This window comes from Ambystoma mexicanum, chromosome 5p (genome assembly GCF_040938575.1).
Source record: "Ambystoma mexicanum isolate Mex_15411 chromosome 5p, UKY_AmexF1_1, whole genome shotgun sequence".
Lineage (NCBI taxonomy): Eukaryota > Metazoa > Chordata > Amphibia > Caudata > Ambystomatidae > Ambystoma > Ambystoma mexicanum.
The window spans coordinates 283,840,570-284,417,285 of NC_090930.1; the positions used below are offsets into that span (position 1 = coordinate 283,840,570).

The 576,716-nt window shown below is 47.3% G+C and overlaps 1 protein-coding gene across 2 annotated transcripts; it reads right to left on the bottom strand.

The window, feature by feature from the left end:
• Positions 1 to 58,806: 58,806 nt before the first annotated feature.
• COMMD5 (COMM domain containing 5) lies at positions 58,807 to 434,105 on the bottom strand. 2 transcript variants are annotated; one of them, XM_069612721.1, is made up of 7 exons: positions 433,831 to 434,105; positions 347,454 to 347,614; positions 301,669 to 301,697; positions 241,905 to 241,955; positions 123,925 to 124,020; positions 108,945 to 109,020; positions 58,807 to 59,231 (listed from the first exon to the last, which is right to left on the bottom strand). In XM_069612721.1, the coding sequence occupies exons 1-7, from the start codon at positions 433,976 to 433,978 to the stop codon at positions 59,130 to 59,132; spliced, it is 663 nt and encodes a 220-aa protein (XP_069468822.1). In that variant the 5' UTR covers positions 433,979 to 434,105; the 3' UTR covers positions 58,807 to 59,129. The 2 variants fall into 2 exon arrangements, with proteins under 2 accessions (XP_069468822.1, XP_069468823.1); XM_069612722.1 differs by lacking the exon at positions 241,905 to 241,955.
• Positions 434,106 to 576,716: the final 142,611 nt, after the last annotated feature.

Sequence of the window (576,716 nt, forward strand, 5' to 3'; positions counted from 1 at the left end):
TCAAGGAAAGCTGTGTGTCATCAGCATAACACTATAAATGGGACGAGAAGGAGGAGATCAGATGCGCCAGAGGGACAAAATAGATATTAAAGAGCCACGGCAATAGGATAGAACCCTGGGTGACACTGCAAGTAGAGAGTGAGGTGGAGGAGAAACGGCCCAGTTGCAGCTGGGAAGGGCGCCTAGTGAGGAAAGAGGCCACCCAGTCCAGTGCCCGGTCTGTGATGCCGAGGGTATCATGGAGCCGTTTAATAAGGATAGAATGGTTGACCGTGTCAAAGGTGAAGGAGAGATCGAGGCTCACTAGTCTCAATTGTACTATCATAAATGCCATATACACTTCAATTATATCCTTCCACCATATTACAAATACGGTGTACTCCTCTTATTGTACCTATACTTACTGTACACATATTACTATAGTGTATGTGGCCAGTGGCCAGATGCTTGGGGGCACTGCCTACAGCCATGCCCCAAAGAATCTGGTCACTGGCCACAACCACCACAATACAATTAAACCATATAAAAAGTATGTACAATAACACCTTCAAATAACAAGACCCAACCACATCACCCCACCCCTTATCCCATTAATGTCCACAAACAGAAATATTCACGGCAACCACACCATCGCCTACACAGCTTTTTTTACCTATAAAACTTTTTACTACTCCCCCACCCTTTCCACGCCCTCTTTCGCCCACAAAATAACCCCAAATATATTTTCCAGACTTGACAGAAGTCATTTATAATGCACCTTTACACAAGTATTTTTAGACACAATGTTTCTTTTCCTCACTGCCCGCGGACAAAAGCCGTGATCCGTCCATCCAATATGGTCACCGTTTCAAAAATGATGATGCACCCCACGTTTTGAAACATCGAATCAGCGTGCACCTCTCTGTTAAGTTTGGTGACCATTTGTTGAACGGCGCCAAAGTTATAAACTGCCCAAAAAGTACTCTTTCTATAAATTGAGCAACTTAACCAATGATATTACCATTCATTATATAAACATCCCTCCCCCCATGATGACTTTATGCAAATTCTCCCATTTATGTTTCGCATTTCGATACCCCATCACTTTGGTAAATAAATGTATTTTTTATACTATAAATATCTTCTATATTGTTCAGTGACACATTCCTTTTTTTTAAAACCCCAAATAATGATCCACAGATTGCACAAGTATTCGGGGGTCAATGTACAAAATAGGGAGTATGCGGACATCGCGCTGTGTCCACACATGTCTGGTCTCACATGACGCACTTTTAATTAGTCTGTGGACTGCATGCCCATTTACAGACATTCACGTGCATGTGCCCGGCGTCTGCTGGTCGACTGGGTCCACAAACAGCCACCGCGGACGTCCCCGGATGTCATCATGTGACTGCGCCTGTGCTGTGTGATCCCGTGTCCGAAGACGGTGTCCATCATCGCAGACAGTTTGAAACTGCATTTTTGGCCAATCTACAATGTTTCAAGTTGAAAGTGTACCATTCCAGAGCTCCTAGACCCTTTCCTTACTTGATCTGACAACTTTTTACAACTTTCCAAGGCCTATTTACAGCTCGGTAGTCCGAGGACAGTCGCGCAGTCTGTGGATGGTTCCGCTGAAGGGATACACACATTACTTTTAGCCATTCTCAATCTGGCACACCAGGAAAGAGCATCTGCCAGAAGACTTCCAGGGGTTAAACATGTGACATCTGTCATGGCCATCCCTTGTTCCCAAGGGCCACCACCACCAAGTAGAGGGCCTGGATAGGAGAACAGGCGCAGTGATGAGGACAAAGATGATGAGGAAGAGGAGGCGGAGGAAGTGCCTACCTCCAGCTCCCAGAGAAAGTCATGGGTGTGGCGGTTTTTTACCACCTTGGGGGGAGTACCGAAGGCTTAGGCTGCCCAGGCAAAATGCATTGAGTGTGGGGTCATACTCGGTCACGGACAACCTGGTTAGTACTCCTTTGGGACCATCTCCATGCTTCCACACCAGATCCAACCATCCAGGTGTTCTGAGAAAGGCTGTTCCTTTCTCAGGGAGAAGCAGGTTAACGTCCTCTGCTCCATCTTCCTCAACCACTCCTGCCACCACATAGGCTACTCCTGTCCTGTGGGGCAGATGATCCATCCGGCTGCCTCGCAGGCCATACAAGCGGCTGTCGGTCCTTACATTTCGAGAGTCACAGTTCTCTGTATGTACTGCAACACATCACTCAGCAGAGGGAGCAATTTCGGAGTGCTTTCAAGGCCACAGTCAAGGAGCACGAGAAATACTGCACCCTATCTTAGATTTAAGGCCCACCCAACATCTTTCCCTGTCCACCTACCCATCTGTATCTGTGGTAGGTCCCCCTTCCCTCCCTTGCTTGCCCCCCCAAACCTTACCTCCTCGCGCCTCTGACGAACCCTCCCACCCCAAAAACAGGTTCCTTTAGGAGCCACATTTCACAGTTAAAAATTTGAAATAAAAATCACAGGGCCCTTTGCAGTCTGTATAGTCCGCGGACACCGAGATAATTTCAGGCGTGGGATGGGGGAATTAAAATCATTTTCATTGTTTTTCATTAAAAAATGGTGGCTCTTAAAGGAACCTTGTTTGTAATGTTTGAGGTTTTTTATATACTGAACTACTTTCACAAAAACTGCTTCTAACTTGTTTACTGTTTTTGGTTTTTATTTACAACTACTAAAAAAATACTTCGACATATTTCACGAGTACCCAAAAATTGTTTCAGTGCATTTTGCATATTCATAAGAAAATCTGATTTCCAACACCAGTCAAATGCACTCCATCTCCTTGAAAAATATTTACGCTATCCAATTTTCATTATCAAAATATAACATTCCTAAAGCATATAAAAACGCATATATGTGGGGCATTGCCTGGCGGCAACGGATGAAGACCTGCCTGCTGTAGGCTCCATCTTGAAGCACTCCGAGATCCCCTAATGCTGCCTGCTGTGGGATAATTAAGCACTTACCCCTTCCAAACTGTATGGAATCAGATGGAGCCCACCATGCTTTTATTTGAATCTCTGAAGACCTGAGGCGCATGGAGACCCATCTGATCGGCGTGGTGGCTGTCCCTCCCATTGACGAAATGGTGGCGTCCGCCCTCCTGGGCGAAATTAGCAGCTGGCGGGCAGACCTACCGGGCTTGTGTGGCCTGCGCTACCCGCCCCCACCCCACCGGCTGGAAGGGCCAATCACCCGTGGGCAGCACCAACTGAAGGTTACAGCAGATGGTAGGCTGGGCTGGCCCTCACTAAGACCCAGGCAGCTCCTGCGCACCCCAGCCCGCATGTGGGTGATACTATGGTGGATTGAGGCAGAGAGAACCGCTCGCCGGCTCAACGAGAGGCTATGTGGGGGAGCGCCTTAGGAGTCTATCCTCTCCCTGTGTTTATCTGGCAGCCCCTGCTTGGAGCCCAGTGTTTTGCTCCTCAGCGTCTTCGCGCTGCGGGACCACAGAGGCAATGCCACTCTCTCCCGCTTTGCCACTGCAGGTCAAGGCTGCGGTGGCCGGCTTTGACAGCGGTCACCAGGTGGAGCACCTGGTACCACAGCATGAAGGTGTGTTGCAGAGCTTATCTGCAGAGTCTGGGCAGTGTGGGAGCCCTCTGCACAGATTGGAGCTCAGAGAATGATGTGTGAAAAAGCCCTTCGGTCCCTGGTCTGACTCCATATGTAATGCACTGTTAGAACACCAGTGTGGCTCTTCTCTGGGAGTGGGACCATTACAAATTGCAGACCTGGGACTGAAAAGCCTTCTACCTTGAGGCGCCTCCATCTACCCTACTGAGCCTGTGGGCCTCCTTCCCCGCCATTGCTCTAAATCAGCCTGTGATCCTTGCCTGCTACCACTGAACCTCCAAGGACCTTCTTGGAACATGGGGTCAACCCGATACCTCCTCCCCCTTGCCCTGTTCTTGCACGCCTGCTGGAATATGCGGAGTGGGGGTTAGGAGCTGAGTAGGTTCCTCTGAAATTGCTGCTGCACTGACAGGAGGGGGTGTCTCGCTCCCTGGAAGCTGGTGGGGGTCTGTGCTGCAGGCTTGTGCTTGGGACTATACTGATCTAGTACTACTCCGTTGCCTTAAGCTCTGACAACAATGCAGAGACTGCTGGAGCACGGCTTTACTTGAGATGTCCAAAACTGGAGTGAGGACCAAGGTGAGGAACATAATACTCTCCTGACCATGCAGGTAAAGGGAAGCAGGCGCAGGTGGTCAGAGCGGAGGTCCACTCTCCTCCCCCCACAATTGCCCTAGCAGATCCCTCCTTCACAAAGCAGGACCTCATGGACATGTTCTGCACCTTGAGGTGGTCAGAGCGGAGGTCCACTCTCCTCCCCCCACAATTGCCCTAGCAGATCCCTCCTTCACAAAGCAGGACCTCATGGACATGTTCTGCACCTTGAGGCAAGATGTTATGTCCAAAAAGAAATCCGGCAAGGAAGCGGCGACGAAGTCGATTGCTGAGCTTGACTCGCACCTATCTGCACTGGACTGCCGGGTCAGGGATGTGGAAGCTGAAGTGTGTGACCAAGCCCACTAGCATGCAGAGCTGGCTAATAGAGTGGTAGGAATAGAAGAATAGCTGGAGTTAATCTGGGACAAGCAGGAAGACCGAGAAAATCGATCTTGCAGCAACAATAGCCGCCTTTGTGGGGTCCCACATCCCATACCTGATCAGGGGCTGGCTGACTATGTCTGGGATGTGTTCTGTACCCTACTAGAGCTCCAGGAGTCTGTGGAGGTCACACTGGATAGAACGCACTGCGTCTTTTCCTCAGCCCAGCAGCGTTGCAATCTGGTCCCGGATGTCCTCACGAAGGTGCATTATTTTCAGCAGAAGGCAGCGATCATGGCGGCAGCCCGAAGGATAGAGCCAGTGGAATTCCAGGGATCCAAGTTCTCGTTGTTCCAGGATCTCTCTCCACACACTCTAGCCAACAGGAGGAGCCTACAGGTGGTGGCATTGTGGCTGCAGCCATGACAGATCCGCTATAGATGGGGGTTCCAATGTAAGCATGGGACCTAATGGAAGCCCCATCAAAGCCTCAGGAGAAGGATGGCGGAACTGAAGCAGCAGTTAACATGGGATCTGTTCGGGATAAGTCCAGGAGACCCTGGGGGAGACGTGATGCGTTGAAGAAGTCTTCGGTGTCAGGCATTGAGCCCTTGCCTATTGGCCCGGTGTAAAATGCCTGAGCTGCCTGCTAGATCAGCATTTAACAAATTCCTTAAGAGTAGGAGTCTTGGTTGTCGGGTGTATGTAAGCTGGGTTCACTGGTTAAAAGTTGTTGTTATGCGATCATTTTTCGAATACAGTTTAGAAGAGGGAAGGAGGTTGGGTGGACTTGATGTTGGGTGCCCAGAGGGATTGGCGCCCATTTATTATCTACTTGAGAGTTTCAAAATTAGCTTGTTAGGTTATGGTTTCTTATTTTCGTAGTTTGGGAGTGGGGGGGTTATGTTTTTCTTTTAGCCACACAACAAAGTTTGCTAGATTCCCGAAAAGGAGAGCCTGCCAGGACCTTCTCTGTGGCTGCCTCTGGTGGGTTTGTATCTTAGGCCGTGCCCCAAGGAACGTCTGATGACAGCTAACGACTTATACTGTGTGACCCTAAACGTGCAGTGGGATAATACCCAGATCAAGCGCAGGGCTCTACCTCACAAACCAGCTGCCCTTCATGCAACCCTCGTCTTTCTCCAGGAAACTCACCTTTTGCCTGTAGATGAAGCCTGCCTCATCAGTAAAACATACCCCAAAACATATTTTGCCTCTATTGGCTTTAAAAAGCGTAAAGTCGGTATCATGGTTCGGAAGGGTACACCCCAGAAGGGGTTACGAGTGATGAGGGCCGGGGAAGGGAGATGCCTACTAATCAATGCACTTTTGTAAAGACGTACTATCACATTAACCTCTGTGTATGGCCCTAATGACAAACAAGATGGGTTCATGTCATCGTTCTCAAAGGTACTGGGTCATTTTGCATATGGGCAACTAATCATCGGAGGGGATTTTAACTGTGTGGTGGATCCAACAATAGACAAATCATTAGCACCCACCCCTAGCGACAAAAAGAATGTTTTAGCCATGACTACTCTCTTAAGGGAACACCCACTAATAGAGGCATGGCGGTTCTGCCACCCGTGGGAGAGGGAGTGCACCTTTTATTTGGCAGTGGACAGAGGGTTCTCAAGGTTAGATATGTTCCTTATCACTAACACACTTGTTCCCGCAACAATTGGGATATACACCCGTAGGTGCTATGAGATCACGCACCCATTAAGCATACTCTTAACCTGGCCCTGCCATCTCCTCAGATCAAACCACACTGGAGGATCAATGACATCCTTTTAAGGGATGTGGCGGCAAAAGTTCATATAGTGGAAGCAACTCTAATTGCTTCAGAGAGAATGACACTGGTATTCTCGATTTTAGAACAATTTGGGACATGGGTAAAGCAGTGATCAAAGGAGCTGTAATTGAGCAATCTGCGGTTTGGGGGGGACAAAGTGATTCAATGCCAATTAGAGGGTGCAGTCCGTCGCAGAGAGCAGGCGAATGCTCAAACGTGCTCTCGACACTCCCTTCGTGATCAGCAAGCCTTGGAATCTCACCTTATGGGGAAGGCAGCTCACTGTATCGTGCTAACAAAGCAACACTATTGCACTAGGGAAAAAAGGCCAACAGGCTATTGGTCACCAAACTGAAAAAGGCAGCCACGCATAATTACATTGGGGCCCCGAGGAATAGCTTTGGGGAGGCGGGAAGTTATGAAGTCCGGGAAGCTGAGCATAATGGAGGAGTTCTTTCTTTCGGCAGCAGACAAAGGAAATCACATCCTCACACAAGACTTTATCACCCGTTCTCAGTTAGCTGGAATCCCACCAGAGTCACAGGATATAGCACAGGCAATTAGGGCCCTCCCAGTAGACAAAGCCCCAGGCCCAGATGGGTTTTCCAATACATTTTATAAAGTGTTTTCGGCTGCCCTGGTCCCACATTTAACCAGGATTTTTAACTTGTTTCAAACCTCTGGCAAAGTCACTGGCTCGAAGGCGCAATTGGCCACTACTCTCATACTTAAACTGGGGAAAGACCTTGAGAGCTCCTCCTCCTACTAGCCCATCACACTCCAAAACACTGACACAAAGTTATTTAGTGAGATACTTGCTTGCCTTCTGAGTGTAGTTCTCCTGCACATAATAGAAATCAATCAGACCTGGTTTATTAAAAGTAGGGGAACCTACGATAATATTAGGAGGGTCATGGATCTGAGTGCCTTGGCCCCTCATCCCCCAGGGGGACTGTCCTTGCTTTCGTTGACGCACATCGTGCGTTTGACAGTATGTCCTGGGACTACTTAAAATTCTTATTGCCAGTTTACGGCTTTGGCCCGATGTTTTCTAAACTGGTAATGGCAAATTTTCATGCCCTGGCCGCGCGTATCAAAGTTAACGCCCAGTGGTCCCTGTTGCTTCCATTAAACGGGGCCACCGGACAGGGTGGCCCCCTGTCCCCCTTGGTATTTGCACTGGCGATGGAGCCACAAGATCGAGGCATCACCACCACTGTAGTAAATCAGGCGAGGCACAATTTATGAGGTCGTGAGCTTTATTGTGAGGCCCCCGGAGGATGGACCAACAGCAACTGACACATAGCGAACGTGTCGTTCTCACAGAACTAACTTGTCAACGGGGTTCTAAGAACCACGTCACTATGTTTACTACATAACATCTCCCTTACTGGGAGAAAACAAAAAAAACAGGAAGGAGGGTGGGGCAGGGAATGGGAAGAGAGGAAAGGAGAAGAGTGACAGAAACATTGGTAGAGAATGACTATATAAAGCAATACACAGAATAGTGTTAGTAGTATATGTAATCATTGTTGAAGTTTCGAATGATCTTCCGGTTTCTCTTCGACAGCCTCCCAACTGAAGTTCCGTCTATGTTTCCATGTTTTCTGTCTTCATCAACTTGGCTATGATGAGGTGTTCTTTCGGGAAAAGACTTTGATGTGGCTCTGTGTGTCATGTATTCGGATGTGCTGGGTCTGTGGATATCAGTAGTTAATTTTACCAGGGCATCACCCGACCATCTCTTCCCATCATCCAATATGGCGGATTTGCCTTGGCAACGGATAACTCTCTGTGGAGATCTGAAGTTGGTTTCGCCCTTGAGCTTCTTTTTAGGTTCTCTGACACAAACCCAGTCTCCTTCCTGGATTTGCATTCCTCTTACAGCATTTTTTGAGTCATAGTATGATTTGTATTTGGTTTGCTTCCCGCGTATTCTTTCCTGAACTCGCTCCATGTCTAATTTGGCTTCACCGCTGTTCGTGAAGATCCACGCTGGTCTTAGACGGTTGGTTGAAGTTCTACCTCGCATCAAGGTGAATGGCTCAATGTTGGTGGTGGTATGTGGCGTCATCCTGTACGCACACAGTGCCTCTTTGAGTGTTTCTTTCCATGGGAGAGTATTAGCGACAGCTAGTTGGATTATGCTTTTTACGAGTCTGTTCATTCTCTCGACTAGTCCGTTGGACATTGGGTGGTACAAGGACGTAGTCACATGTTTGATGGGTCTGTTTTTGAGAAATTCTTGAAATTCTGAAGATATAAACTGAGACCCGTTCTCTGAGACTACTTCTTTGGGATCTCCTTCCCTGTTGAAAATTTCTGTGAGGAACTCCGTCACTTTTCTGGTGGTAACGTTCACTTCGGCAAATCCCGACTCAGTCCACTTGGAGGTATAATCTGCAAGTACTATTATGTATATTTTCACTGCTTCTATGTTTTCGAAGGGACCCATGATGTCTACAGCAATTTTTGACCACACATTTGCAGGTGGCTCTACGGGTTGTAGAGGAGTCTTTCTCAGGATCTTAGATTTGTCACTCATGGCACAGGCGGTGCAGTTCTTGACTACCTCCTCGGCTTCTTTCCACATGTTCGGCCACCAGTAGCTGCTCCTCAATCTATTTTTTGTCAGACTTCTCCCTAGATGACCTTCAGGGGCCAAATCGAGCAGTCTTTTTCTGAGTGGCACCGGTGGAACCAGTCTGTCACCTCTGAAGACATGTTTCTCATCCATAGTTATCTCATCTCTGATGGGTATGTAGTCTGCCAGAGCTCGACTAGGCTCAACCCAGTCGTTGACTATGGCTTTCCTTATTTCTTGTTGCTCTACATCGGTGCTGGCGATGTTTATCCAGTCATCTTTGGGGATGGCAGGATAGATGGCAGCTACAATGTCCTCGTCAGGGTATTTGATCTCATCTTCCTGGTTGGTGGATAACCTGGAGAGACAGTCAGCCACTTGATTTGAGGGCCCAGGGGTATAACACACTCGGAGATTGTATTGCATGATGTCAAGGAACCAACACCTAATTCTAGGTGAAATGAGGTGAGGTGTCTTGGATTGAAGGACGTTTACTAATGGTTTGTGATCTGTTTTGAGTATTATGGGTAGGCCCCATATTAAGTTTCTGAAGTGTTGTAAAATCCACTTTACGCCCAGAGCTTCTCTCTCAATGGTGGAATAATTAAGTTCTGCACCTCTAAGTACTCTTGAGGCGAAGGCAATAGTCACAATGCCCCCTTCCTGTTGTTGTTCAAGGACACCACCAAGTCCGATCTTGCTGGCGTCCACGGAAATGATGGTTTTAGCCTTACAGTCAAACATAGCTAAGGCGGGAGCCTGATTGATGTTGGATTTAATATTTTCAAACTCACTCTTACATTCAGAGGACCAGACGTATTTGGCTGTCTTTTTCATGAGATTCCTCATATGTTTCGTATTGTTGGCATACTTGTTTATAAATTTGGAATAGTATTCACTCATGCCGAGGAAGCTTCTGAGTTGGTACTTGTTTTCAGGTTCAGCAATACTCATTATGGTATCTATGAGCTTTTTTTTGGGACTGATCCCTTTAGCGTCGATGGAACGACCAAGATAAGATACTTGACTACATTTTATGTTGCATTTTTCCAACTTGAGGGTTAGTCCGCTTTTCTGGATCACTTGGAGAACACCCATGAGTTTAGCGTCGTGTTCATCTTCCGTACTGGCCGATATGAGGATGTCATCTTGAAAACAGTGTACACCGTCGAGACCTCCAAACAGGTGAGACATTAGCCTCTGGAACACTGCCGCAGCTGAGGCAAGGCCAAAGGGCATCCTGTTGAACATGAATGCCCCCAGGGGTGTGACAAATGACGTGAGGTTCTTTGAGGACTCTTCTAACGGGATCTGGTGGTATGATGACGAGAGGTCAAGAGTACTGAAGTATTTAGCCAGTTTCATGGTTGATAGAAGTTCGGATATGTTGGGAAGGGGGTGTCTATCGACCCATATGTTCTTATTTAGGTCTCTTAGGTCAACACACATTCTTATGGAGTTGTTGGGCTTGCCTACCAGGACGATCGGGGCGAGCCACTCAGAGCTTTCAATTGTTTGGATGATATCTTCTTCACACAGGCGTGTGAGCTCTCTCCTTAACGCGTCTTTGGTGCCGAAAGGAATTCCTCTGACACGATGGGCCACAGCAACGGCGCCCTTCTTCAAGACTATCCTGTGTTGAAAACCCTGAAGTAGTCCCACCTTATCAGCGAAAACTTTGGGAAACCTTTTGCTCAAGGTGGACTTTATGTCAGTCGACCCCATGTCAGTAGGATTACGGAGCACACTCAACACAGGAACAGTTTCCCCGGGGTGGATTTTTATTTGCAGAGCAGCTTGTTCTTCCCACCCTACAACTGAAGAGCCGTTTTTGGCCACGAAAAGTTTGCAATATGTCTCTCTATCGTGGAATTTAAGCCTCACCCATGTGTATCCGATTATTTCAATGGGAGTTTTTCCATAGCCGGTAGCTTTCAGTAGGGTGTGTCGTAGATCTTGCATCTTCCTGGATAGTGTCCCTAGGAATGTCTGGACGTCCACCATCGTGTAGGGGAGCCTGTATCCACCATTACCTGCAGCAGGGTTCCATCAATGTGCATGTTGACCCAAGGGCCTTTGGGTTCATGTGAAGAGGTGATGGTGAGGATTTGTATTGGCAGACAAGCTTGGTCAACGAGTAACATATCATTGTGACCTGAATCATTCTCTATGAATCTCACTGAGCTTGATCTACTGTAAGGTCTTCTGTTGTATCGATTACTCCTACTAGGTCCTCCTCGCACGTTTCTGCAGACTTTTGCAAAATGGCCAAACTGGCCACACTTGTAACACTCAGCATTGATTGCAGGACAGGTCTTGTCAGCGTCTCCATGCTTAAACCATCCTCACTTTTGACAGTGAGCAGAGTCTCTGTTGTCATTGGACGAAATCCTCCCTCTTCTGGGGTTAAACCTTGAGCCTCGTGCATTTGGAACTCTTCTCACCAGGGCTAATATATTTTCGGTGGGATCCATTTCAGAATTGGTTTCGACAGACTTGACTTCAATACACTCCTTTTGAGTTTGGGCAAGTCTCTCTTTCATGCAATGTTCGCCAAACTCCATGCTCCTCGCAATTTCTGTGGCTTGGTCCAGGGAGGGGTTTCTCGTTTGCCACAATTTTTGTTGAATGCGTGGGTCGGCTACATTAAGGACAAGCTGGTCTCTAAGATATTCATCACCGACCCCAGTGAATTCGCAAGATGCCATTAAAACTCTCAAGGATGCGATGTACGAGTCGATTGACTCACCTTTCAATTGTTTCCTGGTGAAGAATCTGTACCTTTCCAGTGCTATGTTGGTTTTGTTGCCAAAATGCTTGGTGAGTTTGGTTAGGGCTGTGTCAAATTTGCGGTTGCCATCACCCCCGGCATCGTCTGGTTCTGGAAGTGCCCTGAAAAGTCTTAGAGCTTCTGCTCCTATGCAGTTTAAAAGTGTTGCTTCTTTAAGGTCATCATTGAACTTGCTGCCCCCGATGGCCCTAAGGTAGACGTGGAACCCATCAACCCATTGTTACCACGAACATGTTGGGGTCCCAGGGGAAGCAAGGAACTTCGTAGGATGAGGAATATTCTGCATGGTGTTCATGTGTGGCGGGATGACTGTTGGGTAGGTTCAAAAGTAGTTGTTTAGTCTCAGAGTTGTGGTAAAGGTAGGGCACAACTAGCAGGTGTCGAGGATGGCTGGTGACACGTGGAAAGATCAGGATTCAGGTGCCTTGGTTTGTGGGGTGGTTGCTCTGTGCAAAAGGTAGGCTGGGTTTGGCTAGGTGGAATTTGCGTTTGTTTCTGCAGCCATTTTTTGTCAGATCTCAGGGTTTTTTCTTTTTTTTTTTTATTCTGCACTTTCTGGATTAAAAATCATAACAGCTACAACTGCTGTACATTGTGCTTGCTGGATTGTCGTTTAATTCTTTAAGGCTGTGCTTCACTTCAAAAGATGCTTCTTTTGGCACTTGAGAGCCCTTCTAGTGTGTGGGTTTTCGTCTCGCACGTGATCGAGACGATCTTGGTGTTGTTGTTACTATGGTTATTGTCTACAAGGGACCAAAATGGCCGCACGTAAAGTTACGCTCTAAGGTCCCTTCCTCGAATCGCTGTTAGACGGCAATTCGTATGATGCCCTGTAGCTGTGCGCGGAACCCCCAAATAAATTTGACTGGGTACCTTTCAGCCTCTGGTTGCGCCGGGCCGTGACACTGGAGCCACCTTTCAGCCTCTGGTTCCGCCGGGCCGTGACGTTGGAGCCACCTGTCGCTTCGCTCCCCTTCCGCTTCTGGCGTTGTATGTGAGAGCGGGCACAGCGTTGAGTGGGCCGCCGCAGGTGGCCGACCTCTGTGTTGCAGCGCAGGGTGACCGCTCTCGCCGTCGGAAGGGGGGGGCGCTTAGGGCCTTTTGTGTTGCTCTTCGGGGCCAGGAGAGGTGCGGCAATAGAGTTCGTAGCGCCGCCTCGTAGCGGGTGCTGTACGCAGCGGGGAGTCATGGGTTGCCGACAAGCAGCACAGTCCGGTGCGCTCCGGGGGCCGTTTAGGGTGAGTTCCCTCATCGCCAAATGTAGTAAATCAGGCGAGGCACAATTTATGAGTCGTGAGCTTTATTGTGAGGCCCCCGGAGGACGGACCAACAGCAACTGACACATAGCGAACGTGTCGTTCTCACAGAACTAACTTGTCAACGGGGTTCTAAGAACCACGTCACTATGTTTACTACATAACACGCGTATCAAAGTTAACGCCCAGTGGTTCCTGTTGCTTCTAATAAACGGGGCCACCGGACAGGGTGGCCCCCTGTCCCTCTTGGTATTTGCACTGGCGATGGAGCCACAAGATCGAGGCATCACCTCCACCCGGATATAGCGGGGCTAATCTGCAAGGGTCCACTCACAAGGCGACATTGTATGCCGACGATGTCCTGTGCTTGCTCCAAGAGCTGCTAGTCTCCTTACTGGCACTGATGGAGCTACTAGGTTAATTTGCTACTGTATTATGGTTTACCATTAATCACAGGAAATCTGTGGGGCTCTCTATTACAGAGCCTCCAGAGGTAGTGAACACCCTGAGGGAGTCCTTCCCTTTCCGCTGGGCTGACAAGGAATTCACATACCTGGAGTTTTCATCACATCACAATACAATTCCCTATCAAAAGCCAACATTCCAGAATTGTGGAAGGAGGCCAAAGAGATGCTACAGAGGTGGGCTATGCAGGAGATCTTATGGCTTGGTCGGGGGAATGCAGTTAAGCTGTCAACTCCTTTATGTTTTTCAGGCCCTACCACTTAGTATCCCAGAGAAAGATCTACCCGACAAGCAAAAAGCGGTGAGGCAGTTCATATGGCATCGCAAACCCCCTAGAATTTCTCACTCGGTCCAAGGGCATGGGCGGATTGGGGGTCCCATCTGTCCAGAGGTATTTCCGGGCAGCCCAGAATTCCCCGATACTAGATTGGTCTCTAAAAGACAGGGCACCAAAATGGAAAGATATAGAGAAAGACTGTGCACCCTGCCGATTAGCCCATCCTCCTTTCCTTCCTAGGGAATCTAGATACCAGCATCAAAAACCCCACATATCTACTTACACCTCATTTCAACACTGGAATAAGGGTTGTGCCCAGAGAGGGTTTTGGGTCGGGTTGGGTCCACTCTCCCCCGGTGCTCGGTAATCCAGCATTTTCGCCAGGTATGAATAATAGGCCGTTTGCACAGTTGGAGTTGAAGGGCACTCAGACTGAGGGATTTATATAAGGATGAGGCACCGCTCGCATTCACAGAATGCAAAGGAACATGCCAACTGGCTGAATCTGAACAGTTTTGCTTTGCCCAAATGTCTCCCACAGCACTGTTAGCAGGCAAGTTGTCGCCATTCTACAGGGATCGAGCAAAACATTGTTGAAGGAGCAGGAATCAGGCAATGTCTCCACCTGCTACTGCTTATTAGAGAACGCCCATCCAGGAGAAAAACTGCCATATATGGCACGGTGGGAAAGGGAGTTGAATATAGATATTTCGGAGGAACCATGTTCGAGGATTTGGGCTAGGGCTCAAAAAAGTTCCTGGAGTACAGTGATTAAAGAGAGTGCCCTCAAGATCTGCTTTAGGTGGTACATGACAACGCAGAGATTGCATGCAATTCATTCAGATTACTCAGACTGGTGTTGGCAGGGCTGTGGGCAATTAGGGGACTTAGCACACATGTGGTGGTACTGCCAATCATGCAAACCTACTGGCAGGAGATTGGCTCATGAATCCAAGACATTACGGTCTGCTTGCTTCCCATGTGCCAACTGACATTATTATTAGGAGACTCTCCAGAGGCACATTCCTGAATTCGGGCACCAAGGCAGAGTGCATATCTCCACTGATGGTCGCTAGGTCCATGTACCTCATTTTGGTGGGTGAAGGTTTGGTAATTATTAGCTATGGAGAAGCTAACTGTACTCACCGTGGATCAGCTAGCCACATTTTCCAGGACCTGGGCCCCCTTCTTAGATTTCATCTGGGAGAAAGAACATGTTTTTTTGGCCGCAACTCATGACGTACTTCTCCTTGAACTGACCTGGTCGATGTGAGATCGGCATTAGCAGGTCCTGTTGTGTTGAACCTTCCATGCGTGGACTGGATTGTCACAGCCTCAGATAGACAACTAAGGGCTCTTGTCTCTGCTGCAGGATAATTGAACTGTAGTGTGGTTACCTTATTTTCTTTTTTTTTCTCCCTCTCTCTTTCAGTTGTTTTCAGGGTGGGGGAGGGACAGGTTGTTCAATTGAAAATGAGATTTCAATGTTTTACTCATTTCAATAAAACGTAACTTGGAAAAGAAAACATACACCTTTCTTGACATGCTGTCTAGCTTCTTCCACTTGAGGACAAAACAAGTTTGGAAGTCTCAATATTTGTCTTTCATTGGTTTCAGAAAAAATTATCTTCGCAGCTGGAAACAGTTCCATTAGGTGTCTCAACATATCCTTCATGGCAAACTGCAAAGATCCTGCAGTCACATAGACCACACTGTTGCAGCCACAATGCACAATAAAAATATCTGGACGTTTAAAGTGAGACATAATCTTACAGAATGGTAATAAGGTTACCCAGTTTAACCCACAATCTGCATACCACGAAATTTCCACTTCGTCCAATCCAATAGTAGCAGAGATGCCATGAGATTCATAATAAACCTTCAATGAATGGATCAGAGAATCTCCCACCATCCACACACTCTGCTTCTTCATATCCATAGCCACCTTCACTACACACAAAGAAAACTGCTACCCTGAACTCCTGTACACTGCAACTCCTCCTGCAGAGGCACAACACCTGATTGGCTAGTCCCCCATGTCCTCTTTCCATGCCAAGCATCCTTAAAAGACCTGGATGGCACGTGCGAGTCCGCAGACACCGCTGCACACGGCAGCCCTTCTACCTACACTGGCAACAACCACCACAATAGAAATAAACCTAAAGCATGCTTTCGGAACCAGGCCGCCGCTCCTGGTGCAAGTTTGGTGACAATCCATCCAGCGGTTTAGGCTGTAGGCACAAGCACATTTTTTCCCATTGTGTCTATGAGGATTTCAAAACTTTTGGAACCCCCCCCATAACTTTGCCACCCCCCACCTCCCAAGATGAAAACCACACCAAACATGGCAGAATCATTCTGATGTGGCCATATACTTTTTTGAAATGTTTGGTGAGGATTCGTTAGGTGGGGCAAAGTTATAGGCTGCCCAAAAAGTGCTCTTTCTATGTGTTGAGCACAAAACCATAACTACAGGGCTGCTACCGCAGGCCCTGTAATTCTTCTGAATTGGTCAAGTCGGGCTGCCTGAATTCCACTGCCCTCAGCTTCAGGGGCAGGTTCCAGCAGTAAGCTGCCTCATTTATTTCTGGCTGCACAAAACTGTTGAGAGAGCGGGTGGAGACTATAGGAATTGTGTGAAGCGGACCTTTGCCATTGACAATTACTACTACCAGATGTCTTTTTCAATTTCGGGACTGTCACATTTTGTTGTTGCGCAAAGCAGGCACTCTCCCCTCCATTTCAAAGATAGCTCAGCATGTGAATCCTCTGACATTTGGGCCGAATCGTTGGACACAGGCTTGAAACCCACGCAGGGCGTACTCAGCCTGTCATCCACCTAAGTTGATAGACTATGTTGCTAAATTGGACAAAATAACATCCAATTAAAAAAACATTAAAATCAGTGCAGAGCTGACCATTTCACAGCATTGCAGTATATGGTTTTGGAGAAAATATTTGGCCTTCTACGTACCTCTGTCTGTTCATCGTTCTTCCGATTTGCTGAAAGTTCCACTGGATATTCACTTCAGGACAATGACTAGTGAGAATATGTATGCCCGGGGCCTCAGGGGATGATCTAGGTCCTTGCCAGAGTTTTATAGGATGTGGTGCCTTTAAAATTCACAGATCTTTAGAAATATTCATCGGGATTTGGTCAGGCATGCAGGGGTGGCACTGGCACAATGCTCTCAAAATCGAGGCAGTGAAACACAGTCTATAAAGTGGGAGGCACAAGGCTTCTGGTGTTTCCCGACTTCACACAGGAGGTGCAGAAACAGTGTGAATCATATGATGCAGTGAGAAGAAGGCTGAGGGAACTGGGATAAGTGCATGATGTTCTTTCTAGCTAAGCTGAAGATACTAGCGGAGGGCTGTTCCCTTTTCTTTCACCCACCTAGCGAGGTATGGGACTGGCTAAACGGGAGAGTGGACGATGGCCACGGGAAACTGATGAGTGCACGCCCAGACCACAAAGACACTCCTCAGCATGGGCATGCGCAGGATGGGTGTATGTCAACAAGTAGAGCATGCTAGCTGTGAGGGAGGAGATACAAGCACAAGAGAGTGCCAGTGATGGCAAGACGAACGTTGTTGGTGCTGCTGGTCAGGCAACGCGCGGACTTGAGGAAATCAGTGAAGAGATTGTCAAAATTTGGTTTGAAGGTTCTCTACATGATTATGTGGGGAAAGGCTTCTTGTTTTCCCCTGGGGCTATCCCTCTTACATTTTGGAATGGGAGGAAAGGGGGGTATTAGAGCATGTGAATTTCAGCTGGACTAGGGGTCCACGGTTACTGAATGAAAGTAATTTATTAAGGGGGATATCGCCCTATGGGACACAGGAGAGGGGGCAGATTGTTCAAGGGGATATGTAGAGATGGTCCCTGGGGTGGCCCACCTCTAGTGTTCTACCCTTTGCTCACACACTTGGCCAGTGTCCAGCAGGGTGTAGCCTTCATTGGAGAGGTTTGGGGTGGTTTGGTTGAGGGCCATGGGATGGGGGTTGCACCTTGTGTTGGGGTGGATGGGTGCAGGGTGATGTGGTGAGGGGGGAGTAAGAGACTGCTGAGTAGGGTTTTTAATGGTTTAGATTAATCTGTCGCACACACACACACACACACACACATCTTAATTCAGGTTCAAGGTGAGAAAATGACTGCACCAGGCATGCATGTAGATAAGCAGTGGCTTTTATTTGATTGATACTAAACCAAGCTATCACTGCAGCGACCTCCAGCTGCCTGCTCACACCAACTGCTACACCCTGCAACCTGGAACTCCTGCCAGCATGCAAGAGTTCCATGTTCCATGGTGAACAAGAGCCATATAAATGCAGGAAATAACATGAACCTGGTGATAGCATCATGGCAACAAACAACACGTAAAGACCAAACATATTTATAGCTAGAATAGGAAGAAAGCATGATGTAAATTCCTAACACTTCCCTTCCTCCACAGCATTTGAACATCCTCGACAATCTTCACACTCCTTGAAGACCATTCAATGCCTTCCCTTTGGGCAAGACAGCCACTCTCTCCTTGTTCCAAATGGCCCCTCCTTGCACTAAAATAGATGAGCCTAAATCATTCACCACCTCCTTTGGTTCTGAAAACACAGGAATCCCTTTCTTAACTTTCACCGGAATCTTCACTTTGATCACATCACCCAGTGTCACTGTAAAATTTCTGCAAAAATGTTTCTTATCAAACCTCAACTATGATATATGTTCACTGGCCAATACCCTCTCTCTCACTCCATCTACATCCACAATCTCACAACTAGATCTTCCCATCCAACCTGGGTGAACTGGATAGTCCAGCCCCTTTGATGAGTAGCAATTACCCTGGAGATGGATGGGGATGCAGATTTGTATTCTTACATCAATAATCGAAACGATTCAGGTAGTTGGCAAAAGGAAGATTGTTTTAATATCAATTATCTAAAACAGGGAGCATAACGATCGATCGACTTACTCAAAATTTTTAGTAAAAACAGATCTTATACGCAAAACTCGTCATATCAATGACGTTAACCTACATATGAACCAACGTCATCCTACGTGGCAAACTACAAAAACCTATGAGTATGGGTGATTGGCTCTGAGTGAACATCTAAGTATACGTTCCATACTAGTCATAAAATGTGTGAATATGTGATTGGTTACTTAACATCAGGTCGGGCAACTAAGCCCTCCCCTAAAAATTACCACTATGAACGTCACTAAATACACGACATCCCACGACACAACTATAGGACCCTTAAATACGCAGTCCTCTACAATTGGTTGGCACTCTAACCTCCGTCAGTACTTTTCCACCTACGTCTAGCAGCCTGCAGGCTGGCCATCCGGGTGCTGGTGAGCTCGCCTTAACCACTGCTTCCCACCAATTAGCATATCAATCCATCATCACCTAAGTGGTCTACTGTCAATTAGGCTTTGAAGCTCGGCCTTGAGAGTGTTCTTAGCTCTGAGAAATTTAGGGAGTGAAAAGCACGGTCTGCCCTCATGCGTAGGTGTGACCATGAAATCAAGCCTTTTGGTGAATTTAATACTATTTTTTAATAGACTTCTGACCTCTTCCTTGTTATGTTCATGCCTTCTGAACATGAGTTTTTATTCTTTCACACGATTTGTATCCAATGTCAGTTTACTCCAATTTGATAAGACCTTGGCTTCTTGGCTCATCCAGCTCTATCTGCCGAGATTCACTTTGTAATTCAATTTGCTTTTTAACTGCGATACACTAGAAATGAGGCCTTCTTGCTACTGTCCAGCACTGCTATAATGCGTAGTCGAAACATCCATCCTTTACTTGTCAATAGGTATATATGTATATTTTGGCGCTTGCCTCAAGATTACTTTGTCTGCTTGTGTTTCTTTTGCATCTGTACACGTGTAAAATGACTATGTCTTCATCTGTTTCTGTGGCATAAGCTTCTTCACCTTGATCCCAAAATGTCACTTATCCTGGATACTTTGATGACCTATAGAATATCTGCATTCTCTGGTCTCTGCATCTCTTCTAGATACCTCATTTCAGCTCTGTGTGACGTATACTGGCAATGGTTGGTGACGTTACCATTCTTCTTTGCTGTTTATTTGCTCTGCTTCTTCCAGGATGTCATTCAAATGGCCATAATATTTTCTTGTATGCAGGTATGGTTTTCTCAATGGGAACCTTGCTTCCAGGATTCTCTTTGATGTCGGTATTTTCACTGGTACCGCACAGAGTCCATACTCTGCCCTTTGTTGGTTCTACTGCTCTGTGTATGTCACATACTCTGGTTTCCAACATACAGGTAAAAGGGGCGGAATGGTTGAGGTGGGGGCACTTGGCTCCTCCTCTACATGGGCAATGATGAGTATTGGGTTTCCTCCCAAGTAACATCTCAAACGGGGGAACTCCTGTCAGTACATGGGTTGCTAATCTGTATTGAAACTTTCTTTCAATAACAGCTCTCACCAAATCTCCTCCACTGGCTATTGCTATCCTGATGACCTCCATCAAAGTGCGGTTGAATCTCTCAACACATCCATTCCCTTGGAGATGGTAAAAAGATGTTGTGACATGTTCTATACCATATCTCTCCATAAACTTCTTCACATCCTTAGAAACAAACCGTGCCCCATTATCTGACGAGCATCGGTGGGGAAAATCCCCCCCCCCCCAGAAAAGTGGCTCCAGAAATCTTATCACACTGCTGCTAGACACATCCTTCAAGACACATATTTCTGGCCATTCTGACAGAAGATCCATCACCACCAACAGCTTTGTATCTTTGGCTCCTTGAATGTTAAACGGTCCAAGCAAATCCAAGGCAATCTCGTCCCTCGGTACTCTGGGACTAGCCCCAACCACCATGAGAACTTAGTGCACCCTGAGATTCTTATCACCGTCGACACAATCAGGGCACTCCTTAACCATTTCTTTTATATCTCTGTCCACACCAGGCCACCAAAAGTCAGACCTAAGCAGTCCCTTTGTCCTTGCTATGCCCAGATGACCACAGTGCCCCAACTCTATCACCATCTTCCTCATCCCCTCTGGAACCACCAGTTTATGCCCTCTACACAGGTAATTCTCTCTGATACAAAGTTCATTCTTCACCCTCCTGTAATTTCCAAGAGTTTCATCACCAGCATCCCAGGAGTTCTTATTGACCGGACCCAACACTGTCTGGTACATCTTGTCATTCATACACACTGGATGCCTCTCCACTCTCCTGATGCACCCTTGCACTCGAAAAATCTCAGCAACTTCCTCCTCAACACACACCTTCCCAAGCTAATTCCAACACTGCAGACCTACACAGGGCATCTGCCACAACGTTGTCCTTCCCTTGAACATGCTCCATCTGGTACCGCAGTCCTTGTAGGCTGCTCACCCACTTCATTATCCTCCTAGAGACCCCCTCTAATCCGCCTTTAGAGAAAATGCTAATCGATGGCTTGTGATCAGTTTTAATCGTAAACTTGCACCCCATAAGAACATTTTGAACTTGCCAACCGCCCAAGTACATGCCAAAGCCTCCTTTTCCACCACTGAGTATCTCACTTCAGCCCCTTTAAGTGTCCTAGAAACAAACTCTACTGTTACCAATTCGTCCCCCTTCTCCTGCATCAGCACATCTCCCAATACATAATCACTCGCATCAGCATAAATTCACAGTCCTGCGACCTTCTATAAAGCTGGCTAGAACAGGTGCATTTATGATGTCCGGTTTGATGTTTTTAAACTCTTTGGCACAATCTCCATCCCAATGAACACAACACCTTTCCTTGTGAGACTCCTCCTATTCCTCATTTTGTCAGACAACCTTTGAATACATTTACTGTAGAACTCCACCAAACACAGAAGCCAAGTCACATCACCCTTGGTCTTGGGACATTCCCATCTTCCTGATGGCCTCAACGGTATCATGCTTCGGTCTCACCACCTCTGCAGATATCTCATGCCCCAGATAAGTGACCTTGCTTGCTCTGAACGTGCACTTCTTCTTGGCAATTGTGAGTCCTGCTTCACTCAAAATTTCAAGCACTATCCTTAGGCGCCTGTCATGTTCTTCAACATTCATCCCACAGATCAGCCCATCATCCTGATAAAATAGAACACCACTCTCACTGCCCAGGAGACGATGCATTACATCTTGAAAAACACTTGCCGCAGAGACCAGTCCAAATGGCATTCTCCTTCATCTGAACAATCCAATAGGCATTACGAAGGCATTTAAATCCATTGAGTCTTGATGGAGTTCAATTTGGTGATATGCCGCTCTGAGGACTAATATTGAGTACACCTGCGCCCTAGAAATCCCAGACAGTAGATCAATCCTTGGTAAGGGAAACTTCTCTGCCACCACATTGTTGTTGAGGTTCCTCGGGTCTATACAGTTATTAGGCTGCTTCTTGCAGTCTGTTGCTGTAACGCTCACCTGATTCCCGTAGAAGCGCCGGTCTTGACTTGGCGTATACCGTATCTTCAAAGGTGATATGTAACACACGGCTGGCTCTTTGGGCTGGACCTCTGTGCACTGTATGTCTGACTCGAAGGGTAAGATGTCTGCAGATAGAAAATATGGGATTAATGAACTGGGTTATTGAATGTCTCTCTCTTCTTCCCTTTCTCTTCTCCTGTAGAACCCCAAAGGTTAACGCTCTCACCTTAGGTAAGTGAACGCCGTGCTCTCCATCTGCCTCGGGGCAGGGTGCTGTAACCAGTTTCTTCACTGGATAAGGGGAGCAGGCCTCTTGACTTCAGAGGACTGCTGTCCGTCGTTTACTGCACGAACGGTAAGTTTCGAGTAATTCTAATGTCTTTAAAAGTCTTTAGTAATGATGTCTCTTGTTTTGCAGGGTTCCGGCGATGGCGGATGACGGGCTGAAGTGAGTTGAAGATGGAGCCCGTGTGATTAATAGAAGCGCCTGGAAGCACGTAAGTAAGCGCTTGTTGCCTGCTTCACGATGCGCTCTAACTGTCTTTTTATTTTGCAGGTACAAGTTCGGAGCGGCTGCAGGGTGCCGGAATACCCACTGGGTTAGATGTGGAAAGGAGTAATGGCACGTGAGTATTAAAGTTCCCCAATGTCTTTAAACACACCTTGTTTTGTCTTTCAGATGCGGGATGCAGCGCCGAAGGCCTCCGGAGCGTGCGAAGAGTTGGTAAGCTTTTGTCTTTCAGATGCCGGAATGCAGTGCGAAGACCTCCGGAGCGCACGAAGAGTAGGTAAGCCTTTGTCTTTCAGATGCCGGAATGCAGCGCGAGGCGTTGGTGACAGCCGATGGACCAGGTAAGTGAAGCGCTGTCACTGAAGACCGTAATGCTAACCTGTTCTTTCTTGTCTTTATAGGTGTTGCTGAAGACTGGATTCAGGATGGTAAGCCTTTTTCCTTAGGCCCAGGATCAGATGCAGAAGACACGATGAGCGTTCTGCTGCAGAGGATGCAGAATAACGCAAAGCAAGATTTATCCATCGGGTGTGGTTTAAATAGCCTCCTGTAGTGCTTAGGTGTCTCCTTCCATAGCCACGCCTAGGTAAGAAAAGAGTTCCTGCTTTCCAGAAGAGTTCCAGTGTTCTGAACCTAGGGAGTGGCTCCTGCCCCACCCAACAGGAAAAGTAGTTCCAAACAGAAGAGGATCAGAGGCTCAACTGGCAGGCAAGTAAGCAGCATGGTCTGCTGCAGGTAAGTCCACCCAAGCATTATGAGCCCGGCGCTTCCAGCGCTGGGACTGGGCTTATTTATGAGCCTGGTGCCACTGGCGCCAGGACTGGGTCCAAAAGGTCCCAATTGGGACTGGTTGGCACTCGGAACCTGGGTTATGTATCTGCTTCCAAGGGAGTTGGGAAAACCCTGACCTTTTGGAAGCAGAGATCATGACAGTACCCCCCTCAAGGCCCCTCCCAAACCGGGCTTCTCCGGGGGTTTTGGCTTGTCAGGAAATGTTCGGTGAAATCTTTTGATTAGGCGAGGAGCGTGGACATATTCAGCAGGTTCCCAGGATCTCTCTTGGGGGCCGTAGCCTTTCCAGTCAATTAGGTAAAATAGTTTAGATTTGGAGATCTTGGAGTCCAGAATGCTTTTGACTTCAAACTCGAGTTCTCCATCAACTAGGATGGGTTTTGGAGATTTAGTTAGTCGGGTTTGAGGTTGCACGGGTTTTAATAGAGAGACGTGGAAGACCGGATGTATCTTCATGTGCGGGGGCAAGTCCAACTTGACCGCTACTGGGTTTACTATGGTAGTGATGGAATAGGGACCAAGGTATCTTGGGTTGAATGTGCGTGGCCCTTTTAGAGGTAGATATTTGGTGGATAACCAGACTTGATCAGCTACTTGATATTGAGGGGCTTCCTTCCGATGTTGATCTGCTCCTTTCTTGTATTGTTCTTTAGCCCTTTGAAGGTGAGAAACAGCTTCCTTAAAGGCTTGGGTGATTGTAGAATGCAGGTAGTCTACTGCTGGTGTTTCAAGATCTTGGAAGGGATCCAACTCTGAGGTTCGAGGGTGACTGCCGTATAAAAGAAAAAACGGGGTTTTCCCAGTTCCCGAATGGACAGAGTTATTGTAGGCATATTCGGCTATCCAAAGGATGTCTTTCCAAGTTTTTTCAGTTTGTTGCAGCATGCAGCGTAAATACTGTTCCAGAGTTTGATTGGTCCTCTCGGTTTGTCCGTCGGTCTGAGGGTGGTGACTGGTCGATAGTCTCACATCAATTTGAGCCGACCGACAGCAACTTCGCCAAAAATGAGAAATAAATTGACTACCTCGATCCGAAATTAGAACCGAAGGAAAACCGTGCAGTCGGACGATGTTTTCGAGAAATTCTCGGGCCAGAGTTGCTGCTGTTGGCAAGCCTTTGAGCGGAATGAAATGCGCCATCTTGGAGAATAAGTCCACGATTACCAGAATCGTATTGTATCCGGAGCATGGAGGTAGATCGGTGATGAAGTCCATAGAAAGCGTATGCCAAGGGCGAGATGGGATGTCAATAGGGCGTAAGAGGCCTGCTGGTCTTTCCTTTTGACTCTTGTTTTGGGCGCATACTCCACAGGACATTATAAAGTCTCTGATATCTTTTTTCCAAGACGGCCACCAGAAGTAGCGCTTGATCTTTTCTGAGGTCTTGGCCATACCGGGATGTCCTTCCATTAAAGAATCGTGATAACAAGAGATTACTTTTTTCTGTAAATCTGTGCTGGGCAGGTATAATCGTTCTTGGAAATACAATAAGTTGTCCTTTACTGCAAAGTCCTTTCCCTGCAGATGCCAATTCTGTATGTCTGCTGGAGTTACAAGTTGCCTGGCTTCATCCTTAACTTCCTCTATGGATTGTGTGGCGATTACACCCAGAATTCTTTGTTCGGGAATGATTGGTACAGGTTTAGGGTTGATCAAGTGTTCTTCCACTCCCATCCGAGAAAGGGCATCATCTTTACCGTTTTTTGTACCAGGTCGATAGGTAATTATGAAGTCAAACTCGGCAAAGAATAATGCCCAACGGAGTTGTCTAGAGGATTGGGCTTTTGCGGTTTTCAAATATTGCAGGTTTCGGTGATCCGTAATCACAGTAACGGTGTGTCGGGCACCCAGCAGATAATGCCGCCAAGCCTTAAAGGCAGACTTGATAGCCAGAAGTTCCTTGTCAGTAATCGTGTAATTGATTTCAGGAGGCGAGAATTTGCGGGACCAAAATGCCACGGGATGCAACTGATTGGTTACCGGGTCCTTTTGTGATAGAACTGCCCCCATGGCAAGGCTTGAAGCATCAGTTTCCACGATGTAGGGGAGTTCGGGGCGAGGGTGTTTTAAGATTGGTGCAGAGATAAATTTAGTCTTCAAATCCTGGAAAGCTTGTTCCGCCTCGGTAGACCATTCAAAACGTTTGTTTTTCTTTAACAAGGCAGTGATGGGCTGGACTATTCGAGAAAATTCGGGGATAAACCTGCGGTAAAAGTTAGTGAAGCCTAACATGCTTTGCACACCTTTTACGGAGGATGGTGATGGCCATTTGAGAACTGCATCGACCTTCTTTGAATCCATACGCACTCCGCTAGGTGATAATATGAATCCCAAGAATTCAACTTCAGTCACGTTGAAAACACATTTTTCCAACTTAGCGAAAAGTTTGTGTTGACGCAATTTTTCGAGGACCATTTTCACATGTTTCCGATGTTCAGATTCCGATGAAGAATAAACGAGGATGTCGTCAATGTAAACAACAACACACACGTCTATGAGCTCTCTGAGGACATCGTTCATAAAATATTGAAAGGCGGCCGGGGCATTGCAAAGTCCGAAGGGCATGACCTGATATTCAAATAGCCCATATTTGGTGTGGAAGGCCGTCTTCCATTCATCGCCCCCTTTTACTCGTACCAAGTGGTAGGCTCCTCTAAGATCCAGCTTTGTGTATATGCATGCTTTTCTGACCTGGTCCAGGAGTTCAGGGATCAAAGGTAACGGATATCTATTCTTGACGGTGATCTGGTTCAGGGAGCGATAATCTATACAAGTTCTAAGGTCTCCTTCCTTTTTTGGAACGAAGAACAAAGCTGAAGAAGCAGGGGACTTGGAAGGACGAATAAACCCATTTGCCAGGTATTGATCCAGGTATTGTCGAAGGTGAAGGTTCTCAGGCTCGGTGAGGGCATAAATTCTACTACAAGGAGGAGTAGATCCAGGTATCAGGTCTATCTGGCAGTCATAAGACCTATGAGGAGGTAGAGAGTTAGCCTGATCCTTCCGGAAAACATCTTGGTATTCTAGGTATTCGGGAGGTAACTGGGGAGTTTCTGAAGAAATTGCTGCCAGTGCAACACCAGGTGGAGGGTGACAAGTAGAGACACATTCTGGAAACTGGACCGTTCTTGCTCGCCAATCGATCAGAGGATTGTGTTTCTCTAACCAAGGTATTCCTAGAATAATCTGAAACTGAGGAGCCTTGATCACATCGAACACGATCTTCTCATGGTGTCCATCTTGACTTACTAGCGTCACTTCTTGAGTGGTATGCTTTACTGGTCCGGAGGCTATCTCCGTTCCATCCACCGTAGTAATGACGTCCTTTACAACCTTGGGACAAAGAGTTAGATTCATCCTCAAAACCATTTCATGATCCACATAATTGCCGATGGCACCGCTGTCGACGTAAGCTTCAATTGCATGTAATCGATCCGGATTATCAGGGCTAATGAGGACCATAGGTATCACGAAATGCGAGGTCACGGAACTGGTTTTCACGCTCGGCAAGAGGACCTCTATTCTTGTCGGGAGAGGTCGTTTCCCTGCTCAGAGTTTGTAACTTTGGTAACTGCAGCTCCTACTGCCTTCTTGGCAGGTTTCACCAGACAATCTCGAAGAAAGTGCCCTGAGTTTCCGCAATAGAGGCATAATTGCAACTGTTTTCTCCTTTCCCGCTCCTTTTGTGTTAGAGGACCTTTCAGGCCCCCTATTTGCATGGGTTCCCCAGAGTCTACTCCTTTGGAAGGAGTTGGCAGTTTGGAAAATACTCGAGCATCAAACTTGGAACGATCGGCCTTCCTGTTCTGCAGTCTGTGATCTATTTGAACGACCAAGTCTATATAGTCCGAACAATCTTGTGGGGGATTCACTACTTGGGCTAACATCTTTGAGCTCTCCACGTAGACCTCTATAAAACAGCGTAATCCTTTTATCCTCAGGCCATTGAGTTTCCACTATCAGTCTGTTGAAAGACGCAATATAAGCCAAAAGGTCTTGATTACCTTGTCGCAACGAAAGAAGCTCATTGTCCAAGGCCTGCCCCTGTGAATGTCTTGCGAACAGTTTTTCCATACTGAGCTGAAAAGCTTGAAAATCATGGAGGACCGGATCATCTTGATTTACTAGAGGGATCGACCAGTCTGCCGCATTGCCACTAAGGTACGAAAGCTACTTTAACTTGATCAGTTGGAAAGGCTGCTGGCCGGCATAAGAAATGCAACCGGCACTGATTGATAAATACTGCAAACTTCTTTGGGTCACCAGAAAATCGTTCGGGCGGAGCCAGAGGTACATTCCCAGGTAGGTTGATCTGCACTGGATTCATAGAGGATGTAGAAGGAAGATTTCCCCCAGATGCGGGTAACGGGGTCTGTCCGGCTTGAGACTGTAGCAATTGTCTAGCGAGATCATCGGTTCGCTCCTTGGAAATAATCAGTTCCCTTCTTAGAGCGTTCGTTTCCTGACGGGCTGCATGCACTTCTGCCCTTAGTTCCCCAAGTAACTGGGCTAGCTGGTCGGTATCCGAGGTTTCCATAGCGCCTGGACGGGAGTTTTGCGGTAGGCTTTGCGTTCTGTAACGCTCACCTGATTCCCGTAGAGGCGCCGGTCTTGACTGGGCGTATACCGTATCTTCAAAGGTGATGTGTAACACACGGCTGGCTCTTTGGGCTGGACCTCTGTGCACTGTATGTCTGACTCGAAGGGTAAGATGTCTGCAGATAGAAAATATGGGATTAATGAACTGGGTTATTGAATGTCTCTCTCTTCTTCCCTTTCTCTTCTCCTGTAGAACCCCAAAGGTTAACGCTCTCACCTTAGGTAAGTGAACGCCGTGCTCTCCATCTGCCTCGGGGCAGGGTGCTGTAACCAGTTTCTTCACTGGATAAGGGGAGCAGGCCTCTTGACTTCAGAGGACTGCTGTTCGTCGTTTACTGCACGAACGGTAAGTTTCGAGTAATTCTAATGTCTTTAAAAGTCTTTAGTAATGATGTCTCTTGTTTTGCAGGGTTCCGGCGATGGCGGATGACGGGCTGAAGTGAGTTGAAGATGGAGCCCGTGTGATGAATAGAAGCGCCTGGAAGCACGTAAGTAAGCGCTTGTTGCCTGCTTCACGATGCGCTCTAACTGTCTTTTTATTTTGCAGGTACAAGTTCGGAGCGGCTGCAGGGTGCCGGAATACCCACTGGGTTAGATGTGGAAAGGAGTAATGGCACGTGAGTATTAAAGTTCCCCAATGTCTTTAAACGCACCTTGTTTTGTCTTTCAGATGCGGGATGCAGCGCCGAAGGCCTCCGGAGCGTGCGAAGAGTTGGTAAGCTTTTGTCTTTCAGATGCCGGAATGCAGTGCGAAGACCTCCGGAGCGCACAAAGAGTAGGTAAGCCTTTGTCTTTCAGATGCCGGAATGCAGCGCGAGGCGTTGGTGACAGCCGATGGACCAGGTAAGTGAAGCGCTGTCACTGAAGACCGTAATGCTAACCTGTTCTTTCTTGTCTTTATAGGTGTTGCTGAAGACTGGATTCAGGATGGTAAGCCTTTTTCCTTAGGCCCAGGATCAGATGCAGAAGACACGATGAGCGTTCTGCTGCAGAGGATGCAGAATAACGCAAAGCAAGATTTATCCATCGGGTGTGGTTTAAATAGCCTCCTGTAGTGCTTAGGTGTCTCCTTCCATAGCCACGCCTAGGTAAGAAAAGAGTTCCTGCTTTCCAGAAGAGTTCCAGTGTTCTGAACCTAGGGAGTGGCTCCTGCCCCACCCAACAGGAAAAGTAGTTCCAAACAGAAGAGGATCAGAGGCTCAACTGGCAGGCAAGTAAGCAGCATGGTCTGCTGCAGGTAAGTCCACCCAAGCATTATGAGCCCGGCGCTTCCAGCGCTAGGACTGGGCATATTTATGAGCCTGGTGCCACTGGCGCCAGGACTGGGTCCAAAAGGTCCCAATTGGGACTGGTTGGCACTCGGAACCTGGGTTATGTATCTGCTTCCAAGGGAGTTGGGAAAACCCTGACCTTTTGGAAGCAGAGATCATGACAGTTGCAGTCTACACCAGCAGCAACGTGATTGAGGCTGAAGCAGCTGGGCCTCTCATGCACATCTCTGTACTCGGTTTGTAAGCTGCTTCCTGCAGTCTGTTGCCTTCATCACTATGGCAACTCGTCCAGGCCGGAGTATTAGAGTCTGTCGCTATGGTAACGCGTGCAGCCTTTCCTAAAATGGCCACACACAACAGGACTTTTAAGGTCCTTTCCTCAGACCTAGTCACTTCTCCACAGCCGTGGCTCGAGTGCCCAACGCGGCCTTGTGAGTCCGAAATGATCCTCCTCCCTGCGCTCTGTGCCACAGAGCCCTCACCTTCATACTTGGTGACGCTGCTCGCCGCCCGCTTCCCTTCTCCACGTTGGTTGCTAAGGTCCCACAACAGCTGGCACTGCTCACTCCCCGGTGCCGGAGGTTGCTACTGTTTTTATCCTTGTTGCCAGTTGTTAAGGATCAGAAGGTGTGACAATGACTGCTCCAGGCACGCATTTAGATAAGCAGTGGCTTTTGATTAATGCTAGGCCAAGCTATCAATGCAGCGAACTCCAGCTGCCTATTCACACCTGCTACACCCGGGAACCTGGAACTCCTACCAGCATGCAAGATTTGTAACATGAACCTGATGGCATCATGGCAAGAAACAACAAGTAAAGCCCAAACAGATTTACAGATAGAACAGGTAGAAAGCATGATGTGCATTCCTAACAGGGTGGAGCCTTCACTGGAGAGGTTTGGGGTGGTTTGGTTGAGGGCCATGGGATGGGGGTTGCACCTGGTGTTGGGGTGGATGGGTGTAGGGTAGTGAGGTGGGGGGGCGGGCAAGAGACTTCTAAGGGAGTTGGGTTTTTAATGGTTTTAGATTAGATTTATCTGTCATACACACACATCTCAATTCAGGTTCCAGGAGCAATAGTGAGGTACAGGCTAGTGAGGCACAGGAGACAGTGGGCCCATGGCTACGCTGAATCCTATTAGTTGGAATGTCAGAGGTCTGAACAAAGTGGTAACATTTGTTCCTACCTAATTAGACATAAGGTGGATATGGCAGTGCTGCAGGAGACTCAATGAGCGTGTTGGCAAACCGGTGGATTGGTACAATGATTGGCACAGCATTTTCATCTTACTTCAGAGGAATATTGATATGGATAAGGAATGCAGCAAGACTACAGGCCATTCACACCATAACTGACAGGGAGGGATGGTACATGGCTATTGTGGGGGAAACAAGGGGGTGTACCATGTTTCTCTTGGGCATGTATGCCCCCAATGTGACCCAGGCTGAGTTCTTTCAGCAGATGCAGGACCTCATAGTGGATCACATAAAGTTCAGGATTCTTTGGCTTGGGGACTTCAACTGTGTTTTGGATAGCACACGGGCTGCTGAGAGCACAATAGTCCGGCCAGTGGGTACAGTAATCAAAACTCTAGCTTGGGTTGTTGAGGAACTGCACCTATGGGAAATGTGGCGGTTACTACATTGGGAAGCATGTAGCTATTCCTACTTCTCTGCTGTGCAAGGGCCGTATTCACGTATTGATTATGAATTGGTGGGGGGGGGTTCAACCTGGTTGCATCGGACAGAACACTGTCGGATCATGCTCCGGTTGATGGTAGGGTTGGTCAGGAAGACAAATAAGACTATATCTCAATGGAGTTTTGACAACTGGATGCTCCTGGACAGCACCTTTTGCACAACAATGGAGGACCAGATCTGCTAGTTCCCAGAGTACAACTGGGAGTCCACTGCAGACAGGTTCCCAAAGTGGGAAGACTTGAAGGCGTTCATCGGGGGTAGAGAGTTGCATCTCAGTGAGGGTAGGTGCATGCAGGGTCCTTACACAAGAAGTGAAGAGTTTGGAACTGCAGGTAGCCAAGCTGGAGCAGGAATTGGCAAGGCGGAAGATACTGAGTGAGACGTTGGCCGAAGCACAGAACAACCACTACGTGGCGAGAGACTGCATGTACTCATGCACATATGTTGAATATGTGGCTCAACACCACTCATAGGGCGATAAATCTAGCAAGTTATTGGCCTGGCTGGTGAGGATGGAAGGGGGACGGCAAGGTTGCAGGGTGGTATGTGGGACAGGCAAGTAAGCTAGTCACAGAAAGGGAAGCTATATGCTTGGTATTCCGACGCTCACCTAGCGGCACAATGGCTGGAAGAGGAGGGTCTCCGTCTGATCACCGGGGAGCAGAGATAGCAGGAGGGGGCCAAACCTTCACGTGATGTAAAAGGCGATTAGAGGTTTGTGTAGGGGTAAGACTCCAGGAATGGTCGGCATAATGGTTGAGGTATATAGGGCGTATGAGGAACTGCTGAACCCCAAACTCTTGAAGGTCTATCGGGAGGCTAAGGTGTGAGCTGGGCTTCACAGTTAATGCTGGAGGCCCTGGTGATACTTCTAACCAAGGAAGGCAGGGACAGCAGAGGCTGCGATTCGTACCATCCCCTATCGATGATAAACGGTGTCAAGATCTTGTGTAAAATTCTATTGGGGCGTCTGACACCGGTCATGAAGGGGCTGGTACACCCAGATCAAACAGGGTTGATATATGGAAAATCCACCCAACACAACCTCAGGAGGATGTTTTTGATTCTGGACAAATATAGGAACATGTCGGAAAAGGTGGCAGTGGTGAGTTTAGACTAAGGCTTTTGATCCGGTAACCTGGGAATTCCAGTGGACACTGTCAAGTAAGATGCGACTAGGAGCCCCATTCACAGAATGGGTGTGGCTACTATATGCGTCTCTACCTCAAGAGTGCAGATTAATGGGTGGCTTCAGAACCCTGGCTGGTGCAGCGTGGCACACGTCAGGGTTGTCTTCTATCCCCTCTACTCTTTGCGCTGGTCATCGAACTGGTGGTACGCAAAAGACATGAATCTTTAGGACTGCAGATGGGAGTGGGGAGTGGTAATAGGCATTGTATATTGCTATATGCCGATGGCGTGTTGCTATACGTTAAATATCCCGCGATTAATTTGAGCCAAGCCATGACAATGGTAGGTCAATATGGGAAACTCTCAGGGTTGGTCGTGAATTACGCCAAGTCTGCGATTTACACGTTACCGGCAGAGGTGGGTAGGAAACTGGAATAGTATGGGATGGAAATACCTGAGGGGAGGTATTTTGATATCTGGGTATTAGTGTAGGTGCAGATTGGCTATATTGGCAGAATGTGGACAGAGCAATGGCTTCCTTCCAAAAATTAGCTGATTTCTGGGTGCGATTCCCCACACCATTGTTGGGACACGCTGCACTTGTGAAGATAATTCTTCGTGAATTGCTATACGTGTTCCAGGTGATGCCCATGGTCATACCAGTGGCCTGCTTCCGGATCATTCACAGTCCTATGACTGGATTATTGTAGAAAGGGGAAATGCTGGGGGATGCACTGGTCACTCTGCAGCTGCCGGCGGGGAAGGGGGTGGGGACAGGAGCTTCAGATCATATTGTTGGACGCCCACACTACAGCACATGGTGAACTGGTTTGCCAACCCACATGGAGACCGATTTACGAATTGGATTACTGCTTAATCGGCTCCTCTACGGATGTTGGAATTGCTTGGGGTCTGGAGCGAGAGAAAGATCAGACAGTTATTGATGCCAATCACCACCATCATACAAATGTTGTGGAAGCCCACCAAGATGCCAGGACAGAATTTTACATTCATGGCCAAATTGCCCCGCATATGTAGTAGGCTGGGGTGAATGCATCATCGGAGGGATGGGAGTGCTGCAGAGCGGCTTGGCTGATGGGGACTGGTTGGGGATATCTACAACAAGATGAGGTCTACACTTTGTAGATTTCAGGGCGGCTCAACTGAACTTTGTGGAATTTGCAACCTTAATGCTGGGAATAACATCTCCTGCATGCTAAACAGGTTTCCAGGAATGGAGGCTTCCAGTGGATACAATATAAGATAGTGAGGAGGTGCAGGATGGGTGTTGGGATGTTTCTCCACATTTGATGGGACTGACAGGGATAAAGGGTTCTGAGGTGCATAAGGAAATGTTTAGTTTGGTGGATGTTAGGATCCAAGTCACGGTGCAGCACTGCATACTGGGGCTATAGCCTGCAAAGAAAAGCAAGCATGATAGGGTGGATTTTACAGTGGTATTATTGGGATTCATGCTGGCCAAAAGAGCCGTAGCTACAGCCTGGAATGCAAGCATAGAGCACAGGATGAGCGATTGGCAGAGAGAAATGCGCAAGTGGGTGCAGGCTGAAATGGATATAGGTTTACGGTCAAACACGGACTGTGTCCCTTTCCGGAGGAGGACGGGACACAGTATACAGTGTGGTATGAGGTCTGGGACAAGCTTGTGGATCCATCGGAGTTGCGCCCACCATGGATCACTGAGACATTGGACAGAATGGGCGGGAGAGGAATTTGTCTGTGTATATGTGGGGCACATGAAAATCAATGGGAAAGGCTAGAAGAGGGTGGGGGAGCAGGAGCAATGGGAGAACGGATTGTGGGGTTGGAGACCATTGTTCCACATCTAATTGTAGCCCTTGGGCCAATTGGGGCATGCCAGAAGACCTATACTGCATGTCCCTTGAGGGAAAGTAACTAAAAGACACAGACACCAGGGTGGGGGGATAAAAGCACTTTTTGTTGGTGCTGTGGGTTTACTCTAGTTCAACATAAACTTATCTTGTGGAGGTGAATTAAACCGTCCAGTCACTTTCTGGGGATGGGATGGTTCTTGGGGAACAATTGACAGAATCTCACTTCACCCCAAGATGGAGTGCGCAAGGGGGGGGGGGGGTGCGAAAAAGGAAGAAACTGTTTGGAAAGAAGCAGGATTGAGAGTCTCCTGGGGGGTAGGTGTGTGTCATGGCCTTAAGTGTAGCTAAAAAGACAAAGCACCAGGCTGCCTATATCAGGGGCGTCCAGCATAATCCCGGAGCTCCGGGCTGTATGTCCTGTGCAGCCCAGGTACCCACAGGTCCTGCAGTGAAGACAAGACAGTTTGGCCCAGAATGAAAATAGCCCAGGACGCTTGTGTAGGGCAGCCTGGGAAGATGATCAAGGCCACCCAGACCAGAGCCACATAAGCAGGGTGGCCTGGGACCAGGCGGCGAGACCTCTCCCCTTGTCAGCCTGCCCCATGGCCAGAGAGGACAGCCTTGGAAATTGATGCTCTCAAGCGGCAGATGCCAGGATCTGGCAGTAGAAAGACTGCTGAAACTGGTGTTAGGCAGACAGGCTGTGAAGCTTGGAAGTCCCGGGCCGCCGTGTCCTCATGGCCCGGGGGAAATAATGAAGTGTGCCTAAAGACTGAGAAGGAAGGGCAGGCCCCCCTCCCTCTTATTGTATAGGCTAGAGGGGACAGCCCTGCCCCAGAACCACACCATTGTTTTTTAAAATATATTTTTATTTTATTTTTAAGGTCAAACAAACACACTACAACTGTTTCAAAACATAGAGAGCATCATATTCCAACACATTTTCAAACTCCCCAACTCCCCCCTCCCCCCTCCCCCTTTAAACTAGAGCCGGTTCTCACATATTGTTTGCGGGAACATCATTGGGTGGCACACTACCTAGACAGCCATCAATCGGGTCTTCTGTTTCGTTGTCACCCTGGTGAGGGTTTGCTAACGAGGCCACCAATTGCCGCCAGGCCAGCAAGGGCCCTGCTTCTTCTTCGCCCCCCCTGGTGACCGCTTCAAACCAGACTACGGATTCAGCTTCTGCCCACCTCAAGAGGTCTGTCCACCATAACTTCACCCTAGGTCTGTGGGCCGCCTTCCAGCCCATGGCGATCCTACGTTTGGCCAAGACATAGGCCAGGTCCTTCATCTTGCTTATGTGTTTCAAATGCCGGGGTCTAGGGAATAGTCCAAGCATGCATGACCAGGCCGATTCCACATCCAGCACCACCCCCCCGCCAGCCAGTCTCGTCTTGACCTCGTTCCAAAATCTATGCACCTCCGGGCAAGCCCAAAACATGTGTAACAGTCCCGCGTTCACCTCCCCACACCTGGGGCATTGCTGCATAGCTGATCCCCCAAACTTTGCTATCTTCCCAGGGGTTAAGTAAGCCCTGTGGGTAACATACAATTGAAGCTGTTGGAATCTTGCGTTACGTGATACCTTTTTATGGTACCTTTGGGCCCGTTCCCACTGCCCATCCGTCATGGGTCCTCCCACCTCCTCCTCCCAATCTTGTCTAAATTGGAGAAACTCCTTCCCTGCCCTTGCTCGCAGGAACTCATATCCTCGATATTTCGTGCCCGCCCTCCGAGACATCATACATGGTTTCCAGGGAGGCATCTGGATCCTCCGCGAGCACTGTCTCCAGCCATCTTTCTCTAGTCTTTTTCACCAGCCTAGTGTAGGTTATATATTGGCCACCATGTACTCCCGTCTCTTCCTGCAGCCGCTGAAAGTCCACCGCCTCCCCTTCCTGCCACATGTCCCCGAGGGTGGCTAGGCCTACCTGTTCCCAGTATCTGCGGACCGATTCAAGTAGTTGAGAGTCACTCCCACACAGAGCCGCCAAAGGGGCCTGCTGGGAGTATGGTTCCGATCCCCCCCAATCTTCCATGTCCTGCGCCAGATCTCCCAGCCCAAACTCAGTAGCCGCCCCTTGCCCACCAGTTTATCTCTGCCCAACCACACCACTTCCATCAGAAAGTATGGGGCTGCATCTTCGCGCAGGAGCCTGGCTTCCGCTGAATCTTCAGTCGAGAGCCACCTGGCCACGTACTGCAGCTGCCCCGCCAGGTAATAGAGTTCGAAGTTGGGCAGGCCTATCCCCCCCCCCTGTCACACGGGCTCTGGAGCTTCCACAGAGCCACCCTATTCCTAGAGCTGCCCCACACAAAACCCCTACATACGCTGTGAAGTTTCGCGAATAGGCTCCTGGGTATCAGAAACGGGACGTTTATAAAGAAGTGCAAGATTCTAGGCAGGACCACCATCTTGAGCAAGGCCGCCCTCCCCATCATGGTCAGGGGCAATCTGGACCAGAATACCATACTGTTCTTAATCCCCTCTATCGCTTTTGCCGTGTTGTGCTTGTATTCTGTCTCGATCTTGTGATAAACGTTTATTCCCAAATACCTAAACGTTACGGGCTGCCATGGTATTGGCAAAACAGGCAGCCTCTGCACCGGGACATTCCTATATCTACCCAAAGGGAACAGGCTGGACTTTCCAGGGTTCACCGATATACCGGAGAGGATGGCGTACCGTTCTATCACCTCTAGGACATACTGTAGGTTTTCTTCTGGGTAGCGCAAATAAAGGAGCATATCATCCGCATATAATGATATCAGATGCTCTCCACTGGCCGTGTTTATGCCCACCTCCCCATATTGTTGACGCAGGCATATTGCCAGCGGCTCCAATGCCAGTATATATAGCATAGGTGTCCAGGGACATCCCTGTCTGGTCCCCCTGCTCAGTTGCCAATAATCTGAGACCGTGGACCCTGTCTTGACCCTCGCCATCGGGGTGCTGTAAAACAACTGTACCCATCTGAGGTATCCGGTTCCCACTCTGTACCCCTTCAGGACCGCTTTCAGCCAGGGCCATCGTACCCCAGAACCACACCATTGATGCAGCCTTGGAGCGGTAGTGTAGCTGGTGCTCCAGTGGCAACAGGACACCCCCTGAGAAGGACATGCGTGCCGGGGTGTTGCAGCATCCGCCCAGGGCTCTGGGCCACACCACAAATGAACTTATTTCTGACATTTAGGGGATGGTACACGATGCCCCAATGGAGCATATGGTGGTGCCAAAAGATAGCAAAGGCACAGGCCCACGCAGCAGTGATTGCAGCAGCCTCACCTGGGCATCGGGCCACCGTTAAACAATTCAAGATCCACGGCAGGGAAAGGTGTGCCCCACGTGATGAACGGGGCACTGTTAATGAGGGAATTTGGGCAAGCCACCCCCCTAGGAAACAGCAAGGAGCAGCAGACCCAGCTCCTATGCAATCAGGCAGAATGCAAGAGCAGTATTGAGCAGGGTGTGACTGACTGCACTTGTACATGGCTTGGAAACGTATATATTTATGCATTTCATTATGTTTATTTACATATTTATAGTTAGGGATGAATTTATTTTAGGTATGTATACTGTATTTTACTTTAATTCTTTTATACTGTGCATAGTCAAAAAATGGCCCAGAGGCATACGGGAGCAGAGGATGACACCTAAAGACAGACAACAGAGGAGAAAAAAAGGGACAAATACTGATTAACATCAAGCCCAACCGACCCAACTTGTCAAACTAGAGACAATGGAGAGAACATGATGACCCCTTAAAAAGGTACGTCTTAAGTTTCTTTTTAAACTTGGCCAGGGAGTCTTCCCCTCTAAGCGTAGAAAGGATGGAATTCAAGAGTCTGGGGGCTGCCGTATAAAAAAAAAAACTCTTACCGGCTTTCACCAGCTTGACTCTTGGCACAACTAGCAGGTTCAAATTGTCTGATTTCAGGTTTTTGACCGTAGGTTTTTTCATAATACTCTGTCACATATTGTGGGCTAGAGCCCTCCAGACATTTGTGGACTATAGTCAGCAGGCGTAATTGTATCCTGGCCTCAACAGGCAACCAGTGTAGACCCCTTCTCGCTTCTGAATGTGGTCATACTTTTTTTATCCGATAACAGCTCGGACCGCACTGTTCTGTATAACCTGGAGTCTGGCACGTTCACCTTTATTAACTCCCACCAGCAGGCTACTACAATAGTCTATTTTAGAGCCTATTACAGCTCTAGCAATCATCTCACTATTCTTAATCGTGAGGTAAGGGTATATGTGGGTTAGAAGTCTTATATAATAAGAAGAGGTAGACACAAGGTTACTAATGTGCTTACTCATATTAAGGTTTTGATCTAGATAGACACCAAGTGTTTTCATTGTCCTTTTTATGGGGCGTTAACGTTCATACTACTCATATTCAGGTGCCAGTCTGGCAATTCTGGTACTTGTGCCTAAAAGCCTAAAATCATGAGCTCGGTTTTTTCATTTTTCAGAGCAAGCCCATTCTCCACCATCCACCCTTGGATCAGTCAGAATATCTCATTAATATTTTGTGCGTCCCCGCAATAATTGCCTGAAAGGGTTATGATACACTGTGTATCATCCGCGTAGTTGGAAAACCAAACACCCTCACTTTGTAGCAGCTGACACGAGGGGGGGGGGGTCGCTGTAAAAATGTTATACAGTGCGGGAGACAAACAGGATCTGTGATGCGCACCATACGGCGAAGGAACAGGGCAGGCTTCGGCATCATGATTGCAGACCATGACCATTATCTTCCATAAAGGAATGGTTCCATGCCACTGCATCATCACTGAAGTTGGCAACTTCCTTTAGCCTATGCAATAGGAGAGAGTGTTCCACCAAATCAAAGGCGGCAGACAGATCCAAAACCATCAGCAGTATCGTTGGCCATTATCCATGTTGTGTAACATATTCGTCTTCAGATCCAGGAGTACTGAAGCCTGGCCTAAAATCTGACTGCCATTTGTTAAGAATGTCATACTTTGTCAGATGCTTCAATATTTGTTTGTAAACCACCCAATCCAAAATGTTCTACAGAAATGGTGAATTTGTGATGGGTCTGTAATTACCTCGTATTCTTGGGTCTAGTCCCGGTTTTTCTATTAGTGGTTATCCATGCGCTTTTTAGCTCCCTCGGCACATGGCAATCACTCAATGAGGAGTTCACAATTTTTGTCAATGTGCGAAGAAGATCATCTAAGCACGCTTTAACCACCACCGTTAGGCATATGTCTCTCCCTTACAGCTTGTAGGTTCAAGGTTACTTAAAAGGGTACTTAGTTTTTTTTTTTTTTAAATATATTTTTATTTTATATCAACCAAACAACATTACAACAAAACATAAATAAACACCTCAACCAACAAAAACCAAACAAACAAAAAATAAAGCACTGCAATCCCCCTCCCTCCCCCCTATGAGCCTGCAGAGTGTCCGCCATCAGTGTCCGTTCCGTGCGGTGGGGCCTCATCGCTCTCAAGTCCAGCCGAGCCCGACCCCATACCAAACAGCTCAGCCACCAATGACTTCCATGCCGTGAGAGAGCCTGTTTCTTCCTCATCCCCTGTCATACTGCCATCCTGCCACGCTGCCGTTTCGGCATCAGCCCATTTTTGGAGATCTCGCCACCAGACCTCCACTCGCGGCTTATGACATTCCTTCCACCCCATGGCTATCCTGCGTTTGGCACGCACATAGGCCAGATCTTTAAGTTTCTCAACATGTCGAAGCTTGCGCGCCCTGGGATACCCTCCCAGCAGACAGGCCCAAGCCGAATCCACCCTAAGTGTGATACCCCTCCCTGCCAGCCTCCGCGCCACTTCACCCCAGTAGGTTGCAATCACTGGGCACGCCCAAAACATGTGTATCATGTCCGCATTCTCTTCGTTACACTTGGGGCACGCCTGGCGCCCACTACCCAGAAATTTGGAAATTCTCAGGGGGGTCATGTATGCCCTGTGCGTAATATAGAGCTGTATCTGCTTAAACCTGGCGTTCCTCGATACCTTTTTGTGGTACCCCAGGGCGCGCTCCCACATCCCATCCGCCATCGGGGCCCCCATCTCCGCTTCCCATTCCAGTCTCAGGTGCCCCAAATCCTTCCCAACCTTTGTCATCAATATCTCGTACAGCCTAGAGACCTCGTGCCCACCCTCTGATGCATCATACATTATTTCCAGCGTGGCATCCGGTTCGTCGGCCAAAGTAGTTTCGGGCCACGTGCTCCGGACCTCCCGGACCACCCTATGATATGTCACATATTGACCCCTGTGTAGCCCGGACCCTGCCTCCAGTTCATCAAACTCCATCAGAGTCCCATCCTGCCAGATGGTGCCCACAGTGACCAACCCCACTGACTCCCAGTATGTCCGGAGAATAGCTCTCAGCTGCCCATCTTCCTTCGCCAGGGCGACCAGAGGTACCTGCGGCATACACGGCCAGGGGTCACCCATCATCCGACAGGCACGCCGCCATATGTCCCTGCCAAGGGCTAGCATCTTAGGACGCTCCCTCATCCATGAACCGGTCACCCAGATCACCTCCCGCAGATAGAAGGGGGAACAGTCTTTCCCGAGCAGCCTGTGTTCGGAGGTCTCTTCATCCGAGAGCCACCTAGCCACATATTGCAGTTGCGCCGCCATATAATAGGCCTCAAAGTTCGGCAGCTTCACGCCACCTTTCTCATAAGAGTTCTGCAATTTCCACAATGCGACCCTGTTGCGCGTGCCGTGCCATAGGAAATTCCTACATGCACTATGTAACCTAGCAAAAAACTTCCTAGGTATCATATACGGGATGTTATTAAAGTAATGCAGGAGCCTGGGCAGCACCACCATTTTAAGCAGAGCTCCCCGACCCATCATCGCTAAAGGCAATCTTTCCCAGAACCTCATGCACTTCTCGATCTTTCCCACAGCTAGTTCGGTATTATGCCTGTGTTCTTCCTCGGTCGTGTGATACACGTCAATGCCCAGGTACCGGAAGGAGCTCGTCGCCCACGGGATCCGCAGCACTGGCAACCTCTCCACCGGTATCCCCACATAACTACCTAGCAGGAATAATGCGGATTTCTGAGGGTTAACCGCTATGCCGGACAACCAGGCATACCTCTCCAATACCTCCAAGATATACTGCAAATTCTCTTCCGGGTGTTTCAGGTATAACAGCATATCATCTGCATACAGGGATATAAAATGGCACTCCCCTCCCACCTCTATGCCCACCGGATCATACTGCTGCCGGCGGTAAATCGCTAAGGTGCCTGCCTGGTGCCTCTGCCTAACTGCCATCTATCTGACACCACTGCGCCCGTACGGACCCTAGCCAGAGGCGCACTATATAATAGCTCGGCCCACCTCATGTAGCCTGGTCCCAGTCCAAACCGCCCCAAAGCCGCCAGCAGCCACGGCCATCGAACCGAGTCGAACGCTTTAACCGCGTCCAACGCCACTATCGCCATCTCGCTGTCCTCATTGCACCCCCATTCAACCGCTCTGTGAAGGCGTCTATGATTCTGGGTAATATTCCGATTCGGGACATAACCCGTCTGGTCAGGATGGATCAGCTTGCCCATCACCCTCCGCAATCTGGCCGCCAGGACAGCTGTTAGGATCTTGCTGTCCTGGTTCAGCATCGACAGGGGCCGGTAGGAGCCACAATCATGTCCCGGTTTATTGGGTTTGGGGAGCGGTACTATAATCGCCTCCCTGAGCGATTCCGGCAGCCACCCCACCTCGAACGCTTCATTAAGCATCTCCAGCATGGGCGGGAGCACCTCCTCTCCATACGCTTTATAAAATTCACTGGGGAACCCATCCGCTCCTGGGGCCTTGCAAGTGGGCAGCTGCCGCACAATCTCCTGCAGCTCCTCCAGAGTGATCGGAGCATCCATCTCCTCTCGCTCTTCGTCACTTATCCTGGGCAGGCCTATGTCTTCAAGTACTACCTCTATCTCCTCCCGGCTTCCCCCTTCTCGATCCTCATATAATGCTTGATAATATTCCGCGAATGCCCCATTCACCCCTTCCTGGGTGTCCTCCTCCACGCCCTTTTGAGTGATAACTGATCGGATCGGGATTCTCGGGGTCTCGCTCTTATACAGCCAAGCAAGAAGCCTGCCCGTCTTGTCCCCCCCCCGCATGCAACCTCTCAATGTACTTCCTGTAATTCAGATTACAGAGCCTGTCCCAGTGCTCTGCGCACCTCTGCTGCAGATTAGTGACCGCCTCCGTATCAATCCCACCCTCTCCCAGCTCTTTCTCCAACTCTATCTCGGCCTTCCGCAGATCAGCCAGGACTCCACCCATTAATCCCTTGGACTTCGCAATGGCAACCCCCCTCATTACAACCTTAAAGGCCTCCCACAAAGTACCGGCCGACTTGACACTACCTGTATTCGCCTCAAAGTAAGCAACTATCTCCTCCCTCATGTCCTCCCTGAAGACTGGATCCTTGAGCGCTTCCGCCCTAAGGCGCCATGTTGGAATTCACGCACGTGGGGGACAAAGCTGCCATCGCATGACCAGGGGCGAGTGGTCCGAAAGGACTCTCGCCCTATAGTCTATCTGGTCACACTCCGCGACAACGTCCGGAGTGGCGAAAAAGTAATCCAGCCTTGTGTGTAGCTGGTGCGGGGCCGAATAATGCGAATATTGCCTCGCGCCAGGGTGTCTCGTCCTCCACACGTCTGCCAGGCCAAGGCCTGCCAGCAGCGTCTGCAGCACCCTAGCCGCCGGGCTGGGCCTGACCACCCTGTCATCCGACCTGTCCTCCCTGGGGTTTAGTACACAATTAAAGTCCCCCCCCCCCAAATCACCGAACCCCCCATCCCTTCACCAAGTCTAGCGATCAGCGTCCTAAAGTATGTAGCCGTGTCCCTGTTGGGAGCATAAGTATTTATAATACACACTACTTTGTTTTCCACAAGCCCCTTTACCATGACCAGCCTCCCATCAGACTCCACCACCTCCCCAAGTAGCTCAAACGGGACATGTGGTGCAACCCAAACCAGCACACCTCTAGCATAGGCAGAATATGTAGATCCAACTACTGTCCCTTTCCACTTCCTCCCCACCAGTTCCAGTTTATCCCGTGTCAGATGCGTCTCCTGTAACAAGGCGACATCTATCTTTTGCCTTTTTAGGTACAACATGACCTTGTTACGCTTAAGGTAGCTGTTAAGCCCTCTAACGTTCCACGTTAGTATCCTAAGGTCCCCCATGATTTATCAGTAGCTCTCGCCTCCCTCCCAGGTCTGCTCGCCCCCCCCCCCCTCAAGGACCCCCATTTCCAGTTTCTCTCCCAGGCTCATATGAAAACTAACACACCCCACCCCCCTACCCCAACCAACTGCCCAGCTCCATCCATGGATCTCAGGCATCCCCGTGTTCGGTTCTCTCTGGAACCCAAGTAGAGAACCCGACAGGGTGTCACCCCACACACTGTGACTAACCTAAACTCAAACTGGGGTACAAAGAACAGCCCCTGGAGGCTCCTCTCCCTCGCATCCGTATCCGCACACACGGACCATGTTCCAGACTCCCAACGCATACATTTCCATAGCAAGGTCACAAAGACTATATTCCAGTCCCAATGCTCATAGCCCAACCGGGCCCGCATCGTCACTTATCTCTTCCCGTTCCATCCGCCGTCCGCTCATCTGGCTCCTGAGGACATTTTTGTGCATCGAGCCACTCCATGGCCTCCTCCGGAGTGTCAAAGAACAGCATCTTAGTCTTGAAGAAAACCTTCAGTCTGGCCGGGTAGAGCAACATATACTTATACCCAGCTGCCCGCAATCGCCTCTTAACCGCCCCAAAGTTCATGCGACTGCGCTGCACTTGCAAGGTGTAATCGGGGTAAGCAGTAATGGTCGCCTCTCCTCGCCGTATGGTGCCCCCCTTACGAAAGTATTCGAGGATCCTTTCCCGATCCCGATAATTGAGGATCTTGGAGATCACAGGCCTAGGCGGGTTCCCCGGCGGTGGTCTCCTGATCAGGGCCCTGTGCGCCCTCTCCACCGCAAACCCCTGCGACAGGGCTCCCCCAGTGATCTCCTGCAGCAGCAAGTTCTCAATAAACTCCGTGGGATTCTGCCCTTCAGCCCCCTCCGGCAGGCCCACAATGCGGACGTTGTTTCTCCGGGCACGTCCTTCCGCCTCTTCAGCCCTACTTTCCAAGTTGCCCACCCGCTGCACCAGGGCATGGATATCATGCTTATGTGCGGCGCAGTCCGCCACAGTAGGGCCCATCTCCTTCTCCAAAGTTTCCGTGCGCTCAGCCAGGGCTCGCACATCCTGCCTCAGGAGGTTCACGTCCTCCTGCACCGCCCCAACCTGTAGTTCCATCGCAGTTTTCAATTCGGCCACAGCAAGTTGGAGCTTAGTCTCCCACGTCGCCTTCAGGTCCGCGATCGCAGCAAGGACCTCCTGGTTCGCACCACCGGCGGCCATCTCCTTGGTCTGAGCCTTATCCTTGCTCCTGGCTCCTTCCGGGCCAGGCAGCGTCTTGGCATATTCGTCGAGCGTGGGCTGTTTATTCTTCGCTCTCAGAGGTTTGTTCGACATATCTCCAGTCAGGAGCGTCCTTCTGGCCACGCTCAGGTCCAAGGCTGGGGGGCACTGTGCCCATACACCACAACTCAGTTTGAGGGTCCCAGCTCGCCCAATAATCTCAGGCACCGCTGTTGTCCGGCACTCCCCCCAGATGGGCCGGGTCGCGCTGCCCCCTTCGTAACGCCGAGCGGGCGCTCGTATGCTGTGGCCCCGGTCCACCGCTCCTTTGTCCCCTCGTCAAGCGGCGGCGGCCATTTTGTCATCCGCGGAGGTCTCGCCACCAGCGCTTTACTCGGCTCCTAGGTACACGTACGCAATGCGAACCTGTGTAAAAATGTATCCTCGCGTGCAGCCGAACTTCATGTACGCAGTCATCACAATCTTTGCCAAATCGCAGCGGTCCTTGCGCGGTATCAGCCGGATAACGTACGGATCAGCGGGAGCCCCCGTACAGGCACGTCTTTTCACATGGCTTCCAAGCCACGCCCCCCCAAAAGGGTACTTAGTTTGCCTTCCATTATTGTTCTAAACGTAAAGGTGGGGGATTGCCCGTTTTTGAGGGTCCACTATGGTGGCCGTACTATCATCTCCAGGCTGCACTTATTGGACGCTGACCAATGCTTCTGGATCTTACCTTTTATACCTTCTAGTTTTGTCTTTAAACATGGCATCCTGCATTAGGTGCACCAGACTTAGTCTTTCACAGGCCCTTCACATATATTGTCCATAGGGTTTTCCAATTCTTTTAGAATTGTAAACAGTTCCTTGGAGTCATGTTGGGCTTTCAATTCTAATTTCAAAGGAATTTCTTTTAGCCTGAATCACTATTAATTTATATTTGTTTGCATCCCTGCTCTATAAAAATGAATCATCCTCTCCTTGGGATTTTTCCCATGCATGAAAGCTTTTCCTTTTACATGTTCTAAGAGTTCTCTGCTCGGCCGAGAACCAGGTATTAGCATTCTTAGGCACCATCCGTTTGGTTTAAAGAGGGGCTAAAGAGTTCATAGCATTCTTCATAGTCTCTTGAAAAGATTTAACTAGTTGTTCTGAGGAGTGCATGTTGGGAAGATCATTACTCAGAGGCAAAATCAATTCCTGCATACTATCTGGATTCACCTTCCTGATGTTTCTTAGGGCGACCCAGGGTCTGGCAACTACTAAAATGTTTAATTGTATGTGGACACAAGACATTGAAATTAATAAAGAAGTGGTCATACCACAGACAAGGCAAAATCCTGGGTTTACTCAGGGCAACATTGTCTTTTACAATCCAGTCCAGGATATTGCCTTTTATGTGGGTCGCTTCTTCAATGCAATGGGTAAAGCCCATATTTGTCAGCATGCTCTCCCATTCTATGGCGTGTACATCATTTCTGTTGCCTTTCCATAGATTCAGATCTCCCATAGCCATGAATCTAGTGGAGTGTTTGAGCAGAGGCAAGATCAAATTACCCATTTGAGATGCAAAGTCCTTCATAGTGGACGGGGGCCTATACTTTACCATAATGTTGACTGTTGTCATAGCGTTTGTCCGTACTTTTATTAATAAAATATCACACCCCTCTGGACTGCGAATATTTCCCAACTGTCTAAGTGTGCTTTGTGAATGAAGGCTACACCGCCCCCAGTTTGGCTCACTGTTTCTACATTGCAAAATATAGTTGCTGGTCGTGGCCAAAGTAATAGAGGGTCCGGCTGCCTCATGCAACCACGTTTCTGTGATTGCACATATATCCACACCATGCTCGACAATATAATCTGTCACATCTATAGCATGTTTAACCAACGATCTTGTGTTAAGCAAGGACATTCAAATGTGATTTACTGATTCTGTACTTTGTATCCCTGCCTATACCTAAATCAGGAGTTCCAAATTTGCCCGTTTTTTCTTCAGAAAGAGTGTAGGATAGAAAAGTAGCAATGTTGTCCTGTGTTGAATCGATGTAATCCATGCCCAAAGAAAACTAGCTATAATATCATGCAGACTTACCTCAAACAGCCTAGCAGCAAATCAGCAACACGATAATGGTGAAGAAGTAGTAACTGACCAGGAGGTGTCATGGTGGTTGGACAAGACTTATTGTATTATAACCTAGCAATCCCTAACTCCAAGAGGAGTTTCCCTGCCTCAAACTAAAAAACGAAACGGTCTGTCCAAATGTCTAAGTGAAAAAGCACTGCAAACCTTACCTCTGTCCGTTACACTACAACTAAAGAGTCTTAATCAAAAGTAAAGTTTCTCACCAGGAGAATTACTCCCTTCTCCTGGTATCTTAAAAGAAAGTCTCTTCAGGACTGGCTTCTCCAGTAATGTTCAAGTTGGGTCAGGGAGAATGACTCCCCTCCCCTAGAAGTTAGTTTCAACAAAATGTTTCAGTTAAGATCAGGGGGAACAGTTCCTTTGACCTGTCTTCTTAGGTAACTTTTCCCAACAGTTCCAGGCTCTCCTTAACCCATCAGTGGTCTTTTCTCTACCACCGTCTGGAGGGTTCCTCCCTCCGATATTCGCCTTTTCCTTATTTTGGACCCAGACACTGTTCGCTCCCCCTTCCTTGTCAGGCCCACTTGGTTCACTGACATGCCAAGTACTGCCACAAGGAAGATGGATCGTATCCGTGTAGGTTTGACCTTGGTTTGGTTCCCAGACCCTTGGTTCTCTACCCTTCTCACTAGGCCCACTTGGTTGATTCTCTTCCCAAGTACTGCCACAAGGATGATTGTGAGGAATTAGACCATCCGCACAGTGGGTGCATGCTCGCCTGGGCTTTTTTGAATTTTTAAGTAAACGGAATGATGGTAGGCAAACCTGAGAAAAATGTATGGGGCTAATCCACACATTTTCATATGCTCACACCAAGACCAACGCATAGACCTGTGTACTCTGGATAGACAAAGCCTTGAGGCGCAGTCCGCCCGTCATATTTTTTTGTAATGTGACAGCCAGGAGCGCTCTATATCCTCTCCAAGAAGGGGGAGGACCAAGATTCATCCTGTCATGGCCAGCCTTATTAACTAACAAAGGCTCCATGGAGCCGCCCTGCTCTTTTGTTCAGCTCTGCAGCTGGTGGCAGCGATTATCATACTAACAGAGTGTACTTCAAACAGGCCAACATGGGACCTGGCTGCAGAGGTTACCAAGGGAGAGGGAAAACCCCAACAATCAATCATATATAACTGTTAACCTGAAGCCAGCTCCCACCCTCAGTGTCTTATTGTGCGTGTACTGTCATATCTGGGACTGCATGTTTACAGTAAGCCTCGCTGGTAGGGGGACCCCATCCATCAGGTAAGAGAATGTGGTTCGCAGTAGCCAGAGAGTCTGGTCTTGCTGCAGCTTCAAGAGAGACCTGCCGCTTTAAACAAGACCCACAGAGAGATCAATTAACCAGAGAGACTCTTTGATCAACAGACAGGAAGATGGGTGGGACTTAGTATCACATGTTTTCACCCCTTTACCTTTCCTGTTGCAAAGCACTTTTGTTATGACCTCATGCATAGCAGAGATTGTTTGTGGGGACACCAGGATTGGTTCATTAAGGTGGGCCTAGCCTACACAAATCACTATGACCCATTTGGCATTAAAAGAGTGCTGAGCCCTTCTTTTGGCAGATCATCTGAAGACTTTGCAAGGAGTAGCAAAAATAACTTCTTATTGGACACTAGCTGAAGGTACAGTCTGCCTTGCATCTTTACGCCAGTGAAGAAAGTCCAGGACCTCCAAAGCGGGAAGCAAGAACCCACCACTAAACATCTCCCAGGGAACAGAGGGAGATTAAGCCCTCAGAGGACCCTCGGCCGTTCCAGAACCAGTAGCCAGCCAGAACACAGCGTGCCCTGCAGCAAGCTTACTAGGTAGAAAGCAGCAGAAGGTTTCTGAACCTACAACAAAGGACAAACAGCTGCCTGCAACACACTCCTCAGCTTTGGGCCATCTGCGTTAAAGGACAACATAAGCCCATCGAAGAAGCTGGGAGAAGTGCCTCGCCAAGCATCTACAGACATCTGCCTTAAAAGGACATTTTTGAGCCAGTCGGGTTCCTTGAGCTACAACTGACTGCAATGCTGACCGTTGTCACGTCACAGTCGCTTAAACACATCCGAGATGTCTCGACTAGTGCTTCAGAAACACCGACCAGCACTGAGACAACTATTCGTGACTCCAAGCCGCAGTGTAGTAGGCCCAGCCTGCAGCCGTTCGTCCAGCTTCACTCACAGAACCGTCTTGCCGCCTGATACCCGCAGTTGACTCCCATTTTGAACTCTGTCACAGAAGCTGCAAAGTGCCCTGAAACCGTCTCGACCCTGTCAAGCACAAAGCACACAGACAACAAAAGGTACATTGTGGTTCTGTCTGCCTGGTCCTTGCCAGAAGCCAAGAAACCTTAAACTATTGTGATTATTAACCATACAGACTACCCTCCTGTCAGTATCCAAAGTGCATTCCCTTTCCTTCTTTGAAATGGTCTGTGCTCTGCATTCCTATGCAGAGTGGGTTGTATTTCGTATTGTTGCTAGAACTGTCTGTTGGGATATAAATAAAGTAGATATAGTTGATACAACCTTGACTGGACAGTACCTTTTATCATGGAGTAATAATTGTATGTTTGCTGTGCTGCAGCTAACCAACCATGCACAACCTTTCATAGATAAGCCTGCTGTTCCGTCCGTGTTATCAAAATTGGATAAGGTGGTTTATAATTTGCTTGTTATTCCAATCTGTTTGAATCGCTTCAGGTACATTAAAGGTGTGAGGCTGACTGATGGTTTATAAACAGATATTCACCCCTGCACCACTGATACCCCAGAGGTTGATTAGTCACAAAGATGCTTCTTATCATTACAGAGTTCGCTTTGGTTCGAGTGCCAGAGCCTTTGTTCTCTTCCCTTCTCACTAGGCCCACTTGGGTGACTCTCTTCCCAAGTACTGCCTTATAGGAAGATGCTTCTTTATAGTTATCCCCATGTGGTCTCTCTCTCCCACACCACGAAGCCCCTACCAGTCCCAGTGATGTGCCAGTTACCTTTGTTGCCTGAGGGACACTGGGCCAGTTTTTCCTGAGTGTGTTCATCTTCTCGCCGGGCTGCGTGGGCGTCTCTGGCTTCTGTTGCTCTCACTCAGCGCACCTTCTTCCTGGGACGGTGACAGCGCCATTACTCGACCGCTCGGTCCACTTCTCAGAGGTCGATCCAACGTCTGCCAGGCTCCAGCCATGTCCTTGACCTGCTCCACCAAACCAGGCCAAGGACTCCTGCTTCCCCAACGCATATCCTTTGAATTTGCTGGTCTGGACTGTCATTCGTGCTAGTCTGCGGCTCCCTTACTCGTAGTCCTTTGTCAGATTTAATGCATTTCTCAGGACAACTTCCCCGTAAAAATCAATATCTTTCCTGCATCTTCACTGTGCTATTCTTCCTGTAGGCCAACTCGTCTCAGTACCGGCCTTGCTGGTAATCTTCATGTTTTGGGTGATCTTTTTCGTGCCAGTACAGGAGTTAGTCATGCTATCTGTATTGTTGGTAATAGTCTATCAAGGGGAGGTTGGTGGAAAGGTGGTAATAGGCTTGGGTTAGGGGTGTTGTGCCGAATTTTACCCAGGTGGTCGTCTTCATCCCCATGAGCGGAGTCCCTCCCCATTAGGTCCTCGCGTATTAAACCTCCCCTAAGGGGAATATTGGGTAGCAGCCTCACCTCCATAGCCTCATGAGAAGGGGCTCCCCCCTGGGGAGAAGGGACGGCACCTAGTGAATCGTCACAAAACACATTTATATAGATGGGGATTTATGTAAGGTTAGAAAAAGGCAATACCCCCGCGTGATTGGGAAAGTGCAAGCTGCCAAAGGCCTCCATAGTGGGTGGTGCCAGAAGAGTAGTAGAGGCTCTGTTCCATCAATTCCACTCTAAGGGTCTCTCTATGACACTTTCCTGGCAGGGTGGGCTCACGGAGCAGAACAATTTCAAAGAATCACGCCAGGGTAGAGAAAAAAAAAAGTGTTCATAAAAAGGGGAATACGTTTTTGAAATGTTTGCAGTTTAAAATAAAAGGCGGTCCCCGTTGGGATCCCAAAAAATCCACTCTGGTGTCAGTGGTCCGTGTGAGGGGTTACAAATATGATGAAATAAGGGGGTAGCCCATCTCCTGTTGCAGGAATGGAAATAACATTTTTATTTTGCATGTCAGCTTGCAACTTGTCTTATGTGCAAGGGGGTGGTAAGTGGTCCCACACTGACCTAGTGGTGATGGCCAACACTAGTGGATCAGGGCATGAAACACCAGGGCTAGACATAATAACCGAGATGGCACAGTAGCTTTCACTCAAACAAGTGCTCCACTAACATCACAAAGCTCCACATTTTCATGAATCGAAGACCAAATCCATTTTTCCACAAATGCATAGAAACCAACATTAAACTAATTTCCCAGATGCAACAGATCAGACGCTTGTGTAGAAGCACAGTCCAGGATTTCACAATACCTTGCAGGGGACCAATTAAAATCCCCTCCTCTCCCATGACAAAACCATTCAATTGTAGCTTCTCCCATGATTTTCTAAAGTCAAAGGCTACGTACGAGGCTATGATGGGAGATACCATAAAAAAATAAAAAGACCCGGCGGTGCCGGTTCCCAATCACGGAAGTGAAGAAAAAGGTAAGTAGGGTTTGTGTATGTTGGGGGCGTGGGTGGAGGGTGTGTTGAGGGTGTGGGTGGAGTGTGTGTCGTGGGTGTGGGTGGGAGTGAGGATATGTAGGTGTTTCAATGTATGTTCGCATGGGAAATGTGCAAACTTTTGGTGGTTCGCACATTTCTCATGCAAACTTTCCGGCCGCAGTAAAATCAGCCGCGGTCGGATCACGTAGATCCGTTTGTTCAGATGGTCTCCACTAGGTTGCCAATGCTATTTGTCACCTGTGGAGTCCTGCAGGGTTCCATCCTCTCCCCAGTGATCTTCAATCTATGCATGAAGCCGCTGGGAGACCTCCTAGCCACACACCACAACACATCTACCAATATGCCAACGACACACAGCTATACCTCAAGATCGACTCCATCAAGGACATCCACAGGTTCAAAACCTGAACCTTGTTGATCCAGTCTTGGATGTCCTCGACGTCCAGTGCATACTTGAAGCTCAACCCATCCAAAGCCAATTTCCTACTCCTCCCCAACTACACCGAACACCCAGACATACAGATCTGACTATCAACCATGAACCCTGAGGGCTTCACACCCAAGCTCACCTTGTGCGCAAAGTGCCTCGGGTTCCACATCGACAAACACCTCTCCTTCAAGACACACATAGCTAAGAAAACTAAACAGTTTGGCATCAGCTATCCCTCCTGCAGAAAGGCAATCCATGCCTCCTTCCAGACAGCTTTATATCCACGGTTCAAGCACTGGTCCTATCCCATCTAGATGGTGCAATGCCCTCCTCAAACACATCCCATCGTCCTCCCTTGTGCCCCTGAGAAGTGTCCTACACTCGGCTGCATGCCTCATCAAGGGTCTACGCAGATATGACCACATCACCCCAGCTCTCATCGGACCACTGGCTCCCCCACTGCAAGCACGAATCACCTTCAAGCTTTGCTGCATCATCTATAACAAGGTTGTCCAACATGCGGCCCTCCAAGCCATTTGATGTGGCCCGCGGGGCTCAAGAGAGTCCGTGGACCTGATTAATAAATTTATTTCTGCAATGTTGGTCGAGTACTGTACCCGACCAACATTGCATAAATAAATAAATTAACCGGGTCGTAGCAGAGGAGCAAGACGTGGGGACGACTGTTACTGCCTCTGGTGAATCCCGCAAGGGGGCACCAGAGGCAGTTACAGGCCTCAGCCACGGCCTGGTTTATTTATTAATTTGGGCAATGTTTGTCGCGTCTGTGCACCCGATTAATTTATTTATTTCTGCAATGTTGGTCGGATACAGGTACCCGACCAACATTGCAGAAATAAATACATTAACCGGGTCGTGGCAGCAGTGGCGTCACCATTAACACAGAAGTCATGAATGTGTAATACAGAGATAAGCTGGCATATGTATTGGGCACACTGCACATGCTCAAGCAGCATCAATCATGCTTTGTACAGGACAATACAGGCCTAAATCTGGAACAGCCAGCATAGACATGTTGTTACAGAGGCATATTTTGGGCACAACCAGCATGCCAATGTGTTACATCAGTGACAGTGCTGTCTTACACTGTGGACACAGTGATCATTAAAATGTGTTGTGTTCTAAAATGTTCTTGTCTGCTGTTGTTGACATGGAATGTACATGTTCCCCTTTATAACCGATTGTAAACTTATGGCTTTTTGGTCACTTTTCCTGCTGTAAAAATGCACCATTTTTAGCCCCATATTTGGAAAAAAATCTTTGGGGGGGGGGTCCCCCCAAACCGTCCCTAAATCCTAAAAGCTCCCTCGCTATGCTCGGTCACCCCCACTTTTTCAGAAAAATATCAATACATACACACTGGAAGAAATCAAAAAACTAACCTTTGATTACTGCCCCGGACACCAAAAGCTATCTTTGGGGCTGCATGGCTATCACTGCCTGTGATGCTATTGTGTCAAAGGTTGTTGTTCACTTTTGGCTCACCGGCCCACCGGGTGACAAAAAATGAATGCTTCGGCCCCTCATTCAAAAAGGTTGGACAAGCCTGATCTATAAGGTAGTTGCCCTCAAGTCACCCAGCTACCTCGAGGTTAAACTCAGCATCTCTGGGGGTCACCGCACCACCAAAACCAGGACATGTGCAGACTTGAAATCTGCCACTGCAAAAAGGAAAGGACACGAAAAACAAGCCTTCTCTGCCTACACCCCAAAACTATGGCACCTCCTCTCCGTCAGCATCAGACTTGGGCCCCGACTCCTACAATTCAGAAAATAACTCAAGACCCACCTCTTCAAGGAGTCACTCCTAACACCTAGGCTAACACGGCACAGTGTTCTGCCTCATTTTGAGTTCTAGTGGGGTGAACAAGCTAGCAGATGAAGATTATGGATCCAAGGGTAGTATGATGTGGATCCCTTGGCCACCCCCATGATGATCCAATATTAGGGCAGGGGACAGTCACGTGGTAGCTCATTGAGATGGAGGGGAGTCTATTTCAGAGGCACTACCCTTACACCTGGAGAACAGAACCCATATGCTTAATTAAAATCAGGCTCTCCCCAACCCAAGGGCACATTCCTTTAGCCTCCTCTAAAACTGGTGACTGTACCTTTAAGAAACCAGGACTTGAAGTAGAAGGGCACATGTTGCATACAGTGATGACACTAGCACGTTAAGAGATTGAGACCAAACAAATTAGACATACGGATCCCCTCCCATTCTTAAAGAGCCAGATGCTTCAACTAGTCAGACCCAAACTCCCAGAGACAAAAAGCATTCATACGGTTATACACCTATTCAACTTAGCAAACAAGTTATAAAGAATACACGGTTACTACTGCTGAAGTAGCATCAGTATGGAAATCCCCACAAAGGCCCACAGAAATGTCTGCCACCGCAACACGAGACGCATGTTCCTGTGAGTGATGCAATGTTGCCAGTTCATGGTTTACTGGCAGCATTGCCACTTGTGCATGAACCAGTCTTACTAAACCATTGTTCACTGGCGTAGCTTCTACTTGCGAGCAATACTGTTGCAATTTCACCAAAGGCAAGCACATAGAGAAGAATCAGACATCCTTTTAACTGATTTGATAGCATCAGTCTCACACGCTGAGCCGGCATGGAAGTGCCCTTCACAGGAAGTGGACTACAGCAAAGGAGAAGTGTGATTTACAAAATGGTCAACAGGCCAAATAAAGGTGTTTCCAGCCTCTAAAACTCATAACAGGCTCAGGTAAGCGAGATCCTCAGTCAACGTGGATGATTGGAGTATGAGCTGAACATCAGAGAGTGGGGATATGCGTTTGTTTGGGAAAAATGGGAGAAGAGAGTAGAGGAGACTAGCGGAGAGGTCCTAAGAGAGTAGAGGAGAGGTACAGGAGGCTGCACAATACAGGTACCTGGGAGCTAGAGCTGAGACCAAGGGGACCATACCAAGGAAAATAGTGAAGAAAGCGTCAGCAAAAAAGGGTGCCATTAAGAAAGAGCGCAGTAGCCTGAGGGGTGGAGAAGATGCCCAGAGGATGAGGTTCGAGGAGTGAAAGCCCCAAAAGCCATTTAGATGGAGAGTAGAGAATGTTGACAGGAAGATTAGTAGCAGATTATATGAGACGGCTGCTCCTGGCTATTGATAGCGGAAGTAAACATGTGTCCTGCTGCAGTGGTCTCTCTTGATGCAGAGAAAGCCTTGGATCGGGTCGAGTGGCCCTACCTATTAGAGTGTTTGGGGAAAATTGGATTTGGACAAAACTTCAAACAGTGGGTGAGACTTTTATATACGAACCCTAATACCAGCGTACTCACAAATGGCCTGGTTTCTTATCTGTTCAGGCTAAACAGTGGGACTAGGCAAGGATGCCCACTTTCTCCACTACTGTTCATTCTGGCGATGGAGCCATTAGCTGTGATGCTATGGGTTGGAAGACGATATTCACGAAATTGGAGAAGGTGCATGTACAAACAAAATCTGACTCTATGCAGATGACTCCTGGTGTTCCTACGTGATCCTACCTCTGGCATTTCACATCTAATGTATGATATCCGGCGCTTCTCTGTGGAGCACACATGTAACCAATTTAACTTTACTTGATGTCCAGAGAAATAGAAATACCTGAGAATCTGAATTCGCTCAGAGGTGTAGAGACTGCCAAAGATGAATTTCGACTCAATAATACCCAAGCTTAAATCTGACATGTACAGATCGGCACTTCTGAAACCATCGCTGTGGGACAAAATTAACTGCTTCAAAATGAGCATGGCGCCAAGAATAAACTATATCCTCTTGATGCCCCGCATTAAGACGCCCAGACATATTTTTAAAGAACTAGACACTGTTATAAAAAAAAGTTCCTGTGTGATGGCAAACTGCTGAGGCTAGCTTTATGCAAAATGCAGCTTCCACTGAAACAAGGTGGTATGAATTTGCCAAACTTCTTTGATTATCATCTTGCATTTACTGCTAGACATCTGTGTCGGACCATAAGATCTGAGCAAGATCTACTGGATGACACCGTGGCAGAGTGTAATAGTGTCTCTGACCTGGCATCTAAGGCCCTGTTGACGACAGTGATGAGACCATCTCGACTACAGAACCCACTGACAGCCTTCCTGCAAGAATGCTGGCACTGCATGTTGGGTCGAATAGGAAGAGATCCGTTCCTGTTCCAAGATGCATTGATCTAGCTAAATCTGGCATTGACCCCCCCAAGGTAAAGTACTCTTCTGGCCATCTTGGTTCCTGGGAGGAATCGGATATATGAGATTTGATTGATGATGGAAAATCGATTCCCCCTGCACGTCTCCACCGTAAGTCTGACTTAAGTGACTGCACCTACGCAGAAGGAGAATGGGGTGAATCGTTGCTGCGAAAACGGATCCCGCACAATCAGCATCAGAGTGCAGCATGGTTGGCATTGGAGCTTTGCAACTGTGCACTACATCCAGGTTCCACATTGTATGGAATACCGTTATCCAACCGTAGAGGAGACCTTGAGCTAGATAATACCTGGGCTGAAGATCTAGGTGAATCAATTGATCAGGGCTGCTGGCAGATATGCTGTAACAATGTTCATTTGGTCAGCATGGACTGGGGTCTAAGAGCATCCCAGACTAAACTCCTCTTCAGAACATATTGGACTCCAGAACGTATGTTCAAGAGACACCTTCTGGAGAGTGATCAATGCTGGAAGTGCTGTCAGACAAGGGGCACTTGGAGTCATTTACTCTGGACTTGCAAAAAAACCAAAAAACAAACGACTTCTGGGAAGGGGTCCGTGAAAGGTTGGGTCTTGTTTCAAGCTGCACTACTACAATGAATGCATCAATTTTGGTTCTCTGAGACATGTCTCGATTGGAGGATGTACCATTTTTTAAGAAAGTCTGGCTACTACGGGCATGTATGGTTGCTAAAATAAATGATGCAAAAGAGGGCGATCTATAAGCAGTCTGGAGACACTGATAAATGTACAGATATATGGGGATCACTCCTACATATGTATGGCTAATGTTTCCATTATCTAACCAATATTAATTACAGTGCGCTTGATTCATGATTTTTTTTTATTTAAATTTGTTGATGCCCTTCTTTTGCATCAATGGACTACTTTGGTGAATACTTGTTGAGCTTATTAATTCTTGATTTTTTATTTGTACACCTGCATTGACTGCAGATTGTAATGCTGGTATGTACAATCTGTTGAGTTTCATGTGATTTGCTATTGACATGTGAAAATAAAAATCTTATATACTCGAGAATGTTGACCGATGTACTCAAGGCGGCAAAGAAGGTACTGAGAGGGGAGAAGAAGATGAAAGATCTAAGAAGTTTAAAAATAAGATGGAGGGTGGTGCTCAGAGATGAGAGAACATGTCAAAATGTGTAGAAATATTTAGAGGGACTTAATGTATGAGAGTGAATGTAGGGAGGAGGATAGCACTTAAGACGAGTGATGAAAGTTTCCAGAGCGTTCCCAGAAGGGTGCATATGGTAAAAGAGACAGAGGTTAAGGATGAAATAAAAAAGTAAAGGAGAAGTGCTCAGAGTAGCAAAGTAAGTGCCCAGATTGGGGGGGGGGGGGGAGAAGGTGGGCAAGAGAAGGGGTTTGGAAAGTAATGGCCGCAATGACAAAAAGGGTTCAGAATTGTACAGATTGGAGAGCATTGAGAAAAGTGCCAAAAGGAGTGACGAAAGTGGGAGAGAACACAAACTTTGAAATTGAAGACTGGGAGAAGGGTGCGTCCCCATGGTGTAAAGATTAAGAGTGAAGAAGGGAAGAAGGTAAAATGGAGTACACAGATTAACAGATTACAGGTGGTTATGGAGCGAGTAGAACTGGAAAAAAGAAGGAAAGGGAAGAAGTTCCAGTGAAACAAGTGCTGAATGAGGATTGTCAAAGAACAACCTCTCCCCTGAACCCCACAGGAAGAAGGGAAACCAGGATACTGGAGAAAAACCAAAGACTTGCAAACCTTCTCCAGGAAGAGAATCTCAGGGACCTACAGCACCTGGAGAGAAGCCATTTGTAAACGTTATTCTTTAGTTCTAATAGACAATTTGACTGACCTTTAAATTCCAGTTTATATCTAACTTATGTATGTTGACCCCACACTGTAAACGTTCCCTACTAAACACCTTAAACGTACGTCGCTGGGTTTGTCTGGTAGGAAGGATAGCTCAGGCGTTTGTCTTGGAAGCAAGACAGCGCAACACAGGATTGAATCCCGATCCTGCGCTTAGAAACAACTTGCTGGTATTAAGCATGTTATAAATGAACAATAAATAAAAATAAATTTGATCCCCAACATAGGTGTGACAGCATCAAATAGCCATCCTCATCCCCTACATCTCAGGCCCACAGACGTGCTAGAGAACACTCATTCAAGTCATGCATCCAACTTTCTCCTGAACATCATTTATTCAGCATGTACCAACATGCATGGATTGCCAGCAGGACCAGACACAGGCTTAAAACCCCAAGTCCTCTGCTTTCCATACAAACATTCAAACCTAAGGCAGAACCTAGTGATACTATGCTAGGCAGGGGAGGTCACTTAACCTTGCTCGGCTGGCATGGCTGAACTACAACTTCACTATGATTATGTGAAAAAGCACTAGGAGTAAACACAGACAGGCTCGAGGCTGGACTAGCTAAGCATGTGTTTGCATTACAAAAAAAACAAAAAAAATAAAATTGGTTATTTCTAAATTGCAGGTACTCATGAAGAAATTAGAAATGTTGTATTTTAGTTCCTCAAGAATTCATTAACATTTTTCTGAAAATCGCCTGTAAATTTAGCACAGTGCTTATGAACTGTGTCTTTTTATGATTTCCCATAATAATACCCTGCCATCCAAAAAAGCCAACCAGACATAATGGGAATAGCCTTTGGAATGCGAAACCCTCACTAGAGCCACAGATGGGGAAAGTTAGGTGGCTAGGCAATGCAGTGGCTGTACTCAGTCTGTCACATACTTGTTGCAGTCAGATCGACTTTTAAGAGTTGCAAGGTACAGAGTGTAATATTAAGACTTGCACAACACGATAAAGTAAAAGAAGGGAACCGGACAAAAAGTACCTCAACTGCCATTTATTCATATAAAAACATGTAATTTTATTTCTAACACAACGGCCAGTCAAGAGTGCCATGTAACTGAAGCACAATGTTAGTGGGCATCCGATATCCTCAATATAAAAAGTAGATTTTAGCAAACATCAAGTTAGACAAATATGTGATAATGCTTACCAATATGTGGTTACTGGCTATAAACACTTTGTTTAATGCAGTTTTCAGACGCAACAAGTGTAGCCAAAGCAGTCAACCGTTGGCCTAAATACAAAACATTTGTCAACATGATAATTTGCTTTTGAGAATGTTCTTGTAAACGCATCCACAGATTAATCTTTGATTTTTAGAATGCTCCTTTTCTCCAAATCATTCATTTCTTTCAGTAGCAGGGCAACATTGTATCTTAATTCCTGAAACTTTGCAACCGGCACCTAAGGACAAAAATAACACTTAATTTCACATCGTTCATCAATGTTCATCATTCAATTGTCAGATCTTGTGCTTACTTTACAGTCGATATTTGTGCATACAGAGGTCTGAGAAAATTCCAAGGAGCAATTTTAAATATGTTCTACCTGTAAGAACAGAGTTTCTGTAAAAGTGCAACTGACCTCAAGTGACAAAAGCATGGATGATGAGATGTTTAAAACAAAGATTTGAAAGACTTTAAATGGGAAGAAAAATGCATCCACTCCAAGATCAGTTATTAGTTGTAAGGAAATGAGTTAATTGGTCTGGCTCATTGATCCGGTTGGCTCTCAATGTGCTTGTGAAAGGGGGTGGGGGGGCACAGTTTCTCTAATCCATTGCAGCCTCTGACAGCAACTGCGGCCAATAAGCTACTACATTTGCACCACATCGTTTTACCATATTTGACCAGTCCTCTGTCCTGGACTAAGTCTGCCACCTCAGGCAATTATTTTCCACTCTACTTTGTCAGGATAGATTCATTTTGCCCTGTTGTTGCAGTCTCTTGCCCTTCCTTCAGCATTCTTATATCTACAACCAGGTCAGCATCCAGCTGTCTACTCAACAACTAGCGCTCCCTTCCTGTTCTTATTCTCATTTACTCCAGACTCTTCATGTAACTGTCCCCCATCTCTCGCCTTTTTCCATGAGCCCTGTGCACTGGCATCCTAAACCCAGGGGATACCACGTCACCATGTGACTTCATTTTGGTTGCATTCCCTCAAAATTGCAATCTTTAAAAACAACCCCAACACTAGTGCAAAGAACCATATTTGCACTGATTGTGCACTGGCATCCTAAACCCAGGGGATACCACGTCACCATGTGACTTCATTTTGGTTGCATTCCCTCAAAATTGCAATCTTTAAAAACAACCCCAACACTAGTGCAAAGAACCATATTTGCACTGATTGTGCACTGGCATCCTAAACCCAGGGGATACCACGTCACCATGTGACTTCATTTTGGTTGCATTCCCTCAAAATTGCAATCTTTAAAAACAACCCCAACATATGTTCGATATTGTACAGATGGATTTAAACAATTCAATAAGATTCAACCTTTTAAATTGAGCTGCTGGCAACTGAATTCAATAAGTAATTCGTTTAACACTTGATATTTTCTTTATAATAGGGAGTAGTGCTAAACCTCCTTTCGTTTTGCATACTATCCAGTTATCCACTTCTGATTCCTAATCTACGCCAATTCACTTGATTCACATACCAGAGCTTTGAAGTCACTGCACATCATCTGTTTTCCTATCACCTTTTCCTGATGCTGATGGGTAGCCTTTCTTACAGAAATTAATAACTCAATCACATTCATAATGCCATGCTGGAATTAGCAGTCCTATCGTATTTAACAGCTACAGGATTGCCACCTTTACCAATTAAACATTACTGGCACATAATCCATAGATGTCCCAACACTGCTTCCCGAAGCCAGCATAAAGGAGAAATGAATTCTCATCTATATCCTATCCTGAACACAGGAAGCCTGTGTAGACGTATCCAGCTCTTTCAATACCCAAGATGCTGTGCTTCTCAGTAGGACGATGTACATATCACTGGTCGCAACCGTAATGACAAAGAGCTCAGTAATGTCCCCGATTGAAGATGTTTGAACACTCCAAGTGAACATTTTTTGTAAAAGGCATGGTTATGTTTGTGTAGTTTATCATATCCTGGGAAAAGGATTAAAAAGAGGTAAACACATATTGCAAAGGTAAAGATGTCTACTCTGCAACTAAGAGCGTGCCTCTATATACAGCCAACAGTTAAAGGACAGGTGTTCTACCAAGAAGCATGAAGTATAATGTAAACACAATATTTTCGGGAAGCAAATCCATTTTTAGCAAACCCAGGGAATTTACTTTATTTGATTGATTTTGGAATTTATGTTGTGCATATCCACAAAGAAAGATCCAAGTAGATCTGCATCTGGGCGCAGGTAATAACTGATGAAGAGAATCATTACAGGGCTCTAAACAAGTTTCAATTTTTTCCTGAACACAAACAGATTACATTTTGCACAAGTCAGATGGGAGCACGTTCCAGGACCGATGCCCCACAGAGGAGAAGTGTATGTTGCACCACGTAGCAGCCTTGGATAGAGAAACCACCAAAAGACCGTGGCCCCATAGATCGGAGAGACAGATTGGGGCAGTGACCTAACATTTTTGAAGAGAGATATGCGAGGGCCAGGTCATGGATACATTTAAAGGCCAAGCAAAGGGTCTAGAACAGGACCTTCTGCAGCACTGGGAGCCAGCGAAGGCTTCCATGAAACTGCGAGACAGATTATTTCCTTGACAGTAAAACAATCCTAACAGCAGAGTTCTGAGCGACTTGTAGTCTCTGTAGTGGTATTTTGGAATGCCCATAAGTAGGGCATTACAATAGTCGAACTTTGAGTTAGTAAGTGTCCCAACTACTATTGGGTAGTCATTCTCCGAGATAAGAGGCAGCAGAGGCTTTAGCAGGTTGAGTTGAAAATACACAGATTTAACTATCTGGCTAACGTGCAGATTGCAATTCATACTTTACTGCCAGATGCATCCCGAGATTCTTGACTGTGTGCGGGAACTTTGTCTGAATTCTAAAAGGATTGGACATGAGAAAGACTGTATAATGTTTGCTAGCTTCTTATTTAGAATCAAACACAATAAGTTCACTTTTGCATGGTATGAGAAACCCGATGGTGCCTCCCTGACTAGTTCCTGGGGATCGGTCATCTTGGTGTCCAAGACACGGCCATCGCTATTGGATCCAGTTTCTGTGGGTGAGCCAGTGAGGGAGGATCACCTGGATGGATGGTCCTCGGGAGTGGAAGTGGGACACCAACGGGTGAGATGCAGTATCCCCCTTCTTCCAACACCTTTTCCCCATCCTACAAGGTAGGATACTCAAAAACTCTACCCCGCCCCTTTTCTGACACGAAACCCTTTCGCACAACACGAAAGACAATCCGACTAACACCAGAGTCATTTACCTGACATGTCCCAACACAAAGGTCAGGCAAAGTCAGGCAATTGACCAGAATCACACACACCTGATGGCCCTTTCTCTTCCCCACAGGGATAAAAGGTGGAGCATAAGAGCACAGTACGAGCAAGGCAGACCACACAACGAGAGAGCTATCCAAGCACGGCAGTTCAAGAAGAGGAGAAAGGTGGTGAGTATCGAAGGGGCGACAAGGAGAGAAGCGACCTTGCCCTTTCCGACTCAGACCCACAAAGCCTCTGCAGAAGGAAGCATAAGACCGCAAACAATAGCCCGAGTGCGTTGCAGCAAATGTCAATGGTACACGGAGCGTGCCTACGCTGATAAGCAGGACAGAGGGAGACGTCTGCTACCGTGGTATCGGCCTTGACTCCAGATAGAGTGAAATGCCAAACGGTTCATCACAGCCGCCGAGTCGAAGGGGAACCGATAAAGAAACCGAACTATGTTGAATGAAAGTTGCAAAGTGGAACATTGAGGAAAGTTCAAAGAACTATAAATTGTTAAGGGAAGACCATATGCAGAGGGGTCTGGCACCACGTGGGTGCTCCCTCGAAAGACTGATTGATCTCACGTTGAATGAAACTACTAATACCAGAAGGCCCTAGGGGTGCTGCATAGGTCAAAGTGGTAATACAAGGGTCTAGCAAAACTCCCATACAGTCTAAAGTATTTGACCGACAAACCATTGAAAACACAAGGGAAGTAAATCCTGCATCACAAGAAAGTAAAAGGAATTGTGAAATGGCAAGAGTGAACCCGGCAGAGGGATGCCAATAAAGATGGGCGAAGTCTACTAAAGTCCCAAGAAACAGCATTCCCAAACAGATTTTCCCTGTCGAAAAGCATGTCCAGCACCCTAGCATAAACATCCTGCCGAAGGTACGGGGCCTTCGTCCATCCCTGCCGACGAAGGCAGAATCCGTAAACCCCTGTCTGCGATGTCCACTGCCACCGTAATGGCATGTTCCGATGCCACCTCCCCTTCCTGAAAGAGGGTGAGAGATTCCATCTTATTGTCGTCTGGGAGTAATTCCAGGATCGGGCCCAGCTTGTACCAAAGTTCCCAGTCGTATCAGGCCAAGATGTCCAGAGCATTAGCCTCCTTGTTAGTGGATGCTGCCATGTAAATCATTGCCTTTCCCCTGGTGTCCCCCTTCTTGCCCTTGCTGTCCAGGTGAACGAGTGACGATGAAGCCGGGTTAGCTGAATGTTTCCTTGTGGCAACTCGACACTACCGAGTCTGGAGACTACTGCAACCTCAAGCACTAGGGCGCGAAGTACAGCACCTCATATTTCTTCTCCAACCTGTCTTGCCTGGTTGGAGCCGTGCATGGGTTCTTCATGAGGGCTCAGCCTTCCTCCCAAATGTCATCTAGAAAGGGCACCGCCATGACAGTCTTCCTCTTGGACTCTCGTCACTGATACAAGAAGCCCTCTTTCCTGGTTTCCTTGGGCACCCGCTGGAACAGCTCAGAGACCTTGGAAATTGGAGTGGAACGATCCGACCTGGTCTGGTGGAGAGAATCTAGGACGGGCCTCCAGATGCAGCGATTCATTGTCTGCCGCAACAAAGTCCTCATCTTCGTCGGTTCCCGTGGCCAACCCGGCTGTGTCCATACCAGTGTCCATGTCCGGGTCCGCTGGTGGAGACGGTGCCCGCCGTGGTGGAGGAGGCTGATGTGGAGGCGTCCGATGACGCTTTCTCTTCTTCTACGGAGGCTGGTCAGGGGCCAGCGGCACCACCGGTGTCGGTGCTGGGGGAAAGCTCTGCTGGATCTCAGTCACCAGGGTGTGGAGAGTTAACAGGATGTCCATGGATAAGTCCAGAAGAAAACAATGGCTTGCTAGGCCGCGTGCCATCGTAGTCGTCGTCCTTGTGGGTCGTTTGGACGACTCTTGGTCGTCGTTGTCCGCCGATGAGATGTCCATCAGTTGAACGTCAACCCTGGAGGTGTGTTTTGGGGCCTCCTTGCGCCCCTCCACCTTCTCCCTCCCTGAGGGTTTTGAACCGGGATCTGGGCGGGTGCCTCCCCCCGTGTCGAGTCTTGGAGGCAGGCAAACCCTTTGGGCCGTAGGATCGGCACCTACCGCCACTGTGATGGTCACAGGAGTCGACAAGGATATTGGCTGCGCTGGTTGAGCCTGCTTGGGATGTGTGCCCTTCTTCTCTTCCTCTGGCCTAAGCTTAGTCGATTTCCCCGTAACTTGAATGGGGTGGACATCTTCCTCTTTGAAGAGGAGCTCGATGGCAGTCTGGCTACAGAGGCTGAAGGCGATATTGATCGCGGTTTATCCAACCTGGGACCCGCATCAGCGGTGAACCCAGTGGACTCGGTCTTGCCGTTCTTGGCCTTATCTTGGACCCCCCACGGATGGAGCGACCTCAAAGGACTTAGATCTCTTCCCAGAGGGAGATCGCTCTTCGACTGGCTGGTGCTGGGTGAGGCATGACCCTGCTCAGAGCATGGATCTTGTTCGAATTGAGCCGTGTCTCCAGCCTGCTAGGCCTGTCTTTCGTTGTCTTCTTCGAGATGCCCAGATATATCTTGCACTCTACCTCCTTGTGGTCCGGGTGCAAGCAGTAAAGACGTTGCAGATGTTTTGTCCTCTATGAAGAGATTTCATAGCCTGCAGTCATGGTCGGAGAGCGCAGTAGGCCCAAGACGGCCTTCCAGAAACTTCAACGAATCTTTGCCCTTGAGGGGCGCATAACTTCACAGACAACGGTCCCCATTGCTGGCCGATGAAAAGAGCACACAGTCTCTGGTGGAAATAAAAATCAATCTTTTCAGCAAAAAAAAAATTGGAAAAAAGGTCTCCCAACATTGGACTGTGCAGTAAAAATCTGAAGACGGCTGCCAGAGGCGGGGCTTAGGGAGAGGACTGTCATTGGATGGGGGCAGTATGACCCAGAGGACAGTTTTAGAGTGAAAGTGAAAAGTGAAAACGTTTTTTCTTTTACGGAGGATTCCCAGCCTGACGACAGGGAATATTCAGGAGCATGTGAATCCATGACAGACCCCATGCTGGAGAACTCTTGCCTATTTGGACAGCGTGGGGGTGTGCATGCTCCCCATAACATTGCGATATTGCGCTGTGCCAGGGCTAGTGCAGTAGACGGGAGTAGTTTGTCGTAAAAAGAGTGATCCGAATTGCCCAAAAACCCAATGAGACCTTCGCGGATCAAGGGCCAGTGTCTGCCTGAATATCATTGACGAAGGATTAAAAACAGCTCTGCAGAAGTTTTGGATTAACAGGCATTGACAAACTATATGGCAAAAAAGTGCCCTTGAAGGCTCGACAGCGTAAACAATCCAGTATCACGCCCGACCACATTTAAAGAGTACATCACATGCATTTTCAATTGGACTAGTAGAGCTGGGATAGCTGTCTTACGCAGGGACATCAAGTCTTTCTACCAGTCTTCCAGTTGCAGTGTACCCACATCTTCTTCCCATTTCTGCTTAAGTTTTTAGAAGGAATGAGGCTGGAAGTGGAGGATAACCTGATAAGAGGGATCAGCCCATTTTTGATGTTGCCTTCTAACGGGAAATGTGCCGGAAGATCAAACCCACCATGGAATTGCAGGGCCATAGCATGCTAGCAAATGTTGATGGCGAAAACTGTTGTTGGAGCCATTCAAAGGACATCAAGCGTTTCTCAAAAATTATATCGTTCATCAAACAAATGCGTTTGAGTGTCCATCTCCTAGAGAAGCTCAGCTTATGAATTTCGGAGAGATCTTCATTGCCCCATGGGGGGTGAAGGGGCAAACTTACCACTTTCTGCCATTCCAGAACCCTGGTGATCGCTCAGGACTGGCACTTTTAGAGTGGTGGTGGTTACTGATGGACTCTCTCTTCATTAGCCCCTTTGAACTTGCAGTGAACAGGGAAAAGAGAGTGGAGACATCCATGAGGGCAAGAGAGAAATGCAGGGTGAGCTGTGCTTTCATTGAACTGGGTAATTTAAATAGCAAGCTGTGCTACACAAGTGTCAGTTTAAATAGCAAATGTACAGAATTGCATAGCAAATTGCTATGCGACACTGCTTATTTTATGCCTTGCAAGGTAACTCCTAACTCAGTGAATAAAAGGGGGCAGGAAACCAGCATGCATTGTGGGTACAGGGTAATAGGCTTAACTCTCAACCTTAAAATATTGACTCTCCAAGGATAGGGATGATGTCAGAATCTGTAGTGCGATGATAGGATCCCATCCAAGATTGAATCTTTCAAGCTGTTCCTTTTCCAAAGAGGGTGAAGTATTTTTTTTATTTCTTTTTTTAAGTTAAACCCACATGAAAACAATGGAGATGAAAAAACATGGCAGACGACACGTCCTAGAGTGAGCCGTTTGAAGAGCCTGAATACGACGCACTGGGCTTTTTGAGGGGGTGAAAATTAGTCCTCTGGATAGCAATATAGGTTGCACCAATAAAGGCTTTATAGAAAAACGTGGGGCCCTGGCCATTATCATTTAATAATCCCTTAACAAATCAAGCACTGGTCTTGACGGCCATCTGTGTTAATCAATTACTATGAACGGGATGCCCTGCCCTTGATTAGGCCTAGTGACTGGAAATTCTTGTCTTCTTTGTTGCTGTTACTTTTGCTGCTCTCATGGAGATGTCTTTTCAACCAATGTTAAAAGATTAGAACATCTGAGAGGCAGACGCATCAAGCACACTTTCTCAAAGCTAGCGCTTGCTGTGCCATTGTGAAATTGGGATTACTCAGAAATGCACCACATTTATAAGCCTTTAAAATAATTTGGGACCCCCCCTCTAATTTTGCCCCCTCTTTACAAAATCCCACCAAACTTCGCAAAAGCAATTATACCTAGATAGATTATCAGTTCCACAATTTAGGTGTAGATTCGTCAAATGGCACCTCATTTATAAGCCTTTATATTATTTTGGGACCCCCGCCTCTAATTTCGCCCCCTCTTGACAGAATCCCACCAAACTTTGAAGACTCATTCGGAACCAGGTCAAGAATAGAAGTGCTACATTTCATGCAGTTTAATTAAGTGGCACCAAAGTTATAAGCCATCCAAGAACAGCTTTTCACCAACCCTGTAATGCAGGTGTCCACGAACTTCACAGGACTGTTCGCGAACATCCGGACTGTTCGCAGACTTTCGAGGCACAAAACGCCCAGTTTTTTGCTTCTTCCGGGCATATCCCATCCCATCCTCATCACCCCTCACATCTCCAGAGATTATTTGATAAGTTTGACAAGTGCAATGTTGTGGTTAATATGTTTTACCGCGATGTCCGCGGACAGCGGCCGCAAATCCAAGATGGCGGACCTTTCCAAAAATCTGACGCACTTCACGCTTTTCACCATCCAATCAGCGGGACATCCGATGTCCGCGGACTCCACTTTGCCCTCTAAGCCAATCAGGGTCCTGTCTGCGTCAGAATTGATTGAGGAAAATGAAACTCAAACAGCAATTAAGGATCTGCATCATATGCCAAAGTCAATGCCAGCATTCCACTTGCTGCTTCTATCCCCTTGCCTCTAGTTCGGCCACAGGAAAGTGAATGTCCGCTAAAACAAGGGGAGGGGGCTAGCTCATCACTTTGCCATCCAGATATAGCGTCTGATAGATATGCATATAAAAACTAGATACGCTCATCCTCTCAATTCGCTGTGTCACACGTTGATAATGAAGTATAGAAATGGCTCATTTCCATCGTATGACCTTAATAGGTGCAGTGTGCTTAACATCTTTAATGGCTTGGTGGAATTAGAGGATGTTTATTTTATTTTTATTTATTTGGATTTGTAGAGCGCACATCTGCCCGGGGGCATCGTGGCGCTAAGAAGTCTTACTTGTTACAGGCATACATGGTGAATATACAGATATACAGATTAGCATAGACGCGTTTTTTCATACATTTGCTGTTATTTCCATAATTACAGTGGTGAGAATACAGGTGAGGCGGGGTTAGTGGAACAGCATGGTTTTGAGTAGTCTACGGAAGGCATGGTATGATTTTTCGCTTCTTAAGGCGGTGGGGAGTGCGTTCCAATTTTTGGGTGCTAGGTGTTGGAAGCTGGACCCTCCGGCTTTGCTTTTTTTGAAAGTGGGTACATAGGTCTGGTTGGTCAGGTGTGACCTGGTAGGTCTAGTGGAGGTATGAAGGGTGATCCTTTCAGAGAGATAGGGTGGGACATTGGCAGAGAGGCATCTGTGTGTGATGGCCATGGATTTAAATAGTATGCGTTCTTTTATAGGTAGCCAGTGTGCTTCTTTTCTGGCTTGGGAGATGTGCTCCCTTTTTGGAATGCTTAGGGCTGCTCTTAGAGCATTGTTTTGTGTGACTTGCATTTTTTTAATGTTTTGTGCAGATGTGCCCAGGAAGAGGGCGTTGCAGTAGTCCAATTTGGTACCTACTGTGGCTCTGGCTACATTCAGGCAGTTTTTAGGGGATAGGAAGGGTTTAACGGCGTTGATTATCTTAGTGGTTAGTGCAGCAGAGGAGGCTATGGTATTGACTTGCCGTGTCATGGAGAGAGTGGAGTCGAGGTATACTCCTAGCGTTTTTACCGCAGTGGAGACTGTGATGGTGCAGTTATCGACGTTAAAGGATTTGTATAGAGGCGGGAGTTTATTTAGTGTTTCTTTGGTGCCAACTAGTAGGATCTCTGTTTTGTCCCCGTTAAGGCAGAGTCCGTTGGCTGCCATCCAGGTTTGAATGGCTGTGTATATTTTAGTTAGTGCTGCGGCGTCTTGTTCATATAAGCCAGTAAGGGGGAGCAGGACTTGTGTGTCGTCAGCATAGTTGGTGTAAGCTATGTGGTGATGGTCGAGGTCATTGAACAGAGGGAGGGTGAAGATGTTGTATAGGGTGGGTGCAGTGCAGGATCCTTGTGGGACGCCACAGTGGATGGTGGTTGGGGTAGCGTTTGCAGATTCAGAAAAGACTTTCATAAGTCGACCCTCGAGGAAGGATTTGACCCAGGAGACGGCTTCCGGCGAGAAGTGAGCTTCATTTTTAAGTTGTGTGCCTAGAATGTCATGATTGACCAGGTCGAAGGCAGCAGATAGGTCTAATAGTAGGAGGAGAGCCGGTTTGCCTTTGTCCATGATGTCATTAAGTTGAATTTTAAGGTCTAGAAGGGCCGATTCGGTCCCATGCCCCGGGCAGAAGCCCGATTGCCTTTTGCCTAAGATGCGATATTCTTCGAGGTAGTGCTGTATTTGTGAGTAGGCGACTTTGTCGAGGATCTTGAGCAGGAAGGGAACTGTTGTGATGGGTCTATAGTTGTTGGCGTTTTCTGGATCTAGAGTGGGTTTCTTGAGAAGGGGGCGCACCCAAGCTTCTTTTAGGCTGGTTGGGACTGAGTTAGAGTTGAAGGATGCATTAATGAAGGATTTGAGGAATGGTGCTAGTGTCTCAACACAGTCTTTGACTAGTTTGGCGGGGCAGGCGTCGCCTTTGCAGTTGGAGGGTTTGATTCTGTTAACGATATAGATTACCTCTTTTTCTGAGACTTCTCTAAATTTAAAGGGTGTGATGTGACTTATCTTTTTGTTCTCAATCACTGTTTCTTTAGGGGATGCAACTAAGATTTGCTGAGTGAGATTTTTGTGATGGTTTAAGATTTTGGCTTGGAGGAGTTCGATTTTTTTTAGAAGGGCGGTTTGTATGGTGTTACACCAGGCTTGGTCCTTGACAATCTCTTGTGACTTAGTGGCTGGTGTGGAGAGTTCCTTGAAGATGGCGAAGAGCTCTTTGGATTCTGAGGTGGCGTTGGAGATTCTTTCATTATATGAAGCAGATTTGGCTGCTATGATGCTTTTTTTGTATTGGGTGGCCAGTGATTTGTAGGACGATAGTGAGGAGGCATTGGGTGCTTTTTTCCATACGTTGAGGGCTTTGCGTTTTTTAGTTCGTAGTTCTTTTAGTTCTGCTGAGAACCACGTATTGGAGTGTTTGGAGTTTTTGGATTTTTTCTTTTGTAGGGGGGCGATTATGTCAATGGCAGTGCTAATGGTGGTTTTGTAGATATCTGCCAGTGCAGCTGGGTCAAGTGAGGCAGGGAGGTTGTTGGTGAGAGGAGCTAGGTAGGGTGTGATGCTTTCTTTGGTGAGGTTCTTGGCGCTCCTGGCCATGGCTGGGGGTGCAGGTGAGAGTTTTTTTACCGAGTTGATAGGTAGGGGGATGAAGAAGTGAATGAGAAAGTGGTCGGACCATGGCGTGGGCGTGGTGGAGCTGATGTCGATGCCGCAGTTGTGGTCAACTACCCAGTCAAGAGTGCGCCCTTTACTGTGGGTAGGTTGGAGAACTCTTTGTACAAATGTACAAACTCTTGTACAATGTTGTATCGGCCGACATTGAATTTATTTCTGATACAACGTGTTCGGTAGTGCGGCTTTGGATAACTTCTGGAGTGGTCATGAACACCATCTGGAAAGGCAAAATGGCGTTGTTTAACATGGGGTTTCTCATCGCACAGGACCCCAATCGCACAGCCGCCAGACCTCAGCATACATTGCCTACACCTAACACTTACCAAAGCGCTCAGGGGTTGGTAGAAGGCCCCTTGTCTATTCTAAAGCACATGTATAATTAACAACCATTGGGGCCCTCCCTTGTGGATCTCAATATTGCATGTTGGAACACCAGGGGTAATTCTCATCTTCAATCATCGATTAAAAAATTTGAAGGGCGCCATCATATCTTGGTATTCCAAGAAACATGGCTTTTAAATACGCCTGTGTGGGATAACTATGATGTGGTTTTATTATCAGCCATATCTGGCAGAGGCAGACCGTCATCTGGTTTAATAGTGGCAGTCAATGTGGCCTCAGGGCTCACAATAGCACCATTGGATTCAGTGAATGTCTATATCCAGTTAGTGAAAATATCCTGTACAAATAAGACCATTGTGTTAGTAAATATATACTGCAATCCTGCGGCAATGACAGATGTGACATTCTACCAAGGTTTATCCCAAATCTTGAATACTATCATCAAATGTGCGTCCATCACACACACCATCATTGTGGGCGACCTCAATCTCGATTGTTGGCACAAGGATAAAGCCACCAGAGAGGTGCATACATGGCTTTCTTTCATGAAAAACCGAAATCTTTACATGGTCAATGGGGCAGTAATGGGTGATATAGCCCCACAATACACTTGGCATAGAGGAAACAGCAGTAGTACCATTGATTATATCTATGTTGAAGCATCATTATTACAGCATATTCAAACAATGGCTGTAACAGATCAAGATGAAAGTGATCATAGACTTCTGTCATTAACCATTCTTTGGAAATCAGTAATTCAAATACCTAATTACCACCCCCAAGCTATGGTCACTAATTCATCGAGATCCAGAATACACTGGAATCCAGCCCAGCTGGCTCAATTTCAATTAGATATAGATCATTGCATTTCAGGACACTGCTTAATTGAATACCCATATTTGTTTGTGCTCCAATACCATCACTCCGCGGAACAGTGTAGTACAACATGCACATACCTTTGATCCTGCTTTGCGTGTTAGACGTGCGGAGTATAGACAGCAACGGAAAATTCTTAAGCAATCTAATTCGGTAACGTTATGCAAGGAGCTTAAAACAGCTAAATGCTGCTACAAGAATTGGATCAAAAGTCGGAAATCTCTTAGGTTTCAGAAAGATAGCGAGCGCATGGGGCTAGCGATGGCAAATAAAAACTCGGCAGGCATGTGGCAACTTTTAACAAACCATTCGGTTAACATGGAAGCTGATGCCCAGATTAATGGAGTACAAGAACATCAGTGGATCTTCTTTTTTTAGATCTCTATTCCGATATTGATTACACCAACTTGACTCGTATCTCTCGTTCAAAGGGTTACTGGCAAATAATTTTCACACAACAGACCATTTATGAATTTATATTGCAGGCAAGCTCATCTCGAGCGGCTGGTCCCGATGGGCTCAACAACCTAATGTTCAAGACACACCCAACAGAATGGAGTCAGATTTTATACAAATTGTTCCGGGAAATCTTAATAGCAAAAAGGGTACCAACATCATGGCAAACATCTATTATCCCAATTTTCAAAAGGGGGGATCGTAGTATGCCTAGCAATTATCGTCCAATTGCCATTTTGGACGCGCCAGGAAAAATCTTTGCAAAACTGAGATTTTAAAGAGTGGACGGGGAAATTTCATTTTAGAGACCCATCGCAAACGAGATTTGTGGCAGGTTTGGGCACCAACATTAATTTACTATGTTTGAATGCCGTTAAACACCAAAGTCACAAGCTAAAACAGCCAATCTTTTTTGCGTTTGTTGACCTTAACGCTGCATTCGATTCTATTTCACGTGTGATCCTATTCTCCAAACTGAATAGAGATCAATGTCCAACCCCTCTGTATGATATCATCTCAGCCCTACATTCTGACACCTCAATACAAGTCAGATTGTCTCTTGCAGGCTTATTATCAAGATCAATTCCAACAGCAAGAGTCCTGAAGCAAGGCCGTCTCTTGACGTCTGCAATATTCAACTATTTTATACATGATGTGGATATATTTTTTATCAAATAATTTCAGCTTCACCCAAATTTAATGAACAACCAATAAAAGCACTAATGTATGCAGACGACCCGTTACTAATCTCCAAAACACAAATAGGTCTCAAAAAATTGCTTGCTGGATTTTAATCTTACATTACGCAAAATGACTTACAGATCAATACTGATAAAACACAAATTGTGGCAAAAATTATTTTATACAAATTTGGGAAGTTTTCAATTAAACCAGCAGTCTTTTATATGGATTAGAAACCCTTCCTGGTGGCATTGTTCTCCAATTCGATAAATGGGAAGCGACCTTTTGGAAGCAAGTTTTGCATCTTCCACATTGCATTCCAAATGCTTGGCTGAGAGATGAGCTGGGGCTGGTTTCCCTTCGAGCGCTCCACTTATGGCGAGCATGCTCTCTCTTTAGGAAATGCTTGATTTCTACGAATGAAAACTCCATTCTAAGAACTTTGGCTAACTACTTTTTCACAACAAAACATGTCTTTGTAACTGAATGGACATATAAACTATACCACTCACTGGCTGAAGTGAATGTATCAATTAATGAGTTGCTTACCAACCCAGACAAAGCAAAATCGAAAATTTATGATGTGGACTGGATCTAAATTTTAGATCAATTCCTGCACTATAAAAATGGTTTTGTGAGTAGATTTCCACCAGAAAAAGCCTGCACACTACCAACTTATCGGCTGAGTGCTCCATCTGTTCAGTTTCGTTCTAGTATCTTACGTATGAGATTTGAATTATGGCCCACAAAGGCGCTCTTAGTCCAACATAAGCTTTTACCATCTACAGACATTGGTTGTCGCTTTTGCTTAAGTCCACTCACCCCTGAAACATTGGAGCACCTGATCACAGCATGTGTGGTACTACGACCAGCCAGAGAAACCCATTTTTCACGTCATTGTAAATATTTGGGAGAATTAGATTCTGATCAATGTTGGGCGTTAATACTCATCAGCATGTATGCCGTTACAAATTGCATCCATTAATTTTTTAAGAAGCTTGGACCTAGATAACGATACAAAGTACTAGGAATCGAACATGTGATTATTTGTTTACGGTCATGGATTGATGTCATGGAAAATTGTATTGTATAATAATTTTATTGGGAATTTTCCTTTTATATATTCTTCTTTTGATATGTTTTCATGGTTATTTTCTATCTATTTATTGCTATATATTTTTATGTCTAAACGTTTTTTTGAAAGGTTGATTAATTTCAGCTAAATCAAATAAAAAATAAAAAAACTTATAAAAACCATCCTCGTGACCTGGGGCCTCATTACGACCCTGGCGGAACGGGTTAACGTGCTCTGCAAAAGGAGGCGGACCCTTTAAACCCGTTCCGCCACATTACGAGATCCCCTCGCTGGACCCGGTAAGGACGCCTGGTAAAACCAGGCATCCTTACCGGGTCCCGTGAGGGGAAGAGGGAGCAAACAACGAGCCACTCGTAATCGGCTGGTTGTTTGCTCCCTCTACCATTCCCATTCAGCCCTATGGGCTGAATGGGAATTGGCCCAGTAATTCCCCATTCTGGGAACCCGGACGCGATTTCGGCGGCAGCCATGCCGCCAATAGCAGCATGGCTACCGCTGAGGTCGTAATGAGGCCCCGGGTCTTTTCTTTTACACCATTACCTCCTTTAATATACTACCTACCTATACATCAATAATCACCTACCTGAAACGGACCCATTTAGGCCGGGGTTTACATACAAAAGGGGAGGGTCACTATATTAAACTTTTTTCACAAGTGTGTTTACAATGTATGCATTCGGTTTATTTGTAGTTTTTTATTTATTTCTATTTATAGAGGTTATATGCATTGAGAGAAAGTTAGAGTTTTCTGGTCTAGTTCCAATTTAGTTCACACTGTCCAACTAAGTTCCTCCTTATCCTTTGGTTATCAAACATTAGAAAGAACAGACAGGAGCCCTGAGGCACCCCATGTCAGCCCCTCTCAGTAGTCGCATATGAAGGCATCAACTTTTACTCTAGATTGAGGCTGAAGGAGAAACAAATGGATCCAGCTCAAAGCCTCCATCAGCACATCCTAAATGTTAAGCAGCGTGGGATCACTGAAAGCGTCGAACGCATCAGACAGGTCTAGCTGTGTCCTGTGTGGGCCAGCAACTGGCGAGTTTGGCCTCATTATTGATAATTCTTAAGTTACTTTAGCTGAGCGAACGACCTGGGTGAGGACTTTTTCAAGTTGACGGTAACACAGATCTGCTTCGGTTACTGTGGGACCACACTGTGCCAGAAAGAAGTGTTTATAATGTCCATGAGTAAAGGGAAAATAATTTCAGAGCATTGCTTTTTTACGGATTCTGGGCAGCTACTTTCAGGGCAGTTGGTGGAGTTCAGGCAGTTTATTGTGGAGAGGTTTGCTTCACAGAAATAGGGCTTTACTTGAACATAAGCAAAACCAAAAGGTGATGGCTGGAAGGTTTGGCATTAATCTTAACCACAGATACAGCTCTGGTCAACCTTCAAGACTATTGGTCCCACCCCAAAAGGGGTAGTGCAGCCCCAACTGCTAGGTCACTTCCCTTATTAATTAGAAGATTAATTCTAAACCTTCCAACCATCAGCTATTTTGTTTTGCTATAGTCACCCCGAGTGGAACAGGTATGCCCAGATGTAGGTCCTGTTGGGACAAACTCTGACGTAGACTCAAGGGAATTCGCAGACTCTTGGAAGGCCCAACACCTTCCCCCAAACGGAACGTAGACCCAGCCAGACAGCAAGTTTAAACTGTGGTTTATTACAGCAAAACCAATAGGGATAAGTACAAGAATAGAAGAAATCCGAGGATCACTCAACGTCTCCTGGCTCGCAGGCCAGCTTCGTCCTAAAGTTGCGTCATGATGATGTCACAACCTGGGCCCCTCTCCAGAAAACTCTCTCCTGAAAACTATCGAGCCACTGGATTTGGTACTGAATAGTAGTCCACTTACAGTGGACCCTATATATGTTAGTCTACTGGCTCTCGCATGTAAGGAGGCTGGCCTGGTTCATCCCCAAATTGCTATATTTCTAACAATGTTGCAGTGGAAGGGTCTTACCATTGGTACTTGCCCGTTGCTACCCAGCCCTAGGAGCCTGTCCGGTGATTGGCTAGATATGACCTCCTGGGATCCGCAACGGTTCTCAGCTCTTGGTGTACCTTCTAAAAGGTATTAAGAACGACTATGTGCCTGCATTGTAACTTCTGTGCACCACCTAGACGAGAGTGCTCATTCATCTCGTGCAATACTTGTCCCACATTGTAACATCTTTGTTGCAAGCTTCTGTCTGGCAGCGTGGGATCAACTCCCCTTCCCAGCTCTGGTTTCTGTCCGTTGTCTGAGACGCCCAGGTCACTTGTTCTGAGACCATGATTTGGAGCACTGCAGCTCTGAATTCTGAAGAATTATTCACATTTATTGCAGCTGGTGTTACTGTCGTTCAGGGAATGGAATGTCACTCGTATCCGTTGGGTTTGGCAGCAGGTCCTGTCTCATACGTCTGCTCTCATCCAGCCTGAATTCCCCTCAGCTCAGCACTTGCTGAGAGGCTTGTGGACTGCTGTAATTTATGCAGTTCCTACAGTGTCCATGCTATTCTATGTTCTCCATATGTTAGTCACACTTGGCTCTGTCAGGTCCCATATATATATGCATCTTTCCACTAACTACAGAACTGTACGTTTGTGTTCTTCATGTCTTCGAGTGTGTTTGTGTCACAATGTGCAGATGGCATGTGTGCTTCCTGTCTAACGCTGCTAAGTCGTGGTGTCTCTAACGACATCAGTGGCTTTGGCATCTCAGCGCTTAAGTCAATACTGTCAATTGAGGTCTCTTTAGTTGCAACCTGAAGCTCGAAGATGTGCACCACTCCTGGTCTGGGGCTGGCTGAGTGAGTACCTCTCGACATACTTGTCCATCATTGGAGCACTAGGAATTAGCCGAAATAGTATGGGCGTTCACAGTATCTCCTGGCCTTCTTCCGTGTCATGTACCTTATAGGGAGGGGGGGGGGAGGAGTTGAATTTCCCCATGTCTCTTTAGTCCCACCTCTGGTTGACTCGTCGACCACATCCATATATGATGGTCCTTTTGCTCTGGGCTACAATATCCGCATCATTCCTCCAAGATGTCCATAATATTTTGTGTGGTCATCGAATGACCAGTGCATGGAACAGCATACTCCTTCAGGGTTGCACCAAACCCACTTCCCTTCATAGAATTTTGCCGATTGTCCAGCTTTATGGTCCCTGCTGGAAATAGTTCACACTACGCAATCTTCGATCTCAACTTGTCTCGTTCTGCAACAATCTCATCCTTTGTTCATCCTATGTTCACATCCATCAGAAACTGCATTCCGATAGCCTCTTCTGCTGTTTTCTTGCATTTTGCCATGCAGATCCTGATCCCGCACACTGATTCTGCTCTGAGCACGAGTGCTCCTGCTATCACCTTCAGTCCGTCTGACAGCCATGACGGCATCCATGACCATAAGTACGCTAGCCAGCTCTTGTTCTTTCCTGTTCCTCATGCTTCATCTTCCATTTTCACATGCATCTGGGCCAATTATGCTACTGCACCTGAGAGAGTTCCATTATCTTTGTTGTTAGCTGGTATAAAAGTGCAACCGGAACTCCACTCTTAGCGCAAACTCCTAATTTCATGGCCATGTGGCGATGCAGAACATACCTATTCACTGTAGAGTTTATCGTTAGCATCAGCACCAAACGAGTGATCTGTAACCACTTGGCATTTGTGTACGTTTGTACTCTTGGTATTCTTTTTTTTTATAACACATTTTATTGTTCTTTCCATCATAACATCACAAAACATACATTCTTCTTATAAACATTCAACCTATATGACCAGTGAAACAGTCCTTGGTCAGGTGAAAGAAGAACAAGAAAGAAAAGAAGAAAGAAAAGGAAAGGAAAGAAAAGGGTCTTGCAGTGTCCGTTGTATCTCACGCTATATGGGAGATTGTATTACTTTTGTACATTGTGCCTTATCATCCATTGTTCAGGTTGGTACAGTCATTGAACTTCCTCCCATTTGTTCCATATTTTGTCTGCTTTCCTTGGACACCCTCTGGCTGTATATACTCTCCGTTCCATTGCAATACATATGTTGACGTCCGTCACCCATTGTTCGTACTGCGGTGTTGTTTCCGAACCCCATAATTGTGCAATGTTCCTTTTAATTATTGCCGAGGTCGTCGATAGTAGCAACTTCTCATATTTAGATGTTTCTCCCTCCTCCTCGACCCCAAGCAGGAGTAGCTTTGGGTATCTGTGTATCGTTCTCCCCAGTACCCGTGAGTTCATTGCAACATTTTTGCCAGTACTGTTGTATATGGTTGCAGTCCCACAGTATGTGAAAGAAGGTTCCCTCCTCCCTCTTGCACCGAAGACAGTGTGGGTCAGTTGTTTTCCCCCAGTGATATAATGCCACCCTTGGGTAGTAAATCCTGTGCAGTATTTTGAGCTGGACAAGTCTAAGCCTGGCCGAAATGACCACCTCCCGAGGGTACATGAGGGCCCCCACCCAGTCTTCCGGTTGTATAAGTCCTACGTCTCTTTCCCATTTGCCTTTTAGGCTGGTTAGTTTAGTGGTGGCAAAGGAAGTGATTACATTATACATGGTGGACGTTACTTTAGTCTCAATGTTTGCCTCAACTACGTTTCTTTCGAGGGTAGTGCTTTCGGCCATGTCTTCAAGTGCTGGGAGGTGGGTGTGTAGGGCATGCTGCATCTGCGCATATTGGAAGCGTTCAGTGCCTGGGAGGTGAAATCCGGATTCTAGGGTTTCAAAGGATACCAGTCTGCCCCCCTCTACGATATCGCCCACTGTACTGATATCATGTTGTAACCATGTACGCCATCTCAGAAGCTGGTTTACCTCAGGTAGATTCCTGTTGTTCCACAGTGGTTGTAGTGGGGTGATTTTCCCTTCCCATCCTAGGAACTTGTGCGTCTTTCCATACTCGGGCAATGTGTGATAGCATAGACTGTGGGGATGAGTTACGAATGTAAAGGAGTTCGGTTTGAGGTCTAGCGCGTCCTCTGGCGCTCCACAGTCTATTGTGTGGCAATGTAATGTCCCAGTGCAGTAAGTCATTGACCACTGCCATTTGGCTAGCCCAATAATAAGACTGTAGGCGGGGGAGCCCTATCCCTCCCTCCCAAATGGAGCGCTGCAGAGTGCCCAGCGCAATACGTGGATGCGCCTGGTGTCTTTCCCGTCCATTGTTCCAGAAGAGTTTCCTTAGTGCGTTGTCTATCTTTTTGAATTCATTCGCTGGGATGTGTAGTGGGGCGTTTTGCAGTATGTATAAAAAACGTGGCAGAGCCATCATTTTGAATAAAGCGGCCTTTCCTAGTAGGGTCAATGGGAGAGACCCCCAGTGCCTGATATCTTCTGTGAATCTAGTTGTTATAGGGTGGAGATTATTGGTCACATATTTGCTTAAGTTGTTAGTAATTTGTATGCCAAGGTATTTAAACTGCTCAGTTTCTAAGCGAAAGGGACAGTTGGCTGGCAGTATAAAGGTTGTGGTGCCTATTGGGAACAGTATTGATTTGGGCCAGTTTACTCTTAGCCCGCTGAAAGTACCGTAGCTGTCTAGTATGTCTACAATCGTGGAGCAGGTGTGGTGTGGGTCTTTTAAGTAAAGAAGCAAGTCATCCGCGTACAGGGAGACTCTATCCTCTCGCCTGTCTTCCCACTGAATACCACACCAGGCCGGTGACTTTCTCAATGCCTCTGCTAACAGTTCCACAGCCAGGGCAAATATCATGGCGGATAATGGGCACCCCTGTCTGGTTTCTTTCCCAAGCTTAAAGGTTTGCGATGGCCACACATTCATTCACTCTCATTTGTGCCTCGGGGGATTCATATAAGAGTTGCACCCAGCTCAGGAACTGGGGACCAAACCCCATCCGACACATTATTTCCCAAATTGCCTGCCAGTACACCGAGTCGAAAGCCTTTTCAAAGTCAATCGCCAGTACAGCCAGGGGGCATCGGGTGGTGGGCGCATTCTCTATTACAGTATGCAGCCTATGAATGTTCATGCGGGTTGACCGTTTCGGCATAAATCCGCACTGGTCGGGGTGAATTAATGTTGTGATGACCTGTTGCCTGCTTTGGGAATCACTATCAACCTGGCTTTCCGGAGGTCTGCCGGTAGGCATCCTCTCTCCTTGGACTGTAGGAACATTCGCAGTAAGTGGGGGGCAATTTCATTCGTACCAAGTTTACGCCACATCTCAATCGGGAAGCCGTTTGGCCCTGGTGTCTTTCCCGTCTGGAGTTCCGACATGGCCGCTATCAGTTCCTCCTCTGTGATATCTTTCTCAAGTAGAGCCTGCTGTTCAGCGTTTAGAGTGGGGAGGGTTATGTCGTTTAGTACCGAACTATTGATAGGCGATGTGGGTGACTTGTAAAGCTCTGTATAGTAAGCTGCCAAGCCCTCGGCTATGTCGCGGTCTGTCAGTAAGGGTTCAGCTCCTTCTGATCTTATCGCTTTGACCTGGCCGCTGCCTGTTTCGCGTTTTTCTAACCATGCCAGCATTTTGCCGGCTTTATCGCCGGTCTTGTATATTCTGGCTCTCATCGTCATATGTGCCTGCGTAGCATTGTCTAGCGCAATGTTCTTTAAGCGTTTTTGGGCAAGTGTTAGTGCTCGGTTTGTTTCCGGTTGGTCTAGTGCCATGTGGTTTAGTTCAGCCTGGGTCACTTGCTCTTCGGCTTCTATTAATTTCTGTTGGTGTTTCTTTCGGTGTGCAGCAGACCCTGACAAAATCTCGCCCCTCAGCACCGGTTTGAGTGCCTCCCACAGGATCCCCGGATCATCCACCGATCCCGTGTTTAACTCAAAGTATGTTTTTGTCGTTTGTTGTATTTGCTCCAGAAAATCTGGGAGGCCTAGGTAGTAGTTATTTAAGCGCCAATAGGGGGCGGACGTGGTCTAGCCATGTTGAGCTCGATCAGCAGGGGGAGTGATCCGATATGCCGCGCGGCAGTAGAGTTGCCTTTGCGGCCCTGTGAATCTCTGGCCCAGGCAGAAATAAGTAATCCAATCGCGATAAAGAGGGGTGTACCCCTGAGTGGAAGGAGTATTCCCTCGTGTCCGGGTGTAGGTCACGCCACACATCCCGCAGTCCCATTGCTGTGGTGAACGCAGCTAGTTTGTTTCGGACAGTGGGGTTTCTTCCTCTTAAGTGTGAGCGGTCCATCCCCACCTCCATGACTTCGTTGAAGTCACCCCCAATTATCAGTAGGTCCGAGTTATCTCCCGCGATCAGAGGTCTAATGTCCTGTAACAGTGTGGTGATCGGTGGCGAGTAGATCCAGAGTACGGCTATCGTCTGGTTCCATAGTGTTCCTGTAATAAGTGTGTACCTGCCGGCAGTGTCTTGGGTCACCGTGTCATGGTCAGGGGCAAACGTTTGTGTATTAATATAAGTACCCCACGAGAGCCTGTGGTGAACCCAGCGTGTATTGCAATTCTGTAGTTAGTGCGTTTGAATAAGGTACATGTAGTGCCTGCTAAGTGGGTCTCAGTTAGGAAGGCTACGTCTGGTGTGTGTCGATTTAGGAGTTGTGTGATAAGCCGTCTCTTGATTCCACCTCCCATCCCATTAACATTCCAGGTTCGGAGTCGTAGGGTTCTGACATCTGTGTTAGTGGAGGCCATTTGGTGAAGAGTGAGGGTTAGTCACTGGCTCATAGCACCGTGTGCACATGTCGTTTGTTAATAGTGTTGTGGCAAAGCGTTCTAGATTTGAACTTTGGACCCTTTTCTTAACAAAACTGTTGTTAAACAAACTTCCCATCCCCCACCCTATAATCCTAACTCGAAGCATCTGTCGCCCGAACATTCAACAACAAATCTCAGCCAACAGCAGCTGAGTGAGCCCGCTAACAAGTAAACTATTCGGGGTTGTATCCCTGTGTGTAGGCTCCGGACATACCCCGGTGCGATGTCACAGGGTGGCATACCAGGGGAAGGGGGGGCTTCCGTCTGGGCTGGCCGCTTGGCTGTGTCTCTCTTCATGGCTATCCTGTACACATGTTCAGCATTAAGTTAGTATACAGTACCTTAAACCCCATATGGTAGGGTCTCGTGTGTTTCTATTTGCATATATTTCAGGAGTCGGTGCTATTATTCCTGCAGCTGTGGTGCAATTCCCGGTGCAGGTGGTTGTTGGTCTGGTGGTTCAGGACCTGGCCAAGCACGGGGTGTTCTGTTTCTGTTGCCCCTCGTTATCGTCCAATCTCCCTCGATGTGTTGTTCCGCCCATCTCCACGCCTCTCTGGGGTCGGTGAAGTGGACTGTTGTGCCTCCATGGTAAATTTTGAGTTGGGCAGGGAACATTAGGCCGTATTTCACCTTGAGGGATTGTAGTTGTTTTTTCAGTGGGTCAAACGATTGTCTAGCATTCTGCACTTCCCTGGTGTAGTCTGGGAAGAATGCTATTTTGGATGCATTTTAGGTGAGAGTGCCTTTCGCCCTTGCGGACTGGATCAGTGCATCAAGATCAAGATAGTTCAATAGTTTGGCGATCACTGTACGATGTGGGGCGCCCGGAAGTGGACGACCAGTCGGTACATGGTGGGCTCGTTCAATGGAGAAGAAGTTAGAGAACATGTTTTCTTCAAACATGTCTGTGAGCCACTGTTCCAAAAATAGCTCCATATGTGGGCCCTCCGCTTTCTCCGGCAGTCCCAGGATCCTAACGTTTTTACACCTAGATCTTCCCTCGCTCTCATCCACTCGCTCCTCCATGGTTTTCAAACGTGTTGTGACTTTGGCCAGCTGTTGTTCTATGTTCCTTATTCCATCTTCCGTGCCGGATATGCGTTCTGCCTCACCGGTGCGCAATGTCAGCTTCTGGAGGTCATGTCGCAGGAGGGAAACGTCCATGCTGATGCCGTCCATTTTCTGCTCCATGGAGGCGCGCAAGTCGGCTATGGCCGCCATGATGTCCTTTAGTGATATCGTGCCCTCCGTACCCGCCATGGTGTCTGTTTGGTCTTGTTCTGACTGGCCGTTAGTTGTCGGCGTGGTAAATTGATCTATCCTGCTCTGGGATATCAATCTTTTGGATTTGTCTTTGCCCATGTTGAATGCCAATGTGTGGATATCCCAGTCTGGGCTGCTGTGGTGGGGCTGGTGGCGATTCTTTTAATGTCACAGGCTCTCCTCACCGTCCTCGGGGGCAGGGCAGTCCTCTGTGCTCCACCCAGCGTAGCTCCTTCCCGGCTCTGTCGTGCGGGCCGGGGGCCGACCCGCGCACAGGGGTGCCGCTTCCTTCCGTTCGCCGTGGTGTGTGGTGGGCGACCCGCACGCCTTGTCTCACCAGCCAATTCACGGGCTCCCCTTCACCGACCCCGGCGGCAGAGTAGTCCTCTGTGCTCCACCTCGCACAGCCTCTTCCCGGCTCTGTCGTGCGGGCCGGAAGCTGACCCGCACATGGGGGCCGCTTCCTTTAGTTCGCCGGGGTGTGTGGTGGGCCTCCCGCCCGTCCCGCCTCACCAGCTAAGGCCTCTCCGCAGATCACACGGGGGCTGCCGCCCGCCAGTTCCATTGATTTATGCAGGCACAGCGGACAGATCGTTCGCTTTGCGGTCCGTGGGGGGACAGTCGCAGATCTCCCTCAGCGCGACTTCCCGCAGTCCTGCTTCACTCCGGTGAGCGCGGCCGTATTGATCGTGCGATGCCGCGAGCACGTCGCCTCCTTCCCGCAGCTCCGAACTCGCTCAGAACGATGTGTTTTGGCCTGGAATTTTCTCCATGTGCGCCGGGGCCGCTTACCTTCAGGAGGGTATGCGTTTTGGGCAGATTTGCCACTCGTAGCAGGCTATTTATTCAGGCTGTTTGCTGCGGCCGCCGGAGCGCCAGGAACTCATGTCCTCATCATTCTGTTGCTGGCCACGCCCCTCCTGGTATTCTTGATGCAAAGAACATCTGTGTTCTACTAAACAGCTTGTGTTCTGCTGGGATCTCGTCCAGTGTAGTTTCTGATGCCTCTGAAAAGTAATTTCCCCCTCGTTTCACTCTGCTCAATACAGCCTGCTTCTCTGCCTTCTCCGTCTGGGCTGTGTGGTGCCACTTTGGCCCATCTCTTCCTTCTCTTGTTGTTATTCATCTTTGGGAAGTCATTGAGCTTTACATCCTTCTTGGGTACAACCAACAAAGGTAGGTTGATGTGTACCAACGCACATACTCCTCCCACTCAGGGGGCAGTTTCTCATACGCCTTTGATCCATATGCCCAGTAGTGATCCATCAGCACTGCCGTTCCTGCTCTCATCGCTGAAAGTTGTTCAATTGCCTTGCATCCTACGTTCTCGCCAACTTCGACATCACCATTGTTCTGATCGCACAGGGCTGTTGTCTTCAGCGGAATTATTGGCATTGGTCCAGCTTCATTCTCTACCCAGGTCAGTAACTTTACGCTCATGTCCCATTCCTTCTGGCAATTGTCATTCTCTTCCTGCACCTTGTTCACTTTGGACTGTGCTAGTGTCAGTGCCTTGCTTTCCACCACTCCATCTTGCCATTCATCGTTAGTGTACACTCGTCCATTCACTAATATCTGTGGCCTTTCCCAGCATCCAGGCTCTCCTCCTATATCCTCCACTCTTGTCAAGGGACATGGCAATTCCTTCAGTGTGATAGGTTTTGTCTCTCCTTTCACAGGTTTGTCAGTTATATACTGCAACCCTTCACATAGTTGCCAGTAATTGTTCATCATGTCTAATGCCTTTATGTAATTGTCTTCAAATTGGAAGGTCCCTTTAGACATCAGGCACTGTGCTCTGGCTGCTGGTATTTCAGTTGCTATGAACGTTCTGGAGGCACTCATGGCGTAGGAGATTGAAGAGCAGACATAACAGCTCTCCCCAGTGGATTCCCTACCACATGTTAGATACTCGTGCTGTATCAGTTAGATACATGTCAACTCACTTCATGTCTGTGTCAACACTGCGCTTACCTCTCCTTACCTTATCAGCAGTGTCTTCTCATCCACCTGACATGCTCGACCCTCCTGCTTAGGTCGGGGGAATGTAAGTATATGGTAAAGCGGTAGTATTAACAAAATATAATTGCCAAAATACAAATCCCATCAAGCACTGACACAACATGATAATGTTCTTTATTGTTTCTTTCATACCCACTGATGCTGCTTGATCTGTGCAGCCTGGTGATAAAGTTGCCCGCCGGAAATTCACAAGAGAAGGCGTTACTGTGTTAGTATTTGTCAGTACCCTCAAGCCACACGAACCAAATAATCACAAATGGCGAAGGCAAAGACCTACTCCCAGACCTTTCTTACGGAGGAGTCGCTCAATGTAGCCAACACTGAATTCACTGTGTTAAAGTTGTGAATATGCTTGGGCCAAACATTCTAGCAAAGACGAGATAATATACTGCAGGGGATCATGCTCTGAATCTTCTGGGTCTCCCTATATAGTGCACAACCTTATTAGAAAAACGTACAGGGTGATGGATGGATGGATGGGAGGTAACATCAGGACAACAACAAAATCCCCACAACATCCGCGTCAACCTGCGTGTGTGGAAATGAAAAATAACAGACAGTGTTTCATTCATCAATCTGCACAAGTGTTCCAGTGGCCACTTCTACTGCTTGGGATCGTCTAACCATGGGGTGACCTTGTCTCCCTAACTCGGTGAGGTCCACACACACGTAGTTCATCGAGGTCCTGAACGTTGGCCCTGTCTTTTACTGAGACTGTTGCCAGGTGAGGCCACTGCTTTGTAGAGCTTGAAGTCTTGAAGGTGATTCCAGACAAATTTCCTTGCTAACTTAACAGCTGCTACAGCCTCAACCATGTGAGGGCCGGTGAACCGGGGCACATTCCAGCGCCTTAGGCGTCCATTCAAGTGTTCACACACCCCATTTGCTTGCGGGAGGCACGCACAGGCAAATCATTTGTGCTTAATGCCTAGCAAGGTTGTGATATGTTGAAATAGTTCATTGGCGAAGTGAGGGCCGTTGTCAGACCACAGCACCTCACACACGGCCCATCTCGGGAAAACTTCCCTGACCAGAAACTTGGCTGCTCTGAGGACGTCAGCATGTGAACAGGGCCCAGCCTCTATCCACTCAGAGAATGGGCAGACAACCACTATCATGCAGCGGTAACCTTGGCAAACTTGAACCATGTCCACGTAGTCCATGTGGAGATGCAGAAATGGGCCTACAGATAATGGTATGGCTCCTCTCACAACTCTCAAAGTATGCCCTACGTAAACTGCTTGCAGGTCAAGCAGTTACTTCTGAAATCAGCTACATGTTTATTTAAATTTGGGAAAAACCACGTTTCGCCAATGCATGTAGCAATGACCTCCTTCCCTGTGTGTGTTGGATAATGCAATTGTGCCAATGCTGTCTTCAGAAATGCTAGTTGCATGACCATTTTCCCTGTATTGTTTTGTCGCCCTAAAGCATCTGTTACCCACAGCTCCTTCTCCTCCGGGGTTGCAGCTACTTGCAGTTCCATAATCTGTTTTTGGTAGTACATTGTACCCATCCCTCATCACCATGTTCCTCACCACTCCTCCCTGAGCCTTTGGTCTCCTTCAGTGGCCACAATTGCCCAAAATACGCTGCGCACTTGGCCTCAAAGTCTGCTGCTACATTTCTTCTTGAAATAGGGTCTTCCGCTTTTGTGTGGGCCTGGCATAGTGCTACCTGTTTTAGATGCGCAATCACCTCAATCAATTTACCCAATAATACCGTGTGCTGCACCGTGGTCCCATTGCCATCGCGCCAGTCCTGAGTGTACGGTTGATGTCATGGAGGAGGAGTCGGAATAAATTGTCACATACTTCTCTACACTGTTTTCTAGTGCTAATATAAGAACCACTAGTTCTGCTGCTTGTGCTGAATAATGGGATGGTAGTCGCGCACACAACCACCTCACTTGTCCCGTCCTCCTTCAGTCTTACTACTGCAGTCAGAGTACGTCTTATCCCATCAGTTTGATCAATTATCGACGAACCGTCAATGTACAGCACATCTCCCTAATCAAGTGTGTCTTCCTCCACTTTGCGTGTCTCACTGAACATCTCTATGTTCTTTGTGCAATCATGTGCGTAGTCTCCTGCCTTGAGAACATCTGCCAAAAATATTTCTGGATTTACAGTTTGTCACCTTACTATCTTCAATCCTACATTGGATAGTATCACCTCATACCATGATGCTCTATGTGTGGTCAGTGTGCTCTTTGGCTTATGCAGTATCGCAAAGTGGGCGTGCTCCACGTACAATGTGGTGTTGCACCCCATTGTCACTGCTGACTTTTCCACTGCAAATGCTGCAGCTGCCAATGATTGTTTGCATGTATGACCTCTCATCACTGCGTCCAGTTGTCCACTGTAGTAAGCAATTGGCTTATGGCCCATGCTCGTCTTCTGAGTCAATACCACCTCCATCACTACACCGTCAGTGTTCAAAAACAATAAAAACTGCTTTTTATAGTCGGGGGTCCCCAACACTGGGGCAGTGCTTACGGCCTCCTTCAGTTCCTCAAAAGCCTCCGTCATCTCTGTGGTCCATGTCAGTGTCTTTGTTACCCTTTGTGCGTCTTTCAGGGCACCCAATAGTGGCCTGGTGTATGTGCTGTAGTCAATGACCCATGCTCTGCAGTAATTGAACAACCCCAAAATTGCATTTCTCTTAATGTCGTGGGCTGGGATGTTTTGAGTATTGCTTCTGCTTTCTTTGTGGCAATATGTCGGCCAGCCTTAGATATCATCTGTCCAATGTACAACACCTCCTTCTGACAGTACTGTAGTTTGGCCTTGTCCACCTTGTACCCTTTGTCAGCTAGCACTGTCAGCATGTGTACAGAGTCCCCTCTGCACTTGTCTTCTGTCTCACTGTAAATCAAAATGTTGTAAACATACAGTAAAACTGTGCTTTCTGCCTGTATGTTACTTAGATCCATCTGTACCACTCTGTTAAAGATCGATGGTGACTCGCAGTACCCTTGTGGTAATCGAGTGTGTTTCCACTTATGATTTCGGTAAATAAAGCTTGTTAGATCTTGTGAGTTTGGGTGTAGTGGCACTGAAAATAATGCATGCTTTAAATCAATGACCGTGAAACAGGTGACTTCCACTGGAATGCCACACAAAATTGCAGAGTTTGCTGCTACCGGATACTCTTTCTTAAATACTGAATAAAACGCCACAACCCCCTGTTGGCCTTGCGCACAGGGTACATTGCTGTGTTGCATGGAGATTCTGATGGTACCAGAATGCCTCTGAAAATCAAGGCTGTAATTGTTTCATAAATGCCTTAATCTGCTTCCTTAGTTAGGGCATATTGCTTTACCCTTAGTAAAATCGCTCCTTGTTTCAGTTTAATCTTCACTCCCCCTATGCTCTTTAGGCAGCCCATGTCATAAGGACTTGTGGTCCATAAACTGCTGGGGACTTTGGCCATGTCCTCCTCCCAAAATGAGGGTGGCACCTCGAGCGCCATAGCCATTCTCTGTAGCACTTCCCTGTAACGTATCTGTAACCAGTATGTTACACTCATTTTGAACACCATCTCCAATTCCTGTCTCTCTTCTCCAAATAGTTCATCTGTCACTGTGGTCAGCCTGCACCCTTCTGCAACTGTGATGATTGCATTCAATGCCCTCAGAGTGTCATCTACTCCATGTACTGCAATGCAATCCTCCCTTGCCAAGCCTGCATCTATCTCTATGGACACTATCGTTCCTTCTGGCTCATCCAATGGTCTCTGGCCTGAACAGGTATTCGCTTGGAACTCGCCACGCCTTCCCAGCAATGCCTGGCATCCATGCAATGGCAATGTCAGCCCCTGAAACATCTCTGGGTCCACTGGCACCCCCCTCTGTACCATGCGTGCACAATACGCTTGGACGATATGCTTTACATTTAACACGTGTATGCTTGGTGCGAAGCACACTATGCCCTTGGCGCTGAATGAGATGGCCATGTTTAGTCTGCTCATGATGCATCGTCCCAATATATTTGCAGGTGTCTGTCGAGAGTAAAGCAAAGGTAGTGAAAAGTCATGATCAACTATAGATCAAGATATCAGTAAAGGGAACCACTTCTCAAGCCCCAGAGAATCCTCGACTATTCATGGCATCACCAGAAAACTTAAATGTTCCTTCCCTAATACATGACCTAGTTGCCCCAGTGTCAACAAGAAAGGAAAAGATTTTGTCACTTATCGCCACCCCTATGCGAGGTTCCTCCGCAGGGTTGGGTGTGATCGACAGGATGGGACACATCAAGTTTGTCCGTGGGCTGTCCTATTGGGGTTACATAGATAGCCCATTCCCTGTGAAGGGGTTGTTCCCTTCCATTGTGACCCCCTCCCAGTCGTCGGACAGGTACTGTTGCCAAGGCATCCACCTGTGCCGGTGTGCTGTCATCCTATCTGGGCAAGCTGTTGGGTACTCTCCCCCCACCCCCTAATCTGTGGTGCTGGTAAATAGTGCGGTATCAGTGCTGCCATCTGTGGTACCTGTATCTGTGCTTGTGTTGGTGGCTGTGGTTGTGGCATCTGTTGATATGTACCCTGCATCTTCCCTTGTGGCTGTAGACCTGTGCATAATCATCTTCTTGGCCTCCTTGATATTGCGGTTGGCCCTGCTCTCCCAAATTTTGTTGTGTCCATGCCCGTGAAATGTGTCTGAGCTGGCCGCAAGTCCAGCATTGTGGTGGCTCTCTCCCTTGTCCTGAAAACCCCCCTGAAAAGTCACCTGGGTACTGCTGCATCTGCTGTCCATATCCCCGAAACCCTCCTGAAAATCCCACTCGGTTGTGATGCATCTGTGGCATGAAGCCACGCCCCCTTTGTAAACCTCCCCTTCCTCGGAATCCCTGCTGTGGGCTGCCTCCCATGAGCGGTGCAAACTGTTGTGGTTGTTCATACTGCTGCTGCGTCTGTGGGGTGGGGCTGGGTATAACTGCCCCTTCCATCGCATACTTTGATAGTTTCATCTGCCTTTCTATATTTCGCCTTTTGCTTAAACTTCTCCTGCCATAATCTACAATGATGCACTATTGTGAGCTGTATTTCTGGCCATCCCTTCGCTTCTATCCCCACCAGTTTCTTCAAACTCTTCTGTACTGGCTCTGGTAGTCCCTGCACTAAAATATGGTAAAATATTGGTATTTGTTTAGCCCAAGGCTCTCGAGTTTCGAAGCGCCAAAGCTCTTGAATCTCCTGAATGTACTGCACAGGATCTTAATCTTCCATCATCTTCTGTGATGTAATCGCCCCAATGTCTGACGTGTTTGGGTATTGTGTTCATAATGCTCGCCATACTGCTGCCCGGCAGTTTGCAAATGGCGCCCCATCGTGCTCTGCGTCGTCACCCCTGGGAACCCTGCCCTCTTCCATACATCAGCTGCGTCTCCATCGATACTAGTAGTCCCTTTACGTCGCCCCTGCTAGTCTGTTACCAGCTGTCATCTTTTCCATCTCATAAATCCATATCTCCGCTCCTGTGCTCAAATGATGGTAACCTACATTTCACATTCTCTTTATCTGTGTGCTTCCATGGCACGTACTGAGGTCTCACCCCTCCTCTCTCTAATAAAGGCATCTGTGAATATGCCTTCACCTCCTCGGCTGTCCTTCGATACAGCCCGATTTGTCGAGGCCCCCTCTCGTCCTCAAATTCAGTACATACATCTACTGGTTCCAATGTGGGCACTCTTCCGTTATCGTCATAAGCTCTGGACAATCGTACTCTCAAACAGGCTATGGCCGTCTCCCACCTCCTTCGTCCTGGGAGATCCCTTAGTCTATTAACATATGTGTTGTGTGTGGTGCAAAGGTTGGTCGTCTGCTGTGTATGCTGGTCTGAATCGGCACCTCCTGGTCGTCTGTGGGTCCTAAATTCCCATGACTACAAAAAAAGGTAGCAGGCGCCCCTCTCTCGAAAGAACAAGGCATGATAACCTGTTCAGTGGTTATTAACCACATTGAGAGTTCGCAGCCATTGCTTTTTGCTCACTGTAGCTTCACAGATGGGAAATATCCATTTGCATATCAGTCTTTGTCCCGCCCACAAGGGCAGTCCAGAACCGAAATGCTATGGCAATTCCTCTCTGGACAAGAGTGCCATCAGCAACTCTTGTTCAGAGAGGAATACATTCCCATGACACCCACTTGTCTGTCCCGTGGACTGTGATCAGCCCCATTCCCCTCCCTCATCCCTGCTGTGTTTGTCATTATTGTCAGATCCTGTGTCCATGTTGCTACAAAAATCATCAGCAAAACGTAGTCTCCTCGATGTCAAGTCTGTGTTAGGTTTCATGCTAAGATCCAGTTTTGCTACCTCCTGCCCAGGTCCCTAGGCCTGCTCCTTGCCTCTGTTGTGCTGCTGCCTCGTGATTTTGTGCTCTGGTTCTGTTCATCTGTCCTCCTCCCATTTATTTCTTTCCCTGTCCACTGCTGCCCGTGTCTTCACCACGCTTACTGCTCGCTCGTCCTCCTCCCTGCGTGCTCGTTCTCTCACCAATCTTGCTCCATCTCTCTCCATCTCTCAGCCTTCTCCAGTTCGCTCTCCCTTTTCTCCCTCATCTCCCCTTTCCGCTCTCTTCCTTTCCTTTAGATCCCTATTCTTTCTTCCCACTCCGTTTCTAAATATTCCTTCTCTTCTTCCCTTCTTTGCTCCCTGTCTTCCTGCTCCAGTTTCTCCTCTGTCCTCGCACTCTAATCTCACTTCCCTGTCCTTATCCCTTCTATCCGCCTCCTCCATCAGTTCTGCCCAGTCTGTCGCGTTGCTGTCCCTCTTCAGGCTTTCTATTGCTTCAGTAGCCCCTACTGCCTCCCCATTTGTCTTTCCTTGAAGCTTTAAGAGTACAAGAAACTGCTAGTCATTTGTTTGTGCTTATTCCCTCTAACGCCTCCTTCGCGCGCTGCTGCGCCTCACTGCTCGCCCCTGCATTACTAGCTGGCTGTCCTGCGCCTTTCTGCTTATCCTCTTTAGTGTATGGTGGTGGCTTATATGTCGGGTTTGAATACCCCTCTGCTGCCCTTAGTTCCCTCATTGGATACATTCCCTGTTTGTTGTCTGTGTCATCAGATACTACACTTGGAGCGGGAGGTGCAGACGGATGGGTCCCTTGGTCCTCCTAGCTTAGCATCCACTGACACCTCGCAGCATTCCCCTCTCTCTCCTGGAACATGCGCCAAAACTCAAATATGAGCATGCGTTTGGTCAACTTCTTTCCCTTGTAAGCACCCTTTATGTGTGTGAATAGCGATTACTGCCAGTCTTTGAAGAAACTCCCACAAATTGGCCATGGTTTTGTTAATTTACCTTTTGTACTTTTGGACCATTCTATGCTATATTTAAATATGTTTTCCTTATAAGGCAGAAGTGTCTTACACAAATGCTGAAGGGGAGTTGTCCCCCCACTGTTACCTTGATACATTTCAATACCTTCTACCTGACCTCAAGTCGAGTGTTTCGATAATCTGCTGTTCAGGAATAAAAGTTGCAATGCTAATACCTTCCAGCTTCTACGAGCCCCTACGGATCCACAACTTATAAGGCGTGCTCCGCGCAGCGCCCCTCCTTCACAATCGCGGACTCCTCAGGCACACAACCACAATCCTTCGCATGCGCCTTCCGCGCACCGCCACTTGTTCACCTCTGCCAATCCCAAGTTCTCAATACTAGCTCCTCACTGCCTCAAATTTTCTGTGTGCTATATGCAAACCTAAGGGTGACGTCACCAAGCTATCAACACAATATAGGTAAATAAATATTGCGTGCACACTGCAATAGCCAGTTACTCCAAAACCCACACAATGCCCCCATAGCCATCTCCCTGCTCTCCAAGGAGAGTATACCAATAGTCTCTTGTGATCGAACTGCACCCGTTGCGTTGCCCAACGTGTGAAATGCCTCTCTCCAGGAGACTTAACCAGCTGACTCACCTTCCGCAATCTAGGCTAGCTCCCCGATAGCCCTCACAGGGATACCATCATCTATGACCCTAGCTAGAAAGCCCAACTCACAGGAATACCTTACTTACACAACTTTTGTCATCCAAGCCTTTAAGTCAATAGTCTAGGTTATTCACCAAAACTCTTCACCTCAAAGACCGAATGTGCCCTAAACATAGAAAAGGGACTTCTACCTCCACTCCTGTCCCTACCCACTACAGCGACAGTAAACACTACTATAACACTACGAAATAATCCTTCACCATTACTCAAGAATACTAAACACTCCACAATGCTCAATACCTCCCTCACACCCACAGTTACTGTCGGACTGGATCAATACTTGCGTTCTGTGCTGTGCTGTCGCTGCTCGGCTCCCCATCAAGGCGCTCGCCTCCCCGTCCTGGCCAACTTGCTGATCTCGGGCAGGATGATTTCCAAGGGGCTCCTGACGACCTTTAAACGGGCACGCGTTTTCCAGTCTTTCTTGAAATATGCGAGAGTCTCGCAGTCTCAGGTTTGGCGGAGGAGTCGTCGACCTGGTGCCAGGCTGACGCAGCCAACCATCCTCTGGCTACCTACTTGTTGGGACAAAGTCCCAGGTAGACTGGAGGGCCACTAGGAGTTTGCAGACTCTTGGAAGGCCCAACACCTTCCCCCAAAAGGAACGTAGATCCAGCAAGACAGCAAGTTCAAACTGCGGTTTATTACAGCAAAACCAACAGGGATCAGTACAAGGATAGAGGAAGTCCGAGGACCACTCAACGTCTCCTGGCTCGCAGGCCAGTTTTGTTCTAAAGTTGCATTATAGTGACGTCACAACCTGGGCCCCTCAAGAGGAAACCTATCGTACCACTGGATTGGGTATGGAGTAGTAGTCCATGTTGGTCTACTGGCTCTCGCATGTCAGGTGGTTGGCCAGATTCATCCCCAAATTGCTATTTCTAACAATGTTGCAGTGTGAGGGTCTTACCATTGGTTCTTGCCGTTGCTACCCACCCCTAGGAACCCAAACTGTGATTGGCTAGAGCTGACATCCCCAGGCCTGGGATTCGCAAAGGTTCTCAGCTCTTGGTGTACCTTCGCAAGGTAATATGAACGACTATGTGTCTGCACTGTAACTTGTGTGCACCACCCTAGACTACGAGAGTGCTCGTTACTCTCTTGCAACACTTGCCCACATTGTAACATCTGTGTTGCAAGCTTCTGTCTGGCAGGGTGGGAACAAATCCCTTTCCCAGCGCTGGTTTCTGTCCATTGTCTGAGTCGGCAGGGTCACGTGTTCGGAGATCATGATTTGGAGCTCTGCAGCTCTGAATTATGAAGAATTATTCGCATTTATTGCAGCTGGTGTTACTGTTCAGGGAATGGAATGTCACTCATATCTGGTGGCCTTGGCAGCAGGTCCGGTCTCACACGTTTGCCTTCGTCCAGCCTGAATTCACCTCAGCTCAGCTCTTGCTGAGAAGTTTGGGGCCTGCTGTAATTTTACGAAACCATCAGGCGGTTCCTACAGTGTCCATGCTATTCTATGTTCTCCATATGTTAGTCACACTTGGCTGCATCAGGTCCCATAGGTGATCTGACAGTGCCATAAGGTTATTTGCGTGTAAGCATCTGCAATCTTTACTCAGGATCTCTTGCTTCTTGCGGTTTGTGTTGCTGCATTCAGCTAATGACAAAATAATAAAAGCAATGGCAATATGTATATGTATCTGTCCTTCAACTACAGAATTGTATGCTCGTGTTCTTCATGTATTAGAGTGTGTGTTTGTGTCCAGATGTGCGGATGGCACGTGTGCTTCCTGTCTAACCCTGCTAAGTCGTGGTGTCTCTAACATCAGTGGCTTTGGCTTTTCAATGCTTTAGTCAATACTGTTAATTGAGGTCTCTTTAGTTGCAGACTGAGGCTCTTTGTCCACTCTGGGGTAGATTTGCACCACTCCTGGTCTGTAGGGCTGGCTGAGTGGGTACCTCTCGACATACTGGTCGATCATTGGAGCACCAGGAATTAGTCCGAAATAGTATGGGCGTTCACAGTATCTCCTGGTCTTCTGTGCAATGTACCTTATAGGAGGGAGTGAATTTCCCCATGCCTCTTCAGTCCCATGCCTGCTGGGCCTAGAGACCCAAGCTACCCAATGAGGCTGAAACATGTCTGGGGATTTCTGGTCTCGTTCAGAAGGAATGTGACCAAGCAGTTCAGACTGGACATCCCCTTTTGGGGTGGGACTAAGCCTGATTTGCTTATGGTCTTTCCCCTTTTTTAATGGCTTGATAGGCGAAGAACGATGGTCTGGAGTGTTGCCCAGAGAAATTCTAGAGGTTAAGATTAATTCTAACCTTCCAGCCATCACCCCTTTTGTTGAACTTAAACCTAGGCACAACCTACCCTCATTTCAGTATGAAGACCCCACAGTGGTGGGTTGTGTGCTCTGAATAATGTCCTGAACTTAGTTTATTACAGAAAGAAATTATGAAGTTTATCACAATGATAAACGAAGGTCATGCGTACCCTCTGAACATGGCATTGGGTTTGAAGTTGCCTCAAGTTACAAACAGGGCTTTGATGGAATTTCTAGGCAGTGCAATTTCCTTAGCAGATTTAGACAATAGTAAACTTGTAAACTCTTATAGTAGATTTAAAGAGGAGGCATCGAGAGCGGCAGGGGCAACATATGCCCAAGCGCTGTCCTGTTTAAGACTATTAATAAAGCATGTATTGTTCTCTTGAAGCGTTCTTATAGTTTTTGTTTCTTAACAGTGTTGCCGGTTATTGGCACAGAGAGAGAACTATTAAAGAGGCTGATTACACCAAAAATGTCCACGGGCATACTGTCAGGCAGCAAATAGCTGGCAAGTAAAGGCGATAGTGAAGCTAACGTTAAGCTGCGCTTGTCTCTCTAGCAGATGGTGATCTTCATGGTTGTAAGAATTCTCTGCTGGATGTGAAGTGGGAGCTGAAATAAGGCCACCAAGGAATCAGACCACAAGTGAGCAGCCAAAAGGGGCCACATCATGGGATAGGATCTAATCAAGAATGCAACCTTTGCTATGAGTAGGGCTTAAGACTGATTGATGGAAGCAGATTGTAGTTGTCCAGAAATGGGAGCTGGCACTAAAAAAAATAAACCTCACTTGTGGAATGGGGTCCCAGTTTGGATGGATGACGGAGTACCAAAAGGTGGTTACTTAGTGAATCATGGCACAGAAGCTTTCCTCTCAAAATCTCTCAGTCTGTAATAGATCAACATGCAGATATCTGAATGACATTGTTCTAAAAATGAGATCAGGACGCAGTCATCGGACCACCAACATCAGTGGTATGACTGGTGGTAAGAAAAATAGCCTGCAGGTATGCCCAGCAATAAAACGGGATCTGAGTGATCTCTTAACCAGCTTTCTATAATGGCTATTAAATCCAAGTGGTGTTTAATGAAAAAAACTTGTACTCCCACAGCATGGCCGGTCACAGGTTGAGGATTAATCAAAGTGCAACTAATATTTGACTATTCCTGACCATTGAGCTGGTGTGTGTGGGGAGGGGGGGTGGGGGGGAGAGAGGAGAGGAGAGGAGAGGAGAGTGACTGTGCTTTACTTAGGCCTGGAATGCACCACATTGTATCTCAACAGGTTGTTCCATGAGCTACAGGGTTGGGGAAGGCCTGTGAGCAATGAGCGACAGAAGCAGGAAATGGTGATGTATCTACTGCGTGGGGTAGAAACGTGCCTCTTTCGTGCCCATCGCCAAATACATGGGCAATCAGTACTTTGCGCGGTGAAGGGAGTATCTGTAGAAGTGCTGATGCAGAACGGGGAAACGGGAGAGGAAGATGCAGAGGGGCAAAATATAACAGGGTATTTATTCATAGATGGTCTAACAATTGTAGGTGGAATCCCAGACAAATAACCAGTGGCAAATATGGTCAGGAGATACTAGAGAAATGCACAGCACACCGTAGCAGTAGTATAAAACGTAGCAAAAACAGAAAGGATGGCCGATACATAAAGAGGCAGAGTAATATACTCTATAACCATCATGAACAGGTACAAACAGGCTTCGTGGCTATGCAAGTCTTTTGCGTTCGAGCCCCTCCCAGCCCCTAGTGCGGCCATTAGGGTTGCCTCTCATGACATCACGTAGGACATAGCATAACCTGCACCGGCTGGAGAAAGCAGAAGATCTAGCTGCAATGCAGGAACAAGAGGTATGGCATGCTGGGTAAAGGGCGGAGGAAGACTAAATAAGGTAAGTGAAGTTCATTTACAAGGAAACGAGAGCTTAAGTTCCATTTAATACAAAATATTCAAAAAGACCATACAAGTATCTAAAAAGACAACTCATTTAATTGCTCAAACACAGTAAATTGGGAGCAAAGCAAAAAATAGCAGCCATACAACAAAGTCAAAGATCTTTAATTGCAGCCTCACAAAGCTCTATGCCCGAGTCCAATCGCTCGTTATTTTGATGACCCGAGTGTGTACGGTTTCAGTCTGCGTCAGTGGCAGAAGAATGAAGTGATGTTGGGAATGCATTGGCTCATATTACTAAACTGGCTGAGCATTAGCAGGTGGATCAGCACCACACTACTACCAATGTATGTGTGTGCAAATACACGCTACACAATCAAGTTAATTGGGCCCCTGCTAATCCTTACTAAGGCTAGATACTAGTAGTATGAACTGCAAAAGCAATATTGGCATGGTGGTGTGAGATCCAATTTTCAGGATTTTGGAAACACATGTGGCGCTGACACTGGCAAAGTGTGTGGAAGACCACAACTCATCACTTGAACAGTGAACCCAGGAATGCAAATACTACATATTGCCAACCCTTCACTACTTGTTCTCCACGGGTTCATAAGAGGAGAAACTTCACATTTGAGAGAGCAATCATGAATGAGAACATTAGTAATTTCATGAAGATACATAACAGGAACTAGCATAGATTTTCTGAGACTAGGTAATACCAAATTGTGCTCAAGGACAACACTGAAATATTGCATGCAATTTAGTGTTCATAAGGTACAAGTGCATGCAGTTAGGTCGAAGAGAACATATGGACACCTAACGCTACACCGCTGGGAGCATCATACAAGAAAGACCTTTCATGCCTCGAGGTGAGGACTCATTTAGCTTTGTAATAGTTGAGGGCTGAGACTAATTCTGTGGGCTCGGCCATCATTATATGCAGGTTCAAGTCTCTCAACGTCGAAAACAGTTACAAACGAAAAATCGGCGTCCATCAACAAAGGAGCTCGTATTTATTGGTTAAGGGCTAAGGACCCCTATTTGATCTTGAAATTGCTGAAGCTTCTCCAAAGCCAACAAAAGGAGTCTTGTTAAACTATGAATTACCTTTTGTTGTCTTTTATAGATTATAGCGCGATTGTACGCACTTAAAAGTTTTAAAAAATAAGACAACGGACTAACATCACTATCTTGTAAACATCCAAAGCTTTTGGGAACAAAATAAGGGGCATACCAAATCTTTAAAACACTCAGACCACTAGTAAGAGAATTGCACAATGTATGAAAAATAATACATTTGAAAAAAGCACTTTATGTTTATGAATTGAAATGATATATACCCTCCTTAGGAACCAATGAACTTGGGGAAACGTGTCGAGGAAAACGTTTAAATTCATTCTTAAAAAGAAAATAAAAATATCAGTTTGTCCATATCTGCGAATTGCAAGTATCTTATTAGGTGCGCAGTCTGTATGACTAAAACCATTGACTATTTTGTCATTGCATTGTGGGTTTTCATGCTACTGCCCCTCACCACCACACAATATTACCCCATCTCTCAAATGGGCCACCAGGCTTCAAATGGCCTGCAATAGGTACAGATAAATGTAAATTGGCCTTCCGCTCTTGTTCCCAAGGGCCATTGGGCAACCAGACATACAAGCTGTTGAATGCTGCTCCCTTTTCATTCAAGAGCAGCCTGTCTATTAATGTTTAACAACATTTATATTAAAACTCTCACATCACTAGCCCTCTTTTGTGTGTAACTTCTTTCAGGGAAAGGTGAATGCAATAGATCGCAATCAATTTGCTTCCACTTTCAATTTTAGGCGACCTGCATTTTCCACTCACACACTTAAGGGCTCCACATATCTGCCTATTTTGCTCCTTAAAATCAGGCAAATTCTCCAAAGAAAGAAAATAAGGAGTAACAGCTTTTGCCAAACCCTTTATGTCATCTGCACTGCCCAGGTGATGTGTTGAGTCCAGTGGCACATGCATCACACAAAGGACCTCTTTGTAGTGTTGATTGGAGCGAAGACTGCCATTAAGTAAAATGCTTCTCGTCATTTACGTGAGTTGCTAGCTACAAATAATGTTTTGATTATAAGAAAGAGGCCTATTTAAAAAAAATGAAAATATATATTTTTTACTTCCCTAAAAAGACTTGCTTCCAGAACAAGAACATGTTTTTACTCCCTAAAAGTCCTTTTAGTCCCACCTTACCTGAAAGGGCAATAAAATGATCTTACCTAAGGTTTCTAGCTGGATGCCCACAGACACACTGCAAATCTTAAAGAGCGTGAATGCATCGAACAGAAAATCAATATTTCCTCGTTTCCAGTTAGGGAGGTTTTTATACAGGCCTCTAGGGAGGGCTGCACAACCATCGAGTCCAATAGAGGAAGAAATCCAGCCAAAAGGAAAGCCATACCCCTCTAAAAGTGGCACATCCAGCAGAGCAGTCGGGATCTACTATAGGACGAAAGGAAGAACAGTAGGAAAGGTCAGTAGGGCCACAGTTAACCAAAGAAAGTATCCAACACTGGTGTACAGACAAATGTCATTAAAGTAAGACATTCAAAATATATTTTGGGTTAAAAGTAAGTACATTAGGTACACACAGTACAATATGGACTGTATGCATGTAAACACCAGCAAATTGCTAATATGTGAGGCCACAATCTTGTGACAGGTCCTATACATATAGTCTAAAGAAGGGGGGGCAAGTGGACTGAGAAACAATGAAACGAACTAGTTACTTTCTTACCTGGTAACGTTCTTTCGATGGGATGTTCCTCCGACGTATTCCGCATCTATGACAGGTAATCACTACAGCTGTGCTGCTTCGGAAAAATGTTCGGCGTCTGCGTCCTGCGTCGATGATGTCGATACGCTGTCCTCGAGGGCCTCCGTCGAGCCGACGTCACCGGATGTTGTAAGTAGGACGCAGGACGCCCGTAGCCTCAGTTGTAGTTTTTTCCCAGAACGTGTGGCACCAATCTTCTGCCAGTATGACTACAGAAAGCCTTGCGGAAACGTAAGCTGCAATCGCATAAGAAATTCTGTAGAGGGGCAGGCTGGGAGGGTGCAATGTGGAATACGTCGGAGGAACATCCCATCGAAAGAACGTTACCAGGTAAGAAAGTAACTTGTTCTTCGAGGGGATTGTGTCTTCCGACGTATTCCACATCTATGACAGACTCCCAAAGCAGTACCAACGTATGGAGGTGGGAAAAGAATTTAGAATTTTAGAATGCCCAATTAATTTGCAGAATAGAGGACCACCTTTCCAAAGGCCAAATCTTGCCCATGCATAGAATCCAGGGAGTAGTGTTTTACAAAAGTATGGACAGAGGCCCATGTGGCTGCTTCACAGATGTTACAAAAGGGAACACCCCTCTGCAGAGCAGTGGAGGCAGCCACATCGCTAGTAGATTGGGCCCGTAAACCTACCGGAGGGTCCTTACCCGCCAGACGGTAGCATTCAGAGATTGTCAGGATAATCCATCTGGACAAGGTCTGCTTAGTAACAGCTTGACCCAAACGCCTTCAAGCGTATCCTACAAAGAGCCGATCGTCCACTCTAACCCGGGACATGCGTGAGATGTAGAAACTTCAAGCTCTCCTAGGATCCAACCTATCGAGCCTCTCCTCTTCCTTACCAGGATGCGGAGGAGGATAGACGCCGGACGAATGACCTTCTAGCTCAAATGAAAGTCCGACACAACCTTCGGAAGAAAAGAAGGACGAACCCTAAGGACAACCCTGTCCTTATGGAACACTTTGAAAGGTGGCTTGGCGGATAGTGCCTGCAACTCACTCACTCTGCGAGCAGAAGTAACCGCAACCAAAAATACAGTTTTAAAGGTCAACAGTATCAAAGGACAAGAATGTAAGGGCTCAAACGGAGCTCCCATTAGGAATTTCAGAACTAAGTTCAAATCCCAACCGGGCACCAGGAAAGGTGACGGTGGGAACACATTAGTTAGCCCTTTCAGAAACTGAGAAATCAAAGGAATCTTAAAATAAGAACACTCCACAGATGAGCGCTTAAATAGGGACAGCGCCGCGAGATAACCCTTAATGGTACCCACTTGCAGGCCCTTATGGGCTAACGAAAGCAAAAAAGACCACAGGAATGACGCATGAAAAAGGATCCACATTCTTTACCCTGCACCAGTCACAGAACTTTCTCCAACGGCAACGGTATAGGGACTTTGTGGCAGGCCTTCTGGCCGAAAGCAACACCTCCATCACGTCTTCAGGGAGGTCCCAATCCTTGTACCTCAACCTTTCAGAAAACAAGCATGAAGGTTGAGAGACCTGACCTCTGGATGGAGAACCTGACCCCCCCCCTCCCGTGAGAGCAGATCGTCTCAGTAGGGAAGACGGCGTGGAGGGCAGATGGACAGGTCAAGAAGGTCCGGGTACCACGCTCTCCTGGCCCATGCCAGAGCAATGAGGATCATTCGGGAACCGAACCTCCGTAACCTCTGCAGCACTTGCCGAATGACGGGGAGTAGAGGAAACGCGTACAGCAGTGGGAAGGACCACTCCACTACGAACACGTCCCCTAAGGCTCCTCTTGGAGGCAATTCCCGCGAGCAGAATCTTTCGCACTTCTGGTTGACACTGGTGGCGAAGAAATCCACTTGTGGGGGCCCCCAAAGGGCGAAGATCTCCAGGAGAATCTCCTGAGCCAGCTCCCACTCATGAGACCGTGCTCTGCCTGCTCAGAGCATCCGCCACCTCGTTTTCGTCTCCGGCCAGATGAACTGCCGAGATCGAAATTTCCTGCTTAATGGCCCAGAACCAGAGCTGCATCGCCTCTCTGCACAGAGGGAGAGACCCTGCACCCCCCTTTTTGTTGAGGTAGTGCATGGCCACTGTATTGTCAGGACAGAATCAGGACATTCGTCGCCCGCACAGATGGCAGAAAAGCCTTCAGGTCTAGCCTGACGGCCCTCAGCTCCAACAGATTGATATGGAGTCTGGACTCCGACGGAGACCAACGACCGCTGGCTGTCAACTCGTTGGCATGAGCTCCCCATCCCGTGAGGGATGTGTCCGTCACGATCGTCACCTCCGGCCAGGGTAGCCAAAATGGAGCTCCCTTCATCAGATTGCCTTCGACGGCCCACCACAGAAGATCCTGGGCGACCGAGGGCGGCACCTGAATGGGATCCGACATCCTGCCGGAGGCTTGCGACCACTGCATCTTGAGAGCCCACTGAAGAAATCTCATCCGCAGCCTGGCCTCTGGCACCAGAAGAATGCAGGATGCCATGAGGCCGAGCAACCTCAAGAACTCAAAGGGAGACTCTGGGCACGTTGAAACTTGTCCACCATCTGCAGAATGTGATGAGCCCTCACCTGGGGAGGCGAACACTGCCCCAGAGATGTGTCTAGCACTGCTCCGATGTACTGGAGCCGCTGGGTAGATGTCAAGTGGGACTTCTTTAAGTTGAGGGAGAAGCCCAGCTTGTGAAGGGAGTGGCAGGTGACTGACAGATGATCCAGGACTTGCTCGGGAGAGCGCGCCCTGATCAACCAATCGTCCAGGTAGGGGTAGACGTGAATCCCCCCTTTCCTGAGATACGCTGCCACCACCACCATGAGCTTGGTGAAGACCCTTGGGCGGAGGTCAATCCTAACGGCAGGACCCGAAACTGAAAATGCGAGTCGCCAACCGCGAACCTCAGTTATTTCTTGTGCTTGGGATGAATCGGCACATGAAAGTAAGCATCCTCGAGTCGAGAGACACCAACCAGTCCTGAAGTTGAAGGGCTTGGAGGATGAGAGAGACTTGTTCCTCTCCGCTACAGGCACCAGTTCTATGGCGCGTTTCTCCAGCAGGGATTTGATCTCCTGCGCAAGGAGCGGATCCAGACTCTTCAAAGAGAGCTTCCCTGGTGGATTGTCGTGAGGCCTCTGCCGGAAATGAAGACAGTAGCCGTGGGCTATGATCACCAGAACCCACACATCTGAAGTAATGGCACGCCATTCTACAAGATGCTGCGCCAGCCTTCCCCCCACCGGTGAACCATGGGACATGGCCTCATGACTGAGCTGAAGCGGCTGCGACAGTGCCTCAGGGCAAAGAGGCAACTGCCCAAGTGGCTTTGGCACCTCGAGTACCTTGTTTTCCACCTCTGGTACTTCTACGTTGGCCCCTTTGACTTGCAGCTCCCCTCGATCTACCAAAGGTCGAGTAGTATCGAAAGGAACCTCCCCGCCATTACGGTCCCCTAGGACGAAAAGGCAGAGGTTGACAAACTGCAGCGCTCAACGACTTTGCTGCAACTTTGGAGGTCTGCAACCTCTCAAGGCTCTCGTAAGCCTTGCTGCCAAAAAGATGGTCACCATCAAAGGGCATGTTGAGAAGCTGGGACTGTACATCAGGAGCAAACCCAGACTTCCGCAACCACGCAAACCTGCGCATCACGGTGCTACGACGCCATGGACCAGCTGACACAGTCTGCCACGTCCAGACCCAACTTAACGGATTCACACATGGCATCCTTGCCATCCTGAATGAGGGCAAGAAAACCATACCGTTCCTCCCCTTCGGGAATATGTTGAGCCACCAAAGATACACAATTACACAGAGTGTGAGTGAATCTTGCCAAGGCACAAATGGAGTTGGCTGCCTTTAAAGCCATACTCCCAGATGAAAACACTTTCTTCGCCCAACCGTCGAAGCGCCTGTCGTCCCTATCAGGAGGGATGGTAGGGTACAAAACTCTCCAGAGTGGGGTGCAAAGACAAGTAGCCGGGGTCGCCACTGGCTGGACGGTATTGTTTTGGCAATGACTTCTTCACTGCCGGGAGACTCTACAGAGCAGTCCAAGCCACCGCCACCCTACTTTGTAAGGCCATATGAAATGGCAGCACTGGGTCAGTGGGTGGACCTTGGTCCAAGAGATCGGTCAGGCCATCCTGCAGAAAATCCACGGGCGGAGCAGACCACCCCAAATACTCTGACACCCTCAACATGAGATGCCTGTATGAAGATTCGGCGCGAGTACCAGGCTCAGGCCTGCCAAATTCAACCTCCGGGGAGGTCTGGCGTCATGCAAAGGTTGACGCAGGTCTTCCAACTGGCTATGACCAGACAACAGTTCATCAGGAACCCCCTGAGGAGCCAAACCTTCCACATCCGACCCTTCATCCACCTCAGAGATATATTCCAGAGGCTGGAACAAATCCCTGGATGAGGGCACAGAAAAAGGCTCAAACACAGGTTTCACCGACTTACTCAGGGCCTTCCTCGGTGTATCCACCGGTCTCCGGGGTACCTCCGATAAAGCCTCTTCAAAAGGCGTCGACGCAGAGCGAGGCGCCGACGGCTTCAACGGCTTTGAGTCCGGAGCCCCGAGCGTGTCCTTCGACGGCCTCAGTGCCAATGACTTCCTTGGAGGCGGAGCCTCGAGAGTCCCTCGACGGACATGGCGCCAATGGCGTTGACGTCTTCTTAGTAGACCTCACAGGCTCTGACGGTCTCGAAGGAGTCGAGGACCGGGACCTGGAGCCGGCATGGCTAGAGCGATCTACCTTGTCCGAGCAGGACCTCAACTGCTCCCGATGATCGTGCCGACCACCGAGCCCGAAGGCGTGCGAGCGGTGGCCCTAGCCCATTCCTTGCCGGCTTCTCTTGAAGGCACGGATGGAACGGAGCCCTGAGATTCAAAAATAGCCATCATCTCCTTACGAAATGCGTCCCATTCCGCAGGAGAGGAATGCTTGTTGGGACAAGCTACCCACCGTCTGGCGGAGTCCTCGGACGAAGACGGGGAAGGCGACCGGTGACGGCGCTTCCACGAGTGCCTAGAAGAGGCAGAGGAATGGTGGGAACCACTCCGGGACCGAGACCCCCCTGGATTTACGTCGACGCAGAGAGTCACCCCTCGAATCATCGGTTGAAAGCCCAGCGGATTTCGACTTTGGGGTTTGGAAACCCTACCTACAGATAGCTTCTTTCGTTCCCGCAAGGCCTTCGACGTCAAAGACTGGCAATCGTCACAGTCATCGGTGGCGTGGTCCTTGCCGAGGCACCAGAGGCAGACTTTGTGCGGTTCTGTAAGCGACATCTTGGAACCGCAGTCCTGACACTTCTTGAAGCCTGACTGTGGGTTAGAAGAAGATGAAGACATGATATTTCACAAGAAACCAATTATGAAGAACCGATCCAAAAGTAGAACAACCGAGGCGCGCCGAGATTCCGAAGCGAACACGTTCGCGGAAAAAACGGAACTGAGGCTACGGGCGTCATGCGTCCTACTTATAACATCCAGTGACGTCGGCTCGACGGAGGCCCTCGAGGACAGCGTATCGACGTCATCGACGCAGGACGCAGACACCGAAAAGTTTTCCGAAGCAGCACAGCTGTGGTGATTACCTGTCAGATGTGGAATACGTCGGAGGACACAATCCCCTCGAAATTGCATTTACCAGTCATATTGGAACATGGGTGATCCAAATGAGCACTCTACAGTACATCTTTACAACGAGAGGGAAGAGAAAAGGTGTTACACTATTAAACAAAAACCCCAAAGACAAAAGTAGTCCAGACTTACTGTACCAGTCACAAGGAGTCATTACACTGCTAGTAGTTATAGCAGAGATATAAATGTAGAAACCGGTGACACATAATGGCAAGGCAAGTCAATGGCAAGGGTGTAAATCAGGACTTCCAAAAGGCAGTTAAAAATCAGGAGCACCCGACAAGATCAATATAAATCAAATAGATGGTGCTTTTGACTCAGACAAATTACATTTTTAGGCAGCGACACATTAGCAGCCAGAAAGTAAACAGTAATAAGGCATTCCCTAGTACAAGAAAATGTAATGTAGAACTTTAAAAATGCAGAGAAAATCAGGAGCACCAGCTAAAATTCTAATCTTTGGACCTATACTAGGGAAATAGAGGGAACCCAGGAAAAAAGTCTCTGTCCGGGTCAGCACCTATTAGAGTCACTGAATGTAAGTGCTTGAAAGTCCCCCCAGGAATACAAGAAAAGGTCAGTGGATAGTCCTAAAATGGAAGGCCTGTGCCTAAGCAGACTAGGAGGAGCAGGAAGGACAAGGGAGGACACCCAGCAGTGTAAAACCAGGGCAAGATGTTAGCCCACGGTACTGGGCCGCTGATTTATTTAGCTGATCTAGTCGGTCTGCTGGAAGTTTTTTGTATAATTGTGTCTTTCAGATATTGGGGGGCGGCAATGTTGAGACATTTATGGGAGATAGCGACAAGTTTGAAGTAAATTCTGTCCTGAATTGATAGCCATTTGTAGCTCTGTCTTATTTCGGAAATGTGATCTTTCCTGGGAATGCTCAGGGCTGTTCACAAGGCGTTATTTTGTAGGATTTGAAGTTTATTACTTGCTTGCTCGCTCCTACATATAATGCATTGCAGTAATCGAGTTGGGACAGGATTAATGCTCGAGCTAGCGGGATGCGGCTGTTAGTAGACAGGTAAGCTTTATTTCCTCAGGCTCAAGGTGGAATCAATGTAGAAGCCTAGAGTTTTAGTTTCTTTGGCGGTTTTGATTGTGTTGCCATCTATGTTAAAGGTTGAGTATTTGGGATTTAGTTTGTTGAGATATGATGAGGCACCTAGGATGAGAATTCCAGTCTTCTCTTCATTCAAGCAAAGGCTGTGGGTGGCCATCCAAGCCTGAATGATTAGGTAGATTTTGTTTAATAGGGCGCTGTTCGTGTCATAGTTACCTGATAGATGTATTAGTATCTAGGTGTCATCTGCGTAGTTGGTGTAGATGACACCCAGGCGGTCCAAAATATCAAAAAGGTGCTTGGTAAAGACATTGTAAAGAGTGGGGGGAGGGGACGCAGGAGCCTTGTGGCACTGCCTTGGTGATGGCTATTGGGTTGGCAGAGTCAGTCGGGGAGAACACTCATTGTTCTGTTATTCAGGAAGGACTTGATCCAATTTGCAGCTCTTTGAGAGAAGTTGGCTGAGGATGTAAGGTGCTCGCAGAGTATATTATGGTCCACCAGATCGAATGCGGCAGAGTGGTCGAACAAGAGGAGTATTGCACATTGTCCGTTTTCTTTCATAAGATCAATTTGAGTTTTCAAATCAATTAAGGCTGTTTCAGTTCCGTGGAGAGGTCTGAAGCCAGATTGCCTGAGCCCTAGCACATTATTGGTCTCAAGGTAAGTCTGGATTTGAATGTAGGCTGCCTTGGCGATGATTTTCAGTAGAAACGGGACTGTGGTTATAGGTCTGTAGTTAGTAGGGATTGTGGGGTCGAGGGAAGCTTTTTTTTAGTAAAAGGAGTACCCAGGTGTCTGAGATTTGTAGGAACCTGGCACGATTTGAAGGATGAGTTCATTATCCTTGTGATAAAAGAGGCGAGATCTCTGGCCGCATCTTTTATAATTTGATCTGGACAGATGTCACCTAGGCAGCGAGAATGCTTCAGAGAGGTGATATGTTTTAAACAAAGTGCAGTAGATCTGAGGAAAGTGCAAGGCCCGGAGGCAAGTGCAGGAGACTGGCGAGGTGAGCTTGGGACCTGCGGTGCTCTGATGGTACACCAGGCAACCAGTCAGCAAAACAGAGCAGAAAGAGAGCAAGAGAGCAGAAAGAGGTGGTTAGCAGGGGAGAGGGAGAGAGAGACGGAGGAGGAGGCGAAGAGGTAAGTCTTGAGGGGTTTCTGGAACTTAAGGAGATCCAACTCAAGATGAAGAGGCAGGGAGGCTGTTCCAGAGGGAGGCACCTGCTTGGAGAAGCGGCTCACCTGGAGAGAGTTGGAGGAAGAGGAGCGGAGGGCTCGGCAAGGAGAGTATTTAGGAAGAAAGCATTGCAGATATAGTGGGCCCCAGCCCCAGAAAGCCTTGTGGACAATGCAAAAACTTAATCCATGCAGCCACGGGGAGCCAGTGAAGGGATTTCAGCGCCAGAGAGATGCGTTCCCTGGGCTTGAGGCCAAGGATAAGTCTTGCAGTTCTGTTCTTGATGAGTTGAAGAGGACAGAGAGTAGAAGAAGGAAGGTTGAGAAAGAGGCTGTTGCAGTAGTCCAGCCTAGAGAGGACCAGGGCTCTGGAGTTGTTGAGCCTCTGGGGCGAAAGTGAGAAAAGGTAGAATATCTGAGAAGGTGACGTTGGTAGTGGGACTTTTTAGAGATGTCCTAATTGTGAGACGATAAGGAGTGGAGTCGAAGATGAACCCCAGATTGTTTGCCTCGTTGGTAGGCTAGAGGTGTAGGGCCAATGGAGGCTGGCCAGAAAGAAAGAGGAAAGGCGGGAGCAGGAGTCCCGATGAGGACAATCTCTGTCTTGCTGGCATAGAGGCAGAGGTCGTTTGCAGCATAACACGACTGAATAGCAGACAGGCAGTCGGGTATGAGTGAGAAAGAGGCTGAGGGTAGCCCGAAGGAGAGCTGCGTGTCATCCGCGTAACACTGAAAGTAGGAGATGAAAGTGGCAATCCTACAGGGCAGGGGGTGGGGGGTGGGAGGGCTTTTTGCCCAAGAGTGACATACTCGCCCTTGGGCAAAAGAAAGGACCTCTGGCCTTGGAGACTTAAGGGCCACCAAAGACCATATACGTTTTATGGGAGCCTAAAAAGGGTTAAAAGAAACCCCAAAAAAGGTATTCTGGCCCAAAACACAGATTCATTGACCTTGCAATTGCCTTTTGACAAACCGTGAAATAATTAATATACAATCAGAATGAATACAATAGAATGTTTACGCCTACTTGTATTCAATGAGTTTTTGTTCAATCCAAAAGTTGCTACATTATAAGTTTCCCCCGTTCCCTCACAAAGTTGCAAACAAAAGGCAGGATATGGTTTTGAGGTCCTTTTGCTATTCTATTGCTCCAGAAACCATGACCTACCTCAAAGCGACACGAGGTCCCATCCGAAAGCTTTAGCTGCATTAAAATGGAAGGCTGTAAAGCACGGGCCAAGGAGCTGAAATAAAGCATAGTTTTTATTTAGAGTGGGAAATCTCTTGCACGACATTTTAAAACTAACCCCAAATATTATGTTTTATTAAAATGGAATGCACATGAAAATGTGACCATATGTTGCCATACAGTTTAGTTTGATTTTTTTTAAAAACGTATGTGCTATATGAAGAGTATGCAAAGGTGTAGGGACTCTGGGTATTGGAGACAGTAAAAGCAAGTATCAAAATTACCAGATTACTCACCGTAGTGACCACCTTACTCCTAGTCCATAGTCCCCCTTCCTCCATACTTGTGGGACATCTCTCCGTCCTGTGGGACGGGACCGGAGTAAAATCCAAATTTTTCCCAAAATGTGTCCTTCTCTTTCCTGCGCGGGGCGCGTCACTCCGCCCACCTTGGCTCCGCCCCGCGCATCGCCCCTCAGTCCTTTTCTTTGCCAGGTCAGAGACCCATTACCAATAACAGAGGAACCTTATTAGAGGGGACGGCGGGCGTATGGAGGAAAGGGGTCTATGGACTAGGAGTAAGTTGGTCACTACGGTGAGTAACCTGGTAATACTCCTACGTCCAGTCCCCTTTCCTCCATACTTGTGGGAGATTCCCAAGCACTCCTTACAGGAACTACGGGTGGATGGAAATACCCCTTACTGAAAAAGGTTCTTCAGCACAGCCTGACCAAACTAGCATCAGCTCTAGAACTCATATCGAGGCAGTAATGCTTACAGAAAGCAGATGGAGAGGCCCAAGTAGCTTCCCTAGCGATGGACTCCCAGGGAACATACTTCTGAAAAGCAACCGCAGCTGCCTTGCCCCGCACCAGGTGTGCATGAATACCTTTAGGAGTTTTCAGCTTTTGGATAGTGAAAGACTCTGTGACGCAGGCGGCAATCCACCTAGAAATAGTTGCCTTAGACGCCTGCTTGCCTTGAGGGTTGCCGAAAGTCACAAAAGTTGAGAAGAACTTCTAAGCTCAGAAGTCCAATCCAGGTAGAACTTAAGAGCTCTTCGGACATCAAGACAGTGTAGAACCCTCTCCGCCTCAGAGGCGGGGTTCGGAGAAAAGACCGGTAGGGAGATCGGTTGATTCAAATGGAATTCGGTCACTACCTTCGGCAGAAAAGCCGGATTAGTTCGAAGGACTACCTTGTCCTTGTGAAAGACCAAGAAAGGATGCTCCACCGACAATGCCTGGAGCTCACTCACTCTCCTTGCCGATGTGACAGCGACCAAAAAGGACACTTTCCAAGACAAGTACTTGAGGTTCACAGTAGCCATTGGCTCAAAGGGTTTAAGGCACAGCGCCGTCAGGACAACATTCAGGTCCCATGGCGGGTGCGGATTACGAACTGGAGGGTAAAGGCGTGTTAAACCAGCGAAATGCCTCTTTACCACTGGGTTAGTCAGAGAAAACGAACACTGATCCGTAGAAAGAGAAGCGGAGACCGCTGAAAGGCAAGTCCTGCATGACAGAACATGAACCCCTGACTCTGCTAGGGAGGACACGAAGGACAACACTGTGTCAACCGTAGCTCCCCCTTGGATCCAATTTCTTCTCTAGACACCAATGACAGAACCTGAGCCATTTACTCTTGTACTGAGATCTGGTCAAGGGTTTTCTGGCTGCCTGGATAATACGCATGTTATCCTCAGACAAATTTAGATGCTCTAAAGACCTGAACTCAGGCACCATGCCGCCAAGCTGAGCGATTGTGGGGAGGGGTGCCACAGCTGCTGCTCCCCCTGGTGGAGAAGATCGGGAGTTACCGGTAACCTGATCAGCGGATAACCCGACAGGTGTTGGAGTTCTGAGAACCAAAATCAGTAGAAGAGAACAGTTCACCGAGTTCTTCAACTTCCAAATTGCCCGGTGAACTAGAGGCAGAGGCGGGAAGGTGTAAGCTCTCATGTTGTGCCATGGAATCTCTAGAGCATCCCCCAGAGAGGAGGCTCCCAGCCCCCCTCTGGAGGCATACAGAGGAAGCTTCTTGTTCGCCGCCGTCACGAAGAGGTCCACCTGCAGTGTGCCCCAGCGCGAGAAAATCCCTGAGAGGACCTCCGCCTTCAGCTCCCACTCGCAGCTGACCACTGTCCGCCGGCTGAGGGCATCTACTGTGACATTCAGCTGGCCCGGGATGTGCACTGCAAGCAGCCAGACACCATGAAGCACGGCCCACTCCCAAATCTGGATGGACAGGTCCACGAGGTGGGGGGGGGGAGACTTCGTTCTCCCCTGCTTGTTGATGTAATACATTGACACCACATTGTCCGTTCTTATGCGGACCACTTGACAATGACCGGTCTGAACGCCTTGAGCGGCAAGAAAATCGCCAGAAGCTGCAAATGATTTATGTGCAGGAGCTTGTCCTAAGGCGACCAGAGGTCCGAGACCTGAAGGAGATCTAACGTCGCACCCCACCCGAGGAGGGAGGAGTCCGTCGTGATCGTCACCATAGGGACCGGGTCCTGAAACCCGCGCCCCCAGACAGATTGCTGAGAGATGACCACCAGTTCAGGTCCACTCTCATTGAATCCAGAATCATTATCCGCATGGAGTCTGGGTCCACTGCCTGACGCCATGAATTCCGAAGGGCCATCTGGGTCCGTCTCATTTTGAGACGAGCAAGAGGAAGAGCCAGCACACACGAGGCCATGAGGCCCAGAAGCCTCTGGAACCACCAGGCCGACATACTCTCCAACTGCGCAAACATCTGACACGTCGCCAACAGATCCGCCATTCTGTCCCCGGTCAGCTATACTCTGCAGTCGATTATGTTGCAACGAAAACCCAGAAAAATCAGGTCCTGAGAGACCGTCATGGAGGATTTCCGCCAGCCCAAGATAGAACAGGAGCTGAAGGAGAGACTGGAGGTTGCCCGCTGCCGCCAGCGGACAAGGGCTGCGTAAAAGCCAATCGTCCAAATAAGGATACACATGGATACCCTGAAGACGAAGATAGGCCGCAATCACCGACATCGTGAAGACACGCGGCGCCGATCTGAGGCCAAAAGGAAGCACCCGAAACTGGAAGTGCTCCTCTCCCAAAGAGAAACGGAGGTACCTCCTGTGTGCAGCCCAAATCAGGATATGCATGTACGCGTCCTGAAGATCCATTACGCTGAGCCAGTCGCCCATCTGCAAAGAGGAGCGTATCTGGCTGGGCGTGATCATCTTGAATTTCTCTTGGGGTAGAAAGAGGTTCAACTGGGAAAGGTCTAGGATGGTGGGCAGGCCAGCCTGGTTGGGTTTGGGCACCGTAAACAGCCGGGAGTAGAAGCCCTCCCCTCGCTCCCCAAAGGGAACGGGTTCCACAGCCCTGAGGTCCAGGAGTTTCTGAACCTCGGCGTTGAGGGAGGGAGAGCCCAACGGCTGAAAAGGAGGGTTGAGGGGTGGGGTAGGGGGTAAAGGTAAGCGGAAGCCCGCCCGAGCGACTGACAAGACCCATCTGTCTTCTGTGATGGTCTGCCACGCCTCCCAATGAGACGCAATGCGCCCTCCCACCGGGGTCTCGTGCAAGCACGGAAAACCCTAATTTGGCAGGTTTATCGGTGGCGGTGCCATCTGAACCTGATGAGGAGGCTGAGGAGCGGGAGAAATACCGCGTACGCTGTTGTCTACGGCGGTTATTCCCCACAGGAGTATCCACTCTGCGATTTTTGCGGTCGAGGAATCCCCTAAAACCAGAGGAAGGTCGCCCTTGCGACAACGGCCTTTGAGTCTTGAAGGGAGGTTTAACCAGAACAGACAATGATTTAGCCGTCTGAGTGCTATCCTTGGTTTTGGTGAGCTCTACATCAGTAGAAGAATGAAAAAGCTCCTTACCATCGAATGGAAGGTCCAAAACTTTGTCTTACACTTCCTTTGAAAACTTAGTGGCATGCAAACACGCTTGCCTTGAGGTATCAACCCTGAGCATCATGCCCCGAGCCGAGGTGTCTACGTGATGAGCCGCAGCTTCCAGGAGATCCTGGGCCAAGCCCCTGGCATCGGAAAGGCCACCTCTAAAGTCTTCCAACTTCTCGACCGGAATGTGCTCCTCAAACTCCGACAGACCTTTCCACATCCGCATGTTAGCTCCCGCCAGAATCAATTTGGCATTGGCCTGCCTGAGCTGCAAGGCCGAATTGGCAAAGATCTTCCTCCCTAGGGAGTCCAGGAGTTTGTCCTCCTTTCCCAAGACCTGAGTAGCCGTCGCAGAAGAGGATGCTGCAGGTCTGGACTGCAACGTGGCCACAGCCACCACTGTGGAGGAGGGAGGTGGGCAAGACTACAAGGCCACTTCCTCCAAAGAGTGCAGCCTGTACCTCGCATCAATGTTTTTATTGACAAAAAGTCCTGAGTGTGGCTTCTCCCAGACTCGGACCTCGGCCAAAACATCCTTCTGCAGGAAAAGGCCGGTACACTCCAAAGGAGACAGGGTAAACGCCCCAGAAAGCACGCCCTCCTGTGGAGCAGGTGCCTCGGGAACCGGAACATCTAAGAAATTCATCATGTCCAGTACCCGGTCATGAAAAGCTCTAACAGAGCGGGGAAGGTCCTCGTTGTCCTGCTCGCCTTGAGGGTCATCTGACAGGTCACGATCCTGCTGAACCGTGTCAGGCACTGCCTTATCCACTGGGGACAACGGTGGCAAAGGCGGAAGAGCAGGGGCAGGCACCACGGGCAAAGGAGGCGCCGGCGGAACCACCAGAGGAACGGGTGGAGCCGGGGGTGCTGGTGGACAAATTTCCTTAAAAAGCCCTTTGAAATACTCCCTCATGGGGTCGGTGGGCATAAGCGCTTGAAATTTACTGAAAAAAGCGTCCTCAGGAGATTGCTTTGGAACCTGAGGAGGCCTCTCATGAGGTGGACAAATCCAGGGACATAACGGAGAAGGGTGCCACGCCGGGCCCTCCGCCGACGTATCCACATAAATCAAAGGGGCCGCCCCTGCAGGCAACTAAACATTGTGCAGAAGAGGCATCCGGTTGTTCCAATCATAAACAGGCCGGTAAGGATACGCACAAGTGACCTTCGGTTCACCCAAAGGACCAAACCCTACACCAGGGGCCGATGGCGTAGTTGTAGGGGTAGTATGGCCACCGTGGTCGTGGCGGGAACGGCGCCATTTTGTCTTCATCTGAGGGGAACTGCGGCACGTGAGGAGGTGAGGCAGGGGTCCCCGTCGATGGATCAGGTGTCTTAATTTTAGCCTCAACATAAGGAACCTCGGCAGAGCAGGTACTATGAGGCCTGGAATGTTTCTGCGACATACCAACCACCAACTGAGCCTTCAAAGGAAGGACCTTGGCACTGCCGGTAAAAGAAGAACCTTGCTTCTTTGCCCCCTCAACAGATCTGGTATCACCACAAGAGCGGGAACGGTGAGAAACCGCTTTCACCGACAGGGCCCTGCCCCTCAGAACTGTTGGTAGCCTTAGCCTCTGTGCGAGGGACCTCGGGCCTAGGCCCGGTAATAGCCTTATCGGCGCGGGCCTCGAACATCCGTTCGGTAAACACAAGCCCAGCCAAGGCCTCGGGGCGCACCCCGGTCTTGTTTTTGAGGGAAGCCGAAAGAGAGGCCTCAGAGCAAGCTCCGGTACCCTGTGACTCAGCAGAACTGGGTCTACACACAGCCCCCACAGGAGGGGCCTCGGAAGTTACTCCAGTGTACACAGGCCCCTTACGGAGACCCTCAGAGAAAAATCTGGTAGAATTATTAGGCCCGACAGGCACCTCAGGGCGAACCCCGGTGACAGAGCGATCAACGCCCCTCCCGGCTCGAGAGGAACCCGGGAAGGTATCCCCCCGGCCGGGTGCTCTGAAAAGTAAAGAACTTACCGGGCATTTCTTCTTCTCGTCGATGAACGCCTGAAAATGAGATGGGGGGAGTGCGTCGGAACACCTCCTCCCACCGTTCCAACCGATGTTGAAGAGCCCGGACCAAAAGGGAGTCACAGTAAAAACAAGAGTCCCAACGGTGTTGCGGACCCAAATACTCTAAACAAAGAGGATGGGGATCCGCCCTCGGGATGCGACGATGACACGAAGAACAGTCTGGAAAGTCCAATTTAAAAAACAGACAGACTAGACGACGAACGCTAGCGAGAGCCAGAGAGGAAAACAGGGAAGAAAATCTTCCGAGGATGCAAGAGCGTCCGGCCCCGATCGAGCGGAGAAAAGGACTGAGGGGCGATGCGTGGGGCGGAGCCAAGGTGGGCGGGGTTACGGCCGCATGCCCCGCGCAGGAAAGAGAGGAAGGACACATTTTTGGAAAAATGTGGATGCTTTTTACAAAGTGCTCCGGTCCCGTCCCATAGGACGGAGAGATGTCCCACAAGTATGGAGGAAAGGGGACGGGACGTAGGAGTACAATCTTTTTATATGCATACAATATTACACATATTATGCAACTTCCCTTTAGTCACCCTGAATCTATCGGATTAGAAACCAGATGTCGGAGCGGGCGGGATCGAAAGGCTATGAGGTTTCTCTATTTTTCAGGAAAATCCTCCATTGCTTACTTACTTTTTGTAACTTGGAGCACAGTTCCTGTCCAGCAGAGATAAGCACCTTTTTGTTTTACTCCCCGAAATGTGGCCAACCTGTAGAACCGATTTTGAGTTTGCCACGTATATCACTTTCATCATCTGAGATTTATTAGCCAATACCGAAAGGGAGCGCGAGGTCCGATGACACTTTATAGACCTGTAGTAACAGAGCAGTAGCTTGATCGAGCTCTTCTTACCAAAGGTGCGGGGGTGGGTGGAGAGGGGGGCAGAAGACGGGAGGGCATCGTACATTTGCGCTCAGAGGGATTTAAAATCGCAGACGTTGTAACAGCCGTTACAGCACTCGGTGCTGAGAGGCCTCAATGCCATGGGCGTAATTATGGGGAGGGGGACGGGGGTTTGTCCTCCCCACCCCCCAACTTCTGTGGCATGCTTTTTTGCCCCCCCCATCTTTTGGAGGTAGGGCAGGGGGATGCAATCATCAATTATGTAATTGGACAGCGCGAGCCCGGCGTGAGTGCGAAGAGGTTAGGTCGGTGTAACATGAGACGTGGCCCGGGCAGCATTTGAAAGCAGAGCATAGGTACTTTAAATAAAAAATTTTAAAAAATGTATTTCTGTTTGTGTATGTTTGTTGGGGAGCTCTGTTCAAGTCCTCGGAGGCAAAATGCATGCAAACTTCCAAATTCGCATATGGGTTGCACCAACAAAAGTGACTTCACTGAAAAGGACATTGGAGGGTGCATCATCAGACTTTGATACTTGAGGTGCCATGAAAGTGACTTTAGAAAAAGTTGCCATAAATAAGTCAAGTGGCAAATAACTGTGGTGCAAAATACCTAAAATGCACTATTGTTATATGTGGAGCAACTCTATAGTCAGTAGCCTTTTCCATTATAATAGCATGATACATTAACATAAGCTTTGAAGTGAACCAGAATCACTTACAGAGCTGCCGATAAGGCACAATGTGATTAAATAATTTGCTCATGCTCACACACTTGGTTAAAATGGTGAAACTGGGATGTGGACAATTTAAGCGACTGTGCACATTTTTCCAGGCTTAGTTGACATAGATATTTATTAAGGTTTTGATTTACATTTCATGTGCTTATTATTTATATAAATACATATAACAATTATTTATAGCAATGCATTGGAAGGAAACCACATTACATAATAAACTAGCCTTTCACAGTAAACTAACCATACACTATATACATTGTCATAGAAATATGTTGAGCAATGGGAGTATGGCTTTAGTTTCATTCTCCCCATTCTGCATGCAAAGTCACAATAGCATCATGACGATTAATGTGAGCCTAACAAATCCCCCTTGGGTTTTAAAGCCATAGACATTATTTTATAAAGCAAGCAACATTATGCACCCTTCTCACTTCTGATCACTCCCTCCAATTCCCATTTCTAAAAGGGACAAATGTCGCTGCTAACAGTACCCCCCCCTCTCCTGTCAGTGCCTAATGGCTCACATTGTAATACTCTGTTGTATCAGAGCAACGTGAGGAGCCTCTGCTGCTTGGCGCTCCTTGGAACATTGTCCTGGCAGTGGGACACCTCTACCATTCGGAACGGGTAAGGTGTCCTTCTGCCAGGACAATGAGCGTGCTGAGCAGGAATTGCTCAGCACACATTGTCCTGCCAGCGGGACACTTTTGCCGTTGGGCACCCTCTTTGAGGTGCCGAATGGGAGAGGTTTCCCAATGACAAATGTCCCGGTCTGGCTTTTAAAAGAGCTACGGGCAGGCAGCTTGACCACCCCCTTGCGACTCTCCCGCTCGGTACTCCACTGCTTGGAGCCATTTGAACACAGACATGCCTTAATTTTAATCAGTCAGAATCTTGTACAAACAAATCTATCAGCATGCAGACATATATAGCAACTGTTACCTCTCGTAGGATTAAGAAACACACCAATGGGATAAAGTAGCAACCCATAAGGGAGCCAAGACCCCTCTGACATGAACCATTTCTACGTCCTGATGAAGATGACCTGAACTGCTATGGTTATGAAACCGGTCGACCCGTTTACAGCATGAGCTGGTCTCATGCTATTTATGATCTATGTATCTAGCAACCTGGCATAGACTGCACCAAGTTAGCTAGACCTGAGCCATGTATCGGGTCCATTACAGATTTTTCTGTGGAACTTTTTCTATGTTTTATAGGACCTTACAGTTAAGGAGCCTTATATGTGTGTTTTTTTTGTTAGACCAGTACAAGTTGATAGATTTTTCTAGTAGCTGGCACTGCATTGGCCAATAAAGAATAACACATTACAGTGCATAGAGGGCTCTAGAAAAATGTAGAACTCGGCATTATCTAATGTAAAATGCCCACATCTTGTTGTTATCAAAAACCTGGAACTGGATTTTTAACTGTGACTGTAGGAATGGGAACAGGGTCTTCTATTTCTACCACTTGTAAATAAGCGGAGCTATACCTGATGTCAGGGCTGGCCCGCTGAGATACAGAAAAAGCTGTTACATGTATATTATGTATTGAGAACACACATATAATATGTTCAGCACAACAATTTCTCCTTAGACCGTGATAGTGTGCTAACATGTATTCTGATTCACGGTAGGAATGCAAAATTCACCCTAATAGGTCCAAGAATTAATACCCATCGTGTTACAGTATCAAATCAGCCTTATTCAGTCTTGAACAACATGTAGGTCCCATACAAAAGCAGTTTCCCCACTTTTTTTTGGGCAGCACGTGTACAAAATATAGGTGCTGTGCAAAAATAGAGCGCAGGCAATGGAGCCACGGTTGGCATCAAGCGCTATGGCCAATTGCTATGAAAATCACTGGCGCAATTCAAGGCATATTTCTTTGCAAATGGTGAAAATTGATCACTATTGAACAAAACTGTCTGTAAAACAAAATCATTAGAACAGAATGCATCAAAATCAGGCCTTTAGCTCAAATAATAACAATCATACCAGAACTGCATGCTATTGCCCTGGGGGAGGGCCTATGTGGACTACTAGACCCGCAACTGTACACAATCTCAAAACCACAGAAGAGAGCCCTAATGACAATTCTAATTACTGCATGGCTTGTGACAGCTAGGAAAACTGAAAGACCCCCCCCCCCGTCCCCTGTCCTTGGTCGGAATGGATACACAAACTGTGGGAAGTAATGGCAATGGAGTTGATTACATACCGAATATAAGGAGCAGCAGATAGGTTTCGGTCGGACTGGGGAGAAGTACTAGAATACCTCAAAAGTGACTATATGCAACAATGGTGGCCATAAAATCTGAGAATGCTGGATCTGAGTTGAACCAAGGCACAAAAGGGACAGACATAAAAAAAAATTGAGTGGAGCACAACAATTATGAAAACGGGATGGCTAAGACACTGCGGGAACCAAGGGAGGGATGGGGGGGGGGGGGAACAGGAGGGACGAGGTTGTATTGGGGAGTAAATGTTGTATAAATACCAATATTGAATGTTTTTGTTTTTTTAAATCCGGCCTTTAGAGGGCTAGTAGTTGGAGTATATGCAAAGCACAAGCATCACCAGCAAGAAAACAGGCTACAATGCCCCTTGAGAAGATTTTGGATTATGCCTACAATATTTATACTGGTATCCATGGAGAATAGCTCTGTTGGTGGAAGACATAGTGCAACTATTAGGACTAACTCACAGTCCTGCAAAAATCTAGAACTCGTGGGAATTTGAATCTTAGCAATCTACACATGGGACTCAAAGCGGTAACACAACCAGAGAGAAATATTCTCACTAGGACAGCAATCCTTCCCCTGGCCTGGTAGCACCCACTATGAACTTTGATCTTCTGCTCTGCCATGTTGGAGTAAGTTAAGGAATGCAGGACCCGCAAGGCAAGTCTTACAATAGGTGACCCTATTGGACACAGTTTCCATTGGCGGCTGTCTGCCCAGGAGACACTTTAACATCTGTGTCCCCTTCCATTTAAGAGACTTGTATGTGTTCAGAAGCATCCCACTTCCTTCCACTCATAGAGACAGGACTGAGGGAGAGCAAATAGTGGAGCCCCAACTGTGGATGTTAAGTGTTCATCAGATGCCTGCCACAAGGTCCTTTTCCGCTCTTAAAAAAGAAAAGAAAAAAAAAGACGATTGAGGGTACCTGCTTATTTGAGGACTTCCCATCTTCCCCCAGACACCCCTTGTGCAAGTCCCCACTCCAAACAACTTTACTAAACTGAAACAGCATGACAGGGAGCATCCACCATGTGCATCTAAATGATACTTCTTCAGACCTTCTGAGCTCCAGCTCCTGAAGAAAGTTATTGTTCTGCTTGAGAATGCATATGCTCAAAGCAGACTTCTTCCAATGGGCCATACCTTTACCATTAGCACAGTAGGTCCTAGACTGTTCCACTGCCAAATACTCCATTTATCCCAACCATTTCTCGACAATTGTTTGGCAATTCTAGAGTTTGATGGGCCCAGTTGCTAGCAATATTTGCGTGTGCCTTACATTATTACCCACCTGAGCTGACATGAATTGTTTCCTTCATTGGGAGATCACTACTGCAGGGATTAAAGCTTTGGGCTTGGCCAAGATACAAACAGATGTGCCTTATGGAGACACTGCCACATCTTATAGAGGAATAGCCAGCTCCAAGTATTTTTGGAGCTTCTATATACTCAATTAAGATTTTGTTATCTCTCTTACTACAGGGACAGGCTCATTATGGCTCTTCTGTCGCATCCCAGGATAACTGGCCCTTGAAGTAGATGGGCTAAGCAATGCTAGGTCTGTAAAAAGAAATGTCTCTAATCTATCTAACAGTGTGTGGATTTCAGCTTGTTGCACATCCACAACTATGTTGTTAAGCAGCCCTAAAAGGAGAACCCTACCCCTCAACAAAAAAAAAAAGAATCAATGATCTGCCGTTCTTTCAATTTTCCCTCGTCCATAGGCATGACCCTTTGCCCTGCGGCCACCGTTAACCACATGAGAGTGTTTTAATGCAAAGCTCATGTTTGGACCATAAATAAACTCTACAGTAAAGGGCTCCCTGAATCATCTCAGCAGGCTATGCAAAATCATTCAATTTCTAGATTTGTGCCACAAACTGTAGGCCATCCTGTAACGGCCATGTCGAGATTGGATTACTGTTACTTTTAAATCGAGGCTCCCGGATTTGCGTTTTTACTGATTTTTACACAAATACAGACAGAAATCAGTCTGCTTTCTGTCTATATTATTTATTTATTGCTCGTTACTCTATGCTATCAATCATGCTTTGCATGGCAGAGCAGCATCATGAAGGGTGTAAAAGTTGTATGTAAGACCGTATTAAAGTTCTTCAAATCGTTCAAACCTATATCTTAGATCAGCAGCAATAACAGGAGAATGCATTTGTTGTTATGGTACAAATTGAGCTTACAATGATGTGGAATAGCCCAGTTCCATTTGTGTCGTATGTGTTTTGGTTCGTGTTTTAATAAAGCATTTTTTGATTCAAATAAATGCAAAAATATACAAGTTATCTTTTTAAATAACAAGTATTAAAAAAGGATAAATACAGACAAATGGACACAAAATAAATATGGATGAATACAGACGGAAACGACAGAAAAAAAATCAAAATCGGGAGCCTTACTAATAAAACTTGGACAATCGGACGAGAACAAGGTCTACAGTTTCTTTTCCATGTTACAGGTAATCATGTGAGTGGGTACAAAGGAGACCCCATCCTCTGCAACTCCTGCCTTACATTTCTTAATCGCCAACCCTTCTGGCTCCCTACCCTCCTTCATTCCCAACATTCCACTCTGGAGGCTACAGTGGAATTCCTCCCTGCACAAGGTTCTTTTCCACAGCACCCTGTGGAAGCATTAGCAAGCAATTGTAAATATTGTATAACTATAGAACATAACACACCTCCCTCAACCACGCCAACTCCCTTTCCCTCCTAGCTAATCTTCCATTGCTCCAGACCCTACCATGTTCCATCACCCACTACATCCTAAAATACTTTCCTGATAGTCTCCGGTCCCCTGAACCTACGATCCGATTTTGGTACAATGTCAGGCTTTCTAATGAACATCGTCTCACACAGTCCACTCTTCCTTACTCACATGCTTCTGCACATCATAACAGTCCCTTCATGCTCATTCGAGACACTCTCTCAAATCCTATTCACTCCATTCCACAAAAACAGACCTCACTAGCCGTGTCGGATTGGTCGTAGTGTGAGGCTTCCTTTTCTTTAACACCTCAAATGGAGACCCGTTGTGGTATGTGGTGCAAAGCGGTATGCGCATACTCTTCTGTTCACCAATTCCTCTCGGTTCCAGCCTGTATCTGCTGCCATCCTGATGCCCTGCATAAACATGCATTTAAAATCACTCCACACATATGTCTATGGATGATACAAGGAGGTGTGATGGGGAGTTATACCTACACTGTTCAGAAATGCCTCCATAACCTTCAAGGTTAACTGTACTTCATTGTCAGAGATGTTTCCTGGGAAATTCCTCCCTCTGAAACACCTCATCCAAAAATGCAACTAATTCCCTGGAGTCAGCTTCTGCAACAGTCTTCATCGCTACCCATTTGGAGAATAAGTCCATCAACTCAATGACATACTTCCTTACAGCCCTCTCACTGTCCTCTAGCTGCATGCCTCAAAATGTGCCCTTCCAGGCTCTATTCTCTATAATGGTATAGTCAGACCTGCTGTCTACTAGCATGGAAATATCAATTCCGTTCACTGTAACAACGGTGTGGTACTTCTTCCCCTTTCTAGGCTGGGAAACCATTTGGCTGACAGACCAGCTTACTCCTTCCACACATGTAAGCAATATATATATTCTTGTTCATCTTCTTCCAAAAATCCCCCAATCTCTCGCACCATAAGACGTGGAAATAAAGCGTTCACCGCAGTGGGCAAATTGACCCTTTTTCCATACTTGTGGCACTCTGCTTTGATCCCTAAACATCTGTCAGAATTTGCAAAGTGAAAGGTACTCCCACATCTGAAGCAACTGTTGGTGGTAGTTCTTTTCCTTTCATTGGCATTTCCCTTTCTATCCGGATCAGTTGTTTGTGTTCCAGCAGGCTTCTTTGTTGTAATTTTTCTTAGGTCCCTGCGATCAGTCATTGCACAAACCTTTACCGGGGCAGGAGTCCCTTTCTTATTCAACTTTTCCACACAAGCCATCATGTGTTGCATCTTTTTAGCCAAACCCAGTATTTCTTCCAGGCTGGGGTAACCCTTCGTCAAAATTTCTTTTCTCATTTTATTTTACCTCACCTTCAGCATTAACTGATCCTGGAGGCGTTCACTATGTGTAATGCCAAATTTGCATGTATTGGCCATCTCTCACAACCTGTAATGAAGTCGATATATTCTCCAACACGTTGCTCACAAATTCCAAAATACCACCTCTCTAGGATAATACTGGATTTCTTCTCGAAGTAAATATCCATCTTGCGTAAAATAATTTCATAAGGATTTAGTGTCTCTCCACTGGATGGTCCTTCACCTCTGCCAGGGACATTCCCTGGTTCAGGGAGACGTTTTAAGATTCTGCACCCCTCAACCTAAACTGCGCATTAGGAGCACTAGTTTCCTCTCAATACTGAATGTTGGTCCATGGATGGCTAACGCGTAATCCTGAAAGTCCTCCTTCTAAATAGCCCAACGCACACTTGTTCTTTTATCTTTAATAAGACTAAAAGTTGCAAGGATCAATTTACACGAAGAACGTGATGAACACATGTAGCAAAGCATTTGCTTACCTGGCGCTGTACAGAGGGAGTGCATACTGAGAAACCTCTCCCTGCTCCCTACACCAGCCAAGAATAGGATTTCTTACACTTCCAATCTCACTCACCTCTGGACGAGGCACCCGGAAGATCCAGACTGGAAAAACGTGTCTGGAAGTTCGCAAGGAACATATTGTAATTTGCAGAGTACATTTACCATAGCAGCAGCATAAAGGTGATGGGAACAACTGACAGCTCCCATCTTCAGTATGCCTGCCACTCATTATCCCTAGCACCACCATAATCGCAGTATCCGGACAGGACCACTTACTAGAGATACACAGCAGCGGACAAAGTATGCATCTGCTCACATCTTCTGAAGAGACTGCTTTTACTGCAGACAACCTTTTTAGATCTACCCTAAAGGCTTTCATACTCTGGCTGCTTAGTCTGCATCCTCCAAATGTCAGTTGGAATTTGTACTTGTGTAGCAACAGCTATACTACAATTGTACCGTGGGTTTTGTTCTTGTGTAGCTAAATTATAGGATAGATAATAAATATGATACTCTGGATCGCTATTTACCCGAGCTTGGAAGATCCTACACACAGAGGACCAACGTTACACCAAATTCTTGCTAAGTTAGCTGCATTAATATTGTGAGGTTAAAAACTGCTTTACCTTGTCGAAATAGCAACATCGACCCTCCACCTTAAGTCTTCAACACTTGGTAGCCGAGTTCCTTGATTTATAGCTGCAGTTTCAAGAACTTGGCGCCTTTCAGCACATGCAAAATGAAAAAACGTCCATGTCAATGAGAAGGCAAAATGGAAAACCGAGCAACACACTGTACTATTGGATAAATAGCGCACATTACTTACATTCTATTGGCTATCTAAGAAATAAGCGGTCTGCAAAACATAGTAAATATTTTACATTAATGCTAAAGGTTTCACAAACTGGATTCACTTTCAAATGATCTACGGTAAGCAGCAATGTGAACAATAAAATGGCGGCGATTATTGCAGAGTTGTCTAAGAGAGACATTAAGTGGTTGTTCAGTTCTGTTTTTTCTTTGATTTGCAGAGGCAATAAAAACCTGGACTATTATGTGAAATCCAGGACTATAGGAGACAGAACATAAAAAAGGGACATAGTAAGTAACTATTGCCCGGATTATGATGGCATGTTGGCAAGTATGTATATCTTGTGATAAAATAAACATTTTAATTAATTGGGCATCTTACAGGATCTATCTTTTTCCCTCAAATAGCCCCAACACCAGTCTGCCTGCTATGACGGACAAAGTAGTAAAAAGCACAAAGGCAAAATATTCCATCATGGCATGGACTACATTACACCTTTTCACCTATGATCAGTGAGAAATACAAATATCCAGAGGTACAAAGAAATTGACCCATATGCCCCCTCGAACTTCCTTCAGCAGCACGAAATGCTTTATCAATTTTCTATTATTGCATGTGTGTGAGATAATAGTACATACTTGTACCCTAGCTAACCACAGACATGTCCTCACCATAAAGAAACATTGCATTATTTGTATGGATTCAACAACAAACACAGTAAAAGCAGACCAATAGACATGAATGAAAAAACATTAGTAATTGCCCTGTTCCATCACATGGTCACAAAAAAGCTCATCATTTCTATGCCATAAGAAAGACTAGAACAAAATGAATGTCCAACACAAATGCCAGAGACAGTAGTAATTCAGGGACGTAAGTATCCATCTATGAGAATTATGGCATTGCGATGTATTAATATGACCAGATCCCCTATTTTGCATAATAACCCTGTATGTCATGCTGGATACGAAGTGGAGATTTTGGTGCTAATCAGCAGACAGACACTTCTATAAGGTCCTCCCATCAGATTTCCACTTTAAGAAAAATTATTGAAAGACTTGACAGATGCAAAGGAACTGAAAATGTCCTAGAGCTAGTAGTCCTAGACATTTTTCAATTTGTACCCATTTGTAGAAATGTATTTAAAATAAATGAAAGGTTCCAACCCCCTTTGCATATGTTGCAACTGGTAAGTTAGATGTGGTCTAGTTAAATTATTGGCAGAAAGCAAGAACAAAATTTGATGTAAATAGTCTACTTATGCCATCATAAGATTTGTTTTATTTCGCGACACAATTACATTTCAGCCCAGATTGCTGAAACAGACCAAACGTTAATTAGAATTTGGATCAATAATTTACTTGTTTCTGTCTTTAATAGCTAGTATTTATAACGCACCACTTGCTACAAGTCGCAGGATAACATTGTGGTCATTGCACACGCTGGGACAGATTTCTGGTCATGAGGTGGTTGGGCTATACCAATGCACACAAGGATGACCAATGGCAGGCACGCCCCAGTCAGGTCTCAGTTGGTAGGGGCACTGACAACACTGCTTGTCAGTTAGGGGCAACATGTTTCATGTATGGTCACATCACTAGCTGGCGAGAAGACAATGTGCAGATTGGCGCGACAACCTCTAGGCATTTCAAGTTTCTGATGTGGTTGTTGTTGCAGCAAGCAGGACGGCCTATAATCTGTGTATTTACTAGAGGAGGTCTGTTGATGCATTTTTCAGTAACTTCCTACATTATCAAATAGAAAAACAAGCTACAATTCCAAGGAGCAAAAATAGCACCCTTAAATCTAAGATGAGTTACCGGTTGCATAATTTGTTCTTTTTTATATTTTTCCAACAACCACCTTTATTGTACTGTTTAGAAACTCAATAATACATACTAGGCCAATGTTGCATATGTAAAACGAAATAACCCATCCATAATATCGAAGTTATCAATTGGAAATATATTAGTTAAAAGAAAATAAAGCTGTTCCTTTTGGGAGGTATGTCCTTGTATTGGAAATCCACCCACAAATCTTTCACAGATTACAATTGCCACAGCCGGGGATCAGCAATATGTTTGTTTTCAGTTAATTAGGACAAAAGATGTCAGGAATTCAGTCTTCACTGAGCCCGCGAGATGGGTTCTGGAGAGTAATGTTCAATCTGGCTTTCTACAGGATTGTTGTCCTCTGTACTTCTAGCCCTCCACAGAATATGCAAAGTATTACACAATACACACAAATGTAATGAACTCAAGTTGGTATTACTTAGACTGTGGGTAATAGTATATGCTTCAATCTTTTAAGGTGTGGGGGAGAAGGAAACGGACCCGACACAGGGATGACAATAATAAAAAAAATGTAAAAAAAGAAAAGTTCCCAGAGACAGGGAACTCCCATGCCCTGCACACTTTCACTGGCCAACTAATCAGCCAATAACTTTAGATGTCGTTTTCATGCAAACAATCTTTATACAGTTTTAATAACTCAATATCTCCAGTAATTATAATTAATCTTGTAGATCAACTATATATAGGTGAAATTCAAAAGATCATATGTTCAATGCTTGTGTAAATTCAAAAGAATACATTTATTAATATGACCCAACGTGTTTCGAGCTTTCCACTCTTCATCCGGGGTATTGATTAGTTGACTTTTCTACAAACAAAAAAAGAAATAATCTTATGTAGGCTTGGTCCTTATTGCTCCTTTAAATATTCAACCTAGTATCATACATAGTGTCAAAGAATCATCAACCTTAGACTCTCATTGTATAGCTAAAAGAATTTACCTTATAAAAATCCATAGTTACTGTAGTACTATTCTTCTACGCTTTAGAATTGTGGGCGCTATTGAATTTTAAAAAAAAACGGGCATATTCGATTCTGGATAAAAAAAAAAAATAAAAACAAAATAACCCAATAGCTTTCTGTTGTGATTTCCAGACTAAACTACACATCATAAAACTGTTAGAGAAAAGAGAAAGAAAGGTCTCACCTCTGATATTGCCCATAGGCACTCTCAGGGCCTTCTATTGTACAATGTGACAAAGTGAAAGTATTCACTGTCACGTGCTAGTTTCCAAAAGATATTCAAAAAATGTTCTCCTCCCATCAATAAAATGTGCGAGATGAGCTCTTAACTAAATAACCAAAATATTTTGATCAGTAAGTGACTTGGCCAGTACTGAACGAAGTCAAATTACATAACTCACTCAGTCTATCTGCGAGATACTGAAAATGGAATGCTATTCACCAAGCTGATAAAATCAGGAAGATAAGGAAATCCGTGACCTATGAAATAAAAGGTCACTGTATGAGCTGAAGACAGTTAGAATGTAGTCAGTTGTTTATGCATAAACATGTTGTGGACTCACCCTATTATAGAGGTATGTGTGAAGTACAGTCCATGGTTTAAATGGTTGCATACATTATTCCCTGTAACCGGTCAACAAAAATGTGCCATGTAACAAAAAGCCCCAGGTTAAAGCCCATCAATCGAACTAAACTCCATGGTGTGTGAGAGATGGTAGAGCCTACATAAATTAAAAATGTTTACCAAATCCCGGTTGGATTCCTAATCCTGAACATGCAGACCCTTCCTCCACAAACAAGCCACCGGGAGGTCAAAAAATCCAAATGGCCGCTATGTAAAGCAGAGTGCAATAAATGCGTGATGCCTTCATCCCGTAATTGCGGGAGTGAAGTCCTTAATGTAAACAAATCAATCTAATTCATAAAGAGCACGAATGAAAAAAAATGTGTGTGTACTTTGTTATACACTGTCTCAATCTCCAAAACAATCCAGTATTGAGATTTACTTACCATTTGTTCATAAAAAAGTTTTTTGCAGGACTTAACTTAAAACATGCTGTATGGGATCCAATATGATCCCCCTTACTGTACAATGTCACGTGAAAAGCTAGATAAACCCAGCAAGTACAGTCCCGGAGGGTTACTGAGAAATATTAAATTCTGAAATGACTGAGTGAGGAAAAAAAACAAAATTACTTCTTGGAAAATAACTTTCGGTTTTGTCGCCCACTGACATTTTGGACCACCCGCTCCCCTTACTTACCTTCTAGCGGCACACAGAAAAGTGTACCGCCACCTCCACAATCCCCCTGCGCCGCCGGTTCCCTTCACACACATGGAAGGGAACCCACGCCGCAGGGTCCTTTTTTGTTTTTACTTCACTTGTCCCCCGCTTTCCTTTTTATGGAAGCGGGGGGCACCCCTACAAGCCCCGCTTCCATTAAATCGAAATTGTTTCGGATTTTGTTTTCCAACGGCATGTTCAGCGTTTTCTCCCTTTCGTTTTTTTTCCCATTCTTTTGGTCGGATTCCATCATGCAAAGGAGTTAATGGAGAAAAAGGTCCATAAAACAAATACGGATATTATTAAGAACCGGATCCTCAAGAGAAGAAGGACCCCCCCCCAAAAAACAGGGGGGTCGGTGTTTCAGTCATGTTACATCTGACAATTAAATACTCAGACCTATGTCGATAAATCACCTAAATAGGCCTCCCAATACAGTGATCTAGGGCAACATTTATCCTTATACAACTAGTTGTTTATATGCAAGCTTGTTCCTCTAAGAGGCGCACAATCTGTCTCTACAGAAAGTGTTCCACAGTAAGAGGTAATCCCATCGAGTATAGAAATCACTTCCTCTATCTTATTCCCCAGAGTGCATAGTAGGTTAACATTCCTGGTCATGAACAAACATTTTTTGTAAAATATCCACATTTGTGACCAAGTACAAGTGAAGAATCCCTTTGAAAGTAAGTGTCCCCCAATAAGGCAGTTAACGCCCTTCAATGAGAGGCAGTAAAGGACACACCCCAGGAGGGAATGAGACCACGACCAAGTGCGGTTGAGATAAAAGGTTTTTTATCTAAATCGATATAGGGCATGCAAAGAACTCGGCAAACTCTGAGAGCGCTCTGACAATAGCAAAGACAGTCATTTATATTACAAATACACGTCATGCATGAGCTAAGCTATTGGGGCCACATAGTCTTGGGGATTGGATGGCGAAGTCTAGCTACTATGAAAACTATATGCTCAGTGCTCCATGATTGGCGGGGATCCACGTGGTGGCATCACAAAGTGCTTGGGTCAGCTGGGCTCGTCGGGGTGGAGCTCCAGGGCACTGGCTGTCAACTGAGATTCACCACTCTGGTCCTAGAAACTTGCCCTTGTGGCCATTCATACACATTCATCACACTCATCTATATCAAGTTGTTATGTAAAACCTTTAACACATCAATCTAATACCTGGGTGGGGGCCTAGGAAAACAGTATGCAATACAAGGCTTCCTTCATACATCATCGTAAAGTTGTCATAAACAAAGGGTCCAGTCTTATGGGTCCAGGTGTCTTATCAGGGGGCATGGGTCAAACTACCTTCATCATTTTATCCTGTCAGATTTAATGAATGATGGCTCTGGGGTGCGAGGACGGATAACTGTCTTCGTGGTCCGCTGAATTTGGGGTGAACTAAAATACCGTTAGGTCAGTGGGGGCACATAGCTGGCACCTCAAAGGCGGTGGGATTTGGGACCGGGTGGCTCGTAATTCACTTGGCCTGGCCATGGCAGTACACAGCGGTTGTATGCTGGCCTCTGACATGGGGGAGGTAAATACTTGATGCAGGTCCAGCAGGAATGCGGGGAGGTGACGCTGTGTTGTGCGAACACCAGCAAGCCCCGGCGGGCCTTGGTGGGAGGAGGGGGGGGGGGGAGATGGCCTTGTACCTATGTGCGAGTCTATTCACTGGGCTGCACAAATACTATTACAGAGGACGGACTGCTAGGGCTGGGGGACATTAGGTAAAGTGCACATTTCTACCGTTCCCATGTGCTCCCATTACTAGGTTCATAAAATGGAAGTTTTTCATTGGCACATACATTACATTAGTCAGTCTGATGCTTGCAAACATGAGGAAGGTGAACATACAAGAGCGTGAGGTAGTACCAGATTGGGTTATATACTCAGGAGCAAGGAAACATGTTAATCTAACATTTTGATTACAGTAAACACTGGCTCAGTGCCTTAGGTGGCTCACATGCATTACAACATTTTCCATCACATCATACACAAGCATTTTATATATTGCTTTTTCGTTACCCTTTTTACAATAGCAGCAAACATTGGTCGGTACATGGCGGATTCTCGAGTGGCCATGCGTTAGACACCAGAACACAAAGGTGTCCTGCGGTGGGCGGGGGTCACCTCGCTTTAATACGAGTAACTGACATTATACGTTATAACACGTTTTAACTCTCATTTTAGCAGCATGAATTAGACTGGGAGACTCGAGAGTTTAACGTTCATGTTCAACACCTCATCTGGGGGAACTGGGCTAGGGGTTATGAGCACCATATATCACAAGTGCAGGGGATGGGCACAGGGTCGGGGTATACTTGATAGGGACGACTTTTCTTCTTTCTCAGACCCCCAACTACAAGTCTGGTCAAGTCTAGGGCAATGATGTACTGCGGAAGGTAAATGATAGTGTTTGTTCTGTTACTTGTTCACGTCTAGTTGCTCGTGGGGACGGGCCTTCAGCGGATCTGCCATGGCTGTTCTACTGAGGCCTGTGTTCAGTATACACAAAATGGAGTCTTAGTGTGTTACAAAATGGTGTCTATGTTATGCTACAAGGCGAGCCGTGCAGCCTCACGTGTCGATCCGCAGCCACCCTGCCTCCCGGGCCCAGGTGCATGGGGGGCTGCCGACGAGTCATGAGGCCTCTGGCGTGCAACTGTCCGGTGTGGGCTCCCCAGCCTTCTAGAGAGGCGTCCGTGGTGACGGCCTCCTTGAAAGTCAGAACTTGAAACAGAGTCAGCTGGACGAGGTGTGGCCATACACCCCACCACTGTATCGCCCAATGGAACTCCTCGTTGAGGGAGATCTTGTCCGCAAAGGTCCCCGTTACTTGCATCCACCTCGCATCCAGGAACTCATGGAGAGGTCTCATCTGAAGTCTGCAGAGATGGACAAGGCTGACGGAGGAGGACATCATGCCCAGCAGCGACATGATGGGCCGCACTGTTGCTATCTGTGCCGTGACAAGCGCTGTACTTTCCCTTGTTCGCCACCACCCTCTCCGCTGAGGGGGACACCAAACAATACTGTGTTGAGCTCGGTACGGTACCCATAAACAGCACATTCTGAGATGGCGTCAAGCAGGACTTTGGATAGTTTATGGAGAACCCAAACTGTCAGCAGACGTACGGTCCTCGACGAGTACTTGCTCGCCAGAGCGTGTGAGCAGGATCGCACAAGCCAATCATCCTGGAATGGGTATATGTGGATGCCCTGTAGATGAAAATGTGCTGAGGCCAAGCACTTTGTAAAGATCCTCAGAGCCGATTTCAGGCCGAAGGGCAGAGCCTTGAACTGGTAGTGCTGGCCCTGAAACACGAATCTTAGGAATTTGCTGCGTTTCTTGTGGATGGGGATGTGGAAGTAGGCATCCTCCAGATCTAACAATGTGAGAAAATCCCCTTCACCTAGCTGGCCGAGCATGTGTTGTAATGTGACCATTCAGAACTTTTGAGACTAAGTACTTGAGGCGACGCAGATCCAGGATTGGCCTCCAACACCCCGTTTTCTTTCGAACCAGAAAGTATCTGGAATATACTCCGGGGCACAGAGGTGGTGGGGGATAGGTTCTATTGCCCTCTTCTGTAAAATGGCTCGCACCTCTCGCAGAAGCTGTGGTCTGTGTTGCTCTTGCTGCAGCACCGGTGGAATACGAGGACACCTGCATTGAAACTCCAAGGTGTGCCCTTGTCCGAGAGCATCTAGCACACATCTGTCGGTGGTGATTTTCTTCCATATGCTGATGAACTTCGCCAGCTGGCCCCTCACTTGGGTGCATAAGTGGGGGCCCGAGGTCACAGCCGGTTCAGCCCTGTTTGGGGTTGGGGGGGGAGGGTCGGGGCCCTGCCCTGTGGGTGGCGCTGACGCAGTATTCCGCTGCCTTGAGAGCAATCCCTGTATGCTTCCTGAGTGGAGGAGCGTGGAGGCTGTTTGTACGGGGTAGTGTATCCCTTGGAAGATCTGCCAGGCTTTCCTCTGGATGAACGAAAGGATGACAGCCGATGTTGATGCAGGGTTCCCAAGGGAGCACACCGACCCTGCATCAGTCTATATGGCTTGTAAAGACTCGTCGACAGCTTGCTGAACACATTTTCACTGTCAAACGGCATATCTAGCACCTTAGCCTGAACGTCCTGGCAGAAGTTTGTCACCTTCAACCATCCTTGTCGACGAATGGACACGCCGGTCCCCATCTGGCGGAATCCCAATTTCCGAGATGACCGCTGCCACTGTGATGACATGGTCAGAGGCCACTTCTCCCTCTTGAAACAGTTCTAGAGCCTCAACCTTCTTGTCCTCGGGCAGGAAATCCAGCATAGGTCCCAGCTTGTACCATAGTTCCCGGTCACATTGGGACAACATGGCTAGGGCATTCGCCGCCTTGATGGTAGAGGCTGCCATGTAGATGATACTCTTTCCCATTGTATCCAGCTTCTTACCCTCCCGGTCTGGAGGTACGATGGGTTTGTCAAGCCCTTCCTGGCTGCGGCCGAGACCACTGAGACAGACAAAGTCTGAGGTCTGAAGCACTTTTTCTCCAGTGTGTCAGGCTTGGGTGGAGCCATACTCAGGTTTTTCATTAGTGCTAGGCCCTCCTCCCAGATATCACCCGGGAAAGGGACGGACATGATGGTCTTTCTTTTGGACTCACTCGCTGGTACAGAACCCTATTTTCTTAGTTTCCTTGGTACTAACTGAAACAGTCCAGAGACCCTGGACATCATGGAATTAAAGGATCCAACTTCGTCCGGTGGGGAGGCTCAATGCGGCTTGTCCGTGTGTGACGTTTCCCCGTTAGCTGGCACAAAGTAATTGTCCTTGTCGGTGCCTGTAGCCGTGTCCGTGCCTGTGTCCGTGTGCGGAGCCATGTTGCGCCATGGTGGTTGCGATTGCGGGTCTGATGACGTTGAGGACCAGCACCTCCTTTAGAGGAGGACTCAACCTCAGAGGTTCCCGATGATCCTGTGGTGGCGCAGGTCCCAGTGCAGGGGCATCCTCTGGATCTCCATGACCACAGTAAGTCGTTACAATATCCAGCGACACGTCCTTCAATTGAGGGGTGAAAGTAGCCAGTGGTGTAGGGTCTGGACTGATGCGCCTCCTTTTGCGTGCAGGCGACGTAGGCTCACCGTCCTCAGGATCCCCTCCTTCATTGTCTGTATAGTAGTCAGGCAAATCATTGTTGCTGTCGTCGGAACTTGAATAAATCTTTGTTTTCCTTGGGCAGCACGTGGGTCCACATCCCATGGAGATTTCACCAGGGGTGCCTTGTCCTCCTTCCTTTCTCCAGGGGCTTCTGAGCCGATGCAGTCACATGGTCTATTCCCAACCCGGGGTGCCTTCTGCCTGCCCAGCTGTATCACACTTCCAGGTAAGGACACATGTGAGGTGCCCGTAGTAGACACCACCTTCACGGACCTGCTCTCCTTTGATACGATGGACGTCGCCGCCTTTGTCGATGATGTGGTCGTCAAGGCCCTTGTCGACGGGGCAGTCATTTAATCGGTTGACTTGGGTGGCTGAGAGTTCCTAGTTTTGACGGATCCTCCCCAGACTTCTCCCTCGTCGGTTTGTCTGCTGATAGACAGAGTTTGGACTAGGTTAGGGAATTTCTCTTAGAAGAGGCTCCTTTTGTCGGCAGGCTCACTGTGGAGACTAATGGTGATCGAGCTCTGTCCGACTTGGGAGCGGCATCAGCAGCGAACCCATCGATACTAGCGTTGCAGAGCTTGGCCTTCTCTTGGACCCCCACAAGTGGGGCATCGTCAAAGGATCTCGACCTCCTCCATCCCTGAGTGAGGCATGACCCTGCCCGGAGGCCGAGTCAGGGGCCTTGCTCGATTTGAGCCATGCTGCCAGCCTGCTGTAGCGGTCTATCTTTTTTTTTTTTTTTTTAGAAACAACAGCATACCTTGCATCCCTCCTCATCTTGGTCAGGATGCAGGCAGTATAAGCATTTATTATTTCGATCTTCTACGAATACGTTCTTTAATTCACACTTCGCGCAGAGTTTGAAGAGGCTCCTGCTTTCTTTCTCCTCGGACATAGTTGGAAGGCGCAAAGTAGACCCCAGGTCAGGCCTTCTCGAAACTTCGATGGACGATCCAACGGTGGATGGAGATCTTTGCCGGCAGCAGATGGCCGCTGTCAGTAGCTGTCCTTCAGTCAAAAAACTGACAAGCAAAACAAAAGAAAAATGCTCTAAATTATTTCATTTTCTCTAGACAAATTTGAAATTGCACAAAAATAGCTTGTGGAGCAACGTGAGGACTCCCAACACGGAAGCGTGCAGTAAATATCTGAAGATGGCCACCAGGGGTGGAGCTTAGGGAGAACACTGTCATTGGATGAGGCAGTATGACCCCCAGAGGACTGTGATTGGTTTAGAGGAGAAGTACAGTTTTAAAGTGAAACAGTTTTCTTTTACAGAAAGTTCCTAGCCTGCCGACGGGGAATATTCATGAGCATGTGAATCCATGTTAGACCCCATGCTGGAGAATGCAGTGTATTGTTAACATCGGTGGGTTACCTGTACACACTTGTGCATAATTCTCCTCGCATGAGAGTGATCAGTACATCGAGAAAATGAATGTCAGGTTCCCCCAGTTCTAGGGTGAATCTGATGCATTTGTGACAATTATTCAGATATTCAAATAATTGCGTCAGTTCTACTCTGGTGCCTTTCCAGATAGCGAACACATCGTCTATATACCTTCGCCAAAATAGAATTCAACAACCAAGGCCACATCTCTAAAATGTATATTCTCTCAAAATGAAACACACATTTTAGCATATGTTGAAGTTACCGAGGAGCCCACAGATGTCCCTCATATCTGGAGGTAGAATTGGCCTTCATACCTAAAATAGTTGTTGTATAGAATCAGATGTATTCATTCCATAGCGAAGAGTTTATGGATCTGCACATTTTCATGTTCTAGTAGAAAACATTCCATTGCCTCCCCAATTCCGTCCCCATTGGGGATGGAGGTATAGAGGCTATTGACATCTAGAGAAAAGAGAAGGAGGCCTGTTTCTGTGAGATGTATTCCACTCAAGAGATGTAAAAAATGGGAAGTGTCCTTGAGAGATGTCGGGGTCTGTTGCACCAGTGGTTGCAGAGCTGTGTCCAAGTAAATGACTAAGTGGTCAAACACACTCTCAGTGCCTGTCACTACGAGTCAGAATGGGGGGCTAGTTGCGTGTTTATGCACTTTAGAAGTGCATACAGGGATCACTGGACATTTTTAATAAGAAAATACGCTGTATGTGTGGTTATCCAATCGGATTCCTTAGCTTTGAGAATAGTCTCTTCTATTAAATGTCTTAATCATGTCAGTCGGGCCACTGTCCAATATCAAATAGTTTCTGGGATCCTGTAACAGTCCCAGGCAGCCCTGATGGTAAAGTGAAGTATCCATGATCACTAGTGCTCGCCCATTCGTCTGTTGGTTTCATCGCTATGGATGCGTCTTCTGCCAATTCCTTCGAAAGCTTCAACTGATGTCTTCTGGTCTAGAGTCCCGTTTGGTGACTGAATATGTAATTGTCAGATGTAACATGATCGGAAACCCCCCCCCCACACCCCTGTTTCTTTTGGGGGGGTCCTTTTCTTGAGGATCTGGTTCTCCATAATATCCCCATTTGATGTATGGACCTTTTTCTCCATTAACTCATTTGTCTTGATGGACTGTACTCGCCGAGTTTCTCTAGAAACATTGATCCCATACAGCATGTTTTAAGTAATGAACCCCATAAAAACGGTTTTTATTAACAAACAGTAATGGTAGGAATATCTCAATACGGGACCGTTTTGGAGATTGAGACAGTGTATAAAAAACATTCACGCTCTTTATGAATTCGAAAGATTTGTTTACAATGATGTCACACCCGCGAATGCAGGATGACGTCAATCATTAATTTACTGCACGCCGCTTTATATAGTGGCCAGTTTGATGTTTTGGCATCCAGATAGCTTGCTTGTGGAGAAAGGGTCTGCATGTTCAGGATCAGGAATACAACCGGGATCTGGCAAACTACCAACACACACCATGAAGTTTAGTTCAACTGATGGGCTTTAACCGGTTTTTTTTTTGTAACATGCACATTTCACCTAATCAACATTGAACATTTAAACCATGGACTGTACTTCACACATACCTCTATAGTAGGGTGAGTCCAGGAGAACTAAATATGCGCATGTTTATGCATAAACAACTCTTACTACATTCTAACAATGTGTTCAGCTCATACAGTGACCTTTTATTTCATAGGCCACAGATTACCTCATCTCCCCGATTTTATCAGCTTGATGAAAAGCATTACATTTTCACTATTTCACAGATATGACTGGGTGAGTTACGTAATTTGACTTTGTTCAGGACTGGCCAAGTCACTTACTGATCGAAATATTTTGTTTATTTCGTTTTCTTAAGAGCTCATCTCACACATTTTATTGATAGGAGAAAATTTTTCGAAAATCTTTTGGAAACTAGACTTTCACTTTGTCACATTGTACACTAGAAGATAGAGTGCCTATGGTCAATATCAGAGGTGAAACATTTCTTTCTCTTTACTCTACAGATTTATGATGTGTAGTTTAATTGGGAAATCACAACAGCAAGCTTTATTGCCGTCTTTTGTGATCAGGAATGGATCGCCCTATATTTAAAATTCACAAGCCCCCACAATTCTACAACAGATTTTAGGTAGATGCTTATATTTATACAATGAGAGTATTTGAGGATACATTACTAAGATGATTCCATGACAATATGTATGATACTATGCTGATTTTTTAAAAGAGCAATAAGGACAATGCCTACATAAGATAATTTCTTTTTTTGTTTGAGGAAATGTCAACTAATCAATACCTCTGATGAAGAGTGGAAAGCTCGAAACGTGTTTGGTCATATCAATAAGGAACAAGTTACTTACCTGTAACTGTTGTTCTCCAGCATGGGTCTGGCATGGATTCACATGCCCATGAATATTCTCTGTCGTCAGGCTGGGAATCCTCGGTAAAGAGAAAATCAGTATCAGTTTCGTTTCTGATCTGTCTTTCTTAGTAGTAACCAATCACTGGTCCCTGGGTCATACTGCCCCCAGCCAATGACTGCCCTCTCCCTAAACCCCTCCCCTGGCAGCGATCCTCAGATTTGGTAGCACGTAAAGTGGCAGTAGGACCAAGTTAAGAGCCACAGAGGGGAAGGAGGGAGGGTTTGCATGTGAATCCATGCCAGCCCATGCTGGAGAACAACAGTTACAGGTAAATAACTTGTTCCTTCTCCAGCATGGGGTCTGGCTTGGATTCACATGCTCATGAATATAAGAATACATAGCAGTACACACATGCACAACCACGGGAGGCGGCAAGATTCAACATTAAGCATTACATCAACTCAACATTAAGCATCTCTTACCTCCTCACCAGGCCCACCTGTTACGCTCACCTGGTCCCCACAGGGGTGTCGATCGGACCCAGACAGCTGCGGTCTCCGTCAACGTGCTGCGTAGTGCAGCGATGACTGTCTGGACTGGCCCATCTAGTCTTGTCTGCTGGACCCGAAGAAGTATTTTCCTGCAAGTGGAGACAGGGATTAGCCACCTGTGGGTTTTAGTGATGGCCTCCCAACTGTTCTCGCTCTCCCCCACTAATCACCTCCGATATCCCCTTAGTAACCTCACCTTGTCTTTGTAAAAGATGAGCTCTCCATCCTGCGTGTCTTGCAGGGGAGCGTAGATACCAGTTACTTCACTGGTTTGAAGGCGTTGGGAGAGTTCCGGTAAGCATTGACTCTGAAGTCCCAGGCGGGATTGGTAAGTATCAAGTTCAAAGAGTTCAATGTGCCCGATGTTCACTCTTGTCCCCTTCCTTCCTTAAGTTACAACTGAGTTCGTGAGAAGAAGGTCTCGTAGCTGCTGCTGGCGTTCAGGTAAGAGTCTGTGTTACCCAATGCTGTCCGGTAACTATTGCATGCGTTAACTTGTTTTTCTCCCTCTTAACAGATGCGGCATATGAAGATATGGAGAATAATACCGCCGGTGGTAAATCAGGTAAGTCTATGGTGGTAAGAGGTATTTGTTGATTCCCTTGGCTCACCTCGTTATTCTTGTGCCCCTAGGTGCCGGAGTACGGCGAAGAAATGATGGACAGTGCTGGATCGAAAGATGCTGTGAGCACGGGTGAGTATGGCGCCGTGCTGGAGCTGGCGAAGCGACGCGTGCAGGACTGATGTACTTACCAGGTCGGGAGATGAAATGGATCCGGAATCAGGTGAGGAATTTGAAATAAGTTCGTTTTCTAACCTTGTCCTTTTCTTCCTCTTTATTCTAGGAGCTCCAGATTCGAGGCGGGCATGGCAGAAGACTGGATGCTGGCTGCAGGCACGCAGGCGTGGCAGAAGACTGGATGCTGGCTGCAGGCACGGTCAGAGTCACGCTGCTGGATGCAGAACACGAAGCATGTGCTGCTGTTCGGGCGTGGTTTAAATAGCCTCCAAAGTAGACCCAGGAAAAAAGTTCCCCAGGACCACACCCGAGTAAAAAATAGTCCCTGTAGTAAAATAGTCCCATCCAGGCCTCATGTTGGCTTGGATTTATTTGCAGCATGGTCTGCATGAGGTAAGTAATGTCTATGAGCCTGGCGCCTATGGCACCAGGACTGAACCCAGACAGCCCCTAGCTGGGGTTTTTGTAAATGTCTGGATGCCTGCTCCTGGGGCTGATGGGCTTGATCCGGATGCCCGGGGGTAGGCATCATGACACCACCTTCAGGCGAACAGGTTGCGCAGCACTGCTTGGCCGACCCTGGACTCCTCCCTGGAATCCCGGTCGACGCAGTAGAATCTCGTGAAGGTGTGCGTCGACCTCCGCGTAGCAGCCCTGCAGATGTCCAGCAGGGGCACACCAGATAGGAACGCCGTGATAGCAGCAATCGCTCATGTCGAATGAGCTCTCGGACGGCGACAGTGCATGATGCAGACCGCCGGGCAATGGTCGGTTTGCCAACCGGTGACAGTGCATGATGCAGCCGGAGAGCCATCTGGAAATGGAAGCCTTCGAGAGAGCCTTCCCTTGGTTCACAGGTCCAGCGAGTGCAAAGTCCTCTCGGCCGGCGACGAAGGCGACGGGAAGAAAACTGGTAACACCAAAGGCTCGTTGAGGTGGAAGTCCGACGGCACCTTGGGCATGAAGGAGGGATGCGTCCTAAGCACCACCCTCGTTTCGTGGAAAGTCAAGTATGGAGGCTTTCAGGAGAGGGCCTGGATCTCTCCCACTCGTCGTGCGGAGGTGATGGCCACAAGAAACGCCATCTTCCATGAGAAGTACTTCAACTGGGCCGAATGCAGAGGCTCGAATGGCGGCCCCATGAGCCTGCTCAGCACCTGAGCTCTCACGCCGGGGCCAGAGCCTTCACCGGCGGGAATGAACGGAACAGTCCTTTCATAAACTCCTTCACCAGGCGATGGGACCACAGAGATGATCGCCCCGGAGTTCTGGTGTAGCGGGAAATCGCCGCTAGATGCATCTTGATGGAGGCATGAGCTAGCCCCGCCTTGGCCAGCGATAGCAGGTACGGCAACACTCTCAGGGCCATAATCCATAGGGGGTCAATCTTCTGTGTGTGGCACCAGACAGAGAACCTCTTCCATTTATGTCCGTAGCACTTGAGAGTTGAGGACGCCCTGGCCTTTGCAAGCACCTCCTTGCAGTCTGCCGGGATAGCGTACCCTCCAAACTCTAGTGCTGCAGGAGCCAGGCCTGCAAGTTCAGCGACTCCGGGTCATGATGGAGGATGGCGCCTCCTTCTCTGGAGAGAAGATCCGCGTCCGTCGACAGTTTGACTGGGGGGATGCTGACAAGTCCAGAAGGTCCGGGAACCAGATCTGCCTCGGCCACGCCGGTGCGGCGAGGATCCTCCTGCACTGGGACCTCTTGAGTTGGTTGATGAGTCGCAGCAGCAATGGCAACGGGGGGGAACGCATACAGGAACAGGCCTTCCCAGGGGAACGAGAAAGCATCGCCCATGCTCCTCGGCTGGGGAAACCTGCTGGCGAACCTCTAGCACTTGGAGTTCGTCGCCATCGTGAACAGGTCGATCTGGGGTTTGCCCCATCATTGGCAGAGTCTATCCGCTTGATCCCGACGCAGCTCCCACTGGTGGCACGAGCGCAGCTCCCTGCTGAGTGAGTCGGGGATGGTGTTCTTTATTCCTGCCGGATGGAAGGGCACCAGGAACATCCCCTGGGAGACGGCCCAGTGCCACAGATCCTGGGCTTCCTTGGATAAGGCTGGGGATCTGGCGCCTCCCTGCTTCCAGATGTAGAACATCGTGGTGGTGTTGTCGGTGAAGGGGACGGAAGGAACGACCCGAGGGCCCAGAACATGGCTCGGAACGCCAGGATGTTGATGTGGAGTGACCGCTCCTCCGGGAGCCAAAGGCCTCTTGCGTGGAGATCTCCGGTGTGGACTCCCCATCCTTCCAGGGAGGCGTCACCGTCTCCTGATGTGCCAGGGTCTGAAAGTCTGTGCCCGCCGCGAGATGCGCGCGGGTTCCCCCCCACCAAATCGCTTGGCGGAAGGCCTCGTTGAGTGGGATCCTGTCTTCGAAGCTGCCCGCTGCTTGCGTCCAATGGGCGTCAAGGAACTCTTGTAGAGGACGCATCCGCAGCCTGCACAGGCGCACCAGGTAGATGCATGAGGACATCATGCCAAGAAAGGACTTGATGGACCTCACCCTGGCCACGTCCGTGGCCAGCAGGCGCTGCACCTTGCCCAAGATGACCTTTGTCCTCTCCTCCGATGGAGAAGACAATCGCGCCACTGTATCGAGCTTGGCCCCCAGAAATAGTGCGACCTGCGACGGAACCATGCGGAATTTCGAGTAGTTGATGGAGAATCCCAGATCCGTGAGCAGTTGGACGGTCTTCGCTGTGTGCTCGACGGCGAGTTCGCTTGTCCTTGCACAGATGAGCCAATCGTCCAGGTGGGGGTTAAGGTGGATCCCCTGCAGGCGCAGCCGCGCCGCCACTGGCGTTAGGCACTTGGTGAATACCCTGGGCGTCGACTTCAAACCGAATGGAAGGGCATTGAACAGGTAGCGCCGTCCCTGGACCACAAATCTGAGAAACTTTCGGTGTCCTTTTAGAATGGGGATGTGAAAGTAAGTATCCTCCAAATCCAGCGACGAAAGGAAGTCGCCTTCCTCCAGCTGTCCCAGCACATGCTGGAGGGTGACCATCCGGAACTTTTGGGCCTTGATGTATTTGTTTAACCGACGCAGGTCCAGGATGGGTCACCAACCGCCTGTCTTCTTTCCGACGAGGAAGTATCGTGAGTATACTCCCGAGCCCCAGAGCTTCTTTGGGACGAGATTGATGGCTCCTTTCTTCAGCATCGCCCTTACTTCCAACAGCAGTTGAGGGACGTGGTTTTCCTTCCGGGCCACGGGAGGAATGCGGGAGCACTTCTTTAGAAATTCGAGAGTGTGCCCGTGGGCCAGAGCATCCAGCACCCAACTGTCGGTGGAGATGGACTCCCACACGCTGACGAACTTCGCCAGCCGGCCTCCCACCGGGGTGCTCAGGTGGGGGCCCGACGCTAACGGCCGGTTCAGTCCTGCTTAGCAGCGGACTTGCCGCCTTGACCTCCTTGGTGACGACAAGATCCTCCCGACTTGCCTCGTCCTCTGTAGGCCTCTTGCGACGAGGAGTGAGCCGCCTGGCGGTACGTCGAGGAGCAACCACCGAATCCTTTGGAGGCACCTTGCTTGCCTCCGGAGTTCCGAAAGGGCGGCCGTCACTGCTGCAAAACTCCCAAGGCCCGAGCTGTCTCTGTGTCGGTCTTGATGGCCTGCAGAGATTCATCTACTGTCTTTCCAAACAGGTTGTTCCCGTCGAAGGGCATGTCCAAAACTTTGGTGTGCACGTCCCGACGGAAATCAGTTGCTTTGAGCCACCCCCGTCACCGAAGGCAAACACTGTTGCCAAACTGGCGGAAACCGGTGTCAGCAATGTCCGTAGCCACCGTTCTGGCATGGTCCGACGCCACCTCACCTTCCTGCAAGATCTCCAGGGCCTCAGCCCTCTTGTCGTCCGGGAGGAAGTCCAGCAGGGGAGCGATCTTAAACCACAACTCCCTGTTGTAGCAGGCCACAATCGCTAGGGCGTTGGCCGCCTTAATTGTCGTCGCCGCAGACGAGATGACTCGTTGTCCCATGGCGTCCAGTTTCTTCCCCTCACCATCCAGTTGGGGGGGGGGGGGGGTTGAAGTTGAAGCCATCGCCCCGGTCGCTTTCGACCGAATCAGTGGTCGGCTGCGCCCTAAGGCACAAAGGGGCGGAATCCGGACCCGGTACTTCTTCTTGTACTGGTCCCTCTTGGCGGGCGTCGTGGATGGGTTCTTCAGGAGAGACAGCCCTTCGTCCCAGATGTCATCAAGTAATGGTACAGAGAGGACCGTCGTCCTCTTGGCCTCACGCTGTTGATAGAGGAAGCCTTCCTTCTTCTGTTCTTCGGGGCAGAGCTGGAAAAGCTTGGATGTCCTGGCAATCATGGCGTGGAAGGATCCGACGATACCTCATAGTCCGTTCCGACAAGTTCTTGCAAAACGCACAGTCCTTCTCCACGTGCGTTTTGTCTTCGTGAAGGCAGTAGAGACATCTCGAATGCTCATTCTCCTTGAAAACATTCTGTAATCCGCATCCTTGGCAGTTCCTAAACAGCTTGGATCTGGGCGTCGAGCTTCCCTTGTCCTCTGCCATGTCCACGAGGTAGGCCTCAGATCTTCTGGAATCCTCCAAGAAGGGTAACTCGACGAAACTTCGCCTTTGAGGGGCGTCGAAAATTCCGAAACGGGTCCCCGTTGATCGGAAGTAGAAATGGTGGAGCTTGAGGCTCGATTGACCGAAAAAATGAGAAAAAACGCAAAACACAGTAAAAGCTCGAGAGCTATAGTACGAGGACTCCCAACACTTGAATGTGCGGTAAAAATCAGAGGATGGCTGCCAGGGAAGGGGCTTAGGGAGAGGGCAGTCATTAGCTGGGGGCAGTATGACCCAGAGACCAGCGATTGGTTACTACTAAGAAAGACAGATCAGAAACGAAACTGATAGATTTTTTCTTTACCGAGGATTCCCAGCCTGACGACGGGGAATATTCATGAGCATGTGAATCCATGCCAGACCCCATGCTGGAGAAATGTATACTTTTGGATTTACACAAGCATTGCGCATACAATGTTTTGAATTTCACCTATATATAGTTGATTTACAAGATAATTACTGGAGACATTGAGTTATTAAAACTATATTATAAGGATTGATTCCATGAAAACTACATGTTAAGTTCTTGGCTGATTAGTCGGCCAGTGAAAGTGTGCAGGGGACGGGAGCTCCCCATCTCTTGGAACGTTTCTCTTTTTCCTCCACGGAATATGGCCTGCCATTGTGGAGGCAAAAACAGCCCCTCCCAGTGCCTTGGTTGTTTTTCTGTTGTCTCAGGTCTGGTTGGATTCTCCTGGACATGGATTGCTCCTGGCACCAACAACAACCCTGATTAGCTGGCTCGTCTTGACAGGGGGTCAAGGCTTAAGTCTTGACAGGGGGTCAAGGCTTAAGAGACAGCAGTTGGTCCAAGGCTTAGCAAGGCTCAGGTCTCTCCCTTTTGAGTGATGGGTAAGCACGCCTAGTTGGCATTCCGGTCTTTTGGCAGTATTCTGGAGGTCTCGCAAGCACTGGATGATCCTTTTCAGGATAAAACTTCCATTATCTCGCTCCCCTCCTTCACCTCCCATCAGACATCCCTTTTCCTTCACTTCCTCTGCTCCTTCTCCCGTCCATCCTTCTTCCTCTCCTTACTTGTATTGCCCCCCCTTTTTCTCTCTCTCTCTCTCCCTCTCACTCTATCTCTCCCCTATTTTGTATGCCTCCCATCACCTTGCTGCTCTAATACACTATCTTGGTCGTACTTTGCTCAACCACCTCTCTTTCACTTTTCTCTTCCTCCATTCTTCTACCGCCTCTCTTCACTCTTTCCACCATCTTCGCTCTTTATTTTGCCCACAATCCTCCACTCTGTTCTTTACTTTCCTCCCCATCTCTACTCCACTGTTCTTCTCTTCCCTCAGCCTCCTCCTGCTCTCTATTGTATCGGACTTCACTTACTCTGCATACCTCTATTCACTATCCTGCACTTGTATCTCATGCTGAATCCTAACTCCTATACTCGCACTAATCTGCAAGCCGCTTTTATAGTCCTGTGGGGTTGGGCCTGTGGCAGATAATGGCTTGACAGTTCTCAGCTGGTCGCACAGTGGAACCTGGGTTAGAGATTATGTGTATCCTGTGCCAACTACTGTTTTCCCCAACTGTGTGACACAGAGTTGGGAACAACCATGTGGCTCGATAAGCCAGCCTCTAAGCACGCGCCCACCATTTTTGAATTGCTCAACGAACAATGCATTCTACTGCCCAGGATAGGCACCGAGTCCATCAGTTGTTGTCTTTGCCAGGTATCAGTGTGTATCAGTGTCATGTCTATGTGGGTGCTCACGGTCTGCACAAGCAGGAATATGTGGTATTTGTTACAATTCCGTGGGCAATGCTAGCAAATCTTACCTTTAGTCTAGTTCAGACTTACAAGTCTCAAAATCCCGTTTGTAGCATCCTGAAAAGTAGCCATTATTCTTCCAACCACAAGTGACTCTTATTAAAGAAACTTCTCATAAGCGATAAAGAGATTTTAACACAAGACTTGCTGGGCATGCACACGAAGCAAGGGATGGGCTAGAGCGACTTTGGGATCCTTCCATCCTGACTCAAGGGTGGGTGGCGGCACTGGTACTCCCACGGTTACAACTATCCCATCATCTAGTGTCTGTTATGTACCTTTGCCACACACCAAACGTTGCTCCCAGTGCTTTCAGGCACGGCTCAAATATTTCACAGTATTAAAGACAACCAGAGCCTTCTTCAAGTTCAATGCCAAAGCACTGCAAGCCTCACCCGGATCCCTCTAATACAATAAGTGTATTAACCAGATGTGGCACAACCTACCCATACAAGAACTACAAAAACAGGCAAGTATATGTTAATATATTATTATTCTGTGGATTTAAAGTTATGTTATTTTTATTTGAATTAAACGCTCAAGCACCCATGTGCTTTGTCCTACTGGTGGTGTCTTCTGGATCAGAATGGATATGGGTTAGGTTAGGTTTCTTCATAAGATATGCAGGATCATTTTCTACTTCAGCCTTAGTGGGAACCATTTGTATTGCTGTTGGCTGGGGTCTGACAACGATCAAGGTAGTGGCGATCTGCTAATCCCAAGTACTTTAAGTACATTTTACAAAGAACCCCTGATGCCTTGGTGGCCCATGAAGCTGAAGCAGATATTGGAGGTTACTGTGTAGAGATTTATACACTTGTCAGTAGTTTACACAAGATTGCAGCTTCATTGTAAAGTCATGATGGTCTCTGTGCCATTGGAATGATATGTGACTGACTCGTATTCTTGCTGTAGTACTCTAGACCTTTTTGATGTGGCAAAAGGTATTGTGGCATCAGCAGCTCAAGAAGTCTGCAGCAGTGTACTAAACACATTTTTGGGTCATTTTCCCCCATGTAAATTTCCCCATTTTTAAATGGTTTGCATATTAAAATCCATTAAAAGAAGGAAAATCGCCTATGGGACACCCCATGATGGCATTCAAGAGGAGCAGTAATTTAAGATCAGGTGAGAGAAACTATATGGGCCCAAAATTGCAGAAGCAACCTACCTTATCATCGAAAGACATCGGAGACCGTATAAATAGTTCCAGTAGACCCATCGAGGTCCACAAGGGAGCCACCCACAGAGACCTCTACTAACGGCAGCCTCGCCCACATTGAGGTGCTACCATATAACCACACGCCTTAAAAAAGACCCAGGATGGTCGAAACACGTGGTGGCTATACTCCTACCATTAAATCTACCATTTGATCCATTTTGACTCAATGGAGATCTTGTGAAAGATGAGCAATCAAAGCAAACGGAACCACTGACCCAGAACCATGATGACAAGGTTACTACACAATCTTTACCTTACCAGAAACTTGGTGCTTGAACAACTCAGAGGACATGATCTGTGTGGGAGGTGTAAATGTTCATCAAAAGAGGTGGACATTGGCTTAAATACTAAAAGGCAGCAGGTGTTGTTCACAAACTGCAACACAAAGATGGTTGTGTACGCTATCTAGCGCATGTGCCCTCTTACATATATTTTTTATTTGGTTTATAATAAACCTTTAAAAAGAAAACGAACAGAAAGCAAGACAAAATTAACATCCCGCTAACAGAAAGGAAGAAGGCTTCAAATTCTATTGATCCAATCTTCATACATCAAGATAGAACGACAGGTTTCAGCAATAACATACTCTTAGAGACAGTGATTAGCTGCAAGCTGAAATCGAAGATCCTAGATTGTTGATTCTTACATCAACAACACATTCAAGTCGTGAAGCCATTGCTTCCAAGAAAAAAGTTAGCGACAGGATTAGTCTTTGGTCAATTGCATCGAACATTAGTTGCCACCAGTCTTTTACACAATAGCTTAATCTTTCCGACGTGATGCTTCCAAACTGACGATTTCTGTCTTCAGAGAGGCCCACGCAGAATAAAACGAGATGTTGTAAAGTTTCTTTCGTTTCACTGCATAATCGACAAAGTTCAGAATGCGAATTGTTTTTTGTCCAAAGATTAGTTCTTTCATGAGTTTTAAATATGTTCAAACGGAACATCATATAAAGTCTTCTTTTTCTTTCATCAGGGAAATGTTTCCAAGGACCATGTATCTCATTTAATGCTCGTTTTTCACCAGGAGCATCTTGCATAAGTTTATAGGTGCGTCTGAGGTCACAGGTCTCGCACCAGTCACGCCTCCATAGTTTGTTTTTGACAAGATCAGGATTATTATGTAATGTTTCAAGATCTGTGTCTAGTTCTGTAAGCAAGTTTTTGCAGCGTTGCATCCATAGATCCAAAACAGAGTTTTTATAATTTTCTCCAGGATTTGAAAGCATTTTAAACTACAGGGTGAGGTCTTTAAGAGACATTTTGCGAAACAAAGCCAATGTATTCCAGGTCACTCTTGCATGGATAGATGTTATACTCAATTCATATCATATACATGCAGAAGGAGTGCCCCGTGGTAAGCCAAGGGCTTTAGTCCAAAAGATGTTTTCGATCGTGTTCCACAAATCGGCTGAGCAACCCAGGGCACATTCAGCCCCATAAATTAAAGCTGGGGTAGCTTTTTGTTTGAAGAATGCTAAAACTGGAAGCATGGAATACAGGCCATATTTTTTGTGTAAAACCATTGCCAGTGTAGCTAATTGTCGACACTTCCGTTTTGTTTGGTCGACCCATGGTGCATCGTTCAAACTGGAGCTAATCCTCATCCCTAGATATTTGGCGTCAGTGATGGAGTGAAGTTGTGTTTTTTCTATATGCCATTTAAAGGTGGATTGCATATTGGTTCTTTGCCCACGTAGATCTCTTAGCACAACGATTTCCGATTTTGCTGCATTTATACATAGCTAGTTTTCCTCAACATAACGTACCAATGCTGTTAGTTTACGTTGTAGACCAACTGGTGTTCGGTCTAACAAAATTAAGTCATCTGCATAGAGTAGATGACCCACATGTGACCCGTTAACTTTTGGTGAAAAAGATCCCTCTCCGTTAATAGTTTGGTCAATGTCGTGGTGAAAAAAAAATAATGGCTGCACGTGGGCATCCTTGTTTTACACCACGATGCGTTGGGATTGGTGCAGCCAATTTCCTTTGGCGGTCAAGTCGTATTCTGACATTTGTCTCAGTATGCAGATCTTTTACTGCGCCGAGAAGGCTTGGAGTACACATTGTTTTTTCAAGTTTCGCACATAGTATTTCCCGGTCTATACTATTGAAGGCTTGGGATAGGTCAATTACTGCCGGATAGATTTTAGTGCCAGTACGTATAGCCTCCATTTTCAGGGTGTTAACAATGAACAAATTCAAGCTGCATCCAACTCCTTTTACAAAGCCGCTTTGTCTTGGGTCAATGAGATGGTTTTGTTGAGACCACTTTAGCAGTTTGTCTTTTAGCATGGTAGCGTAAACCTTGCTCAAAACGTCAAGCAGCGCAATCGGGCGGTAGTGTTCCGGATTTAGTCTGCCGCCTTTTTTAAACACTGGAACAATGATTGCACTCTTCCATGATATTGGTGTCTCGCATCTTGTCACTATTTTCTTGAATAAGGTGTTACATAAGTTCGCCCAAATTTGAGGATTTTCTTTCAGGGTAAAGTTGGTAAGACCATCAGGCCCAGGGGCAAGTGAGGTACTTAAGTGGTTAATTATTTCTAAGATGTCTTCTTCCTGGAACTCCAGATCCCAGTGCTCGGATTTTGACAACCCAGAGTCTACAGAAAAGCCTTTTTTCCATACAAGTTCTTATAGTGGGTTATCCAAGCGCTCTCACTAACCATGTTTGTCTGTACAGCACTCTGAGAACCAGAGAGGTTGTTTATTAGACTCCAAAAATCGCGTGTATTGCTGGTTCCCTGTTTTGATAAGATAAGTTCAGCATCCGATTGTAGCATTATTTTTTTGTGTTGTTTAAGCCAAATTCTAATGGGCTTGTTTTATGATTTTAATCTTTTTAACAATTTCGTTAGAGTACATTCCACTGCAAGCCCGTATGTCACTTCTCATCTTACGTTTGTGTTTGGAGATTTCTAAGTCAAAAGCGTGCAGGTTCTTGAAACCACGGTTTTTCAATCCTTGTTTTTTTTTTCCTTGTATGTTTCCAATATGTTTGTTTAAGTATTTGAGTTTAGCTTTTTCTTCTTGGTATACATGGTTTACTCTCTTAGTGTCTATTTCAGAAAGACGTAGTCATATTTGGTTTGATTCTAATGCTGTGTCAAAAGACCATTTCTCAGAATTGTTCTGTAATGAAACCGCAATAGTAATCATCACTAAGTTATGATCACTTTCCTTCCTTCGATTTACCTCTAATTTCAACACATTGGTATGCACACTCTGAGCGACAAAAAAAATAGTCCAGAATGGATTCTTGTGTGTCTCACTTCCACGTGGCATTTGGCGGTACATCCCCAGTAGTGGGACCATTCAACATGTGCATATTTCTATTCTCTATTTCTCCTAGCCTTAATTGGGCCACATTTTGCAAGGCAAAGATTTTAGATTTGTTTGATGATACAGGTAAACAGTTTATGTTTAAGTCGCCACATAGCAATATATTTGCTGCCCAGTCTACCTCATAGATGGTATGATAATATTTGTTATCTGATCAATGAAGACGGAGGCAGGAGAGGCTTTATGTTGCCAATATAAATTAAGGATATGTAGGAGATTCTTTTTCTGTTTTCCAGAGTTTTCAAACTGAAGCACCGTTGTCTGAATATAGGGAGTGTAGTTGAAAGATCGAATGATTGTGTAGCTGAAGCTTTTGCGAACCAGTGTCAGTAAACCTACTATTGGTCTGCCAAGATTATTTTTTGTTTCAGGATTAAAGGCGATCTCAAAGCCTTCTATAACCGGGCATGTAGTCCGCCAGGTTTCCTGGGCACACATAATATCGATACTTTCAAGCCAAGTAGATTTTTGCAAGTGGACGTGGCCACAAGTATTCCAGCTGGCGATCTTTGTTATGGGCTTTTTATCAATTTGGCATTAGCTTTGATGTTGAGAGTTCAGGGCTTTAGTCTTTAGAGGAATCAGTAGCCAGGGCTATTTTTGCTTCAATTATATTAGTCGATGGTGGACTAATGTTTTGCGCGATGGTAATTTTAATTTGTTCAGTTGGAAGCGTCTGGATTTTGTTCGACTCTGAATCACAGACCTCTGCCGGAACTTTGGCTTGATTTGACTCAGTCTCCTCCGTGCGAACAACTTTAGTTACGGCGTGAATACTATTTGAAGCGGATTTTGTGTGATCAATAGTCGGCCGTTTACAAGGATCTTTAAACTTGATTTTAGAGTTTGTCACAACATCTTCTTTGTTCTGATGAATTTCAGTGATGTCAAAACCCATAGAGATCAGCACTGGGGCAGCTTCCAACAGTGAGTTGCAGATGATCCGCGAGTCAATTTGAAGCCGCACCGTATCGTGCCGATTCTCATTGTGAAAGTTAACGACTTTCACATCATTAGTCTCAATCATTCGTATTGAGGGGACATAACGGAGGAGACGCGAGAGGTTCTTACGGTCAAGCACAAGAGCATCGTCATTCTCCTCAATTCGTTCAAGCATCAGACAGTATTTTGAGTGTGGCTTTTCCTTGGCAGCTGACTGATTTTGTTTGGGTACAAGACCACCTGAGGATCTTTCTACAGCGGGGTTATGTTCTCGATGCCCACTTTCCTTAGATCCCATTTGAGCATTTGATGCTTTTACAAAGCTGACGGGCCAATTTGTATCTCGATTTGTTACCATTTGTGAGATTTTACGGTCTTCACTTAGCCTGTCCCGTCTTTGACACAAAGTCATGAAGGGCGGGCTTAAAGGAACAGGTCGCAAATCTGCAAATGTCCTCTCTGGTGGAATTATGATCCAAACCCTTGCGTTTTTGTCACAAACAGATGGCAAAATTGCCAAAGCAGATACTTTTGCTGTAAGCGAAATAGGTACAGTTGTTTGGCCAGCTGCCAATTCTTGGTCCATAAGGAACAAGTTACTTACCTGTAACTGTTGTTCTCCAGCATGGGTCTGGCATGGATTCACATGCTCATGAATATTCCCCGTCGTCAGGCTGGGAATCCTCGGTAAAGAAAAAACCAGTATCAGTTTCGTTTCTGATCTGTCTTTCGTAGTAATAACCAATCACTGGTCTCTGCGTCATACTGACCACAGCCAATGACTGCCCTCTACCTAAGCACCGCCTCTGGCAGCCATCTTCAGATTTGGAAGCACGTGAAGTGGCAGTATGACCAAGTGAAGAGCCGCAGAGGGGTAGGCGGGAGGGTTCGCATGTGAATCCATGCCAGACCCATGCTGGAGAACAACAGTTACAGGTAAGTAACTTGTTCCTTCTCCAGCATGGGGTCTGGCATGGATTCACATGCTCATGAATAAAGAATACATAGCAGTACACACATGCACAACCACGGGAGGTGGCAAAGGCTCAACATTAAGCATAGCATCAAACTCAACATTAAGCATCTTACCTCCTCACCAGGCTCACCTCAGGCGAACAGGTTGCGCAGCACTGCTTGGCCGACCCTGGACTCCTCCCTGGAATCCCGATCGACGCAGTAGAACTTCGTGAAGGTGTGCGTCGACCTCCACGTAGCAGCCCTGCATATGTCCAGCAGGGGCACACCAGAAAGGAACGCCGTGGTAGCTGCGATCGCTCTGGTGGAATGGGCTCTCGGACGGCCGGGCAGAGGTCGGTTTGCCAACCGATGACAGTACATGATACAGCCGGAGAGCCATCTGGAAATGGAAGCCTTCGAGAGAGCCTTCCCCTGATTAACAGGTCCAAAATTCACAAAGAGTTGTGACGTCTTCCGAAAACACTTTGTGCGGTCCACGTAGAACTTCAGCGCTCTAGCTACATCCAGCGAGTGCAAAGTCCTCTCAGCCGGCGACGAAGGCGACGGGAAGAATACAGGCAACACCAAGGGTTCGTTGAGATGGAATTCCGACGGTACCTTGGGCATGAAGGAGGGGTGCGTCCTGAGCACTACCCTCGTGTCGTGGAAAGTCAAGTACGGGGCCTTGCAGGAAAGGGCCTGGATCTCTCCCACTCGTCGTGCGGAGGTGATGGCCACAAGAAAAGCAGTTTTCCACGATAGAAACTTCAACGGAGCCGAGTGCAGAGGCTCGAACGGAGGTCCCATGAGCTTGGTCAGCACCACGTTGAGCTCCCACGCCGGGGCCGGAGCCTTCACCGGCGGGAACGATCTGAACAGTCCCTTCATGAACTCTTTCACCAGACGATGAGACCACAAGGACGTCCGCCCCGTGGTTCTGGTGTATCGGGAGATCGCAGCAAGATGAATCTTGATGGACGCGTGTGCCAGTCCAGCTTTGGCCAGCGTCAGCAGGTACGGCAGTACTTGGGGGGCCGTAATCCGTAGAGGGTTAATCTTCTGTGCGTGGCACCAGACAGAGAACCTCTTCCATTTGTGTCCGTAGCATTTAAGAGTCGAGGACGCCCTGGCCTTTGCAAGAACCTCTCTGCAGTCGGCCGGTATGTCGTATCCTCCAAACTCTAGCGCTGCAGGAGCCAGGCCTGCAAGTTCAGCGACTTCGGGTCGTGGTGGAGGATGGCGCCTCCTTCCCTGGAGAGTAGATCCGCGTCCGCCGGCAGCTTGATCGGCGGGGACGCTGACAAGTCCAGAAGGTCCGGGAACCATATCTGCCTCGGCCACGAGGGTGCGACGAGGATCATCCTGCACCGTGACCTCTTGAGCAGGTTGACTAGCCGGATTAGCAGAGGCAAGGGAGGGAACGCGTAGAGGAACAGGCCCTCCCAGGGGAACGATAAAGCATCGCCCATGCTCCTCGTCTGGGGAAACCTGCTGGCGAACCTCCTGCACTTGGTGTTCGTCGCCGTCGCGAACAGGTCGATCTGGGGTGTGCCCCACCGTCGGAAGAGGCGATCCACCAGATCCTGCCGTAGTTCCCACTCGTGGCACGAGCGCAGCTCCCTGCTGAGTGAGTCGGCGATGGTGTTTTTTATCCCTGCCAGATGAAACGGCACCAGAAAAATCCTTTGGGCGACGGCCCAATGCCACAGGTCCTGCGCCTCCTTGGACAGCGCTGGGGACCTGGTTCCGCCCTGTTTCCTGATGTAAAACATGGTGGTGGTGTTGTCGGTGAAGATCCTCACCACCTTGCCCTTGAGGGACGGAAGGAAAGACCTGAGGGCCCAAAACACTGCACGGAGCTCCAGGACGTTGATATGCAGGGACTTCTCCGTCGGGAGCCAGAGTCCCTTTGCGTGCAGATTTTCGGTGTGCGCTCCCCACCCTTCCAGGGAGGCATCCGTAGTCACAGTCTCCTGGTGGGCTGGGGTCTGGAAGTCCATGCCCGCCGTCAGATGCGCGCGGGTGCCCCACCACCGTATCGCTCGTCGGAAGTTCTCGTCGAGCTTGATCCTTTCCTCGAAGCTGCCCGTCGTCTGGATCCAGCGCGCATCCAGGAATTCTTGCAACGGGCGCATCCGGAGCCTGCACATGGGAATGAGGTAGATGCAGGAAGACATCATCCCGAGGAGGGACTTGATGGACCTCACTTTGGCCGCGTCGGCCACCAACATCCGTTGCACCTTGCCCAAGATGGTCCTGGTCCTCTCCTCCGACGGGGAGGCCAGAAGGGACACTGTGTCGAGCCTCGCTCCCAGAAACAGTGCGACTTGCGCGGGCACCAGGTGGGATTTGGCGTAGTTCACGAAGAATCCCAGGTCCGTGAGGAGTTGGACGGTCCTTGCCGTGTGAACCACGGCGAGTTCCCTCGTCTTGGCGCGGATGAGCCAGTCGTCCAGGTAGGGGTAGACGTGGATCCCCTCGCGGCGCAGCTGCGCCGCCACCGGTGCGAGGCACTTGGTGAATACCCTGGGTGCCGACCGTAGTCCGAAGGGGAGGGCTCTGAACTGGTAATGACGCCCTTGCACCACGAACCTGAGGAATTTTCGGTGCCCCTTTAGGATGGGAATGTGGAAGTAGGCATCCTCCAAATCCAACGACGATAGGAAATCCCCTTCCTCCAGCTGGCCCAGGACGTGCTGGAGGGTGACCATCCGGAACTTCTGCGCCTTGATGAACTTGTTCAGACGTCGGAGGTCTAGGATGGGGCGCCATCCTCCCGTCTTCTTCTTCACGAGGAAGTATCTCGAGTAAACTCCGGAGCCCCGAAGCCTCTTTGGGACGATTTCGATGGCGCCCTTCCTGAGCATCGCCTTTACCTCCAGGAGAAGTTGAGGGACGTGAAGTTCTTTCCTGGCCACGGGGGGGACACGCGGGCACCTTCTTTGAAACTCGAGCGCGTGGCCCCGGGCCAGGGCGTCCAGCACCCAACGGTCGGTGGAGATGGACTCCCACACGCTGACGAAGCCCGCCAGCCGGCCTCCCACCGGGGTGCTCCGGTGGGGGCCCGACCCCACAGCCGGTTCAATCCTGCTTGGACGCGGCCTTGCCGCCTTGACCTCCTGGGCGACGACGACGGGGTCCGCTAGACTTGCCTCGTCCTCTGTAGGCCTCTTGCGACGACGAGCGGGCCGCTTGACGGTAGGAAGCGAAACCGCCGCCGGAACCTCTGGAGGCGCCCTTGCCTCCGCTGCTCCGAAAGGGCGTCCGACGTTGCTGCAGAACTCCGAGGGCCCGGGCCGTCTCAGTATCCGCCTTGATGGCCTGAAGGGAATCGTCCACTGTCTTCCCAAACAGGTTGTTCCCGTCGAAGGGCATGTCCAGGACTCTGAAGTAGCTTTGAGCCATCCACGACGTCGAAGGCAAACGCCGTTGCCCAGCTGGCGGAACCCAGTGTCGGCGATGTCCGTCGCCACGGTGATGGCGTGGTCCGAGGCCACCTCACCTTCCTGCAGGATCTCCAGGGCCTCCGCCCTCTTGTCGTCCGGCAGAAAATCCAGCAGGGGAGCTATCTTGTACCAGAGCTCCCTGTCGTAGCGAGCCACGATAGCCAAGGCGTTGGCCGCTTTAATCGTCGTCGCTGCCGACGAGATGACTCTACGTCCCATCGCATCCAATTTCTTTCCCTCGCCGTCCGGCGGGGAAGTCGATGTGGAGGCCGCACCCCCCCCCGCTTTCTTCCTGGCTGCCGCGGAGACGACGGAATCCGGGGTAGGCTGCGCCCGGAGGCACAGGGGGGCCGTGTCCGGGACCCGGTACTTTTTCTCGTACCGGTCTCTTCTAGCTGGCGTCGTGGAAGGGTTCTTGAGGAGGGAAAGGCCCTCATCCCAAATGTCGTCCAACAGAGGCACTGCGAGGACCGTCTTCCTCTTGGCCTCGCGCCGCTGATAAAGGAAGCCTTCCTTTTTCTTCTCCTCAGGGCAGAGTTGGAAAAGCTCGGAAGCCCTGGAGATCATGGAGTGGAAAGATCCGATCTCGTCGGGCGGAGAAGCCCTGGCGGGAGGCGACGACGGAATATCCTCGTCGTATGCCTCGTCGTCCGTACCCGTCGCTGCCGTGTCAGTTCCCGTATCATCCCCTCGGGTGGACGGGGGAGAGGGCTGGACGGTGCGCGACGGTTGAAAAGGAGGTGGTGGATGGATCCTTCTTTTCTTGGTAGGGGGAACACCAGAAGGTCCCGGTTCTGGATCCCCCGACGGGAAAGGTTCCTCCGTCGGTAACGGTAGTCTCGTCCTTATCTCGGAGCATAAGGACTGTATAGCCAACAAAATGGCCGCCGAGTTGTCTTGCGGCGCTGGCAGAGGGGAATCCGACGGGCGATCAGGGGCCCCGTCGGTATCCTCGACGATGTCGTCGTCGTCGTCACCTGCGTCGGGGTCCATTCCGACGGGCTGGCCTCCTTCCACGCCTAGGCCGTGGCTTAAGACCTCGATCAGCTCCTCTTCTGAGGTTGAGGCCGAATCTACGACGACGCCCTGCCCCCCCTTCATCTTCCCCACGGAGGGTTTCACGGGGGTCCTATCGATGGGCACAAAAGAAGACTCCCTCCGAGGAGGCAGGGAGATTCTGGGCCCCGCGGTCGCCACCACTGGCGCAGCCTCCACAGGCTGAGCCAGGGCCGCCGCGACCGTTTCGATAGAGGGCTTGGTCGGATGGATCAAGGCCTTCACCACCTTAGGTGCGCTCACCGCCTTATCCTTGAGGGAGGGGGCACTGCCACGCTCCTCCTCTGCCTTAGAGCTCGACCGGGGCCTCTCCAGGAGCTTCGCCGGGTGCTCGGCCTTCCTCTTACCCGACCCAGAGCGTTGGCTCGTGGTTGATGGTGCCGGGGAGGGTGCGCCCTGCCTGGCGCCCGTAGAGCCCGACCGTTCGGCGCTCCCGGTGCCAGCGGACTCGCGGTGCTTGGCCTTATGTTGGGCCCCCGTCGCCGGGGCGCCCTCAAAGGTCTTAGAAGACCGCTCGGGTTTCTTCTTCTTCTCGCCAGACGGGCTCTTACCCTCCAGCCAGTTGGCGAGACGTTGATGGCGGTCCTTCATGGTCCGTTCCGACATGTTGCCGCAAAACGCACAGTCCTTCTCCACGTGCGTCTTGTCCTCATGAAGGCAGTAAAGGCAGAAAGAGTGTTCGTCCTCCTTAAAGACGTTCTGCAGCTGGCATCCAGGGCAGACCCTGAACAGCTTTCCGGGCGTCGAGCTTCCCTTCTCCTGGGCCATCTCCGAGACCGGGCCTGAGAAGCTTCTGGAGTCCTCCGAAGTGTAGCTCGACGAAATCTTCACCCTTGAGGGGCGCAGACGAATCCGACACGGGTCCCCGTTGATCGGATGTAGGATCGGTGGAGCTTGAGGCTCTTTTGACCGAAAGAAATCGAGTTTTTGTGAAAAACGCGAAAAAATAGCACTAACGCTCGAGAGCAATAGCACGAGGATCCCAACACATGAACGTGCGGTAAAAATCTGAAGATGGCTGCCAGAGGCGGTGCTTAGGTAGAGGGCAGTCATTGGCTGTGGTCAGTATGACGCAGAGACCAGTGATTGGTTATTACTACGAAAGACAGATCAGAAACGAAACTGATACTGGTTTTTTCTTTACCGAGGATTCCCAGCCTGACGACGGGGAATATTCATGAGCATGTGAATCCATGCCAGACCCCATGCTGGAGAATTGTGGTTTCAGTCTCCACTTCGTCGTTGTAAGTTGACAGATCGAGCAAAGTGACAGAAATGTCAGAAGACGTCAGCGGGGAGTTTCCCTCACCTGGTTCACTCTGCACCATGGGTACAATTGATTCTGGAGCTCCGGGCACTTGTTGATCTTCAGTAAGATCAACAATTGGTCGCTCCTTAGGTAATAGGACATTCTGTTCAGCGGTAGACACAGCTTGCAAGTTCATGTAAGCGGCTTTAATGTTCAGCAGGAATTTTCTTGAGTTATTTGTCATTTTGGCAGTTCTAGTTCGTATATTTTTAGATTTCTTTGCTTGGGTCGCTTTCAGGCCACTCTGTATGGTGCTCTGATGAGTCCGAGGATTAAAGATGGGAAAGGCAACAGGATTGGAGGCGACGGAAAGCTCGTCAGCCTCGTGGAGCTTTTCCTGATCGTGACTTTGTTCTGCAGTGTTTTTTGAACAGGCTGGAAGTTGTGGGTCAACATTGGCTAGATTGATCACAGACTGGGAGCTTACAACGGCCTCAGAAAAACTCCCTAGGTCCTTGCCACATAAAGGCTGTGAGAGGTTTTCTTAGCCAGAATTAGGGAAAACATTTGTTTGCATTTGAGTTGAAATAGCCGTTAACACAGTTTCCGAAGTTCGTTGAGTAGTACAAGTCACACTCTTAGAGGGTACCTTGGCTTGTGATAGCATTTGTTCTGGCATTAAGTGTCCAACAGCATTTGTAGAGTCGACATCAATAGTGGTGCTTTTATTTGATTTGTCGCCTATGATTTGCAGATGTGACGCTGAATGGGTACTAGAGTGCCGTGTGCTTGAGTTTTGCGATTTTAAAAGGCTAACGCCTGTTTCACAACTCCTGCCAAAAGTTTCTTGTCCTCACTTTTCTGTTTTTGCTCAGTTAGGACCATTAGTGAATGATCAATTTTGTTATCTGAGTCATAAATCACTTGTTTAAAGAGATTGTTATCGTTTTCTATACTCGCCATTTTTGAGTTCAGAAAGGCCACCAATGTACTCTGATCGTTTACACTGTCTTTCAAATGCTCATACATTTTAAGAAAAAGGACCGATCGTCATAGACAGGGTTGAAGTCAGAGTAGGTTGTATTTCTTGGAGCAGTTTTTTAACAATCCCTTCTGATGAAGCAGATGAAGTAAGCCGTTGAGTCAGTTTTGTTCAAAGTACACCTTATTTTAGGGAAATCCCTCTCGATAATGGAGGTGTCAGTTGAGGATGCGTCTGAAGAAGTGTCGCTAGATTGCGGCTTTTGAGTCGTCGTTGGAATAAACAGTCGGTTTATGTGCAAAGTTTTGTAGAGACCGTTTCTTCGGGGCACTTTACAGCGAACAGTTGGGGCCTGATGAGTCACTATCTTCGAACCGACATTGCTTACTTTTAGGACCCAAGCAGTTTATAGAAGGTGTTTCGCTGTTAATATCATTTAGATTTTGCGCATTGTTAAGAAGGTCTAGTTCTTGAGGGTTTTTTTTCGGTTCTGGATTGGTTTAGTTTCGTTAGGTCTTTTAGTAGTTTGTTTACTACATCCAGTGACTTTGTCCTGGAAGGAATTGCTCCACTCGAGTTAAGAGTTTAAAATCTCGTTTGTCAGGTGTTCAGCATTTTGTTATTTCTAAACCCACTAAGGGGTTAGTTTGTTCCGGAGGAGACATATTTTGATATAACACCTGAGAGGCAGACTCTTTTGAACATTCAAATACATCATCAGAGCCTGATTTATAGTTTGTGCGCTTACAAATATGGCCAAGTCAGACATGGAGAAATCACTCACAGCGCGCACCCCAAGAGAACAAGCAGTTTTTAAGGCCATCTGTTCCGATTGTCGTGCACACTGAGCTAAATACGGAATACTAACAGTATTCGAGGCAAGCGGCAACAGAGTATTTGAGTTTATAGAAAAGTCAAACATAGGCCTCATGTTACCACAGTCATGAGGAGCTGGTGTTCTGCAATAGGTTGGAGTTTCTGACACGGAAAAAAAACGGTGAATTTGAAGGAACATTCAGGTTTGCATGCAAAGAAAGCCTGTCCACAACCCGCCAGGCCAGCACCCGTAGTATTAAGACCTCCTTAAGCGGCGCTGCAGCAAGGCACCCACCACTAACCGTATGAAGCGCAAGGGCGCACAAACAATCACCAGTAGTCTCGCCTCCAGCACAAGTCGGACCTGGGCTAGCAAACCCAAACCCTCCACGTCCCACAGGGCGCCAAAAATGAAGCGGAAGACAAGGGGGAGTGGAGAGGGGGTAGGTCCAGTTCCCGAGGGCCCTTGCAAGGCGTTTGGCTGCCAAAAGATGGAACAGAAGGGCACGCGTTGCAAGTATTGGTATCATTTGAGCAGGGAGATTGATGGCACCTGAAACAGGATGCAATTATATCGGGCCGAGAAATGAGGGAATCCTTTGTGGGGATATCGGGAATACCAACTGGTTTAGAACCAAAGTCACGAACATCAGGAGAAGCATTTACATGGGAGAGTTGAAGGTCTTCAGAGGCCTTTCTACCAGCAGCGACTCGGCCAGCCGGAAGGATTTCAGGTCCAATGAATCCAACGGACCCTAGCAGGAGTTGCGGGCTCGTCTAAGGCTGTTTGACGTCTAGTCTTCGAGCGTGTGATGACTGCAACGTAGAGCGTAAACAGACTTCTTCCTCCATGACTCCCAAGGACTCCCAAGACTCCAAGACTCAGCTGACTCAGCGTTCGCTCAGCGTTCGCTCAGCGAAAGTCAGGGGTCTTTGAGGAGTCTCTTGGGCTCCGCCTCCAGGCAGCACAGCAGAGCGAAGAGAACAGGATTCAGGCAGCAGAGCTCGATGCAGCTCGATGCTGACTCCAAGACTCAGCTGACTCCCTTACATATTGGAAAAACCATCAGGAAAGTGAAAACACATACCAGCGAACACAAGAGCTGCATCCATAACACGATAATAGAAGCTGCTTTAGTGGCACATTTTATAGCCAAAGAACATGGATGCTAAGACCTGAAATGGACAGTTTTATACAAACCACTTTGAAGCAAAGACATTAACGTGGATGGAAATAGGTTGTTCAGGAAAGAGCGAGAGTTAGAGTTAATTTTCCTGACGAAGTGTGACCAAAAAGGCCTCACAAGAATATCGAATGGCACAAGATTAAAAATTGAAAAAGGCGAAGGCGATTACATACCCACGATTCTAATAATATAATGCTGAATGGAAGGAATACATGCATGAGGTGGCTTGTACCATGGAGCATGGGTGAATCACAAGCTATATGCCTCTGATGCAACCGACTGTTTTTCTTTGTGTAACGTTAAGATGTATAAGCACCCTAGATTTGTCAAGGTGGTACACCCTGGCAGATCTAGGGTGCTTATACATTTTAATGTTCCACAAAGAATATAATGAGCGCACACAGTGTTGGTAACTGAGAAACAAGACCACCACGTACGCAATGTTTTATAACACGATCTGAAGGATGGAGACAGTTAAAATACTGGGTTTGGGCAACAAGGGCTAGGTGGGGTATTTGAGTTTCACAAGCACAGAAGAGCAATCACAATACAGGGACCCTGCCATAGGTGCGAGGGTGGGTGACTGGGTTCATTTTGCAGCAGGCACCCACACCAGTCCCAGTATCATCCGTCAGATATCAGCCAAATAAATATATTAGTGTGGTCCATTTTACCAATCTGATATCAGTAACACTAGCTATAGTTGATATGGAACAGGATGGGATTATGTATTTAATACCATCAGGAAATGCAAGTGTGGATTGGGTCGCAGTGGGCGCATTATGTGCTCTCTGACATAAGTACCCAGTGAAATATGTGCGGTCACAGAATATACACAAGTCCTATACACAGAACCAGTAATTGGGATCTATTAAAAACATCTTAACGTTAAGACATGCGATCCACTCCAAAATGGCGCCTGTTGTAGTACATTCCCAAAAAGGGAAGGGAGTACAAATACTAATCCATACCTCAATGTTGCTGTTTTTACCAAACACGATACTCGAGTGAAGGGAGGAAGACACTCCAACCTCGCAGCACTACGCCAACCAGAGTTTAGGTTCTTTGTGGGCCAACTGCTAGCGCAAGTACGTCCCGAGATAGGGATATGTGGGAATGGCAGTTTCAGCGTTCACTTTAAGCCCAATTAGGACATTGTGTGTTTTACAGGACTTGCAGGCAACAGCACAAACAGGGCACCGCTACTCCGCATCAGCAAAAGAATTATCAGAAGGCTGAGATATTGTGAGAGCAAGTATCCAAATGCCCAGAAATAGAAACTTTATATGTTAAATAAACAGCATAATGGGTGAGAGCGAGCGCAAGCTACAAAATGCCCAAATGAAAGATGGGACAAGGCGCAAAGGTAGGATTTTTTTTATGTGACACAAGCAGCATAATGTGCGCAAGCGAGTGCGAGTTACAAAAATGCCCAAGTAAATGATGGGATAACACCTGCAGATAAAAATTCTAAATGTGACAAAAACCGGATAATGCGTGTAAGTGTGTCCTTATAATTTCGTCCGAGATAACAGATGCAGAGCGAGAATATAATGGCTTTTTGTAGCTATGTTGCAGTGAGAGGAAAAAGTAGAAATGGGACTGAATAGTGAATGGGATAAAATACAAATGTTCGTAAGAACTATTACAATAAGGAGATGGAGGTAAAACAGCCTAAGTAACCAAAATCATGTTTGCTGGTTTGTATTCACGGGCAGGATCGAACATCTACAATCAAATGGCTGTGAACCTCTCCATGGTGTAAGGCAGAATGGATAAAAGGAGCCCTGAAAGTCAAGCCGGCCATTAAAAGGGCTGATTTGGTTTAAGCTACTAATAGAAGGGTAAAGAACGTGCAGTGGAGAGGTCAGATCCCAAAGATGGGGAATAGATTGTAAGGCTCACAACAGCATAGAGCTGCTAGATTAAGTGTTTGCCCGCAGGAAAATCACCAGAGTATACAGCTAGATGCCTAAGTTGGTCGAATAAAACGTATCTCCGGACAAAGATCCCCAGACTAAGTCTGCATCCAAGGAACGAAACATGTTGGGTGTGTAAAGTAGAGCTAGGTCTCTACAAAATGAATTGTAAGGTTGCATTATTTGTACATTGAGAGTTGTGGTGTTTACAGGAAGTAGTTTACAAAGCACTGGAACACTGTCATTGCATTTTGGAATGAGCTACCCTGCAATATTCGGCTAGAAAGCAACCTCCACTCATTTAAAAAACAGCTGAAAACCATCCTTTTCAGGTAAACAGCCAATATACCCCCTTGATACTCTTGAAACTATCCTTTTTGTTTTTAGTCCTGTGCCTTCTTTGTCTTTGTGTACCTGTCGCGTCCTGATGCTTGCGCGCTTCGGCGCGTTACAAATATATAAATAAATAAAATTTTAAGGTCTTTTTACTGTAATGTTTTTAAAGTACGCCATCATGTGCGAGTGGTGATGTATATTTTTTTATCGATTTTTGCAACAGTAATCTCAGGTGTTACTCAGTGTTTTTCATATTTACAATTGATGAATACATTTTTTTAAATTCATTTCCTGTTGCCAATTCTATTTAGACTGCCTGCACTAGCAGTCCAGGAGGTTTGTTATGTTATATATTCCTGCTGCTTCATCAAATTCCCTGGAGTCTCTCAAAGTTTGTCCAAGTATTGCAGTGAAACGCAACAAAGTCAGGTTTTATCCAATTGAAAGGGATTCATGAAAAACCTACTGTTTGGTCACCAGAATAACTTTAAAATATATTTGATAGCCTACTGTAAGATCCCCGATCAAAGTGAAGAGAGCTAATTTCTCACAAAGCCATCTCAAGGCAATACATTAGAGTTGCATACAAACACCACTCTCAATAGCCATACGGGAATCGGGTTAGAGACTCCATGATGCAGCCCCGCCCCCACCCCATGTTATTTTCACTTTGCCCTTTTTCATATGTAGTGCTCCTATTTAACCAGTAAAACTTATGAATTCCTTGCTGACTTCCCTATGTTATCAATAATACCTCCTCAGTAACTGTCAATACAACCAGTAACCTGTAGTTAATAATTCAATGGTTGATCTCAAGGCGTAGCTCTTATTCTGTAATGTGTGGTCAGCATTGCATTTAAAATCTGTAGAATGGATTCACTTATGAAATATCAAAGAAGCAAAAATATTTGCTTGCATAAAAGTAGATTGCGAGAGGATGTGCGAGACCCACAAGCTGTTGACACTGTGCCTGTCTATTCTATGCTGTTGCACTGATGTCTTTTTATTGTTGAAGGTGAAGAACAAAAGAGGCAAAGTTGAGTGGAAATAAACCATTGTTCCTCTCTTTGGAATTATTCTAGGTCAGTACAATATTTATAGTGTACCGTTTTGTTCTTCATTTTATGTCTGTGTGTTTTTATGATTGACTTTTGTATATCAATAAAATTCATATATTTTTCTAGATTGTTGACATTGCCTGGCAATTAAATGAAATGGGAGCAGACTATTATTCAAATACATTGTTGGTCCAGAGGTTACCCGTGTGAAATAGAATCAAGATGCCAGTTTATTACTAAAGGTTGTTGAACTTTTTGAGGGTGGTTGAATACGGGCCTTTTCTTCCCTTTCTACCTCCTTTTTGTGTTATTGACACTGTGCCTGCTACATTTGTTCTAACCCATTACCGGGCTGGAGCAGCTGATTATCACTACTGCCCAGTACTGGGTTTCCTGCAAGGGCAGCAACACCCAATTAGAAAGGGGGTGTCTGAGGCATCGCAGAATAAATACTAGTGCATCACAAAAAACGTGCCTGTAGGGTGGGAGGATTAAAATCCAAGGTCAATCATTCATGGGTCAAGTGCCGCCCAACTTTCAGGGGTTTGCTGTGTGGGAACATGGCCAGGTTTTAAAACGGTAAATTGACCCGAAACTCAGTAGAATACAGGCTATAGAGCCGATAGAGGTGGCTGTATGGGATTTTACATACTTTGTTCCCACTTTTTTTTGCCTTTTAGTTTTAGAGCCCCATTTCGTTTTTCAAATATTTTTTCCATACAGTCCACTGCCTTCTGCTTTCTTTTTACTTTCCTTATACTCATCTTTTATATGCCTTCTTCCTTTGTTATTGGGTTCCCTGTTTTACAACCCCCTACTGCCCCAATTGTTCCCCGCTTTCCGTTCTCTGTATTCTATAAACATTATAAGCTTTCTCCTGGGGTTTAACTTTTTTTTAATCATTTTCATTGTACTTTTTAAAAATAAATGTAGCATGTTTTACTTTAGGCATTTTTATTTTAAAGGTAAGACTCAACTTTCAATATTCAGTGTATAACATTAGACGGACAAGGCACTTGCAGCATTCTCAGTGAATTTGAGGATAAAACTGGTATAGGTTATGTACTTCAGCAAGAATGTGAAGAACTAGACTTTGGAAGTGACAGATTTTAAGCACAATGAGAAGATGAGGTGTGGGAGGCAGCGCCTCAGAGTGGAAGGCCACTGCTAAAAGAATGCAACGCCTATGACAGTTAGTGAGGACAAACAGTGAAAGAAGGCTGAGGAAAAGAGGAGTAATGAAAAGTAATGGGAATAACAAAAAGGTACATCAAGTACAGCAGAGCAACACCGACTTAATGTAATGCTTAGTGTCCGACCATGCCATTCCTATACTTACATTTTGAAAAAGCTGAAGCAGTCTCCCTTTTCATCCTCCCCATTTCACCTTCACTTCTTAAAGGAATGGTTCGGTCGGATATTTTTACTATCCCTACGGGTCGGCCATGTGTTTTTAAGCCTAAGTCGCTCGATTTTAGAAAAATTTCCTATGGATCTTACCCGAGTTTTCGTCCATTAAACGCACGCGAAAACAGGCAGCAGGGCGCCGCCATTTTGTGATAATCCTATCACTTGCCCCATCGCCCTGGGTGACCTGCTTTTGCGGCACTAAATCATATCCCCCGCCTCTGAGCCTGTCATCAGCAGACGCGTACCGCCCATTTCACAGCGCCAAAGCACGTCTCGTGTCAATCGCTGCGCTTCTGCTAATGACGTGTCGCCATGGAAATGGCAGGACGCCTCTTTCCTCAATAAGTATAAACAGACCGTTTCACAACACACAACAGCAGATTTTCTATTCCATTCCTCTCTCTGTGTTACTTTGAGTATTCTGTGACTCGTTTCTGTGCTCTGGTCAGCTACCTTCGCCGCTTGCAGCCCGTGTGAACACCTGTACATCTCTATAAATTATTTTAATTTGTTTACCACACAATGGCTACAATAATGCCCTACATGTACGAGCCCAAGTATACCGAGGAGGAACTACTGGAAAGGGAAACATGCGAAAACGATGGGGCTTCGGACGGCAGTTGGCAGGACGAATCAACGGATGAAGACACTGGACCTAGTCGCATGGACGGTGTTTCCACCTGGTGCACATGCAATCAGTGCGAGCTAATACCAACAGAGGACGAGAACTGCTGCTGCTGTGAAAACTCGGGATGCGTGGCCTACATTTCGGAAGGCGATCCACGGCCGCAATGCATCACCGAGCTGCCAGACTTCAGGGTAGCCTGCCTCACACGGTCCGTGTTGAGGATAATGATGGTGCTTATGCACAAACTTCGCGCAACTGTTCGTCCTCGTAATCCGAGTAACGAGTAAGTATACTCTGGTTGTGATGCCACTACTATTTCATGGTCGTCTCGTATATCCAAAATTACATCTACATATCATTGTAACGCATGAAAGTCGTTCAATAGTGTGCAGTGTCTAGATAGCATTTGTCCAAGCAGAATGCCATTAGTTACAAGAATTGTCATTGACAACAAAGGTTTAATAAACTTATCTTGGTCATTTAAAAACAGTTTGCATCATTCTTTTTCACAGGTGGTACATGCTGGTGGCCCATCATTCCTTTACATGGTGGCTTCACGGGAGGCTTGGACACCGCGTTCGAAGAGTAATACCCGCCTGTGCCGTTCATTCCATAAGACAAACTTTCCCCAGTGACAGCAGTAAGTACAGGGGATTTTCCCTCGCTGTGCTGCAACCTGACCTGTACAATGTGTAAAGTTTTGTATTTTTGTGCCATCAAAATAAGAAACAAAATAAAACACCACATATATTTGAACAATGGTTGTTTTGATTTTTTAAATGAATCAAGTGCGTCTCCATTCAAGAGTTTTCCTGTGCCTTGCCTGCACGCCCACCGGCCCATCCAACCCCCCCGATCAAAGGCGGTTCGCGCCAGTGGATGCGTGCTGCCATGGGGGGCTGTCAGGGGCGCAAACCGCCAAGGTGCCAAACAGCATGTACACTTGAAAAGGTATCCCACGCTCAGGGGCCATTGCTCACATGGCCTCCTCAGACCCCGTGTCTCCGGCCAGGACCCCCCCCCCCACGCTGGCCGGCCCCCAGCAAAACACATAATACCACAACATACACATGTCATTCATTCACAAACACATCCCTGTTTAAAATACTTTTTAAACCACTTGATATGTCTCATGAGAACATCTTTGTGCTTTGCAAGTCAACTCCTGAACGTGCTACATGAGAACCACTGAGATCTATGCTAATCTGCTCGTCATCGTGCTATCCGTGAACTTCTGTGACCGCTTCGAGCAAACTCGTCAGTGTGCTACCTGTGGCCATCTACCCGTTCTCCTGCAACATACTGCTCGGCTTGCTGAATCCAACTGTTTGTTGGTCAAGGTAAGGCCATGTATCCTAGTCATATTTCGTTGATTTTTAAATTTCTATCTATTTGCAAGTAGAGTACTCAATAGTGCTATGTTCATTGGTCACATTGCTATTGACTTGAGTTTCAATTGTTATGCTATCAGTAGATCTATTTATTTTCATCTGTGTCAATTGTCATTGAATTGCATCCTTCGCGGGTCCTGTCTATAATGTAAGCATGTTTCCTTCTCGTGCAAGACAGAACATCCAAGGGACGAGTCACATGTTCAGAGTTTAGTCACATTTATAAATTTCTGCAACATGATGAACTGGTATAGTTCCGGCGACCAAAACAAACCTTGCATTGAACATTGTATGGATCATTTACTTTTTTACCACATTTTTATTCATCAAGATTGTATAATAATGTCGATATTTACTTTGCAGAATTTTCAACAATGCCTGCCCGTTTGATTAGCAGTTGCCCTTCGAAGACGCATGCTAAATCTGAAGGCACTACAATGCATGTATTCCTGAAAACTGTTGATCGAATAAGAGAATGGGTCAGACATTGCGGATATCCACTGGGTGAGCTGGAAAGTAGAGTCCAGCAAGTCTTAGAGGACAAGAGGGGTGATCGATACCGCATCTGCAGCTGGCACTTTTCCTCGAACATGTACGCCACATCTTGGGTAACAAAGAAGAATAAACGGCGAATGACACGAAAATTGCTCGCAAACGCTTTTCCCACTCTATTCGTCCACATTCCGCCACTGGTGAGTCAAGTGTCCGGATTTAGCTTTAGGCCTTGCGGTAGTGTGTAGGTAGCCGAATGGATTAATTGATATTTTAGGTGCTGTGTCCCTTGTAATACTTTCAATGTTGATATGAGTGTATAGCTTTTTGAATAATGACATTTATCAATACATTTCATAACCCACAAACGAAATCTATTTATGGGCACAGGGAACTGTGCTATATTGCGCATTTTCAATAGCATTATTCTCAAGTATTCGGTCACCTTACATGGCAATTTTTAATATTGGCATTTCATTATCATTATCAAACAATAATTTACCTTTACAACTGCTTGACTATCCACTGAATCTGAATCTGAAGCAAGAACATTCTACATCTGTGACATGCTTGCAGTTATGAACCACTTCTAGCGCATATCAGGTAATCTTACTTGGTTATTCCGCTACAGACTTGTTTTATGCATGTCAAGTAATAGTTTTTATGTATCGTGTAATTATTTTACCGAATGTTTGGTTAGTGCTTTCCAATTGATATACACCTTAGTTATCGCCCACTGGTGTTTGTTTTCAGTTATAATTAGTGTTATCCATACTAATGCAAGTACTGTCTTTCAGGGAGATGCTGAAGCGTCCACCACATTGACAACATCCCTAGATGTTCTTCAGCAGCACAAGGTATGGATGCTGACAGCTCCATCGAACTAGATCATCAGAGCTGGAATACCCGTCGTTTGATTGTTCTACACAATGTTTCATTTGTGGTTAGCCATTGATATGTACCTGTGCGGTCGACCCCAAGTGTGTGTTATGTTTTCATATTGCAATCCTTACTAATGCAAGTACTATGTTTCAGGCAGTTGATGGAGCGTCAACCCCTGCACTTGATACAGAGCCTGACATTCAAGTAATTCCAGGGGAAGTGGAAGCAGGACCATGCGTATACGAATCGCGCAACAGCTTTTGGAAGTGCGCACTACATTTACAACATCCATAGATATTCTTCAGCAGCACGAGGTATGGATACTGACAGCTCCGTCGAGCGTGATCATATAACGTGATTCCATTTGCTATACTTTCTTCCCTATTAACGCAAATACTGTGTTTCAGGGAGACGACGGAGCTTCCTCTACAATCACAACATCCCTTGTAGGTGATGCAGATGTAAAGAAATCGGAGAAATAAGTCGATTAAATCGGTTCATATTTAGATATCCATTGAATCTTTTAGACAATGCATCATTTGTGGTTATCTATTTATATGTACCTGTGCCGTCGACCCCAAGTGTGTGTTATGTTTACAATATTGAAAACCATACTAATGCAAGTACTGTGTTTCAGGGAGTTGCTGAGGCGCCCTCTCCAATAAAATCATTCATGGCAGTCTATGCGGAGCCAGAGGTATGGATACTGACAGTTCCATCAAACTAGATCATCAGAGCTCGAATACTTGTCGTTGATTGTTCTACACAATGTTTAATTCGTGTTTAGCTATTGAGATGTACCTGTGTGGACGTCCTCACGTGTGTTTTATGTTTTCAATATTGTGATACATAGTAATGAAAGTACTATGTTTCAGGGAGTCAATGGAGCGTCATTCCGTGCTGTCTATGCGGATCCAGAAAATATAGTCGTTGCAGCACAAGAGGAAGGGAAGACATTCGGAAACTAATCGGAGCAACAGCGTGCAGATGTTGAAGTTCGAGTCAAGAAAGTTGCAAAGAAAAGAAACAAAAATAAGGTTAGTTACAAACCGTTCATATTTTTAGAAATTGTTTTGTGCTGGGGACTATATTATTTTTTTTTCTGTCAATTGTACTATACTTTATCTTGTGTTAAAACTGAACATCCCTTTTCCAATCTGTCCTCTAGTTACCCGTGAGTGTACGAACTATACATACACAGACAGTGAAGCAAATGAGAGCTGTTGCTTGCCAGACCATTTACACTATGGAGGAACTATTAATTCAGACGCAGAGCGTTGAGACTCGAGATGCTTATGTTCAATGGCCAGAACATGAATTGAATGTGTCCGGAGAATCCAGTAATGTTTTATTGGACCATTGCTACAGTGCGACTGCACCACCAGAAGATGATGATACTGGATGTATTGAAGATAGCTCTGAAGTAGTCGCAGATCAATTTACACAATCTACACCAGCAACAAAAAAAAATACCACCCAAAAAGCTGTCGACATTGTTGTGTTCTCCCATCAATGTTGAAGTAACAGATGTTGAAATGACAGAGAATGAACCAGCAGCAGTATTCAACGACGCATCAGAACTTGATATCAGCGATATTTCTTTCAATTCTGGTGATATGTCTGCATCGATACAGTCCGAAACAACTTTGATGCCGGATGACAGTCTAATGAAAGAGGGAAAATACATAGTATTCGACAGTTGTTTGATGGATATTTTAAGTATGCTGAAATGTGGGCATTCAGTTGGAGGGGAAGTATGTGGGAAGCCATTGATTCATGTGACTCGTCAAACACAAGGCAGTAACGTCAAAATACATGCCGCCTGTAGATTAAATCATACGTTCTCATGGTCTGCACAACCGATGCTGGGGAAACTGCCAGCAGACAATCTACTATGTGCAGCTGCCTCACTTTTTAGTGGGTCCAGTTTTAGTTAGTTAGAGCAGTACTACAAATTCCAACATGATTATCTATTTCCAGCCATTAGTGATGCTTGGAAAATAGAACAATTGTCTCTAGAAAGTACATTCAAAGGCAAACTATTCAGGCTAGCCAGCGATGGACAGTGCGACAGACCTGGATTTTCTGCCAAGTACTGCACCTACCACTTTCAGGACATGGATAGTAAGAAAATTGTGAGTTTGGTGGTCGTGCAGGTGTCCCAATGTAAATCCTCAGTGGCCATGGAGAAACTAGGATTTATAAAATCATTGGAATATCTACAATCAAGGGGAATGCACACACGTTTCAATAGCCAAGACAATGAGAGAGCAGTTCCCAGATATTAAACATCAATTTGACGTATGACATCTTGCTAAATTAATCAATAAGAAAATCTCGGCTGCAGGGAAAGAAAAAAGTTTGCAAAGTATTTCACAGTGGTCCCAGTCTATCAGCAACCATCTTTGGTGGAGCTCCAAAACTTGTGAAGGGTCAGTGGAAATCCTACTTGAAAAATGGCGGTCACTGATGCACCACTGTACCAACGTTCACCGCTGGACAGAAAACCAACATTTCCACCAATGTGAACATGGCCCTTTGTCCACAGAGGAGGCACAGAAGAAGAAGTGGTTGATTCCATCTTCACCTACACACAAAGCCATTAAGAAGATTGTTTTCGATAAAACTCCATCAAGAGATTTGAGGGGACTGACAAGAATTCTGTCACACAGGAGGTTTGGAGGTGTTCCACAATATATGCCTAAAGTACGGGCCAAAGCGATTGCATTTCGGCATACAGGGCATGAAACATAGGACTCTACTAGCGGTCTTGGCCCATAACGAGAATGTGTGCCGTGAGCAATCTAGGACTATGGGAAATGTAGGGATGCCTCGCTACACTACGGCCTTTGTAAAAAATAGTAAGAAATGGGTGGTGAAACCAGTATATGAGGAAATGGAGTTCGACTTTGTTAAAGGCCTTATTGTTACTGTACTAGAGAAGCACAGACATGGAATTTTGAGCGTTTCTGTGCACAGCACTGATGCATTGCCACCAAACATTGCCACTGTGCCATGTCCACCCAAAGCACAGCTCGTTGAGAAGTACAAATCCCGGTTTAAATCATTGTAATCTGATTGTCTTTTTGAAAGACATGTTATTGTACAGTGTACATACAAAGTATGCTAACCCTAACCCCTCCCTTCACCATCCTGGGTGGCGAACAACATGGGTGTCATCTTTGACTTCTCTCTCTATTCACCTCGTATCGCTGATCTTGTGAATATGTGTATGTTTATATTTTTGTTGCTGTAACTAAGTTTCGCAATCTCATGTAAATGCTGCGCACTGTTAACTGAGGGGAGGCTTGCGCATTGCAAATAATAAAACAAAAACAATAAATCTCACTTTCAACTCAACTCCTCGGGTACTTTATACTTTCCCTGATCTTCCCCCAAAAAGTCAATGTCTCCATAGTTATGGTTCTCTAGGGCTGCAAAGCTCGGACAACGCGGACAAAATTGGGGGCCTTAGAATGCGCGAAGCGAGGCGTTGCAGATGGGAGAGAAGCCAGTTCGCATTTGCACATTGAGGCCTAGTACAAAGATGGAGTCGAAAATTCAAGTTCTCACAGATGGCTTTACACGGGATGTTGCAAAGTAAGAATATATGCTCGTGGAGAGTGAAGGTCAGAGGCTTTGATTTCCTGCTCGCGGGCTGAAGAGGCCCGCAACTCGCACTGGCAGTATAAGGTTGTATTGTTTTCTGACCTTGAGAGACAGGGACCATGCCGAAAGGACTTCATTTGAAGGGGGGGTGCAATAACGTAAGAGACGATAAGGATGAAAATTCTGAAACTACATTTTCATGATAGTTCAGTATATAAAAAATCATTGGCACGAACACAGTGGGATTTACGGACTGCATTACGCAGAGACACAATGGAAATGGCAAATATAATGTAAGTAACTCTTTAGACGATTTTATACCGGAATGAAGAATTAATGAATGAATGAATAGCAAGTAAAACATTTGTGGGATCGTCTTTCTACCGGGCACATGGGCATGCAGACAGTCATTTCTCAGTGGTTCAAAGCTAAAAAATCATTACATTGTGTGTTAACCTCGATTTCTTTTGTCAGTTTTCACATTGCTTTTAGAGCCGAACATACTCCATTGCACTATCCTCGCAAGCAAATAGTTTCAGCTCCGCCGTAATAGAAAAAATGAATAATAGTAATAAAGATCGGCTGGTGAGACTAATTTCAATTTTTATGTTTTCTAAACAGGTACATCCTACCGTACTGCTACTGCCACCTATTCCAGACCCCGGCCGACGGATTTTTCAATCGCCAGCTGCAGCTTCTTGTAAACAACTGCACAACGTTGACTATTTTATGGGACGATCGCCAAGGGCCCATATGCCCTTACGCAGTACTAGCGGCTAGAAGCAACATATCAACCTTTACGGTTGCCTAATGCCTAGTTGATGGTACAGCCTTGCGGTTCACCGTGCGACCAAAGTGCTTCTTTTAACGAAAACCAACATCCTGTGTACCATAAAGGAACAGCGCGTGACTCACGATAAACTTTAGAGGATTTGCGGATCGAGAGCAAAGAAAAAAAAATTCAATTCCGATTTAATATGCCAATTGCTGAATATTCTTTAAACATTTAATGTCAAATAAATGTACTTTACCAAATGTACCGTATTGCCGTTTGATTTTAAAGTACTGCTTCATATTCCGAATTGTGGCACGCTGTGTTGCGAGTTGATCTGTGTTGGTTTCCGGGTTCTGTGTGAAGTCGCGTAGAAGACGACTGGGTGCGTTTGCCTACGCAGCACAGTAACATCACGGAGAGAGGCAGGGAATATGAATGTTTTGATAATGTCAGGGTCAGGGGCGGAGGATATGATTTAGTGCCGCAAAAGCAGGTCACCCAGGGCGATGCGGCAAGTGATAGGATTATCACAAAATGGCGGCGCCCTGCTGCCTGTTTTCACGTGCGTTTAATGGACGAAAGCTCGGGCAAGGTCCATAGGAAATTGTCCTAAAATCGAGCGACTTAGGCTTAAAAAACACATGTCCGACCCGTAGGGCCAATAAGAATTCCTGACCGAACCATTCCTTTAATGTTCGACCTACTTCCTGCAACATCTACTCCACCGAACACGAGACCTTCCTAGCTACACACCATTATTTAGTTTTTTTCTAAATAAATCCCAACCTACATTTACATCTAAAAAGTGTATAACACCAGAGTCAACACGAATATTAGCAGCAGACTTCAATATGTTATATTGTATATGCTCTGCCCCGTTTTGAAATGCTATACTTGCTGAGGTTTGGTATGCAACACTTTACGCCATCTCTTGTTAACGGGAAGTGTTCCTGGTTTTTTATTTGCATGTTGATATACTTATGTCCCCCTTTTTTTGAGGGGAAATGCATGGGAGCAATGACATGTGTTTTCTTTTTTATACTAGCTGGTTATTTCATGTTATGTCAGATTATATTATATGAGATTTCATTATGTTGTTTTTCTTTAAGTATCAAATGTTCAAGCACCTTGAAGGCGCCATAAGGCAGCAGGTAGCACCAGCCCCTGAAGAAATTCCACCCCACACTTCATACAAGGCTTTGAAACATGTAGGGCGGTTTTGGAGGATCCATAATCAGCGTAAACAGAATTCCTAGGAATTTACTGGACCCAGGATGTATGATAAAACAAGTTTTATAATATTGTAACATGCATTGTCATATTCATGCATTGTCATATTAAATGGAGCTATAGGCGATTTAGAAAAAAAATAACTTTTTTTTGCTATTTTACACTGATTGTTACAATTGGATTGCATAATGTATCATCACGTGCGGTCATAATTGTCTTGTGTGTAACTTTTTTTAAAAACTTTTTCTCAATAAATGAATTCGTACTTTTTATGAGGTGTCCTCTCAACAACAGGACTCGGTCATAGGGTATTATGTCAACCCTGACATTGTATGAAAGCCAGTTCGCCGTGTCTGATATTAGGTTTAGGTGACTATTGTATTTAAGCTTTCAGTTTCTACCATATCAGTATGATATAGGGGAGCCGTAGCGCCCACCCTAAACACGAAATATATAAATACTCAAGGAACAGAAGGTAGACCTGGGAAATCTGATCTGGTAACCAAACTCTACACCGCTGTTTTGACCTAAGAATCAAATGATGCCCTCTATTAACAGGACACAGTAACTGCAGCCTGGGTTGAGAATGCTAGTCAAAGGCTGGATTAGGTGAATTAACTCCCACAAGCCCTTAGTGTAAGAAAATTCCTGCATTACAAACTGCCATTCCCATAAAGGTCCTAGCAGGACTCAGGAACATCCAGGATGCCATGTCTGGGGCATTTGCTCCCAGGACAGCCGCGATTTAAATTCTACACTCATTTAAATGAACCCATACTTACTACTATAGAGCCTTGCCTTTTGTGACTATTTGGTGGCCTAGGGGAGTAAGTAGGAGGGACTTTCCCTCTGTCTTTTTTGGGCATGATTTCAACATGTTCACCATGACACTGCGGAAGGCTCATAGGCCGGACTACTGCTCAGCCATAGACAGTCTGTGTCTTTAAGCACTTTGCACAGAAGGGCAAGCCAATGGCTTGTACATGTATAAACTTCTGTGTTAACCAGGACATAAATGAGGAAACCAAAAAAAAAAAAAAAAAAGGTTGTTTTGTTCACTTTTCTGGGATGGCGAATTCGCATTTCTTGCATGCAACACCCCCAAAATGTTTTTTTTGGGTTCTATGAGAGTATGTAAAAGGGCTTTGACCTCTGCTTTCTTGGGCACGGTTTCAACATGCACAAGCTCACCTTGACACTGTGGTAGTCTCAAGGGTCTGACCACTGCTAAACCAAAGACAGCCTTCTTGTCCTTAAGCACTTTGCACAGAAGCACAAGCAGAGGGTGTGGTCAAGCATAAAATCCTTGTGGTAACCATGACATAATTGAGGGGAAAAACAGCCCCAGCTCAGTCCCGTGGCATTCTTCATCCTCTTTGTATCAGGCAGCTTTATTCATTCATCGATTTATTTTCTTTCTTGGGCTTGGCAACACACTGCAGTGCCTCAAAACTATAAGGCAGAATGTTAACACTATATATAACACAAATCAAAACAGAAACAAGTCAATTTGTGTAAGCCACCATTTGTTCCAGAGAATATGCAATGACTCGCTTACCAAAAAGGACCCAAATGTTCCTTCTTCTGGCCAGGACAGACAACACGCTTCAATTAAAGGAGGAATGGCAACGCGTAATGAAAAAAAAAGCAATTTGTCAAGAGAAAGGGCGATGGGTGAACTCCTCTGATTTCAAGCCCAGGACCTGCACCTACAAAACATTCACTAGTGGAATTGCAAGAAGGTGTGGTGTTTAAAACCCACTGTTAGGTTTATCATCTTTCAAAGCGCACAAGCTTATTATACGTGTGGCAACGTTGCCTAAAATGGCCGCCAGATAAGGCATATTCCAAGGTAAGATGTATTGACTCAAGGTTAAGAGATCTGCTCAATTTCTATTGCATACGACAGCATATCTTTCGCTTGCAAGTACGATGCATATAGTACTGCGCCCCATAGCATACAGCAGTCGCAAGAAAAATATGGTCTCACTGTCAGTCTTTTCCATATACATGTACACAACATTAGCAGAACCTGTAACTAGACAGTTGCCCTGAGGGTTAATACACTTTCATTCATGCTACACACTCAAGTGTGGTGCTGACACCATATGTCATTCTCTCAAACAAATTCGTCCAGCTGTCACATGGTCTCCATCATCATGAATAAACTCTTTGCCTCGCCTTTATTCTTTCTTCAGGCATCCAACAAATCCACACTAGATCTCTCTGCTTTCATTAAAGTGCCTCAAGCATGGTGCTACTCCTGTGTCTTGTCTTTTCACAAAACCGTCTGCTGAATGGCCCTGCATCCGACACTACTTTGATGCCATTGCATATGGCAGGAGGCGCTATACAAATATAAGATAACATAATAGGAAGGCAAATGGGACAGGGCATTGGTATGACCCAATCAGAGAGGTGAAAAGGGATCTAACGAAACATAAGTGTGCCACCGACAGACCTGTGGAGCAGAACAGTAACTATAGAGGCAACAAGAGAGGCAGTTGCACAGGGGCATAAAGCCTCGAAGGAGATGTGTGTTTGACCTCGGGGTCACTAGTTTGCTTGCCATTTCATCCTGAGGTTGATAAAAAGAGTACCATTTAGTTGGTCAACAAACATCTTTTATTCAATACTGAGAGACAGCGAGGTAAACAAGAGCTTTATGTCTCGGGAGGCTAGCTCAGGGACAAAGTGCTCGCCTTGAAAGCAAGACAATCAAAGCAACACAGGTTCGATCCCCAGGTCCGCGCTTAAAAACCTCAGGGTATTAAGCGTGTTATAAATAACCCATTACAATTTACACTAGTTATGTTCTGATTATGTGTGAGGGGTGTGCCTTAAGCATGGCTACCAGTTACTGGGAGAATTGTCCTTGGGCAGACATTCCAGAGACTTTGTCAACTTCTCTTAATGTGTGCGCACGGGGTCAAGTCCTAGAAAGGAAGTTGTGGTTCCTATCAATACTCAGCAGTATATCCATTCCTTCATTGACAGTATTTACTTTGGCCCAGAGGTCCTAGTAAATAGTCCTCTGCAGATCACCAAGTTGTCTAATGGCCCCCTTAAGATGTTCCATGAAGATGAACGTCATTAAGACGTACCAGCACATTAGCGGAATCTAAAAGCCTTAGCCTGTATGTCATCTTAAGCAAAGACGTTAAAGCTAGCACCAGCTAAATTGGCTAGAATGTACCCTGGAAGTAACTAGACTTGCTGGAGGGATTGTGGGGTAAAAGGGAATTTTTCCATGTGTGGTGCTCTCACAAATTTGTTCAAGTCAAGACAGAAGTCCTCACGTGAGTAAAAGATATTGAACGTAAAGAAAGGATAGAAATACCCTTCATTGGAGGTCATTGGTTTACTCCCTGAGGAACAGAAGTCAAAATCCGTACCTCTAAGCTATCAGTCAAGTCATATTTTGTGATATTGTTGACTGGAGAATCTCATCCCAGGGCTTCAGAGACTTTTCCCATGACTGACCTATATGCAACATTTAAGCATGGAGAGATTTCTGGTAAATATCCACCTCAGAAGAAGTGTCAAGCCGCCTTGCATACTGAAGGTCAATTTCTAAATCCTGAATCCTTGCATCCTCTGGGAAAAACTCCTTAGGTGGGTTGGGAAATTATAAAGATTCCAGTCCAATTGGGACCTGATCCCCTTCTTTGTCAAATATCCTGCACTTTCCTAGACTTCGGGACATATTTCGGCGAAGTCTCTTCGACACTCTATGCCGACAGACCCTTCAGAGGGGGTGCCAGTACAGCGTTGAAGAATGTTGAGAAAATGTTTCTGAAAGGCAGCGAGACGGGTGCTCCAAAATGGCGGACCCGCCACCACCATGAAGCTTCTCCTTATGGCCTGGCCTGCAGAGGGGGGCTTGCATCTAGCTGCATAGATGCCGAGTCTCCCCTGACAAACGCTGGAGAGACTCCGGCAGTGAACACTGAAAACTGCCGGCATTCTGTCGGAGCAAACTGAGGAGCTGGCAACCTCAGCCCGGGACAGCTGGAGTGCGGGCATGCCCCTGGGGCCTCGGTGGCACTGAGAGCAGGCGAGAGGTGCAGAGGGACGGTGAAAGGCCCACTGGGGGAAGACAGTGCAGCACAGCAAAATCCACTCTCCGTGACTGCTGCAGGTGTCTTCAGTGGCGGAGGCCCGCCGACTCACACCCGCGACTGCTAGACATAGCAGCCCTCTACACCTGTGGCACAATGATATCAATAGGGCTTGTACAGCCCCAGCCAGTCCCAGAGGGTTGCCTGCTTCACACAGAGATAATTGGAGACGTGCTGCACATCCTAAATTATCTTTGGCGGCCTGGCTCCTGGAAGAGGGACTTAGCATTGCCTGACCTGCACCACCTGAGCCGCTGCAGCTGCGGCCTGACTCTGGTAGATTAGACTGTTGCCGGGCACATTATCCTCCAGGGGATGCTGAAGATGAAATGCTCGGACATTGATACTGGTTTGGGTGGCTGGGAGCTGCATACTTTTTCCCTATTTTGAGATCCTGTAACACACCTGCAGAAGGCGATCAGCAGTATTGAAACTTGGTCGCCTGGGGGATAAAATGGAGGAGCAGTGAGAGTTAATTGTGCGTTAACGGAGCACATAAGGGAGTCAACTGTGCCTCGAGCTACCACCAAACTACAGCTGTACAGTCGACCTTGGCATAGACATCCTTTTTCATTAAACTACAGGAGGAACTACTATCAGACCAAACTGCCTAAACCTCATCGGTGCCACTCAGAACAGTTTCCCTAATCACAATTTTGCCGACTGTGCCCCAGCTATTGCTCCCCGATCCGCATTTACACTGATTTTCCCAGCAGGTCCCCTACCAAAAACAAAGGCAAGAGCACAATAATGGACTCCTTTGGCAATCAGCATAAGAACCGTGTCCCAGTTTTAATGGTGGAACAGAACAGGAGACACCTAACCTTTAACCTGCAGACCCACAGGAAAACCAGGTCCTTGCTGCTATCGCTGCTTTGCGATCCTCTCTGGAAACCAAAATTGCAAAGGTCAAGATCGATGTCCAATTACTGCGGCAGAACGTACGCACATTGGCAGAAAGAGTTACTAATGCGGAATCGCAGCTGAAGGAAACAATTGCCACCACAGGGGACCTTGTGACATGAGTTAAAACACTAGAGACACGCAATGCCATCCTGGAACAAAGAGCTGCAAATGCAGAGGGCAGATCCCGCAGGAGTAATATTCGCATGCTGGGGCTCTGTAGTGAAAAGGGGTGCAAGCACCATTTTGGGACCAACCCACACACTATAGTACACCTCCTTCTAACAGGTTCGACTCTGCACGACAGCCATGAACACACCGAATCCAAGTGATTTTACCTAAGGCAAAATTATCGCGGCTGAAATGTCTGAAAACAAAGTGTTCGAATGACCAAAAGTTCAAACACTTTGTTTTCGGACATTTCAGCCCCGATAATTTGCGAAAACACACATTCTCTCACACCCACATTCACACACACATAACACCCCCCCCCGCCCACACCCTCAGCACACCCCCAGCCACACATCCAAAATAAACAAACCCAACTTTACTTGTCTTCACGCTGGTTCCTGCAGCACCAGTTCCCCTTCACTTCCGTGATCGGGAACCAGCACTGCAGGGTCCTTTTCTTTTCTTTTTATTTTTCTTAAACGGGCAGCTGCAGGGGTGTCCCCCGCAGACCCCGCTCACTATACCATAAAGTATAGTGAGCGGGGCAATGCGGGGGACACCCCTGCAGCCCCCTATTTTTTTTCAATGCTACCACCAAAAGATCGAACTTTTGGTGTTCGATCCTTTGGTGGTAGCATTTTTAGAACTTGGTCCTTTTGACCTTTTTTTTCGGTCAATTTGACATATACCGAACACACCACTGGAGAGATGACACCTTCAGCATAAAACTTAGCATTTATTTGAAAGAAAGCAACATATAAGAAAAAAACAGTAATTTTAGCAGCAATTGGGAATAATCAAAATGCAAGTTAGAGAAATCACTAATATTTAGAACACAGCCTCACGTTCCTTGTATATTTTAGCACTGGGGACTCAGGCTCATCTTACAGTTCTTAAGAGAGAGAGCGCCACAAGGAGCAGCAGTGGTGGTACATCAAGCTCCGGGCACTTGCTCAACGCCAGTCCACGGAAGAATCCTCCTCCCCCCCCCCGGGTCATGTGTGCATCCATTCTTGTACCTTCGTGCTGTCAGTCAGCGTGACGCAATATTCTAGCACTCTCTCAGTGCAAAACATGTTTACTGATGGAAAAACCCAGGTCGCTTACTCTCCAAGGCGCTCCTTCCTCCCCTCTCACAGCCCATCTGCGAAAGCGCAGGAATGACTTATCAGTAATGGCCGGGTTGAGGCAGCAATTTCTTATGCGAAAGAGAACCTGTTCAGGGAAGCTGGCAGTGCCACGGTTGCAAAGAAGGAGTATTCCCGTAGAAGCTGAAATAATATGCATTGCAGTTAACCCTTAGTGAGCAACTTTACCGGGCCTAGTGTCTTGATACTACAAGACTGGCTATTTAAGTGCTATAATGCTTTAAAACACTCAAATACAGGTCTCTATTAGCTACTAAACCCGGGCCTATGCCCTGCCTTCGCAAGCTATGAATATAACCTTCCACCCCTTTGATGCCTGCACGTTCAATGTAGCTCACTATGCTAAATATGTAGGCGCTACTAAACATTACTAATCCATCTATAATGTTCTGTTTCAGCATTTAGCACACACCTCGAATAAGCTGTTAGATGGCTGCATTAACAGCTAAGACTAAGGACCTAATATGTAATATGGTTAGCTAAGCAGGCTAATGCACCCAAGGAAAATGCCACTTCCTTCACACTACAGCCTCCCAGGGGGAGCAGAAGGCCATGACCTGACTACCTACATTGAAAATCTAATCTTACATGAAATTAGCCCTCGGAAGTTGTCACAGGGCTTTGCAGTGGAAAGGGCACAACGATCACTTCAGAAGAAACCCCCACCAGGGTCCTACCCCAGACCTATCACAGCCACAATATCAAACTTCCAGAACAGGGAAGTAATACTTCAGTTCTCAAGGGAGAGGGGGAAATGCAAAGAGCAAAGATCGCTACACTACACACCAGCAGTGCAGAAAGCGAGAAACATGTTCATTCCCACCAGGGCGAGACTCAGGAAACAGGGGCTTGAATACATGGTATGTACCTGGCTAGGATGAAGGTGCTATTCAGTGGCAAATCACACTTTGATTGCCCAGCCACGATAAACATGTGGATGGAGCACAATTTACTGGACAAGGTGGGTACGGAGCCCTGAAAGGATAACAGAGCTGCCCTTCAGACCCTCTGAGAAGAGAAGTATCCCACACTTTGGAGAACTCCAGCACATTTCCATGCTCTCCAAACAGCAGCAAAGGGCCCATTTGAGAAAGAACTAATTAGAGATAGAGACAAATAACACGACCTGACTTTATAAAGAGTTGGATAGTGCACTGTGAAATGCTGGACTTGGAACCTTTCGGTGACCCAATTGAAGAGTCTTGATGTCTCATTGGTACATCCTTTTTATGTGCGGTGGGGGCGATGTTTTGAGCTTGGTCAGCCTCGTGGTGCCAGCTTTCGCTGGCTCACTTGCCTTGTACATACGGCCATGGTAGGCCTAAGGAGTACAGGCGTGCCCGAACAGGGAATTCCTGTTGGGCAATGTTCGACTTCTGAATCTGGTACATTACTGTTCTGTTGTTGTGCGAGTTGTGTTGCGTACCCTGTGCTTAGGGGTTTGTTGTTTTTGTTTTGTTTAAAATACCCAATCTGCGACAAGATGCTTGTCCTGTATGTGATAGATCACAGGGGGACTTGAGATGGAAGAAACCCCTTGTCCCTCACAATTGTAGTAGTGTCATGCAGGCTGGTCACGGAAGAGTGGGTGCCACGTGTATGTCATTGGATGGCAAACTGTATTCACTGTGTCCTGCATTATAGCGGCATAGGGATGGACATAATTGGTCATGACACAAATTAAACTACGGACTTGGAATGTGAGGGGTCTCGGAACTTACATGCGTAGGAACGGTATAAAATCCTACTTACAATGTAAAAGGATATCCATAGCTCACCTTTAGTAAACCTATTTGACTGCAGAGGATCAGAAAGCTGTCATAAACCGCTGTGGCAGGACTGCCTATGGGGCTAAATACTATCGCTAGGGGAGCACTCATATGGAAAGCAGATTACTTGCCATTCCAATTACTAGATCTAGATAGGGACACGGAATGCCGATACATAATCCTGAAAGCCTATCTGGGTAACAAAGAAATATCCATTGTAAACTCTTATTTCCCAAATGACATGAGCCCGTCTCATATCCGGGCACTGTGCACTCACATTGTTTCAAAGCACAATGCTTTCTTTGTATAGGGGGCGGCGGGTGACTAATTGTGTACGAGAGGTGATACTGGACAGATCTGTAGCACCTCGGGGTGGCCCGTCCCCAGCTACCAATGCCCTGAAAAACCAATTACTAACTTAGACTTGGTGGAGGTTTGGATGGAATTGCATCCAGGGGCTAGAGTACTCTTTTTACTCACCCCGCATAAGATACATACCAAAATAGACTACATTTTTGTGGGGGCGAGAAGCTGGCCGAATTTGTCAGTGCAGAATATATGGGCCGCGCAGTGTCTGACCATTCCCCCTTGCTGGTTACGTGGGCTATTGGCACACCTAGTACCCCTATCCCTACGTGGCGAATGCCCACGGAAGCCCTTCTGGCCCCCTTTTTAAAGAACAACTTTGCACTACGCTGCTCTACTTTTTGGAAGACAATGTTGGGAGCGTACACACTTGGCGGACTGTTTGGGAAACCCTAAAAGAAGTAACCCAGGGAGAAGTCATTGATGGTGCTGGGGGCATCCGCAGGAAGTTGAGAGAGGAATTGGAGGCCTTGGAGGGCAAAATTGTCACTCTCAAGAGATTGCTCCCTGACCTACAGTCAATCGAAGGAGAGCTTAGCGAGAGACCAGGTCCCAGTGTCTAATGGCGTGGGGAAGACTGTCAAGGTTCGATTATACTACCCGAACGGCTCAGGCACACACTGAAGGAGACAAATCTGGGAAATTATTAGCTTGGCAGTGCAGGTGAGTACAGCCTAGACCTTGGGACTACAGTATTGTACGAGTGTGGGGCTTCATGGCGGGCCGAGGGGGGCAATCAACAATATATTTGCAGGCTATTATGCCAAACTGTATAGACACGATTCACAAATACCTCCAGAAGAAATTGTAGAAATCTTTGCAATGATCTGACTCCCGAAACTCACTGCCAATCAAAAATACTTTCTGGATCAACCCTTTGCTTTGGAAGAACCGAGAGCAGCAATGACTTCCCTTTCCACAGCCTCCCAGCAGAATTGTGTAAAACCTATCAACCCACCCTGGTCCTCACATTGCCGAAGGTATTTGAGGAGGCCTTAAATAGAGATATACTTCCGGTTACCATGCGAGAAACACTGATAATACCTATCCTTAAACCTGGGAAACCCGCTGAGACGCGTGATTCATATCGCCCCCTAACCATGTTGAATTACAATGTGAAATTACTTACCACAATGCTAGCTATAGGCCTCTGTAAATGTATTTCTACCCTACACACTGATCAAAGTGTTTTTGTGCCTGGCTGCAACACCACCCCGATCTTGCGTAGACTACAAGAGCATTGATAAAATCAGTTGCTGCACTGAACAATACGTAGTGGCGTCGCTGGACGCCGTCAAAGCTTTTGACTTAGTATACTGGGAGTGGATAATTGCAGCGTTACAGGTCTTTGGGAGGAACTTCATTTGTTGGGTTAAATTTTTGGATACTTCCCCCAACAGCCAAGGTAAGATCTGGTAGGCAGTTATCGGGACAATGGAAAATACAGAGAGGAACACGGCAAGGATGCCCACTGTCACTGATGCTCTATATATTAGTTTTAGAGCCACTAGCTGTATATTTGAGTCAGGAGTACTTGGAGACGGGCATTAAAATTGGGGGATCTACACACCTCATCTCCTTATATGCATACATCATGCTACTTTATCTGTGTGAACCACAACACAACCTACCAATAGTATTATACGTCTTAGATGATTTTATCAGATTGTCAGGGATCTACTTTAATAAGCAGAAATAATGTCTCTTCCCCCTGGCAGGACTGCATGGGGAGAACATAGCAGCCTTACTGGACTGGGGACTGAAATGGGAGGCATAATCCTTTTCATATTTGGGAATACAAATCGTGCAAACCCCTAGGGACATGCACGTATTCAACACACAATGGGTAGTGAAGAGTGTCAAGAAGACCACAACATTCAGGTCTTGGTTACCCCTCTCCCTCATGTGCAAGGTGGCTATCACCAAAATGATAATCCTCCACAGATGTTTATATAGCTAAACCAATGTGCACTTTTACATAGAAGCTGCCTTTTTTCGGAATCTTGAAGGCATACTCTGGGATTTCCAGTGGTGCCCAAAAAGACCTAGATTGGCACTTAATGTTTTATCCCTAACTTACAGTGAGAGAGGAGCACAATTCCCACAGCTGGAGTTACACTATTTGGCAGTCCAATTAAGTTTTATTGTGAAATGGTTGTCAGACGAATTTACACCTGAACATGAACTACTCAACACACTAGCAAGAAATGATTGGCTCAGGGAGGCTTTGTGGCTTCCATTAAACCGCACAAACCCTCAAACTTTGGTGCTGGGAGTGGTAGACACATCTGAACTAGAGCATTAAAAAGTTACTTCGACTGCAACACCCTTACTCCCCTAATGTCCCGATTTTGGCCGGTACATGTAACTTAGACGAGATTAAAGATATTCGTGCTGGCAAAGGGCGGGTATATTCACATGGGGTGACATTTATGAAAATGGGTCATACAGGGATCTGACCAGCTTCACACAACAGGAAGAACTACCTAGAGGGTATATGAGGGTGGCAGGGTTGCCAGATGCAACGCGAGTGAAAGTCCTGCAGAGCTGCAAGAAAACGCTTTCCCCGGCACTAATGTATGCATTAGAAGATGGATGAGGCCTGTGTCCAGACTATATAGGTACTTGTGGATGTGGCTAGTGTCAAACTTGGTAAACTGAAAGCACGCTGGGAGATAAGATTTCTATTCAGAAATCACAGATAAGCAATGGGAATTGACGTTTAGCTTTGTTAAAGGAATAGTGCGCTCAAAAATGTTATTGTCCCGAGCATTCAGGCATGTGGTTTAAAGCAATCTGTGATCGATCGTAAAAACATTTCCTATGCAACTTACCTTAGTTTTCCTCACTTTTACACATTCGAAATCAAGCATTGGGCGCAGCCATCTTGTGGTACTCTTATCCGTTGCTGCATCGCCCTAAGTTTATCTGCCCTTGCGGCACTAAATCATATCCCCCGCCCCTGAAGCTGACATCACTAGACGCGTACGGGCCATTTCACAATGCGAATGCACGTCTTGTGTCAACGTTCTCTGTGCGCCAGCTAATGACGTGCCTCCATGGAAATGGCAGGACGCCTCTTTCCTCAATAAGTATGAACACACTGCTTCTCATCAGAAAACATCAGAGTTGGTTTTTCAAACGTTTCACTGTCTTTTTTTTAGATCCTCCGACTCGTTTCTGCTCTGTTCAGCTATCTTCGTTGCTCGTAGCCTGCGCGAACAGATACTAGTACTAGCATTACTATCGATTTTAATTTTGTCGTATAATCGCAACAATACAGCCCTACCAGTACGAGCCGGAGTATTCTGAGCGGAATTAGTTGAAAGAGAAATATGTGGAAACGATGGGGCATCGGATGACAGTTGGGAGGATGAATCACCGGCTCCTGAGCCTGAGCCTAATCGCATGGAAGACGTTTCCAACTGGTGTACCTGCAATCAGTGCGAGGTCATCGTCACGATATTGATTTTTTGACGGTATGATAACCTTCATTTGAAATGAAGGTATACCACGCACATGCACCATATATGCCAACTCTATTGACAACAAGCCACTAGCCAGGTAAAAACTGTGGTTTAAAGACCGAGATGGAAGGTGGGATGCTGCTGTGCAATTGCCTACCAATGTGGTCACGCAGGTGAGCAGGCGATGTGTGTGAAAACTCAGCTGTGTGCCATTTTTACTTGCCGTGGTGACCATGTGTACGTTGTGCAGATCGGACAGTGTACTGCCTGCAATGTCAGCTGAGCACATACACACAGGTCAGTGGCCATGAGACAGGAGAATGGCCACCAACTGATCTGTATCGAGTACACTAGTGTAAATCATGACATAACCAGCACTGTGCCTGGTCCTTCCCTTTGAAAGCTTTCGAATACAGCGAGTCCTCTGCAGTGCTCTTTCTTTGCCACCTGATGAGTGCACTGGGCACACTACAATTTTCCCCATGGTATTTATTAATTCTTTAATTCCTGCAACCTTTTAAGCTGTGTTGTACTTTTATCCTCCAAGCAACCCGAGTTCTGTGCAATGATATGGAGCAAAATGTAATTTTGTTCTACAGTCACAAAAAGCCTTTTAAAGGAATTTCACCCAAGGATAATAAATCACCATTCATTCTTAATCAATGATTGCTGCATAGCACAATATAGCACAATCTCTAGCCAAGTTAAATCATGTACATATGGTGATGTTGTTACCCGACAGTAATGCTTTGCATATGAGTGATACAACCGGTGGTCGAAGTTTACAAATAGAAGTAGTGGAACTATTTTCCCTGCTGGCCTGCACCCACACAAACCCCATCACCACTGCACCTTCTTATTAAGGGAACATTCAGTGCAGCGCACTGAAAGTGCAAGTTTCAACTTCTTCCTACTCTAATTTTAAAATGAAACCATTCCGGAATGGTTTCAGGAAGACAGTAAAACTTAATTTTAAGAAGTAAAGGAGCACCACTCCCGCTCACTTCGACCACTGGCAAACTGCTCTAAAATCGCATGTTTAACTACAATAGAAGTATGCAGTGGTCGAAGTGTACGAACAGAAGTAGTAGAACTATGTTCCCTGTTGGCCAGCACCCACTCCCCACACAAACCCCATCACCACGCTACGACGCAAACACAATACAAACTAAACACATGCACCTTCTTTTTAAGGGAACGTCTAGTGCAGAGCACTGAAAGGGAGTAGTTTCTTACCTGAAACTCCATTTCTCCAGCGTTGGTATCTTTCATGGATTCACATGCTGTGAATATTTCCCGTCGTCAGGCTCGGAAAACTCAGTAACTTTAGTTTAGCGTTTTCCTATGGAAAACTTTGCCCCTTTAATGTCCTATCGATGTTCTTTTGGGGTGCTTTAGGCCACGCCAATAGTTTAGTTTATTGATTTGTATTGCGCACCAGACCCGAGGGTATGAGGGCGCATGAGCAGCATGGTTATTCAAAGCTTGGTTACAGGTTGCTTATACATTGCATTACATAATTATAGTGTGACAATGAGGACATGAATACAGTTTGGCAGGAAGGAGATAATGCAGTACATATATTTAAAGAATTACATATATTTTACAAATTTACAAATAAGCATACAAAGCGGAAAGCAACCGAGTGGTGTTAGAGGTGTTAATGGTTCGTGTTCTTTATCCAATGGATGTAGTTGCGTCTAAAATGTGACTAAGGTTGGGGTGTTCTGAGAGATGGTGGTAAGGAGTTCCAGTGTTGAGGTGCTTTCACCTGGAAGCTGTTGCCGCCCATTTTGGTGCGTTTAAACCTGGGGACAGTGAGCAGGTTGGCGTTGGAGGTTCTGGTGGGTCTGTTGGGGGTGTGTTTGCGTATTCTGTCTGCCAGGTAGCGTGGGGCAGCGTTGTTCAGGCATTTGTGGGTGAGCGATGCTACTTTAAACAGGATTTTGTCTGTTGTGCTGAGCCAGTTGTGGGATTTCCCGATATTGGAAATGTGTTCCCTTCTGGGAATGTTGAGCGCTGCCCTAAGAGTTGTTTTGTAGCGTCTGAATTTTGTTGGTGATTTGCTTGCTGGCGCCTATGTAGAGGGCATTACAATAGTCCAGTTTGGATAATACCAGGGCTCTGGCTAGTGTAATGCAACTTTGGGTGGAAAGGAAGAGTTTGGCTGCTCTTATAAGCTTACATGTGTAGGCCGTGGAGGATGCCATCGAGCTAACCCGTTTGTGGAAGGTTAGGGAGGAGTCTAGGTATATTCCTAGAGTTTTCACTTCTTTGGAAACCTTGATTGGGTTCCCGTCTATGGTGAAGTTAGCGTAGTTGTGGTCGAGTTTGGTTAGGTTGGAGGTAGAACCAAGGATGAGGAGTTCAGTTTTGTCATCATTCAGGCATAGACTGTGCGAAGCCATCCATGCCTGGATGATGATACACCTTGTTCACCAAGGCCAAATCCTGGTTGTAATCTCCCGTCAATGGGATGAGGATCTGTGCATCATCGGCGTAGTTGGTGTAGGTGATACCGAGGCCATCTAGATTGTCAAACAGGGGCTTTGTGAACACGTTGTACAGAGTGGGGGAGACGCAGGAGCCCTGTGGGACTCCACACGTGATGGGGATGGGTTCGGCGGCGGCAGAGGAGGAGAAGACACACATGGATCTGTTGTTGAGGAATGACTCAATCCAGCTGATGGCTTCTTGGGAGAAGTGGGCAGCTGAGTCTAAATGATTGCATAGGATTTTATGGTCAACTAGGTCAAACGCCGCAGAGAGGTCTAGCAAGAGTAGTAATGCAGTTTTCCCGTTCTCTCTAAGGGCGTCTATTTGGGCTTTCAGGTCTATCAGGGCGGTTTCAGTCCCACGTTGGGGTCTGAAGCCTGATTATGCCTAGGAGGTGGTTTGTTTCAAGATATTTTTGGATTTGTTGGTATGCTGTCTTGTCTAGTATTTTGAGCAGGAATGGAACGGTGGTAATTGGTCTGTAGTTGGTTGTGATGGACGGGTCGAGGGAGGGTTTTTTGAGGAGAGGGAGGACCCAAGACTCTTTGAGGTAGCTGGGGACTGTTCCGGAGGAGAATGAGGCATTGATGAGTCTGGTGATGAATGGCGAGAGGGCTCTTGCCGCATCTTTAATGATTTGTGGGGGGCAGAGGTCGCCTTTGCAGTTGGAGGGTTTAAGGCCGAGAATGATTTTTTCTACTTCGAGAGTAGAGACTTTGGAAAAGAGGAAGCGAGCAGTGTTGGGTGTGTGTGATGTGAGGGTGGAGGGCTCGAGTGGGCGTTGATGGGGTTGGTGAGGGAGTCTTTCTTGTTTTTAATTTTAGTTTGAAGGCCGGTGACTTTGTTGTTTAGTGCATTTTGGACGCTGGTGCACCATTGTTTGTTCTTAAAGCAAGTATCTGGAATTATCACTGGTGTTTCCAATTCTTTCAGGATAGTGAATAATTCTTTGGTACTGGAATTGGATTGTGAGATTCTCTGGTTATAGGAATCTTGTTTGGCCGCTATGATTTCTTTTTTATAGTTGGCCGTTATTATGTTGAGCAGTAGTTTGTTATGGTCTGTTGGAGACTGTCTCCAGACTTGTTCCAGTTTACGCTTTTCCAATCTAAGGGTTTTAAGATGGCTGGAGAACCATTGGTTGAGGTGCTTTTTTGGTTTGCATTTTCTGAGTTTTAGTGGTGCAATGGCGTCTAAGGCTGTGCGCATGGTGTTGTTATAGCCTTCTACGAGGTCATGGGGATTAGAGTCTTGGAGTTGGCTGAAAGTAGGAAGAATGAGCGGGATCAATTTTTCCACTGTAATGTTTTTTTTGCTTCTCGTGGGGATGGCTGCAGCTAGTGCCAAGTTGGTTATGGGGCTTGAGGCCTCGAGTGAGAAGGAAAGGAGATGGTGGTCAGTACAGGATTGGGGAGTGTTGTTAGTGATTGATAAGGCACAGTTGTAGTCTGCTATCCAGTCAATAGGACTTCTGGTATAAATAGCCCCGCCCCCGCGGCTTCCCTTCATATTTTAAACTCCAAAGTAGAGGGAACCCGAACCCAGGTTTTCCTGCAGGGGCAGCCGGCGGGAGCATGTGAATCCATGAAAGATACCAACGCTGGAGAAATGGAGTTACAGGTAAGAAACTACTCCCTTCTTTCATGGATTCACATACTGTGAATAGATTACAAAGCAGTACAACCAATGTGTTGTGGTGTATCACAGGCAAGCCAACCAATAGCACCAATAGCATCTTATCGCATACATGAGACAACAAACCCAACAAGTAAAATAGAAAAAACCCCGAAGCTGCAGCGCCTACCTTACTGAAACGGGCGTTGGAGGACTGCCAGTCCCACCTTCATATCTTCCACATGTTGCTGCCCGAGACAGTAATGCCTGGTGAAGGCATGCGGCACCGCCAAGGAAGCCGCCTGGCAAATGTCCACCAGCGGTATCCCAGACCATAGCGCAGCTGACGCTGTGGACCGCGTAGAATGAGCCTTCGGAGCACTCCTCAAAGCCTTGGCCGCTTTTGTGTGACAAAACTAAATTGTAGATGAAACCCACCGGGGAAAGTCCCTGTTTGGAAATAACCTACCCCTTGATGGAGGGCCCAAATGCCACAAACAGCTGCTTTGACTTCCGGAAGTCCAGCGTACGGTTCAGATAAAATGTGAGTGCCTTCTTAACGTCCAGAGAATGAAGAGCCTTCTCTGCCGGCGTGGATGGCGGCATTAGCAAAGAACGAGGGTAAGGCAATAGAGGCAAGTTTGTGAAGCGTTGACGGCACTTTTGGGATAATGTGTGGGTTAGTAGCCAGGAGACCCTTGTCCTTCATGAACCTCAGGTAAGGCGGGTCAATGAATAGTGCCTGCAATTCAGACACCCGTCTGGCCAAGGTATTTGCCACCAGAAATGCCATCTTCCACGAGAGGAACTTCAAAGAAGCAGTCGACATGGGTTCAAATGGGGGTTTCATCAAAGCAGAAAGAACTACACTGAGGCTCCACACCGGTGCAAACCGTTTCTCTGGGGGAAATGTCCAAAACAGGATAACGCCAGGCCCCCTTTCGAAAGGTGTAATAAGTACAGGAGAACCCGAGCCAGGGAGACATCCAACAGCTTTATCTCAGGGTGACCCTCACACCAAACACAGAATCTCGCCCATTTATGACCATACGAGACATTGGTAGAGGGAATCCCTGCCGCCTCCAAGATCCAGTGACACTCCCGCGAGATCCCTAGATGACCGAACTCGAAGTGGTCAGGAGCCACACCGCCAGGCTGAGCGATGCCAGATCGCGATGCCACACCCCTTCCGTCATCCTGAGACAGGCGATCCGGATCTGCTCCTAACCGAAACAGCTCTTCCACCGCCGGATGATGGAGATCTGAAAACCACGTCTGCCTGGGCCAGAACGAGGCCACCAAAATCACCCTGCACTGGTACTTCAGCACCCACTGGATGGTCCTCCGAATCAGTGGAAACAGGAGAAACGCATACACGAAGAGACCCATCCACGGGAACGAGAATGCATCCTCCACTGACTCCGGATGAGCCCCTCTGCTGGCAAACTCCGGACACTGTTTTCCATCGTAGCGAACAAGTCTATCGGGGGAGACCCCCATTGCCAGAAGATTCTTGCCACCTGCTGCGCCTTCAGCCTCCACTCGTGCAGCTGACTGGCGTCCATGCTGAGCGCGTCTTCTTGAACATTCAGAACCCCCGGCAGATGGAAAGCGACAATACTGATCCCTTGAACTAGAGACCAATGCCAAACATCCTGCGCCTCCTTTGACAGGACTCAGGAATGCGTGCCGCCCTGCTTCCTTAAATAGAACATTTTGGTGGTATTGTCCGTCAACACCCTCGCCACCGCTCCGTGAATGCACGGAAGAAATGACCTCAGGGCCTAGTGCATCGCCCTCAACTAGAGAGCATTGATATGCAATGAAGTCTCCTCCCGAGACCAAACGCCCCGTACCTGTGACTCGTCGAGGTGTGCCCCCCCCCTCCCTATCTGAGAGACATCTGCCACGATCGTGAATTGGAACTCCGGCTCCAGCAAGGCCATGCCCCTTACGAGATTGGGCATGCAAGTCCACCACCAAAGGGCGTCAACCAAGCCCTCGTCAACCATCAGCTTGTCTGACCATAATCCTCAACTCTGCGACCACCTTTCTACAAGGTACTCCTGCAACGGTCTCATGAGCAGGCGGCAATTGGGTAGGAGAGGGATACACAACACCATGGCCCCCAACAGTGACACGTAACCTCGTACTGAGACCAGTGTACCCATTCTCCACTCGCCTGCCTTGGACCGCAACTTGTCCACTCGCTCGTTGGAAGGTTTTACCAGATTGTCCTGGGTAAGAAACTGCGCCCTGAGAAACACCCATTCCCTGGACGGGGTCAAATATGATTTGTCGAAGTTGACGGTGAATCCCAGTCATTGCAAAAGGCCCATAGTCACCATGAGAGACTCCCTGACAAATTTGTTACCAACCAATCGTCCAGGAAGGGGTACACATAATGGCCCTACCTGTGGAGGAAGGCAGCCACCGGAGCCAGAGACTTCGTAAACGTCCTGGGGGAAGACTTCAGGCCAAACGGGAGGACTCGTAACTGATAGTGATCCTCTCCAACCACGAAATGCAGGAACATGCAGTGTTTTTCCCTCACCAGGATGTGAAAATAGGCATCCTACAGATCTAATGATGCTAGGAACTTGCCCGGTTGCACAGAGCGGATGACATCTTGAAGGGTGAGCATTTTAAACTTCAGGCATTGCAGATTCTTGTTTAACGCCCGAAGGTCTAGAATAGGCCTCCATTTGCCATTTTTTTTTTCACAATGAAGTACCTGGAGTAAACCCGCTGACCTCGCTCCGCGACCGGAACTGGTTCTATCGCCCCTTTCTCGATAGCTTTGAGATGAGTAGCTGGAGTGCCCGTAACATCAATCTCTGGAGGAGGCAAACCGGGCGTTACCCGAGGCTCCACGAAAACCTTGAAAGGAGCGAAAAGAGCGCCCACCTTGCAGGGAACCCAAAGACTTTGCCGTCTCGGTATCCTCTTTTATACCTTTTAGGGCCTCATCAATCTTTTCGCCGAACAAGTGTTCACCCTCACAGGGCATATCAATGACCTTCTAGTGGACTTCTGGGCGAAAATCCGTACACTTCAACCAGGCCTGCCGTCTGAGCACCACCCCATTATTAATTTGCTTAGACCCCAACTCCGCCAGGTCCACTGCAATATTGATGCTGTGGTTGGAGGCCTCCTCCCCATCTCAAACCAACAGCATTGCCTCCTTACGGTGTTGCTCCGGAAGACGGGCAAGAATCGGGGCTAGCCTGTGCCACATTTCCCCGATCATATGTGGCCATAATTGGCAGGAAATGTGCAGCCTTCACAGTCGTAGCCCCCACCGTCAGGACCTTCTTCCCAAACGCATCCTGTTTCCTGGCCTCACTGTCCGGGAGCGTAACACATTTGTGTTGACTTCTGACCTTACGGCTGGCTGCCGCCGACACCACAGACTCGGGCGCGGGTTGCGACACAAGACATCTAGGGGTAGACTCAGGCGCCTTGAATTTATTTCCAACCGACCGTTCAACGCAGGCTCATAAAACGGGTGGCATATCGTGCACAGGCCCTCCCTGCCACACATGTTCGAGAATCGGAACCGAAAAGACGGCCTTCTGTCGCTTTCCCATATGGTTGAAGAGAAAGCAATCCTTATGTTCCTCTTCAGGCGCCAGCCCAAACACCTGACACGCCTTTGGCATCATGGCGTGGAATGCCCCAATATCATCTGTGTGATATGGTTGTGCCAGACTACTGGGCTGCTCCACCTCAGGGTCCGTGTCCCCTGTGCCGTCCCTCGTCGGCGACAAAGACACGGTCGACAAGGTGTCACACGGAGCACTCTCCGGGTCTGAATCAGGTAATTCCCCCTTCTCAGGATGACTCAGTGGACAGCCCAACCCCATCGGCAACGGCAATGGCAACCGTGCCAGAGGCAACTTCCTAGGGGCATCACCAGGTAAACAGTCGACCGCTGCACCACCAGACTCGGAGGCGGCGGCAGCCTCGCATCCAGTTGCCCCAACCAAGACTGCAGCATATTTAATACTTGTAAAGACAGCAGAGATTGCTGATTAGCCAACGGGTAAAGGGGAGGGCCAGCCCACACCCCACTCAACGTCCTCGCACTCTACAGACCCAGAGCCGATGGATCAAAAAGCGGCTCTTGTTCCTCCTCCATACCTGAGGAAACAGAATACGCAGCTGGATCTTGCTGCAAAATGTCCACAGGAAGTATGGGTCCAAAGCCGGCGGTCTGCCACGACAGTCCCCACCAGTCAACAACAAGCCTTCCAACTCCATCTGCATAGACGACAACAGTAGTGGCCCACTGTCCGTCACAGTCGTGGACGGTGCCGATGACACCACCGTCGACGACTAAACCACCACCGTCGACAAGGGAATATCTGTCAATCTCATCAGAACTGCGGCTTCCACAGTCTTAGCCTTCACCGGAGACCCAGCTTTCTTGGAAGACGAACCGGAATGGTGCTTTGAAGACTCTTGTCTGGACGAAGACTTATGATGATCTCTGGACGAGTGCTTCGAGGAAGTCTCCTTCGCCTTTGCCGGTCCTTTGTCCGACACCTTTGACTTCTCGGGCCTACCACCAGACCCCTTGGACTTGTCAGGCCGATCTGACTTGGAAAGCGAGGAACCACACGCCCCCTTTGAATGATGCGATCTGGACGTATAAGACTTGCTACCTCTCCCCACCTCCGACGTAGGAAACTCCGTCAGTTGCTTTTTAGCGGGCGGTGTCGGGCCTTCTCCGCTCTCCCTGAAGACTGGCCGAACCCACCGCCGAAGTCGGGTAAGTGCCCTTGTTAAGTCAACATATGAGCCGCCGGTTACAGTCTTTCAAAGTCTTCTGCGAAAACCCCTGGCATATCTCGCAGGCATCTGCTGAGTGATGGGGGTAGGGACAGTAGAGACAGTCCGTATGACCATCTCCTTCGAATACCTTCTTAAGGCTGCAGGTAGCACAAGGCCGAAAGAGATTCATTTCTGGCCCACAGATGACATACTGGCCAACGCAAGGTGATCCCAACAGTTTGGAGACGTTTGAAATCTGAAGGGAAGCCGCAGGGCTATTTATAGCAGACGTCCTATTGGCGTGGCCTAAAGCACCCAAAAAGAACACCGATAGGACACTATATTGTTGAAGTTTTCCATAGGAAAACACTAAGTTAAAGTTACCGAGGTTTCACAGCCTGACGAAGGGAAATATTCACAGCATGTGAATCCATATAAGATGCAATGCTGGAGAAGTGTAAGTTTCAACTTCTTCCTACTCTTTCATTTTTAAAATGAAACCATTCCCAACAGTTTCTTTTTTAAATAAAAGTATAGGAAGACAGTAAAAGTAAAGGAACACCGCTCTCGCTCAAATAGTGGAACTACGTTCCCTGCTGGCCTGCACCCACTTCCCACAAACCCCATCACCACGCTACGACCCAAACACAATACAAACTCCCAGACACATGGCACCTTCTTTTTAAGGGAACTTCTTCCTACTCTTATTTTAAAATGAAACCATTCTGAACGGTTTCTTTTTAAAATAAAAGTATAGTAAGACAGTAAAGAGGGGGGCGTGGCCAGCACGCATGCTGTGAAGTCGCACCTCAGTGAAGCTCCTGTCCACGATCTTTATCGCCGCCTGAATTAAGCTGTTAACGCTAAGCAATCATCACGGAAACACCATCTGCTAAAAGAAGAACCTCCTTTCACTGAAACGTCTCAACTCCCGGTTAAAAACGCAGTTGGCAGAGCCAGAAACGAGCCAGGAGAAGAAGCACTCCCATGCTCCCAAGATGGCGGAGTCCCGTGTGGCTGCCCGCGCTTACAATTGAGCAACGTGGACTCAGCTCCCACACTGAGCAATAACCGGGCAGTTATCACCTGCTGGGAGAGGGCCCTGTTTCTGCAGTTGCGACCCGACCTCTGGAAGAAAACTGGGTCCGCAACATTGGAAACGAACGAAACAAAGAAGCGCCTCTACCCACCAAGATGGCGGCGGCCTGGGGGGCTCCCTGCGCCTACAAGTGAGAGGCACGAACTCGGCTCCCAACCTAGGCAGTAATTGTGCAACTACACCCGCTGGAGGGGAACCCTTTTTCCTGCGGCTGCGACCCGACCTCTGAGGGAAATCGGGGTCCGCGACATCGGAAGCGAGTGAGATAAGGAAGCGCCCCTGCACACCCAAGATGGCGGACTCTAACGCGACCTACGGCCCCACTATGTGAATGACGAGACTGCGGGAAACTGTCTCCGCTTGCTCCTCCTGCAAGTCCCGGTCATCGCTACTAATCCCGATCCCGGCCACACTTGGATCGGCGCTGCGGATCCCGACAACCGACCGAGAGACGGGACTGGAGAGGCTAAAGGTAAGCATCCCTCTCCCTCCCGAACCCACTGATCCGGTTGCTCCCCTGGTCCTGGGAGTGAGCGGGGAACCCGGAACACGGTGACATAAGCACCGGCCGCATACGAAAGACTGGGCGCAGGAGACGGTACTCCACCGCGGCGCTCATCCGCAAGGCCCATAACTGGGTTGAATTGGCTGGACCACACAACAGGCAGGTCGGGAGCGGCGGCTGGGACGGGTCCTCAGCTCCTCACACACAAAACGGCGAGTGGCACAACAGATCCGAGCACCTTCATCACCCGCACTGATTGACAGAATCGCTGAAGGGGGGTGAAAGCTACACTTGCATCCCCAACTTGCGCACTAACCTGACACTGAAGTCTAGGGATGCCTGGCTAGGCACAACCTAACGTTTACCGGACAGGAGACCAGTCGAGGGAGTGCAACGCAGAGCCGCCGCAACCACACAGGTGCCCATCGGACAGTGAAAGCCGCACGCTGCCTCTAAGGAAAGTGATGTCGCCACCCAAGCCCAAATCCAAAACAACAACAATGGACTCTTTCACGACGATAAGGCCCAAGCAGCTGCCGCAATCTGACCCCGCGGCCGACACCGGACCTTCGAAACCAGAAGCAGCACCCGACAACACACATTTCCTCCGGTACATAGCAGAGCTCCGCACCTCCATCGAAAACAGGATTGATGAAGTAAAATCGGACATGCAGCTTATGCGCCAGGACGCCCGCAACCTAACGGAGAGAGTGAACACTAATGAAGCTGTCCTACAAGAAAATGTAGAAAACACCACAGAACTGAAAGCGCAAGTCCGCGACCTAGAACAAAAAGTAGCGAGGCTGGAAGCGCGCTCCGAGGATGCAGAAGGACGTGCTTGGCGCAACAATATCAGGATCCTAGGTGTTCCCGAAGACATGGAGGGCCCGGACCCGACAAACTTCATAGAGACAATGCTGCAGCAGGATATTGGTGCGGGTAAACTCTCGCAAGGTTTCTCGGTGGAGCGGGCCCACAGATCTCTTCAAAAGCGCCCACCACCAGGCTCGCACCTGCGACCGATTATAGCCAAGATCCTCAACTTCCGGGACAGGGAAATAATATTGAGGTATTCCCGGGAAGGCGGAGTGATTAGAAAGCAAGGCTCCACAATAGTCATGTATCCTGACTATACCCCTGCAGTGCAACGCGCCAGGAACTCCTTTATTCCAGTGAAAGCGAGATTGCGGACACTTAATCTTAAATATATGTTGCTCTACCCATCTCGCCTCAAAGTCCTTTATAAAGGAAAAGCAGTTTTTTTAGAATCCCCAGCGGCAGCAAACATGTGGCTTGAGCACAATAACCTGGCGGATGATGACGAGGAACCCCCTAAAACGGACAATAGATGATCAAGAAACCGGACTCACAAATATTGGCGTCAGACCCCACACTAAAGCACAAGCCAGATTTCTAACTTGCACTTGGGGTCACAACACACAGATAGCTGTATCGGACAGGAGCACCGGACACCACAAGCGAACATGTTAATGGCCCACCCCTACGAGACATGTGCAGGTCATATTCCCGCACAACGCCCACGCCGGAAAGCCTGGAGAGGCTCAGACAGCTTGGGAGCCCCTGAGCGCTGCACGTTCATTGCAACTGCTGGGGGCAGTTTGCAGTTACACAGTCCGAGCTACTGGTTTGTTGGACTGTTAGTTAACAAAGTTGACTGTTTAAGCTGCGTTTGTTGCCGCAGCAGTTTTGGTTTGACACTACAGTCTTCATGCAGAACGAGGAACAAGGAACGGTGGCCAATGAATCGAAGACGCAAGAAACGAGGTGAGAGGGCGAGAGTCAAACGGATCCCCCCGGGGTGGGCGCCCTATGCATGGCAATGCAACTTCGAATACTAACTTGGAATGTGAGAGGGTTGGGGTCCTATCTGCGCCGGAACAGGGCCAGGTCCTATCTTCGCAGGAAGAAAGTAGACATTGAAATGCTCCAAGAGACTCACCTCACAGTGGAGGACCAGTCAAGGCTACAGGAGCACTGGGGAGGTCAAGGACAGGGGGCCCCGTATTCCAAATTTGCTAGGGGAGTGTATATTTGGATTAACCCCGAGGTGCCCTTTCATTTGTTAGGGACTGAAGCAGACACGGAGGGGAGATATTTGATACTGTGGGGAGTGCTTGAGCAAGTAGAAATCTGCCTAGTCAACACATACCTCCCAAACCATGGTATTCCGTCCTACCTTGCTAGGCTGCAGATGAAACTGGCGAGACACAGAGACAGCCTTTACATATGGGGCGGGGATCTCAACTGTGTGAGGGATGGGAACCTAGATAGGTCCGAACCCTCGCAGGTGCAAACGGATAGGACCTCAAAAGGTACTGAACAACCTGCTGGAACAACTAGACCTTGCAGATGTCTGGAGGGAACACCATCCCACAGACAGGGGATATTCATTTTACTCCTCCCCACACAACCTCCACACGAGAATCGACTACATGTTTATAGACAAAACACACCTAGCTCAGGTAGAATCGGTACAATACATGGGCAGATCGATCTCGGACCACTCTCCCCTGTTAATGCACTGGGCTGTGAAGGGCCCTAGACCCCCTATCCCGCTATGGCGAATGCCCACGGAGGCTCTGAAGTACCCAATATTTAAAGAGGAGCTGGGAGAAAAACTAGTAGAGTATGTCACCAATAACAGTGGCAGTGTGGAGCGCTGGAGCACGGTCTGGGAGGCCCTGAAGGTGGTAACGAGGGGAGAAGTTATTGCTGGGACAGCGGGAGTCAGGAAAATTCTGAGGAGGGAATTGGAGGAGAGGGAGGAGGAAATAAGGCTGGGAGAAGCTAATAGCGCCGGAACTAGAGAGGAGGAGGAGCTTTTGCAGGAGGCACGGACGAATTGTCACCAGGCGTGGGGACGGCTAGCAAAATTTGATTACGCAACACGTACCACTAGAGCACACATAAACGGGGACAAACCAGGTAGGCTACTGGCCTGGCTGTGTAGGCGAGAGCACCCAAAACACCCAGTGACCGCGATAAGAGACAAGAAGGGAGAAATAAGAACAACCCAACACTCAATAAACACCACATTTGCCGACTTCTACTACACACTGTACGCACATGACACCCAAGTACTGCTGACAGACATACAAGACACCCTAGTAGAGATAGGACTCCCCAGGCTGAATGACCAACAACGAGACTCATTAGAAGAGGCCCTTACGCCTGAGGACATTACAGACGCTATTAGATCCCTGTCCACATGCAAGACCCCAGGAACGGACGGGCTCCCCCCGGAGTTCTACAAAGCATACGAGACACTAACCCCACTACTACACGAGGTATTCCAGGAAGCCTACGAGACGGGAACCCTACCCAAGACCATGAGAGAGACGCTAATAGTCCCGATACCCAAACCACACAAACCAACTGACGAATGCGACTCTTACCGACCGATAGCTATGCTAAATTACGACAGTAAGATACTGACCACTATCCTGGCCAAGAAATTATCCAAAGTGATAGGAAGTCTGGTACATGAGGATCAGAATGGCTTTGTCCCTGGTCGCAACACAACTGCCAATGTGAGGAGACTACAGCACATTATAGCACACACAGAAGGAGGCCAGGAGCACATGGCAGTATTGTCATTAGACGCCATAAAGGCATTCGACTCCATCTACTGGGAGTGGCTGATAGAGGTGCTACGGGAGTTCGGATTCGGGGAAGGATTTGTGCGCTGGATCAAGGTACTGTACAATGATCCAACAGCCAGAGTAAAGACGGGCAAATGGGTATCAAGAGACTGGAACATACAAAGAGGCACTAGACAGGGCTGTCCCCTTTCGCCCATGCTCTATATTTTGGGGCTGGAGCCAATCGCAATTTATATAAGGAAGCAATTCTGGGACGCTGGAATACGAGTGGGAAGGGGGCACCACGTTGTCTCACTATATGCAGATGATGTCCTGATCTACCTGACAGACCCAAAAAACAATGCCCCTACAATCTTGGAAGTGCTAAACAACTTTGCTCGTTACTCAGGGATACACTTCAGCAGACAAAAATCCTGCATGTTTCCACTAGCGGGCCTGAGGGGGGGTAGGAGTAGACGACCTACCGCAGGTTGGGGTGAAGTGGCAGCCGGATATGTTCAAATACTTGGGGGTCAGGAACAGACATACACCTGAACTCACGCACAAACAGAACACACTGTCGGTAACTCAAGGGCTCCACAACTCGATGAAATTCTGGTCTAGGCTACCACTCTCAATGATGGGCAGGGCATCAATAACAAAAATGATCATACTGCCACGATACCTATACTTCTTCCAGACCATTCGTCACTACATCAGACCACCTTTTTTCCGAAAATTAGAAGCCCAGATTAGAGACTTCATATCGGGAAAGGCACGTCACAGACTGGCATTGAATATTCTGACCCTTCCGTATGATGCAGGGGGCATACAGCTCCCGGACTTTGAAAGGTACTATCTGGCAGCCCAACTTAGTCACGTTACCAAATGGCTGTCGGATGAGGTCACCAACGAAACCGGCCTACTGAGTGATCTCATCAAACCCATATACCTCAAGGAAATAATATGGGCGCCTCGGGATCGAGCCGATAGAACCCTATACTAGCCAAACTGGGCAGACAAGTATGGGAAAGAGTTAAAACCATCACACACTCGAGGAACCCTTACTCCCCGGAAATTCCATTGATGGCAGACATGAGAACGACACCAGCTGATGTTAATACACTTAGGCAATGGGAGGGTCTGGGTATATACGCCTGGGGGGGGACATGTACGAGGATGGGGAATTTAGAGAGTTGGAATCACTGCATGAGATTGAGGGCCTACCTATGGGGCAATTTTTAATGGTACCAGAAACTTAAACACGAGGCGAGGGTGAGATGGAATGACTGGCCAGAGGAACCAACAATGACCCCCCTAGTGACAGAGATGTACAACCTGAGCGACGGGTGGAGGCCAGTGTCGAGAATCTACGCGCAGCTAAACGATAAGCCCAACCCTCGCGGTGCCACACTAAGGGCCAAATGGGAAACGGACACTGGCGAGGAGATCTCAGACAATGACTGGGGGAGAGCACTGCAATACCCAAAGGCAGTGTCCAGAAATGCCAGGTTCAGGCTAATCCAAATAAACGTCCTATATAGAACATATATGACCCCAAAAAGGGTAGCAAGCTTCAAACGGCAAGCAGAGGCGCACTGCCCATGGTGCACTAATGACGAAGCAGGTCTAATACACATGTTCTGGGGTGTGCAAAAGTAGGCACCCTTTGGGCCAACATCAAACAGGCATGCATGAAGGGCGGAGTAAGCAGATATGAGTGGACAATGAAGGAATGGCTGCTGGGCATGTATCCCAGGTTAAGCAAAATAAAACACATTGTACGAGTGATGGACATGGCATGCATACTTGCAAAAAGGGAGATAGCGATGTCGTGGAAGTCAAAAAAAGGCCCACAATACACGAGATGGAAGAGGGAAATGGAGCGATGGACGGCCGCAGAAACAGAAGCATGGGGTATAGGGATCGCCGGGAATGAGGGCGATACTAACGCTAAATTTGATGCATGGAAGGCCGTGGTGAGAGACATGTTCCTACCCTCCGATGACATGCCCCCGTAAACCAATTGGCGGGACAAGTAGTGCACAGTCACAGGAAGCGCGAGCCTCGTAATGAAGAAGAGAGGGAGACGCGACACGAGGGGGAAGAAAGTCAACCCCACCCGCCCTCCACCGAAAAGACATGGACAGGCCACCAAGTGGATTCAAGTTAACGTAGCCACTACAATCGTTCAACATGAGGACAGTTCAAGTTTTTCAAATGTTGTTGTTAAGTTTGTTGTTACTTTTCAGGAACCAATCGAATACGTTTTGAAATTGTAAAATGGCGCAAGAAATCAGTGAGAGGGGGAGATTGACACTGGTGTAATGCTATTTTCAAAATGCCAATAAAAATATTTTAAAATAAATAGTAAGACAGTAAAACTTAATTTTAAAAAGTAAAGGAGCACCGCTCATGCTCACTTAGACCACTAATGCTCCTCTGGGATTAGAAAAGAAATTGCCACATCTTGCCGTGCACAGATGTCCGTAGGAGACTGGCCGAATTTTCACTGTACACTGACCTGCAAGTCAAGAACTCAGAGGCAACAGAGTGGCTATTCCCCTGTCCTCTGAGGAGGATGGGGCTTCCAGGCACATCAGCTCCTCCTGTAGTGTGGGGGAGAAGTTGAACACTTAAGGCATTGTATGTTCCTGTGCCCTCGGAGGAGGTTGGAACCGTAAAGCATCCTGCACTATGCTTCTCTTCCTACTGCCAAAGACACAATAACAGTCTCTTAGAATCATTCCAGATTCATGGACTGGGGCTCAAGCCTAGATCGTGTTCTGATCTGAGCCAGGCTTTGTCAAATCCACTTTACTCTTTTTGGCAAGAGGAAAGCGCATGCTTTTTGAAGCCTCTGCCATTGTCTTGAATTGTGTGCTGAGTGAAAGTAATTGGCCGCAAGCAAAAGGCTGATTTGACAGATTTCTGACCGAAAAGGCTGCACCTGCCAGTACAGCCTTTTGTCTTCAGCCCACTCTGTTTTCAGGGGGAGCTCCGCTCCACCCCCGCACTACCATCATCGCGATGGGACCTCTGCCCAACCCTGCTTACCTGAACTCTCCACCAACGGCTTCATGCCACTCTTTTTTTTGTTTTGTTTGGCTCCTGCCTAGGCCGTGCCCCATAAAAGCTTACGTACGGGAGGCAGCCTTATCTTTCCAGCCTTCCCTATGAAGGTCTTTAGGCAGCACGGCCTATGGACTGCACCATGCATCACACGAACGTGTGAACAAGGAATGCGCACGCCATGAGACAGAAGGGGAGGGAAGAAAAAGAGGATAGCGGTCCTGGTGTGCGGACTGCTCACCTACCTGCAACATTTAAAATCTGTGGCACAGTGAGTTTGGAAGTGACACAGCACTGCAGCAGTCATTGCAGTCTGAGACGTACACTACACTCCTGGCCTATGCCAAAATGGTAAATAAAAGACTTTGGCAGGGACAGGGTAACGAGCGGAGGGTGCCTACAATTGGAACTGCCATTGAGAATGCAGTAATATTTGTGTCAGTGCTGCACTACTTAACATTTAGCAAGAAAAAAAAACATACCTTTCTTTTTCTGCTCGTGCTCTGCCCGATTCTGAATCCACACACGGGGCCTGCACCAATGTTGGATCCAACACCCACCTGTCGCAGCAGTGAAGAAGAGCTGTGATTTTTTTAATTAAGTCTGACAGTGACACATGCTTTGGGATTCTGGAATGTTCCAGCTTGGACCTGGGCAAGCTCCACCTCCTCCAGTCCCAGGCTGCTGAACAACACAGAAAGAAGCCAGCACAGCCCATCCTGGGCCCAGGCAAGCGCCACCTGCTCCATTCCCAGGCTGCTGAACACAGAAATAAGCCAGCCCAGCCCAAACTGGGCCCGGGCAAGCTCCACCTCCTCCAATCCCAGGCTGCTGACCAACACAGAAAAAAGCCAGCCCAGTCCCCCAGTGCCAGCCCTAGTTGCAATTTACAATTGCATTAATTGAAGTGCACTGCACAGAGTACATGTGCAAAACAAAAAACAATTTGAATTGGTTTACCTTTACAAACAAGGTAACGGTTATTTAACCAAAATGAAATTGACCACAGTGTTTATACCGGTATACCGTTACAACCCTAAGGTCATGCCACGCGAGGAGGAGAACTGCTGCTGCAGAGAAACCTCTGGATGCTTGGCCTACATATTGGAAGAAGACACACCACCGCTATGCGTTACCGAGCTGCATGACTTCAGGGCAGCCTGCCTCACAAGGTCCGTGTTGAGGATTATGATGGCGCTTATGCACGAACTTCGCGCAACAGTTCGCCCTCGCAATCCAAGTAACGAGTAAGTGTACTCTAGATGTGATGTCACTTAGGCCACTAACATTTTATGTTTGTCTCCTATATTGTCGTAACTTTGATCTATCACTGCCAAATAAATGTAGTCTGGCAATACAATACATCTCTCGCGATTTGGGGAAATCATAGTGGTCATCTTATGTGTCTTACAACCAAGAAACAATATTTCTCTGTGCCCCAAATGTTATGGATTGCATGGGTGTTCACGTTTGTAATGTGTCTACGCTTTAAAGCCCAAGTTGATTGATCCATGAAGTAACATCTGTACTGGCAACTATGCCATAGGATACAAGATTGCATTTTAAACTAAGGTTTGTACACTTATCAGGTTCATTTAAATACAGTTTGTAGGTTTCTCTTCCACAGGTGGTACAGGCTGGTGGTGGCCCATCGTTGGTTTACATGTTGGCTTCATGGGAGGCTTGGATACCGCGTTCGACGAGTAATAACCGCCTGTGTCGTTGGAGCCATTAAAGCTAAATTCCCCAGTGACAGCGGCCAGTACAGGGGATTTTCCCACACTGTGCTGCAACCCGAAGTATACAATTTGTAGTACATTTGTGCCATCAACATCAGCAACAAAATAAAATACAAATCATGTTTTATGAATATTAGTTTAAATTTATCAGTGAATCAAGGACATGCTCACTTGTCCTGGCAGGGCTGGCAGGGTAGGAACGGCCAAGGTGCCAAAAACCATGTCCACTTCAAGCTATCTTCCGCACAGGGGCCATTGTTCACATGGCCTAGCCAGACGCAGTGTCTCCAGGCTCCCCTCAAGCAGACCGCGCCCCTGCAATCCACATAAGTGTATCTCCAGTCAGCAGTTTTTCCGGCCCTTTTCTGCATGCCCATCCATCCCCCCTCCAGTATCAATGGCAGTTCACACCTGTGGCCGTGCGCTCCCAAGGGGGCTGGCAGGATGGGAACGGCCGAGGTGTCAAACACCATGTACATTTCAAAGGTATCTTCCACGCATGGGCCATTGTTCACATGGCTTCCCCAGACCCAGTGTCTCCAGGCTCCGCTCAAGCAGACCACACCAGAAAAATGTCACTCATTCACACAAACCCACTTTTCTAATTCTTTATAAACCCCTTGATATTTATCCTGAGAACATCTGTAAGCACTTTAAGTCAACTCGTGATCGTGCTACCTGTGAACATCTGTGAGCACTGGAAGTCAACTCTTCATCGTGCTACCTATTCTCCTGCTACTAACTACCCTGCTTGCTGAATCTAATTGTTTGTAAGTCAAGGTAAGGGCAGATCACCCAATCATCTCTTTCTGATCTCAAAATGTCTATCTATTTTGAACGAATGTAGCCAGTAGTGTAATAGTCATTCATCTCAATACCATTCTCTACTGTTTAAAGTGTTCTGATCTCGATATATATCAAATTTCCTCAGTGTCAATTGTGATAGAATTGCAACTTTCTCGGACCATGTCTATAAGCATGTTTTCTTTTGATGCATGAAAGTACATTCAACGGACGAGTAACGCATTACCATTTGCGTCGCATCAATCAATTCTGTAGGAAAGTTATCCCAGTGTATATTCGACTACGCTACACAGTTTTTGCTTCTTTGACCAAAACAAACATTGCATAGAAAACTTGGATGGAATTCCATCAATCTCATGCATTCAGTAGAATTATGTGTACTTTCTTTATACAGATTTTTCAATAATGCCTGCTTGTCTAGTTTTCGGTTGTCGTTCTAGGAGCCATGTCAAAAGCAAGAGCACAATCATGCATACATTCCCGAGGAATATTGATTTAAAAAGAGAATGGGTTCCACATTGTGGTTTTCCGGTGGACGAGCTTGAAGTAGAGCCCAGGCTGTCTTGGGAGACTCGATTACGCATCTGCAGCCTGCACTTTACAGACGATATGAACGACCAATCGCAGTACACAAAAAAGCATCGACTCGGGGGTCGTTCCTCCGGATGCCTTATCAGAAGTGAAGAACTTTGATTTGCGGCCTTTGGAGTCTTACGATTTCAAACACAGTGGGGATAGGTGTTACGGTTACCAAAATATATGACCACTCTATATTAGGTTTACTGTAGGTGAATTGGACGTGGTGCGGGGGTAGGGCCTGGTGACCAGATGCGTTCAAAAGGAATAGGGGGCATGGGTTCAGGGGACAGCGGCCTGGCAGGGAGGGGGTGTAGAAGGCATGAGTCGGTCAGCAGAGATGGATGGGGCACTAAGGTTGGAGCAGGCCTTGGACTCACATTCTTGAATGAGCACATTTTGTCAGGGCTCGATACTCTCTACATGCAAAAATGAATAGCTGCATTTCTGTGAGAACAGGAAACGCGCTGAGCTGACAGAGGACCGAGGTGGTGGGGGCTTGCTGTGGGCGGCGCTGGGAGAGGGAGGGTGAACATTTCGCCAGAGGGGCAGAGGGCCTAGAAAAAGATGGTGCTTGGAAGGACACAAAATGGAGTTCAACGTTTACACATTAGCACAGCGTTAATACACTTATATGAAACATGGGTGATGCAAATGGGTACAGGAGGGGTGGAGAGGTCTCCCCCTTAGCTTATACAACATTTACCCGGTACGAGAATGGTGCAGGGGGAGGGATAAACCACCTCTCCTCCTACATTTTTTAGTGCATGGGTAGATCAATGGAGATGGAAGGGTACTTGGATTTATGACTGGTAAGTGTCTCACGTTATCCGCAGAGCACATTACTCCGCGAAAACAGGGTGCACGCAGACGTGACAATGGGGGAGGACCCCAGCTGGAACTGTCATCATAAAATAACCAATTCACTATCAATATAGAAGAGTAAAAAATGATTCACGATAGCGCGGCATTGGTGGATGCCAGCAAACAATTTGTTTTTCGAACATATTTCAAATGTCACGCTGGTCGGCTGTGCCAATTGCTCCCATGGAGTGAAGGTCACTGAGTTTGATGTTGCTTGTGGGGAGTTCACACCGACACGTCTTGTACAGTATGTTTTTGATTTATGGCTTTCCTTCACCAAAACAAAACAGCATAGGCACTCCAAAGAAGGTTCAATTGTGGTTTGTCTTTGGAAGAAAGGGAGGATTCACTATGGACTGAAGGACGGAAGGTGTGTAATACCCGCAAAAATGATAAGGGTCAACATTTCAAAACTGGACAAAGGAACATGTAATTTCATTTTATGAAAACTGTTGATCGGAGCGGACACTCTGCTTTACGCCAAGAGTATGGAAATACCAAATACAATGTAAGTTTTACTGAAGACCAGTTTATAGACGAACGAGTCAAGGTTTCATTTTCAGACCAATATTGCTTGCATACACTGTAATGGGTTGTTGGTTGGGGCATATTGTGACGACATGCAAACACAACCTGTATGTATTTGTCTTTGTTCCGGGCACATGGGCAGTCCAGCACCAAAATGCTCTGGCAATTCCCTTCTAAACTAGAGTACTTGCAGCAACCCCATAGAAGTGTTTCAGCCTTACTGTGTCTCATCAGTGAGGTGGAGCTGTGCCTCCCGGAGCACAGTGAGCATGGAGTCCATGTCTGGGTTCCCCCAGGTTCCACCAAAACCCCAAGTTCGTTGCTAATATTCCGTTATAATGCTGTCTATGTGTTGTTCGAATTCTTCCGTCAGCTTCAGCATCCCATTGCGAGCTAAACATAATCCACAGTACTAACCGCTCAAGCACATCGTTGACTCCAACTTTCCACAATGTTTTCTCTGTGTTTCCATTGTTTCTGGTTAGTGTTCATTATTAGGTTACACCCGGTGCAGAATGAAAGGGTAAATGGATAAATTTGAATTAAGAACGGCTACAGAAATATATTTTTGTTTTATGTTTTCTACACAGCTATATTCTTCCTTTCTGCGAATGTCATAGTTTCCAGATACTGAGTGATGGTTTCTTCAGCAGGCATTGGCAGATACAACTAGACGGATGTCACAATAACACTGATGTGGGACGATCGCCCGGGACCGATATGCCCTTTGGCGGTACCAGCAACAAGGAGGAACCTGTCATCATTTACAGTGGTCTAGCAAGAAGCTGATGCCGAAGCCTTGCGATTCAAGTTGCGTTGAATGTGCTTCTTCTACCGAAAGGAACACTGTGCATCATGATAAAGATTTGATGCTCGAACAGAACGAAATAAAAAATGTGGTTGATGAAATTGCCGGATGTTCTCAGAGCATTTATTGCGAAATAAAAGCACATTATAAATTGCAGAGTATTGGTGTTTCCTTTAAAAATAGTGTTTTCTATTCCAATTTGGGACATGCTGTGCTGTGAGAGGATGTGTGTGTTGATATTCCGGGTTATGCGTCAACTGACGTTTATACGTAGGTGATGACTGGGTGCGTTTGGCTACGCTGTCCACTAACGTCATGAAAATAGGTGGAGAATAATTGTTAGGAATACTGATGTCAGGGACGGGGGATATGATTTAGTGCCGCAAGGGCAGTTGAACTTGGGGCGATGCAGCAATGGATCAGAGTAGCACAAGATGGCGGCACCCCGATGCTTGATTTAACATGTGTAAAAGTGAGGAGCATAGGAAATGTTTTTACGATAGATCACAGATTGCTTTACACCACATGCCCGAACGCTCGGGACAATTAACATTTTGAGCACACTATTCCTTTAAGATACTGTCTCAAAATGCCAGATTCAAGTTAATACAAATTAATGTGCTCCACTGTGTTAGGGAGAATTGCATGCAGTACCCTCTAGGACCATCACACACAATTAGGACTACAGGTGTAAGCAAGACCAACCTTTGGTATAAGTCTGCACCACACATTTTGTTGGTAGCGAGCTGAGCAGCTAGGCTTATCTCAAGAGTGAATGTGAGCAGTACAAGTAGCTACACAAAGGACTTTCAATCACAGTGATTCAAGTAGAGACTTATACTCAAGGTTTCTTGGTAAAACACTTATTAATTTATTTACACAATCATTTATAAAACATTTCACTAGAAGACAACTTAATATTATAGACCAATACACTCCAATACAAAAGTTTGAGAGACAGTTTGAGCTCCCCTGAAAAAGGAGCCAAATGGCAGTTCAGTTACTTCGAAGCGAGCAAAAAGGACTAAAGTAAGTAGAATAGATTATATATACTTTCTAGGCAGTGCAAATAGTTTCAGTGCACCAGAATAGTTCAATTCAAGTCAATAAACCAGGCCAAAGTCAATGGGCTAGTGTTCTGGATAGGAAAGAGCAGTTCTGGTATCAAACGATTAAAGTCTTTGCAAAAGTTCTCAGAAGTAGTTTAGGGGAAAAAGAATCATTTGTGGGGTCACAAGCTGATTAGGCCTGCAAGTTGGGAAAGTTTCAGAAACTTTCTCCGCGAGAGTGGCATTCTCTCAATCGGGTTGGCACAGTACCTTTGTGTGAAGATAACAAATGTTGCTGAAGTCGTGGTTCCTGGCAGTTCCTGCAGATCCCGCTGTTCCTGACCCTCAGTCGTGGGGACAAGAGGGAGGACGTCGGGGGACTCCTGCACTGCATGGGATCATTGAAGAAAGCAAACAAAATGGAGTTGCTTCAGTTCCAGCAGCTGCTGTAAATTCAAGAACACAAACTGGTGTCCCTCTCCTTGGTTAAACCTTTCCAGCCTTGAGAATGGTATCCAGGTGGTTTATAGTGATATTTTCGAACGTAATATTTTCGAATGCCATTTTCTCGAAAACATTTTGCCAAAAAAAGAAAATGTCTTTTTTTATTTTATTTTCCCCCCAAACCCCTGTTTTTTTTAAAGTACGAAACAAAAAAATACATTAAAAAAATACATTAAAAAAAAATTAAAAAATGTAAAAAAATTTTTAAAAAAAAAAAAATCGGCAAAATGTTTGAGAAAATGGTATTTCGAAAATACGTTTTCAAAAATATGACCGATACCTATTCAGGTGTCTTATGAGTTGATTGGTCCCACCAACTCAAAAGGAAGAAGCCGTCCTTGAAGGAGCTTCTCTGTCGAATGGAGTATGGCAATTCGGACCTGCAGCAGGGCTTCACCGGGCAAACCAATGGTCCAGTGTTTGCAGCAGCCGTCCTCTTCCAGCTCGTCTTCGGTTCTTTCGTTCCAGTAGTCGACTCTGCCTTCCAGTCCAAAAGACTCGCCTTTTAAACAGTTTTCTCCTTTCATTCCAGCCTAGCTGTCACTCACCCAGCAGGGTGGCTGTCCTTGCCGGACAGTCAGCCAGCCAATCACGCCAGAGTGCATGTGGGTCTCCTAGGAGACTAAGCACAGGGAGTTTCGGGCACCTCCCTCACTTCCTGCCCACCCCAGACACTCAGATGCCAAGGGCGGACTTCAGTCCTGAAGCCCGCTAAAGGCATAGGAACAAAGGGACCAAACCTGGTTTGACGCGCAGAGACAAACACTAGAAGGACCTTTCCAAAAAGAAATGGCGTAAAAAGAAGACTGGGACACGTTTCAACAAAGGGGCTTAAGGCGCCATCTTGAAAAACATGGCTCCCTTGATTTTTAGCTACCGGTGTTCGCGGTCGGGAAAAATCATGGTAGTTTGTTGTAAAACCACTGCCAGCAGACTTTTCAATAGGAAAGGGTAGCATTTGACTGCTACATGAGTGTTTAGACACAGGGGATACTATGTAAACCCTCATGCATTCCATTGTAAGATGGTGTGTGCTTGGTCTATGAATTTGGAAAAGACTAGCAAAGTCAATTTCACTTTACATTCTCTGGGAAACAGTAGTTTATCCCAGAGAAGGTATTTATACCTTTGGGAACTCTAAAAGACATCCCTGTGTCACTGCACTAAGGGTGCTGTGTAACACACATGAAAAGATGCCGCCTATAGAGTATCTAAAACTCCATAATCATAGAACACAAACGTAAAACACATATCAAAACACATGAAAGAGGGGGGAAAAAAAGGCACACCCTCTTTCCGGGTTAAAAGAATCAAGTCCTTAAAATCCAGAAAAGTAGCTGGGGGTCTCTAAGGTAAAGGAAATTAGCACATTTCTGAGAATTCTTCCTAAAACACTGCACTTATATGACCCCCCTCTAGAGTTGCCAAATTCAAACAGGGTGCATCATCCACCTGCCCCTGGTGCCGCCAAGATGAAGCGCACCTAACGCATATGTTGAGGGCATATACAGTGGTACAGCGCTTCTGGTCTTGAATCAAACAGACCTGTGAAGATGCTGGAATTAGCAGGTACCACTGACCCCACTTGAATGCCTTCTGGGTATATACCTAGATTGCGTAAGCACAAACATGTCGCAAAATATATGGACCTAGCATGTATACTAGCCAAAAGATGTTTGGCAATGTCATGGAAATCAAAAAAGGGCCCGCAATTTGAAGTATGGTTCATGGAATTTGCAACTTGGTGTGAGGCTGAAACAAAAGCATGGATTGGTGCGGTACGAGCACATGAAGATACTGCTATTGATCTAGAGGCCTGGAAAGCCCTCACTGAATATGTCTTTTATGCGTCAGATGACAAACCACCCTGAATGCTCTACAGCTGCTTTTGCTCATTTTCCTTTATACCCCTTACCATTAAATACAAGTAATGCATAGACCCTGAGCTCACCCATAGATGAGATTATGTGGAATATCTATTTGGCATGTTCTAGACCCATCATGGCACTCACTAATAATTAACACTATTTGTTTTAGGGATACAAGCATTGGGTATTTGTTAGAAATGTTTAGTTTAGGTATATTGGTTGGACTGATGGAAGTTGAATGTATCACCAAACATTGCTGCAGGTATTCACATTGTTTAATGACTGTGTTACTAGGTAATGAAGCTGTAAGAATTACATCAATAAACTAATATAAAAAATGAAAAAATTGTCTGACTGCCGAACTAACTGAAAACTATCACAAGTGCCATGGGAGGCCAAACCATATGGTTATGAATATTCAAAAAAGCTACAAGATGTTACAAGTACTTTTGCTTTCGAATACCGAATAAAATATTAAAATACTTTTCAAAGTTGGAACAAGAATTATTGAATATCGAACTACTAAAAGATATGAGCATATTTGAATACAGCAAAAGACTAAAGCAAATGATGAAAACTTATGAATGAAGACACAGCAAGGGGATGAACATCACAGAGTGACTTGTGTTAGACACAAGTTATGGCAAAGCCAAAATAAGCATTGGTCAAAGATGCAGGAGCCCAAGGAACTACAGGTTAAGAGAGAAAACCTGTGTTGGCAAAAACCTGAAGAATACAGAGGTATAACAAAGTGCAGAGGGTTATCGGTTGCGTGATCTGTAATGTGTGGACCGTGTGGTCCGACAACTGCGCCTAGACGGAGTGACTCCCTACTTGGAAAGAGCCAAGGAAAGCAAATATATGTTGCAACAGTTGCTGAAGTGAATAATACATGCAGAAACAGAGCAATCTATGTGAATTATTAAAAAGCCTGGATGACCAAGGATTTGAACTGGTAATGTTTTGAAAGTTAGAAGATTTGAACTGATTTTGGAGGCTGGAAGAGCTGAATTCTTGGGGAAGGGAACCCTGATACTTTGTGAACAGTGTACCAAGAAGTTGATAAATATGGGTTGGTGTTTGTTGCCAAGGGATACTGCACCAATCTATGTGTCTATGTTACGGATGTTTTCTTTCAGAAAAATTCGACACGGCCAGCATCTGGTGGTGGGTGGGGATGTAGACCGTAACACCTACCTGTCTGAAATAACGTACATGGATTAACTGGGTGACCCCTCACACTTGTGTGCTCAATGCCTGTGATCAGTCATTCAAATAATAGCTCTATTCCTTGTTGGTTTTAACTAGCGGTGCTTTAATTAGGTGAATAACTAAGAAGGTTACATCATATAGTTTGGGTGCATTCATGTGCAATCTTATTCAGCCATTGCATACATATATAGTGATCAACAGCCTGTTCAGAACTTGGGGAAGGGGAAGCCGAGTATAAGCCAAAAGCTGGAAGAAGCTCGAAACTTTAATTTTGAACACTACCGGCCTGATTCACAGACTGTTTTCCTATGGCATTGCGCCATTATAAAAAACACTTCCATGAATCAGGCCCCATTTCTTTTGCTGTTGGCATCCCTACACATTGTACATTGTACATAATTAGTTTAAGGGCAAGTATAGATTTTGGACACGGACAGACCTTTGATTTGAACTTACTGACACAGACTATCCTTCGTTTTCAACAGGTAGGGAAATCCCCCACATTAGCATAGGGCAAGGTAAGCCTCAGTGCATCCTGAAATTTAAGTAAAATAAATCTTATAAGAAAGTTGAATCTGTTGTCGGTGTCTTACTTCATGATGCCTTCGTACCACCCATATGGGGAATATTGGCTAGTGGCTGCACCACCCTAGCATTACAGGGAAGGGCTCCCTCCTGGGGAGAAGTGACGTCATTCAAAGATTCATCAGAAAGGCAAATAAACGAATATCATTCAGGCACCATTTGTTGAAACTTGTCATACTGAGCTGCTGGAGGCAACTGAGCCTCCCATAGGAACGTGGAGTGTGAGGTCCTAGAGTGTAAAAGAAGCTGGTGCCCACAGCCTGGATTGAACAGTCAACAATCCACCAGTGATCTGGAGAGTTCCCTGCAGCAGAGACTAAAAGGTACATGCCTAAGGGGGTTGCCTTATGGGCCACAGCTGTACCTTGATTAGGGGTGCCCTCCTGGTTATTGACAGCAGCACACAGGTGCACAGTTACATTGGAACCTGCCACCCTCTACCCAATGAGTCAACACACATTGGGACATGAATGGGCTTGTGAAGGAGGTCCTTGCGAACGAGAACAAGGAAAACTATTCACAAGACTGACAGAGGCATTGGAACATGCACTTCTAATGCTAGAAGCCATGGGAGAAGACAAGGTCACAAACACTACCCATTAAGAGGACTTATCCTGTCCTTTGGGTTTCACTACCACCTCTTTGCTGACAACACCCTAATCTCTTTTTTTCTTTCCCCCCCAGCCATCTCAAAATGGATTCAGGGTGATGGCGTCTCCTGCTGGGAAAGATACGTGGAAAGACACCAAATGGTCCAAAAATGCTCTAAGGAGTATGGCGTCTAAATAGAATGTACTTTATCCACATATTTAAGTTGGGACGCTGTAATGTTGGACTGGGGAAAGGTTATTGAGACATGTGTCCACCTATGTGCTTGGGCAAAAGGAGAGGGACCAAAAGATTTAAAATATAGGATATCCAATCCTAAATTGGGTATATTGGATTATCAAGAGGATTTGAAGTTGGCAAGGGTACCCGATTAATAAAGGCTGCAAGTCAAGTGTTTTTCTGGAAGTGTGGGGTTGGAGCAGATGAGGGGGGTTAACAGGCAACACATACATACATTCATGTTGCTTCAATGGAATATTTTGAAAGGGAGGTAATGGATGTGGGGTCCATCATTGGGGCAAAAACTTGAGACTTAGATGGAATGCCTACGTCGGTTGCATAAAATGCATCTCATGCAAAGCTAACGGAATGCTCGGGTGAAGAGAGCAGTCCTGCAATATATTAAAAGGGACAAGCCATATGTAGTTCCGGCTCAGAAGAAGTGCTTGGTGGGTACTTGTATTGGATTTGTAGGCAGGCTAACTATGGGAGTGTCTGGCATTCTGGATTTGCATGGGAGACCAGGATAGTAGCGATCCTACAGAAAAACCTGCTCACATTCACATCATAGATCAGTGAGAAAATAGATACAAGAGGTAATGTTTATGTGACTGTGGGTCTATTGGGGGGAGGAAATACTTTAATGTTTATTCCCCGTTTTTCTTTTCTTTATTAGTGTTTGTGTGGTCAATTAAACCTTTTACACATTGCAAAACTATTTAGATATCATCCAAAGTTACTGTCTAATAATCAAACAGCTTCAAATATAAAACAATTAGAAATTGTATAGGCACAACTATTTATTAAGAGCAAGGATAATAATGATAATTCTCCCTACAATACATACAATGACTGAAAGGCATAATTACAACAATAAAACTCCATAAAGGCTGGTGTCAGAGCAGTCTCAATGCATAAAATGAATGGATACCATGCTAAAATCCGCCTCCTATGTTTCCAATTGTCTCAAGTCAAATACATAGTGAGATCATACTTATCTCTACAATTATCTATTATTTTTTTCTATTTTGATCCACATGTGGTATAGTGCAAAATTAACAATATTGCACTCTCCCGAAAGAAAAAGCTCCATGTTTGGTCTGAATAACGGTTATCAATTCTGCACTTTAGATTCAAGTAACCTTTAACAGACATCTTTCAAATTAATGCAATTAGTTAAAAGCGGTCTCGTAGGTGATTTTTTTCCAAGCACTAATTCGAAACAATGTAGGTAGAAGATCCAGCCTAAGACCTAGCATGAATCTTCTCACCCCGTTGTTAAAATGATTTGTAAGATATTTACAAGGGGAGTCTATCGGAAAACCTTGTTGTAAATAAAGATGATACGGTCTTTGCTTTTCCAATGTAGTGACATTGGTATCTCTATCCCATGTACTGGGCCAATTTTTAAATTCTTTCTTCGTATCTGAGATAATCATGTTTTCCTCGACCAAAAAAACAATAACATCAAAAAACATGGTTACATCATTTATGCATTCAGTCAGTGCATTCCCCTTGGGACAATTCTCAACAATTGCTTTAAATCTGCTAAGTATTGAGTCCGAACGATACCAGTTGTGCATTATACGTATATAAAATATAGGTAGGTAGAAGATCCAGCTTAAGACATAGCATGAACTTTCTCACCCTGTGGTTAAAATGATTTGTAAGATATTTACATGGGGAGTCTATTGGAAACATGGTTACATTGTAATTGTAATTGGTTATTTATAACATGCTTAATACCAAGAGGTTTCTAAGTGCGTACCTGGGGATCAAACCTCTGTTGCTTTGTGTTTTCTTGCTTCCAAGGCGACTTTGCCTCTAAGCTATCCTCCCGAGACATCATTTATGCATTCAGTCAGCGCATACCCCTTAAGACAATTCTCAACAATTGCTTTAAAGTATATCAGAATACCAGGCAGTATACCTATATAAAATATACCCATGAGAATGCTTCTTTGTGGGCTTCACGAGTTAAGCCCTAGTTTGCAGTTAATCCCGTCTACAGAGGCACATTGCGGCCTCCCCAGCACTCTTCTCCAGAGTTTACCCTCTAGTTTCTTCACCCAATCGGTTTCTCTAATGGCAAGTATCTAGAACCCATAGCACAAGCTAGTGATAAGGCTGCTTTTATATAGTTTCAAGAATCCCTCCATGGAAAATCCACTTTTATATCTAATACAATTCATTAAAGTGGCAAGTCTGCTTTCCATTTTTGTGAAACATATCTTTCTATTTGCGCCACATTCATTGTATCCGATATATACATGACCAAATTTATATATGCTCGGACCATGACAATTCTTTCTTCATCCATTTTTCACACCCATTCGGGAGGGTTCTTTTTTTACATGAATGGATTTCCATGATTTGTGTTTTTTTTGGTGGTTAATAATAATATTTTTCAATCAATCAAGAATAGACGCATAGGCCATCTATGCTTCTTTGTAGGCCAATCTGTGTCTTATCCATTAACAAGGTATCGGCATATGCCAACCAAGCCATTTTTTTGGTTACCTATTTTAGGAGGAAAGCTGTGGCATTTAACCAAGACAGAGTCCATGTCTGACGCATATAAAATGATCAAAGGTTGGGGCCAGTGGGCAACCTTGTTTCAATCCAAAGTTAGTATCTAGGCTATTACTCAATGTGCCTCCTGGTCCACCCTCACCTGAACTTTGTTATTAGAATATAACTCCCTAATGAAATATAATAGCATTTCATTTATATTCCACTCCTTTAGTTTGGACTGAATGATATTGAGATCCACTGTGTCAAACGCATCCTTGTAATGACCAATGCATATGTATAAGGCGCCTACTTTCTTCTTCAGGCTTTCGTGGATTAAGTATGTCAATGACCAGAGGTTAAAAATTGCCCCATACCTTGTTGGAAACCCGACTGTTGGTTGGGAAGCAAGTTGTTTCTCTTTATCCAATCGTTCAATTTGGCCAATAATAGTTTTGCAAAGATTTGAGCACACATTCGTCATAGCCAGAAGCCTATAGTTTGATGGATTCTCTCTGGCTCCCTTTTAAAATATTGGTATTAAAAATCGTAGCTTTCCAGCTCATAGGTAATATGCCTGTCATAATTCAGGTGTATATGTGATCCATAATCTTCGACCAAAATATAGGGTGTCATTTGTACACAAGATTCGGAATCCCATCTGGACCCGGATGATTTTAATTTGAAAATTATCCTTTCTATATCATCAGTATCCCACCATGGAATTTTCTCATTGCAAAACTGGAAGTCACTGGGCAGGGGGAAAAAAAAATATCACCTTCTTATAATATAATTCTCCAATATGTGATTTCTAAGTGTGCTCTGTGATGCAGTTAATATCCTTTTTCCCTAGACTTTGGCCAGACGTATGTGTACGATATATATTCCAAAATCCAAAGTTTGTGTTCCTTAACATTTCACACATTACAAACCACCTTTGAGCATTCGGAGGCCTTGTGCCTCCCAATGACATTTTGATATCTGGCTTTAAGATTGATAATTTTCACCTGAAGCAGGTTTTTCACCAGGTTTTATCTTTTCAATCATGGAGCTTGCATTTTTTTTTTGCTATTATTATATCTTATGTTTGCTTTTTTGATAATTTTGTACATATAATTTGGCAGCATTCAATATTCTTTCAAATTAATTCGACCATGTTATAGCATTGGGAGACTGGCTTTTAATTATAGTCTCAAGGCAGGACGTATATTTGTTTATGTTATTGACCATCCAAAATATTCTGTTTCCTGACAGGTATAGCCTAGTCTGACCAATCATTTTTTCTTTGATATTAGTGCTTAATTTTAAGCAAATTCTATAACATGAAATTCTATTTATAACATGCTTGCCTCGTTTTGTCACAATAAGCGTCACAGCACACACCAGTTGAAGCAAGGATAACAGGAAAAATCCATAGTCGAACCAAGAAAATCTATTTCCTAAATGATAGAGGGTGCCCACAGAGGGTGTCCACCTTCGTGCTCAATTGATACTATCGGTTAGCCCCAATACAGCCCAGCCACGGGTCACCTGTTATGGATGTTGCAATGAATTTAGGGAGTTTGTTGAATCGCTGACAATTCAAGTCCCCTAAGATTATATACAATGCCTCTGTGTTGTCCCAAGTCCAGGATTGTTTCGAGTTCATCTATAACTCCCAAAGTATGGGTGTTATCTGGATAGTTATACACATTAAGGATGAGCAATCTCCACACCATGTCATTCACTTTGGCTTGCAGTATTCCCGCCGGCACATGCAGATAGTTCTGCAGAATATGGTGCTCAGTTAATTTCCATAACCTTCTTGATTAGAAAAAAATGAATGGAAACCTCTTGTGTTGCATGCCAGGAAATCCACTCCCTTTATATGAGATCGTTTGGTGAAGCAAGCGAGTGCAACCCCCTCGATCCCCCAGGACCCTCCTGGGCCCTGATAAGCAGCCTTTTTAAAAATGTTCCTGGCTACTTCCTTATCCCTCCTCCAGCCTCCCAACCCACCCCCCCTTCCCTGATTAGTCAAAGTATCTCTGTTGCCTGTGGCCTAATGGCTGCACTGCACCCTGCTCACCTCTTTCTCGTTTGGTGAAGCAGGTGAGTGCATCCCCCAAGGACCTTCCTGGGCCCTGGTAATCGGCATTTAAAAGAAATTCCTGGCCCCATGACCCGTTCGCGGCCCTCGCTTCCCCCGACCCATTCCCTGCTTCCTAATCCCTCCTCCCAGCTCACCGCCTCCCCCGATTGGCTCGACTGATGGTCTTAACCGACCTGCCGAGGGCAGCCCTCTGCCCGTGCAGCCCCCGCGGCTAAGGGCCCCAAGGCAAAGGGCGGCTCCCACAGAGGCAGCTCCATATCTCATCTGCAGGTGTCAGCAGGGGAAGTCAGTGACCAGTCGTCAACCAGCAGCATCTACCAAGTTAAGTGTGGCTTGGGTGGGGAGTAGAGCAATCACTCTACTCCATAAAGCCCTGCCACTCTACCTTACCTCAGAACTGTGAAGGTTACCTGCATAACCCTCTTAGTGAACACTCATTATTAGCAATCTCCCACTATAAATGTACTCTCAAATATAGGTACAACAAACCATCTGTATCCGTTATAATACTAAACCTCACCCACTATACAGGACTCGCAGACTACACCTAGATTTGAATCTTTGTTGTTGTATGTTGAATCCCACTGCAAGTGCCCACTGTGATTGTACTGTGAATTTACTAGCCTGCGTCGCACACTTAAAAAATTGATAGCATTGTATTGACTCACACTTACTAAATTCTGTTGTTCCTACGTTAGGCCTTTCTCCCTCCATCCCAGTATCTCATATCTAGGGGCTGCGGTTACAGCTTGGGAGATCCTAGATCACACGCACGCCCTGCATTTACTGCTGTCCCTGTGTTGGCTTTCCCACGCTATCCAAGTGCTCCTAGTCTAGGCACCACTGCTACTTCCAAGGTTCTTCCCGCACTGGGTCGTTCCCCTTCTATCCAGGCATCCCAAATCTAGGCACTGCTACTGCACCCCCGATTCCTGCAATTCTGTTGTCCCTTTAACCTTTCGCTATGTCCTTGAGCCCAAGTCTAGACACTGGTACCAAATCCACGGCGAGTGCTTCTGCGGTCACAGGTACCTCTGACTCCAGGTGCTACCCCCCCCGACATCCCCCTGGATGGGGACCCCACATCAACATAACCCTCCTCGCCTACCCCCCTAACCCCCTGCCTCTAAAGACCTTGCCCTCTACCTGTAATTAATCCCCCCTGCGTATGGCACGCACCCTTACACCAACTTCATGAACCACCCCAACATCCCACGCCAGCCCACAAAAATGTTCAGAAACCCTGCGCAACAACGCCACTGAAGACAGCTAATAAATTACGATAACGTTTACTCTGAACGCAGCAATCGCAAACGCTGACCTTTATTCCGGAAAAACAGCAAGCCTGCTTGATAAAACCTTACTCCCATACGCTCAGCTCCCATATCGCTATGCTTACTCTCTTCTCTACACCAACACACAACTAGACTGCAGCTACAACCCTCGATCAATTTTGGCCTAGCTGCTCACATGCGAACATTGCCTCATAAACACCACAACATCTGATACAACGCAGCTATACCCCTCGAGTCTGGCCCAGCTGCACACATAAGCGTCCTAAACAGACCCAACATAGCCAGAACCAAGTCCTGGTGACCATCGCCCTGACTGCACACATTCTACGGATATCAAATGCCACCACATCTAATGCTAGGATGCAGCTACCATCGCGCAAACGCTTCTGCTGCACACATCAGTGCGGCCATGCACCCTATGCCACCTTACTCTCTCAACTGACCTGGACCACAGTCCATTAGGGTGTTCACACTACCAGTGCTATGGAGGTCATACCGATGATGTATAGAGCGCTATATAAATACCAAATAACATAACGTAACATTCTTTTGTCAATCCAGATTCATAACAGATATCGGCACAGGAGTTAGTTATCAACTCACTGCCGCTACTCAACTCTTTTGCTCAACCGCCCTGTAATCCTTATGAATGGGGAAACTAAGATTCTGCCGTGGGTGCTAGCCATTTAGGGTTATCTTAATACATGAAGCACGAATAAACTTGCATCCCTGGAAGATCTAACCAAAGAAATGTACACGTTATATTGGCGTTACAAGATAGGTTAGAAGAATCACTCAATCTTCTCCCTCGACTGTCACAAAGCCATTAATTCTATACATGGCCATTATATCATCAGGTTATTTGAAAAGAAAATTGGCTTGAGCGCGGGAATCCTTGGATGGGTCAAATTGTTATATCATGGGCTAATGGTAAGTGGTAAAAGATAATGGACTAGAAGTTTGAATTTAACTACGGGTACCAGTCAGGGTTTCCCAATCTCCAATCCTCTTTGTGATTGCATTGGAATCACCTGTGTAGTGGATTAGGAGAGGTTAAGTCTCAAAGGGGTTCCAATGGCCATGAGGTACAGAAGAACGCATTTCTCTGCAGGCTGTGTGTCCCCAACCCCCTCTGTGAGGCTAGGGAGGTGGGCCTGCTCAGCAAAACCCTTCCTAGTGGTAGAGGCAAATGGGACCTCACCGGGAGACACCCACCAACCCTCTTTGGGGACAAGGACTCCCGTTCCCAGGACCTTGCAAAATAGCACCTTTAAACCTGTCTGAGGAGAAGAAGAGAAGGCCAATGTGTGTTATTGCCAAAATGAAATGGAAAACCTCCTTTTCAACTCCCATTCCGAGACGACAACGTACAAGAGAAACAGAAAAAAAGAACCTAAGATTTGCGCTGGGGAAGCCCCACTGGGGCCAATCCAAAAGGGGGAGGAGCCTTGGAAAATTAATAACGTGCCTGCGAGTTTCAAAAGGGCAGAGAAGCTGACTTCAGAGGGAAGCAGAGGCAAGGTGCACAGCGTCCTGCAGAAACGAGAGACAGAGCTAACCGGTGTGTTACCGTTGGTAACCAGGAAGCTAGAAGAACCGAAGCTAGATGTGTGGCGTCCCAAAGCAGAGAGAAAGGCAGAGACCAGTGACTTGACCACGGAAGACCAGGGTGGACCAGCAGTCCAAGTAACAATGCTGAAAACCAGTCCGAGCCGACTCGGGACAAGCAGATACCCAGGATATTGAATTGCCATCCAAGCCGACCGAGGGAAGAGAAGCTGGTGAAAGGAGACATAACAGCAGATTAGGAGGAGAGGAAGGTGACCCTCAATGAACGAGAACCCTGGTGACATTAGCCCCAAGAAAGGAAGGTAATGGGAAGAACATGAGACCCGGGGGAGTGAATGAAAATAGGTGTTACTGGAACCCTCATACTCGTCATAGTTATGAGGGAGATAAGGCCAAAAGACCAAGAAGAGGCATGGATGAGAGGCATTATTGGAATGCTCATGTTCGTCCCGGTCATGAAAGAGAAAACATAACAAGAGTGAATGAGAATCATTGTTGGTCTTAGTTAAGAAGGAAGTGTTATATAGTCAATACAAAAAAATATTCTGGGAATTTCCCAACTCATAATAATTCATGCCAAGAAGGTCTAAGTGAAATAAGAGAAATGGTTTTACACAAGAAACCGGAGAACAAGCTGGAAGTTGCAAAAACATATCTAGATAAAGAGTCAAAGGAGTCATAGACAATGAACTATTTAGGAAAATGTAATCTAATCTAGAAGGAAAAGATAGTTCTTGGAAAGGTTTCCATGAGAGGAGAAAAGGACCAATCGTTATAGAAGCAAGCAAGTGAAGAATCAAAAGTCCAAAACAATAATACATGAACTGTGCGAACTGATAAAAGTAATCACTTGAGACCATCTGAAAAGTGGCTGAAAGATAAGTTAAAGCCCCAAGCGAAGGGAGACATTCTCCTGGTTTTGAGTGGTTAAAAATAGTGGTATGGTCAGATAGGTTAGAGTCAGATGGTGGACAGTTTAATTTATTCACAGACTCCTCACGAGCATCTTAGCTAGTTTTGTTAGGTAGGGACACCTTAAATAATAGGGAAAGAATGGCTTTATTCCTTTACTTTAATAAACATACCAGTGTAATGTCTAATCTGTGTCCTTCTTCTGACCTACCATAAAGCTCACAATGCTGTGTTATTTGGGGGAAGCCCCAATATAAGGACCATGGGTGATGGATATGAACGCTGGTTTTAGGGTGACCATGGAAAGGTTGATGCAGTTCTGTGTTGAAGAGGTGATTGTGCAATCCTGAAAGACACCCCTCTGTAAAGTTCAAGTATTTATGGCTTAAAATCTGTGTATATCAAATTAAATTTTAAGAATGCAATTTAACTCCAGCAAGCATGCATGTTACTGCTGGCGTATCACAATGGAAATGGCTCCTGCTGTCACTCATGTTAAGGACAGCCCAATGCAAGATCTCTCTTCCGAGAGTTTTATACAAGTCCCAAAACTATACTGGGATACTGGCCCGGGACAATTTCAAGACAGTGGAATCAATATTTCACTCCTTTCTGCGACTAGACAAGATTCAACAAATCACCATTGACACTGTACAACTCTGTGTGGGAGGGAAGCATTTGTCCCTTAACATGCAATTTTATACTTGTCTATCACAATCAGTTTGCAAGGGGAAACAGTAAGATTGTGGACCTGAAACTGGCATCGCTGGGTGCACAAAATAGGGATAAGTTGTTCTATTGGAAAACCGTGGTATGGATATTACCCCGGTAATGAAATACATTTGGGTGGCATGGAGACCGGCATCAAAACAAATTGGCTGGGGTGGCATCCTGACTATGAAGGCAGCTTTATCAGCAAATAATCTGCTGCTGGGACTGCCCAAGTTGTCTGGTTTCAGAAACCAGGATAGGGACAGACTAAATAAAGTAGAGGATGTTTTCGTTTTAAAATGGGAGCGATACGTTCTTTTCAGTGATTAGGGAGGAGTTCACATTAGAAGCCAAAGATGTTTATAAATACAAATAAGGCATGCCTTGGGGATGCAATTTGGGCATATTATAGAAATCCCTAGGGCCTTCCCACTTGAACTAAACGTTTGAGGAGGCAATTAACTCTAAACAAATTTCTATCCTGCATGAAGCCCTGCAGTACTATACAGCCACGCTGTTCGATGGACTGAGGAATAGATTGTCTAAGGATGGGGGCACCTTGTCAGAAGATAATTGAAGGCAGTCCTTAGAACACCTGAGAGTAGCAGCTTTGTTACATAGTTGAGTTCAATTCAATTTAAGTAGCTCCATTGAGTGTATTATTCTATGGAACAGCTATTTAAGATTGGGAAGTGCAGAAGTTCCCTCAGTCATAGATGGCAAAGGTATGGGTTTAACCAACGGTCTAGGAATGTGAACACATTCAGAGATAATGTGAGGAAATTATGGTGAAAGGCATCAGCAATAATGGATTATCAGTACCATCCGATCACTGGTTGCTTATATGAAGAATATAGACGTTAACGCCTTTCTAAATACTGCCTTTATACTGCCTAAGTGCGATATCGCAAAAAAAGTCAAATGGATAAAATAATGGCTTTGAACGAGATGGTGTATATACTTAGAGAATGACCGTATATTTGTTAAGAATGCCATCATTATTGATCTGGATGAAAATGTGGATTTATGGATGCAATGAAAGCTATCTTGGGAGCTTTACCCACTGAGATAACAGAGGAATTAGGAAGAATCTTTGCAAAGGATTGTAACTTTGGGTGGTATTCAAATGATTCTAACTATTATTTCTCCCCCTCATTGTTTAAGTTTTAAAAATGCAAATAACTAGAGCTATAGGAAGAGGTCTGGATAGGGGATTACATGGCAAAGACTACAAGCCATTCCAAAAAGAAAAACCTTGCATTGCTTATGGGATTATGATCAAAGCTCAAAAAGAAAGTGCAAAAATCAAGACGTGAGGAAACGAGTGGCGACCAAGAAAGCATGGAGAGCTGGGACATGTATTCTCCGAATCAGCAGCTAACTTCTATATTGCACCAGTGCCATGTCACAGGTAAGAGGTTGAATCTAACTTTGATCAGGAAGGCTCCAACAACAAATACAATAATACAAAGGGAAGTATAAATAATGGCAAATACCTTTGATAAACAAGACTCTACCCAAGCCAGAGAAGTTGCCACCTCGTAGCACACCCGTGAATTCCACCTCACCAAGCAGACCCAGTGGCATAGCTTGCTACACCAAAAGCGATGCTCAGAACTGTAACTGCGAACCAAACACACTATGCTATCAGGCTGCCACAGAAACTTTGGGTCACTTTGCTGATAAACTCAGTTTTCACTTTTAAAAAGTGAAATATTTGCCATATTCTCATGTTCAAATGTACCATGAAAAAGAGGGACAAATTGGCTGCAAACTATAATCACTGTGCATTTCATGTATGGTTCACTCTCAACAACTGGGGGACAGAGACCGCTGACAGACATCGTGGCCTAGTAAAAAGGGTGCCTGAGTGTGTGTGTTTATTGGTCTCATTGAAACCAAACATTCATGGCGCAACAGATTCCCACCTCAGAGGGTTTCTTGGGGGTGTGTGTGTGGTGGGAAACAGAGTAATTGATGACTGCAGCACAACAGCTCCATGCGAGGGAGAAGGCGGGCTAGGGGGACTTGTTTGGTGCCGCAAAGACGACTCAGTGATGAATGCAGGCCCAGCAGCGTGCGTCTGGAGTTGCTTTGGCGGTCCTCTGGGCTGTCAGTGTTGCAGCCACAACATGTACCTTGGGATAACTTCGGCGATCGGGACTCGCTACGGGCTGCACCTCGGATCTTCACTCCGTCAGTGTCCTCTGGACGTCTTGTCAGCTTCTGGTGGCGGGAAACCCACCGGTTGACTTTCCTCGGTAGTCGCCGACCTCGACTTTCTCCGGCGGGACAAAGTGGTCAACAATGATGGCAAGGGAGCCTTCGTTCAAGTGTTCTTAGGCAATGCATTGCATTTTAGCTCTGGCGTCAAGCAGCATGGCATCAAGGTGTCCCCGCTTCTGGACGACACGATTCAACTGGCTACCTGCGGTCACGGAAATCTTCTGAACCCCAGTCGTCGTCAATGGACTGCGATGGCTTGGGTGTCCAGGCGCACTTCAGAATTCTCGGCGGACCTCTTCACCGGACGTCGGACTCGCAGAACTGGCTTCCAGGGTGCTTCGAACAGTTTTTGCACAATGGTCCCCCGTAGCTCAGGAGAGGTCTCCTAGCAAGGTCCTCTTTTGGATCAGTACTCGACAGACTAAACAGCTCTTGGATTATGTTGAAGGGAAATGCAGCAGCAATCTTCTCCTCCAGCTGGGCTTCAAGGATGAGCTTCAAGTTTCAACTTCAGCTTCTTACAAATTGGTAAGTGAGAAGTTCCCAGATATGCACATCTGTCCCTCATTCACTCTGGCTGAGCCAGGCTCAGCCAATCTCAAAGAAGGGCATTCATGCAGGCAGGCAGTCAGTCAGTCAGTCAGTCAATCAATCAGGCTCACAGGAATTCAGGCCATTGACTTCGACCCAGACACCTGAAGACGAAAAATCAAAATCAAACTCCTGCCCCCTCACCTCAGGCACATCAACAGAAAGAACAGCAGGAAGAATAATGAGCGCACTCATCATTTTGCACCAGGCCCCATTGCGCCCATGGGTAACAAATATGCTGAAACACACCCATTTCACCAACACTGCAACCTAAAAGTAACACAAACCTTGCCCAGAGTGGATGAAGAGCGTCTGGGTGCTAGCAGAGACACTTTAAATGACATTATTGGCTAAAGGCACTAAGAAGACATGCTACATTAGCCTCAATGCAGCAGTACCGCCATGCAGAATCTGTTTAAAGGCTTGCAGATGCTCACATGAATTAACCTAACAGCACTATAACTCATCAATTCATGCATTATCAAATGGCACAGTGTAAAGCCATACCCGGCTTCAGGAATATTACAGCCAAATACACTTGTCTCACTGAAGTAGTGGCGATGGGACGGCGCAGAGACAGGAATGCATCTTGCAGGCTCAGCTCAGCCAAGGTCGTCTTTAACCAGATAAAACTCTGTTTTGTAACAAGATGAGATTCCTTTGTTCTGAACGACAGTGAACAGAGCGCAGACAGCTCCAATAATTCTCATTAAACACAGCTAATTCAACCCAGAGTGTGGAGGCAAAAGACGTGATTCTGTGGCTTTTCAATGAGAATGAAAAGGCACCTCAGGCAGTGGTGATTCACACAGTTATGACGCACAAAAGACAGTTCCTTTGTCGAGCTGGGAGCCGAGTTGTCTTAGGCTTGGAGACCTCAGCTCTGGCTAATCACCGCTCGAGCCCCAGGGCCGGAGAGCCTTGCTCAGCTAAAACTGATGGGAACACACTCACAATGCAAAATATTTTGGAATTCGCTCATTGGGAGAACAGCCAAGCCAGCCCTTTGACAACGGAGGACCAATCATCAGCATTTCAATAAGGGAACTATATGTGACCAATCACTCAGCAGCCAATCTCAGGATGAGATGGGTTTCTGGGAGTTGGCCCAATTTTGTGATTTCAGCCTGCAGTGTGTTACAAAGCTGGCTTGCAAGCCAGTCCCTCCAAGACGGTGACTGGATGTTCTCTGTGCACAAGTCCCTGTGTGTTTTTGCTGCCCAGAAATAAACCAGTTTTTGGAACATGCTGCTTTTTTCTTGGACTGTGCTGCATTCCCTTGGGCAAAATGGGAGATGTTGGGGCCTCCCATACTCCGGGACCCCAGAAGCCCTGGTGGGGGGGGGGGGCAGTCCAACTTCTCCCCAACCAGTTGGTGCCCTCCGTGAGGCCCATTGCTCACTATAAGGCCCTTGGTGGGTGGGCACTGCCTGCGCAAGCCCTGCATTGAACTGCCCCCCTTCCCTGCCGCCGACCAAAAGAAGCTGTGGGACCCTCACATGCATCTGAAGACCACCGGGAAACACGTTAACCGGATAAAGGCATCAGGAGCCACTTGGAAATACCCTGCTTGATGGCAGGTGAGAGCCCCGCAGAAGGGGCCGTTGAAGTGCATTGATGGTGGGCCCGGCAGAGCAAGTGTCCGTGCAGCATAGGAAATATAAGTACAAGTTCAAGCCACAGCAACATGGGCCTTTGAGGGTGTGATTTTGTGGGGTAACAGTGGGCAAATGTTTAAGTATTAGGGAGCATTGTTAATTCAGTATGTTGTATAACTTAAGTTTTATTGTCTGGATAGGGACTGGAGCTTTCTGTGTGTAGGGAGTGTTTGGTCTTCGAGGTAAAAGGTTCTGGTGAACAACCAGGACTATAGACTTGACAGGATTGGACTGCAGAAGTATGTAAATAGAGGTATATCTGAGTCGGGCGTTGTAGTCTGGATCATGGATGATGGTATTCCCGTAGTGATTGGTTAGCTGGATCTATCCTAGATTGCGGAAGGTGTTTGACTGGTTAAGTCTCTCAGAGAGAGGTGTATCATTTGTGAGGCAACGCAACAGGTGCAGTTTAAAACAAACACAAGACAATAAAGAGATTACTCCACCCTAGTGAGTGGGAAGACCGCTATGTGGGGAGGAATTGTAAATAGGGTGGTGGGTGGTTTTACATTGTCTCAAAATTTGGTCTATTGGTGGTGATCGGCACATGTGTTTTAGTAGGGAACGGAGCAGAGGTAGTCCCTTCTTGTGTTGATGAGCCTATTGGGTGGGGTAACAAGTCCCAACGTGTTGGACGTAGTGCCGCGCTGAACGGTCTGGATGGCGAACACATGTATGGGGGTGTGGTATTCCTATGAGTCGGCGTTGTAGTTCGATGAGTAGATGAGGATTCCTATTAATTGAGTGTTTTAGCTCGGTGAATAGATGTCGGATTCCCGCAGGAGTTAGCTAAAGTCTTTTTCAGATTGTGGCAGATAGTTGACTGGTTAAGGTCCTCTGTTGAGGGAGCGAATCACACGTCAGGCGCCGCGGCAGGTGCAGATCAACTATAGAAAGAGAATTGGGTAATGACGTATACTCCACTCCAGGTGAAGTGAAAAGACAGCTGTGGGAATTGTGGGGTTTTATTTTGGGATCTTGGTGGGGTTGTGTGGGATTGGAAGCAATGGGTTATTGTTCTGTGTATGCGCACTTGTCTGTTCTTTTGTGCTGTGATTTTAGTTTGGTGACACCACCTTTAGATTGATGCATAGGACACAGAGTTTTGATGGTGAGGAGCTAGTGGTGTGGATTTGGAGAGGCAGAAGAGATGACCCAGAGGGGGTGTGCGCAAGGCACATGCGCAAGATTGTGGGGATGTGCCAGAGAAGGCTTGGTTTGGTGAAGATGGGCTGTACATGGAGTATACTTGCTACGGTGCAGAGCCAAGAAGGCTCATAGAATTCTTTTTAAATTATCGTCTATCTTTAGCTCCCTGAACAGCGGATTATCGAAATTCTCAACTTAAGTGAGGCAAAAGATGTCGCATAATAGAGAAATGACTCCCCTTCAACTGTTATGTAGGACACAGCCCCCATGCCAAGATAAGTTAGTAAAACATAGTGTACAATGGTTCAAAAGTACTGAAGGCAAATAAATATGACCATAGCCGCCCACAGGCAGCTTCTCTAGAGGCGTGCAGCAATTGCTACTGACACCCATACACAGCACTTACACGGGAAAGAAGCTGAAAAAGCGCCTGGCTATAGTTGAACTGTGGCGCATGAGGGAAAGCAAAGTGGCGAGGCGTCAGCAGATGCTGAACCAGCACGAACTGAGGGAAGAGGGATCTCACCCTTCTGCACCTCCGGGAAAGTAACATCTGATGACACAGATGATGAGCAAGGAATGTAGTACATGAGAGAACTGAAAGCAGCAGAAGGACATTTAAATACCACATACAAACCACCACCATACACTAAAGAGGACACAAATGGAGGAAGAAGAGAGAAGGGAGAGGGACGGGGTAATGAAGGTGCAGAGTAAGGTGAGAGACAGGAAGAGAATGGAGGTACTGGAAAGGGAAGACAGGAAATGGAGGAGGAAAGAAGAGTGGGAGCTTTTGGGGAAGGAGCGTGGAGAAGGGACAGAAAGGGAACTGAAGGAAAGGGAAAGGGTAGAGAAGGAGTGGAGAGAGAAGAGAGGAAGGAAACTAGAGGGAAAAGATAGGAGGAGAGAGATAGCAGAGCAAGAAAAACGTGAGCTAGCAGAAAAGGAACAGAGAAAGTTGCAATTACAAAGACTGGCAAGGGAATGGGCACAAAAAGCAGGAGGATGAGCGGGCCATAAAAGCGGCCAGCGAGTGGGTGGCACTGGAATGGGAAAGGAAGAGATGGGAGGAGGAGAGAAGGACTGAACAAGACAGCACAGCCAGACATGCAAGAGGCTCAGTTGGGAGTGGAGCAGCTTGCATGGGATATGGAAGGGAGGGAGCCACCACAGTGCTGGATCTACGGGCAATTGGGACATGTTTCAAGAACCTGTCATTGTGGGGGTGCAAAGCAATAGAGGGGGTGGGGGGGATCAGATACGACAATAGTATGCAGGGGCACAGGGATATTATTGTGCCCAGGGCCAGCAGCAGCAAGGGCAGATACAGGGATCATTTCAGCAGACACCACCAGCACCAACACAGGCACTGTCACCACTACAGGTACAGACACCACATGACAGCACCATTACCCCAGGATTTACATGAATCACAACCCAGGGGGACTGAACAGCAGTTAGCACACATACAGCAGTTAGCACACATACAGAACACTGACACAATGGAGCCCACGGATATCATAGCAATAGTACCGGTTAGAAGACTGGGAGGGGTTACAATGGTGGGGAGAACAACCTTTTCACAGAGAATGGATTGCCATTATACGTTTAATAGGATAGCCCCCAGACAAACTTTAGGTGTCACATTCGGCCACACACACATTTTCTTTTCTGGGTGACATTGTGTCGACTAGGTCATGCATCAGGGAAGGGACATTTGTGACATCATGAACAGACTGGATATGACCATTTTCTTCACAGACAAAGCCATAACATGTTCAACACCACACACACATGCTGAAAGGAAAATTGTTTAGGTATATTGCGGGTGCACAGTACAGAGGGGGTGCCTAAAGATAGTGCATTGCAAGACAGTAAACTCAGCTACATTCTGAGCACACATCCTTCAGCAAGGAGACTGGGCTCATGCATACACAAATAACACAGAGCAATTAAATGAGGCACACAAGGTGGAGGAAGGTGCACCTGAGGGGGGAGGGGTGCCTTTAATTGACGGTTCACCAACCATCGATCAGACTGATGGGGTCAGAAGAATAGGAAATGCTGTAGTGAGACTGAGGGAAGGCAGGACAAGTGCGGAGGTTGGGGGTGCACTATTGCCATCACATTATTAAGCACACGCAGCAAAACTAGCTGCCCATGTACACTGACACAGGAAGAAAAACTAGTTGCCCTCACAACTGGCACTGGAACACAGCACAGAAACTGGAGGAGAGACACACTGCCTGAAAGGAGTGAGGGACATGGTGATGGGAAAAGGGTACAACAATTCACCAGAGAAACACATTATGAAATTGCAAGGGGCTGCACCACGGGAGGAGAGAACTACGGGTAAAGGGTGGATGATCCATGTCCCCAACAGACACCCTTTGGCGACAGAATAACACAGTGAAAGTAGTAATGCCACTAGCGCTTTTGAACACAGCACTGGAACAAATGCCTTAGCCAACACACATAGGGAAAGAGGTAATTGCTGCACGAATTGGAGAATAATGGTCATATTAAAATTTGGGAGTAGGTACTGATGGGAGAAATATATTGTCTAACTTCAGAAGTAATGAAAGTAGTGGAATAATGCAATGCTAGATTTAAATAAATGAGTAATTAATAGACTAGGGTTTAACAAGTGGCAATGTGGTGGAACAGAGGGCATGGGAGTAAATTGTGACGGTTGGGATTGAAAAAGAAAAAGGGGGGGTGGGACAGGTAGCGGATACATGGTAGCAAATTTCATTAGTACCAGCTTAAAGTGCCAGCAGTTCACTGCGGGGCGCACCCTGAGAGTTTTGAGAGGAGCCATAGAAGAAAGATCTAAAAACCCTGCGATTCTCTTAATTAAAGGAAAACGATCCTCAATTTAGACACAAAGCCAAATCTGACAGATTTACCACCTTGATGTTTCCCTGTTTAGCTTGTCAGCGCCTAGTGCCCCCGGGTCAAAGGCGTGCACAATAAATAGCTTAAAGTATAGTACAGTAAATACAAAGACTCAAAGGCCGATTTGTACACCACCACCTAAACATATATCACATGTATATTTTACACATGCGTCATGAATATCTTCACCTAAATTAAGTGCATATGACCCAGATGTGTTAAAGATACAGCTACAGGATAGCGGTTTCCTACTCATTTTCCGGGTGAATTTTGAACTGTGCAACAAGTTAGGGTCCGACCACCATGTTAAGCCCACCAGGTGGTGACAGGACGGTGCATGAATTTACCCACGGCTCCTCTCACTAGGACACTGAATAGTGTGAGAGTAGTGCAGAGAAGTTAGGTCAAGAAATTGAATAATATGTCAATTCTCAGGTCTCAAGAACTTCCTTTTCATTTATTGCCAGATACAAAGGACCCAGGGCTGGGCTGAAGACAACAGACAACTAAAATCCAATTACTAGGGACTAGAGTGGGACATTTTGCCCTCCTGACAGAATAGGGACTAGAGTGGGCCATTTTGCCCTCCTGACAGACTTTGTTAGATGTGTAAGGCATCAAGCCCTACAAAGCGGTGGCCACCCTGGCAACGAGGGAGCAACAATCAACAGGGCCAACGCAACAGATTTTCATGAACTGCAAGACAGCACGAACACTCGAGTAAACGAAACCTGGCCATCCTATGGTCCAACACACACAAGCAGCTAGAATAGGGACCGACACACCTGTGTGCATAGTATGCTGAAATAAGTTTCAAATTATATTTTGTGCACCCGACAACTGTAACACTGTTCTGTTCTCGCTCTTTTCATCGCACATGCAGGTTGTTGCAGATGTATGTTGTTAGAATTGTGTAGGAAATTTCCTTGATGTCACCTCCACTAATCACCCTGAAGCCTTTCCCACTCAACTTGCCCACTCTATCAGAAAACCCGGACGCCCTAGAGCACGATTCCCTGAAGTATATTTCATTGCTTCCATTGAATACCTAGCCCAAACTTTTCCCCCAACTTGAATACAGTGCATATACTGCCCTACCCACATCGAGAAACCCTCAACAAGAAATGTCCGGGGAGAGGTTTCATTTCTGCCCTCAGTGATTGTTTAGTTCACAGAGCTTAAGGGTACTGTTCACAGAGCTTAAGGGTACTGACAAATACTAACCTATTAACGCCTTTCCTGGGATTTCAGGCAGGCAACTTTATCTCATCAGCTGCAAGGATCAAGCAGCGTAAGTGGTTATGGGCAAGATCCTTTGAAAATGATATGTAATGGTGAGCATTACTGCTATGCCCCCTACTAACATTTCCCTGACCCAAGCAGGAAGGCCTACCTTGTCAGAGGGAAGGGAACACACTGCTGCCAAGGTAAGGCGAGGTAAGCGCAGTGTTGATGCAGACAGGAAGGGAGTAAACATACACCTCACACATAGCACAAGTAACTAACGACAAACACACATGTACAAGATTGGTAGGGACACCACTGGGAATAGCTGTCTTGTCTGCTCTTTAATCCCATATGCCTTGAGTGCCGTGAGAAAATTGATTCCAACAGAAAAACCTACAGCAAAGCACGACGCTGATGTATCCCAAAGTGTTCCAAACGTGAAGAAGATTGCAAGGGAAGACAGCAACATTGAGATTGATGTCAAAAGAGACATTCCCCTATGAAAGAAGATTACATCAAGACACTACCCATGATGAACATCTACTGGCAGCTCATTGAAGGACACCAGTATGTAACAGAGGGGCCACAGACAGAAGAAACAGAGACTAGCACACCGAAGGAACCGACATGCCAATGGACAAGACTAAAGCAGAGAGGAGGAGAACATGGTTGCTGGGAAAGACAACAGATATTGATCCATGGACACGTATACACTAATAATGGCTGTGAAGATGGACTGTAGGAAGAGAAGGATTGACCATCGCAACGCACCAGTGAGCGAGCTGAAAGTAGAAAATGATAAGTGCCTAAGGGAGTGGAACAGGAGTACGAAGATGGTGACTTGGGTGGAGAATGAAAAAGGACCTAACCAAAAAATACACTGAAGGCACCAGCCTTACGTTACCAGCACAACAGTGAAAAGAAGTGGACGAAAACGCTGGATGCAAGAAGGTTGAGATCAGTAGGGAGATGAGAGCAGAAACAGCATTGCTTATGGACTACTATTGAGCATATGGATCTAAAGCTCAAGAGAAACTGCCACCAAATTGGGGAGGAGACTGTTCGTTGGTGCACATCAGCATGCCCTTGGTGGTGGTGCCCAAAGAGGACGTGAGGCTTGACCACTTCCCCATGATGGAAAACAACAGAAGGAAGAAGAGATGACTGAACAAAGCACCAACAGCCCAAACAAAGGAAGAAGAGAAACAGACTGAGGAGTGTACAGAGGAGGGGGCCGGGGGGGGCTACTACTCGAGCAAGACAAGAAGCAACATTGGATGAAGTACCAGCACACAACAGACTGTTCAGCAGAAAACACATGTGAACAGGGAAAGACGAGAACTGGCTAGCGTCTCCATGGTCATGAATGCCATCATGGCTGGCTGATGGAATAAAGGCGATAACTGAAGCACTAGTACTGAGCGGAGCATCACTGTGCAATATCAAAATACATTGCAAGATGAAAGAGAACAGCAGAAGAGGAGATCGGAATGCAAATACTGATGGATGTGAGCATAGGAGGAGCAATAGAAGACATGGTGAAAGGAAGAGCTGAACTAAGGGAAAGGATAGCAGTGTGTGACCTGGTTCCAGCAGTAATTAAGGTGGACAATACCTGTGACCCGAGGAAGTACGAAGGGAAGAGAGTGTGGTGCAACGCAGAAAGAGCATACACCTACATGTGCTGGTCCTCGATGAGCATCTGAGCTATTATGGACACCTCAGAGAAGTGACTGGAAGAAGATTAATGGTTGCTTGGTGATGTGGTCGACAAGTCGACCAGAGGGGGGACTGAAGAGGAAAAATTGAAATCAAACTCTGCCCCCTCACCCCAGGCACATCAACAGAAAGAACAACAGGAAGAATAATGAGTGCACTCATCATTTTGCACCACGCCCCAGGGTGCTTCGAACAATTTTTGCACAATGGTCCCTCGTAGCTCAGGAGAGGTCTCCTAGCCAGGTCCTCTTTTGGATCAGTACTCGACAGACTAAACAGCTCTTGGATTATGTTGAAGGGAAATGCAGCAGCAATCTTCTCCTCCAGCTGGGCTTCAAGGATGAGCTTCAAGTTTCAACTTCAGCTTCTTACAAATTGGTAAGTGAGAAGTTCCCAGATATACACATCTGTCCCTCATTCACTCTGGCTGAGCCAGGCTCAGCCAATCACAAAGAAGGGCATTCATGCAGGCAGGCAGTCAGTCAGTCAGTCAATCAGGCTCACAGGAATTCAGGCCATTCACTTCGACCCAGACACCTGAAGACGAAAAATCGAAATCAAACTTCTGCCCCCTCACCTCAGGCACATCAACAGAAAGAACAGCAGGAAGAATAAGGAGTGCACTCATCATTTTGCACCAGGCCCCAGTGTGCCCATGGGTAACAAATATGCTGAAACACACCCATTTCACCAACACTGCAACCTAAAAGTAACACAAACCTTGCCCAGAGTGGATGAAGGGCTTCTGGGTGCTAGCAGAGACACTTTAAATTACATTATTGGCTAAAGGCGCTAAGAAGACATGCTACATTAGCCTCAATGTAGCAATACCGCCATGCAGCATCTACAAAACACAACAATTCCTGTTTAAAGGCTTGCAGATGCTTACATGAATTAACCTAACAGCACTATAACTAATCAATTCATGCAATGTCAAATAGCACAGTGTAAAGCCATGTCCGGCTTCAGGAAAATTAAAGCCAAATAGACTTGTCTCACTGAAGTAATGGCGATGGGACGGCGCAGAGACAGGAATGCATCTTGCAGGCTCAGCTCAGCCAAGGTCGTCTTTAACCAGATAAAACTCTGTTTTGTAACAAGATGAAATTCCTTTGTTCTGAATGACAGTGAACAGAGCACAGACAGCTCCAATAATTTTCATTAAATACAGCCAATTCAACCCAGAGTGTGGAGGCAAAACACATGATTCTGTGGCTTTTCTATGAGAAAGAAAAGGCAGCTCAGGCAGTGGTGATTCACACAGTTATGATGCAGAAAAGTCAGTTACTTTGTCGAGCTGGGAGCCGAGTTGTTTTAGGCTTGGAGACCTCAGCTCTGGCCAATCACTACTCGAGCCCCAGGGCCGGAGAGCCTTGCTCAGCTAAAACTGATGGGAACACACTCACAATGCAACATTTTTAGAATTAGCTCACTGGGAGAACAGCCAAGCCAGCCCTTTGACAACGGAGGACCAATCATCAGCATTTCTATAAGGGAACTATATGTGACCAATCACTCAGTAGCTAATCTCCGGATGAGATAGGTTTCTGGGAGCTGGCCCAATTTTGTGATGTCAGCCTGCAGTGTGTTACAAAGCTGGCTTGCAAGCCAGTCCCTCAGACGGTGCCTGGAATTTCTCTGTGCACGAATCCCTGTGTGTTGTTTGCTGCCCATAAATAAACCACAGTTTTTGGAACATGCTGCTTTTTTCTTGGACTGTGCTGCATTCCCTTGAGCAAAATGGGAGGTGTTGGGGCCTCCCATACTCCGTGACCCCCAGAAGCCCTGGTGGGGGAAGCGGGTCCAACTTCCCCCAACACACCCATAACGAGGAATGTGGATTGGGGCAAGCACCCAGCCTTTCAGCACACTACACTGCATTCATGTCATTTTCAGGCAGGGCGTTGTTAGGCAAGATTGTATGCAGTACCCTTTGGGTGTACTACAACAACCCGACCTTCTGGCAATAGGAATCCAATCTTTGGTATAAGTCTGTACTACACAGGTTGGTAGCGTGTTGAGCAGCCAGGCTTATCTCAAGAGGGGTCAATGTGAGCTGTAGGGGAGTTACACAGAGATTCACGGTGACAAGTATTCAAATAAACTCTTCCACACAAGGTTTCTTGATTAAACAATTATTAATTTATTTAACAGTCAGTTTGAATAAGCCTTCTTCAGAAGGGCCAATATAAAAGTAACACACAAATACACTCCAAAATACAGACTCTTAATATTTCTAAATCAGTAAGTACCCTTTTGGGATGGCACACAGACACTTCCTACACAGTCAGCTGACTTTAGTAACTAGGACACTGTGGGCATTAATATATCCCCGTTAGCATTTAGAACCAGACTTAAGAGTTTGTCAAACAAAAAAGGTTATTAGGCCAAAACAAGAGATCTCACAAATATTCTGAAAACAGGTAAGTACTTTTGAACCCCCCCTTCCAATGCAAAGTTAGTTAACGCCTTCCTGGAAGGAAGACCAAACACAATGTCAGAGAGAAGAAGAGTCATTCATGGAGCCAGGCTAGGCCAAAGTCAATTGGGCAAACATCTAGGTGAGCTGAAGCAGTTTCCAGAGGTAGGTAAAAAGTATTGCACAATGTTTTAGAAGTCTTAAAAGAAGAAATCAAAGTAGGGCCGCAAGCTGTTTAGGCTTGTGAAGTAAAGAAGCTGTTGGCAACTCTACAGAGCAACCAAGACAGGTCTCGGCAGAGAACAAGTGGGGTTACACGACAAGAGGTAAGTTCTCTTAGACTGTAAAATACCATTGGTTACAAGAAAAGGGCTTTGGCTGGCTTCTGTTCCTGTGCAGCTCTGCAGATCCCGTGTTCCCGGGCCTCAGTCGAGGGGACAAGAGGGAGGCCGTCTGGAGGACTCCTGTACTGCAACGGGACAGTCGGCGACAGAAAAGGACCAAAAATTCTATTCAGTGGCACTTTGCGGTTTCAGTTCCTCGCGTCAAAGCAAATAGCACAACTGTGTACTCTTGGCTGTTGAGATGGGCTTTTGTTGCATCTGGGGTCAAGCACTCTGTTGAGGTGGCTCAGTCTGGGTCAGTCCTGCTTCCTGGGAGTCCGGAGGATCTTCTGGGAGCTCTTGGCCAATTTAAAAGCAATGCACACGATCTGGTGTTCCTCTCCCTGGCTATTCGGTTCCAGCAGCAACTACAGTGGAATTTCAACCAGCTCTGAGAGGATGTCCAGGTGGCTTAGTCTGGAGTGGATTTGTCCCACCAACTCAAGGGGAGAAGTCGTCCTTAAAGGGCTTCTCTAGTCTAAAGGAATTTGTAGGTTCAGCATATCAGCAGGGTTTCACTGGGCAAACCAACGGTCCATGAGTTGCAGCAGGCGCCTTCAAGATCTTCGAATTACTCCGTCCAGTGGTCACCTTGGCCTTCCAAGCCAAAAACCCTCGCCTTTTATGCAGGTTTCTCACATTAATTCCAGCCTAGCTGTCAGTCACCCAGCAGAGTGGTTGTCCCAGCCGGCCAATCACCTAAGAGTGCATTTCTGTCTCCTAGGAGATAGAGAACAGGGAGTTACAGGCACCTCCTTCGCTTCTTGCCCCTGCCAGACAACCTGGAGCCAAAGGCAGGCTTCACTCGTGAATCCTGCCAAAGGCAAAGCAAACAAAGGGACCAAACCTGATTTGACGTGCAGAGTAAATCTAGAGAAGGACCTTTCCACAAAGAAATGGCGAAAAAAGAAGACCGGGGCTATTTGGACAAAAATGGCACCCTTGGGTGCTTTACTGCAGCTGGGAACGCAGCCCGTGGTAAATGCACACCACGGGAGTTTAAAGTAAACCACTGCCACCAACCATTCATCGAGGAAAGGGTAACATAAAAATGTTACATGAGAACCTAGACAAAGGGGATACTAAGTAACCCCTCCAGCACCCTATTGTAAGATAGTGTGTGCTGGGTCTAGAAAGTTATAATGCAAGTAAACTCAAATTCACTTCACTGCTCTTTGAAACAGTAGTTTATCCAAGAGAAGGTATTTAAACCTTGGGGAAATCTGAAAGACTTCCCTGTGTCACTGAACAGAAGACGCTGTGTGACACAATGTAAAAGATGATGCCTATGGAGTTTGTCAGACTCCACAACCAAATGAAACACATAAAACACATAGAATTAAAAGTACAAAGTCCCAACGTTCAGCAAAAGAGCTGGGGGTCTCCAAGGTGGGAGGAATTTAGCACTAAACTGAAAATTCTCCCTAACAGGCGGTCTCATTCATTGTGTCACACACATACAGAAACCAGACACCCATAACACAGAATGCATATTGGTCACACACTCTATTCACACAGGTCCCACGCCAAGGGTGTACCCACAACATGAAGTCACTGAGAAGGCTCCAGCCAGTCTGGCCTGGACTGCCCCACAATACCATATATGGTTGTTCCACCCAACAGCCAGTCAGGGGAAGGGACAGAGTCAGGGCTTTCCAGGACCTTGGGAAAACAAAGTAACAGGCAATAGAAACCATTAGGATGCCTTGTATCAGGAATCCACAGTGGCAGGGCCTGGGTATCCCAAAATGGAGGAAACTCCGAGCTCCTGCCAGATCAGCATGAAGCTGCCACCAGCCCAGACTCTGCTCTGTGGGCAACACACAAGTGCCCAAAAACATACACCAGGGGTACTCAGTTGTACCCCCACCGATGGGTGCCATAAGGGTATCCCAGGGGTCACCGTTCACCATGAACATAAAGAGGAAGAGCTACATTGCCAGGAGTCCCAAATGGACTCCTGTGCAGAAAATAACACAGAAACACATAAGGGAGTAGAGGATAAGGACAGGGAGGCCCTGTCCCTGCAATGCATTTCCAGCATCACAGTGATGGCTTTGTCTGATCACATTTTCTTTTAATGTTGTGCTTAAAGACTTGAGCAAGGACACGTGAAGGGATATCCTTAAGGATGGCCTACAGATGGATATAAAAAAACTAGACATTTTCTGCTAGTGGCATGTTTAAGGAAGTATTGAAAAATAGGAATTTTAAGTGGTTTAAACTTAAGGGGTTTTCCTTGGGTGGTTCACTTCACCTTTGAGCGGACAATACCGCTCATTTTTTTGACTTGGCAGGGAGGGATGACATGTTATTTCATGAAGGTTAGCAATATCATGGTTTGGCCTCTGGGTCAGTTAAGAATGCTCCTTTGTTGGATTTATTTTTAAAGCAATTGTGTGTGGGCAATGTTTGCTAAATCGAAGGAAATGACAGACCACATGCTGTTGCCCCCAGGAAATCTAGTTCATGGAGTTTCAAATTTCTAAGGGAAGGTAAAATGTTTTGATTGGTTCGGGCAGTGCGCAAAGGACTATTCATTATGTTTTGGGGACTGAGATCAAATATTTTTTACAAAGCGTAAGATAGGTTGGTGGTGTCTTGAAATGCGGCAAGTGAGAGGACAAGGATACATTACTTAACTCGCAAGGTTTCAGGAGTTAGCAGCAAATCAATTGTACAGTACTGTAGAGCGATGGCTGGGAAAGCTTTTTTAGACGTGTCTGGCATTACAGAAGGGCAAATAAACCCATACAAATATGGCCTTTTCCCAATCCAAAAGAGGTAGTCTAGCCGAAACTACTAGGCCATCACATCGCCCCTCGCGCCACCTGACTCACTAGACGCCACCCACCCCTCTCCTCCCCCACCCCCGACACAGTTGTATCCCTCCTCTGTGCCCCTCTGTATCCCACCCCCACTGGATAGCTGTTCTGTTAACTCTGAAAAGCGCTCTGTTATGCAGCTGTACTGTTGTATACCTCTGTAAAGTGCTCAGGTGCTTCTCAAAGCTAGTTCTGCGCTCAATAAATATCTTAATAATAATAATATTATTATTATTATTACTAATAGGAAAAATCCCCGCTGCAAAAGACCACATGCAAGTTCAGACACATCTCAGCCTTGTTGGGTGTCATCAGTGAAATGTACCTTTGCACTGCAAATTCGGGATCCAGGGCTGGTCTTCTTCTGTAGTGTTGCAAGGCTACAAATGATGGTATGGGCCACTGGCCAGTGCACGTATAGTGAATATGATTAGCCCAAAACCTTGCAATCAATTAATTTTTGATTTTAGAAAATCAATCGTGTATATGTGCCTGAGGTCATCTGATCTGAAGATGATCTGGCATCAGCTATACTAAACTAATCAGCACAGGGATGCTGATGGTGGGTGGATTATACATGTGTTGGCTTACCTTGTGTAAAGATGTAAAGTTAAAATGGATGGGGTATGAACACATAGTTGAGGTTAATCATGGAAGAAAATGTGCACCTATTGGTGTCTCTATACATGTGGGGGTGTCATTTGTAGTTGATGATATTGGTGTGTTTTAGGCTATGACCAACATTGTGTCATAGTAATAAGACAGACTGGGGGTCGTAAGTAGCCAGTGCGCTGGTTGATACCAAAATTAATGCAAGTAAGATGGCCTGCTGCTCGAATAACCTTCCACTGATGTCCCCTATGAAACACCAGTACAGGTAAACATGAAATTGAGTACGGAAGGTAAAATCAGTGCGCAGATCCCAAAGTTCTTATTATGGAATATGAATGTATTATTTATGGTCCGATTATCTTTATACATGATCATTTTATTTGTGGACTAATTTACAGCCTTGAGAACGACCTGAAAGGTCGAAACACGTGTCGGCTGTTTAGTGAATAATAAATTGGATTTGAAGCCTAATTTGTATTTTGTTTCATGGATTCCATAATAAGAACTTTGGGATCTGCGCACTGATTTTACCTTCCGTACTCAATCTCACTTTGTGTCATAGTAGCAGTCATTATGGTGTATCTTTTCATTTGTAGTAACCTTTCTAAAGGTGCAGGAATGTACGTGGATATAATGAGCTAAGAATAAGGCAGAACATTTCTCAGTTGGTCTGTGGTGTGGTAAAGTCTATGATGTTTAAACACTAACTTTTTTTATTTTCCATACTTACATCACAAACATGAGTGGCATAGTTTAGTCACATCATTCCTGGTGGGGGAAGTCTGCACTTGAGTCAAGAGATAGTGGCATGAGCACCTTGCCCAACCACATTACTGTTGAAATGGAAAGCACACTACTAACCTGTTTCCAAAGAGGATGTTGGCTAGATCCACAATAAAATCTTCTGGTATCCTTTAAAATAATAATATAAAATAACAATGTTTAAGCACCACTTATTAAATCCTTTATGATTTGCACCATGCAGTTTCCAACAGCATGAACATTAAAGTTTTGCAGAGCAACCCAAAGGCATCATCTAGTTTGACAGCAGGACAGATGAGAACAATGATATCAGGGATTTTTCAGGGCTCAAAATGCGCACTCACCACTAGCAGTTGGCGAGGGATAATCGACTCTTGGCAAGTAAGGCATTGTGTGTTTGTGGCGAACTGAGGGGGCAAATGACTTTTTATGCCTAAATAGTAGCTTGAAACTTGAAATATTCAGCCCTAGTTTTGATATAGTTCAGTGGCCAATTCCTCTTGCTTGTAAGTGGTTTAACGATATCCAATATAAAAATACAAAAATGCTTTGTCAAGGGCTCCTCCTTACTGACAAAACACAAGGCACAGCTTTACCAGCATAAGTAGCACAACCAAACAATTGTGCAAATGGTTTAGTAAAATAAATTGTGAATGGGAGCAATTCAGGCAAGCCAATGGTCTAGCAAAAAGACTGGATAAACAAATGATGTGTAAAGAAGAAACATTTGGACATGACATGATCTTAAACATTAGATCAAAATGATTAACTGAATATGGCCTAAAATGAAAAATCAACCTAGGACAAATGCAGAGATATATGTATGACATTTCTTTAAAGTTCCCAAACAAATCATGCAACCATATGCATATACCTACCAGCGCTTTCAGCCTGATGTTCCAGAAAACCTTATGGTCAAAATACAGACAACTATTGACTTTAAACTCAATTATTTGAGTGGCTGTTTCTTGTAAAAAGTCAGCGATTTAGGAAATTGCAATACCAATTTTCTTAAAGCCGTCTCATGCTTTTACAAGCTCACAAGATCTACTGTATGGTCTGATAATGTATTTTCTGCTTTTTTAAGTATGCCCTAACTTAGTGGCAATTAGTACTGGTGACAAACATGTATTCCCACACTCATGACAAAGTTAAAACAAATAGCTCAATTCCTTACAACTTTCCCAACTACTTTGAAAACCATGAATTGCATTAACAGCAAGGTTCAAAATTACCAGCTGGCCGGCAGGAAAGATTCCTTAAATACAGCCATAGTCCTTGATTACAGTTTGTTAAGCCAGAACTTTTGTGACATGAACAGGAGTCACCAAAGGGTCAGAACTTCCCGGTCAGAGCCCACTGTCCTTTCTGCCTTTGTTTCCCGGTTATGGTTGCGTATATAGGGCATTCTTACCATCTTGGAGGATCCCAGTATATCAGTGCCAATGGTTCCGTGCCTCAGTATGTGTGTAGCCCAAGCCCTGCTCAGTCCAACACAAAACTTCAATTTTGTCCAAAGCTATTGCCTTTGTCCAAGCTATAGATGCATACTGGTGTTAAGGGGTGTGGGGGTTAAAAAGTGGCTAACTCGTGTTTTGGCAGAACCGCTTTCTTCAATATATTTGTTGCCTGCCACACGTTCAGATAAAAGACTAGGAATATGCTGAAAATCTTCATAATTAAAGTAGAAAATCTTATAGTTTCGCTATACTCCATTATATCAGTGGACACAACAACACAAAAGTTGTAAAAAGTTGTAATATTACTCTTAAATGGTGAAGTCTACAAACATTGGGAATGTCAAGGTTAAAGAACAAAACAAGTAGTCCAAATGAAGTATTTCCTTTATACATAAGTCTCCCATACTACACTACACTACTTCATAATGTGACGATTCATGGAATTCCGTCACTTCTTCCCAAGAGGGAGACCTTCCCTACAAGGCTAGGGAGGTGAGGCTGCTACCCAATATTCCCCCTAGGGGTGGTAATAAGCAGGAGGACCTCATAGGGAGAGACTCCCCCTTGGGGATAAAGACACCCTTTCCTTCAAGGAACTCCTTCATAACCTCTTAAAGGGCATCCTTTCTAAGGTATCAGCCACTCAAGTCTCTATTTGTTACTGTGATGACCATTCACACCTACACTTTCTAATAGTACTGAGAAGAGGAAGAATGAAAACTATACAAAGAGTGCTTGCTGGTTGGCAGCCAACCATACGGAGACAAAGAAGAGGAAAGGAGGAGTAGAGATCAACCCACAAAGAAAAACAAAAGACTCTACGTTCACACTGGGGAGGGACCAACAGCACTTGAATAAAATAGAGAAAGGACTAACATTTAATGAAGACAGAGCCCGGGAGATTCGAATGCGCAGCAGCAGTGAAGCCAGAAGTGAGAGCCAGGAGAACGACATTTGGGATGGAGAGCTGCCCATCCTGACCTTACGATTAATGGGGAGGCAAGCCGCCAATCCGGACTGAAGAAGAGCTCCAGGCAGAGGCGTGACCCAAGGAGGGTAGACCTGTTGGTCTATAAACGATGCCGATACTGCCAAGTCCTCAAGCGAGGAGGCAAATCATGGTGGAGAGAAGCGGCCTGGACCCCACAGGAAGAACCAGTGATGCTCGCCCACAAGACAGAAAGTAACGGGAATACCGGGAGACCCGGGAAGGGGCCAGGGTATAACGTATCAAGGTTGCCTATACTCTTCACAGTGGTGACCCCTTTGAAACACAAGAGACGTATGGGCGTCATCTCCGTTGTTACAGTGGTAACCCTAAGAGAAGCCAAAAAGGAAGAACACACTGGAGTAATCTCCCTCGTCACATTGATAACACTAAGAGAGGCCAAAGAGAAGGAACACTCAGAAGTAATCTCCCTCGTCACAGTAGTAAAAGAGAAATACCTGAGAGAAATCTCCCTTGTGACAGTGACAACACCAAGAGAAGGCACAGCGAAGAATCATTCAGGAGTAGTCCCTTTACTACAGCAGTAGTTGGCAAGGTGGACAATTCAAGTGCAACAAGATTCATCCTCCGCATGACAGCGGTGACAGTGAAATTGATAAAAGTCAAGAGTGCCTCAGCGGTACTCTCCCACATCACAGTGATTACATTAACAGCAGTGTAGAGAACCTTCAGTGTAGATAAAGTTCAAGAAGGACCGTTGGAATTGTTGAACAAGTCAGTAAAACTCAGTTGGAGGAACTAAAGACACTTTTGAGAACTATTGGGTAGGTCAAAAAAGGGAGTTTTTCTCCTACCACTGAACCCTTTGTTGAATCTGAAACAGAAGAAAAAGATTGAAAAACAACAGTTTACCAGGAGAAGGTATTTTGTTTTCTATAAATGCTGAACTAGGTCATAACTTAATGGTAGGGTTAGAGTAAGATTTGGACAGAGTGGAGAGTCTTTCTTGTGACCCTCACCCTGCAAACAAACACCCCGAGTCATCTTAGAATAGGTAGGGTAACCCTGTAGAGATAGGAAAAGGTAACCCCTTAGTTAATAAACTATATTTTAATAATACCACCCTTTTGTCCGACTCCTCCCTCCACCTCTTCACAATACCCACTTCAACTTTAACAATGATATGATATGAGCTGCTTAAGACTGCGAGTGAGTGTTGTGAAGTAACAGTGTAGAGAGTTAAGGTTTCATTTGTATTGTGGAATACATTTTATTAGGCAAATACATTTCAAAATGAGTGTTTGTGCATTAATGCTAGCATTCCCAATGCTTGAAGTAACCTAAACTCTTATAAAATATGTGTTGATGTCATCTAATTTTATTCTTTTTACAATGTTCTGTGTTTGACGGTTTGTGATTTTGTATTACTAATATATACATTTTTATAGCACAAACCTAGCTTGGAAGCAAAGGAGCACTGTAAAGGCCATCGAACAAAACTTTGTTAGTGAGGGTTTAACGAGTCCTCAAGTACGTTATCATGCATGTGGGTGTGCAGACAGCTGGAGTCAAGGTTACACCAAGGAACTTCCGTTCTTTCCTAAACTGATGGAGATTTGGAACATTACGCATTGCCACCCGGATGGAGTTGCAAAAAAGAAACAGTGTAGCATGAGAAGTATTCTTGCTTGGTTTTCTCCTTGCGTGCTACTCTAGAATACAGTATGGTGATGGTCTCGCAAAAAGAAGACCACCTGCCGCCTAATGGAGTTTGTTTGGCCATCAGGTAGGTCGGCGTACCAGCGCTGGTTTCCTTCTGAGGAACGTGATTTTTAACCAGAGCAAAGCTGGGATGGAGAACCAGTGTAATTTATGCAAGATGGGGGTGATGTTGTCACATTTCATTTTACAGAGGGGATTTGAGAGAACCCCATTGGTCCTGGTGCTGGATTCGTAGAGGTAATACTCTAAGGCTTGTGCATGGAATGCATGAGAATGACAAGTCGCACCACTGAGATGGGTATAGCAGTGGATTTTTATTAGTATGGATATGCTATTTTTCCATAAGCCAAGCCAATACGTGTTTCGCCGAAAGATCACCTGACTGCGCATCTAACGTCCGGACGCCTCGCTGGCCAACAAGCTGCCCTCCAGCTCCCTTATACAGAATCCCATAACCACATACCGACCACGCCTTGACAAAGAGCTTTGGGTCGAAACACATGTTGGCTTTGCTTATGGAAAAACAGCATATCCATACTAATAATCCACTGCAATACCTATCTCAGTGGTACAACTCGTCATTCTCATGCGTTCCACGCACAAGCCTTATGAGTATCACCTCTACCAATCCAGCGCCAGGACCGACAGGGTTCCCTCAAACCGCCTCTGACAACATATTTACAACACAGGGCGCTGCTGAGCTTTGCTCTTTGGGAACCGTCAATCAGGCAGCAGGAAGAACCTCCAAAAAGACCACCAGCATCTCCTCTTGCTCTAGCCGCTCTATACCACACATTTCATTTGAGCCAGTGATTAGGTGAGCAGTGGTATGTTGACCAGTGGAGCAGATGGTGCTATCTCTGACTCCATTTCCTTTTTCTCCCTCTTACTGGCCGCCTTCTTTAGGTGATTTTCCTTGGCTTGTGAAAGAGGTAAATAATCTGGGTATGGTATTTTCTTCTTCTCTTTGGATGGCTTCACAAATTAGTGCAGTATGTAAATAAATTGACCATTTTACTTTGAGGGCCCTGCGCAAAGTATTGCCTTTTCTTCCGGACCCTCTGTGGTCAGTGGTCGTCGCTTCTACGATTATTAGCCGTATTGACTATTCTAATGCGCTCAACCATGTGGATTACTCTACCAGCTTCCACTTCTCCAAAATATGGAGGCCCGGGTTGCCACTGGCACCCCTTTTGGGGCACACATTAGCCCGGTGCTCAGTACCCTGCATTGGCTACCGGTGGCTGCCCGCATTAAGCTCAAATCCCTGTGTATAGTCCATCGCACCTACCATCATCAAGGCGCAGACTACATTCAGGAGAAAAGTGTGCATTATATTCCTGAGACCCCATTGAGATCCAGTTTGGCTCGCCCTGTGATGCTCCCTAGATATCGCTGTGCGAGACTTGGGGTCCGTGCTTTTTCTATAGCTGCTAGCACCCTTTGGAATGAGAAGTATTGAGGGCCACCTCTTTATTATTTCAGTCCAGTCTTGAGTTAAAATAGCATTTCCTATTACCTTATCACATCCTCCCGCCAAGATGCCTATGGTGAACGTGCACGTTACAAGTCAGAATAAAATGACATAACTGTCCCCTCTGTCAATTTTCTTTTTAAAATCCTCTTTGGATTATTTTCTCCCTTGGTTTTAAAGAAATTTACTTTGTACTCAATAGATTGTATGAAAAAAACTCTTGATGAAGGGATCTACTTGTTTCAAAACGCATTGAGCATCGCATGGGCATATCAAACAGATGCAATTTTTAATTCTACTTGATTGATGTAAATATATCATTTGAAAACACCAACTGTACAATTGTGCTACAATTTCTTTGAATTCTTTATTCTTAAATGTATTTGACAATTTGAGATGAAAGTGCAGTTTTTGAAATTACCTTATTAATGTTCCTACATGTTTTACTTGTGTTCCGCCAAATGGTGTGCATGGGATGGACGTATCCCTGAATCTCGGGATACCTTTGCCTTCTTTTTTTTTTTTTAATTATTCTTTTCTCCCCTGCCCAGCCCATTCTTGGGCTGGGGAGTTCTGTTGCATTGTTCTTTTTCCCTTCTACATTTCATCCAACCCCATAGTGGGCTGGATGGACTAGTGCAGTTCAAACACTGGACACAGTCCGTCTTTATTCCTAGAATCCATTAGGGGACAAGCATGCAGCCCCTACTAGCCGTGTCCCCTGGGGCCATGAGCTACAAGTCAGTGCTCAACACACCAGGAATCAACTACTTTAGAAACCCGAGAGTGAATATTCAGCAAGCGTGTGCAGGCTCACAAATGTGTGTGGGTCAGCACTCGACAGATATCCTGAACAGCAACCCCCCCCTGACCTATGCCCAGGAGGCTGCTATTCCTCAGGTGGTCCTCCCCAGTACTTGACCCGGCAAGGGAACTCCTTTGATTTTTGTATGCTTCAGCAATGGTGCCTCATCCATCTGCTGATCGAGGCAGAGGCTCTCCTACCCCGAGCAGACACCCCAAAACTGACAAACAGGCTGACAAGCTAATACCTTGCGTTCTGTTTAAATACAACAATACTGTCACGACCCTCGCCCAAAACCCCCTCTGGCAAACCCATTGGCTAGGTGGAGTCAGGACTCGGGCCTCTAGAGCCTGGCATCCTCTTCAAAAGCCCTCATGGGGCCAGTCCTGGCGCCTATGGCGCCAGGCTCATACACCATGAACAACAATGTGCTTGGGAACTACTTTATTGTCAGCCAACATGGATGCATCCACATAGCTTGGTTCCCTAAGAACCAAGCTATGTGGTCTAGTGTTTTGGGTGTGGCAGGCCTGGAACTACTTTCCCTGGGCTATATAAACCACACCCTGACTGCAGAACATGCTTTGTGTTACTTTGCAGCTTGCAACGTGACGCTCACCATGTCCAGCTATTCCCACGAACCTCGGAGAAGCAGAACCTGCAAGGAGACAAAAGGAACATCATTAGCAGCAGCATTAAACACTCGCAGCTACTGAGAACAGCTTCCTCAAATCTGCACGTCTCCCGGACAGAACGACCTGAAAGAGGAAGATAGAGGCAACATTAAAGAAAGCTGTAGAGACATTTACAAATTACGAACTGCTCAAAAGGCTTACCTGGCTGGTCGCCTCTCGGCTGGCACCACTCCGGGCATTCCACTCGCGCTGAACACCGCGACCTACAAGGAAGGAAAACACAGGTTAGCAAAGGCAAGACTTTGCAGCGCTGCGCATAGCGCTTACTTACCGCATCATAGTGCTCTTAATGTGCCATCATATACCAGCAGGGCTCAACCAAGCCAGTTTGCCGCGCTGAAGCTCTGCATACCTAAGGGAGAAAAAAAAGACATTTTAAACAAAGAAAGGCATGCAGGATAGCAACAAAACTAAAGAACAGCAATAAGACCTACCTGAACAATATCAAACGGGCCGGCGTCAGTGAAGTAACTGGGCCGCACTCGCCCATGAAAGACAACACGCCCCTGCAAAGAAGGCAGGACAGAGAGCATGCCTAATTCTACCACAAGGTGAGGAGAGGGCGCCAGAGGGACTGAAAGCATACGGGTGTGGAGGGAGGATACTTACCTCAGTCGGTCAGTCTTGAACACAGTCCTCCTGTATTTTCAGGCAGAACCTTCTCCGCAGACCACATCAGGGCAAAGCTGAGAAGCATACCAGCGAGTAACCCGGCTGGGTGGCGTCGCTGTGGATACCAGGTGAGCGTAACAATACTGCAGTTTTAGCGCAAAGTAGGTGCCAATCTTACTCTTCTGGTGAAGCAGGGAGGGGATAGAATACTGGCAGAACAACCTCCTGTGTCTGATGGAACTTTGACAAGACCGTAGGAATACATTTTGTGTCGCAGCATAAAATCAAAGCCTCCGGTATAATCGTTAAGAAGGGAGGAGTAGACCGCAAAGCAATCAACTCCCCAACACTACACACAGACGTGATGGCCACCAAGGACACAACCTTCCTGGTCAAAAACGTAATATCCACTGAACCCAGAGTATCAAAAGACCACCATTGTAGAGCCCTCAATACCAAAGGCAAGTCCCACGCCGGGATTCCTGGCTTTGCTATGGACCATAAGCCAGTTATTGCTAACTGGCGCCCCTTTAGTGCACTCCTAAGGGGTAAGTACCCCACTGGTCCATTGTTCGTCTCTATGTCTCAGGTGGCCCCGAGACATTTTTTCTCCCCCATCTGCACCTGAAGTTATAGGAATTTATTATACCTATTAAAGAATCTTTGATGAACTTGCAATGCCCTCTCTACCCTGCTTTCCTCCTATTGCTGGCTTTGCTATCAGGGTCATCTAAGAGGAGCCTTAACAAGTTCCCAACCAACCCATCACCACTTGTTTCGATGAATCTCGTGGAGTCAACACCAAACCCCAGCCTAAAGTCACCTCCCATACGGCCAAGGAAACGCAGCCGCTACCCGATCCTAACCCTGGGGGTGGTATCAGGGAGGGGGGGGGTAAGGATCACATTGGAGGAGACGGCTATCAAGGGGTGCTGTATTAAGCTTCTTTTGAAGATGAGGAGGAAGCCATTCCAAGATATTCAATGGCATGCAGTCAATATACCAGTCCCTCTAATGTGAAGAGCCTGGTGTAAAAAGCCAGTAGAACAGAACTAAGTTGGTAGCTCAAAAAGAATTGAAGATATAACCCTTGAGTTGTCACGATTCTGTCTTGATGAGACATCTTTACTCCAATGTGAAATTACAGACTCTGTACCCAAATTCCCCTTACTCTAGTAACTCAGTTTATAGGACAATCTGACTTTCTGACTTAATTGAGAATAAAATGGAACAACTTAATATTACACCCTGTCCTGGGACAATTGGGACTCAGAAGTAAGACTATTCAAAGGTGTGGTCTAGTTATTTCCCATTAGAGCACCTGAGTGGGATATTTCAAACCCAGGATGAGACCCAGCTGAGGAGAGAAGATGAAGCAGAAGGAAAAGCAGTTCATGGCCGTGCGGAAGGCATAGCAGAGGGAGCTCAAGCCATCCAAGGTGCAGGAGCAGCCATGGATAGAAGCCCGCCTGTCACGAGTTGCACAGGCCACCCAGGTAGTTCTCGGGTGGCTGTGCTGATGTAAGGGGGCAGGCAAACGCATACAGCAGGCGGGTAAATTAGAAGGAAGAATAGACAAGGTAATTCTCAACAACTGAACAGGAAGAAAGAGCAGACCTGAATGGTGAACAAGAAGGGATGGCAACCATGTCCTGGACAAAGAATGAGGAATACCCCCAAGGGGTGTTTACACAGGTTGGACTAGAAGCTACCCACAGATATAAGGGAAACTCAATGCCTCTGTGCACGTTAATTTTACAGGCACCACACCTTGCAAGCCCATGGAAGAGGGTAGCAAGAGTTGCTTCTGTGTCTGGACCCTAGGGCACAAACATGGAGGAAAAGCAGGTAGAAAAGAATCTAAGTGCAATGGTACAGGAAACTGGCACTGCAGACTAGAAACTATGGACCGGAATTAAGAACAGCGGACTGAAATGTGGAACAGGAACAAGGAAAACAGGACTGAAATTCTCGACTAGGATAACAAGGGCAGAACTGCAGTCAGAGAACAAGGAAACTCAGGACTGGAATCTAGGAAGCTAAAGACAGTAAACACGGGCTATGGGTACAGAGCAAGGAACTGCAGGCATGAAACAAGAGAATTGGTGGTAGGGAGCAAGGAGCTGAAGACAGGGAACAGGAGACTGTGCTTCCTGCAGAGGGAGTAGGCAGACTAGCTGGGCTGACGGGCAGGGAGCACAAGGCACAGGACACTGGAACTAGTGCAGGTTCTATGTCATTTTACGCTTTCTGAAGGTCGCACATAAAAAAGACTGATTTATTTCAGTTTAAAGATCGTGGGGGGAGGGGTCCCCACCAAACAACCCTTCGCTCCTCATCACCCCCCGCTCCTTCCTCCCCCATGCCCCACATACACACGTTCGCCCACACACACACACACACACACACACACTTACCCAGGACTCCTGCGGCCCGTACTCTGTCCCTCCCCGTCTGTCAGCCCCTCCACGCACTCGTGTGCGGCAGGGGCGTGACAGTTCGATTTAGAAAGACCGCTCCTGGCGGTCATAGAGCTGTCTTTCTAAATCGATCTTTTTTCCTTTCGTTTTTATTTAAAAGGTCTTTTGACCTAATACTGGTTCTGCCAGCAACAGCAAACCGCAACATTCTGAGGATCAAGCCACAAAAGGCCGGGAGCGAACTCCATGCAAGAGCCTGGTGCTCCTGCAGGCAGCTGCCTAAATACTGACACGCCCTGTGCTGCCGCAGGCTCATTAGGAGCACCTGGAGCAGCACACCTGAAGGTAATCTGACTCCTGCCTCTCTGGTCCTGGGAAAGTGAAAGCAGCACTGATTGTAGGGTTTTTGAGGATTGTGGTTCCAAGACTGATGCATAGGAATAACCAGGGAATGAGATCTGGGAATTGAAGTCCATGTTTTCGGATATACAGATTTGTGACAGAAAATGTTAAAGAATGATTTAGGGTGTACTCTGAAGATGGTAGAAAACACCCTGCAGGTCTGCAGACAGCGTCACCCAGAGACGGAGATGCAGAAACATGACACAGTCATAAGACGTGACCCCCAACGGGTGAAAACCAGAAGAACTAGAGTATGCGCAGTGGAAGACAGCATACTAAGAAGAAGCCCAACTGTGAAGGAGACGCATTACCAAAGCAGCCTGGGGAAGCCGCAGAAGATCTATGGAGCCGTCATTGTTCCAGGAAAACGCTGAATAACTTACCCGAGGCTCGCCGCAGCAGAAGAGAAGACAGACTGATTGCAGAAGCACTGCCGCGAGGCCCAACAGCCAGAAGGAGATCCTGCGAAGAACCAGTGAGTTGGTTGAGAGTGAATGCTGACCCTGGGGCGCTCCGAACACGAAAGCTGTCACAAACTAATGATTTGGAATACTGAACAATTAATAAATCTAAGCAGAAAGTATTTGATGAATACCATTTAATTAAGAAAAACTAAGCTAAGTGGCAAAGAAGAATGATTTTGGGCAAACTCCAAGAGGGGAAAAGTTTGTAACCAACATTACCTACAGAGAAAAGACTGTCAATAGACTTTGGGCAAATTGCAAGAGGGGAAAGGTTGTAATCCGTATTACCTACAACCAAGAGGCCGTCAGACTTTGGGCGAACTACCAGTGGGGAAGGTCTCTAACCAACATTATGTACAGCCAAGAGGCTACAGGTAGATCAGATCCAGACAACACCGGGAAGAAGCTCATAACCAGCATTACCATCAGCCAAGAAGTTGTGAGAAACCCTTAATAAGGCAACCAAAGCACAAGTCCCCTTTTAAGAGTTATCATTTCGGGGGTAAACATATATCTCACATTGCAAACAGTCAAGAAGTTGTGAAATCACGCCGAAAGACTGGTGTGGGGAATATTGGAATCAAGACATCAAGTTTGAAGTTAGTGGTCGGAGTTTGCTTCCTGGCAGACGAGTAGACCAGAAAAGGAGATGATGGCTTGATATCTTTGTGGCAGAAAGATTTGTTGAAAGAACTTTTGTTGAATGAAAAGAACTTATATGTTTTATCATTGGGTGGCAAACAGTAGTATCACTGAGGCAAGTTGGTGTTTGCTATCCTGACAAAAGAGCTTTGTTACAAGAACAATTATTGAGAAAGAGTGACATGCTAGCTTGACAAGAAGAGGTTTCTTTTGAAGAAAGCATCATATGATAAAATAACAACTGCATTTGATTTTGGAACCTGCGTTTTGCGAGAAAGTCAACCATCCTTGCAAGAGGGATATTGTGGAAGACAAAGAGTTGTTTGAACTATCAACCAGTTGTGGTGGAAAGAATATTTGCAGTTTCTTCAAAAAAGACTGAAGATGAAAAAGACTTTGCCATTTCTTTTGAACAGAATTTGTTGAAACAGAACTATAATCTGAGTATTCCTGAATTTATCCAGGGTAAGGGAATACAACCCTGGTCGCAAGGAGTACTTCCAAGAATATCTGAGTTTGAATTGTTTTGTTCCTCTAAACATTAACCATATTTTCCTTTTAATGCGTTTGTTGTATGCATTAGTGTGAGGACTAGAGATATTTTGGACATTAGGTCAGTTTTCCTTAGTCTTAGTTTGCTTGGTAGGGATCTCGCCATTAGCTTAGGGAAAGTTAGGCATTCACCCAAGCCCCTTTTTACTTTGAATAGATGACAAACCTTGAGAAAACCGTACCTTTCTGTCAGTCTCACATTTCTGTCCCCTCACACTGGGTACAGACCGCAGGACTCTCTAACCGCTCTAGCATCCGACTGTGCTATAAGAGAATACTGCTAAGCCTAGATCAAAGGCTTCTTTAAGCAGTTGGAACATCACAGTAATTTTGCAAAGGATCACAATGATGCCAGCCACACCAATCGGAGAAGGAACGTTAATGCCCATAATATGCTTTCCTTGTTGCCAGTCTCCTAAACTTTTGCAACGCCACCGCTAGTGGCGATGTCAACCCTTTTCTCAGCCACATTTCACTTTCTACCGCCATACTTGCCATCGTCTCCGAGTCCCTGTTCTGAGAGACGCACACATTACTACCACCCCATCTCTTCCTGCAATGGAAACGTTGGTTCCACTGCTAATTCCATTAGGAGTGGAGGACACCAATGGCGGGAAGGCCTTGGGCCGTAGAGCTATTATTGTATCTACTCCTGCAGCTCCCTGCACTGGACCCCCTCGAGAAGAACTGTGCCAGTTTTGCATTTTGTGGGGAGGCAAACATCGGCCACCAGAGAACCAAACCGCTGATAAATCCTTTGCAAAACTCCCAGGTTCAGTTCCCAGGAAAATGACGGAAAGATTTGGTTCAGCCAGTCTGTTCTGACATTGTCCACCCCCGATATGAGTTGCCCTGAGGCAATTGATATGATATGGCATTTATAACGCGCCTATACAAAGTTTTTCAAGGCGCGACGCGGCAAGGGGATGGGGGGGGGGGGGCAGAGGGAAGACGAAGACAGAGATCCTACTAGGCCAAGTGTCATTCAGATCGCGCAAGTGCAGGTTAAGGGGGAAGAGGAAGTGCGGAGTGGAGGGGGGTGGGGAGAGTGCAGTACAAGGGGCAATAGAATAAATAAAACAATAAGAAGTAGGACCATCGTACAGACAACAGGTGTCAAGAGCAGGTGGGGACTGTAGGGATACAGTCCCCAAGTGCAGGGGTTGCTAGGGAGGCAGTACAGGTGCGTAACTGGCGGGGGAGGGGACCTGGGCCCGAGACCAGAGGGTGGCGAGGTGACCAGTGCAGTTTCAGCCAAGAGTTCAGCAGGGGGAGGGGGTGAGAAAGCAGAAGCAAAGAGGAAGGTTTTGAGGTGCTTCCGGAACCAGAGCTGGGTTTCAGTGAGGCGGTTCCAGAGGGAGGCCCCAGCCAAAGTAAGATCTACCACCAACTCGTTGCTTGGAGAAGCCACTGACCCTGAAGGAGTTGGAGGCGGATGAGCGAAGAGCTCGAGAAGGAAGATATTTAGGAAGAGAGAGTTGAAGGTATTGAGGCCCCAGAAGGCCTTGTGGACAATGCAGAGGGTTTTGAACTTAATCCTCGCAGCCACTGGGTGCCAGTGCAGAGATTTCAGTCCTGGAGAGATACCATCCCTGGACTTGAGGCCAAGGACAAGTCTTGCAGTTCTGTTCCGGGTGAGTTGCAGAGGGCGGAGAGTAGAAGCAGGCAGACTTAGAAAGAGGCTCTTGCAATAGTCCAGCCTAGATAGAACCAGAGCTCTGGAGACAGTGAGGGTCTGGGGGAAGGAGAGGAAAGGAAGAATACCTCTGAGGAGATGCAGCTTGTAGTGGGACGTCAGAGATGTATGTGAGGAGAGAAGGAGAGTGTGGAGTCAAAGATGACCCCAAGGTTTTTTGCCTCGCAGGTGGGAGCAGGAGGGAGGGCCAAGAAAGGTCGGCCAGAGAGTGACGGGAAAGGAGGGAGCGGGGATGAGGAGAATATCAGTCTTACTGGCATTAAGGCAGAGATCATTGGCGGCACACCACTCCTGGATAGCAGACAGACAATCAGAAATGAGAGACGGAGAAGAGGTGGCCTAAGGTAGCCTGAAAATTAGCTGAGTTTCATTCGCATAGCACTGAAAGTTGGGGCAGAGAGTGGCAATGCGGTGGGCAAGAAGTGCCAGGTATTGGTTGAACAGACAGGGAGATAGGTTAGACCCCTGGAGGACACCACAGGCAGAGAGAGATAGAGGAGAGGAAGGACCGAAGTTAGAGCTGGGAGGGTCGATCAGAGATGAGAGGTCAGCCACACCAGGGCCTGACCGAAGATACCCAGGTTATCACAGAGACGGTTAAGCAGGATGCAATGGTTGACCGTGTCAAAGGCAGAAGAGAGATCAAGTAAGATGAGGACACAGGGGGTTTTGGAATTAAGATTTGAGAGCAGGTCTTCACGGATGTTCAGCAGAGCAGTTTCCGTGCTTCTGGCAGCTCTGAAGCCAGACTGTTGGTCATGAAGACAACCAACAGATTCAGTGTGAAGATTAAGCTGGGAGATGGACAGATTTTCCAGGAGTTTGCCGAGGAAGGGAGTGATGGAGATTGTGCATAGTTAGCCGGGCAGGACGGGTCGGCAGAGCGGTTAAGAAGAGGGTGCACAAGGGAGTGCTTCAGGGTGAAACGAAGACTCCAGTGGCGAAGGAATGGTTGCAGAAGTCGGCCAGAGCAGGAGCCAGGGTGTCAATGTGGTCCTTGATTGTTTTGGAGGAACAGGGATGAACCTGTTTTGATAAGACTTTCATAGATCGGACTTGTCTAGAAACCTTGTCTGGAGAGAACATGGGAACGGCAGAGACGGAGGGAGGAGAGGTGGCCCGAAGAAGGGCCAGAGGAAGAGCAGGGAGTAGAGAGGGAGGGGGAGAGGAAGAGAGGGAGGACAGGATGTCCTGAGTTTTAGAGATGAAATGAGAAGCCAGAGCCGTGCAGAGGGCCTGGGAGGGGACAGGAGAGGTAGAGACTGCAGCAGGATTGGCCAGTTCCTTGCAGATTTTAAAAGAGATTGGCCGAGTTGTTAGATGCCGCAGCGACGCAGGCGTGGATGTAAGCTCTCTTCTTGGTGCAAACAGATAACCGGTATTGCCTCTGGAGCAGGCGGCAGGCCAGTTTGTCAGAGGAAGTGCCAGAAGCATGCCATTTCCGCTCAGCCACCCTGCACTTGCGTTTCAGGGTGACGAGGTCTGAGTCATACCAGGAATTACATTTGGCTTTGGGCTTCAAGCGGATCCTCATGACAGGGGCAAGAACATCGAGAGTTTCAGATATAGCATAGTGGAGCATGGAAAGGGCTGTGTCAGCCAAAGGGGGACTAAGGGAGGTGACAAAGTGGTGGCGAAAGCCTCAACTGACACGCTTCATGGGTCGGATAACCGAGAAGGTGGGTGGCAGTGCTGGAATTGGCTTAGCATGGGGGGGGTAAGAGAGGGTGAACTGGGTGGAAAGGGGAAAGTGATCACTCAGGGAAAGAGGAGTGGCGAGAGGGATAGAAAGGGGAAGGTCTGAGGAGATCAGAACATCCAGAGTATGCCCTGCAGAGTGAGTCAGGCCAGAGGGGAGAATAGAGAGTGAGAGAGAGTCGTAAAGGTCACGAAAGAGTACAGAGGACGGACAGGAGGCATCCAGGTGGATGTTAAAGTCTCCAAGAAGGAGGAGGTGAGTGGTCTAGACCAGGAGGAAAGAGGAAAGGTCCACTCATTCAGAGAGGAAGGAGGAGATGTGACCAGGTGGCCGATAGATAGTAGCCACAGTAAGGGAATGGCTAGGAGAGAGAGCACCTACAGACAAGGCATTTAAAAGAGGAGTAGGCCTGCATAGGAATGACAGAGGCAGGAATCCACTCAGGGAAAACCAGGGCTACACCTCCTCCGGAGCGGTAGGACCTGGGCGTGGAGGGGATCTTGTAGCCGTCAGGGAGGAGTGTGTCAAAGCTTGCGACAGAGCCGGCTGTGAACCTTGTCTCAGTGAGACCGAGGAGATCAAGGTCAAGTTCCTCCAGGAGGAGAAAAATGTCAGAGGAGTGTTTGACAGCTGAGCGAGAGTTAAGAGTGGCAATATGGAGATGGTTGCCGTCCTTGAAAGACTTCCGGGGAGGGGTACAAATCAGAGGTACACCCTACAGAGGTGTAGAAGAGGAAGGAGGAGAGGGCAAGGTAGCCAAGGAGGAGACAGCAGGGGAAGGCAAGGAAGCCGTGGAGGGAAGAGAGGGGACAGCAGGAGAAGGAAGGAAATGGATGAGGCGCAGGAAGCGTCTATCAAAGAGGAGAACATTGGCCTGAGGGCCTTGGACCAAGACGGTACCATTCAAGTAAACATTAATGATGACCTTAGAGGAGTGGAAGGAGGCGAGGAGGGCCTCCCTCCGGGTGCCACCATTGATGGGAGAAGAAGAGAAAGGAGAAAGCACAGAGACCATATGCAGAGTCCATAGGTCTGACGAGGGGACGACAAAGAGGATGTCGGTGAAGGTTTGTCTAGAGGCGGCACTGGTATAGATGTCAGCGATAGGGAGGTCTGGGTTGGACCCAGGATATCCTTTTTAAACTTCTTCCTACAAGATTTAGTGAGGAGACCAGGTTAGTCAATAGAGAAGCAGTTAGAAAAGATAGGAGAGACAGAAAGCACCACAGAGTAGGTAGGGAGGGAGAGGAGAGAAGAGGAAGGGAGGGGGGGGGGGGTAGGGGAGAACACTGGGGAAGGACACAGGGCAGAGTGCAGGCAGGCAAAACAGAGACAAGACTAGTTGACATTTGGACAAGACGACTGGCACTCAGACACTGGTAGACAGTTGCTAGAGGAGTGCTTAGCTAAGAAGAAGTCGACCACAGAACAGCACTACTATCACAGTGATATTTAGAAAATGGAGAAACACAACTAAGTCTGAGAGTCCTGCAAGGGGGCAGAGGGGCGGAGGCCTAGGTTTCACAATGCAATTTTAAATACTTTAACAATGCATGTCTGAGAATCTTCTATGAATCAGGGTTCAGGGTAGGGTGCAGGCTCCAATTGAGATTGCTCTCTGCCCACAGGCCGATCTCCTCTGCCACCGGGTTCAGGGATGCGGATCGAGTCACCCATGGCGATTTAAATATGCCACTGCCGTACTGTTGTCCGTCTTGACTAGTACACGTAGTCTCTGTGCATGAGGAGAAAACTAAAGCAGGGATCCCCACATCTCCTGCAGCCCTCTAAAATCGGAGGATTGGCAGTCTCCCCAGGCCTCCAGATAAGGATCGTACCAGACCTTTTAACACATGAAAATCTTGTAAATAGGACAGCTTTATTATTTTCCTGTCTCCAAAAAGGTAGCAGGTGCTCCTCTCCAGAAAGAACATGGCATAACCTGTTCTGAGATGAGGATTTGCAGCACACGCTTTTTGCTCACTGTACCCTTCACAGATGAGAAATATCAATTTGCATATCAGTCTTTGTCCCGCCCACATGGGCAGTCCAGCACCGAAAGGCTATGGCAATTCCTCTCTAACAAGAGTACCAACAGCAACCCCATAGACGTGTTTCAGCCTTGTTGGGCCTCAGTGAGGTGAAGCTGTGCCTCTCTGAGCACAGTGAGCAGGGAGTCCACGTCTGGTTGCCCCCAGTTAACTCAGGGTGACCAACCCCAAGTTCCTTTCAAATATTTTTTTTTTAAAAAGGTAGCAGGCGCTCCTCTCCAGAAAGAACATGGCATTATTATTTTCCTGTGTACATGTATGCACACGTTTAGAGCAGAGGTTAGTGCAAAGGTCAGATTACTTGACAGAAACCAGAATGCTTCTTTTGATTTGCATCTACATGGATGTAATTGCAAGCCATGGAGAAAAGCCTCTGAAACAGAATGTTTCTCTGAAGCCTTTAAAAAAAGAAAGACTGCACACCGTGATAAAAGGAATTGTTTCATTCCATTCAGCTTCTGCTGTGTTGTGTGTAGATGCTCATGGAGCAAACACAAGCACTGTGCATATTTATTTTCCTAGCATTTTAGGATTGTATAAGATGGGAAAGTAAGTTGCAATTGAGAATTAATAATTTGTAACAAATTATGCTTTTTTCCCCAGTGAAAGCAAATTTGTATTTGTATTGTTCAGAGTTCCTGTGCTGTGTGCATAATCATACAGAGGCAGATCATTCTTTAACTCATTTATTTACAGTCTAAAAAACTGTCTAAAAAACTATGTGTAAAATGATGAGTATGCACAGTCTAATTTACATCCATTCAAACTTGAAGTCAATGGGGTACTATAAATGGTCAGTGGCAGCAGTCTTTGCTCAAGGGCGAATGACTGCCATTACACCAATCACAGGAGTTATAGCCTCTCAAATCCTCAAGAGTACAATTAAAACATCCACAACCTGACTCCAGGAAGTGCAAGCGCTGTTCAAAAACAAACAAATGAAAGTTAAATTTGTAATTGAAATAAAAACTCAGCAAAACCTGTCTCTGTGATAATCCAGATGGGTATTTAACTTAATGTAGCACTATATACATGGCTCGTCCAACATCTAGGCACTGTAATTATTAAAACTCAGTCGATACTCAGTTTACTGACCTCTGAAGGATGCTCACCAATAAAACAGCTCAGCCTGTTGACCACTTGTTGCTGCGATCTGTAAGTTGCAGGTTCGAATCCCGGCAATGCCAACTGAGCCTTTCAACCTTTCTAGGTCAATAGAGTACTAATTTCGGTTTGGTGATAATTGTGATATATGTTCTATGTACATCGATTTGCTGAAAGCGCTATAGAAATAGCCATTTGACCATGAGATTAGGTATAGAATTTAGCATGGAGTCTTGTATCATTACATTAGCATACTATTAGGTAGTAATAGCTCCAGGAAATGAGGACTTTCATTACACACCAAAAGACAATTCTGCTATCGAACCTCAAAACACACAATACAATTCATGTTTGCTTTACTATGTAATTGGCTAGGTGTTTGTGTTTTCAACATTTACATATATACAGGAGAGATCAAATGGCCAGAGAAATAATGAAAGGTGTATTCTGTCACAATGCAAAATGCTGCAGCATGGTCATGATTTCCATACAGATTTTTCCACACGTCGGATGGATATCACATACATTTTACTCTCTTGCAATAGCAAAAAGTCATGTTTACTCACTAGAAAATCGCATTTACTCTCAAGGTTTAAAAATAGGGAGTAAAATACTCAACTCAAAACCTTATCTGGAGCACTGGTCCTTCCGGGCTGCCCAACTGCCCCGAGCCTGCATGTTTCTCAGTGTATCCCCCACCCCAGACTGCTGGTCTCTGTAATAATAAATCTCTGAGGGCAGAGTCATTGGAAACTCTTTTAGTAGGTTGTTTGTATTCATCCACCACTGAAGACCTTCTGTAAGGGCCCATGGTATTGGGATCTTCTTGTCCCAATATCCCCATTTAAGTTTCCGGTGCTGTAAGAGGTGCTTGAGCAGTGGGCGCAGCGTGTAGTCGTACCCAAGAAACCACAACTCTCCTCGCTGACACCCAAGTTGCTTCCAGGAGTGAGGATAACAGTCTGTAAGATGTGTGCCCAGTCTTCTGGCAGCGGCACTTTGTCTCTTTCTGTCCAAAATTGATCATACCCCTATAAGAATTGTAGGTCTTGAGATGTGATTTCTTCTAATTGACAAGCGGCCCCGATCCCGCTACAAGGTACAAACCAGCTACAGCTGTTCTCTCAGCAACTATTACCGTGGAGTCCTCAGTAGCCAGTCGCCCAAGTACAGAAAAAGAAAGATACAAATTGTCTCACAAAGCTGCCTCTGCTGCATAGAAAGTATAAACACACAACCTCATAGATAAGCGAGCCCCAGTGTAAGCATTCTTCATAGTGGAATCTGCCTTACGATCCACTCCATCCTTTATCAGCTCCTCAGGAGCCACTGAAGAACGTCCTACTAGTCTTGGCAGGATGTCATCTACCTGTAAAGATTGTGGTAGATCCTTCTCAGCTGCTTTTAGGGTATACGGTTTCACCAGAAATCTAGGGATGCTCTTTTTGTGTCAGGTTCCACCCACTCCTTGAATTTCCAGCAGAAGTGGTAGGCATGCTGCGTTCCTGAACGGTTTGGATGTAGGACGCTTACCCTCCTCTTGGTACTGGTTCCACTTGTATTGGGAAGCCATATACTCATGTAACCCCTGTGCGGGGGTATACAGATAAAAAAGAAAAACAAAGAAGCAGATCTGTAAATGAAATGGAAAACCATTTGAGTAAAGGACCCTTTACTCATTGAACGGCAGGAGGAGAGCACTGAGGTCAACAGTTTCAAACTCCAAACCCCTGCCCATCAAAGGGGGTTGACAGGCACTCCGCTCTGCGACCGCTCACTGCTGCTGCCCGGGCCTTCAGGTTAGCACTCCCTTCATAAGAGATGCAGAGAAGCTGTTTCTTCAGACAGAGGCTGCACAGGACGGGATGCTGCCCCAGGGGCTGGCTGGGAGCAGACTCAAAAGGAGGTGGCAAACAAGGTGGTGGAGCAACCACAGAAAGGTGGACCGTGAGGTCTGTAAACAGTGTAGAGACGGCACCACACAGGGGAAGGAAATCACAGAGGAAGGAACCCCGCAACCCTTGGAAGAACCAGAGCCATGTCCCAATGGAGAAAAAGATAACGGGAATGACGGGAAGACCGGGAGAGGTCCAGGAAGCCAAATCAAGTAGCCAGTGTGCATCAGGAGGCATCTCCCTCGTCACAGTGGTCAGCCAAATACCACTGCTTAGGCAGATTGCAACGGGAATCGCCTCCCTCGTCGCAGTGGTTTACCAAATACTACTGCTCAAGCAGAGCGTATCGGAAGTCATCTCCCTCACCCCAGTAGTTTGCCAAACCCCATTGCCCAAGCAGATGGCACCAGAAGTCCTCTCCCTCATTGCAGTGGTCTAACCAATACTGCTGCCCAAGTAGAGTGGAACGGGAACATCTCCCTTATCAGAGTGGCAAATGTAAGCCAAATAAGGCTATGAGATGTTCTACTTCCTGGAAGGAGTAAGAGACTAATTCAGGTTTTCTGCAAGAGACCACTGTGGAGAGCTTTTATAGAAGGACCAGGAGAAGGGAGACATTCTACTGGTCCTTTGCAATTGATCATTGGAGTTACTTTTAATAAAAGACAGAAGCAAGACACCAGGATAAGGGAATCCTTCTCCTTTTGAAGGAAACAAACTTCATTTCACATAAAGAAAGACTTACATTTATAGTGTTAGGGTTAGATTAGTTGGTTTCTGACAAAGGTTATTTAATTTTGACGGACATTCCGACACTCACTCAAGATTTCCTAGGCTGAGGCAGGGCCAGCCCCATATAAGTAGTGAGAGATAGGTTCCTTTGTTTTTTGTTTTTTTAACAATTTTTATTGATTTTAACAAACAAATACACCTAACAAACCAAAAATAGAAGGGAAAAAAAAAAAAATCATAGAAACCAGACCGTGAACATCAAATATAGCTTCCAGGTATTATGTACAGTATCGGGATATGTCCATCACTTTCCTGATGCCCTCCCCAGTCTCGAGCCTCTGCCCCATCATCCTCTTCCACTGCTCCATCTGGGGTACCCACTCTCCAGTATCTTCTGAGGAATCATCGTCTCCTAGACCAGTCGAGACCGGCTCAGACAGCATAGCTACTAAGTGTCTCCAGGCCATTAATTTCTCAGTTTCTTCTCCCCCCCGCCCCTCTATGGACTGCTTCGCTCCACACCACTGTTTCCGCATCTATCCATTTCAGGAGGTCGTGCCACGAAGTTTCCACCTTTGGTCGATTGTTTGCCTTCCAACCCATGGCAATTCTGCGCTTGGCAAGTATATAGGCCAAGTCTTTGAGTTTGCTAACATGCTCAATTTACGCGGTTTAGAAAACCACCAGAACATGCACGCCCACAAGGATTCCACTTCCAATTTAATCTCTTTCTCGGTCAAAAGGGGGGCTACCTCCCTCCAGAATCTCCCTATTTCCGGGCACGCCGAGAACATATGTATCATTCCTGCATTCACCTCCCCACATTTAGGACATGTTTGTATACCTGCATCTTTGAACCTTGCTATCCTCTGAGGAGTCATATACGCCCTATGGGTAATATATAATTGGATTTGTTGCAGCCTCGCGTTCCTGGACACTTTTTTAATGGTACTTATGCACCCTTAACCATAACCCGTCACTCATAGGTTCTCCAGCTTCCTCTTCGCATTCCCTTCTCAGCTGTAGCACCTTGTTTCCTGCCCTTGACATCAGTAGTTCGTAAATTCAGGAAACGTCATGGCCTCCTTCGGATATATCAAAAAAAAAGTTTCTATGGTCGTGTCCGGCTGATCCTCCAGCACTATTCCTGACCAAATTCTTTTTATCTGCCGCACCATCCTAGTATAAGTGATATACTGTCCCCGGTGTAGGCCAGTGTCTCCCACCAGTGCGTCAAACTCCACTGCCTTCCCATCTTGCCATACATCTCACAAAAGGTGCTATACCAATCGGTTCCCAGTGCCTCCGGATTATCTTCCTCAATTGCTCATCTACCCCATGCAATGTCAATAGCAGTATTTGTGGGGAACACGGAATCGGGTTATCCATAACCTGGCAAGTCCTTTGCCAGATCCTCCGCCCCCAAGTCTAACATTTTTGTCCCCTCGCCTTGGAGTGGTTTCGGCAGCCATATCCATGCTCTTAGAAAAAACAGGACAGATTCAGCCCTTAGCAATATGGACTCTGATGTTGGGTCTTCTGATAACCATCTAGCTACATATTGTAGTTGACTGGCCAGATAACAAATCTCAAAGTTGGGTGATTTATTGCCCCCTCTGTCATATGTGTTCTGCAGTTTCCATAGTGCTATTCTGTTTCTAGTGTTGTGCCAAATGAACACTCTATAAATACTTTGGAGTTTGACAAAGAATCGCAATCATATATGGAATATTCTCAAAGAAGTGCAACAACCTGGGCAGCAGCACCATTTTTAACAATGCCACTCTCCCCATCATGGTCAAGGGGAGCTTGGCCCAGAACCCCATGCTATTTTCTATAGTAGCAACTGCCTTCACAGTGTTCCGTTTGTGTTCAGCCTCGACTGTGATGTACATCTATCCCTAGATATCTATAAGTCCTGGTCTCCCACTGTATTGGTAATACTGGTAGTTCCTCATGTGGTATCCTTTATATCTACCCAGAGGGAATACATATGACTTCTTGGGATTCACCGTTATACCAGACAACATTGCATATCGCCCCATTACCTGCAGAACATATTGTAGGTTCTCCTCAGGGTATCTTAAGTATAGTAGCATATTTGTATTTGTATTATAGTAGCATAGTAGCATATCATCTGCATACATTGATATCAGGTGTTGCCCCTCCCTTCATGCTGATCCCCACCTCTCCATATTGTTGTCTCAAGTATATCGCCAGGAGTTCAAGTGCTAAAATAAACAACATCGGGGACCCCTGTCTAGTGCCCCTACTGAGTTGCCACTTATCTGAAATGGTCACTTCGGTCTTAACCCGAGCCAGTGGTGCACTATACAGCAGTTGTACCCACCTCAAGTATGTGGTCCCGACCCCATATTCCTTAAAGGCCGCCATCAACCAAGGCCACTTGACCGAGTCGAAGGCCTTCACTGTATCTAATGAGATTATTGCAGCCTCTTGCGAGTTCCCCTCCATTTGTTCAATGACATGATGGAGCCTTCTAAGGTTGTCGTATATGTTTCTACATGGAACGTACCCGGTCTGATCAGGGTGTATACGTTTATTAATAACTGGTCTTAGCCTATTCGCCACCACTGTCGTGGGTATCTTGCTATCCTGGTTAAGCATGGATAGTGGTCTATATGACCCGCATTCCTGCAGCGTCCCTCTGTCCAACGCTTCGTTGAGCATCGCAAGCAGCGGGGGGGGGGATTAACTCTGCCTTGCTTTTGTAAAACTTGCTCGGGAGCTCATCCGCTCCCGGTGCCTTACTGGTGGGTAAAAGCTTGATCACTGCTTCTAATTCATCTAACGTGATTAGGACCTCTAAACTCTCTCTCCCTCTCCCCCCGCAGTCCACAGTTTGGGAAGACCAATGTCCTCCAGTGTCTCCATCACCTCACCCCTCATCACCCCCTTCAATATCTCTATATAGTTGCTGGTAAAACTCCAAGAAGCCTTTGTTCACACCTTCTTGAGTATCTAAATATTGGCCCACTCATTCCCCATACTGCTCTTATCGGTTGTCTGGGTGTCTCACTCTTATAAAACCAGGCCAACAGCCTACCCGGCTTGTCTCCCCCTGCATGTTGTCTTTCCACGCATTTCTTATAGTTCAGGTTACACAATCTCTCCCAATACTCCCCACATTCCTGTTGAAATTGTCTTATGGTACCAGCCTCCTCAAGGGAATGCTGCCCCCTACCCATAATTGTCTCTAGTTTCTTTTCTGCTTCGTGAAGGTCATGTGTTATTCCGCCTTGCAGACCTTTGGAGTTAGCCATTGCTGCTTCCCTTACCACTACCTTGAATGCCTCCCACAATGTACCAGCCGATTCTACACTCCCAGTTTTATGTTCAAAGTATTCCACTATCCCTTCCCGCAAATCTTCCCTAAATACTATATTTTTCAAGGCTTCGGCCCTAAGTCTCCATGTCGAGATCTGTGCTCTGGGTGGCGAGTACTGCCATACTACAATCAATGGCGAGAGGTCAGAACTCTTGCTTTATATTCGGACTGCACTAGTTCTGCCATCATCTCCGGCGCTGCAAATATGTAGTCTAGCCGCGTGTGCAGGTTTTGTGGGGCCGAATAGTGAGAATATTGCCCTATCCTGGGGGTGGTGCATCCTCCACACATCCTCCAGCTGGAAATCACAGACTAGGGCTGTCGGGCCTTTAGCCACCGGGGTAGGTTTCACCAGTTTCTTATCTGACCCACAAACACTGGAATCAAACGTGCAGTAAAGTCTCCACCCCATATAACTGCCCTGCCCCCTAAACATATGGGCTGATGTTGCTGTATTGAGTTTTGAAATAATTGGTGGCGTCTTGGTTTGGGGCATATGAATTGATAATGCTCAGTTCTCAATTTTCCACTAGTCCTCTTATGAGCACTACCCTCCCGTCAGGTTCTATGGTAGACTGTAACAGCTTAAAGGGGACATGTGGCGCTATCCACGTAATCACCCCTGGCATACGCAGAGTAGGTTGCTCCTATGGTGGTCCCTCTCCATTTCCTCCCCACCATGTCCTGCTTTTCTTTCGTCAGATGAGTTTCCTGTAGTAAGGCAACATCTATTCTCTGTCTCTTCAGATACATCAGGACCTTATTTCTTTTCAAGTAACTATTGAGTCCCTCGATATTCCAGGGCATTATCTTCAGTTCCCCCATCTCATCCATATACCATTCCACATCTGTCTCCCTTCATCTTCGTCCCTGTGCGCAGTGAATTATAGGTGCTGGCTCGCTTCCCAACTCTCTTTGCTACCCCTTCAAACTCCCCAACCCCCACCCTCGCAAACCCCAACTGATGCCCAGCTCCATCCCTGGATCTCAGGCTACCCCACTTCTAGTCCATTCTTGGACTGCGCCAGTACTCGGATTACAGCAGGGGGATACCACCCTACTGGTGTCTCAACGAAACTAACTACTGGGGATGAGAATGTGCCTCCCTTGCTTCTCCTGAATTGTTGCTGCAGTAGACTGCACGCTTGACTTATGCATGAGTTTACTCAGGTGTATATTCCAGTCCCAAAAGTCCACATGATGAGAGTCTTACATACACACTGTACCCCTTTGGGCTATCATACTATCCCACAGCTATGTCTATAATGGAACCAGTAAATTAACATCAGCCCTATCAATCAGTAGTGGAACGCCGATTCACTTTTCCTGTCCACCTCGGTCCCAGTCATTTGCATCTGCCGGGCAACCCTGAGCGTCCAACCAGCCCGCCGCTTCTTCAGGCGTCTCAAAAAAGAATGCCTCGTTATTGTGCAGGACCTTAAGTTTCGCAGGGTACAAGAGCAAGTATTTGAAGCCAGATTTTCTCAGCCGTCTTTTTACCGCCACATAGTTTAGACGTTGCCTCTGTACCAGCATGGTGTGATTGGGGTACACCGTAACAGTTGCTGCCGCTCTATTTATCATTCCACCTTTGCGGAAATATTCCAGGATCTTTTCTCTATATTTATAGTTCAGTATCTTGGCAATAATTGCCTGGGGCGGGGCTCCTGGTTAGGGCTCTGTACGCTCTGTCGACTGTAAACCCTTGGGCGAGCACATTCGCTCCTATCTCTTGAATCAGCATGTTCTCCATGCAATTTGTCGGATCTGTGCCTTCTCCTTCCGGCAGCCCCACCACCCGAATATTGTTCCGTCTCACTCGGCCCTCCGCCTCTTCTGCTCGGCTTTCCAAGTTGCGCACCCTCTGCTGCAAAATATGAACCTCCTTGGCGTGGGCCGTGCTGACATCTGTGTTAGTCTTTACCGCACCTTCGAGTCCACTCGTACACTCTGCCAGTGCTCTAACGTCCAATCTTAAGAGGTTAACGTCCACAATGACTGCATCAATTTTTTGTTCAAGCGCTGCTTTAAGTTCCGCCATGGCTGCATCGATCTTGTTCCCCCATGAGGACTTCAGCTCTGCAATGGCGTCTAGGATCAAATGATCAGTATGCGGCGGGGTAGTTGTTCCCCATGTGTCACTCTTCGCATGTGTGGCCATGTCCGGGGATTGTGGTGGTTTGGTGAAAAAGTCCATCGTGGGCTGTTTCCTTTTTGGCTTTACTGCTTTTCAGCGCCATCCCTCTAGTTGTTCCACCAACCTTAATTGCTTGTTTCACAATGTACTGTGGTCTCTGTGTGACTCGAGTTGCTTCTCTCTGGTCGTGGAGTCTCCTGGGGAGGAGCTCTGGATAGGCTCCCCCTCCTGCTGTTTCTCTCGTTCTGTGCGTCTAGTTAGGTCCCCCAGCTCGCTTCCTTATGCGCTTTCCATGCTGCCCGGTGTGGAGCTATGTCTGTTACGGCTCTGCGCACTCCCCTCTGTCTCGGCTGTGTCCGTGGGCTCGTCTGTTGATTTGAGTGATCCTTCAGGCTCCTCGGTACAATGAGTATGCCATAGCTTCTCCCACGGGTTCATCAAGGATCCTAACTCTCTTCGACGTCTAACTATTTATCCTGAGAGGGTTCCTGTAGTGCTCCTCCCGGGGCAGCATCCCGTGCTTGCACAGTGCTTCCTGTCAACACTTATTCACCTCCTGCCAATGGCTTGTCCGAGTTCCCAGGATTCTCCAGTGCCATTTTGCACGGCCAACTACCCGACATCTCACGTGGAGCCTGGGTCATTGCCTCTCGCGTTCATGAGCCCAGTATATGCTGCAATGCGTTAGTAAGGATTATTAGAATTATCACTATGTCCGTTGGATCACTCACGTGCGGTACTTTGGCCCATATGTTTATAGCGCCACGTTGTTCTGTCCTGCAATGCCCATTGACCCACACGTGTTGTGCCCGTACCTTATTGTCCTGGCTCATCTACCTGTAAGGTAATGTGGCCGGTCCGCCCCCTGTTGTGTCAAGCGCCTCTCCTCCGTTGCCGACCTGAGTTCGCACTATGATCTTGTCTGTTCTGCTGATCGGCGGCTCTGCATGCGTTTATAGGCACTGTGTGCTGATCCAGTGCTGCGTGTGTTATCTGTGTGAGATTAGCCTACGGGCAACCAACCATTTCGTGTCAGGTAGGGCGTAGCGTAATCCATGCTATTGTCAGTTGTTATGCATCTTGGTTCTTTGGTTTTGGCTCGCCCATCCGCTATTCCGTGAGGCCCCTCTGTACCTGGCCCGATGAGCGTCTCCTCAGCCGTTCCGTGCTTACACTGTGCCATGCTGGTACCGCTCACTGGCGGTTTGTCGTGTGTTTTCAGGTGCCATTTATCCCGCTAGTACTGCGCATCGTACCTTGTTGTGGATGACCTTTGGGCAGTCATGTCCTTTGTTCCAGGCAGGGTGTCGCGTAAACCGCATTGTCTTCCGTCACCACGTGTCCCGGCCCAGTTTGATTCTTTGCTCAGTCACCTGGTGTGACCTCTCTGCCCCATTCACTTGGGCTTTTCGTTAGCTCCCAGTCCACGCGTGTAAATACGCCTCCGCAAACGATTTCCTGGTAGAATTATCCCAAAGTGCTCTGTCGTCCCACTTCACCTAGGCACGCCTACCTCCATTCATGTCCGTCACTGCTGCGGGTCAGGCTTCGTCCCTCGGGCAGACCCTTTGTTCAGTAACATCTGCCATTTTGAAATTGCGGCACTCGGTCCGCTTTATGGTTTTCTCCAGCAAATTCCTCACAATCCTGTAAGCGATTTCAATCCGGCACACACCCAAGTCAACGCCTAGCATGTAATTCACAACTGAAATCCTTATTTATTTATTTTTGTCTAAAAGTTATTTATTCTGAACGATATACCACTCATATCACGCCCCTTTCCCGGAACCCCCCCGGTCACACTGAACCAGGAATCAGGCTGCTTTGCAAAGTTAAAATTTTTATTTACGTGTTTACAATTTAAAATCACACTATGTTTTAATGGATACACAATAATAACCAATGGGGTGATGTAACACTGAATAATCTCTTTAATACACAAGGAGTAATAGTGAGCAAAACCATTCAGCACAGAAATAATACTTATGTGTGTGTTCAGATCAGATAGCACTGTGGTTAAAGGTTCCCCCTGCACACCCCTCAACCCCCCCCCCCCAATAGGCAATGTAAAGAGATAGGAGTAGAGAGTAGGTATTCAGGAATGGCAGAATTCAAACAAAATAGCAATCCCACTTTCCCCCTTTCAAACACAAGAGAAAACAGAATTGACTGTCAAGCTGTCAGAATGGCTTTTAAAGTCATCTTAGAACGGACTGGGTAAAAACACTAAATATGGTCAAAATTGCTGAAATTGCTAGGAATTCTTATGGGAACTGCTTTGGATAGTTGCACACAAACACTATCAATGATTTAATACCAAGAAACAATTTGAAACCTTAAAATTCAAGTCTCAAACTTTTCACTGAAATTTTGTTTCTAGCACAAAAACTGGGGAAGTTATGGACGTTTTAGTGGAGGTTGTTTTTTTCGAGATAGGCGCAAGAATGGAAAACAGGAATGCACTTTTAAAATGACAAAAGGATTTTACACTAAAGGATGACTATGAACAAAACGAACACCCCACAGGAACACAGCCACTTGATCAGAATGACTGCCTGCAGAGGAACTCTCCTTCTTCAGATGAGAAAAGATCAGCGCAGAGATAGTTTTAGCAATACTAGCACACGAGGAAGATAGGAGGGATTGGACAGAGTTCAGACAATTTAAAAATACTCTGAACAATACCGGTTCTGAATACAAGATAGGATGGGTTTAAGATAGGGATTAACTAAGCAAGGTACATATGCTAGTGACACAGTTCTATCTATAGATACTCACTAGATATGTTTTTAAATGGTACCGTCAAGATTCTGGTCAGGGAATGGGATCTGGTTCTATGACAGACACCTTGGCACATCGGATTGGATCTGCAATCAGCAAGGCACTCTTGTCACAGCACGGCACAGACTGGACTGGATCTGCAATAGCTCTGGTCACAGCACGGCACATGAATGGATTGGACCTGCTCTTCTTGGTTCTGATGATTATTATTTTAGCAGGCAAGCAGTACAGCGCAGCTCGGCGGTATTTCGACGCTTCCCCTTAGGTTTGTGGGGTTCTGGAAATTGAGGCATACCTGAAAATGGTTCAGCTATGCAATGGGTTTCTGCTTTGCCAAGTTTCTGGAGTAAGGAAGATGCAGAGTTCAGCAGCAGGGTGCAACGCCAGGATAGTGAGTGAATCGGTCTCTCTTTTTGAGCGGTGAGCTGTCTCTATTTATGCTATGATAAAGGGGTGTGTGGGCTGGTTTATCCTAAGCTCGCCCCTTTGACAGGTGATTGGGTCAGAGTCTCCTCTCTGCCTTGATATGAGGAGAGAAACAGTGTGTCACTTTTATGGTGTGATTTTATGAGGCTGAGAATCCACCCCCAGCCCCTAGAACACAAAATCTACTTTTGGCACCATACATATTTACACATGTGCAATCTCTATAACAATCACATATACAGATTACATATTTTATATAGCAGCTATCCATCAAAACCCCGTAGTTGTGGGATCTTGTCTCGGCTTTTCACAGAATGTTGCCCTTTTCATCAGGAAGACAATGTCCAATTTATAAGCACATTTCTACCAGTGTGCGCGTTTAACATGGGCATAAGTGTATAAGGTTTCATTCTTCTAGCAGAAATACATTTTGTGTAATATCACATTTTCTGCCGTTTCTTTCCAGAACATGTCACACAATTTTGCTGCCTTTTGAAACGTGCAGCCAAAATGTAGATTCCCAAATCTGTTACTTCTATATTTTTCACAATTTTAAGTGGCAAATTATCCGTCTTTTAAAAAAAGTGTTTTTTTAGAAACATTTTATTAAGTTTCCAATAAACAACAACATTTTCATAAAAAGTACACAACGCCTCATACTAAGCAGTAATAATCAAAATTACAGTACATTGTGAATATCATATTTTGCGCATTCTAGCATAATAACTATATCCAATGAATTCAAGGAACATACAACAAATACACATATACAAGTACAAAGGACAACACAAACGGGAAGAGGAAAAAAGGGAAAAAGAGAAAGAAGAAAGAGAAAAAAGAAAAGAAAAAAAGGGACCCTCCCTCACCAACATTTTCGTAAAAGGCACAGTCATATCTGTTATATTTACAATTCCATCACCACCTCAATCATAAAGAGCCAGAAAAGGACCCCATAACATCATGTAATCCTCTTCTTTATCTCTATTTTTCAAAGAAATCTTATCATACTGTGATAAAACCTGCAACTCCTCCTCTTCCCTCTCCATCTGTGCTTGCTGACCCTTCTTTAGCCACCCTCCCACCATCCTTCTCGTCCTTTCCTCTTTTCACCCCTGATGAGGTTGCTAGACGAGTCGGATCTATGAAAGCCTCTTCAAAACAGGTTCATCCCTATTCCTCTAAAACCATCAAGGACCACATTGACACCCTCGCTCCGGCCCTTGCTGATTTTTGCAACCATTCCTTTGCCTCTGGATCCTTCCCCTCCGCTCCCCTCTGAAGCACTCCTTTGTGCATCCTCTTCTCAAGAAACCCACAGCTGATCCTTCTTGTCCAGCTAACTATCGCCCAATTTCCATTACTCCCTTTCTTGGCAAACTCCTGGAACAGTTGGCCATTTCTCAGCTTAACCTTCATTCCAATTCTGTTGGCTGTCTCCATGACCACCAGTCTGGCTTCAGAGCTGCCAGAAGCACGGAAACTGCTCTCCTAAACATCCGTAAAGATCTGCTTACCAACCTTGACTCCAACATTCCATCTGTCCTCATCCTCCTCGATCTCTCTTCTGCCTTCAACACGGTCAACCATACCATCCTGCTCAGCCGTCTGTGAAAGCCTGGGTATCACTGATCAAGCTCTGGCCTGGCTGACCTCTTTCCTCTCCGATCGACCCTCCCAGGTCCAACTTGGGTCCTTCCTTTCATCTATCTTCCTCTCGAACTGTGGTGTTCCCCAGGGGTCTAACCTCTCGCCCTGACTTTTCAACCAATACCTGGCAACTCTCGCCCACTGCATTGCCATTTTCTGCTCAAATTCCCAGTGCTACGCTGACGACACTCGACTCATTTTCAAGCTGCCCTCTGCCACCTCCTCTCCCTCTCTCATCTCAGATTGCCTAACTGCCATTCAAGATTGGTGTGCCGCCAATGATCTTTGTCTGAATGCCAGCAAGACAGAGATCCTCCTCATCGGCACACCTTCACCATCCTTTCCCCTCACTCTCTGGCCGTCCTCCCTTGGCCCTCCTCCTACGCCCACCTGCGAGGCTAAGAACCTCAGGGTCATCTTTGACTCCACCCTTTCCTTCTCCACCCACATCTCTGAGGTCTCTAAAAAGTCAAATTTCCGACTGCACCTCCTCAGAGGTACTCTGCCTTTCCTCTCCTTCCCCCAGAAGCTCATGGTATCTCAAGCTCTGGTTCTCTCTAGCTTGGACTATTGTAACAGCCTCTTTCTAAATCTATCTGCCTCTACTCTCCGCCCTCTGCAACTAATCCAGAACAGGACTGCGAGACTTGTCCTTGGCCTCAAGCCCTGGGATCGTATCTCTCCAGCTCTGAAATCTCTCCACTGGCCCCCAGTGGATGCAAGGATTAAATTCAAAACCCTCTGCATTGTCCACAAGGCTTTCTGGGGCCTGGGTCCAAAATACCTTCAGCTATCCCTCCGTAAATCCATCCCCTCTCGAGCTCTTCGCTCCTCTACCTCCAACTCACTCAGGGTCAGTCGTTTTTCTAAGAAACGAGCTGGGGGTAGATCTCTGTCTTCAGCTGGGGCCTCCCTCTGGAACAACCTCCCAGCCACTCTAAAACTTGAGGAGAAGCCTCTCCGGTTCCGGAAGCACCTCAAAACCTCCCTCTTGGCTTCTGCTTTCTCTCCTCCTCTCCCATGCTGATCTGTTCTCTCTTGGCACCGTGCACCTGGCCACCCTCTGTCTTTTGGGCCCAGGTACCTGCTCATCCTGCCACCTTCCCGTACTGCCTCCGGTCCACCCCTTGCACTGGAGTCTGTATCTGTACCCATACAGCCCCCCCCCCTTTTTCTTCCTGCACTTATCAGACCTACCCTGTCTGCTGCCTTAAACCTAGCACTTGCAAATTGCTGGCTGCATTACCACTGTTTGTTGCCTTTATTATTTATTGTTATTCATCTGTTTCTCCACTTTCCACCTCTCCCCCCTTCCATGCACTTTTCCCCTCCCCCTCTCCCATGCACTTGCGCGTTCTCAATGTCACTGGGCCTAGTAAGATCGCTGTTTTGTGTTCCCTTCCCTTGTCGCGCTCTGAAACACTTGTGTACTAGCGCGATAGAAATAAAATATCAATCAATCAACTCCGACAACCACTCTTCAATACTAGGCTTTTTCCTTGTTTTCCAAATCCTGAGGATAGCTTAATAGCTACCATAATAACCCTATCAATCCAGCAAGAATGTTTTCTAGTGCGCGCACACACCTTTCTTTATGTGAGAGTAAAATTATGTTAACAGCGGATCTTTGCAAGTGTAAACCAAAGATCAAATCAATCCTATCAATAACCTCTCCAAAACAATTGTACTCTCGGGCATTCCCACAGTAAATGTAAAAGAGTACCTCTATTATTGTTACAACACCAACATAATTCACTTGATCGCAACCCCAATTTAAACATCTTAACTGGTGTCCAATACAGCCTTCCAATGACTTTCTGTCGAATCAAACGTAAACCCATATCTACTCCTAAGTACAAATGCACCCTCAAAACACCTCTCCAATCTAAGTAAGAAAGGACCCTATTAACATCATGTGACCATATTTCCTTCAATCTAGTCCATGCTAATTGATGTTTTTCTACTGGCATGAATTGCATGTAGGTCCGTACATTGTATCCTTGTCCATCTAACAATTTGCTAATCTCCGGTCTCGTCCCAACTGAGCCACCAATCATATCCAACCTTTCATTAATCATGGAAGCTAAAGCCAAACACCTATTCATCTCTCTACTTCCCAAGTTATATTTATGCTGCAATTCCTCAAAGCACAACACTATCACCATCCATCATATCCGCTAGTCTCAGAATTCCCCTATTAATCCAACTCAACCATCTCAGACATTTATTATCAATCTGTAATGCTTCATTATGCCATATTGAAGCATCATGACTAAAGCCATAACCTTGTTCATTTTCACTAAACCACATCCCTATCACCTGTCTGGTTGCCACCACCGAAATCAGTTTCAACCCTGTACGTGGTAGTTTACCCATACTGTAGATGCTACTTAAGTCATATGGAGCGCAAATTTCTCTTTCAATACGCAACCAAATCGGTTCTTTAGTGTCCCCCATCTCTAAAGTAATACAAACTCTTTAAGCAAAAAGGCCCTGTAGTATTTCATCAAATCTGGTTACCCAAAACCACTTTCCTCAACACTTTGTAGAAATATGTACTTTGGTACTCGAGGTTTTTTACCAAGACCCCATAAAAAGGATAAAGAGTTTATCAACTTTTATTAATTGTTTTTTAAATAATAATAAAGGGATGGACTGAGTTACATATAAGAGCTTAGGCAAAAGAACAATTTTAATCGCATTAATTTTCACCCACAAATTCAATGACAATCTCTCCCATCTCCTGATCAGTAATGATATCTTTAAGGTTACTTGGTCCAAATTATATTGCAAAATTTTATTCAAATAACCAATAATATGTATTCCCAAATAAGCGACGCCTTCTGGTGACCACTTGCAGTTCCATGAGCGCAAAATACTATTATCACACATCCTAGACAAAGGGAACATTTCAGTTTTATCCCAATTTACGTTCTGCCCCGATATCTCTCCTACTTCTTTAAACATTTCTTTTATCACATCCCCACATGTTTCAGGATTTGACAATAAAAGCAACATATCATCAGCATATGATAACATTTTTACTTCAACCTTCCCAACCATAATACCTTTTATCAGTTCACATTGTCCAATGTAAGCAGCTAGATGTTCTAAAGCCAAATTAAACCAAAATGGTGGCAATGGGCAACCTTGTCGTGTGCCCTTTGACAACGGAAACGAGTCAGAAATCACTCCATTAACCAACACTTGAGCCCTAACATCACGATGGATACATTCAACCATTTTCAGAAATGTTGGTCCAAATCCCATTTTTACTAACGTGTACTCCATAAATTTCCAATTAACCCTATCAAAGGCTTTTAGAGCATCAAAAAATCCAATTACATTATTTGAGTCTTTACCATGGTGTTCTCTAATCACATTTAGCACAGTTCCTATATTATCATATCCAAACCTCCCCGGTATGAATCCCACCTGAGATTCATCAATCAGGTCCTCTATACAATACAGTAATCTATTAGCCCATATTTTAGTAAACATTTTCAGGTCAACATTCAGTAAAGAAATAGGCCTATAATTCCCACATTTCTTATGATCTTTATTAGGTTTTGGGATCACGATAATCAGTGCCTCTTTCATCGAATCACACATTACACCTGATGCAATAAACTCATTGTAGAGCTCACACAAGATTGGCGCCAATTGAGTATCATACATTTTATAAAACTCTGAAATCACACCATCTGGTTCCGGTGATTTCCCATCTTTCAATTGAGATATGGCAGTACATATCTCAGCAACATCAATCCTAGAGTCTAGTAAGGATCGCTTATCAATAGTCAATTTAGAAAGAGAAATCTTATCAAAGACAGATCCCAAACTATCTGCAGTAGGATTCAACTCTTCCTTATACAGTTCCTCATAAAAACTCCAAAGTATGTGCAGATTTCTCCATTCTTGTGCAAAGTTCTAACGTCTTCAGTTTGAATAGAAGAAACACATGCATCAGTCACTAACCCTCTAAGCTTGTAAGCCAACAATTTGCCATTCCTATCACCAAATTCCCAAAACCGTTGTTTCGAATAAAACATGCCACTACCAGCCAAATTCTGAACATGATTCTTCAATTCCGCCTCTAGTTTTTTCAACCTCAGCTTATTTTGGTCCAAATCATCTCTTGCACAAACCTTCTGCAATTTTTTAACTTCCATTTCTAGTCTTCTAATCTCTACCTGATTTTTCTTCTTTACATGGGCAGTTTTACTTATCAGTTCCCCTCTTAATACTGCCTTAAAACAATCCCAGACAGTCTTAATTCCTGTTGAATCTCTATTTTCCTCAAAATAATGTACAATAAGTTCATCCAAACCCATTGTAATCGAATCATCCTTAAGTATGCTAGCTTGCATCCTCCATCTTTTAGATTTCTCGCCTGTATTCCGCAAAAGCAACTGTATATCCAAGAGAGCATGATCAGAAATACCCCTTTCCTGTATATTTGACGCCATTACTTGGCTACATAGTGTAGTACTAACAAAAAAGTAGTCAATTCTTGAGTACGAGTTATGTACAGGTGAATATAAAGAGTACCCCTTTGCACCATGATGAAGTTCTCTCCAAACATCTACAAGTCTATATTTAAATACAAATGCCCTCAGTTCTTCACTAACCTTTACATCATGATATCTGCAGTCTGATTTCCGGTCCATCACGCTATCGATCACTATATTCAAATCTCCTCCGTCCATCACGCTATCCATCACTATATTAAAATCTCCTCCTAATATCAATGACTCACCTTCCATACTATCTAGCAATAAACCTAATTGACCAAAAAAGAAGTGTTTGGCGAGCAATGCACATATACAGGTCCAATTTCCTGCCATCATATAATATATCAAGCAATAAAATTCGACCCTCTTCATCTGATGCAGTTTTCTCAATCTTAATCGGTAGACCCCTTTTAAACAATATACTGACACCTCTAGACCTAGAATCATAACAATTTGAAATCACCTGGGAGTATTTTGCATTGGACAAATATTTTTCACTTTGGTCATCCAAATGAGTTTCCTGAAGGAAAATCACATCAGCCTTGCCTCTCCATAACCTTGCCAAAACCTTACGTCTTTTCACAGCATTGCCAATACCCTTAACATTCCATGAAATGAAAGTCAATGGAGCCATATCGTTATACCCTAACAAAATAAAGCCATATAATAACCTTTATATTCAAAAGGGAGGGTCCAGAAAAGGGGAGAGAAAGAAAAAGCAGACCAGCAAGGAAACAACAAAAGACACATAGAAAGACAAACAAACAAAGCTTGAGCATCGTGTAACTCTCCTAGTCTGATAAACATCAGACACAAAATAAGCATATATATGTACATCAAATATCATATTCTGAACTATATCCACCAGAAATCCCATGCCCAAACAAACATGAATATAATAATCAATACAGACCCCATGCTATCTATAACCATGTAATTCTCCCCATCACTTCCAACCCACCAACTATCAATTACATACCCCCCACATATGATTATGCACCATACATATATTGGATTACCCACATACCCAATCACCACATTTATGCCTTCCCATCAACAACTATCTTCATATTTCCAATCGTCAAACCCTAAAAAAAAAACTGAAACCATCAACACAAATAACACACTCCTATTATATCTATACCCAAATGCATCACCTACTGTAAATAACAGTAAATTATATCTCCATCAACTGATGACCCCCACACTCACAGTAATGTAGTAAGCAAACAGAGTCAACCCCAAACATATATTCACAAATCAGTCCCATTGACAATGAACTGCAACAGCTGAATTAGTATGGCAATTAAAAAAGTTCAACACTATACTCGAATAACAACAGTAAACTTAAAGCCCAAAATGAACCTTCCCTAATTTATCCTTCTACAACATCTCCTCTTTCTTTATTTATCACACTCAGCGACAACCACACCCACAACTAAGTCAAGTAGTAGGCAATGGAGAAATTTTTCGTGATGTCTGCATGTCATTAATACTCCATCACATTTCCAAATCATGGCTATAATATACCATTAAACCCTTGTAAATGTAGTTATCAGGCTGAGTGAGACATAGCCATTGAGTCCACATGAATCACTAACATACAGCAGTCAATACAACTATGTACTATTACATTCATATGTTTTTCCTGGCTCAAAAGTAGTATTCATGACACACCACCCACCTAGCCAGCCAGTTCAGTTTTGCCAGATTCACATGTAGAAGTGAGTTCAAATCAACATGCGACCCAATTCTCAAGCCGCAATTAATGCTATATGTAAACTTAATCACCACAGACATAAATGCCTAACTCACTACATAGGTCATTAAGGCGGAAAGTATGTGTTTCATTCTCGCACACATAGCATCACATCAAAAAGCTGGAATAGCTGTCAAACAACACACATCCCGGGCCAATATATTGATATATCACCAAATGGATTAATCCCACCACTGTCCGCATGTTACATTGACCTCCAGCACCCCCACAACCCACGATTACTGTCCCCATTGAACTAAAAGAGAAAAAAAAAACAACAAAAAAAAAACACGTTGCCTATTGCAGTCATAGGACCATAGTAGTGTAAAAGCAGGCACGTTTTACACACTGGCAGAAGTGAAATGGTAAGGCCAGTTAAGTATTGAGAACAACGTTATGTATGATCTGTAGTGAGTGTGACCATCAGCCATCCTGCAGTTAGCTGAAGCCTAAAAAAAAAAAAAACACCTAGGGGAAGAGACGTACAACGTATTGCGCAAGGTGTCCTCATAGCTTTTTTACCATTCAGGTCCCATATATACCACGTTGGAGAAAGTCTCTTCTGCTCTCTTCCCGGAAACATCAATGGTGCAGTCACAAAAAGGAAAAAGACACAGGATACAGGGACATCTGTGATCACCAGAGCAGAGGAACAGTAAACAGTAAATCAACTCTGAAACGCTGCATAGCCCATCTGAACAATCCATAACGGCTTGCAGAGGTCCAGGACACTTTCCCTTAACCAATACGGAAGACAAAGGACTACCCCATCTGTTTCTCTCTCTGTGACATTTCGAAACTCTTTTTTTCACACTTTTCCCTTCTGCCATCTCCACTTCATCTTCAATCTGCAACGCCTTGAAATGACCTGAGTGTGGAGTTTAGCGCTATGCTAAACCATGCATAAATAAATGATTCGCCGTCTAGTGCAAACCATTCAGGTTGAGACGCCTCCTTCCGGCATTCCGTGTGCTGCAGTCATTTGCACGATCAGACTGTTAAACACAGCTTCCTTTGTGTGTTCATGTCCCGGTTCAAGGTCCAAAATGAGAATTTAATTCTCCATTGCCCCTAATTTCACAGTGAATCAAGCTCCATGTACAGTATTTGCGGTAGCCTCCTTCCTCACACTAATGTGATCTATGACTGCCATCTAGTGGTACTATTATATAACCGCAACAGAGCAAAGGAAAACAGTTCAATGCCGTGTCAAGATCACATACGTAGCCACAGGGAGAGGAAGTACTTCCTGTTCCACACGCCGGCATTAACCATCACGTTTTTAATGAAACGTAACACAGCGTGGCTCCGTTCCAATGTGCCTTTCTCTACACTCCATATCATTGCGTATCCAAGTCGGTGCCGGCAATCTTTTTCAAGGCCAAAAAAAAAGAAAAAGAAAAAACATTCCAATTCCGTTTCATGCGGCAGCCATCTTCTTAAAAAAAAAAAAAAACACATGTAGAAATAACAAATAAAAAATAAAGATTAAGGTGAAAAATAAAAACACCAAATGTCCACAGACCCAATTCGCCTTTCAATGTAATTTTTGATCTTTTTCTTCCATAATCTGCCCTTCCAAACCAGACGATGTCCCCTCCATTGGGTCCAAATCCAGCTCTGCCAATTTGCATTCAGTGTAGGAATGTAGGCGTCCTTCCACTACAACCCTAAATATTGCAGGGTAAATTATTTAGTACTTCAGATTCTTCTCACAGGCTTTAATTTTGCTCCAATGAAAGTCTTCCTCATGTCCATAATATCTTTGCTCAGGTCTACAAATACCATTGTGTTGTTGCCACCCCAGGAAAGTTCTTTCAGCTCTCGAGCTTTCCTCAGTACCAGCTCCTTTACAGGGAATCTCAGGAACTTGACAATAATGTGTCTTGGTCTCTCACCCATGGATGGTTTGGGGCCAAGTGATAGGTGAGCCCTCTCTATTTCCAGTGGAATAACTAAGTCCAAATTCAACATTTTTGGCAAAACCTTATGTACAAAATCAATGGCATTTCCGCTTTCTGCATTTTCTGGAGAACCAGCAAAGCGCAGATTGCTTCTCTGTGAGACGTTTTCCTGTTCAGAAAGCTTCAAGGCGATCTTCTCATTAGTTGCTCTCAGCTCTCTAATCTGGTCCATCAATTTCAGGGTCCTCTCATCCACCTCACTTAAATGTTCCTCTGCAGAGTCCACCCTCTTGATGACTGTTGCAAACTTCTCCTCCGATTTCAAAAGAGTTGCCTTAATCTCTCCAATATCCAATGCCATCTTGCTCAGCATATCAAAAGGTTTGTCTTCTCTGTCCTCTCCAACATTTTTTTTCTCCCCTCCTTTCTGTCTCTTAGCTTATGGGGTATTTGGAGCTGACATTTTCAGTTCATATATAGATTCAGGGAAACAGCACAGGGCACAGGAGCACAGCAGTTAAGCTGCCATCTCTGGAGCTGACAGTTCTAGAATCAAAGTGTTCTTTGTTAATGTTCAGCCACAGATGGTTGTTTGGGTCCGCGTCTTTCTGTCTCCCTGCAGTTCAGGAGCAATCTCCTCCCTGTTTGCTCTTGGCAGAGGCCCTTTATGGCTGTCCTCACACCTTGCATTTCCTCAGTAGCAGGTGTTCATTGTTCCTCATGCCTCTGTAGACCAGGTTCTTTCCAAACCCTATAATTATCACTGTGGTGTTATTTCCTGCTGGAAGGAAAGGCCTCTGTGAGGAATACTGTTATTCCAGTTTGGTTAGCTTTAGCCAGGCTTGATTTAATTGTTAATTCTGTTGCATTTTTCCTTAGCTTAAAACGAACTTGTGATTTCAAAATAGCAGCTAGAATGCTCATTCAAGATTCTAAACCATGGAATCAAACGATTAAAACATAGGTTACTTTCAGTAACAGGCCTCTTAGATTGCAAACATTTGGTTTCAGTTTATGTACATGTTTAAGTTTAATCAGGCGGCTCCTGACAGCGGTCATCCCTGCAGCCCTCTGATGCAGAGATTTTTTACATCCACAGACGGGCCACTTTTGCTGTGGAAATCCCTTTATGCCTTCAGCTTTTCAGGACCTTGCAAGTTCACAATGATTTCTTAAACGAAGTGAATTGTAGCACCCAGCAAGAATTTTGGATGTTTTAGGATGTTTTGTACCGGCATTCTGCAGTTTCAGCAACGAAGATAAAGAGATTTAAAGCAAGATTTTGGGGTTTCATTATCAAAACACTGCTTTTTTCTTCTGTACTCCATTTTCACTTGTTGTGGAGCCCAGTGACATATTCCAGGAGTGAGATCTCTGTTCCACCACTGACAACATGCGTGGCAGATTGGGCAACCATCTTTTTGTGCTTTGCAAAGCGCGATTTTCAGAGGTTTTGCACTGCACAAGGGTTTTGCAGCCATTTTGATGTTTCTGGCACCAACATAACACCGTGAAGCAGCATAGCAGAGCAGAAGTGGGTTAAAACATCCCACAATCCACACCAGCAAGCTATGTGTCAGCGATTGTGCCCCAGCATATTACAAGCTGCTGCTTTGTTTTTCCTCCGTCCAGAGTGTCTCCATGCCAGTTAACTGAAGGATCAATTCAGGATCGTCGGGAGCTCAGGTCGGGTGCACATCTTGCTACATGGCTGCTTAGCCACGCCCCAGATAGGTTCCTTTGTTAATATAAAAGGTCTGTAACCCACACCATTACCCCTCCTCGTCAGTCCCTTCTTCTACATCATCACGTAGGTATGGGGGACGAGGAAGAACAGAGGTAATATAACAGGACTTCCAGAGGTGGAGCCTCAGCCTTTCACCCTCATTGGTCCTGGGGTGAAAGGAACCAAAGGTACATAACGATAAAGCACATTTATTTATTAGCAGCAAAGGAGGGCGAGGAACAGATGGTTCCGGTGTAGCATGGGAAGAAGTGAAAGAGTCCGCACATTTTATTGCAAGGAAAAAAAAGCCATGTTCGGAAAGGAGAAAGCCCTTCCTTCTGTGTGCAGTTGCTGCTGTCTTATCACTATAGTTCTTTTACCAATTTAGAGACTTTGCGTGATTTAATAGGCATATACACAGGATTAATCTGAATTTGTAAAAGGGGGAAGGCATGGTTTGTCCCAGAAAAATCAACCGCTCACTTATTCTTTTATTTTATTTGAAATGTGTGTTTAGTGCTGGCCCTACCCAGAGGATCTCGGAGCGCCTTACATGGTTTAAAGTTTGAAATGGTGGGAGTTGAAAAAATAAATTTCAAAACATTTTCAGGAAAGGAAGATTATGAAAGACAAGTGCTAGCAGTGGAGGAAGGTAGGGAAACGGGTATGTTTGGGGCTCTTTCTGAAAGTGGTGATGGAGGGTGCAGCGCATATGTGAAGAGACAGGGTGTTTGTGAGGAATTTGACCATCCGCACGGTGTGTGCGCTCACCTGGGTTTTTTGAAATTTGAAAACAAATTGAATGATGGTAGATGAACCTCTGGACAATGCGTGGGGCTAATCCGCCCACATTTTCCTATGCTCACCGCACAACGTACACAGACTTATATACTCTGGGTGGCCACAGCCTACAGGTGCTTTCCCCCCTGTCATATTTAGTTGGGATGTGACAGCCAAGAGTACATCAAGGCATCTCAGAAGGGGGAGGGCAAAACCCTCCTCCTGCCATGGCCAGCCTAATTAACTAACAAAGGCTCCATGGATCCAGGTGTGCTTTGTTAGCTCTGCTGGTGGCAGTGTCGCCTACTAAATCAGAGTTAATTCAAACAGGTCCATGTGAGGCCTGGATGCAGGATTAACAAAGGAGACAGGAAACCCCAACAACCTTTGATATGCACTTTGTCAACCTGAAGCCAGCTCCTGCCTCTCAGTATCAAGGATAGTGAACTGTCATGTCTGGGACAGCTGTTTACAGAGGTCATCCCTGCAGCGGGACCCCATTTAGAAGGTACAAGAATGTGGTTTGCAGAAGTCGGAAAGTCTGGTCTCGCCGCAGCTTCAAGGGAGACGGGCTGCTTTAGTCAGGAACCACAGAGAGCTCAATTAACTAGAGAGGCCCTTTGATCCACAACAGACAAGAAGATGGATGGGACATAGTATTACATGTTTTCACCCCTTTACCTTTTCTGTTGCAAAGCACTATGGTTATGACATCATGCATGCAGGAGATTGTTGGTGGGGACCCAGGATTGGTTCATTAAGGTAGGCTTAGCCTACACCAATCACTGTGGGCCATTTGGCTTTTAAATAGAGGGCTGAGCCCGTATTTTGAGCAGATCATCTGAAGACTTTGTAAGGAGTAGCAAGAAGAATTCAGCATTGGACCCTGGCTGAAGGTACATTCTGCCTTACATCTTCCGCCACTAAAGGAAGGACAGGACCTCCAACAGGGAAGCAAAATCCCTCCCTTAAACATCTCCCAGGGAGATACTGAATACAGAGGACCCTCCTACAGCTCCAGAACCGATACCCAGCCAGCATACAGCGTACCCTGCTAGGCTCTGCAGCAAGCCCAGAGAGTCTCTGTACCAAACCAAGGACAAGGCAGTTGCCTGCAACACTCTCCCCAGCTTTGGGCTGTCCGCCTTAAGGACGACACAGGCCCAGTGAAGAAGCTAGGAGGAATGCATCAACAAGCATCTACTGACATCCGCCTTAAAGGACATTTCTGAACCAGTCGAGCCCCTCGAGCTGCAACCGACTGCACTGCTGACTGTTGTTACGTCACCGCCAATGTTGTCTGAGATGCCTGGACCAGTGCTTCACACCCACCGACCAGCACAGAGAAGATTCCTGACCTCGAGCTGCCGTGTAGGCCAGCCTCCAGCCTCGCTCGCCAAACTGCCTGTCGCCCGATACCCACAGCTGTCTCCCATCTTGAACTCTGTTGCAGAATCTGCAAAGCGCCCTGAAACCGATTCTACACTGTTGAGCACCAAGAACAAGGTACATTGTGGTTCTGTCATCATGGTGGTTCTCTGCATGCCTATAGTGACATTTTACAACCCATTGCTCCATTTGTGTTGAAACCAAGTATCCTTGAACTAGTGCGATCAATTACTTTACTGACTACGCGCCTGTCAGTATCCAGAAAGCATCCCTTTTCTTTCTTTGAAACGGTCTGTCCTCTGCATTCCTTTACAGGTTGGGTTATATTTTGTAGTGGGATTAAAAGGTCTCTTGTGATAATAAAGTGTATATTTTTATACAACCTTCCCTGGACAGTCCCTTCTATCATTGGGTAATAATTGTATTGGGTTGCAACTAACCAAAGATCCATGACCTTGCGGAGATAAGCCTGCTGTTCCGTCCACGTTACCAAAGTTGGATAAGGCGGTTTATAATTTGCTTGGGTTTCCAATCCGTTTGGATCCCTTCTGGTGTACTACAGGTGTGGGGCCGATTGATGGTTTAGAAATTGATATTTATCGCTGGACCAATTGGTACCCTGGAAGTTTATTCATCATAGTGTTCCATGCCATTGGTGCCCAGTGGGAAAATGTTTGTTTATGTGTGCATGTGAGTTTGCAGACTGGAAGTTGTTGGCTGGCTGTCCTGGTGTGGGTGATGGGCTGGAGTTTGTCATGAAGGCAAGATGGAGTTTTGAAGTGGATGGTTCTAAATGCAATGCATAGTAATTTCAAGGCAATTCTCTAAGTATTGAGAGCCAGTGCAGCCGTTTTATGTAGTGGGAACATTACTCAAGGGGTGTTGGAAAGCTTTACAAGAAACAATACCCAGATTTAACTTCGTGAAAACAAAATCAAACCCCTTAATGGGAAAGGGTCACAAAAAAAACACTGGAGTAATTACCAGTGGCAACATGGAGAAAACAGACATGTAAAAGAATGGTAGGAGTAGCGTTAGTAAATAAACTGGGCAGGCTGTGGTTTCTAAAAACAAAACATTTTTTAAAAGCAAAAAACGGGGCATCTTGCAGCAACGATAGCATTATTAGGCTAACTCAGATGTAGTTCTTCCAGCCTCCAGGTTATTCCAGTTGAAAGAGCATATACTTTGCTAGCAGTTACAGGAAGGTTTGATACTGGATTACTCATCATTATTTGGAAAAAGAAGTAAGGTTGGTCTTCCTTCTCTTGAACAAGAGTGGCCAAGATTTCAGTCTCATTTATCAGCTTTCCTAATGCATCATCCACCAGATAATTGTACTGATAACAACTGGAAGAAAGTTAAAAGTGTGTGAGGTAAAGTAGTTTATCAGTCGAACTAAGAAAAGCAAGGAAAAAGTAAAAAGGACAGAAAGAAGGAAAAGAAAAGAGAAAAGAATGAAAGACAAAAGGATAAATGGATGGGGGAATTAAAGACAGTGATTTTTAAAAAAAGGAAGCAGCAAAGGTATGGATAGATTGTAGGAAGGGAAGGCAGGAAAAGGAAAATAACAAGACGAAATGAAACAAAGAAAGATAAAGAACAAAATGAAAAATGAGAGAAAGAGCGACCCCAAGAGAAATAAAGGAGTGTCAACAGCAATGCAGTCGGCAGCTTGCGCCCCGGTGCCTTCCATGGTACATACAGAGCATCATCACGGTGACGTGATGACGTTCAACCAACGGTGCCAAACGCAGTAGGAGCAGTGTGTTATTTGAGCTGGAGCAAACTGCAAAGAAACGCTTCTCAACATCGCCACACCTGTGAGTAGCGTTCGTCCTGTCTTTTCATTTTAATCCTCAGATTAGATTTCCCCTGCTATGGTGTTTGGTGCTCTCTTAGGATTTGTCCTGGTCCTATCCTTTGGAAATGTGCTCAAGCTGTTGTCATGTCCCTTTCTCTCTTCCAGTACTTACGCCCTCGTGCCGTGCGACTTTGGACTTTGCTCCTTGCAGACTTTGGACTTCTTGCACTGCTACTGGCTAGGATGTCGGTCGGGAACCCCTGGCCTATGGACACCGCCCCAACTGGACCCTTGTCGGGTACAGTGCACAAGGAACACCACCAGGTAGGTAGGTGCACTTCTCATTGTGATCACTTAGATTATTTTGTTGTCCAAGCGTTTTGCTAATCGTTTCTTCTTCTTCATCCAACAGGCCTGGGAGAGAGCCAGGCTGCATTCCTCCCACCTGCCTTTTCATCCAAGCCCTCTGTATCCAGTTTTATGTGGCGAGGGAACAGTGCTCTTGTGTCCGATTTCTTTTGGACAAGGAGAAAGAAAGCAAAAGAAAGAAAAAAGTAAGAAGCAAATACATATGGAATGTGAAGGAAAGCTGGTACCAAAAAAAAAAAAAAAGAACAGAAACAAGGATCGAGGCCAGTGTGTTAGGCGTTACTGGTGACACACACTGAACACGGTCTTGCTTCATTGTTTCTTGAAGCCTGCAGCCTGCTCTTACCATTGCTGCCTGGAGGAGGAGCTACATTCATGCAAAATCAGCGTGCCTGCGCGGAGCGCAATGCGGTGTGGGGCCAGTTTGTTAGGCGTTACTGGTGACACGCACTGAACACTGTCTTGCTTCATTGTTTCTGGAAGCCCAGCGCGGTGTGCGACCAGTGTGTTAGGTGTTCGGTGTTCCGTGGACCGGTGCCGGGCTGGAAAAGAAGAGCTCTCCCGACGTTGCAACATTCCTTTGGAAACGGTTGTCCCACTTTACACGAGTCTCTGCTTTTGAAAGGCACGCTTCTTCTGAGTGCCTGTTTCTTCCTAATCCAGCACTGTTATATCGGCTTGCAAGAAACATTGTTATGGGCTGCGCTGAGAGGGTCTTTTGCAGGGCAATGGAAACACTCCGCCCCTCAGACTGTACTTAAGGGGAAAAAGGGGTAAAGAGGCTTCTGGCTGTGCAGTGCAGCTAGAGATCACTCGTTACTTTTAGTGCCTCAGGAAACCCCTGTTGAAAATGGAAAACGAGCAGGGAGCCCTCAGACCAAGTTGACTGTCTTGGAAACACCAATACCATCGAAACAATGAATCCCTCTTGAATGTATGCCCATCACTAAAAAGGAACTCTTTGGGCCCTTCTTGCAACACGTTTAGCGTAGACCTGCCGGCCAATCTTTCTGCCTCCCTGGACTTGGATAAATGCATGTCCTCTTCTGACGACACCAGTACGGACAGCGGAGATGGAGTCTAGTTTTTCCACTGCTGTGGGGGCGGTGGGTCATAGGTCCTCACCTCCTCCCATGTCTGCCTTTATACAGCATTTAGAGGCTTCGGTAGAATCCTTGTTACAGCTATGCTCCATCCAGCCTGACATTGGGTCAGACTGACATCAAGAACAGTGCGTGCCAGCGGATAACTCAAGTGACTGGCATTACTACTTATGGTGACCAGCTAATTCAGGTCCCTATTGGGGATACCATTGACAATCAGAGTGGATTGGGGCATAAGAAGTTCGATTCCCCCCAAATCAATATGATACTGTGTATATCATTGCCTCCATGGAGGACCAAGCCCTGGACGCACTATGTGTGGAATCATCCATGTTGGATAGCCCCTTGTCTCTGCGCGAAGAGCCAATTAAAGTTCTTAGTGCGAAAAAGCCTCTACCTAGCATCCAGGAACATACAAGGACAACCCGAAAGAAACCCTCCAAGGCTAATGGGAAAATGAATCTCCCCAAACGTAGAGAATGTGCTTGTTCTCCCCTTCTGCTCTCCCTGTGGGCCGTTATACCATCACTAAAAAGGGGGGTGTCGGCACGGTTCGGAAAGTTCTTTTGCACGGCCCAGTGGACAAATGGTTGGGGGGTGGTTGCACACGGATTTTAAAACAATTGCCTATTCTTGCCAAATCTGGCCAGGGATCTGTGTGATATGCGTCATTCTGCGCAGTTAAATATTAAAAGTGCCAATTTGATTTGATTTGATTTTTGCATTTATATAAGTGCATATCCCAGAGGGAACCCGGCAGCAAGCTGCATCGAGGCGAGATGAAGGTATGATAATAACCCAAAGGCCCATCAATTCAAATACTACCCACACAGATATGTTTTTAAGTGTTTATGGAAGGCCATTAGAGAATCCAATTGCCGTAGATGTATCGGCACAAAGTTGCAGGCTCGGGGGCCTGCAACAGAAAAACATTGGTCACCCCAAGTCATAGTTCTGGAGGGAGGGACCTCTGCAGACATTTGTCCAATGAACGCAATGCACGAGAAGGTTTATACTTTCTATTCTTCGATCCTAAATAAGCAGGGGCGAGATCATGAACACATTGAAACGCCAGACATAGCAACTTAAACTGTACTCGTTCCTGAAATGCGAGCCAATGAAGGCTACTCTGAAAACCTAAAACGGCATCTGTTTGAGACAGTGAAAAGAAATCAGACGTACTGCCAAGGTCTGTACCACCTGCAACCGATGAAGTTGGTGTTTAGGCAAGCCAGTCAACAAAACATTGCAGTAGTCAAACAGTTCTTGTTCACGAGGGAACCCACCACCATAGGGCGATCCTTCTCGGAGATCAATGGGAGCAATGGTTTCAACAGCTTCATCTGACAGTAACAAGATTTCACCTGAAGATTGCCCTTCATACTGGATTGCCAAATGATGCCCAGATTTCTCACTGTCTGCGAGCAGACCGTAGTTTGTCCAGACAGGGTCGGGCAAGGTGTCAACTGCAATTCGTTATTCAGTTCGTCCCTGGGACCAAAGAATCTCAGTTTTCGATGGATTTAGTCAGAGCATATTGTTAGGGTAAATTCTGTGGTCAGCAGAGCCGTACCTAGGGTCCGTGGACCTCCAGCTCTCAGAAGGCCCTAACTTCTTACAATGTCCCAAAGAAGTCGAGGTCCATGTAAGGAGCAAAGGGTTGCTGCTGTTTTATTATAGCAAACAGGCAGGGGTCACACACATGGAGCAAAATCCAGTCCAGGCACATCACGCAGATTTTGGCTTGCAGGCCACTTTTGTGCAATTGTGACGTCACAATCAGCGTCACTTACCATAATCCTTCCCCAAACCTAACGCCACTCCGGGTTGGGTCCCTGAGTGGTAGGTTCAGAATAGGAACATATAGTGCGTGTTATTACTGGTGGGCACTGTCAGGTGGTATACCTGGGTCGTCCCTAAAAACTGTTACCTGAAAAGTGTTACATTAGAGAGCCCGATGATTGGTTGGGGATTCCCGCCGCCAGCCCTAACCCCAAATGTCCTCATTGGGCAGGCCGCAGGCCCCCCCAAGCCTGGGACTACCGTTGTTCCCAGTCTGCAAGCCACCTGCTTACGTACAGTGTGTATCGATAAGGTGTAACTATGTGGCAGTGTGTAACAATGGTGTGCTTCTGCTAATGCCATGAGAGCGGCCCATTCCCAGCGCATGCTGTAGGTAGATTCTTACAATTTGTTGCAAGCTCGGTCCCCGTCGTGAGACAGCCGTGCCTTCCTAGCTTCCAGGTCACGTGAGGCCGAATTACTTCGATTTAATTTGTATTTTGACTTGGAACATTCTCTCCTGTAGCCGGTCTCACCGTGGTGCAGTGGGTGAGGAATGTCACTTGCAACATGTCCTTGGCGGCTGCGGTCCCTGCCACGCTATTCTGCTTGCACAGCATCTTGCGCATAGGTTTAAGGCAGGTCATGGTTGGTCAGGTCCCTAGAATGCTCCTGTCCATCCATAGGGTTAATAGCGTATAGCATCTGCAAGCATATACACAAGCTCTTCTGGCATCTTGCGTTTCTGCTGTCCTGTAGCGAGCTTAAGTCTCAAAATAATAAACATGCAGACAGTATGTATATTTCACTGTCCTCTAACTCATAGAACCGTACGCGCTTGTTCTTCGTGTGGATTGGTGTGCGAGTGTCCCGAATGGGCAGGTTGCACGTGTGCTTCCTGTCTAATGCAGCTAGGTCGTCATGGTGTCTCTAATGACCTGCAGCATGGTTTGCGGGAGATTCAGTCGATTCGGTCCATATAATCATCTCCAGCTCGGTCTTGACTGCCGTCGCTTGGTATGGATAGAGTCTGTACCATCGCAGGGTTATATGGTCGGGTGGCTGGGTACCGTTCGTAGTGCGTGCTCATGCTGGGAGCGGTGGGGATTGGTGCAACCTCATACAGTTGGTGGTTATTCTGTTGGGGGTGCTTCTTCCGGTTGGGGGGGGCTGTTGGGAGGGAAGGGACATTTGGATGCAGGACAATATTGAACAGGGAAAATCTAAGTTTGAATTTCTTCAGCGCATCTCACTATACGCTCAGTTTTTGCCATTGGCTGGGTGAGTCTTACATAGATCTGCTTAGGAATGATGAAGCAGATTAAACTGAGCGAAGATATCCAATAGTGGGCGTATATAAACATTGAACAATATCAGAGACAGGGACCAGTCCTGCGGAACTCCCCTGCCAACACAAGGGATGGTTTGCCAAAAACTGCTAAGCAAAAAAGTGTGATGAGAAAGGAATTACATCCTCCCAGTCTTCAAGAGAGTTATGAGGGGATAGCTCTTACTACATCATCCACTGAACCCCGGAGATCCAGAATGAAAGCCACTGCGGAACTCCGGATCCCTGTGCCTACGGTGGCGCAGGGCCGTACGTTTTTGGGGCACAAATCCAATACACAAACATTTAACCATGATAACTGGCTTGCCCATGTGAAGGCTACTAGGAATGCTAGTTAAGCCTTTGATACATCTTTGCCTGACCCTGCATGTTATTCAAGGCTAAAACACATAGAAATGGTTGAGAGATCCCCACGTGTGATAGCCTCTTTTTAAACTGGACCTGGTCACTTAATTTATTCCATCAAATTCCTGCCCTCACTACTATTACAACGAAGGATATTGAAGGGTTGGAACTACTGGTTTTTAGTAGTGTGTACAATTGGGTCTTACTTGCTTTTGTTTCTCCCCTGGTGGTGAAATCTATATGCAAGCATTCTGGGTCTTTTTCTCAAACATGTTTTGACATTTATATTTTTTGCCTGACACACAACCTGTTACCCGGCGCTGACATTCGTGTCAAGTCATCTTTGCCTGGGGAAAGTAAGGAAATACGCCAAGGATCAGCAGCAGACCTCAACTGCATCTGGCCATCTGCCCCCCCTGGGCACCCCACCTCTTCACAGGAGCCCCCTGCGCCTCCAGAGCCCCCAGATCCGCTCGTGCCGACATTTTTCCAAAAAACAAAATGTCAGGCGCGATGCGGCCCGAAAGCGAGGCTGGGCGTTGCACGTTGCCTAGCAACGCTGTGTAGGCAGCTCTTAAGGCCACACATCCGCCGGCAGGCGGAAGCCGGTGGAAGCCGGTGGCCACCCAAGGCCAACATAAGGCCGATTGCCCTGTTTGCCCCTGTTCGCACCGGGAAGCTACCGTTACCGTTGGACCTCCAAGATCACACACATTCTCCTCTCATTAAGGTATCATTCGTTCATGGATGGACGTGGATGATCAAATTCTTACTAGGACATAAACAACGTGAGTACTGTCACTAGCTGTTCAATTGCTATTCTATACTAGTTACAATAGTGCTCTCCTGTTACCCATATCACTGCTATGCCCTTTGGCCAAGCTCAGCCACCCATTGTCCGATGCTGTGCTTTTTGATCGTTATACGGGTCTGGCTCATGCTGTGCCTGGTGTTGTGCCCTATGGTCGCCCACAGACCACTTCTGAAGTTGTGTTGTGCCCTATGGTTGCCTACAGACCACTTCTGAAGTTGTGTTGTGCCCTACGGTCGCCTACAGACCACCTTTGAAGTTGTGTTGTGCCCTATGGTCGCCTACAGACCACTTTTGAAGTTGTGTGTTGAGTCCCCCCACTCACAGCACCACCAAGTACACAATCATGCCCATAGCGTCCTGCAAGCTCACCGCTGCCGCCACCACGCTGCTCACCCTCCTCTCCACACTCACTACTCTCAAACTCTATCCTCCCATCCATCCCCTCATCCACACACCACCTAGCCCACTCTTCTGCCACAAGCATCTCGCTATTAAGGATATCACACCAACCATGACAGATCGTACACCCTGTGTAGTAACTCTGCACAGACTACAAAGACTTAGAGCGCGCACACAGACCCCAGAACTTAGCACACTAGCCCTTCCCACTGAATTCAGAAACTCTAGACTGAGTTCCCGCACCACCTCCACACGCTGCCCCCGCACCGAATACCCACACACCCACAGTCCACCACCCACTAACCTAGCCACACCCTGCAATACCACCTCACAGAACATACCAGACACGACCATCACTCACACCTCCACAAGCAAACATCACACACCTCACATCAAATGTGCCCTCCTCAATGTCCGATCACTCCCAGCTCATGCCTCTGATATTCATGACATTATAACCAGTAATAACATTGACCTGTTAGCCATCACCGAAACATGGTTACATGAAGCATCAGGCCCTGCCGTGGGCTTCTCCATACTCAGACAAGATAGGCCAGATCGAATAGGAGGCGGAGTAGCCCTCATCTACAAAGAGAACCTACAGCTCCGACCTGTCAGTCACCCCTCGACCAAAAACTCTGACCTCTTATCGGCCAAACTCACATTGTCACCCAACAGCACCATCAACATTCACCTACTATACCGCCCCCCAGGCAACTCCCCAGACTCCCAGGACAACATCTTACACATCCTTAGCAACAATATCAAAAGCTCCACCAAAACCATTCTACTAGGGGACCTCAACCTTGGATTTAATGATCCCAAGGACAAATCTGCAGCCACTCTCACCAAGGAACTCAATGACCTGGGCTTCATCCAAAAAGTAGAAAGTCCTACTCACATCAAAGGCCGCATACTTGACTGGATCGCAGACCATAACTGCCTCTCCTCTATCACCTCCAACTCCTCACTGCCTTGGACTGACCACAACTGCATAGAGTTCTCTATTCCTATCACCAAAAACCTTAAGACTCTGACCCCTGCCAGCGCTGCACAAGTCAGAAGCTCTAAAAAACTCAGAGGAGAACCTACGCCCATACCTCAATACCCCAGTGCTAGCCCCCCCCATTCGCTAGCGACCCCAATATCCTAGCAGACATCTACAAAGATGTCCTCACCAAAGCTATCAATGTAATAGCGCCACTCGAATGGAAAAAAGAGAAGAAATCCTTACACTCCAACTCCTGGTTTACTGAAGAACTGTACTCAATGCTATCCCACAAAAGAGCAGCACTAAAAAACTGGCAATCTGACCCCTGCACCAATACCAAAAACATATTCAATTTAATCTCCCACCAATACAAGAATGCTATCTCCAATGCCAAAGCCAACGCCTTCAACACTCGTATCGCCAATGCCAAGTCACACTCCAAAGAGATTTTCGCAATCTTTAATGAGCTCATCTCCCCCCCCAATACTCCAGATGAAATAATCAAAGATGAAGCGTGGTGTACCAGCATTCAAGCTGCCATGCTTCACAAAATTGACCTTCTCCAAAAGAAAATCAAAGACCACTGCAAAGCACTTCCTCACCAGACAGGAACCAAACCGACCAACACCCCACCCACTTCCTCCAAGCCCACCATACCGGACTTCTCCTTCAGAGATGTCACTGAAACAGAAGTTAATAACCTTCTAATAAACCTCAAACCCTCCCCATGCAAAGGCGACATTTGCACACCTAAACTAGTCAAAGACTGCGCAGACTGCCTTGCGCCGCTCCTCACGGCATTTATCAATGCGTCCTTTAAAACAGGTATCATCCCAGACAATCTCAAAGAGGCTTGGGTCCGGCCTCTCCTAAAAAAACCGACTCTTGACCCCTCACAACCCAACAACTATAGACCAATAATCACTGTGCCATTCTTGCTGAAATTACTGGACAAAGCCGCACACTGCCAAATCCAACACTTTCTGGAAGCCCACTCCATCCTCGGGACGAGGCAATCGGGCTTCCGGAAAGGACATGGCACAGAAACAGCCCTGGTAGATCTGAAGAGCCAGATCACCCAAATCATGGACAAAGGCAAGCCGGCTCTTCTGCTTCTTCTAGATCTCTCAGCCGCGTTTGATCTGGTTGATCACAAGATTCTCACTTCCCACCTCACGCACTCAGCCAACTTCTCCAAAGAAGCAGCCGCCTGGATCACTTCCTTCCTCGAAGGTAGGGCCATGAAAGTCTTCTCGGGCATCGCCAACGCCACTCCCACGACAATCCACTGCGGGGTCCCTCAAGGTTCCTGCACTGCACCTACACTCTATAACTTGTTCACCAAGCCCCTCTTTGACAAACTTGACTCATACGGCATCACCTACACGAACTACGCGGACGACACACAAGTACTTCTACCCCTCTCAGGCTCATACAACGAAGACGCAAAGGCTCTCCACACTATCTACTCCATCATCAAGGCATGGATGGCAATTAATGGCCTCTGCCTCAATGGTGACAAGACTGAAATCTTGATATTAGGTCAACAGAACACCTTAGACAAACTGGACAAACTGTACACTAACTTCTCCATTGACAACTCCATCATCCCCGTGTCCACAGCCGTCAAGACACTGGGAGTATACCTTGACTCTTCGCTATCAATGACTAGACAAGTCAGCGCAATCACTTCCGCATCCGCACACACCACCAAACTTATAAACGCCATCAAGCCCTACCTCTCTAAACCTAACTGCCTCTCCATAGCGAGGGCAACCATTGGAGCCAAATTGGACTACTGCAACGCTCTCCTAGCAGGCACATCAGCCAAAAACATAAATAGACTACAAATCACGCAGAACAAAGCTCTCCGGGCCGCTCTTAGTATCCCAAGAAGAGAGCATATCACCCAGGCCAGGCTCTCAGCCCAATGGCTCCCAGTCAAAGAACGGATCACCCTCAAAATCCTCACCCTCACTCACAAATGCCTCTCCTTCTCCGCCCAATCCTATCTTTCAGATACCATCCTCAAACCTTCCTCCACACGTCCCACTAGGACGCAATACGCTAACCTACTCTGCATCCCACGCATCAAAAAAGCCAAAGCCGGAGGTCTAGGTTTTCCCTACATTGCAGCACAGACATGGAACGCTCTCCCTTCAAACATCCGAACGGAAAACTCACTTCCCATCTTTCGCAGGAAACTGAAAACCTCGTTCCTTGCAAAATAACTAGCAAACTCTCGAAGCCATGTAAATATACTGCCTTGCTATTGTATATATTTCCTCTGTAATTTATGTACTACTTGTAACTACGGTTTCCTTTGCAACTAAGATGTCTGTAACAAGCGCCACGATGCTTCTGGGCTGATGTGCGCTCAACAAATTTGAATAAATAAATAAATACGCTGTTCTGATTATGGCCGTCTGGCGGAGAGGAAGGAAGGTACAGTGTTGCTCCTCCCACTCAGCTCCCATGTTGAAATCTGCATACCAGTGGAAAAAACATCTTTAAGGTCATGTCTTGGAACTTGAGAGGTCATCATTCATTTATGTATAATAGGGATGTATTAGACTTCATAACGTTCAATTACATATTCCTTATACAGGAGACATGGCTCACTACTCTTTTTTGATCTGGATGGCTATGCTACTAACTTTCTTCTGTCTTGTTTCCCTAAAGCTGGCCACCCAGTGTGTGGCATGTGTGATATGATATGGCATTTATAACGTGCCTATACACAAGTGTTTCAAGGCGCAACAAGGCAAGGGAGGGGGAACAGGGGAAGACAGATAACGATCCTACTAGGCCAGGTGTCATTCAGATCGCGCAAGTGCATGGGAAGGGGGAAAAGGGAAAGTGTGAGGGGAAGTGCAGTACATGGGATAGAAGGATAAGAATAAATGAACGGCCAGCTAGTGGTAAGTGCAGGCGTAAGTGCAGGTAGGGGGACTGTAGGGATACAGCAACAGTCTCCAAGTGCGGGGTTGCCAGGGAGGCAGTGCAGATGAGCAACTGGCAGGGCAGGGCCTGTGAGCAGAGGGCGACCATGTAACCAGTGCAGTTTCAGCCAGGAATCAGCAGGGGAGAGGAAGAGAAAGCAGACGCAAAGAGGAAGGTTTTGAGGTGCTTCCGAAACCGGAGATGGTTCTCCTCAAGTTTCAGGGAGGCAGGAAGGCTGTTCCAGAAGGAGGCCCCTGCCGAAGAGAGAGATCTACCACCAACTCGTTGCTTGGAGAAGCGACTGACCCTGAGGGTGTTGGAGGCGGATGAGCGAAGAGCACGGGAAGGAAGATATTTAGGAAGAGAGTTGAAGGTATTTCGGCCCCAGCCCCCAGAAGGCCTTGTGGGCGTCAAAGCTCTATTCAGCCAACGAGATCAAAATTGTGGACCATTAAAGATTATTTGCTCTGTGTTGAAATCTCTGGGCTGCCCTTTGGGGGTGGTCACTTGCTGATAATTACTGTGTATGACCCTCTCTGTGGCATGCAGACTAAAGGGTTTAAAGAGGCGCTTATTAGTGTCCTTCAACAATGGCAATTACGGTATCCAAAGGGTGGGGTTTTGGTGGCAGGGGGTTTTAACGTGGACTGCTACGAGCATGGGCTGATTAGACCCACTGGCCACGCAACAATTAGAACAAAGCATCATAATCCTGGTTGTGAATAGCGGGCCTTGCTGGCTGAATTTGATCTACAGGTCCAGTATCCGACTCTGAAGGATATTTTATACACATGGGCTAATGGTAGACATTTCAGCTCCCTGGACTATGTTTTTGCGAATGCTCAGATACATAACCAGTGCCCTTCACTGGTAATTATTCCAGTCCCTATGAGTGACCACGCTATCTTAAATTTAACCATACAGGTCACTAAGCCTGATGTTGTTCAACAGTTAGAAAGTAACCCGACGGTTAATGTCCAGGGAAATAGACTCTGCTGCACGATGGGCCACATTAGAGAACTAAATGATAAACTGAATAGGGCGGAGGCCAGGGAGTCTCTGGTCTTGCATTTGTGTGGATGGCAGCTTGACACTTTGGTTGTCCGGTATGCTCCACAATTTGACAGGCCCTCTATTGCTAGGTGTGGAACTAAATACTCGGGGAACTCCCTACGATGCAATAATAGCCAGCAGGAAGAGAGTTTAGGGCTGCCATTCGCTTGGCTAAAAGGCACATCTATCTCAGTCCCACAGCGAAAAACCAAGAAATCTGTTTTGAAAGGTCAATATAAAGGTTAGCTTAGAAACCATCACCATAGTAAGGCCAGTGCTACTTGGATAATTGTATATAAACTCATCCAAGAACGATATACTAGGAAATGCTGCCACCTAATTCACTCTAACCTGGCAGAGGATGGGGCCCTTGAAGTTTGTGCTGTAGGCCGGTACTGCTGGGAGACCTGTATTCAGGGTAACAACTGGATCCTACAGGAACTCCCCCATTTGTAGGTCTATGATTAACACTGAGGTGAGGCAGTTGGTCAAGGATTTAGACTTGCCCTTGATCATTAGTCAATTGGTTGCCTGTTGGTCAGCAGGCCCGATGGACTGTGTAATACTATATTCAAGAGTGCACCAGAGTACTGGGCGGTGGTTCTGCGTCAACTGTTTTTGCATATCTGTGAGACAGGCACCATCCCTAGGACGTGGCAGCAGTCTGTCCTAATCCCTTTCCATAAGAAGGGCCCCTGGCACTTGCATGAAAATTATAGGCTCTTGGCTATGCTGGACAGTGCCTCAAAAATGTTTGCCAAGTTGCTACATGAGGCACTCCTACAATAGGTAGAAAACTGTACCCTGCTTGATCTTACTCAGACTGGCTTCAGGAAGAACCGTTCCACGAGCCATCCTTTGTGGGATCTTCTTACCTTAATTTTCTGATACCTTACTTGCCCCGGACCAGGCATTGCATCGGTGCTTTGTAGACTGCAGTTCGGCTTTTGACAGTGTACATAGGGGGGTACTTTGGTCTAAGCTGGAGAGTTGGGGTATAGACTAATCCAGCTTATATTTCTTAAAATTGCTGCACACAGATACTGAGATACAGATTCGTCTGACACAAACTGGCATTCTGGGGTCCCCTATTCCTACTAATAGAGGCTTAAAGCAGGGCTGTGTGCTTGCCCCGACTTTATACAATTGGTACAGCTCTGACTTTGTAGAACGCTTAAGATCTTTAAACAATCATTCCCCCAGATTTGGTGATGAGGCTATTCACTGCCTCACTTACGCTGACACGTCATTTTTGATCGTACTGCCGTGGTTCTGCAACACTCTAGAGGCATTGGCTGTCTATGCGTGAGAAAATGGTCTCAAGGTGAACATTTCCAAGACACAAATTATGACCATTGGGAAGTGAGTGTACAGCGTTCATAATTTTGTCTGTAAAATAGATGGTCAGCCTTCGGAACACATCGGTGAATATAAATATCTGGGTATGATAATTAAGGCCTCCAAAGATCAGTTGCACATGGGAGATATTGTTAGTAATAATTCATGGACTAAATGGCTTGCCCTTAGGAGCATTATCAATAGATTGGGCGTGGGGGTGAATTGAGGCAGAGCAATTTGAAGGTCTAAAAAACAATCAATTATCCCTGGAATTATGTATGCGCTGGAGGTACTCCTGGAGAGTTCTGTACGCTGGCTAGAACGGCTTAAGGCTAAAATTCTTCACTCATTGTTGGTCCTGCCTTGCTCTGTACCCGTGCAGGCAGTCAGGCTAGAGTTTAGCCCACAGTCGCTGACCTCATTGTGGAAACTTGCTGTCTGTAGGCTCTTGGCTAAGTTCACGCTTGAAGTAAATTGTGAGTCATATCTTCTGAATCACACTGCAGAACATGTACAGAGGGGTTACTCAGAGTGTCTGGTTCTGTGGGCTGCTAAAAACGGTGTTGTCCCATTCCTTGGCCATTGGTCCGAGTGTTGTCGCTACCTCTATGATTGAATACCATTTAGCCAAAATTGAGCATAAAATGCGAGTCCACGACCACGCTCAGACTACTGACCAACTGGCACTACGTACAATATACTCATCAAGGTCTACCTGGGAACAGCCCATGTAGCTATTTGATTAAATAATTCTTCTCCTGCATTGGTCCACTTCGTACTATATCCAAGGTTTGATATTTTACTGGTGCTGTCCTACACTGGGGCCTGCACGGGAATACCCCGTGAATTTAGAATCGGCAGGCATTGGGGTGACAAAATTGAGACTGCTCGACACGTCCCGACCCGGCACCCTAGACTTCCACCTATGTACGACAAGGGGAACGTACCATCCTTACTGCGGGGCGTATTACATTTGGGAAAGTGTGAAACTCAAGTGATTAGGCTTCCTTGTTTTTGTGTTTTCTCTATGATGGAAATAATGTTTTTAATTCTTTTTTATATATTACAATTGAGTATAACATCTTTCCATGTTTTAAGGTTTTAAATGTAGTGGGAAAGGTTAAATTAACCATATGCAAAAATCCAGAAATGAAGAAAAGAAGGCAAAAAAGGATACAAATAAGGAAAGACTGGTATTAAACCGCATAATAAACCATGCAAGGCACTGGTAAAGATGGCAGTCTCCAAGGGGGAGCGGGGGGTGGAGTTATTTAACACATTTTATCATGCTCTCCAACATGCCACTGGTAATTTACTTCAAGGTTTTAAAATAAAATACTAACAGTACCCCCTTTTAAAACAGCAACAAAACAGTGCCAAAATCTCAAATTCTTGAAGGCCTGCATACCTGAACACCAACCTCAACTCTCTTAAATGAAATGTAAGCATACAGTCTGCAAGTGTTAAAGAAGCACCATTAGCGAGTGGGCAGCAACCATTACATAGAGACTTGAATTCCATTCGTATAACATGTAGTACCAGCACTCCTAACTGCTCTAGACGTGTAGCCAGGGAGTGCAAGGTGACACAATTTGCCAAGGGACAATTGCAACCCAAAGTAAAGATGACATTTCTCGACTCGTAGTTAAGCTAGTAGGAAGCTCCTCCCAAAGATAGTATCTGCTATTCAAAACTACAAAGTCTCTTTAAAACAAAAAGCACCACAAATCAAACCAGAGAAATGCAATACAACTTACTAACACATTATTGGGAACACCGAATGTTTACCTTAGCTCCTTCAAATCTTCTTTGAAGACCTAAAAGGCAAAGTGTTTGAGGTTAAAACCACATGCAATTTGTTGCAAGAAAAAAGCAAAACACCCACACGCACACACACACACCCCCTCTCCCCCAAAGTACTTGCTCGATACCGAGTTAAAACACATTAGTTGTCGTGGTCACCATTCACACACATTTAACCCACCATCTCTGGTTGGCACACTGGAACCTACAACTAGAAAAATGGGACACAAGCGATGTGGTGTTTAAGATATAACCTAAAATAATCAAAACACATAACGCAACATGCACAACCCAAATAAGAACACTTTCCAGAATGCACAACTTTACATTTTCTGGACAAAAAAGCATTCACTGAGATTTTTTTTAAGAAAGTGCAATAAATGAAAGACTTCTAAAGAAAGTATTACTTTATCCTGTATTAATGTCATTTTAATATATAAATGAGACATGCTATAGAATCTTTTCTTTAAATCTTCTCACTTAAGCAACACTATGGAGATGTTCTATGTAATAATTCTCCCTGAAACAAGCATCTGTTTGTCATTCACTGAGGGGAGAATAAATGGAAAAATGGAAGAGCTAAAATGCTGTTAATGGGATAAGGGAACAGTAAACCAAATCGGTCACTTCTTACAATGATACAAATATAATAAATAAAGCAACAAAAATGCAGATTTATTTTCTCTGCCCAGAGGTTATAAAATACATACATTTGTAACACGGATATTGTCCTTCAGTTATTCCTTTTCACATCTTGGAACACTTGTAGATATTCATAGCATCCTAAATAGGAGTGTATTTATCATCAGTTACTTTCTGATTCGAGATAGACAGTAGGGTCCATGCAATTGGCAATGGGATTAGACGGTGCAACGTGTCTGTTGAGAGCTTAAGCTGTGGGTCACGCTTTTTCAAAGCCAAGATGTAAGGCTTTAGAGTACAAATTACAATATTTCTTCTACTTGCGTGAGCATGTGAATCACTGCATAGGAAAAAGGAAAGTGTGCATGCAGCCTAACACAAACACACAGGTTGGATTAGTAGGTATGTGTGAGGGGTTAGAAATGTGAGACGGACACAAAGTTTGTTTTCTCAAAGTTTGCCATATTTATTAAAAGTAAAGAGGGGTGAGATAAACGCCTATCTGTCCCTATCCTAACGAGAATGTTCCTACCTAGCAAACAGTGATGTCCAAAGAAAGATGACCGTATGTCCAAATATATCCGACTAACATATAACCAAAGTGTATAAGGTAAAGGTTTCTGGTTTCAGGTCAACAAAACTGCAAAGGTTCGAACGTATAATTCTCACAAAGCACTCCTTTTGACCAGGGTTTGGTTCCGTTCCCCTGGATCAATTCAGGAAGACATTTGAAAAAATTCTGTTTCAATGAAGTTCTATTCAATTTAATGCAAAAGGTCTTTTACATGCAATAAGTCTTTGAACTTGGTAACTTTCAACTTAGTGAAGTACATTTCTTTCATGAAACACTTGTAGTAAACGTCTCTTCCACAAAACCCTTGTTCAAAGCCAAAAGCAATTATTTCATTCCTCAAAGTATTCTTCGCAAGATGTAAAGTGGTTATAAGAATATCACAATTATTCTTCTGCTGGAATACCTTTGCCAGGACAGTATCACAATTATATTCCGTTATACAACAATTTGTCAGGATGATAAAGTTTGTAGTTTCTTTCCACAACACTTTTTTACCACAAACACATTTCCTCAAAGCAACCGTTTCTTTCCTGGTTTACTCGCCTGCCACCTACAACTATAAACGATTGCTTCTGTTAGTGACAATGTTTGTTCCACAGCGCTCCACACCAGTGTCCCATGTGAGGAGAATTGCACAATAGTTGCATGTCTTCATAGTCTCTTGACTGTTGGCAATGTTGGTTACAAATATCCCCAATCTGGTATCTCTTGAAATGAGAATTGCGCCCGTTTTCCCCCCTTATGTCTCCTTTATAGTTCCTTTGCTCTTGGCAATGTGGGTTACAGGTTTTCCTAACCTGGTATCTCATGCAAGGAGAATTGGCCCGTTCTGCCCTTTTATCCTGCTTGTTCAGTATTCAAAATGATCTTATTGTTAATTGTTCTGCTCGCAACGCCCCATGGTTAGCTCTCTTTATGCCAACTCACCAGTTTCCTTCAGCGATTCCACGTCAGTCCCGGATGCTGCATCAAACCCCCTGCAGTCTTGCAATATCGCCAACAGCCCTACTATGACTGCTGCAGTCTGCACAGTCCTTGTCTGGAGCTCCACAGGCTCTGTCGGGTCTCTGTCCTCCAGCGCACCTGAGCGACTCACGTTGGGTCGGGTGTACGTATCCCAAAATGACGGGCTGCTCTCCCTGCTGCCGTCCACGATTCTGCCTCCTGCTGCCCATACTCTGCAAAACAGCATGTGTTCTCTTCCCACATCGGCTTCTGCTGGTGCTTTCCCTGTTGCTTCAGCTTCAACTGCCTCTGGCCTGACTGCTTCTGCCTCCGCTACTCCTCACACCTGTGGATGATTCAGTCATTTAAATATCCTACTTCTAGGATGTGAATTGAAACAGCTAGACCGCATAGTCTGGGGCACCATTAATCATCTTTAACTCTTTGCCCCTCTTCCTCGTCCCAGTACAATAGGCATTATGGATCTTGGGAGTCCATAAAGGTTTTCCATAGTTATTTAGTTTTGATTGATTAGTGAACTCAAGGTTGTCAGAGATAGGAGATGTTATGTGAATGATATGTGCTTTGACATTGGGGCTAGGCCTTCTACCTAAGATAGAATCATGATAATCAGAGGATGTCGCATCTAACTCAGGAATTCCCAAGGTACAAAGATTATTCAGATTTTTCATAGAATTTCCTCTGGGTTATCTCGTGTGAGGGACTTCTAAAGTGACAGCATGCATTAGACATTTGGAAATTATAGGATCCACATTAGAAGAGGAACACTGCATCTCCCAAGGGAGTCACCACTTTACCCTGACAGCTATCTCCTACCATTTGTAGATTCCACCAGTAGAGTAGGTACATTCCGATCACTTAAAACCTGCCACAGAATGTCTCGAGACTGTATGAAAGGCGGTTTTTAGATCCCAAAAATATGGCATACAACTTAGTCTTTCCCAAAATTGTATTTGAAAAGTAAAGTAATGGAGCTTGTACTCTGCCCCAGCTATCTCAAATATCCACATGGGTGTGTCACTTAAGTTTTGATACAAAGAATAGAACAAAAAGACTTCAAATAGGCATTGTGCTGTGCCATTTTTGATGTAATGATACATTTTCCAATTGTACAATAAAGTGGTTCCGATAGTTCTGGGATATCTTCAAATTAACAATTATGATATTTGTCCTCGATCCTCCTCTTAAGATGTGTCTATTATCCTCTACTTAATGTCCTTGCTTTGTTATCCTCTACACTTGTTTCACCACTTTCATCTAGTGGCTCATCAGAGGGTGAACTATCAGGCTTTATATTAGTGATAGTAGGTTTACATCTCTTTGTTGCGTCCGCGGGTGATCTCGATCTAGTGAAGTGATAACGTATTGTTGGGATTCAGCTTATACGGTAGAACCCTAATTAAAAAACTGGATTAAGATTTCGCCCGCTTATATTAGAGTAGAACGCCGATCCTCGTGGATGTTGCCAAAAGTATACTTTTGGATTCATAAAAACAAAAAGGGAGCAGTGATCCACAGTGCCTCTACCGACACGGAAACCAGTTTGTGCTACTAATTACCTGAGCTTCGTCTCCGCCCAGTTTTGTAGTTTGTACATGATTACTTTTCCAAACGTTTTCCCGAGAAAATCAAGTAGCGATATTGGGCGAAAGTTCTCTGGGTAATCTCTCTCCCCTTTCTTATAAATAGGGACGATTGTTGCATCCCTCCAGGTTTTTGGGACTTCCCAGGATGGAATTACGGCATTAAAAACCCTGCACAAGATTGGGACCCATATCACAATTTAATCTTTGTAAAAGTCCACTGGTAGCAGGTTAGGGCCTGCTGCTTTACCTGATTTTTGTGAGACTAGCGCAGCTTCCACCTCTATAGAACTGTGCCATTCCTCAGTAAGAATCGGCCTGTCCAAATTCCCTTTGGAAGCATATCCAGGCGATTTTTCTGGGCTAGCATACAATCTGGAAACGTGCCCCAGCCAAACATCCGCAGGGATGCAACATTGCAGAACCTGGTCACCAGTCAACTCCCTTGATGCGTGCAAGTGCGTTGGCTGTGGTCTGCAGCCCCTTATTCCTAGTTGCTTACAAGCTACTACGCAAGTCTTTCCTCAGTGTGTGTTTCTGGAGGCGGAGTCAAGGAAGCAGACACTGCCTAAAACCTCCCAGCCCAGAGAAGCGCAGCAGAGTGCTGCGAGTGTGTTGGCCGGGAATCGGACAGTTGTCTTGCCGTGTTTTATAATCAAACGTGGTAAGTGCAATCTCTGGAACTAATATAAACTCTACCTTTTGGCATTGTGCCCTTTAACGCCTGGTGCACCATCTACTGCCAAGCATATTGCCTTAACATTACCAATCCTTTTTTAGCTATATTGGCCATCATGTATAAGCTACGCAGGCGCGCTTCCTGTGTAAGTGCTTTTTCAAAAAAGGGCCGTCTACAGCTGTGAACGCTGATATACTGACTCCCGTTTCCTTCCCTACAAGAAGCTGAACTTTGTTTTGGAAAACTGCAAAGAAAATGTTCTAAGTCCCATTAGCCCCCCATGGACCCAGAATCCATTTGAACAGGAAATTTGCGCTTCATGCGCGCACGCTTCCAGTGTAAGGGCTTTCGTGAAAGGGCGGTCTACGGCTGTCGGGGGTGTTGGAGGGGCACCCTCCATGTGGTAATCTGGTGAGATTTATTTTTTTACTCTACTCCCAAGCATTTGTATACATTAAGGCATTATCATCAGGTACAACGTGTAGCACCTCCAACACGTTAGCCCAGGCTTTTACCAGCCTATTCTTTTTAATTTACTATATCATTGCGCACAACGATACTGCTGTGCTAAATTGTGCTATTGAAGTTCAAAAGAAAAGAACTATCGTTGACAACATAAACCAACGTGGCCTTTTTGAAGTGAACCAGCGCAGTGCAACAAAGTCAAAATCATTTTTGTAAAATAGCAGGCAGTTCTGTAATAATACAAGTGCCTTTTATTGCCTTCAACAAGAACGGAAAGAAATAATGGCGCAGATTTACACATTAACATCGGATATGCCGGCTTTAAAAAAACACAGCAAAGACGGCTAAAAGGTTAACGCCTGCATTACAAAGACGCACATCAAAGAAGTCCATCACCTTAACTCCGGTGAATAATAAACCAGCAGCTTCCCTGGATATCCGAGACCTCTGCACCAGCCGCAGTCCCACGAAAAATAATTCATTATTGCAATTGCAGAAGAGCAACGTACTAGTGAAAGCACCCTTGCGAACAACAAAAACAAGTGAAGAGAGTCAAATTGCAATCACTTTTGACACAACGCCTACGGGAACACTTAATGCCGAACCAGTGCAAGAGAGGCTTGCACAATTAGAGGCTGGAATTACCACGCCCCACATTAGATCTAAAGGCATAAAATACAAGCGGTCACAGGTGCACAATTCGAATTGTTCATGTGAGGACTCGATGTATGCGAATGAAAGTACAGTGTCTGCAACACCTACAAAGTACACCAAACCTGCCACGATAGATTTGGCATATTCGCCTTCCCTCGACATATCAATTCATGCAAGATTCACTGAGCCAACTGATAATTTGAATTTATCACGCCCACCTGCCATGTTCCAGCAAGATGGTAGTGTTTCCCCAATAGTATCCATTTCTTTTGTTGCCCCAATTCCAAGACGCCCAACTGCGTCATCATGTTGCAATGGTCATTTGAAACAGCAAGAACAAATAAACCAACAATCCTTGCTCGAAATTACTCAGACATCAATTAATGTAGCCATATCGAGACTCCGAGTGATTGCGACGATAGATGACAAACCGACTTCACAATCAATTCAGATAAAGCAAATTATGCACTGGATGTCTAAAAATAGCCAGCCGCACAATGAAGCTGAAACAACTGCAAAAGTGTCCGGTACTCCGAGTAAGTTAGCACAGAGCGAGCCACAGCTACAATCTCCGAAGGAAAGACTGCTGATGGCAACCTTACCGGCGTTTACCGAAATCATCCGTCCAGTCAGTGAAGAACAAATTACACCAAACGAAATCAAAAATCTGCGTATGCAGAATGATGACACACGCGGAACGGCAAGTGAAGAACAAATAATACCAATTGAAACCCAAAATCCGCGCAAGCAGAATGATGGCACACGCGGAATGGCAAGTGACGAATAAATCACAGCAACTGAAATCTAAAATCCATGTATGCAGAATGAGGACATGCGCGGAATGGCAAGTCCAACAAAACAACAAAATTATGACATCTTTCAGGGAGAAAGAGGGCGCAACCTGGCACTGATCAATAAAAAAGAACTTTCTAAACCAAAAGTGACTCAAGTAAAAAAGAATCTAAGAACATTAAAACAACTGGTGGCAACACCAAATCAGCATCATGCCAATTTATCAAGAAACTGACTGCAGCACAAAAACACAATGCAAGTTTGGCTGTAATTAATAAATGCAAAAATGTCCGGGAAGCTACCAAGAACATAAAGGCAATTGGAGATACCCCCACTGGAACAGATCACCCACATTTAGATGATCTTATTTCCGAAATAGCTGCGCAGAAAAAATTTGCAGAAGAAACCGGAAGCAAGACACTAGTCCCTCAAAAGGCTCCAGCCAATCAAAAACAGAAAGGAGGAAAGAATAATGTCATCTGTAAAGCAAATGAAGAACAAAGGGACAAACAAGCCCGCAGTCAAGAAATACAAGAAGCTTCTCAATCGAATTCATTACAAATAGAGAAAACTTCCTCTCATTCCGATCCTCCAAAGAAATGCAAACCCAGAAAAACAAAATAAACAAAAAAAACAAAAAAAACAAAAAAAACAAAAAAAACACTGTGGTTGCAATTCTCAATCAAGTGCAAACAGACCGTCCATTATCCCTCAACAAGTGACTGAAGAAATCTATTGCCCAATACCAATGAGAATGCAAGAGCCAAAAAAAGATACAAAAGCATTTTTCACACTTAATGATGGAATGGCAAAGAAAGAACCTAACAAGAATAAAATTGCTCAACATACAGTCATTATGAAACGTCGGCCGGCTCCGTTCAAACAATTCACCTTATGTCGAGCCAACATTCTAAGCATATTCAAAGACACCTCCATTCTAGGCGAAGTGACCTCAGTTGATATTGCCCAGGTCGACGTTCCGAACTTATATGAGCCAGAAGCAGTAAGGCTATGGATTCCATCAGGCATAGTCTCCAATGCCATTCGGATGGCTAGAGTGGAATTATTCAACCTTAGATTTATTATCCAACAAGATCCTGAGAATGCCTCTCCAGGCAAGATCTGCAAACCAACCATAGAGAAATACATCTCAATCTCTCGAACCCGGCGTCACAAATATGTGACTTAACAAATCAACCATAACTACCTTGGACAGATGAGTCTCGGAAAGCAATCAGTAACATCAAATTGTCCAGTTGGAATACGCATGGGAATGCTCATTTTGAGAGATCACTAGAAACCGACCTGATTGACTACAATATATTAGTCCTGCAAGAAACCTGGCTGCTACACAAGCCTACGTGGAACGATTATAATATCTTACTACTCCCAGCCATCGCTGCTTCGAAAGGACAACCAATGTCGGGACTAATGGTTGCTGTAAGGCTAAGTTCGGGATTTACCATACAGCCATGGGCAGAACCGAACAACTTCCTACAACTGGTCAAAATCCACCATCAAAAACGAGTAATAGCGGTAATTAACATTTACAGGAATCCATGTGGCATAACCGATTCCAAATTCTCCGAGACCTTAAGCAATTGCTAGACATGATAGCCGTGGACTCACAAGTCACCAATATTGTCCTTGCGGGAGATTTAAACTTACGCTGCCTCGACGAGTCTTCAGTTCAACAAATCAACTCATCTAAACGGTCTTCCTTGATGGCAGAAAGAGGCTTACTCATGGCCAATGGTTCCATATTAGGTGACATTCCACCACATGCTACGTGGTTGAGAGGCATCACAGAAAGCACAATTGATTTCATATGTATGGACAAAACTTTACACAATCAAGCAATTCATTTTGAAATCCTGGATCAAAATTATAGTGATCATAAAACACTAACTCTGACGTCGGACTGGGATATAAGTGAAACACAACCTAGACAGTACTATGAACCCAATGTACATGTCAATAATGGGAAATCATGTATTCAATGGAATGACCATCGTCTAACAACACTAAATTCCATTATATTAAAAAACTTAGAAATCTATGGAAACAGTCGATATTAACAGCGCTCATGTCATTTGAGACAAATAACAATCTAATTCTGAAAACAGGTGCGTATCCAAAACATTCCTTTGACTTTGAACAAAAAGCCAAAAGGATTGAATTCCGGAGGAGTAACAAAGCAACTTCTAAATTATCAGGAGAAGAACGAACGGTGGCAGTAAAATCAATTAAGAGCCAATATAGGAACTGGATCGAAGTCGTCAAGCTATGAGATACCAACAAGATGGAGAAAATATGATAAGAGTCTTAAACTCCAAAAGTACAGCAATTATATGGAGAATGCCGAATAACACTGCTGGAAACACACAAGCAGCAAAACAAACAGTGTTTCTGAAGAGCAGTGGATACAACACTTCAGAGAACTAGAGAAGAGAATGAGATTCTTAATTTACCAACGACCTGTCCCATCTGGCAAATACAAATGCCGGTCGAAGACATTGAAGACTTCATTAGGAAGTCGATTGGTTCTCGAGCACCGGGCCCGGATGGGCTAAGTAATGCAACTCTCAAAGCCAATCCGAGTATCTGGTCTACTATACTACATAATATATTCAACAATATCATCAAGTACAAATTGATAACGAATCATGGCGATTATCGGTGGTTATACCAATTTTCAAAAGTGGAGATCGCACCGTACCCCGTAATTACAGGCCAATCTCACTCATAGATGTAATGGGGAAAATCTTCTCTCGATTTATTCTCCGCGAGTTCAACATATGGACCAAGAATGATAGAAAACGAGACCCACATCAGACAGGATTTGTGGCTGGTATGGGGACGGTTGTTAATCTTATGTCACTGCATGCCATCAAACATGATCATAGAACAAACCAACCACTATATATGGCCTACACTGACCTACATGCAGCATTCGAATCAGTCTCACGTGAACTTCTAATCAAAAAGCTTCAAAAAGCAGACTGTCCAGAGACCATCCTGGACATTATCCATGAATTATATACTGAGACTATAATGCAGGTTAGACTAAATACAGAAGGAATGCTTTCGACGCCAATCAAAGTCACCAGAGGTCTGAGGCAAGGTTGTATCCTTGCCTCGGCCCATTTAATTTTTTCTCGCATGAAATGCCAGAGATTTTTAATGAGGTGATCACTGATGCTCCGAGATTGGGTCAGGAGAAAGTGACGGCGCTAATGTATGCGGATGATTTGATCATAATCACCAAAACTCCAAGCGGCCTACAAAAAACTCATTACAAGCACTATCAGCATATATGACACCTAACCAACTTGTGATTAATATCTCCAAATCGAAAATCATAATTTGTAATGCACCGAGGAGCAGGTCAAACAAACACCACTGGAAACTGCAGGATGCAGAACTTGAAGTTGTTACACAATACACGGATTTGGGAATGAAGATAGATAACAAATACTCAGATGAAGCCCATCTAGAGCTACTGCAATCAACAGTTACAACCGCTATTTCCCAAACGAAAGTAATTCTATATAAATATGGCAAATTTTCAATCTCGGCTGCCATTACATATTATAATCCAAAAACAACTCCAATATTGTTATATGGACTCGAAACGTGGTTAAATCTAAAGAATGACATCCTACAAAAACCTGAGGGGAAATATTGGAAGTCGGTATTAAATCTGCTCCAATGTGTCCCAGTGGTGTTTGTACGCCATGAGCTTGGGTTACTATCACTAGCGATTAAATACCAATGGCGCCAGTTTGCCTTATTGAGAAAATGCATACTGTCAACACTTAGGGGCCGATTCATGGAACAAACGTGCGCCGAAAATCTACGCGCAAGCAGGCGCAAGCAGGCGCAAGCGGAAAAAAAGAGGCGCACGCGTGCGATTCATGGAAGTCCCTGCGCGTGTCTTCCTCGGGATGTGCGCCAAACCCGTGCATGGCGCACACGTCACTGCAACATCCCGAAAGACGTGCGCGACGCGCACAGTGAAAGCGCACAACCTCTGCGCATACACTAGAAAGTGGGCGGAACACGGGGCGTAACACGCGGAATGGGGAACAACTTGCGAAAACAAGGGCGTAACTGGGGATGTACTGCAGGGAAGCAGAGGGAACGCCCACACGCACCCGAACCACACGTATTCATGGAACCAAATAGGGCAAAGCCACGCACAGCGAAAGACACGCACAAGCCGATACACGTCCGCCACAAGAAGGCAGGCGGTAGCGTCCCTGCGCATTACAAACGTGGCAACATACAGCAATTGTGCGAGCGGGGCACGTGTATTTTGGGGTTGCGCGGGAAGTCACACACGCGACCTGGCCTGGGGGAGCGGGCTACGTGTATTACAGGGGTTCGCGTGAACTTTTTCACGCGATCGGGCCTGGGGGAGCGGGCTACGTGTATTACAGGGGTGCGCGGGAAGTTCCACACGCGAATAGCCTGGGTGCGTGTATTTCAGGGGTGCGCGGGAAGTTTTACACGTGAATAGCCTGGGCGCGTGTATTTCAGGGGTGCGCGGGAAGTTTTACACGCGAATAGCCTGGGCGCGTGTATTTCAGGGGTGCGCGGGAAGTTTTACACGCGAATAGCCTGGGCGCGTGTATTTCAGGGGTGCGCGGGAATTTTCTCATGCGATTTCAGCAGGGTACGTGTATTTCAGGGGTGCGCTGGAAGTTTTACACGCGAATAGCCTGGGCGCGTGTATTTCAGGGGTGCGCGGGAATTTTCACACGCGATTTCAGCAGGGTACGTGTATTTCAGGGGTGCGCGGGAAGTTTTACACGCGAATAGCCTGGGCGCGTGTATTTCAGGGGTGCGCGGGAATTTTCTCACGCGATCGGGCCTGGGGGAGCGGGGTACCACTCACCGTCTGCCTTGCGTGTAGTAGAACGCGTAGCCAACACCCGCTGTGAAGTAATAGCGTGTGAACCCCAACGGATGGAAAACACACGCACCGCACGAAAAGCACGTACAGAACATAAAGGCACGCGGGATCTCCAAGCCCTGCCAGGGCAACGCCCGTGCGCAAAACGTCACAGACGCGCTTACGCTGTAAGGGCCTTTGGTCCAATTAAATCGCGTACGCGTGCTGACGCGCTTACGCGCTAAGGGCTTTTCCTCGAATTACACGCTGACATGCAGATTTTTCACGTGCCAAATCACTCCGTATCAAGCTGGCCACGCGAAAACACACGGAAGACCACGCTCCTGCCCAGAAGGCCGAATTACTGCCCCCCAGTGCCCCGAGCAGCCTCCCACGTGCCATCTGCTGCTGCCTGCCTGCCTGCTGCCACCGTGCCCTGCCATTTGGTGCCTGCACATCAGCCATCTGCAGGGGTCCAGTTGCTGTGTCCACCCCTGCTGGAACAGTAGACTCCCGACTGGGATACCATCGCTCCACAGCCCAGCCCCAGGACCCAGTTGCCCACCCACGCCTGCCTCGGGGGTCGCCATGTCGGGGCAAGCACCATCTGAGACCAGTGGCGACCCCCAGCCAGAGAGGCAGAGGGCCACCAGCTTCAGTGAGAAGGAAGTTGGTGTCCTGGTGGAGCATGTCCAGGGGCATTATGATGCCCTCTTCGGAAGACCACGCGCCAACAAGGAAGGACGGGAGAGGATCTGGGACGATGTAGTGGTTGCCATCAACGCGGAGGGGGTGGCAACCCGCGACATCAAGCACATCAAGAAGCGCTGGGAGGACTTGAGGGCCAGGACCCTCAATAAGGCCGGACGCCTCGCGGAGGGGGGCCGGGCACGCCTGAGTGACATCCAGATGAGGGTCCTGGAATGCGTAGACCCAGCGCTCCACGCCCAGATCCTTCGGAGGCAGACCCATCTGGAGTTGGCCGGTAAGTGGCCAAGCATTACTGTGTGAGACAGGGCATGTTGCAGTGTGCTGGTTGTCTGATACCTGCCTGTATGTGTGACATAGGCCATGTACGTATGTGTGTGTGCAGGGACATCATGGTCAGGCATGTGAGTACAGTGATGTGTGAACCACATGGTTGGTGCATGTGTTCTATTGCAACATGGGGGGCTCTGTGCGGAATGGACACATGGAAGCATGGCAGTCTCTGTTCCTGGACATGGGTGGGGGTGGGGGTGGGGGTGAGGGATGGGTGCTGGTCCCATGTACACGTATGGTGTCCATGTGTGTGTGTCTGACCTGCGTGTCTGTGACTTGTAACTGCCATGGATGCATGACACATGTCTGTGACAATGTTCAGATTCACTGATGCAGCCTAGTCATCCTTGTATCCACTGCGTCTGTGGTGTACGAGGCCAGATGGATGGAACTACGGTGAGGTGTGTGCATGTGATGGCAAGACCCATGATGCATGTGAGTTTAAAACCAACATTGTATGAATCATGAGTCCCTTGGTCATGTATGCCAATGTCCATGGCATGCGCCATGGCTGTTACTGTATGTGTTTTGCCTGCACTGACCCATGTGTTGTGGAGGGACATGATGGAAGTGATGTATGACAGTGCCACTCATCTGCTGTTGCTTCCTGTCTAGGGGACCATTGTACAGTACCCTGATGCTTGTGTTCTATGTCTCCCTCTACACAGTGGCAAGTGAAGAAGAGGGCGGAGAAGGCGCTGTGGAGCAGAGCGGCGGGGATGCCGCCACGGCTGCAGCGGAAGGGGTGGGTGAGCCCCCACAGGGGCTTGCACCGGCGGAAGACGGCGTGGAGACATCCAGGTTGGTGGTTTCCACAGAGGGGGAGGAGGCCGCTACTGAGCCACACATGGGGCCTGGTGGGGGCATCCCCGCTGGTGCAAGTGGTGCAGTCCAGGGCCAGGGGCAGGAGGCAGCACAGGTCGCCGTGGAGGTGCCTGTGCATGTCACTGTCCGTGACACTGTGACTGCACCACCATGCACCAGCAGGGATGCCCCATCCCAGGCCCGTCCGCAGGTAGGGGAGATGTCCATGTCATCTGACACTCCTCTACCTGCGGACGAGGGGACCCCTGGCCGTGTGGAGAGGGTCCTGATTGGTGTCGCGCTGCGCACGGCTGGCATTCGTGATGAGGTGCATGCTTCCCGGGAGGAGCATGCACATCATCACGAAGAGCACCGTGCGTACGTGAACCATTTGGGAGCCGCCATGGTCGGGGGTTTCCTACATGTGTGTGGCCTTCTGGCGACCCTCTCCTCCTCTGTGGAGGCTATGCGCCAGTCGTGCTCCATGCCGTCTTCCGGCCCAGATGCAACCAGGGCCCCCTGTGGACCTGCCCCGACCAACGCAGCCAGCTCGGTGGGGACCCCATCCCTGCCACAGTCGGGAGTCGAAGGTCCAGCAGGGGTGGACACACCAGCAACTGGACCCCTGCAGATGGAGGATGTGCCGGCATCATCTGGCAGGGCACGTGCACGACGGCATCGGTGGATTCCATCAGCCTGGATGCCGTCGTGCTGGCAGAGGCAGTGGCGTCGGAGGCAGCAGCAGGCTCGACGTGGGAGGCATCATGGCTCGGGGCCATCAAGATCAGAGGGGCAGGCATCGGCCGGAGGGCAGGAGAACCCTGGGATGGCAGTGTCTTCTGTGTGGGAGCAGTTGGTCCAGCGGATAGGTGCGGAGCGGCAGCGGGCGGAAGAGGAGCGGCTCACCATGGTCAGGGCGGAGTTCTCCATGCGTCGGGCGTTGAGGCGGGCTGAGTGCCTCGAGGAAGCTCGCAGGGAGTTTGAGGTGGACACGGGGTTGTCCCTGCGAGACCTCGGGGCCAGGACAGAGTCCCGCCTCCGGGACATCGACATGGAGTTCGATGATGCCCTGGCCGGCAACATCACAGAGTGAGCCGCAGGACTTGCCCGCTGCCATTGTATATAGTTCTTTAGTTAGTTAGTGTTAGGTTTCCTTTATTTTTTAGGACCGCTCGGACAATGGCCACTTTTCTGTATATATTTTTTTTATTAGTTAGTAGTAGTAGGTTTCATTTATGGTGTTGGGCTCATGGACCCTGGGATATTCTTGTACATAGTTTGATGTTTGGAAAACATTTGTTGGATTTATATTTGTGTTCACCATGAGGCAATGGTTTTTCCTTATTTTTTCCCCCCATTATTTTTCTTTGGACTACATTAGTTTTTGGATTCCTTTGTTTTTTGATTTTTTCTATTAGTTCTCGGACATGGACCATTTGTTTTGTCATCCCCATTGTTGTGTGTTTTATTTCTTTACTTCATTTTCATCTTTAATACATATATTTATTACTTACATTTGTGGTATTTTCTCATTGGTTTCATGCATGTCATGATATGGGTTTTGACATTCACTTGCACCCATTGTGTATGTGTGTGTGACGGACATGTGTTCATTTACATACTTGCCATTGGGGTTGTATCATGTAATTGCATCTACTATGTGGGTGGATGCAATCCTTGGCTGGGTGTTTGTGCTGGGTATGCTGCCCATTACTGCCATGATTGCGTTTCGTCAGGACAGGGGGACATGAGTGGGGGCCTGCAGGGGGGTGGGGGTGCAAGGGGACATGAGTGGGACATGGTTGAGGGCCTGCTGGCAGGTGCCCCACAGTGCTGGGGGTGCAGGGGGACATGAGTGGGACATGGTTGGGGGCCTGCTGGCAGGTGCCCCACAGTGCTGGGGGGTGGGGGTGCAAGGGGACATGAGTGGGACATGGTTGGGGGCCTGCTGGCATGTGCCCCACAGTGCTGGGGGGTGGGGGTGCAGGGGGACATGAGTGGGGGCCTGCTGGGGGGTGGGGGTGCAAGGGGACATGAGTGGGGGCCTGCTGGGGGGTGGGGGTGCAAGGGGACATGAGTGGGACATGGTTGGGGGCCTGCTGGCAGGTGCCCCACAGTGCTGGGGGGTGGGGGTGCAAGGGGACATGAGTGGGGGCCTGCTGGGGGGTGGGGGTGCAAGGGGACATGAGTGGGACATGGTTGGGGGCCTGCTGGCAGGTGCCCCACAGTGCTGGGGGTGCAAGGGGACATGAGTGGGGGCCTGCTGGGGGGTGGGGGTGCAAGGGAACATGAGTGGGACATGGTTGGGGGCCTGCTGGCAGGTGCCCCACAGTGCTGGGGGGTGGGGGTGCAAGGGGACATGTGGCTTGGCTGGGGGGCATGCCCATGGTGGATGGGCTGCCTGCGGGACATGACCAGGGGTGCAGGGTAGTCCCCTGTGGTGTGGGCTGCCTGCAGAGGTCGTGGAGGGGGTAGAGGGGAGACCTGGGAGGACCCACACTGGCAATTCACCTCTTCAACTTCCCGCACACCCACGTAATACACTGCCCCACTCGCACAGGCCCAATCGCGTGTAGAATTTCTCGCGCACCCCTGAAATCCACGTACCCAGGCCAATCGCGTGTAGAATTTCTCGCGCACCCCTGAAATACACGTACCCTGCTGAAATCGCGTGTAGAATTTCTCGTGCACCCCTGAAATACACGTACCCAGGCCAATCGCGTGTGGAACTTCACGCGCACCCCTGAAATACACACGCCCAGGCTATTCGCGTGTGGAACTTCACGCGCCCAGGCTATTCGCGTGTGGAACTTCACGCGCACCCCTGAAATACACACGCCCAGGCTATTCGCGTGTGGAACTTCACGCGCACCCCTGAAATACACGTAGCCCGCTTGCCGTGCTGGTACAGGGTTAGCGCAGCCCTTTGCGCTGGATTGGGGATTTTGATGGCTTTTCCCTGCGCGGAAGGCGTTCTTGGGGGCGTAACTGGCGCTGCTGCAAGGTCGCTGCGCCACTATGCGCCACGGCTGGTTTCGGTGGCTGGAATCCATGAATACGCTGTGCGCGGAAATGGGTTTTGGCGCACGCGGCTGGCGCAGGGATTCGCACGCGCACACTGTGCGCCAGCCGCGTGCGCCACTTGTGCGCTGAATTCTATGAATTACCCCCTAAATAGCTTGCTCACGGCTCTTGCTTGTTTTATGTTGAAAACTGACTATGACTTTGCTAAAAATAAAAAAATGGAAAACAGCAGTATTTAATATCATGGCAGAGGCTGGGGTCACCCTACAAACATTGTTGGAAGACCCAAATAGAGCAAAGAAAAAATTATATTTGCATGATTGGATCAAAACATGTGAGCAATGTTCCAGATACAAAGACTTTAGGAACAATCCATTTGCAACAAAAGAACATTTGGGCAGTGTGAACCCTATTTGATCCGTCATCCATCAATTACTTTGATGACAGCAATCTTACGTTTTAGATATAACCTTTGGCCAATGCGAGAGGTAATGAGCAAACGAAAACAAATCCATAGTGCATTTCGTTTTTGTTGATTCTGCAAAAATGTAACTCAAATAGAATCTTTAAGACACATTATGTTGGAATGTACTGAATTGGTTGTTAAAAGAGAAATACACTTACTTAAATACATGACGATGAAATACAGGAAGTGTTCTTTTCAACAAACCGTATGTCAGTCCGCATTGCAACCAAAAATTACCTAGATGAGGTCTTTGATAATCAATAAATAAGAGAACAGTGATAGAATGTAAACAATTTATCAAATCGTTGAGATAAATGCAAAGAAATGAATTGGGATCCTTCTATTTTGCATTACTTATGGTTTTTATTTTGGCTGCCGTTTTCGTTTGCTCGCTTTCTCCTGATTTTTTCACTGTAAAACATTTTTTTCTGATACTATGTAACTAAAAAATGAATTGTTAAAGTAGATTTTCTCAGGTATAAAGAATAACAAAATTCAAATAAAAAAAATACGCAGTTCGACGTGCAAAGATGACATAAGAAGCCCCAGAGCAGGAACCCTCTATGATGCCTCTACTCATGGTGTGTTCATAGGAGCAAAACCTTTTAGAAGCAGTTACAGTTGTAAACTGTACCACTCATGCAAATGAAAATGTAAAGTCCATAGCAAGAGCTGCTTGCGATGCTATTGAAACTCCATTACTTCCAAGGCATTTGGTTAAAGACACAATGCACCATAACTTGGAATACACTGTTTCAACATCTACAATGAAGAAAAAAATATCAAGTTTAGTAGCATCAAAAAAACTGAGTTTGAATGCATTGGAAAACTTATTGTGGGTAGCCAACACAATTCACTACTCACTAGACATTAAGTCAAGTTTAAATCACTCATGTTTGGGAGAAAACATTATGTGCGACAGTGTGACTGACACAGAATTAGATTCAAACACTTGTGAGAGTCAAAATGATGCAAGGGGCGGCGTTGCTGCTCCACAAATTGTCAACACTCTCAAGGGTCCTCTCTTTGCCCCAATTATCGGCAGTACAAACATTAGGAAAAGATGTGACCCGGCTAAAAGTAGCAATATCTCTTGCCCCTTTAATGCAGAAGTAGATGAGTTTTGTTCTCACTTCTCTCGTGAATGTGTTTGAATCCCTTAAAGAAGAAGTCAATACGTATTCAGACATCTTGATGGAGCTATCAAAAGATGTGGGAAGTTGTGAAACCTCTATTATCGCCTTAAACACTGTACTAAATAACCAACAAACAGACATCGTAGCCTCATCACAACAAAGGACTATGCTCATACAGAGAGCCTAAAAACAACAGATTTTTCCTTATTTAAGGAATCAAATGAAGCAATGTGGAATGAAATTAAATGCCTCCTGGTGGACAATATAAAACCAAATCGTCCTTCTAACTCCACCATAGCTCTTGGGTGTAAGGACATTTTTTTATGCTGATAATACTCCTCTTTCAACATCGGTCCTTGAGGAGTTCATGAGACGATCAAATAGTCGATTAAAATGAACTCAACAAGGGCTCACAAGAGAAAGAATCTGCAAACAAGAATCCTTCAGCATGCAAAGTAGATCTTGCATTCATGGCTGACACATCCATCACGTCAAAAGATTCTCATTCACTAATTAATCAAGATGCTCAAGAGGAAGGGATCCCAGTACAATTAAATCAACGGAAGAAAAACAGGATAAAAGGGAAATTAGAAAACTACGATCCCGTCAGAAAATTCAGATCAGAAAAATAAAATGGGAGACGAGCAAAAACCTGGTTCTCAGAAATTTCTTTAGAGCATTAAACAATGTAACTGAATTTCATTCCCGAAAGGAGAACAAGAAAATAAAAATATGAAAAATAATGAATCTGACCGCTGTACCTGCCAAGAAATCAAAAAAGATCATGGTGCTGACCAGTGTCCAGTTTAACCAAATGTATGTGGACCTAACTGTACCGGATCTTATCATTCCAAAAAATACAAACTAGTACTCGTCACAAACGGAAGAACCCAGAACCCAATTGTGCCGGTCGAAGTTGGCTCCCATCTTCTGCAGGAAAAATGGGCAGAGAAATGGTGAAAAAACTACTTCCAGATTCCAAGATGGCTGCGATGCGGAGAGGACGTGCCTGAGTGTAGCTCTGTCTTCTCCCCCCCCCCCCCAAGCAGCAACAATAAAGCCCAACAATATAGCTGCTAAGGTCCTCAGCCAGAACGTAGCAGGTCGGAGATAAGATGGACTAGAGGCAAGTCTCGAATACCGCGGGCACTGCGCCCATTTCGACTCCAGTGGACGAACTGGGAGGAGCCGCCACCGGCAGCAGATCGCCAGAGGGGCGGCCCTGCAACCCTCTCCTGGGTCTACAGCAGCGGGAAAAGGAAGCTGAACTATTCCGGAGAGGCACCGCAGGCCGTAACGGACCAGAGTGGCAGACAAACGCTGGTACATAAGGTACATCACTCCTGGGGATCGCGGAAGGGGACAAGCAACGCCGGGGGATACGGAGGAGTGCGCGGGAGATGGGGAAACGCCAGACTCCCCCTGCTAACGGGTTCAGGAGGAGGCCTGAGGAATTATATTTCCCTCCCTCCTAACACAGGGGACGTGAGGAGCCCAAGGTGAGAGTGAACGTGGACCCCCCCGCCAATCCCCGGGGTAACGCTCCCCCAGGCTATTGGGAACACGAGGATCATCCAAAACATAGCCTCCTAAGCATCAGCAATTCAGGGGGAATCCGCAAACAGGGAAGTCCACACCCGAGAAACTGGTACGGCCTGGGGAGGTGGAGACCCTTGGGGAAAGCGAATCAGCTGGCTACAACACCCAAAAGGAAAGTGGGGCAACACGAAGGCCTCAAATAACACCCAAAGCGAGGAGACACCACACAAAACCGCATCTACTCGCCCAAGTGGGCGCAGCAACATACCCCATATCAGTGAACGCGAATCTCAAATCACACTCCATGAAGAGGAGAGGAATAGAGACACTCAGGAAGCCCTGTAAACGCCTAGACAAGACGCTGAAACCCCCCCCAAGCTCAGGAAGAACCGACCCTTCTAGAGTGTGCAAGCCACCCACCAGACACCGCAGAAGAAGCAGGATCAGTGCCTGCCACAACTGTGGGGCGCAGAGGCAGCTATACCTACAACGTCCACGAGAAAGAAAAATCAAGAAGGAGAAGCCACCAAGGGGGGCGGGGGGAACAGAAACAGAGTCCGGTGAAATGGCAACGAGAGAAGACATGAAAACGTGGTTTGGGGAATTTCAGGCCCAGTTCATGGCCACAATGCAGACCCAATATGAGACAATGAAAACTGACATGAGAACTGCAGTACAAGAACTTAGAACTGAGATGACATATCTAAGGGAAAGGACGGAAACTGGAGAAAGTAACGCAAAACCTAGACAAGAGGCACAACAACAGGCAGAGATCCAGGACCAACTGCTGCGACGGACCCATAACCTCGAACTACAATGCAAGGATTTAGAGAACCGATCAAAAAGATTGAATATAAGAAGAATATGGCGGAATCAGTAAAAGAAAGGGACCTGAAAGACGCAGTTCAGCAAGTCTTCAAGGATATCCTCGACGCAAAGGATGAAGAGGAAGTTGCAATAGATGGGGTACACCGGGTGGGCCCTAAGAGAATAGGAGAACCTGGTGCACGACCTCGAGATGTCCTGGTGGCACTCACTTCATATCCCCAAAAAGAACAGATTCTGCGGAGGGCCCGGACAATGGATCATCTCCAAATGAATGGGGAGGACATACAGCTTTACCAAGACCTGGCGCAGTCCACACTGCAGAAACGCTGGGAAATGAGTCCAGTGGTAAGAGAACTAACGACCAAACAAATTAGATACAAGTGGACATTCCCATTCGGATTAATATTCACATGGGAAGGGAAACAAAGAAGGGTAACGTCCTGTGAAGAAGGGAAGCAAATACTGGGTATACAAGATCAAGAAGGAGCCAGCCAAGGAAGGTCGAGAGAAAGGTCTGCCCTGAAAAGATCAAAATGCGAATGGATGAGAAATGACAGAAAAGTGAAGAGGCCATGGTCAAAGCAGTAAGAAGTACTATGAAAAGACCACGTACGGGAGCAACAGAGAATATTCGAGATCAATAGAATCTCCATCCTACCCAACCAACAGCTACTGAAAGAGCGAGACCACCACATCCACAGGTGCGACAGAGGGGGAGGAGAGCACTTAGGACACCACTTGGAATCTAGAGGGTTTTAGAATACCCTACAAGTTATCCCAGAGATATTGTGGGCATGGCGCGGATGGCGCAATGCCCTGAGCGGTCATAGGAACCAGGGCCCACCTCAGGGCAGTTTGGGGGGGGGGGGGGGGATGGGGGGGAAGTAGGCAAGTTGGGGAAGGGGAAAGGGACCGGGAAGGACCATAATTATCCAAAAGCACAACAAGGCACGAATTTAGAGATACAATCTCCCGCGACACGATGAGGTTACAAATACTGACTTATAACATCCGCGGGTTAAACTCCCCAGTAAAAAAGAAAGAAAGCGCAGCACTTTTTAAGACTAGGGAAATACGATATTATCATGTTCCAGGAAACCCAAATCAGAAGCCAGGACAAGAACAAGGTCCGACTGAAAGGGTATAACCAGATACTACAGGTCAACACACAAGAAAAAAAAAAAGCAGGGGTCATGATTGCTGCTCGAGATTCCCTAAACATACAGATACTCCACAGAGGCAGATAAACAGGGGAGATATCTATTCGGCCTTATATGCTCCCAATACGGGACAGGAGGGATTCCTCAAAGACACTTTAGACAAATTAGAAAATGTTGCCAAGGGGGAGATAGTATTGGGAGGGGACTTGAACATTGCATGGGACCCCACTCGCGACAGATCAGGGCTCAGACAGCAGGGCCAGGGAACCTCATCGAAAGCCTTAAAACAGAAAATGTCCAACCTAGCGTTGGAAGATGTCTGGAGGCACATTAACACCAAACAACAAGGCTTCACATACTTCTCACATGTCCACGGCAAAATGTCAAGGATAGATTACCTCTGGGTCTCGACAGGTATTCTGGGTAAAATCCATAAGTCAGAGACAGGCTCCATTTCACTATCCGACCATGCCCCCTTGTGGGCAGAGATAGCACGGACCCCAAATGTCCCATGGTTGTGGACCTGGCGGTGCCCAGAGGAAATAATTCAGGATCCAGTGTTAGGGAACACTCTTCGGTAACACATTGTAGAATACCTATCGTTTAATAACCTCCCAGAAATACCCAAAGAAACATAATGGGAAGCCCTAAAACCGGTCACGAGGGGACACTTAAATCGCACTAAAGACCCAGAGAGAGAAACAGAATTGTCAATGGGAAAAAGAATTAGAGGCTAACATAAGCAAAATCCAAGCCGAAACAATGCAGAATCCCACTTCTAAGTTACAAAAAGCCCTGAGACATGTCCAAGGCCAATTGGACTCTCTTCGCACACCAGTTACGGCTGAAACACTGGTACTATATAAAGGCAAATAAAGCAGATAAACTATTGGCCCGGCAACTCAAAAGGAAGAAACAGGACCAGACAGTAAAGGCGCTGATGGATGACAAAGGGCAAAGGAAAACGCAAACGGCAGAGATTGGGAACATATTTGAGTAGTTCTATCAGCGCCTATACTCATCAGATCATCCAGACGAGAAGCGACAAATAACCTATTTAGCGGGGGTAAATCTCCCGGTATTATTGGAACTTGAAAGAAATACTAGACGAAGATATTGCACAAGAACAAGCAATCAGAGAGCTCCCCAGGAATAAGGTCCGGGCCCAGACGGTTATACCGCACAATTCTTCAAAACATACAGACATATACTAACCCCGGTCCTAACAGAACTATTCAACTCCTTCAAGGTTAAAGGCAATATCACCCAATCTATGAATGAGGCAAAGATGTTGGTAATTCACAAACAAGGGAAAGATTCACAACTCCCAAGCTCATACCGCCAGATAGCCCTGATAAATCAAGATGCAAAGTTATATACCAAAATCTTAGCCTCTAGGCTTAAGCAAGTACTTCCGAAATTGATCCATCAGGATAAATCCGGGTTTGTCCCAGGAAGGCAAACACACAACGACATTAGGAGGGGTCATTCACCTGGTGGAAAAAACAGGAATAACACAATCCACAGCAATAGTTCTGGCCCTGGATGCAGAAAAAGCGTTCGACCAGGTAGAATGGTCGCTCCTCTTTCATATAATGCGGAAGATGGGCATAAGTGAGACCTTTATAAAGATGGTTAAGGCAAACTATAACTCCCCCACTATACGGGTAGCAGTGAATGGAGGCCTCTCCAATAAAATTCAAATCAAGAGGAACAAAACCAGATTGCCCTCTGTCTCCCCTGCTATACGCTATATTTTTGGAACCACTATTGGCACGGATAAGGGACAAACAAGAAATAAAGGGCATAGAAATGGCAGGACACCCACAAAATCGCAGCCTATGCAGCTGACATGTTGGTGACTCTGGGGGAACCGGAGAAGTCTCTCCCGACTCTCATGCAGGAGATCGAAACATTTGGCTCCCTGTCAGGTCTAAAAATCAACAGACAGAAATCAGAAATCCTAATACTGGCGGGTGACACCTCGCATATTCACAAGGTAGCATCAGATCTGCACCTGAAGGTAGCGAAAACAGGGGTAAATATTTGGGGGGATCACCTTGACAGGTAAAATTCAAGATCTATACACAAAATTACCCCCGACTGCCACAACAAATAAAACGGGGCTTGACGAGATGGAACCCCTTGTCGATGTCATGGTGGGAGCGGATAACGACTATTAAAATGACCATTTTACCAAAGCTTTTATACCTATTCCAAGCTATACCGACTAGAATCCCACCAGCCTTTTTCAAAGCCCTATCGAAAGTTACTATGGCTTACATATGGCAGGGGAAACCCCCGAGGGCATCAAGTGCAGTTCTCACCACCCCAAGGAAGGAAGGCGGCTACACCCTCCCGCACTTTAAGAAATATTATGACGCTGCCAGATACCAGACAACTCTCAGAAACTGTGGGCGGCACACCCACCAGAAACCTGCTTTGGCTAGGGAGGAAATATAGACACCCAAATGTACAAATCAGCGAAATAATGTAAGCGACGCTAGAAATCTGGGATAAGGCTACACAGAAAGGTACACTAACAAAAGACGCAGCCCCCTTCATGCCTTTATTCAAAAATCCCGAATTCCCCCCAGGACTGGAGAAAAGGTAATTTCAGAAGTGGGAGGAGGCAGGTTGTAAAATGGTCGGGACATGTACCAGACATGATGACTGCACAGCACTGCTAAATCTGAACACCAAGGACAGATACAAATACGATCAATTATACCACTGGTTAGACACACCCAGAATTAAAGAAGCTGCAACAAGGGAGCCAACTCCTTTTGAAACATAATTAATGACACACCGGAACGAAAACGTTTGTATCAAACACCTATAAATATATAAACACCTCAGAGGAAGAAATAAAATGGTTGTATATTAAAAGATGGCAGAAGACCCTGCAGAAAACGATCCTCAAAGAGCGATGGGAATACATATGGGGGATGATACCCAAACTTACTAATGCGATCAGACAAAAGAAATGTGGATGAAAATTCTCCTGCAATGGCACTACCAGAAAGGCTCCATAAAATCTTTCGGGACTCCCCAAACAAATGCTGGACGGAATGTGGAGGGGAAGGGGACTGGCGGCACGTTTGGTGGGACTGCCCGAACCTACAGCAGTACTGGGCAGATGTTAAGACACATATGAAATTAATGTTCCCCATTAATGGGGAACATAGGAGAAGAAGTATGCCTATGTGGGCTATGGGACCCTACGGACAAACAACTAACCAAAACTCAAAAACAAAACGTTATGGGTCTACTGATAGGCACATGGCTTGAAATAGCCCAAAATGGAATCAAAGCACCCACCTCTGGCTCTCGACTGGATAAGGAGAGTTTGGGTACATATAGCTATAGAGCAAATAACATACAACATACAGAGGGCCAATCAAAGATTTCAAGACGACTGGGGAGAGACCCTTGAATACCTCCAAAGCGACTACATGGAGCAATGGTGCCCACACAACATAAAGATATTGGACATGTTTAATTAAGAAAGAGGGAAAACCTCGGTCAGAGACTTGTACAAGGAAATTCCCGGAGGGGGGATTGGGGTACAGGGGAGGGATTTGGGATTGTTACGAATGAATGTTGTAATACCAATAAACAATTATTTAAAAAAAAACACCTACTTCCAGTGAAACTGCCTCAGAGGCAGTGAGTTTGCCTTTAAAGCTGACCGAGCTACGCACAAATGCCTTATGCTCTGAAAAGGCATTTGAACCCCAGAGTTCTCTTTCAGATCAGTCGAATCTGTACAAACCATTTGCAGCACCAAAAATATGGCTTCGCCATGGAACTGAGTCAAAGAATAATAATGCCCTAAATCGCAGCAACATCCTGGCTCATACAAAACGGTTCCCAGATCTTTACTGGTTCTCCACCTAAGATACTGATTGCCTTTCTTTGCTGTATGATAAATGTACACATATAGTAGAACTGATTTTAAAAAATGTTGAGGGTGTGCTAATGAGCTTGGAAAAATAGGTGTTGAGGTTTTCAACCAATACACCGCCTCCCCCTGCCCTACCTGTTCAGATGATGTCAGGGCTCGATAAATAGCCAAACAAAGTCAATCGATTGGAAATAAAATTGCTGTTATGAGTGTACATTTAGAAAATAGTTCCAAGGAAAGATCTAAACTATTGACCATACTTCCTGAAATTCTAACTGAAGTATTTCAAAGAATGAACATGCAAGAGAACCAGCTATAGGGAAAAGAAGATCTACTCCTAATAAGTTGGAATACAAGATGTTCGGCTTCATTCAGGGACACAGCCACCAGTCGTTCCCTCTTTAAAGACCATGACTTCATGCTCCTTCAAGAGACTTGGCTCTTGGAACCAGTATATATTGACGGGTTTATTACATTCTGCCAACTTGCCTCTCGCAGTAATGGAGGCCACCCCTCGGGAGGCCTCCTGGTTGCCATCAATAATACTGTTGGAAGTAACATTGAATGTATTAATCAGGACACTTCAGGTATTATTGTCATTAGATATACGATAAAGTGAGGTACTACAATTAGAGGCTTACTTTTGATCAACATTTATTGGAACCCTGCAAGAACTTTTGGAAAGTCTGCGTAGCTCATTAACAGAAATGAAGATCCGTTTTCCTAATGACCTAATTGTATTGGGTGGTGACTTTAATGCCCACTGCTCACCTTTAGTTAGACATGTTTCAAAAGGCAGGGTTAAATAATTCTAATGGTGAACTATGGACAGCTTGTTTTATGACTGGAACCTAATTATTATTAATGGGAATATATCCAAATACTCAGACCTGGCACCCACATGAACAAATGGTAAGGTGAAAACAATCGACTATATAGTGGTGTCGTTAGACTTATTCCAGTCTTGTCAAAAGCTCTTTGTTACTCCGATGAAGTATAGTGATCGCACGTCCCTACAAGTCAGATTTCTTATTAATCAATTCGAAACAAAAAAACATTTACTTAAAAACTTCAGGTGAACCCGCAAGGCAATTGAATCGTTTGTTTTGGCAATCAGGGCTTGAAATTCATCTCTAAATTAGAGTACATCGTAGATCGTGATCTAGTCGTAAAAAATGAACTCTATGTTCGCTAGGAAAATGTGTAGAATTTCTGTGGGATTTAAATCTGCAAAAACTAAAAAAGGCACTTGCACAAAGAATCATAATCATACCTTTGATGAGGTAGTCGAAGCCGAAAAAAAGTGTCTTAAAAAAGCTAAGTGATCTAAAGAGAATGAGATTATCTAAATCAATGCTGCTATTCGAAAGAAAAAATAGAACAAATATAGATATTGGGCACGTCAACAGCGATTTTTACATAATTTACTTGATAGGCAGATTAGGCTTTAAGTCCTTTTGCCATGACAAGCTCGAAATGTTTGGTCGATTGTTAATCACAACACACAAACTGAGGGAAAAAAACAATCCACCACGATTACAAATGATATTTGGACAAAATACTTTTCAGAACCTTCGCTAAAGCAGCCAGTGCTTCAAGCCAACATATCAAAGCTAACTGGTTACTTCATATTGAAAAGAAAGGGATAGAGGGCTTTATTAAGAAATCCTCAAACTCCCATGCGCCTGGACCAAATGGCTTAACGAACGCAATACTAAAACTTGACTCTACCAACCTGGTCAATCATTTTATTTGAGCATTTCAAAAACATCATAAAAACCCAAACATTCCCAGAATCTTTGAAACAAGCCATTGTTATTCCGATGTATAAAAAGGGCGAAAGCACTAATCCAGCAAGCTGGATTGTGACAGTAACATATTTTCTCGTTAAGTCCTCCAAGTTCTGATGAAATGGGTAGAGTCACTCAATCCCATCTAATTTCCAGACCAGGTTTTGAAAAAAAAAGGTTTATCGACTCTTCTGAATGGGTTAACCTTAAACATCATAAAAGAACACAGCCTCTGGAAAAATTCAACTCCAACATACATAGCTCTCATTGACCTATCAAAGGCTTTTGACTTGGTGGATAGAGGGAAACTATGGAGCAAGTTGAGGAAGTGGCATATAACAGAAGGTCTTTTACAAATAATCATGGTCTTACATGAACACACTATAGTACAAGTAAGACTAAACATGAATGGTGATTTAACATCAGAGATACACATTAAAAACAGTGTTAGACAAGGGTGTATCCTTGCGGCTGTCTTGTTTAATCTTCATTTAGCTGACTTGGCTGACTTTCTTTTAACTCACTCTTTTGTGAGTCCTTCAATGAGCAAACGTAAAATCAATCTCTTTTGTGAGTCCTTCAATGAGCAAACGTAAAATCAATTTCTTGGCTTATGCCAGTGACCTTGCACTAATGGATTGTAGTCCAGTAGGGTTACAGCATCTGATCAATGGAATGCAACTGTATGCTCATCAAAATAATTTGGTTGTTAATTCATCAATCAAATATCATTATATTTGGCAAGAAATCCCCCCAAAAAGAAATACATCGAATTGGATAATGAATCAATGTACTTTGCCAATTGTTAAGAACGTCAAATATTTATGCTTTCATTTGAATACCACCCAATCACTGAAAACCTTAATTGTTGAATTGGAAAGTAAGATACTCCAATACACATGCCAAATGAAACAATTGCTAAACACTTTGCAGATTTTCGCTTTTACCTTTGCTTACATTTTATAAAAGCAAAGTGATACCGGCCATGCTATATGGCTTAGAAAGTAATCTGTGTGCTCGTATTACTAATTGATCCGGCTTAGGTTTGTTGTGGAAGAAGACACTGCGATTACCCATGTCTCTGCCGATCTCTCGGCTGCGTTATGAACTTGGTTTACACTCATTACAATCGGAAAGTTCTCACATTATATAGATCAATTCTTGGTCCACGTGTAAACTCCTTCTATCAAGACATGCAAGCCCTTAAAGTGTAAAAAAAAATAGCAGATACTGGTCTTCTCTGCAAGCTGATGCTGAAATGATCCTACAAACTTGTGAAATCAACTAGCGAAACACTCATTACAAAGTGAAACGATCATTAATGATAGCGGACTGGTTTTTAACCAGAGCATCCTTTTCCTGTATGAAAAGTATTAGAAATGTTAGTGTCTGCGAAAAATCCAGTAATTATGTACTCACTTATCTAATAACATTTCTGAATCCATCCTGGCGTTAACACCTGCTACGACTCGGCAAAAAAACGGCAAGGATTTGCCAAAACGTAGATCAAGTTGCTGGTGAATGTAATTTATGTGGTGAGGGATATCATCAAGACTTAAAACATATTCTTATAACCTGTACAGCAACACAAATAAACTCAAAGAGAAAAATATTTTGCAAAGTTTGTGCACGATACTGAATGGCTTTATACCCAGGAATTCTGGAGCAGACTTTCTGCTGGAAAAGAAATTTCTTTGTCGATTGCATTGCTTAATCTCTTAAATAAATTGCATTTTATTCAAATCACCCTGTAATTCAGATCAGATCAGTTGATATTTAATTTTGAAACAGTTTGTTTACTTTAATATGTGATCTGGACTGTGTATTTGCTGTATAATTTATTTTACTTGTTTTGTATTTCGTTGGGTGTGTAAAAAAGTCAAATTGTGAATGATTGCACAGTAAAAAAAAATTATTAAAAAAATCAACTTCCAAAAGTGAGTAGCGTCTCGCTCTAATAAAGCCATGTGCAGTGCTTCCCAGCATGATTTACATACTTTTATTCTTGTTTAATAGGGCTTTATATTCTATTCTAAATTGTCGGAGCTTGCTCTTATGGCTCTTATCAGGGATTATGCCTGATCTTGCACACAGCGCCATGTCTTTCTTTGCACTGGTGCATTCCTCATCATACCAAGCATTTATCACCAAAGCCCTCATTTTTAAATTATCAGTTGTACATGTCAGAAACAGGATTACATTACTGCCCAGGAGCTCAGATTCTGCAATCACTATACTGTCTGACAAGCTACGATTACAGATGCCTCCCAGACCAGATGATCTACAATTGCTACATACACTTCTTGTTTTGCTTTCCTTTCAACCCATTTGGCCCATTTCACTGTTCATCTTGCGTGGCCTTCAACGACTATAGGTTGGTTTATGCCCAAACCAAGTGCTGGGAGTATTATTGGACTCTTCCTAAAATGTTTGAGCACAAGAGGGTCATGATCGCTCTCACTTCGGTCTACTACTTCAAAATCACGGGCTTTAGCCCACGATGAAGATTTAATCAATGCGCGATGACCCGTTGCAGCCATTAAATGTTATTTTTGCTGGCCAATCACCTAATAGCCTGCCATAGCAACCCCTTAAATTTAAATTAGCAATGTTGCAGGCTGATTCCACCTCCGCTTTGTGTGTTCTCTTAGGCGCAGCAGCCAATAGCATAGGGAAAGTTCTATGGTAGCTTCCAGGGGTTCGGTCTGTAAATTCATGTCTCCTACCACCAGACTGAATTGACATCTCGAGATCTTTGGATCATTTGAATTAATCAATCCCTGCAGCTTCAATAGCACATTCATACTGGTTGCCACATTGGGTCTATTATACAGATTGGACAGCAAACACTGTTCACCCCCCTTTGTTTTCACAATTAGTAGTTGGAGATCTGGGAAGTCTATTTCAACAATAGCCACCTTCCAATCCAGATTTATTTCAATCCATATCTGGAGACCTCCCAGCAGTCTTCCCCTTGGGTCTTCAGTGGCTGGACTCGTCTAATTTACTTAACCTTGAAACACAGGGGGCATGGCCAACAGCCACATGAGGAAGATGGGCTCCATGACAGCTCCCCTTGATCTGACAACAAATATGCTCTGTACGCCTGTTAAACTTTGAATTGACAGCCAAGATGTAAAGGAATAAGCATGTGAACTATCCGAGCAGCACTCTGCGAGGTCGGCAGTAAGAAGGTGCCCTGCCCGCCAAGATACACAGAGCGAAGCGCCTCGTGTCTGCAACAAAGAAGATGGCAGCGGCGGACAGGATATGTTGAAGACCCGGCTGAGCCTGAGATTGAGACTGCTGTAACTGTGCATATGATAAGCTGCTGGCCCAGATAGACGTGCATAATGCAGCGTGTCAGCACGGCATAGTGAGGAGGAGCAGAGGCAACGGAACTACACTCCGATGTTTTTGGCACCGGCACGGCGAACAATGGAACACCACCGCCCCCCTCCTCGGGAGCGGATACGCGCACTGGCATCTCCCAACTGATAGTCCCCGGGAAACGGCTGCAGCGGGAGGCAAGATCACCTTCCCCCCCCGCCAACACTTGCCCATTGTGAACGAGGAGTGAGCGGACACCACAGAGGGCAGGCGGAGACCGGGAGAGAATGCCGGCAGGACCAGAGTGGTAAGGAGTGGCTTGGTTGGGGGGGGTATCCAGATTTGTGCTGCATGATAAAATATTGCAACTTCCCCTCTCTGCCCCCACTCTGGCTGGGCGGAAGGAGTTGGGCCGGGCTAGAAACCTGGCATGACCCTCCCACCCCCCGTTCAGACACTGGATGTGAAAATAAGGGGGAACCCGGGACAGAGCCCACATTGTAACTGCATGCATTTGATTGTAAAATGAGGGGCGGAGTCTTTCGCTAAAGGGCAAGCTGGTAGGCAGGAACAAGGAATCGAGGAGAACGGACAGACAACACAAGCGCCCCAGACAAAAATGCCTGACCCTACCAACCAGCAGCTCTTTGTCATGATGCCCGCTCCCGGGGAGCCGGTTCAAGCCCTGCGTCCCCGAAAGCGGACATCCAGTCCCCAAGGAAGGACCCAGCAACCCCATATAGGGGCCCTTTGGACAGTGTTCTGGCGCCTATGGCGCCAGGCTCATAAAAGACATCAGTCCTGGCGCCATAGGCGCCAGGCTCATTATGAGAGTGCTTGGGTGCACTTACCTGATGCAGACCATGCTGCAGGATCCCGGCCTCCTTGAGGCCTGAAAGGAACTACTTTACCTGTGGGACTAATTTACCATCCGGGCGTGGTCGGGGAAGGATACATACCTGGAACTTCTTCCAAGGCTATTTAAACCCCACCCGAACAGCCACACGTGCTTCGCGTTGTTCTGCATCTAGCAGCTGGACGCTCACCGTGTCTGCTCCTGCATCCTGACTTCTGCCACGCCTGCCAGCATCCTGGATCACCTGCAAAGGAAGAGAAGAAGAGAACAGAAGAAGGAAAAGTCCTTACCTGCTAAATCCGCATCCCGGAGACATCTCCCCGACAATCCTGAAAAGGAAGACTTATTTAAAAGCACATTGCGTCGATCGCTGCAGCGCCGCATTCCACTCACCTTTACAGGGCGCCTCCATGTTCAGCAGCGATCATCCGGATTCGCAGTCACGCCCCAGCGCCTAGGGAGAACAAGACAAGAACAAAAGGTGAGAGAGAGAAGGGAATAAGGAAAGCTAAATCTCCATGTTACGACTTACCAGTTGATTCATTCCCTCTTCATTTCGGGTCCGCGCCGCATCCTGGCATTTCCGGACCCCGGCCCCTAAGGGGAAAAAAGAGACATCAGCGTTAATGAGCAAATGAAAGACATTACCAAAACGCTCATTAAAGACTTACCCGATTTCTACAAGGATTTCACCTTTCATCTCGGGTCGGTGCCTTTTCCCCGGCATTCCATACCCCGGCCCCTATGGGGAAAAAGACACTAGCATTAGCGCATTAATGCATGGACACAAGGGGAATCTCTCATCAAAAAACTTACCTGGAAGCCAAGCAAGTTTGGTTCTCACCAATCCGAAAATCCAGTGAAGTAACTGGATACCAACGCGCCCCTGCATCAGAAGCAGGATGGAGAGCTCGTCCTTCCAGACCCTAAGGTGAGACGCTACGGGGAATCACAGAAGGGTTTCAAGGAGGGTGAGAGGGGAAAGTGGGAGGCCGATTGCATTACCCCGCAGACAGTTAATCCCCTATTTTCGCCTACAGAAAGGTACCTCTGCGAGCCAGATTTGGGGGGCCCGGTCCAGTCCGTCTTCCGAACCGTGCACATCACCTTAGAAGAGGTCACAACAGCGCAAACCAGGCCAGCGCCTCCGTGGGAGTCAGGTGAGCGTTACACTCTTGGAGGCCATAATGGCACTACAAAGTACACTTGTAGCCAAGATAGACACTATGGGAATAGAAGTCGGGCTGTTATAACAAGATCTGCGAACCTTGACGGAGCATACAGGGACTCTGGAGGAACAAGTTAAAAAGAATACTGAAGTGAGGGAGCAAAGCACGAAAGACATTGATATACTAAAACAGAGAGCTAGGCTGCTAGAAGATCGAGCAGAAGAAGCAGAAGGCCAGGCGCGCAGGATCAACGTGAGGATAGTAGGCCTGCCAGAAGGAACAGAAGGGTCAGACCCGACCACGTACGTAGAAAACATGCCGATACAGGAAATTGGGGCGGGCAACCTAACAGAGGTTCACAATCAAAAGAGCGCACAGATCTCAGATTAGGAGGCCGCCATTGGGCGCTCCGCCCAGGCCGATCATTGCCATAGTGCTGAACTATAGAGGACTGGGAAAAGATCTTGGCCTTTTCAAGATCGGGGGGCACGATACAAAGAGCATCAGCGAACATAATATACCCGGATTACACCTTTCATGTCCAGAGGAAAAAAGCCCAATTTGTGGCACTAAAGGCAGGTCTAAAATATATGTTAATCTATCCGGCCAAACTAAAAGTGTTACATAACGGAAAGGCTCTTTTCTTCGATACTCCGATGGCTGCGCAAGAATGGATGGACAGCACCCAGGTGGCAGACGATACGGAGCATGGCCGTGAGAACTAGAGGAGTGCATCGACTTGCGAGAGGACCTCCTGGGAACGAACTGAAGCCCCAGCATACAGGTTCCTTACTCCTCTAGCCCCCGCCTCTAACATGCTCTCTCATAGCTCCCCTTATCTTCCATTCATACTCCTGTGGCCATTGCACCGGCCAATGACAACCTCTCAGGTAGTGGGGCGATTGCCAATATCTCGATAATTCCACACCAGTGTGGTACCTGGTGGTGATTAAGTAAGGGCGTGCGAGAGTGTTGGTGGGATTGTCTGGGGTAGTTGACTCAGTCAACGTGCGTGCCGCCTGTGTTCCAGTCTATCCTGTGTAATCCGTCCAGGTGCTGTGGGCGTTACTCTCTCGGGTCAGGGATATCCGTGTCTTTTCGGTTTAGTCATCCTTTTTTTCCAGTTTCGGTTTCTTGGTTTAGTCTGTGGTGTTGTAGAGCCAGGTTTTTAGTGATTTCCTGAATTTTAGGTGATCTTCAGTGTTTCTTATTTCTTTTGGGATGTTGTTCCAGGTTTTTGCGGCTAAGTGGTAGAAGGAGGTGCCTCCAAGTTTTTTCTTATGGTATGGTTTGAGTTCGTCGGTTTTCGTTGCTTGATCGGGGGGGGGCTCGCTGGTTTGTAGACTGATATTTTCTTTTGTAGGAATTCCGCTCCTTGTCCGCTGATTGCTCTGTGCGTTATGCACATTGTTTTGAAGGTGATGCGATGTTTTACTGGGAGCCAGTGTAGTGATTTTAGGGCTGGAGTGATGTGGTCTCTTCTGGATAGTTTGAGGAGTAGGCTTGCTGCTGCATTTCGGATCCGTTGCAGTTTCTTCAGGAGGTATTCTGGTATTCCGAGGTAAAGGCTGTTTGCATAGTCGATTTTAGACATGATTAGGGCGACAATAGGGAGTGATTTGTGCGTGAAGAATTCTTCTTGCCGTGTGGAGGAGGAAAAAGCATTTCTTCACTGTTGCATTTATTTGTGGTCAGGTTGTTGTCCATTAGGACTCCCAGATTTTTTACTACCTTCAAGGTGTTGGTGCGTTTCCCATTTCTGTAGGCCATGGGATGGTGGTTTCGTTCTCTTGGTCTTTGGATACGAACATGATTTCTGTCTTTCCTGGGTTGATTTTCAGGTTGTTGGCATCCATCCAGTTGAAGACTTCTTTTAGACAGTCGGTTAGGGTTGAATGGTCGGCATCAGTGTCTTTGATTTTGTAGATGATCTGAGTGTCATCTGCGTAGTTGTAACATGTAATGTTGTATTTTTTTAAGATTCTGATGACCTGAGTCTGATAGATGTTGAAATATAGTGGAGATAGTGAGGATCCGGTATCAGGTAATATTTTCGCAAGCAAAAATATCGCCGTACATATGGTCGTCGGGAACGGCCATAGGCGATATTTTTGGTGGTGAAAATATTAGGTGTGGGGGTTGCGGGGTGTCCACCGCAGGGTCCATGTGTTATTTTCGCCGCAAAAATATGGCGATATTTTTGCAGTGAAAATATCACATGGAACCGAGGATCCTTGTGGTACTCCGCAGTCGCTAACTCCTGGAGTGGATTTGAAAGGTTTTATCCATACGGTTTCTGTTCTGTCTGCTAGGAATGATTTGGTCCAGCGTAGTGCTGTGTCTGTTATGCCTATGTCTTCTAGTCTTTTGGTCAGGGTGTCGTGGCTAACTGTGTCAAAGGCTGCAGACAGGTCGAGCAGAATAAGGGCCGAGGTAGTGTTTGAGTCTGCGTTAGTGTTTAGGTCGTCCCAGGTGGATAGTAGTGCTGTTTCCGTTCCTCTTGCTGGTCTGAAACTGATTTGAGCTTGGTCCAGCAGGTGGTGTTTTTCTACGTGTTCCCGGGTTAGTTTATATACATAGGTTTCTAGAAGTTTCGCTGGGTAGGGGATGTTAGAGATCGGCCTGTAGTTGGAAAGGTCATCTACGTCACCACTTGTTTTTTTTATTTTTTTTTTAATAGTGGCTTGATGTATGCTGATTTGAAGATTTTCGGTACAGTCCCTGTTGATAGTGATAGATTTAGAAGGTTTCTGTAGTGTTCTGCTGGTGATCCTTGCGCAAGGATTGATTTGTAGAGGTCTGGGGGACATGGGTCTATGGGTGATCCCGCTTTCTTGCTTCGTTTAACCAGCATTGCGAATGCCTCTGCTGATATTTCAAGAAAGCTTCGGAGTTTGTGTTGAGGTTCCGAGTTGGGTTCGTTGGGTTGTATGTTGTGGTTGGTTGGTCGCTTTTGTATGGCTCGACGGATGTCGTTGATTTTTTATTAAGTGATCTGCCATGTCGTTGCATAGTTTTTCTGAGGCGGTTGGGGTGTTGTCGCAGCCTTGTGGGTTTCTCATTTCTTCAATGATGCTAAACATTTGTGTGTTGGTGGCATTGTTGATTCTGTCATCGTAATGTCTTTTCTTTGCCTTTTGAATTTCCTTCTTCTATGCACGGATTTGTTTCTGGTACAGTGTTTTTTTCCCTGGGTTGTATTCTTTCCTCCATTCCAATTCCATCTCTGTTTTCCTTTTTCATGTAGTTTAATAGTGGGGTGAACCATTTTGCCATTGCTCTTTTCTTTGATGGGGTGAACGGTTTTTCTGAGGCGATCTTGTCTATTGTATCTGTGATCCATTTGTGCAGTATCTCTGCTTTTCCGTCTAGGTCGGCTAGTTCCAGTTCTGTAGTTGAGGGTTTCGTTAATTCCAGTTGTTCGAATAGGTTGCTTTCTTTGACGTGTTTCCAGTTTCTTTTGGTGGTGGTTGTGAGTTTCGGATGTTTGATGTAGGCTTGGGTAGGCAAAGTGATCACGAATGGAATGATGAGATGGTCGCTCCATAGTATTTGTATCGGAGGTGCTGTGATGAGTTTTTCTTTGGTGAAAATTGCATCTAGGGTGTGTCCTGCAGAGTGCGTTGCTCCTTTGACGAGTTGTCGTAGTTTCATGGTGCCGAGTTGTTCAATTAGTGAGTTTTGGGAGTTGGCGTGGCTGTCTTCAAACCAGATGTTGAAGTCCCCCAGGATGATTAGGTGTTCGTGTGATGGCTAAATTGGTGATGGCTTCTATGAAGTTATCGACGAATGTTGCATGTTATGTTATGTTATTTTGCATTTATATAGCGCCTTATACACCATTGGTATGGTCTGAAAGCGCTGGTAGGTTGAACGCCCTTGGGAACCGAAGTTCAGATCAGTAGAGAGAGTCAAAAAGGTGCATGTGAGCACCGGGTATGTGTGCAGCTCGTGCGATAACCGTGTAGTAGCTGCTTCTTAGCGGTAGGTGTGGTGGATGAGAGGTCAGGAGAATGTGTTCGTTCAGGCAGGTTTTATCCAGAACGGCTGGGGCTGCGTTAGGCCAGAGGAGAACGCCTGGCTGGGGGGTGTATAACCAGCAGTGTCAACAAAGAATGATGTGGGGTGAGTGGTGGATGTTGGTATGAGAACAGTTATACTGAATGGTGTCATAGTATCTCTGTGTTCTAGTTGAGTGGTGATGTAAAGGAGAGAGTAAGCATGGTTGTGTGATATGAGTTATATGCACTTTCAAACGTTCTCACGCATCCAGCAGTAATATCTTGTTCTATATATTAATCTCTACACTCACCTGTCCTATACCTTCATTTACTCTGAATATACATCCACATCATATATTCATCCGTTCCATACGCCTATTCGCTCCATACTTCCCTCGGCTTCATACACTCAACCTCTCCATACACCAATCTGCTGGCTGCATACCTTCATTTACTCTGAATAAGTATCCACTTCATATATTCATCCGTTCCATACGCCTATTCGCTCCATACTTCCCTCGGCTTCATACACTCACCACTCCATACACCGATATGCTGGCAGCATACACCTAACCTCTCCATACACGGATCTGCTGGCTGCTGGCAGCATATACCCAACCGCTCCATATACCCATCCGTTCCCTGCACCCATCCGCTCCATACACCCATCCGCTCCATACACCCATCCGCTCCATACACCCATCCGCTCCATACACCCATCCGCTCCATACACCCATCCGTGTGATGTATAGCTCCGAACAGTACAAGTCAGAATGCGCAGTGGTGTCCTTGGACTCTACTAAAGCATTCGACTCAGTTCAATGGGATTGGGCCGCAATATATGAGATGGGTACAATTGGTCTATACTGAGCCATATTCAGAGAAATGGCAACTATACAGAGAACTAGACAAGGTTGCCCGCTGTCACCAATGTTGTATATCATAGCAGCGGAACCAATAGCGGCATACCTGCGGCAGGAATATGGGGATGTAGGGATCGATGTGGATGGGGTCAAGCATGTAGTGTCTATGTACGCAGACGATAGGGCGTTGTACCTTAGAGATCCAGAGGCGCATCTACCTTATATCCTAGAAGTGTTGGAGAACTTCGGTTTATGGACAGATTAATAAGGGCAAGTCGTGTTAGTTTCCCCTGGCTGCATTGGCCCACGTGGCAGAAGAACAACTACCTGTACTGCCCCTACCTTGGAGCAGAAACTCCTTTAGATACCTGGGAATAAACATACATCATGACCCCGAGAGGGAACATGAACGTAATACTGTGAGAGTCATGAGCGGGTTGGTGGGATCTATGGAGTTCTGGAGTAGGCTTCCTCTCAGTGATGAGCAGGGCTGCGCTGCTGAAAATGGTGGCCGAAACGCGACTCATGCATTGTTTCGTGAATATCCCGTACAATATTCCTAAAAGGTTCTTTCAGGACCTGTTGAAACTTTGCAGGTGCTTCCTGTGGCAGGAGGGAAGGAATAGAGAAACCTTAGCTATATTGCAGAGACCTTATGACTTGGGTGGCCTGAGAATTCCTAGTTTCGATATATACTTTTTGGCGAGCCAACTGCAGCATGTGATGCAGTGGATGGCCGACGATCCCACAACAGAAACAACGCTGCTGCAGCTGGCATTTACACAGATACCTGCGGGATCTACTTTGGATCCCTGCAAAGGAATTGGGACAATGCCCCTACCTGGTGGAGTTCGGTGTAGGGATTTGGAAACGAACCTGTGCAAGTATGGGATCACATGACCCGGTGTCATCACAGGCCCCTATCGCAGCTACATTAGAGGGTAGGCCAGGAGGAAGGGCAATGGTGAGGACGAGATGGAAAGGGTGTGGGATTGCCACGTTGGGAGATCTGCGAAACGAAGAGGGAATGATGACATTCGAGGAGCTACAGGAAGCTACGGGGATACACCAAGGACAGTTCCTGTTGTACAATACAATATTGGGAATAGTTAAGAGAAGGTGGCCGTAATGGGTGGAGGTGACCATTGAGAATGTGGACATAGAGATGTTATTTCACGGATATACAAGGTGCTGCTAGGTGGGGCCTCAAGTGCGGACCTGAGGTGCAAAGAGAAATGAGAAGGAGACCTAGGCAGGCTCATAGAGGATGGCGAATGGAAGAGAATTATGCAGTACCACAAGAAGGTCTCTAGGAATGCTAGACTACAATTGATACAGTTATATATTACACAAAGAGCCTATCTCACACCGGCGGTTATTGCTACATTTAAAGGGGCAGGGATACAAGGTTGTCCCAAATGTAGAGAAGAGAACGCCAGACTTATACATATGTTCTGGGGATGCCTGGTAGTGCAGGGGTTCTGTAACAAAGTGGTACAGGTAACGACCAAGGGAGGGGTGAAATTATACATCCTGACTCCTGAGGCTTGCATGCTGGGGAACTTCAGGAGAAGTGACAAGGATAAACTGTTGAATAAATTAAAGGATTTGATGTACATCACGGCCAAACGCAACATAGCTATGCAGTGGAAGGATCCCAGAGAACCGCACATACAGAGATGATGGAGGATCTAGAGAGGCTGGTAGAAACTCAACGGGTGTGTGGGAGAAGGCAATGTCAGACCAGAATACAGACTCTGAGATGGGTATACAGCGATGGATTGTGCCCACAGTAACCTTATTTTGATGTAACAATAGACAGGAAATTATTGGAGAATCGAGTGAAGAGGTGCAGCAGTGTGTCTAAACGATGATTGACGAGTGGCACAGGCGGATAGGGATTGTTTGGGGGGGGGGGTTGTAGTTTAGGGGATACATGTTATTGTTGTGTGGTTAACACCCTGTGGAGGCGTATGTAATGAGCAGTTGGTTTTGAAAATTAACAAAAATAAATAAAAAAAAGAAAACATGAGACACGATAGGGTCTAGTGCCCATTTTCCTGGATGTGCAACACCAGGCCGGGTCAGGTATTACTCCACTAAAACCTGCTATGTCCCAGGAAAGGATATTTTGTGAGAGAAAACCCATTTAATCATTCCCTTGCCCCTTCAGTCAGTCAACCTGATCCAGGTCACCAGGGGTCATCATTATACCACTTTCTACAGGTCTATTCGCACTCCCCCCTGCCCGTCCCATTGTTCCTCATAAATCCTGCATGTGCCAGTCCCAACCGTATCTGCCGATTTTGCTTAAAGTGGAGTCAAAACATTTCTGTGGTCTTAGGCGGGAGCACGCGGAGGTCAATACTCAGAATTCCTTCAACCAAGTTCCATGATCTTAAATGGACATCTATGAAATCTTCACTGGAGTTTGAATGGGAGCCCCCCCAATGCAATTAATAATGCTTCCAATGATCGATAAACGACCCTTGGTCACCCTGAACCAATGTAAGCACTTTAAGGCTTCTGCATCTTCATAGGCTTCCAGGGGCCAACAGGGGACATCAGTCATATAGACTGAGGGGCCACTGTTTTTTCCTGCACTATCAGAAATTCCAGGGGAAGAACTTGAAATGTTTATCCTGCCTAGGGAAAATAAATTCAGGCCTGAGTGGGGGGCAGGTACCTCGTTGGTGCAGTTTGCTACTGACTGGATATCTGACAACAGATGTATGAACATCATTGTAGAGGTGATTCCACTGGATATTATCATAGGGAAAGCGGCCGGAAATGACCCTCTTCATGTAATGAGGGCATTTGTCAGCCTTGGCCCTTAGCCCTATTTGAAGGGTGCCCTGCCGGGTCCCCGATTAACCACTCCCTATCACCCATTCGTGACACCGCCATGAACCCCCGTCCCCAGTTTTCTCCCAGCATCACCACGCTCTACTGGATCCATATCTTGATGGCTAAATCTACACTCATTAGCTGCGTTTTCCTTCGCATTCACTAAATCACTAGTGCCATTGTCTCCTTAATGGCTACTATCCTCTCCGGGATCCTAGTCAGCAAATCATGAATGTTTGCTTTCTCTGCAGAGTCCAATAGTAAGGGTAGCGTTAATTCTCCCACAATGTCATTATTTTGTATTAGCTGGCTGATGGTAATATCGTAATTCGGTCTGAGCTCCAACACAACTATTGTTTGTTTGAGGGGTAGAATAAGTATTGTTGGGATGATTGGCCCAATGTATTACTTAGTTTAATTCGGGCCTACACCGTTTAACTTTTCTAGCATTGCCCTTCTGAGATGGCTCTTTGTCACATACCATAGATTTCTTAATGGTTACATTTTTCTCAGCCCCACCTCTCCACCATCGCCATTTCAGGCCTTTCCACCTCCAATGCCAATGCTGCAAAACTGAGGAGGATCGGCGGCCCCTATTATGCACACATGGTTCCCTGATGCCCTCACCCACAACACCCTCCCAGCGGGTGGGGGCCGATCTAGGCAGTGTGAGTTTTCATGTTGCAAAGTGAGCCAAAACCAACATCTTTACAGTCATTATATATTTACACCATGTCAACTGTAGCGGAGCCGGAGTTTACTTTATCGGCTCCAGGCCCGCTAGCTGAGAACACATAATTCTTCCCCCACTCCTGCCTAGTTCTTAAATCAACTTCAATCTGCACTCCAGATCAACCATCCGAATCTTTGGGTGGTAGGTGACTTTCATCTTCCCGTCAACTCAACCAACACTAGTCAGATAGCAAGCATTTTAACTGATGATGGATCTTGGGCTCCATCAACTGGTTCATGAACCCACCCATCAGCTAGGCAATAGACTGGATTTTATCTGCGGCCACGGGTCGCTTATCACTGTTTCCTCTATTTTTATAGTCTGATTATCTTTTGATCTCCTTTTCCATTTCTCTGCCAGGCTCAGCTCTGCGACTCTCCAAATTGGCTAGTCGCAAACGGAATTGGCGCAATGTGGAAACTTCTGCGCTGTCAGCCCTGCTTCCTTCACATTTTGTACATCACAGTCCTTGCACTTTAGGTGCCCTGGATGATTCCTTCCTGACTGTGGCCGATTTACTGGCACCTGCTAGGCTCTGTAAGGAAAGAACTCATGTGTCCGAACCATGGTTTTCGGCAGAACTCCGAGTCTTAAAACTCGGCTGCCGGCAGGCTGAAAGGAAATGCTGTGCAGCCTATATAACCGCTGACAGAGCTGCCTTTCGTCTCGCCTTGTCAACATATCAAAAGGCAATTTTGGCTGCAAAAAAAATATAAAGTTGAATGTGCTGTTAATAGGCCCAAAGCACTATTTGAGTTAGTCCAATCTCTTTCTACACCTACGGAAGCTGGTACCTCTATTGAACCTTCACAAACTCTGTGATTCTCTCCTTTTTTCATTCTAAAATGTAATCTATCCTTAAGGATATCAGAAAACTCTTGTTGGGAGTGCCACTGTCCAGGTATCCTATGAATTGCCAGCCCCCAACGCCTCATGGCTATCCTTCCCTGTCTTTTCCGAGCAGGATATATCCACAGCCATTCATAGCCTTAAATTAGCCTTGCCTGTGGATGTCAGCCCACTGTCCAAGCTTAAAGATATCTCTAGAGACCTGATTTCACATATTACTACTGCAGTGAATCCGTAATTTCAAGAGGGGTCTATTCCCAGCACATTGAAGCATGCCCGTGTGCTACCTCTTTTGAAGAAGCCCTCCCTTAGATGCTGGCGTGCTTGCTAACTTTCTGGAAGCTCTCGTCTCTCCCCTTCGGTCTTCCTTTTTGTAAACGTCTAGGTTTTTCGATACATTTCAGTCCAGTTTTCAGCCAGGGAGAGGAACCACCTAGTTGATCAGGGTGGGGTGGGAGCGCTTCTCCTGCTGGACCTGTCAGCGGCGTTCGACACTGTGGATCATGCCACTCTGATCTCACATTTGTCGAACGCCGGCCTGGGAGGCCAAGTACTAAGCTGGTTCGCCGCCTTTCTTGCAGATCGGTCTCAATCTGTTTTTTTGCCTCCTTTCTGCTGACAATCTATCCCTCTATTTTGCAGAGTCCCACAGGGATCCGCCCTGCCCTCAATCTTGTTTACCATTTACATTCGCCCACTTCTGCTTCTTATTCTGTCACATGGTTTCTGCTTCTATTCTTACGCAGACAATACGCAGATCATGGTTCGCCTTGATCTCTCTCTTTCGCCCTGAAACGGCCTCCCGGCTTAAAAGCCGTCTCTGGGATATGGGCGCCCTGGATGGCTGATAACTCGCTAAAACTCAATGGCAGAAAGACTGAGGTTCTTGTGGTAGGTACGACTAGTCCACTCTCCTTTTGGACTCCTGAGGTTTGGCCCGTTTCCCTTGGCCCGTTCCCTCTTCCATCCCTTTCGATGAGAAATTTGGGGATGAAGTTCTCAACTACCCTCTCTATGGCAGAGCAGGTTGGTGCAGTCTGCAAATCTGGACATTTCAAGTTGCGCACCCTGAGGAAGGTTCTCTTTTATTCCCTGTAATATTCATGCCCATGTGGTAGATGCACTTGTTCTTAGTACAGCCGATTATTGCAATTCACTGTACTATGGCCAACCACGTCATCTGGTAAATCGCATCCAGTTGCTCCAGAATGCGGCGGCCAAAGCAAACTTGTGCTCCCCTCCACGAGCACATATGTCACCGCTGTTGAGACAGTTGCACTGGCTTCCGATTGAGAAACAGAATTGTTGTTTAAATCAATGTGTCTGGTACATCAAGCCTTTTACAAGTCAGGAGCTGAGTACCTTCAGGAAAAATGTGTCCATTATGGTTCTTCTCGTCCCCTTCGTTCTCAGACTGCCCTCTTGCTATCAGTACCTCTTGTTCGGCGGTCACGGATTGGTGGCCGTGCCTTTTCCGTGGTAGCCGCAAGGGCGTGGAATCAGCTGCCCTGGGCTCTCTGAGCTACTACTAACCATCTGGCTTTTCGGCGGTGCTTGAAGACCCTCCTTTTTTAGGTTCTACTCAGCTCAATCACTTCCTCATCTCGACTGTCTAGCGCCAAGGAGCCCTTGGGCGTATGTGCGCTGTATAAATACATATAACCTAACAAATGGGGGAAGGAGGTCCAATTTCTTTTTTTCTGGTATGCTTGGGAACGACTCGCCATTTCTAGCCCTCACCTGGGTTTCACATGAGCCTATACCATTCTCATTACTGTCAGTCCCAGCACAATTAGAGCTTACTATTTTAGGCTTGGTTGCTTGATCATTTGCTCCCCCCCCCCCCTGAGGCTAGGACAACCGCTTCTCTCGTTCGTTCAGCCCTGGGCCGGGCGAGGCGCGCTCAAGAGGCATCCCTAGTCTCCTCCCAGTCACCCATGACCATGTAGCGGTCTGTGTGCGACTGATGCGATATTAATTGGCAGTTATTCAAAAAAATCAGGTGATCTATTGAACCGTTGGTCGCGAGTCATGAACCGTGGAAAGTAAAGTATTTTCACAATTCACTTTGTTCTAATGACCAATCCCAAAACAAATGTTTTTGGACTTCCTATAAAAATAACACGGTCAGATTAAAAGTTTCGGCAAACAGTGCAAAAGGAGCAATACTTCCGTCGGCCCCGAAAGGCTCTGTAACCGAAGCGCAGTATCAGCAACAGCCGATTAGCCGAGAGGAGTTCACAACGCCAGGATGGGATAGCAGCAGCTCCACGCTTTAGACTCCAGGCCTTGCAGACACTTCGCGTTGCACACACCGCCCTTTGCAGACCGGGCTTCCCCACTGCAGGGAAGTCAGCTTCCTTTTGATTAGAGGGGCGGTGTGGTCACCCGGATGCTCATCAGGGAGGTGATGGAAATATCTCAATGCTAATGCTGTTGAGTTATAGCAAAAATGGTTACAAAAGGCTATAGGTTATAACTAGATTAAGGGGGCCCATCTCTGGACATCAAATGCTCGCTTTGCACCAATGCACGGTGTAATGACCAAGAAAAAGCACACCGAAAATCGGTCTCTGCCGACTGCCAAATATAAAAGATAAAGTTTAGAATATTCTGGAAACAGCTTGCTGGGATTTATTTTCCACTGTGAAACCTGAAATACACCAGCCAAGACAGAAAATGTACTCGAAATTGGATGACTTGCAAGCATGAATTTTGCAGCCTGCTTCACTGATGACAACGAACAGGGTGGTCAACAGCTGCTCACCGAACTACACATACCCAGTTATACACATCATGACGTACAACAAGTATGCACATACTGATACATGCACAATACATATTGAGGGTGTAATCAGCAGGGTTACTGTGTGGGACATTCAAAGTGCAATCTGTGGTGTTACCATGCCACTACTTCTGTGGGAGTTCAGTAGAGGGAAGCGTGAACAGTAAGATATGTCCTAAATTAAGATTTGGCTACAATAAAAAAAGAATACGAGTTAGAAATTAAGTTAAACGTAGAAGTATGCAAACATTGAGGTTTGGTCAGCATGTACCATTATACGGATATAAAAACAGCACAGAATAAATGATACATGCAGGGCAGGTCTAGTAGCTCTCATATTATTCATGAAGTGTTATGGTGAACATTTATAGAAACAAGTTTGTGCCAATGGAAATGCCACTAAATTTAATTTAGGCTAACAAGAAAATCTTCACCAGTTTATAACTTGACTAAATGACTGAACATCTGCACGATAATTCCCCTACATCTGAATCATTAAAGCCTTATGGCCAGAACTCCAGACAAGATTTTAATGGGCGAGTATTGTACTCCACATTTCTTTTTGAAGGTTGCAGTAAAATATTTTTGATGGGACTAAAATAGTAATTCATATTCATAATAGAAGTATGTTTTAGGTTGTAAAAATCCATTTGAACTCTAAAAAAGATATATAGAAGATATATTTTTGTACTTGCACGATTCTCTGCATGTAGTCCTTCAAGCATAGTAAAAGACGCATTGTTACGTTGAATATGGTGGTAGGGTTTTGATTGCGCGAATGATAGCTTTATGCAACTTGTGATGGCGGCACGCCGCCCCCAATGGGTTCAGAGGCTCTACTCCAGAGGTGTGCAATCTGTGGTTCTCCAGAGTCGTTTTGGATGACGACTCCCAGGATTCCTCAACATCGAATTTGCTAGCGGCACTGATGGGAGATGTGGTCTCAAACATCTGGACAGCCAAAGGTGGCAGACCCCAGCTCTACTCTAAATATCAACATATGTCAATAAAGGATCTGAACGAAAGCCAGGTAGCTCAACTTGACCGACTCTAGAAGAGGTCAAGTGGCAATGCTCTACACCATAGTCGAATAATGGCCTGTCTCAAATGAGGACAGACATGCGGAATGTGATGGGACACACGGTACTATGATGTTTGTTCGTGAACATTTGCTAAAGGTACATTTGGTCGCAATTTAAAAAAAAAAGAAATGTTAACAGCCCACCCACGTACCCACCACCATAATTAAAGAACTAAACCCATCCACCCCACATATATTTGCAAGGACATGTGTTAAATTGCAAAAAAATGGCCTTCGAGCAAATGGGCCTGCGAGGAAATTAGCCCGAACGGGGAACACACCATTTACAAGATTACACAGATTACTTACATCCGGTTTCAGAGTCGAGATAGGAAGTCGGAGGGCTTCCTTCAGAAGAGTGTACAAGCCCGCAATGATGTAACTGAGTTGTTCCTCTGACAGACACCCGTTTTCACAAATATTTTTCACAGATTCCTTGCAGTCCTTGCCCTCTAGTGCACCAACAACAGCTGTAAAGCAAAAAAAAAAGAAAAACAAGATGGCAGGATTGTGCATTAGATATCTTTATTGCATGTACAAATAAAACCCATTTTGCACGACAGTGCTGAGGTGAAAAGAGATCAGACTCGACCTTCGCACTTTTGAACAGATCAACCAGGTTTTACATCAGGAACGAGACTTTGAATATGCTTGAGGTTCTATACTTTTGATCACAGCAGCATTACAAACTACATTTAAGAAATAGCAAAAGAAGTACACGTGAAATCCATCATCCGATCACTGATGCCACTTCCAGATAAGGGGCCACTGACTTTCTTGGCTGCCGATCACCACAGTTAAACGAAATACATGGTAGGATCCCAGCACATGAGCTAAAATCAATATACAAACAATTTATTAACTAGACTCCTTGACTGAAAAGTCCTTCACCATGCTTACATTAATCATTCATAATGTGAAAAAATATATATCTTTGTTATAGATCTATAAATAGAAAAATGAAAATGTTTTAGTTGACAATTCCTGAATCCACCAGGGTTACACATACAAATGCTAATACTTGCATAGAAAAACAGAGAAAAAAGGTAGAAAACACTTATACATCATTTGTGCCACAAAAATTAAATACAGATCAAACAAACATCAAAATATATTTCATGATTGTACAATCAATTTGAATCAGTTGATTATTTAGGATGTCAGAACCAAAATTCGTGTGCAGGATCACCAGTTAAGTCTGTGTGTGATGAAACACTTTTACACGTGTACAGGGCTCAAGCTTGATTGCAGTTTATTTCATCATGTTGGTGGGTGAGAGAGTTGGATTCTGAGACTGATTCAGCAAAGTACTGAGGCTTCACCATTGACAGCAGTCTGTCCTTTTAGTAACACATAGTGAAGAAGGCACACATGTCCACCCGTTGCAAACTCAAACCCTTCATACCGTTGCAGGACTTCCTGACAGTAGTGCAGGCCCCTATGGTCTCAAACATGTATGGGGGGAAAATGCCCTCCTGACATGGCTACCAGCCGCTCGCTTGGCTCCCCTAAAAGTAGTCCACCACACTGCAGCAAGTCTTAGAACGAGTGCGCTTCCTCTCCACGCCAGGATAGTGTTCGAGGCTGCATGCATCCTCTACAAAGCAGTCCGCAGTACGGCACCAGCATACCCTGCAGCTAAGATCCATATATCTGCTGGCACATGCTCCTCGTGCAGAAAATCGACTGACCGGATCGCAACTAGTCCGCAAAGAGGACCGGCAAAAAATACTTCTCTTTTCATGTACCCACCGTCTGGAACGCTATTTCCACAATCTGCTCTGAACGCCCCCACAATTCTTTTTCGCAGACCTCTGAAAACGTGGCTTTTTCAACACCTGATAATGGACTAATCCCAATAGACACACAGACCGCACCTCACAGTACTGCGCTACTGTTCAAAGATGCCAGCCAACACGCTGGCTACCAACACCATGTACAGTGCTCCGCTGCTCTCAAGCTGGGTCTGTACTTTAAACAATCAAATAAATAAGGTTTACTGCACCTCCAAACTCTTTATGAGGCCCTTAGTATCCATCTAATAGATCCAATCCCCCCCACATGTGCCTAGAAAAACAAAGAAAGGCATTTCAGGGTCTACTATGTGATGAACAACTGTTGGGGGCAGTTGGAATCACTGGGGTGCAATTACGATGAGATTTCCCCATCTAGCAATGTGGGGCAGCGGAACACTGGATTTATTTGCCACATAATAGTACAATGCATTCAAAGTAATTGTCGAGAAAGAACATATTGAAGTAGACAATAGATAGTCATTTTCACAAACTACTGCCCACTTTTGTCAGTCTAATATCACGACTTCACCCAGACTCATTTCTGAAAACATATATAGAAACATGGTGGATCTGAAAAGTTCTGCCGTTTTTTTGGGGATAACATCATTTAAGTTTGTCTACATTATGAAGCACTACAAGTAACCAGAACTGGCAGAGCATCTCACAGTGGACATGAGATGGAGTGAGATATCTTTGAAGGCGAGGCAAAAGTCCAACAAGGCTTTTTGCCCCACCAAATGGCTTCATAGCATGCACATCAACCAAACCCTGGATTTTCAGTAAGCAGCCATTTGTATTCTCGGAATTATACCTTTGTTTTTCCCAAAAACACCCAAACGCAAAAAGGTATCGGTGTGACAGAGGCATGATCATGTCAGTGGGCCAGGGGGGGGTAAGAGGGAGATGGTGGGACCTCAGCCTCCAAGACCCCCTCATGTGCCATTCCCATAATGGACATGGGAGCAACTGAGAAAACCCAGACTGGAGCCAAGAGAAAAGAATCAAGAGCAGCCAGTAAATAGACCTAGAATTTCCCTACCATACAGCATTCAAAAACCCAGATGGGACCCAGGCTAATGTCGGGAGTTGTCAGAAAATGACCCGAGTGTGAGGAGAGACTGCAGGGGGACAGGAGACACACAGGTACCCTCACCAACCCGAACTGGCAACAACAATTGACAACACCGGAGGATAGCTACAACAACAGTGACTGTTTCCAAAACTGTGCTGGAAAAGCGGAAAGGATTTAAAAGGAATTTCTTTAAAGCTGCTCATCTATGCAATCCAGCTCCTGGGGAAAAGACAGACACTAATTGGTGCATAGAGTCCGGCGAGCGCTGCAGACAAAGGAAGGGGAGTGGGAGCCAGAACCACAGTATAAAAGGGGACAGAAAGAAGGGCAGTGTGTGAGTTGTTTGAGTGCGGCCAATGGAGGTGAAGGCAGACCAACAGAGAGGAAGAGCGTGGAGGTAGATTACACATGCAGTGTGCAGTGGGAGGTATTTCTGAGGGAGAGTGGTACCAGTTTGTGAGGGTGAGGCAGTGAATTAAATGTTTTTGTGAAGACGAAGGTAGTGGTGAGGAAATCATGGGAGATAGGAGTAGGGGAGTGGCAGCAGTAAGTAGAGTGAGAGAGAATGCTAAACCTGTAGGATTGGTTTAAACGGGCTCCCGAAGGAGCTTCAAAGAAGCTATTATTCATTTAATTTCCTTTAGGTTGAGGTAAAGAAGTGTGGGAAAAACAACAATAGGCTACATTCTATGTACCCAGTCATTTCACTTACCATGTAAAGGTCATAATCAGAGCTTTGAGAAGATTTAATGGCAGGGCACCGAGGCTTCCCATTATGCAAAATATTTTTTTTTTTGCTAGCAGCAAAAATTTAACCAATTCAAATAGTGTCTTCTTTGTTTAGGGAATACATATCCCACATGGCCTTGTATTGTCCATAAAGATAGTGCAGGCTATCTGGTCTACTGGCCACCATAAAGAAGTAGCATCACCAGCACACGTCCGATCTTTCTTGCTTCTGCCTCTAGGAAAGTAGAGTATCCGGTTTCCTTATTTTCATTCTTGGATTGTATTACCTTGTTTAAGTAGGTGACTTACTGTTTGCTGATGCGCGAGTTTGCTCTTTGTAATATTAAAATCTGGTGGCTGTGTTGCCCTGTACTGGTCATTACGTGCAACAGCCCCAACAGAGAATAAATCAGGAGCGCCGCCACCCCAGAAGAGACTATTTGTTTGTGTACCCTTCCGCTGGACCACTTCCCATGGGGTTTGTGCGTTTTGGTTGGCCCCCAACCGGCCGAATCTTCTTCCCCCCCCCCCCCCCCAACAAAAATGGTAGTTAAATGGTGGGTTTGGGTAAAACAATAAAAATGTGACCACTTAAGATTGTATTGAAACACAGATCCTATTTTCTTGAGCAGGACTTGTGCATTGTCCAATGAAGAACATTGGTTGGTACTCTTGTTCAGAGGAGAATTTCCTAGCATTTCAGTGCTGGACTGCCTTTGTGGATGGGACAAAGACTGATATATCAATTTGCATTTCTCCTCTGTGAAAGGTACAGTGAGCTAAAACATAGTTGTAGACCCGACCCTCCCGAGTGGCACCTTCCCATAGAACAGAGTATTTGGCCATGTTCGTTCTCGGTAGAGGGGTTCCCACACTTTTTGTGCATGAAATATACTGTGCCACATACGGAAGGGGAGACCATTTAGCAGAGCTTGATTTGGGTGTAGTATAGATTGAGGATCAAACAATGTCCACTGACAATTCATGTACACTACGAGACCCTAGTGCTCGTAAATCAATTTGGGCTCCCTTTTTCTGGCAATATTACCTCCTCTAAAGGCGTCAGTATCATATAAGTCGCTCGTTCCCAAGGGAAAAACATTTTCAGTAAAATTCATAAGAGAAAGCAGTAACCAAACGTGCTCCCTCAGCTGGTCTCAACTCCTCCCAGCCTGAGGGTCTCATGGGCATGGTAGCTGTAGCCAAAATAAAATAAGTACCGGGACCGGAGGACTTGGAGAATAGAACTCAATAGTACTATCCAGAGGTTACCGCCAAGATGCCCATTTGGATGTATTGCCCTCTCTGCCAAATACAGATTTAGAGAGAAGAGCTGCCAAGCGAGGTCCGGGGGGCCTGGGCCTCAGAATCCGCCCTAGGTAAAGATTTCCCAAACTGATAGAATTGTTATTTTATTTTTTTTAAAGGCATCATTCATAGGTTTCCAATAAATCAGAAATAGATGAATCAATAAATTAGGCCAAGGCTCTTGCATCTTGGTTCTGATTTTTCACCACCTCAGGAGTGCCAAAATATTAATCTACTGAAGACCTCTGCCCCCTCTTGGTGCTTCTTGTTACGAACATGTGAATGACTCAAGAAACGTCAGAAGTGTAATATTAATTTATGCCATTTCCGGGGTGTCGGCTTTCCCAATTGTGCCCTTGAAACAACCCCAAATCACGGCCATGGTGGTTTTGTATGTTGATCAGCGCAGAACGCAGAGATTGAAAACACCATATGCATGCTACTTCATTGTATGGGAGGGTATTAATTTGTGTTAATCAAATCTTAACTGGTCACTTTTTTTTTGTTGTTGAAAGAGCAGTGGGCTAAAATTGTCCCTCAAGGTGTCGGGGACTCACACCGACACTTGAACCTCAATCAAGGTTTTTTCCACAATGTGATCAATTTTACAGAGCAGGGCTCCCAGAGGACATCACCCCCTGCCCCTTCTAAAATGTGGAGGACACAGTCATTATCTGCCTAACTGGCTAAACAATCACAGGAGACCAAAGTATTCTAGAAACAGTACAAAGCTGCGCAGAGTTTCCTGCTACAGATGAACCTCCTATAGGGACTACGGTTTGTCTTAAATCAGGACAAACGTGTGATGGTTCCTTCACGGGTTATTGTAGGGCTTCAGGCTCAATGCAATATCAGTGTCATTACACCTTCCAGGAAACAAAAGGTCCATCAAATGAACGTTTTTATTTTTGACCCATGTAGTTTATACTAATTCAACATCTGGCCAGGATCCTGGGCCTGCAGACCCCTTTTGTTCAGACCATTTTCCCCAGGTCCTTTTATTAAAGGTGTCTGCAGAGATTGAAGATCAACTGTTTGTGAGGAGCGATCATACAGAGATTGGGTTCTCCTCTTCTAAGAAGTCAGGACAGAAAGAAGGCTGCACCATGCAGAGGCCTAGAACAACAGGTACATGTTTGGTGTATCCCGCAGACTACTATAGAATTGGATACAAGTCTGGCAGGATTGTGTGCTAGGTTTGGAGTCAGTTTAACTGGTGAGCCATGGTCCGAGAAGAAGTCCACAGTGCATATAATGTTGGTTTACCTGCAGGTTCTTTTGCGATCATCTCATTTGCAAAAGACAGCATTCAGTGTACAACTGAACTATGGCTAGACAACGCAATGGTACTTAACATCAACAAATCGGGAAGTGCTCGCTCAAGAAGTTAACAGACCTAGGCAGGAATTATTTGCAATTTTGCCTACCTCACAGCAACATGGTCCATACGACTATTTGCCAAGGAACTACATTACAGTCACACATTAGTGCTCTTGTCATTTCCAAGAGTCCTGCAACTGCCACCCTTATCCCCCTCCCTTTTTTTGGCATTTTGGCCCCACTGGGGTCTGATGGAAATAAGACAGTTCTGCTTACAAAGTAAATGTTTATTTCCCCCTTTTCTACAGTTGCAGTCCAGAATCCGAGACCCTGCTCATATAAGCATATTTGCGGAAGAGGCATGCATTACACTTTCACTTCTTTTTCTCTTATCCCAAGGGCGTTCCAGGCATTCCTCCTGCAGAATGCGTTGGTACTGATCTGTCCATTTTGGACTTCCAGGCCTGGATCCCAGCAGTCCCGGAAAAGAGCATAGATCTACTGATCCTTTAGCCCCACACCCCTGTCCTGTCCTGAGGGTCATCGTCCATTAATAACAGACAGGTCATTCCAAGATGGCCACCGGCACTAGGTAGACGTGCCGACGGCGCTCTCCGGACCCGTTAGATGAAAGGTGCCCACCACCCCGTCTACGGTCTGATGAGCGATTTTACGTGCTCCTCCAAGGCGGTAGTGAAAAGGAAAATAAGCGGGGCGCGCCAGCTGTCACGGGAGAGCAGTGTGTAAGGTCCGACGCCTGAAGCGTTCGGGCGGGCGCCGAGGAGTGGAGTACAGCAGCACGGAAGCGAAGGAAGAGGTGCCCCCCCTCAGAGAGGCGGAGTGGAGGTTCGCGATGCCGGAGATCCCAGCGGACTCCGCCACGAGGGTGGCACATGGCAGAGAGACGGCTGTGGGGAGCTGGGGTTTGCCGGCGCCAAGCTAGTGAGGAGAATCAGGAGTTCGGCCCCGCGAGCCGCCCGCTCCCGCTGGCAGGCCCGAGTCCGTCCGAGGGGCTGGGGGTACGAGCGGAGGCTCCAGTGGTCGCGGCCTTGTTGGAGAGAGAAGACCAGCAGTGGCGAGCGGGAGCGGCCCCTGCCTGTTGGCTGTCCCCGGGGTAACCAGCGAGGGGGAGAGGGGAAGGAGGACCCCCCCCTCGAGTAACTGACCTGAAAGCAGCGGGCTGAGGAGCCCGGGACCAGCGGGCTCCCCCGACCGGTAAGTGGAGTGGCACTGCGCAACTCCAGATCAGATAGAGGGAAAGCTGGGGTGCGTGAAGGTGTGGGGCCCCCGATCGCAAAACGGCGCTCATTTTAGCTATGTGAGCAGCGCAAAGGCTCTGAGCGGTTCGGGACTGTGCCGCCGCTCCTCGGACGATTGGGAGGTGAGCGGGGTCGCTGCCCGCGCCCCTGGAGGTTGGGGGCCTGCCCTGGCTGAAGACTATAACAGAGGAGCCACGAACATACAAGAGCTCCCTGCGGGGGATAAGGAGAGTCCCCAGCGCCGGCATACTGGACTGTAGGTGAAGCATCAAGAGGGAGGCCGGCCGGGCTCTGACTGGGGTCGGAGGGGAAAGGCGGTCTCCCTGAGTGTCTCCCTCAGACCGCCCAGGAGCTGTGAAGGACTGGTGTAAGGCGGCAACGGCAGAGATATTCCCGCTGAGAAGAAGGGAGCGCCATGTCTGCAAAACCCAAAGGGAAAGGGGGGAGAGTGTTGCAAGCATCGGGGGAAACCCCAGGCACCCTGCAGGCGTTGTGGCCAGCTCAGTCTATGCGGGACGGCCCCGGGGCCTCCCGGGACGAACAGAAGATGGACCCACGCAAGGGGAATCAGAGGACGCGACACCCTTACCTCGACAGGAAATCTTGGGGGAAATACATGCTCTGCAAGCGAACCTAGCAAAGACCTTCCAGGAACAATTCCAGCTGATGCGCAATGACCTGAATGAAGCTAGGAGAAATAACCGATGCCCTGCAGAAAGGGCTCCAAGAGGTGGATACGGACATTTCAGCTAGTGAAGCAATAGAAAGGCTAGATATTGCCACTAGAAATCTTGAAATTCAGATGGAGGACTTAGAAAACAGGTCCCGTAGGATCAACATAAGAGTGAAAATGCTGCCTGAATCAGTGCCAGATAAGAATCTGAAGGTGGTGCTCCAGGGCATCTTTGCGGATATCCTTGAGGAGGGTAGTCTGGAGAAGGTAGAGCTGGATCGGGTGCACAAAACCTGGCGATTGCTCAGAGGTCAGTCAGCAAGACCAAGAGACGTCCTCGTTGCATTTACGAAGTTCGCTCAGAAGGAAGCGGTTCGCAGGGCAGCACGACAAAAGGAACCGATTATGTATGAGGGCCACCAGGTCGCTCTCTTTCAAGATCTGGCAAATACCACACTCCTGAAACGGAAACAAATGGCACCACTGCTGAAAGTCCTCAATGAGAAATCAATCCGATACAAATGGACCTTCCCGTTTGGCCTGCTTTTTGAATGGGAGGGGACTCAGAGGCGGATTACCTCCCTCCAGGAAGGGTTTGATCTTCTGCAGCTAGACCTCGAGGATGCCCCAGCAGCTCTGGGTCAGAAAGCTTTGAGTAGCCGACCTAGACCTCGACCATGGGAATGGACGACAGTTGGGGACAAAAGGAGAAGAGAGGCCAAGAATGGCAATCCATGGTTCAAAGGGAAACTTAGCGAACCGCGAGGCGAGGCTGAGCCAGAGTCCTAAAAGGGAAAGGTAACAACAGGGGGGTGGGCCTCTAGAAGGGAGATGCAGCTAGAGGGTTGCAGGTGGAGCAACCATGTTGGAACCATAAGGGCGATGTTGCCAGAGTTGGGAGTGGAGAGAGCACAGGAAGGTTTTGCCTTTGGGGGAGGAGGGGGTGGGGGGGGGGGTGGGGGGTGGGAGGGTAGCGGCGACTGGTGCGGGGTGGGGGGGCAAGCAAAAGGGGCACTCCAGCGTAGCAATAATCCTTTTCTTGATGAATAACTCCTTAAGTGGCTAACCCATAACGTAAGAGGGCTGAACACCCCTCTTAAAAGGAAGAAGTGGAGCACTTTACACAGAAGGAACAACCAGACTTCATGGGGCTTCAGGAAACGCATTTGCTGCGGAAAGATCAGGGCAGACTGAAATTGCGAGGTTTTGATCAGATTCTCCACGCCCCGGGCCAAGGTAAAACAAAGGGCGTAGCCCTGGCCATTCGTAGTTCAGTGGGCTTCACGGTTTGTGATGAGACCAGAGATAAGGAAGGGAGGTATATAGTGGTCAGGGGAAAGTACTTGGATGCTCCCTATACAATAGTCGTGGTGTATGCTCCCAACTCCGGTCAGGAGCAGTTTCTGCATCGGATCTTAAAGGTGCTAGAAGAGCAGAGTTGGGGTCCAGTTGTTCTGTTGGGGGATCTGAACACAGCATGGGATAGGGATAAGGACAGGGCCGGTAGACGAGGGGGAGGGGTAGGGGCAACAATAACTGGGGAGTTAAAGGAGAGGATTGTCAGGATGGGGATCCGGGACGTTTGGAGGGAAATGAAGGGGGATGAAGATGGCTATACCTTCTTCTCAGGGGTCCATGGCTCACAATCTAGAATTGACTATATATGGGTATCAGCAGGCTTAATGGGGAAAGTTCGGGAAGTCTACACTGGTCCAATTGGGATAGCAGATCACAAGACGGTTTCTATGATTACGGACCTAGGCCGGAGGGCAAAGGCGATCTGGGGCTGGAAACTACCAGGGGCAATACTGAGGGACCCGGAAATCCGGGGGCGGGTTGAAGAGAAAATCAAGGTCTTTTTTTAGATCAATGGGAAGGATGATACGGGGGAGGGGATAAGGTGGGATGCATTTAAGGCCACTATTGGGGGGAGTTTATTGCGGCATCGGCCCATCGGGCGAAGCAACTACAGTCATTAGAAACCCAATTAGAGGCAGAAGTGGAAGCGGCTAGGCAGGCAGCGGGAGGTACCCCCTCCCGTAAGGCTATGCGAGCCTATAGGAAGGCGGTAGGGCAACTGGAGCTTCTACGCACAAAAAAAGCAGAGGGTGCCATGTTAGCAGTAAGACAAAAGTATTATGCCAAGGCTAATAAATTGGATGCACTCTTGGCGCGTTTGTTGGGGGGAAAAAAGAGCAAGGAATGCGATCACGGCGCTGAAGATAGACTCAGGGGTCCGGGTTACGAGGCAGGAGGACCTACAGGAGGCTCTAGCGGAGTACTATGATTCCCTGTATACCTCGCAGCATCCCTGCAGTAAGATGCAAGAACAATTCCTGCAACGGGTACACCTGGGGGAAATTAGTAGGGAAGTGAGGGACTCACTTAATCAGGAAATTTCGGAGGAGGAGGTAAGAGGGGTGATAAGAGATCTCCCGGTACATAAAGTCCCTGGCCCGGATGGCTATACTGCAGCTTTCTATAAGCTCTTTGTCTCGCAGGTGGCCCCACAACCTACGTCCTTATACAACTCCTTCCGTCGATCGGGTAGAATTGCCCCTTCCATGGAAGAAGCCAAAGTTACACTTATACTCAAACCTAACAAGAACCCAGAAGAGAGGACGTCCTACCGCCCTATAGCTTTGATTAACATCGACGCTAAGATTTACACTAAAATCCTGGCGAGGAGACTTGACTCCATCCTCCCACAGTTGATACACCCTGAGCAAGCCGGGTTTATTAGGGGAAGGCAAACGGCAGATAATATTAGGCGAGTGGCCCACATAGTTGAAAAAGTGCGTAAAACGAACACTCCCGCGGTGCAGAAAAGGCTTTTGACCGCGTGGAGTGGACGTTTCTATTCTGGGTAATGGAAAAGATGGGCTTCGGGGGGGAGTTTATGGCAATGGTTAAGGCTAACTCCCAGAACCCCACGATTAGAGTAATGCTAAATGGGGTACCTTCGAGGCGGGTACTTCTACAGAGAGGGACGAAGCAGGGCTGCCCTCTCTCCCCATTACTTTATGCGATCTACCTGGAACCGCTCTTGCAGGCTATCAGGGAATCCGCTGAGATTCGGGGCGTTCCTTTTGTGGGATGCACCACAAGGGTTAGTAGGGATAAGAATACAAAAGGAATACCATAGGTGACTATTAGCTTATTTATTCAGCTGATGTCACAAAGGGTATGGATTCAGTTTCCCATTGTGTTTTAGTAGTTTTTTTGAAACAACACTTGCCTAAAAATTGGCAGACATATTGAAAATAGAACAAAGAGAGCAAACTGAAGCTACAATTCAAATTCTTAAAACATGGTCATAGATTTGCTAATACAAGTACATAAAAGCAGAGTAATTTTACAGCAATTATGGTAAAGAAACACCTAGAACGTGAAACTGTAAATAGTGAACCGGAGTTTAGTTGGTTACCTCCCCAAAATATCCAGTACACCTTGGAAACAACTATCAGGATGTTTTTGTGAAGACTAAACTCCGGTTCACTATTTACAGTTTCACGTTCTGTGTGTTTCTTTACCACTATGTCTGCCAATTTTTAGGCAAGTGTCGTTTCAAAAAAACTACTAAAACACTATGGGAAACTGAATCCATACCCTTTGTGACATCAGCTGAATAAATAAGCTAATAGTCCCCTGCGATATTCTTTTTGTATTGTTATCCCTACTAACCCCGAGTATACAGTTCCTTTGATACTTAGCATGCGAAATGTTATAACCTTTGCATCAAATAATAATGTAAAGGGTAATTGATGTAAATGTATGTGGCAGGACGCCATCCTTTTGTTTAAAAAAAAAGCCATGCAACTAATAGCGCAAAGATGGAAAAGCTCTGAAGTCCCTAAGTGTCAGGACTGGTTGCGGAAGGTCTGGGAAATTGTGGCTTTGGAATGGGCGACTTACGCCATGAATGATAAAGTGCAGTCCTTTGCGGCGGACTGGGGGAAGTTCTGTCCGTGCTTAAAGATGACTTTAGGGTGATGTGGTGCCCGCAGCGGTTGAGACTTTTGGAGTTACAATAAATATGGAGATGCAGCCTGGATGAAAGGACAGTTAGGAGTTTTGACGCTAGTCGCCGAGGGGGGTTGGAGGAGAGGGAGCGAGGGTGGAGGGGTTGTTTTCATTCTGTTTGTTCCGTTATAAAATATCAATAAAAAGAGTTTACAAAAAAAAACAACAGACAGGTCTCATTCCCCCCCCCACCCCCCCCAACGCATGGAAGATAGTGTGTGCATCGAGTGCCATACAGGGCATTTCGGTAATGGCTGTAGACTTCCTTAAGGAATCTTGGGTCCCTGGAACTACGAAAATACAGGTTTCTGCCTTGAAATATTGGGTTAGCTGGTGTTGCTGCACTTGGATCACTTTTCAGTGCCTAGGGTAGAAGTTGTGAATTTTCTAGGTCACGTGGACTTGTCTTAGTTCAAGCAGTTAACATTTACAGATTCGCTATTTTATCCCGACATTCCAACATGATACATTTCAGGGCAGACCCGTTCGCCAGCATCTACTAATTTGCATACCTCACTGAGGCATACAGTTTAAGCAACCGTCATAACCTAGACGTTTGGTTCTTTGCGATATAAATGTAGTACTTTTTCTATTCAACGCCTGGCATTTAAACGTGGAAAGAATTACAAACATGGTAATCAATGTTTTTTCTTTTTTGGATGGGGGTCCCCAAAGCCCCCCCTCGCTCCACATATTTGTACCTATTCCCTAGCCCCCAACACCTTATCTGCCCTTTCCCACCCACCCACCCTTACATTTTTGTTTACCATTTTCATAATTCTTTCCACGTTTAATTGCCGGGAGTTAAAATTACTGGTGATGAAAGGACCCCTGGAAAAGGGGCTTACTTGTTTTTAGAGGCTTTGTTTGCTAAATTGGTTACTGTTCTCTGGTCCCATTTAAGAGGGTTAAAGTTTAGGGGGTTCCAAAAAAGGGAGCAGCAGAACCCCCTGAAATTGAATTCTGCTTTAAAAATAGGAACCAGCACCTCACTGACATCAACCAGTTCTAGAAGCCTAAAAAGCACCAAACAACATATAGTCTTCTATCAATGTCTCCCTCTTGCACGAGCACAGCACGAAACATGTGCAGCACAGTTCTTACACACTCTCTAGGCCTGATAAAGACTTTATCCGTCAAATGCAAAAAAATGAAAATAAATTGAGATATAAGCTTGGCACATTCTCCATAGACATCCACACACGTTTCTCACGCCCTGGTCTCACTTCAGTCTTGAAATAACAGTGATGCTTCCGGATATCTAGAATATACGAGCTTCTAAGAGCAAAGGTAGGGAAGGAGCTTCTTCAATTGAGGCAGGACTGGGAGGGGGAAGTAGGAGGACCCATGACAGATGAGCAATGGGAGAGAACCCAAAGGTACCATAAAAAGGTATCCCAGAATGCGAGACTCCAACTCCTCCAATTGTATGTCACTCACAGGGCTTATTTGACTCCCGGGAAAATTGCAAGGTTTGGAGGCTCGGCTACGCAGAAATGTCCCAGGTGTGGGGAGGTGGAAGCGGGGCTGCTACACATGTTCTGGACTTGCCCGGAGGTGCACAGATTTTGGGATGAGATTAAAACTAAATTGGCTGGTGGGGAAGTGGAGCTGGACGTGGGATCAGCTTGGCCATGCATGCTCGGGATTTTTCCCAGGCCACGGGATTTAAAGCACATAAGCAAAATGAAGGGCTTAGCCTACATCCTGGCCAAGCGCAGGATCGCAATGGGTTGGAAGGCGGCCCAGAGACCCAAGGTGGAGCTATGGTGGACGGACCTCCTCAGATGGGCGGAGGCGGAATCCGTAGTTTGGTTTGAAGCGGTTACTAGGGGGGGGGGGGAGAGGAGGAAGTAGGGCCCTTGTTGGCCTGGCGGCAATTGGTGACCTCTATGGCAAACCCTCACCAAGACAATAACGAATCAGAGGACTCTGATGAGTGCACAAGCACTGCGATACCTGATAATGCTCCCATAAATGACGTGAGTGTGCCGGCTCTAGTTTGTGGGGTGGGAGGGGGGAGAACAGAGAATTATACTGTATAATGTGATGGTTTGATGCAGATTAAGTACGTCCTAAACAGTTGTAATGTGCGTTATTTTGTTTGGTTTTATTGAAAATAAAAATAAATTTAAAAAAAAAAAAACAGTGATGCTTCCAAAACAAAAGCCACAATTCGCCAGTATATAGACTTTAGTACAAATATTTCTCCTCAATGTTAAATATTGTCTTACAAGTCAAAATCAGAAGGATGCAACTAACTACAATACTTTTCAGTTTTCATTCAAGCACCCATCAGGAAACATATATGGGGCAACAATCTTTATCAATCATCCTATCAATGAACAGTGGCCTGTAACCATCAACATGCAACGGAACATACTGCATTACAACCACAGTTTCATCTAGTCTATTGACTCCACTTTTTACCATTGCCATGCACATATATGCATAATGACCCTCTCTGTCCACCTCTGACATAATCTTTTATTTTCATTCCTCAGCAGTGGACCCATGTCCCAGTAGCCACATCAATTGCATACACTATGACCAAAACCTAGTTGGGATTTTGACATCCACGAGCACACCTCTATATGGCACTCTCAAAAGTCTCCACATGATGCAAGTGTCTTTTCCATCTCATTGCAATAGCATAACAGTCAATTCTCCACACTGACCAAACAACGTATTGGTTAACCCTATCCCCCACCTCAGTGCTAGTAACTCGAATATTCCTTTTGTATCCCTACAAACTGTCAGCTTGCAAAAAGTATACCTTTCTATAAAAAAAAGATACCTTTATTAACACCAATTGTTTTCTTATTGTCCTCCTATTTTTTCATATAACCAAGGCGTTAGTCCCCACCCCATCCATATCATCTTTGCCATCAGGTAAGTGTTTATGCACTTTTTGTTCACAAATCACGCAAGAAGCGGGCCTGCATCCTTCCGTTTGGAAACTGCAGTTCTTCCCAAGCCACTAATTAAACACTTTGCACATCCTTCCAATATTCCTACAAAAATGGAGGCTACCTAGGGTATGCAGAAAACGTGTTGCTGGTGCTAACTTTTGCACATCTCACATAATGTGTAATAAGTTTCAGATGTGCTCCATCTTTACACACGATCTCCAATAGAAAACAGATTTCCTACAAGACCGTTACACAATTGCACATTCTATGCTGCCCTTCCTCTTTACAGCAGGGTTTGTCGCAGCACGTGTACAGAAGTGTACTTGATCCCTCTTTTCTCCACAATATGCGGTTCTCCAAGTTACCCGATGTCGCTTCACTTCCCTCCTCTTGTTGCCTAAATGCGCGCATAAGCTTATGGTTCAAAAGGTTAGTAAGTTACAGTTGCTCCCATTGTCTGCGCACCTTTGACTGATGTAATACACATTAACTTGTATTGGGGTTAGAACTGCCCCACCCACTTCCTCGTTCCAGCTGAGGGGAGAGCTTGAGAGTACGCGCCGTCATGGCGCCTCTCCTTAGCTTGGGGCTCCGGAACAAAGATGGCGACAGCTGCAGAACTTAGAATGTTCCCTTGGTGCATGCTCCAGAGAGTAGAGGCCAGAGTAGCAGCATGCGAAAAACATTTTGAAACAGTTTGTAACTACACCAAGAAGTCAGAGTATAAAGCCAGTAAGCAAGACTCAAAACGTCTCCATACCCTTTGCATTGCTATGAAGCCGTTTTCCCCCTTGATGCTCATAGATCTTGATTCCATATTAGATCTTGATTCCATATTAATTGCATTAGCTCAAGCCTTATCCTGGCGAATACTAGCACTGCTGTATCTGGGCCTGTGCTCCTTCCAGAGAATGGTCTTGAACTCCTATTTCATACCAGTAAGCCAGCTCCCAGTGGTATTGACTGTCCAGCTGATCCTCAAGGACTGTCTCAATTATCATCAGTCTGTCATACTGCCTTCTCAGCCCTCCGCCGGCCTGATGCCAGTTAGTGGTCTTTGTGTCCATCTTTGCCAGCCTTTACCTTAGGTTCTTAGCTACAGCCAGCTTCACTGGTATCCTGTACTTGTGCCACACGCTTCGGGACAAATAGAACATCTGATGTTGCCTGGATACACGCTGCAGCACACATGCCAGATTTGACATATGTGGCGAGGAGACATCAGCTGCTGCCAGACAATGTGTACAAATGCTTTTCACCGAAACGCGAGCAGCACAAGCCCATACCTGGACTTGTTCCATGCAAAACATCACGTCGTGCACGTGTAAACTCAGAACTGGTAAGCCATTTCTCTCGAACAACAGCTGTACCATCCTGGCCAGAGCCCTCACCCTGTCCCGTTTGGATTATTGTAATGCCCTATACATAGGCTCCAACAAATGCATCATTAGAAGAATCCAAACCCTACTAAACAATGCCCTTAGAGCGGCCCTAGGTATCTCCCGAAGAGAGAACATTTCTGAGAGTAGACGACAGAATAACTGGCTCCGGACCAATGACAAAATCCTACTAAAAACTGTGTTGCTCACCCATAAATCACTTAACGCCGCTCCCATCTACCTCTTCCACAAACAGGCATCCCTAAGACCAACCAGATCAGCAAACAGGGTTTGCTTGTCCATCCCTAGATTCAAACTATCCACGATTGGAGGTAACAGTTTCCCCGTTAAAGCGGCCAAACTATCAAACTCCCTGCCTCCTACACAGAGTAGACCAGTCTTACCAGAATTTCAGAACTAATACTATCTTGTGGTTGAAATCCACTGACTATTAACTTGCACGATGCATACTCATGCCTGTGTAACTGAAATGCAACTAGTAATGCCCACCTGCTATCCCCATGGCAGTAACCTCAATTTTGTGTACTATGCCTATAATATTTGTAAATATCTGTATATCCTGCTTTTGTAAGTAATGTGTTTCACTTTATGATTCACTACCGGCTATCCCTATGGCGGTAACCTCAATTTTGTGCACAAGGCCTTGTAATATCTGTAAATATCTGCATACCCTGCTTTTGTAATTAATATATCTCACTTTATGATTCACTGTAATTCCCCGATATCCTTAGGTCCGGTGCGCATTACAAATAATAAAAAAATAAAACAAACATCATGGCGTGGCTGCTCCTGCCTCATCTCCTTGGTTCACAACTAAAGCTGCTGCACCATGCCGGTTATGTATAGATAAAAGGTATGTTACAAGCCTTGTTTTCTTCACAAGTGCCAGTATAGTAATCACATCAACAACGTGTTCCGCTTCATCATAGCAATGGGGTGTGTGAGCGGTCAGAAATGTGAGGCAGACAACTTTGTGAAGATGCCATTTTATTAACTCAAAAGGTTGGATAAACGCCTCACTATCCCTACCCTGATTGATTTGCAAGTCTACAATAAACTAAAGGAAACACTCTAACAAAGGATATCTGTCCCTCACAGGCAGGGCTTGCAAAATCTACTAACCCAATAGCATTGGAAAGTAGTTTTCATGAAGCGCAAGTACCATTTGCATAATACTCTACCTTGCGGGCGAGTATCGGGATGTTAGAAATGTATATTTGATTTTCTACAAACACACTTTACTTGCAGTAAATGGGAAATACAAGTTTCACTGTGCATGCTTGATAGCATTACACCGAATATGAAGTGTGCTTATGGCGACATGCATAATTTTACAAAAAGCACTGGTACATTTGTCACCAGTCACCTTGGGGCAAGTGTATTTCGCTTAGGTAGAGTATGTAAACTAAGCAACTCGCCCTGCAGATCTAGTGGGATTTTTAAGGATTTGCAAGGCCTGACACTTATACATACAATACCTCAACAAGGTAATGCATGGCAATTTAAAAGGACACACATTAATATAATATTTACGTTCACAATATGACAATTTATGATCTGGGGGAATTCACGGTCCCCAGATTCAAGCAGGATTCTGCTACACAGTTCCGAAAAGACACAAGGAAATCCTGGTTTACAACAAAGTTCTTTGTTACTCCAACTTGACAATACAAAGTTCCAACACTCCAGTGATTCAACAAAGAAAGTGCTTTCTCTTCCTCTTGTTTAGATTCAAAGTAATCTTCACATACACACAGAATAGTTCCTCAGGTCATCAGTAGCAACATAAATGGTCTTCGTCAGGATGCTTTGCACAAACTTATTTCTGAATGTAAATAATACTTCTGCAGCAGTTTTATACAATTCTTGTTTCAGCAGTAACAGTTTGTCAGAATGATTTGTTACCATCACTTCATCAACTTCTACCTGGTTTACTCCCATGCCAGGCCCACTACTTGCTCGAATAGTCTTTTATAACAACAAGTGCATCTGTGGCTAAGATCAGCTTACACCGGCTTTGCAGTGTTCCATCACTTTACTTCATCAAACTTTAAGCAATTCTTCAGGGAAACCAAGATTCTCATTGGGGCTCCTTGGTACTCTTTTGTACTTTCCAAAACCTCTGCAAGTTATGCTCCTCTCCTTCTGAACAACCTTTTCCAGAAGGGCAGCCTTCTTTCCACTCTTGCCCTCCCCCCCCCACTGCGTTATAAACCAAACACTGACAAGGATATGATTTCACTCTGCTTTTTCCTTGGCTTTGGCAATGTGGGTTTATACCAGCCTTTGTTATATGCTTCTCCAAATATGGGCAATAAACTTTAGAACTTTCATTAGTCCCCGCCTGCCTTTGGCAATATCTGTATGTTTTAAATGGCCTTGCTTTTTCTTTCTTTAGGCTTGGGCAATGGTTGTCTGCATTAGGTCTTAAACTTATTGCCTCCTCTTGATGCTGGATTCTCCATAAACTTGCATGCTTAAACATACAGTGATTTGGGTTTGAAGAATGATGCTCTCTTTGGTTTCTAATAGTTCGATATTCAAAACTGCCTTCAATGTTACTTTCATTCATATGCAAGTGTTTTCTATGCTGAAAACAATTGTATCTAGCACACAAGCTGTCTCAGAGCGATACAGTGTCACTTTCAGCTAGTGAACGCACCGGGTAAGACGTGTGCGTCAGATTCACTCACTGCTCACAGGTATTCTGCTTCAGTGGCTCCTCGCAACCCGGAACCCTGCTACTTTTGGTTAACTGTCGGCCACGCCACTTGTAAACTGAGCTCTCTTTGCTCTGGAGGCTTCCTGGTGCATTCCAGCCACCGGGGACAGCTTCTTGAGGAAGAAAGCTTTCCATACTTTTGCTTCCCGCAGCACAGCCTCTGTAATTAAGACTCCTGGAGGCAAAGACCCTCAAGACTGGCTACTGTTCTCTGCGCGACAGTGGTCCCGGAGTCTTCTCCCTCCTCTAGTTTCTGCTTCGGGTCATTACACTGCTCACATTGATGTCCCTGCTCACGAAAGGCCTGCACCTGAGGGGACAGCAAGGCTCCCAGTCTCCCTCAGGTGTGGGTCATTCCCATTAACAAGTTGATCACTTCTACAGTTGTGTTCCTCTTTAGCCATCTTCCTCGTCCCAGTACTTAGAAACTTCATGTTCCATTATTCCCGAATGACAACAGTAGTTTTTCTCACTTCTTCTGTGTTGCAATAAGCCTTTTCTTAGCAATCTTGTCAAAATTCCATAGGAACCTGTGACAAATTAACTAGTGTTGGAAGCAATTAAGAAAGCCAGCTCTTCAAGGGCAATAGGGCAGAATGGGTCAAGTAATCCATTTTTTAAAGGAAGCTCCTGAGCAATGGGGCGACATTTTAACGTTATTTTTTATGAGACTTAAAGTCTGGTCTATTACCAATGTCATGGCAGACTTCATTTGCACTTCCCATTTACAAAAAAGGGGAGAAAAATGATCCATCCAATTACAGGTCATTGATGATTATAGATGCTGATCAAAAAAATATATCTGCCCCTGTACTATTGTCTCATTTAGAGTCTTGGGTATTTGAGAGTCAGAGACTAAAAAATACCTCAGGACCTCAGGAAAATACCTTTGTCTTGTGAGCATAGTCCAGGGGCAACGCGCTTGCCTTGGAAGCAAGATGACGCGGAGCAACACATGTTCGATCCCCGGGTCCGCGCATAGAAACCTCTGGGCATTAAGCATGTTATAAATAACCAATTAAATTAAAATTACTAAGTGGGATTTCGTAAGCACCAAAGTACAACTATGAATGGTTTTATTATCAGATTATTACAGGACTTTGCCTGGAGCAAAAATTATGATAATGTATATGTAGCCTCCATCGATCTCTCACGTGCTTTCGATTCTGTTAAGGTATACGTTAGCTAGCTGGGGAATCCCTGAGGGCCTTTTAAAATTGCTTGTTTTACTTCATAACAATTCTAACATTCAGGTTAGGCTAGATAACCACGGCCTATTATCTGATAAGATTCACACATACAGGACTGAAGCAGGGTTGCATCCTTGCTCCCTGCCTCTTTAATATCAGACATGGAAGAAAGCTCTATCCTTGGCTCTTTTGCATATCCCAAAGTTGCTGATTTTAAATACTGTTGAATGGCTTACGCTGATGACAACATACTGGTTCGAATGCACTCAGCGTGTTCCTCAAAGACTGATCTCTGAATGAGCGCCCTATAGACCAAGAGTATGGACTTTTCTAGTTTTAATAAAACAAAAACATTTCTCATGGCACTTCGATAGGGAAAAACTCCACACTACAGATAGTATTATTTATCTGGATTTCCCGGTTTTTAAAAAATCCTCTAAATTGAGACACATGGTGTACTTAATAAATGAGGCTGGAGTATTTGGATCACAAAGGAGAATGATACATAACAAATAGTGAGTTTTCAGTACAGCCATTGGCATTTTTATGAAGGTAAAGTGGTACCAAAAATTATTTATGGTTCTGAAATGATGCAGCTTTGGGTTTTAGCAAAATGTGAATTATGACGCTCTTATTTTCAGGAAGACTCTTAACCTACCTAACTGTGTGCTTAAAGCTTTTATCCGGTATGCATTGGATCTGCTTTCTTTATCAATAAGGATTAAGTAGAAATATCTATGCTTACTGTATAAATTCCTTACTCCACCGACTAACTCACTATATGAAGACATGGGCGCCCTAATAAAGAGTGGGAAGAATGAAACTAACTATGTTGAAATGTGTACAGGCATTTGGGAGAATCTAGGGTTTACATCTACTGTATTACGAGAATAAAAAGATGGGCTCCCTCCAGCATATCTCTCTCTTTCCCAGTAAGGAGGGACAAGAGATATTTATGAAAATTTGATTTTAAACATTTTATCAACCCGTGAGGTGCTGTTTAGGTGGAAAATTATACCTAGTGAGTTGATTTAGTATAGATATTGTAAGGAAAATAATAGCATAGAGACTTAAAGCACATTGTTGTCATGTGTCCAGTCCTACGGTATAAACGACTACTTTAATTCAGAAATGCTATATATAGAACTGATTTTATCAATTGTGATTCCCCATTGTCTTATTTGCTTAGTGGGCATTAATCAAGCAACATATTTGCTTTTAAATTTTATTCTATAAAATTGAATTTAGATATATTTTGATAATTGGTTGATTAATAAAAATGTAGATGTTTATATGAATTTTAAAAAGAATGCATTGTGATTACTTGTGTAATTTGAAATCTGAAAACAGTCCTTACTAATTATTTTTTTTAAATGTAAAATGTAAATTTTTAAAATTGTAGGACATTGTGTTTTTTGCTCTCCTTTTTGCATATGTGTGATAAATAATACGAATATTGTAAAGGTTTTAGTAACCAAATACAATAAAACACGTAGCTCCTGCTTGTAGCTAAGAAGAGCCTGGTTAGCTTGACATCAACTGCTACCAGGAGATACCTTTGGCTCCACAGGACAACTGATGGCAAAAAAACAAACCTAAGTGAATTTAACTCTGTACATTTGGTACATTCTATAAATAAACATTAGGACACATCTATACAACATTTAAAGCATAAGAGGTCATAAATAATGGACAAAATTATGTTTCATTCGTATGTGGAAGTTATGTTGGGCCCACTTTGAGGCAGAAGGGGTCACTCTGATGTGATGCCCAGCCTTCTCCGACAGCAAGAGCCTGTCAAAATTCTCACCTCAGCGTCTTCTAACAATCATTAACGTGGCAGCCCGGCGGCAGCAGCAGCTAACAAAATGCCAGAGGACCGAAGCCTGCCAAGGCAATATCAACAGACCCCCCCAGTGGTCTTCAAAGTGTGGGGCTGGTTCCCCCGGGGGGAGCGGGAGGGCAAGCACCTTCTCAAGAGGGCCCGAATCACTTAGCTTGAAGCACCACCTAAACCATTTAGGGTTATCTGCATTTCAACTGAGGCTCAGTGCATGTCACCTCCATTGAATGGGCACAATAATGGAAATAAACAGTGTCTGAAAGAAAGTTTCAGGCTGTGTTTATTTCTCGGTTAGTGAAGTCAACAACAGAGTTCCCTGAAAGGGGCACACTGCAACAACTGTGGCCGTTACAGAGAACAAAAAAAGGGAAAGCAGAAAGAAAAAAAAAACAATCGAAAGAGCAGAGTTGGATAAAAGTGAAGAGACAGGCACCATATATGAAGCAGTAGCACATACAGAGCTGAAGGGAGAAATAGAACTAGAGGGTGCAGAGCAGCCACATACATGTAAGGGGCGAGAGAGAGAGAGAGAGAGAGAGAGAGAGAGAGAGAGAGAGAGAGAGAGAGAGAGAGAGAGAGAGAGAGAGAGAACTGAAAAGGTGGAAATTAAGAATGAAAGAGGAGATAATGAGTAGGAGCGGGCACAAGGCAAGAAAATGTGAGGGAAGCAAGAGATTGTATGAGGGGAGTCCGAGGGGGAAATAGAGGGGAATGCAAAGAAGCATATAGCAGAATGAATTGCTAAAGAAAGCGGGGAGAGAGAAAGAAAGCGGGGAGAGGGAAAGGAAACAAAAGAAAGCGGGAGAGAGAGAAAGAAAGCATGAGAGAGAAAGAAAGCGGGAGAGAGAGAAAGAAAGCGGGAGAGAGAGAAAGAAAGCGGGAGAGAGAGAAAGAAAGCATGAGAGAGAAAGAAAGCGGGAGAGAGAGAAAGAAAGCGGGAGAGAGAGAAAGAAAGCGGGAGAGAGAGAAAGAAAGCGGGAGAGAGAGAAAGAAAGCGGGAGAGAGAGAAAGAAAGCGGGAGAGAGAGAAAGAAAGCGGGAGAGAGAGAAAGAAAGCGGGAGAGAGAGAAAGAAAGAAAGCGGGAGAGAGAAAGAAAGCGGGAGAGAGAGAAAGAAAGCGGGAGAGAGAGAAAGAAAGCGGGAGAGAGAGAAAGAAAGCGGGAGAGAGAGAAAGAAAGCGGGAGACAGAAAGAAAGCGGGAGACAGAAAGAAAGCGGGAGACAGAAAGAAAGCGGGAGACAGAAAGAAAGCGGGAGACAGAAAGAAAGAAAGCAGGAGAGAGAGAAAGAAAGAAAGCAGGAGAGAGAGAAAGAAAGAAAGCAGGAGAGAGAGAAAGAAAGCAGGAGAGAGAGAAAGAAAGAAAGCAGGAGAGAGAAAGAAAGAAAGCAGGAGAGAGAAAGAAAGAAAGCAGGAGAGAGAAAGAAAGAAAGCAGGAGAAACAGACAGACAGAGCTATAGAATTTGCTCATGTGGTATAGAACTGGGCCATCCAGTCCAGGCTTTATTCTTTGTGTACTGGGACTTTTAGGGGCCGATTCATGGAACAAACGTGCGCCGAAAATCTACGCGCAAGCAGGCGCAAGCAGGCGCAAGCGGAAAAAAAGAGGCGCACGCGCACGCGTGCGATTCATGGAAGTCCCTGCGCGTGTCTTCCTCGGGATGTGCGCCAAACCCGTGCATGGCGCACACATCACTGCAACATCGCGAAAGGCGTGTGCGACGCGCACAGTGAAAGCGCACAACCGCAGCGCACACACCAGAAAGTGGGCGGGACATGGGGCGTAACGCGCGGAATGGGGAACAACACGCGAAAATAAGGGCGTAACTGGGGATGTACTGCAGGGAAGCAGACGGAACGCCCACACGCACTCGAACCACACGTATTCATGGAATCGAATAGGGCAAAGCCACGCACAGCCAAAGACACGCACAAGCTGAAACACGGCCGCCACACGAAGGCAGGCGGTAGAGTCCCAGCGCATCCAAAAAGTGGCGCGCGGGAAGTTAAATACGCGATTGAGCGGGTACGTGGATTTCAGGGGTGCGCGAGAAATTCTACACGCGATTGGCCTGGGTACGTGTATTACAGGGGTGCGCGAGAAAATCTACACGCGATTGGCCTGGGTACGTGGATTTCAGGGGTGCGCTAGAAAATCTACACGCGATTGGCCTGGGTACGTGGATTTCAGGGGTGCACGAGAAATGCTACACGCGATTGGCCTGGGTACGTGCATTACAGGGGTGCGCGAGAAAATCTACACGCGATTGGCCTAGGTACGTGGATTTCAGGGGTGCGCGAGAAATGCTACACGCGATTGGCCTGGGTACGTGTATTACAGGGGTGCGCGAGAAAATCTACACGCGATTGGCCTGGGTACGTGGATTTCAGGGGTGCGCGAGAAAATCTACACGCGATTGGCCTGGGTACGTGGATTTCAGGGGTGCACGAGAAATGCTACACGCGATTGGCCTGGGTACGTGTATTACAGGGGTGCGCGAGAAAATCTACACGTGATTGGCCTGGGTACGTGGATTTCAGGAGTGCGCGAGAAATGCTACACGCGATTGGCCTGGGTACGTGTATTACAGGGGTGCGTGAGAAAATCTACACGCGATTGGCCTGGGTACGTGGATTTCAGGGGTGCGCGAGAAAATCTACACGCGATTGGGCCTGTGCGAGTGGGGCAGTGTATTACGTGGGTGTGCGGGAAGTTGAAGAGGTGAATTGCCAGTGTGGGTCCTCCCAGGTCTCCCCTCTACCCCCTCCACGACCTCTGCAGGCAGCCCACACCACAGGGGACTACCCTGCACCCCTGGTCATGTCCCGCAGGCAGCCCATCCACCATGGGCATGCCCCCCAGCCAAGCCACATGTCCCCTTGCACCCCCACCCCCCAGCACCGTGGGGCACCTGCCAGCAGGCCCCCACCCATGTCTCCCACCACCCCCACCCCTCCAGTCACCAGGGGCAGCCTCCACCAGGCCCCCACTCATGTCCCCCTGCGCCCCCACCCCCCAGCACTGTGGGGCACCTGCCAGCAGGCCCCCAACCATGTCCCCTTGCACCCCCACCCCCCAGCAGGCCCCCACCCATGTCTCCCACCACCCCCACCACCCAGTCACCAGGGGCAGCCTCCACCAGGCCCCCACCCATGTCTCACACCACCCCCACCCCCCAGTCACCAGGGGCAGCCTCCACAAGGCCCCCACCCATGTCTCACACCACCCCACCCCTCCAGTCACCAGGGGCAGCCTCCACAAGGCCCCCACCCATGTCTCCCACCACCCCCACCCCTCCAGTCACCAGGGGCAGCCTCCACAAGGCCCCCACTCATGTCCCCTTGCACCCCCACCCCCCAGCACTGTGGGGCACCTGCCAGCAGGCCCCCAACCATGTCCCACTCATGTCCCCTTGCACCCCCACCCCCCAGCAGGCCCCCACTCATGTCCCCTTGCACCCCCACCCCCCAGCACTGTGGGGCACCTGCCAGCAGGCCCCCAACCATGTCCCCTTGCACCCCCACCCCCCAGCAGGCCACTGTGGGGCACCTGCCAGCAGGCCCGCAACCATGTCCCCTTGCACCCCCACCCCCCAGCAGGCCCCCACCCATGTCTCCCACCACCCCCACCACCCAGTCACCAGGGGCAGCCTCCACAAGGCCCCCACCCATGTCTCACACCACCCCCACCCCTCCAGTCACCAGGGTCAGCCTCCACCAGGCCCCCACCCATGTCTCCCACCACCCCCACCCCTCCAGTCACCAGGGGCAGCCTCCACCAGGCCCCCACCCATGTCTCCCACCACCCCCACCCCTCCAGTCACCAGGGGCAGCCTCCACCAGGCCCCCACCCATGTCTCCCACCACCCCCACCCCTCCAGTCACCAGGGGCAGCCTCCACCAGGCCCCCACCCATGTCTCCCACCACCCCCACCCCCCAGTCACCAGGGGCAGCCTCCACAAGGCCCCCACCCATGTCTCACACCACCCCCACCCCCCAGCAGGCCCCCACTCATGTCCCCCTTGCACCCCCACCCCCCAGCAGGCCCCCACTCATGTCCCCCTTGCACCCCCACCCCCCAGCACTGTGGGGCACCTGCCAGCAGGCCCCCAACCATGTCCCACTCATGTCCCCTTGCACCCCCACCCCCCCAGCACTGTGGGGCACCTGCCAGCAGGCCCCCAACCATGTCCCACTCATGTCCCCTTGCACCCCCACCCCCCAGCACTGTGGGGCACCTGCCAGCAGGCCCCCAACCATGTCCCACTCATGTCCCCTTGCACCCCCACCCCCCAGCAGGCCCCCACTCATGTCCCCCTGCCCCCAGGTCCTGACGAAACGCAATCATGGCAGTAATGGGCAGCATACCCAGCACAAACACCCAGGCAAGGATTGCATCCACCCACATAGTAGATGCAATTACATGATACAACCCCAATGGCAAGTATGTAAATGAACACATGTCCCTCACACACACATACACAATGGGTGCAAGTGAATGTCAAAACCCATATCATGACATGCATGAAACCAATGAGAAAATACCACAAATGTAAGTAATAAATATATGTATTAAAGATGAAAATGAAGTAAAGAAATAAAACACACAACAATGGGGATGACAAAACAAATGGTCCATGTCCGAGAACAAATAGAAAAAATCAAAAAACAAAGGAATCCAAAAACTAATGTAGTCCAAAGCAAAATAATGGGGGGAAAAATAAGGAAAAACCATTGCCTCATGGTGAACACAAATATAAATCCAACAAATGTTTTCCAAACATCAAACTATGTACAAGAATATCCCAGGGTCCATGAGCCCAACACCATAAATTAAACCTACTACTACTAACTAATAATAAAAATATATACAGAAAAGTGGCCATTGTCCGAGCGGTCCTAAAAAATAAAGGAAACCTAACACTAACTAACTAAAGAACTATATACAATGGCAGCGGGCAAGTCCTGCGGCTCACTCTGTGATGTTGCCGGCCAGGGCATCCTCGAACTCCATGTCGATGTCCCGGAGGCGGGACTCTGTCCTGGCCCCGAGGTCTCGCAGGGACAACCCCGTGTCCACCTCAAACTCCCTGCGAGCTTCCTCGAGGCACTCAGCCCGCCTCAACGCCCGACGCATGGAGAACTCCGCCCTGACCATGGTGAGCCGCTCCTCTTCCGCCCGCTGCCGCTCCGCACCTATCCGCTGGACCAACTGTTCCCACACGGAAGACACTGCCATCCCAGGGTTCTCCTGCCCTCCGGCCGATGCCTGCCCCTCTGATCTTGATGGCCCCGAGCCATGATGCCTCCCACGTCGAGCCTGCTGCTGCCTCCGACGCCACTGCCTCTGCCAGCACGACGGCATCCAGGCTGATGGAATCCACCGATGCCGTCGTGCACGTGCCCTGCCAGATGATGCCGGCACATCCTCCATCTGCAGGGGGACAGTTGCTGGTGTGTCCACCCCTGCTGGACCTTCGACTCCCGACTGTGGCAGGGATGGGGTCCCCACCGAGCTGGCTGCGTTGGTCGGGGCAGGTCCACAGGGGGCCCTGGTGGCATCTGGGCCGGAAGACGGCATGGAGCACGACTGGCGCATAGCCTCCACAGAGGAGGAGAGGGTCGCCAGAAGGCCACACACATGTAGGAAACCCCCGACCATGGCGGCTCCCAAATGGTTCACGTACGCACGGTGCTCTTCGTGATGATGTGCATGCTCCTCCCGGGAAGCATGCACCTCATCACGAATGCCAGCCGTGCGCAACGCGACACCAATCAGGACCCTCTCCACACGGCCAGGGGTCCCCTCGTCCGCAGGTAGAGGAGTGTCAGATGACATGGACATCTCCCCTACCTGCGGACGGGCCTGGGATGGGGCATCCCTGCTGGTGCATGGTGGTGCAGTCACAGTGTCAGGGACAGTGACATGCACAGGCACCTCCACGGCGACCTGTGCTGCCTCCTGCCCCTGGCCCTGGACTGCACCACTTGCACCAGCGGGGATGCCCCCACCAGGCCCCATGTGTGGCTCAGTAGCGGCCTCCTCCCCCTCTGTGGAAACCACCAACCTGGATGTCTCCACGCCATCTTCCGCCGGTGCAAGCCCCTGTGGGGGCTCACCCACCCCTTCCGCTGCAGCCGTGGTGGCATCCCCGCCGCTCTGCTCCACAGCGCCTTCTCCGCCCTCTTCTTCACTTGCCACTGTGTAGAGGGAGACATAGAACACAAGCATCAGGGTACTGTACAATGGTCCCCTAGACAGGAAGCAACAGCAGATGAGTGGCACTGTCATACATCACTTCCATCATGTCCCGCCACAACACATGGGTCAGTGCAGGCAAAACACATACAGTAACAGGCATGGCGCATGCCATGGACATTGGCTTCCATGACCAAGGGACTCATGATTCATACAATGTTGGTTTTAAACTCGCATGCATCATGGGTCTTGCCATCACATGCACACACCTCACCGTAGTTCCATCCATCTGGCCTCGTACACCACAGACGCAGTGGATACAAGGATGACTAGGCTGCATCAGTGAATCTGAACATTGTCACAGACATGTGTCATGCATCCATGGCAGTTACAAGTCACAGACACGCAGTTCAGACACACACACATGGGCACCATACGTGTACATGGGACCAGCACCCATCCCTCACCCCCACCCATGTCCAGGAACAGAGACTGCCATGCTTCCATGTGTCCATTCCGCACAGAGCCCCCCATGTTGCAATAGAACACATGCACCAACCATGTGGTTCACACATCACTGTACTCACATGCCTGACCATGATGTCCCTGCACACACACATACGTACATGGCCTATGTCACACATACAGGCAGGTATCAGACAACCAGCACACTGCAACATGCCCTGTCTCACACAGTAATGCTTGGCCACTTACCGGCCAACTCCAGATGGGTCTGCCTCCGAAGGATCTGGGCGTGGAGCGCTGGGTCTACGCGTTCCAGGACCCTCATCTCGATGTCACTCAGGCGTGCCCGGCCCCCCTCCGCGAGGCGCCGGGCCTTATTGAGGGTCCTGGACCTCAAGTCCTCCCAGCGCTTCTTGATGTGCTTGATGTCGCGGGTTGCCACCCCCTCCGCGTTGATGGCAACCACTACATCGTCCCAGATCCTCTCCCGTCCTTCCTTGTTGGCGCGTGGTCTTCCGAAGAGGGCATCATAATGCCCCAGGACATGCTCCACCAGGACACCAACTTCCTTCTCACTGAAGCTGGTGGCCCTCTGCCTCTCTGGCTGGGGGTCGCCACTGGTCTCAGATGGTGCTTGCCCCGACATGGCGACCCCCGAGGCAGGCGTGGGTGGGCAACTGGGTCCTGGGGCTGGGCTGTGGAGCGATGGTATCCCAGTCGGGAGTCTACTGTTCCAGCAGGGGTCGACACAGCAACTGGACCCCTGCAGATGGCTGATGTGCAGGCACCAAATGGCAGGGCACGGTGGCAGCAGCAGATGGCACGTGGGAGGCTGCTCGGGGCACTGGGGGGGCAGTGATTCGGCCTTCTGGGCAGGAGCGTGGTCTTCCGTGTGTATTCGTGGCCAGCTTGATACGGAGTGATTTGGCACGTGAAAAATCTGCACGTCAGCGTGTAATTCGAGGAAAGGCCCTCAGCGCGTGAGCGCGTCTGTGACGTGTCGTGCGAGGGTGTATCCCTCATTGCACGTGATGACAGAACACACGTGGATTACAATCAATCGCGTGTGAAAGTTCACGCCACCCCGGAACACACGTACCCAGGCTAATCGCGTGTGGAAAACTGCACGTCCGCGTGTAATGCGCGTAATCGCGCGTGAAAAACTGCACGTCCGCGCGTAATCGCGCATGAAAAACTGCACGTCCGCATGTGACGTGACGCGCGCGTGCGTTTCCCTCAGCACGGGTTAAAGGTGAGCGGGCCCAGCAGTTCGCTGTACGTGCCTTCCGTGGAGACCGACGTGTGTTGCTGCTTCCAGTTGTTTCGCGCGCCATCTACTTCACAGCTCTCAAGGACGTATCTCTTCTTTTGGCGGGGGTATTGGCTACGCGTGTTTTTCTGCATCGCGCTAGTCAGACGGTGAGTCGCAAACGCTCCTTTTCCCACTGCGGGTGCCCCTGTGTATTGCACCCATTTTCGATGTCATCGTAGCCTGCGTGTCCCACGCGTACGCGTTATTCGTGTTACTGGGTGCCACCGCGTACTGCGGGAGGTCAAATCCACGCACGTAGGCTGCAGGGTTGCGTGCACGGTTTTACTGCAGTTTTGGGGTGCCTGAGCGTTGCGTGACCCGTCACCACATCACCGGGGTCACATACAGCCTTGCAGGTGCAGGGGGGCTGTTAACATCTTGCTTCCCACCCCCTTCACCCCAATTGCCCAGGACAATTGTGGTGTACACCTCCCATTGGCACCACTCCATCTGTGCCAGCACTATTACATCTGTGCCATGGTTGGGAGGCCACCAAAGGTGAGGGGCGCCTCAGCTGGGCGTACTCCTCGTGGCGGGCGTGGTCGGGGACGTGGCCGTGGTGACCAGGGAGTAGGGGGGACTCCAGGGTGTCCCGGGCAGCCACAGAGGGGGAAGAGGCAGGGGTGCGCCACTTGAGCACAATGTTGTGCCATGTGTCGGTGCAGCCATGCCACCACCCCCTGTGGTTCCGGGGGATGCAGCTCCTGCATCTGGCACTGGCACCCGTATGACCCAGCAGTCCGTTCCATCGACTGCCACGGGCCCAAGGGTAGCGGTAGCTGCAGGTGCAGCTGTGGACACCGCCACCCAGGCTCAGGGTCTGCCAGCGCAGGCTGCGTTGGCACTTGAAGAGCCCTTGGTAGATCTCCAACAGGCCAGGGGGGAAACCATAGGGGCACGCCGGGCTGCTCAGACCAAGACACGTGTCCCTGGGGCAGTCATGTCATCTGCTGCCCCGAACAGCCAGGTGTTGGCAAGTGCAGGGGCAGATGCACCCAACAGCACCCCGGTTGTGAGTCTGCCAACCAGGACCGTTGCGGTCAATGACCCTGCCACAGCTGATGTTGCTGCGCAGGGTCCATTAGTGGGCACCCAGCTGCCACTGACACAAGTCAGGCCTTTGGTCATCCCTCCACCTGCCACTCCCTCGGCTCAATCCACCGAACCCACTGGCCATACTGGTCAGGGCGGCATTAGCCAGCCAGGGTCTGCGCCACAGTCCAAGAGGAGGAAGGTTGCACCTGCAGCACAGGCTGGGACCCCACACACAGCCACGACCTCCTGCACGTCGAGGAAGAAGCCTTTCTGTAAGCAGGAACTGGACTTCCTCGTGGACTACGTGCGGGGACACAGCCGTGACATGCTAGTGGGTGCCAATAGTCAGACTACGGCTGCCCAACGTGACACCCACTGGAAGCATGTTGCGGAACATGTCAGTTCATTCGGCCATGAGGTGCGCACAGCGCAGGAGTGCAAAAAGCGCTGGAATGACATCAAGCGCAGCACTAAGGCTAAGCGTGCCTCAAATTACAACTTGACTCTGGTGACTGGCGGTGGGCCTGCACCAGAGGAGGAAGAACTCACTCCGCATGAGGCTCTCGTTGCGGAGTTCATACCACCAGAATTGGTCGAAGGTGTGGGAGAGATGCTGGACTTTGATGCCCAGTCCAGTGAGTGTTGAAGCGTAGTTGTTGAGGACGTGTGTGTTTCACTTGTGGGATGTGTTGTGCATGATTGCTGCTACATGTGACGTGTACATGGTTCTGAGGTGTAAGTAATGCAATGCTACCGTCATGCATGTCTCCTCTGCCTGCATGCGGGACTCCATGTGGGCATGCTCCCTTGCCCCTCCTCCGCCACTCTGCACCCCAGTTCCACCTTTGCACTGGTCTGCTACATTCTTGCCAATGTGTAGTTTCTTGTTCATGTGTCCTGTGTAGATGCTAACTTCCAGCTTAGAAACTGCCAGACATATGCCGTGTGGTACAGCCTTAGTACTCGATGCAGGGTATCCCACTTGTACTGTGCATGGGTCAGATGTCCCGCAGGGACATGAGTGCCCATTCATGCTCCATGTGCATTGCACGCATGCCCCTATGTGTCCTTGACTGGATGAGCACTGTAATATGAGTCCTTGGTTACATACATTGCCTGCCATATTATCGGCCTCCCCATGTCAACTGTGGCTCAGTCCTGCGTTGCACACATGTTTAGGCAATGACAATCTGTGTGGCTCACAGGCCTCAGCCTGTTCAATGGCCAATGACTCTGTCCAACTCTTGTCGTGTCTTCTTCACACGTGGCTGGCCTCCGGATCTTCCATCATGTGTCCTGCCCACTGTCCCAGCATCATTAGCAGTGTTGTAATTTGATTCACATTAAGCTGTTGATGCCAGTCAACACTGCTTGTCAATACACAGGTGTATGGGCAGCCTTTTGATACCATGCTAGGCATCCCTGCTTTGGTACTGGTGTGGAGGGGTGCTTGGCTGCTAGACATGGTACACATTGAATACACAATGCACGTGATGTCTGAATTTGACATTGCACTGCCTTCACATTTCCTGGCACACACCATGGAGTGCTTGTACATGTAGGTAGTGAGTGGCGTACACATTTTCAGCACTGCATAGACCCACTTCCATGCAAACTGCCACCTTTCAACAGGTCTGATCACAGTGGCTATTCTAAGTAGACCCAGCATGCATGCCAGGTCATATGTTGTGTGTCACATGTCTGCCGGATGCCTTTGCTGTCGGTGTGTGTGTGTGTTGTGTGCTTCTGACATGTGTAGTTACCTTTTCCTCTCTATTTTTCAGGTGATGACGCAATGGATGCAGAGGATGGTGTTGTCACGCCAGACACAGGGTTGGTAACACCACATCAACCCGGCACTAGTGGGGGTCGTGGGGTGGTAGGCCACGAAACCCCCCAAGTGCTGCAGTCCATCCTGTCTCTGGCTGCCTATGAGTCCAGCCTTGATGACGACTCTGACGTCCATGTTGAGTTGGATGACCATCAAGTCCATGTGTCAGGGGTGAGTGATTCTGATGTGGACACTCCTCTGTCTGCGACACCTGCACTGAGGGATCAGACAGTCTTGGTTCCTCCGCCCGTGGTGGATCGGGACGCAGGGTCACCCTCCACACCAGTCACTGATGTGCCTGGGACATCACGTCGACGGGGGCATGTAGTCGTGCAGCCGCAGGCGGTGCCAACACAGCGAGGACCTCCGGTCCTTGGGTCCCGCAGGGGTCAAGCCCGGCAACGCGGTCGCCGCGCGCAACCGCTGTATACTGAGTGGGAGCAAGACATGACTGCCAATACCGAACGGCAGGGGGCAGCAATGGAGAACATCGCTGACAGCATGGAGCGTGTGGCCCGATCTGTGCTCCCCCCTGCTAGGCAGGTGCTTCTCCAGCAGCAGGCGGCACGGTCCACGGCCCGCTCGCTCAGGCTGGGCATGGCGGCCTCAGACAGGGCACGCCAGGCTGAAATGTCGTCTCTGCGTCAAGCAATTGCTGCTCACGCAGAGGCGCACATGGATGCCCTGAGGGAGGAGTATGCCTCCCTCAGATCCACTCTGGGTGTCCTTATGATGTCCCAGAGGCAGCAGGCAGAGGAGAGGTTTGCACAGCTTGAGCGCACCATCTCGGCTGAGCTACAGGCTTGCCGGGAGGTGCAGCGGTTGTCCAGCCAGGCCTTGCAGGAGGAACTCTGTGTTACACGTGCTACCTTGCAAGAGGAAGCACGTGTATCACGTGAGGTTCTGCATGCAGACCTATGTAACATCGCCACACAGAACCAGGCTCACCTGTCCGGCAGACTTGCTGCCGACGAGGGGCAAGCTGCGGCTAGGCGTGGCCAGGCTACTGTGCCACGTCCTCCTTTCCAGGATGAGCCAGACTCGGACGACCATCTATCTCCCACATAGGTCGTGCTGTGCAGGCGTTGAGCCCATGGAGGTATTTTTTTTTGGCTCAGCATCATCGCATGTGGATGTTGAGCAGCACCCTGTACCTCCCCCCTCCTGGGTGCCTCCCCTCCCCCCCGGGTCGTATGTGGCCATTTTTGATTTTTCGTTTAGTTTAGTTAGTTAAGTTTCTGTTTGATAGTTAGTTTAAATAGGTAATGTAGGTTTTCCATAGTTAGTGTAATTAGTTAATAGTTGAGTTAGTTTAAAATTTGTAGTCTATTGTGCTTTCATGTGACAGTGCGGTGCCTTGTGGTTTTTGAAGGCATCCACTGTCTGTTCCAGCTGGGCCCTTCATGGTTGTCTTGTGTATGTGTTTGCTGCTTGGGTTCCTTGACTCACATATGCCACTCCTGCCTCCCTTATCCATGGGCTCGCAAGGATGGTTCGGTGTTACAGAATTTTACACAAGGGCTTTGGACTGTCATATCTGTGGCATGTCTGGTGCTTTGTGACTTGTGTTGACACCACTAGTGGGGATGATTTAGGTGTAATTGTCCACTGTTCAGCTTTTGCTAGATGGGGTGTGTCATGATTAATGTGGACATTGATTGCTATGCATTGTGTATTATGTCTCATTTCTTTCCTGTACACGTGCCTGTTGCAATTCATGCTGTAGATAGTGTTCCACACTTTGGAAGTCAAAGACGGACTGATGGTGTGATTTGTGATGTGACTCTCTGACATGGTCAAGTAATGAGATGCCTGATGAGACACACACAGATCACTTTGATGCATTAATCATTTGTTCCATGCACTTTCTGCAGGGGGATGAGGCACCAGAGCACCTTTGGCAGCAGACATGGCCCATTGGACGACGGAATTCCAGACCCGTTTGTTGGTGCCCACATGCACATGTGTGCACGAGCAGAGCCACAGTGATTGCAGACCCACATCCTAGAACTGCTGACATGTTCCAAGGAACTCCAGGCAAGGTGAGCATCACAGGGGGGCCACGACACAGCAAAGCTTGCACCAGGCGAGTTGCACATGCAGGCTTAGTCACAGCACTGAGGGTGAGCTTAGACGAATATTGGTGTTGAAGCACACAATGCAGCTCAGATGTGTTTGTGGACTGATGGCTGTTGATAGTAGGGTTGTCTGGGACACATGCAGGGGCAGTGGCACATACCCTGCGGTACACCAAGGTTCATTGAGGCACTTGTATCAACCATGTAGCCTTCAGAGACATGGAAAGGGGCAGCTCACAGGGACATACAGCAAGGGACATACTTGGGTGCAGTGCATGTCTATTCCACGTACTTCATGATAAATGCACTGCCAACTTTGTTTTGGTCATGGTGGTACGCAACTTGCTCTGTAGTCATGGCTTGCCATATGGGTCTGTCTGCTTACCCAGGGAACATTGCATGTTGTGTGAATTGTGACACATTGGTGTTCCATTTGCCACGCACCCACCAGCGCCTGACTCACTGCATTGACTGTGTATGACCCGTCACAGGGGTGATGTTATATATGGGTACGAAGCATCGAGCACTGATTGTCTGTTTGTAGAGTAGTTTGTTGCTATGGGGCATGTTTTGTGTTGTGTTTTCATGTAATTGGCACATACAGGTTGTTGACTGTGTCTCTCTTTGCAGCATTGGAGTGCTCCTGTAACCGGCCCTGAGAGTGCGCAGGCAGGAGGCCAGCACTCAAAACCAGAGCTAAGTGTCTTGTTGTTTTCCTTACAAACTGCCCTGCATAGGCTTGCTGGGGAGTGTACTGATGCACGGATGTATGTGTGGTCCTATTTGGTATGTTTTTTTCCCTAATCACCCGTGATCCTATGCAATTATGAAACCTGTACCCTCTACCCGGTGTTCCTGCTTCCCGTGCCTATCCAAGCAACGTTCCCTGACCCTCTTTCCCCACTGGGGTTGCGGATGCCTGTGTAAGCCCCGAACTTGCAGGCGCCAAAACCCTAGAGGGGGTGGTTGGTTCGTACCACTCCTGAGCCTGGACTACAGAATGTCATGACAATGATGTCCAAGTTTGTTTGGATTGTGTATGTGTTCATGCAGGTTGTACATTTTTGTGCATTCCCTAGTTTCATGTGTCATTCCTCCTCCCCTCACCTGCCACTCATTCCAGTCATCCAGTGTGTCTACACCTGTCCCGACTGCATATCCCTGAACCTCATTCCCCACCATGATCTCGGGGGCCTGTGTGAGTTTGACCTTGCAGGCACCCGGGACATGGTGTGGGTGGTTGTTTCATGAGACTCCCGCGCCTGTACAGGGGACCTGTGACAGTACACATCCATTCATTGTGCATCATCCTATGTCATGTACCACACATGTCTCACATCCTGTCGTGACATTGTTCTGCTGTGCTACCTTGGTTGTTGCATCATTGTGGTAGTACTTGGCGTTTGTGAGGTACTGCTACGTCAAGTCATCTACTGGAGGGTGTTTGGGTTCGTTTTCATGCCTTGGATTTTGTGATTTTGTAAATGAGTGTGGATTCTGAGGGTTCAGGCATCTTTTTACACACAAGGTGGGAGATGGACACGAAGGGTAAAGGTGATCCTGTGGCCAGGTGGAAATGAGGGTTGGAGGCTCCATGACCCAGGTGCAGTTGTTCAGCGGGTCATGGTCATTTGCGCGGGAGGGGGGGGTTGTTGTTGATAGTTGCATTGCCCTGCAGTGTGATGGGAACTCTGACATTGTAATGTTGTTGTCCTATGTACATGTTGTGTTCTGCTGATCAATGCCTGTTCATGTGTTGTGTTTTCCTTTCAGGTGCGAGGGGATAGTTGTGGTTTGACATGCTGGGGTGTACACATGGTGGATGTTCACATGTGATGTGTAGGGAACACTGATGGTCACTTGAGTGCACATGCATATGTGGAGTGCATGTCCCTGCAGAACCACACACTTGCACTCGGATGCACTCCATGTACTCCCACCCTTGCATATCCACGTGTACACTGTTTGCCTTCTGGTGCCCACTGTGTCCCGGCAGCACATGTTCTGTGACCGATTATGGTTCCAGTACATGCCAAATTTGATGTTTGATGTAGTCTGTCACTTAGATGTGATGCTCAGGGTGTGCATCACACGCAATGGCTGTTCACTGTGCTGTGCGCTGAGCAGTGTGATGCAGGAGTGGGACACTGCACACATGAGCTGCAGTGTTGATTTTGCAATGCATAATGTGCATATAGACAGGCATTCATTGTGATGTTACGTCTACGACTGTTGCAATGCATTTGGAAACGACTTATTTTGGGTGGGACATTTTGTTGGTCTGTCATTTCATCTGATTCCGGGTCAGGCATCATTGTCCGATGCCACTGTACATTTAGGACATGGCAATGTGTACCTTATTGTTACTGCGTCAGTGTATGGGTATTGCTTGCCATGTCATGTTGATGTTTGGGAGGGTTTGAGTGACATGACAGTGATGGCCATGGCCTGTTTTGCAGGTGTGTGTGATGCACACCTTGCATGTCCAGGTCATCCGCTTCTCAGAGCAACTAGCTGGGGGTATGTTTCTCTCCGCAGCAGGGCCCTCCCACTGGAACAGACTTCCTGGCTGACTTGAACTTGAGGGGAACCATCTCCAGTTCTGGAAGCACCTCAAGACCTTCCTCTTTGCTTCTGCTTACTCTCTGCCTCTCCCTTGCAGAATTCTTCACTGGAACTGCACAGGAGCTGCTACTGGGACACTCTCACCAACCTCGGTCCCTGGCCCAGCCACTGTCCACTTGCACTGCCACCCTGGCAACCCCTGCACTGCAGTACTGTCTCTCTATCCCTACAGCCCTCCCTTCCCAGCACTTGTCTGCACTTATCTTTGCAGTTGCCACCAGGCGACCTATGTATTATTCTTTTGGCCTACTTCCCCTGTACTGGACTCCCCCCCACCCTTCCCCTTGCACTTTTCCCTTCCCCCTACCCCTGCACTTGCACAATCTCAATGACACCTGGCCTAGTAGTACCGTTCTCTGTGTTCCCTTGTTCCCCCCCCTGCCTCATTGGGCCTTGGAATACTTGTGTATGGCCCATGTCATGTCACATGTCATATGTGTGCATTTTGGTTGCACAGGATAGCTTGTGTTTAAGTAGCTAGGGATGCAGACGATGTGGCACTTCCATGGCAACTATCTCAGGGTGGTAGGGTTGTGACAGTTGACTGTCACTTTGTCATCATCGATTGTCACCTGGTATGTGCCAGGCCTGTGTGCACTCCGCAGGGGTGGGAGTTTAGGTGAAAAATGTGGCCACAAGCTGGGTCCGGGCTTCCTCGCCACGTGCCCTGTCCCCTCCCATGGGCAGCGCCTGTGCCTGTGGTTGGGGATGTGGGGGCACCACCATGTCCACCGGGACGCCCTGCCGTGTTGCAACATTGTGCAGGACACATGCTGCCACAATGATCCTGCACACTACTGGTGGTGCATAGAGTAGTTGCCCACCAGAGCGGTCAAGGGAGCGGAAACGTGACTTGAGCACTCCGAATGTGCGCTCCACTATGCCCCTGGTTGCAATATGGGCGGCGTTGTATCTTACCTGGGGTGGTGTGGTGGGGTTCCGGATTGGCGTCATCATGTGGTTGCTCAGAGGGTAGGCACTGTCCCCTGGGGAGGTGATAATAATTGAGATCATTAGGGTTTGGATATTTGTCTGTGTGTGACTTGCATGCATGTGCAAGGGCATTTGTACTGACCTAGGAGCCATGTGTCGCCATGCTGCCCAGCTTCCAGGGCCCGGCTCAGGGCGGACATTCTGTATATGAAACTGTCATGGGTGGAGCCAGGGTAGTTTGCATAGACAGAGGTGATGATTCCCTTTGCATCGCATACCACCTGTACATTGATGGAATGCCAGTGCTTGCGGTTTCGGTAGATGTGCTCAGTGGCCCTAGGTGGACGTAGGGCCACATGGGTGCAATCTATGGCACCGAGCACTTTGGGGAAGTGTGCCACCCTGAAAAAATCCAGGACAACGGCCTGCCTTTCTGCGGGTGTTCTGGGCATGTATATGTGCCTGCGGACTGAGGGGCGCGCGGTCATGATTGCCAGTACCTGGTGTAGGCAGCGTGACTGCGTGGCCTGTGAGACCCCCCCCACTATGGCAGTGGTCCGCTGAAACGACCCAGTGGCCAAAAAATGCAAGACATTGAGCAGCTTCTCCAAGGGGCTCAATGCTTGGGAGCAAAGGGTGGGGGATGTGAGGTCATCTTCCCACTCCCTGACCAGGTCTAGGATGATATGGGGTGGAAACCTATACCTGCCGTAGACCTGGTCGTCAGGCATCCCAAAAAGGCTTGTCCGTGGTGCAAATATGCGTGCCCTGGCTATTCTCCTCCTCCTGCGGTGTCCCACAATCAGTGCAGCAACAAATGGGGCATTCATCGTCGCTGTATATACGCGTTTGTTGTTTGCGCGCACTTTTATGCTGTGCGCGGGCGCGGGACGCCTCCGTGTGGGCGGACTCGTTGGTTTCCCGTATTCGGGTGTCATCGCGTGTGATCGGAGGGGAGCGAGCGTACACGCGATTGGCCTGGGTACGTGTGTTTCGGGGTGCGCGGGTAGTTCCACACGCCATTGGCCTGGGTACGTGACGCCATTGGCCTGGGTACGTGTGTTCCGGGGTGCCGTGAACTTTCACACGCGATTGGCTGAAATCCACGTGTGTTCTGTCATCACGTGCAATGAGGGATACTCCCTCGCACGTCACGTCACAGACGCGCTCACGCGCTGAGGGCCTTTGGTCCAATGAAAATGCGTATGCGTGCAGACGCGCTTACGCGCTAAGGGCCTTTCCTCGAATTACACGCTGACGTGCAGAATTTTCACGTGCCAAATCACTCCGTATCAAGCTGGCCACGCGTAAGCACACGGAAGACCACGCTCCTGCCCAGAAGGCCGAACTACTGCCCCCCAGAGCCCCGAGCACGCTCCCACCTGCCATCTGCTGCTGCCTGACTGCCTGCTGCCCACGTGCCCTGCCATTTGCTGCCTGCACATCAGCCAGGGGTGCTGTTGGTGTGACCACCCCTGCTGGAACCAAAGACTCCCGACTGGGATTCCATCGCTCCACAGCCCAGCCCCAGGACCCAGTTGCCCACCCACTCCTGCCTCTGGGGTTGTCATGTCGGGGCAAACTCCATCTGTGACCACTGACAACCCCCGGCCAGAGAGGCAGAGGGGCACCAGCTTCAGTGCCACCGAAGTTGGTGTCCTGGTGGAGCAAGTCCTGGGGCAGTATGATGCCCTCTTCGGAAGTTCCCGCGCCGACAAGGAAGGACGGACTCGGATCTGGACTGACATCGTGACTGCCATCAACGCGGAGGGGGTGGCAGTCCGCGACTTCCAACATGTCAAGAAGCGCTGGGAGGACTTCAGGTCCAGGACCCTGAACAAGGCCCGGCGCCTCTTGAAGGCAGCGGATGCCAAGGGGCGCCGGGGCCACTTGTCGGAAGAACAGATGGGGGTCCTGGAACACATATCCCCAGCGCTCCACGTCCAGGTCCTTGAGAGGCAGACCCGTCTGGAGTCGAGCGGTGAGTGTACATGCATCCTGATTGTGAGCAGTGCGTGTGGTGATTGTTCAGTAGTGTGCAGGTTGCACATCTGTTTGTATGGGGTCGAGTATGGGTGCGGGTGTACAGGTCCGTGGGGCTGACACATGCGAGGGCTGTAATGTGTGAGACATGGATGGTGCCTGTGTGTGTGGGCTTGCATGCCAAATGCAGTTGTGTGGGCACACAAGTTTGTATGAATGTGTATGTGAGTAGACATGTCCGTGATGTCACGCATGTATGTTGTTTTCAGCTGCATGTATCAGCGCTGTGTACATGTGCATGTGTGTGTATTTGACAAGGGTGCAACAGTGATGCAACATGGATGCATGTGACAGCGGTATGTGGAAGCCTGATGGGCAGATGTGACATGGATGCCCGTCTGAACACTGCGACACTTGCCAGAGGTGTACACATGCATGCAAGTGTGGTGGTGTGTGTACATGTGTGGTGCACTTCCTGTGTTGCATGTGATGTCTGGCTCACCTTTGGCTGCTCATGCTGTTGTATGTGTATGGATGGTGTTGGCAGTTGCGATATGGCTGTGGTATGGCTCGTGTGTGCGAGTTGTAATGACATGTGTGTTGGGGATCGTGATGACATGTCTGAGGTTTGCCAATGCCACTCATGTACAACTGTCATGTGTTTATGTGTCCATTGTACATTGCCCTGATGCGTGTGTTTTGTTTCTCCCTGTCTGCAGCGTCAACTGATGAAGAGGGCGGAGAAGGTGCTGTGGAGCACAGCAGCGGGGATCCGACCGCCAGCCGGAGACGCAAGGCCCGGCTCCCCTCCCATGTTGTCATCTCGTCGGGGAGTGAGGAGTCCGGTGCCGCGTCCCAGGCCGCAGCTGCCGGGGGGAGGTCCAAGAGGCGGAGGTTGCAGTTGGACTCCTCGGCAGCAGAAGGGGCAGCTGGGACCCCACAGGGCCCAACGGGGGAAGATGGCACAGAGTCATCCAGGTTGGTGGGGGGTTTGGTGGAGGAGGAGGCCGTGCAAGCACCAGAGACGGGGTCTGGGGGTGGGGATCCCACTGGTGCTAGTGGTGCAGTGCAGGACCAGGGACAGGAGGCAGCACAGGCCGCCGCGGAGGTGCCTGTGTGCAATCCTGTCCCCGATCCTGTCCCTGCATCATCTTGCACCAGCAGGGATGCCTATGTCCAGACCAGTTTTCAGGCAGGGGATGAGCTGACGTCAACTGGCCTTCCTCTGCCTGCGGACGTGGCTATCCAGGCCCGGGTTGAGCCTGTCCTGGCTGGTGTGGCGTTGCGTCAACGGGCCATGCGAGGTCACCTGCAGTCTTTTCATGAAGAGACTGCACGTCATCTCGAATGGCTCGTTGACCACGTCAGCCTGCTGGGACAGATCACCCAGGCCGGATTCCTCCGTCTGATGGGGCTTGCCACGACCCCCTCCTCAGCTGGACCCCCTACGTGCCAGTCGTCCTCTGTGCCATCTTCCCACCCATCAGTCACCTGGGTGCCCTGTGGAGCTGCCTCTGACGGTGCGGCCAGGCTGGTGGAGGAGGCATCCCTGCCACAGTCGGGAGTCGGACGTCCAGCAGGGGTGGCCACGTCAACGACTGCATCCCAGCCGGTGGAGGATGTGCAGGCAGCAGGAGGCAGTGCAGGGGCAGAGGCACAGCAGCAGCAGCACCATGGTGGGAGCCATGAAGGCTCGGGGCCTTCGACATCGGAGGGGCAGGCATCGGCCGGAGGGCAGGAGGACCCAGGACAAAAAGTGTCTTCCGTGTGGCAGCGGTTGGGCCACGCCATAGATGCGGAGCGGCAGCGGGCGGAAGAGGCACGGCTCTCAATGGTCAGGGCGGAGAACTCCATGCAGAGGGCCCTGAGGCGGGCCGAGTGCCTCGAGGCAATCCGCAGGGGTTTGGAGGTGGACACGTCGACGGCCCTGCGGACCCTCGGGGCCATGGAGGAGGACCGCCTCCGGGACATTGAGGAGGAGTTCGATGATGCCCTGGCCCGGCACATCCAGAAGTGAGCCGTGGAACTAGCCCGCTGCCCTTGTACATAGTTATGTAGGTAGTGTTAGGTTTCATTTTTGTTTTTGTTTCATTTGGACCTTTTGGACATTGGCCACATTTTTGTATATATTTTTTTTATTAGTTAGTGTAGTTAGATAGGTTTCCTTTATTTTGTTGGGATAATGGACCCTGGCTTCTTGCATTGTACATAGTTGTAGACTTGTACATACTTTCTTTTTTAACATTCTCCATGGATCAATGGCTTTTATTTTTATTTCCCATTGGATTTTGTTTTGTGGACATTGACTTTGTACAACATTACTTTGGATTTCAATATATTTTTATTTTTTTTATTTTGAACGGACATGCTTCTTTTCATTTTTTTACATTCACATTTCTGTTTCTTAATTTTTGATTCTATTCATGTTTCCTTTAATACATTATTTTTTTGTTGAACTTCAATGTGTGGTATCTCATTGTTTTCATGCATTTCATGTTATGTGTTTTGAGATTCACTGACACCCATTGGGTGTATGTGAGGGACATGTGTTTGTTTCGGAACTTCCAATTGGTGTTCTGTGATGTGATTGCAAATTATGAGTGGGTGGATGCAATACTCGGGTGGGTGTTTTGCATTTGGGGGCTGACCATAGAGACCAGGGTTCTGGATTGTGATGACATGTTGGGTGGGGAACATGAGTTGGACATGGGTGGGGGACTGGTGGAGGCTGCCCCTGCACTGCTGGGGGGTGGGGGTGCAAGGGGACATGAGTGGGACATGGTTGGGGGCCTGCTGGCAGGTGCCCCACAGTGCTGGGGGGTGGGGGTGCAGGGGGACATGAGTGGGGGCCTGCTGGGGGGTGGAGGTGCAAGGGGACATGGTTGGGGGCCTGCTGGCAGGTGCCCCACAGTGCTGGGGGTGGGGGTGCAGGGGGACATGAGTGGGGGCCTGCTGGGGGGTGGGGGTGCAAGGGGACATGAGTGGGACATGGTTGGGGGCCTGCTGGCAGGTGCCCCACAGTGCTGGGGGGTGGGGGTGCAGGGGGACATGAGTGGGGGCCTGCTGGGGGGTGGGGGTGCAAGGGGACATGGTTGGGGGCCTGCTGGCAGGTGCCCCACAGTGCTGGGGGGTGGGGGTGCAGGGGGACATGAGTGGGGGCCTGCTGGGGGGTGGGGGTGGGGGTGCAAGGGGACATGAGTGGGACATGGTTGGGGGCCTGCTGGCAGGTGCCCCACAGTGCTGGGGGGTGGGGGTGCAAGGGGACATGAGTGGGGGCCTGCTGGGGGGTGGGGGTGCAAGGGGACATGGTTGGGGGCCTGCTGGCAGGTGCCCCACAGTGCTGGGGGGTGGGGGTGCAAGGGGACATGAGTGGGACATGGTTGGGGGCCTGGTGGCAGGTGCCCCACAGTGCTGGGGGGTGGGGGTGCAAGGGGACATGAGTGGGGGCCTGCTGGGGGGTGGGGGTGCAAGGGGACATGAGTGAGACATGGTTGGGGGCCTGCTGGCAGGTGCCCCACAGTGCTGGGGGGTGGGGATGCAGGGGGACATGAGTGGGGGCCTGCTGGGGGGTGGGGGTGCAAGGGGACATGGTTGGGGGCCTGCTGGCAGGTGCCCCACAGTGCTGGGGGGTGGGGGTGCAGGGGGACATGAGTGGGGGCCTGCTGGGGGGTGGGGGTGCAAGGGGACATGAGTGGGACATGGTTGGGGGCCTGCTGGCAGGTGCCCCACAGTGCTGGGGGGTGGGGGTGCAAGGGGACATGAGTGGGGGCCTGCTGGGGGGTGGGGGTGCAAGGGGACATGGTTGGGGGCCTGCTGGCAGGTGCCCCACAGTGCTGGGGGGTGGGGGTGCAAGGGGACATGAGTGGGACATGGTTGGGGGCCTGGTGGCAGGTGCCCCACAGTGCTGGGGGGTGGGGGTGCAAGGGGACATGAGTGGGGGCCTGCTGGGGGGTGGGGGTGCAAGGGGACATGAGTGGGACATGGTTGGGGGCCTGCTGGCAGGTGCCCCACAGTGCTGGGGGGTGGGGGTGCAGGGGGACATGAGTGGGGGCCTGCTGGGGGGTGGGGGTGCAAGGGGACATGGTTGGGAGCCTGCTGGCAGGTGCCCCACAGTGCTGGGGGTTGGGGGTGCAGGGGGACATGAGTGGGGGCCTGCTGGGGGGTGGGGGTGCAAGGGGACATGAGTGGGGGCCTGGTGGAGGCTGCCCCTGGTGACTGGGGGGTGGGGGTGGTGGGAGACATGGGTGGGGGCCTGGTGGAGGCTGCCCCTTCACTGCTGGGGGGTGGGGGTGCTGGGAGACATGGGTGGGGGCCTGCTGGGGGGTGGGGGTGGTGGGAGACATGGGTGGGGGCCTGGTGGAGGCTGCCCCTGGTGACTGGAGGGGTGGGGGTGGTGGGAGACATGGGTGGGGGCCTGGTGGAGGCTGCCCCTGGTGACTGGAGGGGTGGGGGTGGTGGGAGACATGGGTGGGGGCCTTGTGGAGGCTGCCCCTGGTGACTGGAGGGGTGGGGGTGGTGTGAGACATGGGTGGGGGCCTGGTGGAGGCTGCCCCTGGTGACTGGAGGGGTGGGGGTGGTGGGAGACATGGATGGGGGCCTGGTGGAGGCTGCCCCTGGTGACTGGGGGGGTGGGGGTGGTGGGAGACATGGGTGGGGGCCTGGTGGAGGCTGCCCCTGGTGACTGGAGGGGTGGGGGTGGTGGGAGACATGGGTGGGGGCCTTGTGGAGGCTGCCCCTGGTGACTGGAGGGGTGGGGGTGGTGGGAGACATGGGTGGGGGCCTGGTGGAGGCTGCCCCTGCACTGCTGGGGGGTGGGGGTGCTGGGAGACATGGGTTGGACATGGGTGGGGGCCTGGTGGAGGCTGCCCCTGCACTGCTGGGGGGTGGGGGTGCTGGGAGACATGGGTGGGGGCCTGGTGGAGGCTGCCCCTGGTGACTGGGAGGGTGGGGGTGGTGGGAGACATGGGTGGGGGCCTGGTGGAGGCTGCCCCTGGTGACTGGAGGGGTGGGGGTGGTGGGAGACATGGGTGGGGGCCTTGTGGAGGCTGCCCCTGCACTGCTGGGGGGTGGGGGTGGTGGGAGACATGGGTGGGGGCCTTGTGGAGGCTGCCCCTGGTGACTGGAGGGGTGGGGGTGGTGGGAGACATGGGTGGGGGCCTTGTGGAGGCTGCCCCTGGTGACTGGGGGGTGGGGGTGGTGGGAGACATGGGTGGGGGCCTGGTGGAGGCTGCCCCTTCACTGCTGGGGGGTGGGGGTGCTGGGAGACATGGGTGGGGGCCTGCTGGGGGGTGGGGGTGCAAGGGGACATGTGGCTTGGCTGGGGGGCATGCCCATGGTGGATGGGCTGCCTGCGGGACATGACCAGGGGTGCAGGGTAGTCCCCTGTGGTGTGGGCTGCCTGCAGAGGTCGTGGAGGGGGTAGAGGGGAGACCTGGGAGGACCCACACTGGCAATTCACCTCTTCAACTTCCCGCACACCTACGTAATACACTGCCCCACTCGCACAGGCCCAATCGCGTGTAGGATTTCTCGCGCACCCCTGAAATCCACGTACCCAGGCCAATCGCGTGTAGATTCTCGCGCACCCCTGAAATCCACGTACCCAGGCCAATCGCGTGTAGATTTTCTCGCGCACCCCTGAAATCCAAGTACCCAGGCCAATCGCGTGTAGAATTTCTCGCGCACCCCTGAAATCCACGTACCCAGCCCAATCGCGTGTAGAATTTCTCGCCCACCCCTGAAATCCACGTGCCCAGGCCAATCGCGTGTAGAATTTCTCGCGCACCCCTGAAATCCACGTACCCAGGCCAATCGCGTGTAGAATTTCTCGCGCACCCCTGAAATCCACGTACCCAGCCCAATCGCGTGTAGATTTTCTCGCGCACCCCTGAAATCCACGTACCCAGGCCAATCGCGTGTAGAATTTCTCGCGCACCCCTGAAATCCACGTACCCAGCCCAATCGCGTGTAGAATTTCTCGCGCACCCCTGAAATCCACGTACCCAGGCCAATCGCGTGTAGAATTTCTCGCGCACCCCTGAAATCCACGTACCCAGGCCAATCGCGTGTAGAATTTCTCGCGCACCCCTGAAATCCACGTACCCAGGCCAATCGCGTGTAGAATTTCTCGCGCACCCCTGTAATACACGTACCCAGGCCAATCGCGTGTAGAATTTCTCGCGCACCCCTGAAATCCACGTACCCAGCCCAATCGCGTGTAGATTTTCTCGCGCACCCCTGTAATACACGTACCCAGGCCAATCGCGTGTAGAATTTCTCGCGCACCCCTGAAATCCACGTACCCAGGCCAATCGCGTGTAGATTTTCTCGCGCACCCCTGTAATACACGTACCCAGGCCTATCGCGTGTGGGGACACTCGCACACCCCTGAAATACACGCTCCCCGCTCTGCGTTTGCTGCTGCCCTTTGCGCTGGATTGGGGATTTTGATGGCTTTTCCCTGCGCAAGGGGCGTTCTTGGGGGCGTAACTGACGCTGCTGCAGGGTCGCTGCGCCACTCTGCGCCACGGCTGGTTGTGGATGTTGGAATCCATGAATACGCTGTGCGCCTGAATGTGTTTCGGCGCACGCGGCTGGCGCAGACTACCGCACGCGCACACTGTGCGCCAGCCGCGTGCGCCACTTGTGCGCCGAATTCTATGAATTGGCCCCTTAGTCTTGCTGGGAAGGAAAAAAGGAATGGATGACCTAATCATGGACGGCAAGGGGGTACTTCAGTGCTCTGGAGAAGGGGAGCATAAACATAGAGGTGAAAATAGAGCAGACCAAAAAGAGGAGAAAGGAGGGCTGGAAAGAAAAGAGAAATGAAAAGGTTAAAATAATCCAGGAAACGGATTGCAGGTAAACTTTTCTTTATTAAGGATCTCATGTACGCCCACCAGCTCCTCAGCACAGTTACTTTCAAATAAACCAACAGCTTTGCTCAGTGCACCTTCTTATAGCATTCCATACTCTACACTTCACACCTACCTCAGCATGGAATGTTGCATGTAGAGCATCTCCCTTTTTTACACTATAACATTAACAACGTTTTAACACTGTAGATGAGATCAAATTAACAACCTATTTACACTGTAAAGGATGAAATTTGCAACCTATTTGATGGCAAGCGACAAGAAAAATAATGTACTTACATATGTATTCATCATGGCAACATATGGTGCTAAAACACGTTAATAAAGGTACACAAGAATAATCATTTACATAGATGTATTTTATACATTTATCCTGGCAACATATAGGGCTGAAGCACATTAATAAGGGTATCACATCTTCAATCTCAATCCACATAGTCTTTCAAGTATGAAGGTCTACCACACGCACGTTTAGCGCGAGCTGCAGTGAACTTTTCCTTCATCCCCATCACTGAAACACCTTTTCTCCCTATCAATCTTTTGTTCTGTGAAACTCACACCTCTACATTTACCATTCACACACTTGAATACCCTGTTAACATTCCACACTCGACAATCTGAAACCCTTACCACACCATGAAACTTCTTCACAACTTCACAGGTTCAGACGGATCAACATCCCTTTCCGCTCTGGCATAGGGAAAATGTATTCGCGCCCAGACACCTGTCTCAACAAGACATTTATTCGCTCCCTTCCTAATGTCAAAATGAACTTTATTACACACCTGTCTCCTAGTTATATTCACTGTGACAACATCAAAATCAATGTATTTCTGGTATGCTCTGCCCAACCAAGGTGGACAAAACCTGTTGTTGGGTTTCCTCCCCCTAAACGTCTCAAAAGGGAGAAACCACTGTAGTGGCATGAGAGTGCCACTACTGTGTCTTCTGCTGCTTTTCTCCAATCTCCACTATTCTTAATGACCCTACTGAAACAATCAACAATTCCGTTTGTCTCTGGGTGATAAATCGAACTAGTTGTATGCTCTATGCCATTCCTCTTAAGGAACGCCTCCATTTCTTCAGACACAAGTTGAACTCCATTCTCTGTCACAATGGTTGTTGGATGACCTTCTCTCCTAAAATGTCCCGCAAAACTTTATTATAGAAAAGAGAAATCGGAACCCGAAAGGTGCGCCAAATGTAACTTTTATTTTGAGTGTTCATAAATATATTATAATCAGCTCACATAATTTTCATAATAATATTTGTTCCTCAAACACGTGTTTCCCCACCTTTGTTCAGTGGTTCATCATGAGGATATTTAGCTAAATGTGTTGTCTGTTTTACAAGAACTTAGTTATATCCTTTAATTTTAATTGAAGTGGCGAAGGCAGTCAAAACTCTGCTAGCCTTTCCGTTTAATTTAAAGTGTTTCCAGTTTTGGAAAGAGAGAGGTGTTCCTGGATACAATTGTCCTCGCAGCTTTTCCAAAACTGGAAACACTTTAAATTAAACGGAAAGGCTAGCAGAACGTTGAATGCCTTTGCCACTTCAATTTGTGCATTCAGAAATTAAAGGATCTAACCAAGTTCCTGTGAAACAGACAACATATTTTGCTAAATATCCTCCTGATGCACCACCGAATGCAATTTTCGGATTCCATTTTCTCTTTTCTACGGTCCTAGATATTGGGCAGCCTCAATACCATAGAATCCATCTTTTGCAGCCTTATAAATTAAAAACATTGAAAATAGTAGCTCTACAACCAAATTTGACCTATATACAGAGGATTTGCCATTGGTCGGTTGCTCTAAGGCTGTAACTTCAACCTAAAAACTTAATTATATTCTTGGAGCAGACATTCTGCACCCACTAAATCTCCACCTATCGAGATAGCATTTCCACTAAAACAATACAAACCGTAGCGTCCCTTCACTCCTTACAGGTCCCACAACATCCAACCCCACACGCTCCCAGAGTACGGACGGAATAGACATTACCGTCATGGGTTCCACCCTTGCAACACATCCCTTAGAATCCTAACAAATGTGAACATCCCTGAATAATCTCACAACATGCAAATCCATTCCAGGCCACCAGTAGTCTTGTCTTATTAGTTGCTTGGTCTTGGTCATGCCTTGATGTCCCTCATGTGCAATCTCTAGGATATTCTTTCTCAGACTGACAGGTGGAAACACTTTGAGCTCGATTCACAGAGTGTTTTCCTGTGGGACTGTGACATTTTAAAGCGCCTCTGTGAATCAGGCCCTTTGTCTCCCCTCAAAATCATACCTTTGTTTATCAACAACTCAAACACATGTCTAAAGGCATCTGGCAATATTCTTTCCTGATTTCACTACCTTTGATACTGCATTCAAGATGCTCCTTGATATCTCTAATGATCTCGTCTGCTAACATTGCCTCATACCACTCTTTTTCCGATATGACCTCAATGGTTAATACTCTTCATTGCTATTGTTATGCTCATTTTCAACCACATGTGTTAAACATGACAGACAATCCGCTGCCTTGTTCCTCACTGCGGGTACATATTCTATCTCCCAATTGTAATCTTGCAGACCTCCAACCCACTTATGTAAAGACACTTTATCCAAACCCATTGTCATCAAAATTTCTTTCAAAGGCTTGTGATCCGATCTGACCACAAATCTCACACCCCAAAGAAATGGGACGGAACTTGTTCATCGCCCACTTAATAGCTAGTAGCTCTTTTTCAATTGTGAAATAAATTATGTTCCGCCTCCCTTAAGACTCTGGATGCACAAGCAATGGGACACCTCTTCCCATTCATGTCTCTGAGACAACACTGCACCCAAACCATGATTACTTGCATCTGTTGTGAGAATACTTTTCTTGTTGGGATCAAAACTCTTCAAGGTGGGTGCATTACTCAACGGTAGTTTTATTTCTTCAAAGACACGCTCACATTCATCATCCCACTGAAATCTCACGCCTTTCTTCACAAGCTTTTTCATGTGAAAAGTTTTATTCGTCAACTCAGTAATACATTTGGTGTAATATTCAGCCATTCCTAAGTAGGAGATAGTCTTCTCCTTGTTATTGGGACTGGGAAAATTTAAAATGGTATTCACCAGATCCTTCTTTGGCCTAATACCCTGTTCAGATATCTCGTGTCCTAAGTATTGTGTGGCGGACTTATTAAATTTGCACTTATCCTTACTCGGTGTTAAACCAGCCTCTTTGAATGTGTCCAACACTTTAAGCCGGGCATTATGTTCTTCAAGTGTTCTCCTATAAACCAACACATCATCTTGGAAGCACAATACCCCCTCCATATGGTGAAACAATTGGCACGTAATGCGTTGAAACACAGCTGCTGCCGATACAAGACCAAAACATTGAAACAATCCTTCAGTGGTAATAAAGGCTGTTATATTCCTAGAGGATGGGTGCCAAACAATTCAGTGGTACGCAGACTTTACATCTAAAGTACTCATCACCTTTGCGTCATTAATCGTACCCAACATCTATGTTATATTTCGTAAAGGATGTCTATCTGGTATTACACATTGATTTACACACCCCAAATGTATGCACAATCTGAGTTTCCCATTGGGTTTGTGAACAATGACTAAAGGTGCGACCCACTCAGAGGACTCAACTCTTTCCATCACACCTTGTCTCTCCATGTGCTCACGTTCATCCCTTACAGCAGCCCTGATGGCTAGAGGAACTGGTCTCACTTCTTGCACAACTGGAACAGCATTGGACGTCATGCAAGGTTTGTGCATAAAATCTTTCAAATTTCCCCAATTCCTCTCAGAAAACTGTGTTGGGGGAATTAATTATGGTGATTTATCATACTCTACAGCATAAACTGCTTCTTCAGCATTTGGATCGAGTTTTATCTCGAGTCTCTTCTGATGTGACCAACTAAGAAGTGGAGATGTCCCTTTGCTGGAAATATAAATCTTTCCTTTTGCTATCTGTCCTTAAATTGCATAACAGACCAAAACCAACCTTCTAAATCAATTTGTCTGCCTCCATAGGCTAGTGGTTTAACATCTACTTCATCGAGTGTGATCTACCCATGTTTGCTTCAAAAATGACTCTGGGCAGCAAGTTGTACTTGGCTCCAGAGGCAATTACCCTATCTTTATTTATACCACCAATCTATGGTTTAAATGGGATTCTCCACATCAGCATCCTCATCCTCCACATTGCCTATTCTCATTGTCAATTACACACGTGCATTCTTCCAATTCTTCACACAACTCATCAACACAATCGATGTTCTCAGCTTTTGTCTTACAACAGTTAATGAAGTGACACATTTGTTGCACCCCTTGCACATTGCCTCAATACTAGGACATTTGTCGCTGCTAGTCAAGAGATACAAACTGTTGCAACGATAGCATCGTCTTTCATTTTCATCTCTTCTTTCTTTGAGCCTCCCTACTTTTTTCTTTATCGTGCTCTCCTTTGTAGTTCCTCGTTTCCTTCCAACTGTGTTTTTTCCCTGTATGGCTAGAACTTCCATCACTTGTAGAGTTTCTTCTTTCTTCATTTCCGGTTCAGTCCTTTTTCCTAACTCTTTTACACACTTGTTTGTATGTTCAACTTTTTAGCCACTTTGATTACTTCATCAATAGATGGGTTGCTTTTCGACCATAAGGTTTCCCTCACCTTTCCATTGCTGCATTCTAATATAAAAACTGGTCTTGTAATCTCTCATTGAGAGTGGTGCTGAAATTGCATGAGGTGGCCAAGCCCAAGAGCTGTTATGTACTGTTCAACGTCTCTACATTCTCCAGTTTCCTTTTCCCAAAGTGGTACTTCGAGTATGATGCTCACGGTTTTGTCATAGTGCTTGTCAAGCATTTTGATGCATTTTTCATACTCAGTGATGCTTTCTGATTCCTCATCAGAGAGTGACGGAAGGTTCTCAAACTGTTCCTGACCATAATTGCCCAAACAATGCATAAGTAGGCATTTCTTCAGCTCACTTGCAAAGTTTAAACCATGTGCTGCAAACACAGTGATCAAAACGCTTCTTCCAACGTTTCCACGGTATGCTTGTTATGCTTGAGCTAAAACATGGCACTGATGCGCAGTGCATTCTGGGGGCACTCGGAGCTATAATGGATATTTATTCCATGCCTCAGTGAAAACTGCACTTGCTTTGCTAAAAGACCTGCTTTCAATGTTATTCATTGCTGAGCCTGGTAAGCAGACTTTAGTCAAGGACAGTGTGCTGGGAAGCTGGTTTTGTTGCGTCTTGCTACGAGTTATGGAATTGTTTTTCAGTGGTGTTTAGAAGAGAGAAGCTTTACTCCTTGTGGGTTACTGTCGGTTGACCCGGCCGGCAACCAACGGTCACTCAACAATGCGCAAGTGCTAATGCCAGAAGGTTCGAGAAATTGCCACCCCTTTTTAGGAAGGCATATATTGGGAGGCTCTGGAGAGGTCAGGTGTGGAAAAAACACAAAGACCTCAGTAGGAGGGTGGATGCCTTGTTCCGACCTTCCTGTGGGCTGTTGTGCTCTCTGCCTGGCTGTTACCGGGGTCTTCCAGCCGCTTCTGGCGAGAGGAGGGATTCAGTTACACCCACGGTGATGTACCTTCTCTGCGATTTATTTATGTTTTATCACTTGTTGCTTCTTAGCTAGGAATAAATAGCCGTATAAGTGCTCATTATTTCTAACTGCGTATCTGGTTGTGAGTTATTGCTCTGTCTACCTGCGTTCAAAATATTTTCTATGCTCTGCAAATGTACTGGTGATAAATAATTGTCAGTGCACTTGGCAAGCAATACAATGCGGGGCTCACCTATGGCATCATAAAAGTAGTTTGGAGGTGGAATGCCCTGCATGGCAAGTTATCTTGTGATGGGTGCTTAGGTTGAGATTTCTCCTGACAAATTCTTTTGTATAAACTTGTGAATACTTTTTATCCAACTTGGTCTCTCTTTTTCTGAAAACAAATGCTAACTGGCACTCTTTATAGTTGTCTATATATGGGGAATTAAACAATATGAATGGGTGGGATTCAATTGAATGCGGACAACTGAAGTCTACGTTTAATTTCCTTTTTTTTTTTAATCATTGGGAGCTCACAGTTGACAAGCCATGTATTCTCCTGGCCCGTACACGTACGTGCATGTGTGAGCGCATGCTAATTCCCTTGGGAAGACAATGAGGGCCGGCGGTTCAAGAAAACCCTTCAATGTTTTGTTCCGGTTCCAGTGGAGACCAAGATGGTGGCACAGAACGTGCACGCTTCTAATGCCTTTCCTCTAATGTTGCCAGTGAAGTCTTTCCAATGTTGATGTTGGTTTCCGTGGAAACCAAGATGGCAGCACGTAGCGTGACACTAATAGGTCCTAATAGCTGGTCCTGGGGAGCCTTGCTTCCCCTTTGCACTCGCGTCTGCCGCAGCTCGCTCTATTGTTGCTGGGGGCAGGGGGGGCCTTACTTCCCCTTTGCGTCCCTTCTTTTTACACAACTGGACACAGGGATCTTCGCGGGCTGCGCGTGCTGCTCAAGGAACTGGACACAGGGATTTTCACGACAGGAGGGGCTGCTCACTTCTTTACTTCGCGGGCTGGAGGCTTCGAGCGCCTCAATTCTCCATTTCTTCAGACACGCAGCGTTGCCCTTCGCATCATGCTGGCTAGTCGTTCCTCACTTGAAGGCATTAAGGCAGCAGGCTGACAGAAGAGGAGAGCTGCCAGGTTCAATAACAGACAGCTACTCGTGGGCTACCATGCTGTATCCTCGTCGCCACTAAAATGATCCAGGAAACGCATTGCAGGTAAGCTTTTCTTTATTAAGGATCTCATGTACGGCCACCGGCTCCTCAGCATAGTTACTTTCAAATGACCAACAGCTTTCCTTAGTGCATCTTTCTTCTAGCATTCCATGCTCTACACTCACACTCCATGCCTACCTGAGCATTGAATGTTGCATGTAGAGCATGAAATGCTACAAGAGTGAAAGAGAAAGAACGAGAGGGTGATAAAGAGAACATGAGGGAGGAAGATCCAAGCGACTGAACCAAAGAAAGGGACTGAAGAGGCAGAATGGAAGCGAGGGAGAACCAGAGGACTGCATGAGAAGGAAAGCAAAAAGAATAGAAGGAATAAAGGGAAGAAACTAAACATGTAAAGTCAGAATGGGAGGAAAGAAGTGATACAAAAAGAACAGGAAGGAGTGACAAAGACAAAGGACACTAAAGTAAGGGAATAAAGGAGAGAATTAATCAAGAATGCAATATGAGAACACAAAAAGGAGTGTGAAACAGTGAGTAAGAGTACAGAGCATACATCCGAAGGAGGGAGAGAGGGAAGGGTGACAGAGCAGGGGAGGAATAGTAAGAACAGAAGAGGGAATGTACAGAATTGAGATAGTGGAGAGAAGTGATGAGGAAGAAAAGGAGGCAGTGCAATTTAAGAAACCATAACGAAAAAGACATATGTTCTGAGCGAGCCTGTTCCATGCTGTGTAAATTCCACCCTCAGATCAGTCTTTGGATCTTTTAAATTGGAAACATATGCTCCCTTGCATGCTTCTGGAATGAAACAATTGATTCAATGAGAAGGCTTCAACCACTCTTCAATCCTCCTGCCGCAGGAAGACTCCCCAGAGCATGTGAATATTGAATGGCGAAATCGAAGTAGTCCTGTGCACATTCAAAAGGCTTCGATTATATCGAAACTGAAATTGGTCTGAGCCCGGAAGAGGCGGACTAATTGGTTCAAAAGGGGATCTGAGCCCAGAAGAGGGGGATACAGGGTGAACAGTGAAACTCACCTGCGAAAATATTGTCGTGGCAAATGTGACCCGACTGAGGGATGTCTGCGAAGTAAAGTTGGTCTGAACCCGACTGAGGGAGAGTAATTGTGAAAGAAGGATCCGAGCCTGGCTGAGCGGGTGGGGATTTATGGCAAAGAGTAAATCGTCTGGCTTAACTATTTAGGAAGGAACTTTACTTTGTTATTTATGGTGAATCAGGCCCTCTGAAGCAAGAGACTTTGCATGAAAGAGAATTGGGCACAGATGGCCATGATGTTGATAAAAGGAACTGTGACCTCATGTCCAAGAAGCTCAAAAGTGTGCTGTGCTCGAGAGACCCGCCTTGTCCCGTGCTAAAAACATGGGGAAGGGAGGCCCACGGCCTACGTATCCTGACTTATTTTGTGAACACCTTTCTTTTTTGTGAACATTATCCCACACTATTTTGTAGCATAGCGGTAAGGATTGGCAATATTTTTTTTTTGTATAGGCTCTCTTTATTTCACTAGACTCCAGTAAGACTATATTATTTGATGGTCGTAGCTTGCTCCCATCTTAGATTTAGGCTTAGATTTCACAACCCTGATAAAAGTTCAATAAACACCCTTGAACTGTGATCACTTGTGTCTGATTTTGATACCATGCTTTTCCTTACAGAGGATAAGAAACAGAGGTCAATGTAATAGACGATCAGGGGAGGCAGTCGGAATATGTCCACCGGTCCTTATTTATACAGAGGCCAGAACAGGGGAGGCTGGGAAGACGATCAAAGACAAACAAGGAGCGGGAATCGCTCGTAGTGAATCTAACTACACCCTGGCCCCCATTTAAGAACAAATCCTTAATAAAAGTCTAGGTTTTGTCTACACCAAAAAACATGATCCCTTTGAATTAAGTTCATGAGAAAGATCCATATCAAATAATTCGTTAATAATAGTGATCCACCCCCGCCCCTCCATGTATACAACGTGTACCGGACTACCGCGGAACCCTCTATTTTCTACCCACCGACACACACACATTCACCGGAATCACTGGTATTTGAAAGGAAAGTATTAGCAGACTTTGAGAAACTGGAATCCAGTGAAACCCAGTTTCAAAACCTCAGCAATGCAGAAAATGCAGCCATAAACTCAGTGGCCAATAATGACAATATACTTGTCAAGAGAGCAGACAAGGGCGGAGGGATAGTTTTCTTAAATAGAAAAGATTATATTGACAAGTGTTTGAGTCAACTACAGAAAGAAGAGAACTAGAAAACCCTCCCTGAAGATCAAACTAAAGATCTTCTTAAAAGCACAGACCTCAAAGTGACAAAAGCAGAACAAAGGGGACGGATAAGTAAACAAGAAGCAGAATTTCTGGTTAATGAGAAATCCACCACTCAAACCTTCTACTGCTTCCTAAAAATACATTACAAAAACTCTTATCAACCCTCCAGGACGACCAATAGTGGCAGGTATCAATTGGGGACTTGAACCACTATCAAAGTTTGCTGATCACTACCTGAAGAGATTTGTGAAGAATATGCCATCTTATCTAAAAGACACAACCGATGCTATAAGAAAGTTTGAATTTAAAGAGTTCAACCCAGAAGTGAATCTTCTGATCGGCCTGGATATAGTTTCACTATACACCAACAACATTCCGCAACAAGCTACACTAGAAACCATAGAGGGAGTACTCTTGAATAGAGTTGACAATGACCTGGTCCCCAACTCATTCATCATGTGGTGTGTTGAAATGGCCCTCAAGAAATTACTTTGAATTTCTGGGCCGATTCTATCAAAGAAGGTACTGCCATGGGGGCGATTATGGCCCCCAGTTTGGAAAACCTTTATGTGGAAACATTTGTAAAAGCCATCATATATGCTCCCACCAACCTTTCGGACCCCACATCAAATTGTTTACCCATTTGGGAAGGTACTCCCAATACGGCAGACTAATTCTTTTGAGTGGCTTAACATTCAGAATTACCACATTAAATTCACCATAAGTAAGAGTAACAACTATTATTTTTTTTCTTTTGTTTTTTTTAACATCACCATTTTTCACGAGAATGGACAACTTCTGGTCAAACCTCATCATAAACCAATGGACCGCAATTCATCATTAGGCTATACTAGTCATCATATCAAACACCTACGAGACAACCTCTGCTTCGGACAATTTCTCCGACTCAAGATAAACAGCAGCCAAAAAGAGGCTTTCAACAAGAGGCCCATTCTCTATCAGGAAAACTTCTAAAATGGGCATATCCTAAGAAATTAGTGAAAGAGCCGCAAAAAGGGAAAGCACTGTTGGAGGACAAAACACCTAAAAAGGACGACTGCTTAGTTTGCGTCTCCACTTTTACTATCCACAGTTAGGCTATTTGCAATATTATTAACAAACATTGGAAAGTGTTTGGCCCTACAGAACACAATGCAGAACGACCTATTTTTGCTTACAAGAAGAGCACCTCCGTAGGAAATTGCGTTAGCAAAAGTAAACTTAAGACTGATACTTCAACCACCACGAGCATAACCTCTATTTGGGAACTAGAACGCATTGCTGGACACCATCCCTGTGGAGGCTGCACCATATGTATGTTTACTAAAAAAAATCTAAAGAGGTCAATATTGGAACTAAAACTATGGAAACAGAATTGCTTCCCCAATTGCAATAGAGACCACGTTATCCATTTAATAACATGCCCCTGTGGTCCGAAATACATTGGAAAAACCAACAGAAAAAAAAAATAGGATTAGTGAACTTAGGAGCGGTCTTAAAAATAAGATCGAACAGGCTAACACTTCATGAGACACAATCACGGCTGGGAAGAGTTCGAATGGACAGTCCTACAAACGGTGAACGGTAACAACCAACATACCAGAGAAGAAAAATGGTTCAAACAGGAACAAGAACTTATCTCCATGACTAAAAGCGACACGAGAGGCCTCAACGAGGCAGTGGTATGGCATAAAATCAAAGGATAAGCCCCACTGGGACCCCTATCCCCACCTACTACTGAACGGAGAGACATAGTACCACATTATTTATACCAACTGGTTAGTAGCAAACCACATATGGACCTACTCACAATATCCAAAAGCGAGCCACTAAGGTTACATTTTGCTACTACTTCTTACAATCTCCAGAGAAGGGCGATTACCAACTCTCCTCCAGGTACTACAGCCTTTAGTACGAAGAAGACTTATTACCGAGGTATCTAGACCTGTTCCATATACGTACATTAAGATACCGACATCGCACCGGTTATACAGTCAAAACCGAGCATTAACTGGCTAGTTTAACCAACAGCCATATTGGGCCTATATATCTAATTAATCTTATCAGATATTCACAATGTATGCAGGCTATATATTTATACCATATATTTTAGAGACTATACTTAGAATTACCACAATACAGGGTATAAAACTGTTTACCTCTGAACGGCCGTCTAATCGTAATAATTGTGAGAGAAGTGGCCATTTCTCCACCACTCCAATATGGCTGCCTCCATAACTGGTTACATAGAGATTCTATTTATTTAGCAGCCTCCATCACCATAGTAACCGCTCAGTACACAGCCCAGACACGGATACCTAGGCACAGCTTGGAATCAGAGGAGAAGCCTCTGCGGTAAGTTCTCACACCGCACTTCATAACCTACTAGCTCAAGTTTGATGACGGGCGATGCCAAGCTTACTGCCACGTATGGGGAGCCTAACACGGCATCTCTATAACGAACGTCTGTATGTCACTGAATCAATGGGAAACAGCAAGTGATGCTAGTTTCCAACGCCACCCACTTATTGCTGGTTGCTCTCCAGTAAGCCACAAGCATTATAACGACACACCAGGAACATTAACCTGGTATTTATTATACGTTAACAGGACATAGTAAATATAATAATCATACCGTTCAACTCGCTACCATAATGCCCTACTCGGGGACCGCAACATATCCTACAGTATTGGCCCGCAGTATATCTTACAGCATTGGACATATGGGTTAGAGATGTTATGAAACAGTACAACAGGGAAGTACATAGCTATGCGCGCACCAACACAAGTTGCTTTCTTGCTTAACTAATGTAATGAGCAACTCACAACTAGGGGAACTGAATTGCTCATTTTCTTCATGTATTACTCGCCCCTAGGACACCTGAAGCTCCCTGAAGAATAACCACACTCTGTGACTACATACCTGACACTAGACGCCCGTCGAGTTTATACATGCTTCCAAACAGGGTACATTGTAATATTCACAGGGAACAGCACCATCTGTACTCTACTTTACCTAAAGTAAACTGCATCAAATGAACTATGCACTGGGAGACGAATGCAGTTTCCTTTGGTGGTTTACAGTTCCCAATGATTACACAGCTGGATTCAGAACATGGCCTATGGCCCATGGTAACTTCAGAATTCGCAATGTCTAGGCCGATCCTGAATGAAGAGGGAGGGAAGAAGGGAGGAGCGAGCTTGGTTTAAAGGTAGCATTTAAAAACCTATATGTGTTTTCCACAGAGCATGCATGGACTCGGGTCTAATACTAAGACTTTACCTGCGTAACCTGGCTACCCCCCACGAACCACCAGAGGCAATTACCACCCCTAGTTGGCTACGGGATTATACTTTACCCCTTACATTGAATGTAGCATTAATAACAATTTTGCTTTTGGTACAGCCTGGTGCGTACCAGGCCTTTTTACGCATGAAAATCTTGTAAATACGACAGCTTTATTATTTTCCTGTGTACATTTACACACAGGTTTTGAGCAGAGGGCAGTGCAAAGATCAGGTTACTTGACAGAAACCAGAAGGCTTCTTGTGATTTGTATCTACATCAATGTAATTGCATGCCACATCTGAAACAGAATATATTTCTCTGAAGCCCTTCAAAAAAAGAAACTGCACACTGTGATAAAAAGGAATGGTTTCTTTCCATTCAGCTTCTGCTGCGTTGATGCTCGTGGAGCAAACAGAAGCACTTTGCATATTTAGAATTGTATAATTAATAAGATGGAAAACTAAGTTGCAATTGAGAATTCATATTTTGTAACAAATTATGCTTTTTTCCAGTGAAAGCAAACCAGTATTGCACAATTGTATTTTTCAGAGTTCCGGTGCTGTGTGTATAATCATGCGGAGGCAGATAATTTTTGCACATAATTTAATTTACACTCTAATTATAAAAACAGTGTGTACAATGACGGCTATGCACAATCTAGGTTACATCCATTCAACCTTGCAGTCAATGGGGTACATTACTATAAATGGTCAGTGGCACCAGAGTCTTTGCTCAAGGGTGGGTGATTGTCTACAGGTGTTCTAGCCTCTCAAATGTTCATGGCTACTATCAAAAACATCCAAAACCTGACTCTCCAGGAAGTGCAAGCGCTGTTCAAAAACAAATAAATGAAAGTTACATTGGTAATTGAAAAAGAAACTCAGCAAAACCTGTCCGTGTGATAATCCAGATAGGTATTTAACTTTATGTAGCGCTTCATGAATGGTTCACCCAACATCTAGGTACTGTGATTATTATACCCAAGTCGATACTCAGTTAACCAACCTCTGCAGGATGTTAGCCAATAAGATAGCTCAGCCGGTTGAGCACTCGTTGCTGCAATCTGTGCGTGATCTGTTGGTTGCAGGTTCGAATCCCAGCAAGGCCAACTACGCTTTTCATCCTTCCAAGGTGGATAAAGGGGTACCGACTTTGGTTTGGTGATAATTATGATAAATATGTTCTATGTACTGCGCTTTGTCAAAAGCGCTATATAAATAACCATTTGACCATTAGATTAGATATAGAATTTAGCATGGAGTCATTGACTCTCTGCACTGTTTTATCATAACATTGACATATCAATAGGTAGTAACAGCGCCAGGAAATTAGGACTTTCTTTAAAAAGACAATTCTGCTATCGAACCTCAAAACACACAATACAATTCATGTTTGCTTTACTATGTAATTTGCTAGGTTTTTGTGATTTCACCATTTAAATATATAAAGGAGAGATCAAATGGCCAGACCTTAGAGAAATAACGAAAGGTGTATTCCGTCAATGCAGAAAGCTGCCACAGAGTAATGATTTCCATACAGTTTTTGCACACGTCGGCTAGATGCCACATACATTTTACTCTCTTGCAAAGGAGAAAAGTCATTTTTACTCTCTTAAAATCACATTTACTCTCAAAGTTTAAATATAGGGAGTAAAATACTCCCTCCTCAAATCTTATCTGGAGCACTGGCTGCATGGACCATTGGAATACTAATTTGGAAGTTGACCCAATAAAGACTGAATGGACTCTATAGAGCCCGAGCATTATTAGTGACCCTACTACAGAGCTCCTGACAAATATTCACCATCTGCTGGAACGCAAACAGAAACATGTTGAGAAAGCGCTAAAGCCTAAAAGCAGAGGCGATTTGTGTTTAAAGCTCAACCACACAGTTAAGTTTCTCTAGAAGACCGTAAATAATATACTCCCTATTAACCATAATTGACTCTATTCAGAAGAGTTCCACAACGGATGAAGTTCAATAGTCACTATTTTGCATTTAGCATATTACTTGTGCACTACATACTGTTGTGTTCTGTCTCTTACTCGACAAGATTCAATAACTGTATAATTGTATTTGGTTTATTGAGTTTACATATGAATTTATGTTAACCTTTTTTTTTTTTAAATCGACAAAGTTTATTTTTGCTATGTTTTGCTCCACGATTTTGTGCATCGCATCATAAACTGTAGAAATGATCTACCTCTATGTTTAACACGCTGCTGCCATCCTTGGTATGCATTTTCACCTTCCTAGCAAACCAAATGTTAGCTTGACCTCAACAGGATATCCCTCAAAAGCATCAAAGAGCGGCCTCCCTCTTCAAGACTAAATAGGATTAGTAGTATGCATTAGAGTGGGTGACGGTGGCATCTCGTCACCCACAGAAAATCCCTGGGTAAGTGGTTGCTCCATATACCACGTGCCTCCTTTTGTACATGCCAGCTAACCCCATGACCAGGGAGAGCGGAGCACCTATAAAAATGTTACTGGGTGGGGGTAGTTGGCTTAAAAATGTTTGAAGACCACTGCCCTATGATGACTCTGACGCTGTCCTCTAGGCGATTATTCCTGGTTGTGCTGCCACATGGCTTGCTGTGTCCACTAGGCCTTTCTCCTCTTCTCTAGATTCCCTCTATCTTTGTTCTCTGGGCTCAACTTTTAGATGGCCCACACCTCCAATGGATAACCTCTTTGTTGAACTAAATAGCCTCTGAATTGTGATGAAAGATGCATCTAATAGGTCAACAGAAGTTTAAATAGCTATTGATCCTCCTGTGCTCAAGGAAGGGGAGAGGTCAACAGCACAATGGGTTTAAAGGCCCCACTCACTACCAGCTTTCCAAACTGCCATCCAGCCCCCCAAAATGTAGAGTCTGGTTCTGCCCCCGACTAGCTTGTTGTTCCAAAGTGATAGCTCCTGGTCACTGGTTGATGCTGGATAGCTCTCTAGTGCCCTCAACCTTGGCCAGATCTGCACGACTCCTCACCTCCTAGAGGCCTCAGCTCTAAAACCCCTGTTCAACAACCCACTGGACTTGGTAGAACTCTACAACACCACTCTCAAAGAGGTAATAGATGTCATTGCCCCATTAGAGAGGAAAAGAGCTCAAACTATTAAACATTCCAACTCATGGTTCACCAAGGAGTTATCCGATTTAAGATCCCTTAAGCGCGCTGTGCTCACTAAATGGCAATCCTGCCCTATCGATTCCACACGAGAGGCCTACAGATCTATTGACAAACAATACAAAAATGCCATCACGCTTGCTAAATCATCCTACAACCTCAGAATTAATGCCAAATCTGAGTCAAAATAGTGGTTTGCAATATTCAAGGAACTGGCCGTACCTCCAACTAACACCCAGAATACAGTGAAAGACGAAGTGTGGTGCATGACGAAGAAAACGCCGGAATGGTGCACGTGTTCTGGTCATGTCCAGTAATTGAGAGATTTTGGGGTGAAAAAGCACATAGGCTGGTAGAAAAAGGGATTAAGATAGTGGTGGACACAGTGTGGGCTTGCCTGATAGGAGGGTTTCCTAAACCACGTAAACTCAAGCATGTTAGTAAACTACAAGACCTAGCGTATGTACTTGCAAAGAGAAGAATCGCTATGGGGTGGAAGGCATGCCATAGACCAAGGATAGAATTATGGTGGAAAGACCTACAGAAATGGGCCGAGGCTGAAACCACAGTATGGCAGGAAGCAAGTAATTCTGGGGGTGAGGAGGAGGCTGAAACCTTGGTAGCCTGGAAACAACTAATAGCTGAGTTATTTGGGCCCACGCAAGACTGGCCAAGCGATCGGGATCCCACAGAAACCATAGAAGAGGAATCCCCACTGCAAGGCGAAGAAACAGAACATGAACGAGTGTAGGCTCGGAAGGAGGGGGGAAATGGGAGAAGCAGTGGACACGGAAGAAGCGATGTTTATTCGAAATGTTATTATATGCACTGCAAGTTTGGTTTGTGTGGTTTGTTGTAATAAAATCAATTAAAAAAACAAAACAAAAGACGAAGTGTGGTGCAACAATATTCAACATGCCAGGATTAACAAAATAAACCCTCTCCAGAATAAAATCAACTCGCAATATAATGCCTTGCCCAAAGCCAGTGTGCCCCCGGTTCCAATCACCACTCATGATAACAAAGACCTAAAGCCCTTTGCCTTCAGAGAAATAACTGAGGCAAAAGTCCCGACTATCATGAAATATATTAAGCCATCCTCCTGCAAGGGTGATATCTAACCAGCCAACCTCAAAAGATTGTGCAGATTCATCAGCTCAATATTTCACAGCATTTGTCAAGGCCTCCTTCGCCTCTGGTATCGTCCCTCCCTCCCTTAAGGAATCATGGGTTCGACCACTGCTAAAAAAAAAAAAACCCTTGATCCGGATTCACCCAACAATTACAGGCCAATAACGACCGTACTATTCCGGTTAAAAATCCTAGATAAAGCCGCATACTTGCAGATCCCAAATTATCTAGAAACTAACAATATCATGGGGAAGAGACAATCCAGATTCCGTCCACGCCATGGTACCGAGTCAGCACTACTCCACCTTAAGAACCAATTACTGGAAACAATGGATAAAGGCAAGCCAGAGCTGCGCCTGCTCCTCGGTCTCTCTGCAGCCTTCGATCTTGTTCACAATAAGATCCTCTGCAGACACCTCAGGGAGGCCACCCATTTCTCCCAGGAAGCTACAGCCTGGATCACTTCCTTCCTTGAAGGAAGGGCCATGAGAGTCTTCTCTGATCAGACCTGTGCTGCCCCATCCACTGCAGAGTCCCACAAGGTTCTTGTACCTCACCTACCCTATACAACATTTTTACCTTACCCCTCTTCAATGATCTAGATAAGCATGGCATAGCATTTACAAACTATGCCGATGACACTCAAATTCTTCTACCCATCTCCGGTTCCTATGAACAAGATGCAGCCATTCTCATTAAGACCTATGCCCTTATCCAGGCCTGGATGGCAGGCAGCGGTCCGTGTCTCAATGGAGACAAAACAGAACTCCTATTGTGGGTCCCAAGGAAATTCTTGACAAGCTCGACAGTCAATAAAGATCCTTCAGCATTGAGAATACTGTAATCATGGCGTCTGCTGCAGTCAAAACTCTGGGAGTGTACTTAGACTCCACCCTCTCAATGAAGAGTGAAGTCAGTGCCATCTCCTCGTCAGCGGCATTTACGACCAAAATCATGAATGCAGCAAAACCGTACCTCTCTGCAAAAAACTGCCTTATTATAGCCAGAGCCACCATCGGGGCCAAGTTGGACTATTGTAACGTCTTGTTTTTAGGCACCTCTACTAAAAACCTTAACAAATTGCAAATCACACAAAATAATGCACTCAGTGCGGCGCTAAACATTCCTAGGAGGGAGCACATCTTCCAGACCAGACGAGACACCCATTGGCTCCCAGTTAAAGAGCGTATACTCTTCAAGACCCTATCCATCACCCACAGATGCCTCTCCCACTCTACACCCCTGTATCCGTCAGAAATAATTAATTGTACAAATGCAATTAGACCCAAGCAAGCCCAGCACTCCCAGCAGCTCATGGTCCCTACCTTTAAAAAAGCCAAAGCTGGAGGAGCAAGCTTTCCTGCGTTAGCACCCAAAAACTGGAACACGTTGCCACTCACCCTCAGGAAGGAAACCTCCCTTACTGTGTTCCGAAGAGCTTTGAAAACCAATTGTATTGTATTTCTTTATTTATATAGCGCGCCTGGCCCAAAGGCATCTGGGCGCATGTCTTGGATTCATTTACAAACTACAGTGAAATGAATTCACAATATGCAGACTGAATGCAAGAAATACTGCCAGAGACCATGTTTAGTAACCCTCATTGTGATTCTATGACTAGGTCCCTCCTAATGTTACTCGTAGCTGCACTTAAGTGGCGGCTGGTGAATTTATGATTGGTGGGCTATAAACATTTGCTACAAATATGCAAAATTTGGACGCATCGAGGTGAGTGCAGCACACCCAAGACCCTTCTGGGCCCTGATCCCGACTCCATCCAGCCCCTGTAGCTTGTCCCGGCCCTCGTGCTCTCTCTTCCCCTCCCGACCCGCCTCCCGGCCCGCCTCCTCCCCCGATAGGTCCTGACAAGAAGATCTGCACTCATTACCAGTCCCCCCAGGGCAGCTCTCTGCCCGGCAGCCCATCGGCTAAGGACCTGAGGCAAAGGACGGCTCCTACAGAAACGGCTCCAGATTGTATCTGCAGGTATCAGCAGGAGAAGCAAGAAGCCAACATCAGGTAAGTGTGGAAAGGGCGGGGCCAGAAGCAATTACTTCACGCCATACTACCCTACCACTCAACTAACAAAGCAACACCACCGCAAATTCATTATATTTGCATTCAGAAACTCTGCCCTCTACATGTGAAAGTTGCATTTAGAAGTTGCGCCCAATAGCCTTGCTGAGGAAAGTTGCATTTAGAAGTTGCGCCCAATAGCCTTGCTCAGTAAAGTTGCATTTAGAAGTGTACCTTATAGCCTTGCTGAGAAAAGTTGCATTTTAGAAGTGTACCCATTAGCCTAGTTGTGTATTTAGAAATTGTGCCCAATAGCCTCTCTGAGAAAGTTGCATTTGAAATGTGCCCAATAGCCTCTCTCTGAATTTATAAACGTGCCTGTGAAACGGTAACTAATAATCTAATACAAAGTTGATTTAGATTCATGCCTAATACTCCCCCAGTATAAAGGTGAATTGAAAGAAGTCCACCAACTAGCGTGCTCTATTCAATCCTATTAGTATAACTAACAGTATAGCTGTGTAATGTAGAATTCAAAACGGTGACTAATATAATACTCACTCTAAGCAAATTGAATCTAGAGGCTGACTGAATATCTTCTCTGTGGACAGGCGAACTCAGAAGTGCTCCCAATAAACTAATATTATCTCTGTCTACAACCGTATCTAGAAAGCACTAAATAGTCTAGTATCATCTTTGAGCAGTTGAACCTGGAACTGTGCCTAAAAGCGTGTCACCTCCGATCTTAGAACTACAATCAGAAAGCCCTCCTAAATCAACCTAAAACTCACACCAATCATGAGTGCACCCACTCCACCAGAGTGTCAGAAACGACCCCCGTGGACCACCCACACTCTCCGATCTGCCTTCACTCCCGTCCCCCCCACTCCCAAATCACCCGACCCTCCTTCGTACTCCCTTCCATTCCCCTCTCCAAACACCAAGCAAGGTGGGTACAATGGCGAGCCACTCACCCTAAGACTACTCATCCCCCGAAACCCTCGCCCGACCCACCAGCATTACCCATACCCGCTCCCCCCACCATCATACCTGGCACACCCTTCCCTGCAATCACCCACCCCCCGCCTTGCCCTCATACCCCTGCCACCTACCCCCCCCGACCGAACCCTTTCCCCTCCCTAAAAACTGCATGCCTAGCCCTAGCAAGATCCAAAGCTGCTTCCTTCTCCCCCTCTTACCCCCCTACCCTCTCTCACACACCAGTCGCAGCAAAGAAACTAAAGAGGAAACGTTCCTGGTCCCCCTCAATCTCTCAGCACTCCTCGCCTTCCCCGTCTCGACCCACCACCTCTCTCCCGCAATCTCCTCCTTCCCCCGTGGCTTCTCCCTTCCTGAAACCCCTCTCCCTTGACTTCTCATCAACTACAACTGAAACTCCTAACCGCCCACACCCGACCTTCAAATCCCCCAACCCAAACCCGAACATCCTATCACACGCAGCCACCCAACCCCGCCCGAAGCCTGCCAAATTATCTGCTCGCCCGCTATTCCCATCCAGCATCACCCACCCTACCCCTCTCCCTCCACCATCTCCCCCACCACCCCATCCCGCTCCAGCACCCATGGCCGCCGAGGTGAACTGTATCCTATTTAACCAGACCCTCCAGAATATTACGGCATGAAATGGAAAATACTGCAGCACAAAAATGGAAAAATTGCGGCACACAACTGCGTTTTTTGCGGCATTTTTTATTGTTGAAAAATACATAATTTAACATCTTTTTTAGCATAAAACCAAGAACTTGAACAGTAAAGAGTTTTGCACATTGAAACGGGAACGTTTGAGGTGGTGTGGGGAACTTTTAACAAACCTACAAATAGTATTTTAGTTTTCATCAGACTCATCTTCAGACTCTGCTTATAAAACTTGACAGTTTCGTTGCAAGTCCTCGGTTGAACCACAAGCAAACTCAACATCCCGTTGCTGCTGGTTGTAGTGCAAAAACACAAGTGCTTGTATTGTTTTCTCGACAAGCGATCGACGCCTAGCAGACAAAATAATTTTGTAAATGCTGTTACTCCTCTCTGCATCGGCAGAACTTATGACACAGCCTTTGTATGCCCTAGCTACTTTTGATAGTACAGGTAGACGGTCAGCCATCCCTTGCCAGAAAATGTCTGTACAGAAGAAACTCCCGATCAGGAACCTCACTTAGTCCTGGGATAGCATTTTTGTCTTGTGTTAGAATGCTAAGGCGTGCTGGATTAAATATGCGTACCTGTTTTAAGAAGTTTATCCCAGGCTGACCACGATCCATGTATTTGCCTAGCTTGTCGAGAACATTTTCAAAAGCCTGAGTAAGCTGATCCATGAGCTGGTCTTTCTGATTCAGACTCAATGTAGTTCCTTCTTTGGAGTCAAGAAAAGGCTGCAGTGACTCCAATGTCAGCACAGAATTTTTGGTAAAGTTAATGTGTAGGTCTTCAAGATAATCGTACACCTTCATGGCAACAGGTATCTGACTCTGAAAGATGTCAGTAAGAAACAGGATGCTCTGGCACTGGTCAGCCACCATCTCCAGCTGAACTTTGATGCAATTCTTGCTGTTGCCACTGAGAATCCTTTGAAGGTTTTCTAAGGAATCGGGGGGGTGACTTGTTGAGATGCATCTCAGATTCTACAAAACCAGAATATGTGTGGAAATGTTTGCAGTGATACTGAACTGCAGCAAACCAAGAATTCCAACGGGTACTGCATGGGTCGGGTGCCATTCGGGGTTGCATTCCATGGGTCTCAGTGAGGTGTTGTAAGAATCTCCGCTTTCTGCTACCAGCCATATAGAAAATCCTAGAGAAATACATTATAAACGCATTCAGCTCAACAAAAGGTTTTCGGAAAGACTCCCCAACAAGGTTGAGGATGTGTGCCAAGCATGTGATGTGGATTGAGTTTGGATATAGATTTTTTTAGAACAGTTTTGTATGCCTTAAGTATGTATGCAGCATTGTCTGTGTTGAAGCACAGAACATTTTCAAATGCAATGTCGTAGTCAGTGAGAACCCTCACAACTGCCTGTGCAACTGTGGCATGGTTGCACTGCACTAGGAACACCGTCAGCAAGGTATGTGTGTATTCTTTGACTGCCATCAATCATCCAAACTGCTCCAAATAATATATTGAGGACACAGCGTCCTTCAACATCCGGTGTCTCATCGAATATGACGCATATGTCTTGATTTTTCAGTTTCTCCTTGAGGTCATTTTTGGCCTGCCTGTATCTTTCAGGCAAATACCTCTCCTGGAGCTGGCGACTTCCAGGGATGGCGCCACCATTGCGGACTTTGTCGTGAAGGAACCTGCGCAACACAGGGTGGTCGGTCTTGCTTAGCGGGATATTTAGGGCTGTGCACACATTGATCCAGTCAATGATTAGATCATGATTGGCTGCCCTAGCAGCTGTAATTTTTCCAAAGCTTGAGGTAACAGTAGTTTGCCTAGGACGTTTTGAGGTTGAATGAGGCTCAGCATCATCTCTGCAATGTTTTGTGTGCTTTTTTGAGCGCATGTGCACATCAACAGTGTATTTTCGAACGTGGTCCACAGCTACATTACATACAGAGCAAAACATGACTCCACCATCTCCATACATTATCTTGCTGTACTGTTTTGCCCTGTCAGCTGCACTTATCTGTGTGGCCAAATGGGAGCGATTCTTCTCAGGCTTCGACGGTTGCAAGAATTTCTCCATTGTGTCCTTTGACTGGGCTAGCAGTTTTCTGCTGCGGTGTGGTGCTCTCCTTCCCAATTGACCGGTCTGGAAAAAGTCAGCTGCGGTGTCAGCTGCAGTGGTGTCTTCTGTGATGTACAGATCCTGCTTCTTAGCTCAGGAATGTCAAAATATGTTCCTGGTGGAATACAGAACAAAGATGCATCCTTGCTAAGCTGCACATTGCATACTTTTGAAAGCAGAAAACAATTAATCTCCCTTGCTGCTCCAACCCAACAGAGTATGCATACTGTTGGAGCAGCCAGGGTTGCACAAATAATTACATTCTGAACACTGCATTGTCATTGCTCAAACGGAAAAAAAATGAATTCCCCAGGTTGCATCCAACAGACTGTGTGGGTTCCTTATTTTGGTATGTTTATGGAGTGACTGAATAGTAGTTGAGAATGCTCGAAGTTAGGGAAGTGACTGGCGCAACCATAACTGCCTGATCCTGATTACTTACTCTAACTCCTCAAAATGCCACATCCCCAACCAGCAGTGATCTGCACATTACCCTTGACATCCCACCTGCCCACTGTGGCATGGAAGACTAACCTTGCTAACTGGTCTTTGCTCTCTGGCACTCTTCTTTAACCAGGAACTTTTCGTTGTCTACTGTAAAAAGTACAATTGGAATATGTTGGCAGTCTCATTACACCGCAATATATCTAACCTCATGACTTTAGTGCATCACACACGATACAGGCTGCATTTCAAATCCAAACTTAATTCCCCCCACATCCCTATGGCCATTCCCACCCACTTCCAGCCTACCCAGAACGCATCTTCCTGGAATCTCTTCGAGGTAACTTTATGAAGCATTACCATCACACTGTGAGACAGAAGTGCCCGTCAGTGTTTTTTCAAAGCAGTCTTCTGAGTTAATGCCTTCTGCAAGTTGATTTATAAGCACTATGAGTGTCCGTCACTGAAGTCCTATTAAAAACAAGCAATCGCTAATCCAACAGTATTGACTTGCTTTTAACACAACTGTGTATAGGAATTGCCAGGTGCTGCTGTTAGTTGGTAATTGCAAGGCCTTTGTCACTGAGGAACAAAATGTTGTGTCCTGTTCTGTCTGGCCACGCTCTGTAGGACAGCCAGGTCGAGTCACCACAGCCTAACATTTTGGATTGTGGTGGGGGAGGAGGGCTATAGCCTGATCAGCTCCATGGAAATGGTGCTGCGCCACTACTTCCAGCAGACAAGTGGAAAGCAAATAAACAGAGGGGCTTGAATTCAAAGGTGTAACCCTGGTTGAAGCCCCTCAGTTTACTTTTCGCTCGTCCTATGACCGCAGGAGAGAGGGGGGGGGGAGAACAACTCTACACTTCTCCATGGAAGGAAGTCATGAGGCGCAAGACACAGGGGCAATGCAGTAGCAGTAACTGCAAGAGCCCATAATACCTAGCCAAAAAATGAACTCTCTTGGAGGGGTCATCATTCCTTGGTTATGCCACCCACACATGGTGACTTAATAAACCCACAAACAGAAATGAAACATCAGAACACTACCAGGGGTCAAGTCCTACAAATTAAAGTGGGGGGGATTCATCAACAAATGCAATGGCATGTGATGTCACCAGAAATTAGCATATCAAGGTGAAATATGCATATTTCATTAAATTGGCTTTGCATAACCACCAAAGTTGCACAGGACATATAGCATTTGCCTTTCATAAAAACAACACCCTTGATTCAAGGCTGGGCTGCATGAGCCCAATTGTAAAGTAATTTGAAACAAATACAGCTACGGTTGTCTACAATTGGTATCATGGGCTGCATGATACCAATTGTAAAACAATTTGAAACAAATACAGTTGCATGATACCAATTGTAAAGCAATTTGAAACGAATGCAGCTATGAGCATCTTCATTTGGTATCATGCAGCCCATGATACCAATTGAAGACGCTCGTAGCTGTATTGGTTTACAATTGGTATCATGCTGATACCAATCTAAGCTTTTTTGTCAGCTCAATTAATTCTCATTTTTTCTGCTTTTGCCATAGAAAATCACCTTTTGGAAATCAATTTAGTACATTAGAATATCTAAAATGTCTTAATTTTCGAGACATGTTTTAGGCAAAAAGAGTATCAGTATTTGAGCTGCCCCAGAGCCTAGTACTCCCTCACTCTCTCTCTCCTTGTATCTCTGCGCCCTGTTTCTCTCTCTCTCTCTCTCTCTCACTCTCTCTCTGCCCCCCCCACACACACACTCTTTGTCTTTCCTTCTCTCTCTCTCTCTCTCTCCCCCTTCCATACACACACTCTGTCTTTCCTTGACTCTCTGCACCCTCTCTCTGCACTCTCGCTCTCTCTCCCCGTCTCTCGCTCTCTCTCTCTCTCTCTCTCCCTTCCTCTCACACTCACTCTTTATCTGTCCATCTGTGGGTGGGAATCACGCTGCCAGCCAGGTGCACGTTTTCTAGAGTTATCCCAGCCATTGTAATTTGTAGAGCGCAGCACAGCCAGAGATGAACACAGCTTTCTTGACAGGGGTGCATGCTGTTACCAATTTGAAACGAATACAGCTACGAGCGTCTGACAATTGGTATGATGCAGCCCAGCCTTGATTCAAGGCTGGGCTGCATCATACCAATTGTAGACGCTCGTAGCTACGAGCGTCGGAAAGCATCAAGTTTATGCTTTACGGTGCTCGACAAGAAGGTGTAATGAAAACACCAATTTGGCCTGTTTGGGTGCTCTTGCCTTAATTGGGGGCAGATTGGTGGGCAGGCCAGTGCTTACCTGGCTATGCTTCACCAACTGTCAGCTCGGCAGGGCAGGCACTCGCTAATGGGCGCGGAAGGGGTCTGGGGACACAGCCAAATGCTGTGCATCTCCCAGGCCTGCGTGACCCTCCAACAACCCCGGGCCTGCAACATGAGCGCAGAGGTGTTAACCCTCAAGCTGCTGCAATCAGCAGCCTGCTGTGTTCGCTCTAAATCATTAAATGAACGCGAAAGAAGACACACTAAGATAACGTGTCTTTTTCGCGCTCATTTAATGATTTATAGCGGCAATTGCGTGAAATGGCACATTTTGCGATTTTTTTGCAAATCGCAAAATCGCCATAAGGTGGATGGTCTGTTTAACGCCCGATCTGTAGCAAAAAACAGACATTGCATCTTTGACCTCCTCGCCTCTGTCACACCAGACCTAGCTTTCATCACCGAAACCTGGTTTTCCGACGACTTCGGCCCAATTGCTAATGAAGCCTTTCCCCCTGACTACTCCCTCATCCCACTGAACCGTCCGTCCAGAGGAGGGGGGGTAGCATTAGTCTTCAAATCTCTATTCCGCGCCTCAATCATCGACAACCAACCCTCCATTCCATCCTGCAAATCTCTCCTCGTTAAACTATCCCTCTCCCCGTCGCTCTCACACAGCTTCCTAATAATCTACAGGCCCCCTGGCTACGATAGACATTTCGCGAACAACCTTTGCGATTCTATTGCCACCCTCCAACTAAACCATCCCAACCTCACCCTTCTTGGAGACTTCAACATATGGCTCGACATCCCCACCAACCCCATGACACTCCCTGGTTGACGGTTTAGATGCAATTAATCTCCAACCCCCATAAACGGCCCGACTCACTATTAAGGACACACTCTTGGGGGGCGTGGCTTGATGGCTATGTGAGAGGACGTTCCTTGGAGGAGCTCCCGATGATACCGATCCTGGAAAAAAGTGATGGTTTTTGGCGGACTTTCGAGCCCACGGTGCATCTAAAGGCGTATGAAAGTGGGGGGCACACGGTGCGTGCCCTCCCCAACAGCGAGACTGCATATTCACGGAACCAGACCCCGAAGAAGGTGGCGGTTGTGCAAAGGAAGGGGAGCACCCAAGATGGCCGCCTGTGGACAAAGGGCCATAAAAGGTCCGACGAGCTGAGGAAGACAAGGTTGGTCGGAACGTGGGCGAGCCCAACCGGATAGACAGGTCGCATGCGCCTCGGGTTGAAGGCAAGAACATAAGGGCGAGCCCCCACTGCAGAGGCCATGGGTCGTGGCGAGCCAGCAGAGTGAATCCAGGTTCAGCGAAACCTCGCTGTGAAGGGGCCGACGAGCGAACCCCGCGAGGATACAGCTGGGCGCGTGGGCCCAATCTACGCAACAGGATGTCTTTCAAGGCGGTGCAGCCCCGGATCAAACAGCCTACGATAGAGACCTATGCTAGGTCGCCCTCGGGCGCGGAAGGGGGCAAGAGCAAAGAAACCCCTGCGGCAGCGACGGACCCACCGGGTACTATCCAGGAGGTGCTGGCAGCAATTGCCGACTTGAAGGTGGCCTGGGAGACGAAGCTGGGCCTGGCCATGAAAGAGTTGCAAGAGGGCCTAAACCTCAAGATAGGAGCGGTCCGAGAAGACGTGAACCTGTTGCGCCAGGATGTGCGAACGATCGCGGAGCGCACTGGGGAACTGGAGAAGGAGTTGGCCCCGACCGTGGAGGCGTGCAATACACACGCCAAGGAACTTCATGCCCTTGTGCAACGAGTGGGCAATTTGGAAGACAGAGCAGAGCAGGCGGAGGGGCGCGCCACTCGCAATAACATTCGCATAGTGGGGGTACCGGAGGGAATGGAAGGATCGAACCCCACGGATTTCGTTGAAACCATGCTTTTGCAGGAGATTACAGGCGGAGAGCTGACCCAGGGGTTCGCGGTCGAAAGGGCGCACAGGGCCCTGATCAGGAGACCGGCCCCAGGAGCCCCCCCGCGGCCGTTGATTGCAAAGATCTTGAACTATCGTGACCGCGAGAAGATTCTCGAATTTTTCCGGAAAGGGGGCACGATAGAAAAGGGGGTCAGCGAATATAACAGCGTATCCGGATTACACGCTGCTTGTACAACGGAGTCGAATGAACTTTGGAACGGTGAAGAGGAGGCTCAGAGAGGCAGGCCACCGCTACATGTTGCTTTACCCCGCTAGGTTAAAGGTGATTCATAAGAACAGATCCCTCTTCTTTGAGACGCCGAGCGACGCGATGGAATGGTTGGATATGCAAGGTCGACCACAGGAATCGGATGCCAAGACAGAAGCGGATGGAGATAAGTAGCACGCTGCAGAGGCACCCGTGAGGCCATAGCTATGACATTGGGACTAGAATATAGTTTGATATTGTGCTTGTGCGGGGGAAGTCACGGCATCTGCCTGCGGGTCCCGTTGAATTCACTTCTCCTAAATAGATGACTGGGAGCTCCTGGGGAGCAACCTCTGCACCCGATAGTAGTATACTTAGTTAGGTCACTGTTAGATTGGTGACACCCCGCGGGGTCCTTGGTCACGAGACGGGTCCAGACGTGGGTAGGCCTGAGATCCAGGGATGGAGCTGGGCTATTGTTGGGGGTTGGGACGTTGTGTGCAGTGGTGTGAGGTTGGGGAAGGGGGGAGGAGGGCACGGTTCGTTAACAGAAGGGAAAGAGCCAGGAAGCGACCCTACATGGGGAACATTATGGGGAGGGATGGGACGGAGATAGACCGACTAGATGGCATCGGGTAATCTCAGAATTGTGACCTGGAATGTACGGGACCTCAACAGCTACCTTAAACGTAACAAAGTGATGATGTATTTGAAGAGGATGCGCGTAGACATAGCCCTGCTGCAAGAGACCCACCTCACTAGGGATAGGCTGGAGGTGGTCGGGAGGAAATGGAAGGGCACCGTTGTGGGGGCGGCGTACTCAGCATATGCCAGAGGGGTTGTCACTTGGGTGGCGCCCCACGTGCCGTTTCGAGTGCTTGATTCTACGGTGGACCCGGAGGGTAGAATGGTGGTGGTTACGGGTCTCTTGGAAAAAAGAGAAGTACACATCATAAATTTGTACGCCCCCAATAACGATACAGCAGCTTACTTTAGGACCCTCTATGGTAAACTTGGCCCCCTGGCGGGGGGTACGGTAGTGTGGGGGGGGATTTTAACTGTACCGTGACCCCAGTATGGATAGGTCCAAGGACAGGGCAGGGCAGGAAAAACGGCACCGGCAGCCAAAGCGCCGAGTACCCTACTGAAAGACCTAGGCCTAGAGGATGCATGGAGAAGGCTGCATCCCACGGATAGACAGTACTCACACTACACAGCCCCACATGATTTGTACACAAGGTTAGACTACATGTTTGTAACAGCCGGGATAGTGAGAGAAATAGAAGGAGCAGAATACAAAGCCAGAGTGCTGTCGGACCACTCGCCCTTGGTGGTAGACTGGAGACACCAGCCCCCACGACCGCATATCCCTACATGGAGACTTAGGACCGAGGCTCTGCAGGATGAGGGGTTTCGGGAGGGCCTGAGGGACGCCATTGAAGAATATTTTGATACAAACACGGGAAGCGTAAGCTCTGTGGGCACATTGTGGGAAGCGTTTAAGGTGGTGGTGCGTGGGGTAGCTATCTCCCAAGTTAAGGGGCTACAGGGGGGGGGGTCGAAAGGGAGCTCCGGGAGGCGGAAAGGGAGCTAGAGGAGCTCACGCGTTGCGCGAGCACCGCTCATGATAACAGAACCAAAGTAGAGGAGCTACAGTTGTCCTGCAGTGCACTCTGGGATAGATTGTGCAGACTCAGCTACAGGAAATATACAGAGAGGATACACGCAGGGGGCGACAGGAAATATACAGAGAGGATACACGCAGGGGGCGACAAGCCGGGCAGATTGCTGGCTTGGCTGTACAAGAGTGAGACCCCCCGCTCGGTGATTAGTGAGATTCAGGGCGAAGGAGATAGCATATGCAACACCCAGAAAGAGGTAAATGAGGAATTCCTTAAGTTTTACAGACACTTGTATGAGGACACGGGGAAGGACATGGGCCAAGACATACTAGACACATTGGGGGACATTGAGCTGCCCACCTTAGATGATCTAGAAAGTTCTGCGTTGGACGCACCCGTCACCTCGGATGAGCTGGAGGTAGCGATTCGGAACTTGCCCACTTGTAAGGCGCCGGGTTCGGATGGGCTGCCCAGCGAGTTCTACAAAACATACCAGCAAGAGTTGCTCCAGCCACCGCTTGCCACTTTCAACGAGGCCTATGCGAAGGGAGAACTCCCATTGTCCCTCCGTGAGGCTGTAATCATCCCACTCCTGAAACCAGGCCGTGGAGCGCGGGTCTTACAGACCGTTGTCCATGCTCAACCAGGACAGCAAAATACTCACGGCGGTGCTGGCTAATAGACTGAAGAGGGTGATTAAGAAACTGATACACCCAGATCAGACGGGATATGTTCCGGGTAGGAACATCACCGATAACCACCGGAGGCTACACCATGTCATAGACCAAACTGAGGAGGACACGGGCGAGCTGGCTATAGTGTCGTTAGACGCGGTCAAGGCCTTCGACTCGGTACGATGGCCCTGGCTGAAAGCGGTCCTGAAGGGGTACGGAGTGGGACCTGGATACTTCAGATGGGTACAGTTGTTTTACAGCACCCCGATGGCGAGGGTCAAGACAGGGTCCACGGTCTCAGATTCTTGGCAACTGGGCAGGGGGACCAGACAGGGATGTCCCTGGTCACCTATGCTATATATACTGGCATTGGAGCCGCTGGCAATATGCCTGCGTTAACAATATGGGGAGGTGGGCATAAAAACGGCCAGTGGAGAGCATCTGATATCATTATATGCGGATGATATGCTCCTTTATTTGCGCTACCCAGAAGAAAACCTACAGTACATCCTAGAGGTGATAGAACGGTACGCCGTCCTCTCCGGTATATCGGTGAACCCTGGGAAGTCCAGCCTGTTCCCTTTGGGTAGATATAGGAATGTCCCGGTGCAGAGGCTGCCTGTTCTGCCAATACCATGGCAGCCCGTAACATTTAGGTATTTGGGAATAAACATTTATCACAAGATCGAGACAGAACACAAGCACAACACGGAAAAGGCGATAGAGGGGATTAAGAACAGTATGGTATTCTGGTCCAGATTGCCCCTGACCATGATGGGGAGGGCGGCCTTGCTCAAGATGGTGGTCCTGCCTAGACTCTTGCACTTCTTTATAAACGTCCCGTTTCTGATACCCAGGAGCCTATTCGCGAAACTTCACAGCGTGTGTAGGGGTTTTGTGTGGGGCAGCTCTAGGAATAGGGTGGCTCGGTGGAAGCTCCAGAGCCCATGTGACAGGGGGGGGTAGGCCTGCCTAACTTCGAACTCTATTACCTGGCGGGGCAGCTGCAGTACGTGGCCAGGTGGCTCTCGACTGAAGATTCGGCAGAAGCCAGGCTCCTGCGCGAAGATACAGCCCCATACTTTCTGATGGAAGTAGTGTGGTTGGACAGAGATAAACTGGTGGGCAAGGGGCAGCTACTGAGGTTGGGCTGGGAGATCTGGCACAGGACATGGAAGATTGGGGGGGACTCGGAACCATACTCCCAGCAGGCCCCTTTGGCGGCTCTGTGTGGGAGCGACTCAACTACTTGAATCGGTCCGCAGATACTGGGAACGGGTAGGCCTAGCCACCCTCGGGGATATATGGCAGGAAGGGGAGGCGGTGGACTTTCAGCGGCTGCAGGAAGAGACAGGAGTACATGGTGGCCAATATATAACCTACACTAGGCTGGTGAAAAAGACTAGAGAAAGATGGCCGAGACAGTGCTCGCGGGGGATCCAGATGCCTCCCTGGAAACCATGAATGATGTATCGGAGGGCGGGCACGAAATATCGAGGATATATGAGCTCCTGCGAGCAAGGGCAGGGAAGGAGTTGCTCCAATTGAGACAAGATTGGGAGGAGGAGGTGGGGGGACCCATGACGGATGGGCAGTGGGAACGGGCCCAGAGGTACCATAAAAAGGTGTCCCGTAACGCGAGATTCCAACAGCTTCAATTGTATGTTACCCACAGGGCTTATTTAACCCCCGGGAAGATTGCAAAGTTTGGGGGATCAGCTATGCAGCAATGCCCCAGATGTGGGGAGGTGAACGCAGGACTGCTACACATGTTTTGGGCTTGCCCGGAGGTGCATAGATTTTGGAACGAGGTCAAGACAAGACTGGCTGGCGGGGGGGTGGTGCTGGATGTGGAGAATCGGCTTGGTCATGCATGCTTGGACTATTCCCTAGACCCCGGCATTTGAAACACATAAGCAAGATGAAGGACCTGGCCTATGTCTTGGCCAAACGTAGGATCGCCATGGGCTGGAAGGCGGCCCACAGACCTAGGGTGGAGTTATGGTGGACAGACCTCTTGAGGTGGGCGGAAGCTGAATTCGTAGTCTGGTTTGAAGCGGTCACCAGGGGGGGGGGGCGAAGAAGAAGCAGGGCCCTTGCTGGCCTGGCGGCAATTGGTGGCCTCGTTAGCAAACCCTCACCAGGGTGACAACGAAACAGAGGACCCGATTGATGGCTGTCTAGGTAGTGTGCCACCCAATGATGTTCCCGTAAACAATATGTGAGAACCGGCTCTAGTTTAAAGGGGGAGGGGGGAGTTTAAAAATGTGTTGGAATATGATGCTTTCTATGTTTTGAAACAGTTGTAGTGTGTTTGTGTGACCTGAAAAAATAAAAATAAATTAAAAAAAAAAAAAAAAAAAAAAGACACTCTTGATGCCATCTTTAGCTCCAACACCTTGATTCATCTAAAGCCCCCCACCCCCATCATCTGGTCCGATCACTTCATTCTCTCGTTCGCCATCCACGCACCCGACCCCCTTCCGGTACCTGTATCTGAACCTCCGAATCTACACAAATGCTGGAAAAAACTAATAAATCACCCCGGACCTAGCCGAGGCACTCCTCCAGTCTCCACCACCTACCTGCCGCCTCAACAACCAACTAACCCCTGAAGCCTTTGATACATGGCTCAACGCTTCTCTAACACGGCTCACCCCCTCATGCAAACCATCAACCCGCCGTGGCCTTTTCCCCAGATGGTTCACTCCTGAGTTGAAGACCACTAAACGACAATACAAATACCTAGAACGCAAATGGCAAAAAGAGAAAACCCACGAGAGCAGGACCACCTTGGCCCGACACCTGTATCGGTACAAGGCCGAAATCCGGAAAGCAAAAAAAGCCCACTACAACACCCGAATCCTAAATTGCAATAACCCAAGCAAAGAACTTCACAAAATCATCTCCGAATTCACCAATCCGGCTTGTAACACGACCGTCCCGACCCCGTCACAATCACTGTGTGACTCAGTCTCCCTCCATTTTTAAACCACGGCTATCGAAAGGACAAAAACTCTAACCACCAAACTGGCTCTCCTACAGCCACCAGGCAATCCTCCGCCCCTACCGGCCAGCCCATCAGCTGCCACCTCCACGCAACCAAAGTTCGAAACCTTTAGTCCAATATCACCAGAACAATTTCTCAAACTTCTATCTGCCCGCAAACCATCTGGATCACCACTGGACCCTTGCCCAGCCACAACCCTTAAAGACATTTTTGCTTCCACCTGCACAGGAGAACACGCAAGATCTATCATAAATGCCTCCCTTTCCTCCGGTATCTTTCCAGACGCATTCAAAATGGTGCACGTCAAACCTCTAATTAAAAAACCCTGGCTCGACCCTCTCGAGCCAAAAAACTACCGCCCCATCTCAAACACCAGGTTCCTTGCCAAACTCATTGACCGAACCGCCTATTCTCAACTAAATGCCTTTGTCGAAGCCAACAATCTCCTAGACCCCGTCCAATCAGGTTTCAGAACACGTCACGGAACTGAAACTACCCTAACCTCGATCTGGGATGACCTTAAAATGACAGCAGACTCCGCGGGATGCGCCGCACTAATCCTTCTCGACCTATCGGCCGCCTTTGACACGATCAATCACTCAATCCACCTTGACCGCCTCCACTCCCTAGGAATTCGTGGAACCGCTCTTAAATGGATAGCTTCATTCCTCAAAGACAGGCACCAAACAACGACACTTTCCAGCTTTACCTCCCAAGCCCGACCAGTCGACACGAGAATCCCACAAGGAGCATGTCTAGCCGCCCTCCTGTTCAATCTCTACCTGATCACCCTCCCACCAATAATTCGTTCTCACAACATCCTGTGTTACAACTACACCGACGACACTCAACTAATTCTAAAATTCCTGAACTCAAAACCCAACTCCCGACCTGACCTGGCATCCTGCCTCCTTAAAATAGAACGCTGGATGACCCAAACCTACCTCTTGTTAAACCCCTCCAAAACAAAAATCATGGTTTGCGGCAACTCCAATCTTCTTCCGCACCCACTACCCTGGCCACCCGCCTTGGGCAACTCACCAACACCCTCCGACACAGGGAAAAATCTTGGATGCACCCTGGACTCTGACCTAACACTATCGCACCAAGTCAACAATGTCTCAAAGTCCTGCCACTACCACCTTAAAAACCTTAGGCGCATCTTTCCACATCTCTCATTTCCCAACAGACGCTCCGCGGTCCAATCAATCGTTATATCAAGACTGGACTACGCAAACCCCCTATACCTCGGAATCCATGCCTACCAACTGAATAAACTCCAAAGGGCACAAAACGCGGCAGCCAAAATGCTACTTGCGCTTGGTCCTAGAGACCACGTATCCCCAGCCCTTAAGACACTGCACTTGCTTCCAGTAGCCCGTAGGGTGGCCTTCAAAACCTTATGCCTCTCCCATCGAGCACTGCATAAAACTGGACCTCAATATCTTCAAGACAAGCTAATACCTTATCATCCCACTCGCACCCCAAGATCAAGCTCAGCCGGCCTCCTAGTAATTCCTAAAACAAACTCAGTCAGGTTAGGCGGTTCATCATTCTCAGCCCTAGCCCCAACCCTGTGGAACTCGCTCCCACCCCACATCCGCTTAACTGAGGATTTAACGTCCTTCCGCAAACTACTGAAAACCTGGCTCTTCCCCTAAAACCAACCGGTTTTCCAGACTAGCATCATCACAATAACACCGACCCAACAAACTACCTGAAGCGAGAAATTGACAGCTAATAAAGCCGAATGTAAACAGTGAAGTGGATAATAGGAATAAATCATTATGAAAGTAAGGAGATCTAAACTGATGAAATGGACGCAATGAATGAGGAGGGAAAGTAGTGAATGACATAGATGAAATAGTTAGAATGGATAAAGAGTATAGAAGAGTATAGAACAGATGAATCGAATAAGTGTAGGAGTGCATGAATGGAAGGACAGATGACTAGATAGATCAAATGGGAATGGAGATCGGATGGAATAGATGAACATACTAAAGCCAATGAGTGTGTAGAGTGGATGGGTGTGTAGAGCGGACGAGCGTGTAGAGTTGATGAATACGAAAATACAGAGAAACCAATAGAACGCTGAAGGTCGCTAGAACTGTTGACTATACTGAACGGACGAACGTATAGACTGGATAAACGTTTTGACCAGACGAACGTGAATGAGCAAACGAGCATGTAGAGAGAATGTGTGGAGAGCAGACGAGAGTGGAGAGCAGACGAGAGTGGAGAGCAGACGAGAGTGGAGAGCGGCCGAGTATATTGGACCAGTTAAAAATGTGGAACGATTGAGTGTGTGGAACGGACGAGTACGTAGAGCAGAGCAGACGAGTACGTAGAGCGGAAAAGTGTGTGGAACGGACGAGCACGTAGAACAGAGCCGACGAATACGTAGAACGGATGAATGAGCGGAACGGACGAGTACGCAGAGCAGAGCACAGAGCGGACGAGTACGTAGAGCGGACAAATGTGTGGAGCGGATGAGTATGGAATGGATGAGTCTGTGGTGCTGATAAATATGTGGAGCGGGTGAATGTGGTGCCGACAAGTGTGTGGAGCGGGTGAGTACGTGGAGCGGATACATTCGTAGAACAGATGTGTGTGTGGAACGGACGAATGGGTGGAGCGGATGAATATGTGGAGCGGAGTACGTGGAGCGGATAAATTCATAGAACGGATGAGTGGGGGGGAGCGGATGTGTGCATGGAACGGACGAATACGTAGAGCGGTCGAGTAATATATCAAGCGGACGAGTAGTATGTTGTGCCGATGAGTGGATAGACCAGATGAGTGTGTGGACCGGATGAGCGTGCGGATTGGACGAGTGTATGGAGCACACAAGTGTGTGGACGAGTGTGTGGAACGGACGGGTGCGGGGAGCAGACAAGCGTATGTGGAGCGGACGACTGTATGTAGCGGATGAATGTATGTAGAGCGGACGAGAATATGTGGTGCGGAAAGGGGTGTAGAGCAGACGAAGGTGTGGAGCAGACAAGTGTGTGGAGCGGATGCCTGTGTGAGCGGATGCCTGTGCGGAGCGGATGAGTGTATGTTGAGCGGTTGAGTGTGTGGACCGGATGAGAGTGCGGACCGGATGAGAGTGCGGACCGGATGAGCGAACAGAACGGATGAGTATACAGAGCGGATGAGTGCATAGGCAGACAGGAGTACATGCGCGGGGTAGACTGGAGTACATGTGCATGGAATACATGAGAGCATGCGTGAAGCACACTGGAAAATGAGGGATAGACTAGAGCACGCAAGGTGAACTAGAATGCGCGAGTGTGTCTAGCAGGCAGGAGTGAACGCCTGAAATGAATAAAATGCATAGAACGGACCTGATCCCATAAATTGCGTGACGTACATAATATGCATTGGTATGCGGGAACATTTGAAAGAACGTATATCATACCACACCCCACGCCTACTCTCTTCTTTACACCACCACTCAAATAGAACACAGGGATACTGTGACACCATTCCGTATAACTGTTCTCATATCAACATCTCCCGCTCACTCCCCATCACTCTAAGTAAACACTGCTGGTTTAACACCCCCAGCCAGGCGTTTCTCCTCAGGCCTAACGCAGCCACACTTGAGCTGGATAAATTCTGCCAGAGCGAACACATTCTCCTGACCTCTCAACCACCACACCTACTGCTAAGAAGCAGCTACCACATGAACTCCGCACCAGCTGCACACATACCTGGTGCGCACACGCACCTTTTGACTCTCTTCACTCTCTACTGACCCGAACTTCGGTTCCCAAGGGCGTTCAACCTACCAGCGCCTTCAGACCATACCAATGGTATATAAGGCGCTATATAAATGCAAAATAACAATAACAAAAGCGACCATGCATAGCGAGGGAGCAGAACCAACCCAGGTTGGTTCAGGGGCGGCTTCCACCTGGAGATCATTTTTTGAATAATGGTGCATCATACAGCACACTTTATGTGAACAATGGTGGCAAAAGTAAGACAGTTTGCATTCGATTTTGTAGGATGTCATGAAAAAATGCAATAGATAAAAGTCACCAACAGTGCACAGGAGCATGTCCCGACGCATTTTCATGAGGCCTTTTCCCACAATAAATGCCAGTACAAAAAAATGTCCATGATAGCTGCATGGCTATGCTAGCTGCACATATGCTAGTATTCCCATGAAGGTACATACTCAAAATGTCATGCCACATTAAGAAATGGCTAGACTCGCTACACCGAAATGACCATCTAGTCATGCAATAACACTTATGCTCCTTTTATTATATATGCCCAATAAAAAATGATATCCCTCCAGTTCTCTTACCTCTCGCTCAAACCACCCAAATTAGCTCCACCAGGCCTGCACAAACCAAACTCAAGCACATTCATTTGCTCAGTCAAACACCAATTCTGAAGCGTACCCGTACACCATAGACTCAATCATTCACACATGCATACACCACACAATCAGACATACAAAATACAATTCAATTTCAACATTGACCTTCAGTCCCAGTGCTGATGCTGCCCCTCCCATTGATGCCGTATCCTGTGACAAAGGCCCTCCGGTCCCCACGCAAACGAACAGGAAGCACAGAGCGATTCCTAGTTCCGGCACGCAGAAGCCGGATCGCCACATTGTCAGCGCCCCATTCACTCTGAATGCATACATGTCTCCTGCCTAATATAATTCAACCCCCAATGCAATCCTATTGGGAAATTCACTCTTACCGCTTTCTGTGGCGAAATAATCCTGCCATGTGCCCCAGAATGTTTGCATGTATGAGAACGTGCAGGGAAGCACAGGTGTGCGCCTTCCCACAGACGTGCAGTTCCCCAGCCTGCATGGCCAATGGTACATAAAATGCAAAATGCACCCGGCCATGCATGGTCAATTGGACATGCGTGCTGCAGGAACATAAACTGTCAAAGAGGAATCATGTTTCCATATAGAGGTTGGCAACCCCTCATCTATTATCAGGTGTGCAACGTCATTGGGCTAATCCAGCTCCAGCACTCCCACGAAATGTGAGGTGAGGGCGGTGGTTCCGTGCAAGGCCTTTGTTAACAGCAAAACCGTTTAACTTTGGTGTCCTGTTCTGTCCATCCACAGCTCTGTAGGTCAGCAGGGGATGGGGGGGGGGCGGATCTACTCAATGGTGTTGCGCCACCGTTTAGGAGTGCACAGGTCCTGCCGACACCCCAGACACAACACTCCCTTGAAAACCAAGAGATCAGTTTAACTGTGAGCAGCAGTTATCAGTGTGTGCCATGCTTCCATTCACTAGAGAAGAGTCCTTCTGAATACAGCACTTTTAACACGAATAAACAACTTTCTTGGTAAAGGATGCCTCCTCCTTTGAACAAAAGCAGTTTGCAATTAAGGTGTGGTTTAGCAATCTAATGCAAGCTTTGTATACAATTTAAAGGCCTTGTTTGTGACGTGCATCAGGAGTGACGGTGCTGACAGGTGGGTGCATGTCAGAAGCACCAGTCTTGAGTGATAATCTTCTTCAATAGGTTTGGTGATATCTTATCAAATACAGAGATCCCAAGTATCCCTTGAAGTGCTTTGTGGAAATCTTGGTTACGTAAAGCATTTCACTGTTAGCACATGTATTCAGATGAATACATTTTTAGGCAATTGAAATCGTGATGTGGGGTTAGTACTGCATACCTGAGGAGTGATTGGAAGGGTAGAGAGGGAACAGGAGACCACTCATTCTCACAGCAGTCCTTAAGTGGGTGCTTTCAGACTTAAAGGAGAGAGTTAACTGCGTGCAACATTGAAGTTGCACTAGAAAAGTCTCCGAATGCATAAAGAAGTTAATGCCCCACACACACGAATAGGTTTGGCCCTCCCCCACAGCTACTGGAGATAGTAGCTCTCCCAACAATTGAAGGGTTAGCCTCACCTGGATTTTAGCCTCGGTGCCTCCCTGGATGTGCACACTTGCATTTTGTAAGGCAGAGAGTTGAGCGAAGCCTTTCCCAAAACTGACGCTGTTAGTTTTACTGTGTTTGGTTTTAGCCTAGGTGCCTCCCTGGATGTGCACACTTGCATTTTGTTAGGCAGAGAGTCGAGCGAAGCCTTTCCCAACACTGACGCTGTTAGTTTTACTGTGTTTATGCAGAACAATGTACTTCCACAAACTAAGTAAAACTTTTAAGCTACTACTTTGAAGAAAGGTTTAGATCACCTCTCGGCATATTGTGCTTTAAAGTGTACTATTTGATAGTTGGTCCCCACACCAGACCTCGAGAGGCAGAACGCTGGGGGCAGAGCCTCCAATTTTGCCCCACCCATTTTCTGAAGTGACCCGTCCTATCACCAGTTAGCCCTCCTCCACCAACATGTAGGTTTGGTTGCACACATTATGTACTACAATCCGCCCCTGCTGCACTGGATTCGGTTCCTCGAGGACACCCTGCCCGAGTTCCTGGGGAGAACCTGCCCCGCTCAAACGGAGCTACTAGGCTAGGGCTACAAACCTCAGCCGCCCGTACATCACTCCGAGTCCCCATCCCCTCGAGGAGTGGTGTGGGTTCCAGAGAACATGTTGTCCATTTGCAGCACTGGATATACACCTACCCTTCAGGATCTTCCTGAAGACGTCATGCTGCAGGTCTTGCAAATATTTGGCCATTGTCTCTACCTCTGGGGGAGTTCGAGCACCCAGGAAACTGCTCCTGTCCCCCAGGTGAGGAGCGGTGGAGGAAGGCTTCCCCAGGAGCGCCATCTCTTAGCGCCACACGGCAGTGTGCAAAGCCAATCCTAGCTTCTTCTTCTTCTTAATTATCGGAGGCGTGGGCGGACCCATACGACTAGTTCCCATCCGAGCAACGGACCATAGCAACGGCCCGCCCACTCTATTTCACGTGACTTCCCACGTCATTATTGGATTTTTCCGGAGCGATTAAGCGTTTCCGGAGCAAAGGGAGCTCTGAGCGGTATTTCCGAAGCGGGAAGGCTGTGGCTGCCGGTGCAAGCGTAAGCGGGGGAGAACCATACCTGCCTACATTTGAAAATCAAAATTCCTGAGATTTAAGCCCTGCCCACATCCACACAAGACTCCGCCCACACGCCCCGCCCACCTTTCAAAAAGGTAAACCCGATTGTTGTAGCCTTCATTTTGCTTACTATAGCATTGAAAATAATTAATTCAATGTTATAGTAAGCAAAGCCGCCGAAATAATGGTGCTTTCAATCCATGTCATTGGATGGAAAGCACTATTATTACGGCGGTGTTGTCACGTTCATTTTGCTTACCACAGCACCGAAAATCATTCATTCATTCAATGCTATAGTAAGCAAAATGAATGCGGCGCCGCAGCTTTCTATCGAATGACATGGATCGAAAGCAGCATTATTTCGGCTGCGGCGCCGCCTTCATTTTGCTGAATATAGCACTGAATGAATGGTTTTCAGTGCTGTGGTAAGTAAAATGAACGTGGCACCGCCACCGTAATAATACTGCTTACAATCCAATGACAGATTGGAAGCACTATTATTATAGTGTTGCAGGCAGTGGGCACGAACATTTCGCGCCGTTTCCGGGTCCCGTCATATTCTCCACCTGATTGGCTACCGGCGGCAGCCAATCAGGTGGAGAATATGACGGGACCGGAAAGAATCTCAAAATTCCTGAGATTCAAGGGATTTTTCCGGAGAAATGCTTAAAATTCCGGAGTCTCCGAAAAAATTTCGGAGGTTAGGCGAGAACCGGAAAGGCACAGGGCGCCAGGCTGCAAGAGCAGCAGCAATCCGTGTTGTGCTCTTGCCTGGCTGAGATTAAGATTTGCATTTTCTCCGGGATACCGCGAGCGTTCCTGCAAGACACCGGGTTGAGACGGGGAGCGGAAAATTACATTTACTTTAAAAATCATGTTCAGCTTGGGTCTGGAGAGAGGTATAGGGACACAGTGGTGTGGGTCTGGAGGGAGTGATATAGGGACACAGTGGTGTGGATCGGGAGGGATAGGGACACAGTGGTGTGGATCTGGAGGGAGGGTTGGAGTACATTGGTGCGGGTCTGGAGGGAGGGTTAGGGACATAGTGGTGCAGCTCTGGAGGGAGGGATAGGGACATGGACACTGGTGTGGGTCTGGAGGGTGGGATAGGGACACAATATTGGGGGTCGGGATGGAGCCTCTTGGTGTGTCTCTGGAGGGAGGGATGGGGCATCTTTGTGTGGTTCTGAGAGGGAGGGATGGGGCATCTTGGTGTGGCTCTGGAGAGAGTGGATGGAGGCACATTGGTGTCAGTTTGATGGGAGGGATAGGGCACATTGATGTGGGGGAGTGATGGGTGCACATTGGTGTGGGTTTGCAAAGAGGGATGCGGCATCTAGGATTGGATGGGGATATCCGTGTGAGTCTGGAGTTTGGGCACATAGGTGTGGGTTTGATGGGAGGGGTGGGCACATTGGTCTGGGCAGGGATGTGGGGCATATTGGTGTGGGTCTGGAGGGAGGGATGGTGGCATCTTGGTGGGGTATGAAATGGATGGGGGCAAATTGGTGTTGTCAGTCTGATACAGGTATGGGGCATCTGTTGGTCTGGAGGGTGGCATGGGGCCTATTGGTGTGGGTCTGGAGGGAGGGTATAGGGCACATTGGTGTGGGTTTGATGGGAGGGATTGGGGACATTGGTCTGTGTCTGGGGGAGGGGTGGGGCGTCTTGCTTTGTGGATGGAGGGATGGTGGGATCTTGGTGGGGTCTGCAATGGATGGTGGCACGTTAGTGTTAGTCTGGAACAGGTATAGGGCATCTGTTGGTCTGGAGGGTGGATTGGGGCATCCTGGTGTGGGTGGCATGGGGATATCTGCATCTGGAGGGTGGGATGGGCATCTTGGTGTGGCTCTGCACAAAGAGATGGGGCATATTGGTGTGGATCGGGACGAATGGGGATATTGTTGTGGCTGTGAAGGGAGGGATGGGTGCTCATTGGTCGAGGAAGGGATAGGTGCATGCATCTTGCTGTGTGGGGGTTAGGATGGGGCATCATGGTATGTGTCTCAAGGAAGGGATTGGGCATCTTGGTGGAGTCTGGATCAGAGGGGGGCATCTTTGATCTGGATTGTAAGGACAGAGCATATGATGGGGGCATGCCAGGTAATGATGGAGCATGTGGGTCTGAGTGAGGGCTGAAGAACTCTGTTGGGAAGGAAGGGGGGGCATCTGGGTGTGAATGGATGGATGGGGTATGTATGTCTAGGGAGAAGGATGTTGGTTTATGGGAGGGGTGGGAGCATGTTGTTGAAGGGATGGGGTAATCGGGTGTGGGTATAGAGAGAGTGCCGATGGTGCCACCTCAGTGTGAGTCTGGAGGTAGAGGTGAAGCATATGGGTGTGGCTCTGAGAGGTGGAGCTTCTTGGTGTAGGTATGGAGGGACGGATGTCTGTGTCTTGGTGTGGGTTCGGAGGGAGGGATGGTGGCATGTGGGTCGGATGGGAGGTTGCATTTGAATCTGGAACATGTGTTTGGAAGGAGAAATGGGGAATTTGAGTGTGAATTGGGACATGTAGGGCTGGGGTATCTTCTTGTGAGTGGGGGCATGAAAGATCATTAACAGCGGAGCAGCCGGAGGGAGAGCCGTGGGCCTGACCTCGGTTGCATCCCAGACGTGCACACCCACTGCCCGGGGCACCTCTCGCAGAGCAGACTGGGGTGCGTGGGCAACCAGGGAGCAGGTATTCCCTTCCACCGTAGGGGGGGTCCACGACCCAGCAGATGGACGGGGGTGCCTGGCAGGGTTGGCTTAACCTGCTGGGAATGTCCCCAACCATGCACCGGAAAGGGAGCCTCGTGTGGCCCCCTCACCGTGCCGGCCGGGGCGTGCACTCCTCTCTGACCCGCCAGCGGGTGGGCATTGGTGGGCGCACCCTCCGGTCAGCAGGTGACCTTCCATCTTGCCCAGGTACCTGGACTCTGGCCCGCCTTGTCGTCTGTCCCACAGCCCCCCCCCCCCCAAAAAGGGGAGTAGAGGGGGTCAGGGAAGGATGAGTCGGGTGGGCCGGTGACGGAGCAGCCTGCCTCCACCCCCTTGGGAAGCGCTGTGCTGCTGCAGCGGTGGGCATGTGCCCAGGGCTGAGCTCCTGGATTGCTTTTCTTTTTTTCTTTTTTTTGAACCACAATTGTCTAGGCCGAGCTAGACTGGGCGCTGGGCTGTCTCGCCACAGGCGGCGCTACCTCCCCCGGCCTTTCCTGCACCGGCAGGGCCAGACTGACGTCTGGAGCCAAAAAAAGTTGCATATGACTCTTGGCGGTGGATCACTTGGCTTGCATGTCGATGAAGAACGCAGCTAGCTGCGAGAATTAGTGTGAATTGCAGGGCACATTGATCAACACTTCCAACGCACCATGCAGCCCTGGTTGCTTGTACATCAATCGCCCTGGGGTTCCCTCCCAGGGACGTGGCTGGGGCTGTCGCAAGGACCCCGTTCCCTTTGTCCCCCTAAGGTCAGACCCCGATCAGCACTGTCGCAGGATCCCTGGATCTGGCACGCAGACTCATTGTCGGCGCATCCCGGCCTCCCCAGTTTCCCCACCTCATGCGGGTTTCCGGAGGGCTGGGTGGCCTACTTGCTCCAGTGTGGTGGTGGCCGCAGCGGGCCTTAAAAAAGCGTGGCGCACCTTCAGCCTACTCCGGGGCACCTTGCCATGCTGTGTGTGGCTATCTGTGGTGTCCAGTGGCTGCCGGCACAGGATGGCCATGGAGCGTGGGCCTCGGGACCATGTGGGCTTCGGCTGCAGATCGGGAGAGCGCCCACTCTGCTGCTAGAGAGGCACAGGGCTGGGGCAACACCCCCATACGGGCCTCAGGCCAGCTGCCCCGAGCTTTGTGCTCCCCCAACTACAGCCTCAGATTAGACATGGCGGCCCGCTGTATTTATGCATATTACTAAGTGTAGGAAAAGAAACTAACCAGAATTCCCTCAGTAACGGCTAGTGAAAAGGGAAGAGCCTAGTGCCGAATCCCTGTTCAGCGGCAGGCGTGAGAAATGTGGCGTGCAGACGACAGACTCCCCGGCATTGCTCATGGGGCTCAAGTCCTTCTGATCAAGTCCCACCCCGCGGACAGTGTTAAACCGGTAGCGGCCTCTGGCACGCCGTGATCAGGTCTTCTTGGAGTCTGGTTGCTTCACAATGCATCCCAAAGCATGTGGTAAACTCCATCTATGGCTAAAAACGGGTGCGAGACAGATGGCTAACAAGTACCAGAAGGGAAAGTTGAAAAGAACTTTGAAGAGAGAGTTCAATAGGGCATGAAACCGTTGAGAGGTAAACTGGTGGCGTCCGTGCAGTCCGCCTGCAGAATTCAACACGGCAGGCAGGTCGGTCGCCTGGAACGGTGGATGCCCTCGCGGGACTGCAGCCCGGGCAGACCCGGCCCCCAGAGGGCGCATTTCCTCTGTGGCGGTGCAACGCAACCAGTGGGGAAGGCCCTACGGGGCAGGTGGCTCTCTGCTCCGGCAGAGAGTGTACAGCCCCCTGACAGCAGTTTTGCTGTGTCCGCAGGGCAGAGGGAGATTGATTCTTGCCGTGCCCTTCTCTGGCAACCGTCCTGGCCCCTCTTGGGGGTCGCTGGGGCAGCAACAGGAGACAGGGCTCCCAATGCGAGTGTGGTTGTCTGCCATCAGTGCGCCCCGACCACGTCGTTCTGCTGGGTCGGGTGACCCACAAAGGGCGACAGAGGTCTGAGGTGATGTCGGTTAACCATCCGCCCTGTCTTGAAACACAGGCCAAGGAATCTTTAACACGTGCGCGAGTCAGAGGCCCAAATGAAACCCTGTGGTGCAAAAAAGGTGAGGGCCGGCACGTGCGGATTGCGGTGGGATCCCGTCGCGGTGGGCGCACCACCGACTCGCCTCACCCGCTCTGTCAGGAAGATGGAGCATGAACGTGTGTGATAGGACCCGAAAGATGGTGAACTAGGCCTGGTGGAGGTACGTAGCGGTCCTGATGTGTAAATCGGTCTTCCGACCTGGGTATTGGTCCGAAAGACTAATCGAACCATCTAGTAGCTGGTTCCCTACGGAGTTTCCTTCCGGATAGCTGGGGCACGGAATTATCTGGTAAATCGAATGATTGGAGGTCTTAGGGCCAAAATGATCTCAACCTATTCTCAAACTTTAAATGGGTAAGAAGCCCGGCTTGCTGGCGTGGAATGCAAGTGGCCAGTGGGCAACTTTTGTTAAGCAGAACCAGCACTGCGGGATGAAGCAAATGCCAGGTTAAGGTGCCCGATGCCAACGCTCATCAGACCCCAGAAAAGGTGTTGGATGATGCAGGCCCGTGACCATGGAAGTTGGAATCTGCTGTTAAAGATTTCAAAGGCACGGTACACTCCAGACCTGGACTCTTTCTGCTGGCCGGAGATGCAGCACACTATTAAAACTTTTATTTTATTTATTACAAATTCAATTTGAGAAGGCACCCAACCCGTCTCACACCCACTTTTACAATCACCCCGGGTCACAATGGACTAAGAACCAGGCCGGTGTGTAATAATAGAATATTTTGAAATTTCAATGAAAATCACACATTTAATATAGGGCAGCAATCACCAGTGTGGTGATAATTGCACAAAATGGATGGAATACACTTAGTTTGACCTTCCTACATGAGATACACAAAGCACAATTGAATAAAAGCAAGATTACTTTTCAGGGATTATTTGCAGATAGCACCACAGTTAGTATTTCCCCCTGCAACCCTCCCTCAATCCCCTGTTAACCAATTTTGTGTGGGTAGAAAGGAGTAGCAAGGAGTCGGGTATACTAAGCAACAAACAGAATACAAATCTGACCTTCCACCTCTGAATGGGAGGCAAAATCGGATTGAAAACCTTTAAAATTTGATCAAAATAGCACTCGGAATTACTCAATATTTGTTTTACATGTGCTGTTGATTGAAGGCAAAAAATGAGTATAGCAGTATTAAAGATGTCAGAAAACTAGCAAACTATAAGGTAATGTACTAACAACGGCCATACAGTTCAGAAAATCGACTTGGGAAGGAAAAACACAGTGCAGCCAAATCACACATGGAGAAATTGCATTTGCTCATTTTCACAGATGCTGAGGGACAAAGGCACATCACAGGTATGATATGGAAATGAAAGGGTAACTCTGGAGGGATGATAGTATGAGATTCTTAACTGGAAAGGCAACTCGGTTTTTAAACGGACATAATTTCACGGGACAACTCGGTTTGAAAAGGAAATTACAAGTTTTACTGAGATTATGTCTACTAGACTATGTCCACACCACTTGGAAGCCGTGCTGGGAGGTGAGGGCAGGAGCATTCTCTCCCCCCTACCTGCACCCCGGATGAGAGATGACCCCGCCGACACCCTGAAACTGCTAATCTAGCAGGGTGCGAGTCTATCGGATTTCTCAGATTGCACCACTACAATTATGCTAGTGTGCCCCCATCCATAGAAAAAATATTTTATTTGATTCCTGGAGCCCAGATCCTGCCCAGGCACCTATCCAGCAACCCGCCGCCATTATCACCAATGTGGTCAATGCCCGCTCTTGCCGAGCACAGCTGAGCTGCCTGACGAACATCTACAGCAGCCCTGGCCTCGGATTGGCCGCCGCACATTGCACCCGCCCCCTGGCTTCACCGTCAGGTGCGAACTGAAGGGCAAGCCAAAGGGCCTGTCCGCGATGGATCGTGGCCAGATACGCGGCTACCCCGTAAGTACTTTTATAGCTGTTTGCCGCCCATACTCACCAACCTTCATATTACGCCGGCTAAGTGGCCCAGCCAACGGCACTTCGCCCTGCTTCCTTATTTTTATCCCAAACCGCTGCAAACCTTTGATCACTGACACTAACTCTTCACGTTTTAGGGTCAATGCACGTCTTTACCGCTCCTTTTGCACCAGGCCTATTATGAGCCCCCCCCCCAGAGAATGCCACTGTCTTTCCGCCAGCATCATACGCAGCCTATCTCACACCGCGAAACAGCCCGCTCTTGTAGCGCACTGCTATTACACTAGTATAGGTGCATAGTAGATCCCTTCTAAACCAGCCCACGTGCCTAGTTTACGGCTACGGCTTCTCTACTTGTGCAATGTTACTGCCGCCCAACTGCTGCCCACTGTTATTGCCTTACTACTTGTGCACTGTGCCTAGCTGCAGCCCATTGTTATTGCCTTACTACTCGTGCATTGTGCCTTACCTGATTCTGCCTAATTGCAGCCCATTGCTATTGCCTTGCTATTTGTGCAGTGTGCCCCAGCTGACGTCGAGCATATGGCAGTCCACTGTAGATCTATACTAATTCTAGCAACAATACTTCCCCTTCCTATTATTGACTCAATATTCCATCCACCCCTCTCGCTCACCATGACTATTCCCACCAAAGAGCCCAACCATGCCTAGCCAGCCACTCAGCCCATTAGAATGGATTCAAAGATATGCGGCACCACCCACACCTTGGAACCCTTGCCCAGTGAAGGACAGAAACCTGAGACTTGGTTCCCCGTTCCTATCCCCAGGACACCCAACACTAAACACCCCTATCATTCCTGTCCCAACCAACCACACATTAGCCAAAAAAAAACGCTCAGCATAGTTGATCATCCACTGATTGGAGGTGCTCTCATCAATGCTCGGTCGCTGGTCGCCCACGCGCTAGACATCGCAGAACTCATCGCCACTAACAACCTCCACTTTCTGGCTATTACTGAAACCTGGCTGCATCAGGCAGCAAGCCCAGCCTTGTCCCTGGCCATCCCTGATGGCTACTCTATATTAATGAACGACAGAGATTCGGCTAAAGGAGGAGGAGTAGCTTTCATCGCCAACACTTCCCTTGGCTTTAGAGCAACCCCCTCGTCCAACTTCCGATCCGCTGAACTTCTCTCAGTAAAATTCCAACTCTCCGCAACACAAACCATCCTTATGCACCTCATATACAGGCCCCCAGGCCTCATCTCCTCATTTGAGGAAGACATTTCTGACCTCCTGACTAATAACACCAAAATAAGATCACAAATCATCCTACTTGGGGAGTTAAACCTATGCCTAGGTGATCCAAATGAAGCAAACGCGTTATCCCTGGAAAATACGATCTCGCAGTTAGGATTCAAGCATAGGATCACAGCCCCTACCCACAACAAAGGCAGAACCCTGGACTGACTAGCAGATTACAACTGTTCCACATCCATCCTTCACAATGATCCTATTGCCTGGTCAGACCACCATGTAATCACCGTTTCCATCCTTAGGAAGTTGCAGCCGGAACACCCCACCGGCTACCATCCCGCAAACCCTTGCCGGGAATAACCGCAATATCACCCTACAAAACCTTTGCCCGCTAATCCAAAACATCCTTGCCCTGGCAAACCTTTCCAGCCTAGATGTGGATAAACTTGCCAACCTCTATAACAAAACACTCGACTCAGCAGTTGATATTATCGCCCCCATCAAACTCACTAAAGCCAAGCCGGCAGCCCACCTGAACAAATGGTTTGCTTAAACCAGGGATGCACAACTGATTTTGACAGAGGGCCGAAAGTACCTTACCTGAAGCCTATAGTGGGCCGAAAATTAAATGTGGGTGGGGCGGTAGGCGCGGCGGGTCATGGCGTGGCAGGAGACTTTTTCAACCCCCCTTTTCATTAAACACATGGAAAAAGAATACATTTTTGAGTTGTAACTGTTTATTTGTATTTCAAACTTACATTTTATACTACACATTTTCCATTGTTATCATTTATTTCTATTTAGTTATTGCATATTGATCCTTGATTGGACATTCCGTTATTTTGGACTGCTATACTTTGCTGTTTGGGTTGACAAAGAAGAGTATGGCCTTTATTGAGTCAGGTTTCCACAAAAAGCAAAGGATGTACATCTCCTAATTGTGCCTGTTTTAGCTTTATTATTGGGTTCACCCTTGGAGTGTAACACTATGCTCCATGGCCTCCAACCCCCAACCAAACACTGTGCCCCATTGCCCCCACCCCTCAATCAAACACTATGCCCCATGGCCTCCACTCCCCAACCAAACACCATGCCCCATGGCCCCCACCCCCCAACCAAACACTATGCCCCATGGCCCCCACCCCTCAACCAAACACTATGCCCCATGGCCCCCAACATGATCGCCCTTTCTCTCTCCTCTCTCACAGACACATTGCTATGATGAGTGGACCAGGGAGCATTCTGCTTGAATGGCCGGGGTGCCACCCGCACCTCTTTTCAGTCCCCAATTTTCCCCCATTTTCCCCGTTTTCTCCTGCGAGCGTTCTTCAACATGTGGCAGGTCTGCAACAGTTCATGCACACCCTTGTGGGCTGCAGTGTCCTGCATGGCTGGTCTACTTCGCTCTATTGGGGAAAACAGAAGTGCGACCTCGTTGCCATTCAACAATGGTTTCTCCATGCCAGCCACTTTCTTAGAAAGAAGGACTCATTGCTACTCAGCAGGCATTCAGTGTTTCAGCACCCTGCTGAATAGCAATGAATCTCTGTTTGTAAGCAAGTGGCTGACAGCTGACTCTCAAGCCGAGGCAATCATACACAAGGTTGGCACACAATCAGAAACGACAACAGGTTAAAAATGTTGTAGTTTCAACACATTAAGCCAGCAATATTCTTGGAAATCACCATCAGTGTAATGGACTGTATATGTTAAGTGGCTTACATAGGCCCCGAAACCAGTTTACGCTTGCCTGGTGTGTGGGCCTATTGGGCATTGCCCTATTGGTCAGTGCAACTTTGTACCTAAAAATGCGGCCCTCGCTGGGCTGTCACAGTTCTCTCTTGATGCAGTACTGTAAGCTTTGTGTAATTGGTAAACTAGGGATTGCAACAGGGCCTCAATAACCCCGTTATTGCTGTTATCTAAACAACACTCTGCATGCACTGCAATGGTGTTTGAGCAGTGAGCTAAATGCCAGCCATCTCAATTTAGCCTTCCAAAAATGATTTACACTCAAGTCATTTTTTTTCTGGCCGTGCAAAATGGCCCAGGTGCTTTTTTTCAAAAGAATCATCCGCACAATTAAAACACAAGGCAGACTGCTGGCTCCCTGTCTTTTGATAATTTGCGACTATTAACCGTATCTTTATCTCCATTATCATGTATGCCCCCCACCCCAATGGGTCCCTTGGACTGCTTTTCATTCTAAACAAAGGAGGGGGGCATTAATTGTAAAGGAGATAAGGATCACGTTAATAGCCGCTTTGGGTAGAGTTGCAGACAGTCCCTGTCAGTTTACTTATGTAATGAAATGCGACCAACTGCTTGAAGTGGGCCGTATCTCATTACAAAAGTAATCACTCTTGGTGGGCCGCATACCACGGGATGGAGGGCCGCATTTGGCCCGCGGGCCGTATGTTGTGCACCCCAGGCTTAAACTCCTTAGGAACGCCAAACGAGCGGCAGAAGCCACCTGGAGAAAAGCGCCCAATTACAGCCAATAAAGCACTATTCAAGGCAGCGGCCACCACTTAGAAAACCTTCATCCTCAGGGCCAAGAAAGAGACTTATGACATTAGAATTACCAACGCCAAATTAAGAATAAAAGAGCTCTTCACTATCCTCAGGGAACTCGAGTCCCCCTCCACACCTTCAGAAACCTGCGTGAAAGATGCAGACTGGTGTGAGAGAATTAAGAAAGCTCTAGCAGACAAGATCACCATGCTGCAGTCTAAAATTGAACTGAAAAAGACCAACCTAGCCAAAAAGGCAAACTCCCCACCATCATCCACACCTAAAATCCCAACCTGCCCTCCATTCTCTTTCACTCCTGTCACTACGAAAGAAGTGGAAAGCATCATCAAAGGCCTCAAGCCATCCAGGTGCCAAGGGGACTCCTGTCCAACCTCCATCATCCAGGAAGGCACCAGCAATTTTGCCCCCTTCATAGCAACCCTCATTAACGCCTCTTTCAAAACTAGCTCAGTCCCCAGCAGCTTTAAGGAGGCCTGGGTCATGCCCAGTGGCGGCCACTTTATAAAGGGTGGGGGGTGTCGACCGCCCCCAGAGAGCAGAGAGAACGTCGGTGTGCATTCAAGAGAGTTTTACACTCCATTCGTGTCTGCATGCATAATTTCTTTGCTTTTTTGCAGCGCTGACTGCTAACCAAATTAATAAATAAATAATGAATGCCGCGCCAACAGAGGCTCTCTGTTGTTCACGGCTGGCGGGGCTGTTACAGAGGGGCGTGTCCCCTTTTTACGCAGCTTTTTTCAATGTAAAGTGCGTGGAGCTCATAGCTCCACGCACTCTACGTAACCCCCATGGCAGTGCAAAGGCTGGCAGGGCGCTAGAGTGGTGGCCCTGCTAGTAATAATGTGTGCGCAAACAGCGCACCTGCTGAGTACTTCGGCTTGCAACAGCAAATCACTGTATGTCATTGGCTGTTTTCGAGCCAATGACATTAATGTGACTGGGCGCACGCGCCGTGTGGAACGAATTCCAGGGCGAAGACGACGACACAAGTTAGAAGCTTCCCTGAGAACAGCAGTCAACTGGGCTGCAGAGGGTCTACACGTACCTATCTCCGGTAAGTGTGTGACTTTGATAGGAGTTAGGACTTAACTTGATGATGGCGGTGCCCACCCGGGCTGGCCTTCATTCCCCGATTCCCTTCTTTGAGGACCTGAAATGCCTTTACTTCATTATTCGAGCCCCAGTTGGTGCAGATTAGCACTAATATTCTACAGTGTTGGCTCCGCCGGCCTTAGCTGTGAGGTGTGTCTCAAGCCTAGCATCTAACGGCTGGCAGTGAAACTGCGCCATCGCCCACTGCGTACAGTGAAGGAGTAAGAGTGGCTGATCGCTTAAAACAACTTGAAAGACTGCGTTAATTGCAGTACGGGATGTTTCCTCTGATGCCACATAAGCAGGTCAGATGTAATGCATTTGGTTAAGAATCTGAACTGAAAAGGTACCATTTTCTTTCTAACGACTCAGTCTTTAGTAGGAGAGAGGTTACAGGTGCAGGGCCAGTCGCTTCAGAGTTTCAGGGGGGCATGCCCTCCGTAGGCCAATCTTTCATTTCCCTGCGTTAGTTCTCGGCTGCCTGCTACTCGTCCGTCATTGTAGTCTGGGCCTCGACTCTGGCACGCTTCTGAAGCCCCCCTCTACAAACCCCATCTGCATCCTCGCGTGCTGTGTACTGAGGGCAGTGGAGGTCACACGGCAATCTCACGTGCCTCGCACCGTGTGCAGCACATTTCACACTGCATGCCCATATACTGTGGACTGCCTGCAATGAACGCCACACTGATGCTCACATGCTGCGTACTGCCTGCCGTGTTCTCACAGTTTATGCCCACCTGCTGCACACTGCATGCAGCGCACTTCGCACTGCATGCCAGGATACTGCGACTGCCTGCCGTGATGCTCACACCCTGCGCACTGCCTGCCGTGATCGTCAGTGTATGCCCACCTGCTGCGCACTAAGTGCAGTGAACTCCACACTGCAAGCTCGCATGCTGCACACTTCACAATGTGTGTCCATGTTCTGCGGACTGCCTGCAGTGAGCATCACTCTGCTTGCTCACATGCTGTAAACTGCACGCAGTGAACTTAACGCTGCCTGCTCACATGCTACAAACTTTGTGCAGTGAACTTAAGGCTGTCTGCTCACATACTTCGTGCAATGAATTTGACACAGCCTGCTCACATGCTGGGCACTACGTGCAGTGAACTTCACAATGCATGCTGCCTTCTGCAAACTTCCATTACAAGGATGGCATTGTTTTCAGGATAAAGGGGCTCACAAACAAATGTGCGTGAGGGATCAGCAATTAAGTCGACTAAAATTATCCGTCTATCGAGACGTTCCATGTAAATGGTGTTTATGTTAAGGGAGTCATGTTCAGTTTGACTGGAGCACGTAGAAACTGATGCCATTGCCACTTTGCATTAAGCTCTTCTTCTGAGCCGAAGTAGCAATTTAAACAGGCAGCTGAAATATTCAGCTCTTGTGTTTTTGTTGTTGTAATTTGAAGCTGCATAGCCTGGGACAGTGCTCCCACGACATTCCTGGTCCTGGAGCCCTGCCCTGGGGAATACACGGCAGGCCTAGTTGTTCGAAGTCTTTGTTACATGAACCGTATGAAGCCATTTGGTCTGTCTGATGCTATTTAGTTGATAGCCCCTCCTGATTTGTCATAGGTGTCCGACCCCGTTATTGACTTAATTTAGGAAAACTTTGCTTTTAATAGGGTTTTGCTCTCACCCCGGAACAAGCCGTCCTCTACAGGTCAATGAGCAAATTGCATTCTCTAGCTTCCACGTGAAAAATCTCCCCTTTTGTGATTGCAAACGTTGGAATCTAGAGCCTGCATATGATCTCTAATGGTGTTCATAACACTTCTAAGCAGTGTAATAAAAAGGCACTTAGTGTATCTACATCGAAAGGGGTAAGGGCAGAGCAGGGTTGAACTGGGAACCAAAAGAGGCCCTGGAAATAATTTTAAAAGTGGCCCTCATTTTACACAATTTCAGCAAGCCCAACCAGTTTTCTATGAGAAATGTTGGACATAAAATAGGTCATCACACAAAAGAAGCCCAGGGTGCAGAGGCCTTACAGGGAAATCTCCAGAGTTCCCTGTAGGCCAGCCCACCCCTGGGCCAGCCTCTTGTATTTTGCCCTTCCTAAGAAGCAGTGGGGGAAGGAAGGAGGGTGCATGTCTGTCACCCTTTCTCTTTCTCTCCCCTTCCTGTACTTACACTTGCTCCCTTCCTCAGCTTAAGGGCCTGTGCCCTTTAGCTGCGTGTGAAGCCAGGGGAGAGGATGGGACATAGTTTCAGTCAGTGTTATTTTGAAAGAAAACTCTCAAGCACATACAAATCAATGTGATGCTGCCTGTATATGGTGCATAGTAATCTTATTCTTTTTTCAGTGGGCTCAGAGGGTCTCGTGGGATTTGTTTGTTTGTGTAACATTCAACGGCAGCCTTCTGTGACATCTGGGGATGAAAATGTTATTTGTGTGGCATTGCTAGCCGTGCAGATATTGTCATCCCCAGTGGAATGCTTCTGTACCCCACACACAGCCTGTGGTAGCAGCATCTGGCCCTACGTCAGTCTTTCAGTATTTATTTAATGGGCCTTCACGCCTTTGGAGTGGGGGGTGTATTAGTATGTAAAACGAATGCTTTTTATATCACATTTCTGTGGGTTTGAACAGTAAATTGCACATTTTGGAAGCCATTTTTCCAACTATTTCACAGAGAACGCCCACGCACCCCCTTGATATGGGTTGGGCTCACTTGCTCGCTCCAAAATTCGCCCAGATAAATTTACGCCCCACCACCTTTCAAAGTCACCAGCCGCCACTGGTCATGCCCCTCCTAAAACAAAAAAAAAATGTAGACCCCAAAAACCCCACCAATTATAGGCCAATCACAACAGTCCCCTACATTCTTAAGATCCTAGACAGGGTGGCATACCTACAAATCCAAAAGCATTTGGAAGATAACCTTTTGGGCCTCAGACAATCGGGCTTCAGGCCAAGGCATGGAACGGAGACAGCACTTCTGGACTTAAAAATCCAGATGGACTAGGCAAAAGACAAAGGCAAGCTCGCCATCCTCTTGCATGACCTCTCGGCAGCCTTTGACCTCGTTGACCACCAGATCCTCACAGAACATCTGATGACGTCAGCTGCATTCTCCAGTCAAGCGACCGCTTGGGTCCAATCATTTCTCGTCATCCGAACCACTAGTCTTCTCATCTGGTGCTTCAGCCCACCCCATCCTCTGTGGTGTCCCTCAAGGCTTGTGCGTCGCGCCAACCTTGTACAATATCTACACTAAGCTATTGTTCCACCGCCTATATAGCCTGGGTGTCACATACACAAACTATGCTGACGATACTCAGGTTCTCGTCACCCTATTGGACTGCTATGAAGAGGATTCCATACGGATTAACCACCTCTACCTGGAGATCCAAGCTTGGATGGCAGAACATGGCCTATGCCTCAACAACGAGAAAACTGAGCTCCTTCTCGTCGGCTCCCAGCCACGGCTAAACAAACTGGACCCTCGTTACACCTCTATCAATATAGATGGTAACCTAATCACAGTTGCCAAAGAAATCAAAACCCTAGGGGTTTACTTGGATTCCACACACTCGCTCAAAAACCAAGTAAACGCCACAGCCTTACACAAATAAGCTCATTAACGCCTGCAAAGTTTTCCTCTCACCATCCAGTTGCATTACCCTAGCCAAAGCACTAGTACTCTCACAAATCGATTACTGCAACACGCTCTTCCTTGGCACATCAGAACGCAACCTGAACAAGTCGCAAGTGCTATAGAATAATGCCCTCAGAGCCGCCCTGAGTATCTTGCGGCACTCTCACATTTCCAGCTCTAGACAAGACGTTCATTGGCTCCCGATACGAGATAGAATATCCCTTAGATCTCTAGTCATCGTCCACAAATGCCTCTCCAACAATGCCCCCAAGTACCTGGCAGACAGGTTTAACAAACACACCTCCGCCAGACCAACCAGAACGCCGTACTCTCACCATCTATCCATTCCTAAATTCTCCCTAAAAAAAGCAGGAGGCTCCAGCTTCCCGGTACTAGCTGCCAAACAGTGGAACGCTATTCCTGTGAACCTCAGAGCAGAACCCTCTTTTTGGACCTTCAGGGCAAAAACCAAGGCCTGGCTTGCCAACAAGAGTACCATTGTTGTCTCACTAACCTTCTGTCCCACTACAGTATTCCTGACCTTGCTCTCCCCTTTACCACTATGTAACCCGGTCATGTGCACTTATTCTTAACTTTTGTATGTCTATGATATGTTGTAACATGTTCTAAGTCTCCGGCGCCCAGTTACCTCTGGGTTCGACGCGGTATAAATAAACCAACTATATTTTAGTGGCTAGAAAAGAGGAACGCCGCCTGTGAAAAGGGTTAAGCTGCAGTTTTAACCCCCTCACGCCGTGTGCCTCTTTACGGAGGAATTCATTTATTCAAAATGGTTCTAAAGACTTGCACAAGGACTGAAATGAGTTGGAAAGAATGGCGCTAACACTTGGAGATCACTACAGAGTTTCCTAAAAACAAAGTACACAGAGGATTCTGACAGTTTTAAGGATTTTAGCTAGGGCAGTTATAGGATCTCTATGGGATCGGACCTAATACAAGGTAACAAAGCAAAGGATGCAGTTTGTGGTTACTGGGGGAGGGAAATACTCACAACAGGTACTTAATGGGGTAGCTTGGACAGCGGACCGGGTTTCTTGACAGAGAGGCAAGATCTGGTCACTGCACACAGCGTTGGGCTCTCCTAGAAGGGGACAGCTGGGTCTAGTCTGGTCACTCGATCGCACGGTGCATCAGCTGGGCTCTCCTTGAATTTTCATGAGGGTGGGTGGTGGAGCGGAGCAGTGCTCTCCTGCAGAGTGCAATGGCCGGGGGGATGCTGAAGGAGACCTAATGCTGTCGCACTTCTATTACTGCAGTTTGCCTCTGATGTTGCTGAATGGTATGCGTTTGGACCTTTGCCTGGCTCCGGGTATGCTGCAGGTCTCCTGCCATAGTGGTGCGTTGGGGCAGATGCTTTCATAAACTTCCATATCCCTTGTTTGGGAGGGGAGCGGCTTGCGTGCGCCCGCTTCGTGGCGCAGACTCCCTTAATTATGCCTGCTTATCCTCCACCAGCTGGGGCGCATCACAGCACATGGGGGGGCCTGCGCTGTGTGGTTTGTGGAGGCCCTGCGCAGCACGGAGCTAGGCTTGCTGTATGGGGCTGAGACGGGCACAGTATTTCAGGGGAATACTACCAGCTCCCCCTCTTTTTGTAGCTGGGTGCTGGATTATGGCGGTGCGTGCGCCAGCGCGTTCCGGCCCCTATGGGTGCACTGGTCCGGCAGCCTTTTCCCTCCCGCTCGGCCGTCGGGGATCTGCGGTAGTCCGCTCACACTCCCCAGTTTCGCCTATGTTGCCGTGGCTGAATGGGCACCCCGTGTCTTCTGCACCACCCGCAGGGGTTCTCTCTGATCTCCGACTCGGCTGCCAGTCCCCACGCATGCATCGCTGCTGGCAGTCTCAGGATTGCTCACTCTGCCCCTCTCTGCCTTCAAGCGCTCCGGTTGGAGTTTTCTTGGGGACCGCTCTGTTTGCTGTTTTGTTTGTTTTTAACGCTGCTTATGTCTCCTTTTTCGGGTTGCCGGGGAGGAGTGGGCTCCTCGTGGTGGAGTGGTCACGGAGGCCATCTTGGAATCTTCTTAAGAAGCTTTTTGAAGCCTTTGTCGGCCCTTTCTTGAGTAATCTTTCTTCTTCCACACTTCCCGATCCAGTTTTCGTCCAGAATGTGGCACAGAGGGGGTGCTGATCTCCAACGTTGACCATGTGGTTTGGTTGTACGACTCGGGCGGTGTGGGTGCTTTGTTGCTTGACTTATCTTCCGCCTTTGATACCATTGACCATGCCGTCTTTGTCCGGGCGGCCTTTCTGGTGCCGTTCTTCCCTGGTTCTCTTTGTTTCCCATTTCCCTCCCCCCTTTTCACTCTGTGCCCATTGCCTTGACATGTGGAGTCTCTCAGGTTTCCTCCATCTTCCAGGTTTTGTTTAACATGTACATGCAACATCTTACCAAGCTTATCTGCTCTCACAGCTTCCAATGTTATTCTTAACAGATGACACAGATCCTGGTCTGTTTAGATCTCTCGCTCTCTTGTTGAGACAGCGTCCCGATTTAGGGCCTGCCTCAAAACGTTGGGTGCATGGATGTGTAATAGCTGGCTCAAGTTGAACGGGGCAAAAATGAAGGTGTTGGTGGTGGGCCCTCCTTCCTCTACTGTCTTTTGGACCCCCTCTTTTTGGGCATATTTAGGGGTAAATATATTAGCTTTTCTGTCTGCAGAATCTCAGATAAATCCAGTATGTTAAAGGGGCTATCTGTCACGATGCCTGCCCCCAGACATCCAGAACAGGTCCATCTGTCCAGGGAACAGGCACCCAAGAAGACACAGGAATTCCCAAAACCCTGCCTAGGGGCTGTATGGGTTCAGTCCTGGCGCTGTAGGCGCCAGGCTCATATTGCCAACTTTAAACTATGCAGGTCATCCTGCAAAGAACTCCTGTACAGGCCATTAAGGGACTACTTTCCTTTAGGAACTATTTTGCTGCTTGGGTGTGGTACTAGAACTTCTTACCTGGGAACTACTTTTTTGATGCTATTTAAACCACGCCCGAAGAGCAGCACACGCTTCGCGTTATTCTGCATCTTAGCAGCGTAACGCTCACCGTGTCTGCAGTCCAGCATCCAGTCTACAGCCACACCCGTCTTTTGTCCGGAGCCGATCCTAGAGAAAAGGAAAGAAGAAGAGAAGGTTAGAACAAGGAGATTTCCATTTGGTCATCATCTTTTCCTGGAGCAGCCACACCTGTGGATAAAGGAAAAAGACATTAAAATAAACTGCGTCGCATTGCCTGCTGCAGCACCGCGGCATACTCACCGGTCTTCGGAGCATCTCCACGACCCGGCGCAGCACCAGTTGAATCGCCGCCCGAAACATCAGCATCTGAAAAGACGAGAACAAATAAAAGGTGAGCGGGGTTCCACCACATTCTTTTACTTACCGCAAGATACTTACTCTGAATTTTACCACTCGAGGCAGCGCTGGTCACCATCCTACGTTGGACATTTTCGGCAAGGCGCCGCACCTGCAAAGAAGATAGAGAACTATTGGTTAATTACATTTGGAACAATATTACTTGCTAGACAGTGCTTGGTACAAACTGACTCTTACCTAAGCGCTACCTTCATCCATTGAGGCGAACTCACTCCTTGGATCACGCTGCAAGGGAAAAGGTATGAAAGGAGCAAGAGTGAATTAACAGACATTTGAACTCTAAAAGAACTATACATTCGGTTTACACACTACTTACCTCAGATTCATTGTTGTCTGGAACTCTGCCAAATACCTTCGGATCAGTGAAGTAACTGAACTTCTACGCGCCCCTGCACTCCACGCAGGATGGAGATTTCATCCTTCCAAACAATAAGGTGAGACTTTATGAAGGGGAATACTGGAAGTTCTCAGGGAAAATAGTGTTAGTGTAACCTCTCTACCACGGGTGGCTAAACCCCTTTACTGCCTTCAGGAAAATATTCTTGCGGGCCAAGCAGACGAAACTGAGTGGGCAAGTGCAGTCGATCATCACTAAGCTACGAGTCACACTGGTGGAGACCGCAGTAGTCCAGCTTCCTTCGACGCCCCTGTGGAATCCAGGTGAGCGTAACACTATCTTCAAGTGAAAACCCCTTAGTAAGGCTCTTTGTTTATCCTTTCTCAGTTACGTGCCCTTGTGGTGTCCTCACTTATGTCTTCCATGGACCACTGCCACGGCTTACTTCTGGCACAACCTGTCTACCTCTTATGGCACCTTGAGGTCCTGCAGAACTCTGCAGCCAGAGTAACCACTTACACACCTAGTTGTGCTCACATTACTCCAGTTGTGCACCATCTTCATTGGCTACCCATGGCCAAGCCCATTCAGGTCAAGGCCTAATGTCTAGTTCATCATGCATGTTATAGAACTGGGGCAGAATATCTACAGGCCAAATTCTGTCTGTACATTCCTGCTCTGCCACTCTGCCTGATGTTAAATGCTGACAAAACTGCCTTGTATATCCAAATCCATTATACATCCATATAAAAGTGCTGAGTGCAAAATGCGTCATAAAGTCAAAGCAGAGCCATATTACGTCACCCAGGCAAATCATAAATATTGGAAATGCCAGACTAAAGTGTAACGCGTATAACGGATTCAAAAAGTGCCAGGTGCGCTTCTGAAAAGGGTCACAGGTTTCTCAGTTCCTTCCACTCTAATCACATTTTTAATTTTAGGCAATGTGAGTTGCTTTTCATGTTATTTTCACTCACTTTCCTATAAATCCATATTTCGAGGGACATTTTTAACTTGGAAATGTTCTTTCTGAGATCTTTAGCTGTCTATAGTTTACCCGTACTTATTCACACTACAGCACAATTATGCAAAGCAAATAATTTATAGATTAATAATTGCCTCACAAACCTCTGGCACTGTGTATCAGCGTGCCCCTGCTGAAGGTGTGAAGTTGTGATATCTGTTGAACTCTTAATGGAAATATTGTGATGAAAGATTATGAACATTTGCCATAATAAAGTTAACTTTTCCTGTTATCAAATTCTTGCAGCTTTTCATGTGCAGTAATGAGAACAGTTTTTCCACAAATGTTTCACTATTCGGCTTCTTTTCCTTCCAATCCCCCCCCAGTAAAGCAGGTCCACTCCATATGGCTCCACCAATTCGATCTTTGGTTTTAAAAAGGCAATTGCCAAATATACTGTCTAATGTATACTATGGATCCAGTCTACACATGTTTATGTACTATTTGTTGCTTTACAGGGTAAGCACTTGTCATAATAAAAAGACTTCCATTACCCAATTGTCTATTTCATCAAGCTAATGTGTTATTAGTTTTTAACCCCTTAACTGCCAATGATTCTCCCCACCAACACCCCGTGCCAGGCCCTTTTTTGGTGGTTTCAGTATGTTGCCATTCAATCCCTTGTAACATTTTTGTTACATGTGATATCTCGGCCAAATTTGGCCCCTTTTCTTCCCACATGTAGGCGGTCATAACGCCACCAAGGATTCCTAGTTTGCTGTATTTGGGGGGAGAGAAAATAACCAAAAAGAAGCACATTTTGTGTTTTGTTTCAGAAAATTCCAATACAATGATGTCCAAAGAAGCCTGTGGTGTTTTCCTTGTAAGAGTTAGGAACAAATGGTATGCTGTGCTGAATTCGCCATTTTCCAGGCTTTCAAGAACAGGTTGAGTGGTACCCAAAAGATCTTTTTTTATTATAAGGTTACCATCAATTTTGTGAAAGGTAGGCGATTTGTACCCTCTCCCACCCCATAATCCATGCGTGGAAGGAATGGAAGAGGAGGGCAGGATGCTGAATGGGAAGACAGAAAGGCATACATTACTGAAAAGAAGACACAATTCCAAGTTTAGGAAATGGTGATTTGCACAGGTCAGGCAACATCTATGTAGGGAAAATGCCCATAGTTTGGGGACAAATTGGAAAAATGACAAATAAGGTATGTTCTGGAGATGGTTGGACCTGTAAGGTAATGGCTTCTGTGAATATTGAGAAAAGCAATGCCCTGCTACATTCTTCTGACTCTTCCAGTTAGGAAATCACACATGTTTGTATTGTTTCACAAAACAAGCAATACTACAAGCCAAAAACTGAGCCATGGTACACAGGATGTTTATGCTGAAGGCCTAAACAGAGGTAACTAGCATGTGTAAATAAGGAAAATAAATGTGAGAATGGGAAGCATACAATTTCTTTTAAAGAGCACAAGCAGACCTTTTGAAGGGTAGCTGCCTTGTGCAGGTTACAAAAGCATACAGTGCCTGAATCGGCAACTACATGTAGGTCAAATTTGGGAAATGAAAGGGTTGTGTAACAAAGTGCAGTAGCAAATGTATGAAAACTTTATAAAAACCAAGAGAAAACAAATGTCCTACCTTCCCACAGGTGTCCCAATGAAAACAGTACCTCACATGTGGGGTGCACCTACCGGGGCGCAAAGGGAAAAAGCGAAACCGCTGGTGTGGCAGAGCAGATTTTGCGGGAATTTTCTCTTGTGGAAAACCTACAGATTTGGGCCTGGGGTGTCGCAGCCACCAAGGAAAATGGAACACAATGCATTTCCGAAAAGGAGGCACCTGTGGGAATCCACAGAGGTCTTACTTGTGCGAATCGCCCCATAATGTATTAACCACAAGCCCTGGCAAAGTCAAAAATTTAGGGGAACATATATTTTTTCAGACATTTGGTAGTTCTAGGGTTGCTTTTCTGGTGTCTAGTACACATCCCAGAAAGTCCAGTCTTTTTGCTGGCTTTGTTTGTGACTTTTCTCTGTTCACTAGGAATCCCAGTGAGTCTAGGAGCTCCTGCACCCAGGGGTTCTGGCACGCCAGAGTCTGTCAATCCTCCCCTAGCAGTAGAAGGTCATCCAGGTATATGATCATCCGGATCCTTTTCCCCCGGATCGCTGCTGTTACTGGCTTCATGAACTTGGTGAAAGCCCAAGGTGCTGAGGCTAGTCCGAAGAGCATTGTAATGAAATGCCACAGCTGCCCGTTCCAGCGGAATGCTAGGAAGATTCTGAACTCTGGCTGTACTGGCACCATGAGATAAGCATCCTTCAGGTCTATCCTGGTTAGCCAGTCTCCTTCTCTCAGGGTATCCCGCAGCTGGTGTATGCCTTCCATCTTGAAATGTCGGTATACTACCCAGCTGTTTAGCTCTTTTAGGTTTATAACAGGTCGCACTTTCTCTTTCCTGTGTACCAGGAACATAGAGCTGACAAATCTTGGCTTTGTCCTGCACTTTTCTATGGCTCCCTTCAGCTGTAGCTGGCGGAGTTCATGATGCAGACTGTCTAGATCTGCTTGTTGCATCTGTATTTCCCAAGGCCAGGTCTCTCGCACTGGCTCCTGTATGAATTCTATGTGTAGCCCTCTTACTGTTTGCAATACCCATGCATCGCTAGATAGCTTGCGCCAGTTTTCCCAGTAGGGCTGAGTTCTCCCCCCCCCCCCCCACTGGAGGATAGTTCCCTTCTCTCACCTGGTCTGAAGTTTCTGCCCACGGCGGCTCCTCTTCCTCTGCGTCCTCTAGGGAAGCGTCCTCTTGCTGGGAAGAATGTGTCCTGTTGCTTGGGCTCCCAGTACTGTGCTCTGGGGTTATGGGGTCTTCTGCCTCCTTGGTAGCGACCGGCCAATCGACCCCGATGGCGGCCGGTCCTGGAAAAAACTCTGCCTGGGAAGATCCTGCGAATGGATGCTTGGGCTTTTTCCAAGGAGGTATAGGTGGTGACGAATTTGCCCATTCCTTTCCAAAGGTGTCTCCGAATAGGAGTCCCTGGGCTGACTCTCCGGCTTCATAGTTAGCTAGGTCACTTAGTTTGGGGTCTATTTTGAGTAGGAGGCCTCTCCTTCTCTCAGATGAGATGGCACAGTTGGCATTGCCAGGAAGGCACACTGCTCTCTGGGACCAGCTCGCGAGGGCTTCGGGGTCAATCTCCTCCCCGGTGTCCCTGGCCCTCTTGGCCAGGTCCATTATCTTTGCCAGTGGTCCTGAAATATCCAGAACTTTCTCTTGGCAGCTCTGCCAAGATTTATCTATTCCCTTACTTGGATCTTTGTTGGTCTTAGAGACAAAAGCCATCATTTTTGGGTCTAGATCTGGTGTCTCTGCCACCTTGCCTGGCAGGTCCGGACGGGGGCATTCTGCCCAGAGACATTGCCTCACCTCCTTGTCCAGAGCTTTTCTCAGCCTGGAGATCATGTACTCTGACACCCTCGGGGAGGGTTGCCAGTCGGAGGCTCTCGGGTTACGAATGTTGTCGGGGTCAAATATGTCGGAATCTTCTTCTGGCTCTTCGTCCAGGTGCTTTTCCTTGCGGGCTCTTTTGCCGCTGAGTTTAACCCATTCTTCTTCTTCTTTCTCATCTCCTTCTAGCGAGGATCGCTCGTCCTCTGCTGGCTCTTCTTCTGAGCCTAGGTCATCCGTGCCCATATTTGCTTCCCCTGGGGTGGGGGTCTTGAGGCCTGGCACAGCCGATCGGTGCATTAACGCTTCTTTGAGCTTTTGGAGCCTTGTCAGGTACCATGTATGGTCGACCCGGGGGGTCATAAGAGGCCTTCCTCTTACGGGTCTGGTCACTCCTCTTAGGTTCTGTGGGCGTGCTGCTCATTTTTAAGGTGCTTTCTCTGGGCTGGCTCAGCATGGACTCTAGGGTCTCCAGCCTCTCGTGTAGCGGTTTAACCCCTTGCGCCACTGCATCCTCCAACAAGCTACCAAGCAGTTCCTTAAAGCTGGAGGTGAGGTCTAAGGACTGCTCCTCCTCGCTCCATTCAAATTCGGGCATGTGACAGTGCTGTGTGCCTTATACCTTTGCGGTGTCTGGTACAAGCTCACTGCTACGTTGGCTCTTGCGCTTGAGGGCAGGGGTAATCTCCTGTCTAGCACTTTGATGTACTAGGCCCTCTCTTTATTGTTATCTAACAAAGTTATTATTATTATTTTGTTGTATTATTATTATTTTTTTGTTAGTGGCTTGCACCTGTGTCTCTATCAACTATTCTCAGTGCTTCTTCACACTGGCCGCAGCTTTATGCTGCAATGATCCGCCTTAGCGTGCTACTTGCGCTGACAGCAGCGTATGTGGCTGTCAATCCGTGCAGAGCTCCTGCTCTTTCCACGTGTCTCGCACGTTGTAATGCGCTGCCCCTCTGGTCGAGAGGATGTTCGTTTCGGTGGCTTTCACCTAGCCGATCGTTCACTGTTTTCGCTAATGCAGTGTTATCAATTCACTTTGAAATAACGGTGCCGGGCTCTGCTGTGTGTGAGCTGTAGGAATGCGACACAGCTCTGAGACTCTGCCTCTCTGTTGAAGGGGGCCGACGTGTTGCGTTCCTCCTTAGCCCCACCCCGGCGAAGGTGGGGGCTGTAGTGTTCTGTGGCTTAGAGGGAGGACAAGCCCCCGGGCGTGCCAGGAATGCGACACAGGGCTTGCCTCCCTCAGCCTGACTATTGCTGTTTGTCAGAACAGAGAAGTGCCGTAGCTCGTTCTACGGTCTCAAACTAACCTGTTCTTTTGCACGCCGCTGTGCGCAGGTAATTACTAGTTCTGCCCCTTTAAGGCTACATGCTGTATACATTTAACTGTCTACGTATTCTTATCTATAGCATATACATTTCTGCGATTTCATATCTATTAATTATACCAATACACATATATATCTCTACTCTTAGTTCTGACAGTTTGCCCTGTCCATTTATCAGCATAAAAGCCTGCGTTTATCGGAGTAGTTATGAAAGTGTACCTATCTGCTTGAAGAGCAGGAAAAGAAGAGGAGGAGCCTAAGAGGAGGATGTGGTCATAATATGGACTAGTGCTAGAAGGACTACAGAGACCATGGGACTTGTAGTTTTAAACAAAATAAAGAAAAGTGCTGATGGGAAAGACACCTTTTCAGTTTTTCTTATGTTTTATAGTTGAAACTGCTGAAGAGTGAATATAAAAAGTGGAAGCATAATGCTTGCCTCCAGTCTTGATATAGAATTGTTTATCTGGAACAGAGAAACGAAATGAGCAGCAAATTAGTGGCAGTGAGGATTCCTCTCCCATACTCACATCAAAGTGCGGTGCAGTGCCAAGTTGAGTGACAAGAGGGCGCTTGTGAGCGCTTCTATGTCAGAAAAAGCTCCAACGCTGTAAGAGCACATTATCCAGTAATATCCACTAATATTTAGATTAAAAGCTAAACAAAAATAGGTGGGATTATTGTGCATATAAAGGACTAAGGTCCTGTTGAAGACTGGCTGTGAAAACAGTAGATTTCCTCCTTAAGGAGGGTCAGTAGGGACCCAAGGCAAAGCCCAACAGTTCTCCACAGTGTTACAGTGATAGACGGGTGATCAGGAGCTCAAGCTCAAGTCCTTTGGCCCCACGCTGTGCAAAGTATTAGCCATGTCTGAATCTGAGGCATCAAGCTAGGACATTAATCCTGAAGATTCTAGAATGCCCACTGAAGGAGTAGCAGCTTGAGAGAGCAGATCATGTCCTCCACCATATCAACCATTTGATACCTGGCTGAAATGTCAAGCAAAAAGAAAATAGAGACCCTGGATAATCCCCGTTCTAAAAAGCCTAAGCAGATCAATGAAGATCCTGAGGAAGACACACCAAGCTGTGCTGACATCTTTTATACTTCTGAAGCTAGTAGCAAGTGATATGAGTGATGTCGAGGCAACTTTAAATGACTTATCTGGGAAGGTCAGTGGTTTGGAGAGTCGCATGGTGGATGTGAAAGGTAGAATAACTGGTTTGGCAAGAGAAGCCTCTGGCAGCTACAGAGCATACCAAGAACTAATTTAGAAATTCAGGCTAGGAGCAACAACATTCGCCCGATTGGTATTCCTGAGAAACCTTAACCCAACTTATTTGCCTTGGTTGTTGATGTCTTACAAGGAAGTTTTCCTGGATGTGATGTGCAATTGAGTGACCTGGATATGATATTTAGAGCTGCAAAGCAAGAAACAGGAAAAACAAGGCAAATAATTGTCAAGTTTGTGAAGACGTCCATGAAGGAAAATGTACTGCACCTTGCAAGACAAAATGAGTCATTATCTTGGCAAGGAAACTTATTTCATATCTACCCTGACTTTCCAAAGGAAGTGACAATCAAAAGGAAGACATTTGGGAAAGCAAAACGCCTTGTCAAAGAACGTGGACTTCACTGCTAAAACCTGCTGTTTTGAAACTTTTCCTGCCTGATGGGGTTTACTGATACCCCGGAACAGGCTTGTGCTTGGCTTAGAAACTATCCCTGTAAAAAATTCGGCACCATATGGAGGTTTTATGTGCTCTTTTTACTTTACTCCATTTCTTTCTTGTTAGTGTATCTCAGTGGAGTATTTATTATTGTTTTTATTATTATTGCCTTTATATGCTTAAAATGGGCTTTGATTTCATTATTTGATTGATTTAAGCTTTTGCCGTTAACGGTAGTTGCGCACACAGCACTCAGTATTTTCTAAATTAATTGGTGTTCTTATTGCGTGTCACCTAGTTGCATTCGTATGGGCTGATTTGAACAAAGGACCTTTGTGATGTGGCACGTTGCGTGACGTGCGTGATGATGGTGATATTGCTTAGATGCGATGCGCGTAGTCTTCCGGGTTGTAGCAACGGAGCCGTCAGTTCATACAAAGCTTATTGCTTGTGTGGTTGGGGCCAGCGGCACTTGAGATTCTATCGGCGTGCCGCGTATGATGCTTGCAGGCCATAATGATTAATGACGCTCCATGCACGAAAGTATATTTATTATATTTATACCCGTTCATGTAATAATACCCTCCACTGTATTTTGGGGATGTAACTATCGATGTTGGGGTTTCGCTAATGCAAGGTTGAATGTGTGCATTTGCTTGCTAACACAGCCATATACTGAAGGATGAACATTTGTGTCTGGGAGTAGGACTGTGTATTTATGGACTCAACACAGCCTCTTCTCAGTGTCGCTCGATGTGCAGCATATCTTCAGAGCGCTAATGTTCAGCCTTTTATTGTCCCCGGCTCCCGTGTTAGACATCTTCCGGGTTGGCCCCAGCCCCTAACGAGTTCCGAGTTTGCATTGTCGCTGGGAGTTCAATCCTCCTCTGGCCCACTAGGAGCCGTCGTGTCTTGCCCATCTGTGCTGTTGAACAGGTCCTGTATGAGGGAGTTCCATGCAAGTAGTTTGCCACCGCTCTCCCCCTGACCCCCTCTCCCCTCTGCATCATTCTGGTCCACAATGATGTTTCCACTATTGTCCATTTCTTCAGGTCTGCCCACCACATTTCTACTGATGGCCCTGTGCTCGAGTTCCATGGCATCGCTATGCAGCGTTTCACCAGAATACACATTAGGTCTTTCATTTTCACCATATGTGTCCTTTGTTTGCCGCCCCTCGGGAACAGCCACAGGAGATAAGATTCCGGCGACCACATTTGCATTTGGATCCCTCCTGCCGCAGCCCTCATTTTCACTGTGTCCCAAAAATTAAGTATCACCGGGCAGTACCAGAACATATGTATCATATCCACCCTCTCTGTCGCACAGCATGGGCAGCTTCGGGTTTGTTTGTGTCCCATGTGTGACATTCTATTGGGTGTGAGGTACGCCCTGTGTATGAGGTACATCTACATTTGCTTGAATCTCGCATTTCTGGAGACTTTTTTGGCATATTGAAGTGTCCTACTCCACTCCTCCTCATCAGTGAAAATCCTGTGGAGTTCCTCTTCCCATCTAGCTCTTGCCTGCAGTGTCCTCTCATTGTTGCTACTAAGGAGCTGTTCATAGAGTCTGGATATCATGTGTCCTCCCTCTAACACATCTCACCACACATCCAGTACTCTCTCGCTTTCTCCTTCTCCTGGCAATGTCCTCCACCTCTTCTTGATCCTCTGTACCATACTATTGTACAATAGGAATTGTCTGCTGTGTTCGCCCTGTTCCTCCGTTAAGGTCTGAAATTCCACCCACTGTCCATCTTTTCATAGGTCTCCCGTCTGTGTTACTCCCTTGGCTTTCCACTGCATGTGGTAAGTAGTCAGGGACGCCGCGTTGATTTCGATTAGTCCCGCAAGGGAGATTTGTCTAGAGTAGGGGTCTTGTGTTCCTTGTATTTTCCACACTCTCCTCCACAGAGCCAGACCCAGTTGAACTATAGTAGGGAGTGGTTTGGCTAGAGCTTTGTCTATCCATGGAAGTTCCCTCAGGTAGTAGTGTCTTATTGATTGCTGAAAGAGCAGTGTGTCTATGGATGTGTCATCCCCCAGCTGTTTTGCCACAAATTGGAATTGTACCGCGAGATAGTAGCATTCAAAGTCTGGTAGCCTGATCCCCCCCATTCATAATCTCTCTGTAGTGTGTTCAGCGCTATCCTGTTCCTCCCACCCCCACCCCAAAGGAACTCTCTTGCCAGTGTGTGTAGCCGTCTGTAGAAGGGTCTAGGAATGTTGTATGGGATATTAATAAAATAATACAGTAAGCGGGGCAGGTCCGTCATCTTCAAGAGGGCTGCTCTTCCTATCATCCCCAGTGAGAGTGTCTTCCAGAACATCATAGCTTTTTCTATTTTGACTAGGGCCGCCTGTGTGTTAGCCATGTGCGTCGCTGTGATCCTGTGGTGTATGTCCACTCCCAAGTAGCTGAAAGAAGTTCGTGTCCATGTGAGTCCTAGACTCGGTAACTGGTCAGGGGCGCCCTCCCTCAAGTCTGCCAGGGGAAAGAGCGAGGATTTCTCCTTGTAGATCGTGATACCCGACAGTCTGGCAAATGCCCCCAGAGCTTCTAGTAGGTCTGGCATGTTTTCCCTCGGGTTCCCGACATAGAGTAGTATGTCATCTGCATATATCAAGATTAGGTGCACCACCCTGTCTATTTCTACTCCTGTGTTCCCGTAATCTGCCCTAAGGAAAGCGGCAAATGACTCCAAGGCCAATATATATAGCATCAGGGATAGTAGACACCCCTGCTTTGTGCCCCTGCCAATCTTCCACCCCTCCGAGATGTCCCTACCCGTTTTCACCCTTGCTCTGGGGTCAGTGTAGAGGAGACGTATCCAGAGGAGGTACCCCTCTACTATCCCAAAATGGGAAAGGGCCCCCAAGAGCCAGTCCCAGTTCACTGAATCAAATGCCTAAATGGCGCCTAGCGACGGCACTGTGCAGTACCCCTGTTTTTGGTTTGTACACTCAAGAACGTGGTGGAGTCTGTGCAGATTCCATGTCGTGTTTCTTCCTGGTACGTATCCCGTTTGGTCTGGGTGCACCAGCGTGGATATGACCCGCTTGAGTCGATTTGCTAGGGCTGCGGTCAGGAGTTTGGAGTCCTGATTGGTCAGGGAAATCGATCTATATGAGCCACATTCGAGAGGCGGCTTCCCGGTTTAAATATGGGTCTGATAACCGATTCTGATAGACTCTGTGGTAAACTTCCCTTCTCGTACGCCTCCTGAAACACCTCCAGCAGCCGTGGAGCCAAGGTGTCTTTGTATTCTTATAGAATTCCCCGGATAACCCATCCAGTCCCGGGGATTTGCCTGTTGGGAGTTCGGCTATCACAGTGGTCAGTTCATCTAGCGTAAATCCATCCAATGTCTGCCCCTGCTCCTCCGTTAGCCTTGGGAGGAGGATTTCCCCTAGGGCATCAGTTATATCTTCAGCTTCCTGTTTCCTGGAATACAGTTCTTCATAGAACCGCAAGAACACTGTGTTAATCCCATCTTGGGTCCTCACTTCCTCACCCTGCTCATCGCTGATTGTGGTTATTGGTTCTTGCCTGTTCTCTTGTTTGGTGAGCCAGGCTAAGAGAATGCTGGGCTTGTCTCCTTCAGCGTGTAGTCTCTGTATATACTTCCCATAGTCTAATTTGCCCAGTTTTTCCCAGACTGCGCAACACTTTGTAAGTGGTTTCAACCCAGCACTCCACCTAAGTCAATGCCTGGCGTGAGATGCCCAGCTGGAACCCTTACTTATATATTTTTATGTCTAAAGTTCTTTTATTTCTGAATGATGTACCCTTATATCACGCCCCTCTCTTTGAATCCCCCCCGATCTCACTGAACCAAGAAGTAGGTTGTTTTGCAAAGTTAAAAGATTTATTTGATGAATTGAACAATATATTTATATATATATCACGCTTTCATGAATATGAACAATAGCTAAATATCACACTATTAATATTTATACAATGATCAGAAATGGGTAATATTACAATCAACAATCTCTTTAATCAATAGGAGCATGGATGAGAAGAATAATGTAGCATAGAATAAACTTTGTGTAAGTTCAATGAAATGCAATGATAGGAAATGAATGCAGCACAGAAATAAAACTTGATATGAATTCAATCAAATGCAGTGTAATCACTCTTTCCCCCTGACACTACTCAATCCCCCCTAATATGCAATATAGAGATGGAAGGAGAGAAAACAGGTTTCAGGAATGAACACTCTTAAATGCAGTTTCAATGCCAATTCCCCCCAGCAAGCTTAGAGAGAAACAGGAATGATTTTAAAACAGGTCAAATGCTTTTGAATGTGGCTTGTAATGAATGGGAAAAATGCTAAAAATGACTTTAAATCACTAAATTGGATTCAGAACTAGTGGGAGCTGCTTTGGATAGCTTCAGGTAGACTCTAGCAATGATGTTGGAATGACTGGCAGGTTGGGAACTGAATTCAGAGGTTGAGTGCAAGAAATAGCTATTTTACATGTGATGGAATTGAGCCAAATTGAGAATCGCAGCAAACTTTTCCGCGCGCGTTAAGCGCAATTGCAGCAAAACTATTCCTAGCATGTACGGTTCAGAAGTTATGAAGGTTTTAGTAAAGGTCAATTTTTCTCAAAAAGAGTCAAGATTTCAAATGAAAAATGCGCTTTTGAAGATTACAAACAAGGATTGGCTTTACACTAAGGGGCTATGAAGATGCGAGATACCAACGATACAGCCACCAGTCCAGAGGCACCTCTGTCTGATCTTTGCCCGCCGCGACACTTGCCTTTCTTCAGCAACTATATTAGCGCAAAGATGATTTATCACTACAATTATCACAGGACTATATGGATGAGAGAAGGATTCAGGACAGACAAAAGAGGTTTTACAATGCAGTTCTGGATATGATAGAATGGGTTGGATAGGATTACTTAAGGATAAGAGATTGGCTATGGACAATTCTATGCTAAATACTCACAACTTTGGGTTTGGAATAGGCCCGTCAGGATCTGTTCATTGGTTTTGTACTGGAATCTGATAGCCACTGGACAGGATTCAGGCACTTGGTTCTGCACTCAGCAAGGCACTCTGGTCTCTGCACGGCCTCTTAGACTGGATCTGACGGGTTGGTTCTGAGTTACAGCTTTGCTCTACTGGTTTGGATCTCTAGGTTCTAGCAAGAGTTCTTGGCAAGAACCAGAAACAGCACAGCCCGGCTATTCCATTTGTTGTGCCCTTGGAAGTAGGGGTTAAAATCAGGTTGCAAGATTTTAAAGGCCAGCTGAGAAGGGTTCAGCTTAGAATTAGGCCTTCTGCTTTCATAGTTCTGGAGTCTTGATCTGGATTCTCCTGCAGAGCGCTTCGCCAGTAAATCAGTTGATGGGTCTGTCTCTAGGTCCTCAACAGTCCCCATTTATGTATTTCCCAAGGGGGTGGATAAGCTGATTATACTAAGCCCACCCTCTAGGAAACTGATTGGTCAAAGTATTCCCTCTCTCCTGATTGAGAAGGAAACCAGAGTGTCATGATGTGTCATGATGACGCTGTGTTTAGGGTCCAGGGAAAAACCTCCCCTTTGTTTCTACACAGAAAATATATTTTTCATATAAAGCATATTTACAATATCACCAACTTGCTAATAATACATATTTACACCCCAAATTAAATAAAGCACGTATCTGTCAAAGTCCCATCTTCTTAAGAGTTTCAGTTCACAATTGACAGTTTTCCGCGCTTTTGGTTGGTTACCCAGTGTCAGATCTGTACACATTTGTCCACATACATGCACCTAACATCTGGGCATAATCCTGTAAATGTTCATATTCCTAGTATTATCACAATTGCTACAATATCAACATTTGTAGTGGTTCAGTCTCTGAACATCACACAAATTCCAGAGTAGTTTCTACTTGTGAGCCACATTTTCATTTTAACAACCTATAAATTCCAGATTTTTACCAATTTGGCACAGTTTTCTATGAGTCTTTTTCTCAAAAATATATTTTCTACTGTTCCAGATACACATTTCAGTCTAGCCCCGCCTCCAAGGTTTGGCTGAGCCAAGAGAAACCTGAGCCTCTTCCTGCCAGCAGCTGGTTTCTGTTGATGCCCAAATTTGCATTTCCTTTCAGTCAAGGGAGTCTTTTGTCTCCTGTCAGAGCAACAGGCCAACGTCCTCCTCCCACCTCCTTTCACAACTCCCTGCCGGCTCCTCAGCAGAGAGCAGGGGGGAAGATTCCTTTGTTTGGGAGAAGTTGTGGAATGTCTTTGAAGCCCAGTGTGGCTGGCTTTAGCTTACTTTTAAAACAATGTTTAAAATGGTCTTTTTCTAAAATACTATTTACATTTTTAACAAATATAACCACAAATCTCTTAATTCCAGCCTTTTTAAAATATAGAGACTGCATTGTATCAACCTATATTGCTTTTGATGGGAAGTCTCTCATTTTCCACACTTTGATTTTAATGTACAAGTTTAAATGACAGTATAGGTAAATGCCAGCTTCTTACACAGGCGAGCGGCAGTACCGCGCCCATTTCTAACATATTTTTCCCATGCAAGCACCTTTGAATGTTGATTTTCTTCTGATGTAATGTGCTCCTGCTGATATTGTGCTTAGGTGGATTCTTTAAATAAAGTGATGTTTAACACCCAACAAGGATGTTGAATCTTCTCTGCTGTTTAAGAATCATTATTTTGCAAATTTAACAGCCAAGGAAAAACTGATTTTAAAGTAGTTCTGGGTTTCCCTTGCAATACAGCACTGCTTTTTCAAGTAGTTTCATTTTACTCTGTGGGCAACCCTATGATAGGTTTTGGCAGTGTGGTCTCCTGTTTTACCACTAACATAGGCAAAATGGATTAGCGGCCTATTTTTCATGTTTTCCTGCGCACTTTCAGAGATTTTTAGCGCGCATAAGGCTTTTCTGCGGCCATCCTGTTGTTTTTGATCAAAACAGCGCACAGTGATGTTGCAGGACATAGACTAGTGGGTTAGAACATCCCACAAGCCCCCCTTGCGATTTGCGTTGGCCGTCCATCAATGGGAAGTCGCAAGACTGGGATGTCAATCTCATTTCTTTTGGTTCCAAAAATGGCAAAGTTCATCATCTTTTCCTCCATCAGGGGTGGATCGACCCGTTCTCCTCGCCCAGTCCTGATGTGAGTATGGAGCGATACTCCGGGCCCCTTGGATCTTTGCTCCCGGTCCCTGGGTGGTCCTCCTTGGTCTGAGTCTGCATGGTTTCCAATCCTAGGATGACAAAGCTAAAGCATATTTGTAGACATTTCCCCACCACTATTAATGTAGTGGTGCGGACACATACATTTTGATAAATCAGGACACATTTTTCTTATTGTAAGTTAGGGACTATATATGGAATATTTTATAGTTGGAATTCTAGGGAGCTGGAGTGACCCCCTCTAGGGTTCCAGAAGGCTCCTCCAGTTGCTGCAACGTGTGCCTAGGATGGCAACACTTTAGTTGGTTAATATGGACCCACTTATCTTCCCCCTCTGCCAAACTGCCTTTGGGGATGCGGATTTTGTAGGCGACTGGTGAGATTTTGTCTACAATTTCAAAAGGACCCCTCCAGCTAGGCGAAAATTTGCGCTGTTTGGCCTGGTTTCTTTGGAAATTGTATAAGTAGACCCGGTCTCCTACATTGTATTCTTTTCTGGTAGTCTTTAAGTCATAGTGGGTCTTCATGCTGCCGGCAGATCTCTCTAGATTTTGCTGAGCATAGGGAAAAGCATGTTGAAGGTGTTTTCTTAGATTTTCAACATACTCATGAGTTGTGGAGGCATTGATCAATGTCTGCTCTTGGGTTCTGTAGAGCAGATGCTGGGGAAGCACCATCCTGCGTCCAGTCATCAGCTCAAACGGTGATATTTTAGTAGCAGATGAAGGGGTAGATCTGATGGCCATTAGGACAAGAGGTAATCGAATATCCCAAAATGTCCCAGAATCTGCCACAAATGTTTTTAATATGCTCACAATTGTTTTGTTGTATCTCTCTACTGAACCACTAGAGGCTAGCCGTTAAGCAATGTGTAGCTTCCTTTCGACCCCAAGCATCTCCCACATCTTTGTCATTACTTCGCTTGTGAAATGGCTACCTCAGTCTGACTCGATCCTTTGGGGTAGTCTAAAACGCGAAAAGATGTGGTTGATCATCAGGGCAGCTGCTGTTTCTGCTTTGCAGTTTGGGGCTGGGAGACATTACACCCATTTAGTAAACAAGCATGTCACGGCCAACATGTACTTGTTCCCCCTAGAGGAGCGAATCACAGTACCGATATAGTCGACTTGTAAATCTGACCAAGGCAATGTCATCCCCCTCTTTTGGAGAGGCGCACAGTGTGTGAGGGATGTTGGCTGAAATTGTGCACACACAAGACACCCCTTAAAGTATTGGTCAAGGTCCTGCCCCATGTGTGGCCAGTATGCAACCTCTCTTAAGATTTCAAGTGTTGTATGAAACCCCCTCTGACCGGCTGTGGCCAAATCATGGGCTTGACTGAACATCAGGCTTTGGAATGAGGTAGGGATCACCCACTGATCACAGCCAGCTAGGGATTTCCTTACCAACAAACCGCCTTGGATTCGGAACATGTTAGGACATTTCATCAACACTCTGAGGTCCTCTTTCCCTATATAATCGGTATCCGTCAGGGGAAAGTTCTCAAGGTCCTCAATGTGTTGATAAAACTTACCAATTATTGGATCCCCCTTTTGAGACATAATCAAATCAGCATCTGGGATCTCCTTAGTCCATTGTGCAGTTGAGAGTCCATTGTGAGCATTTGTCTGGGACCTAGTGATGGCAGTGACCTGGATTTCCCCCAACAGGGACTCGATCTCTAGTAGATCCCCTTGGATGGCTCTGGTTTTGGCCAGCTGATCAGCTAAGTCATTTCCAGTTTTGTCTGGTCCCTCTATTTTGGAATGACCCTTAATCTTTTTCCAATAGATGGTCATCCCATTCGAGGCGACCAGATCATCAATGTTTTGAATTCATTTCCCATGTTTCAATGGTTTGTTATTAGCACATAACTTGCCTCTGGTTTTCCAGTTAAGCAGGTGCTCCACGAACCCGTTCCGTACATAATCCGAATCAGTGATTATGACCAGTTCGCGAGTTGATGTTGGACAGCAGTGAGGATGGCTTGATGCACAGCCATCAACTCTGCCACTTGACTATTTCGGGGACCAATCTTGTACCCAGCGGAGGGTTCTGGGGCCTCATTCACCCATGCATTCCCTACGCCAGCCACAAGTTCTTTTTCCCCGTTGTTGTCAACATGGTAAGAGCATCCATCCACATAGACAGTGGGCATTCCCTCACACTTGTCTTCTTCAAAGACTTTGTGTGGGGAATTGAGCTATGCCTCCATGCTGTCCTTGATTTTTAGACTCTCGTCCTCGAGACAATTTTCTCTGGCACAATCATGCAAGTCAGCCAGACCTTGCGCGAGGGCACTCTTCTTGTTTTGGCCATATCTGACCTCCACAGGAAAGCCTTGCATTGACAGAATCCATGAAGTAATTCGGGAATTACTCACATTTCCAGCCCGGATTCTGTCACTTTGGAGATATTGCAGAGGCTGGTGTGGAGTCTCCACTATGATGTGTTCCCCCTGGATGAACGGGCGGCAATTCTTCAATGCCCAAACTGTTGCCAGGAGTGCCTTCTCACAATCGTTGAATTTTTCCTCCACAGAGGATAAAGTTTTACTCGCATAGGAGATTACTTTGTTGACCTTGTCATGTTTTGATATAATACTGCAGTCAAGCATGCATTAGAGAACCCTGTCTCCAAGGAACTCCTTATTTTTGACAGGGTAAGCTACGCAAGGCGCTTGTGAGAGGCTTCTTTTGAGTTGTCTTACTGCCTCAGCTTGTTCTGGACCCCACTCCCACTTGACCCCCCCTTCAAAAGATGAATCAGGGGTCTTGTGATCTCTGCGTAGTTCTCAATAAACTTTCTACTGTAATTAGTCAGTCCAAGGAGACTCCTTAGTTCCCACAAAGTTGTGGGGTCTTTCAATTTCTGGAGTTCTTCCACTTTCTTTTTCTGGGGACAGAGACCCTGTGGAGTAATCTCATGCCCCAAGAAATTTACACGGGTTCTACACCACTGTGCCTTTTGAAAGGAAAGTTTTGCTCCGGCTGCCCTCAACTGGGTCAGAACATAACGGGTCTCCGCTATGTGTTCCTCCACCATTGAGCTTTTGATAAGAACATCATCTACATATGCCAGGTTACCCCTCTCACCCAGGTCGTGGATGGCCTTATGAAGAAAAATGTTGAATTCATTGCCGGAGTTGATGTATTCGAAGGGAGTCCCGTTCCATGTGTACTGCTGCCCCCGAAGGTAAAGGCCAGCTTGTATTGGTCCTCCCTACTGACAGGTACAGTCCAGTACCCATTGGTCAGGTCTATTGTAGTGAATACCTGTGACCCCTGGTTCTGGGCCAGTCCTTGGTCAATGTAGAGAAGAGACCATCAGGAAGTATGGACCCGTTTATTGAGCTCCCTAAGGTCAGCGCAGAGTCTCCACTGGCCGTTTGGCTTCAATAGCCCCAGCACCAGATTATTGAAGGTGCTGTGGACTGGACGGATTATCTCACGGGACTCAAGGTTCTTAATTATTTCAGTAAGGGACTCCATTGATGTGAGAGGCAAGCAATATTGCTTCACAAACACTGGAGTCATGCCAGGGGTCCGTGGGAATTGTTGTTGTGTGGATGTCGGTGCGACCACAGTCATATGAGTCCACCACAAAGAGATCTTGAAAATCCAAAAAAACTTGTTTAAATTTTTGCCTTTGCTCCAGAGTCTCACAGGCATCAGCTAGGTTGACTCTCTCTTCAACCATCTGCCTGAAGCCTGGAAAGACTTCCGGTTTCGCTATCTCAGCGGCCTCCTCCAGCTGGGTGGAGAAGTCCCTGCTCAGAGTGCTGATTTGGACTGGTGGCTTCAGGTGGGGAAGGCAGCCCTCATGGACCTGGAAAATCACCTCATCCCTCCTGAAGTCACAAGTCACATCTTCCTTACCATAAGGGCAGGAAGTGTACACCAGGAAGTTCCCCCCATGCCGGGTAAAGATCCTGTCTGGTGTTGTGTTGTCATCACTATCACTGTCAAAACAGTCCTTGGGGATTGGCCCAAACAGTTCATTTCCTACATCTATGGAAAAATGTCGGTCATCAACCGCCATTCCAATAATAGTGCCTGCGGCTAGAGTGATACTCTTTAAGTCGCTGTTATCCACCTCTATTGGAATGGTGTCATGTTCTATATTGACTAGTGGTGTTGGGTTTACCCCCAACCCTTGCGGTTGGAGAGAAGCATTTAGATGAATATAGGCATCAGGGTTTTTCAATTTCTGTCCTCTTTTAACTTTCACTTCCAGGGAGAATTGTCGGGTACTTTATGGGATGCTGACTTCCTCTCCAATCTGAATTTCAACTGCATAAGGCAGCAGTTGAGCTGACCTAAATGCTTTCTCTGGGTCATCAAAGCCCATGGGGTTATCCGCTAATCGGGACCAAGCTTTGAAGTTTATTAGGTCCAAACTAATGGCAAAGTGATTGAGAATGTCACTGCCTAAGTAAAAGGTGGCAGTGACGTCTCACACGACCCAACAATTATGGACTATGCTCTTGTTGCCTATGGAGATTTTGAGCATAAACCTGCTTGGCAGGAGATGTTTGGAATTGGGTGTTTCCAGATCCATTTCCCATTTGTCTATCAGTTTGAATGTGGGAATGGCTGGATCTTTTGGGAGTTGGCGGAGCATGGCTTCGCTGATGAAGCTCTTACCGTTGTTCACACACACTCGGGCGAGAACAGAGTCCTTCCCTTCATTTAACTGAACAGGGATGAACAACTGCTCTCCAATTTGCTGAATATCAGCCAGGCTCTGAGCTGATTTCTCATCTTTCTGGACTATGGGAGTGGGAATGTCTGATTGTGGATTGGTAAAGAATTTCAGAGTGTTTCCTTCCAGTGTGGAATGCCACCTTAGACTGGAAGGAAGGTTGATTTTCAGAAATAGAGAGGACCCCCCCATCACCAGTATGTTTTCCTACTGCTATTACTGTCACATCTGGGATTTGGTTGTTCTGGAAGTGAAATTCTACTTGGTCAGATTTTTGTTCAACCATGTGGCATGTGCCGTTTAAACTAACATGGTTGACACTTAATTTTAGTGGTCGGCTAGTGTTCACGCAATCTATTAGGGGTGACAACCTTCGCAGGAGGTCCTTCCCTAGTAAACAAGGGGTGCCCTCTGGAGTTACAACTATGACTGGGTGCTTCACCTTGTGTCGCCCAATTTTAATGTCCAAATCCGCAGTCACCTCGACGGGAATTTCCTTCCCGTCAAAGTTCTGAAATTGTCCAGGAAGAGGGGTGAGAGGAATTTGGTAACTCTCCCCCCTTCCTGAATTTAGTTTATCAAAGGTCTTTTTGGACAGAAGGGTAGCTTGGGATCCAGTGTCCACCAGTGCCAACATTGTACCCTGCCCCTGTATGTGGACTGGGGCATAAACTCTTCCATCCTTCTCCGCAAGGAGGCACAGATAATGTAAATTTTTTGGACAACTGGTAGGTTAGTATTTTAGTTTTGGACACTGATAGGGATGTGATTCGGGCAGAATTCTGTTTGGAGTCTAGGGAATCTGAAAAGAAAAGGTGGCAACTAGATATGGGAGAAGCTTTGGGTTCCCCTGGTTCCGGTTCTGGGCTGCCCCCCCCTTTTGGAGGCAGTCACCAGGATGGGTTTGAACCAGGGGATTTTCATGTTGTTTCTGGGGGTGGATGATGGGTGGCGCTAGCTCAGTCCCCACATCTACCCAGTCTGGATTTGAATCCTTTGGGACCCATTTCTCTTTGGGAGGAGTTCCCCCGTCTCTGAGGGAGAAGATCCTTTTCCCAGAATCCTCTGAGGATCCCTCTCCTTCAAACTGGAAGATCTGTACCTCCTCCACAAAATGGGTCTGTTTGGGTTCTTTGTTTCTCCTACCCCCCCCCTGCTCCTTGGGTGGCAGACTTTCAGGGGCAGGAGATTTTGGTTCTGGTTCCTGGGTTTCCAAGGGCTTTTTACAAGTGGGGAAGGAAGTTTCCTCCAAGGCTTTACACCCCCTCCCCCTTGTGCCTCCTCCCTGGGAACCGGTGGGTTGTCGGGGTTCTGCCCCCGTCATTGCTCTGGAGCACCAGGCCCGGAGTTTGATGCATTCTGCGCCGGCATGCTCATCTGAGGGTTCTGTTGAGCCCTCAGCATGCGACCCAAATCCTGTGCCATGTTTTGGACCTGGCGCGCTAGCTGTGACACCCGCTCAGGCTGATACGGGGTTCTGTTGTCTCCCCTGGGCTGATCCTGTGAGGGGTAGCTATCCCTTTTCTGAAAATTCCCCTGGTTTGGAAAATGTGGGTACCCCTCCACCCTTGGCCTCCCCTCTCCCGGATTAGGTTGTCTGGGCTCAGGAAAGTGAGGAAAGAAGGATGGATTATTCTGGGGTTGAAAGTTTTGTGGGTACCTGGGGAAAAAGTTCTGTCCAGGATTTGGGGAATTTCTGCCCTCCTGGGGGAAGTGCGGAGGGAAGTTCCCTGGGTTAGGTGCTGTTTGGTTGAATCCCCCCCCTTGGGCTGGAGGAATTCACACATAACCCAGGATGGGTCTGTTCCCCTTGTAGCGGGGACTTATGTAGTCAGGGGAGTGAGGGATCCCATTTGTGGGACTTCCTCCTTGGCTCCCTGTCTGTGACTGGCCCGAGGGCCTTCTGGGCTTGGGATTGCTCTGATTTTGTGCAGGCGGGTTTTTAGGCCCCACCATCTCCAAATCTAAAATGGGGGCAACCTTCACCTCTACCACCTTAGCAGCAGCAGGAGTGTTGGTTGTTTTGGGGCTTTTAGCAGTATTCTTGTTTTATATGGGCTTTTGCACCTCATAAATTCGGGTGGCCTGTTCAATGACCTAGTCTAGTGATCTTTTCTCATGGAAATCTCTCACTAGCTGGGTCATGATGTACTTTGGTAGAGCGTGGACAAAAGTATTGACAAATTCTTTGCTGTCCGTGCGCACCCTTCTGGTGGTCTGCGCAAAGGCACGCTTTAATTCCTGCATGAATTCTTGTGGGGCCTGATCCTCCCCACATTGCAAGTTGTAGGCTGCCTTGCAAGCCTCTTGAGGATTTCTGCGTACAGAAAAATGCTTCAAGATGGCCGCCCTATAGGTGGACCCTCTAGAATGATTTTGGTCCTCCAGCCCCGCAAAGAAGCTGGAGTATTATGGTGAAAATGTCCATTTCACATACTGAATACAGCTACTGCTGCCCTTTGTTAGGCAGAAACCTGTGCAGTTCCCTTACGGACCACTGCAAAAGATTTAAGACTACAGGTGTTTGGCAGTAAACCTACTTGGTAGCAGTCTGTACCACACAGATTCACTTGGTAGCTGTGGCTGAGCAGTCAGACTTCCCTCAAGAAGAGTTAGGCAGTATGTGGAGTATACACAATAGGTACAGAGACACAGTAGCACAAGCAAACACTGACCAGAGCTTTGGTGTAAAAGTGTATCATTATTTATTTAAAGACACACTTGTGATTTACACTAGCAAAAAGAGGTAAGTAAATTCAGCACACAGTCACTATCATATATATATACAACCCTATTCACTTATTTAGACAAGTCTTAGTGAGAAACACCACTTCTTTTCAGACAGAGGTGAGCGCTTAACATAAGATGACACTCTAATAAGTTATAAAGAAAGGTAGGGAAAAGGCAGAGTTAAGGGAGCACACAAGTTTCAATACTTTTAAAAGAACCACACTAAGGCAGGATAGGCAGAGTTCTACTGGAGAGCAAGGAAGTCAATTGCAAGTTACACTCTTGGAGAGAGCAAGCCGAAGGGGTCCAGGTTCACACAGTAGGGTTATGCCCAAAGAGTCTTGTAGGTAGTTTGCACAAAAAGGATGAAATCAAAGTCAGGCTATGTTAGCTAGGTTGTCCCAGGCTAGCCCAGGTTAGAAAGTCGAGGCTTTACTGTCACCCCGAACGATCGATCGCAAGGGAAGCCAGGCGGAACACAGTACCTTAAGTGTGAAGGAAGCCCCAGCGGGGGCAGTTGTTCCTGGCAGCAGGTGCAAGTCGGTGCTTCGTCCAGAGGAAGAGGAGGTCTCGCCGTGGAGGAAAGATGAAGGTCGTTGCACTGCCAGGGAAGAAACCAGCCGCGGAGTTCTTCGGTTAAAAGGTACTACCCTTCTCTTCACGGTAGTGGTAAACCGTGGTATTCCGGTTGCCGGGGTGCTTGGCACGAGCAAGGCAGCCACGAGATGCTCCAGGAAGGTGAAAAGAAGGAAAAACTGGTTATCCCCACCAGTCAAAGGAAGAAGACTCTCCGGACTGGAGATATCCTCTGTCGTCGGGAAAAGTGGTGAGACGGTTCAGCAGGGCTCCACCGGTGGTGTCGTCGTTGCAGGTCGGCTCAGCTTCTCCCTCCTCGGATTCTTAGGTCCTGTGGTGACTTCTGAAGTTCCAGTCCCCAAAGCCCTGCTTTCATGCAGCACACCCCCATTCACTCAGCCTAGCTGTCAATCAAACATTCTAAGTGGTGAGTCGGCCGGCTCACCACTTGGGCCAATCACACAAGAGTGCGACTTGAGTTACCAAGGTAACTCAGTCCAGGGTGCCTAAACCCCCTCCCACACCCCCTGTGGTACCCAGACAGAGTGGCACCACTTTTGGAGGCTTCTGTGGAGAATCCCGCCAAAAAGTGGAACACAGGGCTCGACTTGGGTTGGAGTCACAGAAGAGAACACAAATGCCATTTTAGAATCGAGTTCTGGCAAAAAATACCAACCGGTGAATTAATATTAAATAAATAAACCAGCGGTATGTTCGGGGCTATAAGAATTTAATAATTAAAGTTGGTAGCCTCGAACAATGGGAAAATCCCATAGAGATATATTCGCGGTCGAATATAAAAAGTAGTATCCACTGCCACCAGCCAAAACTCGATCAGGGGGGACGGAGACGTGCCCCCCCGAACAACAGACCCCGGGGCAATCGAATTGCCCTGACCAGTACGTCCACAATATGATGGTTTGTACTGGTTTCTGTTCATAATTTGGGACTAGTAAAGGCAATGGTGACTTTACATGCCCTGGGAGACAGTAGTCAGTCCCAGGGTATGGAGTCTATGTTGGGGGGTCGCTACGACACCCCTGGGTTACGGCACGGAGGGTGCTGTGTAACCCACATCAAAAACACATGAGACCCTATGGAGTAAAAGACCCCATAGCCCATAGAACACATTGAAAGATAAAGGAACATCTCAAATCATGTCTAAGAGTGGGAGTAAAAAGAATCTCACTCTTAGCAGGAGAAAAAATAAACCCCAAAAATCCAGCAAAGCTGCTGGGGGACTCGCTAGGTTTGGGAAATTAGCCTTTACAGAGAATTCTCCCTAACACCCTTCAAATGGAAAGTTTCCATCATCTGCTCAAAGAGCTCTAAGTGCTCCCAAACAGAATACTTACCGTTCTTATGATAAGGCGTGATGACGCTCCTTATCGCTTTGATTTGCTTTAGGGGTCCTTAAGCAAGGCCCTTTTTGCCTTATTGGCCTACTTAGTTCGGGTAACCCTGGTCCATTCCTCCTCTGACTCAGAGGCACTGCTCCCAGAGGTTCCCGTCTGGTCTACTATGTTTTCCCGGATTGTGCGAGCCTGGGAATGACTGGCAGAATGTGGGGACCTAGTCTCCTGTGTCCTGGGGCGCTCAGAGGAGTCTTCTGATTCCTCCTTGCTCACAGGATTTGATGGGTACCCCGCCCCCACTGTCCTAGCTGGGCAGAGGTTTTCAGGATGCCCTTAGTGGGCCTACTCTCATGGAGTTCCCCACTAAATCTCACGGTACTTGGGTACCCATAATCAGATGCCGCCCATCCATTCCTGGGAGGTGCTGGTGTATGAGCCCCATGTTTCTGATTGGATTGAAATCTGCTATCCCCATGGCCCTTGGCTCATGTGCGCCACTGGACATGGGGGTGGCAGAGTCCAGGGACTGGAAGAGGTGAAGGCCTCTGGTACTAGGGTTCCTGAGGTTATGCTCAGATGTTTCCCTTTCCCAGGGAACCTCATCTCTATCAGCCCCTGCTCCCTGTTGCCATGAGCGTTCTGTTCCTCAATCAAGGCCTTACTAGTCTCTATGAATCTCTCTTGCATGGCTACCTGTCTGTGGAGCCTGTCATTGTTCTCACAGAGAGCCTTATTTTCTCTCTGTGCTTCCTGGGTTGTTTTTGAGTACTGGGCCAGTCTTTGCTGCAGGAGGGTTACCTCCTGAGTCCTGTCCATACTGGCCTGGTCCTTCCTTGCTAGAGCATCTTCCACCCTCCTGTGTGCTCTAACAATCTTTCATGCTCTTTTTGGAGGTCACCCAGTCCCTGAAGGGCAAGGTGATTTTCTTCCAGTTTCTCTTTTAAGTGACAGACTTCCTGGCCTAAGGTGTCCCTTTACTGAGCAAGAGCCTGCCTCTGTGACGCCAGGTCGTCCCTCTATCTTTGAAGCGCACCAGCTTTCTGGCGCTCTTCATCAAATTCTGCCTGGGTGTCCTTGGGCCTCATTACAAGTACTCCGGTCCGGAATTAACACTGCCGGTAAAACCATACTGGCACCGTTTCCATGTCCGCCCAATCATGACCCACGGCCCCGGTAATAGCACCACCCTCAACCGGCACCGCGGAAATAGGGGTCCCGTTAAGTCCGTCTGCACGGAAACCCCTCCGTTACCGTCAACACGAAACACCGTGAGCATCACAACTAGCGCGGACACGGAAATACCGGCAAAAAAATGGCGTAAATACCGTAATCACGGTTGCGGAACCGCCGCCACCGCGAACATGGCGTTATACACTGCCTGCTGAACTGAATCAGGGCACAGGTGCACCAAATCAGCCCAGCTGGACCTAGCAGGCCACTGGGAGCCTACAAAAGGGCCACACCCAGCCCAACACAACACAGAACCATGCAGGCAGCAGGTTAGTAGCACTGGGACTGGGCCTACTCAACCAACAGGCAGCACTGCACATGGTGGCAGTAATGGCGCAGAGGAGGAGGCGTAGGCGGAGGAGGCGCAGGCGGCAACCAGCCAACCCTGCAGCTATGGCAAACCCCATTGCCCAGCCAGCCCGACCCTGCCGCCAGCCAGCAATACCACGCATCAGGGCCTCACCCTGGAACCTCACCCCAGGACAGATCCACACACTATACCGGCTGGACCGTGCAACAATCCTGCACATCACCGCCATGATTGAGGACAACATCAGCAAACAAATTGACACCCCCACCGCCATCCCCCTCCTCTTGAAGGTTGTCTCAGTACTGCATTTCCTTGGCACTGGCACCTATCAACACACGGTTGGTGAGCTGCACGGCATATCACAACCCTGTTTCTCAAAGATCCTGGTAAAGGTACTGGATGCCCTGTTGCGCCATGTGTCGGAACACATAGCCCTACCCCGCACCCTCCCCGTGGTCATTGCCACCAAGTTGGCCTTCCATGCCATAGCAGGCATGCCAAATTGCATAGGCGCAGTTGACTGCACCCACGTTGAGCTGACAGTACCACGTGCAATTGAGGCGGTGTTCCGCAATAGGAAACAGTATCACTCTTTGAATGTCCAGATGGTTTGTGATGCCATGCAACTGATTACACACTGCTGCGCACGTTTCCCAGGCTCATCACATGACTCAATGGTACTGCGGAATTCCACGTTGCCACGGTACATGGAACGCTATGCCAGACAAAGCACATGGCTATTGGGTGAGTACAGCTGACAATGCTACAACCCTGTCGAAGTGGTGTGTGTGTGTCCAGGCCAATGAGCATTGTGAGTGTACCGCTGTGACGGCACATGCGTCACCCCCCTTCCATCTACCAAATACACAGCGGATGCCAAACATCATGAAGTAAGACATGACAGGGCACCACAATGTGCCCATGCACACGCTGGCACAGCCAATCCCGTCACTGTCCCATGAACCTTGTGCCACTGCAGACACCCACCCTCAATTGAAACACTCAAAAGGCACGAGAGGCGTGTAAATGAGACGACGTGTATTTACTACTTCCGTACAGTGGAGTCATTCTGCCATGTGTGGACAGCACTGCACCGTGACATGCACACAATCAAATGTCACCTGCAGGGCACAGTAAACATGCAAGTTAATGTGTAGGCCCATATCCAGTTAGTGACATACATCATGATGCCCAAAACATACCTCCATACACTGCATGGTACATATGCATGAATGAATGATGATACAAGAATGCACAGCAGCAGATGAGGACATGATGCCACAAACACTGACATGTTCCCCCATCTACATCCCATGTAGGTGATGCGGGATATGCACTCACGCCATGGATGATGACACCTGTACGGAGACCAAGGAACAGGCATGAAGAGGCATACAATAGGGCACATATCCGCACACGTGGAATGATTGAGAGGACATTTGGACTGCTGAAGGCCCGTTTCCGCTGTCTGAGCAGATCTGGCGGATCACTGCTGTACAGCCCAGTGAAGACGGGTAAAATCACGCTCGTATGTGCCATGCTACACAATATATGCCTGCGCAGGAACATCCCAATGCCACCAGATGGGGATGGGGATGGGGATGGAGATGGAGATGGGGATGGGATGGCACTGCCTCCCCCTGGGGGTCCACATGATGGCCAGAGAGCATGTGATGCCCTGATTCGCATTTACTTTTGAGTCACAGCACATTCACAGAAATGCACGAACATGGTGACGACAATGAATTAATAGTTGCACTGCAAAATAAATGATCAATGTCCACACATGTATGTCTTGATTCAAAATGGTGATGTATTGATGTAATAACAACAGGGAAGGAGGTGCATTGGTTAGGGAAGCTGTACACCCGGGGCCACCCACCACCCAAACGTGCCCACCCCCACCCAGGCCCCATTGTTCAAACCCCCAAAACTACCTACCCCACCACCCAAACGTGCCCACCCCTCTCACACCCTTGTAGTCCACATGTGTCCTGCACTGCCCCACACACATGCCATCACTTCCGTGTGCGCTTCTGTGCCTGTGCAACCTTGCCCGAGGAACCCGTTAGCCTACTCGAGCGCCTCCTTGGACTGGCAGTAGTGGAGCTGGATGGGGTGGTTGTGTTTGATTGCGCAGAATCTGGGATTGAGGGCACCCGTGCCAGATTTGCCTGTTGGCCAACCAACATGGCCTCTACAAGCCTGGAGGTGTGGTCGTTGCCCTCCCGCACATGGCGTGCAAGGGTTACTATAGTGCTCGCAAAGCGTCCGATGGACCTCGACAGGCGACGCACTGAGGCGCTGTAGCTCTCCCTCTGCAGCCTGGATTCCTCTAGCTGCCTCTCCACCAGCTGGGTGAGGGTACCCTGCTGCTCCTCCATCCGCTGCATGCGGGCATTCAGTTCGGCCATGGATGGGGTGGCCGACCTCATGGGACTCCCCAGTGATGTGGGGCTGAACTCCAGCTCATGGAAGGAGCCCAGGTCTTCCAATGTGGGCATCTCCCCCTGTGGCCCCGTTTCCGAGTGCTCTTGCGGGGCACTGTTATCACTGCAGGCCGCCCCCTCTGCAGTGCTGCTGCCTTCGGTGTTGTGTTGGGTGGCCATGATAGGTTCCCGTGGCACCTGTCTAGACTCAGGCAGTGTGGAGACGGTGGGGATGTCGGTGGTGGTGGTGGGCGGCACATCTGTAGTGGCTGGTAATGTGGCCAGAGGTGCAGAACTGCCGGCAGCATCCTCCTGTGTGGTGGCGGTGGCTTGTGTACTTGCCGGTGCAGATTGGCTGGCCTGTTGTGCAGTATCACTGTCACTTGAAACGGCTGTGGGGACACAAAGGGCATGCAATTAGTGTTGTTGTGGTGGCAGATGGGTGCATCACATGCGTCATTGAGATTGTACATTGAATAGTGTTAGTCACATGCATCTGATTGCTGGTGTATGCATTCTGTGATATTGGTTGCCATACGGATCATGATGGGTCCTTTGGGCCACACATGCACTGCCTGGGGGGGGGGGGTTCTTAATGGGTCCTTTGACCCACACATGCACTGCCTGGGTGGGGGGTTGTTAATGGGTCCTTTGGCCCACACATGCACTGCCTGGGGGGGGGGGGTTGTTAATGGGTCCTTTGGCCCACACATGCACTGCCTAGGGGGGGGGGATTGTTAATGGGTCCTTTGGCCCAGTACTCACAACTGCATATTTTCATGTGGCATTCATGTTTGGGCACTTACCGGCATCTGCAGATGGGCTCACTCCTGCCTCAGCCTCCCCGATCCCATGGATTCCCTCAAGGTGGAGGACGCTGCTGCAACGCTCCTCCCATGCTTGCAGCCTCAGTGGGGAAGGGGGTCCTCCGCCTGTCCCACTGCTGCGTTGGCGGTGCGTGGAAATGAGGTTGCGTACCCTCAGCCTCAGGTCGTCCCACCGCTTGTGGCAGTCCTTCGCGCTCCTCACTGTCACTCCCACAGCGGTGCACTTGCGTGCAGCTTCGGCCCACACCTCCTTCCTCCGCTGCTGTGTGGCACGCCGTTGGTCGGCGCTGAACAGCATCTCTGCATTGTCCACAATGTGCTCCACCAAGACGGTTAGCTCCGCCTTGCTGAAGCGCTGTTTGCGCTACCTCTGAGCAGGAATCCTGGCAGACATGCTGGTGGTCCCTTTTGGCTTCTCAGAGTTAGGATTGTGCTTGTGCTGACTCTGGATGGCAATGGATTGTGCTTTTATATGATGGCCGCCTCTCTGTTTCCTGTTTTGGCGATCATGGTATTTCCGGTTCCGTGTCCGTGGCGGCGGAGGCGGACACAGGTTTTGCGCCACTTGTGGCTGCGTTATTTCCATTTCCGTGACGGCGGTAACAACGTTTCCGAGTCCGTGTGGTGCGCGCGACCGACAGCGTGTAATCGGACGTTTTTTCCACAACCTTGCGGACACGGAAACGTTTTTACCGCCGTCACGGATTTTGCACGGTCCCGGACTGGCAGGTTGTAATGAGGCCCCATGTCTTTCAGAATTAATTTATTACTCTCCTCTTTTTCTCTGTCTAGTTGGCTTTGCAGGGTGGCTACCTGCTCTGTGCATGCCCTGTTGAAATGTATCTGTTGCTCCAGCTTTTCCTGGCTCTGCAGTAGAGAGTCCAAACTTTCTTGGTACTCCTTCTGCAAGGCCATAATTCTGGTATCCTGTTCTGCCTTTTCCTGCTGCAGGATACCCATGTCCTCTTTTATTGTGATTATATACTGTCTGCTTTCATTTTCTGACTCCTGGCTCCTCTGCAGCCTCTGCTTAGCAGAGTCCAGATCAGTTTGGGCCTTTCCTAATGCCTGCAGTTGCCTATTTGGCAGATCTTGGCCTTCAGCATATTTATCCTGTATGGCTCCAATAGATAGATATAGATATGCCGCTATTTTGGCAATCTTGTTTTGCTCATCCTTTGCCTTAAGGCCCATATATAGTTCACTCAGGGCCCTATGTAAGGGACCCTGATCTTGTCATATATCTAACCCTGTTGCAGTGATCTGTTGTGTGATTGCCTGCAACCACGCATTCTGATCCTGCTCTGTCCATTCACCTCTCACAAATAACTTATGCAAAAGGTGTTCTCTGGCTATATTGATCTCTACCAATATCGCCATTCTGGAAATATTGATTTCCTTCCTGACTTACAGAAGTTTATTTTATTTTTGCAAAACAGACCGTATCCTTAGAGCCTTCCCTTTTGAGGGGTGCTTTTCACAGTGTAACACAGCGTGGTAGCCCAACAGGATTTATGTACCCTGTCAGTTAGCACACTGTATTAAGCTGTCACGAGTGGTATATCTAATTCAGAAATCCCGGATTCGAGCCCCCAATCTGTAAGTGGTTTCAACCCAGCACTCCACCTAAGTCAATGCCTGGCGTGAGATGCCCAGCTGGAACCCTTAATTATATATTTTTATGTCTAAAGTTCTTTTATTTCTGAATGATGTACCCTTATATCACGCCCCTCTCTTTGAATCCCCCCGGTCTCACTGAACCAAGAAGTAGGTTGTTTTGCAAAGTTTATTTATTTATTTATTTATTCGCATTTGTTTAGCGCACAGGCAGCCCAGAGGGCATCGTGGCGCTTGTTACAGATATGAAAATGACTTGTTGTACATACAGTGAAGTCATTACTTAGTTGCAAGAGAAAAAAAAAGGTAGCTACAGACGAGGAGGAGGTGAGAGGAGGAGAAGAGAGGAGAGGAGGAGGAGAGAGTAGACGACACGAAGGAAGAGGAATTAGTTAAACAAGGTGGTTTTCAGTTTTTTTCGGAAGGCAGTGAGAGAGGTTTCTGCTCTGAGCGTGCTAGGTAGTGTGTTCCATAGCTTAGGGGCAATGTAGGGGAAACTTATTCCACCTGCTCTGGCTCGTTTGATGCGTGGGACCCTAAGTTGGTTGGTGTGGCATTGCCTGGTTGGTCTGGTGGAGTGAGATCTGGCTAGCGTGTCAGACAGGTATGAAGGTGCAGACAAGTTGATACATTTGTGTGCGGTGGTGAGTATTTTGAATGTAATGCGCTCTTTGACAGGTAGCCAATGTGCTGCCTTTCTGGCTTGCGCGATGTGGTCCCTTTTAGGTATATTGAGAGCTGCTCTTAGTGCATTGTTGTGTTTTGTTTGGAGTTTATTGAGATTGGAGTTGGAGGTGCCAGCCAATAGCGCATTACAATAATCTAGTTTGGCTCCAATGGTGGCTCTGGCAATAGAGAGGCAGTTATCTTTGGTAAGGAAAGGTTTGATGGCATTAATGAACTTAATGCTCAGGGCGGAGGCAGAAACAATGGAGTTGACTTGCTCGTTCCTTTGAGAGTGAGGCGTCGATGTGGACTCCTAGTGTTTTAACAGAAGGTAGAACTGGGATGACACAATTGTCTATGCAGAAGTTGGTGTAGAGTGGGTCGAGGTTAGTGAGAGTGGATTTTTGACCAAGGATGAGAATTTCGGTCTTATCTCCGTTAAGACATAGGCCGTTCGGGCCATCCATGCTTGGATGGTGGCGTATATATTCTGGAGGGTGGCTGCGTCCTGATGGTAGAGTCCTGTGAGCGGGAGGAGTACTTGGGTATCGTCAGCGTAGTTGGTGTATGTGATCCCAAGTGCGTCCAGTTTATCAAAGAGAGGTTTAGTAAAAAGATTATAGAGAGAAGGAGCCGTACATGAGCCCTGAGGGACTCCATGCCTGATGGTGGTAGGCTCTGCGTTAGCTATATTGGAAAACACTTTCATCACTCTTCCTTCGAGGAAGGAGGTGATCCAGTTTGTGGCTTGTTTGGAGAAATGTGCGGCCTGAGTGAGATGGTTAGTGAGGATGGCATGATCGACTAAATCAAATGCCGCCGAGAGGTCTAGGAGGAGCAGAAGGGCCGGCTTGCCTTTGTCTAAAATTAGGGTAATTTGGTTCTTCAGGTCTAGTAAAGCCTGAAGTTAAAAGATTTATTTGATTAATTGAACTATATATATATATATATATATATATCACTTTTATTAATATGAACATCTAAATATCACACTATTAATATTTATACAATGATCACCAATGGGTAATATTACAATCAACAATCTCTTTAATCAATAGGAGCATGGATGAGAAGAATAATGTAGCATAGAATAAACTTTGTGTAGGTTCAATGAAATGCAATGATAGGAAATTAATGCAGCACAGAAATAAAACTTGATATGAATTCAATCAAATGCAGTGTAATCACTCTTTTCCCCTGACACTACTCAATCCCCCCTAATATGCAATATAGAGATGGAAGGAGAGAAAACAGGTTTCAGGAATAAACACTCTTAAATGCAGTTTCAATCCCAATTCCCCCCCAGCAAGCTTAGAGAGAAACAGGAATGATTTTAAAACAGGTCAAATGCTTTTGAATGTGGCTTGTAATGAATGGGAAAAATGCTAAAAATGACTTTAAATCACTAAATTGGATTCAGAACTAGTGGGAGCTGCTTTGGATAGCTTCAGGTAGACACTAGCAATGATGTTGGAATGACTGGCAGGTTGGGAACTGAATTCAGAGGTTGAGTGCAGCTTTAAAAAGTTATGAAGGTTTTAGTAAAGGTATATTTTTCTCAAAAAGAGTCAAGATTTCAAATGAAAGATGAGCTTTTGAAGATTACAAACCAGGATTGTCTTTACAATAAGGGGCTATGAAGATGCAAGATACCAATGGTACAGCCACCAGTTCAGAGGTGCCTCTGTCTGATCTTTAGCCACCGCAACACTTGCCTTTCTTCAGCAACTACATTAGCGCAAAGATGATTTATCACTACAATTATCACAGGACTATATGGATGAGAGAAGGATTCAGGACAGACAAAAGAGGTTCTACAATGCAGTTCTGGATATGATATAATGGGTTGGATAGGTTTACCTAAGGATAAGAGATTGGCTATGGACAATTCTATGCTAAATACTCACAACTATGATTTTGGAATAGGTGCGTCAGGATCTGGTCCAGGGTTTTGGACTGGAATCTGCTAGCCACCGGAAAGGATTCAGGCACTTGGTTCTGCAGTCAGCAAGGCAGTCTGGTCTCTGCACAGCCTCTTGGACTGGATCTGATGGGTTGGTTCTGGGTTACAGCTCTGCTCTACTGGTTTGGATCTCTGGGTTCTAGCAAGAGGTCTTGGTAAGAACCAGAAACAGCACAGCCCGGCTGTTCAAATGAAGTTTGGGGTTAAAATCAGGTTGCAAGATTTTAAAGGCCAGCTGAGAAGGGTTCAGCTTAGAATTAGGCCTTCTGCTTTCAGAGTTCTGGAGTCTTGATCTGGATTCTCCTGCAGAGCACTTCGCCAGTAAATCAGTTGATATGTGTGTCTGTCTCTAGGTCCTCAACAGTCCCCATTTATGTATTTCCCAAGGGGGTGGATAGGCTGATTATGCTAAGCCCACACTCTAGGAAACTGATTGGTCAAAGTATTCCCTCTCTCCTGATTTGAGAAGAAAACCAGAGTGTCTACACAGAAAATATATTTTTCATATAAAGCATATTTACAATATCACCAACTTGCTAATAATACATATTTACATCCCAAATTAAATAAAGCACGAATCTGTCCAAGTCCCATCTTCTTAAGAGTTTCAGTTCACAATTGACAGTTTTCCGCGCTTTTGGTTGGTTACCCAGTGTCAGATCTGTACAAGTTTTTCCACATACATGCACCTAACATCTGGGCATAATCCTGTAAATTGTCATATTCCTAGCATTATCACAATTGCTACAATATCAACATTTTTAGTGGTTCAGTCTCTGAACATCGCATACATTCCAGAGTAGTTTCTACTTGTGAGCCACATTTTCATTTTAACAACCTATAAATTCCAGATTTTTACCAGTTTGGTACAGTTTTCTATGAGTCTTTTTCTCAAAAATATATTTTCTACTATTCCAGATACACATTTCAGTCTAGCCCCGCCTCCAAGGTTTGGCTGAGCCAAGAGCAACCTGAGCCTCTTCCTGCCAGCAGCTGGTTTCTGTTGACGCCCAAATTTGCATTTCCTTTCAGTCAAGGGAGTCTTTTGTCTCCTGTCAGAGCAACAGGCCAAAGTCCTCCTCCCACCACCTTTCACAACTCCCTGCCAGTTCCTCAGCAGAGAACAGGGGGGAAGATTCCTTTGTTTGGGAGAAGCCGTGGAATGTCTTTGAAGCCCAGTCTGGCTGACTTTAGCTCACTTTTAAACCAATGTTTAAAATGGTCTTTTTCTAAAATACAATTTACATTTTTAACAAATGTAACCACAAATCTCTTAATTCCAGCCTTTTTAAAATATAGAGACTGAATTGTATCAACCTATATTGCTTTTGATGGGAAGTCTCTCCTTTTCCACACTTTGATTTTAATGTACACGTTTAAATGACAGTATAGGTAAATGCCAGCTTCTGACACAGGCGAGTGGCGGTACTGTGCCCATTTCTGACATATTTTTCCCATGCAAGCACCTTTGAATGTGGATTTTCTTCTGATGAAATGTGCTCCTGCTGATATTGTGCTTAGGTGGATTCTTTAAATAAAGTGATGTTTAACACCCAACAAGGATGTGGAATCTTCTCTGCTCTTTAAGAATCATTATTTTGCAAATTTAACAGCCAAGGAAAAACAGATTTTTAAAGTAGTTCTGAGTTTCCCTTGCAATACAGCACTGCTTTTAAGTAGTTTAATTTTACTCTGTGGGCAGCCCTATGATAGGATTTGGCAGTGTGGTCTCCTGTTTTACCACTGACATAGGCAAAATGGATTTGCGGCCTATTTTTCAGGTTTTCCTGCGCACTTTCAGAGATTTTTAGCACGCATAGGCTTTTCGGCGGCCATCCAGTTGTTTTTGATGAAAACAGCGCACAGTGATGTTGCAGGGCATAGACTAGTGGGTTAGAACATCCCACAACTTCAGTCGCAGCGCTGTGAGTTCCTCCGGTTCTTCCCCCTTCTCTCCTGCCCGTGCTTCTGCCCGTTCTATCTCCTTTTTTATTTCCCCCAGATCAGCCATAATGGATCCCTTGAATCCACCCGCCTTCCCTATCGCCGCTTCTCTGACCACCAATTTGAAAGTTTCCCAAACCATGCCAGTGCTGTCCATGCTCCCCACATTATGGTCAAAATAGTCCTCTATCGTCTTTCTAATATGTTCTTGGAAGACCTCATCTGTCAGTGCCTCCACCCTCAGTCTCCAGGTAGTTATGGGGGCCCCTCTCTATATGTATGTCCACGTTGCTACCATTGGGCGTGGTTGGACAGCATTCTTGCCTTAATATGTATCCCTGTGAGTTCCCCGAGGGACTCCCTACCCGTAAATAAGTAGTCTATGTGGGTGTATGTGCTGTGTGGAGCGCTATAGTGTGTGTATCCCCTGGTATTGACATGTACCTTCCTCCAGACGTCTTCCTGTTCCAGCTGTTCTAGAGTCTTTTGTAGAGCCCTGGCCGGCAGAGCTGGTTTCTTTTGCTTGCTGTCGGATCTGTCCACCTGCGGTTCAGGTGCAGTAGAAATCTCATACCAATATGAATGATGCTCCTCTGTAGGGGGCTAGCCGAGGTGTGGTCTTAAAGAACTCTGTCACATCGTGGTTGGGAGCGTACGTGTTTATCAGACCCACCTCTTTGTTCTCCAACATTCCGTGTACGATCACCATTCTGCCTCCCATGTTCCTCTCTTGTCTTATTAGTTTGAAGGGCATGCCCGGAGCTATCCATGTCAGAACGCCCCTGGCATAGTTCGAGTATGTTGAGCTATACATTTGTCCTTCCCATTTCTTCGCTATCTTTATTTGCTTTTCCGCCATCAAATGTGTTTCTTGTAGGGGGCGTGGCCAACTGCACAATGCAGTAGACGTGTTCCTCTGGAGCTCCTGTTGCCGCGGCTTAACATCCTGTTATAAACGACTACTTAAGGACATCGGGTGACCCCCAAAATAAGCTCTCTGGTGCGTGAAACCCCAGGGCACATCTGGGGCGAATTCCAGCCTGAAACGTGCCGGGGTTGCAGAGGTGGGAGCCGGGGAAGGAGACGCCGGTGCGGCCCGACGACGAGCCAAGATGGCTGCCGGAAGGCTGGGCGCGCTTTGAGCGGGGACCGGACCATCCACACATCCTGCGGTGGTTGCCAGCCTGAGTCGGGGACGGAGATCCGGAGAACTGGTGGGGGCCAGGAGTGGAGGCGAGGCCCCAGTGGGACCCCGACTGGAGGAATCAGTGTGCCGGACTATGAGCCGCCCCGCCCGGACGAGGAGAGACGGGCGCGGCCAGTTGGTCACCGCGACGAAGACCCGTACACAGCAGTGAGTGCCCGGCAACGGACATGGGGAAAGACAAAACTAGACGCCCCACCATGCAAAACAGAATCGAACAGTACACGATTCCTCCATCGCAACCCAGCGATTCCCAACCGTTGCCGTCGATAGAGGAGGACTCGGCACCCGGACTCTCCTTGAGGGATGTCATGGCGGCTATAGCAGACTCCCGCACATCGATGGAGCAGAAGATGGACAGAATCAGCCTGGATGTGTCCCTCCTCTGACACGACTTGCAGAAATTGTCAGCACGAAAGGGTGAGGCGGAACAGCGTATTTCCAACACGGAGGACGGGTTGCACGCGGTGCAACAACAGCTTCAAGGAGTCTCCGCCAAACTTAAAACTCTGGAAGCCAGAGTCGAAGAAGGGGAGGGCAGGTCCAGGCGCAACAACATTCGAATTCTAGGTATTCCCGAGAAGGCTGAAGGCCCCTGTATGGATCTCTTCTTGGAGCAGTGGCTGATGGACCTGTTCGACCAGCAATCCTTTTCCAAATTCTTTTCTATAGAGAGGGCACACCGAATGCCCACTGCTAGACCAATGCCTGGTGCTCCCCCGCGAACGGTGATAGCAAGACTATTGAACTATCGAGATCGAGACACGCTGTTGCACCTTGCACGAACCAAAGGCACGATCACCTTTAACGGCTCCAAGATAGCCTTCTTCCCAGACTACACGCGGGAGGTCCAGAAGGCAAGGCAATCCTTTCAAAAACTTAAAAGACAGTTGCAAGCGATGGGAGTCAAATACAGCCTGCTCTTCCCGGCTCAGCTGAAAATCTATAACAAGGGCACAATGGTCCACTTCAACGACCCAAAGGAGGCCTGGCGATGGGCAGAGCAGCATATCGAGGGAGACTGGTCGGCACCTCGAACCAACAGGGACAGAAATCCCAGACCACCGGCGTGCCACCCTGCGGAGATGGACCAGCCACCCTCACCGAACCAACCGGCGGAGGCTGGGGGCTGACTCTGGCGGGCCCCCCGCGGGGGGGTCTGATCCCACAAGCAGGTGTAAGACCGAATTGATACTACTTACTATGCTGGGTGGTGCCACGAAACTGTTGTAAGTCATTTATGTCATTAATACTGTGGCTAGCGGTGGCGTACCTCCATTGCACCTGAGAGAAGGCTACGGGGCCCCCCCCCTAACTTCTTTAGTTTTAACCCGAACAAGGGTTCGCAAGGTTGACACCCTACCTTTTGTGAGTGTCAGCGATGTTGGGGCTACAGGTACTTCGTGTTGGGGTGGAGTATGGGGAGGGGGAGGGAAGGGAAAGTTATAGGGAGTTTTTTGTTACCCTGGGAGCAACGCGTCACTGCAAACTCCAAGGTTTGTTGAGGTTCATGGTAAGACGAGGCTACAGATGGTCCAGACAGTATCATATTCTTTACAAGCACTGCAATACATCACCATTAACGGGGATACCCTCCTCGTGAAACACCCGCCCAACCCTTTATCCCGATTCTTGGATGGCATCCATACAACCCCAGTCGATCCCGACTGAACGCCCCAAGTCCTTTAAGGTGCTCACCTGGAATGTAAATGGGATGGGCTCCGCGATCAAAAGGCGCTTGATTAAGCAACTACTCAGTAGACACTCCCCCGACGTGGCCCTGCTATCCGAAACACACCTAGAGGGATCAAACTGTGTTCATTTCCAACGTACAAACTACAGGGCTGCCTTCCATGCGGGATACACAATGGGATCCAGGGGCACTCTCATTCTTATACACAAGCACATTCCTTTTGCCATTTAAAGCCTGGAACAGGACCCTAGGGGCCGCTATGTGCTGATCCTGGGAACGCTTTGAAATGAGAGGGTTGCTTTTGCTTCAGTGTACTCCCCACCCGGACTGGGGCAGGAACTGCTGGAGGATTTGACTGCCCTCATAGGTAAACACCAACCTAATAGGCTGTTTCTGGGGGGAGATTTTAATGATGTCATGTGCAATACCACTGACCGTACACATCTCAGACAACGCAACCCGGACACCCCTACGAAGCTGTTTAACTTTGCATCCGCCTTGGGTTTGGGTGATGTATGGCGAGAGTTGCACCCGGACACCAAGGGGTACTCCTTCCACTCTGGAGCCCACAGCTCCCTCTCCAGGATTGATTATCTCTTTGTCCCACATACAGAGCTCTACAGAGCACGGGCGGCCGACTTCCTTCCCCGGGGCATCTCAGACCACTCACCCCCTACTTGTGGAAATTCGCACACAGGGTCCTCCCCCCCCCCCTATAAGATGGAGATTAAACAATTACTACCTGGGTTTCCCCCAGCTAGTTGTCCACCTTACGGCGAGTACTTCGAATTTAATGACACCGGAGAACAGGACCCGGTGGTGGTCTGGGAGGCCTATCAGACAGTCTTACGGGGCGCTTTAATCTCCTGTGTGGCGAGCAGGAGGCAGGAGAGACTCCAAGACATAGCAAAAGCGGAGGGCGAACTGACCCAACGTGAGAACGAACACATCCTTGACCCATCCCCACAGACCCAGCTCTCCCTTAAATGAGCCACTGAGTGGCTCCGAAACCTCTTATTGGACAATGCTAAACAAGCCCATTGGGACTCTCGAGCCAGAATCTATGAACATGGGGACAAAGCCGGCAGAATGCTAGCTTGGCTGGAGAAAAGGGATGAGGGACAACGCTGCGTTCGTGAGATTGTCACCTCATGGGGTGAAAGGTGCACATCAGACGCAGAGATAGCCGAGGCCTTTGCCCAATTCTATGAAACACTCTATCGGGCTCCGACGTTGTGGCTGGACCGGACCCTCCTTAATGACATAATATTCCCAACTCTCTCAGTACAGCAAAGGGTGAGTCTGGACTCTGCCCTCTCGGAGACCGAGGTGGCCGAAGCACTAGCCCAACTGCAGACCGGGAAAACACTGGGCCCGAATGGGTTCCCAGTTGAAACCTGGCGGAAGCTGGGGGGGCCAACATTACATCTTCCCTCCATAAAATGTTCTTGACTGCCCAGGAACAGGGCACCGTCCCGCAGGACCTCTGTAAGGCCAACATCGTGGTCATCCCTAAATCTGATAAGCCCCAGGAGCAGTGTGCCACCTATAGGCCAATCTCTCTAATCAATGGCGAGGCTAAGGTCCTCGCCAAACTCCTAGCCAACAGGTTACAACCGGTAGCTGATGCCCTAATACACCCAGATCAATGTGGCTTTATGCCACACAAATCGACCCGTATGAATCTGTGTCAACTTGACGCTAGAGAGGGCTCCCACCGTTAACAACCCGCTTGCTCTTCTAGCGATCGACTTTGAGAAGGCCTTCGATTCGGTCCACTGGGATGGCCTCTGGGAGATCATGGAAAGCATGGGCTTCGGAGAGGGGTTCCTGGGATGGGTGAAACTGCTGTACACAAATATCCAGGCGGAGGCCAGGCTGAATGGGTGGACCTCTCGCTCTTTCTGCTTGGGCAGGGGTACACGGCAGGGGTGCCCCCTTTCCCCCTTCTCTTCACTCTCGCGATAGAGCCGTTGGCCATATGGCTTCGCCAGAGCACATCCTGGATGGGATTCAGATGGCCAGAGGGACACGAAGACCGTATATCCCTATACGCGGATGACCTCCTGATATACCTGGGAGAGCCTATCAGAACCTGCCCCATAGTGACCCGGATGCTTGTCCAATACGGGGAGTTTAGCGGTCTAAAGATCAATTGGAAGAAATCCGTTTTCTTCCCGGTGAAAGGAGGGGGTCAGCCCGACCCATCTGACTGTCCATACCACATAGAACAGTTTGGCTTCCGATACCTTGGGATCCGGATAACAACAGATCTTACCAGTTATACCATGCACAATCTTAAACCAATCATGGACCGATTTTCCAATGATGTACAACATTGGAAGCTTCTCCCCCTGACCCTCATGGGTAGAGCCGCCCTTTTAAAAATGTTAGCTCTCCCGCGATTCCTTTATGTCCTTCAAAACACCCCATTGCAGATCCTGGGGGCTGAATTTGGCCGGGTGGAAACCCTCCTTAGGGAGCTCCTATGGGGCGGAGGACAAACACGTATAGCCCTGGCCACACTTCAGAGGTCGGTCTGGGAGGGTGGGATCGGGGTGCCCCGCCTTCAGACCTACTATTGGGCCTCCCAATTGGTGGTGGTCAACGACCTACTGCACGGAGACCGGGAACTACCCCATATCAAAGCCGAGGTGGGAACTATGCACAACACCGATCCACTGCAGCTATTGTACCAACCCCCCCCTAGATCCTCCCCACTAACAATGAAGGCACAGATTATTACCACCTGGAGGAACGTACACAAGTTTGTGGGGTGGGGGAACAAAATATCAGCGGCGCAACCCCTATGGCGAAACGCCAATCTGAAGGAAATTGCGAAACTCAAGCCTTGGCCGTGCTGGGTGAGGGCTGGGATCCAGAAAGTGGGGGATGTCTTGAAAGATGGGAATCTTGCCCCATTTGCGGACCTACAACGCAGGTTCCAGCTCCCAGACACTGAGAGATACCATCACATGCAAATGTCCCATGCCCTGAGAGTCCACATATCGACAGAGGACAATATCCCGCAATGCTCACCTATTGAACACAACATTTTCCTGAATATATCCCCTCCAAATGCACATCCATTCTTCATAATGCCATCACTTCCTTCGCGACTCCTGAGTTGACCAGTCTAAAGGCCAAGTGGGAAACAGATGTAGGGGAGATCGACCCTGAGGACTGGATCCGGGTACTAATGCACCCACGGGAAGCCGCCATCTCCTCGAGACTCAGACTGGTGCAACTTAAAATACTGCATAGAGTGTACTATCCTAGAACTGCACTGTTTGGGTGGGGGAAAGCAACAAACCCGAACTGTCTCAGATGTGGGGATGAGGAGGGGACCTTCTTTCACATTCTGTGGTCCTGTCTCAGCATCCGAACTTTCTGGGAGGCCTGTTGTCGGGAACTGGCCCGGATACTCTCCAAAACAATAGAAATGGACCCGAAGGTCCTAATCCTGGGAGCACCGGGGGAGCACGAATTGAATAAATGGGAAGAACTGCTATTGCATACGAGACCGCCCGAATATATATCCTGAATATATCCCCTCCAAATGCACATCCATTCTTCATAATGCCATCACTTCCTTCGCGACTCCTGAGTTGACCAGTCTAAAGGCCAAGTGGGATTTATATTCTAAGGGCTTCGGTGTGCCCAGGGTGACTAGTAGCAGACTCAGGCATCAAAGATACAAAAACAAAAAGAAGTAGAACTGCTACCTTCCAGGTTTATACCCAATTTTTATCAATAAATGAAACAAATGAAAGTGGGGGAGCCTGGTATAATTATACTAATGGATTAAATCCCTAAGTTAGTAACCCATAAGGTCTGTCCAGAAAGAAGAAAGGTCAAATAAGGAAGCTCACACGTGTCAAAGGTTGTGAACATACAAGGTTTATGTTAAGACAAAAAAACATCAAAGAAACACAATTTGAAAACAATGTGTATGAGACAAATTACAATAATCTAAACAACGAATAACTTGGTGGGGTACATGAGAAAATCAAAAAAACATATTTGGAAGCAATATATATGAGACAAATTTCTATATCTAGACAACAATAGCTTAATAAGGTGCATGAAAGAAATACCCATTCAGGCCTTTTAGTGTTTGCTGAATGGAGAGTATTTAGGCGTGAAATATTCACAAATGATTGTATGGTTCTGAGTTTTAGAACATGTTCCATCTATGATACATGTGGGAATCGAAAGGATTTATTAGACCTGTAGCTATATAAGTCCTGAAGTTACTTAGGGAGATGCTTCTATATAAGGAAGCATCTCATCTTGCAATGGACCCAATGGGGAATGGGGATTTACCGTTAACACCCAACTCGTGATCCGGCGGTAATACAGCCGGACCGGTCGGTGCTAGGGCTATTACAGTCGGCGGTATTACAGCCGGGAATACAGCCCAACTCGTGATGAGGCCCATTGTCTTGTGGCCTATCTGTTCCCAGAGGCCTGCCTGTCAGCTTGTGTCTGCTGATGGGAATTGTTCCGTCATCCGCTGAATTCTCCTGCATGGGGCGGGTCTGACCCTTCCTGTTCGTGTTGTGTCTTACTTGTGTGGTATTGTTGCGGGTTCGCCGCCTTATTGTGCTTCCCTGGTAGCCTTCATTGGACTATGTGTCTATTTGCCTGCCATTTGCGCTTTGTTCCTGTTGCCTTGTACTTCCTCCTCCACTCGTGCCTTCACTCCTCCTAACTAACCACTCACTAAATATTACTGAACTAATACCCAGCCACCCTCCCCTTGCTCGGGCCTTGCTGCTTCTCTTGCTCTGCCCACCGATGTGGGACTGGCTCACAGCAGCGTGATGCCTTAAAACTGACATCCTAACTAACAAAAGTCTGGAAATTGCGTGTCTCGCTGCCATCCACGGCAATAGCGAATCTTGTTGCTCCTTTAATTATATTCCATCTGGCTTGCGTAAATGTCCATAGTGTCAGAACCATCTTTCCCATGATAGGCTCACTCCTGCTGACCCCCTGTAGATTCTGGTCGTTGTTGGCCTTTCTGGGTCTCCCATGCAGGTTACCCTGTCGGTCCATCCATACTTGGGCCTCTTCCGTTGTCTCGAAGAAGTGCAATCTGCCCTCACGTATTACCTTTTTTGCCGGGTACAGCAGCATGTAACATATAACCGCTGCCTTGAGGCGTTCCTTGGTGGGTCTGTATCGTGCACGTTGTCGCTGGACCAGGATAGTATAGTCTGGGTAGATCGTTATTCTGGAGGAATTTCTAATTATTACCCCTCCTTCTCTAGAGAATGTCAACATTTTATCTCAATCTTTGAAGCTCATAATTCTTGCAATCATTGATCTCAGGGGAGCCGCTGGTTGGGCCCTCCTGGTCTGGGCCCTTTGGGCTCTCTCCACTGCAAAGCCTTGGGACAGTACCCCGCCCCGATCTCCTGCAACAGGAGTTTCTCAACATAATTTGAGGGGTCCTGGACTTCTTCTCCCTCTGGCTGTCCGACAATCCGAATATTATTCCTTTGGGCCCTACCTACTGCATCCTCTGCCCTCTGTTCCAGGATCTTCACCCGGCAGAGCACGTCTGACATGTGGGTCCGGGTGGTTGCAATGCCGCTGTTGTTTTGCTGCACCTGTTGTTCCGCCGTATCCACACGGTCTGCCAAGGTCCGTACATCATGTCGGAGGAGACCTACATCTACCATCACTGTATCCATCTTAATTTCCAGGGACGCCTTTAAGGCCGCTATGGCTGTACCTAGCTTGTTTCCCAGCGACACCCTCAGGGCTGCGTCCGATGGAGTAGATTTGTCCTTGTTTGCCTTCCTGGCAAAAGGTTCAATGCTGGTTTGTCTGCCTCTTCCCCCCCCCTTTGATTTGCTTGGCATTATTTGCTGTTTGATGTTGCGCCGACTACTCCCTTCTTCACCCCGCCAGGTGGTTTTCCAGGCTTCCCCCGTGTGCTCACTGAGGTATCCTGGGGGGCCTGATGTGTGACGCCCTCCATTCACTGAGGCACCTTACTCTTCTCGCATACTTATGCGGCCACAGGCTTTGTGAGAAAGTCCACCCACCCCCATGTGGGTTCCCCGCCCTCAGCTATCCCTTTGTTGTTGGCCCCTTGTTGAAGGGGGAGACCACAGCGTGCTGTGCCCTGTGGTCTATCAGGTTAGGCAGTGCGGCCTGCCTAAGTGTTAGCCCCGGAAACGCCTGGTGGTGGGCTCTCTTGGGCGGCAAACCACCGGCCTGCCTCAGCTGATTGCCTTCCCAAATATGCTTCACTTGTTGAGATGCCGCTGTACTGTGCAGCGAATGGGTTGTGCTCTCCCACGTCCACCAGTCGTTGCTGCTCCTTCACAGAGCTAGGTTTCCCCTCCGGCTCACGGGTCCTTGCTCCATGTCCCACAGCCTGGCGGCACAGGTGGGATTTAGCCAGGGGAGGTCTCCGTGGATCAAGCCCACGCTAATATCCAGTGTGCGCCCTTTCTTGGTGTTGCTTTGGCTGTAACGCGAGAGGGGTCTCCTTGTCTTTGTTTCCAGGTAGATCTCTCAGTAGCTCTGTGGCATGTGTCTCCCCCTCTTGATGAACGGATCCTCGCCTCCTTTCCACAGGGGGGGTCCACACTGGTCCAAGGACCTGCGCCGTGGGCTATCCCACACAGTGGCCGCGTCTGCAGCCTAATGGATATGATACACGCACAGGTGTGCCTCCACAGGCCCCAGGCCAGGTCAAAAGCCCAGTGTTGCCTCTGAGATGCCTCCACGGTACAGCCCTGCAGGCCGGAGCCAGTATCCCAATCCGCCAGTGTGGGCCAGTAATGGATTGCGGGCACCTAAATGTTCAGTGTCCCCCTGAGCTCCTTTTTGTCCCCCTCAGGCCGCCTGGAGTCTTTCCACCATCCCTGAGGCTCTCTGATGCACAGAGGCTCCTCCCGGCCCTCCAGCAGCCGCCGGGCGTCCCCACAGCCCACCGGCGCAGCTCGCCAACTCGGCAGCCCCACAGCATGAAGTACCTTTAGTCTCTTGGGCGGGCAGACCAGGATTCTTATGAGCCCGCCTCGGCTCCCGCTAGGTTCACCCTCTCTCTGTGCGTGTCGGAGGGGCAAGCAAATAATGGTACTGTTTTATCCCACGGTTCCCTCGTCTCAAGACTGCAATGTTCTTGACTCTCCTAAATATAGGCAACATGATCTTCGTCCTCACCCATTTTCCTTGTCATAATCGCTCCCATATCTGATGTGTCAGGATATTGTACTCTAAGTGCCCTCCATAAATCTACTCTACAATTGTTAAATGGGGCTCCATTGTGTCGTGTTTTGTGCTGTCACACTCGCATATCCTGCTCGTCTCCAAATGTCATCAGCGCTCTCCCCTAGAATAGCTGCTAGTAGACCTTTTATGTCACCCAAAGCTAACGTCATTCCTGCTGTCATTCTTTCTAACTCATAAATCCATTTTTCCGCACCTGCAGTCAAACTAGGTAATTTACATTTCAAATTGTCTCTGTCCATTTGTTTCCATAGTATATATTGTGGGCGTGCTCCCCCTTTTACCAATAATGGGAATTGTGTAAATCCTGGTCTACAATCATACCCACCTACACTTCTTGTCTTCCAGGTGGAGCTAGTTTGGCCTGTTGGTTATCGTCCTGGCAATGACCTTAATCTACTTAACATAAGGTGGGGATATATCCCCTGCACAGCGCAACTGTGCTTGTGGTCATTCAGAATATGGTGTTGGTTATGGTGTTTTTTCTTTTGGATCTTCTAAATCTGACCACATTAGCCATCTTTCTATATTTGGATCCATTGAAAAACTGCATGTGCCTTCTCTTCACGCTCTTTCATTTTCCTCCCTTTCTTCATCTGACATCCTTATACCCCAGCTAGTATGGGTGTTGTCCCCTTCCTCGTCATCAAGATCTAATCAACTTAAGGACAGCATTCTATGCTCGTCCATCATTATGCCATCGAATCTTTCTCCTGTTTCTTTCAGTGGAGATCCTTCAATGCTCCCTATGGTTTTGTAACCATCCTTCTCCCTCATATGCCTATATAAATTCCCAATCCTTATCCCTATGCCTTCTGCCTCATGTTCATCAGCCCATGTCTGTATTCTCGGTATGCCTTGCAGCTCCCTGCGGGGCTGTTTTGACACTATCTTCTTCCCATTGTTCACGTGCTTCAATTGGTATTATACATCTATTAACAATGTGATCTATTTCGTCATCCCTTTGTCCCCTACTCCTTCTCATTTCTTCTTCCCTTCTTCTCAACCCCTTTTCTCTTCTTCCTCCGCCTTCCTCGCAACCTATGTTATTTCAATCTGTTTCTATCCCTTGACATTTCTTATCCTCTATTTTCTCTCTTTTTACTGTTCTTCATACCTTCTTTTGTCCCTTTTTCCTTCTCTTTGTATGCCCTTTCTCGTTCTTTCCCATTCCTCTTCTCTTTCTCTAACATTATCAATGCCATTTCCATCTAATTTGATTAGTATCTGTCCTCCCATCCACTCGTTCTGTACTATTGTCACTTCGTTGACTTTGTCCTTCCCTTCTTTTTGTCTCTTGGCTTCTTCTTCTATCTCTATCTGCCTGTCACTTCTTTCATCATGCTCTTTATATTCATCACATGCTGACATATATGTTTGTTCTTTAATCTTGCTCTCTTCTATATTGTCCTCACTACTATAAGCTCTTGGGGTGTATGTCAGATTATACCCTGCTTCTGCTTTTAACATCCCTGCTTGTCTTCAGTTATACTATTATTTTTAGGAGGAGAAAGAGGAGCCTAGAGCCTTACACCCCGCCCCCTTAATGCTTATTAAGCATCCACTCATTTTCAGGCGGGTCTTCTTTCTCGCTCTGATACATTTTTCATAGTTCTAAAATGGCTAATCTTTTCTGTAACTTCTTCCCTGTGTATGCAGCATGTAAATATGTTGTCATGTGTTGCAATACTGTTCTTGATAGTGACCGTTCCTGAGGCCAAAGCATGGACATTTTGTCAGCCGTGCTTTTACCCATTCGGCATGGTACTTCCTAACCTTGGGTGTGTCCCCCATAATGATATGTTGTTTTAAACTGTCAATACTTACAGGTTCTTTTATTCTGTTATTACATTAATTATACAACAACAATCAATTAGGGCCAGCACCATCAATCGCCGCCTGTGACCCAAAAAACAATTCTTTAACCAATTTTTGAGCCTTTACAATAAGCTTCGCCTTACTCCTTTGTTTCTAATTCTATCGATTCTTGCTGTCCCGCTATTTTATTATTGAAAGTCTAGAAATCTTATTTCACGTTCTATTTTTTCTCAACTGTTATTCTCCTATGATTGATGTCAATCGCTTATTTTTAGAGTCCGCAACCAACTAGATTATTACTATCGTTTTATGTTTCTTAGTTCAAAAAAATCAAAGTTTTACGCAGACATATTTATGACCCCAATAAATTTGTACTATCACTTTCTACGATCATCTTACTATCACTAATAAAGGAATCTCATCTCCTATTTACCCCATCTTGGAGTGTGACATGCATTCTTCATAGAGGCCTTGCCTCAGGAATCCCTAAAAACACCACATCTGGGAGTGTAATGCATGCCATTCTGTCCTCCTGGGACTAGGGATCGAGGTATCTCTCTATCTTAAATCAAATCCTGTTACTATATACATTTGCACTTACAATGAAATCCCCCCCTTTTATTTGCCACTTTCGATGCTCTACTTACATCAGTTGCTCAGAGTCCCTCTGTATCAAATCTTCCCCAATCGTCCAGTTCGCCTTCATTCTGGGGGGCTTCCGTCAGGACCGGACAGGAATTTCCTTAAAGGGGCACATGGTGACCGCCTTGTTTTCACACATGTGTTTTTCTCCGGTCTCCACATGAAACTCAGTGATCTGGCTAATGGTGGAAGGTGATCATTAATTAGGTATAAAGGTTTCAAGGAGGTCAAAAAATAGGAGGCTGGCTACCTCTTCCTTACTTTATACAAGGCACTTAATGCTTTCCCCTTCTTAGATTGCCTAACCATTAGCAGTTATTACGCTTATTATGCTTATGGTTTAAGAGAGAGCATCATTTAACTCGGTTCTTTTTGTGTACCAAAAACAATTTTATTCTTACAAAACATAAAAAAGCCTAGGCAGGAGCTTCATCATTAAATCACAATGATGAACGAAATGACATACATATTTGGATTGTGTGCATGTGACCCAAACTGTTGAATGCAAAACAAAACACTAGTACACAGGCAAATAATGGTGACTGGGGGTTAGTATGATAGTGGTGTGTAACAAGCAAGATGGACAATTACACCTTGGGGAAACTCAGGACACAGAAGTCCACGTGGTGGGTGAATGGTGGGGACCGGAGACGGGATATCCTGGAGGAAAGCAAAATGAGAATTCTGGTGTGAAACTAGACGGACAACATGCCAGCATCGGAACGTCTCTCTGCAGGTTAACAGAGACGCCAGCACCCGACTTCGGCGTTAATCAGAAAGTGTTGGAGATCTCCGGCGGCCTTCCGCGAGTCGGAACGCTGCGGGTCTGCGGATTAGCAGACCCGCGGACATTCGACTCGGGCGGCGCTCACGAAAGAAAAGAAACGCCAAGTGGACCCACGCGATGCGGAACGTCACCGGCTTGCAGATTAGCAAGACCACGGACGTTTGACTCAAGCAGCAGCAGTCAAGGGGCTGCGAACAGGGAGAGGAGGGGTTATCCCGGCCAGGGAGAACTGCGGGAGCTCCGCGGCATTGAGTGCCACGGACCCGCGGATTATGTAAACAAGGATCCTAACAATCTAGCAAACACAAGCCTACAAGAGACACACCCAAAACCCTCCAGGGAAATATTATTAAACACTTACCTAGTCAAAGGAGACTGGGACCGGGAGCGGCTGGAGGTTGAGGATGGTGATACTGTGCAATGCCTCCAGGGAAAAAGGGGCGGGGCTTGGGAAGGTTTATATAGACTAAAAAAGGAAGTGAACACTGATTGGCCTGTTGAGTTTTACCTATTTAAGGACGGCAGGGGAAGGCTAGAGTGTGCTCATTCTTGGCTTTGTTGCAGGTCGAACCAGACAGGACAACAGGAAGCACTGAAGGCTGGTGGGCGTATGAGGACTAGGAGGAGAAGCCTGGCCAGAAGTCCTTACCCACCCCCTGCAAGGAAATTGAAAAAGTCCAGACTCAGCACAGAGAGATTGTTGAACAATTCTGAACAAAAGCTTATTTTCTTTTCATCCAATTTTTTGTAAGTCTGAATAAAGACCCATTTTATTTTCATCAACATCGGCTGGCAGTCTCATTGTCACATGGTGTCCCTACTATCTTATCAGAACACATAGGTGTACAGGGTGTATTTTCTATTCTAAAGAGCACAGAATAAGTCAGGATTCCATATTCCAGAGGTCGACACGTGTTTCAGCTCTTGATATGTGTTACACTGTACTCGCGTGTACACAGTTGGTTAGTTTGCGAGCCATCTTCAGGACATACAGTTCATTTGAGTGCAGCACTAATGTTGGGGGACAGGTGGCATCGTCCCAGCCCCCTACACCATTCCCACAGTGAATAGACCACGTGCAGGCCAAGGGGGGAAATGCCCCACTCCCTCAGCACATATCCGCACAATATAGCATTAACCATTATGCAAATAACCTAATGAATGTGCATGCTTAGAAACTCCATTTTGTGTTACACCAGACGGCATCTTGTACAAGGCCCAAAAACATCTCTCTGCAACACCAGCTCTTCCTTGCCCTGCACCACGCACAGACAGCCCACAACACCTCCACCCCCTGTCAGCTCCGCGCGAGCCTTGTTCTCACGGATGTCCAGCCATTTATTGTTGCAATTATCTAGTATCGAGTTCTCACAGAATGTGCTCACTGCAAAGTGTAAGACCGAAGCAAGCTCCAGACCGGGTGCCCATTCATCTCTGCTGACCTGCTCATGCTCTCTCCACCTGCTCCCTACCTGGCCATGGTCCACTGGACTCCTGCCCCCCACTCTCTTTGAATTAACTCCATGCAGGACCCCCTCAATGATCATACTAGATTACCCACCATATACTTAATCTTGTGCAGCAATATATTCCCCCTAAAATCAACAACTGTCTGTATATCTGTTTGTATCGTGAGGCACCAGGAATCATAAATAACAGATCAAACCCCACAGATAAGGCACCTTGAAGAGGGGCCCAGTTCCAATATAGCACCCTGAATGAAGAGGTCGGAATGCCAATATATCTGTGTATACTTTCTACATACCCCCCATTCATGTAATGATTTTTATGTCCACCATTATTCTCCTTGTGCCAATTCCTATTGTTTGGATTTCGTAAGTATAATATAGCTCACCTGAACTGACCTTCACCGCAAAGATGAGTGCGGCAGACCCACGTCTGCCACAAATGACTGGAAGACGACGGCCAATTGGCATCCTGCATCCCCTATAGTATCTACTGCCCTATAGGCCTTCCCCCAATCCCATTTACTATTGTGTCCCCTATGTCTGTCGTCATCATCTCGTCATCAGTGATGCTGTGTTCCCTTTTAATGTGCTGCCCGTGTAATGCTTTGGCAGAGCGCTCTTGGGCAGCAGAGTTCTTTGCTTGCAATTTATATCTCATATAAATTTGTTTTACTTGCAATTCTTCTCCTGGTCTCATTCCCTCGCGGGGTGTGTCCATTATTTGGTCTTTTGAATATTACGTGCATTGTTGGGTGTGAGTCTACATTTGGTGAATCTGACATGATATTCCTTGAGATCCCCCGTAATTGCGGCGAGATCCAGGGCTTCTCTGGAAGGGCCAGCCCCACCTACGGCTGACCAGTCCCCAAACAGACCGCATACGCAGAAGAGAAGGTTCTTCTGGGTTGCGGCTTTGCGAATACACCACTGCTCTCCTGAGCCGGGTGCAGTCACGAGGGGGAGACCCAGGCTTTGTGGATAGACCAAGAACGGAGGCTCTTGGAAGAACACGGGCACGTGAGTATTAATTGCAAAGCAAAACAAACGAGGGAAAGAGGGAGGACTTGGAGCAGAATGATTGAGAGGAACACGCATAATATAAAGATGAATGAATAGGATGGTTGCATGAAAGTAAAGCGCTTTTTCTTTTTATGCCATTGTTTTTATATAACAAAGGACAAGGTGGAAAATAGAGGAGAAACAGGAACCTAGCTCTGAAAGGGGGTAGAAGGCAGTGCCGCAGTGCACTGTCCCGACCAGTGCTGATAATAAGTGAAAAGGAAAAAAGTAGCAGCCCTGTATAATTAGTGGGCTCGGGAATTAGTAGTGGTTATTATTTTAGTTTGTTGTATTAACTTATTATTTTTAGTGCCTTTATAAATATGTGCTGGTAGGCCCAGCGGGGCAGAGGTGATGTGAATGTTGAATGAGTGAGAAAGGCGTTATGCTCTGAATAGAAGTGTGGCTTGGGGTATAAGAGAACATGTTGAAATGTAGGTTTTTTGTTCCGTGTTGTTGATCTATTTCTTGGTTTGTTTTGTTGAAATGTTCAATGGTTCATGTTTCATGTGTATGTCCTGAAAATGTAAAGTAATGTTTTAAAGTGAAGAACACTAGGTTGTTGTTGTTTATACCAGAGATTAAGATCTGAAGGCTGACAGTGCGGAAGGGGAAAGAAAAAGAGGTCCTCTTTAGAACAAGAGAATGGATATTCCACTACTACACATTTGCAAGCACCTCCCCTTGTACAGTGACCGAATAAAAAAGTACCACAGTCAGTGGATAGGGGAAACAAAGGGGGAGGGATCACCCCATGCCTGGCCAGAAGAAGCGTCTTTTATTAAGGCAACATTGGACAATGTAACGACTTACTTAATGGCAAAATATAAGGGAAAGCAGCTCCAAAACAGACAGGTGTTAGATTTGTGGAGGATGTTCGAGGAGACACCCGCCACGCATAACAAGGGAAAAGAAGGGGGGTTGATCACGGATGTGAAGGAAAATGAGAAAGAAGTAGGGAAAGGGAACGAAGAGCACAAGAAAATAATGCCCGTTGCTCACAAGACCTGCAGAGGGATACTCAGACCTAGACTATTTACCAAGGGGAAGCATGCCAATGACACCTGGCACGGCCCCTCCACCGCCTTATGTCCCGTCCACAATAACACCTGCCCCCCCCCCAGGAACCATCCACTCGAGATCTTGAAGTAGCGTTAAAGTCCACTTGAACAGAACTGGCCAGATTAAAGCAATATGCAAGACAACGCTGCCATCCGGGGGAGGACCAACACCACCACCGCCCTTAAAAAGCTCCTCTCTTCTGCGGAGGATGAATGGAAATCGGGGGACTTTTTCTTTAGAGTAGATAGTGCTCCCATACGAGCTGTGCGAGTGGAGGGCCATTGGGAGATAGAAAGTGTGGGATATGATACAGTGGCTTCAGTAAGGGACGAGGAATGTTGGAGCGATTTTGACGAATTTGATGAGAGGGCTGTAGGGGGAATACAGCAAGTGCAATGGACCTCCCCACGGGTAACAGAGGAAGAAGAGGGATGGGAACATAGGCTCCAGAACAGAACAGGGAGAATAGTACTAGCAAAGAAAAAGGGAACAAAGGTAATTAGTGGAAAAGTAAGATCAAAATTACAAATGCCCCTTATTCATAAAGGAGCAGGGCGGCCCCATTACGTGCCCTGGGTACTGATGGATAAAAACATCCTCCACAAATCCCTCACCATGCTCACGGCGGGCGCAGGGAAATGGATCTACGCATTTGAAAAGAATATTGCAGGGGTGTCATGATGCCTAACCCCGGGCATCAGGACCAAGGCCCTCAGCTCTGGGAGCAGGCATCCAGACATTTGTTTAAACCTCAGCAGCCCCGGCTAGGGGCTGTCTGGGTTCAGTCCTGGCGCCTTAGGCGCCAGGCTCATCATAGAAATCAGTCCTGGCGCCATAGGCGCCAGGCTCATAGACTTTACTTACCTGATGCAGACCATGCTGCAAAAGAGTCCAAGCCTACATGAGGCCTGGATGGGACTATTTTGTTACAGGGACTATTTTTTACTCGGGCGTGGCTCTAGGGAACTTCTTACCTGGAACTATTTTGGAGGCTATTTAAACCACACCCGAACAGCAGCACATGCTTCGCGTTATTCTGCATCCAGCAGCGTGACGCTCACCGTGCCTGCAGCCAGCATCCAGTCTTCTGCCACGCCCGCCTCGAATCCGGAGCTCCTAGATTAAAGAAGAGGAAAAGGAAAAGGTTAGAAAACGAACTTATTTCAAATTCCTCACCTAATTCCGGAACAATTTCATCTCCGGACCTGGAAAGTACATCAGTCCTGCACGCGTCGCTTCGCCAGCTCCAGCACGGCGCCATACTCACCAGTTCTCACTGCATCTTTCGATCCGGCACTGTCTCCATCATTTCTTCGCCGTAATCCGGCACCTAGGGGACACAAGAAAAAAGAGGGTGAGCCAAGGGAATCAACAAATACAACCTCTTACCACCATAGACTTACCTGATTTACCACCGGCGGTATTATTCCATAACTCTCCACATTTTCATATGCCGCATCTGTAAAGAGGGAGAAAAAGAACACGTTAACGCATGCAATAGTTACCGGACAGCGTTGGGTAACACAGACTCTTACCTGAACGCCAGCAGCAGCTACGAGACCTTCTTCTCACGAACTCAGTTGCAACTTAAGGAAGGAAGGGGACAAGAGTGAACATCGGGCACATTGAACTCTTTGAACTTGATACTTACCAATACCGCCAGGGACTTCAGAGTCAATACTTAACGGAACTCTCCTAACGCCTTCAAACCAGTGAAGTAACTGGTATCTACGCGCCCCTGCAAGACACACAGGATGGAGAGCTCATCTTTTACGAACATATGGTGAGGTTACTAAGGGGATATCAGAGGTGATTAGTGGGGGAGAGCGAGAACAGTTGGGAGGCCATCACTAAAACCCACAGGTGGTTAATCCCTGTCTCCACTTGCAGGAAAATACTTCTTCGGGTCCAGCAGACAAGACTAGGCGGGCCAGTCCAGACAGTCATCTCTGCACTACGCATCATGTTGAAAGAGACCGCAGCTGTCCGGGTCCGATCGACACCCCTGTGGGGTCCAGGTGAGCGTAACAGAACGCAAAGCCTCTCTACAAATACCCACCCGGGTGTTATGGAAACCTCGGAAAACGACCAACTGGCCCAATTATTGGGGGAACTTAGGGCGGAAGTACATGCCGCTCGCCAAGAGACTAATGCCCTCAGGAGAGAACTGATTGTCTCAAAGGAGCGCATGGATGATCTGGCTAGGCAACTACTGCAAAACCAAGCTGGGCAAACGCCCCTACCTGGATATGGGGGAAACCCAACCCCCGTTTCATCAAGCAATCCTGTGCAAGTGGTTTTACCAGGAAATATTCCGTTAGCTCCACCTGAACGCTTTGCTGGGGACCCCAAAAGGTTCGCCGTGTTTATGAACCAATGCCGCTTGCACTTTTTATGCAGACCGGGAGCCTTTCCAAATGACCAAGCCAAAGTAGCCTTTGTATTGTCATATTTTAGTGGCAGCGCAGCGGATTGGTCCATTCCATTAGTCAACCAGTCAACCAGGATGATCCTCTTCTCCGGGATTTTCAGGGTTTTCAAAGGAGCATGGAAAAACTATTCGCCAGACACTCACAGGCTCAAGCCCTGGACAACAAACTTTTATCCTTACGACAAGGTAACCAGGATCTGCTAACCTATATTGCAACCTTCAATAGGTTGGTGGTGGAAACCGGGTGGCCGGAGGAAAAACGAATTACATTGTTTCATCGTGGACTTCGGGGAGAACTCAAAGATGTCTTGGCTCAAGTTGTGAACCCACCTCAGGATTGCACAGAATTTATAGACTTAGTGGTCCAGCTAGACCACCGACTTCAGAACCGAAAGACTGATCGAGCTAAGTTCGAGAACCGGGTATTGGTTAAACCCAACCTTGCCCCCAAAGGAACAGATGCATCTGAACCTATGCAGATCGGGGGGGTTAAAGGACCCTTAACTCAAAAGGAAAGAGAAAGAAGACGACAGATGCAGTTGTGTCTGTACTGTGGAACCTTAGGACATTTTCTACGGGATTGCCCTACAAAACCACCCAGGAAGGTGGTAGGAGTTGCTGATAAAAGCCACATAGAGCCTGATTTGGGAAACGACCACGCCCGACAAGCGTAGAGGTCCGCTTGCCGAGCTTAAAGAAGGACACTCAGACCTCGCATCTGATCATCCCAATGGTCCTACTTGATCCCAGGTAGCCATCACGTATGCACGGAGTAAGGGCATACATAGATAGCGGGCCGTAGGAAACTATATGGACCACAAATTGGTGTCAAGGATGAATCTGACTCTTTGCAAAAAGACCACTTCGGATGTCATCACCACAGTTGATGGAACTGAGATTGCCTCGGGGCCTGTAACTCATTCCACTACAGAGATGACACTGTTGAGTCAAGATGGGCATCGAGAGACTATTGTGTTTGATCTAATCAAAGCCCCACAGTTCCAGATAATACTGGGGATGCCATGGTTGGAAACACATAATCCTTGTATAGATTGGCGAGAGAAGAGAATAACCTTCCCGGATTGTGCACACACCTGTTACCCAGAGAAAACTTTGAACAAAGGCCTGGCTACAGTCGTTAACCCAATCATGCAGTTACCTCAGGAATACCAAGAATTTCAAGATGTTTTTCAAAAAGAACAGGCCAATACATTACCTCCGCACAGATCATATGATTGTCAAATCGACCTCCTACCCGGTGCACAACCCCCATGCAGTAGAATCTACGCCCTCACGGAACCTGAAAATCGTCACTTACGGCAATACTTGGACCAATACCTTGCTAATGGCTTTTTTCGTCCTTCCAAGTCTCCTGCATCCTCAGCTTTATTCTTCGTGCCAAAAAAGGAAGGTGACCTTAGAACATGCATAGATTACCGCGCATTAAATCAGATTACGGTAAAAAACCGATACCCATTGCCTCTGATCCCCGAATTACTAGACCAAGTAAAGGATGCTTGTATCTACACTAAGTTAGATCTCCGAAGGGCATATCATCTGGTACGTGTCAAGAAAGGCGACGGATGGAAGACTACCTTTCGCACCAAGTACGGATTATTCAAATATCAGGTGATGCCCTTCGGGTTGTGCAATGCACCAGCAGCCTTCCAGTATTTTATGAAATATGTCCTTCGTGAACTCATTGACGTCTGTGTCGTCGTATACATAGATGATATTCTAGTGTACTCCTCCGCAGAATCAGACCATGTTAAGCACGTGCGTGCAGTCCTTGAGAAACTACGCCAGCACAAGTTATATGCAAAATTGGAAAAATGTGTTTTTCATGCTACGGAAGTTGAATTTCTTGGATTTATCTTGACTCCAAAAGGAGTCCGAATGGACTCTCGAAAGGTGGACGCAAATCTCAAGTGGCCATCACCGAGTTCAGTCAAAGGGGTACAAAGCATGCTCGGATTTGCTCATTTCTACCGCAGATTCATTCCGGACTTCTCCCATGTGGTACACCCCATCACAGCACTTTTGCAAAAAAACAAACGCTTCTTGTGGACCGAAGAGGCTGAAAAGGGCTTCCAAGAGCTGAAAGCGAAATTCACATCAGCACCTGTCTTAAAGCATCCACGCCCTGAGCTTCCATACATAGTAGAAACTGATGCATCCAGTTTAGCCATGGGAACTGTCCTGTCCCAGAAGGATCCTGAAACCAGTCAACTTCACCAAGTAGCGTTTTGGTCCAGAAAGTTCTCAGCACCTGAGTTAAACTATGCAGTTACCGATAAAGAACTATTAGCCATCAAATCCGCCTTTAAGGCTTGGCGGCACTATCTTCTTGGTGCCAGGCATACTATTACCGTAATCACCGATCACCGGAACCTGCAGTATTTAAAAACAGCCAAAGCCCAATCATCGCGACAACTTCGATGGGCATTGTTCTTTGCCGAATTCGATTTTGTGATCACTTATCGACCAGGCTGCAAAAATGGCAAAGCAGATGCCTTATCCCGAATAGGGATGGGAGAAGCATATGCAAACCCGGAACCGGTGCCAATAATTCCTGAGCAAAGAATTCTTGGCATAACTACTCTACAGACACTAGAAGATATTCATTCAAAAATCCAACAACTCTTCGATCCAGCAACCCTGCAGGACTGGGTAAAGAAAGGCCCGGACTACTCAGTCGTCAATGACCTACCTTACTATCAAGGACGACTATTTCTACCACACAAGGAAATACAAGAACTAGTCATCTCCAATTACCATGACACCCTGATGGAAGGGCACCCATGTATCGCAAAAACTGAAGCGAAAATTAAGAGACAGTTCTGGTGGCCCACTTGGCGAAAAGATGTAAAGTCATTTGTGATGTCTTGTGGCATTTGCGCCCAAAACAAAAGCCAGAAGAAAAAACCTGCTGGCCTTTTACAACCTTTGGATATTCCACCTACAACATGGCACGCCTTGTCTTTAGACTTTATTACAGATCTACCTCCATGTAATGGATTTAACACCATCCTAGTTATTGTGGATCTTTTTTCCAAGATGGCCCACTTTATTCCTTTAAAGGGGTTACCTTCTGCTTCGATTCTGGCCAAGGAGTTCCTCGAAAACATTGTTCGATTACACAGATTCCCTTCCGTATTGGTTTCTGACCGAGGTAGTCAATTTATCTCGCAATTTTGGAAGAAATGTTGTCAACTGGCACAAATCGACGTGAGGCTATCAACAAGTCACCAACCCCAGACCGATGGTCAGACGGAAAGGACCAACCAGACCCTTGAACGGTACCTACGCTGCATGCTACAACAGACCGAAAGCAATTGGAAAGATATTTTATGGATTTCCAAGTACGCATACAATAACTCTGTACATTCAGGAACCGGACAAAGCCCTTTTTATACCATATATGAACATTACCCTCAAACCTCAGAACTCGATTCGCCTCAGCACTTAGAAATGCCCGCAGTTAGTCATTTCCACTCAACTATTACACAAGCCTTTAAGGAAGCCACAGAACATTTGAAACAAGCAAAAGAGAAATACAAGAAAAATGCTGATCAACATAGAAGTGAAACTCCACAATACCAGATTGGGGATCAAGTTTGGCTGGCTACAAAACATATACCTCTGAAGGGAACTCGGACTTTTAATCCTAGACATTTGGGACCTTACACCATTAAGGCCATTATCAACCCGGTGGCCGTCAAATTGGAATTACCCTCTAATATGCGAATTCATCCTGTCTTTCATGTTTCACTTCTAAAACCAGTTCAACCAGGGACAAGATTAACCAAACCACCTGACCCCATCTTGATAGATGGAGAACCTGAATTCGAGGTAAAAAATATCCTGGACTCCAAGATGATTGAATCAAAACTTTTTTATTTGATCGATTGGAAGGGCTACGGACCACAAGAAATATCATGGGAGCCTAGCGATCACGTTCATGCACCTCGGTTGGTGAAAAGATTCCATCGGAACTTCCCAGGCAAACCGGGCCAGGGGGAAGAACAACTTTAGGAGGGGCCTTGGGGGGGAGTGCTGTCATGATGCCTACCCCCGGGCATCAGGACCAAGGCCCTCAGCTCCAGGAGCAGGCATCCAGACATTTGTTTAAACCTCAGCAGTCCCGGCTAGGGGCTGTCTGGGTTCAGTCCTGGCGCCTTAGGCGCCAGGCTCATCATAGAAATCTGTCCTGGCGCCATAGGCGCCAGGCTCATAGACTTTACTTACTTGATGCAGACCATGCTGCAAAAGAGTCCAAGCTACATGAGGCCTGGATGGGACTATTTTGTTACAGGGACTATTTTTTTACTCGGGCGTGGCTCTAGGGAACTTCTTACCTGGAACTACTTTGGAGGCTATTTAAACCACACCCGAACAGCAGCACATGCTTCGCGTTATTCTGCTTCCAGCAGCGTGACGCTCATCGTGCCTGCAGCCAGCATCCAGTCTTCTGCCACGCCCGCCTCGAATCCAGAGCTCCTAGAATAAAGAAGAGGAAAAGGACAAGGTTAGAAAACAAACCTTTTTCAAATTCCTCACCTAACTCTGGAACCATTTCATCTCCGGACCTGGAAAGTACATCAGTCCTGCACGCGTCGCTTCGCCAGCTCCAGCACGGCGCCATACTCACCAGTTCTCACTGCATCTTTCAATCCGGCACTGTCTCCATCATTTCTTCGCCGTAATCCGGCACCTAGGGGACATAAGAAAAAACAAGGTGAGCCAAGGGAATCAACAAATACAACCTCTTACCACCATAGACTTACCTGATTTACCACCGGCGGAATGATTCCATAACTCTCCACATTTTCATATGCCGCATCTGTAAAGAGGGAGAAAAACAACACGTTAACGCATGCAATAGTTACCGGACAGCGTTGGGTAACACAGACTCTTACCTGAACGCCAGCAGCAGCTACGAGACCTTCTTCTCAAGAACTCAGTTGCAACTTAAGGAAGGAAGGGGACAAGAGTGAACATCGAGCACATTGAACTCTTTGAACTTGATACTTACCAATCCCCCCAGGGACTTCAGAGTCAATACGTACCGGAACTCTCCCAACGCCTTCAAACCAGTGAAGTAACTGGTATCTACGCGCCCCTGCAAGACACGCAGGATGGAGAGCTCAACTTTAACGAACATAAGGTGAGGTTACTAAGGGGATATCGGAGGTGATTAGTGGGGGAGAGCGAGAACAGTTGGGAGGCCATCACTAAAACCCACAGGTGGTTAATCCCTGTCTCCACTTGCAGGAAAATACTTCTTCGGGTCCAGCAGACAAGACTAGGCGGGCCAGTCCAGACAGTCATCTCTGCACTACGCATCACGTTGAAGGAGACCGCAGCTGTCCGGGTCCGATCAACACCCCTGTGGGGTCCAGGTGAGCGTAACAAGGGGTGCCTCTGGCCATAGGGGTATGATATGATATGATATGATAGGTTATTTATAACACGCTTAGTACCCAGAGGTTTCTAAGCACTGACCTAGGGATCGATCCTGTGTTGATCTGTGTTGTCTTGCTTCCAAGCCGAGCACGTTGCCACTGAGCTATCCTCCCGAGCCTTCCCCATATTAAAAGCCTTTTAGTATTGGCAGTGGGAGACCAAGCAGACCCAGTGTGGGTGAAAGCAGGGTTCCCGGGTGTCACCCCAGGAAATGATACACATGATGGGGCATCATTTAATAATGTGCTCGCACAACTTTGGGATGCCCTGTAGAGAACCTTCCCAGATACCCCCGATTTACACTCTATAATACAATGCACTATGGGGGATGAGGAAGATGCTGCGTAGTTCATTCTTGTTACGCTCACCTGGTATCCACGGGGACGCCACCCAGCCCTGGTTGGATGATTTGCACTCTCGAACCCTCTCCCGGTCCCTTGGTAATGCCTCTGGTTAAAGATGGGTCTGCAATATAGGAGAGCTGGATTCAATACCAGATTGTCTTTATGTTTTCCCATCTCCCTTGGCCTCAACTCCTTCCTCCCCCTTGGGCCTTCTCCTCACCTTAATATTGTAAAAGGTGGATCCTCCGTCCTGCTCCCCGTGGCAGGGGCGCGTAGATGTGGGGGCGAGCAGTGACCAAGTTACTTCACTGATGCAAGCCCCCCTGTGGGAATTCAGGCCTGCTGCGACTCTGTAGGTTTGCTGCTTTACAGTCTTCATATGCAGTTCTTATGGTCCTTTTAGTTCGAATAATAATGTCTTGCTTCTTTCTTTTTAGGTATGGAAAGGTATTTTGGTGTTGTCATGCAGTTTGAAAATGAGCATGGACCGGTAGGTGAAAATGCGGTGTGCGCGATGCTGTCCGGTGAGTAATGCGCGATGCGCTGTGCTGTTTCGCCTTTTATATTGCTATCCTGTGTCTTTTCACTCCTTGCAGGTTGCGATGTTCCTCGCCGAGCGCCGTAATGTTCCAGCAATGATACTGACCAGGAGATGACTACCCATGTAAGAATTGTGTGGCTTTCTTCATTTGGGAGGAAACATGAGTAAACGCTTACTAATGCTGTCTTTCTTTCTCCTCTTTCCAGGTTATGGTATTCCAGGATGCATGCAGTGCTGGATGATGGAGTTTGTACCTTCAGGTGAGTGGAACTGAAGTCAGCGATGGATTGAAGACAGGATACTGTTCCAGGTAAGTTTCGTAGTGTTCTTTCTCTCTCTGCAGGTCCTTGGTTTCAGGTAAGCTGGCATCAAAGAACTGGACACGGTGAGCGTTACGCTGCCCACAGCAGAATAACGCAAAGCATGTTCTGCTGTTTTGGTGTGGTTTAAATAGTCTCAGTTAAAGTAGTCCAGGTAAAGTAGTCCCAGGCCTGCCACACCCAAAAGACTAGACCGCATAGCTCAGTTCCTTGTAACTGAGCTATGTGTGTGCCTCCATGTTGGCTGAACCCCCCCAAGTTAAATAGTCCCATTCTAATGTTGGTCTTCATGATGGTTATGAGCCTGGCGCAAAAGGCGCCAGGACTGACTGCAAGAGTCTTGGATGCGGTTTTAAGGCCTTTGACCTAGCCCTAACTGGAAGGCTGACATGCCAGTGAGGGACAGGGGCAAGGGTCATGACAGCACTCCCCCCCCCCCAAGGCCCCTCTCACGGTGGCACTTCTGCCTGGTCCTGGTTTGGCTGGGTAATTCTGATGGAACTTTTTAATTAAGCGAGGTGCATGGATGTATTCACTAGGTTCCCATGATATGTCTTGAGGGCCGTATCCCTTCCAATCAACTAAGTAGTATAGTTTGGATCTGGTGTATTTTGAGTCTAGGATATTCTTTACATGAAACTCTGGTTCTCCGTCAACTAATACTGGTTTTGGTAGTATTTTAACCCAAATACCGGGTTGTACCGGTTTCAGGAGTGTTATGTGAAACACAGGATGAATCTGCATAGTGGGTGGTAGGGCTAATTTAACTGCCACTAGATTTATTATGGATTCAATAGAATAAGGTCCCAGATATCGGGGACGAAAGGTCCGAGTCCCTTGTATGGGCACATATTTTGATGCTAACCAGTCCTTGTCTCCAATTTGATAGTCGGGGGCTTTACTACGATGTTGGTCAGCACATTTCTTTTGTCTCTTCTTGGCTTGGAGTAAATGTTCTGCTGATTCTTTGAAGGCCTGGGAAATAGTCGTATGTAGGGTTTTAACCGCTGGCATTTCCAAAGGGGTTGGGAGATCCAATTCTGAAGTATGTGGATGTCTACCATATATTGGGCCTCATTCCGAGTATGGCGTTAAGGGATAGCGGCCACCGCTAACGAGAGCGGTGGCGGTAATCCCTTACCGCCATACTCCGAGTTCCCTTAGCGCCATGGTGCTTTTAACACCTGCTTTTAGCAGGCGTTAAATACCATGGCGCTAAGGGACCTTGATGTTAATTACGCCACCGTAATTTACGGTGGCGTAATTGACGCCTTCCCCACTCCCATTATGCCCTATGGGGCGAGAATGGGAATGGGGAAGGGTAAATGGGGATTGGGGAATTACCGCCCCGCCAACCTTGGAATGGGGCGGTAATTCCGCCAACCACCAAGGCGCTGCCGGTCCGGGTACGGCGTCAACCAAGGCGTTAATAGCGCCATTGGTTAGCGCCGTACTCGGAATGAGGCCCATAGTGTAGAAAGGGGTTTGTCCAGTGCTGGTGTGTAATGAATTATTATAGGCATATTCAGCTATCCATAACAAGTCCTTCCAATTTATTTCCACTTGATGTAACATGCAACGTAAGTATTGCTCAAGGGTTTGGTTTGTTCTTTCTGTTTGGCCATCTGTTTGAGGATGGTGACTTGTGGATAGTCGAATGTCAATTTGGGCCATTGAACAGCATTTCCTCCTGAAGTTGGATACGAACTGACTACCTCGATCTGAGATCAAGACAGATGGAAAGCCATGTAGCCGTACGATTTCCACCAGGAATACTTTTTCTAAATTGGATGCACTTGGAAAGCCCTTAAAAGGAATAAAGTGTGCCATTTTAGAGAACAAGTCTACAACTACTAAGATGGTGCTGAATCCTTGACTGGGAGGTAGATCTGTAATGAAATCAAGGGACATTGTGTGCCATGGTGCAGGAGGAATTTCCAATGGTTGTAGAAGACCAGCTGGTTACTGCTTTTGGGACTTGTTTTGTGCACACACACCGCAAGATTGAATAAATTGTATGATGTCTTTACGGCATGTGGCCCACCAATAGTTTCGTTTTACTTTAGCTAGAGTTTTGGCAATTCCAGGATGACCTTCAATCAGGGAGTCGTGATAACCCGAAATAACCTGCTCTTGTAAATCTTTACTTGGCAAGTATAGACGGTTCCTAAAATATGGTAACTGGTCTTTAATGGTGTAATGTTCTCCTTGAGTACACCACTCTTGTGAGAAAGTGGGATCCATTAAGAGTTGGATCTTGTTTTGGAGTTCACCCTGTGTCAACGTTGTCGTAAGACCCAGGAGTTTGTCTTCTGGAATGATGGCTACTGGATCTGGAGTTATGGATACCTTTTCATCAACACCCATGCAGGACAAGGCGTTTCGGACTACTGGCCGGTAGGTGATCACATAGGCATATTCAGCGAAGAAAAGAGCCCACCGCAGTTGACGGGATGATTGAGCCTTTGCTGTTTTTAGGTATTGCAGGTTTCGATGATCAGTTATGACCGTGACAGTATGTCTAGCACCAAGGAGATAGTGTTGCCATGCCTTGAAAGCTGATTTTATAGCCAAGAGTTCTTTGTCTGTGATAGCATAGTTGAGTTCGGGAGGTGAGAATTTTCGTGACCAGAAAGCCACAGGGTGTAACTGGCCAGTTCCTGGGTCCCTTTGTGAGAGAACAGCTCCCATAGCCATGCTAGAGGCATCTGTTTCAACTATACAAGGGTGGTCTGGGCGAGGATGCCATAGAACTGGAGCAGAAGTACATTTTTTCTTAAGTTCTTGAAAGGCCTTCTCTGCTTCTTCGGTCCAATGGAACTTTTTATTGTTTTTTCTCAATAGTGATGTAATTGGATGCACTATTTGGGAAAAATATGGGATGAATCGGCGGTAAAAGTTTGCAAAGCCCAACATACTCTGGATTCCTTTAAATTAAGTTAGTGACGGCCAGTTAAGAATGACATCTTCCTTGTGCCTATCCATTCTGATACCTTTTGGTGTGAGGATAAAACCGAGGAACTCCACTTCGGTGACATGAAAAGAGCATTTTTCGAGTTTAGCATACAGTTTATGTTGGCAGAGTTTAGTAAGGACGAAGCGGACATGCCTGACATGGTCTTCTTTTGTAGCAGAATACACTAAGATGTCACCAATGTACACCAGGGCGAAACCATTGATTAACTCCCGCAAAAAATAATTCATAAAGTACTGCAATGCAGCAGGTACGTTGCAAAGTCCAAAAGGCATTACCTGGTATTCATACAAGCCGTATTTGGTACGAAAGGCGGTTTTCCATTCGTCTCCTTTCTTCACTTGAACAAGATGGTACACCCCCTAAGGTCCAGTTTGGTGTAGATTTGGGTGTCTTTTACTTGATCCAATCATTCGGGAATAAGGGACAGTGGATAACGTTTTTTTACTGTGATCTGGTTTAATGTGCGATAGTTGATGCAAGTCCTCAAATCGCCTCAAATCTCCTTCCTTCTTTGGTACGAAGAATAAGGGACTGGCTGCCGGCGTCCCCAGATAGCACGATCCTCCCCACAATGAGAGACAATAATGGACTCTCCCTGGATGGGAATAAGGCCAAGACAAAGTGCGGGTGAGCGTAAATGGGAGTTTATCAATCAGAATAGGGAATGCAAAGAACTCTGCAAACTCTGAGAGCGCTCTGCCTGACAATAGCAAAGACAGGCGTATATATTTACAAAAAACGTCATAACAACCTACATGCTATAGGGGGCACAAGTTCGTGGGGATTGGGTGGCGTCGACTAGCTATAGGTGCTGCTGCGATGTGGTTTGCCATGGCTGGAGGACGTCACTGGTTACCCTCGTGGGTTGGGCTGGGCCTGGCAGGTCAGCTGGGCTCATCCGGGCGGTGTTGTTGTGCCAACTGTGATCAGTGTCAGAGATGAATGTCTTTCCTGACTTTCTGCCCTAGGGCCACGCACACCGCAGTCATTCAACATTGCAATATTATCTTCTCTGGTAAATCTTCCAATAGGTTATTCTACAGGTTAATGCAACACAGGAGGAATGCACCTAGAGTGGGGTCTGTTGGCGATTCATCAATAAATGGTTACCCTCGTCCTGTTGACGGGTTTCATAGGTCGAGGGGTTGGGTCTCGGGGCATGGGACAGGCAGTCCGTGTTATCATGTCTTGTTAGAAGTCATAATGGATGTGTTCCTGTAATGTTGCCATTATATTGGGTATCCTAATTTTACAGGGCCATTAACCTAAGGTGAGCCAGTGGGTCGTGGAGCCTCAGAAAGAGCGCCTCTGGATCTGTGTTTTCAGGCCGGGGTTTATTGCTGGGTTGTAAATAGTTCAGGTGGCAGGCCGTGGCCTTGGGTGCTGCGGGGGGACTGCAAATCTTTGAAGCGGCTCCAGCCGAGTTGGGGGAGGTGGAGCAGGGCAGCACAGGCCTCTGCTTTTTTGCCTGGCAGGCTTCACTGGGAGGAAGGGGGAATGGCCTTGCATGTGCTCACAAAAGTATTTTCCTCGTGTGTTGCAGTTTTAGGTGGATTAGACATAAACATTCACATAATATACAATACTCATTGAGTCTTTTCAAAGCTTATGTTTTGACATTATCAGTGCCTTTCACATGGCCATTTAACACATGTTATCTATACGCTAAGTATTTAACACCCACAACATTCTGTTACATTTCTATACATGTACGGTAAGTGAGGTAGTAGTAAGATTGGTGGAGCGTGCAGGAACAAAACTGTCAACAAGGCTGACGGCAGTAACGCATAGTAAGCTTGGACCTACATATGGTGCCTTTCCATGCACCCCTTACATGAGCTCTCAATATGGTTGCATTTGTTTTCCTTTGCACTCTAGCAGCATTAGTTCAGTTATGGCGCGGGACCGTGGGGTGCAGTTCTCTCGATGAAACACATAACACGAAAAAAAAACCTGGGACACCTGTACTATTTGCGCATAGCTACCGGTATGTGGGTGCTTCACCCCTAATGCCATATGAGCACACATTCTGCCATGTTTATAGAGTTTACAGGTTTTTAGTCAGAGAGGTTGTGGAGAGAAAGCTTTCATCACGGGTGGTTTGCTCATTAGTATTTGGGGACTCTACATATGACAGGTGACCATTTTACAGTTCTTTTCCACCCAGGCCCTGCTGGCCGGGTCATGCTGGAAACAGCGATACACTGCGGAAGGTGAAATGTTACAGTGTTGGTATCTAACACTAGCTCATGTCCTTCAGTTTGTGGGAACTGGCTCTCAGCGGATCTGCCAGAGAGCTGCGGCCACAGGGATAATTGAAACTCTCCAAGGGTGGGGGCCGTGCTGCGGTGCACAGGGCTCAAACCATCTTTACTAGACAAAATGGTTTCCGAGGCCTAGCTAAATTCAGCAGGTTTGGTCAATGTTTTCAGCCAGTGTCCCATCCACCACCTGGGCCCTGGTGGTAGGGGGGACCCCTGACGAGCCATGAACCTCACCGGGGGAGAAGATGCAGGGGAGGGGGGTCTTTTGGACCAATCCTCCCCTACTTTTCCCCCTTTCGTTACTTAAGTAACAAATTCTTTAAATCCTCCAATCTCCTGCACTCTTCCTCGTCAATTATTGCATCATCCCATGCAGGTGTGCCTTTTATGGGCATCCATGCTCTGCACACCCCTCTCAGGCTCTCACCTCTCCTAGCATATTCATCTGGGGTGCAAGTCAAGTATATACATCCGCTCTCCCCTTCCAAGTCCACCCACACCTCCTCGTACCATTCCAGTATACGGGGCTCTTTAATGGTAGTATGCCACAATTTATCTACTATATCCTTGTCGTGGTACCTAGGCACTAGCTGATATCTCGGCGTGTCATCTGTTCCTGTTTGTACTTGTACTTCCTGCATAGTTTGTATTGTACCGCGGGCGTTGCCCATTGTCACCATCATCATTGCACCATTCTGCACTGCGTTAGCACAACATCGAAGACCCACTTGGCACAGGCAAAAAATAAAAAGGAGGAACACTACAGCCGGCATCCAAGATTTCACAGTCATTCCCAGCCACGATGGAACCCAGGAGAAGATATTGTCGAACCATGTGCTTTCTTCTGCTCCACCTTCCATTCTCATTCTTTCTTCTAGGTTATGTACTGCTTCGATCACATGGGACAGGGAGCCGTTGTCTGCATCTTCGGAAGGTACGAAAGTGCAGCAGGCGCTTCCAATTTTTCAGCAAACACCTCCGTCCATCGCTGTCAACAGTCCAAGACATACCTGTTTTGCATGGTCATTAGCCGTAGTGCTCGCAGTTCCACTTTTATTATGTTAAACCCTTCTTCAGTATCATTTGCCAGCTGGATCAGCTCCCAACGTGTGATTTGGAGCCACTTTGCATTTGCTCGCGCCTGGATGCTTGGGATGAGTGAGGCGAAGAACGTTTCTGCAGAGCTGATAATCGATATCTATCCGGGATCTGTGCCAGCAGTTCCGATGATGCTTTTGATATGTAGTTCGATGATCGTTTGTTTCGGGACAGCACCCCTTCCTTGTTCCCAGAAGACAGGACATATACTTGTGACTCTGCAGTTGGCTGGGCCGCACTCTGTTGGGTGTTTCCTCGCGTCTTCTTGCTCCCATCAATGTGGCTTTCCGGGATTACCATTAGTGCGGAGTGTAGGGTGGCCAATGAACAGCTGCCACCCCACGATTGTGGGAGGTGTAGGTATGCCTGGTTGCCACATACCCAATAGGTGTCCATTAGGGCTGCTGTCCCTTTTCTCATATCTGGGATGGTGAGGGTCTTGTTGCAGTTCTTGTTTGCCCCCATGGTGGTTCTCCCGTCTCCCTTAAAACACAGTTCATAGTTTATCTCCTTCTGCAGCTTGAAGGGTTTTTCAATGGCCGTTACCCAAGTCAATTTTGAGATGTGTTCCTTCCATACTGGTGTGCATGTTTCTTCTATCCATTGCAGTTTCTCTGGTGCCACACCCCTCAGTGCTTCAGCCTTGCACATTATTTCTTCGTCCTTCCACTTGTTGTCTGAAAAAAGTGTCCCTTGTATTATAAAAAATGGCTCCTCCAGACATACCACTCCTACTGCCTTTGGATAACAGGTTTTCTCATTCTGCAGCATTCTAAAAGTTACCTCACGTGCCTGGAAGGTGTTCTTAATTCTGCACAACGTGAGATGAAGGAGACACTGGGCATCGACAATAGGCAACTCTTTGGGTAACAATACTTTTGGTGTACCTGAAGCATGGGGAATGAGGGAGCAGACATAACAGCTCTCATTTGTTGTTTGCTTAGCCGTTGCACTCCTGTCCGCATACCATTTATTTGTCTGGTGGGGGTGTCGTGGGTCTTCCATTTTGTCTAATCCTAACCCATAATACTCATCATACTTCCTCCTCCCCGCCTCCCTTTTCCGTCCGTTATTTCTTTTTCTAAGGTATTTCCCAGCCTCATGGGCGATGGACAATGTGGGCCCCCCTTTCTCCCTCTCACCCCCCTTTGCCCAATCATCATATAATATTTCATATCTCGCTGTCATTTCTTCATTCTCTTTCTTTATGCTATCTAGCAGTGTGTTTTTGGTTACGGGAGCGGGACGGCTGGTGGGGGTGTTATATAACCAGGACATAGCAGAGGGGTTACGATCATTTAGACTGCGGGCATTGTAATTAGATACTTTTGGCGGGGAAGTTGTGCTGTTTTGCATTTTTCCCTGCAGACCTTCATTTTGCGAGATAGCAACATTGGATGGTGTCGTGTAATATCCCCATACCAGTTTAGTTCCATCCCATACCAAAAAATCACCTTCTTTAGTATTTACAATTGCTGTTTCATTTGTCACATTAGTCCCGTTAATCCCTCCCCCCTCGTTCATCTCGATAGAGATGAACGCTATGAACCAATACGTAACCAGGCCAAACATAATTGTAAAGAATAATGTAATGCACACAGACAATCCACACTCATACGAATATATACATCTCTCAGCTAAAAATTCTCTATATCTACTAAATCTATCCGATGCAGGCTGCCCGTTAGTTGTCATGGTAGTTCCTGTTTGAGATATAAAAGTGCATTAAGTGCATGCATGTAAACATTTTGTTGGCACTACCAGTGCCAAGATATCATGGAAGGGGAATGGGATTGGGTAGGGGAGTGGGGTTTGGGATGTACAGAGAAGGGAGCAGACACTATACATATTCTTCACATTATTATTTACACATAAATCATTTTTTTTTTTTCTTCAATCGTTTCATCTCTATAGATAACCTGAAATATAATGGTTCTCGTTAACAATTTTATCAGTCAGGTACATTTCGTCCACACACATGTTCACGTTCACTCATTATTTTCATTTGTATTGTTTGCTGTTGTCTGTGCCCCCTCATCCACCTCTTCCTGCACACTATTATATGCCTTTCGCACATCCGTCAAATGTATCCAATATTTGAGTCCCCTTACTTTTACAGCCGTAGGCGTGCAAAATACCACTTCATATGGTCCGTGGAACCGTGGCGCATTCCACCGGCGCACAAAGCTCCAGACATAAATGAACTCTCCCGGCATCAGTTGTACCGGTGTTTCAGGCTCCGTAAGGGACTCCGTTGTGTTCCCTTCTTCCCTTGTGAATGGTGGTGAGAGCTGTTTTGATATTGCACGCGCTGCCCTAGTTAGCTTTCTCAGGTATTCTGTAAATTCATCTCCCAATATCGCGGCGCTTCTGTGCGCGTCTGAGTGTTGGCGCAGTGGGGAGTGTGCTGTGTGCATTCGTCTCCCCGTCACGATTTCGTGCGGGGACAAATGGTGGTCCTTGCTTGGCTGATTTCTCAGCTGAAACAGCGCAAGGGGCAAACAGTAAATCCAGTTCTTCTTTAACGAGAAACACAATTTTGACAGTCTCCCTTTTAGCAGTCCGTTCATCTTTTCTACAACTGTAACGCTCACCTGATTCTCGCAGAGGCGCCGGTCTTGACTGGGCGACTACCGTATCTTCAAAGGTGATGTGTAGCACCCGGTTGGCTCTTTGGGCTGGACCTCTGTGCACTGTATGCCTGACGTGTAGAGTAAGATGTCTGCAGATAGAAAATATGGGGTTAATGAACTGGGGTTATTGGGGTGTCCCTATCTCTTTCCTCTTCTCCTCTCCTGTAGACCCCCAAAGGTTAACGCTCTCACCTTAGGTAAGTGAATGCCGAGCTCTCCATCTGCCTCGGGGCAGGGTGCTGTAACCAGTTTCTTCACTGGATAGGTAGCGCAGGCCTCTTGACTTCAGAGGACTGCTGTCCGTCGTTTACTGCACGAACGGTAAGTTTCGAGTCATTCAAATGTCTTTAAAGTCTTTAGTAATGATGTCTCTTGTTTTGCAGGGTTCCGGCGATGGCGGATGACGGGCTGAAGTGAGTTGAAGATGGAGCCCGTGTGATGAATAGAAGCGCCTGGAAGCACGTAAGTAAGCGCTTGTTGCCTGCTTCACTATGCGCTCTAACTGTCTTTTTATTTTGCAGGTACGAGTTCGGAGCGGCTGTAGGGTGCCGGAATACCCACTGGATTAGATGTGGAAAGGAGTAATGGCATGTGAGTATTAAAGTTCCCCAATGTCTTTAAACGCACCTTGTTTTGTCTTTCAGATGCGGGATGCAGCGCCGAAGGCCTCCGGAGCGTACGAAGAGTAGGTAAGCCTTTGCCTTTCAGATGCCGGAATGCTAACTTGTTCTTTCTTGTCTTTATAGGTGTTGCTGAAGACTGGATTCAGGATGGTAAGCCTTTGCCTTTCAGATGCCGGAATGCTAACCTGTTCTTTCTTGTCTTTATAGGTGTTGCTGAAGACTGGATTCAGGATGGTAAGCCTTTTTCCTTAGGCCCAGGACCGGATGCAGAAGACACGATGAGCGTTCTGCTGCAGAGGTTGCAGAATAACGCAAAGCAAGATTCATCCACCGGGTGTGGTTTAAATAGCCTCCTGTAGTGCTTAGGTGTCTCCTTCCACAGCCACGCCTAAGTAAGAAAAGAGTTCCTGGTAAGAAAAGAGTTCCTGCCTTCCAGAAGAGTTCCAGTGTTCTGAATCTAGGGAGTGGCTCCAGCCCCACCCAACAGGAAAAGTAGTTCCAAACAGAAGAGGATCAGAGGCTCAACTGGCAGGCAAGTAAGCAGCATGGTCTGCTGAAGGTAAGTCCACCCAAGCATTATGAGCCCGGCGCTTCCAGCGCTGGGACTGGGCATATTTATGAGCCTGGTGCCACTGGCGCCAGGACTGGGTCCAAAAGGTCCCAATTGGGACTGGTTGGCACTCGGAACCTGGGTTATGGATCTGCTTCCAAGGGGGTTGGGAAAACCCTGACCTTTTGGAAGCAGAGATCATGACAGTACCCCCCCTCAAGGCCCCTCCCAAACCGGGCTTCTCCGGGGGTTTTGGCTTGTCAGGAAATGTTCGGTGAAATCTTTTGATTAGGCGAGGAGCGTGGACATATTCAGCAGGTTCCCAGGATCTCTCTTGGGGGCCGTAGCCTTTCCAGTCAATTAGGTAGAATAGTTTAGATTTGGAGATCTTGGAGTCCAGAATGCTTTTGACTTCAAACTCGAGTTCTCCATCCACTAGGATAGGTTTTGGAGATTTGGTTAGTCGGGTTTGAGGTTGCACGGGTTTTAATAGAGAGACGTGGAAGACCGGATGTATCTTCATGTGCGGGGGCAAGTCCAACTTGACCGCTACTGGGTTTATTATGGTAGTGATGGAATAGGGACCAAGGTATCTTGGGTTGAATGTGCGTGGCCCTCTTAGAGATAGATATTTGGTGGATAACCAGACTTGATCCCCTACTTGATAGTGAGGGGCTTCCTTCCGATGTTGATCTGCTCCTTTCTTGTATTGTTCTTTAGCCCTTTGAAGGTGAGAAACAGCTTCCTTAAAGGCTTGGGTGATTGTAGAATGCAGGTAGTCTACTGCTGGTGTTTCAAGATCTTGGAGGGGATCCAACTCCGAGGTTCGAGGGTGACTGCCGTACAAAAGAAAAAACGGGGTTTTCCCAGTTCCCGAATGGACAGAGTTATTGTAGGCATACTCGGCTATCCAAAGGATATCTTTCCAAGTTTTTTCAGTTTGTTGCAGCATGCAGCGTAAATACTGTTCCAGAGTTTGATTGGTCCTCTCGGTTTGTCCGTCGGTCTGAGGGTGGTGACTGGTCGATAGTCTCACATCAATTTGAGCCGACCGACAGCAACTTCGCCAAAAATGAGAAATAAATTGACTACCTCGATCCGAAATTAGAACCGAAGGAAAACCGTGCAGTCGGACGATGTTTTCGAGAAATTCTCGGGCCAGAGTTGCTGCTGTTGGCAAGCCTTTGAGCGGAATGAAATGCGCCATCTTGGAGAATAAGTCCACGATTACTAGAATCGTATTGTATCCGGAGCATGGAGGTAGATCGGTGATGAAGTCCATAGAAAGCGTATGCCAAGGGCGAGGTGGGATGTCAATAGGGCGTAAGAGGCCTGCTGGTCTTTCCTTTTGACTCTTGTTTTGGGCGCATACTCCACAGGACATTATAAAGTCTCTGATATCTTTTTTCCAAGACGGCCACCAGAAGTAGCGCTTGATCTTTTCTGAGGTCTTGGCTATACCGGGATGACCTTCCATTAAAGAGTCGTGATAACAAGAGATTACTTTTTTCTGTAAATCTGTGCTGGGTAGGTATAATCGTTCTTGGAAATACAATAAGTTGTCCTTTACTGCAAAGTCCTTTCCCTGCAGATGCCAATTCTGTATGTCTGCTGGAGTTACAAGTTGCCTGGCTTTATCCTTAACTTCCTCTATGGATTCTGTGGCGATTACACCCAGAATTCTTTGTTCGGGAATGATTGGTACAGGTTTAGGGTTGACCAAGTGTTCTTCCACTCCCATCCGAGAAAGGGCATCGGCTTTACCGTTCTTTGTACCAGGTCGATAGGTAATTATGAAGTCAAACTCGGCAAAGAATAATGCCCAACGGAGTTGTCTAGAGGATTGGGCTTTTGCGGTCTTCAAATATTGCAGGTTTCGGTGATCCGTAATCACAGTAACGGTGTGTCGGGCCCCCAGCAGATAATGCCGCCAAGCCTTAAAGGCAGACTTAATAGCCAGAAGTTCCTTGTCAGTAATCGTGTAATTGATTTCAGGAGGCGAGAATTTGCGGGACCAAAATGCCACGGGATGCAACTGATTGGTTACCGGGTCCTTTTGAGATAGAACTGCCCCCATGGCAAGGCTTGAAGCATCAGTTTCCACGATGTAGGGGAGTTCGGGGCGAGGGTGTTTTAAGATTGGTGCAGAGATAAATTTAGTCTTCAAATCCTGGAAAGCTTGTTCCGCCTCGGTAGACCATTCAAAACGTTTGTTTTTCTTTAACAAGGCAGTGATGGGCTGGACTATTCGAGAGAATTCGGGGATAAACCTGCGGTAAAATTTAGCGAAGCCTAACATGCTTTGCACACCTTTTACGGAGGATGGTGATGGCCATTTGAGAACTGCATCGACCTTCTTTGAATCCATACGCACTCCGCCAGGTGATAATATGAATCCCAAGAATTCAACTTCAGTCACGTTGAAAACACATTTTTCCAACTTAGCGAAAAGTTTGTGTTGACGCAATCTTTCGAGGACCATTTTCACGTGTTTCCGATGAAGAATAAACGAGGATGTCGTCAATGTAAACAACAACACATACATCTATGAGCTCTCTGAGGACATCGTTCATAAAATATTGAAAGGCGGCCGGGGCATTGCAAAGTCCGAAGGGCATGACCTGATATTCAAATAGCCCATACTTGGTGCGGAAGGCCGTCTTCCATTCATCGCCCTCTTTTACTCGTACCAAGTGGTAAGCTCCTCTAAGATCCAGCTTTGTATATATGCATGCTTTTCTGACTTGGTCCAGGAGTTCAGGGATCAAAGGTAACGGATATCTATTCTTAACGGTGATCTGGTTCAGGGAGCGATAATCGATACAAGTTCTAAGGTCTCCTTCCTTTTTTGGAACGAAGAACAAAGCTGAAGAAGCAGGGGACTTGGAAGGACGAATAAACCCATTTGCCAGGTATTGATCCAGGTATTGTCGAAGGTGAAGGTTCTCAGGCTCGGTGAGGGCATAAATTCTACTACAAGGAGGAGTAGATCCAGGTATCAGGTCTATCTGGCAGTCATAAGACCTATGAGGAGGTAGAGAGTTAGCCTGATCCTTCCGGAAAACATCTTGGTATTCTAGGTATTCGGGAGGTAACTGGGGAGTCTCTGAAGAAATTGCGGCCAGTGCAACACCAGGTGGAGGGTGACAAGTAGAGACACATTCTGGAAACTGGACCGTTCTTGCTCGCCAATCGATCAGAGGATTGTGTTTCTCTAACCAAGGTATTCCTAGAATAATCTGAAACTGAGGGGCCTTGATCACATCGAACACGATCTTCTCATGGTGTCCATCTTGACTTAATAGCGTCACCTCTTGAGTGGTATGCGTTACTGGCCCGGAGGCTATCTCCGTTCCATCCACCGTAGTAATGACGTCCTTTACAGCCTTGGGACAAAGAGTTAGATTCATCCTCAAAACCATTTCATGATCCACATAATTGCCGATGGCACCGCTGTCGACGTAAGCTTCAATTGCATGTAATCGATCCGGATTATCAGGGCTAATGAGGACCATAGGTATCACGAAATGCGAGGTCACGGAACTGGTTTTCACGCTCGGCAAGAGGACCTCTATTCTTGTCGGGCGAGGTCGTTTCCCTGCTCAGAGTTTGTAACTTTGGTAACTGCAGCTCCTACTGCCTTCTTGGCAGGTTTCACCGGACAGTCTCGAAGAAAGTGCCCTGAGTTTCCGCAATATAGGCATAATTGCAACTGTTTCCTCCTTTCCCGCTCCCTTTGTGTTAGAGGACCTTTCAGACCCCCTATTTGCATGGGTTCCCTGGAGTCTACTCCTTTGGAAGGAGTTGGCGGTTTGGAAAATACTCGAGCATCAAACTTGGAACGATCGGCCTTCCTGTTCTGCAGCCTGTGATCTATTTGAACGACCAAGTCTATATAATCCGAACAGTCTTGTGGGGGATTCACTACTTGGGCTAAAACGTCTTTGAGCTCTCCACGTAGACCTCTATAAAACAGCGTAATCCTTTTGTCCTCAGGCCATTGAGTTTCCACTATTAGTCTATTGAAAGATGCAATATAAGCCAAAAGGTCTTGATTACCCTGTCGCAATGAAAGAAGCTCATTGTCCAAGGCCTGCCCCTGTGAATGTCTTGCGAACAGTTTTTCCATACTAAGCTGAAAGGCTTGAAAATCATGGAGAACCGGATCATCTTGATTAACTAGAGGGATCGACCAGTCTGCCGCATTGCCACTAAGGTACGAAAGTACAAAAGCTACTTTTGCTTGATCAGTTGGAAAGGCTGCTGGCCGGCATAAGAAGTGCAACCGGCACTGATTGATAAATACTGCAAACCTCTTTGGGTCACCAGAAAATCGTTCGGGCGGAGCCAGAGGTACATTCCCAGGTAGGTTGATCTGCACTGGATTCATAGAGGATGTTGAAGGAAGATTTGCCCCTGATGCGGGTAACGGGGTCTGTCCGGCTTGTGACTGTAGCACTTGTCTAGCAAGATTGTCTGTTCTCTCCTTGGAAATAATTAGTTCCCTTCTTAGAGCATTTGTTTCCTGACGAGCTGCATGCACTTCTGCCCTTAGTTCCCCAAGTAACCGGGCTAGGGGGTCAGTATCCGAGGTTTCCATAGCGCCTGGGCGAGAGTTTTGCGGTAGGCTTTGCGTTCTGTAACGCTCACCTGATTCTCGCAGAGGCGCCGGTCTTGACTGGGCGACTATCGTATCTTCAAAGGTGATGTGTAGCACCCGGTTGGCTCTTTGGGCTGGACCTCTGTGCACTGTATGCCTGACGTGTAGAGTAAGATGTCTGCAGATAGAAAATATGGGGTTAATGAACTGGGGTTATTGGGGTGTCCCTATCTCTTTCCTCTTCTCCTCTCCTGTAGACCCCCAAAGGTTAACGCTCTCACCTTAGGTAAGTGAATGCTGAGCTCTCCATCTGCCTCGGGGCAGGGTGCTGTAACCAGTTTCTTCACTGGATAGGTAGCGCAGGCCTCTTGACTTCAGAGGACTGCTGTCCGTCGTTTACTGCACGAACGGTAAGTTTCGAGTCATTCAAATGTCTTTAAAGTCTTTAGTAATGATGTCTCTTGTTTTGCAGGGTTCCGGCGATGGCGGATGACGGGCTGAAGTGAGTTGAAGATGGAGCCCGTGTGATGAATAGAAGCGCCTGGAAGCACGTAAGTAAGCGCTTGTTGCCTGCTTCACTATGCGCTCTAACTGTCTTTTTATTTTGCAGGTACGAGTTCGGAGCGGCTGTAGGGTGCCGGAATACCCACTGGATTAGATGTGGAAAGGAGTAATGGCATGTGAGTATTAAAGTTCCCCAATGTCTTTAAACGCACCTTGTTTTGTCTTTCAGATGCGGGATGCAGCGCCGAAGGCCTCCGGAGCGTACGAAGAGTAGGTAAGCCTTTGCCTTTCAGATGCCGGAATGCTAACTTGTTCTTTCTTGTCTTTATAGGTGTTGCTGAAGACTGGATTCAGGATGGTAAGCCTTTGCCTTTCAGATGCCGGAATGCTAACCTGTTCTTTCTTGTCTTTATAGGTGTTGCTGAAGACTGGATTCAGGATGGTAAGCCTTTTTCCTTAGGCCCAGGACCGGATGCAGAAGACACGATGAGCGTTCTGCTGCAGAGGTTGCAGAATAACGCAAAGCAAGATTCATCCACCGGGTGTGGTTTAAATAGCCTCCTGTAGTGCTTAGGTGTCTCCTTCCACAGCCACGCCTAAGTAAGAAAAGAGTTCCTGGTAAGAAAAGAGTTCCTGCCTTCCAGAAGAGTTCCAGTGTTCTGAATCTAGGGAGTGGCTCCAGCCCCACCCAACAGGAAAAGTAGTTCCAAACAGAAGAGGATCAGAGGCTCAACTGGCAGGCAAGTAAGCAGCATGGTCTGCTGAAGGTAAGTCCACCCAAGCATTATGAGCCCGGCGCTTCCAGCGCTGGGACTGGGCATATTTATGAGCCTGGTGCCACTGGCGCCAGGACTGGGTCCAAAAGGTCCCAATTGGGACTGGTTGGCACTCGGAACCTGGGTTATGGATCTGCTTCCAAGGGAGTTGGGAAAACCCTGACCTTTTGGAAGCAGAGATCATGACAACAACGCCATTACTTTGAGGATGATAAATCGAGCACAATTTATGTTTTATTCCCAATAATGTAGTCACTTCCTTGAAGAGCTCGTTCACAAAGTGAGTGCCGTTGTCTGAGCGAATTACGTCGCAAATTCCCCAGCGCGGAAATACTTCCCTTACTAGAAACTTTGCAGCGCTTTTAGCGTCAGGTCGTGCACATGGGCCTGCTTCCACCCACCTCGAAAATGGGCATACAACCACAATCATGTAGCGTGCCCCATTACACCTGTCCCCCATGTCTGCGTAGTCAATGTGTAGTTCTCTGAATGGCCCTATCGGTTTTGGAATTGTTCCCCTGAGTGTACGTAATGTCATTCCAGAGTTGTATATCTGACACGTTGTGCACTCCATTGTTAATCTTTATATGTGCTCCTGGAGACAGGGCACGAACCAGTCTTCTTGTATCTCTGCTGCAATGTGTTGTTTGGTGTTGTGTGCTGGAAAGTGTAATTGCTGAAATGCTATTTCTAATAGTTTGACCGGCATTACTACCTTCCCTGAGTTGTTCTGCTGCCATAGTAAGTCTGTTGATGATTGGCTGCACCCTCGTTTTTCCCACATCATTTTTTCCTCACCACTTGCTCCTTCCTGCAGCTCTAGTATTTGTGATATGGGTATCGCATTGTATCCTTCTGGGAGCTCTTCGTTTGTCTTGTGCTGTAGCATGTACTCACCTGTTTCATGTTTCTCAAAGTATGAGGCTTCCTTGGCAGCAGTGTCCGCTGCCGCGTTCCCCAAAGACACAACGTCTGTGTTGGACGTATGTGCTTGGCACTTCACTATTGCTACCACTGTTGGATCTTTTAGGGCCTCAATCAACTCCCTCAGTAACTCTGCATGCTGCACTGGGGTCCCATCTGCTCTTCGAAAACCCTCCGCCCCCATCTTGCCAGACCTCCATGTACTGTCGTCGTCATGTAAGCTGAATCTGTGTATATTGTTACTGCACAACCTTTAGCTGCATGTAATGCTTCTATTAGGGCTACGAGTTCTGCTGCTTGTGCTGAGAAATGTGATGGGAGGCGGTACTGCACTAGTGTCTCGTACTCACCTTCTTCTAATCTCACCACTGCCAATCCTACATGTTTCTCTCCCGTGTCCATGTCAATCGATGCTGACCCGTCCACAAAGTACACCTCCCCCTCGCTCAGGGCATTCTCGCACACCACTGTGTCCTCCCCTCTTTCCCCTGTGTGAGTCACACAATCGTGTTCCTGCATGTCCTCCAGTGTGCATGCTTCTGTAATGAATGTTGCCGGATTCACTGTCCTGCATCGTACCACATGGATATTGGTGCTGGACAATATTATTTCATAGGCAGTTGCTCGCTGTGTGGTCAGTGTACTCTTTGATCTCTCAAGTATTGCAAATAATGAGTGTTCCACAAACGATGTGACAGGGCATCCCATTACTGGCACTTTTCTCAATTGCGAACGCGGCTGCAGCGAGTGATTGCTCGCACGCGAACTGTCCTTGCATCACTGCATCCAACGTGCCACTATAGTAAGCCAACGGTTTGTGTCCTAGGGAAGTCTTTTGTGTCAGTACGGCTGTCATGAGTGTCCCCTTGCAATGTGAGAACAGGTAAAATTTGCGTTCATAATCAGGATTGGCGAGTACTGGAGCACTCGAAATCAACTCTTTTAGTGACTTGAATGAGTCACTCATCTCATCTGACCATTCTATTTTCCTGTTTTCTTGTTGTGCCACCTTGAGTGCTTGCAGTAATGGTCTGGTGTAGGCTGCATAATCTAATATCCATGCTCTACAATAGTTACACATTCCCAAGAATTTCTGCATCTCCTTCACTGTTGTGGGTTCTCTTACTGATCTTATTGCTTCTACCCTATCAGGGATTATTCTTTTTCCGTCTTTTGATATCAGCTGTCCCAAGTACAGGACCTCTTTCTGACAGTATTGTAGCTTTTCCTTGTCCACTTTGTACCCCTTATTTGCCAGCAGTGACAGGAGTGTTACTGAATCTTTTCTGCATGTTTCTTCATTCTGTGCGCAGACGAGCAAATCGTCTACGTACTGAATGATTGTGCTTTCAACTGATAAATTACCCAAGTCTTCGTGTAGTATGCGGTTGAATATGCTTGGGCTCTCACAGTATCCCTGTGGTAATCTGCAATGTTCATATCTCTTTCCCCCTAATGTAAATGCTGTCAAGTATCTGCTTTCTTCTGCCAAGGGGATGGAGAAGAATGCGTTTTTCAAATCGACCACTGTAAAATGTGATGCCGTTTTTGGGATACTGCATAATATTGAAGCAGGGTTCGGGACCAAAGGGAACTCTTTCTGTATGACGTCATTTAGGGGGCGTAAATCCTGGATCATCCTCCAAGCCCCTCCCTTTGCTTTTTTGATCGGGTAGATACATGTGTTACATGGCGAGTTTGAAGGCACTATTATCCCTTGTGCTAGTAATGCAGTTATTGTCTCTTTTATCCCTTCCTCAGCTTCGCGGGACAATGGATATTGTTTCACTCGGGGTAGAATTGCCCCTTGTTTGAGCTTTATTACCACTGGTGTCACACCATGCAACAACCCCACATCATGGGGGCCTGTTGTCCACAGATTGTTTGGCACGAGTCGCATATCATCATCAAAAAATGACGGTGGTGTTCCCACCACTGCCATCAACTGAACGGGAATTTGTCTAGCCTGAATCAAAATGTCACAGGGCATTGCTATTTCCATTATTATTTCGCCATCATTGTCTGAATCAGAGAAGAGATCCTCATCAGATAAGTCCCGTAGGGCAATATTAGCGTTGATGCACAGTACAGTGCGCTATTCACATCCATCTATGTCCATCCCAATCACTGCAATCCTTTTTGCTGATACCTGTACAGCATGCAAGTCTAAGGATACCACTGACCCTAGTGCTATGTCTGGGCGCACTATTGGGCGGAAGATGAATTCCGCGGGTATTCTCGACTCCAGCTTTTTTAGCTCAGGAACTACTTGGGCCAGTGTTTTTAAACCTTCAATGAACATTCTTTCGTCCACTGGCAGGCCACGTATTTCCGGAGCAGTTGTTTGAGCCTGTACTACCAGCATTACACGTAATGGGCATATTCCTGGTGTTGAACACACTATTCCTCTTTCTGTGAATGATATTGTCATGTTAAGCTTGCTGAGAAGGTCCCTCCCTAGCAAGTTTATTGGTGATTGTTCATAATACAGTAAGGGTGTTTTTACAGTTTTACCCCCCACTGTCACATCCAAAGCTTCTGTGTAAGGAACTTCAATTACAGCACCAGAGAACCCCTGCATCTCTAACTTCCGGTTAGATAACGGAAACCCGGCCCTCCCTAATGCATGATTTCTCCGCTCCCGAATCCACCATGAATATGAACTGCTTGTCTCCTATCTGCGCCCCTACCAATGGTTCCTCTGCTGCATCGTAGGTTGTAGATAGAACAGGACACGCAAGTGTTCTCTGTGGGCTGTCCTATGCGGGGTGTCTCATTGCCCCTCCTTGGTTGAACACACTCCCTGAGACTACTGATACGCCACTATAGGGGGCTGGCGCTGGGGCTCCATTTGCTGTTGTCGCGAAAGGGTTGCCTGGGGTGTAGTGCATAGTGTCATTGTTCTGTGGGTGATTCTGTGTTCTGTATTGGTGTCCCTGCCGTTGCTCAGTGTACCCCTGCCCTGGGTCCCTTTGTTGTTGTCCCATTGGGAGACCATATGGGCTCCCCGGATGAGGATGGCCATAGTGTTCTACCTCGGGAAACCCGTTGTTTGCTCTACTCCTGCACTCTCTGGAAAAATGTCCCCACCTCCCGCAGTTCCAACAACTTCCTTGCGCACCTCTGGGACCCTGCCATCCGTTTCCTCCCATTCCCCTGTACCCTTGTCCACCCCCTCTTCGACCCCTGTACCCACCTCGTCCCCCTCGAGGGGCCCACTCTTGCCACTGCGGACCTCCACTCTGCTCCTGCTCGTTCCACTGCCGCTGCCCTGCTCCTGCCCAATTAGTTGCCATCCTCCCTTGTATTGCTACCAGCCCCTCCTCCTCCTCATCTCCCACCCTGCTGTGTGGGAGCGCGGCTACTGCTGCGGCGACCTTCACCAGCTTTGTTTGTACTAGTTTTGCTTCGTCTGCCAATCTTCTCTGCGCCACCTCCTTTTCCCTCTCTTTTATTCGTTTGCAGTGGTGAACTATTATGCTCTGAATTTCGGGCAATCCTTTTGCTTCAATACCTGCTATTTTGTCAAGTGCTTTTTGCACCTCTTTTGGGAGCCCCCTCGTTATTATGAAGTAGAATAATGATGTTGATTGATACCAGGGCGTGCCCGTTTCTGCTCTCCACATCTCTTGGACCCGAAAAATGTAATCCATAGCATCTTCCCCGTCATTCATTGTACATTGCATTACTGACTGCAAATCTGGGGTATCTGGAAACGTTTCCCGCAAGGCATCCCACACCCTGGCACGCACTGTGTTAAAAGAGGCACCATCATGGCGATCGCAGTCTAACATTACTCCCGGGAAGCCAGCTTTTACCCATACTCTGTCAGCCTGATCCCCAACTGCTGATACTAGCAAACTTAATCACGTCACCTATTGCTAGAGGTACCACGGCTGTGTGTTTCTCAAAGGCATATATCCACTTGCTTGCCCCTCCTGATAGCGGGGGCAATAACTTTAACAAATTGGCCTTATCCATCTGAGCCCAGGGTATGTAATTCGGCCTCCCTCCTCCCCTGTGTATTAGTGGGAGTTGTAGTTTTCCCTTTGTCGTTGTATCTGTACTCACCTTCATTCCTGATTTTCCTAACGATGCCATTTTTCCCAACCTGTTCCTTAGTCGCCCTGTCCACTCATCATCCATCGTTCTCATTGAGCATGCGCCATCCAACCCCTCGCTTCCCCCTCCCATTGCCATACTTAGCCTTTCACTTTCTTCTAAATCATCCCCTATATCACACAGTAGCTCCTCTCTGCCTCCTGTGGGCCTTTCTTCATCATCAGTACACCCCTCTCTTCCCTCTAGTTCAATTATTCGTGTTGGTTCTTCCTGTATCCTAAACAGTATCTCTCCTTTTTTCCACCCTTCTTCAAATGTTCTATTCTCACTCTGCGCTCTGGATGCAGGCTCTGATCTAGCGGTATTGAGTGCAGTCCGCTCACATATGCTTTTTATTCTCGAGAGCTCATCTTTGGCTATAGAGAGCCTGGATTCTAAATCTCCTGTTAATTTCTCTATGTCCACCCTTGGTGTACTTACCTGCTCTCGCTCCCTATGACTCTCATATGGTGGGGGTGCTGTTGGCCCTTGAGTGGTAGTGGTTGTCGTTGGGGGTACATAAGTTGGATCACTGTATCCCTCTGCGGGCACGGGCTTATTTAGTATTGGGTACAACCTAGTTACCTCTATCGGTGGCTCCTCTTCTGGCAATACCTTATCATCCTTTGGTATCATTAGTGGATTGTCAGTGGTAGATGGTAGATCAGTATCTAATTCCCTTGTCTTAGGCGGGGGTATTTCTTCAAACAGTCTCCATAGGTCTAATATTTCTCTTCTATTGTGTAGCTGCTTCCCCTTGTATTTCAAACAAATGCACGTAGCTACCATATCTAGGACACTCTTATCAAATGATCCCCCTTCGGGCCATATCTGAGGTAATCCCTCCCCCTTCAACTCTGTTATCCACTGATCATGATATTTCTTAATCCGTTCCGCGTACCCAGGTAGGTTCTTACAAATATGTGATAAGGGTGTTTCTGCCCCCATACTTCGTACTTGCTCGATACTGATGTATCTCTATATATTTCGATATCTCAATATAAACGTATCACCATGTGAGTTTGCGTATTTATGTTTTACTGAACGTGGGGGCCTGCGTATTTACCCACCACCTGTACACTATGGGAGTGGCTGCGCACAGCCTCTATTCTTATCCTCTTTGGGGGCATGTACAAGAGCAAACCATCAATAACTTCGACAATTTTACCCTACAAATCAAGGAAATAAACACTCACTTTACCACATTACACTCTTCTTTGTGATATTTCTTCTGGTCACACTTACCGTAACCATACCATAATTATGCATTTCTGACCACTTTACACACTCATTATAACAAATATATTTTGACACATACGATGCTTACACACCCATAAGCAGCACTCTTATTCACAGCTCAGTTTGTCCTCCCTTTCCTCCCTTGTCAGCTGTCCCTCTCCGTCTTATTCTGATATATATATATATATATATATATATATATATATATATTTGTCTCCTAATTCTGGAGCAGAACTGTCTTTCTACTTATATTATATTTTTGTTTGTGCTAACCCAGTTTATTTTCCCGTGAACCCAAAGAGAAGAATAGAAAGAATAGCAGTCACTAATGTATTCTCCGTGTCTTCCTTTACCAGACACCTTTATCTCATTTTCCACTTCTTCATATATTCCCAGTACTAGTCAAGATAGCACTATGCGGCGCCGCCTTCCACCCCCTCGCGGAGCTAGGTTCCCGTCTCTTTATCTCTGTTCACCTCTTAATCCTAATGGCCATATGCGAAGAAAAAGCAAAGAAAGTTTAGAGTGGTCCTTAGTAGACCCAAAGTGTCCCCTTTCAACCTGCCTCGTTCCCTGTCCTATATTTCCTCCCCTTTTCCCTTTATGGTCGCTCGCACTCAATACTCACGTGCCCGTCTTGAACCGAGAGTCTCCGAAACTGGGTCCGTCCAGGCAGTGTTGCCGTACGCTCAACGGTCAGCCCCGGCTCCGGCGAGCGGTACTCAAAGGGGATTTTTCAACCGGGATCCCGTACCCTCTCTCTGTTGAGTGCGCACTTCTGAGCGTACCGGTCGCCGTTGGCGGGCAGCCTTCCGGAGCCGGCGCAGCGTGCGTATCCCTTTTCGACCGGAGATTTTCGTGCCAAAGTAGACGGTAGGGATATATATGTGTTAGGAGAAAAATAATAATCAAGTCGGGGTCACCATTGAAGGCGAGCGTCCCCAGATAGCACGATCCTCCCCACAATGAGAGACAATAATGGACTCTCCCTGGATGGGAATAAGGCCAAGACAAAGTGCGGGTGAGCGTAAATGGGAGTTTATCAATCAGAATAGGGCATGCAGAGAACTCTGCAAACTCCGAGAGCGCTCTGCCTGACAATAGCAAAGACAGGCGTATATATTTACAAAAAACATCATAACAACCTACATGCTATAGGGGGCACAAGTTCGTGGGGATTGGGTGACGTCGACTAGCTATAGGTGCTGCTGCGATGTGGTTTGCCGTGGCTGGAGGACGTCACTGGTTACCCTCGTGGGTTGGGCTGGGCCTGGCAGGTCAGCTAGGCTCATCCGGGCAGTGTTGTTGTGCCAACTGTGATCAGTGTCAGAGATGAATGTCTTTCCTGACTTTCTGCCCTAGGGCCACGCACACCGCAGTCATTCAACATTGCAATATTATCTTCTCTGGTAAATCTTCCAATAGGTTATTCTACAGGTTAATGCAACACAGGAGGAATGCACCTAGAGTGGGGTCTGTTGGCGATTCATCAATACATGGTTACCCTCGTCCTGTTGACCGGGTATCATAGATCGAGGGGTTGGGTATAGGGGCATGGGACAGGCAGTCCGTGTTATCATGTCTTGTTAGAGGTCATTATGGATGTGTTCCTGTAATGTTGCCATAATATTGGGTATCCTAATTTTACAGGGCCATTAACCTAAGGTGAGCCAGTGGGTCATGGAGCCTAAGAAAGGGCGCCTCTGGATCTGTGTTTTCAGGCCGGGGTTTATTGCTGGGTTGTAAATAGTTCAGGTGGCAGGCCGTGGCCTTGGGTGCTGCGGGGGGACTGCAAATCTTTGAAGCGCCTCCAGCCGAGTTGGGGGAGGTGGAGCAGGGCAGCACAGGCCTCTGCTTTTTCGCCTGGCAGGCTTCACTGGGAGGAAGGGGGAATGGCCTTGCATGTGCTCACAAAGGTATTTTCCTCGTGTGTTGCAGTTTTAGGTGGATTAGACATAAACATTCACATAATATACAATACTCATTGAGTCTTTTCAAAGCTTATGTTTTGACATTATCAGTGCCTTTCACATGGCCATTTAACACATGTTATCTATATGCTAAGTATTTAACACCCACAACATTCTGTTACATTTCTATACATGTACGGTAAGTGAGGTAGTAGTAAGTTTGGTGGAGCGCGCAGGAACAAAACCGTCAACAAGGCTGACGGCAGTAACGCATAGTAAGCTTGGACCTACATATGGTGCCTTTCCATGCACCCCTTACATGAGCTCTCAATATGGTTGCATTTGTTTTCCTTTGCACTCTAGCAGCATTAGTTAATTTATGGCGCGGGACCGTGGGGTGCAGTTCTCTCGATGAAACACATAACACGAAAAAAAAAACCGGGACACCTGTACTATTTGCGCATAGCTACAGGTATGTGGGTGCTTCACCCCTAATGTCATATGAGCACACATTCTGCCATGTTTATAGAGTTTACAGGTTTTTGGTCAGAGAGGTTGTGGAGAGAAAGCTTTCATCACGGGTGGTTTGCTCATTAGTATTTGGGGACTCTGCATATGACAGGGGACCATTTTACAGTTCTTTTCCACCCAGGCCCTGCTGGCCGGGTCTTGCTGGAAACAGCGATACACTGCGGAAGGTGAAATGTTACAGTGTTGGTATCTAACACTAGCTCATGTCCGTCAGTTCGTGGGAACGGGCTCTCAGCAGATCTACCAGAGAGCTGCGGCCACAGGGATAATTGAAACTCTCCAAGGGTGGGGGGCCGCGCTGCGGTGCACAGGGTTCAAACCATCTTCATTAGACAAAATGGTTTCTGAGGCCTAGCTAAATTCAGCAGGTTTGGTCAATGTTTTCAGCCAGTGGCCCATCCACCACCTGGACCCGGGTGGTAGGGGGGACCCCTGACGAGCCATGAACCTCACCGGGGGGAGAAGATGCAGGGGAGGGGGCGTCTTTTGGACCAATCCTCCCCTACAGCGGATAAATCCATTTGCCAGGTTAAGATTTCAAATGGAGGTTTTCTGGTTCAGTAAGTGCATAGACTCGACAAGGAATTTGCGCAGCAGATATGAGGTTGATCTAACAATCGTAGGGCCTGTGCGGTGCTAGAGTATTGGCTTGTGCTTTCTGGAACACGTCTTGAAAATCTTGTTATTCATTTGGTAGAGTACTAGTCACACCTAGTGCAATCACCGCCGTACTGGGAGTAGCAGATGTACATAAGTCTGTTTTCCCCTTTTCTTGGTAATAACAAGTGCGAGCACAATCATCGGAAAAGGCCAACTTATTGGCACGCCAATCTATTAGACGGTTGTGCGCTACCAACCATGGCATCCCTAAGATTAGTCGAAACTGAGGAGCTTTGATGAGATCGAATGCAATAGATTCTCTGTGTCCATCCTGGCACAGTAGGGTTAGTGCTGCCGTACATTGGGTTACTGGTCTGGAAGCTATTTCTGTCCCATCAACAGTAGTAACTTTTTCAGTAGTCGACGTAGAGCATAAGGGAAGCCCCATCTCTGCTGCCAGATATTGGTCTACATAATTCCCAACTGCTCTGCTGTCTATGTATGCTTCGACAGCATGCATCTGAGACGGTTGTTGGTGATTGATCAAAATGACTGGTAATGCAAAGTGTGAGGTCTGTGGCTCATCCTTCTCGCTCGACAAGCGGACCTCTACGCTTGCTGGGCTTGGTAGTTTTCCGACTCCTTGTTATTATCTTCCTTCTCTGTGGCTCCAACAATTCTCCTTGGTGGTTTCACTGGACATTCTTTGAGGAAATGGCCTGATTTTCCGCAATATAAGCATAATCGCTGTTGCCTTCTCTTGTCCATTTCAGTTTTAGTTAAAGGGGGCCGTACACCTCCGATTAGCATGGGTTCTACCGTGTTTTCCAATGTACGTGGAACATTATCCTTTGGCCAGACATACACAGCTCGAGTGTCTATACTTATCCGGTCCGCTTTTCGGTCTTGTCATCTGTGATCTAATTGCACCACAAGGTTGATGAATTCTCCACAGTCTTTAGGTGGGTTAACCACTTGAGCAAGGACATCTTTTAGTTCCCCTCGTAGACCCCGATGAAATAGTGTGGTCCTTTTTTCCTCAGGATACCCAGCTTCAACGACTAGTCTGTTAAATGTTGCTATATATATAAGCAAGTCTTGACTTCCTTGACGGAGTGACAAAAGTTTGTTGTCTAATGCTTGGCCTTGGGTATGACGAGCAAAGAGTTTTTCCATTTCCATCTGGTAACACCCAAAGTCATATAACAACGGGTTATCCTGACCTACCAATGGTACCAACCAATCTGCAGCACTGCCACTCAGATATGACAAGACAAAAGCAACCCGCGCTTGGTCGTTAGGAAAAGCCCAAAGTCTGCAAAGGAAATGAAGACAACACTGATTCATGAACGTTGCGTACTTCTTGGGGTCCCCTGTAAATCGTTCAGGTGGAGCTAAAGGAACTTTTCCAGGAAGGGTTATTTGTACTGGATTGGTGGAAGAAGTTGGTACAGGTGCTGCCGGAATGTTACCAGGCAATGGGGTCTGCCCTGCCTGTGATTGGAGCAATTGTCTACTTATTTCGTCAGTACGATCCTTAGTAACAATCAAATCCCTCCTAGGAGCGTTGGTTTCTTGTGCAATGCTCACCTCGTATCCACGGGGACGTCACTCAGCCTGTTCTCACCTCTTACGACCCCGAACCCTTCCCTGGAGTCTACTCGACTGGAGACTGGGCCTGAAATACAGGATTGTCAGAGTTTAACTCCCTATTGTCTCTGTGTGCTTGAACCCCTTCTTCCCCGGGGTCCAACCCTTCCCTTTGATCCACAGCTCACCTTGTTTTCTTGGAAAGTGTGCTCTCCGTCCTGCTTTCAGCGCAGGGGCGCGTTGATTGATGCGGGCTCGTTGCTGCCTAGTTACTTCACTGGCAAGAGTCCGACAGGTAAGTATAATGAGTCTTTTGAACAGTTCTCCAACTTCGTTCCTTTCCTTCCATAGATGATAGCCGGCGTCCGGGGATAGCCACGTGCTGCTGAGATGAGTGGCGCTGAAGGTGAGTGAGAGCGCGATGCGCGATGCGACCCTTTCATATTTGTATTGAACTGAGTTATTTTTCTGTGTCTTTTAGGTGCCGCGACGTTTTCAGCGTGGATGCCGGTTATGAAGAAGAAATGCAGTGAGTAAGCGCGGTATGCGGCGCCTCTAGATGTTTCCACGCTAACCTGGAGTGTCTTTTCCCTCTTGCAGATGGATGAGAAGTTCCGGAGACAGAGTTCCCCCAGAGCGGCTGGGATTCAGGTAAGTGTTTGAAGCTCGTACAGTCTTTAAAAATAAGCGAAGATTTGCTGAATGCTTACTAATGCCTTTTTTCTGTTATTTTCCCTTTTCCTTAGGAAGTGGCGTGCCGGGACAGGAATGACACCGCCGAAGATGCCCGCAGAACAGAAGGAGCGATGAATGATGGGCAGAAGTGCCGCAAGGTAAGGCTGTTCCTAACAGTGTTCTTGTTCTTGCAGGAGCTGAGCGCAGAAGAAAGATGCAGGCCTACTGGAGATCGATCCGAACACTGTGAGTGTCACGCTGCAGGTGCAGAAAACACAAAGCATGTTTCTCAGCCTGGGCGTGGCTTAAATAGTCTCTGGGTATCCCAGGTGTCTCTGGGCTGAGCCACACCCAAAAGACTAGACTGCACATGCAGTTCTGAGAACCGAAATATGTGTGGGCATCCATCTTGTCCCCATCAATGTACTACAAGTCCAATCCCCAATGTTATCCTATGGGAGTGAGTGAGTCTGGTGCCACAAGCGCCAAGTCTGACTCCAAGTGGGTCTTTAGAGGGATGGAGAGGCCCTTGAGGGCCATGTAGGTGATCGCGGCCTGGCTCCAGCCTGACATCTTGGAGGGCTGGGGACATGAGGGGCAGGAATCATGACATCTTGTCTGGCTGAATGTACTTCAGTGCGTAATTGTCCCAACAACTGAACTAACTGGTCAGTCTCTGAAGTCTCCATGACGTCCAGGTGGATAATATTATTGAGGCTTTGCATTCTGTTACGCTCACCTGGTATCCACGGGGACGCCACCCAGCTCTGGTTGTATGATTTGCACTCTCGAACCCTCTCCCGGTCCCTTGGTAATGCCTCTGGTTAAAGATGGTTCTGCAATATAGGAGAGCTGGATTTAATACCAGATTGTCTTTATGTTTTCCCACTTCCCTTGGCCTCAACTACTTCCTCCCCCTTGGGCCTTCTCCTCACCTTAATATTGTAAAAGGTGGATTCTCCATCCTGCTCCTCGTGGCAGCGGCACGTGGGTGTGGGGGCGAGCAGCGACCAAGTTACTTCACTGGTGCAAGCCCCCTGTGGGAATCCAGGCCTGCTGGGACTCCGTAGGTTTGCTACTTTACAGTTTTTACATGCAGTCCTTATGTTCCGTTTAGTTCGAACAATAATGTCTTGCTTCTTTCCTTTTAGGTATGGAAAGGTATTTTGGTGTTGTCATGCAGTTTGAAGATGAGCATGGGCCGGTAGGCGTAAGCGCGGTGTGTGCGATGCTGTCTGGTGAGTAATGCGCGATGCACGGCGCTGTTTCGCCTTTTATATTGCTAACCTGTGTCTTTTCTCTCCTTGCATGTTGCGATGTTCCTCGCCAAGCGCCGTAATGTTCCCGCAATGAGTTCACAAGGTTCTTTCCGCAAGTCCTTCCTAAAAACTATAGTGAAGTTGTTACACTGGAGATGTCTGTCATACCTCCTGACAGCTGGAACGCCAGCAACGGAAGAAACGGTGTATAAAATCTCTGGCCCTGTGCTCAGCAACATTGTACGGAGACTGAGCATTCTGCAGCCAGAGCCTGGTGTGAGTTTGGAAAAAGAGTTGGAAGCACATAACAGCCTGAGTGAAAGACTGAGTATGTCGCCTGGCCTGTTTAATACCCAGGCTGTTAAATGACTTCAATTCAGCAATCCCACTAAGTCAGTGCCTCGTCTGGGACGCCCAAGGGAAGCCCTTATTTATATATTTTTATGACAAGTTATACTCTGGATGATAAACCCTTATATAACGCCCCTCTCTTTGAATCCCCCTGACCTCACTGAGCCAAGAAGTAGGTTTGTTTTGCAATTTAAAAGATTTATGCGAAAAATTAAACAATATATATCACACTTTTATAATAAATTAATATATGAGTATAATGTCGATCAACAATGGATAATGTTATACTAGCACACTTATTTTATTACTTAGGAGTTGGTATGGAAAGAACAAGGTAGCTGAGAATACTTTATGGTTTCAAGGAGATGCAAAGATGAATAAAAGGCAGTACAGAAATAAACTTGATATGATTTCAGCAAAAGATAATATGATTACTTTTTCTCTGACAATTCACTCCCCCCCTTTATGCAATATAAGGAAATGGAAGGAGAGCACACAGTCTTCAAGAATACCAACAGAAATGCAATACAAACTTCCAATTCTCCCCTAGCAAGCTTAGATCACAGGGATGATTTTAAAACACAGGCAAAATCCTTTTAAATGTGGTGGCAATGAAGTAAAATATGCTAAAACTTGTTTTTAATTCACTATAAGAGATTCAGGGTGGGTGATAGCTACTTTAAATTAGTTGAAAGAAATCTCGCTTCTAGCACAAACGGTTCAAGAGATATGGACGATTTCGTGAAGGTAGATTTTCAGAAATGAAATAATGATTCAAAATGGCAAAATGACACTTTTACAGGTTTAAAATCGGAGAAGGAACACACGATTCCTATGATGCAGTTCTGGACAGGTTCAAATGTTTTGAATCAGATTAATTTAAGCTAAGAGATTGGTTTTGCACATTTCTGGATGAGTACTCACACTATGAATTTGAAATAGGCCGTCAGGGTCTGGTCAGTTTGGGACTGGACTCCAGGCGGTTGGTTTTGAAGTCACAGCTATCTGGGTCAGCTCTGCTCTGCTGGTCTGGATCTCTGGTTCTGCTCACAGTGGTCTGGGTCTCTGGTTCTGCTCACAGCGATCTGGTCTGGTCTCTCTGGATACAGCACTGCTTTCTGGGTACTGGTTCTGGAGTTCTCCATCAGCGTGCTGCACAGGAATTCAGTTGAAGGTTGGAAAATGAATGTCCCTGTCTGGCTTCCAGTGGCTCTTTTTATGTCTTTTGAAAAACGGGTGTGGATGCTAACTTTCTGTGCCCACCCCACTCATGATTTGATAGGTCAAGGATTTCTCTTTGACCTGATTTGAAAAGGGAGCAGTGAGTCATCAGGTGTCATCTTTATGAGTGTCATGCGCCGCATTCTCAACTGGCGTCTTTGGCCCCGTTGCCGCTTACGGACTTCCTGATTCCCGTCACGCTTAACGCTGCGTTCACTAAGCGGTCTAGTCTTTTTCCGCTTGGCTGACCGTAGCGTTACTTAACCACTCCTCTCCCTTGGTCCAGCGCGTTGCAAGCTTCCACGGTCAACTGCTTTTCCTCGCTGCCGCGGTCTTGCTACATGCTGTTTACCTCTTGCTCCTCGAGCCTTACCTTTTGCATTTTCCTTTCTCTTCCCGGTCTTTCTCCGGTACCCGCCTTCAGTTCTCTTCCTCCTCCCTCCTTTCACTCCTTCGCTCCCGGCTTTCTGCCTTTCGTTGGTTTACTTTTGCTGGAGTTTACTTATCCCGGTGCTTCCTGTTGCTGCCTTCTCCCGTCTCTCGTCTGCTTTCCACGAGCCCAGCTGCCATCAGGATACCTGCCGGTTCAAGGGTTTTTTTGCCTATTTTCTGGCTTTTTTCCCCCTTTTTGTCCCTCCTGGGAGGGGTACACGGTCAGGGCGTATTTACACGCTCTCACTGTGGCTTCCTCCTGTGGGAGACACGCTCAGCCTCGAAAAACGGAAAAGGACTACACAGCACACCGAGCGCTCAGCCCAGTAGAGGAGGATTTCGACTCCACAGGTAAGGAGGTTGAAGAAATACAGAGGGGAACTAAAATTGTATTAGAAGCCGGTGCTGACAATGAGTCATCAGGTGTCATCTTTATGGCATACAGAAAGAACACTCCCCTTTGCTTTTACCTTAGAAAATCATTTTCATAACTAAACACATTTCCCAGATACACAAGTGGTTGACATTACATATACACATCATATATCACATAAGGTAGTTTCTGTTCCAACTCTGATGTTTCTAAGAGCTTGGATTAAGAAATGACAACATTTTGCGCTTTTTGGTTGGTTTACCAATATTGGATTTTTACCAAAAATGACACAGATGCACACCGCCTTTCTACACATATTCCAGTAAATTTTCATTTTTCTAGCGTGTCTGCAATCTCCATAATTCATGGGATTTTGCCTCAGAACATGGTACAGAGTTCTAACACCTCTTAAAATGTGCACAGAAAAATCACAAGAATAATGATATTAATTATATAATTTTGACAAGTCCGTACTATGAATTATCCATCTTTTATGCTCTGGCCCAGAGGGGTGTGGTTTACCAAAGCACATGGTGGAATTTCTGGTTTGTCCACTTCCTCCAACTCAAGTTGCTCACAGAGGCACTGCCCCTCCCCGTTTCTCTCAAGAGGAAGCCATTACAACCCCCCCTAATTTAACATTTGCCTGAGCCAAGGAAGGCTCATTGTTCAGTTTCTTCCAGTCCCCAGCTGCTCCTCCCCTAATCCAATCAGAGAGGTGTCATCTCCCTTTGGTGAGGGCAGGAGAATGCAGGCCAGGCCTGGGAAGAGTGGCTGAGCAAGTTTCAACTCCTGTCGGGGGTAGTTGCCAGGCAGAATTCAATCTCTTTAAGCCAGGCTTCAGCTAAATGTCACTTTTGTTCCCAGTTTTTCTTCATCCAAATCAAACTTACAATTTTTACACATGCAGCTAGAATGCTGATTCTAAGTTCAAAACTATGACATTCACCAGTTGCAAACTATGTGACACTCAACAGTAGGTCACTCATTTATTTTAAACATTTCGATTTTAGTGGCTTTAAGTCCAATTTCACTTCAGCTGCTGACATCCACAGCTCAGCCAGTTTCATTATGAACATTATTTTAGGCTCTTTCTTTTCCCAGATTTTGTATGCACACAAGTCTACCTTCTGCCAAATGTCTGCTGGTGTTCATTGAGATTTTTGAATATCTTGCAATGTTTAAAATAGGCATTTTTAGCTTGCATTTCAGAGAAACAAAGGTGATTTCAAAGCACTTTCTGAGCTAACCGGCACTGCTGTTTTTCCTTTGGCACACATTTCACCCATGGCACTCCTGGCCCGTCACGCTCGCACTGGTGGGTGGCAGGTCAGGGGAACATTTTGGTGCGCGCCAAAACTGCTCGTTTTTCCTGGATTCTGGCGCAATGTGGGCTTTTCGGCCATCTTGGATTTTCTAAGCCCACAGCACCAACTGTTGCAGCATAATAGTCCAAATGTGGGTCAGGACACCCAACAAGTGCCCCCGCCCGACTGCGCTTTGATTTCGAGTCGAGGGGGAGTCGGGTGCAAAGGATGTTTTGATCCACGCACTGGTATGTCCGCATCATCTTCTTCCAATTCCGTAGATGGCACAGTTAAGCATCTTTTCCTCCATCCAGTTGGATCGATCGGTTCTCCTCGCCGGTCCTGATGGGAATATTGGGCGGTACCCCGGGCCCCTCGGATCTTTGCTCCCAGTCCCCGGGTTGTCCTCCTTGGTCAGTCTCCATGGTTTCATCTCTCCTAGGATGATAAAGCAAAGCGGCAATACATATTCCTAGACATTTTTCCACCACTATTAATGGTGTGGCGAACATATACATTTTATACATCAGGATACATTTTGCAGTCTTATTTTAAAAACAAGATATAATCAGGAGACATTTTCCTTCAAGAATCATAATATTTTAGAGACCATATGTGGGATATTTTAGGGTTAGAACTGAATTACTCTGGAGCGGCCCCCTCTGGGATTGCAGAGGACTCCTCCAGTTGCTGAAGGGTGTGCCTGGGATGGCAACACTTTAACTGATTTATATGGACCCACATGTCTTCCCCTTTTGCCAAACTACCTTTGGGGATGCGGATCTTGTATGCAACTGGGGAGATCTTGTCTATAATTTCAAACGGTCCCTTCCATGTAGGCAAACATTTTCGCTGTTTGGCCTGGTTCCTTTGGAAATTGTATACCCGGTCTCCCACATTATATTCCTTCCTGGTTGTCTTCAGGTCGTAATGGGTTTTCATGCTATCAGCTGATCTTTCTAGATTCCGCTGAGCATAGGCAAGAGCATGCTGAAGGTGTTTCCTTAAATTCTCCACATACTCATGAGTTGTGGAGGCATTTATCAATGTCTGCTCTTGGGTCCTGTAAAGCAAATGCTGGGGAAACACCATCTTGCGTCCAGTCATCAGCTCAAATGGTGACAATTTAGTTGCAGATGAAGGGGTAGATCTGATGGCCATTTGGACCAGAGGTAATCGGATATCCCAACTTGGCCCAGAATCTGCCACAAACTTTTTTAATATGCTCACAATGGTCCGGTTGTAGCGTTCTACTGCCCCAGAAGAAGCTGTCCGGTAAGCAATATTTAGCTTCCTTTTGACCCCAGGTTCTCCCACATCTTTGTCATTACCTCTCTGGTGAAATGGCTACCTCTGTCTGACTCAATCCTTTGAGGTAGACCAAAACGGGAAAATATGTGGTTAATCATCAGGGCAGCTGCTGTTTCTGCCTTGCAGTTTGGGGCCGGGAGACTTTCCACCCACTTGGTAAACAAGCATGTGACCGTCAACATGTACTTGTTTCCCCTAGACGAGCGAATCACAGGGCCTACGAAGTCGATTTGCAAATCTGACCATGGCAGTGTCATCCCCCTCTTTTGGAGAGGCGCCCGGTGTGTGAGGGATGTTGGCTGAAATTGTGCACACACAAGACACCCCTTCAAGTATTGGTCGAGGTCCTGCCCCATGTGTGGCTAGTATGCAACCTCTCTTAAGATTTCCAGTGTTGTGTGAAACCCCCTATGACTGGCGGTGGCCGCATCATGGGCGCGACTTAACATCAGGCTTTGGAATGAGGTAGGAACCACCCACTGGACATGGCCAGCTTGGGATTTCCTTACCAACAAACCGTCTTGGATTCGGAACATTTTTGGACATTTCATCAACACTCTTAGGTCCTCTTTCCCAACGTAGTCGGTATCCGTCAGGGGAAAGTTCTCAGGGTCCTCAATGGGTTGGTAAAACTTACCAATTATTGTATCCCCCTTCTGACCCATAATTAAATCAGCATCAGGGGTCTCCTTACTCCATTGTGCAGTTGAAAGATCGTTGTGAGCATTTGTCTGGGACCTAGTGATAGCAGTGACCTGGATTTCCACCAACAGGGACTCAGTCTCTATTAGATCCCCTTGGATGGCCCCGGTTTTGGCCAGCTGATCAGCTAAGTCATTTCCAGTTTTGTCTGGTCCCTCTACTTTGGAATGACCCTTGATCTTTTTCCAGTAGATGGTCATCCCATTCGAGGTGACCAGATCATCAATGTTTTGGATTAACTTCCCATGTTTCAAGTGTTTGTTATTAGCACATAACATGCCTCTGGTTTTCCAATTAACCAGGTGCTCCACAAACCCGTTCCGTACATAATCTGAATCTGTGATTATGACCAGTTCGTGGAGTTGATGTTGGACAGCAGTGAGGATGGCCTGATGCACAGCCATCAATTCTGCCACCTGACTACTTCGGGGAGCAATTTTGTACCCAGCGGAGGGTTCTGGGGACTCATTCACCCATGCATTCCCTACGCTGGCCACCAGTTCTTTCTCCCCATTGTTGTCAACATGGTAAGAGCATCCATCCACATAGACAGTGGGCATTCCCTCACACTTGTCTTATTCAAAGACTTTGTGTGGGGAATTAAGGTATGTCTCCATGTTGTCCTTGATTTTTAGACTTTCGTCCTCGAGACAGTTTTCTCTGGCACAATCATGCAAGTCAACCAGACCGTGCGCAAGGGGACTCTTCTTGTTTTGGCCATATCTGGCCTCCACAGGAAAGCCTTGCATTGACAGAATCCAGGAAGTAATTTAGGAATTACTCACATTTCCGGCCCGGATTCTGTCACTTTGGAGGTATTGCAGAGGCTGGTGTGGAGTCTCCACTATTATGTGTTCCCCCTGGATGAACGGGCGGTAATTCTTCAATGCCCACACCGTTGCCAGGAATCGTTGAAATTTTCCTCCACAGAGGATAAAGTTTTGCTCGCATAAGAGATTACTTTATTGACCTTGTCATGCTTTTGGTATAATACTGCCGTCAAGCACGTATTAGAGAACGCTGTCTCCAGGAAAAACTCCTTGTTTCTGACAGGGTAAGCTAGGCAGGGCGCTTGTGAGAGGCTTCTTTTGAGCTGTCTTACTGCCTCGGATTGTTCTGGACCCCATTCCCACTTGACCCCCCCCTTCAAGAGATGAATCAGGGGTCTGGTGATCTCTGCGTAGCCCTCAATGAACTTTCTGCTATAATTAGTCAGTCCAAGGAGGCTCCTTAGTTCCCGCAGAGTTGTGGGATCCTTCAGTTTCTGAAGTGCTTCCACTTTCTTTTCTTGGGGACAGGGACCCTGAGGAGTAATCTCATGCCCCAAGAAATTAACACGGGTTCTACACCACTGTGCTTTCTGAAAGGAAAGTTTTGCTCCGGCAGACCCTCAACTGTGTCAGAACATAACGGATCTCTCCTATATGTTCCTCCACAGATGAACTTTTGATGAGGACATCATCTACATAAGCCAGGTTACCCCTCGCACCCAGGTCAGGCAAGGCCTTATGTAGGAAAATGTTGAATTAATTGCCGGAGTTGAGGTATCCGAAGGGAGTTCGGGTCCATGTGTACTGCTGGCCCCCAAAGGTAAAAGCCAGTTTGTATTGGTCCTCCCTACTGACAGGTACGGTCCAGTATCCATTGGTCAGGTCTATTGCAGTGAATACCTGTGACCCCTGAATCTGGGCCAGCCCTTGGTCAATGTAGGGAAGAGGCCATCGGGAAGTATGGACCCGTTTGTTGAGCTCCCTAAGGTCGGCGCAGAGTCTCCACTGGCCGTTTGGCTTCAATATTCCCAGCACCAGATTATTGAAGGTGCTGTGTACTGGATGGATTATTCCCCGGGACTCAAGGTTCTTAATTATTTCAGTAAGGGACTCCATTGATGCGAGAGGCAAGCGATATTGCTTCACAAACACTGGAGTCATGCCAGGGTCCGTGGGAATTGTTGTTGTGTGGATGTCGGTGCGACTACAGTCATATGAGTCTACCGCAAAGAGATCTTGGAAATCCAAGAAAACTTGTTTCAACTTTTGCTTCTGTTCTAGAGTCACAAAGGCATCAGCTAGGTTGACTCTCTCTTCCACCAACTGCCTGAAGCCTGGACTTCTGGTTTTGCTATCTCAGCGGCCTCCTCCAGCTGGGTGGAGAAGTCCCTGGTCAGAGTGCTGAATTGGACTGGAGGCTTCAGGTGGGAAAGGCAGCCCTCATGGACCTGGAAAATCACCTCATCCCTCCTGAAGTCACAAGTCACATCTTCCTTACCATAAGGGCAGGAAGTGTACACCAGGAAGTTCCCCCCATGCCGGGTGAAGATCCTGTCTGGTGTTGTATTGTCATCACTGTCACTGTCAAAACAGTCCTTGGGGATTGGTCCTAACAGTTCATTTCCTAAATCAATGGAGAAATGTCGGTCATCAACCGCCATTCCAATAATGGTGCCTGCGGCTAGAGTAATACTCTTTAAGTCGCTGTTATCCACCTCTATTGGAATGGTGTCATGTTCTATGTTGACTAATGGTGTTGGGTTTACCCCTAACCCTTGCTGTTGGAGGGAAGCATTTAGATGAATATAAGCATCAGGGTTTTTCAATTTTTGTCCTCTTTTAACTTTCACTTCCAGGGAGAATTGTCGGGTCCTTTCTGGGATGGTGACTTCCTCTTTAATCTGAATTTCACCTGCATAAGGTAGCAATTGAGCTGACCTAAATGCTTTTTCTGGATCATCAAAGTCCATGGGATTATCTGCTAGTCGGGACCAAGCTTTGAAGTTTATTAGGTCCAAACTAATGGCAAAGCGATTGAGAATATCACTGCCTAAGTAAAAGGCGGCAGTGACGTCTCGCACGACCCAAAAATTATGGACTATGCTCTTGTTGCCAATGGAGATTTTGAGCATACACCTGCTTGGCAGGAGATGTTTGGAATTGGGTGTTTCCAGATCCATTTCCCATTTGTCTATCAGTTTGAATGTGGGAATGGCTGGATCTTTTGGGAGTTGGCGGAACATGGCTTCGCTGATGAAGCTCTTACCGTTGTTCACACACACTCGGGCGAGAACAGAGTCCTTCCCATCATTTAACTGAACAGGGATGAACAACTGCTCTCCAATTTGCTGAACATCAGCCAGGCCCTGAGCTGATCTCACATCTTTCTGGACTATCGGAGTGGGAATGTCTGATTGTGGATTAGTAAAGAATTACAGAGTGTTTCCTTCCAGTGTGGAATACCACCTTAAACTGGAGGGAAGGTTGATTTTCAGAAATAGAGAGAACCCCCCATCACCAGTCTGTTGTCCTACTGCTATTACTGTCCCATCTGGAATTTGGTTGTTCAGGAAGTGAAATTCTACTTGGTCAGATTTTTGTTCAACCATGTGGCAGGTGCCGTTTAAACTAACATGGTTGACACTCTGTTTTAATTTTATTGGTCGGCTAGTCTGGGTCCAGAGGACCTTGTTTACGCAATCTATTAGGGGTGACAACCTTCTCAGGAGGTCATTCCCTAGTAAACAAGGGGTGCCCTCTGGAGTCACTACTATGACCGAGTGTTTCACCTTGTGTCACCCAATTTTGATGTCCAAATCTGCAGTCCCCTCGACGGGAATTTCCTTCCCGTCAAAGTTCTGGAGTTGTCCAGGAAGAGAGGTGAGAGGAATTCGGTAATTCTCCCCCCTTCCTGCATTTAGTTCATCAAAGGCCCTTTTGGACAGAAGGGTAGCTTGGGATCCAGTGTCCACCAGTGCCGAAATCGTACCCTGCCCCTGTACTTGTACCAGGGGATAGTATCTTCCCTCCTTCTCCTCAAGGGGGCACAGATAATGCACATTTTTGGACAACTGGTGGGCTATTTTCTGGTTTTGGACATTGCGAGAGAAGAGATTTGGGCAGAATTCTGTGGAGAGTCATGGGAATCTGCAAGAAAAAGTTGGCAACTTGAAAGAGGATATTCGAGTTCCCCTGGTTCCGGTTCTGGGCCGCCCCCCCTTTTTGGAGGCAGTCATCAGGATGGGTTTGACTCATGGGATTTTGGTATTGTTGGTTCTGGGATAGAATGATGGGCGGCGACAGCTCAATCCCCACATCTACCCAGTCTATGAATGCGGTTTTGATTTCCCCTGGTTCCGGTTCTGGGCCACCCCCCCCTTTTTGGAGGCAGTCACCAGGATGGGTTTGAACCAGGGGTTTTCGGTATAGTTGGTTCTGGGATAGAATGATGGGCGGCGACAGCTCAATCCCCACATCTACCCAGTCTGGGTTGGAATCCCTTGGGAGCCATTTTTCCTTGGGAGGAGTTCCCCCATCTCTGAAGGAGAAGATCCTTTTCCCAGGATCCTCTGAGGATCCCTCTCCCTCAAATTGGAAGACCTGTACCTCCTCCACAAAGTGGGTCTGTTTGGGTCCTTTGTTTCTCCTACCTCCTCTCTGCTCCTTGGGTGGCAGAATTTCAGGGGTAGGAGATTTGGTTTCCGGTTCCTGGGCTTCCAGGGGCTGTTTACAAGTGGGGAAGGCAGCTTCCTCCAAGGCTGGACACCCCCCTTCCTCTTGTGCCTCCTCCCTGGGAACTGGTGGGTTGTCGGGGTGCTGCCCCGTCATTGTTCTTGAGCACCAGGTCCAGAGTTTGGGGCATTCTGCGCTGGCATGCCCATCTGAGGGTTCTGTTGAGCACTCAACATGCGGCCCAAATCCTGTGCCATGTTCTGAACCTGCCGCTCAAGTTGTGAAATCCGCTCAGGCTGATACGGGGTTCTATTTTCTCCCCGGGGCTGATCCCGGGAAGTGTAGCTATCCCTTCTCTGGTAGTACCCTGGGTTGGGAAGATTTGGGTACCCCTCCACCTTTGGCCTCCCCTCTCCCGGATTAGGTTGTCTGGGCTCAGGAAAGTGGGGAAAGAAGGATGGATGATTTTGGGGCTGGAAGTTGGGTGGATACCTGGGGAACAAGTTCTGCCCAGGATTTGGTGAATTTCTGCCCTCCTGGGGGAAGTGCGGAGGGGAGTTCCCTGGGTTGGGCGCTTAGTTGGATCCCCCCTTGGGCCGGAGGAGTCCACACATAACCCAGGATTGGACTGTTTCCCTTATAGCGGGGACTTACATAGTCAGGGGAGCGAGGGACCCCATTTGTGGGAGTACCTCCTCGACTCCCTGTCTGTGACTGGCCCGAGGGCCTTCTGGGCTTAGAATTATTTCGTGCAGGCAGGTTTTTAGGCCCCCCCATCTCCAAATCTACAACGGGGGAAACCTTTACCTCTGCCACCTTGGCAGCAGCAGGGGTGCTGTTGGTTTTGGGGTTTTTGGGCTGATTCTTATTTTCCACCGGTTTCTGCACCTCATAGATGCGGGTGGCTTGCTCAATGACCCAGTCTAAAGATCTTTTCTCGTATAAATCTCTCACGAGCTGGGTCATTATGTATTTGGGGAGAGCATGGAAAAAACATATTCACAAATTCTTTACTGTCCGTGCGTACCCTTTTTGTAGTCTGCGCAAAAGCACGATTTAACTCCTGCACAAATTCTTGTGGGGCCTGATCCTCCCCACATTGCAAATTGTAGGCTGCCTTGCGAGCCTCTTGGGGATTTCTGTGAACAGAAAAATGTTTCAAGATGGCCGCCCTGTAGGTGGACCATCTTGAATGATTTTGGTCCTCCAGCCCCGCAAAGAAACTGGAGTATTCTGGGGAGGATGTCCATTTTACATACTGAATGCAGCTACTGCTGTCTTTCAAATGGAAAGTCTCCATCATTTTCTCATAAAGCTCCAAGTGTTTCCAAACAGAATGCTTGGCGTTCTTGTGATAAGGGGTGATGACACTCCTTATTGCCTTGATCTGCTTTAAGGGGTCCTTAAGCAAGGCCCTTTTGCCTTATTGGCCTTTTTGGTTCGGGTAACCCTGGTCCACTCATCCTCTGACTCAGAGGCACTGCTCCCAGAGGTGCCCGTCTGATCTGCTAGGCTCTCCCGCATTCTGCGAGCCTGGGAATGGCTGGCAGAATGTGGGGACCTGGTCTCCTGTGTCCTGGGCCGCTCAGAGGAGTCTTCAGATCCCTCCTTGCTGCCAGGATTTGATGGGTACCCCCCCACTGACCTAACTGGGCAGAGGTTTTCATGATGCCCTTAGTGGGCCTACTCTCCTGGGGTTCCCCACTAAATTGCACTGTGCTTAGGTGCCCATACCCGGATGCCCGCCCATCCATTCCTGGGAGGTACTGGCCTATGAACCCTATACTTTTGGCTGGATAGTAATCTGACCTCCCTGTGGCCCTGTGCTCATGTGCACCAGGGGACATGGGGGTGGCAGAGTCCAAGGACTGGGAGAGATCAAGGCCTCTGGTACTAGGGCTCCTGAGGTTATGCTCGGGTGTTTCTCTTTCCCAGCGAACTTCATCTCTATCAGCCCCTGCTCCCTGTTGCAATGCAAGAGCCTGGGCTTTCAGTTCCTCAGTTAAGGCCTTACTAGACTCTATCAGTCTCTCCTGCATGGCTACCTGTTGCTGGAGCCTATCATTGTGCTGACAGAGAGCCTCATTCTCTCTCTGTGCCTCCTGATTGGTCCTGGAATACTGGGCCAGTCTTTGCTGCAGGAGGGTTACCTCCTGAGTCCCATCCCTACTGGCCTGCTCCTTTCTTGCCAGAGCATCTTCCACTCTCCTCGTGTGCTCTAACAAGTTCTGATGCTCTTTTTGGAGGTCACCCAGCCCCTGGAGGGCCAGGTGATTTCCTTCAATTTTTTCTTTTAATTGGCAGACTTCCTGGCCTAAGGTGTCCCTTTCCTGACTAAGATCCTGCATCTGTGCCGCCAGGTCGTCCCTTTGCCTTTGAAAGGCACCAGCTTTCTGGCGTTCTCGATCAAACTCTGCCTGGGTATCCAGGTCTTTCAAAATCAATTTATTGCTTTCCTCTTTCTCTCTGTCTAGTCGGATTTGCAGGGTGGCTACCTGCTCTGTGCATGCCCTGTTAAAGTCTAGTTGTTGCTCCAGCTTTTTCTGGCTCTGCAGTAGGGAGTCCAAACCTTCTTGGTACTCCTTCTGCAAGGCCAGAAATCTGGTATCCTGGTCAGCGTTTTCCTGTTGCAGGATATCCATATCCGTCTTTATTTTAATAATATACTGCCTACTATCATTTTCTGACTCCTGGCTCCTCTGCAGCCTCTGCTCAGAAGAGACCAGGTCAGATTGGGCCTTCTCTAATGCCATCAGTTGCCTATTTGCCAGATCTTGGCCTTCAGCACATTTGTCCTGTATGGCTCCCATATGTAAATATAAATATGCCGCTACCCTGGCAATCTTGTTGTGCTCATCCTTGGCCTTAGGGGCCATATATAGTTCACTCAGGGCCACATGTAAGGGACCCTGATCTCTCCATATATCTGACCCTGTTTCAGTGATCTGGGGTGCGATTGCCTGCAACCAGACCGCCTGGTCCTGGTGAGCCCACTCACCTCTCACAAATAGCTTATGTAAGAGGTGTTCTCTGGCTATTTTGATATCTACCAAGGTCGTCATTCTGGAACTTGATTTCCTTCCTGACTTACAGAAGTTTGTATTTTATTTTGCAAAACAGACCGTTTCCTTAGAGCGTTCCTTTGAGGGGTGTTTTTACAGTGTAACACAGCGTAGTGATCCAACAGAATTTATATATCCTGTCAGTTAGCACACTGTATTAATCTACACAAGTGATAGATCTAATCCAGAATCCCCGACTACGAGCCCCACTCTGTTAAATGACTTCAATTCAGCAATCCCACGAAGTCAGTGCCTCATCTGGGACGCCCAAGGGAAGCCCTTATTTATATATTTTTATGACAAGTTATACTCTGGATGATAAACCCTTATATAACGCCCCTCTCTTTGAATCCCCCTGACCTCACTGAGCCAAGAAGTAGGTTTGTTTTGCAATTTAAAAGATTTATGCGAAAAATTAAACAATATATATCACACTTTTATAATAAATTAATATTTGATATCACACTTATGAGTATAATGTCGATCAACAATGGATAATGTTATACTAGCACACTTATTTTATTACTTAGGAGTTGGTATGGAAAGAACAAGGTAGCTGAGAATACTTTATGGTTTCAAGGAGATGCAAAGATTAATAAAAGGCAGTACAGAAATAAACTTGATATGATTTCAGCAAAAGATAATATGATTACTTTTTCTCTGACAACTCACTCCCCCCCCTTTATGCAATATAAGGAAATGGAAGGAGAGCACACAGTCTTCAAGAATACCAACAGAAATGCAATACAAAGTTCCAATTCCCCCCTAGCAAGCTTAGATCACAGGGATGATTTTAAAACACAGGCAAAATCCTTTTAAATGTGGTGGCAATGAAGTAAAATATGCTAAAACTGTTTTTTAATTCCCTATAAGAGATTCAGGGTGGGTGATAGCTACTTTAAATTAGTTCAGGATCACTTTAGAAATGCTCTATGAATGATTGTCAGGTTGCAAACGAATTTCAGCAAAGGAAAGCAAGAAGCTGCTATTTTGACAAGTGAAGAAATTTGAGCCAAATCGCAAGTCGCAGCACTTTTTCCGAGTGCGTCGAGCGCAATTACGGAAAAAGTATAATGAATAGGAAGTCGGTTCTAGAGATACGGACGAGCACAAACGGTTCAAGAGATACGGACGATTTCGTGAAGGTGGATTTTCAGAAATGAAATAATGATTCAAAATGGCAAAATGACACTTTTACAGGTTTAAAATCGGAGAAGGAACACACGACTGCTATGATACAGTTCTGGACAGGTTCAAATGTTTTGAATCAGATTATTTTAAGCTAAGAGATTGGCTTTGCACAGTCTGGCTGAGTACTCACACTATGAATTTGAAATAGGCCGTCAGGGTCTGGTCAGGTTGGGACTGGACTCCAGGCGGTTGGTTCTGAAGTCACAGCTATCTGGGTCAGCTCTGCTCTGCTGGTCTGGTCTGGATCTCTGGTTCTGCTCACAGCGGTCTGGTCTGGGTCTCTGGTTCTGCTCACAGCGATCTGGTCTGGTCTCTCTGGATACAGCACTGCTTTCTGGGTACTAGTTCTGGAGTTCTCCGTCAGTGTGCTGCGCAGGAATTCAGTTGAAGGTTGGAAAATGAATGTCCCTGTCTGGCTTCCAGTGGCTCTTTTTATGTCTTTTGAAAATGGGTGCCGATGCTAACTTTCTGTGCCCACCCCACTCATGATTTGATAGGTCAAGGATTTCTCTTTGATCTGATTTGAAAAGGGAGCAGTGAGTCATCAGGTGTCATCTTTATGGCATACAGAAAGAACAGCCTCCTTTGCTTTTACCTTAGAAAATCATTTTCGTAACTAAACACATTTCCCAGATACACAAGTGGTTGACATTACATATACACATCATATATCACATAAGGTAGTTTCTGTTCCAACTCTGATGTTTCTAAGAGCTTGGATTAAGAAATGACAACATATTGCGCTTTTTGGTTGGTTTACCAATATTGGATTTTTACCAAAAATGACACAGATGTACACCGCCTTTCTACACATATTCCAGTAAAATTTCATTTTTCTAGCGTGAACCCCATGTCTGCAATCTCCATAATTCATGGGGTTTTGCCTCAGAACATGGTACAAAGTTCTAACACCTCTTAAAATGTGCACAGAAAAATCACAAGAATAATGATATTAATTATATAATTTTGACAAGTCCGTACTATGAATTATCCATCTTTTATGCTCTGGCCCAGAGGGGTGTGGTTTCCCAAAGCACATGGTGGAATTTCTGGTTTGTCCACTTCCTCCAACTCAAGTTGCTCACAGAGGCACTGCCCCTCCCCGTTTCTCTCAAGAGGAAGCCATTTATGACCTCCCCCCTAATTTAACATTTGCCTGAACCAAGGAAGGCTCATTGTTCAGTTTCCTGCAGTCCCCAGCTGCTCCTCCCCTAATCCAATCAGAGAGGTGTCATCTCCCTTTGGTGAGGGCAGGAGAATGCAGGCCAGGCCTGGGAAGAATGGCTGAGCAAGTTTCAACTCCTGTCGGGGGTAGTTGCCAGGCAGAATTCAATCTCTTTAAGCCAGGCTTCAGCTAAATGTCACTTTTGTCCCCAGTTTTTCTTCATCCAAATCAAACTTACAATTTTTACACATGCAGCTAGAATGCTGATTCTAAGTTCAAAACTATGACATTCACCAGTTGCAAACTATGTGACACTCAACAGTAGGTCACTCATTTATTTTAAACATTTCGATTTTAGTGGCTTTAAGTCCAATTTCACTTCAGCTGCTGACATCCACAGCTCAGCCAGTTTCATTATGAACATTATTTTAGGCTCTTTCTTTTCCCAGATTTTGTATGCACACAAGTCTACCTTCTGCCAAATGTCTGCTGGTGTTCATTGAGATTTTTGAATATCTTGCAATGTTTAAAATAGGCATTTTTAGCTTGCATTTCAGAGAAACAAAGGTGATTTCAAAGCACTTTCTGAGCTAACCGGCACTGCTGTTTTTCCTTTGGCACACATTTCACCCATGGCACTCCTGGCCCGTCACGCTCGCACTGGTGGGTGGCAGGTATGGGGAACATTTTGGTGTGCGCCAAAACTGTGCGGTTTTCCTGGATTCTGGCGCAATTTTAATTTTTCGGCCATCTTGGATTTTCTAAGCCCACAGCACCAACTGTTGCAGCATAATAGTCCAAACCTGGGTCAGGACACCCAACAAGGCTACTAGTATTTCTCCTGATACCACAGGAAATGATTTTGAACCTGGTCTGGACTCTTCATCTAGGACTGATCATTCCTCGCTTCCTTTTGATAGCGAGAACCTGGCGAGTAAAGAATGCTCCGACTTCAGCTTGAGTTCACAAGTTGCATAGAACCTCGTCCTACAGTCATTTATTCACATATATGACACTGTGGCCTAGGAGGTGAGATCCAATTCGACCATTTTAACTGAAGTTAGGGCTCTGTTATTAGCCTTGCTGTCAAGTGGTAAACAAAAGGTGCAATTGAAGGAGGTTGAGAAGGGTTCTGTGGAGCAATCTAGGGATGTTCAGTTCCCTAGCAACATCCCAGTGTCCACTGTAGCTACAACTTTAGTGGAAAAGGAGCTGGTAGAAAACGATACCCGATTAGCTGTCAAAGAAGTTACATCCAAAGGTTTAACAAAGCCCAATAATAGAGGTTCAAGGAAATGTCTGCACCAGATTCTACGCGCATTTAAGTATGAGAAAGCACGAGGCCGTGTTAGGAGGGCCGATCTGCCTCTCCCTGTTTTCCCGGTAATGAGATACATTCAGGAATTATTTAAATAAAAGCAGGTGGTCCGCTGACTCTATGTCTATGCCAGCCAACCTTAATCTTGGGAATAATGGAGGCCTCAGGAAGCAAACTACGAAAAGGATGAGGAAATAGAGGTAGCAGGGTAGGATGGCTCAGAAAAAAAGGAACCAGGGGCTTATTACACTCCAACAGTCACCTTTAAGTGCCCATGATGCGGCTGGAAAGAGGGGCTTGGTTGGAGCGCGGGCCAGTCCTGCCGATGACTTCAGTACCAAATGTATGGCCAGTGACATGCGGGGAATGACCAACGCTGCACAGGTTGGGAATACGAGGAACTAGGATTTGGAAGAGTGTACCAACTTGGCAGAATTCGATGGGGCCATCCACCATTGATTATCTATTTGTGGGGAATATGGAGCAATTAAATCTCTGCATGTTTGGAATAATTATTTACACTAGGCGAAGTGATAATGCAATGCTGCACTTGGTCCTGGACCAAGGTCTGCTAAGATTGGTTGACTCCAGGGGACCTCAAAATCTTATCATAAAGGGACAAAACAGTAATTTGAACAGAGCTAACATGAATCTTAGAATATGGTGGGAATCTCCATCAAATGTGACCAAAAATACATGCACCCATGCTAATATGTTTCATCAGGTTTTATTAAAATTGGGACCGGCTGAGATTGTTCAAGATAAGGTGTTGGGGCGGTGGGGGGATTTGTCCCTGGTAAACATACTAAATCGTTGGACAATCAGATAAATGAAAAAATGAAAGGTCTGCGTAAATGTATCAAAGCACTGTCAAGGCGTTACCCAGGGCAGAGATTAAAAGTGGAATAAAACAAGTAAGATAGGCCTATTGCAGGTGGTTAAAATTCTACAAACTTGAAAAACATATTCAGGAGAACCAGGCACTTCTTAAGAACATCATCAATAAGGACACCCAATCTGTTTGGAGAACACTAAACGGGATAGGCTATCCTCAGGTTAGTTTACAAAGTTGCTGTGTGTCAGAGAGGGCATAGGTGGAGTATCTGACCAACACATTTAAAATGAATCCTGGATATCTCACAACTGTGGAAGAAAGCCCAGGGAGGTGGTCTGGGTGGAAACCTCAATTTGACAAAATAGACATAGAATTGGCGATCTAAAGATTTCAAGAGCCTGTGGACAAAATGGGGTCTCAAATTGTGTCTATAAAGAATATCCTGGGCTGTGGTCAGATATGTTATTCAGGCTCTTCACACAGACTGCAAAAACTACTGTTTGTCCTAGGTCTTGGAAGTGTGTGGTGATTGTGCCTATCTTCAAGATAGGCGACAAGCATTGCCAGCCAATTTTCACCCGATTGCCCTAACAGACTCCTCCGCTAAAATATTTGCTAAATTAATCATGAAGGAGCGGACTGCTTGGGCGGACTCCAATAGGATTCTTAGCCCCTTGCAAACTGGTTTTCGAATAGGGGTTGGGACTATTATGAGCACACTGCCTCTGTGCATGTATCTCAGACAAAGGTGGACTATTTGGCAAATCATTTTATGTTGCAGTCATCGATTTAGAGGGAGCTTTCGATAACATTGACATAAACAGACTGTGGCAAATATTAAGAAAGTGGAAGATGGATAAGGGCCTTCTTGAAATGATACAGCTACTGTATGCAGGAAATTCAGTCAAGGCAAGATTAAATAATCAGTGGGAACTGTCCAGTGCGATTGATGTTACCAAGGGTGTGCAACAGGGGTGTACCCTAGCGCCTAGAGTGTTTAATCTCTACCTTTTCACACCTTGAAATACTTGTGTATAGGCGCGTTGTAAATGCCATATCATATCTTACCTAGCAGATCACTGGGAGAAAAGTCAAGGGTGGAAGAGTTTAGCACCAAAATGGAAAGATCTAAATGCGAACATCCTTGCTTACGCAGATTAATTTGTGCTGATGGATTATACGCCGGCAGGGCTACAGAGTACTCTGGAGGGGGTAGAAAGATACCTGCATGAAAATCAATTAAAGATAAATCCCTCCAAATCCTTCATAATGACCTTCACGAAAAAGCGTAAGACTAAACCTTTTGTTTGCAGACTGAATGATCAACCGGTTACCAGGGTAACTACTCAAATAGCCCGACCTCGACAATGAAACAGCGCCCCTCTTTGTACTCGAATAATTAGGACCATATACTGCCAACATATGCTTCTGAAATCCATTTAATAACCCAGTGCCTGTTGCATTTGCCATAATCTTTTAATTTGTTTCTGTTGCTTCCCTATTTTCGTGCCCTTGGTATTTGTCACTTTGTTTACAGGGACAAATGTCTGTAATCTCCCTTTTATGGGCCAATGGAAAAAATCCTCTCAGAGCAACAGCCAATTGTGCTATGGCATGCTCCCTTCTTTATGTGTGCGAGGGTCCCTTTCGTCGCTACACTGCATGTGGGAAGGGCCCACCAGGGAGCGCAGTGCCCGCAGTGAAGGCCTCCAGCATTGTCACATAGCTAAGCAACAGACATGCCAACTCCTTATAGTGTCTCAAATTGCCAGGTAACAACTGGCAACACAGGACGATGCGTCCTTGGATCACGTGGTGTCGCATGCATGCATGGCTATGCTGCTAGGGAGCTTCCTGTGTCCTCATAGGCTCAAGCACAGCCCAGATACTGCCCAGTACAGGCCTGGAGGGTCCCAATGAGCCACCATTCAACTCTGCACCTAACCCTGTACCTGCTCATACAGGACAACGTCTCCTCCATGGGTGACCACAATCAATGGCATGTGCAAGCTCTTTGTCATGGCCGCAACTCATCACCAGTTAAGCAAGTGAACCAGGACACAGCCAGTATGTGTGACTTCCTTATTTCCTTTTAGTTCATCTTTATGCAGTAACAACTTTCTGTCCTCCCCCTCACACCAACCACCTTACTACTTGCCTTGTATTCTCTTGTAGCGTTCTCTGTTTTCATTTCACATACATAACATTCCATCTACTGACATTCCTAACACTCGTAAGGCCCCCTTTCTTCTAGAGGACTTTAATCCTGTGTCCACTTTCCGTAGTCTAATAATGCTCAACTAGGGTTGTATTGCCCAGTGTGAATGGTTCAGTTAATCCCCCTCTAGTACTCCAAGACAATTTTTGCTGCTCCTCTTGGCACTCTTCTATATGAGCATGGGATGGCCCGCCTAGGATTGACGACGCATTGGCCCTACTAGGCATGAAGATTTGTTTGCTCTCCTGGCCAGAAAGAGCATTTGTCTGTCCTGGGCTTGAAGACAAAGATGGGCCCTTTCAGGGGGCAGAAACTGATGTGATGCATTGGCAGGGCCAGAAACCGAACAGAGGCATCACTCACCTTGGTGTTGCGAGTCAAACCACGGTCAAGTTGGTCTACCCAGGGTACTGCACTCCTCCTCACCTTTCTGCTACCCCTCTCTACTTTTGGCTTCTCCTATGGGCTAGTTATTAGTTTAAGATGTACAACCAGGTGCCAGCTAGCATACCTAACGGACACAAGCCTTCTATACTGTATTGCAGTATTTATCTTATTTTCAGGGTCCACCTTCTGCACTTCTTCCTTCCTCCACCTTCTTTTTCTTCTCAGTACCTCTTCCAATATATTCCTCCATCGGTGGCCCTCATCTTCCTACACCAATTGCTGGTACCTTTCAAACTATTCTCCAAGTAATTTCCTCCTTTCTCTTGTGTCTCACTTTTCATCTCTCCCCTTTTCCCCCTTGCTAGTTTTTCCCATCTTCATGCTGCTCTCTCATCACCACTCTACCATCCACCTCTCCAAGTCTTACTCTCCTTCCACTCCCTTCGCCTTCCTTCTTCCTCTTTTACCCCGCTCTTTACTGCAACGCTTCTTTCAAAACTCAAAACTCCCATACTAGCCCGTCGACCCAAGCCTTCCTGTATAGTCCTGCCTCTTTTGAAACTGAAAAAGGAAGGGTGTTAATGAAGGTACCCAGGTCCCTGTGTGGACGTGACAAAGGGATTGGCTTTTCTGAGTAACTCATCATGTACAGATCTATTGGTTTGTATCAGTTATAAATTGTCAGCTGCCAACTTGAAGTCATGCAGCGCTGTCATGGTAGCTGCCTGACCCCACCATGGTGCTTCCTGCAGGCAGCTGCGCAATAACTCTGCCAACCTTGAACCTCATCTGCCAACTTCATTGCATAACCTCAAGCTCAAGTATGTCATTTTCACAATCCATCCTGCAGACTGTGTAGTCAAATGTACTTTTAGGTGAAACAAAGATGATACCCAAAGACCTTTTGGCCTTCTAATGCAGAGTTGTTAATTCTTCAAAACTCTACCAGTTATTGAATTACAGACTTGTACCTGGCAAAGGATGAAGTGGATAGGGTAGATGCCTTGGGAATACCTTATATACTGGCTATTATCTTTCTGAAGGTACAGGCCCCCCAGGGTCTCTTAGCTCCATTCACATGTGTCCACCTAGAAACATGGTCACAGTTCGCTCCTTTTATTCATGCTTTCACTCAGTTCATTGTTGTACTTAATGTGTAATTCTTTTCATTGACAGTTTCATATTTTCAGTCATTTATATTCCATAAATGTATTTATATTGTTAAATTAGGCCTTATTTTCATTTATTATACTACTCGAGTTATCAGTTCATGGTTCTTACAGATTTATTATATTCAAGATTTATTATAACCATTTAATTGGACCAAAGTGTAACACATATTATCTATTGGCATAATTATGGATCTAGGTGTTCTAATTGAACCTGCACTATTTGCTTTTTTTCTCCAAATGTTTTGTACCAAATTATTTTTTTTATTTTTTTATTTTTAAACTTCTGTTTATTGAACATTTTCTTGACAAATCACTAAAAACAGTATACATATACTTTCAATTATATCAGGGAGAAAAAAATGAAATAACACAGTCGATATGCCCCTGCTCGCCCCCCCTCCCGGGGTTCGCACCCTCCCCACTCCCATGCATGGAATGGGGGGAGGGATGCCCCGGCTCATTGTCCATCACCAGGTGGAGCGCGTGTGACCATGTCACTGTTGTACGGAACTGATGACCCCTTAATAAAATGCCCTTACCCCCCCGCCCGTCCATCCCCCTCAATCCTGCTGTAAATTACTACTACAACTGCCTGGGTCGGATTTCTGCTATGCGGGAGATCTACACGTTGATCGTGGAAAGTGGTTGCACTGGCTATCTTCAACTTACGCTGAGCGTAGGGTGGGGCTACGCCTGTCTGCGGTGTGTGTGTGTGTGTAAATGTAGACAAGTCTTGACTTGTGCGTTGCTGGGTCAGAGGTGTGCGTTATATCTGGTACCGGTCAGATTATGGAGGGGGCACTACTGGCGGGTGGGGAGCAATCCGGTCCCACAGCTTATGTGCCATCTCTGCCCTACCCGGGTTAATTCTTCTGATTGCGCTTGTCTCTTGAGAGCACACCTTGGCTAATACAACAAATAGTTGTGAATCAGTGGGGGGTTTTGGTGCCTTCCAGTTCATTACCAGGAGATTGCGGGCAGCGAACATGGCAGTGTTCATGACTTCGGAGGTCAGAGGATCAGTGTGCCAGTCTTTATAATTGGCCCCAAATAGCATGTCGTCCGGGGCACGGGCTATGTCCACCTCTGTGAATTGGGTGATTAGTAGTCTATGAACCGCCTGCCAATATTGTTTTATCTCTGGACACAACAACATTATATGCCCCATAGTGCCTACCCCTGCACATCCGCGCCAGCACAGTGGGGAGGGTAGCAGTCACATTTTGTGCATCTTAGATGGGGTGTAGTAAAGGCGTTGTAATATCTTGTACTGGATTTCCCTGTTTTTTTATATTTGCAGAGATCCGTGGGATGGGCGCTAAATAGTGGTATATATCTCCTGTCTCTATGGGGGTATTGATGTCTTGTGGCCAGGCCGCGGCAATGGCAGAGTTCCTTGCCACATTATTCGGAACGGCCATGGAATAAAACGTGCAGAGGTGTGGGTGGGTTCCTATCTGATGTTAGAAGTTCCAGCTCGCAGGGGCCTGGGGGGGAATTGCCTAGAGGTCTCCATGGTGTAGTGTTTTATTTCGGCACAAATTGAATCCGTACTGTAGCCACTGCCCTGCGTGTGGGTCTGGTGTTCCACCACCCTCAGAGAATGTCTGTATTTGTGGGCTATTGCATAAGTCGAGTATCTTAACCTGGGCCCACCAGGTATCTTGTTGCGGATGGAGTTTTGTGTCATGGTCGAGTGACAGTAGGGTTTTGAACGACATCCAGGTAGGTGCCAATTTTGTGTCAATCCCCTGTTGGAGACAAAGCTTGTGCCTCTGGGTTATGATTGGGCCCATGATCGGGTGCGCCCTGAGACATTGTGGCAGCTTCGTTGGGGGGATGGAGAAGAGGTCGATAGGTGCCAGAGGAGACATCAAGGTCAGTTCCAGTCCTCTCCAACCAGAGGTCTCCTCCGGGTTCAGCCATCGTTTGGCCCAGCAAATCTGCGCAGCCTGATCGGAGGCCTGCCAGGATGGCAGCGCCAGGCCACCATCCGGTTTGGATGCTGTGAGGGTCCTCATTCGAATACGTGCCCTTTTGCCCAGCCAAATCAATTTCGAGTATGCCGTTTCCAGTGTCTTATAAATCCCGGGACTGGGGGCACAAGGAAGCATCATCGCCAAGTAGATGAGTTTGGGCATGGAATTCATTTTGATGGCATTTATTCTGCCGGTCAGGGACAAGAGTAGAGTGTCCCATCTGGCGAGGTCTGAGCGCATCCGCTCAACTGTGTGGGGATAGTTGAGGTCCCGGAGGTCCCCGATATGTGCATTGATGTGAACCCCCAAATATTTGATGGGCACCGTTTGTAGCCGAAATGGGGCCACCCCTCTAGGATCCCAGGGGATATCCGGCCTCAAAGGGAGTATCTCCGATTTGGTCCAGTTAACTCGGTAGCCCGCCATCAGCCCATATTTCTGTAAGAGATACCGTATTTGGGGCAGCGATGTGGGAGTATCACCTATATATATGAGAAGGTCGTCGGCATATAACGAGACCCTGTGATCGAGGCCCGACCCTCCAGAGCCCCCGCCACTGAGGATCCGAACAAAGTATCGCCGCAACTGGTTCAATGGATAGGGCATACAAGAGGGGAGATAATGGGCAACCGTGATGCGTGCCTGAGAAAAGGGCAAAGGGGGCTGAAGTAAGGCCATTCGTGGTGACCGTCGCTGCCGGGTCTGTATACAGAAGGCGAACCGGTTGAATCAGAGAAGGGGGGAGGCTGTAGGGAGCGATCGCAAGGAAAATAAAGTCCCACTGGACCTTGTCAAAGCCCTTTTCTGCATCAATTGTGAGGACAGAGTCCTCCTGGTCCGTTTCCCCAGCGATAACATGTAAAAGACGCGGTAGTTGTCCCCATAGTGTCGTTTGCGTATGAAGCCCATTTGGTCCTCATGCACCAGGTGTGGGAGTACTGATTCTATTTTCTGTGCCAGGTATTTCGCCAGAACCTTAGCGACCGAGTTAATGAACGAGATGTGCCGGTATGACCCACATTCATCTTCCGGCTTCCCCTTTTTATGGAAAACCACAATGTTGGCAGTCATCATGGTGTGGAGTAGACGGCCAGCACTAAGTGACTCCATGAACACCTCGTGGAGTCTCTGGGCAATGTCATCAGCCATAGGTCTGTACAGATGAATCAGGATCCCATTGGGGCCCGCTGCTTTACCTGAGTTGAGGGCATGAATCACCCGTCCAATATCAGCTTGCATGATAGGGGAGTCTAGCGCTGCGTATTGAGCCTGGGTGATCTTGGGCAATTGGATTGAGTTCAGGAATCCCTGCATCATCTGAGGGGAGAGGGTATCAGGTTTTGCGTGTAAGTTTGTGTAGAATTCTGCGAACCTAGTGTTGATGCCCGCGTCACCCACAACTATGTTCCCCCCCCCATCTTGAATGGAGGTGATTTCCATGTTTGCCTGTCTTTGTTTCAATGCAAGCGTCATGAGGTGTAAAGGGCTATCGTTTCCAGATAGTACTTTTGGGACCAATTAGAAAAGGATTTCTGGAATCTCGTGGTTGTGATATCTTTAAAATCTGCTCGCAAGTTGTGTATTTGTAGTAGGGTTTGTAGGTCTGGTGATTTTTTATGTTGTTTCTCTAGGGTTGCCAGATCCCGTGTTAGTTGGTCTTCTTTGCTACGTCACATTTTGAGCTTATATGCCCATCTAGAGATACATTGACCCTGCACAAAGCCTTAAATGCATCCCAGCAGGAGAAGACAGTATACGATGGATTGATGTTTGTCTCCCAGAGCATAGATATGTCCCCCCTGATGTGTTCCACAAAGTCTGGATAGGCCAGGGCTCTCAGATTCAGGCGCCAGCTTGGCGAGTGTTCGGGTGTACCTGGGAGGGTTATTCTGGTATTGACAGGTGCGTGGTCAGAGACGGTAATGGGGAGTATGGAGCAGTTGTTGAGAAGGTGCAGTGCGGTTTTTGGGGCCATCCAGTAATCTATTCTCGAATAGCTCTGGTGGCTGTGAGAGTAAAAAGTATAGTCCCTAATGGTTGCGTTTGTAGTTCTCCATACATCTTTTAACCCCAAGTCTGTGAGGAGGGAGGTAAGTACGCCTAGCTTTTTTGATCTGCCCAGGCCCGGGGAGCATGTACTCTGCCTGTCCATGTCGGGGTCTAATGTTAGATTTAAGTCTCTGCCCACCATTGTGAGATGGCTCATGTGGGGTGCGCAAGCTGCAAAGGCATGAGTGAAAAATGTATGGGTATCAGTCGTGGGAGCGTATATGTTGATTAACTTGATAGGGTGATGGTGTATCGTGCCCTGCATCAGGACAGACTTCCTTATCTGAAACCACAGTCTGGGCAACAAAAGGAACCCGCCTATGAACTAGAATAGATACTCCTCATTTGCCCTGATATGGGGAGTGAGTTGCAGCCCCGACCCATCCCCTCACCAGCTTCTTGGATTCTATGTTGTTAAGGTGAGTTTTTTAAGAAACACCATGTCCCCTTGAAGGTCCCACAGATGGTTTAGGACTCGCCTGCGTTTGATTGGGTGCCCCAGTCCCTGTACGTTCAGCGTTATCAATGTGAGTTTAGACATTGGCGTATGCACATGGTCTGCTTATGTCGGGTCTATAATATGCAGTGTGATGAGGCTGTGCTGCATGATCTGCCGACTATTAGATCTAATATCCGACCCCAAGGTGAATTCTAATTCTTGAACACAAACAAAAACTGTAGGGAGCAACGTCTCCCATATAACATTAGGTGTGGAATGACCAAAATCAATACATGGCCATGAAGCCGATGCATGGAGTCTCTGAGCGCAGGTCTGATTGGCCGCACTCATTCCCATGCATAGCGGTGGTCCCTCTGTGTAGGGACTGAGCAGTAGCGGCCCTGCCCGGATGCCCGGGCCATTTGGTGGTGACCGCCGTGACAGTATTCGGGTCAAAGGTCGGGCCAGGGGGCACACTCCATTACAGTTGCTGACAGTGTAGAAAGTATAGTTGTCATTTGAATAATGTTCGTGGGGGTTTGGCAGCCGGTAGCTCGCTGCAGTCGTGCAGGCCCACTGATAAACTCGCGCCTGACATTGTGCAGTTTCCCCCCCGGAAGTGGGTAATGGTGGCGGCAGTTCTGAGACACTCTGCAAGACTCCTGTCATCCTCAGGGAGCGTTCACGGGTATAAGAAACTACTCTCAGGTTTCATGGGAACCGAAGAATGTTTCTGCTGTGACTGCACCTGCCGTGATTCAGGGGTGGCATATGAGGAGATTCATGTCGTGGGTTCTTTTCATCCCTGGTCCGGGCCCCTAAGTCCTCTCCCGAATCTATGTTTTCTGTTTCTATTACGTGGTAGCCGGAATTCTGATGAGGTTGTCGGCTGCCTGGTCAGTAGCCTCTGGTCTGCCTCCCGTGGATATTCTGTCGTGGCCAGATTTTGGCGTTGTAAAAACCGCCAAGCGTCTTCAGGGTCCTTGAAACAGTGCCATTGGCGATCAATTTGGACACACCACACTGCAGAAATTTCAAGTAGTGGCGCAATTCTTGACCTCTCAGTGCCTCAAAGAGGGGGTTAAAGCCCCTCCTACGACGTGAGACCTCGGCTGAATAGTCGTTAAATAGCCTGATGGGTACCCCCTCAATGGTCACCTGGCCCACCGCTCTGTATGCCTTCAGGATCTGCATCTTGTGTTGGAAGTTTAAGAGTCTGAGTGTGATCGGCCTCAGGTGCTCGCCCGTCGCTGGCATTGGGATCGGCGCATGATGGATCCATTCTATTGTGAGCTCCCTGGGGTTTTCTATGTTGAGACCATCTTGGAGGCAATTACATATAAATGACTCCAGGTCGGGTCCTTCTGCATTCGCAGGGAGCCCGACCATCCTAATATTTTTCTGTCTGGACCTATTTTCCTGATCCTCCATCTTGGCGCCCAGACGTTGGACCTCTCTGATGACTCTGTCCAGTTCAGACGCCATCAAGTCTTGATTGTCTTCCAGCAAGCTAATGTGCTGCTCATTTTGCATCATTCTCTCTGCCTGGACATTAAGTCTCGTCTGAACTTCCTGGAGATCCCTCTTTATATCTTGGAGCGTGGTATTGGTCTCTGGGTGCGTTGGCTGATAAGTTTCAATTCTGCCAGGATGGCTTGAAGCTGCGCAGTGATGTCCATTGTTGTCTTGCAATGCAAGGAGCATCTAGGTGTGGGTTCAGCAATATCCGTGATGCTTAACGATGTTGGGTGCATGTCGGTTTGCTCTTCCAACATATCCCACTATGCAGCGCTTGAGGTCGTGTGTGTGCCACACATCCTGTGTGGGTTCAGAAACAGCTGTTTCACAGGGTCCAGGGTGAGCAACCAAGAGGGCACCCCCACTTCCACTGCTCCGGCCAAATTGGGGACAAATGTCTCCCTCTTGCTTCGGGGCCACCGGGCAGGGGGCCTTTAGCATTCACTGTATGCAGGTCCACGTGGAAAGGCGGTGTAGTAGTCCTGTTGTGGCTGCTGGCACTTCTTGCAGTACTGTTTGACTGGTGTATGCAAGACAGGGGCCGGTTGGCCATGACCCACTGTCGGCGGTCTCCTTATCTGGTGCAGTTGTAATGGTGGCGTGGTTTTAGGCTAATCTGCTTCTTGGCAAGGGGTCTTGGCTACGTGATGATGGTGGGGTGCATCAGTGCTGCGTTGAAAGGATCCGAAGGTTCGGTCTTAGGTAGGGGAGGCTGCCTCTATAGGCCCGCCAGTCACAGCAAGAGGGTCCTTTGGTCCGCACAGAGAGGAGAGGTGGGCGCTTCTCTCATAAAGGCCCCCAAACCGGTGTCCCTTGTCAGTCTAGAGGCATCCCTCAGAATTGAACCCAAGTGATCTGGGGGTCCATGGCAGTGGGTATGTTGGAAGCGACCCCAGAAGTCAGGAAGTGTAGCCAGTAGAGCCAGCCTGGGAGACCTGGCATGCAGGGTCTTGATATGCCGATATGTTCTTACTGCCACGTCGATCCGCACAGCTGCGGCACCCCGGGAGTGATGATGAGCAGGGGGATCCTTCCCACCTGGGAAGCACCGCCTTCAAGTGTCTGCCTGCACCAGGTACACTGAGGCACGTAACTATCCGGCGTGTTGCAGGGAGGATAAGCGGGCGAGGTATCCCAGGCGTCTTACAGGAGGTCCTATCCCTCGGGCGGGCAGCAGTGACAGGGTCAGGGTCGAGGAGGGTTTCTGGCATTCAGGTTACGGAGTATGGACACCCCTTCACCCCCGGGGAGGTCGGCACGGCTAGGGCAGCACAGCACAGCCCCAGAGTGGCACAGGCCCGGCCGGGAGCCCGGACACTGCAAAGGAGACCCCTCAAGCGCAGGGGGGCTCTGCAGACCCCCGTCAACAGCTGCACGGCTCACCCACCAAATTCCACCCCCCAACCGGGGCTGCTCCTCACCTTCGGTGCCAGTGGAGCCGCTCTTTCCAGGATGGGGTGTGCGGAGGGCCCAGTATCCGTGGCCTCATACTGGCCGTTAGACTCCAGAGCAGGGTGTCGTCACAGCAGTGTCTCTGGGCAGGAGGCGGTTGCGCCGCTGGTCTCGGGCTGCTGACAGGAGCAGGGGATCCTCTGTCTAGGGGAAGGCTCTCACAACATCGTGGATACAGTGCAAGCGATCAGAGCAGTGCGGAGTATCCATTCCCCAGCTGGAGCCAAAAGACCTCTCGGGACAGATGCAAGCTTTTCCGTGCTGGCCTTAGCACGGCGTCCCCATCTGACGGTCCTCAGGCTATGGGCTGAGTTTCACTATGTGGGTTGCGGTGTTCGCAGTATGGCAGTTGACGGCCTTTAATCTGTTGCCCCACGGACCGTCAGTCCTCTGCTAATGCGGCCAAAAATTGCACAATGTATGTAGAAGCTATTCAGCTGCGCGTCTGTGCATTTTCTGCCACTTCACGGGTTCAGGGGTGGGCAAAACACATGAAGCAATGGCGGGCTTGCACAGAGCTTCAGCGACCCGCAGCCATCTTCGCTCGAGCTCTTGAGCGCCCCGTGCTTAATTTTTTTAAAATGTCAGAATGTGGGGTCAGTCGCCCCTCCTCCACCCACTCTCCCCCCACCCTTTACACAATCCAATATTGCCTGACCCCAACCCACCATCTACCTTTTGGTGGTATAATAAATGTTAAAATATTGAGGGTGTGTGGGGAGGCTGGGATTTTAGGCAGTTTATTTTGGGGAATGGGGGGCGGGGAGAATCAACAAAAATACATAAACCCATAATTATACTGTTAAATGGTGTTACGTTCACTCATATTCTTAATAATAATCTACACAACTTTAAAAAAGAATAAACATTAGTTTAAAGAAATACATGGACAATTGGATAATGGAAGTGTTTTAATTATGACAAGTGTTTACACTGTAAAGCAACAAATAGTACATATACATGTGTAGACTGGATACATACTATGCATTACACAGTATATTTGGCATTTGCCTATTTAAAACCAAAGATCGAATTGGTGGAGCCATATGTAGTGAATGTGCTTTATCTGGGGGGGATTGGAAGGAAAAATAAGCCTAAGCGTAAAACATTTGCAGAGTAACGGTTCTCATAACTGCACATGCAAAGCTGCAAGAATTTGATAACGGAAAACTTAAACTTTATTATTGCAAATGTTCACAATCTTTTGTCACAATATTTCCTTTATGGGATCAACAGATATCACAACTTCACACCTTCAGCAGGGGCACGCTGATACACAGTGCCTGAAGTTTGTGACGCAATTATCGATTTATACATTATTTGCTTTGAATAATGGTGCTTTAGTGTGAACAAGTACGGGTAAAATAAGATATCAGAAAGAAAATGTCCAAGTTAAAAATGTCACTCGAAATATGTATTTATAGGACAGTGAGTTAAAATAACATGAAAAGCAACTCACACTGCCTGAAATTAAAAATGTGATTAGAGTGGAAGGAACACAGAAGCAAAACCTTACTCTTTGACCACTTCAGATGTTTAGGACTACAACTCTCATTAGACCTAACCAGCATAGTGAATGGTGAAGCATAAGGGTTTTCACTGTAGTGACACCTTTACTCTTAGTCCAAAGACTCTTTTCCCTCCATAATCTTGGGATGTTCCACACAATGGGATCGCAGCCTGTTGCCATGTTCATCAGTCTTATACACCACTTAATAGAGAGTTTAATTGGCATAAGCTAATATTTTCCCAAAACCAATCTTTTAGATAGAATTGTCTGCGTTGAAGAAGACAAGGCTCTGGGCTCTTCATCGAAACTAGCCAATCCCTAGTCTATATGATGAATATAAAGGCAATGTAATCAGAATGAACGCTACAAGATTGAATATGGTTTTAGCTAGTTGGCACTGAACACTTTTTTGAATGGCACTTGGCACCTTTTCAAACATGTGGCACTTTTCTGAAGGTCAACTGGCACTTTTTGAACCCGTTTACTCTTTGCACTTTAGTCAGGCATTTCCAATATTTACGATTTGCCTTCGTGAAGCAATATGGTTCTGCATTCACTTTATGACGCATTTTTCACTCAGCACTTTTATATGGGTGTGTAATTCATTTTTATGTACTAGGCAGTTGTGTCAGTATTTAACATGCATTTATGTGTTTTGATATGTATTCTTGTTTTTCTGATGAGATCTTTGTGTTAGGTATGCAGTTAGTGTTTTGCAATAAGTCATTGTGAGCAGGGCAAAATGAGTGGTACGTATTTCTACATTACCTTGCACCTGCATATATTTTGCTGCCATTACATGTATTATATGCATTACACTTTTATGAGTTTATTTTTGTTCACAAACAATTCACTTATGTATGCTCCATGCTGTGTCTGACAGAGAAAAATGACTCAAAGGGCCTCATTACGACCCTGGCGGAAATCGAAAAACGATGGCGGAAATGCAATACCGCCATCGAATAGCGCTCGGTGCGATCATGACCCGTCACCGCAAAGTACGATGCCATTAGCGACACCGTAGTGAACGCCAACGCTAACTGCACCAAGTACGCGCGCGCGCGCCATGCCAAACCGTAATTAGCACCATGGCGCAACGGTACGCGAATTCCGACCCTAGCGGACATGCACCTAACGCCATCAAGCACGGCGGAAAGTACCATTCCGCCATGGTGAGAAGTACGGCATCGCGAACCAACCGTAAACGGCCCTACTGAGTGCTTGTACACCGCTCCCTGGCCACATTGTACAACCCCCCGTAGGTGCAATGAAGTCACACAATGCAACCAGTGAAATGTACTAGTCATCCATGCCTGCCAACGAACAAATGAATCTCAAGAGGGCCCAATGGGAGCTGCAGGGCACAGATGGCACGAATACAGAAGCCATACAAATGGACATGACCTCAGTCTCCCACCAAGAAACGCACGCAAACACAGGCACCTGTGACCAGCAATATTCCGATAATCACATCATTCCACCTATCCAACTGGCTGACCGGCATCTGTTACACAAAAGCTAATCCCCCGCCCCTGAGCATGACATCATCAAAACAGTCATAATGGCAGCCCTCATCCCTGACCTCACTGGGCTTCGTAGGCAAACGCGCCCAGCACAGTACCACGCAACTATACCCCGAAGCTGGAACCCAATGCAGATCTCCTCACAATACATCGCTCCCCAAATAGTAATATGCCACATCACTTGCAAAGAAGAACGCTACACGGTTCATATCCGAATAGAAATTTAATGCACAACAAATTCTCCAAGCCCATACAGCCATTAGGCCATGAACTCCAAAATATATTTCATTATTGTGGGCTGCATCCGCAATAAATGACCAGCTACTTCTTGTGTGACGCCCTGTTCCTTCATGGTACACAGGGGCTACATTCCCGTACGAAAAGGCAACATGGAAGCGCCTAGAACCGCAGGGCCGTCCCAATAGGGAGGCACTAGTCCAGCTGAAAGGCCGAAATGTTGCTCCTAGCCACTAGTACTGCGTAAGGGCATGTGGCCCATTGGCGATCGTCCCATAAGATCGTAATGCTGCTCCACTGATTAACACGAAGCAGCAGGTGTCGGGAGTAAAATCCATCTGCAGGAGTGGCATACAGATGGCAGTGGCAAAAGGGGAGGAGATACCTGTCAACCAAATGAAATGAAAAAGAATAGTATGGCCATCAGAACTACATTTGAATCACTCACTTCAATGATCACACCAAATCCACAGCCATATGCATGCTAGCCCACTCCAAAGGATCATCACCACCCAAAAACTACTTGCGAATCATAACTATCTATATCGAGGTGAAAACACTATCACAAACGAGTGTACCTGTGCATGCGTCTGTTAAAACAGAATCCATCTGATGGGATTGGTAACGTGCATAGACACAAGTGTCTGAAGGCGCGTCGAGACAGGGAGGGCTCAACAAGGCCAGATAGACGATGGTCCCACTATGGCAGCCCTGCATCACATAGCGCAGGGGAGGCGGATAGATTCCAAGAAGCCCTGTACATGGCAAACTCTGTATCAAATCATCTGTCCATGCATCCATACATCATTCCCTCATCCCGTAATGAAAACGCCTGTTTCCATACTCACATAACATGTGAAATTTCCATTGAGTCTGTGCGTTATGCAGCCTGCAAAATCCACTGTGCCCCAGCCCGTAATTCCAGTGTTGTGAAGTAACATGTATTTGGGAACGTCCGGCCTCATCGCCCACGTCGCTATTGCGCATCCCAAACTATTCATATCAATCATTGCATCCTCGCCATGGCCCCTGTCCCAAGGACATTGAACAATAGAACGTTATATTTGCAGTCAGACCTGTGGGCATCTCCTCGCCGCTAGCTGAAAACCGAAAGCGCCGCCCTTCGAATTCCTCATTTGCAACATCACGTCGAAAAGGCATCTGTGGCCGCTTGAAATCACAAATTAATCCATCTAGTGCGGCTGTGTGTGAAAATGGCAACTGCCTTCACTCACAAATGGGACGCCCCGCCCGTCGGTGAAGCTCGGTACAGTGTTGCATGAGGGTCCACCGTTACTCGAGTACTACGTTCCACTGACCCTTCACAAGTCTGTTCGCGACTGCAAAGATAGTATGTGAAACAATGGGACCATAGCCGAATGAACATATCAACCAATGTTACACTGCCATCGGGTACAAATACATGATTGCAATAGCAAGATGCCATTCGTCGAATTGCAGCGTTGTGTGCG

Bases quoted from the DNA above. Each gene is read 5' to 3' on its own strand.
- COMMD5 (XM_069612721.1), bottom strand. From the start codon at position 433,978: ATGGCGCTCCTGGGGAAGCCTTCCTCCACCGCTCCTCACCTGGGGGAC. The intron at 241,956-301,668 runs GTAAACATTCGG...ATTATTTTAAAG, and splicing joins GAAGATTTGAAGGAGCTAAG to GATACCAGAAGATTTTATTG. The intron at 124,021-241,904 runs GTTAGTAGTGTG...ATGTGCTGAAAG, and splicing joins AACATCCTCTTTGGAAACAG to GCGCCAAGTTCTTGAAACTG.